Source organism: Apus apus, chromosome 16, assembly GCF_020740795.1.
Source record: "Apus apus isolate bApuApu2 chromosome 16, bApuApu2.pri.cur, whole genome shotgun sequence".
NCBI lineage: Eukaryota > Metazoa > Chordata > Aves > Apodiformes > Apodidae > Apus > Apus apus.
In genome coordinates this window covers 11,887,819-12,304,288 of record NC_067297.1, presented here as the reverse complement: position 1 = coordinate 12,304,288, position 416,470 = coordinate 11,887,819, and the positions used below count along the sequence as shown (strand labels likewise).

The 416,470-nt window shown below is 44.0% G+C and overlaps 15 protein-coding genes and 1 long non-coding RNA gene across 29 annotated transcripts; 9 read left to right on the top strand and 7 right to left on the bottom strand.

The window, feature by feature from the left end:
* The first annotated feature begins 15,685 nt into the window (after positions 1-15,685).
* On the top strand, positions 15,686-25,289 carry RHOF (ras homolog family member F, filopodia associated). Of its 3 annotated transcripts, XR_007891074.1 has the most exons (6): positions 15,686-15,923; positions 16,031-16,118; positions 20,986-21,095; positions 21,764-21,991; positions 23,158-23,466; positions 24,061-24,151. XR_007891074.1 is itself a non-coding variant. In XM_051634434.1 (5 exons), the coding sequence occupies exons 1-5, from the start codon at positions 15,759-15,761 to the stop codon at positions 24,223-24,225; spliced, it is 756 nt and encodes a 251-aa protein (XP_051490394.1). In that variant the 5' UTR covers positions 15,687-15,758; the 3' UTR covers positions 24,226-25,289. The 3 variants fall into 3 exon arrangements, 2 of the variants coding, with proteins under 2 accessions (XP_051490394.1, XP_051490395.1); XM_051634434.1 differs by lacking the exon at positions 23,158-23,466 and having other exon boundaries at positions 15,687-15,923; positions 24,061-25,289; XM_051634435.1 differs by lacking the exon at positions 23,158-23,466 and having other exon boundaries at positions 15,693-15,923; positions 21,857-21,991; positions 24,061-25,289.
* A 385-nt stretch (positions 25,290-25,674) lies between these two features.
* On the bottom strand, positions 25,675-36,885 carry TMEM120B (transmembrane protein 120B). The gene is made up of 12 exons (XM_051634433.1): positions 36,798-36,885; positions 34,009-34,127; positions 32,957-33,073; positions 32,469-32,528; positions 31,839-31,934; positions 30,686-30,775; positions 29,587-29,652; positions 28,577-28,638; positions 28,234-28,326; positions 27,768-27,832; positions 27,541-27,609; positions 25,675-27,122 (listed from the first exon to the last, which is right to left on the bottom strand). Exons 1-12 carry the CDS (start codon positions 36,864-36,866, stop codon positions 27,021-27,023), a joined length of 1,008 nt encoding a protein of 335 aa, XP_051490393.1. The 5' UTR covers positions 36,867-36,885; the 3' UTR covers positions 25,675-27,020.
* Positions 36,886-44,992: 8,107 nt separating this feature from the next.
* Positions 44,993-53,403, top strand: MORN3 (MORN repeat containing 3). The gene is made up of 5 exons (XM_051634439.1): positions 44,993-45,137; positions 45,825-45,982; positions 47,834-47,993; positions 50,627-50,811; positions 53,278-53,403. The coding sequence occupies exons 1-5, from the start codon at positions 44,993-44,995 to the stop codon at positions 53,347-53,349; spliced, it is 720 nt and encodes a 239-aa protein (XP_051490399.1). The 3' UTR covers positions 53,350-53,403.
* Positions 53,404-55,014: 1,611 nt separating this feature from the next.
* Positions 55,015-67,743, bottom strand: ORAI1 (ORAI calcium release-activated calcium modulator 1). The gene is made up of 2 exons (XM_051634437.1): positions 67,465-67,743; positions 55,015-57,704 (listed from the first exon to the last, which is right to left on the bottom strand). Exons 1-2 carry the CDS (start codon positions 67,576-67,578, stop codon positions 57,138-57,140), a joined length of 681 nt encoding a protein of 226 aa, XP_051490397.1. The 5' UTR covers positions 67,579-67,743; the 3' UTR covers positions 55,015-57,137.
* Positions 67,744-74,314: 6,571 nt separating this feature from the next.
* Positions 74,315-185,252, top strand: KDM2B (lysine demethylase 2B). 2 transcript variants are annotated; one of them, XM_051634418.1, is made up of 23 exons: positions 74,315-74,365; positions 75,587-75,731; positions 79,007-79,085; positions 84,953-84,999; positions 100,646-100,824; positions 103,433-103,539; positions 114,015-114,108; positions 114,956-115,109; positions 124,757-124,872; positions 131,095-131,221; positions 138,619-139,073; positions 146,737-146,823; positions 167,534-167,758; positions 171,339-171,482; positions 176,194-176,280; positions 176,801-177,061; positions 178,031-178,069; positions 179,672-180,345; positions 181,793-181,956; positions 182,443-182,604; positions 182,860-182,961; positions 183,288-183,506; positions 183,982-185,252. In XM_051634418.1, exons 1-23 carry the CDS (start codon positions 74,315-74,317, stop codon positions 184,161-184,163), a joined length of 3,900 nt encoding a protein of 1,299 aa, XP_051490378.1. In that variant the 3' UTR covers positions 184,164-185,252. The 2 variants fall into 2 exon arrangements, with proteins under 2 accessions (XP_051490378.1, XP_051490379.1); XM_051634419.1 differs by lacking the exon at positions 182,860-182,961.
* Positions 185,253-187,031: 1,779 nt separating this feature from the next.
* On the bottom strand, positions 187,032-199,106 carry RNF34 (ring finger protein 34). 3 transcript variants are annotated; one of them, XM_051634431.1, is made up of 7 exons: positions 198,857-199,106; positions 197,889-198,025; positions 191,251-191,469; positions 189,516-189,905; positions 189,152-189,208; positions 188,711-188,912; positions 187,032-187,325 (listed from the first exon to the last, which is right to left on the bottom strand). In XM_051634431.1, exons 3-7 carry the CDS (start codon positions 191,452-191,454, stop codon positions 187,138-187,140), a joined length of 1,041 nt encoding a protein of 346 aa, XP_051490391.1. In that variant the 5' UTR covers positions 191,455-191,469; positions 197,889-198,025; positions 198,857-199,106; the 3' UTR covers positions 187,032-187,137. The 3 variants fall into 3 exon arrangements, with proteins under 3 accessions (XP_051490391.1, XP_051490388.1, XP_051490392.1); XM_051634428.1 differs by lacking the exons at positions 197,889-198,025; positions 198,857-199,106 and adding an exon at positions 195,723-195,777; XM_051634432.1 differs by lacking the exons at positions 197,889-198,025; positions 198,857-199,106 and adding an exon at positions 195,357-195,377.
* Positions 199,107-199,256: 150 nt separating this feature from the next.
* ANAPC5 (anaphase promoting complex subunit 5) lies at positions 199,257-212,796 on the top strand. Of its 2 annotated transcripts, XM_051634221.1 has the most exons (17): positions 199,257-199,475; positions 199,568-199,647; positions 200,387-200,496; positions 200,632-200,827; positions 202,076-202,142; positions 203,184-203,285; positions 204,424-204,614; positions 205,742-205,823; positions 206,540-206,629; positions 207,542-207,723; positions 208,176-208,311; positions 208,547-208,621; positions 209,322-209,443; positions 210,583-210,690; positions 211,197-211,344; positions 211,913-212,075; positions 212,451-212,796. In XM_051634221.1, the coding sequence occupies exons 1-17, from the start codon at positions 199,272-199,274 to the stop codon at positions 212,663-212,665; spliced, it is 2,271 nt and encodes a 756-aa protein (XP_051490181.1). In that variant the 5' UTR covers positions 199,257-199,271; the 3' UTR covers positions 212,666-212,796. The 2 variants fall into 2 exon arrangements, with proteins under 2 accessions (XP_051490181.1, XP_051490182.1); XM_051634222.1 differs by lacking the exons at positions 199,257-199,475; positions 199,568-199,647 and adding an exon at positions 199,770-199,885.
* A 2,075-nt stretch (positions 212,797-214,871) lies between these two features.
* CAMKK2 (calcium/calmodulin dependent protein kinase kinase 2) lies at positions 214,872-230,823 on the top strand. 3 transcript variants are annotated; one of them, XM_051634118.1, is made up of 18 exons: positions 214,872-215,062; positions 219,225-219,351; positions 219,778-220,261; positions 220,902-220,949; positions 221,239-221,292; positions 221,457-221,508; positions 221,620-221,753; positions 222,381-222,417; positions 223,198-223,219; positions 223,510-223,598; positions 223,805-224,004; positions 224,096-224,149; positions 224,596-224,669; positions 225,248-225,335; positions 225,583-225,678; positions 226,204-226,332; positions 227,071-227,171; positions 227,569-230,823. In XM_051634118.1, the coding sequence occupies exons 3-18, from the start codon at positions 219,827-219,829 to the stop codon at positions 227,639-227,641; spliced, it is 1,686 nt and encodes a 561-aa protein (XP_051490078.1). In that variant the 5' UTR covers positions 214,872-215,062; positions 219,225-219,351; positions 219,778-219,826; the 3' UTR covers positions 227,642-230,823. The 3 variants fall into 3 exon arrangements, with proteins under 3 accessions (XP_051490078.1, XP_051490080.1, XP_051490079.1); XM_051634119.1 differs by lacking the exon at positions 214,872-215,062 and adding an exon at positions 218,430-218,726; XM_051634120.1 differs by lacking the exon at positions 225,583-225,678 and having other exon boundaries at positions 214,874-215,062.
* Positions 230,824-231,165: 342 nt separating this feature from the next.
* P2RX4 (purinergic receptor P2X 4) lies at positions 231,166-238,621 on the bottom strand. Its single transcript, XM_051634252.1, has 12 exons — positions 238,277-238,621; positions 237,604-237,751; positions 236,017-236,088; positions 235,850-235,922; positions 235,284-235,380; positions 235,020-235,100; positions 234,779-234,920; positions 234,291-234,427; positions 232,835-232,928; positions 232,682-232,747; positions 232,496-232,591; positions 231,166-231,806 (listed from the first exon to the last, which is right to left on the bottom strand). The coding sequence occupies exons 1-12, from the start codon at positions 238,405-238,407 to the stop codon at positions 231,774-231,776; spliced, it is 1,170 nt and encodes a 389-aa protein (XP_051490212.1). The 5' UTR covers positions 238,408-238,621; the 3' UTR covers positions 231,166-231,773.
* Positions 238,622-252,071: 13,450 nt separating this feature from the next.
* Positions 252,072-290,592, top strand: IFT81 (intraflagellar transport 81). Of its 4 annotated transcripts, XM_051634223.1 has the most exons (18): positions 252,072-252,546; positions 253,299-253,402; positions 253,956-254,136; positions 257,056-257,145; positions 258,191-258,256; positions 258,575-258,685; positions 259,924-260,008; positions 267,577-267,740; positions 269,589-269,684; positions 271,761-271,907; positions 280,128-280,277; positions 281,719-281,847; positions 282,948-283,037; positions 284,010-284,096; positions 285,137-285,208; positions 285,299-285,384; positions 288,051-288,096; positions 289,040-290,592. In XM_051634223.1, exons 1-18 carry the CDS (start codon positions 252,403-252,405, stop codon positions 289,220-289,222), a joined length of 2,031 nt encoding a protein of 676 aa, XP_051490183.1. In that variant the 5' UTR covers positions 252,072-252,402; the 3' UTR covers positions 289,223-290,592. The 4 variants fall into 4 exon arrangements, with proteins under 4 accessions (XP_051490183.1, XP_051490184.1, XP_051490185.1 ...); XM_051634224.1 differs by lacking the exon at positions 284,010-284,096; XM_051634225.1 differs by lacking the exons at positions 285,137-285,208; positions 285,299-285,384; positions 288,051-288,096; positions 289,040-290,592 and adding an exon at positions 284,457-285,130.
* A 5,438-nt stretch (positions 290,593-296,030) lies between these two features.
* On the top strand, positions 296,031-303,936 carry LOC127391534 (uncharacterized). The gene is made up of 3 exons (XR_007891050.1): positions 296,031-297,009; positions 297,809-297,970; positions 302,918-303,936. It is a non-coding gene; the product is annotated as an uncharacterized LOC127391534 (long non-coding RNA).
* A 19,038-nt stretch (positions 303,937-322,974) lies between these two features.
* On the top strand, positions 322,975-369,234 carry ATP2A2 (ATPase sarcoplasmic/endoplasmic reticulum Ca2+ transporting 2). Of its 2 annotated transcripts, XM_051633637.1 has the most exons (21): positions 322,975-323,266; positions 324,368-324,385; positions 324,483-324,565; positions 332,410-332,514; positions 334,687-334,825; positions 345,794-345,874; positions 347,485-347,570; positions 348,349-348,813; positions 351,565-351,653; positions 354,916-355,018; positions 355,482-355,613; positions 355,714-355,836; positions 356,018-356,236; positions 357,494-357,829; positions 358,087-358,307; positions 359,336-359,538; positions 360,328-360,413; positions 360,811-360,944; positions 362,397-362,514; positions 362,630-362,750; positions 368,116-369,234. In XM_051633637.1, exons 1-21 carry the CDS (start codon positions 323,149-323,151, stop codon positions 368,127-368,129), a joined length of 2,994 nt encoding a protein of 997 aa, XP_051489597.1. In that variant the 5' UTR covers positions 322,975-323,148; the 3' UTR covers positions 368,130-369,234. The 2 variants fall into 2 exon arrangements, with proteins under 2 accessions (XP_051489597.1, XP_051489596.1); XM_051633636.1 differs by lacking the exon at positions 368,116-369,234 and having other exon boundaries at positions 362,630-364,277.
* Positions 369,235-378,589: 9,355 nt separating this feature from the next.
* Positions 378,590-386,097, bottom strand: ANAPC7 (anaphase promoting complex subunit 7). 2 transcript variants are annotated; one of them, XM_051634246.1, is made up of 11 exons: positions 385,896-386,097; positions 384,618-384,804; positions 384,172-384,291; positions 383,060-383,171; positions 382,667-382,820; positions 382,425-382,567; positions 382,086-382,203; positions 381,403-381,599; positions 380,594-380,818; positions 380,012-380,162; positions 378,590-379,156 (listed from the first exon to the last, which is right to left on the bottom strand). In XM_051634246.1, exons 1-11 carry the CDS (start codon positions 385,994-385,996, stop codon positions 378,967-378,969), a joined length of 1,698 nt encoding a protein of 565 aa, XP_051490206.1. In that variant the 5' UTR covers positions 385,997-386,097; the 3' UTR covers positions 378,590-378,966. The 2 variants fall into 2 exon arrangements, with proteins under 2 accessions (XP_051490206.1, XP_051490207.1); XM_051634247.1 differs by having other exon boundaries at positions 384,716-384,804; positions 385,896-385,985.
* Positions 386,098-387,167: 1,070 nt separating this feature from the next.
* Positions 387,168-392,749, bottom strand: ARPC3 (actin related protein 2/3 complex subunit 3). The gene is made up of 7 exons (XM_051634289.1): positions 392,603-392,749; positions 391,453-391,552; positions 390,337-390,413; positions 389,992-390,060; positions 389,613-389,739; positions 388,957-389,051; positions 387,168-387,698 (listed from the first exon to the last, which is right to left on the bottom strand). The coding sequence occupies exons 1-7, from the start codon at positions 392,747-392,749 to the stop codon at positions 387,636-387,638; spliced, it is 678 nt and encodes a 225-aa protein (XP_051490249.1). The 3' UTR covers positions 387,168-387,635.
* A 1,721-nt stretch (positions 392,750-394,470) lies between these two features.
* GPN3 (GPN-loop GTPase 3) lies at positions 394,471-398,939 on the bottom strand. Its single transcript, XM_051634195.1, has 8 exons — positions 398,823-398,939; positions 398,595-398,703; positions 398,356-398,523; positions 397,819-397,943; positions 397,068-397,183; positions 396,564-396,660; positions 395,428-395,556; positions 394,471-394,742 (listed from the first exon to the last, which is right to left on the bottom strand). The coding sequence occupies exons 1-8, from the start codon at positions 398,868-398,870 to the stop codon at positions 394,680-394,682; spliced, it is 855 nt and encodes a 284-aa protein (XP_051490155.1). The 5' UTR covers positions 398,871-398,939; the 3' UTR covers positions 394,471-394,679.
* An 11-nt stretch (positions 398,940-398,950) lies between these two features.
* Positions 398,951-406,160, top strand: DENR (density regulated re-initiation and release factor). Its single transcript, XM_051634212.1, has 8 exons — positions 398,951-399,185; positions 399,948-400,062; positions 401,385-401,404; positions 401,682-401,766; positions 402,396-402,482; positions 403,937-404,053; positions 405,071-405,210; positions 405,883-406,160. The coding sequence occupies exons 2-8, from the start codon at positions 399,957-399,959 to the stop codon at positions 405,925-405,927; spliced, it is 600 nt and encodes a 199-aa protein (XP_051490172.1). The 5' UTR covers positions 398,951-399,185; positions 399,948-399,956; the 3' UTR covers positions 405,928-406,160.
* Positions 406,161-416,470: the final 10,310 nt, after the last annotated feature.

The window sequence follows — 416,470 nt, the reverse complement described above, 5'->3', positions numbered from 1 at the left end:
CCTTTGGTGCTTATAAGGTAATGTTTTAAATATAGGCCTAGGAATAGTGAATTCTTATTTTAAAGGGGCAATTTTATTATGATAAGCTTTTTTTTCTTTCCTCTTTGGTTGTAAGTACCCAATCCATTCTGTCCTTGCTAAGTGTAGTTCTCATGTTAATGTTACCGCAGTGGTCCTTATTGCTAAGCCTTCATTTGCATGTCTTGTTTTTGTCTGTTTATCTAAACCAATTTATGCTTTCTGAAATATTTTACTTATTAAGCAAAATACCTAGCTAAGAGATGTTTAAAAGTTGTTTGCAACCAGTGAATGTTAACCAGGTGTTTTCACACTAACCTGCAGCCTAAAACTAGGAGAATATTTTTAGTGCCTGCGTGCTCTGTGGAAAAACACTGAACGTCCTTTTCATGTACAGAGTAAATCTGCCACAGGAAGGTAGATTTAAGCCTGGAGTAGGAGTCCTCGCTGTGTACGGTCAGTCAACATAACTGGACAACTTTTTCTATACCTTTTTTTCTTCCCCCCTTTTTTTTTTTCTTTTTTTTTAAATGCCAGACCACTGCCATACAAAGATCCATTAACTATCCTAACAAGATCTGCTTTGACTTGCAAACTTACGGGAGAAGTGGTGATACAAAATATATATATTTATAGCTGTTATTTTTAAAAAGAGTAACAACTTCACCTTCAGAGCTGCATTCAACTATGGTGCCTGGGTAAGTAAACCCTTTTGCCCTTGCAGAGAAACAGACCAGGCCTGTGCGGCTAATGTTATTGTCCTGGGTGGAAAAATCCTAATGGTCGTCTGTGTGAGCGGTGATCTCCTTCTCCTCAGATACAGCTAACAGCGTCTCTTAAATGTCTATTTTTCAGGGAGGGATTTCATTTTCTGCACAAAGCGCTTGGTCGTCCACAGCCCTGGTGGGTTGCTGGGGTGTTTTTTGGGTTGTTGTTTTTGGGTTTTGTTTTTTTTTTTTTTTTGCGGAGAGACGCTGTGAATCCATTGCGGGCGTTACGTGGCTGTTAAAAATTGAATGCACGAAAAGAAAAACGCAACAAACCAACCAAAAAAAAATAAAGCCAACCCTGTCTGTGAACAGTAACATGCTACTGAGATTGATTTTTAAAAACGGCGAAAAGGAGGTGGTGATGGTGGTTGTAGGGATCCCTTACATGTTTTATCCGTCTAATTACAGAAGCTCGACCCAAAAAAAAAAAAAAAGGCAACAAAATGGGGAGGGGAGGAGGTTTCAAGACGGTGAGTCTTAATGGCGGATGTCTCACTAAAAAGCACTGTAAAATCCTTCATACCGACAGGCAGTGACTTGGAGAGGGGGGAAAAAGGAGATCTGGAAGTAAATCCAAAATGAGGGAGTTTCCTTCCAAGTGAGGGACCCTTTGCAGCCTGAGTTTTACAGCTGGAGAGCCATGACGCAGTTGATATTCACAGCAGTTGTGCTTTAGTGCAGCCACCCAGCCCATGAAATGGCCTCCCTGCCGAAGTCTGGTGGTTTTATTATGTGAAAGCCTGCGGAAGCACCGTGTCCCGGGCGCCGGGAGGGGCAGCTGGCGGCGGGCAGGGCGCTCCCGGTCGCGCTCCATGTTGGGTGAGGACAGCCGCCATCATGGCTTCTCCTTCAGCGCCGCGTTCTCCTCAGGGCTGGGGCGGCGGCGAGGCGGGCTGTCCCCCTCTGCCTGGCGGCGCTTCGCGTCCCGATCACTGCAGGGAAATGGCCTCTTTTTTTTTTTTTTTTTTGGTCTTCCCCCCCCTCAACTCTCTCCCCTTTCCCGCCCCCCCCCTACCCCTTCCCCCACCGCTTTGAGGGGTTGTGGAAGGCGAAGCTGAGGAAGGAGCGGGCAGAGCACAACATGGCCGCGCCGGGGAGCGCCCTGCAGCAGCGGGAGGCAGCGCTGCGGGGCTGGCGGGGCTCCAGCCCGGCCGGGGGAGGGGAGAGCCGGGCAGGGAGGACAAAGACAGCTCGCATAATGCAGGCGAAGCCCTGGGAGCCTATAAATAACGCAGCCCGCCCCTCGCCTTCCTCCCTTCCCCCAGCCGCAGCCTCCTGCTCGCTTTTATAAATACCAAAATATGGAAGTAGTCTAATGCGGAGGGGGGGAAGAAAAAAAAAAAAAAGAGGACAAAAAGCAGCACCCCCCCGCAAAAAGGGGGGAAAAAAGGAAAAGAAAAAGGCAGTAGGGGAGATGGAGAGAGAAGCCAGGCAAATGAGCAGGCTGCGGGGGGAGCAGGGCGGTGTCGGCAGCCTCCCCGCCTGGCGCGGGCTGCGCTGCGCCAACGCGCGGGGGGAGCGCGGCCGCCGCTCGTCACATGGCTCTTTGTTGTTTTCCTTCTCCTGCCCCTCCTGAGCTTTCCCCCCCTCCGCCATCGCCCAGCCGCTCCGCCGGGGCAGCCGCTGCCCTGCCTCCTCCCGCCCGCAGCCGAGCTGGGATGGCCCGGCCCGGCCGGCCTGCAGCGCCGAGCTCCCCGGGCCCGGGCTGGCGCCGAGCCGGCTGCCGTGCTGCAGTGCGAGCCGCCATGGCCACACGAGGTGTTACATGTGCCTTTGCTTTTTGTGGTTTTTTCCTTCCTTCCTTCCTTGCCTCCTTTTTTTCCTTGCTGTTTTTTGTTTGGGGTTTTTTTTTTTTTGTGTTGTGGTTTTTGTTTAGGGTTTTTTTGTTGGGTGTTTTTTTTGTGGGTTTTTTTTGTGTGTTTGGTTTTGGCTTTTTCCCCCGAGCAGATTTTCCTGCAGCTCGCTTTGGGTGGAGGCGTGGGGGTTATTTCGGAGCTTCACGAGCCTTGTTCTCTGCGGGGAGTTGGTACCTTGTGCTCCACTGCAAACCCAGATTAGGTGAGCTAGGAAAGCCTAGCTTGAGCAACCACTTCAGAGGGCAGGAGAGGGAGGAAAAAGCAAACACTTGTAGAGAGAGGTGGCCTCCCTGGTAAGGCTAGAGCAGGAGCGTCCTGCGGACCCTGTGGGAGGGAGAAGGTAAGTGGCTGCTTGGCAGAGGCTGCCTGCGGGAGCGGCATGTGCCGGGCTGGGTGCGGGCGGCCCTGCCCGCCAGTTCCTGCGGCTCAGGACCAGCCGCTCCGTGGGTTTGTAAAACCTGTGCTGTGGTATGTGCTGAGGCTCAGGGTGTTTTCCTGCGAGGGAGCAGGGTGCTGCCGCGAAGGAGGCACCGCAGCCTGTGCCTTTTCGCAACGACGCGAGGGCTGAAGGCTCATCTCTCCTTCCCCCCCATCTCGGTCCTCACCGCCACCGGGTCAGGCTCTGTCGAGAACAAGCGACAAACCGTCCGCACAAAACATAACACGTTTCCATGGAGGAGAAAAGAAAATGTCTTCGCACGGCCAGGCTGGCTTTAAAAAGCTACCTCAGCGCTCTGTGCCCTGCTTAGGGTGCAGCTCTGGAGCCATAGTGGTCCGCAGCCACCAGACCCTCTGCTCGGTCCCTGCAAGACGTGCCTTGTCCAGCCAGACCATCTGTAACCGCCTGGCCCTTACTCGTGCCAATACTGCAACAGCCTTCCTGGTTTACAATTGCTTTAAATAATAATCTGCTGGTAAACTTGGAAGAAATTGTGACGTTGTTCTTAGCTAAACGCCATTAAAATGCTCCTCTGGTGTTTCTCAATAGAGGTGAAAAGCATTTGAGCTTCCAGGAAATGGCTGAAAACAGGCGACGTGTAGATCAAAGTACTGTGTAGATCTGTTCTTGGTTTTGCAGGGGTTTTTTGAACTGTAATGAAAACGTTGCTGCAGCTTGCATCATAATGAGTTCAGTCTGCACTTAAAGAGATCTTTAAAAAGAGCAGATTTAAACAGCATCGGGTATTAACTTTCCCAGGATTTAAAATTTATGTTTAAATAGATACTTGGATATTAGTAGTATCTGCTTTTAAACCTTAACGTTGGTCTGTTTAACCCTGAAGCAAACTAGCTCTGCCTTTGAAACGATCCAGCCAGACCATAATACTGTGGGAGCTTAGACAGCTTTGTCTGTACTCGCACCTCTCTGCGCATTTTTTCCAGGACTGTGATCTTTGTCTGCAATTAATCATTGTTCAGGACGGCTGTTCCCGATGGTAGAATCCATGCACTGCTCCAGCTGGGAGAGGTCCTCAAGCGTGTGCCTGGCACCGCGTACGTGCAGACCAGGGCCAGAAACTGCTGGGGCAGCAGGCGTTGTACAGCAAGCCCGCCGGGTGGACCCAGTGAATTGTGTGGGTCCTCAGCACTTCTGGAAATTGTTTTTGTAAGTCTGAGCTGAAAATTTCTTTCCGTTTTTAGAGTTTCTAAATGACTGTAATGTTCAGTGTAGTTTAAAAGTCACCAAGGCAGTTGAGACCGGTTGCACTCTCAGAGCGGGTGGTTTCATGGCTGAACCTCGTATCTGAAAAGCTAAACGTTCTGGTACAGCGTGTTTAAATTCCAGAAAGGTCAAACCAGACTTTCATACTGAGTTAGACTGACCCTGGTTTACTGTGTGAGACTCTTTAGAGAAAGAAAGAGATCTTTCAGGGGAAAGGGAGGGGGGAAAAAAAGCCTTTTTTTTTTTCTCTGAACCGCTCGTGGTGACTCTACGCACATTCTTGAAGCAAAGGGGTTTGTTCTTGCCCACAGCGTCCCTCCCCTGCATTGTTGAGTGGAAAACTCTTATGCTAATAATTTCACTGTCTGTTATCAATAAGTGATTTAATTTCTTTGGCAGAGTGTTGCAACAAGCAAATTAGATTGAGAGGCAAAGTGAAATAAAAAATATGCAGCTGTTCTGCCAAACAATGATGGTGACTGTTTACAACATTTTGTTTTAGACTGGCTTGTACACAGAATCCTTTATATTGAAGGTTTCCATGTCACAATCCACTGCTTATGCAAGGAAACCAGACTAATAGATTTATAAAGGGCAAAAGAGACCTAGGCTCATCTGGTTTGACTTCCTGTATTATGCAGGTCATAAGATTTTTGTGAACTTGTTCCTTTTTCTCATTGGAAAGAATTTAACTACAGCATACCTGCATCTTGGAAAAACACATTTTCATTTTAAAATGGGCTGTGAGAGAGAGTAACATAAGAGTTGGTAAATTGTTTCCATCAGAATCTCCCTGACAGACTAGAAATCAGAATACCTTTTAAAACTTGTCTAGTTTCTGCTTTCAGTTTCTGGGTGTCGCTGTATCTCAGTCTGCTTGATGGAGGAATGCTCCATTACCAGATTTCTGTCCCCGTGTAGCTCTGTACAGGCTGATCATCTGAGCATTCAGCACCCGTGGCAGAGTTGCAGAGCTCCCCCTCGGGCTCATCTTCACTAATCCTGTAATTGCTCCTGTCGCGGTGCCCTGTGAATGCTCCAGTTTTTCACCATTTTGGTCTGGACAGAAGGACAGAGCAGTCAGTGGTGATACCTGCACCAACAGCCCTTCTGGCTGAGATGGCTTTGTGAGGCATCCAGGGATTACACAAGCCCACGTTCAGCTGCTTTCCCAGCATGGCTCCTAAAATACTCTCAGATCTGCTCCTTCTTGGAATGGCATCCCCATCCTGTTGGTTTGTGCTCTTCGTTCTGTGTGTGTGCTTTTATGCTTGGGCCCTCTTGAAATGGACAGGTCCTTAGCATTGTAGCTTGCAGTGGACTCTTTTATATACCCCCTCCTGCTGCTGTTGAGTGTAATATACAAACTTGATTGGTAATTATTTAATATTCCAGATAAACAACTGCTTCTGTCTTCACTGTAGGAGTTTCCTGGTTCCGGGTGTGTGCACACCTCAGCCATGTCAGTATTGTGTCAGGAGATCTGGATGTACACCATCCTCTTGCCACACCCCAGTTGTTTCATGGGAAGAAAGCCCAGTTTAGGAGCTGGAAGGGAGCCAGGACGCACACTGCAACATTTGCCTGCCCTGGTGTCTGTAATATAGCTATTAAATAATGCAGAGCCCAAGACAGGTAGTTGCAGGATCCAGAAAGGAAAGACATAGTAGTTACAACTGCATTTTTAGACCTTCCTGTTGGATGGATTTTAATCCGTTGGATTATGCCTTCTTGCTGTTACATTTTCCTGCTTATTTTCCTGCTTATAATCGTGTCAGTGCTGCACAGGGGTTGCAGTGTGGCACATCAGCCCTCTTGCAGAAATCTACTAGAGCTACTGCCATCTACCACTGACCCTTGTAGATTTTTTCTGTTTCCCTCTCAGCGGTTAAATTCATGAGGCTTTGTCTGCCACAGATTTGTGTCCCTAAATGCTCCCAGATAAATCTTCCTGCTCCTTCCCAGTTTTGCTTGCCCTGTCTGGCTGAGCAATGGGTATTGTGCTGGCTAGGAGCTGCACAGGGGCCACCCAGGCCCCTGGGTCTGCCCCATGCTATGGGCAAGGGCTGAGTTTTGCCTCCCCTTCTCAAAGACCAAGGTGGTACCTCTCCTACATATTCTACTCAGCTGTTCATTCAAGACCTAGATACATCAGGGACTACTTCTCCATTGCCCGATTGGTTGTGTTTGGAAAAAGGAGAGGAAAAATTACATAGAACAACATTAGACTGTTTTATTTCTAGGAAACCAGGCTAAGAATCTCACAGGAGTATTGAGTAGGAATATAAACAGGGTATGGGCCTGTTCAGGTTTTTTGCCATGTGTTTTTTCATTTCTTCCTAAGAAGATAAGCAGGTGATCTGTCTAGGGAATTTCTCAGCCAAAAGAAGCAGCCTCCTGACGGATTTCACCTGTGTCCCAGTGTAGTCTGAGGATGCATGGGATGTAAGCACTGAACAAGGACAGGGAACCACGAGTCTGCTGTGGGGTTTGGCTGCAGGGAGATGTGTGGTGATACCCAGTAGTGGAACAAACATTCGTTTTGTTCAAGATCCATACAACTTTTGATGGACATGTTGGATACTTGCCAGGGCTGGGTTTTTTTGTTTCTTTTTAAACTGCATCTGTTCTGTTTTGGTTTTTTGTTTTGTTTTTAATTATTATTATTTCTGCTAGTATTATGACAAAGCCACCTCTGTAAACTAGGTAGCCAGTGCTTTCAGAGATTTCATAATTCTTGAGCTACCAAGGAATAAAGAAGCTGTTTCAGCACTTGACTTGCAGAATATTTTGTGTTGCTTCTTGCCTATTGAAATGCAGCTGCTATTGAAATGCTGTCATCCCATCAGAATGTACAGCTGGTTATTTTTTAGAATACTTTCAATGTTATAAAAATCATGAAATAAATCAAGAAGGTTGGCAATTCCAATCAACATTCTAAAGCCATCACATTAGTAAACATTTCAGTTCAGTGCTTCATGGCCTAAACAGTACAGTTTTAACAAAAAAGCAAACAAGAATGTACTATTGAAATTTGGGCACTCACAGCTTATATTAAAAGGAAATTAAGCTGCAAATAAGCAATATAGAAGGATATTTATGCATTAAAAAACGTGTATATCTGGATACTTATCTTTAAACAGTCTAGATGTGATGGTAGCTGGAGACCCATGAGCCTTTTTAACAAATACAGGGGACATTCTAATCCTAAGTGGTGGAGTATAAAATGTTGCAGTCAGAAAAGTGATGACAACGATCAAATAGAATGAGTTGAGCTTATCAATCGGAGCTGTTTCTTCCAACTGGCGTGATGCAAGCAACGTATGACACAAGGCCAAGACAGTTTTGCTCTTGACATTGTCACCATTGATCTCAAATCTGTAGTTAAGCACCACATCCTGATTTTTTGACAGGACAGGGAGTGTCCAAGCTGGTCCACTAAGTTCTGGGTTTCAGCCGAGTGGGCCAGAACACATGGGATTTGGGAATGCTGTGCCATCATTGCCTCTGTGCTGCTGCAGAACAGCAGCTCCCAGTTGCTAAGCAGCTGCAGAGCCGTCTTTGCCTTCCCTCCCGATCAGCTGTGCTACGGGAGCAACATGGGTTCCCTCCACCGGTGGAGAAGAGCTGTCAGCATGAACACGGGAGCAGTGGCCATAGCAAAACTGTTCCTTTTCTGGCTGATGCCCCCTCAGCATTAATGCTGGAGTGAAGCAAAAGGACACTTGATGACCCAGAAGCAGGGGGTGGCAGGGAGGGGAGAAGAAGAGCCAGCATATGTGCACAGCAGAGGTTACAAAGACAGCAGATCTGAGCAGAGCAGGGGGCATGCACCGAGGAGAAAGAAATGGGAGAGAGGCCAAATGCACAGTTCAGAATAAAAAAAAAGACAGGAGGAGAGAGTGGCATATGGAGAGGGGAAATAAAGAAGAATTTGCACAGCCTGCGAGTACTTGAATAGAAAATACAGGAAGAGAGGAAAGGAGCTTGATTCATTACTGCCCTTCACCTTGTGGAGACAGCTACACCCGGGAAGAGGAGGTGTGGAATACAACAGCAGCTTTCATGTTTCACAGGGAACTGTAGGTTTTACATTTCAACCCCTGCCATTTGTGGTTTTCTCACTGCATAGCCCCTGCCTTTTGTTTAGACTTTATTCCTGCAGGCTTTGTTCTTATCCTTCCCCAGTTTCTGATTTATTTTCCTACTTGCTTTAGATTTTTTTGTTGGTTTTGTTTGTTTGTTTGTTTCAAGGTAAGTCTTAGAATATTAAAAAACTTGAACTGTCTTACCCTTCAAGGGGGCAGGCCATTAGTAATTCCTAACTGAAGTCAGCTTCTACTAAACCCACCAAGCCCTTGCTGCTTTTCTCCCCTCTCTCTTCCAGGAGCTGCTGATGCAGAACAGGGTTCCCGTTACTTCCCAACACCTTCCCCTGCACGTTGTCTTGCCTTTTCCCCACGGGGTGCCTGCCAGCACTCCAGGAAGGTTTGCTGCTAGCAGCATGCAGGAAGGGGTTCCTGTGGCAGTAAATTATCACAAACGCCTGCTGTGTTGCATAGGGAGGGGGTAAAAAAGTGTCACAAACATCTGAGGGGGGAGTTGTGACCAAAAGAGATTCTAGTTCCACCACCGCTCAGCTGCCCACATGGAAAAAATACTTGGATGGTCTCACTGCCTTGGCTGCATGGTAGGAAATGCCAGTAGAGCTGGCAGGGGAGCTACACGTTCCTCTCTCTGGCTCCACCAGCCAGAGGACTGAGGAGCACATTTGCTCAGGAGGGTGGGGAGAGGAATTGAAGCTTGTGCAGCTGTTGTCCTCCTCTGCGGCCAGCCCTGGCTTGCTTGGAGGCCTGTTGACTGAGAACACTTTTCTTCAAGTCCAAAACTCAGTCCTAAAAGGAAAACTGAGGCGCCCACCCAGTGGAAAGGATTCACTATGGGCTCTGTGTGTGTATTTCAAGCCAATAAAACACTCGACAACTACACAGATGTGTTTCACACTTGGAATATTTTAGTTTAAGATGCCTGATTTGGAAGAATGCTGTATTTGCTTCCTTCTTCCATTTGTCTCGAGTCTTGTATCTTTGAGCAGGCATTTTCTGTACTATTAATAGACTCCCAAGACCATTAAAGTCACTGGCACTGACATTTTACAAGTAGCTTCAGCTGCCTTTCACACGGGCATTTTTAGCATTAGGAGAGATGTAAGCCTAATTAGAATGATTTTAACCAGGAAATTTCCCTGCCTTAAGAAATCAGAGCTACTACGTTAATCCCAGCAAGGAACTGGGAACTTGACAGTGTGCCTGTTGTTAGGATGAGAGTCAGGAAGGCTGAAATGTGTGTAGGAAGGAGGAAACGCACAGGAAACGTGCCATTAAGGACAGCAGCGTCGAGCTCACACAGGGCAGCAAGACAGCCTGACTTCAGTGATGACCCGCGGGCTGGAGCTGCCCTGGCAGGTTGCTGCCCTCTTTGTGCCCATGCACAGCAGACCATGCCACCACCCCCACTGCTCCAACACCTTCCTGACCCCGTGGCTTGTGGCAAGGACCTCCAGCCAGGCCACTCTGCACTGTCAACCCGCCCAGCTCCCACAAGTGTGGCACAGGCCCAAATCACAGATCTAAAGCAAACATGACACAATTACAACTGGGTTTATTTCCAGCTCTGCAAGTTATTAATTAGCCCGCTCTGTGCGTCGCTGGTTCTTTGCAGGGTTTGCTCTGGCTGGATTAATGGCTGCTCTCAGGTCTGAGATAAACTCACTCAGGTCCTGTCCTTTGTCTACTGATGCTCTGAAAAGCCACAAACCTCTCAGGCTCCTGCCAAACCTCCATCCCTATGTATGAGCTCCTTCCCAGCCAGACACCAACAGAGCAAGTGCTTCCTGCTTAGCTCTCCCTGTATATCTAGCACTCAACCAAAACCAGGCAGGAATTACAGTGTCCCCCATAGGGATATAAACAGAGGATTTTATCATATCTTTAGTTTGCAGTTCCTGCCTTCCTGTAGGCAGTTTGCACAAATATCAGAGAGGAAGATGTGAACTTCACACATTAACTGCCCTTTAATGTCAGTGCCATGCATTACTGAGCAAAAGCCTGCCTTTATTTCATCCACAGGCCTTTCTCTTCCAGCCTACTTTGCCACCCTTTTTTCTCCTTCTGTGAATATTCCCAGTTTCCCCACATTCTTGTCCAAAAGGTTTGAGAGCTTCCTGCCTGGGCCAGGTGCAAGAGTGTTGGCTGTTGCAAAGCCAATGCAGCAATGAAGTGCTGATCAAAGCCTGACTCTTCTAATGGCTCTGAAAAACACATTCCTGTTTAGGTTGTATTGCAGCCCACTTAGCAAGCCAGACCTGGGATACTTTAAACTTCAGGTTCTCAGAAGCCTCACATATAGGTACAACTCCACATATGTCAGGAGTAATGGAATCTAACAACCAACTTCTGGGGAGAGTAACCCAGATTTGGCCATCCAGAATGGACTCACCTACTCCGTACTAATCCCTCCTGTGTAAATGAAAGCATTTGAATGTAACTCTTGCTCTGGTGCTGTGGTCATCCTAATTAATACACACTTCTATTGGTCTCAGTCCTCCCTTGTTTCTAAACCAGCAAGCACATTAAAAGGAAATCTCTCTCTATCAGGAATTACCTATTTTGGGAATGGGAGAAGGGAAAAGTAATATGAAGAAAGCAGATATTGCAAAGAGCACTCCTACTTTGAAAAAAAAATAATAAAAACACAGGAAGGCATAAGCCAGAGGGATTTTAGGGGTGTAAAGAGAGAGGTTGGATATTGGGTTAAAACACATTGTGTTGCAAGGAAAGCTATTTACAGCCCCTTTCCTTGTGTTTCTCAAAATTACTTCCTGATGGGATTATTCTCTGCTGCAGATCTGGATGCAGAAAAGCATCTGATGCTGATTAATTTAATGCAGATCTGTAGCAGAGCCCTGTGCTCTCACCCAGCCACGAGCAGGCCTGCGCATCTGAACCCACTGCTGCTGACTGTTCCCATGGTAAAACCAACCCCAGCTCCCAGTGCAAACACCACCTGCAGATCTTGCCTGAAACCAGGCATTTTGAGTCCCTCTCTCTCCTGAGAATCCCCAGATTCACTGCTGGGTGCAGAGGTAGAGGGCTGAGATCCAGCACCACTGTGACAGCTCTGCCAGCCTGCCTTGACAAACTCCTCCCCATCGCCCGGCAAAGCTGTGCCAGCACATCTAGGAGACACACACATGGCTCAGATCCACAGGGGCAGAGCTCTGGTGGTGCTGGCAGACACTTGCTTGTTCATTTCATGCTTTTCAGAGATCACTCATTGTGTTTGATGTTCCAGAAAAGCATAGGGTGATCTTAACCTTGTGTTACCCATTTTTTTACAACAGAACTTGGCTTGAGAAATCAGAATTCAGTGAGGAACAGAAACTTGAAACTGCCCCTAAGCACCTATTGTACCAGGCTGAGACGTTACTGTCTTGATTTACACACTCTTAAAATGTTACGCTGTTGATTTACACACTCTCCAAATCTGTGAAGTGGAAGGTTTTCCCCCCCACACACAACTGCAAAGCCAAGAATCCCATTTCTAATGAAAGGTGGGATTCAAGAAACAGCACGTTGGCCACATGTACATCAGGTAGGCCATGTTTGGCCCACATAGTTGGCATCCCTGATTTAAAGCATACCAGAGAAAATAACCCAAGGAACAGTCTGTGTTCCCTATAAATAGCTGCTCTCTAGGTCGTAGTCAGTGTGTGGTTTACGAACAAAAAATCTGTCCAAACTACATCAAAGTGCCTGAATATTTGCTGCCTGAATTTGCTGAGTTGTGTGTCTAATTTGGCTGACACCTCCTGTTGCAGACCCTTGTCCTGTTTTCTTTCACAGCACTCTGAACCCTGTGGTAGCATTTGGACAGATTTTATGTAGAGTTTATTGAAAATTTTTAGCACTGATTTAGAGCACAGGCTCCTTGAGCCAAGTGAAACAGGAACCATGTTCCTAAGGCATGAAAAGGCAGAAAGGAAATTTTCTAATTGAAATATAATTTTTCCACATTACTTAATAGTCTAGAAAGTTAGTTCCTTTCTGGCAGCACTTCCCACTGGGAAAAAAATACATGGTTCCTGCTCAGCCAAACAACAATGTAATAATGTTTTAGGTTGGGTTAAACGTCTTAGAAACTGGCAGGTGTCACAGCCACCTTCCCTTCAGTGAAAAAGGCAATTGAGAGCCCTTATGAAACAAGGGATTTACATCAGTAGGGGCTACTACACAAAAAACAGGCACATGGCAAGGTCTGAATAGATGGTGAATCATGTGGCCCAAGGGATTTTTCAGGGCGGGGGCGTGTGTAAAATATCAGGCCATGAGGACCAGATGGTAGAGCTCTGCATGTGCAAGAGAAACAGCAAGAAACACTCCAGAAATGGATACTGAAAAGCAGCTGAAAGTCAAAGAGACTGGGAGCTTTGATTTAAAAAAAAAGATATTTCCAGGGTTGAGTGAGAGTCGAAAGAGTGTGAGCAAAAACACAACTGAAAAAAACAATTCTGTACAGTTCTTGTGTAAATAAATTGATTTATCTTGAGTATATACTTAGCTTTGCCTTAGGTTCTCCTCTTACATAGATACAGTCACCCTTAACTTTGTTTTGTTTCTGCAAGGCACAGCTCAGCTCTCCTCCATTACAGTTTCCCCTTTCATATCTGCCCTGCCAGTTCACACTAAATTATTTGGGGCAGAGTTTGTTTTTCAGTAAGGGTCTGTGAGCCTTAAAAACAATTGTTCCCTTGTGAAACATCTGAAATGTCTCAGAAATTCACTCAACTTACATGGTAAGTTCCATTCCTTAGTATCTGTCCTTGTAAACTCTTCAGGGCATTGTCTTTTGCTCTCCATGTACATGCTGTAGTGGGAATTCATGGCTGAAAACAAAAATAATTAATGTTACTGGTAGTGTTAAAAATAAATATTTAAGGTTCTGTCTTGTTATGCATATTCTGAACTAAGTTTGTATTTCCTTTGACATAAATGGTGCTACTTGTTCTTACCGTTAAGTCTTTGCAAAGCTGGGATTTGTATTATCAAGAAGAAAATTCTTAAATGCATGTCAAAAATGTAGTTCTAAAGACAATTAAGAACAGGTCCCTGTTCTCCTCTAGTGTATATTACCATATAAACTAATAATACAAGTATACAGCAGATGGCGTGTGCTCTTAGTCTTGTCTGCAATTGTGGCTACAAGGAAGCACCAGCGGTCTGAGATCTTGCTGGTGAGCTAAAATAGTTGCATTTTCCATTAGAAATATTCCTGCAAGCCATGCCTGTCATCCTAAGGGCATGCACCATGACAGAGCCTAAGTGATTAGAAACTTAAGACTTGTACAGTATTTGGAGTTCCCCCAAATGGAAGAACATAGCTGACCAGAATACTTTGTCAAATCTGTTAAGATAATTACAATGTAAACCAACAATTTTGGAGCAGAAACATCTACCACTATGATTCTCTTCCCCCACTTGACTCTCTATAGTTACAAAACTCATGGGCTTTTAATGTTATTAAATCTCATTTTCCTTGTCTTTTCCAAGCACATCAAGAGGGACAGGGGGAGAGAGGCAGCACAAGTTGGTGTTGTTTCCTTAGGAGGTCAGGCTAAGGACAAGCCTTGAGGTTCTTCCATACTACCACAGCTGTCAGGAGGCTGCAAGCACTTTTCCCCAGGCTTGGTATTTTAAGAAATACAAATACCAGGTTCTTTCATCACCCTGTACTGTGTACAGGTGTACAAATCTAAAAAGATTCCTGAACTATATAACGTAAAAGGAGAAAAAGCTGTGAAAAATTTAAAGATTGATTTGTGAGACTTGCAAAAAAACAACCAACCAAAAAAAACCCAACCAAACACAAAAAAACCCAAAGAAAATCCCCCAACCTAACAATATTCCACAAAATACTTTTATCCCCCCCTAAAAAAAAAAAACACTTTTATGGTACTAACTGGCTTGGAAAAAAAATTACTCAGTTACAGGAAGACTACTAAGTCTATCAGCTGATTGCATCACACACAGTGTGACGCTGGAGCAGAGTCCAAGTAAATTGTTGCAGGGTAAAACAATTCTTTCCCAGACCATTCTTTCCTGTGGGATACTGGAATGCCCTCAGCCATCACAGGCAGCAGGAGCTGACAAGTTTCACTGTGTTCCAGATAAGATGTAAGATTGCAGTTCATAAAGCATATTTTTGACAGCTTGTGTATTCTACATGCATACACCTGCTTTTTCCTCAGCAAAATGGTTAGCTTTAAATAGGTGTGAATTTGGCTGCTTTGTTATTATTTCAATTATATGACACTTCTTTGGGTATTTACGTGTCCCTCCTCCTCCCTATTGCTAAAATATCCTTCTCTTGCATTTTGCTCGCCCTCTGCACAAAGCGGGACCTTCCTCGGAAGCGATGCAGGGTTTGTGTTCGGTCTGGAAGGCCATCTAGTGACACAGCCGCGCAAGAGAACATGCAAAACTCTCTGAGAGACTTGTCTCTTTTTCTTTAGTTGAATTATCGCGCTACACTCAGGCGTTCCCTTGGGCTGTTGCTGTTACTCCCACAAGTGGCATCTCCCAAAATTTTTGAGTCGATTTTGGTTTCTGGAGAACTGACTGAGCTTATGTGAGAGGGAGCTCGGTGTTTATCCTTGCTGGGAAAGGAACAGAACTTTTTCTGGGGGTGCAGAATGGTGGTGGAGTGGCACCGGAGCAGCTCTGTCACCACCTCGTTACCTCCGGGGGTCTCTGCTTCCTGCCGCCCTGGCTGGCACTGCGCGCTGCCCCCTCGGCCGCTGCAGGCACTGAGGTGGAACTGGAAGACATCTCCTCAGCTGCTGGTGATGTGCGGCAAACCAGCGTGGCGCCCGAGGTCCGGAGGGGCTCCCTGAAGGAAGGAACGAGCGGGGCGGAGGGGAGGACGCTGGCCCCGCAGCCGCCGGGCAGCGAGGGGGGCCCAAGCCTGGCAAGATGGCGGGTGGGTGGGGGGTGCGGAGGGGAGCGGCCCCGGGGCTTGGCGGGAGGAGGCCCGAGGGGGTCCCGGGGGGCTCCTGCAGCGCCCATCGGGCCTGCGTGTCTCCACACGGGTCACCCACGCGTGGGTGGGCAGCCGCACGCGGGCGAGGCGCCGAGGCCGTGGGTGCCTCAGACCCGTGAGGCGATTTGTGGCGTCAGGGAGAGGCACTTCCCGCCGCCCCGGGGGCGTCAGGAGGCGGCGCGGCCCCTGCAGAGCCCGCAGGCACCTGAGGCGCCCGCGGCGCGGCCAATCCCCGGCGGGGCGCGGGCGGTGCCGGCCCGCCCCGGGGCGCCCGGCGGAGGGGAGCCCGGCCCCGCGGCTCGGAGGGGAGCCCGGCCCCGCGGCGCTGAGCCCGGCCCGGCTCCGCTCCCCTCCATGGAGGCGGCCAACGGGGCCCTGCCCGAGGCAGCGGCGGGGGGTTCCCGCGGCAGCGCGGCCGTCCCGTCGGGCAAGAAGGAGGTGAAGGTGGTGATCGTGGGGGACGGCGGCTGCGGGAAGACCTCGCTGCTGCTGGTGTTCGCCAAGGGCGCCTTCCCCGAGGTGAGCGGAGCCGGCCCGGCCCGGGCGGGGCGCGGAGGGGCTGGGGACCGCCCGGCGGAGCGGCCGGGGCTGGTCCCCGTCTAGAGCTGCTGCTTCTCCCTTTGCAGCAATACGCGCCGTCTGTCTTCGAGAAATATACTACCAGCGTTACGGTGGGCAAGAAGGAGATCACCCTGAATCTGTACGATACCGCAGGTACGGGGCTTTTCACAGCATCTTTTGCATTGACCCAATCCCAACAGAATCGGGCGGTGAGAGGCGGTTGCTGGGTGGGAACTGCGCCGGGCACCGGCCTGGGGCTGAGCCGAACCCACCCCCGGGTTTTTGAAGTTTCAGTTAAATAAGCAGAAACTTAAGCTGCCCCTGTGAACATGCCCTTACTTCTGTTCCAGCAGCTTTTGCTGGGTCAACTTAAACCAGACTGACGCTTGAGAACTGTAAGGCTGGATATATTTTCAAATTGCTTTTCTACTAGCATGCTTTGACTGTAGTAGCACAGTTAAGACTGCTAGAGGTTAGAGTACAATCAAAAGAAACATCTTACCTGTTGCATGCATAAATGTGCCTTCCAGAAAAAGAAGTCACTTATCTAACGGCAGTTTTAGCCATGGCTTCATTATCTAGTTCATATCTAGTTAATTGTCTTAACAACCCACTTTATTAAGAGAATCACATCAAATAGCAACCATACCTGAAGGTATTGAAAGCTGGTTCCCAGATGCAAAGCATAATACAATCAAGCAGGAGAGTATTTTAATCTCCTGCCATGTGTGATTGAATAGTGAAGGAAAAAAGGCTGGTTTGTGCTCAGGACAAAAAAGCTGTAGTACTAAAAGTTATTTGAAGATGTTGGTAGTTTGTTTGGGTTCATTTCAGGAACTTGTGGAATGATTTCTGTTCAACTTCATTACAAGTTTTTTAACTCTGTTATCCAGCTGCGTTCCTAAAAAAACCCTAAAATTGACACATGCTGCATTTCAGCTCTGAGTAAATAATCTGTTCCAGTTCAAGCCTGTGAAGCTGTTCCAAATTTACACCAAGACAAATAAGAATGGAATGCTGTCCATATTAGTTATGAATAGTAGCAAAACATACTTACCTTCTTGCATACCTTACTGATACCTGAATAAATAATCTTAAAAGTTTCTAATCTAAAAGTAGATTTATTGCTAATCTTTACTGCAGTATAGCAAGATCCTGGGCACCCAATTTGCCACTCATCTTCTTGTGCCAGTATTACTGTTCTTGAATCCAGTAATTAGGAAAATGTAGCTTCTACTGAATGACAAAGCTTTGTTGTTTAAGTCTTAAGAGAAAAGAGAAGGGCCAAAATCTAGTGTGAAAGAGGGATTTCCTTAATATAATCTGTTGGCACAAAGGACTTGTCACAGTGAACTTGTCAAGTTTTATGTTTGTTCACTGTCAAAGTGGAGTTTTTGCCTGTCACACAGCTCTTGATACTTATCTGGCTCATGGAAAATCAAGCTGTAGCTTCTAACATTTGCTTTTGGAGCCTCTTGCAGGCTTTAGGGAGCGTGGGCTGGCTGCAGAAGGGGTGGTAGGCAGGGCAAGTGCAGTATTGCAGCACGGAACACACCAAACCTGCCATCGGGGCCCAGCTCCTTGTGTCGTGTGGAGAAGCCAGCTCTGAGCAAGAGCTACAGCCCCCAGCAGCCTGGAGAGCACTGAACCCAGTGCTGGTGGCTCCTCTCACCCTGTTTCCTTGCTCAGGCATGTAACTTCAGCAGCGTCTACCCTTCCACATTTAGTTCACAGCTATAAATACTGCCCTGTTGCAGGACCAAAGCACTGCCCTATTGAAGAGTACAGCAGGGCAAATTTTGTGTCTCATAAGACACTTTGGAAAGACTAGAGTTTTGGTTCTGTTTCAGAGCTGCTTGCATGTTACAGATCTGTGTCCTATTCTGTTGTTGACGCAGCTTTTCATTCTCTTCCTGAAGCTGGGAGTTAAGCTAGAGGAAGAACTCACTTGAGCACATATTTTAATGTCATCCTGTTTTTAATAATACAAAGGTAATGTTAAATTCCTTAATGATTAGTCTAGGACCAGGAGTTGTGTCCTGTCCTCCAAGTACAGTAAGAGAAGAGCAAGAGGAGTGACCAGTTGACAAGAGAACTGTTCCTCTGCCACATGAATGCAGCATGGGAGATGCAGTTTTGGACTTGGTGTTTCACTGTGTTGACTTGCTTCTGTCATCTCATGCAACAGCAGCTCATTGAATTCCTGTCTTAGCTGGGTGATGATGCTCTGGGGTGGGTAAACAGCAGCAATTGCAGCTTAGAGAAGAGTCTAAACATACAGTTGTTTAACAGTGCAGCATATTGGCCATATTTTATTAATCATCTTCTGACTTACTGAACTGCATGAGTTGGTCTTGCTCTTCTTTAAAATCCCAAGACAGCTTCATGCTTGTCTTTTTCTCCTCAGTGTGAAAGGTTCCCAAATCATTCAGTTTATTATAAAATCATTTAAATGGATCAAAAGGATGTAAAGCCAGTTCTGAGGTGAGGGGCTTCAGCTAAGTGCCGTGTAGCTGTGTAGGGGAGGGGAAGGCAAAGCTGGTCTTCTAAAAAGTGTCACTTGATCTTCATGATGCACCCACTGCAGAAAGGACTTTGATATTTTTAGGATCTTGCTGAGAGCAACATTAAATAGAGCTGCATCTACTTCAGCACATGGGAAGGGAAAGGATGGGTTCAGCTCCATGGGCTGTTTAAAGTCAGAAGCATTCTTTGTATTGTCTAGTCCTGCGTAGCTTGGGACTTTGAGCTTGTCCTACTTACTGAAGGAGAAGGACACAAAGTGCCTAAGAATTGAACAACTCAAGCTACAAAAGCTGTTTTTTTCTTGACAAGAACTTGGTAAGAAACTAAGTTAATGAGTTAGTTTAAAACGTGCTAGAATAACAATTTTCTGTGAGACTGTTGCACTGCTCTACCCTGTCTTCCTCATCAGAGACACCTCTGGCTGTTGCAGGAAGTTGGTGGTATTCGTACGCAACACGCAAAGCCCTGGTAACACCACTTGTCTCTTCCACAAACAGGCTTTGCAGCTGCTTATTCAATTAAAAGTTTCCCATTTCTTGCTGTGCTCATTAGAGGCAGAAGCATTGAGAGATACATCAGCTGCAATTTTTTACACACTGAGGGAGTAGTGTTGATGCTTTAGCTACGGCTCAGACACAAAGTTCTGTTTTTGATGCTGTTGGGTGCAGAACTTTCTCAGAGCAAGGAAAAGAGCTCTGCTGGGCTGGGGAGGAAGTCATGCCTCATCACTGTGGGTGCTCGCTCTGACTTGCAGGAAGCACATGCAAAGCCTCCAGTGGGAGTTCTCAGGTCTGTAATGACAGATGCACAGCAGACTGAGGCCGTAAGAGAAGTTTTAAAAGCTGGCATATGCAAGAGTAGTTTTTCTAACTTTGAAAGGAAGGGCATGGCTGAGGAAGACAAAAAACCCCCAGCTTTTTCAATGCAGTGTGTCTCCCCACCCCGATGTCCTCTTCTACTGGCTTTATTTCTGCTACGAAGAAAGTCTGCCTACCCATCTTTTCTAAATGGAGTAGTGATAAAATGTAGCTGCCCAGCAGGTAACCTGGTGTTCTGATGGAGCCTGCAGAATAACAAATCAAAGGAAACTGGGTGCATTTCTCCGTGTCCATGAGAGCTCCCCATGGTGCCGTTCCATGTTGATCCCAACATGGGTGTGGAGTATTGCAGACAAGATAGGGACATCTGTCGGAAGTGGTTGGCTGGTCTGGACTGGGTGGCAGGATGTTACATTCTTCCTCACCCATCAGTGACAGCTCTGCTGTGGAGCAGCTCTTACCAGTGACTCCCAGGCTGGCAAGTCTTGACTCTCATTTATCCTCTCCAGTCAGTGGCAATGGCTGCTGAGCTCCTTTACACACTGAGCAATGTGCAGGCTGGCACATCTTGGGTGATGAACTGGAGAAGGGATGAGGAAGAGCCAACAAGCGTGGACATGCACCTGAGACCGAGACCTGTGGTTTTGCTGCTTTTCCTGTTCCCCAGCCATCAGCAGGGGCAGCAGTCAGGTGACAAATAGATCTTCTTCAGACTGCTTAAGTTGTGGTTTCTTCTTTATTAAGTCTCTGAAAAAAAACTCAGTTGGAAAAGATGGGGTTTTCTTCCTGAGCTGCCATCTGTATCTGGTAATTACTGCTTTCTCAAACTTGATCTCTCAAAGCAAGACACCGTCAGACCCCAGCCTGCTGATTACTGCCAACTCTCAGCTACAGCAAGGGGAAGAGTGCAGGTCTGAAGCAAATCAGCTTCCTCTTGTCAGATCACGTGCTAGAATATCCCTTATCAGAAGAATGACAAATCCCCTGGTTTTCCAGAGTTCAGCAGCATCCCTAAGATTTGCTGTGTAGTTGTGCTTCAAAGACCACTTAAGCCTGGCTCATGTTGCAGCACATCTTGTAAAATGACATGTGTGCTGCAGCGAGCAGGGCTGCTGGGGGCACAGTCTGCTCATTGCTGCTTCCTCACAGCTCGCTGGGTTGGCATAAGCAAGTTTACCACAAGATTTTTGCTTCAGCATTTGCATCTAGCAAATGAGGTGTTTCTTCTCCTCACGGCATCACATGTGCAAATGTGTTTGGGAGAATGGAACCACTGCCAAATTGCGAATGCTTTAATCAATAACTGTCAAATCCCTTTTGCTGATTTTGCTTGTGAGCAGCAAGTTGGCAATTGGTGATTAGAACTGCTTCAAAGTACTTAGCAGTTGAACAAAGTAGGCTTTCTATTAAAACTTGTCACGGTCAAGTATTGTATTCTAAAGCATCAGGTTTGTCAGTAAAGAGGAATCTCCAGCATTTAAGGGAAGCAATTTTACAAGTATGGAAAACTTTCTGTCTACACAATTATAGTACTGTTGTTCTTGGAACTAGGTGATCTTTAAGGTCCCTTCCAACCCAAACCATTCTGTGATTCTATGATCTTTACATATTGCCATCATACTGCTTGTTTATTAAAGATAGAGACTTCTCTTATCCAAAACACCCCTGTGTTTCAGGGCAGGAGGACTATGATCGACTGCGACCGCTCTCGTACCAGAACACAAATGTCGTCTTAATTTGTTACGATGTCATGAACCCCACTAGCTATGATAATGTAGCAGCCAAGGTAAGAGGCTTTCCTCATTTGCTTCAGCCTTTTAAATGAATTACATACACCTGCTACGTGACAGGACATCAGATTAAAAAAGCTGATGCTTTTAGGGTTCTGTACCTTGGGCGTGTAAGTGCAGAGATCACTCATTGTGCACTGAGCTGCAGGTCGCAGACCTTAGACCTGGAGCTCACCCCTCCACAGCTCCTAAGTGCTCACAACTAGGGTTGACTCCACAGAACGCTAAAAAGATCACAAACCAGCAGTGAAAATGCTGTAGCAAAGTGAGACAACCAGGATTCCACACAGGCATTTAAGATCCAAGTCTACTTCCCTCACATGCATATTTAGCTACAGGGGATAGGCATGTGAGCCAGCAGTTGTCTGTACTAGGACTGTGATGCTCCAAAGCAGAAGTTAGTGTTCCTGTACGGAGCACCAGCAAAACAAAGGGAGACTTGGTTCAAATTCTGCTCTTAAGTAGACTTAAGACTCTTGAGAATTTAGAGGAGCTCTTCTGAATTTAAACAGATGTTAAGTAAGCCCTTTGGCAGATGTTTTGTAGGACTTCAGTGTTTCTGTAAAATGCAAATAGGGCATCTTGGGCCCCTGTGACCACGTTGATGACTTTCAAAATGCTGAAATGGCAGCTTGTATTAAAGGCTTGATTGTTTTGATTTCAGAAGAAGCCAAAACAACACCGAAAAGAAACCCACCAAAAAACTCCCCCCAAGAAACCCCAACCAGATGTAAAGGTTTTGTTTCTCTCCCATCAGTGGTATCCTGAAGTGAATCACTTCTGCCAGGGCGTCCCGCTCGTCCTGATCGGCTGCAAGACAGACCTTCGGAAAGACAAAGAGCAGCTGCGCAAGCTCAGGGCTTCTAAGCAGGAACCCATTACTTACAACCAGGTAAATAAAGTGCATTTGAAGTGGTGTCCTCTTTGCAAGAGGTAAAGGACGCTTCAATGGCATCAGTCTTCACAGGTGCAATCACAGATACTCCAAAATCAGGTGATTGCGGTGTCCAGGGAAAGAAATTCTTGACAGCACTAACAGTTTCTCCAAGTCCTTTTTGGAAGTGGCCAGATCACCATCCATTTTTAGTATCAAAGAGAAATTTTAAAGAGTGTTTTGCATGTCTTGGGGTGTGTAAAAGGAAACTACTAGCTACACCTTCTAGGACCATTACATCTCATTCTTGTTTCCTTTCACAGCTGAGTTATTACTGTTACAAGTTTGTGAGCCTCAGCAATTTTGCTGGACTCCCCTCATAATTTTTTATTAGCATACATTGCTCCCATCACTGGTGATTTGATCAGGATTGTGATAAAGACTGGAGATGCTAGGATGCACATTACAGGATTAAAAGTACTGACCATTTCAGAGAAAATGTGCTTTGCAAGTGGTATTTAAAAATAAACCCTTTCAAGGACAATAGCAAAAACATCTGCAAGGCTTCTCCAACAGAAGAGACTTTTCTTTGAAGTCTCTAAAGTAATCTTACAAAAACCCCTACATGTTATCAAATTTTTTCACTGTGTTATGAAGCTGTAAGACTTACAGCTGGTGTTACAAGACAGTTACAAGTGTAGCTGTCCTAGGTACAGGACTCACACAAGACCTTTCTGCTCTGGTCTCCCACTTTTTTTTTTTTTTAAATTACAAAGCTGTTCTCTCATCTCAGAGCAAGAACAGCAGCATGTGAGTCACACGTCCCAGGAACAAGGTTAAGTGCACTAAGACCTTGAATGAATCACTACTTTTTCTGAGCAGCACAAGGAGAAACTGGAACTGCATCACCACTAGACCACACTGGGACATTCAGCTTGTCTTCCTTGTGCACAAAATGAGGACCCTGTCCTGTCACTCTGTGAACAGCTGTAGATTGTCCCTCATTTGCATTAATAACTCATTCATCACCCTCACATTTGAGGTTCGAGGCAAACAACAGACACTTTTGGCCATTCTGCTGAGGTCTCATGCAATTAATTGCCAGGCCCCATGATGTACAGACTTTGTCTCCTATGTGAGCCCTCCCACTTCATTTTTCTCCCCTTCAATATAAGCTCCCTCAGTCTTTTACAGCTGATGGCATCTTGAGCCACATGACATGATGCTTCCAATGCCTGGCACAGAGGACATGAACAGTATCTACCAGCACTGCAGCTTGCAAACAACTGGAAGGAGACAACTTCACTTAAATATGCTGAAGAAAAATCCCCCTATAGAAGCCAGAGTGCTCAAGTGACCCCACTCCCAGGGCTGATAATGAACACACAGTTTATGAGCTGTGGGCTGCAGACCTGGAATTCCCACTCCAAGGCTCACAAGCATTCATAACAGGGAGCTGACTCTCCAACAACAGTAAAAGGATCACAAGCAAAGTAAGAAATCACTGTGTTTGGTCTGTAGTGATTTTGTGCAGCCAGGATTGCATGCAACTCTTCTAGATTCCTGGCCGTTCCCACTGCTCACATCCAGGTGAGGCTGAGGAGCACAGGCACCCACTTCTGTGTATGAGGATTCTGGCTGAGCTCCTGTGATGCTCCAAGAGTCAGGGTTCCTGCATGTTGACCAGCAAAACAAGGCATCAGTCCAGATTCTGCTCTTGCATGTGACATTAATTGATAGTTAAGGTCAGGCCTGAAAAAATACCACTGTGTAGACATCTTATCCTCACTTAAGTATCTACCTCAGCATTTCCTTTGAACAAATTTAACATCGAGAGTATTTTTACACAATCAGCAGTTAGCATTTAGTCTCTCTAATGCAATGAACCGTTAGACCAGCCTCTAGATCAACACAGGGGAAAAAAAAAATCCTAAGTAATGCTGCCTTGGTTTATTACCAATGCCACTTACACTCTAACACTATTCTCAGAAGTTGCTTCTTTCCTTACCTTATGATACGATGATGGACAAAATAACTCCCTTTCTTCCCCAATTAACCTTTCGTACTTTACCTTTTGTTCTTCCCAGGGTGAAGCAGCTTGTCAGCAGATAAATGCAGAAATTTATCTGGAGTGCTCAGCAAAATGTCGTGAAAACATAGAAAGTGTTTTTAAAGAAGCAACAACCATCGCACTGAACGCCATGAAAAAAGCCAAGCGCCAGAAGAAACAGACAGTGTGCTCAGTGCTGTGATCTGGACTGCAAGAGAGCATTGACTGCACCTGATTCAGATTATAAAAGCAGTAGAAGTTAAAAGACTTTTTTTTTTCCCCATTACATGTTTGTATTACTGAAACCATTTTTAAGTTGTGGTTATTTTTCCTGTTTTTGCACTTTTGTTGCCCTGTGCCCCGTTTTCAGAGCTCTTTACCACGGTTAACTGATGCCACATTCCTTTGTCCATCTGGCTTTTGCTATGAACTGCAGTTTACCACCAGTCAGGTCTTGGACTCACTATTTAAACTGCAATGAACAGTGACTGCTGGCATATGACTTCATTAGTGGGGGAGGTTTTCCCTCTGCAAAATAATTGTGGCATGAGGTCATATAGAATTTACTGGGTTTTTTTCAAGCAGAAAAGCTGAAAAGCCACATCTTTTAGAAGAAGCAGTGTTAGAGCAGCTTACCAGGCACCTTTCAAGAGAGAAATGGAAGTTCTGTGCTAACATTGGTATGAGCTGGCCTCAAGTTGCACCCAGAGTGCACAGACTGTACCTCTGGGCCAGCTTTGCAGAGCTGCACAACCTGGTGCCTCCAATCTCCTGGTTCTTTTGCACATCGTCATGCCATGAAATCACAGATTTCAGGAGCAATCATTAGTTTGTAGCCATCAACCAAACCATGGATGAGGAAGGAGGTTTCTGCAGTACAGGTGTTGCTGAAAGCTGTGTCAGGCCAACAACTCCTGCCCATCCCCAGGGAGGATACACCCTCACAAGACACCACCTTTTGCTAAAAAGTTTGCGTGGTGCATTGCAGGAGTCTACTGCTAGACAACCATTGCACATGGAGCCAGGTAACTGGACATCACACAGCTTTCATGCAGCTTTGTCCCCTGCTGGTTACATGACCAGCTGGTGAAAACCTCTGGAGCAATCTATCATTATTTTACAGGCAGCTTGAAGATGTTTTGATCCTTGAAATCTTCCTTTTTTTTTTGCCCTCCCTAATGTGTTTTGATTTAATCTAGGTTTGTAAATCCCTACAAGCTTAAAATGGAAAATTAAAAAAAAAAATAAATTGCAAATTTGTGCATATCTTGGACTATACAAATATCTTGATTTGTGCAGCCCTAACTCCACAAGAAGACATTTATCAGTGACAGACAAAGCCACACATCACCTGACACGGTATGAAACTGGAACATCAACATGCAGGAAATAACTGCCTTTACCCTCAGCTCCACAGCAGGAATCTTTCTTGCTTTTTTGATCTGGGTTTCTCACACTGCAGAACTCAAGTGACTCACCACACACAGAGCTCCCCAGCCCTAGAGAATCAGGTCCACTGCTCAGATCCAGCAGGTTCCAACATCGCTCTCAAAATAAGAGCTTACACTTCATAAATTCAAAGAATAAAAAACCAACCCCCACAGGGTGTGCAGAAGTCAAAAGTTAACATAGCAACACACAGCCCAGCTAATTTGAAAGTCGTTCAAAAAATGCAAATTGCAATTTATTATTCATGCCCACAGGACAGTGACACTGCAAAGGTAATTTTTCTAGCCTCGCAGCAACAGAACTGATGAAACCATTTCAAGTCTAGTGCATGTGGATTTCTTCATGAGCACACTTACTGGGAGAAGGGCATTAATTTCCACATCACTGCCAAAGCATTTGCCCAATTTGGGCTTTGTGTGAGCTCACAGGAAGCCTTCACCCTTGGGAAAGATGCTGCCTGAAGCAGCTCACAGCACTGACCCTGCCCTTAGGGAGGTACAGGTGTTCCAGCACCCAAAACAAACTTGTTTTAATGTGTAAGTTTAAGTTGAAGCAGCACAAGGAGGTGACAGTATTTACTCTCTGACATCCTCCTGAATGAGTGCTTACATTCTCTTCATTATCAGTACAGGCACAGCATCTAAAGACAGTATTTAATATTTTTGCTAAGCATGTCCTCAGGTTGGGAGGACAGGCACTGGGAGCAAAAAATACTGAAAACAGAAACCCAAGTGCAATTGCACTTACTGCCACTGATTGAGGCCATTTTAAAGAAAACAGTGTCTCAAAAAACCAACCCCAAAGGGCAGTGCAGTTGTTATGAAGAAGGGGCTGAAGCAGTTCCACAGTGAGTGGTTTATTTTAGGTCTTTTCCAGGCCTGCACAGATGACCTGGTCTCCCTGGAAGAGGACTGCCAGACTTCCCTCCCATTTAAAAACTGCTTTTGCTTGCTTATTTTTGTTTTCCAAAGAGGATTTCCCTTCCTTAAATACTTTTTCTGAGGTGTATATACCAGCAGTATGGAACAAAGATGGGTTTGGTTTTTTTTCTTCACAGTACAGATACATTAATATTGCCACTGAAAAATGTGCCTTAAACAAATGCCTTTAAAAACCAGCATTCGGTCTGTATTACAGATCAACCTGGAGTGTTCATAAACCTTTGCAAATCCAATACCCAGAATTTAAATAATAAAACTGGAAAGTGTTAAATACCATTCCAGAATTGGAATCACAGTAGATCTCACATTCTCCTAAGGCTGGCCCTGTGCCAGGCAGGTGCATGCTGCTCTATGGACAGGAAAAAACAAAACCCAAAAGCAAACATGTTTTGTATTAAATATACATAAATAGCAGGACTGCAGACTGGAGAGCCATGCTTGTGTAATACTGAGTCTGTGCTGGCACAGTCCTTATTCTTCACCAGACATGGGGATGGGCAAGTCTTTCTGAGCCCATCCCTGGCACAGCTGGGGTTTAAGCAGGATCCATCCCAAAGCCAGAGCCTGCTGCAGCTGGAGGGGTGGGGAGGTGGGGTTCACAGCTTCTTCAGTTTGTCTTTTTCTTCTGGAGTTTAGTGTGCACCACTTTGAGAGTAGTGAGGAAGTTCCCGAGGAAGAGCAGCAGAAATGTGAAGGCCAACACAAAAACCTGAGGAAGAGGAGGAAAAGGTAAGAGCTGAGGGTGTTTGCTTGGGCCACACTGAAGCTCTGAGGGGGCTTGGTGGGCAAGTCCAGGGACAGCACATGAGAGATCACTGCAGCCAAATATACATCCACACATATGGAAAGTATATTTTTATCATCATTTAAGTAGCATTTACTACTTTTTAATATTAGAACATGGATTATACTCCACATAAGTGGACTCTATCAAGCAGTAAAATCATTAAATCCAATCTAATGGACTGACATTATTCTACAAGCACTTTCACTGAACACCAGTGGCACAGGCATGGGGGAAGGACAGGTTTCTGCAGGAAGCTGTGTTCCTCCTGAACAACATTAGCACACCAGCCACAGCAAGATCTGACCAAAACAATGACCATCAGAGCAGAACCAACACCCACCTGCCATTCTTTGCACTCCTTATGCCTCGACAATCCAAAAAGTGTGATTGCATTATATAGCTGCCAGAACTAAAAAGAAGGGAAAAGAAGCAATTTAATTACTAGCAAAAAACCCAAATCTTAGAAACATCTGCCATGGGTGTGTGTGATCTAAAGCACCTTTAAAGCAGCAGCAGATCCCCCCAGGCCCTGTGTCCCAAAGGGAGGAACAGGATTGCCTTACTTACATGCCCAAAGAACAAGAAGGGAAGGAGAAACGTCAGCCCCCGCCACATCCAGGACTGAAATCCTTCTGGAAAAGGTTAACAGAAGAGGCAGAGAGTGAGCACAGAGAAGCCAGGACTGGACCTGCAGCCCTCCCCACCCAGACCACCCCATAAGGGCTATTCCCATCCTGCTCTGCAACAACCAACCAATTAAAAAAATTTAGACTTGAAGGTGTGGAAATGGGGGGAGGATGAAGATGGCCAAAATCTCCATCTTAACCCTCTCCAGATCAGAGCCCTCTACTTCTGACCCACAGGACCTGCAGAGGGAGATTAAATCCTGGCTCCCCTTCCTGCCACAGGACGCAGAGAGGGGGGTGGCAGCCCCACAGAGGTTGCTCTCAGAAGGCCACAAGCAGTCTCCCTATTACTGCATCTAAAACCTTTGCAGAAGACTTTGCAAACCAAATACTGCAGAAAGCCTCACCTACTGTAAGGTCCAAGTGGTTTCTCTCCCCCAAAGCACGGAGTCTGTAAAGGCAGCCCCTTTGGTAATAATACTGTAGGAACTGAACACAACCTGGAGAGGAGAGAGGAAACATCGTTGTGCTGGCTGTTCAGAAGTGTGACAAACTAACAAACTATTTTAGTAATGTTTAATCCAGCAGCATTTAATTATTGCCTATATTTGTACACTTTACATTTGCCTGGTATGGTTTATATTTGTACAGTTTAATACCCCAGTGTTTACCTAGCAGAATTGTTTTTATTTTCAGCCCATGATATAAAACTACTTTATCCCCTGAATTAACAAGGTAAGATATACTCACTCTGAAATATTGAAAACGCTAAAAATTGGCTGCGAAACATTTGATACATGAGACCATCTGGCCTGAAAGCAAAACACAAAGGAGGTCCATTTGTTTGGTAAAAAGCAGACAGTGCAGTGACCTTCCCCCTCAGCACCCAGCCAGATCCCATCAGCAAACCAAGCAAGCAGCTGGTACCCAGCCCACTCCACCCTGTTGGGAGCCCAGAGATGGTCCTCCAGGCCCACATCACAACTTTGGCTTGAAGGAAACACTCTCACTCATTAGGTTTCCACATTTCCCCTCTCCAACATGTATAAATGCTGTCCTCTCTAATTCATTTGCTCATCGTGGTTTTCTCTAGGCAGCCACCAAAGCTGTTCAGCAGCATTTGGCTCAAGAATCCAAGGGGTGGAGCAGGGGGTGGTTGTGCTCCTTATCCTGAGGGCAGTTCAGGATAGACAGAGGACAGGGAACCTTCTGCTCCAGCCCCTGCATCATCCCCTTACAGATTCAGGAGCAGAAACATCTCATTTTTAAAAACAATTGTTAACTAACCAGTCCATTCCACAGCTGAGCCAGGGGCCATACATGGGCTGCATCGCCATGTTGTCCTGACCAGCCCCTGGGAAGGTAACTGGCAGTTTTGGCTTTATACTTGGTTTGTAATCTGGGTTCAGTAAAGGCACCAAATAGATGAATTTTGTGGCATCCTCCCTCTAAAGCAAAGTGCTGCTTGTTTGCTTAGTTGCACAGAAACAGGGAGACCTGCAGAGACTTTGCTACCATCGGCACAACCATGGCTTAGGCTTTGAGGTTTGGTTTTCCTTTTTCATAAACCAGTGCTGTAAACACAGACATGCAGCATTGTATTTATAACTGAAAACATCCCTAAGATCAGACAAAAAACAAGTCTGACACTTTGCCACGTGCCCGTGCAGCTTAAAGCTTAATGAACCTGCTGGATTTTAATGCTCAGATGATGTAAAGACCATGATTCAGGTACCTCGAGCCACCAAGAGCAGACTCACCACGTTAACATGACTCCAGACAGGAATGTGGAGACATAGTGATGAGACACCCACCAGCCTTTGATCCTAAACAGAAAAAAACGTGGCAGTTAGACCAGAAACATGGGTTTTAGCATTATAAGTCTGGCTTTACAGACAAAAAATGATCCTGGCTTGAGGGAGGAGAAGGACAGGGAACAAAATTGATGGCCCAACTCAAGCCAAAGGGGTGCTGTGCAATATGCCCTGGCAATATGACTTTGTTGGAACACAGATCCATGACTGCTGGAGGGAGGCTAAGGAACAGGGCACATCCCACGTGCTCCCACGAGCTCTCCAGCATAGCAAGAAGCAGCAGTCCCTGCAGCACGAGGCTCCACGGTGACTAATGATGCACAAGTTTCAGCCCACACACCCTTTTTTTTTTTTTCTGTGCCATAAATATGTGACATATCCAAGTCCTTCCTATGAGGCTGTTTCTTTCGGACATGAACACTGCAGAAAGCTCAGGAAATTTCAGTAAAGTGAGCAAGTGCTGTAGGAAGGACCTCAACATCTGCCTTAGGATACCCCTACCAAGAAGAAACAAGGGCTTGGAGTAAGGATGATAGAATGGTTTCGGTTGGAAGGGACCCTGAAGATCATCTAGTTCCAACTCTTATCTTTCACTTAACTTCTCCCATGGTTTTATTTGTGATCCCAGATTTGTATACAATTAACTCCTAACCACCAATTTTCCCTCAACACGGCTGCAATTGTCACACGCCTCATGAGGGTGGCCATGCTAACCACAGGGTGTGGAGCCAGCACCTCAGTCAGTCCTTTCACCAAAAATACACACACTTTTACAGCCCAGACCACATCTACAGCTACCAAAACATCCAACGCTTTGGACAAAGCACTATGGACTTGTAGGAACTGCACTTTCTCCCTCCCCAAACCTCAGGAGGCTGCATCTTGGAAGCAACCAAGGAGGAGAACAGAGACAAGAGACCCTGTAGAGAGGCATCAGCACCTCAGATTTGCTGGGCTTCAGCATCAAGCTGAATCTGCCTTTGTGGGTTGTTTTTCTTTTAAGGACATTTCTTGCTTTAAATAGTTCTTGCAGGTGGCTCAGTACCTTGACCCATTGCTGATGAGGATGCTTTCCCGTATCGTCAGCGTGCAGTAATACCACACTAACAGAAAATTAAACACTTCATCTGTCACCCTGTGACACACAAAAAAACAGAGTAAAAAAAAAAAAAAATCCAGTTAATTATGAAGACACATTAAAATAAATAGCCTACTTTTCTTCCTTCCCCTTGGGTGAATGAAAACGTGGCCAGGCAAGGCCATAGACACCAAGTCCCAGTCCTGAACATCTCTAATCCACATACAGAGCCACACACATGGGCAGCAGCACCAGGCTCTGAGTCCTTTCTTCCAGGAAGTGCCCCATGATACAACACTGCAGATCTTCAGCTGATAAGCAGGAATGCAGAGATGACACTAACTCCTTCTGAAGGAGAGAAAGCACCATGAAAGCAGCAGATGATCCAATTTAGAGAGGCATTTCCAGGTTAATTCAATGAGGAGATTCCATGAGATCTATATAAATCCAATCAACTGAAAGAGCAGGAGAGCATTACACTCAGGAGGGGAAAAAAACCAAAACAGCTTTATTTCGCCATTTGCAAACCCCTGAAGCCACAGGGATTCAGGGCAGCCTCTGTCCATGGCACCATCATTCCCTGGTATGATCCTGCATTCACCCAAACCCAGAGACACTACTGTGGAAGTGCGTGGCTCCAACACCTCCCTGATTTTTAAAGCAAAACTGCTTAGTTCAAACTTGTTGGTGCTCAGACACTTTATCATGGTCTAGAGATAACGTTTCAGGTCTGACCATTTAATGCAAATCCTATTTTGTTGCCTTTGCAACCCCAGAGCTGCAGCACAGTGCTGGTCCCTGCCAGGGACACCCCCCAGGCAAAACCAACTGCTTGTTCCCAAGCACACTATGATGCCAGGAAAATGATGGATCAGGAAACACGATGTTGGACTTCTCTTAGTCACAAGACACTCCATTAAAAGTTAAACAAGGAAAAGCAAGTAGCTAAAACACAGATGATGCTGGTGTTAAGAGGTGCAAAAGCTGTCCTGCTGTCCAGCTGCTCAAGCCTAAATGTTGCCAGAGCCTGTCTCACCATCCTTAATAGCAGGGAACATTTAGTTCAAACCCAGCACATTTTTATTCAAAATACTTGATTAAAATTAAAAATGCAGCTTACCTGTAGTGGAGAATAAACCTGCAGGCAACAGCCCCAAGTAACAAGATTATTGTCAGATAAAGTTTGAACTTCTCATACTCATCCTTGTATGCAAACCTGGAAGGGAACAGCCTTTACCAGAACATGGCTTTGCTTTTTCTAATCAGATACAAACCAACATGCTGACCTCAGAGACATGAGGTTTTGCTTAAAACATTAAGGAAAGCAGGAGCTGGCAGTGAAAGGCAGAGCTCTGCCTGCAGGGACCTTCCAGGCTGCAAGGCAACTCAGTGGCCCAAGTCCGTAAGAGCTGATTTCTGGGTTGGCATGATAAGAATTAACAAAAAGTGAAAAAAAAAAAAAAATCTCCATTTTCTGAAACACATAGGCCTGGAAGTCACAATACCATTTTTCACTGCAACCCCCCCCTCACAATTAAGGCAACACACTGGGCTTAAAAGCAAGTGTAGGACAGAATCCATTAGAGCTCACAACACATTAGCTTGGTCCCGTGTCACGGTCCAACCTGCCCACCTCTCAACATTTCATCTTTTATCTAAGAGAAACCCATTCCCATCTCTGGACTTCAGTCCATAATCACAGCTGGCCCCAGAGGAACCCAAATCCACACATGCAGAAACACTCACTCACTTTGCTTGGTTACTCAGCAGAGTTACATTCACGTTTCCCAGCACCAGATTTAAGTACAGGCTGAAAAACAAAGAACAAAGTGGACTCATGTAAGTCTGTTTTATCTTAACACCACAGGATCTGAGCTGGAGACCAGTGTGTCTGTTGAAGCCACGTTTGCTATATTAATGTATTAACAATGAAGGCAAACTGGAGATAAGACTACAGAAAAGGATTTAAATGTGGAAATCCAGTCAGCACTTCCAAGTTAGCAAGACTACTTTTATTTTAACAAGAAAACCTGTGCTGCCCACAGACAGAACATTTACATACACTTCCAGCTAATGAACGGTGTACAACTGACACACCAGCTCAGCAAGAGGTTTATGACTAATCCAGTTTTACATGTATTTCTTCAACATGCACATTATCCTTTAGGAACAACAGTACTGTGAGCATTTAAAAACTCAGCCCTCCCAGAGCACACATCCCCCTGGCAGAGCACGTACCCATTCTTCTTTGGCAAGTAGGCTTCCATGTCAAAGAAGGCATTTTGCCTCTCCTTGATCTGGGTGCTGATCTCCTGAATAAGAGCAAACTCCTCAGGACTGGCTTTGGCCTTGCACCTGCAAGAACACAGAAACAAGATATTCCTGTTTGTGTTTTTAAAGTCTTTTTCTTTAAAGAAAAAGAATGTTGTCACCAAATCCACCATCCATGCTGTTAACAAGCTCACTACAGGAGCTGATGCCATCGTGTACTTTGCTCCTGTATTTCTGCAGCACCATTTGGCTTACCATGATTTTATTTCACTGCCTGGTTTATGCTGTTGTAGGTTATTTCAACCAAACGGCCTCAAAATCAGCTTCTGTTTTCGTCTCAGCTCAGTGACAAGATCCTGTACCTCTTCCCTAGCAGAGCACATAGGGAATATTGTGCTATATTGTGCTTTTTTGCAGGAACTCCTTCCACTTTGGGAACTTGGTGTGTGGTTTCAGGCACTGCCCTTGCAGAGGCTGCAGCTCTTCAGGCATGGTACCTTTCAAGGATGTAACAAAACACACAGCTGATGATTTTCTGACAAACTGTGGTTTTACCAATTAAACTAAAACAGAGCAGCTCACGGTGGCGTCAGCAACCTGTGGTGTTGGAGGTTGTGTTTTCAGACCTGCACACAAGGAATCTGGCTCCTGGGGATCAGCCAGAGACAGTTCCTTCCTATGAATCCACCCAGGAGTGAGTTACACCTTCAGCTTTGAGGACTGATGCTTACAGAGCAAGGCTTTGCCCACCCAGCAGAACACAGGGACCCAGAGGTCCTGCAGCACACTGCTCACACTTCAAGGCTCCCTCAGAGCTCTTCTCTATTTACCAGATTCCCTTTCTCATGGGATTACAAACATTTTATCTGGCTGTGATAAATTGAGGTGACCCAAGACTAATACGGAGCAAAATTACCACTATGACAAAGACTGCATATTAAAATGCTAAAAATCCAAACATTTCAGCCCTTTGGGAAGGAGAAATATCCCATCCCCACCTCCTCCACGTCTCCCGCTACCTTTGCAGGCTGTGCTTCAGATCCCTCAGTGTCTTCTTCTGCCGCTGTATGGAGGTGCTGCAAGCTGTCTGCAAGGTGGTGACTTCCTCCAATTTCTGCCTGTAAACTTTGTGTGTCTCCTGCAGGAGAAGAGGAGATGATTGGGATGAAGAGTCCTTCTAGGTTACACACTGCTTTTGGTCCTCGCCTCTGAAGGAAAAGAGCAAAACCCTGGTTTTTTGGGTGTCATCAGGCACCCCAGCAAACAAGCAATGCCAAACCACCATGGATCCAGCATAGCTTAAATGGATACTAATGAAGTTCCTGCAAATGAAGAGCATCTTCCGTGCCTGCCTCGTTTCCTCTTTCTAACCAGCTTTCCCACTCAGGAGCTTCTCATTCCCATCCCACCCTGTAATGGAACTCTAATCCTCTGTTGATCCCAATCCATCCCCATCAAATGGGTGGCTAAATCACAGAGCAGGAATTCTGATTTCACAGCCAGATTAAGTCTGGGGGGGAAAGGAAGAAATACAAGGACACGGGTTACATGGCTATTTGCCTGGCTGCTTTATTTACCAGCACATCAATGATCACAGAAATTGTCATTATGCTAAAACTATACAAAACAAATCTTTGCTCTCCTCCTCATTAAGACCTGGCTGGTAGTTCTTCACTATTTACAAGAGCAAAGCAAAACAAGCTCTAGATTTAAAAACCTTGATAACCAAAGTAACCTCGTCCAGGCACCACAGCTCTCATGGCTTCAGGATTGGTTTGGATTTGCTAAGTACAGGCAGGACTTTGGGGCTGGATTGCACAGTAACTTGTTCTGTTTCTCTAAATGTCACACAACAACATCTTTTAAAAGGATGTTTCCAAGGGTATAAGAAGCTCTTTGCCAAAAAGTGTTCAAGTATTTACTGGAAACACAAACAGGCAAATTGAGAGCTGGTAAATTCTACTGCTAGCCAAAGAAATATCAGGATAATGATTTCAAACTGACACGAGTATTTAGAAGAATATATTTACTAGTAGAGAAGTTATTTATTCACCAAAAAATTATCCACAGGAGAAGGAAGACACGGCCCCTGGCCCAGAACTTAGAACACAATTATCAAATAAGGGACAGGGCAGAGAGCACTCAAACAGAGATCATTACGCCCCACGGGTCTGACACTGCTCTGGACACACCAAAAATCTGCCCACCATCCTTTTTTTCCTCACTAGCATAGCCCAAGAGACCCATTAAGAGGAGGAGACTGAACTGCCTTGGAAAACTCCAAAAGGGAGCTCCTTCCAAATGGAAGCAGCAGCTCCCACACAGCCCTAGAACAATTCCAGCTGGAGATGAGAGTCAGGCCAGGCAAAAAGGGCACTGAAGGGGATGATGCAGGGACTGCTGCTGGGATAACCACACTCAGGAGATGCTGTGTGTCCAAAAAAACACCTGTGCCAAAAGGCACAAGCATGAGCAGACAAAATCAAAATACTTTCTTACCAAACAGTTGGGGGTTTATGCCACAGATCAAGGTCTGACTTCAGTGCAGCTGGGGAGCACATAAGCTTCCTCCAAAGCAAACCAAAGCACCACCAGCACCTCTTGGAGGTGGAGCAGAGCCCCATCCTCAGGCCAGCACCACATTCCCCTCTTCTGCAACACCATCTCCCAGAGAATGGATGTTATCCCAACTTTTCACCTCTACAGTACTGACCACTGGACAACACCCCATGCCACCAGCAGCTGTGACCCACCGGGTGCCATTTCTACTTCCCTTTGGTAACTGGAGGAGCTGAGGCAGGGATAAGTTATTGACGTTTTGCTGTGGTTTAGGGGCCACACGTTCTGTGCAACAGCCTAGAAGAGACTAACAGCCCCGCAGAGCCGGAGCAGCCGGTGTTGTAGAAGTGGCTTAAAGATTTAGCGCTCGTGTAGAGGAGCAGCAGCGATGCTGTCCCGAGTGGGATGGTTCCTGGAGGGAAAACCCTTCTGCAGAAACAGCTCCCAGCCTCTGCTCCAAAATCTTTCTGCCCATCTATGGATTTTTGTAAGGCAGACAAACACCGCTGCTGTCCCTCAGACCCCTCCCGAGGGGGGTAGCTCCGGCCGAGCGCCGCTTCCAGCCGCTCCCAACTGTCCACACCAAAACGCCGGATCCCGCCTTCCCGCCCTTGCTCCAGCGGTGGGAACCACGACCCCGCGTCCCCCCGGGTGCCCCCTCGGACGCTGCCGGGGCTCGGTCTGGGACGTCCCGCACCGCTCCTGGCGTGTCTGGGGCGCCGCGCCCGCTGCCCACGCGTGCTTCACGCACGCACCCCGGGCCCGCGCCGAGCCCGCCGTGCACGCGTGGCCCCGCCGGGCGCAGCCCACCCGGGGCGCGGCGAGGAGGGGGCGACCCGCTCCGCGCCCGTGGAATTTCCGCGCCGAGGCTGCCCCGGGGCCAGCGGAGGGGACCCGCGGCGTGCGCGCCCGGCTCCGGCGGCGGGCGGGGTGCGGGGGGCAGCCCAGGGGCGAGCCCCGCGCGGCGAAGCCATGAGAAGCGTCGCCAGGGAAGGCAGCGCAGCGCTGCGCAGGGCGCGGGAAGCGGCGGACGCGGACAGCGAAGCCGGGCGAGGGCGGGGCGGGGCGGGGCAGGGCTGGGCAGGCAGGGCAGGGCAGGGCTGGGCAGGCAGGGCAGGGCTGGGCAGGGCAGGGCAGGGCAGGGCTGGGCAGGGCAGGGCAGGGCTGGGCAGGGCTGGGCAGGCACGGCACGGCAGGCAGGGCACGGCACGGCACAGCAGGCAGGGCAGGGCCCCCCGGCCGGGCTCACCTGCAGCAGCCGGAACTCCTCCTGCAGCGCGCGCCACTCGCCGCCGCACCGCTCCAGCTGCGCCCTCATGGCTGCGCGGGGCGGCGGGCGGCCCTGACGTCATCGCGCGGGGGGCTGGGCGCGGCGCCGCCGTGTCGCGCGCCACCCGCCGCCCCGCCCCGTCCTCCGCCCGCCTGAGGTGAGGGCTCGGCCCGCCCGGCCCCCCGCGGCCCTTCCTGTTGTGGCAGAGCCTGACGCGCCCCGTGGGGCTGGGAGGGGAGATAAAACCCTCCGTGTGGCGTTGGCGGGGCCGCCGTGTCCCCTCAGGGGACGGTCTCTCCTCAGAGCGACCTGGCGGCTGAGGCGGCCCAGCCCAGCCCAGCCCAGCGGCTGCCTGTGGCCAGGGCACAGCGGGCCGTTAATGTCAAAGTGACGAGGTGATTCCTCCTCTTTTTTGTTGTTAGAACAATAAGCCGCTTGGCGGCGGGACTGGCAGGCGGGGAGCGGGCCCCGGCGGCCTCCGGGCTGCAGAGGTGCGGGAGCTGGCACCGCGCGCGGGGCTGCGGGGGCTCCGGGCGCTGGGACTGCCCCTCTCGTAGTACGGGTGTATTGGGAAAAAAGGGGGAGGCAGACGTAATGGAAGAAAAAAAAAAGGAAGAGGAAGGAAGCAATTAAAAATGTTCAAGGGGGAAGAGTAAAGCCGAAGTAAAAACTTGAGTGCAACGCTGTCTTTTCACAGAGTATTTGTACAATACTGTTTCCTTGGATTTGACACAACCAAAGCGTTTGGTTTAGAGACCCTCCTCTGTACACACTGTCCCTCGTCCTTTCCTAAGGCTGTATGTGTGCTATCTGGTCCTTTTATGCCCTTTTTGTGTGTTCTTTTCATACATGTGTGGGTGGACCCCTGAAGTGCAGTTGGTGACCTGCTGCCTGCCCCGGCACTCAGTTTCCTGAGAAACCTGCTCAGAACCTGTAGAGATTGGGTTTTTCTGCTGATTTAACAGCCACCAACAGCAGGGACGTGGCATTGTCCCTTCAGCTCCTCCCGTGAGGGCCAAGATTGTTCAGAGATCAAACACATGGGTTGTGGCAGGCCTTGATAACCTGGAAGAATAATAAACATAGTATAAACGTCAGAAGAGTTTGTTATGTGTGTATTGATTCTTGCATTTCTCCACAACCTTGTGTAATGGGACTTTATGTTACAGGAAGCCTGCAGAGTTTTGGGTTCCAGAGAAAGAATTGCATCTCAGGACGCAGCTTTAATTCTGCGCTGGACACAGGCTGAACCTTTCCAGTTTGCCACAAGGTTGGAGTACTACCTACCAGCAAAATTATTTTCCCTTCCCACATGAAAATAATCCCTCCACCTTTGCAGTTACTCTCTCATCTCAGTTTATCACAGAGCTGCCCCTAAGATGTAGTTACATTTGTTAGGGCTTGGTCTGCTCATTAAATCACACTCTGATCTAGGCATGCTCAGAATTCTTACATAATTCATCAGTACTTATAGAATACGTCATAAATTGTAAATAACCCTTAAAACTATTAATATCATTTCTGAAATATAAGCCTGAAAAGAACAGAAGAAAGCTTTTAATATCACTTGTGGATATTTGCCCTGGGCTGTCATTACGCAGCCTGATGACATGTTCATTAGGGCTGTGGTCTGTGTTTCTGTGGGTGCTGTGCATACAAAGGCAGGAAATGTTGTGCATTTCCCACGCAGCCCCGGAGCTCTTCCAAACAGCCTCACACTGAAGGATCACCAGACCGTTATTTCAAGTTTTTAAGTTTTGAATAAATTTTCCTACCTCTTCTCTACACCTCTTGACAAGGAACAATTCTTATACACATCGAGACTGTGTCTAATTATGACCTCAAAAGGTTCCTTTCAAGGTCTTTTAATTGAGACGTACTATATTAATCTTCTTTCAAGAGATCTGTATTTTCTTTAAAACAGAAAGCACAAAATAATTCCATTAAAATCAAGTAATGTGAGTGTGGTATGGCTGGCTGTACAGCTGGTTCTGGCAATATTTAATGTTATGCCAATACAAAAGATTTCAGAATTACCTGTAGTCTCTTTCTACCTGAGAGGTTATTGCTGTTTGTATAAACTCATTATTTCAATCACATCTTTGTGAATAAAACCAAAGCAAGGTAAGTTAACAGTGATTTTTTTTTTCAAACCTAGAACTAGAGAATTTGTTATAGTATATATAATTTTACTTGCTAAGAATGAAGATTTTAATTTTAAAAGCACTGTAATTTCTGAGTTAGGAGTCATAAATTAAAAAAATCACATCACATGTATCACAGTCTATGGTCCTGAGTGACTTATGTTTCCATATCCACATTCTTTGCATTTGTTTTATTTAACTGTCAACTTCTCTTTCAGTTTTAAGGCTTTTTTATTTCTACTACAACTATAATGTGCCCCCAAACTAGATTTCCTGAAGGAAGAGACTCACAAATTCTTTGTAAACCATTGTCCACTTAACTTAGTACTGAATTTTGGAATTGGTTGTCTCCTTAACATGGATCGTGCAAAGAGTAAGAGGCTGTGCATTCATCCAGAAAGCCTTCCCAGTGATACCCATAGCAAATTGTGGAGCCAAGAGATCTTCCCACTCTCAAGGCTGAGGACATGGGAAAGGGATGTATATAATTGAGGCTGTTTCCTTAGATGCTTTCCCCCTCTCCTAGAGATACGATTCTTCCCAGCACAGTGCAAACGGGAAAGGAAAAAATATAAATGTGGGTAAGTCCCTGCTCTAACATAAGGGGACAATAAGCCATGATAAATAACACATTTAGCACATGTTTCAGCTGGAAGTTGGCACTGCTGATTTATTTTGTAGTCTGGATTTATTCCTCAGTTCAAGACTTGAAGTGACACATTAGTGCCAGTATGGCCGAATTTATCTGCCTCCATCTTCATGCTGGGATCTTCCTGTTCTGAACAATACCCCTGCAAAGCACTCTTTGGTTGTACAGTAAATCATTCTCAGCTTTGGGTGACTTCACTAATTAACATCCACAGTCTATGTTTGAACAGTCTCATTGCAGACTGTTAAGAAGAGACAATTAGCTGTAAATCTGTGGCAGAAGAAACTCATGGGGAGAAGGTATCTCATAAGCATCAGCTTCAAGGACTTCAACATTTCACTTTGCATTAATAAGTAGGAAGTCCTCAAATATTTCACATAACCTAGAGTTCTTACTTTAGGTTGTTTTGATGTAAAACCAACATGTTTTTAATCTTGAGAGAGCTGCTCCCAGCGAAAAGGAGGGAAGAGATTTAAAGAAAGGCTTTCCTGCAAGGCTGCCTCTTAAGCAAAAGGTCAGCCAGCGAAGTTTACATTTCAAACCTTTCACTTCAGTCCCTCCTAAATGCTGCTAATAAAAAAAAACAGAGCAGTGGGGAAGCTCCTTCAGCTCTGCACCCACTCGGTGTTCATCCTGCTGCACCCAACACACGCTTGGTCAGAGTCCAAGACCCTCCCACCTCTTCCTCTGGCTTTTCTTTTGAATATGGCAGCAATAAAACACACATCTGAGCATCCCACTTCCACAGTATGTTGTTGTCACTTCCTTCACCTTTGAAGAATTCCAACATATGTTTCTTTTAGTGTTTTTTCTCTATTTATTCTACAAAGTTCCCAGAATAAGCTTAAATTATTGATTCTGACAGTTTTCAGTTGGTTTGGGCATTTCACTTGGGTAATTCCCCAAGCTCAGTGAGAGCAAACTTAGATGAGAGCAGCTGTCTCCCTTCCTTGTGAAAATGATCAGTTTCAGATGTAGAATACTGAGATCTTTTGGGTTTATTTAATTAAAAAAAAAATCTTACTCTTTGAAAAAAATGAAGGCGCATCATATGGTGTGGGATATTGCTTCACAAATGGTGTGTTTCTGGGTCTGCTTCCCCACCCAGCCTTCCCTGGCTTGGTTTGCTCTTCAGAGTGTCCAAACTGGAAGAAATTGGACAGGTAAAAATCCATTGCAGTGAATTGCATTGGCAGTATAATGGGCTGAGTTAAATCATAATTTACACTTGACCAATTTAACAGCTTCTTTTCAGTCTGAATAACTGTAAGGTTTAGTCAAATGCCAGACAACTGAAGTGACAATGGAACGAACAGCAACAGAACAGGAGCCTTATCAGGGCCCGGTGGAGCAGGCTCTGCTGGTGTTCCTCAGTAGCAGTGCCCAATATCTGTGAGAGTCAAACAAGAAACCAATTTGAAAAAACAAACAAACCCCCACCAAAACCAAACAAACAGGCAAGAAGGAGACTTGGGGTCAAATTTTGGCTGGAAAGGCTGGAATGAGGGGAATTGCACCTAAGAGAGGTTGTGGAGTCTCCTTCGCTGGAGACATTCAAAACCCGCCTGGACGCCTTCCTGTGTGATGTACTCTAGGTGACCCTGCTCTGGCAGGGGGGTTGGACTAGATGATCTTTCGAGGTCCCTTCCAACCCCTATGATTCTATGATTCTATGATTCTATGATTAAGAAAACACAGGTTCTCCTCCTAGCCCATCATAACCTGGATTTTGACCTTAATTTTCCTGTGTGTTTGTGCTTTCCTGTGGCACAGACCTCCCTCCAACATTTCCACACATCTTGGACATCTCTTCCCTCCTTCTAGCTCATTTTCTTTCTCCACCTGATTTCCCAGGGAGCAGTTCTCTCCCCCTGTTCGGTTCCTTGCATGCCATGGGAAATGGAGTATTTGCCTTCAGTCACACTCACGCTTGGACTAAGTCCAAGTAAGTCCAAGGAGGAGGTTTTTCCTCCCCTGCCCACACTGACTGCAGCAGAGACAGTCCTGAATGAAACAGCTTAATTCTTCAGTGTGTTCCCTCTCACTTACTGCTACTCACCATCAAACCCAAAAGATCCTTCCCTGCTTGAAGGCAACAATGGCATGTTCCTAGGGGTGACCATCCCCTCACACCCTCTGTCCTGTGCAAGAGTGGACACACCTCAGTTGCCTTCAATGCTACAGACAGTGCAGGTGGCAGATGAACACCCACAGGGAAGACCAAGCTGTATTTCACCTCAGCAGAGGCAGGTGCTTTGTTTCAATCCAAGGTTCCCCACCTACCTCAGCGTTTGTGCCACTCAGCCTGCAGTGCTGGGCATGGAAAATATGGTAGAAGGACGACAATAAGTAAACGTGTTTGGCTTTTGGGAGCAAAACCGGAACTTTGGTTTTATACTTGAAATGTGCAGTTAAGTGCCTGCTAGGGAAGGTTATTTCAAGACACCCACATGGCCATAATGGCAATCCCTACTCACTGTGGCTTCAGAAGTGATGCAACAGATGAGGAAATTAATGTCAGGTTTATTCAGATTTCTCTTTCTCTGATGTGCGTTTTCAGGGGATTTCCCTGTTTTCTTCTGACATCTGCAAGGCTGATTTATCTGTTATCCATCAGCACTGTAATCAGTGCTTCCATTTCCAGCCTTCTGCTGCTGCACATATATATGTATATAAAAGAAGAAAACAACCAGAGGTGCAACACTTGTTGCTTATCAGCATTTTATATTCTGCTGAATAATCCTTAACTGGAAGACACATAGCTCCAGAGTGGCGTGTGCTTGGCAGCCCCTGGAGGATCCTCCATCCCTCGTGGGGCAGGCAGGGTGAGCCCGTGTCCCGGCCGCATTCCTCTGCTCCCGCCGCCCCTCGATCCTCGGCTCCGCGGCCGCTCTCCGGCCCTGCTCCCATGACCCTTTGCGCAGGAGTTTGGCAGAGTTGCCATGACGACCCTGCCGATGCAGCCGGCAGCACGAGCGCAGGTTGGTGTCCAGGGGTGGCTCTTGGGGCCGGGGGGCAGCAGGAGACCATGGGCCGAGCTTGAGGGTGCTTTACAAACCAGGCAGGTGTGGTGGCAGGCAGGGAGCTGCCAGGCACAGCCAGCAACACCTTCTCTGCAACCAGCTGAAATTTCCACCCTGCTCTTTGTGAAGCTGCTTTTTACCAGAAACCTGACAAAGCTCCAGAGTGAGAGAAAGGACTATGTAGACTCTGGGATTATGAAGGATCCCCATCCCCAGGTGCAGCGGCGGCAGAGCTACATGGGAGCAGCAGCCTCTAGCCGTCAGCACCAGGAGCTGCAGCCGCTGCCGGGGCTGCCAGGCATCTCCTGCCCGGGGGAGCACAGAACCTGCAGGGAGTCTTTGAAGCCCCTACCTCTTGCTGCCAGCCCCCTCCTCCTTGTAGTAGGTGGCTAAAGACATCCAGAGGGGCAAGTACTGACTGCATTAACACTTAGTCAAACCTGGCATCGCTGTCGTAAATTTGGAAGGGGATTTAGCAAATAAAGGTGACTCCTGCTGGCCTGCATTACCCTGGGTGCTCCTTGCAGGCTGTACCTCAAAGGGCACGGTGAGCAGATGGCAGGGTGCTGCGGCTGTTCCCGCGGCTGGGAATCCTCCCTAGCGTTTTTAAATCCTAAGCTTTGAGCTAAACAAGTGCTCAGATGTAGTGGTGGGACAGTGATGCTTCCATCTGGTGGGGGTAGTGAACTCTCTTCACAGCCATGAGTTGCTCAGAGGTCCTGGCCAGTGTTCAGGTGGGTGCACATAGCTGTAGCTCAGTTTTCTGCTCCCCCAGCAAGTGGAGGACAGGCATGAGGTGGCAACATGCACCTCTGTGTCTTGCAAACCCTCAGCCCTTGACAAATATTGGTGAGATCCCCCTCTCTGGGGTTTGCAGCACCCAAAAAAAGGCATAGGAGAAACTCATAATCTGTGGTGTATCCTGTATTTGCATTGCAGAAAAACCATCATCTGCAGCAGACTGCAACTCCATCATACTAAGGGACAGATCCTGCCCTCAGTGACCTCAAGCCAAGAGGCTCCCAGGTGGGTGGCATGGCCAAGGGACTCCAGCTGCCAGATCTTCCTCTGCCCTTACAGACAACCCCAGCTCCAAAACATCTGCTTTGAAGACTGGCAACACGGAGGTCTTCACCTTCCTCCCTGTCCTTGAGGTCAGTGAAGGAGGCACCCATCTGAAGAGGGAGTGACCAGCCAGGAACCTGCTCTCTGGCCCCTCTCCTTCCACCGCAGCCTGGCAGGAGCTTTCCTGGGTCTGAGCTCACAATGCACCACCCGGGCAGGTTCCCCAGCCCTGCCTGTGCCCCCCACAGCCCCCGGGTAAGGAGACACACAGGACACACACTACACTACACAGCTAGGTTTTTTGGGGGAAGGCTCATCATGTGCACAGAAATCCTTTTTTTTTAGCAATGATATCTCCCAAATAGATGTTGAATGACCATTTCCTACATCTACATGAAGAACTGAGGATAAGCATTAATTATAATTTCTTAGATACAATTTCTAGCTTTTATTTCCTAGCAGTGACCTGGAGCACCTTCCCTTTCCTCTCTCCTCCAAGCTTTCCCCCATGTCGGGCTCCCTGGCACCTGCGGTGCAGCAGGAATGGAAGCTCTCACACCGGAGAAATGTGAAGATGCAGAAAAATCACTAGATATGGCTCAGTGCAGTGAATCAGGACAGAAGGGGGAGCCCAGGAGACAAAATCGGAGAGCATCCCACCCCGCTGGGCTCCAGCCGAACTCTGGATGTTAACGCTATTCATACAAACTTGCTTTTTGTTTCTACAGCCGCTTCTTGGCATTTATGGTTTACAGGAGTCCATTCTCACCTCCAAGTCCGTGCCGGCATTCCCGCTGTGTGGAACAGCAAGCTGTTCTACCAGCAATGCCCAGAAATCGCCACTGTGCCGCGCTCCACTATTGTCCTCTCTGTATTGATGGGCCAAAACCGCTTCTTCTCCCACACTGATCCTTTCCCCCCATGGGAAGGAGCCCAGCAAGGTCTGGGCTGTACGGAGAAGTGGTGCCTTTCCCTGTGCTCCCCAGGACCTCCAGCAGGAGCAGAGTGTCATTCCCACCACACACCCGATCTCCTGAGGCTTATTTAACGTTTCCCAACAGGCCAGGCTGTGCTGTGAGCCTATTTTCAGATATCACTGGTTTGTACTTCAGTATTTTTAGATACCTTCTGTTTGTAATATCTCTATTTAACCTCTCTGAAGCCAGGCATAAATTACTGACTCAGGTGCATATTAAAACATAGCTCACGAATAGGCTGTTCTGCCTAAACCTGCTTTGTAATTTCTCTCTAATTTATTGCTGACAATTGTTTTCCTCTTCAGCCAGGAACAACATGCCCTTTTTAAAACAGCCCAAGACTACAGAGCCTATCTGGCACGAATGGGACAGGAAAGCACAGAAATGTGGATTAAGACACACGGTCTATGCTGTAAATGGGGATAAATACACTGGAGAATGGCTGGGCAACTTGAAACATGGTAAGATAGACCATTTTCAGAAAAGTACCGATTTAAATGTCTTTATAGAATGTCTTAGAGCAATGAGTGTTGTGTATGCTCCTGTAACACCTTTCATTCATGTAAGACTATATATATATATTCACACACATGTCTCTGATAGATGTAATGCAAAAATGTACTCAGAAATACTCCTAATAGGTAACCTGAAGAGCACTTGTGTGCACTTGGGGACAATTTCCCAAAATATCTAGATAATATGTTTTAAAATCCTTTGCAAACACAGCAAACTGCAGTCAGCTCCATGCACTGGGATGTGCCCTGGCTGCACAGTCCCTGGAGCTCTCTCAGCTCCTGACTTTTGTCTTCAGGATTATTAATTTATTCTCAAGTCATGGTGTGTCTGCAGGAGACAGAGTAAGGGAAGGAGAACCTGACCAAGAACTGAGCAGCAAGAGCAGGACAGGCTTGTTTACAAGCAGTAAACCAAAATTTGGAAAGATTTAAATGCATTCAGCACAGGCCACCCAGGAAGCTCCTGATCAAGATAAACACTGTATCCAACTTGGGAAGCTAAACTGAACCCCAGACATAAACCTGCCTCAGTGCTGGCTGTGCTGCCTCACCCAGGATGGAGCTGTAGGAAAGCAGCTCTGTAAATCCTCCTCCTCACAACCATGATGGTCATTCCTCTTGTTTGTTAAACAGGTAAAGGCATCCAGGTATGGAAAAGCAATGGTGCTATTTATAGCGGAGACTGGAAGTTTGGGAAGCGGGATGGTTATGGCTCATACAGCATTCCTGACCCCAAAACCAAGGAATACAGGAAGGTGTATGCAGGCTGGTGGAAGGACGACAAAAAATGTGTAAGTGAGATTTTCTGCACCTGCCAGTGGTGAGGCAGCATTCCCCAAAACACAGGGAAGAGCTGAGTGCACACGTGCAAAAAGATCACTTAAATCACACTGACTTTTCAAATGCCGAGGCTGAATTGAAGGGGTTTGGGAGAACTAATAAATGGAACAAGAAAATGAAAGCAAAAGCAAGAGCTCTGGTACCTAAGCCCTCAACCCCTGCTCTCCTCAACCTCACTGCTCCTGGTGTTACTAACCTCCCCACTCCAGATGCTGCAGGAGCTGCACTGTGTCCCACTGCTGGCCACAGGGAAGCAGCAGTGTGACTCCAGGAAGAGGCTATAGGAACAAATCCTCCTCCAGGCTTGGGCTCTTTTTAAATCTTAATTTAAACCTTCAGAAATCCCAGAGGTTTTGTATCCCATGTCTTAATCCTCCCCACCCATCCCTTTTGTTCCTCTCACCCTTGAAGTGGCAGTCAGAGGAGCCTGTACTATAAGAACTGCAGGAAAATGTGCCTTCTTCTGGGAGTTTAACAGCATATTAAACAAATAACATGAGTTCTTTTGGAAATTAAGCCTGTCACATAAATCACTGATTTTTCTAAAGGAAACGTAATGAGGAAGGCATCTGGTAAAAATGACTGGAATTGTATGAGCAAAATCCTTGCAGGAATGTTTTCTGATCTGCCAGTGGAAAACTTGTGTTTGCCTCCGTGTCAGCTCTTAAATTAAATTAATAGCCTCTTACATTTCTAATTGGTGTGCAGCTCCATGGCTTCAGTCTCTTGGAGGGAGCTTTTCCTCCTGTTCTTGGAGGACATATTTTGGATGATTGAGCTTTAGTGAAAGACAATGTCATCAAAATATCACTAAGGCTGCTTTTTCTTCGAAAAACCCTCCCTTTTACATCCATGCAGTTTAATAAAACTCATGCTAGGAAAAATCAGTAGTTTCTAAAACTGATTTTATTTTTGTTCAGAGGTAGGTTAAAGCTTTATTCCTATGGGAAAACTCATTAGTAATATGCAAATGTTTCTTACTGGTGTCACTCCCTGGTATAGGGGATACCTGATTTATCTTCATGGAAACAAACACATAAGACAAACACCTCCTGGAGCCCCCAGCTTGCACACACCCAGTGGTCTTAATTCAGAAGTGCACCAACCAAACTGGCCAGCAGCACTGCACCTGAGGAGTGAAAGCAAAGAGCAGAGACTGCTCAAGGTCAGAGCTGCCTGGCCCAGCGCCTGGCTTGTGGAGAGGCACGCATGGCATCGCTGTGCCTGCCCATCTCACCACAGGTAGCCTTCAGGGCTGCCTTGAGCTTCTCCTGAAGGAGGAAGGAAGCACAACAAGGGCCTGTTTAGGACATTATCTCTTTGGGGGTCTGGATGGAGAAGGCGGCAAAACTGTTTCCATAGTCATCATTGCTTAGAGACCTTTTGTCTGCTCAGGGGCAAAGGACAGTGTCGCCGCCTGGGACACACTGTGCTGGAGGAAGTATGCTCAGGGTTGAAAGGCATGAAATCCCCTTGGTGAGAAACAGGTCTTGTTTATGCTGCATATGCACTAGTAAAACCTGCTTTTAGCTAAATATTAGCAGTGATCCTGCCAGTGATAACACACTGAGATACAAGCCTGAGGTTTTGTTGTGGGAATAAAATAAAATAAAAAACCAACAACCATACCATCACCTCCCTTCTCTTTCAACACATGATTGGCCACTGAGCTGGGCCTCCAGCAGCGGTATGTAAGAGTGCTAAGCAAAGGAGTAGCCCATCAAGGAACTAACAGCCTGATATTGGACACAAACCCCTTTCAATAGAGGCTCTTAACCAGCCATCTCTGTGCTGCCCTCCAGGGCTGTGGGATGATGTTCTACCCCAGCGGGGAGCGCTACGAGGGCGACTGGAGCGATGGGCAGCGGAGCGGCTGGGGACGGATGTACTACCAGGACAGGTCCATCTATGAGGGACAGTGGCTGTGGGACCAACACAACGGGCAGGGGATGCTGCGGCTGTGTAAGTACCAGCCACCCTTGCCCACCATATCTGCCAGCCCCCTTCAAGGTCTTTTATATTGTGCTGCTCTCCAGATACCTCTGCTGTCCACATTGCTGGATGCCACATCACATCTTCAGCTGCAGCCTTGAGTCAGGGTTGTGGCTGCTCCCCTGTGCTGTCTCTCCCCTCATGCCCTGTGGTTGGAGGCAGCACAGCCTGTGCAAGGGCTGGCATTGCACTGCTCAAGCCCACACCAATGAAAGCTTATTTTTTGTTGTGATTTACATTTAATTGACTGGGATGGTTAGGGGTTGAGATAATATACTGTTGGGTCAGAGAAGAGCAAATGTCTCTTTTCAGCCCAGGCACTTTGCCAGATATGCTTTCTAGCTGCTGCACACCAAAGAGGAGTCCGTTTTCCAGCACAGAAAAAAAAGGGAGAGAAGTTTTCTTTTTGAGATCACTCCATCCCCTCTATTACTTCCAACACCGGCTCACATTAAGTGAACATGGGTTTCATAAATACATGATCGCTTCCCAGAAATAACACTGAGCACATTAAGGATGGGGAATGCTGGAGGAAATCTCATCATAAAAACAGAAATTTGGGATATTTTCCTTCCTTATTTGCTTGGAGGTAAACACATTTTTCCCCAAAGCCGAGAATCCCAGTCCTTTGCAGTACATGGCACTGTGTTCCAGGAATGTTTGAAGAAATACTATCTCTATATTGTTATGAATCTATTCTAATTTGCTTGCTTGAAAGTGATCTCAAGGCTAGTAATTAGCTAAGCAAAGCAGCTGGCAGGAATGAGCACGACCTTCACTACACATCACATGCATGACTGTGCTCTCCCTGATGACTGTAAAGTCACTTTGGACCCATGGCTCATCCAGATGAAATCAGCACCCGCTTCCAGGCATAACTCCTGCGACTGATCTGCTTCACTCCCATCACAGTCCTGGTGGGATCACCCTTGGCATCATAACCGGGCAGCCCCTCAGGGGGGCTGCAGCTGCAGCTGATGTGGCTGTTTCACAGCCTGGTTGCCTCCAGCGTAGCCTGCAACCCATTGCAAGCTGGGTTTCTTTGGTTAAAATTAGCAAGAGCAATTATTTCATACCCACAACCTGAATGTATTCAGCTCAGCCGCTGGAAGTGTGCCCACGTGCTGGCAGCTTTGCGATGGAGGAAGAAAAGGAGCTCTTCAGTGGAGGTCACGATGAGCCGCAGCTCAAGATTAAATTGCTTGTAGTGGCAGCACGCCCGGCCAGGGCGAGCTTGGCTGGGAGCGCCACGTGGCTCCGCTGCCCCGGCTGCCCAGCGGCTGCGGAACGGGAACGCTGCGTGTCCGTGGAGGAGATCCTGATCCTGAGCAATGCAGCCTCCCAGGTGCTCTGGGAGGAGAGCAGCTGGGAGCAGCTAGGTGCTGTGGTGCAGCCAGCATATTCCATGGCCCCTCATCACCACTGGCTCTGTGAGCTTGGTGGTTTCTGAGTTGTTGGTGGACGGGGAGCAGAAGCTGAGCTGCTCCCACCCGCAGGCAGGGCAGGTTGCAGATGAGCACACCACCAGATGGAAGCTGAGGAGAACCGCTGCCACAGCTCTGAACTGTAAACCAGACCGTGCCTGAAAAGCCCAGCAGTCATGCTCCTCAGAAGTATTTTTGGTTTTCCCCCTTGCCTTACAGCATTCTGGCAAACCCCAGCTCCCTCTGCGGCACCGTGGTGGGTGCCCTGGTATTTCAGCCACTTCTGCCTCAAAAAGGCAGAGTTCAGCTGAGGCCCAAAGATATTTCCCCTAAGTAACTTGGTAGAAAATCCCTGTGTTTTTTTGCTTAGAAACACTGTACTGGGGCCAAGGGGACAGCAGAGGACTATCCTAGTGAGAGTAGGGTGGCCCGAGTGTATCCTAGCCCCAAGATCATTGTGGGTATGATGCCCCTTCTCAACCAGCATCCCTGGAGGAGGCTGCTCTCTTCCCCTTGCAGCTCAGCTTTCCCTGTTTGTGACGGGTGGATGAATTCCTGGAAAGCAGAACAGAACTTGAAAAGTCCTCTCTCAACTTGCAGAAAAACACCAAGAGACACAATGCAGCTGGAAAAACAGTCTGTTGCTGATTGCCTGGGCCATTCAGACACTCACAGCAATTCCTGCTCTGTAATTCATTGAGGAAAAACTACAAGTATTGTTGAAAGCAAGATTATTTTGACTGGACAATGATCAGTCAGTGCTGCGGTTCCTTGCCCAGCCAAGTAAACCTCTTCAAGCCAGAGTTCCTGTGTGATTTGTTGCGGTGACAAATCCAAAACTTGTGCCCTATAATTTTTCATGCTGTGAAGAGTGACTCAGCAACTAGTCTGACCCTGAGATCACTCATTCCACAAATCAGCAGAACATGAATATCACTGGGAGAAGAACAAAGTGGGAGAACACAGTTCTTGTCCCAAGTGGGCAAACGTGGGCTCCATCCACAGCCTTTTATCGTCTGTGGCACAGCAAATGGAGCACTGCATGCCTCAGCCCTCTCAAAACTGCCAAGAGGAGTCAAACAGATTATTTCCTCTTCTGTTTGATGTGTTGGTTGGTTTTGATTGTAGTCCCTGAATGAAACTGCAAATTTTATGGTCTCTTCATGTATTCTATTGCAGCAAATGAAAATCGGTACGAAGGAGGTTGGAAAGATGGAAAGAAACATGGCCCAGGGAAATTTTTCTACTTGGATAGTGGACAGATGTTTGAAGGTATCTGGGTAGCAGATATACCAAAATGTGGAACTATGATCGACTTTGGCAGAGATAGAGCTCCTGCCCCTACCCAGTATCCAATTCCAAAGGTAATTGGCGGGAAATTTCAGTTTTGCTGGGGATGTTTGCATTCATTAGTGCTCAGGGAAGCTCTCCAAGTGGCATTTCATTCTTTGAGTGTTTACCCCCATGGTCTTCCCAGTTCATGAGATGTGTGCTCAGAGTCTTTTGGCCAGCAGTGTCCTAAACAATCCCATTGGGACAAACAGCCCATCCAGCCACTGCTGGAGCCTCCTGATCACCCACATCTGAAAAAGTGCAGTTCTCACGCACCAAAACTGCTTAGAGACCTGAAGCAGCACAAAGGAAACAGGAACAATAGAAACAGAGACAATAGTGGGATTTGCGTCAAAGTCAAATGATTTTGCCAAACCAAACTGCTAAAGCTGACCAGGCCTTGCTGAACCCAGCTGCTGCAGTGCTTCCAGCAGCCATTTCCTTCACCCAGGCACCCTGTCAGGGTCTCATCCTGGTCTCACCAGCAGCCCCATGGGCAGAGGGGTGCACATTGCTTCCCCGACGTGAGCAGGCTGAGACCTGAAGAGCTCTGCTCCCCTTTTCCATTAAGGCTGACAGAGGCTGCAGAGGAAGAGCCAGTCCCTGTCTCCCTGCCAAAGACTGGACAAGAGGTACAATGAGGCACCCTGGTCTGCCAGCCTGGCAGACACCAGGTCCTTGCACATCACTTTGGCACAGGAGCCAGAGGATGGGAGAGCCTGTCCCCCACTTCATGTCCTTGGAGGTGGTCAAGGAACAGGGATCAGTAGGGAACAGATGTGGCTCCAGGAGACACAGCTGGCCAACAGGCTCAGCTTGAATCCCCATGGTCTGCATGCCACACACATGTAAAACAAAGACATTGCATTCCCAAGGGAAGGTTCCTGCAGGATACAGGTGGGGAAAGCTCCTCTTTGCTTAGAGCCAAGCAGAACCACACTGGATAACCTCAGCTCACTGCTTTACACCAGTAACACAGGGAACAGCACAGCCCCTGGCAGATGGAGCTGCCTGCCTTCCTCCTCTGCTCCAGGGACAAGGTTGTTGCAAATGATATTGGGCAGATGCAGCTACCGAGGCTCACAGCTGTTAAATCTTTGCTTCCCTTATTTTTTAAATCTGGTTTCTATAGCAAGGGCCATTAAGGCACAAGCATTTTTGACAGCCAGTTAATCCCCTAAGTACTAGGCACACCCACGGCCGTGCAGAATAATAAACACCAAATACTCACCAGGGGAAAACAATCTCAATTGTGCAAAAAGAGTGAAAGGAGCAGTACTTCTGTAGCTAAAAATATTTACCTTACAAGGTTTGTCAAAGGTCAGCTGAGAATGGCCTTGAGAACAGCCTCTTTTAACAACCCAGCCTTGGGATGAATATCCATTTCACTGCAGCAGGATGTTCAAGCCTGGCTGTTTGCTTAACTCCCTGAAGACCAAGTTATGACCCAATTTTCTTCTGCTCTGTGAGCAAAAACAAAGCATCAACTTTCTCTGCCCTCACTGTGCTTTGCATTGGAAGAGATTTATTGACCTCAGAATGTGAAGGAAGCAAAAGATAAAAGAAGAAAAAATTACTTCAGATTTTCATAAGCCTTTTGCCAAATTACTGTCGCAGGCAGCTGACAGAGAACAGCAGATGTAGGGTCAATGTTAGAACCTGCCAAAACCAGAGATTAAAACAGTCAGCTTGTGCCTGACAAGAGGTGAACAGTGAGGATCTGAGCTTCTGCATTGGAGAAACACCCCTGTCTTCATTAGCAGGTAAAAGCAACAGACAGTGGGGATGCAAAGGACAGAAAATGGCTGAGAACTCGAAAACAGTTGTCATGAGCTTCGAAGGGAATCAGTACATAGATAGGGTTGTATCAAGGCAGAATTTAAATGTAACTGTAGAGATACAGAAAGACAACATGGTGGACTTGGCATATTTGCTGTTACAGTTATTGAAGCCAAGGCTGCAGAAAGTTTAACAAAATAAGTAAGAAAAGTACTATATTGTTTCTGCTTGAGACAACATCACACACACATGAAGCCCCCAGAAAACACCAGGACATAAAGCAGGACAGAGTGAGATGAAAATGTCCTGGCAGGGCTTTGGCACTTCCCTCTCAAGAATCTGCATCTAGTCACATGCAGGTTACATGACTCCAGATTCTTCCTTTCATGGGACCTCTGATGCTCACTTGGGTGATGCAATTACTCACCTTTGGAAAATATTCAGGAGACCCAAGAGGCTACAAATCAAAGCCCAAGAAAAAGTGTTTTATTCAAGGAGAATCAGCCCACCCCACACAGCTCTTTCAAGGAGATTAAGTGATGTTCAACGTGCTGATAGAATTAGGGAGGTGTTGCAATGTCTCTAACAGTCACTGAAAGGCTGCAATGTAAAGTCCTGATACATGAGAGATTCTGTTAATGCTCCAGTAATCAAGATCTAAAAAAACCTTAAGCTTCTTCAGTTCCACTGCATAACTGATTTGTATTCTTTTTATTCAGATTGAACTAGTGGATCCAGATGGTGTTTTAGCAGAGGCCAAGGCGATATTTGCTGACAGCCAAAGTGAATAACCAGATGCTGAAGACAAAAGAAAGATTTGAGATAAGAACATGACCCTGGGTTACTCATTCATCTGAGACTCAAATCCACACTGGTGCCTGGCGTGGTGATTTGCCTTGCTTTTCCCTCAAGGCTGCTCAGGAATCCTTCACTCTGCAGGTGGCTTTGCTCAGTGGCCTCTTCCCACCCTCCAATATTTTAGAAAAGAAAGGGAAAAAAAAAAAAAAAAGGAAAAAAAACCCACAAGCAGGAAAAGGCTGTAAGGACAGGCAGAGACACCCTGGGCCCAGTTCCTCTGTCTTATTCCTCCTGTGCAGAAATGGCACTTGATTTCAAGGTCTTGCACATTGCCTCAGAGCAGAAGCAGGGGTTCTATCATATGGTCTGAAAGCAAAAGCCTAGAAGAGTACAGCAAATTAAATGTCCCCTCCCACTCCCCCCCAAGCTTAGCCCCACACATACCTGACCCAAGATGGCTTTTAAACCTATAACAGATTATATTTCAATTAATACTTGCTATCTTGGTGCATTTTGCACACTGTGATGCTGGATCTCCTCCCTAACCCTTGGGAATGCAGGAATGTCCCCCAGCCCTGCTCCATAGCCAGCCCACCCACCAGACCCCCAGCACCCAACCAGCCACCTGACACAAGGACCAAGGAGGGTGGCACTGCAGCTGGCTATGGAAAACAAACTGGGAGAGTGGGTGATCATTTCACCCCTTTTACACTCTGCTTCCAAGTATCACACCTTTTGTTTACAGCTAATTGGGTCCCTTGACTCTTCATGATTCCAAAGCTGAAAGATAACTTGATTTTCTGTTAAGCACTCAAAATAACAGCAAAACAACATGCTTAGTCCCAAGACTTAAGTAGTGCTGACAGGAGGAAAAGCATGACAATGATGTTCTGCTCCTTATACCTGCCTGTGTGAACAGGAAATTTCATCTTCCTCTCACGACTGAAATGACTTAACTACATACATGTGAGAGATCCTCAGAAACACAGTTAGGATTAGCACAATAGCTGAAGAGATAAGGGGTATAGAGAAAACAAGCACATTTTAGGCACCTAGATAGCAAATAATCAGCAACAATTGAGTATTATTTTATTTCATTATTTTATATCTAAATAAGGGATATACAATAACTGATGTTTAAAATGCTTGAGGTAAATGCTTAATACCATTAGTATAAATAAGGGATAAAAAACAAATTCTAAGTGCACTCTTATTGTTTAGATCCACAGTCTTGGGTCTGGTTACTGCCCCTGACACAGTTATGAGACTGTGCCCAAGATGTAACTTTCATGACCCCTTCCACAGTTGGAAAATGAGAAGAACACTCAATATCATGGCTTAAAGTGCAGACAATAGTCAGAAAAGCAGCTGTGATAACAGCGCCATCAGCCCAGAACCTACCAGCCTGAGAAAGTTAAGGTTGTCCCACTGGCTTCCAATTTTGTATTTCTTAAAACAAAAACTCCCACAATTCTCTGGCACTTTGTAAAAGACACACAGAAAAAAGAGAAATTCAGCTACTTAGCCAAGACAGCAAGTAATTTTACAAAATAAGCTTAGAAAATATATTTTCTGGACTTCCATTTAAAATAACATTTTAACTTTTATATACACAATTTGCAGACAGAAGCATCCTTTTTACACCTGACCACCTAGTATGAATATTGAGTTGGGTTTTCTTCCTTTGCTGAGGCTTTTTAAGTGTCTTTTTTTTTCCCCCAAGACAGGACTGATATTCCAGTAAAGGATGGGAAAATGTTGCACCTACTACTATGTTTTTTGGAATGCTGCTTCATTAATGTCTTTACTAAGTGCACCATCAATGAACACCTGTGGGAATGCAGCCACAACTCTCACCATCAGCAGATTTAGGTTAGTAATAGACTATAACTGAGGCATTATATAATGGGAGAGCCAGAGAAAATCCAGTTTGGCCTCTGTTTGCCAGCAGGACTTGTGGAAACAGCAAGTGGAAAGTTGTTTTCTGCTTGTGAACCAAGAATGCTGCTGGGGAAAAAAAAAAAAAAAAAATCACAAAAAACAAAACAGCCCAGCAGGTTTTTTAATGGTTATTTTTCAGAATAGAAACACACCACGGGTGTCCTTACCAGCACTTTCCACTGAGGTGGTGCTGACAGGAGAAATCAGTCCTGTTGGCTTCAGGAGGCTGCTGCAGCAGCCACCACTCTGCCACCCCAACTCTGTACACACTTCCCACAGGTCATAAATATGTTAGGATAACTGGAGACAGAGGCTGGGTGGCACAGACCCTGTTCAGCCCAGGTTCAGTCAGTTAGAGCTCCAGTGTATTCACTCCTGTCTCATTGCAAACCCCCAGGTTTCCACGCCATTAGCTACAACACAGAAGTCAACTTTCTTTCTATTACACTTGAAACTTGTATCAGCTTCTGTTAAAAACGCAGCTTTTACCCATTAAAGCCCAAAGCTGCTCTGAAGAAGAACAGCATTCCACTTCTAGACACAGATAGAATTACTGGAAGCAACCCAGGACAACTGCTGCAATATTTCCTGGACAAATCTCTTATTGAAGAAACCAAATGGAAGTCTCTCCTTAAAGAGGAAATAAAAAAAAAAACCAAAAAACACAACACAGTAGCCTCACTGTCACAAATGTGTGTCTGAAAGTAAGCAGCAATATTAATTACAAATAGCCTACTTTCATAAATAAATTTGAGAAAAGTAGTCCTCCAGATACTTTGAAGCAAAAAAACGTGTAACAAGTTACTAAATATAACACTTCAGCAAGGAAAAGACTTTTTCTAAACAAGGAAGGCCAAGGCATAGCTAATTACTTGGGAATCCAACGCAGAGAAAGCACCTTTTGCTGCTTGTATCTGAGGATTTATTAAAAACTATATATATATATATTTTTATATATAAAAGTACAAAATAATTACTACTTTGGCTGGAAAAAAACACAGCAGTGATTCTGATTTTCAAGCTAAAAAATTATCCAGTGGTAATTTCCATCTAGTTCCTTCTTTTTTTAAAAAAAAAAGATCCCTAAATGGGAAGGAGGCAAATCTTATCTCTCCAGATAATATGTGCCAGCTTGTGAGAACTTTACAAGTTATTGCTTTTATTTTCTTCCAAAGAAGAACAGAGTAGAGTTTCATTCCTACTCATGTGGCTATGCCACATCGCAGTAAGACCAGTCCTGGGTGTTTAGTGAGTTATAAAATGTGTAACTGCTACAGGAAAAAGGTGCTGGAGAAATCAGTAAAGTAATTATTACTTGGCAGCAAAACATACTGGGGAAAGTGGTGGGAAAGCTTTCACTTCTACCATCTGTCAGGCTTTCTAGAGAGAACAGCACTAGCACTAAAACCAAGTGCTAATTGCTGCATATCCCAAGTAATTTGTATCATGCCATGCAATATGGATTGGACAAGCAGTATTTTCTAGTAAATGCCAACATCAAATAAAGAGAAGAAAAAAAAAAAAAAGCTTCTCTATCTATCCCTAACAAATACTCAAATTTACAATGTTTTTTTCCATGTATTTATACAGCCACCATTCAGCATCAAAAAGAAGCTATCTAGACAGTGCTCACAAGAGGAGGGATGCATGTGCACCCATTCCTTCACATGTCAGATAGCCAACATTTTATGAAAGGAACAATGTATTGTTTTTCTCTCTAAAGGGTTAGAACATTTATAATCTCTCTTTACACAGTAATCAACAGTTCGACCAGTTCATCCACAGGGCAGTCAACATAAGGCAGAGCAGAATAGTGGGGTTATTTTCTTTAAGCACGGATTTAGGCAAAATGGGTAACAGGAGAGGAGATAGTATCACCTCTGTGGTCCAGCTGATCCTGGAGCCGTGCAAATTCAGCAAGTTCATTCAGTTCTTGAAACTGCCTGTCTGTTTTATGGCTCACCAGTGACCTGTAGAAGTGAACTGCAAACACAATGAAAATCAGTCCAAAGGGAACCATAATAGAGGTTGATGCAATGGCTGCTGCCTGTCCTGATGTGATGGTGGAATTGTTGCTCTGGAGCGGATTATCAGCTTTCTTCTTCAAAGGAAGAAACTTCACCCAACACAGTAGCACCACCTCTGCAAGAAAGAGCAAAGTCCCAATGACAGTAGAAAACGCCCAGGCCAGCTCGATGTGCCGATGCATCCGCTCGTGAGGCGACTCCTTGACAGAGTTGAGATTATGCACGTTGCTCACAGCCTCTATGTTGGGAAGAATGCAGGTACTTATCATGAGTGCAAACAGGTGAACTGCAACAAGGACAGTTGTGCAGGCACTGAAGGCTATCAAGAGACCTTGAGGGTAGTCATGCTCTGCATCTAGCTGAACTTCTACCATAGCCACCTGAAAAGGAAAGCAGAGATGCAGTTACCGGGTATATCTCCTTTGACTACTAATTTTAGTTTAAATCATGTATCTGGAAGACCATTTGATCCAAGCATGGCAACAGTCTGCATGTAAATTTCACGTCAAACTGCGCCCTTTTCCTTAGCTTCAAATTTGGGTCTGAGCTATCCAGCAAAAGCCACTGCTTTCATACCTACTGTTCTGTTGTAGAGCAACCCATCAGTATGCACAAAAGCTATTAACAAACAGCAAAACCACCTGGCCACCTCCAGCTCACCCCAACAAAACTGCTGAACTTTGGGATCAACACACTTGGATTCTTAAAGTGAAACAAATCAGCTCTTTTGAGTCCCACTGATACAGGTTTAGCCCACTACCACATGACATTAATGGTTTGGACAGTCCTTGGCCTAGAGCTACATTTCAAACACCTCAATTCTCATCAAGCTAATATGAAGAAAATTCCATGAAGTGTGGGTAATACGGATGCAGGGAAATATAGAAACTAGGATCCAAAGGCAGATGCAAAAACAATAAAAACATTCAAACCTCACTATTTTGTGAGAGCTGAGCCAAGCAACACCTGGGCTGGGATTCCATCTTCTCATGCTCCCAGAACCAGCAGGTTCCAGGACACCAGAACTCTTCACCACTAGCACACCAAGTAGATTAAGCCAACCAAGGGTTTTGCTCAGACATGTTTCAACAGGCATTCAAGGCTATCTGCCAATATTTTAATTCCTTTATTGAAAGCTTTTATCATCATAAGCCAAACCAGCCAGCCAACTAGCAAACAGTTTCCAAGTGTTACAAGTAACTCAACAAGAAATTATATTAATTCATATAAAATTCTTGCTCAAGAGATTTAAAAATACCATTTCTCAGCTGTGGGAAACTTCCCATTTGAGAGGATAAACATTTGGTTGTTGGGTCTCTCTTCTGCAAGATTGCTTGTTAAGTCCCAATGTACTCGTGGGATGTTGGCCTTCCTGTGTTTTTCACAGAGCAATTGCAATCCTGCATTACCAAGGATTCATTTTCATATTCAAAGTGTTTTGTTGTAAATTTTCTGGTGTATGTCCAAACTCAAAACCATCCCAGCATAGCAAGACATTTTAATGCTTTATCCTGGTATTTATCATGTTACCATAACCATGACACTGAAGAGCTTCACAAGATGAAGACTTTATTTTCTGTTAAGAATTGACATATTTAATTTGCCAAATATTGAAGACATTTTAAATTTTCATTAATCAATGTCTCTAGGTAATAATATCAAGCATATGATTTTGAACGTCAGTCAGACTCCAGCTGTCCTGGACCTACTGTTCTCTTCCCATTTCAACAGAGCATTAAGCAGCATCACAGACCTGCTTTGAACAGGAAGCTTGTCAGGTAGGCAGGCCTCAAATCATCTCTCAGAAGAGCTTTCTGAAATCCAGCAAGACTGTATCTGCTACTTAAGATGTGTCACAATTCACCCCATGAGCAGGAAGGGTGTAGCTTCCTTCAGCTCAATTCATACTGTGCAATTAGTGTCATTCCAAGTGTACTCTTTCTGTAAGAATAATTGTGGGCAGCATCACTTGAAAGGTAGCCTAAGTGCTAGTCTTCTAACATGTGCAAAACAAGCTGGCAGCCAAGGAGCCATACACACTGCCAATTATTCCCAGTAGTTTTCATGCCAGCACAGCCCTGATGCTAAACACCAAGGGAGCCTGCTGTTAGGAATGACACTTGGGAGTTTTTTGTCATACTTGGCTATCCTGCCAACAAGCAACATGACCTCCTCTCCATGGCTGGAACCAAAGGTAAAAGCACTAGCTGCTGGGCCAGGAGAGATCCTACACCAAAGTGGGTAACAGAAATACTAAGAGACAGACAATATTCACCTGCTTTGACAGAAAGCATCTCAAGTAACTTGCTTGGGAGGCTACAGAGGCTGGGAAAACACTTCTATTGACACTGAAAGGATCACAGCTTATGGACTCAGCCGTGCGAAGGATGAGTGTAAGAGACTCCCGCTTCAAACATTCAGGGTGTACTGACAGACATGTTAGCTGCAGCTCCACAACACAACAACAACTCTTTGCAGATCACAAGTTCTCCAGAAACCAGTGACAAGATATGACAGAAGCTAGAGGGTATGTGCATAAGAAACAAAAGACACGAGTTTTCCATGGGTTCACAGAGGGGACAGAAAAAAAAATACACCGAAGCCAAGCAGCTGTACAGACATCTGTAAGCAAAGAGAAAATGCACCAAGTTGCAGTGGTAACTGACACTGGTGTTAGAAACATCCTAAAAGCAGGAGTGAGGGATCTCCTTCCCAGATACTCAGACCTCACTTCAAATGGAGGCTTTTGGGTAGGCTGTAGGATGCAGAATGCCTGAAGGATTCCAAAGTCAAGTAAAGTTGATGGAAAGTCTCCAGGGGGCAGAGCAAAGCCTTCTTGTGCTCATGCCTGGCACAGTAACTCCAGCTAGATGAAAAATCAGTTCATGTTTTTTTGTCTCCTCAAACTGTCAAGGAAGTTAATCTGGGAGCCCTTTCACTATAAACTAGCAGAAAAGCAGCCAACTCTTTTCAATTGCAAGTTTCTGTCCTTTACTTCCTGGGCCAAGCTTGTGCCAGGCACCCAAAACAAAACCCTTCAGTTGTCATTATGAGGCCCCATGCCTGTTTTCAAACAGTGCAGCAAAGCATCAGAAGCTCTCTCCTTTGCTTGTGCTGCAGTTTCAAACTGCACAGATCACAGCTGCTCTTGTAAGGTAAAACTTGTAACCACAGGGCTCTGGTGAGCTCATCTGGCATCATCCAAACCCATGCAGAGCCTGAACTCACAGGGACACAATGACGATCCAAGCAGGAGGATATTTTACAGTGTCCTTCATTAGGTTTCTACGCTGATTCAGAATACAAGCCCCTCAGGGCAGGACTGTCACTGCTGTCTGCACAGGATCCAGTACAACATGTTTCAGCACCTTCTCCTTCACAGTTTTCAAAGCTGCTTTGAACACTTCCTGGCTGATTTCCACTGTGCAGCTTGCACACTGCAAGCACCCTGCCTTGCTGCATACTCAGAGTAACGTAGGTTGGAAGACACCTCAAGAGGTCATCTGGTCTAATCCTGGGCTCAAAAAAGAGCTAACTTTAACTTCACATCATCCTGCAGATACGACTGACAGATTTACTACAGCCCTTGACAAAGCTGTACATCTGAAACGCAGCTTCTTGACAAAACTAAAGGACTCTGGTGATGTTAGAATGCAGGGCTGGAGTTCTCACAAGCCTGAAGAAGGTGGGCGTTCAGGTACTTTCAAAGGTAACAGAATTTGAACACACAACCACATTAAAGCTTCCAACAGACCTGGAGTTCAGGCATGGCAGCCTCACTACTACCACACTGCAAAAAATTTAACAATTTGCCCTCAAGAAGAATCTGCATTTTAATTTTATTTAAAGTTTATGTCCTGAAATAAGTTAATTTTACTTCCTTATAGTGCTTCCATGTTTTATTAGACCAGCGGGGCTTATATCAAGCTCCTGCTTTACAATAAACGTTCAAATCCTGCATGCTCTGAAGGTTTTATCCATACATGAGCACTTACAAAGTGCCTCTGACAAATACTGCCTCCACTGCTTTGCAAGTGAGCTCTGATACAGTAATAAACCAATTTTCACCACCAATAACAACCAATATAAGGAACCAGTCACATACATAGCTGCAAATGAAGCTCATATTGCTACTGAAATGCAGGATAACTAACTCTCCTGGTTTGTCACTTGTTCATTTTTACCACAGCAGCAGGACAGAAATTAATTACTTGCTTCAAATTTCAGCATTATCCCCCAGTTTTATAAGCTACAAGGCAGTATGTTGGTTTTACCTAGATTCATTTTAATTCAAAGCATAATGCAAACTTCAGATTCAATTTCTGTTTTAAGATGAGGGTTTCTGAAAAAAGTAGTATCCTGGGAAAACAAAACATTACAATGATCAGAAAGAAAATAGAAGGAAAACAAAAGGAAGAACTGTAGTAAGAGCTACCCATGTAGCAGGTCCAACTGACACTCAAGACTTTCCAACACAGGAAAAAAGTTAACTGCTCATTGTTATCACATGTAATTAGCAACAGCAGTGAACACAGTATCCCAGAGCCTTCTGACTCAATCACAGGCTTACATCTTTTTCAGAATCAGTAGCCACTGTGGAAAAGAAAAGGAAATAAAATGCTTAATCTCAAATAAATCTGCATTATCAATGAGCTATTTATAATGACTTCCTCTCCTCTTGCCCGCAAAGATGACTTGGAACTGTGGTTGGCAGGGCTATAATGTGGGCTGGAGTCTGCGGTGACCACCATGCTGCCTCTCATGGAATCAAATCCAGGTGTTTACACAGGGCTGTGAGTCACGACAGAGTCCAGCGTGCCAAGGACAGACAGCTTTGAGCAGCCAGAGCCACCAATTCTAACTCCTTGCTGCTGAACAGAGCTCTGAAGAACAGACGGGGCCACTTCTCCACAAGACGCCTGATTTCAGCTAAATATGCTCTGTAAGCAGGGGGCTGCAGTCAACAACTGCTGACAGATGGGATGGCTGTAGATCTGTCTCCTGAACCCCACAAGATGCTTTCTGACCAGCCTAAAGCTCCATCTGAAGTGCTCTCCTGTCCTTTGCATCTGACAGATTCAGACAAGAATCACAGAGTAAGAAACCAATCTCATTAAAAGTCATTAAGTTTAAATATAGGTCCATAATTTAAATATAGACCTTTCCTGGTCAGGCACTGGAACAGGCTGCCCAAGGAAGTGGTGGAGTCACCATCCCTGCAGTTGTTCAGAAGACATGTGGACGCAGCACTTCAGAACATGGTGTAGTTGGCATAATGGTTGACAGTTGGACTTGATGATCTCAGAGGCCTCTTCCAACCTTAACAAGTCTACGATTCCATGAAAATGACCCACGTAATGGAACACTTTGAGAAATGCTGTCTCTCAGTACAATCACACTTACTACATCTGCCGCTCAGGCAGTGAGCTGCCCCACAGACTGTAACAAGCAAAACACCACTGGAAAGGACAACGCCAGCCTGAAACATCAGCCTTAGTCTGATCACAAGGTTAGTTCACATCACAAGGATATTTCAACAAGTTCCATCTTCCACCCCATTGCTTCTCCATGTTGGAACCACAGGGGAAAGTGGAGCAAATGAGACAGGTGTTACAGCACCACTGGAAACCAGCACTCCTCTGCTGCTCCTCAGCTCCCGAGTCGATCCGTCTTGGTTTCTTGACAAAGTACTAACTTCCAGAGACAGAGGCGCAGCGCCAGGCTCCCAGTGTCTGCACCATTCATTAAGAGTTATAAACAACCCACAGAAAAGACTCTGTATGAGTCAGAATCAGCCACCGGAAATTTAAAAAGTCAAAATAATGATCTTATTACTGGTTTTGTACAGAAGAAAATGTAAGCATCGTTCATCCTTTTGTCTAGAATCCTGACTCTGTGGATTATATGTTGCAGAACAGCAAAACACGTGAATATTTCCTAAAGCTAACACCAGAATATGAGCTTTAATCTTATTTTGCTAGTGAACATAAAAAGGCAATACCCATATAATAGGAGTGGATGCATCTTGAGAAGGAAATGTCTCTACACAGTGTTATAAATCTATTCAATAACCACAAGGATAGATTAGGCAGCTCATCAGGAGAAGAAACAGCAGCTCAGTATCTCCTCTGCATCCTCCAAACTACAGCAGCCACAAGCAGCCAATGGCAAGACCCCAGGTACTCCACACTGCCTGCCCTGCTCATCCGTAACCTTGAGACTGGGGTGCTCTAAGAAGAACAAAATGTTGCTTTCATGACTGAAATAGAAGAAACCTTTTATATGGAGGAAGACTGTTTGGAGCACAGTGCTAACCTGCAAGTGCAACAGCGACATAAAAGGTGAGTGGCGGCAGAAGCCGCGACATTGAACTTGTAATGCTTTCCTGCAGCTTAGAAAATGCAGCTGTTCCATGTTATTCTACCAGTTAGGCAGTTAAACACAGCTAGAACTTCTACAGAGAGACCATTTCAGTATTTAGAACAGCAGAGTAACCTCTACTACACAAGGACTGTGCTGCCTCCAGTACCTGTACAGCACTGTGGGCAGCAGGGCCTAGCCCCTACCTAGTGTTACTGCAACACTGAGTATTATTATGGAAATCACATTCATAAATATTCAGTGCAATCAGTCACAAAATATAACTGAAGCTGTCTTCAGAAGCCTGGATTGGCCATATTTCAAAGGCAAGAGTTGACAGTTATTTGATAATACTCAATATTTGAAGCATATATATTACTCTCTGGACAAGAGTCTAGCTGGCTTGAGCCATCTCAGGTATTTCAGTGAAAACTGTGCTGTCTGGTAAGGAACATTCTCCAAATCCTAAATATAACAAGGTCAACCATAGTGGGAGTATAACTAAGATCCCTAGTTCTGGCTGAGGTATTTTCATAAAGCTGTTAATTTGGTGGAGGGAAGAAATGTCTGAGTTGTGCAGTTTGATGACTGTTGGAAACAATTTCCCTGTGGCATCTGTGACTCGAGGATCCTGATGTCAGACTGCTGCATGATGCATCCCTGAAGACAAAATGATGCTTACAAGTCAGCTTAATTGTTCAAACGAAAATAACCTACCAGCAGCCCATCTACACTGGAGTTCTTGAAACTGCTCATGTAGGTACAGATGAGCTAGTGCCTGTAATATTGGATACCATCTGGAAACATGTCCAGCACTGAGATAAACTGGATTAAGAAATAAACACAGACATGGAGGAAAAAAAATATAATACATCCATATCTGGGATATAACACAGAAGTGAGAAATACTTGATGTCTACACTAGCACATAGAAATAATCTTCTGTTCTTTCATGGAATACACATACCCTACAATCTACCATTTCTTTACTTCTGACAATCTGGGGGATTTATAGTACTTGCTGGCCCCATAAATTGGAAAAAGGTATGAATGCAAGATTATAAACTTCACAGATTTCCTCTTAGATGTACGACACATCCATGGAAACACCTGCAGAATGTTTTACTGGTGGAAGCTTAGCCTGAACTTCAGCTTGCAACCACCAGCCCCTGCCACTGCTTCTGAAGTGAACACACAGTGGCCAAGTGCGATGTGCAGCTCTAAAACGAATCTATTTGTAAAACAGGTTTTTCACCAGCCTTGTCTGTGGAAGTGTAACACTCCTGAGTTTGAAATCTGGCTGAGCATTTCATACTCTACACATCACTGACCCAGGCAATCTTGACTCTGGCATGGATCATTTAACTGGGGTACAGGGAATAAACTTCGCAAAGTGGCTGCAGTTATACACAAAATTAGTCTAAAATAAAGGAACAGTGTAGCCTGGATACACTTAACTCATGCTAGAAGATACAAGTACTGCAAATTAAAGAGTAAGAATCAATGGTGCTGGCATGAAAACGAGTACATTCCACTCCAGACAATTCCCATCGATTGGCTGGGTGGTCCTGCATGTGTTATTTAGTCTCTTTCTTCCTAGTGTGGATAAGGAAAACAGAAGAACAATGAGGCTTTACTGCTGCTATAAGCTTTAGATCAGAGACGAGATTGTACTTCAGCAGCATTTTGTTCAAACACCAGGTGCCAAGGAATCTGCTGGATTTAGTAAACAATGCATAGGCGTGACAGCAGAAAGAAGGCCCTGCTTTTAAGGCAGAGCTTGTGAAGGACAACTTTAAAAGATAAGCAAAGTTTTTCAAAAGAACTCTAAAAATACTTGACAATTCAGTCAGCTTTTCTGAAAACGGATGAGGAAACCTCAGCTACAGGACTGTATGTCAGAGCAAAACCATGTTCATTTCCAGTGTGACGTTGTTAAAGGAAGAAAAAAAGTGGATTTTTTTGGAGGGGCAACTTCCAGAAAATTAAAATAAAATGAATGTTCACATGCAACATTCCTGGCAACTAGGGATTTTGCTAATTGGAACAGAGTGCCTTTTCCCCCCTGAATTTTCCTGAACGACATTAATTCAAAATCAGCAGCTTTCAGCTGCAGGACAGTGAACTAGAAGTCTTCTAGAGAAGCAAGAAAAAAAACAGAAGAAACCTCACTTCATATATCTGTGGAATTTTGAGAATCCAAATTACTGAAGAGATGAAGAATGACTTTTGATTAATAGTATTTTTAATGGATGCAACCTCCCTTAGATGAAAAATTTTAAAACCAAACAAACCACAGCTTTTTTCCACATGTTCTCTTTCTCTCAATGTAAAAGAGCTCAAGAAACCACCCTGAGAAAACTGCTCTGACACAAGAGAACGGGCGTGCAATAAGAAAAGCTCAGCAGCAGCAGCGGAGTCTGAGCTCCCAGCCCGATGCGTGTTACCCAAGGAGAACCAACTCAAATATGCCGCTGCACCAACACAGCCGCCTGTCAGTCAAACAAGCAGCACTTCCTCACCACCCCTGAAGAGTTGTAGTCTGTTTTTAGCCATTGAGAGAGGACAGTGACATTTATTTGACCGTCAGACGGCTGCTAGAGACCGGCTGCTGTGTTTTCAAACAGCATCCTCTCGTTGGAACAGTGGCTCTGAAGGGGATTGTTTCTAACGGCTGAAAATACTCATCTGGTTAAAAAGCGAGGCAAAAACCAAAACGAAACAAAACAGAGCTGAACAATTCAGTATTTACAGCTACGAAGCGTGTTTCACAGAGATTAATAACGGGGTTGAGAGCAGAGTTAACAGTATGTTAGAGGACTGCACATAGGATGAGGCTTGTAAATCACCAACCTACATACAGCTTTCATCTTCGATCATCAGGATTACTGCACCACGTTTCTATATCAAACCCGAAAGCAAAAACATACTAACAAAAAAAGACTTATAAAACTGCACAAAACCCCAAACTAAGCAATATCCGAGCTTTCTTTAAAAATCCCCACCATTAGAAACATCGCAACTGCAAATGATAACGAGTCGGAGGGACACCGTTAACTTTAACGGGTTATGTCTCCCGATTTCTCTCAGAACGGCTCCAGCGCACACCTGCCCTCGCATCCGTCTGCGCAGGGCGGGCGGCTGCGGCCTGGGAGGAGCCGGGGGGCTAAACCCCGCACCCCCGGGGTCCGGGGGGCTTTCTGTGCGCAGCCCGCCTTGCTCTTCGCACCAGGGCGCGAAGCGAAGCGAAACACCGCAAAAAAAACCCCCACAAACCACGCGAACCTCCGCATTTACAAGCACCGCGCACTGCTCTTCGTATGACAGCGAGCAGGAGGAGCGTCCCGCCAAGGGGGATTTTTTGGCATGCCAAGCATCCTCCGCGGGGGGGGGGAAACCCAAAAAACGAGCAAAAGCGCGAGGTACCGGAGAGATGTGTGAAGATAAAAGCCGTGAGGCAGCTTTTGGCTTTGTGGCGTGACAGAACTCCACAGAAAGCAGCTACCGACTGGACGCCACCGGGACACGCCGGGGCACCCACCGGCCCCCGAGCCCCCCGGGAAGCGGCCCCGGAGCCCGCCCCGCCGCGCCACGCGCCGCCCGAGGGGGCTGCGCGCGCCCCTGCCGCCCGCCCCCCGCCCCGCTGCAGCCTGAGGGGAGACAGCGAGAGCCCCGGGAGGAGAAAAGGGGAAGCGGCGGCACAGCTCCCCGCAGCCGCCCGAGAGGCCGCAAGGCTGCCTGTCAGGGTTCCCTGCCCGCCGGACGAGGCCGGCCGCTCACCATGGCGAAGCCGGAGAGCAGCGCGGAGGTGCGGCTGGAGGCTTTCAGCTTTGCTCGGCTCAGGTAGAGCTTCCGCCAGGACAGCGCCTGCATCGAGTGCTCGTTCAGGCTCATGGGCGGCGGGCTGAGGAACGGAGCGGAGTGGAGCGGGAGGTACAGGGCGGCGGCGGCGGCTCCTTCCGGCGGCAGAGCGAGGGCACCAGCTGCGCTAACACCCCATGGCGCCCGGCAGCCGCTCCTGCCGGTGCTGGGGCCGCGCCTGCCGCCGAGCCGCTGCGAGCCTGCGCGCCGCCGCCCGCCGGGCACCGCACCGCCCTGCTGCCGCCTCATTGGGCGGCCCGGCCCGGCTCGGCCCGGCCCCCAGCCCCGCTCCACCGCCCCGGTCGCTTCCCGGCAGCCCTCGAGGGAGCCGGAGGGTGGCCGTCGTGCCCCGAAGGCCGCTTCCCGCCGCTGTGGGGAGGGAGAGGCTCGGCCTCCTCGCTGCCGCCCGCCGGGAGCGGGGCCTGTCCCTCAGGGCGTTGCGGTCCCGCCCTTCCCCTCGGCGGGTCTGTGGAGGGCGAATCCCGCAGGAAGGCCCGGCTGGAGGCCGGGGCGCGGCCTCCGGGTGGCTGCGGCAGCGGGGCGGGTGAGCAGCCTCAGGTTGGAGCGTATTTGACGGGAATCGGCGGTTTTTCAGTCAGTTTTATACAGCCCTGCCCGGCGGTGGGTGCCCCTCCGCTCAGGGCAGAAAAGGAAGGGGTGTCCCCTTGCTCCGTCCCCACTGCCTTCCCTCAAAAAAAACCAACCACAAAGCCATTTATCGGCTGCTTCTCTCAATAGCCTCCCTTCTTTAAATGCTTAAACATTACATCTGTTTTATGGATCTAAACCAGTCTGCGCACCCACCCTCGCTTCCAGTTAAAATTGGTAACACCTAATCGTTCGTCACCGTTTTCACAACTTTGCATGCCCGGAGCTCCTGATAAACTTGTTTTTAATCAGTAAACAGTCAATAAAGCAGATTGAACAGAGCACTTCAACAGATAGTTATGACAGTGTTGTAAGATTGTTTTATTACTGCGTTCATGCAAACCGTTTAAACATTTTTTTCTGTGTTTTACAGAGGGGAAAAATGAGGCATATAACAGAACTCCATAGGAAATACAAGGCACAGTTATGAAGATGATTTCTGAAAAGGTGAGCCCTAATACAGTGCTTATGCCATGTCAGGCTTTTGAGTTTGGAGAAATATGGTATGTGTAAGTAATGTCTAGTAAGAAAATTAGGATATTAACAGGAGAAATACTAGACAAGGATACTTGTTACTATTTACAGGCACATGGATGCTCACAGATGAATCACTGCAATGCTAGTTGCATTAGAGATCAAAAGCATTGGGGATTTGTTACTGCGTTTACATTTTCCACCTTATTTACAAGTAGGAAAAATGCAGCACATTGTCTTTAATGTATCTGCTTTGTTCTTCACACCCTTCTCTGATTTGCAAAGTCGTTAATTTACATATGCACAGTAAAGGTGATGACAATCTACACCAACATAGGTCACTTAGTGCTTTTCATTTACATGGCATTCTTTGGATTCCTTACCTTGTAGATTTGATCTTATCCTCTTCTCAGGAAATAAACAGTCATCTTCTTGTCACAAACAAATTTTGGTTAGATTTTTATCTACAGGGGTATTCAAACACCTCTGTAGAAGTATTGAGTTTGACATACAGTCTTTCCACAAAAGCCTTTGCTGTTGTATAGATTACTCCATGGAGTATTTGCCTCCAGATTTTATTTTATTGGTGTCAGTATTACTGTATAGGATCCATTTGAGTGAAAGTCCAGCATAAGTTAGCATCACAACATACCACTCTTTGTTCAATGTGCTTTGATTCTTAAAAAAAACCAAACCGTTGAAGACCTCATCACCACAATCAGCATTATCTGGCTCCCACCGATGCCTTAGGCTAAGTCTGATCACCACATTGCAAAGCAATGAGTAACAACCACGCTGTGATTTCATTACCACATTTTACTTGGGAGAAATGGCAACAGTCAAAAAACAGCTATGTAAAATTTCCTCCACCTCTTGAGCAAATATTAAAGTCTTCATCATCTACTTTCTGTAGAATCATACATTTAACATTTTTTTTGCATTGCTGTTTATAAGTTATGAAAACTGTTTATGTAGGTGTACGTAACCAAGATTGATTGTTCAATATTTCTTCTCCTTTCTATGCAAAATTATGGTTGAACTGAACATCATGGATGGGTACCACTGCACAAATAATGCCCAGCTCTTGACCTGATCCCTAAAATCAGATTTATCTACAAAAAAAAACCAAAACCCAACAACTTTCAAGAGACATACAGCTGAGAAGGCTTTTCTAAATAATGGTATTAAAATGAACTCACTGTTTCTCTGTCTTTCTGTCCATCACTCCTATTCCTGTTTAGCAGAAAGGGTTCTGAAAAAAACAACAGTATTGGACCCGGATGTATTGTTAAATTCATATTTAATTCAAGGAAACAGTATGGAAAAGGACCTGTTGAATCAGTAAATAAATCTCATCTCATCCCATCCACTTTACCAAACCAAAACTGTGCAATTTTAAGCTTCCAAATCCCAAGGTTGTAGCTTTAAAATAATCATTTCCTTTCCTATTAGAAATTATAAATTGGCTTGTTAAATAGGAAAACATACATTAGGGATCAAGCCTTCTTTTCAACAAAACCAGGACTGTAACAGTGCACCCCTTTATGTTCCATTTTACAGCTCCATTCTGAGGTACAAACTGAAAAGGATAATTTATTTTATTTCCAACTCTAATTACTCATTATTACACAGCTCTATACTGCCACTCTTCAGATAGCTGAAACAAAAAGTCGTGCGTAATTAACTCTTAGAAATGCTTCAGGGAGTTCTAAAATCATGGTGGAGTTCAAAGCTGTGGTTTGATGTTACCTCTGATCAGTGCAATTGCAGAAGGCCACCAAAAGGGTGTAGTCCTGCACTCTTCCTTCATCTCACCCCACTCTCCTCTCCATCCTGTAGATGACACCCATCAAATGGCTACAGAGCTTCAGTGAACTGACCTAGTGAAAACATGAATTTTATTTTCCTTAATGGGTCAGTTTTCTGCTGGATCAGGTCACTGAACTAACTTACCCTGTGGCTGCATGAAGACTAAACCTGGAAAAGAAAGGGACCTGGAAGAGAAAGGGACCTGGCAGGAGAAATGAGGGACATACATGGAAGAGAAAGGGAACTGGCTCTTTCAGCAGCAGGCTGTTATTACCTCTAATTAGAAGTAATGTCAACCCATTCTCTAGATCATTTATGCATGAACACAATCGGAGCAGGTGGCAGAAGTCCAAGTTTCCAGAAAGCCCTGAGAAATCTGTACACTGTCACAAGGATACTCATAATAATAATTTTTTTCCTTCTAAAAATGTACTTCTGTAATTTCTGTAGGAGGACTGAGTAAGAAGAGGTTTGCTGAGCACTGTATGATTAATGTGATACAGTACATGTGAGCATGCAGAGGTGCTACCCTTTGCATAGCAGCTCCTCTTAAAACATATTTTCAGCTTCCCATGCAAATCATCATGTTCATTTGTTCCTGTTATTGTACCAAAAGCAAATCAGGTTACCACAAAATGGAAATTGTGGTAGATTTGCCATAAACCAAACACATTAGAAGTAGCAGTTGCTGAAGGCAAATAAAGGTTTGTCAGCAGTTCCAAGCAGTGAGGAGTGTAAGGCAAGCATCTCTACAGATATCATCTAAAGTAGAGCTTAAAGTTGAGTTGGTGGAACTTCTGCAGAGGAAGTATTTTGATCTGTCATGCATAAAAACCCTATAATTTTTAACTTCCTTCAGAAAACAATGAAATAGTTAATTTTCTAGTCTTCCAGCTTAACCCAAGGTAATGTATAGAACGTTAGGTCTTACAGAAGACAAAGTATTTTAAAAGATGTTTTAAGATTATTTCAGTCCATTCTGTCCAATTGGAAATTCATTTCAGACTGCCCCTTTCTCAGTAATCACCACTCCCTTTTCCCATTACTGATACCTGAAGTGGTTTTCCTCATATTTTTCACTGAGGAAAACCAACCTTGTGGCATCTCTGGGCTGTCCTGCACCAGGCGCTGCCTGACAGGGCCCAGCTCCAGGCACTGCTGGAAGCCTGCTCCATGACCTGCTTGGAGGGTAAACAAGCCCTAACATCATCTGCCAGCACTGAACCTGAAGCACAGAGGTTTAATGTTGCATCTAAATGTTCTTATCCTACCTAATGCAGATGGGGATATTCTCATCATCCACATCCCACCACTCTCCCTTTATTTCAGTTAAGTGTGAGACACATTTGTTGTTACTAATACATAGACTATAATATTATTGCAATGCTACAATGAATTGTAGTTAAATAGGAATAATTTCTGTCTTAAAACAAGGTTGAAAGTGTGTCTTCTATTTTTGGAGATCTATAGATTAAAATGTGATGTTTCTGAAACATACTTAAATTCTGTACTTCAATAATGTGCTCTGGTGTTTCCAGGTGTATGTGATTAATACAGTTCTTGGTGGGTTTGCTTGATACACCAAGAGTCTCAGATTGTTAAAGTCAAGTACAAAAACCCCAAAGATTTAGAAAAATGAGTATATTTTCTTTTATGTCTCTGTTCTGTCTTTTTTGGTGGACTTCTGTGGAAAGGATGGATTATGTGTTTTTTGTCAGATGATTCTCTAGTAACATCCATTATCTTGTACTGTGGCCTCAATCCTACAGATGTACACATGCATTTAATTTTAAGACTGAGTAATCTTGGCTGAAAGGTCAACGTATCCATACATCTTCTCATGATTGTGGACTAATAATGCACTTGCTGTAACAGACATCTGGAATCCACACTTCAATATATAACTTATAGAGTGCTTCTATATGATAATACAGTTCAATCATCTGCAAGCAGGGAGATGTTAAGAAAAAGATGACATGATTTTTCAAGAGTCTGCAGTTACTGGCAGATGCTGAAGGACAAGCTCACTGCCTTAAAATCCCAAGTTAGAATTATCTCCTCCCCAGTCTTTATCCACATCATAGTTTATTAAAATATGGATCTTTTCTGATTAGGTGACTGGTGGGGCCCAAAAACTTATATTTTAATGTGCTTGATCTTTTGCATAGTATTTCATGTTTCATATAGTACCTGCAATGTGACTGGTTAGGTATACAAAGGGTAACTGGATGCTGTATGAATGTTTCTGCTGGTACAGACAGTCAGGAATAGTTTCAGTCTCAGTTCAACTGGTCTGAGAAGTAAAGCCATAGAAAGAGTTTGAAATTTGCTTCTGACATTTGTACTGGGTTAGATCAGAGCACTTCTCATTTTTGCTGGCCCAGGAGAGACAACCATGAACAAGCACTGTGTTGAAGGTGGAAACATTTGTTCTCAATGTCCATCTCAAAAAATTGCAAAAAGCAAACCAAAGGAGCACTGTCAGAGCCACCAGACCCAGACCCTGGGTTGAGATACTCTTTGATGTTCCCTTTCTCAGGGGGCTGTGGCAGGGAGGTAAAGGATGTCACTGCAGAGGCGCCACGCATGGGAACTTGGAGGCTGTTCAAAACCTGCACTGACCCTGCTGTGGCAATTAAGAGGAGATGGGAACTGGTGTTCTGGAAGTGAGACCCTCGCACAGTCTCAGGAACCCACAGTGTCACCAAAGGATTTTTTTCCTCTTTTTAAAAGATTTTTTTGTATCAGCAGCTCCTTTTTACCTACTTTTTCATGCGATTTCGCAGTCACTTAGGTTGGAAAAGACCTTCAAGATCGAGTCCAACCATTAACTCCCTACCCTCCCAAGTCCAGCACATCCCCAAGCGCCGCATCTAGACGGCTTTTAAACACACCCAGAGATGATGTTTCTAACTACCTGCTGCACACGTGTACTGCAAAGGCAATTTTGCTTTATTTAACACCGAATAATACATTATAGATACTAGAACCTGTTCTCACAAGGAAATTTCGGTGCAGATCCTGGAGCATTTTACGGCCCGTTCGCCTTTGGCGGGGCTGCCGCGCGGAACTGCTGGCGGCGCGGGGGATAAAGGAACACCCGAAGCCAAGGGCAGGGAGACTGGAGCGCTTAACACAGTCACTAACCGCAGGTCCACGTGCTTTAATATTATTTTCCAGTGTTCGCCACGTTCGTTGTCGTGCCCCCCCCCCCCGCCCCCCGCCTCTTTCGGGGAACCCTCCAAAAGCGCGCCGCGTTTTAACTGCGAAACTGGGCAGCCCGGCGCTGAGCCCCCATCCCCGGGTTTAAGCAGAGCCGCTCAACTTTCAGGGCTCGGTGGCTGCTGGCACCCACGCAGGGGTCCGTGTCCCCGTGTCCCCGCCCCGCTCAGCGCCTGCGTGACCCGGCCCCGCCGCGCACTCGTGACCCGGCCCCGCCGCGGCGGTCGGGACCGCGCCGCTGCCCCCGGACCAGCCCCCCCCCCCCCAACCGCTCCGGCCACCCCCTCTTTTCGCCCCTCAACATCCCCCCCCCCCCGCCCCCGGGCCCCGCCACTGTTTACGTTCCGGGCACTGCGACGCCTGCGCCCCCGCTCAGTGACTGAAAATGGTTCCTTAGGACTTTGCAAAACGCATCGTCGCCGCCGCCCCCCTTCCCTCCCCCCTCCCTCTTCCACCCCCACCCCACCCCCCCCAAAAAAAAAAAAAAAAGAAAAAAAAGAAAAAAAAAAGTGCTGGTGCAAAATTGCAAAACTTTACAGAGACCTGGATGGCTTTTGTTTTTCCTCCTCCCCATTTGGGCCAAAAATGCAGGACAGGAACTGTTGACAATTAAGTGATGAAACTCTCAAAAAAAATGGAGGCAGAGAAAGACTCTGGAAGAAGATTGGTGTGTAGCTGGCTTCTGCCTATTTCCTATTTGTGCCTTTTAATTGATTTTGCTTAATTCTTTGCGAAGGGAGAAATGCATGCAAGACGTAGGCAGCGGAGCGGCTTAGTTTGCAAGAGAGGAGCTTAGAGACTGGGGAAGGGGGTGGAATTTAACCGAGGGGAAGGAGAGGGTGGGACGATAATATATATATTTTTTTATTATTTATTTTTTTTTATTTCTTCCTGTGGGTGCGGGTTTGTGCTGATCCACCGCGCGTGTGGCTGCCGGGGCGGGTTTGCGGGGAGAGAACTACCGGGAGAGGGGCAGAGCCGGCGGAGGCAGCTGGTGCACCGGGGACCCCCCCCTACCCCCGGGGTCCCCCCGACCCCTCCATCGGGGGGAACCTACCTTTGTGCGCGGCCGGTTGTCCCCGCCTGTCCCCCGCCGCAGCTTCCCCAGGGGAGCGGCCCCGGCCTCCCCCAGGCCTGGTCCCCCCCGTCCCCCCTCCCTGGGTTTAACTCGTTGCTGCTCCTCTCCGCGGACCCCCCTCGCTCTCGGCGCTGTACAAGCGCGCAGGCTCCCGCGGCGGCGGAGCGGGGAGGGGGAGGTTTGGGGGGGTTGGGGGCTGCGCATCCATCGCCGCGTTACATAAAGCGATCTGTTTTTTAAACCGCGGCTTCCGGTGTGACTATGGAAACACTCGGATTATGTAAATACCGAAACCTGGATGCCTGTGCATCAGATTATTCACAGACACATCCCCCTTCCCCCCTTCCCTTGGGAATTATCTTGTATTCACGTGTAGTAATAATAACAATAAAAATGATCCGGTTGCTAACGAGCATTGGCCGCCGTTCACGGTTTTTTACGGGATTGCAACACACATCGGTGCTGTAGCTTGGGAATTTTTGGCGAGTTACGCCAGTCTCCTGCTCGCCTTTAAGCGCCAGCCTCGGCACCGCAGCCCAAGTTTTAGTTTTCCTGCAGCCAAACACCTGTTATTCCCGTCTAGTTCCGTGTCGCGGGATGGAAAAGGTTGTGCATGCAGCTGTGTTGTAGCTTCCTTGGGGTCAGGTTTTGTTCACTTTGTGTCTTGCCATCTTAGTTGTTTTCCCTCAGAATCTGTTTATCAAATCGTCCTGTACGATCCATGTACTTTCCTCCACCCACCGACCCCGATTATTTTTCTTATTATTTTTTTTCCGGACAATGTGGGTTTTTGTTTTGTTTGTTTTCTAGCGCTCTATTGGCAGAAGGCGGTACGATGAGAACGAGGACCTTTCGGACGTGGAGGAAATTGTCAGCATCAGGAGTTTCAATTTGGAAGAGAAATTAAAGAGTAAAATGTATCACGGGGATTTCGTGCATGCCATGGACGGGAAAGGTAACCGACCGGGGGGGCCCGGCCCGGCTCCGCTGCCGGAGCCTCCACGTGTAGCTCCGCGCTCGGTTCGTATTTCGCGCCCGCGTCCCCCTGCCCGGGGATCCGGTGACGAGCAGAAGGGGGAGCCCGGAGGAGGGGGACTGCCCGGCTCCCTGCAGCCCGGCACCTCCGCGGGGGGCTGCCCTGTTCCCCCCACTCCAGGTGCTGGAGGGCGGGTTTTACCCCCGACACGGTGCTCGGGAGGCGGCGTGGGGAGAAATGGCAGCGCCTGGCGCTCCCCCCACCTCCAACGTGCTCCGCTGCCCTGACCCCGGCGCACCAGCGGGATGGTCAGGAATTAGGTCCTGGCAAAGGAGAGGCAAAAAAGCCCAGCCCCCACTTAGCCGGAGGTGATTCCTGCTCTCCCTCCGCTCCCTATTGAACCCAGGACCCCGTTTTGCAAAGGGATGCAATTGATGAGCCTCTTCGGTAGGGTCGGAGACTTGAAAGTCAATAAATTCTTTGTGTTTCTATCATATATTAAATTACAGCGCTCCCCTCCCCGAAGTTCCTCGGTTTGCTTAGGTGACTTGAATTACGGAGCAGTAAGCAAAGCCAGACAGCCCAGCTCTGCAGCAGGGTTGCCTGGCAGGAAGGGAAATGGGAGAGGTTTGCCCGGGAATCAAACGGGCCAGGCCGGGGGGAGGTTGCAAGTCACCTTTATTTACTGGAGCATTGTTGGAAGGGATCCTGAATCCCAGATGGCTGTCACCAAAACCCGGCCTCACTGAGGACTCCCTGTCTAAGCCGGCTTTCTCAGGAAGGAGTAGTTTTGGCTATAATCCTCCTGAAATGGCTATAACTATGGAGCCACTAATCTAGTTTAGAAAATTTCCTTTTCTCCCTTAGGCTTAGTTTTGCATGAGCATTTTAAGCTCCTTTTAGAAAAGTTAATGTGGTGGAGAAATTAAATACCTATCTTACTTAGGAAGGTATTTGTTTAGGAGATAAGCTCAACCCTGGCCCCTCTTCCTCCAAACAAGACACAAACACCTATTTTTTAGCTGGAAAATGTTAATTAATTTTCCAGAAAATGATTGCATTCTGCCCTCATATTCCAAATACTCCAGTGGTTGCCATTGCTACATGCTAAGGATAATACAATTCACAGCTTCCGTAGCTCAGGGGCTCAAAAATCTTTGGGTTGTTTTCTCCTTTCTAGGGAACTTGAAAATAAATGAGTGTCTTTTGTTATTTTGTTGTGGTCTGTGTCTGCTTTGTTCGACCCCACAAGGGATTTAAATGCTTTGTTGGGGCATTAGGAAGAAAGGGCCCTTCTTACTTGCTCCGGTTTTATTTTTACTATTGGTTTATTTTTTCTTTAAGTCCAAGAGTTGAATTGAATCTAGGCAAAACAATAACAGTGGTTAGTAAGAATAAAAAAAGGCCAGTCTATATGAACACATGGAATTGGTTGTGTTATATATTTATTTATTTTTCTTTCCTATTGCCTTGTTTTTAATGATAACTCTTCTTTGATTTTTTTTTTATTTTTTTGCTAGAAATGTGGTTTGAAGGTTTTCCTCAAGGTGCTGCAAGGCAATGGTGTCATTCTGCCTTGTGTGCAGTTTGTCATAGCTCCTTGTTCTATAGTTTCCTAGGCTCTATATCTGCCTCTGCTTCTCCCACCAACATTATTCTTGGTGTTTGTTGACTTTCTGTCTTGGATGAGAGTGTCCTGAAAAAAAAACACCTGTGGCTTATTTATTTGCTTACCTAAAGCCAGAACAGTTTTAATGTGAATGCCTATGAGAAATGAAGATTCTAGTACAGAAATATTTATTTGGTAACCTTCACTAATTGGAATATTCATTCCACTTATTTTGAGACTAGTAGGAGTAAAGTTGCTGTAATTTTAGTGTTTTTATAAGTGGGTAATTACTGTGCTCTGATTGGGTAACTTTAAGTAGGGATATTATATCCCTACTTGTCATAATTGCTAACTGAATACAGCAAGGAAATAGTGATGAAAACAGAGGGCAATGCATCTGCAGGCATGGGAGCTTAGCCTCCCGTTCCCCTGTTTCTTTCAGTATGGGTTTTTATAGCAGAGACACATCAATGATAGAAGCTGGAGTCTGAGTTTCTCGTGCTCTTCCAGGAAGGGTGTAACTTGCTGGCTGAATCTTGCAGGAGTTAAACTGTTCGTGTGTACCTCAATGAAACACAGTGCAGAGTGTGTTTGGCAGCATGTAGTGTGTTCGGTAGTGCTGAGGAGTCCAACGGTGTTTCCAGTTTAAGGTAGCATATGGATGTTATATAAAAGTAATTTTTTTCCTGTAAGGAAGGGGGAATAGCAGAACCATAGAAACATTCTGTGGCCACTGCAGGAATTCCTCTTCTCTCTGTGGTAGAAGGCTCCAAATGGAGTGTGGGGTTTTGTAGGCACAGCTCACCCAAAATGCTGCCTTCTAACTTTCTCTCTAATCTCCAAATCACTGCTATTGTGTCAGGCCTTTGCATAAAGAAATCCCCAGGAAAGGCCAGTTCTGTGTAATCCCTAGAGTGAAGCAATGAGGTGATAATGGTCAGTGTTAACATAACAAAATTATGTTTAATTTTCAAGTTGCTTGTGTGTTATGCTGTGACTCCCACACAAAAGCTATTCCTTTTCAACCATAAGTGCCAGGAGCTGTATAAGATTTCTGTCTTATCAGCTCCTGCAGTTACATTTCTGATTAATAAAAGCAAACAAAAAAAGTACTCTGCTGAAAGTAACAGTCACCCTCTCATAAAAATAAAATTATGCTTTCAGAGAACCAGGACTTTCTGCTATACTCAGATAATGCTCACAAAAAACCATGCTTTTCTTCTAAGTAGATATATATAGCTTAAAATATATTAACTTAAAAATGCAGTTTAAACTACACATTCGCCCCAAAAGTACTAGGCTGATTTGCAGTGATTGAGTTAGGATTATTTTCTAACTGTTAATTTGGTATTTCATTACAGCCTGGGTGTTTCAACCCAGACCTTAATTGACAAACTCTGACTGGATTCTATTTTATGTGCATCAGTGAACAGGAAAAATAGAGAGCAGCTGGGAGAGCATTGTCTGTCATTTGGTTTCCGGTTTGGACCTAAAATATGCACTCTCTTTATATTTTTCTTTAAGTGATAGTGGTGTTCTTTGGTGAGAAAAGGGAAATGGGGAGTGTTTTGAGAAAATGCCATGTGAGTTGCTAATGCCATTGTAATTGATGTTGGATTTTTTTTTTTATTCATTATTCAAACAGATTTTACTTTTGAGTATGTGCAAAGAGAAGCTCTCAGAGTTCCCCTTATCTTCAGAAATAAGGATGGACTGGGAATTAAGTAAGTTACAACCAAATCTTGATGATTAATAAATGCTTTTATAAAATAACCATTATGCTTTCCACTTGTGATGTTTCTTTTGATGATCTCAAAATGTATTGCAATTAGGAAGACTGTCAGCACCCTTGAGAAGAGGAATGATTATTTTCCGCTTATAAACAAGCAGATAATGAGGTCTATAAAAGTTAAGTGCAGACAGCATGGTGCTACACAATCAAAAGTAAGTCAGTGATGAAAATTAGGAATAAAATTCAAAGGTTCTGGCTTCTAATTCATGCTGTAATGACTGAACAACCTGCCTTCAATGTTTGACTTCTCAATTGTTTTCTGGGTACAGGTGGAATGTCTAATGATGCCTGTCATTTTTTATTATAATTGTATCTCTACAGAATGTTACAACTTTGTAAATATTTAATAATGTCTAGTTAAAATACAGTATTATTAGAGTCTTTCTGAGGTTGCATTTTGTTAATATCCAGTCATAAAGGAATATGATATTTTAATAAGAGAATCCTGCCAGTTTCTTTGTATAAGTGACAGTGTCTAAGGGAGAAATACTAAAATTATATACTCTATTAGCCACATAATCCATAGTTCAGATAAATGTTCTATGATATTTTTTAAAATTATGTTCTTTTACTGTAAGAGTGAAAAATAGCTGCTGTGATGCCTCTCAAGACATAATGAAATAGTTTTTTATATATTGAACTCTGAACAAGAAGTGCTTAGTAGGTACTTGGTAGTAGTTACAGCAATTTTTTTTTAATTGTATCATTATGTTGCATTGGGATATTTTTTCTTTGGTTATTAAGCCCAGTTATTTCCCTATGTAGTCCTGGATGCACAGTCTAGTTTCTTGTTAAAAAGAATAATGCAATATTTTTATTTGTTTGTGCAAAGCCTTTCCTAGATTGTACCCTAGTTTTCTGATGAAGACATGCATGTATTCTGCAATGCCTTAGAAGTGTGATAGAAAACATAACTATTAAGTGAGAAAGGTTGGCCACTTCTTACTGTTCTTCAACAGTTCTATGCTCCTATTTGGTGTTGAAGAAAAATAACATAATTTTTCTCTTGTATTATTTGAGAGAAGGTGTGGTCAGGTTATCCTTAAAGTTCCTTAAAGATCCCCCCAGCAGAGGGGATACAGAAGCATCTGTTGTGATATTCCTGAAGAATACAACCCTTTGTATAACATTCATATGAAAACCTGAGAAGCAAAGTCTTCCATGTTCATAGCTTCATTATGCTTCACCTGCAGAAGCCACATCATTCATCTTAGCTTATATATTGACTGTCATGTCATCTTTTGCAACATTTTCATGTTTATCTTCTCAACTGAGTTTCCTTAAGGTAAAGTGCCACTTGTCCTACATTCCCTGGTAACAGTGTTGGTCAGCCTAGTTCCTAGAGAGCCAATGACATCTCCATTGAGTGGTTGCCCAAATGTACATTTAGGCTGTATCTGTATGTGAAACCATCACCTGAAGCTGAATAATTTTTGCTTCAGCAGGAGATTTATTATTTAAAGGAAACTCCTGCTCCTTCAAGGGTTGTGCTCTGCTCTACTCACCCAGCTTACCATCCCAGCTCCTTGATTCCTCTCAGCCTCCAAATAGAGGAGCTTTCACTCCCAGGGTGTTTTTTTTCTGCTGCGTTAGTTAGAGCTTCTGTTCTTCTGACCCTCCTTCTGGCTTCTCTGCTCAACTTGACAGTGAGATTCCTTTTGTTGAAGGTTGTGGCTACTTTTTTGTTCAATTGCTTTTTTCAAGAGATGCTTCTCTTGGAGGAGTCATCTGAAGGACATACCTACTGTGGAAAATTATGAAAAAACACCTGAGACAGCTGCTGTCTCTCTCTGCATTGGTTTTAAACTGCTGTTTCTGACAGGCAGGTGTTCAAGGATTGTGTTCAAGCTTCCAGGATTTCTTCTGAAAGAAGCCATAAACTCTTCTTTTTAGGAAACAGAGATACTACTCAATCTCTGCAGAGATGCTGTCTGCATCTTGAGATCGGCTTGAGAAATCTTGTGGACCTGAAAGTGAGCAAAATATGCACCTTCTCAAGCAGCTGCCATCAGTCCTCGCAGCCAGCATGAATCCAGGTGTATGTACATGACCACACTTCAAATAAGACCATTGAAAATCAGGTGCCTTTCTTTGTAAGCAGTATCAAAGCAGTCAGATAGCAGTTTTGGAACATTCATTGGAAGTGAAGAAGTAGCAAGACCAAATGCCACCTGCCTTCTTTTTCTCTTGGATTTCAGCAGCTCTGGCAGTTAGGATAATGGACTTTAAATTCCAGACTGGATTGTGAAGAGGTGGAAGAGAAGTAAATGCTGATCCACAGCAAGAGTTTTGGAGTCACTTGCCTGACTCTCTGTCACACACTAACAATTTGGACAGTGAAGGAGTAATACGTGTTTCAACTCACTGTGGTGAGCTTTAAATAGTCTCAGCAGCCAGCCTGGACCAGCCAGCTTTTCTGTTTCCTACCAAATGCTGGAATAATTCTAATACTATCCTGATACTTTTCCTCATTTCTAGGGTGGTTTCCCTTTCTCCCTTTTGGGAACCATCCACACATCATGTGCAACTTCTTCCCCCAGCTGGAATTCACTGTCAGAGAAGAAAGTAAAAATAGTGAAGCTTTTTTGTTTTGTTTTGTTTTGGATTTTTTTTTTTCTCTTGAGGCTATTTTTGATTAATTAGTATTCTGACAAAAGTAAGAGCAAATTTTATCTGATATGTGAACTTTGGATGGTTCCTGCATGCAATCAGTTAAATTCTCCATTTCACAGTTAGTTGGGTGAATTGTTTTTATATTTCCATTCTTTGCTGAATCATTGAATACTGGCTGCTCTGAGGGATTAAAATACTAGAATTTGTAGGTCAGTAATCTCTTACAGGACATTAAAAATTCTGATTTTTAAATTAAATAAGCATTAAATGAGCAAACTTATTAGTTTGAATTGATGTTGTAAAGGAAGTGTAAACACTTGGGCATAAATGTCACTAGAGTGAGAGAAGGTTGGAAACATGATTTATGTGCATTTTAAATTACAGAAGTGAAATGCATGAACAAACTTTCCTATTTGGTGCTCTGCAGGATAACATAATTTAATTTTATTTACATTTCCACATCTTACATGTATCTATCAAAAGTAGCTGGCATGCAATATAGGAGTTCTATGGATGTGTAGATACATAAATGCCACTTGCATTGTATTCCAGCAAGATCAACATAGTATTGACACCTGCCTAACTGATCTGAACCATTGAGAACCTTCACTCTTGTCATCATCATTATTGAAATAATGAGTGTCACAGTCTGCTGTCTTCCATCACTAGGGCCAGACTGGACACTTTGCTGTCGGATCCGAGTAATTTGCTGATGAAATTTGGGAACCTTACGTTCCACTTCAGGCTCTGGAGGAAATGATGCTTTACTGGGTCTTTTCTAGCACTACTTTCTTGTTCAGAGGAGTCTGTGCCTGTCATGATATGGTAGATTAGGTGATCTGCATGTATGTAGGGTGACTTTAGAGATACGGTGGTCTGTAAAACAGATGATGCAAGATAATTTTTAGACTTCTGACATTTTGAATAAGTGATGATACGTGCTTCCACTTCTGCTTGCTGTTAAGCAGTCACCTTGCTCGTCTGTGCCTGGCAGATGTACAAAGCCTAGCTGAACAGTTTGGTTACTGTGCTTGGAGGTACTCCAAAATGGCAAGGAATGAGATGAATGAGGAAAAATGATTATAATGAAACTGAAAATTGCCTTCTTGTGTATTTCTGACCATCGTGCTGCTTGTATGGCTAGAAGCAGGAGAGCCCACCTGTGATCCCTTAACAGAAGATGAGCTGTTTTTCTCAGAAGTTTCTTTGACTGCTTCCAGGATTGTAATTTGGAGAGAGAATCCTGCTGGGAGGGATGCTGTCTGTTATCTGAACAGTGATCATCTTGCATTGTATTGTGGTTAATCAGATGTTTGCTAGCCAGAGCTCATCCTTGTTAGGACTTACAAGAGATGTCTAGCAAATCTTCAGGCATTTACTAAACCACAAGTTTGCACCAGTGCGCACTAAGGTGTTTGCATTTAATTTCTGTTTGAGGCAGCAAGATTTGTATATAACAGAATGCTTAAAAGTCAAAATGTAGTCAGTCATATTTTGGGGTTAAGTCACCCCACTATACTATTCTTCATCTATTTTTTTGTGATACATTAAATCTTTGGAAGGGAGGATTGTATTCTTCCAGTTTGAGTAATGTTTATTGTTGGCTGCTGCTGGAGCTCTTGGAAAGAGTGGATTTGCTTGTATGCATCTGGGTTATGGTTGTTATCTATCTTGGTTGTTGATTTTTATTTTGTTTTCTACAATGTGGAAAAGTTTGTCTATTTGTTCTACATGTCTGACAAAACAGAGGCAAGCTGTGGCCTTTGAAGATAAGCCTTGCACGTTCTTGCTGCCCACAAATAGTCCAGCTTTCCTTACTTCTGACTTTCTAGTGCTTGGAAAAAAAGATGAGCTCTGAATGAACCCTGAAGGTCAGTAGATTCAGGCTGTTTCATTCTGGCGAGGGAGTGAATTCCAAAGCTGTGGGGCCCTCACAACTAAATGCAAAGATGTGAGGGTTGGCAGGGACCTAACAAAAGATACTGTCCAGCCTCCGCATCCCACCAGAGGGAGGTGATAAGGGTAGAAGAAAGTTGACAAACAGAATTTGCCAAATAGTTCTCAGGATACATACATGACAGTCGATGCATTTTTTAACTTTACCTGTAAGTGTTTTCTCAATAGTAAAAATTATTGCTCTAGAAGTTAACCTGTGGGCTGGATCATTCTGCTTTCTAATGGAGTTATGGCAAAAGTGCCTTATGACTAGAAGCAAGTTGTTTCTTTTCTGCTCAAGGCAGCACCAAAGGAACTGCACACCTAGCTGGCAGTTCCCACAGGACTGGTTTTCATTGCAGTTCCTTATTCAGCTTTTGTTCAATGTGAAGTCTGAAATACTGGCATTAATGTGAAGTGAATCAGCTTTAAAACCTCACTACTATTTTTGTTTTCTTTTTCCATCTAGTCTATATATTGCAGAATTTTACTCTCTACCTGACATATAGAACTTACTCACTTGGTGTTCTAGACTGTTGTCTAATTACATTAAAGCCTCAACCCTTGCCTGTGTTAGAAGTGATCTTATAAAAGAATCAGCACTGATGAACCAATTATGCTACCATTTCATTTAGCTCTGAACTAGCCCAAATTTTATTGAACAACGATTTCCCTACCCACCAAATACAGCCAGGTTGTCTTCTGCCAGACAAGGAGGTTTGAAATAGTCATTAAAACACAGGGGCTTTAATGATTTTTTTATATAGATTTCATTTCCAAGCAGTGAATTCAGGCAATGATGATGTGACTTAAAACAAACTGGTCGACTGCTCCATGCCTCAGTTTGTGTCCACTGGCCAAGGTGGCCATGCTCATCTTGGGCAGTACAGGTGAGACACCACAAGTTGCAAACCAGTTGCTTAGCAGGAGCAAGCTATAAAGGTTTAGGATTTTATTGAAATCAGCCCCAACCCCTTCCCTCCCACTCCAGTGCTGCTAGAGAGTGCTTGGAAAGACACCTCCTCTCCTCTTCCTCTATGAGTGGAGAAACTTTTGTACACGTGGCAATGCAAAGATGTTTAAAGTAATTAAAACTTGCACTGTCCACACATCAGAGAGGCCTTGCTTGATTCCACCTACTGCATTATGGACAAAGAGCACCATACATTTATTTCTCTTTGATTATGGTAACAAAAGTGTACCCATACTTATCTTGATGGTATTTAATGTTGCTTTCTTTGCTAATTACAGAATGCCTGACCCGGATTTCACTGTCAGAGATGTGAAGCTATTAGTGGGTAAGTTATTTTGAATGCACTGGATTAACTCTTTACAGAACAGAATTGCTGTGAAATACTTGTCCAGTTGTGTTTGTAGACATTTGTGGTAACTCCTGGAGTCTGGGAGAAGGCATGAAGAGCAATTTGTAAATTAAAAAGGCCGGGAGAACCCTAATTAGTAGTTGTGCTGACCAGACTCTGATCTCATGCTGGATAATTGGCCATTTGAAAGAGAGTGAATGCTTTTGCTCTTAACAGGTGTCCTATATACACTTTTGTGATCCTGGAAAGCTGCAACTCTATTGATCAAATTCTTGTTATTTTTTTCAATCTGTTGTAGAGCATCTGTTTTTAAAAGGTATGATTGGAGCCGTATCACCTTTTGCCTGTGTTCTCCTCACAGTCTTTATCAGTGTCAGGCTAGGTCAGTGCTTTGAGGAAAGGTTGCTAAGAGAAACTGAGCACAGAGCTGTGCAAACTGCCTGTCGTTTTGGTAAGACACAAACCAGAGAAGTGGTGACTGCAATCATCAAGTATTTCCTAGCAAATTTGTAAAAGATTTTTTTTAACTCCAAGGAAAGCTACATTTTGAGCAGGAGATTATACTGTATGTTTCTTTGAAATCTGCTTTTACTGAAGGTGGATGTTATTTATTGTTTAGCTGAAATTGTTTCTAAATAGAGATACTGCACTCTGTGAAGTCATGGCTGTGGAGCTAGCTGAGTTTTGGATGTGTTAGCTGCCCTCCCTCATGGAGACTTTTAACTGCATTCTTGCTATTTAGAATTTACTGGGTTTATTTACTTGTGTTGTGGCTGGACTTAATCTTTTAAATTACCCCAATTGCTGCATTCTGAAGGCGAATTTTTGAAAATTACTCTTGAATTTATTAATCAATAGGAATATCAAGTCTGGAAAACACGTAGTTAAGAAAAACAAGGGAGAGAAACTTGTGCCTCATTTCTGCTCACTTGGGGTTATCTGTGAGAGAGGGGTTATCTCTGATAACCTTCCTTCACAAACAAAACTTGGCAATGGTGCTTAATTTATGACCATTTATAAGTTTTGGGGGAAAAAAGCCCTGAAGCTCTTTGGCAGAAAATGTTAGGGAAGTGGTGCTGTTTGGTAGCATTTCTGTTGGTCAATCTGCAGTGAAATTAGGAAATAATACAAGGGTATTTGAAAGTCCTAAATTTTATGGATTTCCTGAATACTTGCATGTGCAAATGTATAGGTATGGAAAACATCTTTTTGCTGTGGAGGAGTCTTGTGCATAAAGCTTGTAATTATCTGGACCCTGTTTCCATTTTTATCTGAATTTGTTCCATAGCTGATAAACTGCCATTTCTAACTCTAAAACTGCTAAAACTGAGGGTCTGACTTGAAGATGTTTTGGAACAGCATCGTGTTGCATAACAACATTGTTTTTCCTGTATAACAGTCAAAGTGTGGGAGTTGCATTTCCTCAAGATTGATGTCCCTTGAAGTATTTGGGGGGTGGAGATTCCTGCGTGCATGACCAGCAAAGTGGGAGGATATTTAGGAACAGAATTAGATTTAGAAAACAATGGAGCAGAAATAACAATCGTAATTAACTTTGAGATTAACTTTAATGTATCGGTGTGCCTTCTCTCACAGCTGGTTCAGCAATCCCTGCACATGCTCTAGCTAGGTACCACACGTCTTTTTGTTGTCTTTGGACAAACTCCCTTTGGAGTCATTGTACTGAGCCTGTCATTTGGTCAAGAATGCGGTCACCTGCTGTCTCTTTTTTGGTATGGTTGATGACTTCTGGCATTGCAGGTGGAAACTTTGATTCAAAAGTTCTAAAATATTTGGGAAATGGACTGTAAGTTATACCTGAAAAATCATTCTTCTTATGGTAAATCATTTCTGTTGCTGTGGGATTTGTGCCATGGGTAACAGCCACAGTGACACTGAGATGGGAGCACAGTCCCTGCCTCCAGGCCAAATTTCTAAATTATCTACTAATGACTTCAGGAAACACTAGTGAGCAATTTTCCTATTGCGTATCACTGCTGATAATTTTTTCTACTTTTAGGTTAACGTATGTGACACCCACAATCTAATGTTCACATAAAGCTGATGAAAAGTCTTGCTTTATTAATATCCTGTCATTGCCCCTGCAGTTTTTTAGCAGACTCTCCAGCTCTTGCCTGAGCTTCCAGGTACCTGCATTTCTGAAGTGCAGGGTTTTCAAAACTAATTGAGTGCCTTGGTGGACCTGGGAGGGGAAAGGTGATTTGTGAGTGTGAAACGGGATCATCCTAACCCTGCAGCTGAATGTGCTGGAAGTCCATAGCTGGGATAGTGTTGTGTGCTTTGTAAACTTGTTGGGTTTTAAGTGCCTGTGCTTGTAGCACACTGGTGTTATTTAAACCTGTCATGTGTTCTCTTTGAATCAGGAGAAGCACATTTGTTGTAGAGCATTTTAAAGAAATGGTGCTGGGTTTTTCCAAAGCACACAAATTCCACACGAAGCTACTGACCCTTCAGTCTCAAATTATTCTGAAATCTTCCTTTCTGTTTCTAATGCAACCATCTCCATATTTGGGTACCTTTAAGTGACAAAGAAATAGCAACAGTAGGTAGCTTAGCTTTTTCAACCATCTGTTGAAAACTCAAGTCTATGGCAATAATAAGGAGAAAAAAAAGGTGAGTTTTTTGATTATCATTTGTGGTTACTTGAGCTTAGGTGTCTCTTTTTGTTCATGTTTCACCTGACTTTGAAAGAAGCGTTGCCATTGCTTCTTGGATAATTTTAATTTATTAATTTTAAAAAATATGCAGATGCCAACAGTGATTTAGTTTGGTAATGTTTAGGACCTACTGTTTATGATTTGCAGGGTAGTGTGCATGAGTGCACACCTATAGGTGATGTGTGTGGCTGAAACTCTTCCTGTACAGTACTTTAAACAACAAACACTTCGAACTGCAAGGCTGGAATAATGGTTATGACTAGACTCCTACCTCAGTGTGAATGATATCCTTGATATTCTTTAAACCTGACACAGTGGATTAATTTCAGCAGTTGGAATTTGTCTGATCTCTGAAATGGCTGTGAGCCAAGGATACAAATAGAGGAGAGGAATTACTGGCCTGCTTCGGAACTTGAGACAAGTTTTGAAAGAAGGAAAACTCTGTTGTAATTTAGTAACTATTAAGTTTGGCAATTTCATTGTCTAAGGTAGATTTGATTGCTAATTCTGAAGGCCAAAATGTTACTGTCATCTCTTCATAAGTTGACAAAAAGGGTCATTGGCCCTCTTAATGTCTCCTTAAACATCTGCCACATCTACACTAAGTGTTGGGACAGCTCAATAGCTATTACTAATTTTTCCTCAGACTCTGATTCTTAGTGATTTACTGCTCCTCATGCCCAGGAGAGGCAGCTACACAGAAGAACTGATGTTTTCCAGGCCTCTTGTGTTGGCTTCTCCTGCCAGCAGGGCTTCTGGGCCACAGTGTGCAGAGGTGTCTGTCACAGATGGGCAGGAGAGAAAAAGTGTGTTTTCTTAGATGTGTGTCCTTGTATCTCCAAACATGCAGACCTGTGTAAATGCTTTATACTAATTACAGTGAAAAATTGATACACACTTGCCAAGATCAGCTTAAGCCTGAGCAAAGAGAAGGGTAACTGCCTTGCTCAGTGAGTTGTTTGAAAGCCAGGGCTTCTGTGGTAGCCACTGACCTAAGGACCAAATGCAATAATTTGGTTTAGTCTTTGATGTCAGAATGCCAAAGCATTCAGTTTTCTTCATTGGTTTGATTTTTCTCTTTGTATGATGTCTGTGAGGAATAATATAACCTGAAGAAGGGACCACTGAGTTGTTTTGGAAGCTGTGAATCACATAAAGGAGAGAAAGAAGCAGCAGCATACATGAATGTGTGCATCATTCCAAGCTCTTGTCTTCTTTTCTCTTGCTTTGATTACTTTTTTTTTTTTTTAGTGGTTTGCTTGGGTCAGCATGGATAGAGTTTAAAAGAGTATCTGCTTCTCTGTGGCGTCTGCAATGTCTTGCCCTTTGACTGGTAATTGATGTCTTCACTGCCTTTGTCTTTCTGAGTAGTCACAGTGTGCTCAGGAACTCCCTGGGTAGGTCTGGAGTCCCTGCACAAGCCTGGTGTCTGTATCAAAACAGTAATGGCTAGTCTGGATGTACTTGCTTTTATTTTTTATTTGTAGCTGACCTCTCTTCTGGCTGCATGCCACAGCCTGTGTCTGTCACCACTGAATCCCAGCTTTTAAACTCTTACCTAGATAAACCACTAAATAAACCTAAGTGTTGCTGTTGGGCCTGTTAACGTGCATCACCTCCTCCCTCCAGGAGCTGCTGCAGCTTTGTGTACCAGGGTGTGTATTATACACCCCCAACATCCAGCTTGCAGTCCCAGCTAGTGGCAAAAGGGGTGATTTGAAAACACACTGGGGTCTGTCAGAAAGAAAAGAGACTTTCAGTTACTGTGATCCCTGGGCTGAAGAGGTTAAAGTTGTGACCAGAGCGGTCACTTCTGTAGGATCAGCAGCATTGTTGTGTGGAATTCAGCGTGCCCAGCCGGGCGTTGGATCAGTGGGAATGGTGCAAGTACAGGACTTAGACTATTCATGGGGTGGTCTAACAACTGACATAAACTCACTGGTTGATTTTATTTAACTAACTCACTAAGAGTTTATTTATAGAGTTAAATAATAAGTGTAGGAGCAGCAGAGAATGTATCATCAATCATTTATTTTGCTGTTTAAATCTGATGCTGTAGACTGGACTGGGCTATAATGCCAGTGGACAGAAAATGTTTGGTTCCCCGTGTTCACAAACTAGGTTGAAAGGCTTTGGAGTTTTCATCTTGTATAAATAACCCAAGCTGAAAGCATCAAAGCTTTTAATTGTGATAAAATTTGTGCATTGAGGTATGGCAGTAAAAACCATTGCAAGGAGTGATCTTCATCTGGCCCAAGGAGATGATGTGTAGGTTGAGACCTAATAGATCATTTCAATATTTGATTTCTGTGGTTCTGTCAAATCTTTAAAGACCTGGCAGCAGGCTTTGATCTCCAAGACAAAGGCTGAAAGGAAAACCAAGGCTCTATGTATCCTGTTGCTTTCTTTGCTGAGAACAGCTGAAGAGATACCTGATTATTGCAGGGTTTTGCCTTCTCATTAGAAACACCAAAAGAACAGGAGCTGAGCCAAAAAGTTGAGTTACAAATTGAGTGTTTAAAGAAATATGTGTGAAGATCTCTGCCTCAACTGTGAGTTTATAATCATGGTGTCAGTGGAGCAGGATAGTAGAATAAATTACATCATTAAATCCCAGATGTTTGCAAAAGAAAAGCCCTGTGAATAGGGGGGTTGGCTCTGCAAGTGCAGGTCAGCCTTCCCTGGTGCTGCTGACAAGGACTGGTTCTGGAGGAGACGCTGTGTGCTGTCATACATCTGCTCATGGTTTATTCACTAAGTGAGTTAAGGTTTTAAGGACTTCATTGTGCTGTGCTGAAGAAAGCAACTGAGCTTTCGTTAACATCAGTGGAAGAAATTAGACCTGGAGAGGAGTGCTTCACTGGCTGTTGAGGTTTTTTTCCACAGGGGAGAGGCCTAGGCAAGTTTTCTGAAGGTTTACATTGCAACATTTCGCTCATTGTAGGAGTAACTTCAATGCCACAGTGTAATGGTGCACAGTAAATAGTGTTGCCTTCTTTTCGCAGGTGGAAAATGGGCTGAAAGGTGGAATGATCTGCTCAGGTGCCTGTTCAGTGTTGTGCTGGAAACAGCATTTGGGGAGTCTCAGTTTTGAGTTTTCCTGTAAACTGTAAATGATGTTCTGAATGTGGTGAGCCGTGGCCTTTTCTGTGCAGGAGACTGAGATGGGGTGGAACCAGTTCCCTCACTAGTTAATGTAAGCAGGCTGATTTAACTAATTTAAATTCAAAGAAGGATTACTGCCCATCAAGTATACATAACAGCCATAAGCTACGTGAGGATATGTATCTTTCATCTGGCCATTTTTGTTCTCTTAAATCCATATGGTGCTTTAGTCCTCGGGAACCCCAGCTGAAATGAGAATATCCATGCCAGGTACTTCACTGAAAGACAAGAACCCCCCTAATCCATACTTCTAGAATTAAGTGATGCAAAAAAGATGCAAACATTGTAAGTAATAATTATTCTGGGCTTATCAAACACAATTTTTATATATAAAATTGTACACACATTTATAGATGTGTATACATGATATATGTATAAATTTCATTCAGTACTCAACCAAGAATGATAAGTGGTTTATCCACAGAAGAGAAAATTGTGGTGATGGTGACTGCAGGTGAGGTGGGTAAAGGCAGGAGGGAGGGCAGAGACCATGTACAACATTTCTTTTACATTAGCATACGTTTCCTCTGGTGCCTCAGCACAATAGTTCCTGAGCTGGCTGTTCAGCTCTTTGTTAGTAGCTACTCAAAAAAGCTGAAAGCAAACCAGATAACTGCCTCTGAGTAACTACTTCCTAGTGATTTTTTTGGTACACTCCTCCTGCATGTTTGCTCCCCCTCTCAAATTGATCTGCTCTGAAAATTGTATCATGGTCGAATTCACATCGAATTACAAAGCAAGTCAAGAGGCTCGTAGTGTGGTCTGTGGGCAAGCAGGGGAAATTTTGTCTTAATCAATATACAGTTCTCCATCCTGTGAAAGAAAATTAGCCCTGCAGATACAAAGGAAGGACAAAGCAGCCACAGACTGCAGCTCAGAAAACTTTCCATCATTCTGCTGAATAGGGACCTAGTGTGGCTTTTTCTATAGAGCAACGCTCTATTTGTTTCAAGGAAGTTGTGAAATTGGAGCCTGAGAGGAGCTAGGAGGGAGGCTCATTAGGGAGACTTTGTTCTAAGGAGTGCTTCCCAAAATTAAACAGGCTGCTCAAAGGAAGTGCAAAAGTCTGCTCACAGTCTTGCATCTAAGTCTTGATTAAGATGTATGGTTCTCCCCCTGTGTGGGGCTTTGCCCTGTGAATGGCAGTGCCTTGTTTGGAAGAGCAGAAGAGCTGAGTCAGGAGTCATGAGCTGCTCTACCTCCAGCAGTCTTGTCTGGATAAGGAGGAAGCACTGAGGTTTTTGCTCTGTTCCCAGTGTCCAAATAATGCATTTTTTAAAATGCAGTAGACCAGACTCTTCTAGAGAAGAGGAGTCAACACTGATCTCATGGCAGGGGAGATACTTGTACAAAACTTGCCCATTCATGTTAAGCTTCCTCCTCTTGTTGCTCATGGGACTTTTGTGCCCCACAGTATGATCTGTGCTTGCTCTCTGGGTTCTGCTTTTAAAATTCTCTTTTAGGTGGGACAATTACATGAAAATTCAATGAAAACAAACTGAGTTAATGAGACCATCCTCATTGCTCTGGTGGTTTGGAAGACAAAATCTCTGTAGTTTTATAAAAAACAACTAGTGAACATGTTCTTCAGCCTGTGAGGATTCAGATTGAGCATACCTCAGTCTGGGTCCTACCACTGACACCCTAAATTCATCAAGGGACTGAGATCCACAAGAGACTACATCTCTCCAGTAGCTGTTAGGAGGAGGGGGATCCAAGAACAGTTTGAAGACAGGAGATCAGGATGGCTCCTTGGAGGATGAGGCTGAGCTTGGATGTTCTTCACAAGAGACTGTAAAATAATGGCATATCAGTGCTATTCCCATTGATCTGAGGATCCCAAACCTGTGCTTTAAGGGAGATGAGTTACATACCTGGCTACAAACTTTTCCAAGGGTAAAAATGGAAAAATCAGAAAGCACTGTAGGTCAAGGCCAGGGATTTGTCTGAAGTGTTGTAAGGCTCTTTGCAGGATTACAGCAACATGTGTTTGAGATCCAGTCTTTATGAAAACAAACAGTTCCTCCATCATACTGTTTTGTGGCCAAAACTTGTTTTAAAATCTCCCATTATTTTTAAAAAACACTTTGTTTTTAAAATCAAAGTTCCAAATGTCCTCACAGTCATGCTGTTGGGACTGCCAATGTGCTTCATGCTCTGAAGCTTCTCTGTAATTGGGAAATCTGCTAAGTCATACCTCGACCAAAATCAGCAAATAAATATTAGCACAGAAAATGATAACTTCCAAGTGCCTCATCTAGGAGGGAGCCAAACCAATGGTGCATCAACAAAGGGTTTATAAGTACCGTTTATATGAGCTGGCCAGACTTCTAGCTGTTGCATTTCATTTAAAATGTGAGAACAACAAAGAGGAAACATCTGGACAATAAAAAACCAATAAATACATATGCTGTTTTATTGAAACAATTCATTCCAATTCTGTCTAGCAGGTTTCTTTTTTCCAACTACAGCACTGAAGACTTCTTGGCTCATCCTTTTGTCTTTATCTTTTTTTCTTTCTTTTCCCTTGAGCGACCTCTCCTGTTTTCTTTGTATCCCTCTCTCTTTGATGAGGCTACTGTACTGTTCAGAACTCATTTTACTCCCTAATCTCATAGCAGCTTGTGAGGAAGTACAGGTAAATCCTTCCAGACTTGAGCAGGTGCTATTAGATTACACTTACCAACCATGAACCAATAATGATAGAGACATCAACATACTCTGCTGTAAGCAGGACCAGTAGGACTTGACAGGTGGGTTTTGTGTTTATCATGGGATTTGTTATTTGTGGGACACCAGCAGTTGTGTATGTTGATCAGAGGACATAATGTGATTTCTGAATTGTTCCTCTCTCTGCTCCCTGTTTGCTCAGGGCTAAGAAGAACTACAAAGTTGTGGAGCTGCACTGTGTTCTCTCCTGGGCAGAATGAAAATTAGAAACTAGACTTCAGAGTTTCTGAATGGATTTTTTTTCAAGTGAAGGTTACATTAGTGAATTTCCTACAGTCTGAGGGCTCTACCTGATTTGTTGAAAATTGAGGCAGTTTCTAGCAGCTCTGAAGCAACCCTTTGGGACTTCAGCATCCACCATTAAGAAGGTGGAGCAGTGCATGTACAAAGTGGAGATCTTTCTGTATTGAAGTGACATATTGGAAACTGTCAGAGGACATTGCTTCATTTAATACACACTGGTTTTGTGCCTCTAAGAAGAAAAGCTCCAGTCTGTAAATCAGACAGGGACGCTGGGGCTGTGGGTTGCTGTCACTCTATGATTTCCCACAGCCGCCACTGGTGCTGGCTGCACATCCCTTACCCCCCTGTTTGTGAAACTGGGCTGTGAAGCAGGCAGGGACCTGACCCCGCTTAAAAAAATTATTTAAGCCTCATCAGTTTCTTGAGTATTGGTGAACTGTTTGTGTCATGAAACCAGGACCCAGGGCAGAGAAAGGTTAAAACTTACCCAGTGTTCCTGATAGGCTGGAAATAGAAACTTGTCCCTCTAATTCCAGTACTGTGCTCTGGTGCCAGACCATCTTTTTGACATCTAGTTTTTACTATTCCTGCCTGTTATTTGCCCTGGTATAGTGTCTATTCCCTCTGCTACCCATTGCATTTAACAACTTGCTTTTCTGCAATTCCAATTAAGCAAGTCTAGGTGGTGTCTGTTCATTCTCTTCCTTCTCTCCCACTTCTGGCATTGCTCTCCTGTCCCCTTCCTGTGTGCTGGCACGGGCTTTGCTCTTCCTTGCAGTAAGGTGGTTCAGAAAGTTGAACTGGCAGAAAACTCACACTATCTTCCTCCCTCACAGAGAGGGGGAGGAATACATATGTGTTCTTTAGTTTTTAATGCTGGTTTAGCTCTCAGTACTAGCTGGTGCTGGGCTAAAACATGATAGATGTACCCGTGCACCTCTGGGAGTTTCCACTGAGGAGCTGTGTGCCTGGTGAGTAGGCCTTGATCCACAGTTAGGGCTTCTGTGTTGTAAAATATATAAAGAAAAGGTATTTGATGCTCCCTTTTTATGCTTTTCTTTGGCTCTTAGAAATAAAAAAGAAATATTATAACACTTGCTTGCCTATGTTTAGTATGTCCGCTGACTTGCCATTTTGGAAGTAGAACCATTTCTATTTTTAGAGCTGAGCTTCCTGTTTGAGCTCTCTTTAATTTGTCCTTTGCCTAACACAGACAAACCCTTAAAAACCCCTTTGTTAAAGTGGGACAGTTTTGCTAAAAACAGTTCATGACCGGATATCAACAGCAGTAAATCTGCTTTAGATGAATGTTATAATGGAAATTCAACCTTTCAAAAGAATGTATTTCCATGCTGCCAAAACATGAAAGTGAAATTGAAGTGATGTGTTGATGTGGTCACAGTCATCTCAAAGCCTCTGTCTACAGGTGGATTTAAAACTGAATTGTCCACCTGGGAAAATTAACCGGAACAGCTATTTTAGAATAACTCCCTGTAGTCACACTGTTCTGCAATAAGCATCATCCTCTGTTGTAGCTCATCCAAACTAGATAAGAGCTGTCTTATTTTGGAGGAATAGCACCCCAAATCCTAAATATTTCATGGTAGTTGTTACACTTGAGTGTCATAATTTTCTTTAGTGCAAAATAACCTTCAAGTGTAGCTTTGCTGTTACCTAAAAATATCTATTAGTACGACCATGTTCTGGAGGTCTGATGTAATCACACCTATGTATATCTGAAGATGTCCTCATTACATTGTGGATATAGATGTCTGGTGGTGGTGCCAGCTCTTTGATGAGACACCTTTAAATACCAGTCTAGACCATAGGAGAGCTGCAGGATTGCTGTTAAAATTCACACATTCAGGTGGCTGAAGATCTGCCATTTCCTAGTTGTCATGCATGAGGGAATCAAGGCTACAGTGTTGCTCATTGTGGGCTACCGATGAGCTTTCAGGAGGCCGAAACGGCAATCTAAGGGAAGAGGCAATCTTTCCCTCCCAGTTCTGGCTGTTGCACCCCTGCTTGTGCTGTGCTGGCTCTTGATCCTGAGGTGCTTCTCCTGGTCCAGCTTTGGTGTGTGCCTGACTCCTCAGTGAGCTGATCCAGGTCACACAATCAGCAGAAAACCAGGAAAAGGAAAATACTTTCCTGACATCTTGGTAGTCTTCCATTTGCTTGCCCCAAAGTCAGAGGAGTGCCAGGCTCAAAGTGAGAGGTCAGGGCTGCATAGACAGGACCAGATGATCCTTATAGGTCCCTTCCAACCCAATACATTCTATGATTCTATGACAGGGGAGGTGAGACCTTTGAGAAGCCAGGAGCTTTTGAATCATCTCAGCCATCTTCTCAGTGGAGAGGTGAGCTCCATCCCTTCCCATTGAAAATTCCTGTTTATATTTTGGGTAGATGTAAGGACAGTAACTGATTCTGTCTCATGCCACTAAAATAGTATTTGCCCTGAGCTTCCTTCTTTAGTCCAGTGCTGTGGCATTAAGGCTTAAGACTTTTTGCTGGCTTAAGCTCTTCCTGTGGACACGCTCTGAACACCTTCTGTTGCATGAAGAAACCCAATACCATGGGTGGCTGCAATTTGGCAGTTTTATACCTGATGATAGAACAGCAGACACTGGAGAGAGGAAGGAGGGGGCAGGTACATGTCAGATGTTCTTAGCTGTACATCTCCATAAGAAGGAAATAATGTAACCCACTGGCCAGGCTGGTGCCCTGCAGCCAGGGTGGTGTGTGCTGGGGAGCTGGGGGGGCAGGTACCTGAGCGAGGGGGTGCAAAGGCAGAGAGCACTGTGGAGGGGAGCTGGGTGCCTTGGGGATACTTGTTTCATGGTGGACCAGGCTGTGCTGGGGAAAATGCTGGGAGAGATGTGTGCAGGTGTCCGAGCTGGACACTTCTTTCCTTTTGTTCTTCTGTGCCCTCTGGTGGATCTGGAAGCAATGGTATTGGTATGTCTTACTCCAGCTGCTCTTACCCTGGGTCTGAAATGCAGGGAATGTGGTGAGTAGCTCCATTTAAGTAAGGACTTGCTGCTCTGATTCGTCCCTCGCAGTTAGTGTGGGATATTGCAACAGTCTCCTGTGGGTAGCTTTCCAGCTCCAGGAGCTCCAGAGGGATTAACTGGGATGCAAGTCAAAGCCTCAGTCTTTAGGTACAATTAACCTGCTAGTGAAGCTAGCAGACTTCCTAAGGCTCTGCCAAAAATCCTGCTTTGCAAATCTAGGATTTTTTTCCCCAGTAAGAAGCATAAAGATTAGAAAGGACGGGCAGGCCTGTCCCTCTGCATTTGAGGTTGGCTGCTGGCTGCACTGTACTACCTTGAGCACAGTTCTTAATTCAGTCCAAAGAGTTAAAATAATTCCCCAAGGTAACTTTATCCTATTAATGGACAGGCTTGATAATCATTGTTACAGAACGGACATTTCTTTCCTGTTTGGTGGAGCCCTGGAGAGCACACCACAGCCTAGAAAACACGGGTGTAATTTTCACCTCCAGTTCACAGCTCCTGTGCATTTCTCATATTCTAATGTGTGGTTCCTGTTTCTTTCCTATATGGATCACCTCTTGCTTCAACTCCTTTCTGATGAGAGGACAAGGTTTGCCTTCCAGTTGCTCTCAAGAAGCCCAGAACAGAGAGGAGCAAGTCTCTGTACCAAAGCAACTTGTACCAGGTGGACAGTGGGAGGCAGGGACTCTGTCCAAATAACTTTTCCTCCAGGTGTTCATTTCTATATAAATACATTAAGATATTGCAGCATATAGCAATGTTGTAGGACTTAATGTGTCAAAACCTTTACACCATCTGGGTCACTAGGCCTCTAGATAAAGGGAACAGATACTATATATGCTATTCTGTTCCTTCATTTTACTGTGGATTTTACTAATATGTGGGCTGGAGTAACTTTTTTTTTTTTTTAAGGTTTCAAATGAAGCATAATTCTTTAATAGCTCTTCCTGACTAATTTCCATTTTTCATCCCTGCAACTGATTCTTCCCTCTCCTTGCTTTTGTCTGTTCCTCATGTTAAAGGTGGCACAAGCTTGTTTCTTGGTTACTGTCTTTGTGATCCTTTGGGGACTCACTTGTGCTTGATGAGTAAGCAGCAATGGAGGAGGATGTTTCTTCCTGAGGCTGTGAAATCCTCTCCAGTGGAGCTCACCATCACCACTTTGCCTTTGAGTCACATCTGCTGCGTGAGAGGAAACAGCACCTCGTAATCCCACACTGTCCAGGCGTCCTCCAGTCAAGAGTTACACTGGGAAAAAAATCCTGGGGAGCCAAGGATGAGGTGATGCCTGGTGCACTGGAGCTTCCCATGTCAGCAGTAAAAGATGTCTTTGCCAGCTAGGGATCTGGGTGTGTGCTAATCCATGTGCAGCAAGTGATGAGCTGAAGTGGGGAATATGGTCTGTACAAGGGCAAGAGGCTGCCAGGGTCACTGAGATCCTGCTGGGACACTGGGCTGCATCAGGCTTGGTAGAGGGGAATCCCTTCTCAAAGCACAGGGTGGGAGGGTGACAAGAAAATACCTGGGAAATGGTGAACAGAAATGGTACATCAAGTACATTGCATGTCAGAGGTGTTCAGAAACCCAGCCTGACCTGAGATCTTTCAGCCTGTTGCTACTTTTTGGAGCTTCTGTGAGCTTCCTTCCCTTGTTCTTTACCTGTCTCCCCATCTGGATGATATTTTTTAACCTTCTCCTAGGGGCAGGAAATAGAAGAAAAGCCTGAATCTTTTCAGGAAGGAAGAGATCAAGCTGGCAGTAAGCTGGACCCACTAGGAAGTGGGCAGCGAGCATGAGGCTGTTAACCTGCAATTATATGCCTCAAGTTTTGTGAGCAGTACTCCAGGAATCATTATGTACAGACTTGTTTCATAGTACTGTGGTTTAAGAGAAAAACATCCCCTCACATTAGTCTTTAATTTGGAAGTCAAGAGACTATCAATTCAAATCTTAGCTCTTCTGCCCACAATGGATAATCGTGTACATTTAACAAACCTGCTGTTGAACTGGGCCTCATGTTTTTAATTCATCAGGTAACTGCTCATTTTTCTTTCAGAAAGGATAATTGAGAGGCTGGACCAGGTCATTCCCAGCAAAGCTGAGATCAAACCTTGACTATAATATGACAGATCCCAGACTCTGCCACACAGTCCTTCAAATACAATTTTTCAGTATCTGTGTATTTAACCCCTGTGGGCTGTAGCCACTGCTTTAATCCCCAGGCACTGGAAGCCAAAAATCAGGCCAGTTTTTGTTCAGGGGCTATTTAACAGGACTTCTCCCCCGTTGCTAGCCTGTTGAGTTGAAAAAAGACTGTTCCCCCCAAATAATCAACAGTTAAAAAACCCCCACAAAAACAACAAAAAAACCCCCAAGGCATCATAACAAAGGAAAAACAAACAAACAAACAAAAAAACAAACCTAACCCCAAACTAGAGTTGATGTATGTTGTTGCCAACATGAAAATAACAAATGTGAGGGTTCTTGTGCTTTTTCACACATAACTAAACTTTCTCCCCATCCTGCCTCAAGGTGGCAACAAGATGTACTGTCCCGAGCTCAGTCTGAGGATAAAATCCTGTTAATCCTGTTCACTGGCCTTGTGGTGAGGAGTTTGAGTGACAGGCCAGTGGGACTATTCCAGATATACACTGCATAAATTTTTCTTTTTGATTACAAAGCTTTATGGTCTTGAGTTCCTTTCCAGAATCATTACCACATCTGTCACTGTCATTGCTATCAGTGGCTAAGGATGTTTGTCATGGAGTGATGCAATCCAAACTATCATTCTTGCTGAAATACTGCTCCCAAGCACACAATAGGCCAGGTGCTGTAATTATTAATAATGCCCTCTGATGGCATAGATCAGCCCTCCATTTTGTTTTAATGCAATTTATTTTGAGTTATTTCTTTGCCAGTAAATATGGTTTTGGAGTGATTTTTTGGAAGCGCTGCAAGTTTGTTTGCTGGAATCCTTCTCTCCTGGAAATGAGGCATGTCTCTCATGGGCTCCTGTTCACTCACACAAATGAACTGCTAATTAGGATGATGAAATTGCTGGTAGAGGTGAAACCTTCCAGTTGGCCAAAGAGAAGATGGTGGATTAATCTGTGTAAAGCTGAAAGCTCGACTAAAACTGCTGTTCAACATTCTGGTGTTAATGAGACTTGTATGTCTGCCACTCGAGGAGCTGAAAGTATGTCCTGTAGTTTTTGTTGAGAGATCCAAAGTGGGGGCTCACTTTTCCATGGCATTTAGTCCTTTCATCTCCACGACTGGAATTGAGAGTACTCAGCAATCTGCACTAGGTGTTCAGCAGTTTACAGCATCCAGTGATGCAAGGCAGTTTGTTCTTTATGGGTAATTTGTGTACATGAGTAAAAGCATCTTGAGAGGCATATGCACGGATAGAAAATTGCAGAGTATGATTTGGAGAGCTGCTTGTCTTGCATGCCCCCTGCTACCATATTATATTGCTCCTTCATAGATTTTACTGTACTCTTGCTCATGTCAGTCTATGCAAAGGAGGAAACTCTCCATCTCTCTGAAGCAGAGAGACACCGAGTGACTTGTTCAGTGTCAAGCTGGGCACAAAGACCACTTGCAGATAGTTCCTGGCTCACTGCTTGGGCAGCTCAGGACCCATGGAGGGACTGACTGATGCTGGTCTCTCATCCTCTAATAACAGTTTTCCTGCAGTAGTTGAGAATTTATACCTATATGTAATAATATATATAATTATATAAAAAGAAAGCAAAGGGTTTGAGAGTGTCTCTGTGTTTGCAGGAAGCCGACGGATAGTGGACGTGATGGATGTGAACACACAGAGAGGTGTTGAAATGAGCATGTCTCAGTTTGTCAGGTACTACGAAACACCAGAGGCCCAGCGAGACAAACTCTACAACGTCATCAGCCTGGAGTTCAGTCACACCAAGCTGGAGAACATTGTCAAGCGCCCCAATGTGGTAAGGGAGCCTGTGGTGATGGGGTTTATTTTCAGCTTCTTCCCAGCTGCTGGTTGCTTTGTAAGAAATAAAACATGGAATTTAAACAAGGTGATGTGAAGTACCTCCAGCTCCTGTCCATTTAGTGCTAGGATCTCATTCACACCTAAGCAGAAATCTGGTCTCCTGTACTTAGTGTACAGGTACCTGATGAGCTCTTAATCATGCAATTTGCACAGATACCAGGTTCCTCTCCAGGTAGTTAGGGGAAATTCCATCCAAAATTAAATACCTGTCTATTATTTTTCCTCCTGTAAGGAGGAGGAAATGTAAAACTATTATCAGGAAGCTAAAATTCCGTATATATGAACCCTCCTATTCACTAGAAAATGTTCAGGGGGCTCCAGACTAAAAAAGTTGAAAACACATTAATTAAATGTATTGGTTTATACATAATTATATCAGTATAATTACTGCTATGTCAGAACTGGCAGTGTCAGAGGTAGGGGGAGGATCTGTACACATTTTCTAAAGGCAGAGAGCTCGTGTGATTTTATTTCCCAGTGGAGTCCCTGGCAGTGAAACCTTGACCTTGTTAATAAAGATGATTTCATTTCTCACTAAAATGTAGCCATGTGTTTGGGAGGATTAGCACATCAACTCTAATGCGCAGGGATGCAGGAAATGGCATTGGAGATTTCAGAGTGTCTCCTCAGGACACTCAGCAGTGACTTTGGGTATTGGTCCTGTCTGAGCAGGGGACAAAGGGACTTCTGAAAGCAGAACTCCTGTGCTGCTTGTTTCCTCTGTAACTTCTCGTGGCCCTGGATGCTCAAGGCACTGCTGAATGTGAAACTAGCTCTGTGGTGTCTTGTTCTCAGACACTCTTCTCATTTCTACATGCTATTCTAGTTATACCAGTAGTTTTTCACTGAAGACTTCTCTTGTCTATGCAGACAATATAACCACCACATTTCTGCTTGAACAGGTTGAAAATAGATGGCAGCTCTAATTGCTGATTTGTAGTAATTCTTGAGGCTTTTGTGTTCTGTTATGCACATATCACAGATTTAATATTAAGCATATATTTAGAAATTTCTGCAGGTTTTTGCTGTCATTCAGACAGTAGTGGGCAGTTTGGAAGTGCTCTGAGAGTTTCTGGTGTTCAGTTGATCCCCATTTCCCAAGCACTTCATGCTTGACGAGCTTTTAAAACATCTGTGCAAATTTCCTGGGTGCTCAGGACTGAAAAATGCAATTAGGTACCTGTTACCACATAGAAATGAGTACTTCATATTGGTTTAACATGGCCTGAGTGCACAGTTGTTTTACAGGAGTTTTTAAATCTCACTGAAAAAGAGCTTTGCATTCCTGTTAAGTACTTGCAAATAGAATAGAAGGTGCTGGGGGCTCAGAGAAAGTCCAGTACGTAAAATCAGATACTAGTTGAATACTACATTTGTGTAAGTGGATTCCTTGAATTCTGCAGAGCTCTTTGACCCCACGTGAGGCAGAAATACTTGATTCATGTTCCCTGTTGTGCAAAGACTGTAGGTTGCAGTATCAGGATGTGGGGATTATTTCAGAATCAGGGCACTAACCATCAATTTTGTTTTCACATACAACTGTGATACTCATGGAATTGGTACTATTGTACTGCCTGCATTATCTCCTTTACCTTTTCTCAAAGTACCATGTGTTATCAACAGCACCTGGTGCAGATGGGGAAATAGACAGGGGCCAGCTTCAATCTGCAAGACTTTCATGCGCTAATTGCCATAATATTAAAATCCTCAGGGGAAAGAGTTTAGTTGACTCATACAAACAACCTTCTTAGGTGGGCCTTAAAAAAGATGTAGTGGTCAGGAGGCTAAGTGGGGTCCATGACTGGATTGGACCTCTCTATTCTTGCTGCACACAGTTAGAGAACAGCTTAGTCTCCAACGCCTGGGAGAGATCTGGCAGTCCTTGTTGACCGACAAATGGAGGTTCATCCACCACACATCAGGATTTTCGGAGCTGGGTCGGGATGTACAGCCACGCTGTGGCCAAACGCAGCACTACAGCCCGCCTTGTGGGACTGCCCCAGTTGAGGGCTGTTTTCCCGTGTTTTGAAACCTGGCGCATGTGATCCCCTTGCATAAGCAGAGGGGAGTGTTCTGGATCTCTAGCGCAGGCTCCATCGTAAAATGGAGCAGGGAATGAGTCACAGGCTTGTCCTTGTTGTGGCCGACATGGGCAGACTGCAGTGAGTGCTCTGGCACCCAGCACAGGAGCTGTGTTTCAGTGTCCCTGAACCATCTCCAGTTTCTGTCTCTTCCTCACCTTGCTGGCCGTAGGTTTCCAATTGCTCAGCTTTTGCTGTTTTCTCCTGCGCACACTTACTGAAAGTTTGGCTTTTGGACAAGAACTTTGGTCAATTTATACCCAAGTAGAAAAATGAAGGAAATGCACAGTAGGCAATATTGTCCTTACTCAAATGAGAATTTGGCCAGAACAACGTTGCTTGAAATGTAAGGTATTGGAATAGTATCACCTCCTTTATGTTTGATTTTACTGTTAATAAATGCAATAAATGCATCCTACTGTGTGTTCAGTAACTAACAGTTGACTTTGGTGGGGCTTTCAGGTGGACTTAGTTGACTGGGTGGATAATATGTGGCCACAGCATCTGAAGGCAAGACAGACGGATGCAACCAATGCTATTTCAGAGATGAAATACCCCAAAGTGAAAAAGTAAGTTTGTTTAAGTCTTTAAAAATGTTCTATTCTGGACCTCCTTGATTAATTCCTTCTGAACTCCAAAGCTGGTAGGAGAGGAAATAATGATTTATTTATTTTCCAGGGAGCAGGAAGTGGGGTTAGTCTGCCTGACCTGCTTGAGCTGTGTAATACCTACTAGGTTCTTAAAGCCTGTGGTTGGAGTCTTTGAGAGGAGTATTCTGTTCTAAATTGTAAAGTTATCAACACACTTTATTATAAATATTTTTAATTGAGAAATAAGTTACAGTTTGCTGAATACAATCTTGAATCAAATCCTTTTCAAAAATGCATTTTTATTTTTCAGTTCTGGGCAACTCTGTTTTGAAAGTGGCAAGAGTGAGCTTAAATAGTAAATTTTCCAAAAGCACTACTCAAAGAAATAATTTCACAGGATCCAGACAGGTCATACAGTTCAGACAGGATAGTCAGAGCTCTTCTCTAGGCTGGGTTCAGATCCTTCCCAGGTTTTAAACTACTAATGACTGAAAAGTTAATAGCTGAGAGATGTTTTCTGATGTGAACTTGAAATCCTCCTCTAATAGGTTTGTGTCTTCCCAAAAACTCTGTTATGGCCCTTCACTCCAGTTTACTTTTCTGTTCACTCTTTCCACAGCAAGATCAAATATTGGATGGACTATGTAGGCTGTGTTTCTTGGTTGAGTGGACGCACTTGGGGCAGGTTTGAATTTGTCCTGCTTCTGCCCATCTCAGCTCTAGTTTTTGGGCACGTTTTGTTAGCATAACCTCACCTCACTGCTGCTTCTATTTGACTATCTTCCTTGAGAATGATTTTATACAATGTTTGGAAAAAGAAACTACTTTGCAGGCCTGAAAATGGGCATTTTAAGTTTCACGGGAGTTAGTTCAACTGAGATAGGGATTGCTGTTAATGAGGTAATAGTTATTGACCTGTAAGCTTGATGAACACCATCTAATCTTGGAAGCCCTTTTCTGCTGTCTCTGTTTGAGAGACCTCTCATGTTGGCCAGATCTAATGCTGGTGACATCCCAGGCTCTGCTGTTGAATTGACCTCCAGTGTGCTGCAGGCCACTCAGAACTGTTTCCAAAATGTCTAAAATACATTGGTGCTACCATATAAAAAGGAGTGGCCAGTGAGAAAGTGGTATGCAGCATTTACTCTTGTCTGTAAAAATAAGGATTTTGGAAGGTAAAGGTCTTTATAAGAGCCCCTGTGGGGACTGGTCCTATAATATGCTCAGCACCATTGATTTCAGTGGAAGGTGAAGGTACTTTATCCTCTGAAAAAAAGTAAGCTGCTTCTTAGGGTAACCAGATATGGATAGGAGTGCCAAATTTCACATATGTCTTTGGAAAAGTCCTAAGTGACTTGCTTAAGGTTGCACAATAAGCCAGTAGCAGGGCAGAAAACAGAACCCAGGCATCTTGCTTCCCAGGTGGTTAGTCCACTTAATAACACTATTGATAATACACTAAAGCTAAGAAACCGAGTCATGATTTAGGGCTTCAGGATTCGTGGCTTGTACAAGGTAAGAAGTAAAGTGATTCCTTTCTTACAACAGGCACACTCCAGCTACTGAAAAAAATGCAGCAAGTAAACAAAGCAAGGCAGAGATAGCTTAAAGGATAAGGTAGCAACATGACTAAAAGAATTTAGCAGAAAAAGCAGAGTATATTATTGCAGTTCACTAGTTGCATCATGAAATGCCAGATGGTAGGTTTCAAAGAGGGATTTTAGAGAAGAAGCAATTCGACAGATTTTGACATGGAGCTTTTCCCGTGTGTGGGGGATGGCCTGGTTGAAAGGAAGGAGATGCCTGATGAAGAAACAGCCACAGAGCCACTGAGGTTGCTGTCATTGGCAAAGTGAAGGTGGAGGTTGACAGCTTGATAAACGAGCAGATGTGATAGGTAGAGGGAAGCCAAAGAGTGCAAGCCTGTAAGTGCTTGAAATGTGACAATAGAGTTTGATGTAGGGAAAAGGAGTTACCATGTGAGAGAGTTAAAGGCAAGGGTGATGTGGCTGGAGTGATGAGGGTGAGGATGTTGCTAGTGAGCATCATCTAGTGTAAAGGCTAGAGAAAGCTGATTTGCAGCACTGTTGGCACAAAACCCTCCTCAGTCTGAAGAAGCAACAAACATCAATAGTCTAGGAGCACAAGAGAAGTTGTACTGGATCAGAACAAAGATCTGTGGTGCTCAGTAACCTGTCTGCTCTTGACTGTTGTTAGAGATGCCCTGGGAGGAGTGTAAGAACAATGTGAGCATAAAATGATGCTGCCCCTTGAAATGATCTTCTGAACTTCCCCTGTCTGCAGTTCAGTCAGGGGCTATCTAGAGGTGGAAGTGGTTTCTGTGTGCTGAGTGGTTCTCAAGAGATTTCCCTTCCATAAACTTGTCCAGTTTAAATATGAACTCCTCAAGATATTAGCTTGCTCCATCTTTGGAAATTCAGATGGATCCTTTCCTGATAGATACTAGTCCCAGCAATTGCTGCAAGTACCCAGAGGGTATGAGCCCTTATTAAAGAGATCGTGTTCAATTGTGGAGCTAAATGTCAGGGCTGTCAGTTGTTTCATGCTGCCCATTCTTTTATGTGACTTGTCAATATTAATATACTTTATTAATGAATGTTGTTGCTCAGAAATGGGATCGTTCTGTTTCATTCTTGTTCTTACCAGTCTCATAATGCTAAGAGTCTGCAGTAGGCGATACCCACCATTAACGTGTTCCCTACAAACAAAAAGCACTCCAGTGAGAGCCTTGTGGTTTTGCAGACACAGATGGCATTACCAGACACAAATGTCTGTCTTGGCTCCTGCACGTCAAGTTCCGTGCTGGGAGTGAAGTTAGAGAACACTCCATCTGCTGCGCTGCTTCGGTTACCAGGAGCACTACGCACGCTGGAGACTGCCCTGGCTTTCACTTGGACTTGCACCATTAACTTTTTGGGGAAAAAAAAAAAAAAGAAAAAAAAAAGTGGGTAATGACATTATTTTTCTGTCTGTAAGTAAATGACTACTTACCTCACAGGAGCCCTAGAGGACTGAACTAAGTGGGGAAGTGGCTTGTGTAAAACAAACTTTCCAAGTACTACCTCTTAAGCAGTAAGACAACATGAGAAATGAAGGGGATGGCTAGCTGAGGTTGTAGTGTGACAAATTTCAAACTGATACAAGTTGGCATTGCCCCTGAAAAAACAATCCCATGCCCACATTGTCCCTCATTGCTAGAACGTGCCATTGTGCAGCTGCAGAGTAAACTGGACTGGTCTGGCAGAAAACTGCCTCAGAAATAAAGAAAAATTGGTTCCTTTTCAGGCCATCCGAGCCACCACATGGCTGTATAAATGCTTGTGTCAAGTGGAGGGCAGTGCAGAATTGTGGAAAAAAAACTCACAACATAGCCCTGGGATCATGGACAAACCCCTTCTGCAGCTCACATGAGGTGCAGGGCACGAGGCACTGGGTGAGCAGAGTGAGCAGCTCACTGTGTTGTCCCTAAAAGGGGCGGGTCTGTCACCCCATGTGCAACACTGCCCATCCCCACACACTGAGTCAGGAGACTTGCTTTAATATCCAGTTCTGCACAGAAAAAGGAGGAGGGTGGTATTCCACAAAGCAAGCTTCCTGAAACACAAGGGCTACTTTTATACACAGAAGCATGTAAAATTAATTATATTCTATCACCCATCTCTGGGATTGATTAACTAGTTCTTTGATTCCATTTAAAGGGGCAGTGCTTAAAAATGTCACTATGCATGCTCAAAGAGTGGGGGGCTTTTTGTTAGTAGGGGTCCCTCTAGCCTATGGGAGATATTTAGTATGCTAATAGTGCATTAATATACTGATATACATTAATATACTGATGTTAATAGGGTGAGTTCACTTAGTGTTTTCTACCTAGTGCTCAAGGCTATAAACCAAGATAAGTTGTGGGGAGTATTCCCTTCCATCCCTTTTATCTGCCTTGCAGGCCTGTGTCTCAAGGACAGGTTGTTGACTCTTTGGGACATGTTTTTCTCTTAATTCTTGCTGTTCAAGTGTTACATAAGCCATATTCTTATTCTGCATGTCTCCTTATTCTCTTTTAGTGTTTTTTGTTTTTTTTTTTTTGTCCCCCAAAATTGTATTTATTTCAACTTATTTTGATAACTGACATCCGTTGCTCCCGAGGAAGCCTCCTCTTGCCTCCCTTCCTTCACATCCCTGGGTGCAAGTTCCTGCAGAGGGGCTCACAAACATGGGAGCTTGGTTGAAAGAGGGAAGGGTGCTGTGTAACTGGGAGCCAGGGCAGGAAAAATAGGCTGGGTCCTTGTAACACCAGCTTTTAGGGGCAAAGGCTTCTTGTATCACCTCAGATATCTGTGGTACTGCAGATCCTAAGGGTAGGAAACTGACAAAAGGAACCTGACCAGAGCTCAGAACTGTTTCCTTTCATCACAGTGCATCATCACCGTTTTCAGGCAGGAAAAAAACAAGTTCATATTTAGTTCTCTGTTTAAATTCAACCAGAACTGAAGCAATCAGATGACCCTGAACCGACCAAAAAAAGGTACTAATTTGATTTCTCATTTATCAAAACAGATCACCTGGCTGAAATTATTATTCTTTCTATTAGGTTTTGTGTTTGTGGCCATGTGACATTATTCGCAAAGCGGCGGCAGTGAAACAGCAAGTGTGCTGGGACACGATGGCTGTAGAAAACAGTAACAGGCAATTCTAGCAACTTGATAAAGTTTGTGCTATGGAACAAATGAAAATTAAAACTTCAGTCACTGCAACACCCTTTCTGCCGTCAGAATTCTATTACTTAAAATGGCTAAGCACTGCTAGAATAGGTTTTTATATTGCTGCTGTCTTTTGATTAAGGACGGAGTGTCTTGTGTAAAACACCTGCCTGTTCACCAAAGGATGCTGCTGTTGCTATGTAGTCAGTCAACCCTATTTTCCTTCTAGGCTGTTATTCAGCCACCCATTCCTTTCTGTTCATTCCTTTCCTAAGTAGGGTTGGATTTAAACAGATGCTAAAATGCTCTGCTGAGCTGTGGTCTAAGTGTGTTCCTCTGGAGACAGATTGCTTTTTGAAGGGAGGGAGCTCCCAGGCCCCACAACACAGCCCGGTGCTGTTTTATGCATGTGAGATACTTGTATGCACTTGGTATGTCATTTGTGAATTGCTTTTGGTACAAAACCACTCTGTAACTAGAATTAAGTACAAGAAAATTAGGCCAATAAGTACAAGTTCTCATTAAAACTTTCCAAGCTAGCAAGGTAAATAAAATTTAATGTCTTCAAGTCAGTCTCAAATACTCCTTTGTGTAGATCTTGGAGGACTGGCAGCATCACACGTGTAACTGAAATAATCACCAGTGCTTAAAATGGTTTGTGGTGAGCCTGGAGCTGAACAGCCATGTCCCAAGAATGGAGACACCAGTCCTGTTCTCACCAATACCAAAATGCTATTCCAGGGGCAGACAGGCCTGGCTCGCTGTGAGTTGGCAGCTTGGTTGGTTTCCTTGCGGCAACAGGCGCCTTCTCAGAAATTTAAGCTTCCCGTTAACAAAAAAAAAAAAAGGCAACCCAACAAAAAAACCAAGAGGCCTCTTCATTCTTAAAGTTCAAAGGTGACCTTCCTGGCTGTAGCTGAACATAGGCCGCAGCAAAGAGGTTTGCAGGCAGCCTGAGATGGCAGCTGGGTGCAGTTCTGCTGTTCAACTTCGTGGGCTGTTCATGCCAAAATCTGGCGGCTGGAAGGTAAATAACACTTCCCCTGTGGAGTGCCCATGGGGTGCTCAGGTGTGAACCCACCCCAGGCACACTGGAGCTTGGTGCTTCACCTCGGGTGGGACTGGGGCAAGGATGGGGATGAGGAAAGTGTTGCCACTTACTTTGGTCCCAGCGTGATCTGTGAGTGTAATTTGCGGTTGCTTCACAAAATCTCTGGTGCAGACTGAGGTGCATCCCGGAAAATAGGCTTTCTCTTGCCTCGGCTCTTGTTTTTGTGTGACTGACTCAGATCGTAACCCCTCAGGGCAGGAACCGGGTCTTTCATGTGCTTTTGAAGTGCCTGGTGCACGCACCGTGTTTAATGATTAGTTACTATTCGGGCTTGATAGGTGGTGGTTTGCGTTTACTTCAGCCTGGAAGCGCTCAACTGTCTTTTTACTGGAAGCGCTGGTTACCACCGCCGGGCTGCCCCGCTCCTGAGGGGGGGGAACGGGGCCCGGTGCGTTTGTGCTGCGGGAAGGTGGGGGAGGCCGGTCCGCGCTCATGCAGCCCCCCCCGGCCTGGGCTGCGGGGGGCCCCTCGGTGGGCAGAGCCGGCTCGGGAGGCCGGAGGTGGGTGCTGCGGAGGCTCTCCCTGAGGAGATGCCGAGGGTCTGTCCTGAGGGGGGGAGCCGGGGCCCTCCCTGAGGAGAAGCCCTGGGGCCTTCGCTGCGGCGGAGAGGCCGGTCCCTCCCCGCGGCGGGGTCCGCCGGCTGCGGCGGGCGGGGGTGGGGCGGCAGACGGGCCGGGCGGGCTGGCCCCGTGTCTCCCGGGTGACAATGGCTTCTTTTGTCTTGCGGCCGTAATTCGTGGCTTTCAGTTACAGGGCCCCAGTGTGGAAGCGTTGCTCAGTGCGGGTCAGGCCGTTAGCGTTGAGGAGTCGCCCGAAGGTAGCTATTGTTTCCCGCTGCGTCCTTCCAGCTCCCGCTTCCAGATGCTGTGAGGCGAGGCCTGGGAGAAGGGGACCCCCCGGGGTGCCGGGATGCCGCCGGGGACCGCCGCAGCCTCCCTCGTCGGATGCCCGGGAGCAGCTCTCCCGCCTGGGAGAGAGGAGAGCCAGGCAGCGAACGCGCAGAGCTGGGCCTGCTCCTTCTCCCCGGTTTGGCACTTGCAGTTGGCTCATGGGTTTGTGGTATTCGGTTTCAGGCTTAGGGATTTCAACCAGCCGGCGCTGCTCCTGGGAGGAAGGAAGAGTGAGCTATACTTTTCTCATTGGCCCGAACAAAAAACAGAAGCCTCTGCTGGGGTTTGGGAGTGGTTTATGGGCTGAGCTCAGTGGCAGGGGAGCCCTTGCAATGCCAGAGGGAATAGAGCCGTATGGTGCGCTGTACCTATTGCGAGAGAAAAGGAGCTAAGCTCAGGGTAATGCTGCCTCTGCTCGCGTCTCCCCGAGTTCATGTGCATGTACGTTGTGCCTCTGCCTTCCCCTGCCCGTGTGCCTTCGCATCCCGGCGTGTCTGTCGCTGTCTTTGTTTTCTCTCTTTGCTTGCGGGTTTGTAGCTCTGCGTGGCGAGTGCATTGTGGGTTTGTGGGAGTGTGGGATCCGCGCTGGCTTATGGAGCCGCGTCTCTGTGTTGTTTCTGTGTTCCCAGCTCTGTTTGCTTAGTGGTTTAGCTTAATTTGTATCATCTCACTCTCATTTTTTTGGGGGAGATCTCTGTGTTTGTTCTTTCCTGTGAGTTTGCAGGTTACTCCATATTTCTTCGCATCATTTCTCTTAACAAATTTTCCCAGATTTTTTGAGAGAAAGTTCCCCTTCGCCCCACACCACAAATCCTTTCTCCAAAATAACAATATATGAACTGGAACGATTGTAGGCTTGTGGAGAGCATAAAACAAACTCTTCAGTGGGGAAGGGAAGCTCCCCTACAACAGATTACAAGCAGCTGCATGTTTTAAAGCCCTAACTGAGGCTGTGCAGGGAGATGAAGTGGAGTGTGCAGGGATTGGATGTGGTAGCAGTTGTGAAAAAAATACTAAAGTTGGGGCATCTTTTGCATTGCCTGTTTTTTCAGGGTGTTACTCTGGTCAGATCATCTCTCCATGCCCTGCTTGGGGTTGTGTTCCTGCAACCCACTTTACCTGCTCCGGCCCAGACTGCTTCAAGGCAGAGAGCTGCGACCAGAGCACGCAGTGGGATGTAGTTTCAAGCTTTCTTTCAACGTGGATACTGTGATACGGCGCTTTTTAAATTATTATTATTTTTTAATAAATGAATGGAAAAACCTGAAAAGTTGAGTCGTTCCCGAATTAGCAGCTGTTAGTGATGAGAAGCTGCTTGCTGAGGTTGGAGCTGAGCGGTGTATAAGATTAGCTGTGGCATGGAGCTGCGCTGGGACCATGTGACTGCGGTGTACATTGGAAGAGGAAGCTGTAGAGGTCAATGCAAAGGCATTGTGCCAGGCTCTGGCAACAAGGGAGATTGCTATATGGGGGAAGATGGCTTTTTTTTCCAGGCTCCTGAGCCTTTTTGGTAGCTCTTTGGCTTGGACAAAAGCGGCCCTGTAAGATAAACAGCAGAAATGAAACATGGAATGGCTCGTTTGTGGATGGAAAGAAAATACGTGGGTTTGTTGGGTTTTTTTCCACATGCTTTGTAGGTTTTATAAATCACCATGTGTAGCTCTTTGACTAACACCACCTTTATTGGAAAGGAAATTGTTGTGTTTCCAGGAGTTTAAAGAAAACAGAGGGAAAATGGGGAAAAACGAGGAAAAAGAGTTGCATGTTTACAGTTGCATCTGCCCTAGTGTTTTCTCACCAAACCGAATTTTAAGCACTTTGGTTTGACAGAGAATTCAATCGTGTTATTTCCTCTCTGAATACAAACAGATCGGCAGCTTCGAGTTTAGATTATTGATTTCTGAGGAATAAGTAAAACTGGCTGATGCTTAGGCCATTTATGCTCTTCAAGAATATCTTAGCATGAGTAGGTAGCCCTGCCTTAGATAATTTTGGTTTGTGTGATGTGTTTTACATCTGACCTTTTTGGAAACTGCAAATAATTGATTCCTTAAAGATTTGAGTTTTTTTTACTTTAAAACAACATGAACCTCTGCTTCTCAACACTGCCCACAAACGGAGAATTTCCGTGTTGGGGTTTTTGTTTTGTTTTATGAGCAATTATTCAATCGTGCCTTTTTGCAGTTTGGCTGGAGGAAAGGCAACTTCCTTTCTGGGCTTCTTTTATTGTTTTTAAATTGTATCTGACTTGTAATCAACAATGTCTTGGTAGAGAAAACATAAAAGGAGAAATAATTAAAAAAAAGATGTATTTGGGAGGGAAGGACTCATATTTTGAAAGGGAGCATATTGAGAGTCTAGACAGCTTCTTGGCTAGCTGTGATTTTTGAAGCATCTGAAATACCCCAGGGGCAGAAAAAGCTCTCTTCCTGCTTCTGAAGGATTAAAAAAAAAAAATTAAAAAAAAAAAATTAAAAAAGAGTGTGCAAGAGGAGAGACGTGTAATTGCAGAAGGAGAGGTTTTAATTGTGAGATGAAGGCGCAGGACCTTTTTTGAAGCCCACAAATTGACTGTCTTCATGACAGCATTGCGTCTCATTCTGTCAACTCCGGCTCGGGATGTGGTTGCTAGGCAGCGGGCTCTTATGTACCTATAGTCTCTCTGATTTGCCAGCCTTCTGCAGACACATGGTAAGGTCCTTTCCAGCCTATCATCTAGAGGGACTTTTGCACGCCGTCTGCATACTGCTGAGATTCTCCCTACCTGAATGTGATGAGAGACACTGTTCAATGAAACCTGATTTCTTCATTTTAGATATTTTTTTTAACAATCCCATTCTGGTACTGTTTCCATAACACTCCTCCTCCTCCAAAAAAGAGAAAAAAAAAATAAGGGGGGGGGGGGGGGCGCAGCAAAAAAAAAATCTTAAAAAAAAGACCATGAAACGGAGACCGGAACAAGGAAAAGAGGTTAGTGGGTTAAGTGGTGTGTGTTTCCTGCGTTTGCAAAGGTGCCTGTAGTGAGGAGGGCGGCTGTAATTCGGCCATTGGTTACAGATGGTGGTTGGAGGCTTGAGATTCATGCAGTGAGATGAGAGCTCTTGTGTCTCTTTCCAGCGATGCTGACTGTAAACTGCTTTGAAAATCTTGAATCAAGACAGCACAGGAATAGAGGGTTTGATACTTGGTGATGCTGCCAGCTGGTTCCTTTATGTGTTTGGATGCGGAAATGCTTAGAAATGTGAACAAAAAGGAGTTAATTTGCCAAATGAGATTTCTGTCCCCAAATTCTTGCAAAAATGGCATTAGTAGCAAGTAGGTGAAGAACATTCAGAGAGAGTTTATAAGCAAACTAGATTTTTCAAAACTTTGAAGTAATTTGTGTACAACTTTTGGTGAACATTATGTCTCTCAAGTGGTAAAGGAGAGCTTGGGGACTGTCAGTGGCATCAGAAATATTTCTGGACAGTGTAACTTTTAATGTTTTTCCATTCCTTAACTCTGAAGGCTTTTGTTCTAGTTGTATGAATGGCAAACTCAAACGTGGAGATACACATTTTTCAGCAGAAACCTAGTTACAGTTACTTCATGAGACAAATCCCAGGACTATAAATGCAGAAACTTAATTGGTAGAAGCAGTATCACGCATGCAGTTAATCTCTGCAAATTAAGGTGTGAAAAATACTCTTTCAGACTGTTGGTTTTGTTTTTTTTTTTAATCCTTGTCTCTTCTTACAGGTACTGTTTGATGAGTGTGAAAGGATGCTTCACTGATTTTCATATTGATTTTGGTGGCACTTCAGTGTGGTATCATGTTTTCCGTGGGGGGAAGGTAGGTGAACCTTGTTTGATACTTGTTTTTATTTCTCTGTGCCTCTTACAGGGATGGTGGGGGTGTTGTTTTATTTTTCTTTATTATTTTTTCTTTTTTTGAGGAGGGTAGTGATCCGTCTACTTCAGCTGGCTTTGTTGATATACCTGGAGATTGCTGGGCTAGAAGGACACCATTCACCTTTATCAAACAAATGAGTGATTTACTTAAAGTAACAAATGTGTTGTTTGCTGGTGCTTTTAGGCTTGCTGTTCTGCAGGGTAGAAGTGCCTTGCAGCGAGTATCTGACTGTGTGTATCCTTGTTGGGTCAGAGTGCCCTCACAAGTCTCCTTCTGTAGCTAGAGCTTCTGTTTCCTTTTGGAGATTCCATGTTCCCTTAGTGTGCACATGCACACTATGCTGGAGCTGAAATATTATGGGATACAGGAGCATCTTTACTGCGTTGCTTTCCTGGTTCTAGTATAGAGAGTGTATGGTGGGAGCTGAAATAACACAACATCTGTGTGGTACAGAGGCTGTTGTGTGTATTCCAGTGAAGTTGTATTATAACAACGCACTGTTTTCAACTGAAAGACAACTGCAAACGTGTTCTGAGGAAGATGTTTCATGAAAGAGAGATGACAACTTAGTTACCTTGGCACATGGAACTTCCAGCACATGGACTAATTGCTACTGCTGTCTCCTGTGTGCCTCTGGGTACAACACCTGGAAAATGTGTTTTATGCAGAAAATAGGCATGGTTTTACGTGTTTGTTTGTCTAACACATGATATAACTTTGGTAGAATCTCTCAGCTATTTATTTTTGTTGACTGCTGGTAATAGTTAAATCTTTGTTTTATTTTTAGATCTTCTGGCTGATTCCGCCTACTCTGCAGAATCTAGAACTTTATGAAGAATGGGTTCTTTCAGGAAAGCAAAGTGATATCTTTCTGGGAGACAGGGTGGAACGATGCCAAAGAATTGAGCTGAAACAAGGCTATACCTTCTTCATTCCATCAGGTATCACTTGCTAACTAACTGTTTTTGGACTCACTGCAACTGTGTTTGACTAACAGGTCTCTGTAAAATGGTGCTTCGTGTCTAAACCCTATGTTGGTGTCTTTATTTGCTGTGACAAAAGAAGGGATAGGGACTGAATGCACTTAGTTTTCCAGAAATTGACCGATCCAGACTGATGAAAAATGTACTGTGAACAAGTGTGTGCAGTGATCACTTTTACCTGGTGAAGGGAGAGAGGACTTGGGTCTCTGGGGCAGTCAGTCCAGTAGGACTCTGATGAGAAGTGGTGACTTCTGCTGTTGTTAGCTTTCTTGGGAAAATATTTTTTTGGTTTTGTGATCTCTTCTGGCAGGTTTCACCTGCAGCTCAGTAACCTAATTCTTTACCTCTGTCTGTAGCCAGAGGTGGATCCTTGATGGGGCTCAGTGGAGATTCCAGTACATGGAAGAGCAGGCACTGTGTTCCCTCAGGGTTGCTTCATTTTATTGCCAACTCTTCAGAATTTCTGCTGATGGAGATTGTGCTGAATCTGGGTATCTTCCAGCAGCCCAGCCACACTTAATTTTTCCACTGCTGTCCACCTCAGTAGCTGTGTTGCAGGATTCATGCAACCAAATAGTTGCTACTTTGAAGGCTGATGGCTTCAGCCCTTTCTGCTCCTGCCTAAGTTGGATTATGGATGGTGCAATCTGTAACACTCTGCGTTCACCACGCTACCAGACTTTGCTTTCTTTGACTATTATGGGATCGTAAACTGGTTTATAATAATGTAACACATTGCCTCTGTCTAGCATTACCAGGGAAATAAATACAGGTAGCCTCTCTACATGACAGAAAGACAGGTTGGTAATTTTTTCAGCTCTAGAATTACTCTCTGGAGATAAGATTATTATTTTTTAATCCTGCAGACAGAGAGAATGCAGGTCGTGCAAAGACAGTGACAGTCGTCTTGCCAGCTAGGGAGCACTGTTAGTATCAGTTGAAGGCCACAGATTCGCGCATTTGTAAGTATGTGGTGAGAATCAGCCTGGGAGATGGCAGGTAAAATGACTTGGAGGGTGGAGGAGTTAATCCATTAAAGGAATTAGGTCTTCCCTTGAAACAGGTCAGAATGTGCTGTTACTGTTTGAGCTGGGTGTTTGAGTGTGCCTGTGCTGTTTGCTTAGATCCCGTTCCTGCATCTTCATATTTGTCTTCATTCCCCTGTGAGCAGCCTCCCACGAATAAGACTTTCTGTATGTTAGTTTAGTCATACTCAGCAGTCAGAGTACAGCAAGTTGTGGGAGCTTGTACAGGACACCACTGTAACATGGTGGCTGAAGTGAAGTGATTCCAAATGTGTTTTTTTTACTATAGTTTCTGCTTTTTTAGGGAAGCCCAAAGCACAGAAAAGCCAATACCTCAGGCATGTTAGGCTCCATGCTGTATTTGAAAGGCATGTATGAATAATTTCTCTGTAAACACCTCATGGATTCAAGGTTTTTTACTCTGCTGGGTTTTGTTTGGGAAACTTATTTGCAAATCTCTTATTTATGTGAAAGAGCACTATTTCTGTGTTTGCTTTAAGAGTATGGAAATGCCTAATTAAAGGCTGTTCCAGGTCAGTGCACTGAGCATAGCTGTGTAAAACAGGTCAGTTCCTGTGACCTCTTTGCTCTGGTTTGGGCTCGTATCCCATTAGTTAATGTTTGAATGTGTTTTGTCTGAACTTCCTAAGTGTTCATAGTGTTCACAGCCAGTGTGTCCCATACTTTCAATGGAGCCTTATCAACTCTTGACCAGCTTCAACTCATCCACGAGCAAAATACCTTCTAGTTACAGGTCTGGTTGCAGAAAGTGTAGAGTGATTCAGCTGGTGCTCAACCAAACTGGGAGTGGAGAAGATGTCAGCAAGTATTTTTTGTAAAATACCCTGCTCAGCTTCTGTTTTCAAGTCATTTTTTGGGAGGTGGTTCTCAAAATGCTATTATACCACAGCAGTAAAAATGAAGTAAGTAGAGGAGACTTGGAATGAGACACATGTGAAGGAGTGAGATCATAGGCTTGTGGAAGATGGAAGTTTTCTATGAGAATCTAGGATGAGCAGTAGATCCAGTAATCCCTGAAAGTACAAGCCACTTGAACAAGCATGGGAATAATTCTTACAGAGAGCATAATTACAGTGCTGATCAGACCCTCCAGATATTTTCTTTTCCATCAGTGCCATCACCCCTTTAGAGTTTAAACCAGTTAATTTCTACCTGTGCTTCTAACCTCACAAAACATGGAGAGGCACCATCACAGCTGTTGTATCAAGGAGAAACTGAGCAAAGTATTGTCAGCATAGTGAGTTGTTACGGGCCAAGGTGCATCCTGCAGCATTTTAGGAGTCCCTCCTAAGCATGGGGTTGGGTGGAGGTATGCTGGGATCCTGAGGGATACTGTGTATCTGGGGCCTTGGGTTGAGCCAGGCTGCACTCTTGGTGGCCCCATAGGACTTCTCCAAACAGGCAAGGCCCTGTTACAGGTTCTCGCCTCCCACTTCAGCGATTCCCACTGGTGAGACAAGGATGATCAAATCTGAAGTCTGTGGTGAAGTGGTAGAATCAGCTAGGAACGTGGCCTTTTCCACTAGTATAATTGTCTACACTGATATTGCCATAATTGCACCACATTGGGCCATGCTGAGGGTTATGGCCAGGTGTAGATTCAAGAAACAAAGCCAGCTGAACGTTCAAGAGGGGAGGGAGCTATAGTTGCCACCAGTATTGGTGAATGATTTTTTTTTTCTGTAGAAATCTGGCTTGTTTTCCCAGGATTGCAGAGAACTTGTCCTCGTGCAGGAAGACATTGATAAAGAATGCTGCAGCCCTAGGGTGTTTGTGCTGGGTATGTTACCATGAGCCATGTTTAGTCTCTATATGGTTAAGTGTTCAGCATGGATGACATTTGGTCAGGGTGACACATCTGACCCAGTAGTGGACAGTGGATGCTGCATATCTGACCCAGGTGGAAAGGACATTCTTTACAGAGTGTGCTAGTATTTTCAGGTCTAAACAGCAATGATCTGGAAGAGGGAAAGCATCATCTCAGTGCTCAGTTATTGTCTCAGTAGGGAAACAACAAAATGTTATCAGTCACAATTAATCTAGAGCTTGTTCAGTATTACTTGTGCTGTAGCTTTCTTCCATACTCTGTGTGTCCAGTGATGACTTTCAGGGAGGGATGTGTGAAGTGTTTGGAGTCCATTGTGGTGGTGTTATGGAGAAGTAGTGTAGATATCTCTCATTGTTATGCTAGGGACATGGAGAACCAGTGTTTGGGCAGCATCTCTCAGATTTCCACAGCTCAGGATGACTGTAGGCACACATTCCTGGCTCGTATGCAGCCACTTGTTCTGTTACATCCTGATTGCTCCCCTACAGCCTGTTTGAAATACTGCTCACTACATTAATGCCAATGTGCTACCCAGTGTTCTCATCTTTAGAGCATCTCCTTTTACTTAGTATTTTTCTCCCTTTACATCACTGCATAATTTCACTGGAACCTTTTCTCTTTGCTCTTGCTCTTCACCTCCCACTACAGTTTTTATGCTCTGTAAACCATCTCTTATTTCTATCCTTGCACTTGTTTTTTCAAGTGCTGTGTTATGCATCAAATTCCCTTCCATCTCTATTCTCTGAACACCACATTAGTTTTTCTTTTGTACCCCTAAACATCACAGTTGTTACCTAAATCCAAGGTCAAAACTAAGTATACACAAAATGTCTCTTATTTGTGTGAACTAGAGTGTAATCATTATGTGTCTTGAAAAGGTGAACTTGAGCCAGTTCTGGATTACTACTGATAATGTAGTCTGCCAGAATATGGTTAAACCTGGATTTTCTTCTCTTATTATGAAGACCAGGCCTGCTGACCTCCAAGGAAGTTGCCACACTTACTATGGATACAGTTTAGTTCCAGGGTTTGCAGCATGGTTGGTCTAAGAAAGTTTGCAAGCATACTGGTTCTGGCTCCTTTGGAAGGAGATGTCCAGTACTCACAAGGGTTCCTCTAATCATCTCTGTGTCTTAGAGTCTTTTTCTGAGCCTCTGCTGCTGGTCAGAAGCAGTAGACTCATGAGCAGGTATAGTTTTTGGGTTGACTCTGCATGGATGTTCTTACTGTAGGCTTTCCAAATTTGTAGCTTTGAGTCCATTGAAGATATGAGATGTTGTGATGTGTGTGAACTGGTAGTTTAGAGGGCTCTGCTCGTGAGGGAGCACAAATCATGTCCTCAAGTATCTGGACCATTTTGAGTGCCTTTTGTAAATTTTTTACATCTAGCAATAGTGATCTCAGTAATAGACCACTACATAGTCCATAAAATAATGGCCTGAGAAGTCACTGTGCTTTTATTATTTCTGAAAATTGACTAATGGAGTGCCATTAGACATTGTAGAAAACTCCTGCAATGCTGATTTATTAGGCATTCCTATGATCAAAATCCAGACCGAGTTTCAACTGGACATGGTGTTCCTTTCTGGTTGCTCTTCAAACTTCTCACTAGTGTTGCAGCATGTTATTTTATAGCAGTTGTGTTTCACCTCAGAGTTGGCAGTGTTCCACCAAGGAGTAAGCTGTTAGTTTTACTTTATTTTTCTTACCTTCTTTATAATGCACTTTGGGGCCTTTGACATGGAAATGTGCATTCTGATCTCTCTTCATTTCTTGAGAGCTGAAGAAGGAGCCACAGTCTAACAAAATACTCTTGTTGGTCTGTGGTGGTTCGTATGGTAACGTGAGAATGCTCCGAAGTTCTTGTTTCCAGTCAACTGCAGAAATAATGACTTTTCTCAGATGAATGTTTTTGGAAAGTGGATGGAAAGGGTTGTTATGTGCTAGACTCTAGGCAGCTCTTTGCGAGGATTCAAAGTGCTGCAAATGCTGTATCAGTGGTTATCAGTAGGATTCTGCTTATTACAAGCGTGCGCTCTTAGGTCACCTCTGCCATGCCAGGTAGTGTTTGATGAATCATTGTGTAATGGAGCCAGAAGGCAGCAGATAGTCTTTATATCAAGGAGAATGACAGGCTATTAAAATCTGACTGGTAAATTTTTTTTGCAGGGAGTTGTGCTGGGGCTGCATAGCTGCCTGGCTAATTTTGGTGTGTTGCTGTTCTCATTTTGGGAGCTCCCACTGATCTTAATGGAACCTTGTTTCCTGGGACTTTTAGGGACCAAGTGATGGAGATCAATGGAGAGGATAAGAGAGGAGAGTTTTTGCCTGGAGTGTCTGCTTTCAGATAGGGGACTGCATAATGTTGGGTTTCTTGTTCTATTTCTCTGCAGTGCTCTGCCTAATTCCTATCAAATGATGTAAGACTGAGAGTTGCTGTGTTAGTTGTGCTACTGGGGTAAATTATTTTTTTTTAATTTTAAAATGTGAACATGATATTTCCTTGGTATATTTGGTTGTGAGCACTGTAGTGATGTGATACAAACCACTGGTTCAGTGAGGTTATAGGGGGTTACCACTGAGAACTGGAAAATAACTTTTCCTAACAGTTTCTGGAAAACTTTTTTAGGTGTTAGGAAGAAACTCTTTATTGTGAGGGTGTTGAGACACAGGCCCAGGTTGCCCAGAGAAGCTGTGGCTGCCCTGGAAGTGTTCAAGGACAGGTTGGATGGAGCTTGGAGCAACGTGGTCTGGTGGGAGGTGTCCCTGCCCATGCAGGGGGGTTGGGACTGAATGATCTTTAGGGTCCCTTCCAACCCAGACCAATCTGTGATTCTATAATTGAATGAGAGAAATAATGCTTCATTTATTGGCAGTGCCCACTCTATCCCTTCGGTCAATTTTTATTTTTGAGGTGTTTATATTTTATCTTTTCCACCCCAAGTTGCTGTAGAATTGCAGGAAAATGTGTCTTTTTATATCACAAAGCAGAATATCTGTTCAGTTACTACTGGAAACGGATGCACGATGGTTTTGGCTTGGAGCTTGTAGTCTGTTTGCCCCACAGCTTTATAAGTTAATATTCTTTTTTTATTATTCTCAGATGAATGATTGCATCCTTGAAGGTACAGTAGGAATTCACAGGCCCCTGAAATCTTCTAACAAGTTTGCAATATTTATAATACTTGTTTTATAAAATTTGAAAGATAATGAGATTGTATCTTTCTTTTAACTGTTCAGAAAAGGTTTTGTTGCAGTTAATTTTACCTTCCTGATTTACTAGAGATTATAACATCTAATTACTCAAGTGTATCTTAGGAATGGTGGAATACTTTGTAACTGTGAATCAGCTGAGAGCACTTCTGAGTCTCCTGAACAGAATTCCTGCTCAATGTTGCCTTGGCTTCGTAAACTAGGATTGTTTTAGGAAGGAAAAAATAACCATTAATCACCAAGAACTGAAATAAACCCCATCAACTTCAGAAGAACCAGAAGTGGGCAGTCTTCTTGTTGAGGCTGGAAATGAGGGCTGTGAGCAGTGACTGTGCAGTGTCTGTACTCCAAAGCCATCCCTACCTGGGAAGCTGAGCTGGTTCCTGGGCTGTGTGGGCAGAAGTCCTCACAGGCTGGGCCCTGCAGGAGCAGAGCATGTGCTCCAGCCACCCATGGTGGGACCAGCCTGTGAGGGAAAGGCTGGTTCCACCTCCACTCTGTCCTTACCACTGTCAAGACAGGCTGGTTTGAAACTGGTCACCCACGAGGAAGAGTTTTCTAATTCATGACTAATCCTTGAAACCACACAGTGCCTGTGTCTCATCTATAGGATTTAATTGTAGCCTTAGATAATGTTTAGCAGGTGCTTTTGTTTGTGTCTCTCAGCCAAAAATGAACAGTAACTTATTCCCTTGACTTAACTTTTTCAGTCCTGAATCCGTTTGTTCTGATATTACTCCAGTGCTTTTTTTAACATTAAGGATACAATAAATTTGTGGCATTTTATTCTGTGTTACTTTCCTCTTTTTTTTTGGTTTGTTTTTGAGAATATTAGTTTTTGAGAGTATTACCAAGGGGAGAGATGTTGCCTCCTGTCTTGCACTAACCTGTGAAACACAGAGGGTTTTGTAGGAAGCAGTAGGAAGCAGTAGGAAGCAGTCACCAAGGAGAAAGTTGATGACAGTTGCTTCAGAGGTGTCTGTGTTGGAGGCTGGGTGGCAAGGTTTTGCTGTGAGAGCTGCAAGATGCAGACATACGTGAGCAGACATGACAGGCTGGCCAGCACAGAGTGATCATGCATGTCAACAGTGCTGTCAGTTAACCCAGGGAAAAGTAAGGGTGTATCTGAGGGTGAGGCAGGTAGATGTGTTGGTGTGGATGATACTAAATCACTCCCCTTGGCCTTCCTTTTTGCCTTATGTATATGTGCAGCTTGCTCCTCTCCTGGAGACCTGCCTTCCTCTTTACAAACCTTTGCAATGGGAAGACTTAGAAGATGGGTGTTCTTGTTTGCAAATGATCACAATGAACATTCATCCTCCTCAGTTTATTTCTGAGTTGTGCTTGTATCTAAGCTGTGGGAATGAATTGAATGTGCCATCCAAGCTTATCTGTTCTCAGAGCTCATTTCCACAATATATTACCCTCATGAAAACTGTTTCCTGTTTTCTGCTCATCTCTCTTTCCTCCTACTTCTACTTTTCTGGTGCTGAGCTCTTCAGTTTTGCTCCCTACACAGTCTTGTTAATATTAGAACAGCAGATTATTTAATTTTTTTTCTTTGTAACATCTATGCCAGTCTTCCTGTGATTTTCTACCTTGTCTCCATCTTTTTTTGTCTAATCTTGCCCATAGTGTCCTGTGTCCCTCTTGATGCTTGTGTCTCTGCAGTTTCAATGTTGCACGCAAGTTCCTCAGGCAAGTTGAAGCCAGATATATCTTTGATTACCTACTGGAAGCAGTGGCCCCAACTTCCTTGACCTTGGATCTTTTTTCCTTACCAAAGGCTAGGACCAGGAAGATAATGGATTTTTCCAGTAGTTTAATCTTGGTACAGACTGATGTATTTCATGTGAGGTGGTGAACTACTTCAACTGTGAAGAGTTTTTATAGTGTTGGTGTACATAGCTGCCACACTACCCTTAGGAGAAAAAAAATTTCCTCTCTAGTTGGTTGTTCTTGATTTGGTAGTAATAAATGGGCTGAATAATTGTGAGCAACTCTTAACTGGAATTGTACAAACTGGAGGAGGAAAGATGCAATAATGCTGAGGGCTGCCAGAGCTATAAGCCACCTGCTTTTTTGTATGTGTCACATTTTTTGTGTGGAATCAGACCTGGAAATTGACTGAGCACTGGAACAGGTTGTCCAGAGAGGGGTTGTGGTGTTTCCATCCTAGGAGATACTGAAAAGCCATCTGGACATATTGCTGGGCAGCTGACTTTAGCTTGAGCAGGGAAATTGGACCAGCCAACCTCCAGAGGTCCCTTCCAACCTCAACCATTCTGTGATTCTGAAATTCAGAAAAATTTGTCGAGCAATGAGCTTGTGTTTCTAGGGGGGAAATTCTAGTGCTATTTTCTTTTCCTTCCTCTCTCTCTTACCAATATGCCCTTAAATGAAAGCCCCAGTTCTGTCATCTGCTGTGGCTCAAGAACTCCTCAAACAGAGCTTTGCAGGCCTTTATGGTCTAAAAATTGTTGCAGAGGAGACCTTTTGTGGCTTCTAGCTGAAGAACCCTTTAGGCTGAATGGCATTTTCCTGCTCCCTCACTGATCTGAAAATGAAGGAAAGCTGCCACAGCTTTAATGGAAAGTACTGCACAGTTAGGAGAAAATTGATGTTGCTTTGCTGTCTTCTGGTTCATAAATTGTAACACTTCTCATTAAAAAATGAAGAAGAAAAAAAAAAGTGTCAGGTCTCTGTGGGTCCTGGATCATTAGCAGGATCAATTCATTTTTCACTGCAGAGATCAGAGGCTACAGTCTTGCATAGCCAGTCCTTGGCTCCTGGCAGGCCAAGCAAACAGCGCAGAAGCAGAAGAGCTGCCCGAATTGTAGTGCCTGTATTTTTGCTGTGATAAAAAATTCTTCCCTTGTTTTGGAGCCTGTGAAATTAATTCTCTCCCTTGCAGGTTTGGTTCAGAACGGTCTCCTCAGCTCCAGTACTAGAAATGTTAAATCCCTTAACTTGGGGCTTGCAGTGATAAAGGTTTTTTGGGTTGGTTCAGGAAGTTGAAGGATATGAAACTTTGACCTCTGAAGAAGGGCTGGTAATAACTGGAATTGATATCTGAAGATGTGTGCTCTGGTGCTGGTGTGAAGGAAGTCTGAGGAGACTCAGTCCAGTTGCACAGGCAGCTCACCACCACTGCTAACATGATCTGCAACCCTGCTGGATGTGCCAGGAGATACGTTGGAGAGCCAAGGGTGTTGAACAGACTGAATTTACTTCTTAGTCATGGATACAGTTGAATCACAAGCTTGTGTCTTCCCAGTAAACGCTGTAATTGTTCTGTGAATAGACAGAAGAACCCAATATCCAGAGACTGTACTTCGTAGGATGCTGTTCTGCTATAACTAGTCTTAAAGTGTGACTACACGCATTTAACCTGTCATTGCTTTAACCTCTCATCCCCTGTAGAATGGACTTCAGGGGGTTGTTAAAATTTGATTATCAATTGCTCTGTAACACTACATAGCACGAGGCATTCTCAGTTCTTTTCTTTCTCTCTCCAGGGTGGATACATGCGGTTTATACTCCAGTAGATTCTCTGGTGTTTGGTGGAAATATCCTGCATAGCTTTAATGTTCCCATGCAGCTTCGCATCTATGAAATTGAGGACAGAACAAGGGTAAGGATACTTGATTCTCTTTTTAACTGAACAATTCTTTGTGACTATGAGATGTCATGGTCTCGCTCTCATATTCCTTTCTGACAAACAAGACCTGACGGGATCTCTGTGTCAGAGTTGTTGAAACGAGGTAAATGTGAATTAATGAGACTTGCAAATGTTGGCTATTTTTAGTGGATTTTACTCATCTGTTTTCCCCACAGATGTGTCCCTTCAGTGTTGTTGTGTTTGCCTGTTTAAAGCTTTGATAAACACCTTCCCTTTTCCACAAAAGCGCTTTGCAGACCTTTGTCCCAGTAGTTCCAGTGGTAACCCCTGCTTATCTCTCTGTGCACTCCTGGAGTGGACATCTAAGCCTGGAGAGCTGATGGGTCTAGGATGCTTCTACTCTCCACAGCTGAGTTGACAAAGCTGCCCAGAGCCTGCGTATGAAACAACATCTTCTGTACTTCACAGCACTTTCTTTTCCAGTGACCTGATACAATGCAAGAATTTCCTCGAACGGAGAGAGTTTAGGGTGGGATGTTAATCTGAAGATTTTAATGTTCATTGGGGTGTGGCATCTCCCTGATGGAAAGAGTATTACATCTTGGAGGAATTTACTCTGTGGCCTCTTTGGGAGTGAAAATTGTACCCTTGGTTAATAAATGGGACACCTAGTCATCATAGACTTTAAAGGTTCATAAAGTAGCAGAATCTGAAGGAAAGGCCACTGTTGTAGTAGGCTAAAAAATAAACTGTGCAAGGCAGTTGTGGTGTTTTGATGCAAAGATGGACCAGTGGAATGTACAAGTTCAGCTGGAGACTGTGGTGGGCAGTTTTGGAGCTTTGCACTGAGCGCTGGTGGAGCACTGGCACGGGTGCCAGGTGTGGTGTTTGTGGAGATCTGGACTGGCAAAATACCAGGAAGCTGTGATATTTTTCACTAGAAAGGCTTAAATGGTGTCTTGGACATCAGTGCAGCTCACAGGTGGGCACAATTCTGGCCTCAGGTGGGCTTTTACCCCATGTTGCTTTTTTTGCAGTGAGAGTCCTTAGGCCTGAAGCAAAGATGCAGTGTTTTAAAATGCATCTCTGACTCGCTGAGAGGAAGGATGTCCTCCCCCCAGTCTCCCCTGCTTCACAGGGGGTAGAAGGTCTGATCATCTTCACATTGCCAAACAGTGGTGGGAACAGTTGGTTTCCTGGAGTGATTTTAATGAAGACAAAGGAATGTTAAGCAAAAAAATGAATTCTTGGTGGAAGAGAGATGAAGACACAAGCTGAAATTCAGGGGAATTGGAGGGATTGTAACAGAGAGTGGAAGTGGAAGCAGAGACCAGAGTGGAGTTCAGCCTGGCTTTGAATAGGTGTCCCAAGGCAAGAGTGTCAAGTGTCTTAAGAAAGAGTAAAGGGGCTTGGACAGGAAGAAGTTACAATGGCAGAAGCAGGAAGGGGTTGACTGTGGCTAAACAGGGGTGTCAGGCACAGGAAGGTCTGAGTAGCTGTAAATAGAGACCAGCAATATGTACTGGATATACATGCTGCAGGTGCTCAGGGGGTGGGTGTGTTGTTGCTGGCACAGGCAGCTTGCATGGAGAATGGAGAAGTGAGGACCAATAGGAAGAATCAACGCTAGGAACAAGTTATTTCCATGGATGTCTGTGGGGAATATGGAAGGAAACTCTTTCCTGAAGTAGTAGAAGAGATGACACTTTATTCCCACAAAACTGAAGGAAGCCAAGATCACACACCTTGAGTTGTAACTGCTCACCCATGGGAAGGTGGGTGCAGCTGTGATCTCCTTACCTCTTGTACCAGGAGGCAGATTTCCCCATGCCTGTCAAGTGTTTTGGGAACTTTTGGGAACTTCACTGAAATGCCTTGTGAAAGTCCCTAGCACCTTTATCCAATGAGAAGGTTCTGTGAGTTGGATCCTTGCCACTTGAAAACATCCTGATAGAGTGTTTTGGAAAAGGATATTGCAACATTTGGAAGCCCCAAATCAGACCTTTACTCTGGTCGGTTTGGGTTTAGATTTTCTTCAAGATCTATGTAGTTCTTTATCATTTTCCTGCCAGAAATACTCAAGTGCTTTAAAAAAAGATTGATGAACTCCATCAGCCCAGAATTTCCACAACTTCATAGAATTAATTTCAGTGCTTGTATGTTGCTGTGTGGCAGCAATGTGTGATGTTCAGCCCACACCTGTGGTCACAAACTTGTGCTCATAGGCAGGTGTATAATAACAAAGCTGTCTGAACAGTTGAAGAACAGCAAGAATTTCTAGACAGAAACAAAATAGAAGCTGTGCAATTAAGGCATACAGAAGTTTGAGAAAAGGCAGAAAAATCAATCCTGTTCTTTAGAAATAATAACACACACCCCCAGCCTGAAAAATTTCCTACAGGAATCTTGAAGGGATAAATGTTTTCAAAATAGGATTCTAGTGTGTACTACTTTATTTGCTTTGCCAATTAAATTTTGCCATTTTTTTGTTCCAATAATTCTATTCATAGGCTGGCTAGTACAGCAGACTCATACCCTTGTAATTCACACAAATTTGCCAGTGTGAACATACTGCAAATGAGTTTCTCATCAGTATTGATCTTCCCATTGTATATAGCACAGAAGTAAATTACATGATGTGACTGACGAAGTAATTTGCCACACTCAAAGTGTAATACAGGTGTGTTTCCCCTCTCCTTTTTTGCACAGAGCAATTTTATGGAGGTTTCACTGTGTTTAAACTTGCTATATAATGCTTAATCATCTTTGCTGATATTCAAAGTCATTTTTATGCTAGGTGTAGTTGTTGTCTTAGCAGCTAAGACAAGAATAAATATATGGTTGAAACAGTAATGCTGATTTACAGCCTGATAAAATTGCCTAGTTTATATACTTGTCATGCTTATTCTAGCTTAATTTCTCATATCCCTGGGAGACTTTTTAAGAGGGTTATAGCCATTTAAAAATAGTTTTAAGGAGTGATAAAAAACATGTCTATTGTTGGAAACAGCTCCTAATGTGCAATTGAGGTAAACAAATATTCTCCAGCCTTACAGTTTGTAGAGAGTCTCATTTTGCAGTCTGGCTTTCCTAGAGGCCAATTAACAGCCAGTCAAATAGGCCAAGCTGTTTAGCTCTCTGCTAGACCAGCTTGAATAACTGCAGAGCAGGCTGCCATGCAGAGATTCATCATCCTGGCACAGGGGTGTTAGAGCTCTGTGTTACTGAAGAGGAAGAATGTGTCAAACTTCCTCCCAACTCATCTAAATTTAACTGTGTTAAAATATTTGAGCATGGATAGAGACCAAAGCACTCAAAACATCATAAGGTGGTCACTCACAGATGGTGGTGTTTGCTACTGCTTTTTTATTTTTTCTGGAATGTAAGATAGTCTTTTACGTTGATAGATTAATTATTTTGTAAATAATCATAAATGGTTTTTCAATATTGTGATTAGATTGATCAAACACAAGTGGAGTTTGTAATGATTGTAGTGGACATTGTGGAAGAGATTAATGCTTTCTTGAAGGAAAGTGTGTGCTTGCTTGCTTAGGGTTTTTGGCTTGGTTTTGGAGTGAGATCTAAGTCTTAAAAATAATTTCCCTTTGAACTAAAGAAATGAATCCGATTCCAGAGAGGATTTTTCTTGCTTTGCAGGAAAAATTAAAAAATGTATTCTGTGGATTGTAAATTATTAATCACAGAAGTTAGAGCTGGAAATGCGTATTAGCTGATGTAGTGTGTTTCCCTGCTGGTGAGGGATTTAGTCCTCTGGCAGTGTCTGTATCAGGTATTACACTTTAAACTGATCACAGAACACTTTTGATTTCTTCCTTTCTTTTATTCCTCCCCTCCTCCCTGTAAGAGTTCATATGACCACAAGTGTACAGTGCAAAAACTATGGACATGTCCATAATACAGTTCATAGCTATAATAACTACTAAATGTCCAAGGGTATCACAGAGAACCTACTCCTCTCTACATCTCCGTAAGGCAAAGTTTAAAAGACTTTTTTAAAGCACTGTTAGATGTGCTTTCCTGGCAAAAGGCACTGGCAAAAAAGCAGAGGATCTCTTGCTACATGCAGTAGCTGTTACTTCTGAAGGTTTGTAAAAGCAGAGCCTTCTTGGGCAAGTAGTGAATTACAGAGGCATGGAGGGATTGCTGTGGGTTGGAACATTGATAGTGAGGCAATTAGGAACTCAAATTGAATATTAAAGATTGATATACATAATGGGAGCACTGCATGCATTACTGCCTTGTCTTTCACATTGAATTAACATTGGTAACAACTAAATTTGGTGAAGCTCAGAATCTGTCAACAAATGTTGAGCAATGATGTCTTTAATATTCCCAGGCATGTGGCTGAAAACCTTTTGAAGGCTGAGGGGTGGAAGGCGGCTTCCTGTTTGTAAGTCAATTCTTTGCAAATTTTGTTTCCTGCAGTGCTCTCTTGGAAAAATTTGAGTTCCTTTATTAGCATATATTTTAGCATGGCTAATTTCCCCTGTGTTCCGTAATAGTGATAAGTGGCTCCATCGCTTCTTTATGACAAGTAACTAAACCAAAGCAAAAATACACTTTAATGCAAGAAGGCCCTGGGGTTAAATGTTCTCGTATTTAGGGGGATGTTGTTTGGGTTTTGTTTCCTCCCTCCTTCTGTTTTTTGGGATGTGTGCTTTGTAATAGACAGCCCAGGGAAATGTTTGAGAAGGTGCAGCATTGCTGGAGGTGTGACCCGTAGCAACATGCAGTTCAGATTTGCCAGCTACTTTTGTGTTGAATTTAAGAGATCTTAACTTTTGGGAATTGCCATGGAGTGTTTAAATCCTACCCTGTGATACGTTTAGTGGGACAATACACTATATTTTCATGTCGTTACGTGTTGGTTTACTGCTAAAAGTGCTTGTGTTTCTTGTGCCCTGGGAACAGAGGCACGTTCTTTGGCTGTTCACCTTGGGGACAGTTCAAATGTGGGCATTCTAGGAAGCCATTGATGTGCTCAGTGCTTATATCCCCACACAGATGTTTTGAAAGTGCCTGCTTTGCAGAGCTGAATCTGAGTTTCAGGTGGTGGATTAGTGGTTCTATTTAGACCTCACTGTTTTTTTTTGTGATCTAGGGTGGGGTGGTGTTCTGGGTTTGATTTTTAAGAAGGGATTTCTAAGATAATACTCCTTCCTGGTGCAAACTTTTCATTAAAGGTGGGTGGGACACCTCTTGGCTAGGTGAGCAGTTAATATGCATAGAATATCTAAGGGCAGTTACTATAATCCCAGGGCAACACGTGCATGCAAGGCTGCAAAATGCACATTTCTGTGCCACCAGAGGAAAGAAGTGCACAGTGTCAGTGCATGCAAGATGCATGACATCCATTTTTAACAAACCACCATAAATATACATATGTTCTTGCATTTTAGGAGCTTCCCACATTCTTCTTTGGTAAAGTGACCTCCCACAGATATAAAACTGTGTTGCAAAGGAAGGAAACCCACTTTGTTTTCTTTCAAATCTGAAATCTCACAAATATGTGGTGTTGGAGAACAAGCTTCTTGTGTGAGAACAACAGGTCTGGGATGTAAAAAAATGCAGACAGCTTGACAGTATCTTTTGTCAAAATCCTGCTTCTTCATTCTGCTTGTTGCAAAAGCTAACTTGCTACCAAAGTATTAAGTGTGAAACATGTAAGGGGTTTTTACTTTTAATGTGTAGTTACCAGTAATCAAGAATTTGTGTGATCATTTGTTTAAACAAATTGTTGTGTAATTAAAAAAGGTGTGTTTCCTGCTTGACTCATTTTAGGTAATGCTGCCATTTTGATAAAAATCATGTGATAGTGTTTAGGAAACAAATTAAAAAAACACCTCTATTTTAACTTGAATTTTAGTGACTAAGATCTGTATGTGACCACCCTATGTTTATACAGTAGGTAAATAATACCGTAGGGGCCATCCGTCAGTTTCAGGATTTCACAAGAAAACAAACCCTTTCCTCTCCCACCACCCCAAGAGGATACAAATTAGTGAACCAAGAAATGATGCTATCATGGCAGGCAGGCAGGCTCCTCATTTGGTATGCTGAAGGCATACATCTCACTCGGCTCCCACCTTCTCTCCCCTCCCCCTCTTGCCTACTGTTTGTGCTCTTGATAACACGATGAGGATGATGACTGGCCCTGGTGCTGCAAACTTCTCTCCCTTCCCCCTGGCCTGACAGTCTTGGTCTTGCTTTCAGGTGCACGCCAAATTCCGGTATCCTTTCTACTATGAAATGTGCTGGTATGTTCTGGAGAGATACGTGTCCTGTGTGACCCAGCGCTGCCACCTCAGCAAAGAGTACCAGAAAGAATCAATGTTAATTGGTGAGTGAATCCTTTGAGTGCATATTCAGAACTGATGCTACCACCTTAGGCAAGTTACTGCTTTGGATTCTGCAAAGCAGATTAGAAATTGAATTGGAGAACTGCAGAAATCCTAACAAACTGTTTCTTTTGGGGTGGGGAAGGTTTTGACTCTAAAGCATTTCCATGAAGTACTAGCCTACTTAGAATTCTATTTATTGAGCATTCCCTTAGCAAGTGGATCCCAGAAGAATAATTTTGGATGCGTTTGTTCCTTGGTTTCAGTAACGTTTGTGTTGAAATGATCTGCCAAACAGCTGAGGATTTACTGCCATGTTTGGCACAGTACCTTAGTAGCCAGCAATGTGTGCATTGCAAATGTGCTTTGGTGGGATGGATATTTAGTCCTTTTATAGAGTGTCTCCTCTGCAGAATGTGTTGTGGTCACTGAACCTGGCTTCTTTCTCCTCTCTTTCCTTCAGTCTCTACTTTAGTTCTGTCTGGTGACTGACTTCTGGTTCTGCAGAATAACAAAATCAAGAACACCTACACAAATCTGTGTGATCTATAACCTAAGTGCAGGGAGGTCAGAGAAACCTTTCCAACAATAGCTGAAAATGGACCACAGCAGAGACAGAGATGTGTCTGCAGTGGGAAGGCATTACCCATGTGAGCTTTACCTCAATGTGTGACAATTCCAGTTGCTGCCTTGCTGAACTGCCCTTTTTCCACCCTTTCCTCCTTTTCATGGAACAAGATGAGCTATGTTGCCTCTCTACTTTAGCACAGAAAGGCTGAAAGTAGCACAAACACCAACTAAACCTTAATGTGTGAAGTGCAGGGAAGAACTTAAGTATTTCTGTGCCTTCTGCTCCCTCAGACACCACTTGGAGTGAACCTGGCATGGTTTGAACTGCTCTGGCTTCTGGACAGAGAAAGGACCTTATCACCTACTAGTATAATACTTAGGGATTTATGAAATTATGGGCAGATTTAGTCTCCAGTGAGTTTTACTGACCAAGAATAACTGGAGGGAGATAAGAAGTCAGTGTAGGTAGATGGGAATTCCCTAGGAATTTGGGTGCTTCACATTTTGTGTCTCTTTGCTCTGTGAGACCCTGATCAGAAGAGTTAGGTAAGCAGGAATTTTTCTCTTTTGTCAGATCATTCTAGAGGAAAGGATGAATTAGCCCCTTGGATCAGCTCTTCAGAAAGCAGTGGCAAAACTGGTAACTGCATTCTTTGGAAAATAAGGAACAACCTCCTGTTGTCTAAGCCACTGGTGTGGAAAGAGGCTCATCCTGTAGGCAGGGTGGGGGTGTCAGGTCACTGAGGTGTAATTTCAGAACAAATCAGCTGTGAAGAGCGGGTGGTTCAGGATATTGAGATGGGACCTTTTCACCTAAATCACTAGTGTGAATTCTGGCCAGCTCAGTAATTACTGATAATACCAAGTGGAGGTGGGTGCTAGGAGTGTCTGGCTGGGCAGGTCTTGAGCTGTTGTTACTGTCTTGAATGGATCAGTACTTCCAGCTTACTGAAGTGGTATCTACTGACAGTGTGTAGTTCAGCCTCCTGCCTGCTATCTCTTGACTTCAGGGTATTAGCATGCTGATAAAATCTGACAGTGACATCCAGGACCTTTCTCTCCAGGAGAGGCAGATGTATACTTTTTTTGTCAGAAACCTAATTTTTATTTCTTGGCAGAATCTTAACCTTAAAATTTATTTAACTGGGGATTGTGGTTCAAAAAGTCCAGGTCTGCTTAGATCTACTGGATCTTTCGCTTGGGCTTTTGTCAAATTCAAAGGAGTAAAGGTACATTATTTACCTTCACAAAGCTGAGATACTTTGTTCTGCTTGAGTGATACTGTTTCAAATACTTTTCCTTTAACTTGTCTGTGTCCAGCCTCTTGACTCAAATAAATCTCTGCCAGCTGTAATCCTTGAATTACACTTATTTGTTCTGTGGTGTGTATATCTTAGTATCATTCACTTGCTGTGGGATAGGAGATCCAAATGAGGTCAGTGTTCTAAAACCCCACCACTTTGTTTTTAAGCTTTTCTTCAGAACTGCTAGGTCCTTAAATTGTCTTTTCCCCAGAGACTTCTTGATCTGCAAGCAATTTCTTGATTTCCCATGAGTGAGTATCTCTTGACGAAGAATTTCCCATTATTCTCCTTAGGGAGTAATGAAACAAAGTACTTAACTACTCAGCAAACCCCTCAATAGATTTAATTGTCTTCTGTCCTTGGTTTAAGAAAAAAATATTCACATACTTGTATTAATTTTCAGAAATTTTTCTTGAATAACCTTCATGTTTCTCCTGTTTAAAAAAAATATAATTCTTTGACATAATTGGTTCTAAATGTTTTCTTTCTACCTTTCCTTTTGGGTGCTAGGACTTGCTATTATTCACCCTTGAGTTGTGCTGCTTGCTTTTCTTTTATGCCTTCTGATACAGTGGTCTTGCTGGATCAATTCAGGACATCTAGCAGGGAGCTCAGGATGCTGCCCATGGTCTCTGGGACTCACAAGGTGGTAGTTTTCACAGATTGGTAGAGATCCTGTTCTCCTGTGTGGGGAAAAAAAGAGATGCCTGGGATGACAGAGAACACCTTTGGAGAACACAGAAAACTTAGTTCATCAGCAACTGTGTTTTAAGGGTACAGTTAGATTTTTCATACTGTATTTTTGTTACATAGTATTTATTTGCTTGGACATAAAGGTTGCTACATGGGGAGTGACTCTTGATTCATTTGCCTCTAATCAAAATGCAATGTTGTGATTGTGTTGTGACATCTCAGTCTCGTAGTTGTATGCTAGTATAGCTACTTTGTTTTTGTATTTCTGTTTACTAAATGTCTTGACTCATACAACTTCAAGCAGGAAAAAACCCAAACCAAACCACCTCAGTGTAGGCAATGCTCAAACCTTGAGTCTTCCCACTCCCTAAATAAAAATGTCTGTGCTTCTCAATGAGTTGGAAGATGATGACTGGCTTCCTTTCCCATTCTCCAGGCCCAGAATGAGTTTTCAGGCAGTTACCTCCTAATTAGTCTCTGATACTGTTCTTTTTCAGATCTCTTCAGCAGAAGGGCAAACACTCAGGGGAATGATGACATGACAGCAATCACAGGCTGCTGTAAAAGCAGGCAATGTCTCTTCCTCTCTCTTTTTCCTTTTCCTTGTCCCTCTCAACTGTGATGTTTGTCCTGCCAGCTGAAATCAGAAAAGGATTCTCTTTGGCTCTCCCTAGATTTGAACATGCACTGTTTGGGGATGGATATGTCTTCATTATTTTCACTCTTATCGGGAATGAGTCTGTACTGGATGTTTTCAACCACAATTGACCTTGAGTGAGATATTGATCTTGAGAGGGAGCTGACAAAGAGTAATTGGGAGAAGATACTGGGCTATCAGAAACTGTAGCCTGCAGCTTTTAAGATTCCCGTTGCTAAAATTCTAACAGGATGGTTCTAACTGTATGTTAAGCTCCTTGGATGAAGGAAATATGCCCTTTAGTATGGTGAAGTAGCCATGTCTTTTTATTTTTTTTTTTCCTCCCTCTTCTCAGGATAGAATAGATTTCCTTATGATAGATAGGAAATAGACTATGTTGAGTGATTTCTGTGTGCTGTGCTCCATGCAATGATACATTTCCAGTATGCTTAGGGTTTTTTCCTGCTAAGGAAAGTGTCATTGCTGTCTTCAGCAGACCAAGAGCAACTGCTGCTCCCAAGTCACAGTGTCAGGGTTTTGCCAGGTGGGTCCTGCACATGGGACTCTTCTAAAGTGCTTAGAAAGATTTCATGAGTTTACCTCCCTCCCCTTCTTCTGTAATAGAGCAAGTTGCTTTTCAGCAAGGAAAGAAACAGTGGATAATTATCTTTCCTGTACAAGTGAATAACTGTACTGTGGGAAAAGTTAAGTGTTTTGCCTGGAACCACAGGGAAGTGAACTGCTGTAGGAAAAACGTATTTCTAGCTCTGTCTTGTGGTCAAGCCTGCGCTGCTGGCTCCTCTTCACTATGTCATTGGCTCCTTTGTATAAACCATTTGTATTTGCTTTGAGAGGGAGAGGGGTGAAGGTTTTTTTGCAGTAAGTTGTGTGGGAGCCCAGACTAGAGAACCACTCTGAAAGTGAGGGTGTAACTGGTGCACTGACTCAGAAGAAGAAACCACAGCTGCACTTAGCAGGAGCATGGGGAGATTTTATACAACAAACATCTCAAAGACAGTAGAACCCTGGTAATACAGTGCTTAAAATGCACTTGTTGGCAAAGTCAAAGCACACTGTGCATGTGCAGGGCCTCAGCTCACAGCAGAGCAATGCTCAGGCAGATGCTCTTCTCATTAAAATGAATAAATAAAAAATCATGGCATGTTGCATTACAACAAAACACTTGAAAACACAAATTGAACCTTCCTCACCTTGACCTTATCCTTCCATTATTGATTCCCTTTTTTGTTTGTTTTTTTTTTTAATTGAAATTGGCAGCAGTAGCAGTTACTATCTTTTGAAAGCAGTCTGCCCTTCACCTGCTGGTGCAACAGTGCTGGAATCCCTTAGTGCTCCAGAACAGGGTGATACACCTCAGGTTATTAGCAAGCCCTGACCCAAAGGCAGGCTTGGGCAGGGCATCAGGTTAACTTCCAGGCTGGCAGAGAACAGGCCACAGGGTGCTTGTTTGGTGATAGTCCGTTTTGAGGTTAGATGTAGATTAATTTTTGTCTGTCCATACCCAGGTGTTGCTGGCACAGCAGCGTCTGTCCTGTGCAGACAGCTGGTGGTAGGGAAGCACTGGCAGCTGCCAGGTGGGAATTGCTGCTTGGTTCTGGTGGGAGGAGGGGCCCCAGGAGCTGTGCTGTTTGACTCTTCTCTTGCCTTTTGTTTCTGTAGATTAGAGCAAGAGAGAAAAAGTAGCAGTCTCTCTTGAAGGCTCTTTACTTTTGGCACCAGAGCATTACCTGGAGTCAGTTATTCACACCTCCATGGTGTGATCCCCCCTCTCTTTCTTTAGGCCTTGTCTGTGCTTGCAGTTTGTCCCAGTTATAGTCATTGGTTCCTGTTCAGCAGAGCCACAGCACAGGCAGAGAGAAACATCATTCTGTTTGTGCAGATTTATACAATTTCCATGAATGATGCTGTCCTGGTAGCACAGGGATGTGTATCTGCTGTCACCTTCTGTTTTATCACTTGCATCTTCTCCCATCCAAGCTGGGTTTTTGTGCTTCAGTCAATTGTAAAATAGCTCACCAAGGCAGCGTGGCTTAGAGAAGGGGCTCCAGATGTGGATCCAAGAGCCTGGATTCTGGTTCCTGGTTTTGTCCTAGTTTTGATGTGTGACAATGAGTAAATCATGCTTTCTCCCAAGCATCTGTTTCCTCAGCTGTAAAAGGGGAGGATGACATAAGCTGATTAGCCCTTTGAGGTAGGTAAGTGTGGTAGCTGCTGTGGACAAAGGAAACAACAGTGTTAGGTACAAGTTGGATAACCTATGGTTTTTAAATCTTCTGGTTAAGATATTTTCTAATCCTGTTTGTTTTTCTGAGGGTGTATTAGCACAGACTAGAGAGGAGGAGCTGCTTTGGAGTGTTACATGCCACCACCTCAGCACACAAAATAAACTCTGCTGTACTTCTCCACCGTGAAGCTTTTTTGGAGGAGTGCAGGGAGGAAATGAGCCTACACTGAGGAAGGAGCTGGGTTTGGCTGTGTCCAGCCTTGCTAGTAGCTGGTATTTTTTGTGACTGTCGTCTTTTCACAGGCATTTCAGCTTAAATGTGCCTTTCAGGTGTAGTTTTGTGGCCATTTTGGTTCAGTGGAAAAATGTAAAAGTGCCTGAAGGAGTGGACTGGACAGAGATGCTTGATTTTGATGGTTGGACTTCATGATCTTAGAGGTCTTTTCCAACCATAATGGTTCAGTGACACTGCAGCAACAGCACACTTGCCCTGAAAAGTGTGAAGTGGCCGGTTTGTCTCTCTCAGGCACTAACACACAGCGGCGCACCTGGATGTACAGTTTTTATTTGAACCTGCAAAGCTCAGCAGCTGGGTTGGCTGCCCCTAGGCAGCTGCTCTGCCCTTACCTGTTGCATCTTTGTTACCCAGCTGACAAGTTACACATGTGTTTTGCCAGATGATGGTACAGGGTGTGCAAGAGACAAGGAGCTTCTCTCTGATAAGGCTGAATTTGCCAGCTCGGAACTGGGCTGCAGCATTTGTTTGGTACCTCACTGTTAAACAGCTGGATGCTGAGGTTTTTCTCTAATGACTGTTTAATCCTTCTTTAGGCATGATTCACATTGTCCTAATCCAAAGCTACTGCACTGCATAGCACGAAAGCTGTGAAAGGAACTTCTCATTAATTGTTCACTCACTTTTTCTGTATGACTTCTCTTTCCTTGGCAGAGTGTTCTTGTTTGCAGCTTGATCTCATACCCATTTCAGCCACTATTAAAATTCACGTTGACTTAACTGGGTGTTGCCAATGTTAACTGTATTTTCCAGAGAAGTTCCTGCTGTTGCTAGCCTGCATTCAATGTTGTGCACTTAGTAAAGGAAATCGTGTCCAATAAATAAGATGTGTGTTTTAGGGATCCTTGGCTACTGTTTCCTACATTGCTTTCACTGCTTGGTTGCACAGAGTTGGTTAATAGTTGGTATTTTTAGGAGAAAACCTGCTATAAAATTAAGATTAATAATTCCTTAAACTCAGAAGTTTGCCTTTAGGTCTTCCTGAGTGTGTCAAGGATGGCGTTAAGAAAAATAGTATCATTTAACTCTGGGACAGTCCTTGTGTTTCTCAGTGGGTTTAGGCTTCTTGTCATGAAAATAAGTGTGGTTGTCATCCTCTGTCTCAGAAGAGCAAGGAGTATTCATGCAGTAACAAGTGGTGGGTCTTGTTTCATTAACAGTTGCTCACAAAGAGGAAAAGTCTTGGGAAGCTGATTTTGTTCTGTGCAGGGTTCCTGAAAGAACAATGATGTAGAGCATTTTAACGTGCTTTCTCCCACCGTTTTCCCCCTCCCTTCTCTGTGCTAACTCTCCTCTTAAAGCTGTTATGCTGCTGAATCTGGTCTCTTTTGGATTTGTGGGAGAATTAATTGTGTGTGACTTAAGAGCTCTGCCTACTCTTAATTGAAGGCATAGAGGACTGAAGCTTTGAAGAAAGCATAATTTTTCCCTAAATGTTTCCCAGTCATTTGAATTGAGTGGATGTTAATGAAAACCAGCATTAAAACAAACAACACCCCCAAAATTAAAAATCAGCTGAATAGGGCCTGTTCCTGTCGCATATTTCCTAGGGATTATCTAGTGCTCTTTTAAATAGGCAGTGGCAGTGGTGGAGAGGGGTTTCAGCTGTGAATTACATCAGGTAAAAATTCAGCATTCTTTTTTCTAACTTCCAGATGCAAAAAGAAAACGCAGCACAGACAGCTATTCTTCAGATTCGTGGTTAGACATGGATGAAGAATCTTGTGATGCCCATATCCAGGAGGAGAAGGATGACAGCTTGGATAAGAACTCCAAATCCTTAGTGGATGGCTCCTCCTCACCCAACAGCACACACTCAGAAGGGAAGGAGGGTGCAGGAAGGAAACAAAAAGCCACAGTAATGAGATACCTGAAAAGAACTTTGTCTAATGAGTCAGATGACAGCATAAAATCAACAACCCCCACGGACTATCCCAAAACACCAACGGGGTCTCCAGCTACAGAAGTGTCAACCAAATGGACTCACCTTACAGAATTTGAACTGAAGGGTTTAAAAGCCCTGGTGGAAAAGCTTGAATCTCTCCCAGAGAACAAGAAGTGTGTTCCAGAAGGCATCGAAGATCCGCAGGCTCTCCTGGAGGACATGAAGGTGGGTGTGATAGCTTGCTGATCCACACAAACTGTATTCTGTGGCTGCAGAAGATGGCAGGAGATCAGAAAGCAAAGTTCTGCTGCAGAGGGGTGGCAGCTTTTGTTTAGTGACCAGATCATACTAGCCTGCTGTGCCACAGAGAGGGAAATGATGCCTCTGTGCAAAAGCCATCTCTGCTGTGGGGAGACAGCTGTTTGCAGTCTGATGCAGTCCTTTCTAGTTGTTGCAGCAGTGGCCAGAAGTTTAGATCCTCTCATAGTTCAGCACTTTTTGTGTCCCCTGTGTAAATATTCCACCTCAAAAAAGTCTGTTTATATGTATAGTCTTAATCTGCCCTTTTTGGTCTAGTATATCTGATTGACTGACACATACAAAATGTACATAATTGTCCTTCTGAAGATACATTGTCTGAGGTTTTCAGTTCCTTTTGTTTTTTTGCTTTCACCTTTCTCATTTTCTTTTCCTCCATTGCCCTCTATAGGTTGTTAATTATTCTTCACTGGTACCATACACTGTTTTGGGGGAGGCTGTGAGGAGTGAATGCTCACAAGTTACAGAGCTTCTCTTTAGATTTTTAATATACTGTAAGTGGTACCCCATCTGACCTAGGGATAAATTTCTCCTGAAGACCAGCATGGCCTTGCTGCTCCTAGTCCCAGCCCTGCCTCTGATCCATGACATGCCCTTGGACTGCTTGCTTAGCTTTTCTGTCTCTCGTTTTCACATTGTATAAAATGAGCATATTAATTATTTTTTATAAGAAACCTGAGAGCAACACAGTCTTGTCATTTTGCTGGAACTTGTCCAGCAAGGCTAAAATTGTCAGCCTGTCCTCCGCAGGTCCCAGTACCAGAGCAATTTGGCTTGATTTGGATCTAGGAGTATTGATTCCTGGGCTTGTGTTTGGCCTGCTAGCCTGGTGCTGTTTCTGTGTGCAGTGCTTCAGCTTCATGTGTTCCATACACAAGAGCTGTATAAGCCCCAATCTGAGGAGAAAACTACACATTTATATGGTGAAAAAGGAGCCTGTACTTTTTTAGTGCAAGTAGTGTAACAGCTGTTTAGAAAAGGCTTCAAAGCCAGATAAAGAAGGCTGAACATATGCAATGTGCAGTGGAACAGTATTCCACAATCTTGGAGCCTGGAAGTGTGATACACAGCACTCGTTTTGGTAAACCACAAGTGCTCAGAAAGGCTCTTCTTGCAAAATCAGCCACTTTGCATATGAAAGTGGCCACACTTGCCCAAAGTGATGGCTGCAGATTCACTGGTTTGCTGTGTGATCACTCACCTTCTAATCAGATATCAAAATGAAGCTTCAAGACCAGGAGTTGAATTTATGGTGAAGAAGAAGGGATGGTAGCATTGCTTTTCCAAGCTGGATGCACAGACCAGGTTTCCCTTAAAAATAAACAGTGCAGGTGTTCAGAACATGATCATACATGCTCTTTGGATGACATATTCAATGCACTGTGAGACATTTTACTAGAACATGGCAAGATACCACATGGGAACCTGGTTTAAAGCACTATGCAGGAGTATGTTTTCTTATTCCCCTCCAGAGCAGTGGATTTACCAGATACAGAAATGGAGAACTGGAAATGGACATTTAAGAAAAAGGCCCAAGAGCCATGCCATTTCTGGTGATATTTTGCTTTCATTGGTATTAAGTGAGCATTTGCCAAGTTTATTTTGTGCATCTTGCAGTCTTGATGTTCCATCTCCTTTGATAACTGTCTTCTTCTAAACTTTCTCTCCTTGCCAGCACACACTGTAACCATCAGGATGTAGCCCAACATCTGGATATTTATGGTTCCCTGCTGGTTAAAGAGCCCATGGCCACATCTAAACACCATGCGTGCTGCAGAATTGTTTTCTCTGGAATCACCTCTGTATGTTTGGTGAGCCAGTGACTGATTAGTCAGAGCAAGACGTTTTAAAAAGGATGCTAACTCTTTTTTTTTTTTTTTTAATTTTATTTTATTTTTACAATATTAGCCCACATAGAAGGGCAGTCCTCAATTTTCAGAGAATAGGAGTCAATACAGCATAGTAAATTCATGAACCCCATTAGTCTGCTTCCTCCTTAACACTCCCCTCAGCTGCCTAATTCACTTGCTAGGTGCAAGTTCTATTTAGTTTCTTTTATTTAGTTCCTTGGCTTTAAAAAAAAAATAAAAATCAGAGACAAGTGAATCAGTTCATGTTCAGGGCTTCTACTTGCAAAGGACAGAGCATGCTGATGGAAGAGCTGCCAGGGGACTGTTTCCAGCCCCTTGAGCACACATCCAGCACCATGATCAATGCAGGGTTCCTGCACTGCTCAGTGTGCACAACACAGCTCTTCAGTCCTTCATTTTGTCCTTGCCCCTCAGTGTGTCAGGTACCTGGGACTGTCCAGACCCCCAGCTGAATACAGGGATACCAGTGTTCCCCTTGGGCTTCCCAGGGATACTGTGGCCATAGCCATGTGCAAAATTAAGCTAAAAGAGACCATAATTTTGGATACTAGTTTTAAATGCTGCAGAGGTGATTTTCAGAAAAGTTAGCATTAGTTAAGAATTATATGTTCAAAAGATTCAATACCATTCAAGTAAACTGTAATTGCTTAACGTTTCTGCAGAGCAGAACTTCTGATCTTTAGCAGATCCCAAGCCACATGCGAGAAAGAGCAGGAACATAGAATTCCTGACTGCTTGTGGAAACTTGATTCAAAGATTTGCCCTGTGTCACATAGAGACATAACGACAGAGGAAGAGAGACAGTCTGTTTTTCCAGAATGGTATTTATCTCCTTGACCACTAAATCATATTCCCTCTTATTGCTACTGGTTTTCCAGCTTGTACAGAAAATAATGAGGATTTTGCTGATAGCATTAGCAGCAGAGCAAGCAGAAGCCTGGCACCTTTACCTCACCCTGGTGAATATCCAGAGCACCAGTCATCTGGGTGACTGAATGGAGGCAGGAATCCTGCAGAAGAAATTGTGCAGATCAGATGTGCTGTGACTATATTCACAAGGCCTGTTTCATGGGCAACCGGACTTTCAGGCGTGTGGTGTATTAATAGTATACCCTATGAAAAGTACCCTTTTAGTGCACCCATTTGAGAGTTTGTTTTAACAAATACGTAGCAAGAACATGCTTGACAGAAAATCTGAAAGCTCTTGCTCTGACTGGAAAGTCTGAAACAAGTTTCTTCCTGAAGAAAATAAATCCATGTTTATTGTAGCAGTTTTATTTCTTAATGAAAGACACTCAGGAACCTTTTTGTATGACATTCAAGTCTGTGCTTCAGTAAGAGAATTAATGTTTTCAGAAAACAGGATATGGGTAGTTAAACTGGAGAAGGAAAACCATTTTTGTGAAGTTTCACAGAACAAATCAGGGTAACTCACGAAGAATCTGTGCTTTTCCATCCTAGCAAGAATACAGTAAGGGATGGGCAACTGGATTACTGCTCTTAGTGGTAAATACAACTACAGCTCTCTACAGCTATTTAATGTCAAGTAGGTGATACTCTTTGAAGTAAAGTAATTTATTTTCCTTATGAGAAGGGAGACTGAAAACTAAACTAAGCCTGTGTAAATTCCTTACACGTCATCTAAGCTCCTAACTAACTGCAACTGTCTAGTGGGGACACAGCAATCCAGAAGTGCCAAGCTGGTGCCTCTGAAGATTGAGAACCCATTTATCATCGTGATCGATGGAGTGCAGCAGCACAACGGAGGCTTATTTACAGAGCAGAGCACTGGCCTCACTTGGAGAGCAGGGCAGCTCTTCTCTCAGCTCAAACAAGGAATTCAGTTGGTGTTGGCTGCACCTCTGCTGTATGGGCACTATGGCATGAGCCCTGTGTTCCCCACCGAAGGAGCTTCTCAGAGGCCTCCAGACAAGGGTTTGCTGACAGCAGCTTCCCCTCCATAGCAGATGGCATCTGAGCACTGGGCCGAGGAGATGCTCTGTATCCAAATGTCTGGGGCTGGGCTCTGGGAGCTGTATGTGCAGCAAATATGAGGGGAAACTGTTGTACAGATGAACAGACTCTCCCTGAGAGTGCTCAGCTGACCCAAGTTGCAGAAGGAGAGAAGGCTTTGCAGTGTAGCTGTTGGCAGGGTGAGCAGCTAGAAGGCACAGCAGCTGTTGGCCCCACATCCTTGCTGGTGGTGTTAGTGTTGGAGGCACACGCAGTGTGCAGTCACACCTTGTTTTCCACATATATATGCCCTGAAATGACATACGAAACAGTGCAACAACTCCTGCTCCCAATTTAAAAATTAAGTAGCAGCTGAACTGTTAGAAAAGTACCTACACTGATGAAGAAGAGAAGGAGGAAAAAAAATCACTGAGAAGTAATTTTACTTAGATGGTGGCCTTGGGGATTGGAAGAGTTTGATTGTGTGGCTTCTCCATTTCATATTTAGCTACCAAATAGCATGTTGGTCTACTAAAGAGACAACTGGGGTGGACTTATGCATGAAGAAGAGAATAGAGAGGTAACCATCTTACTCCTTGGTGTACTTTGCATCCCACATCACAGGACAGGTAGAGTTGAGCAGACTTTTGATTGTGACAGTGTGCATCCCACATGAAACACACTGCCAGTGATCCTTGTCTGCCTGTAGCCTCTGACTTCAGCACACCAAGTTTCTGTTGTTACCAGCAGGATGGTGATGCCTCTGCTGCTCCTGGGGATCAGGATTGTGTGATCTGCCTCATCATAATGCCACAGACCTTGCCCACTTGAAAGCAAAAATGCTGCCCTTCTTCAGAAGAGGCTGTGGAAGTCCATTAGGGCAGAAGAAACTCAGTTTGAAGAAAAGAGTTTGTCAAATATCTGCAGCTCTTTGGCAGCAGGAGAAGATTCTTGTGCAAGACAGATGATATCTTCTGAAATATGTTCTTACTTTTTCTTGCCAAGAAATCTTACCCCGTTCTCATTCTGATGACAGAAAAAAAACCTCCCTCTATTGAATGCAGTTCAAGGGAGTCATTCCTTGCTGTGCTTTTGAAATTAATGGCTAAACTGGATTCTTACATGCTTAATCAGTTTCTTTCCTTCATACCTGCTGTTGTCACCACAGCCTTCAAGTGTAGTGAATCAGGCAGCCTTGTGCTGGATGAGCATCGTGTTGTTTGTCTAAGTGGAGCCCCATGGCTTTTCTTTATCTTTTTTCTGTTTGATGAGGTTTTTTGGTGTGGGGTTTTTTGTTTGTTTTTTTTTTTTAACCAGGTGAAGTCTCCCTCCTCCAGCCTGTTGGATGCTGACACTTGACACTGCAGTCAGTGCAAACGTGGCTTGGTTGTGGTTCTGCTGCTCAGACATCCATTGTTTTTAGCTGGCTGAGATGATAAACTGCAACAGTTTTACATTTCTTCTTGGGGAATATTTTCACGTGGTACATATGATAACAAGAAAGCTTCATTATCCTGCCAAGTTCTTGGAATATTCTCTGCTTTCTATTGAACTCAGTGTCTCTGACAGTCGTTAGTGGAAATGTTAAGGTTTTCTGTCTTACAAGCTTTCAAATCTAACAGCAGCAAAGTAAAGAGGGATTCATTTGTCCTTTGTTTATATGGCTCTCAAGCTGCTGCCTTGGTCTGGAAAATGTTGGTTTTGCAAGAGAACACAAAAGAGCTCTCCACTCCATTTTTAGGACTGAAAACTAACTTTCCAAATGTCGTCACAGCTCAGTTAATGCAATGGTCACACTCTCAAAATAAAAAGGACACGAGAAGAGAGGTGCTCACTTAACCTTGGTTCAGCCAGGAGTTCATTTGCCAGTGACTAGTCTGTGTGTAAAAGTTATCAGGTCTCTCACTTGAAGAGCATCCAGCGCGAGGTACACTCAGGCTCCACAGCCCAGTCAGGCTGGGACAAGCTGGGTTTTACTGTTGACCAGCACAGGCTGTGCCTGTGCAAGCTCCTGAGCACAGCCACAACAGTGCCAGGCTGATGAAACTGGGCTTGTACTGGTATTGCTTGTGTTGGTTATTGGTGCTGCTTTTGGACTACCAAAACTAACCAGTATCAAGAGCAACTTTACTGGTGTGATTGTAGCTGAAGGAGCAGCACTGTGCTGGTGCTGTCATGTCTATTAGTGAAGCATCTCTCATTTAAGCACAGGCTGGGGAATTGAGCTGAATCCAGCCTGAGCCCCAGGGAGAGGAAACCAGCCCCAGGGAGGGGAAACCAGCCCCAGGGACACTCATCCAGACCCTAGTTAGATGCTAGTCTGCCTGCTCAGGCTCTTGGGGCTAATAAGTACATAGAGAATCAAGGGAAGTGAGTGTGGACTATCCCCAGCTGCACAATTGAGAACACTTGGAGAGTCCAGTTCTGGAGCCCTCAACACAGGAAGGACATGGAGCTCTTGGGGCAAGTCCAGAGGAGGCCACAAAGGTGATCAGAGAGCTGGAACAGCTCTGCTATGAAGACAGGCTGAGAGAGTTTGGGCTGTTCAGCCTGGAAAGAAGGCTCCAGGGAGACCTTAGAGCACCTTCCAGTACCTGAAAGGGCTACAGGAAAGCTGGGGAGGGAATTTTTACCAGGGTGTGTAGTAACAGGACATGGGGTAATGGTTTTAAACTGGAAGAGGGAGATTTAGGTTAGACATGAGGAAGAAATTTATTACTGTTCGGGTGGTGAGACACTGGCTCAGGTTGCCCAGGGAGGTTAAGGCTGCCCCATCCCTGGTTGGATGGTGCTTTCAGCAACCTGGTCTAGTGGAAGGTGTTCCTGCCTGTGCAGAGGGGCTGGAACTAGATGATCTTCTAGGTCCTTTCCAACCCAAACCATTCTATGATTTTTCCCCAAGTCTGAGTTACATGGTCAGGAGAGTGATTCACAGCGGTAGGAGCTGGGTGAGCCAGTGCAACCCACTCAGGAAATTTCTAGGACAGTGCATCAAAGCAAAAGGATTTGGTGGGGGTGGAAGGGAGGGGAGACAAATCTTTTTCCTTCATACTGTGCTGTTTAGAGTCAGATCTTTCCCTAGTGAACACTCGGGAACCTGAATGCTTCACCTGATTATGTAAAGTGAACTAGATCATAAAGCTCTGGCCTGCCCATCAGTGTGGAACGAAGGCCAGTGAAGATGAGGTGCTCTTGAACTGCCACATGCAAAAAGATGAGAGATCACAGTGCACATGTCTGTATCTTGACTTACCTGAGTGGTCAGGGGGTCACAGGGTTGCTCTAAACTACACCCCTGGTACCAAGTGACTGCAGAAATAATGGTGGCAGAGCCTAGATGCTTTGCAGGCCTTTAGTATAGACGTGATGAAGAGAGAGGTGTTGGTTGTGATGACTGGTGGGGCCATTTGGGAGTTAATGAGCTGGAGTTTAAAGGGAGAGGGGATACTGGTATTAGACTGATAGCAGTGGAAGAAACAACAGTCTTTAGGATGCAGCAATTTTAAAGAAGTCTGTAATAGAGGTGATTCATGGCTGATTTTGCTGTATGTTTTGCAAAAAACTTCACATCTTGGATTTTAATGACAGGTGCAAGAGTTTCAGTGTAAATTGGGAGTTTGGAAGCAAAAGTAACTTGCAGAGATCTTGTCACTCTTATCAGAGTGGAGTATTGTCTTCTGCAAGTCTCCACTGTTCAGTTGGACAAATATTTCCCTGGTTAATAAAAGCCTTTTCATTTGCAACAGAGCATACTGAAGGAACATGCTGACGATGACCAAAATCTTGCCATTTCGGGTGTCCCCGTGGTCAGCTGGCCCAAGAAGACCACAAAGGTAATGAGACACAATTACTTCCTAATGACTATTGTGCTAGGTCATGGTCTTTATTTATCTAGAATCTGACAAAGTGCTGTATATGATACTTTGGCAGCTGCTCACATTTTTAACATCAAATGTTATTTTTAATGATTTTATGATTGGGTGTTGAAGCAGAACATAAAAGTGCCTCAGCAGGGAGAAATCATTAAAGATTTTGTTTGGACCTTATGGAGCTGTATAAAACTTCAGTATGTCTTGGTCATTTACTAGACATTGTGAAATCTAAAAATGTTGATGCAACATTTTGTGTGAAATTAAATGATGTGTAAGTCTTACAAATTGGTCACTTAGTGAATGCTCTCACCTGGATGAGATGATGTTTTTTATCTGACACTATGACACATCCTGAATTCTCTGTACAAATGTGCCACTAACTTTGGAGGGTAGTTTTCTGCCCCTGTATCTTCATTTTTGCTCCTATATATGGGAGTAATTCTCTTCACCTTGCAGAACCATAAGGCTTGCTTCATTAGCGCTTACAAAGAATTTGAAATAATTAACTAAAGAATAATGTCAAAAGGCTGGATGTTATTTATAACAGTGGTATGTTTTACCACACTCCAGTTATTCAGCATGCTGTAAAAGCAGCTTTGCTTGTTTAGAAGATGTCTCATCGCTTCTATTTTTACTTTCATTTTTCACTGAATTAGTTTTATAATACATAATTTCTTGAGAAATGCTGAAAGGGTCGGTCAGCTTAAATTGGGCTGCTTTCTGAAAATCTGTTGTTGTTATCATTGCACATCACTTTCAAGTAATTAACTGAGTGAATTATTTTCCCTGTTCTCACTGTTGTGCTGGTGCACTTGTCATGGCTTTTGAATATGGTCCCTTGTAGCCACGTGAATTTGCTGGCTCTAGATGGGAAGTAGACCATGAACATCAAACTGCTGGAGGAGAGCGGGGCAGAATGAGCACATCATGTTCCTACTTGGTTTCTTTTGGGGTTTTAACTGAGCACATTTTAGATAAGCTGTGTCTTGTTAAGAGCATATTTCCTTTTTAGTTTGTAAGAAATCCATGGGAATCTGCTTTGTGTTTAAAATCTATTTGTTTAAAAACAACAGTGAAAAACCTTGAGAGGAACAGAGGTTGGATTCTCCACTGCTTTGTTAGCTCTGTTCATTCATCAGTCAAGTATACTCTAGGCATTGAATAAAGCAGAATATCTGTGACTAGAGGGAAACTGGTGTGTGAAACATAAAAAAGCCCCAAGAAACACCTGACTCTAGTGCTGTATCTTTTGAGCTTGTGGAAAAAGTGAGGATCTTAGTGTTTTGAGGCTCTGACAAGCTTTGGCATTCACTAACGTTCTTGTTAACTCTATTTTGGAATCCTTGGTAAATGGTTCATGTCTTTTTTTTTTTTTTTTTTCTGTGCATTGGCAACATAACTACAGCTGTAAAAGATTTGTATTTTTTGTGACTTAAATCTTATCCCTCTTTGCAAAATCCATCTTTGCTGGCAGTAAGATTTTTTTTACATTTCTTGTGCTTATTTTGCTTTAGCCTTTCTAAAAGCAAAATGCTTTTAGTAGGCATCACTCACAGTGCTGAGGTACAATAACAATTAAACACATCAGCTAATAACAACTATGAGGAAGACTTTCACGGTTTATAATTTTTTTGTTTATTTCCAAGGAAGAAGTCCTTTCACCATTCTCTTCATATTTGCTTTGCTTAATCTGTGATCAGTTTGTGTTGTTCTTTAGTTAAAAGGTACACATACAGATATGGTTGAATGTTTCCCAAAAGGAATTTGTTGTTGTGCTTCTAATTGGCAGGTGTCCGTGTCATCTTACATGTTACAGCTATTTCCCTTGCCTGGGAACAGAGGCCAAGTGAACAGGCTAGGAAGACACATCTTTGGAGTTGAGCCCTTGAGTCCCAAATTAAAATATGTTGGAAAGACAATATAGTGGAGATGTGTATAAAAGCAGTGTTAGTAGATAAGCTTGGTTGTTTCTCCTTTGTTCCCTCTAAGTCCTGATAATGAAATAAAAGATTTGACAGAGAAGAGAAAGCCCTTAGGGAGGGGCAAACTCCTTTAAAATGGAATTGTAGCTGGTGGAGCAAGTCTCCAAGGCCAGAAGATTCCATGAATGTTGAGCACAAGACAGTAAAACCTACTGGTAGTTTTCCTTTCTGAAGTATTGCTCTTGCAGTATATAGGAGAGATGCCAAATGCTTCCTAGTGCCTTTCATGAGATACTGTTTAAAGAGAGTGGCAAATGCCATACAGCATGGTACCAGTTATTGTGGGGCTGGTAAGAAGATATGATAGCTGGTGTATCAAGCTTCCAGGGAGAGCAGGATTGTCTGATTCCAAGTCTGCACAGAAAAAGAAGGGAACTGAAATCCAGAAAGAGGAAGCAATAAATGGAAAACGTGGCTCTTGCTTTCTCCCAAGAGAAGGCTCCAGAAGAGATTTAGAAAGACAAGAGCAGCAGATGGAGAAGGAAGAATAAAGCCAGCATTAAATGCCAAAACATTTCAAAGAAAATGGAAATTACTGTAAAGAAAGGAGGGGAAGAGACTAGAAATGGTGAGAGTGCAGGATGAGGAGAGAGGCAAGTACTAAGAAGGGATGGAATGGCGAGAGAACTCTTATTAAAGCAAAAGATCCCTGGAGTAAGGACAGGGAATAGCCCAGGTTGTGGAAGGGTGGGATTAATTATGTTCACTTGCTTTTGAAGGAATGTGCCTTTGATAATCGGAATGATTTTTGAAGCAGCAAATAATATTTCCCTTTAAAATACAGTCACAGTTTCTTTAGTGTGTTGCTAGTGTGATGTGCCAGCAGTATGCACTGTTCTGTACTGCAAAACAGTTGCTTGAAGACTGTGAAATTCTAGGGTTTAGAGAAGAAACATGTTCAGTCACCTTAAATCACAGTTCACAGGAGGGAAGGTTTAATGGACAAGACATTCAATGAAGGACGTGGAAGACCCATCCAGATGTTGTGGCCCCATTGAGCTGCATCCCTCCTGTCTCCCTGTTCTAAAGGCATTTGGAGCTGTCAGTTACACTGCAGTTCACTGTCAAAAAAAAAAATAAATAAAATTACTCATCGAGAAAAGCAACAGAAGTAATGATCAAAAACGTTTTTGTGAGCAGATAAAATGAATGGGTGACATTTGATGATCTTGTGGTTAATGTACAAAATGGGAGGCAAGAGTTTGTGTTCTGTTCCCAGCTCTGCTGCAGCCTCCTGGTGTTGCAGGAGGTGAATGGCACATGGCTGCTCCCTGAGCTTTTCAGAATGGAGATGGTGCTTCCCATCCTGGGAGGCTGTGAGGTGAAATGAATGTTTATAAAGATCTGTGTCACATTCAGCAGGAAGTTTTCATAGTGAAATGTATGAACTGTTTATGGTAGTAGAGAAGCAGTGTGTGTTTCACAGGTGCCTCTTCTAGATCATATCCACTGATTTTTAAGGAGCTTTTTGGAGTCTTTTGTACTTCTAATTCATTGATAATGGCTTAGCACAATGATTAGACTCCAGTAGGCACCTTTTTTTTTTTTTTTTTCTTTCAAATGGTCTTTCAGAAGAAGCAGGAACTTCCCTTACTCTTTTAACTATAGAGTAAGAGAAAACAGTCCATTTTTAAAAGAAGTCTCTGTTTGATAGTGATTCATTTACCAAAGCGTTTGACTTTGCCGGGGATCCTAGGATATGCACAATGATCCTAATTTAGGCCTCTTCAAGGAATCAGGAATGTGGGACCGAGTGGATATTTGAAACCCACTTGTCCTGATGGCTGCCTGACAGGTTGTGTGTACCTCTCAACCAGACAGCTCATTCTTCCCAGCTGGCTGCTGAGCAGGGATGCAGCTGTGCTGTGTAACCCCCAGCTGGGGGGGTGTGCACCAGTAAGTTGTCCTCACTTGGTGCAGTGCTGAGGGTTATCTGGGGGGTTTTTCCAATGCTGATGTGCTGTTCCAAAGGAAGAACTCCATGTGCTGCCTGGAAATGTTGGGTTCTTATGTGACTAAAGAGGAGTGAGAATTAATCCTGCCAAGCTAACTGCTTCCCCATCCCTGAGATGTGAACTTCTGGGTGGTGTGAAAAGGGAGCAGGGCCTAAACCTGACTTTCCGCTGGGTGACACATTGCTGATCACTGGGGCAGAAAGCTGACTACCATCAGGCCTAATCTTGAAACCCACTCTCAAGAATTGCTCAGCCCTACAATACCAGAGTTCCCATTGTATCTGCCCAGGGATTAGGGGTAGCATTTTATTTAAGGAACTCAGAGTATGTCTCAAGCAGAAATGAAGAATTTTTCAAACCATTTCCTATTTCTGGAAGACAACAGTCAGCTATAGTAGCATGTAATTACACTCTGTGGCAATGCCTTCTGTTTTTATTGTGATCAAGATCTTTTGCTGTCTATGAAGAGTAGCTATAAAGAACTAAAATGTGTTTGGACTCTCTTGCTCTGTGAAGAGTTAGAAATGCAAAGTGTGAGCCAGATTCTCATCTCCCTTACCTGGCACAATCCTAAAGCCACTGCATTTGTAATGATAACAAGTGTCCAAATATATATGGGTCTGGCTGTGAGCAGGAAATGAAGCTGTAATTTTCAGTCTCTGGTTAACAATGCTGCAATATGTGGGGCTGTTATTCTGATGCCTGTTCATATGCTTTTTCCATATAATTTTTACCTGTTGACTTTGAGAGAAGATACTTGAAAAGTACAATAAGGAAGTGGCAATACCCTTATTTAAAGGAGTACTATTAATTAGTAAAGGCCACAAACTGAAGTTTTAATTGGATTACCTTCCCTGTAATTGGCAATGCAAATGATGTTTAGAGCTACATATCAGTGCATGAGAACCAGGAAGAAGAAGTGATCATAAAAAAAGAGACATCTCTCAGCCTGGTTTGTTTGCAGTTGTTTTTTGGGTTGGGGAGTGGAGGTGGGCAGGCATGGGGTTGAAACGGACCTTCTGGGTTTTTACTCCATTTTTCTGTCACAGGCAGCATCTAATTCCAATCATTAGCAAGTTCTATCTCACAGCAGTTTGATTTTTACTCCATTATTTTTACTAGAAATCTTTTTGCAACATTTTACAGATACATCTGTGTACCTGAAAAAAAAAGGATTAATTCATAGGAGCTGATCTGTGGGAGGCAGAGCAAAAAGGTTGTTTAGTGTGGTTAAGGAAAGGCTCAGCTAGTTGTGCCCTATCAGACCAGACAGTCCTTGTAGCACTTTGTCCTCTTTCTCGTGGTGGCTAGTCCCAGCTGTTAGAAATGTTAAGACCAAAGCAGACATACAGTGATCTTTCCTATCCTTCTCATCCCACTTAGGCTGGAAGATTGTATCTTCATCTGTCATGCTTAGTGTGCCCTGTTACAATTTTTCCCTCTGAATTTACATAATAATTTGTGGGACCTGTTGATCTTTTTGACCTCTGTAGTGTCCTGTAGCAGTGTCCCTTGCAGTTTAATAAAGCTCTGTGTAGGTAAGTACTTCCTTTTGTTATTCCAGATCTGTCCCTTAATATCATAAATACACTTGATGCCCTCTGTGTCATGCATTTTGAGAAATCTGAACGAAGTCTCCTGCTCACCTTCTCTGGGCTGTTGATTTTTTTATGTCCCTGTTACTGCTTCAAAACTACATGTAGTATTTAAAATGTAATGTTTTATACCAAAGAGTAGAAAAACATGTCATGTTCAGCCTGGCACAACAAGTTGAAGGGGGAGATGATTGTTGTGTGAGTACTTCAGGGACTGTAAATGCCAGGGGAGGAGAAGAGGTATTTAAGCTAATAGACAATGCTGGCATGAGAACAAGTGAGTATAAACATACCATAAATAGATTTAGGCTGGAAATAAGATTTTTGATCATTGTTCATAGTCTGAACTAAAGAGCACAGGAAAACAGTAGACAAGTGTGATGGAGAGGGTGTTAGATTATTAGAAATAACTTGTAGTCTAAGTAATAAAAGGCAGGGGTGTTAGTCACCCTGTCTGGATCTGGAGCCCATAGAGGCTCTTTGGCACATTCATGTGTCTGCTGCCATTTTTCCCCCTTTTCATGGTATTTCACATTAAAAATACAGGGAAGGGAAGAAGATTTACCAGTTTTTCTTAACAGAGCTCCTGTATATATGTTTCCACTTTTATGACTATATATGCAACATAATGCATTGGATCAAACCTAAGAAATAATAAGTAAATTGCCTAGTAATCAATGGACACAATAAATTTGTGTGTAGAAATTAGGGAGTAAAAGCATAAATTCAAGTGTTTTGATAAACTTGAAACCCATGTGATTTTTCAGAAGTGTTGAGCATTGTTCTACATGATGTTTTCTTGAAATTCAGGGGGAGAGGTACTAGGTGGACAAAGAACATTCCTGAAAACCTTTGAATAAATACTTCCAGTTTTTACTTGCTTGCTTCCTAAGAATTCCTGCCATAGCTCTCCCTAGGCCAGCTCCACCCATTGTGAAGCAGCAGCACTGAGGTGCTAGTTACAGCAATTAGTGTTTTAACTAGAGTGGTGTCTGAAGCAGATCTGAGCATGTATAAATGGCACAACATCAAAACAGCATCAGTTTCAGGAGCCTGCCCGGGGGCTACCACCAGGAAAGCTACATTCCTCATAGTAACAGTGGGAAAACTCTGCCAAATTCCCTGAGACAGCCCAGTGTCTCAGGAGATCCACTCAGGGTACTTCCCGTGGGGATGTGCACAAATTAGAAAGCAAATACTGACAATTAAAAACAAGCACTTAAGAATTAAAGTAAAAATTGAGTCCTCCTAGCATAGGAAAAGACCTGGGAAGGGGGGGAAAAAAAGAGGCAGAAAAACAGAAGGATTCTGTGTTGTACAATGTATTGTTCTGATTGAGATTCAAGTAAGTTTTATATCAGTCATTCCAAGTGGCACAGGAGCAGAAAAGGAATTTAAACTGTCACATTTTGTCCTTGCCAGGCACCAGCTTAAAGGTGTTTGAAGTGATCTCACACAGCACTGCCTGCACTCTCCTTGGTGTCAACAACCCTTTACAAATGTGTGTATTGTGAATTGTTTTGGCTGATAAAAAGTCCTGATTAGAAAGTTCATAATCTACTGCAAATCAGACATTTCTTGGTAGTTATCAGATGCTAATAATTAATTTCTCTTCCAGAAAATAACCTAAGTACAAAGGAAAAGGAGGATTAAAATAAATTTAAATTTGTTTTTCTCTTCACTGATTTAAATTGTGATTGGAATCAGTGATTTAAATAATTTTGAATGATTTCTCTTCTTTTACACTGTAGGGATAGTAGATGTCATGTGGTAAGGGAGAGCTGAAATTTATTCTGAAAGATATCCCAGTTCTGGCTCCTGACAAATCCTTTAAGAAACAAAACCTCATAGTTGAGGTTTGGGGGATTATTTATTTTTGTTTGTAGGGGACTTCCCACAGTAGCTCTGTGGGTACAGAACTAAGCTCTTTCCCTGCTCACTACACCTGGGAGCAGGAAAAAAACCTGATGCACCAGAACTGAAGACTTCTTCAGGTGCTGTGCAAAGGAATAAGAGCTGCTGGAGCTACTGGGAGTTTCTGTCAAGCATCTGCTTTCCCAGGGCAGCCCTGCTGAGGAAACTCCTTGCCTGACTTGTTTATTTTTCTGAGCACTGCTTCATCTCTCACAAACATTAGTCCTCCAGACAAATTCATTTTTGTGGTAACTCCGTGCAGGCCAGAGGAGTTTCAGGGGTTTGTGTACATGTATCATACGTAACGTGCCCAAGGAGCTTCCCAGCCTCTTCCCTGGGTGTTTTTCTAAAAGCTTTGCCTGGTGACTTTACAGATTATTTCTCGCCTCAAGAGGCTGTACTTGAAATATTGTGTCCCTTCAGGGAGTAATTATAAATAGCAAGGACTTGAATGAGAACCTTCTTAATCTTCCATCTTTGACTTAATATTTTCCCTTCTTATCAACTCTCAGCCACTTGCTTTGAAATCTGACCAGTGGCTTTATGTGATTAATACATCAAACAGGTAAATTAGAGCCATTTTGGCTCTGACTAGAAATTTGAATGGACTGAAAAAAATGAACAGACATCTCTGTTTTCAAACTGTTGTGTTCCAGGTATCATTTGAGAAGATTTATGGATTCTTCCCCACAGTCATTCTTCTACCCTATGCATGAATATTCAGTAACATGATTTTTTTCTCAAGTAGGTCTTGACTGCCATTTTTTTCAAGGTAGCAGTTTTCTCTTTATTTGATGATGACATTAAAAGTGCAGATGAAAACTACTTTAGTCTTAAGACCTTTTTCTTATATATTGTATGTGAAATGAGTTGGCAGGTCTCAAATTTCATCACCAGGAGCTTGACTACATTCACTGCTCAGTTGGCCAACAAAATCAAACGAAAAGCTAAGGTTTGAATCTGGATTAGGTATTCCAGCATCCTTGTGCTCTCCCCCACCCCGACATTAAAACCATTCAAGCTTTGAGTTACGTGTCTGAGATGTAATAGTTTTGTTTCTGGATCGAAGCACATTGGCAGAGCAGTGGGGAGGGCGTTTGTCATTCCCCAGAACGTGCTGCACAATGATGGGCATTAATCCTGCCTGCACTTTTCAGAACAAAATTGAATTGTATGTTCTGTCCCTGAGAAGATGGCTTCCTTTTAGTTCCACAGCACATTGAAATTAAAGTCTGCTGAGAATATAAATGAGGTCTTGTTTCAACTTTATGACTTTCCTGCAGGCACTAGTAGACCAGATAGAAGAGGTACAGAAGTGCTGCTCTTCTTGAAATGTAGCAAATCTAACTAAAGAAATTGAAGAAGGTCTGATAAAAGTGAAGCCACTTCATGAGTTACTCCAGTATGGTTTAGTTGTTACATCCTGGATGTTTTCCTACAAATCCAAGTCAGGTTTGTAGGTGACAGAAGAGCACCTGAGCTAAATTGTACTTCAGCTCTTCCTTTGCTTATACCATTATTTTGCCTCTAAATATTTGGGTTTGGTTTCTAGATTTTTTTTTTCTTTAAGCTGCTGCCCAGATGCTGGACACAATTGACTGTAGCAGAACAGTCTGTGCTGTGTGTCAGAGTGCAGTGAGCCACTTAGAGGAAAGCAGGTTACATATTCTGGTTGATCCACTCTCAGCTCGCAGCCACATCTATTTGCATGTTCCTCCACAGCGTGGCAGTCACTTCTTATCTTCTTAGGATCCTATTTGAATAGTTCTTGCATTTACTGACAGAAGATGGCTCTTGGAGACACCAGATGTGCTGTGGAAACACTCTGTGGCTTAAAGATCTGTGGAAGAAGGTAGCAGGGCAGGATTCCCTTCATTTCCCAGTGGATAGTCCCAGTCATACCACAGCTCTTCCTGTAGAGTGTAAATTCATAAATCCAGGTCTCATGAACTGAGCTTGTTGGTACCTCTCTGTTTCCACAAATCTGATACTGTGAAGTTAGAAGACCTCAGTTATGTATCAGTAGGTTCCCAAGATGCTCCTGTTGTGTGTGGTAGATGAACTTGATGTTTCACCACTCTGCAGGCTTATTTATTAGATTTTTAAGATGAGAGGATGTTGGGTTTTTTGGAGACTGTGGTTTGGTTTTGAGGCTTAAGAGATGGATGGAGTGAGTGAGTTACTACCAGCACATTCTGTCTTGGCTCATGATGTTTTGTGTGCTGCTCCTCTACTGCACAGTGATGGTCCATGGTTGTCAGCCTTCAGGAGGCAGTTGTACGACCCTTGCTGCCTTTGCTTCCCCTGCACTGGACATTGAATAGGGAAAGAAGGTGCAGTAGGCATTACATGGAGGGAGCAATCAATGTGTTATTTCATCTTGAGTTACTTTATTTAATCTAAGGTGGATCAATCAGACTGTTTATTAAAGAGGTTTTGATGGATACTCTGTGCATCTGATGACTACTCTTATGTTATAGTTAGATAAAATAGATAGTAGGAAGCAGTAAGATCATGATAGTAAATGGATATTTATGTTGTCAGAATGTCCCAGTTAGTGTTGAGAATATGAGTGAAATATTGGCTAGAACTCTTGAGGAAAATGTCATGAAATTTTGCCCAGGCCCAACAGTGAAGATCATATTTCATGTGAATGGACACTTAGACCAAAACAATGAACCTTACAAAGCTATTGGATAACTCTCTTATTCTGATACAGGTCAGGAATCATGATTCATAAACATCTCAGTGGGTTTCCTTTTCAAAAACGTATGTCCTGGCCTCCAGAAAGCAGCAGCAGCTCAAATCACAAGATCTGTTTTCAAGGACTTGCATATAAACCAGTTTGAGGATTTTTTTTTTAACTGTTTCCATGTATTTTTTTTTTCTAGTATCAGCTAAATATAATATGCTATAAAAATGTGTTAAAAGTTGCAAGGGAAGGTTAAATCAAAGGTGCATTTGTGCCACATGAAAATCTCTATTTTGCCTCATACTGAGAATCACAGAAGCATTAACTTTGGTGTCTAATAAGAAAACACAGGCCTGGTAGACACTGGTAGCAGTGGCTGAAATCTGTTGATACTAGAGATGCTCAGGAGCAAGTGAGTACAGCACAGGGTTGTAGTCTTCCTCCTCCTCCCATCTTGGTTTTACTACTTAAGGCTGTTTACATGAAAATAAAATCTAGTTCTTTGACACTCATCTACTCCTGCTGTTCATTCTTCGCTTGAGGTTATTGTCTCAGTTTGTGACAACATAATTGGTTTCTGTGAAGATCATGATATTGATTAGACTTACATATGACATCCGGTGAGGTGCAATCAGAGCAACAGTTCAGAATAGGAGGTACTGCCTGTTTTCATGTGGTTTTCACTAAGACTCATTCAGCAGTTTAATTAAGGATGTTATTTATTACAGAATTATATCACACAAAGCTAAAGCATCAACCCAGTTGTGCCACCAGAGCCACAACTGGGATCAGGACTGCTTGGCTTGTTTCCTAAGCTGATGTGAACTGCACTAGGCTAGTCTAATGTACACTGTGTGCACAAAGGTTGCTCACTTTTTGTTGTCATTTAGTGTTCTCCAGTGTAGACAAGCTGAAAGAATTGAGCTGGAAAATACTCTTAATAGTTCAGAGTCTTAAATATTTCTTTAACTGGTTAGCTGCTCTTGTACAAGATGAGATTTTTTGAGAGCAATTATAGCCAGAAAATTGTATTCAATTGTGATGTTTTCCCCCCACTGATTCCAAATTGGCTCTTTTATATCCTATCCTACTTTTTTAAATGCCAGTTCAACAAAGTTTACCTAGCATTTGGAAATCATTCTGAGATCTTCTTGGCATCTGTGTCTTCACGCCTATCGTAGGCCTCGTAATTAGAGCTCATTTGTCAGTTGTGTTGCTGTTGTAAGCAGCAGCCTGGAACATGCAGGGCTGGCTAAGGAGGGAGGTTTGATGTGGATTACACTTGGGGACCTGCTGCAGCCCAGATCAGCTAAGGCACATAACAAGAGCAGTGGTATCGGTTGCAAATCAGAGGAGTGGGATGATCTGTGTCATGATTTAATTTGCTGTGAACAACATTTCGCCGTCGTGTGACTGGTGGATTGTCCTTGGGGGATGTCACAAGTTATGTTTTTTGTCCTGTCTGGATTAGGGAACCAAAAGGCTGAAGGGGTGAACAAGCATGAGCCAGGTTGTGCGGAACCTCATATGGAATCAGCACAGGCTATTGGAGACCTGGTCTGCCCACGGGCAGGTGTGGGACCACGGATGTCATTAGTTCCCTGCCTTTGCTGGAGGCCAGCTCTATAATTGAACCACGACCACTGCTGTAATGGTGTCAGTTATCCTGGCTTGGTAGTTGAAAGCTCTCCTTTGTAGGCCTGTCCTGAGACATGCCATCCCCCCCTTCCTCTCTCCTCCAGAAAACGCTGGATTCTGATACTACCTTGTGATTCCAAAAGCCAAGGCCTTAGGCACATGCCTTTCGTGCCTCGGCTTTCATCTGCTCCTGCTCTGGTTGTGTATGAACACAATGGGGGAAGCAGAAACCTGAGGAGACAGGCTGAACAGAACTGATGGTGTTCTGGAGAGCCCCATCATGTTTTGTGAGTAAATGCTGCTTCACTCCTGGCATGGTGGATGAGCAGGATTGGGAGAATACCATCACGTACCCGTAATTTGAGCTTGAGTTGGTGAGAGGGCAGAACTACAAACAAGAAATGGATACTTAAGGTATTCAAAATTAGGGGCATAATTACATGATTCACTCAGCTTTTATCAGCAGTCGTCTGTAAATGTGTGTTTAAAGTTTGACTGTATTTTGTTACTTAAACTTGAGCGACCAGGCGTTGTGTGGATCATGGTGTCCCAAGGGCTGTGAGTGGACACAAAGCAAGCATTGCTGCTTGCTCTTGTGCCAGCTCTGCCTGTTGCTGCCTCTTCTGGGCTACTCAGTGTTTGTGTGGCCATGTGGTAATTCAGACCAGAGAACGGAGCTGAAACTAGTTTAGCAAAAATCCTGAAGCAAGGACCATTAGATGTGCTTCTTTATGCCTTCTTGGTTGCTCAGCACATGCAAATATTTAATCTCATGTTTAATTCTGTGTTGTGGGCGTAGGAGCCAGAGGCAAAATCCTAACAACTGGAATGGAATCGGGATTTCCCCTAAAAGCAGGCCCATAAATCCAGTGGGAGATTCTCAGTGCTCAGATTCATGCCTGTATGTCTTAACCCTCAGCTGCGAGCTCTCGAGGGTGAAGGCAGCATCTGTGATCAGGTGCTGGTCCTGCTGGGACCTTTGGACCCAGACCAGGTCCTCGATTGCCTGATGTGTAACACTTCGTACTGCAGGGAGGAGATTTTACTGTAAAACCCCAGCAGTGGGTCAGGACCTTCAGAGCACGGCTGGAAATGGTTCCTCAGGGGCAAGCAGAAAAGGGGGTGCCTGCATGGGGAGCGGCGTGAGGCCAGAGGTGAGCAGCTCGGCAAGCCCAGGTTGCCTTGTATCCCCTTTTATCCCATCTGATCCCAGCGCCGGTTCTGCCGCTGCAGGGGGATATCGCTTGAAATCCCGAAGTTTGCTCGGTGCCTTCCTCCTCCCCGAGGGATGGAGGTTCCTTCCTCCCGTCCCGATCCCGGCAGCTGGAGGCGAGCCGGCAGGTAGCGAGGTAGAGGAAGGGGGGGGGGGGGGGGGGGGGGGGGGGGGGGTGTAAGGGGGAGGTGTGTGTGTCTGCGCCTCTCCTTTGTCTCCAGCAGCCCGAGCAGCGCCGTGCACCCTGCGGGCGGCCGCGCATCCCCGCGCCGCGCATCCCCTCCCAGCCCCGCTCGGCACACCCAGGCAGGCCCAGCATCGGCCCGCCCCCTCGGCAGCTCGCGGGGCTAATTACCAGCAGGGGGCTAATTACCAGCAGGGCGTTAAAGCCCCCCACCCGCCCCGCACCCCTCCCCGCCCCCGGGCCGGGCTGCGGCGGGGCTGCCGGTGCCGCCCCGGCCCCGCGGCCGCACTGTCCCCGCTGTCCCCGCAGGCCGGCTTTGTGCGAGCGGGCCGCGATTGGCCGTGCCGGCAGGGCCAGCCCCTTCCTGGCTGCCTGGCATGAATATGCACGGCCCCCCTTCCTCCTCCTCCTCCTGCATGTGTGTGTGTGTGTGCGGGGAGCGGGGCTCCGCCAGCAGCGCCGCTCCAGCCATGTCAGCTCGGCTCCGCCTGGGCCCACCATGAGCCATGGCCATGTCTGCGAGCGCCGACGAGGAGGACTACGAGTCGGAGCCGGAGCCCGAGCCGGGGCCGGGGCCCGAGCTGGGGCCGGAGCAGGTCCGGGGGCGGGCGGCGAAGTTTGCAGCAGGAAGGGAGGGGAGGAGGAGGCCGGGCCGAGCCGCGCCGCGCCGGCAGCGGGGGACGGGGAACAATGTGGGGTCGGGGAGCGGCCCCGGCCCGGCCTGGGGCAGCTCCGCCCGCCGTGGGGCTGCGCCCGGCGGCTGCGGACGGGTGGGCGGCGCGGGGCGCGGAGCGGGGCGCGGAGCCTCCGCCGGGGGCTGGCCCGGGGCGCTCGGCCTCGCCCGCGGGGGGCAGCGGGAGTTGGGCAGCTCCGAGGGCCCCGCGCCGCTTGGGAGGCGAGTGCGCCCGGAGAGTGGGGTTGTGCCTCCCCTGGGGGGGTGGCTTCCAGAATTATTCTTTTTTTTTTTCCTAATAAGATTCCTCAAATAGCTGAGAGGGGCTGCAGGACTTCAGAAGAGAGTCTGATGCTGAGCCTGGCTACCTTGTCTTAGTTTGATTTATAGCCAAAACCTCCTTTCCGTTCCCAGGGACGAGGGATGTCGAATAAAGAGAAGGATGTGTGCTGAAATGAAAAGAGAACTTTTATTAATACTTCCAGGGATTATTCTCTGAATGTTGTGTTGTTTGGGTTTTTTTTTGCTGTGGGGTTTTTTGTTTTTGTTTTTCTTGTGGGTAGAGGAGGATAAACTTTTTAAATGTATAAAGTAATCTGTGAAAAATAATCCAGAACATGTGTTCTAGATTGGCTTTTAGTCTCTAAGAACTGCCTGAGCAATTAAAAATGCACCAGGAATAGAATTAAACATGTGTATGCGATTTAAATATAAACCTGGTAGTTTTGTTCATCACTCGGGGTGGTTAGGTCTTTAAAATGGCCTAATCATTTGCTTTTAGAGTTCATAGGTAGGCCAGGTGTTGAGTCTCTTCTCTGAAACCCAGCTCATTTCTAATAACTTTACTATATTCTACTTCATAGTTGCACCAAGAAAGCAGGGCCGAAAAGGAGTTGAGGGCAGTGTCCCTTGGGTGCTCCCCAGGGATGGTGGATCTGGTGTGGAAACCTTGAGAGAGATGTTGATGGGCTGCTATGACCTGGTGTAGTGTCATTCCAGGCACCTAAGTTGGGCCTTAGATGTGTTAACTTTATTTAATTCTGGTGATTGTGCAAACATGAAGGCCTGTGCTGCTGCTTGATTCACTGCTTAGCTCCTTGGTAGTTAACCTGGTAGTTAAAATGTCCCAGCCCTTTTCCTTTCCTTAAAGGTTGTCCTACACCAGACCTTTTCCATTTTTCCCCCCTCTGTTTTGGTGGGATTGCTGTAGACTTTTAAAAAAGAGCTCATCGTTAGGAGAGCAGATTGGTCTCAGCTGCATTGTACCAGCTGTGAAAGAGCTATTGGGAGGTGCTGGTTCTTGCTGGATTAATTTGGAAAGTTGGCTATGTTCTGGGATTCTTCAGCTCTTCAAAAGCTTGAGGCTTGATAATGGTTTTATATCTTAATAGTTTAGAGCATAAATTAATTCAAAAAAGTGGAGAGTTATCTTGTGTGATTTCTTAAAAGAAAGTCTCATACTAAATTATAATGCTGTGACCTATGTAGCAAAGACCTGTAGAGTGTTGGGTTTTTTTGTTCAAAACTGGTCCAGGGGTAAAAACCTTCATGTGGTTCCATCTTTATTTTCACACAAGTCCACTTTAATATGTGTAGTTTCTATTTTTTTCTATGTGGGATGTGTCAAATCAGTATTATGGAGCTTTTCTACTGCAAATAGGCCCTGGTATGTAACAGGTGAAGAGCTTCAGCTCTACAGGTGTAGCTGAACAGCACAACTTCAGTGCTTTGGGTAGAAGCTGAGGGTTTTGTCACTAAAACTTTTCTTCTCTCATTCCTGTCTCCCTGTGGGACATGTCCTGCCTGGTGCTGCTGTGTGGAGGGCAGCACCCTGCTGCAGCCCACCAGCCTTGCTGGGTCACTTGGGGTGGGAAGTAGTCAATTTCTGACTGTGAAACCAAACTTCAGCATGTGTAAACAAGCTGAGAAAAATGCTTCTGGGTCGGGATAGAGAGATTTGTCCTGAGGTAGCGATAAGAAGGAAAGCTACATTTGCACAAGGTGCCTCAAGTCTGTATAAACTTATTGGTGGCTTTCTTTTTAAGAGCTCATACTTTGGATGAAGCTTATCTACAGAAGCATATTTTTTGCCAATGTATCTTATTCCACCCTCCAGGCCTAACTTCTGCCTCCTCACCACCAGAGGAAAATAAATGGGGGCACTTGCATTGGCACTGACATGCCATTTTATCACACCCTAAACAACATAGCTATGTTGGCAGAAAAACTGCCGGAGTGTCTCTTAATGCACAGATGAACCTGCCAGGTACAAACTTTTCTGATTACTTGTAGGAAGCTGAACTGTTTATTCACTGGTGAAGTTCTGTGTGGTCACCTGGCAGTGGTGACTAGGAACAACATGGCTTTTTGCAGGAGAGGATGAGGAATTTTTTAGGTATGAATTGGAAGAGATAATGGCTATGAACATCTAGAGAGGATTAATCCTGTAAGGGGGTGGCTCGGCTTGAAAGTCTTCCACCATCTTTCCTTCTGATGCTCCTTGCTTAATGGGAGACCTTGGACTTACCTCACAAGACACCTCCACCTTGGCACAAGTGTCATTGATGGGTGATGTGACTCTTGCAAACTGTCCCTGCTAGAGGAAAACAACTCTCCTGGTGTTTGCATGTGCAGACTTTTGCGTCTACATGTGACCTGTGGTGTTGGCTTCCACTCTTCAGTTAACACAGCTTTTAAGGATGTTATTGGCATCTGTGATTTTTGTTGACTTAAACTAGCTTCCCCCTCATCCCGACCAAATTCCTGCAGTCACATCACACCTGTCCTTTCTTTCTTTTCCCCCTTAAGTTCTTCCTTTGACAAAGGTTTCTGTTAACAGTTGAAGGCATAAAAGGGTTTACTGCTGAATTGTTAACTTGGTTGTGATTATTTAGTGCAAGATGGTGTGTGTGTGTGTAACAGGCTGTCAGCCTTGCCAGACAGTTTAGTGGCAGTCCCCCTGTTTTAGGGTTTATGTAGAGTTAATGACAGGGTCTCTTTCAGAGAAAGTTAAAGTTACTTTCTTTGGGGTTCTCAGTCTACCTCAAAGCAATGAACCCTACAGATGTAAGATGTCTTGTCTTGAGTTTTATGCAGTGGGTACAGAAACTGTTCAGATTGTACTTGGTTAGGAAGTGAAGTGCTTCAGAGTCTCACTGGGCTGGCCACATGATGTGCCCTCCAGAAGAGCACTGCTCCTGTCCCTGGATTTGTCTGGGAGATGTTGAGTCTGAAGTTACGGTACAACGCTACTGGCAGCAATTTCAGCAGGTCCCTGAAGCTGAGTGGTGGAATAAGACCTGTGCCCAGGTAAAGACCACTTGCAGAAGAGCTAGTTTGCAGGCTGCAGGCTTTGTCAGCCTTTCTTTTGGGACAAGGACCTCCTTCCTCCTGGTCTGGCTCTCAGTATCAGCTAGTTTTCCTTTCCAGAGCAGAGGAGTTTGAGCTGTGAAGTTGCCTAGTGACAATTCCAACAGAGCCCTGTTTCTGTTGGGATAGCAGCTGGGGAACATCAGCACCTACTTAATGATGCATTTAACAGCTGATACCTCTTGAAGTGTTGTCTCCAAAGCTTATTACTTTCAGTATTCTTGTTTACCTGAGGTCTTTTGAGTTATTCTTTACAACTGTGAAGGTTAGAAATCTGTTGCTGTACATATCAGAGCTGTGATTCTGTTGTAGTTAAGAGCTGTGTGGGGCAGAGGACCTTAGTGCCTCTGCTGCTTTGACCGTGGTGTGATGGTGGTGGGTGGCTTTCGGTGGCTGCTGAGCAGGGAAAAGATCTATGGCAAAAGCATGTAAGGTACCTGTAAGCAGGCAGGGAAAACTTCCCAGCAGCCCAGTGCTTGTCCATTGCCAAGCTAAACTAATGCTCTCAGTAGTGACTCTTCCAGGTAGCATTTCCTAAGGGTTTGTTTAGAGTTGGAAGTGTCGTACCTGGGCTTTTTCCCAAGTCGACACAGCCCTGTTGGAGAGGCTGGAATTGCTGATGACCCACCACCCAGTCCCCTAATTGTCCTCCACCTGGAATGCTATTGATTTCGGTGGAGTTTGAAGGAGCACCTGAAAGTCAATTTGCAAATTTGTCTCCTTCCTTGTCTGAGGAGTGGATGTATTTAACCACTGTGGTGTGGGAGGGTGATCCCAAATGCATGATTTGTGTTCATAGTGATGACATTTGATGGCCCAGGTTTACTCCCAGTGCTGTGTCTGCGCTGCAGAGCTGTGCAAGGAGAGGGGCAAATTACAGTACAGAGATGGGAACAGGAGCTGGGTTGGAAATGTCTGCCTAGTTTTGCTACCAGGGTTGGTACATTGTAAAACTGCAGTGTGAACTGGAAATCCTGCAGCATCTCTTCACTAACATCAACCTGGAATTTATCTGGCTGTCCGCCATGAGCTAAATAAACCCCAAGTCATCTTGGAGGCTCCTTCTACCCCCTTGAATCCCAGCCCCTTTCTGGGATAACAACCCACAGGCCAGGTTTTCTTCCGTGGAGACTTTAAGCGGCCACTTTGGAGCCCCTTGAAACTAGATACTAGTGGGAATTCCTGCAAGGCCTCTCCAGTCTTGCTGGCTGCGACATCCTGGAGTGAAAACACGGCTTGGATTGAGGATTGGCCGGTTGGTGAATTAGCAAAACCAGCTAGTACAGCTGCTTGGATTTCCTAACAAGCAGTGAAGAGATCTTGGTAGGTAAATGCTACATATAGCCAGACCAGGTATCTGTACCTCTGCTGTGTGATGATGTGTAAGGAAACCTGAGTTGTGTGGTGTGGTCTGGCTTCAGACTTGCTTTTGTACCTTCATCTTCCTGCCTTTTTTTTTTGTTGTTGGTAAGGATTCTCAAATTCTGTTGTTGAATGATGCCTTTTTACTGCTTGCATCTTTGCAGTGTCCTGGCACTGAAGATGCTGTCCTCAGAATTAGGACTTGGCTTGTATTACTCTGGCATAATCAGGAGTTGTCTTTCAGCTGGAAAAGTACCGAGTTTGATTTTTCCTTGAAAGAGATCCTTAAAAAAGATCATTCTCAGGGTCTTGTAACTGGTGTTTGTGTTATTAAAAAAAACCTTAATCGTGCTCAGGCTGAGTGGGAAGGAGTCAGATGCTCACGCAGAATCATGTATTTTGGTTTAACTCGTTCCCACTGATGTCTGGCCTTGGGTTCCTATCTCTCTCTTCCCTTGCTAGTGGAAGGAGAGACTAGTAGAGAGAACGGAGGAGTGATTCATGCTGAGGAAGGAAATTATCTCTTGTCTAGGTTGTCTCTAAGCCAGTCTTGGCAGATCTGACTTTATCCTTGAGAGGCTGAGAAGTTGGTCTAAAAGGTAAATATTTATTCTTTAGAGTGTCTGAAATTGATCTGAAATCCCGGCGTCTGGTGCGGTTGCCGATGGGAAGGAAGCTTCACTTGTCTGTGTTCACACAGCACAGAATGATCCATCCTGCCAGCAGAACACAAACTGGCTGAAATTTGTGTCACCTCATCGACTAAGCAATGTTTTCTCCCACCTCAGTTATGATAGTAGGTCTGTGGGAGAGAAAGCTAAGAGGTCTAGCTCCTGGCTGTCATGCTCTCCCAGCACTGAGGTTCCTGGGATGGAGACTCCTAAAATACCAGCACCTTTCTGCTCCTGAAGAAAGCCACTGGAGCTTTGCTAAGCCAGCTGGGAGAAGATTAAATACTTGGCAATGTGGCTTTTCTTCAGGGTTATATTGTAGGACACTTAGATAAGCTTTTGTAGAAGGTTTCCATACCCTTTCTTTTAAAAACTGCAGTGGAAATTCTGCATGGCTTCCTGTAGCCAACCTGGCCTTGCCTTGGTGATTGCCCAGAATTCAGCAGGAACAGAAAGTAAAACTGGCTGGTCTGGTGGTCATATGCTGAGATGTGCAGAAAGTGTAAAAATTTTATAAATACTAAACCAGATGAGCTTTGTGGTCTTACTGTTATCATCTTTATGGAGAAAGCTGTCAGTGGTAAGAAAGAGCCAAGCCAGTTCTTGCATAATTAGCCCAATACAATTACATGGTATTTAGTGATGTTTGGCTTGAACTGTAAGTTCCTATGTTTGACAAGGAGTTTCTGATGGGAAAATGAAATTTCGATAGATATCCCGAGTGAATATGTTGCAGTTAACTTAATAATTTAAAATATTTTCATGCTCCTTTGGCTTATGTCTTAAAAGTCATTGAAATCTAGACCTGGGATGCCCTTTCTAGCCTCTGCACAGCATCGGTTAGTGGTCTGTTTTTGAGCACTTGCTAGTATTGGATATGAACCCTGCTTTGGAAAGGTTTTGTAGTATTTGTGGTTTATTTCCTACTTTATCACTTGGCAGTAGCTCATACCCTCCTGGTTACTGTGGCTTGAGCTATTGCTGCTGAATGTTTCTCTGCTGTGCCTAACCTCAAAATTACTTCTGCTGCCTCCTTGGATTCTTCCAGCAGAGGAAAATAGACCTGACTTAACCTGAGTACGATCCTTGGAGTTTTCCCTGGCCCAGAGCTCAGCGGTGGTGCAGAACGTAGCTTGAACTAAGCCAAGCACATCACCTGGGACTTGGTCCTGCATTGAGCTGTGCATAAATTGATTCTGCATGCCCTCCTGGTGAAGTAGGCTTGCTATAGGTTTGGGATCCTCCTTTATGGTTTCTTTGTAATTTTACAACATGTCTCTTCCTCTAAAGGCAGCGGGGCTCCCAGAGCGACTGTAGGAATCTGCCGAGTGTCACTCTGATACACCCGTCAGTGCTGCGTCGAGGCAGTTCTGCAGATGGTAAGTGGGATGTGCAGTTAACCTTGTGTGTCTGGCTCTTTCAGAACAGGGCAGTGGGTCGGCCCAAGGGGAAGCTGGGCACTGCCTCTGCTGTGAAGCTCGCGGCGAACCGGACCACGGCGGGAGCGCGGAGGAGGAGGACGCGATGCCGCAAGTGCGAAGCGTGTCTGCGGACAGAGTGCGGCGAGTGTCACTTCTGCAAGGACATGAAGAAATTTGGGGGGCCTGGCAGGATGAAACAGTCCTGCATTATGAGGCAGTGCATTGCAGTAAGTGTGCCTGTTGCTACAGCTCGTGTTGGAGGTTTCTTTATCTGTGTCTCCTGGTGACAAGGTGTGGAACTGAGAACTCTGACTAGTCTTAGTGCATCGGGCAAATCCCTTCCCTCTCAGTTCAGATCTCTTCTTGTCATCACCTTCTGTCTTCCCCTCATCTTAAGCCAGAATACTCCTAAAAGTAGCATGGCTTTTGTTCTCTGTAGTACAGGAGGTAAATGGGGAGATGATTAGTATACTGGAAATTGGCACCCAAATCACACTGTTCCTCTATGACTTGAGGGAGAATGGGAAGAGTGCAAAGTTCTGATTCAAAGGGAGGAGAGGCTGGTTTGGATCTCTGAATTTCCTGAGAAAAGCTGCCTTGCAACCATCTCTACCATCTTAACTACTTAACTAGCTTGAGAGATGGAGAACTCTGACTAGCACCTTCCAAGATTTTGGCATGGGTGATCCCAGCCCCAGGCTGCTTGAGATCTGAATTTAAATTTGTTTGCTGTTACGTAGGCTTATAGGAGAGGGTCTGATCTAGGGGAGCCAGAGAGCCATCATACAGGGTCTTTTTGGGAAATGGAAATAGCTGTTGGGGGCTGATCATCAGAATGGGGCAAGCAGGCAGTCAGAGATGGTTTCTTGGGCTCCTGTGGTACATTGCATAGAAGCTTTTTGAGTCATAAGCAGTAGCTTTCTATTGAACAAATATTGACAGGTTAATCTTCCATTAACTTGTTTAAGCAGCTTTTGAATCTGTTGCTTTCATACTGACTATTGTGGAGCTTCTGCTCAGATCTTGTGTCTGCAGTGCCCCCACAGAAGGATAGAGATCAGCTTTAGCTTTTCTCTTAATTCTTTGGAAGGTGTTGTTTATGCTCTTGTTAAGGGTTTGATTTTCTCTTTTGGTTTATTGTTGTTGTTTTTTTAATAAAGGAATGTTGTTTATTCATAACTGAAGTATCACCCCATCTATACTGATTTCTCTTAGCTCTTGTTACAATTCCTTTCACTTAAAGTTGTGGGTTTTTTTCTTTAATTCTGCTGAGGAAACTGGAGTCATTAAACAGCTTGTCATTAAATGACACTGATAAAAAACTGATAAGCACTTCAGTAGTTTCCTGTAGTTGCTCCTGGTAGCTCACTCCATGTCCTGTTCCAAGCCATGACCTACTCTTGACACAGGATTGGATTCAGCTCTGCTGGATCTTTCAGTAAAGTACACAGAATATCTACCTTTCCACAGAGTGCTTTTGTAGCTCAAGTGTCTTTTCTTTGAACACTTGATTTCCTGGAGTGTGTCATGAATTGAACAGCATGGATGAAGAATTTATTATTCTCCAGGGGGAAGAAATAGTGAAATCATGCTGCCTTTTTAGTGGAGGGATTAAATTAGGGCTGCAGTGTGCTTTCTTGTCCTGACTGATGAAGGAAACTTTCATACTAAGCTGTTTCACTCTTGATAGACAGGCTGAGCCTTTTGGAGATGAACTAAGTTCTCTTTTGGCCGAGAGTAGTCATCCCTTCTCTTCTGTTGAAGAAGTATTTTTCTTGGTATCTGCAGTGTGATATCCAGGAGCTGTGGTTAGAGCACAGGACTTAGCAGCTGGGGCACTCTGGTTCCTTGTCCCACCCTTGCGTGCACTCAAGAAGATATCTCTGCCATTCATAGGTTCCTGTTCATGTAGATGGCAGGGGGAGTACTGCAGACCTTCTGAGAGCAGCAAAAGCACAGAAAATGAACAGGTGGAACTGTTGTAACTTTTAATGGTGCTCTACATTTCTATGAGCAATCCTATTGGCTCTACTCTTCTTCATTATGTTCTCTAGCAATTGCATTAGCAATATATTGTGGTACCTATCCAGCAGCTTCCAGCCAAAAAAAAAACCAACCCAAAACAGTGAAGTATGGCTCTGGAAGTAATGATCCCTACAGTTCTGGGATTGTGCTTTCCTCTGGTTAATAACTTTGACAATATTAACTAGACGCAGGCTTTCATTAAATTCTGAGCCTTAAGAGAGCCTGTACTGCTGTTCAGAGAACAGGAAACTCCTTTGGCTCACTGGTTCAATCAGGAAGGGAAGCAGGAATGCCTGGGACACTTAATGCTGCATCAAATAGGTCTGAAGGGAGTGTGGGGCTCTGTGCTGGGAGCAGGAGTTGTTGACAGCATGGCTATAGTTCCAGCCCCTCAGTGGGAAAGGGCTCGTTGGGGCACCCAGGAGTCTCTAGGCACTTGCTGCCAGCAAGAAAACCTGTACTGCTCCTGGGATGGTTGTTGATGTGTGTGGGTATAAGTCCTTGTGTGGGAGATCAGACAAAACAAGTGGACAGAGCTCTTATGGCTCTGGTAAGGTTTTCTTCTGGTTTACCTGGTGGTGGAATGGGGTCCTGGTGATTCCTATTTTGTGCTTGGAGGACAGCATGTGCAAAATGCTTTTAAAGTGGAGTGTGGGTAAGTACTGGCATGAGAAAGCAGGAAGGGGTTGTTGTGGCTCGTGTATCAGATGTTGGTGTGTGGGGCGGCACACTGCCCTCTGTAATGGCTTACTCCAGCCAGGTATTTCCCTCTCTGAAACTTGCCAAAGGATGCACTGTTGCTGCATAGATGTGGTTTGTGCAAGTGTCCACTTCTGGATTTTATTTACTCCGTCTACAAGAGATCCTTGCTGTGAGAAGCCACGTCTCTGCTTCTGGCTGCTTAGCAGTTAAGGATGTGCAACCTAATTGATTGCATTTCACCTTACAGCAGGTTCTTGTGAGGATCTTCCTTTTCTTTCTTGTTATGAGGCTTATACCTTACTGCCACAAACCAGAAGTTTGTTCCTCATTAGCACAAAGGTGGCTTTTTAATTAGACTGGTATTGAGGGCTTTGACATGGGTGACAGATGTGTGATGCTGCAGTTCCTTTTCTGCCTCAGCAAAAGACCAAAAAAAATAATCAGTGCACTTCTCTCACTTGTGACATTTGCACAAGAGAACTTCTCTTTTTAAGTGTCTGTGCAGGGCTTTTTGGAATGCTCAGGCTGGGAGCAGGGCCCTAGATAATAGATTGTCAGTCAGGAAAAGGTCTGTTCTTGGTTCTGTTGCGGCCTTGCTGTGAGACCTGGATTGGGTCCCATAACATCTGTCTGCCCTGCTTGTGAAATCTGGGAGTGCCAAATTACTAGTCAGATTGTGAAGCTTCATGGATGTGAATAGTGATGTTCTAGGTTGCATCCTTTCCCTCCCATTGTCCCCTAGTGAAGTGGCTTGCATGCCAATGTCTGTGTCAGCTTGTAGATTCAAGGGACCCACAAAAATAACTTCCATCCACCCTGGGATGTTCCATGAATCTGGGTTGCTACAAGGAGGATGCTTTCATTCCATGAAACATCCCTTAGTGGTTGTTCTGGGTACCCAGCCCCAAGTTTTTCTTGCCCTCGTTGCTCTGCTGGGCTGGAGCCTTCAGCAGTTTGCACAATTGATCTTTATTTGTCTCCTCTTTGAAATGAGGATACTGTAAATGCACTTTTGAGTTCTTATGTTTCCATGTGTCTTCTGTGTCCTGACCAAGACTTCTTTCTGATCTGTGTAAACAGCCGGTGTTGCCTCATACTGCTGTGTGTCTGGTGTGTGGAGAGGCTGGGAAAGAGGACACCGTGGAAGAGGAGGAGAGCAAGTTTAATCTCATGCTAATGGAATGCTCCATTTGTAATGAAATCATACACCCAGGATGCCTTAAGGTGAGTACAAGGATGTGATACCTGTTGGAAACAAGAACTGGATTAGTTATCACCTTAATGTAAAAGTAGTGCACAGGAATTGGAAAACTTTGACATGTTCATCTTGGGAAACTGAAGAGAGCAAAGAGGTGGTGTGAGAGGCAGGGTGACAGCCATGGCACACACAGCCCTGATGGGCAGGTGGGGATCCTCTGATGAAACCAGCATCTCCTGTAAGCTGAGACTCTGGCTTTGAGCAGCCTCTGAACTGTGTCTGCATGCAAATGTCTTGTGGTTTTTGTTTTGTTTTTTCTTTTTGCCTCTTGTTGAAGGAAGTGAGGAGTTTCAGTTGGGATGGGAAGCTCAAGAGGACGGAGACATCTGCCTGTACTTGGGGATGAGTTAGTCCCAGTCCCCTGTATCAGTAGCTCCTTCCTGTGGTGCCACAATATGCAAATGAGCAGGTTGCTGTTCATCACTGTCCAGGCACAGATGTGCCTTGCAGGGGCAGCTGGCTTTGAAGATGTTATGAACAAATGTTGCAGTAGGAAGACCACAACTCTGGAGAACAAAATGAGCGAGTTTCAGGCTGCAGGTGTGCTCACCCTTGGCTGACTTGAGTCCTGTGAGCAGCTATAGTCTCTGCTGGTAACAAAAGTGTGATATTTGGGCATGTCTTTCTGTATTAGCATGTAGAAGCCTCTTTTCTCCAGAGCTGGTTTGTTGCAGCTGATCAGCCATTTCCTGTTGCTGATTTGTTTACGGTTAAAGTGATTTGCCAAAGCAAATGTACTCTGACACACCATGCCCCAGAAAGCAGCTTTTGGTCCTTCTGGGATCTCTGGGAGGAGAGGGATGTTCCTTATGCAGGCCTGGGGTGACTCTCTCCTGGCCTCTTATTTTTCTTGCTCTGTACATAATCTTGCACCAAGTTCTGTGTGTCATTTATCAGTGCAGAAAGTAGGTGTCTGGCAAACCAGAACTGTGGCTGTCTCCCTGATTCATGAAATTGGTGCTCACAGATTGGCTCTGAAAGGGAGCTTTGCTTGCTTGGTTCTGCTTTAAACAAGACTTTGGGGGCTGATGAAGCAGGGGAAGGAGCTGCTCGTTTTCAGAGGTAGCTCAGTTTTGGCCGGTAGCTGCTGCTGTGCTATTCCAGTCCTCCCTGAAGGTGCCCTGTGCTCCCCTATCTTACTGTGCCCTCTCACTGACACTTCATGGCTGAGTCCAGAGGACACAATTACTGTCTAGTGGCAGTTCATGTATGGTTTCCTCTCCCCATACCACATTTGGGACTATTTGCACAGGATGTGGGTCAGATCTGTGAAATCAAGCAAGTGCTGTTTGTTCTTCTGTGCATATGTGGTGTTCTGAGGGCTGTTTTGGTAACTAGGAACAATTTTGCTTTGGGTGTTTCTGAACATTAAGCAGTGGGAGATTGACAGTGTGCCTTCTGTGTCTTGTATTTTAATTTCTAAATGCTTCTGTTGAGCTGAAACGGTGGGGTAGCTGGTACTGCTTATTTACTGAGACAAAAGGGCACTGGTAGGATTTTAGAATCTTCTTGGAAGGCACAGGGAAACGGCAAAAAGGGAAATGCAGTCCTTGGATCCCTCCTGGCTCTTTATTCCTAGATTCTGTGATTTTCTGCAAGACAAAAATCTGTTGCAGTGTTTACATGTTGGTGGAGCCTTTGACATGAGCTTGAGCCCAGAGGATGGAGCCCATAAATAGTCTGTGTGTGCCTTTGAATGCAGACACAGCTCCAGGGCAGCTGATTGGGCTGCCCATCAAGAGAAAATCCCTGGTCCTTCCTGTCCTACTCAGTAGAGGCAGCAGGACCTGAGAGCTGTCACTCATCTCCAATTAAATGTCTGGCAAGTGTCGTTTTGGGAGAGACTGGAATAAACTGGATCGGTGGAGGGAGGAGTGCACTTTCCTGATTTATTCTCATGTGGAGTTAATTCTCTCCAAGACAAATCTCCAAAGCTTGTGGAGTAGTTTGGCACATGCAGTGGATAATGTGTCCTCCAGGGCAGGTTCTTCCTGGTTTGAAGTCCTATCCTCTTCCAGCTTCCCAGCTGGCTGTATGTGTTTGTGGTGGGTTTTCTCCATGAAGAAACAGAACCAGAGGGTGACCTCTCTGAGATGTAGGTTTACTCAGGTGCATGTGTTGTGCCACACTCACAGCCTTGAGGAGCTTCTGGGGAGCCCCAGGTGCCAGAGCATGTGAGGTGCTTGTGCTGGAACCATGCTAAGGTCAGCCAGGATGTTCCATGCACTGAGAAGTGTCAGAGAGGTTCTGACATGCTTCTTTCCTGGAAAACATAAAACCAACACAACTACTCATTTTGCTGAGGAGTTCCTTACAGAAAGGATCCTGGCGAGCACTTTGTAAGTGCAGCATTGTTTCCAGAGGGAGCCAGTGAGATTTTCAGAGGAATGTTGCCTTTTGTGGTTATAGAGCCTTTGAGTTGAAGTGATCCTGATGAATTTTTCTTGTTGCGTGTGGAATTGCTGGTAATGCTGGTTCCCAGGTGTGAGCCAGTGCAGGAGCTGATGCTGCTTCCATGAGAAGAGGTTCATTTTCCCCGGTAGGAGCCTGTTCTTTTTCATATTACAGGATAATGACAAAAAAGGGAATATTTGGGTGCCTTGTCAGAATAGTAAAAATACCAAGACCCCTTCCAGTGCAGCTGCAGTGCTGTCTGTGGCTGCAGCCCAGGTGTGTGGTGCTGCCTGTGCTGTTCCAGAATTCACAGCTCTCACCCAGTGCTGTCAGATCAGCATCCTGGGGTCTCTGTTCCTTAACAAGACCACTTCCCAGTAGCATAGTCTCATCTTCAGACTTCCTGAATTGCTGACCTCGTGCTGCAGGTAGGTTTGTGAAGAGGCCTCACGCTGTGGCTCAGACACCCACCTGCTGTTTGTAGCAAACACTTGGAACTGGCTCCCACCCAGCCTGAAAGGCTTGGGACAGATTCAGTGGCAGGTTTGTGTGTGTCTAATTAGCTTGCTTACAGTTCCTCACATCTGTTCAGTTCCTTAAACTTCACAGAAGGGACAGAGCTGCAATGCTTTGCCTTCAGTAGCATTTATTCTATATTCAGTGCGGGAAATAACTTGTTCCCAACTTGGGCTTGGGCCAGGAATTGTTCCCCTGAGGCAGAGATGTATACAACAACTCCTGGAGTATCTTACACCTACCATGGGAAAGAAGGTTCAAAGGCACACAGTTGTGATAAAACCAGTATTTAAATTCTGCCCACTTCATTTACTCATTTATTAACTCCAGTAGACTTGCTGAGAGAGAGACTGACATGTCATCACTCCAGCTAGATGGTGAAACTAGAATGGCTGCTGTCTGGCTCAGGGACTTGAGGAAGCAGTTGCCCTAAAACTGAGGGCTGGCTTCTGCACAGCCTGTATGTTATTGCTGAGCTGGGAGAAGAGGAGGAAATGTTTCAGAAACATGGAAAATCTGCAGATCTCTGCCCCTGCCTGTTTCAGCAGCAGCCTCCTGCTCCTGTGCTGCTGATGCCAGTGTCCAGCTACTTGTCTTGACAGCAGCATGTTTTTCTTGTCTACAATAGTAATAAATTAATATTTCTCTCTTTTTATCCCCCCTTCCCCCTCCTCCCCCGGCTTTTTTCTGACTATATAACTAAACCCTTACACGTGAACATGCCATCAGTGAGCATATGTCTTTATGTGGAGGGTGTTTTTACCTCGGTTCTACTTTCCATCCTGCTTCATTCACAGAAACGTCTTTTCAGAAAGACCTGACTCCTGTTTGGAAAGTAATGGAGGCTCCTATGTGGAAATACAGAAACCAGCAGCTTTTCAGCTGTGTGGGGCAGGACTTCTGCTGTTGTTGTAGTGTAACAACACTGAGTGTCTGTCTTCTCTTTCAAAAAATAAAATTTCAGTCTCTTGGAGGTAGTGAAGTAGTAAACATTTCCCTTGCATTAGCTGGGTAACTGTGGGTCTGGGAAACCTTAAAAAATGCTGGAATGTGTCCAGTCTTGTGGAAAAAAAGTGCCTGTTCTCTGGTGGACTTGGCAACCCTCATTTTTATTGGCACGTGGGCTTGAGGGCTGAAGGCACAGGACTGCTAGTTCTGATCCATAAAGAAAAATATTTTAAGGAACAGTTGATTACAATGCACGGTGATTTGCTTCTAAAAATGCCAAACAGTATTAATGTGTGTGAGAGTGTGGGTATGGGAAAAATCCCTTCCTGTTAGAAGATCAGGCTGTGCCTTGCTTGGAGGGGGGGGATGGAACAGGACTGAACTTTGCAAATGAAGGGTGTGAGAGGACATTTGGAGATGGCAAGCCTGGGTTTGGGGGTTTTTGGTTTGGATTGTTTTTTTGTTGTTTTGGGGTCAGTTTGTTTTTTTGCAAGAGCTGTGTTTTAACTGGGATTGTCACTGACCTTCACAAAAGCCCTGACCCTCAACCCTTTGTCAGATACCAGCTTGGCCAGCATGCTTTCCTCCCCTCTTCACATGGTCAGAAGGGTGTTGATGCAGGACCAAGGGCTTGCTCAGCACCAGCAGGATGGTGCAGCACCTGCAGTGATCTGTGCTGCTTTTCTGCAGCCATTGAGGAGGGCGGCAGTGGATCAGAGAAAATCATGAACTGTCCCAAATGCCTCCAGATGATCTCCCTGTGGACTTCTGCAGCTTTTTGCAGCACAATTGTGAATTGAGTTGTGCTTCTCTCACCAGGTGAAGGAATCGGATGGTGTGGTTAACGATGAGCTGCCGAACTGCTGGGAGTGTCCAAAGTGCAACCATGCAGGGAAAACTGGAAAAGTGAGTTTAATGGGAATAAGTGGTGCTGGAATGAGATACAAGATCTCAAACATTCCCTCTGGCTTGCAGATATAATTTTGCTCAATACCAGCTTTTCATTTTGTGCTTAATTCAGTTTAGTTGAAAGGAAATAAGCTGATGGCTTTCTATTCTTGAATAGTTTTTCTAGTTCCCAACATTTCACCCATAACCTGGGGAATATTTAAGTTAGTTCTGTGCACTGCTGCATGTTAATTTCTAAAATGAAAATGCTTTAAAAAAAACATAAATCCAAAAGCAATTATGCAAAACCTGGAATGTCTTGGAATTAGTGAAACATTATTTCTTTGCAAACTGAGCAGACACTGTCAAGCCTGTAGTTACAAAAAGAATTTTATGAAGGTTGAAACTACTTTAACTCGTTGGTAATAATTGTTACAAAGTGTTCAACTCGCCAGTGTTGGGGATGACTTGGATAAGGAGGCGAGGAAGGCACAAGGTATAAAGTTTGTTTGTGTTTTGTGTCTCTTTGGCCTACAAGCAAAAGCGCGGACCAGGATTCAAGTACGCGTCAAATCTGCCTGGCTCGTTGCTGAAGGAGCAGAAAATGAACAGAGACAACAAGGAGGTGACAGATGCTGCAAAAAGGAAAGGGGACTGTGAAGAAACTCCCAGGCGGAAATCGGAGGAACATTCCAAAAAGACTCAAGTTGACTCAATACTGAGGAGGAAGTCAGACGAAGTGCATCTGTGGAGGAAGAGGAAATTTGAGAAGCCCCAGGAACCCACCATGAGGAAGCGGGTATGACAGACCTCTCCATGTGCTTCCACAGATGAGTGTGGGATGGCTGTGGGATGGGATGGCTGGGGCTGATGTCTCTTGCCTTCTGCCTTGTAGCTCCTCTTGAAATACCAGATTGTTACAAAAGAAACTGGCATGGTTTACCTTCCTTTCTGAAAACTGCTGGTCCAACAGGACAGTGGTTTGAGCAGTGACACTCGGGTGGGTGTTCAGAGGCAAGAAACACTGGGCTGTGGCTGCTGTTTTGTTCTAAATACTGTAAAACCCACTGTAATTAAAAAGTCCTTACAAGATGCTTGGAGTAGGAACCGGGTGAAAATCAATTTTTAATGGAAACTTTTTCATCTTTATCCACTTGGTGGCGCAGAGCAGCTTGTTTTGTAGCTGATTCAGGGATCGATGCTACTGCCAGCCCCTCAGAGGACCTTTGGAAGTGACAAGTTCTGTAGCCTGCAGAGAGGAGGAGCTGCTCACAGCAGCAATGCAGGCAGCTTTTCCCCGAATGTAACAGTCGGAGCTCTTGGGCCAGGCAGGAAGAGTCTGATTTGTCATGTGGATTGCAAAATGTGGTAGTTGGACTATATAAAAAAGCAGCTTTGCAGAGGTAGAAGTGAGGACGTAGATTGAATGTGTCTCATGAGTAAGTGGCTGATGGCTTGAAATTCAGAGTCAGGCTGGTTTGGTTGCATGTGTAGCAGGCAGTCTGCCCCCCAGACCTGACCCTCTGATGGGAGTTGCTTTGCTGGGATGAGAGAGCAAAATGCACTATGCCAGTTTATACACACCTGCTTTCTGGCCATGCTTTCCCATTCCCCTCCCTTTGGACTTACCTTAGTGTTTATGGATGGCTGGAATTGCTCCATGATAGTCCCTCAGTGTGTGAGGAAGGCACAGTGGATTGCCAGGCCTTTATCAGACAGCACAGCAAATGTCATGTTTTGGGGTTTTTACTCTTCTTTCTTCCAACAGCTAAAACTTGGAAAGGAAGACAAACTCCTCAGGAAGAAGGTACTTTGCCGTTTTAATAGATGTGTTCTCAATCCCTTTTAATTCCCTCTCCTCTTGGGAGCTGAATGGTGAGCCACTTTCACTATCAGTCATGTCCTGTGTCACTGCAGGCATTGTTATTATCCCATTTACATCTTGAAATTACAGAGTATCTCTCTCATGGAAACCTTTACACTCCAGGACAGTTTAGCTGCAGTGTCTGGTTTTATATTTTCTCTTCTGGTGTCCCTTATTGAAATACAGCACCAGGCTGGGTTTGATGGCCCAAGGAATAAAATTCTGTTTCTATACTGGTGTTTCACTCTTCCTGTGGGATTGAATCTGCCCCTACCCAGCAGTCTGTACCACAGCATGTCCCCAGGGTCCCCTGCTTGACACCCCAGGGATGACCTGGCACACAAGTATTGATTAGCTCTGATGTGGCACAGTTATAGGAGGCAAATACCTTTAAACTGAGTGCTCCTCAGTGCTCTGTGTGAAGGATGCTGCAAGCCGACAGCAGTTGGGTGTTGAAATTCTTTTATTCTAACCTGTCATTAATGTAGGGTGACCTCTCACTTCATAATATGTTAATTTAAAGACAGGGTGATCAGCTTTCTCTGCTGTGTGCCGCAGTCTGAAGCCCAGGAGCACATCCACTGCCTTGATCCAATTCGTTTATTGCAGAGCATAGACCTTCAGATGTAACAAGTGTGCTCACAGCAGTTCCCCTTTTCTTGCCAATGCAGATCTCTTCTTATTAGAGCTATTTCATTTTAACAGTTGGTGGCTTCTTTCTTGCTTGTAGTGATCAGATTAGACTTGAAGTCTTCCCCGCTCTTGGTTTGTACATCTCTCATGGTTTGATCTGGTGTGCATCAAAGAGAGATTTGATTAGTGCCAGGAAGGGAAGTGCAGTTTGCTGTTCTGAGCAGTGACCGGGGCAGGGGAGAAGGTGCCAGCTCAGGTTGTGTTGGAGATGGTGTCAGCATGAGGTCTTGTCAGGCTAGCAGGGTGTCAGGCCTGTCATGTTCCCCTTTCTGCATGTGCTGGGTCTGGGGGAAGCTTGAGAAGAGGAGCAGAGTTTGGCAGGATATAAAGGAGCAGCTGGAATGTAGTGAAATGGGGCTGTGAGTGTGCACACAGAGCGAGTCGGTGATGGCAATTCAGGTTCCAGAAGCTGAGCTTTTGGCCACGGGGCATGAGTGCACATCAGCCAGTGATTACAGTGGATGCTTTGCCCAGTGAAGGTGTCCCAAGCCTGGTTTGTTCTGGCCTGCTGGGGAAAAAGCTGTCTGTAGTGTGCTGCTAATCTTCTGTTATGAATTGTCTGCTATGTAACAAGTAAGGCCCTTAAATCTGCAGAATTATTCCTGATGAATAAATGCATTTCTCACTCCACTGGAGTCCAGAGAGCCAGTGGCTGGACTCCTCATCCGTGTGATGGCACTTGAACTTGATACCTTTGGCCGGTGAATGTACCCTTGTGTGAGATGGGTGGGGCCTGTGCTGGCAGTCAGCCCGACCCGCCTGGGCAGCGCTGCCTGTGCAGAGCATCAGCATGTGCAGGATTGCTGAGCAACTCCTTGCTCAAACAGTCAGCCCTTGTCTCTTCCTTTCCAGCGGCGATCGTGGAAGGCGCCGGATGACCGGACGGCCATGATCAAGCCCCTGCGGCGCCTGAAGCAGGAGCCCGAGGATGACCTGGCAGAAGCACCTCCCAGGTCCAAGGATAGTGACCAGTCACGGTCCAGCTCGCCCACTGCGGGTCCCAGCACAGAGGGCGCTGAGCCCAGGGACAAGAAGAAGTTCAAGATGAGGCGGAAAAGGCGGCTTCCCAATAAGGAACTGAGCAAGGAGCTCAGCAAGGAGCTCAACCAGGAGATCCAAAAAACCGAGAACAGCCTTGCCAACGAGAATCACCAACCCATCAAATCTGAACCCGAGAGCGAGAATGAGGAGCCAAAGCGCGCATTGAACAACAGCGAGAGACTCCATAGGTTCAGCAAAGGGTTAAACGGGACCCCCCGGGAGCTGAGGCACCAGCTCATCCCCAGCCTGCGAAGCACCCCCCGGGGAATCGCGCGGCCCCCGCCCTCGCTCTCTCCTCCCAAATGCATCCAGATGGAACGGCACGTTATCCGGCCTCCTCCCATCAGCCCCCCTCCGGACTCGCTCCCCCTGGATGACGGGGCGGCCCACGTGATGCAGAGGGAAGTCTGGATGGCTGTCTTTAGCTACCTCAGTCATAGAGACTTGTGCATCTGTATGAGAGTTTGCAAGACCTGGAACAGATGGTAAGGAGGGCGGGAAACCCAGCTGGGGCTGGCGGGTGGCGGGATGGACTCGAAAGGGAAGTGGGTGATGGAGGCACCAGTGTCTCTGGAAGAGTTGTGAGGTGTGCAGGTCATCACTGAAGCTGTGCTGAGCCCAGGGGGAAGGGGTGACCAGCAGTGTCTAGAGAAATAGCCTGGCTGCTGATGCTGTCTCAGAAATGGCAGTTCACAGCATCTCCACTGGGAACGTGTGTGTGCGTGTCAGCGTTGGCGCCAGCAGGCTGGGGCTGTAGGGCCCCAGAGCAGCCTGTTCTGTAGATGGACACCACAGTGTTCCTGCCTGCTGGAACGGACAGTCTAGGTCATGGTAAGTCTTGGTGTCATTCTGCCCCCAGGACTTGCTGACTGCTAATGTAATTGTTTGTTCAGTCCAGCTATTAAATATCTATTGAGATACAGTGAAGCTCTCCCAGTGCCCTCCGTGTTCTCCTCAGAAGGTCTGTGCTGATTGTTTCCCTGTAGAGTGTATGTGAAGCCTGCTTCTGTTGGTGTTCTGCACCAGAGCTGATGGTGGGATCCTTCCTTAATTGTATTTACTGACTGTGTGTCTGCTTGGGGCACCAATGTGAACGTTGACATGGCCAATGGAAGCCTTAGTGGACAGATTCTGTGTTTCACTGAACTTGCAGTGGAGCCTCTTGGTGGCTGTCATCTGGGATTGGACTGTAATGTGCACACAGCTGGGCAGATCCTCACAACCTCCTTCCTGGCACAGTCTAGTAACAAACAGGGTGAGTGACAGGAAGGTTGAGAGGCTGATAACTCAGTGCAAGATGATGTGTGTGGAGGGACCTCCTCTGTAGAGTCACGGAAAGTTGGCACAGGCCTTTGTCACGTCAGTGTTGTATTTTCTAATGGAAAAATGAGAATATGCAGAATCTTGCCCACTCACTAGGACTTGTTGCCCTCAGAGAACCACAGAGAGCTTAAAAAGACATTAAACCACGTGGACAGGAATGACACAAGTACAAGAGAGGAGGGGGGGTCTTTTTTGCAAAAGTCATTGGTTTTAAGTAAGGAAAGCACAGGGGAAATCAGGACAGTAATATGTAAACCAAGTCTCTATATTCAAAGGTGAGCAAGGGGGTGTGGCTTGACCTCAGATCAGAAGATTGATTTTAGTAAGTGCTGGGATGACTTAAAATGGGATCCGAAGTTGTTGCCACTTGTAATTCTGTGGAAATAATTCCAGGCTTTATTATATGGTATGTTTGGAGAAACTTCAAACCTAGATAGTGTTGTGAGGTGGTGTGCTTACCTTTGCACTGCTCAGCCTTGGTTTTGCTGTTATTCAGTGAAATGCTTAGTTTGCCCTAATGTTTAATGACACCTTTTTTGAAGTCTTGCAGGAATGAAAAAAACAACTGCCAAGTTAAGTGCTGTTGGCATTTTGTTTCTTTTTGGGTAGGTGCTGTGACAAAAGATTATGGACCAAAATAGATTTAAACCATTGTAAATCCATCACTCCACTTATGCTTAGTGGCATTATTAGGAGACAGCCTGTAACCCTTGATCTTAGCTGGACAAATATATCTAAAAAGCAGCTGAGCTGGCTTATCAACAGACTCCCAGGTAAGTGATGCTTTTTTGACTATTTCATTGAATTTAGCAAACCAGTTTGTGTGTAAACTGCAACCTCTGAGGAATATTTGCAGGGATCTTCATATCCTTGGAGAGGAGTAGATCTGTAGGAATGAAGCAACAGGCAGGTTAAAACAGGCCCCAAATTAGTTACCTTATGGCTACTTGATGTGCTAAGGAAATTAATTAGCAGATCTTCATCAACAGGTGCTGCTGCTATGGAAAGTGCCTGTGCTGGTGTGTGAGGGGAGGGTGGGGGGTGAGAGGGCTGCTCTCACCCACTGTAATGAAGTTCCAGATGATGGGAGAGGGCAGAGCTGGACAGGAAGGGGCCTATAGGGTCCCTGCTTACCCTGAAGGGGCCTCCTCCTGCTCTGGAGAGCTGGGATTGTTTCCAGAGCAGCACTGGGCTTCACCCAGTCACCACGGGCGTCTCTCTTGGTGGGTCATGTGCTCCAACTTCTTCTGTATCCACAGGTCTTCGAGACCTGCTGTTATCAGGGTGCTCGTGGATAGCAGTGTCAGCACTTTGTAGTTCCAGTTGCCCGTTACTCCGAACTCTGGACGTGCAGTGGGCAGAAGGACTGAAAGACGCACAAATGAGAGACCTCTTGTCACCGCCCACAGACAACCGGCCAGGTAACAGGCGGGAGGAGAGTGGGGATGTGTCCCAACCATCTGTGGCACCTTCTGCTAGTCCTCCTTGGAGGAAGTGGGCAGGGACCCCCACAGCTGGCACCAGTGGGGTTTGGGCTTTGCTGACATGCAAGGTGTTCAAAGTAGTGACTTGCAACACCTCACTGGAAGCCACTGGGTAAGGAGTGGTGTTCTCTGGCTGCTGAACAGTCATCTGAGCCACTGTGCTGGTTTTCTGTCTGACTTTCTTCTCTTCAGGCTGCAACGGGTGTACTTTAGAGAGTATGGAAACACTTTCTTCCAGTTCAGGGAAGGAGCAGTTCTGTGGGTCATGCCACATTCGCCCGGATATCAGCTCAGGTGAAATTTTGAGCAAATCAGATCTGCTTTCTGGCATGCACTGCACAGCCTACTGCTTATTCCCGACTTGTAATTCTGCTGGGCCCCTGCAGTTATTTTTCATCCCTTTTGTTTTGAAATCAGGAGGTGGTTTTGTCCACCTGCCTGTTCCGAAAATAGCCAAGTGTTCCTGCTGATGTCCCCTCCAAAGCTCCAGACAGGCAAAAGCGTCTGAAGTTGATGTAGGGCAGCAGTGTTGTGTGTCACAGTGCATTTCATATAGATCTGCAGATGTTTGCAAAAGGGGCTGGGAGTTGTGGGAGTGACCTGCTGCCTCCACTTCCCAGGTCAGATCGACAACCGGAGCAAACTACGGAACATCGTGGAGCTGCGCTTGGCTGGCCTGGACATCACGGATGCTTCTTTGCGGCTGATCATAAGGCACATGCCCCTGCTCTCCAAACTCAATCTCAGTTACTGTAACCATGTGACAGATCAGTCTATTAACCTGCTGACCGCGGTTGGAACCACCACGCGGGATTCGTTAACGGAAATTAATTTATCAGGTGAGCGACATGAGCACAGGGAAAGGGGAGGATGGGAATTGCCCCTTGGCCTTGTGTGGAACACTCTGGGTGGAAGTGGTTTCTCCAGCTCTTCCCCTGCCCCCCCAGGCACTCCCCCCTATGACTCCATTTAAGCAGCTGGATGTGGTGCTGGTGTAATCCCTCCCAGCCTTTCCCAGCTGACTGGAATGCTGCCTTCTGGGAGCCACATGTTGTACCTCACTCATCCGCCACTGGGGATTTTCCAAGGCTGCATCTGGCGTGCTTGGCTTTATCTCATGGCTTACACAACAGAGTTGGGGATCAGGGGGTGGTGGGGCTGCCCGGGTGATTTCCCCACCAGTGCAACATGGGAGAAGCAAAACAAACCTACTTCAGGGGCGGTGGATAAACCATTCCTGTGTTGGAGGACAAACCCAGACACACTGATAAACTTCTCCCCTTTGGTTTGTTTTTTCCCCCCTTCATCCTGCAGACTGCAATAAGGTTACTGACCAGTGCCTGTCTTACTTCAAACGTTGTGGAAACATCTGCCAGATCGACCTGAGGTACTGCAAGCAAGTGACAAAAGAAGGCTGCGAGCAGTTCATCGCGGAGATGTCAGTAAGTGTTCCCTTTGGGCAAGTGGAAGAAAAACTTCTGCAAAAACTGAGTTAGTTAAAGGACACGTGTAAATACTGGGGTGGGGGGGAAGGGACTAAGAACACGTAGGGATTTTATTTTCAATTGGGAACTTGGAATATTGGAAAAATATCACGATTGGATTTTACAACTCTTGTTGAGGAGAGAGCAACATGAAACTACCCACGTTAAGAATCTCAACTTGTGCCACTAATTCAGTCTACCTGGGATGTCCTGCACTGGCTCTTATGCAAATCCATAAGGCGACTGTTACTGATGCTAATTGTTCACACCCGGAAGACGACTGATCTCCAAGAAATACTGTTATTTAAAGTACCACAGCATGTGCTTGGTAGTGTAAATTTGATTTCTGCTTTTCATTTCTTAAAACAACAACAAACAACAAAAGAAGTTGGTGTCATTCGAGTGGACCACGCACTGCATTTCTGCCTTCTTAACACGTTTTGTTTTGTTACATCTTACATTATGCAGAACTATTTTTGTACAAAAATTGTTTAAAAATTATTTATGCAATGTTTGAATGCATTACCAGTGTTTTGGTTTTGATTGCCAATTTTTATCTTTACTTATGGTAGGCGAGAACTTAACCTATACTTCGTAGACAGTATCTATCTACAAACGTGCCCAGGTCAGGAAAAGTAGGTTAATACTTTCAACTTAAAAGCATGTTTTAATGGAAGTTTATATCCTGCTTTGTATACTTCAGAAGTGACATAAGCATGTTGTGGAAATAAGGTGTAAATTATAGTTGAAGTAAAACACTTTGCCAAGTTTTATCTGTATAGAAATCACCTTTTTCTCAAAATTTTAAAAAAATTCCAATTTCAGCTTTTGCACATAGGAGGGTTTCACTCTGTAGCATGAGCTCTTGTACTCAATATGAAATTAATTTATACAGTGAGTCCAGCTGTAGAATAAATGGTCAAACGTAGTCTCTCTTTCTTTGAAGTGTGAGTTGAGTTCTCATTTAAGGTTTATAACATGGTTATTTCCTGATTGTAAAATTCTGCATTCATAAGTGCCATTGTTGTACTGTGTTGTTTTCGTAGACCTTCCTGATGCAGTTTTACCTTTGTTGAATTTGTATAAACAATTGTACAAAAAGAGGTGCTGGCTCTGGGGGTTTCTGTTCCACCGCCGGGTTGTTCTGCAGCACAGCTGGCTTTGGGGCTGGTTCCGAGCCCTGGTGACATCTGGGATGGAGAGCAGAAGTCCCCTGTCCTGTCATACCACAAGCAGTGCTGTCTTCATCCTGTGCCTCTGCACTGGCATATTCCAAGCATTTTTGCTGAGAAGGGAATAAAATACAGACACATGCCTGGCTCAAGCTGGAACTTGCCCAGAGCAGTCAAGAGGAACGTGCTTCCACAGCTCAAGAAGGGTGAAGCTTGAGGTGAGTGACCCACAGCTGGGTAAGAAAAGAGGCAGAGGCTGAGAAAGCCCATCACAAATCTTTTATTAAGCTTGTGTGGCTAATCAATGATCAGCATGGAAATAACACAGGGTATGTTTCTCTTCATTAGCTTACCCACTGCACAGAGATGCCAAGAATTAAGTAGCATTAAAAAGTTACTTCTAAAAATAAAGCCACTGAGAGGTTTGCTTCCCTTCTGAAAAATAAGCTGGTTTATTTTGTGGAGAAGCAACTTTCTCTGTTTCAAGCCAGCTTAGTTTTTCACCTAAAAGCCAAGAGCAGGTGTAGCAGAGGTAAGTTCTCAGGTACTGCAGCACATCCCTGGCTCTTTTACTTCACTAGCACATGGGGAGTTCAAAGGGGACATAGGGGCTTCAGTGACACAGGACAGCCCTCTGGGACAGCCTGCTCCTGCCTCAACTCTCTTGTTTTTACAGTCAAGTTAACCAGACACTGCTGAGGCTGTGCTGAGCCACAGGCAGCTTGTTGCAGAACAAGAGCTGTTCCTGCCACTTGTCTCTTTCAAGTCCTCAGTCACAGACACCTGCAAGGTCTTTTGGAATTCTTGCTGCAGAGGGACCCTCACCCCTGCGGCTAGCACAGAGCCCGGCCAGAAACTGGGCTAAGGTGGTTCAGCAGCCAAGGTGGGATTAATAGCTGGGAGTCTGTGAAGGTGAGGGTCTAAATCTACTTCTCCTTCGTGAAGCCCTCCTAGCTGCAGGTTAGTGACACCATACATTCCACATGGTAGCAGCAAGTAGTTAATGACCCTGATTAGTATTCACTGCAAAATCAGGTGGTCGGCACATGGCAAACAATCATCACACATAAGATTAATAGTTACAATAGGCATGAGTGGACTAAGGACCACAGTAACATGGTTTGCTATACCCCCTTTTTAAAAAAATATTTTATTCCTAAACTAAAAAACAGTTCTTGGTATTTGGACACCACAGGGCAGAGCCTTGTGGTGTGACAGAGCTGTCTGTACATTTACAAAGAACAGCCAAGACAGCAGGTGTGTAATGGCAGACATTCAGAATGAAGCAATCAGCATAAACTGGATTGCTTAAGGGCCTGTGTGCAGGTACAGTTAATGGCAGTGCTTCCTACAGTCAGATTTTTATACTGGTAACACTGCTGCAGGACAGTGTTGCAGCAGTTACATTCTCTAATTACATAAAAGCTGAATATTCAACTGATACATTTGTTGCTTCTAACAGGCTAGACAAGGTAACACACTATATGGTCAAGCAGAGGTGTTGTCTGACCACTGAGGGCAGTCAGGAGAGGTGATGCTCTTCAGAAGAGAACAAGAGCTGCTGTAAACAGTTTGACTCCAGGGGGGTGGTTCAGAGGTGACTCAGGCAGCGCTAGCAGGAGGGCACAGGCATCGTGTCCTGCTGCCCAACATCCAACACCCCTGGTCCCTGTGCTGTAGAAAAAAAAATGTTTCCCCAGCACCTCCATCCTGCTGATCAGAACGCTCTTTATTGAGAACTAAGAAGCTGATGGTGCCCCGGGTTTGGGCACTCCTGGAAGGGTGACTGTAAAAATCCACTTTTTGGTCTTGGTTTAGGACTTGAAGACGTGCACGGCCCGCACCACGTACTGCCGGCAGATGGGGCACTCGCTCATCCTCTTCCCGCACTTGGTGCAGGTGACCATGTGGCCGCACTCCAGCAGGACGCAGTCGATCACGGCGTCCATGCAGATCCGACACAGGTTGTCGTCGTTGTCATTCAGCTGCATCTTCTCACCCTCTGAACGCAACAGAGAGAGAGGGAGGTCAGGCATTCAGGCCCTGGAAAAATCAGTTAAGTTCCAATCCAGGCAACCTCTAATAGAGCTAATTCAGCATGAACTAGTGCTGATCCATCTTCACAGCAGTTTTCCTAAGCCCCAGCTAAGAATTAATCTATATTCCTTTAAAAAAAACAAACGACCCAAACAAACCACAAACTAGAAAACCCCTGAGAGACCATCCAGTATTCAGCTTCATTCTTTAAACTGAGAGACCATTTTCAGTTCAGAGCATAATGACTCTGCAATAACTTGCTGGATTAAAATTCACAGCATGTTGGTTTTCCATCTCTGAGCTCACCTTGATCAGCAGAACATTTTCCTCAGAAAATTAAACACAATAATAAAGCAGACTAAAAATTGGAAGCCTTAAGCAGGCTGTAAAGATGGCAGAGCTGAACAAAACCTCTCCTGTTTCATTGCAGATAGAAAACAACCCCCATCAATAACCACACGTTCCATCAGACCATGTTGAAAAAATAATCATCCTAAATTTAAAGCTTCATTTCAGGCAGGTTTTTCCATTCCACTTTATGCCCAAACCCCTGGGTCTCACTTAAGCCACAGTTCATTCACAGTCGCCACCCTTCTCCACCCCAATTAGCTTGTTAGTTCACCCCAATTATAACAGTCCCTGCAATGTATGTGCTAGCACAATCTGGCTCTGCAGTGGCCCAGGGCTATTAAGTTTTCCAGTCACCACAGTTTCCTGTTCTGTAGAGCCTGAATGTTGGATGCAGGAATGAAGAGCCAGGAAGGCATTTCCTAAGCTGGTAATGACATAAAGTGGCTGTATGACAGTCACACCAGTGAAAGGCTCCAGCTGTGGGGTGTAACACGGCAGCAGAATACCAGGCACTGAGCTGCAGCCAAAGAACCAGTTTCTCATTAAAAGGTGGACCCAGACCAAACTACTTGGACCTGGACTTTTGCCCTGGTAGCTTTTTGTTCTGTACCACAGTGAAAGACCTGAACTGCTTTGGTCTGCTGACACCTGCTGAGCAGCTCTCACTGCTTGCGAATCCTAATAAAGGACACAGGTGCCAAGTTTCATGTTCTCTAAGGAACTGGTTTTCAGTTGCGAAATGTTACCTTCATGGTGAAAGCTGAGCTCTGGAAGCTTTGGAAAAGAAGTCACAAAAAACCAGCACAATCCTGGAAAGCTTCAGTTACTCACTAGAACCATGTTTAAACTACTCTAGATGCACCTTGAATTGTTAAAACCCACTTTCCAGTTGCTTCACCTGAGCAGACCAGGTTAGATTCCAAGTCCTTCTGTTGGCAGAACCAGCTGGAAACCAGAAAACAGGTAATCTTAAGAAAGTGAGATTAAATAGAAACCTACGTGTCTTGTGGTTTTCTTCACTCTCTCTGTACAGTCTGCTCACTTTTTCCACAAGTTCCCATTTTTCACAGCATCCTGAGTAGTTGACAAAATTACACGCAAGTATTTCCTTCAGCTGCCGAACACTCAACCCTTCAATGTCTTCCAGACTTGAAATATCAGACAGAGATGCCCTCGCTCGCTTTCTGGACAATCCAGGGGTCTGAAACACAGCAATGGGATATTTTTAACTCTCCCAGGAAGTTCAGAGCACCAGATCTGGTGCTACATGAAGCTGCAGCAGCTTGGCTGAAGTTTCTAAAGCAAGTATGTGCAGGTGCACATGGTGAGACAGAGCAAGTGCTGGGAGCCCTACAGCATGACAGGGAATGCTGACAGAGATCTAAGCACTGCATGGTGTCACATGCCAAAAATTAATTCTTCAGATAGTTAATCTCTCACCTGCTCTTCTGCACTTTCTTCTTCTTCATTATTTACAGACGATGTTTCCGTTTGTCCCTGTGCACAAAACGAAACTCATCAGGACTGAAAGACATCATTCCTTCCAAAATGTTTTCTGCTGTACTGAACTGAACACAGATAATGACATGTTCGACTTTCAGCTGCTACCAATCATTGTCAAACTAAGTCACCTCTGTCATCTAAACTAGCAATCTCCTCATCTTCTGTTTTCAGGCAAGAGATACAAAAGGCATTTTTCCTGCCCCCCCCAACCACACAACTGGCATTATATTGTGAAGCAACACATACCTATTTAACATTAAAAAGCTATGCTATTCCATAAACCACATGTTAATGATTGTACCCGTAAAGGTGTTCCAGTTCCTGTGCTTCCCCTCCTGTTGGCAAGTTCGCCTTGTGACGACACCGAGACAGACATAGAAAAGGGATGAGTAAAAAACCCAGAAGTCTGTGACCGTGATGAATGCAAGCTCCCAGTGTCCATGTCCTCCTCTGAACCCAATCCATGGTGGCACAGCACCAGATCCACCAAGTCTTCTTTCTCTCTGCAGGTGTCTGTCGGGATGTTTCTGAGAACCAGATACTGGCGCAGATCCTTCACTTTCAGTCTCATTAACTGAGGTCTCTGAAAGGCTGTTTCTTGCAGCAAGTGACAAGTGGAACATCTTCTGAGATTCTCTTGCGAGACTGAACAAACTGAGCAAAAATCCTTCTTGCAGTCACAACACACATGCTAAGCAGAAAGAAAATAAATAAGCATTCAGCTGGATGGCACAGACAGCAAATCCAGACCCTGCTCTTCCCTTCTCCTGGATATGTTACTATTGTCTCTCCATCACCAATTTTTACACAGTTTTTAGGATTTAAGTCTATAAAAGTGCCCTGTCAGTTTTGCAGGTGTTCCAAGGCAGTCCATCACTTCTGTAGCTCTACTGTCAGCTGATGTGAGGTTTCAATGCAGAAACATTATGAATAAACAAAATGATCAAGTACTCAAGTTGTAGTATAGACAATAAATGGAATTGAAAGGCAATTTTATGGTATGTTAAAATACTTTTGCCTATACTAAATGTCACTGCTCTTTTCACTGGTGTAAAAAACTGGTATAATCCCCAAACTTTACAGAACATACTTCTTCCTCTATTGATTTCAAGAATTCAAAGTAGGCCTTAAGTGAGATGAATCACATGGTAGGTAAATACTCCCAAACAGCCAGAGGTCATTTCTGAAGGGAGCTTTGTTCAACAGACTCACTACAATGCACAAAACCTAGAACAGGCAAGACTTTCAGCAGTGTTTTTAAATGGTGGCCTCATCCTCTGTGAACAAATCCAAACCCCTCAAGTTTTTCAGGATTTCAGTGAATTAATATTAGCTTCAGAAACATCCTTAAACAACCCTTACTTCAACAAAGCATTTGCCATGCAAACAACAGGACACATAGGAAGGAGGGAACTGAACACACAAACTGAGGAAAAAGGCTTCATGTTTATCTAAATGAGCTGCAATTAGGTCACTGAGTGGACAAGATAACAATGCTGGACACTCGTGATACACAGAAATAATATTATTTATCTCCATTAACGCACCAATCTGCCTCCAAATGAAGGAAGAGACTGTGGGAGTGCCATAGCATTTAACAGAACCTGTTTAAAAAACAGCATTATAGAAGTACTTCACAGAAAGAAGCTGCAACACTATATGGTGTGTTTTTAGCTTTTCCATCATCCAGGTTCTTCATTCCAGTACCCAGCTATTATGTTCGGTATCATCTTCAAAACCAGACTTGTTCTAATGTTTGAGAGTCTGAAGCTAAAAGATACATCTTACAAATTATAATCCACTCATTTTTAGGTCAGACCAGATCCAATGTGTCACTGATTAATGAACATCAGACCTCTTAACTTCTAATCCTGCCTGACATTAATTTCCTGTGACCTCAGAATAAAGCACTTACTCCCTCCCTGGCAATCTGCCTGGGGTTTCCTTATCTACAGAAAAATACACACTCATCTCCCAGTACGCCTGCAGAGAAGTTCTGATACGAGTGAAAACATTATGTAATAGGAAATACTCACTTTTTTCCTAAAAACTGAAAAGGAAAGTCCACAGGCTTTGCAAACTATGTTAGTGCCCGCTGCAGCTGAAGATGAATAAGCTGAGAAGTCTGTGTTTGGTGTGAATCTGAAGGGACCAGCACCTCCCCCAAAGCCAGCCTGCTGACCACGGACTGCTCCAGTGCCCATGACTTCATTCAGCAATCCACAGCAGGAAGCCCACATGGAAGTAGCTCCCGCCTGAAAACATTCACAAAACAAACTGAGAAAATTAGTATCTGAAATCAGATGTGAGTTGCTACTGAAAAGCTACTTCACTCCATCTGTCATCATCCCAAAAGCATGTGGTGTGAATTCCCAGAGCACCAGGAACTCAGCACACTAAGGCCTCTAACAGCCCAATAATTCCACTTCCCAGCCGCACACCAAAGTAGGAAAGATTTGCTGCCCAGAGGCTCAGGGAGACACAAGGAGCTCCCTTTCACAACTCCTTTTCCAGCAAAGTTCTGCACGTGAAGGGTAAGGAATTTGAGGAGGTAACACAACAGTGGAAGGAAGAGACTAAACAGGGTGAGGGGCAAAACCCAAAATGACGACAGGGGGCACGACAATAATTGATGATAATTAGCACAGAGCTGTCCCCAGCAGGATCTTCTCCTGAACTAATCTCTTACATGACTCACAATAAAACTCTAAGAAAAAGTTTCTGAGTCTTCAAAATAACAAGCAATCTTCATTAGAAACTAGTTTCTAGCTTCTGAGAGGGAAATGTTTTTCAAGACCTCTCTGAAACTGCTCTTATGTTATCTTACAAAAAGTCTAACATAAATCAAATAACTCTAAATGAACTTCTATACTGACTGGATGTCAGTTTTGAGTCATATAATTCAATCTTAAAACACTACAAACAATTCTAAATACATTCACAAATTGCTCCTTCTTGTCCTGGAAAGCCTTTAGCACTAGATTCTCTACTAAAAATGCATATTCCACTTAAAGCTGGAATTTGGACTCCAAGTTGTTAAGGTCACATGTTTAATCACTGTCAGGTGGCTCATTGAAACATACTAAAAAAAAAAAAGGGAAGGAGAATTGCATCAGGTTCTTTCTGAGAAGCAGCTGAGTAATGCAACTTCCCCCCCATGTTTTTTTCCTTAACTGCTGGTAAGAGCTGCTATTTTTCACTCCAGGGCAGCACCTTTGTTGTTTTGTCTTTTTCCTCCAAATCACAAAGATATAAAATAATTGCTTTGAAACTCATAGTTGTGGCTGTTAAACCTAAACCAACCAGAAAATGCACTTCAGCTCAGTAACAATGGTTAATTCCTGTAGCAACTAGACTAATTTCTGTATTAAATGGCACATTTCCCCTGAACTGTACACAGTCCTGGTACATTTGTGGGAACTTCACACAATAACTGGGGATACACTAGAACATCTCCTTTCAAACCACAGAGCACAAAAGGTAAGAGAAGAGACTGCTCACTATGGCTTAGAGAGAAGCTGTGAGAAACAATGCCATGGGACCAAACATGTTCCACAACACCTTCACAGAAGTGCCTTTCAAGTATGGAACGTCAAAACCAGGTACCACAAACCTGGTACTTTACTTTTACTATTGCAAGCTGACCTTAGAAGTGTTGCAATGCAGACATGTACAGCTTAGAAGCAAAAAGGCAATGTTCAACACATAACACTGAGTGCAGTGATAACATCAAACGCACATGTAACAAATTAACTTCACTAGTCTAATTTTACAGGTGTTTCAAGAGCAAAATTCATCCCAGGCATTACAAGAAACCACCATGCTGTGGGCACCCCACACAGAGAAAATCTTCCTAGGCTTCCTAGGGAGTTTAGGAGGGATGAACTCCTGAAGCCCTTCCCTGAGCTCCAGCCAAGACGCAGGCAGCCCCAGCACGTGGGATACACTGTGGGCTTGGAGCCTGCCTGGTGTGTCATCATAGAATCATAGAATGTAGGGGTTGGAAGGGACCTCTGGAGATCATAGAGCCCAATTCCCCGGCCAGAGGAGGACCACCTAGAGCAGGCCACATAGGAACACATCCAGACAGGTTTTGAAAGTCTCCAGAGGAGACTTCTCAACCTCTCTGGACAGCCTGTCCCAGGGCTCCAACACCCTCACAGTAAAGTTCTTCCTCATGTTGAGGTGGAACTTCCCATGTTCTAGCTTATACCCATTAGTCCTTGTCCTATTATGGAGCATCACCAAAAAGAGACTGCCCCCCCCCCCCCCCCCCCTCTTGACACCCACCCCTCAGATATTTATAAACATTAATAAGATCCCCTCTCAGCCTTCTCAAAACCAAAGAGCCCCAGTCTTCTCAGCCTTTCTTCACGGGAGAAACGTTCAAGTCCCCTAAACATCCTCCTATCTCTCCACTGGACTCTCTCCAGTAGATCCCTGTTTCTCTTGAACTGGGGAGCCCAAAACTGGATACAGTATTCCAGGTATGGTCTCACCAGGGCAGAGTGGAGGGAGAGAAGAACCTCCCTTGACCTGCTGGAAACACATTTCTTAATGCACTCCAGGACTCCACTGGCCCTCTTGGCCACATGGACACTTTGCTGTCCCAAAATTTCAATAATTTATTGTCCACTAGGACTCCAAGGTCTTTCTCCACGGAGCTGCTTTGCAGCAGGATGACCCCTGATCTGTACTGGTACCTGGTGTTATTCCTCCCCAGATGCAGGACTCTACACTTGCCCTTATTGAACAGGTTCACTTATCAGATTCAGTGACAATCATTAAACCAGTCATTTAACTATCATCAAACCATGACGTGCTTTCTGCTTTTCAATAATAAAGAGTGGAAACAGATCAATATTAATTTTCCCCATGTAAAACAGGCTTTGCATAATTATCTCGGTTTATTAGGCAAGAAAAATGAACTTTTCAGAATTACATTACATGCAATTCCTTAATCCAAAAGAGTTCCAAGTTTTAAAACTCGGGACTTTTGAAAAATACTTTTCCTTGTCTTAAGGGAAAGTTGTCAGTTGCAGAAACATTACTCAAATTATCCTTAAAAAAATGGATGAGCTAGCTTTATATTTGAAAGATTTAAAATACATACATACAAATAACAGAAAAACAAAGCAATGAACCAAAAGGGTCTGTCAGAGTTCAGTTTGCTTCACTGTGGTGTTTTCAGAGGGTCACACAGCAGCAGGACACACAACAACTAAAAGGACATAACACAGTTGCCACCACAACTCTTGCCCAATAATTCAACATCTGCATCTTGGATTTATTTTATTCAAGAGCCTGGAACAACTGTTCAGACCTCACTGTCAACACTAAACACATGTACACTGAGGGAATTTTTGTCACCCGTTTCTGGGTGATAGAATCCTAGAGGAGTTTGGGTTGGGATACAGGAACATTGTTGGTATCAAACAGGAAATCTCCTTACACTTCCTGCCATGCATCCAGTCATTTTAAGGTGAAAGGTGAGGACATGTGGGCACCATTAATCTCCTCCTTAACTTAAGTCAGCTCTGGATTCTTTACGCACTCGTGTCATCAGCTGATAATTGAATTACAGCGTCTAGACCCTTCATACTACTCTATAAAAGAAATGAGACCGTTTTAAAAATCCTCAACACAAGACACCAGTGTGCCACACTGAAACAAAAACTCCCTCCAGAATTAGAATTTTACCCATTTCTGCACCAAAAGCCTTTCCAACTACATCAGTCACCCCTGCCATGCTCCATTCTCACAAGCTGCCACCAGCTATCCTGTCTCTCCACGCCTCAGGTGTATCCTATGGGGGCAAAACACGCTGCTGCGGACACGCCTGTGCACACGGGTTGCGCTACCGAAGCCAGCAGACCGAGAGCAGAACAGCAGATGGGATTTCATTCATTTTTTAGCTGCGATTTCATCTTCGCACCCACCCTGAGATCAAGCAAAGCTTTGTCAGGGACCGAGCACCTCTCGGATTCCTCCGTCTCGGGTCACCACAACCCTCAGCCCTGACGTGAAAGCACAACAACCTCGGGCGCCCAGAAGCACCTTTGGGGAGCGATGCCCGCGGCCGGCCCGGAGCCCCCCCGCACCTCCAGCCACCGCCCCCCTGGCAGGCCCAACCCGCACGCACCGCCCCGAGCTCGGCTCCGTCCCGCCGGGAGCCCGGCCAGCCCTGCAGCCGCCGCCGCGGGGATCGGCCGCGCAGAGCGCGGGGCCGGGGCCGGCGAGCAGGGAGGGCGGGCGCTCGCCTCAGGCGGCCGCTCCAGGCCCGGCCCGGCTGCTGAGTCAGTGCAAGACGCCGGAGTTCCTCGGCAAGGCGATCCCCGGCCCTCGGCAACGGGGCGGGCCCGGGACGCGCGGCCTGAGGCGAGGAGGGACGGCGCGTGCCCCGGGGGCGCCGATCCCGTCACGCGCCGCCCGCCCGCCCCACGCAGGGGAAAGACGCTCTCCCCGCCACACACCGCCCCCGCACCCCCACCTTCGCTGCCCCCTTCACCTTCATGGCCGCCCCGCCGCCGCCGCCACCCGCTCCGCCGCCGCCTCCCGGTGCCTCCCGGTGCCTCCCCCGGGCGGGCCCCCCCGCCCCGCCCCGCCCGCAGCAACCGGCCGCCTCGCGGGGGGCGGGCCTTCCCGCCTCGCCGCACGCCATTGGCTGCCCGCCGCCGACTGCGAGCCAGCGCAGCCAATGGCAGGGCAGGAACCGCCCCGGGGGGAGCGGGGGCGGGAGCGCAGGTTCCGCGCGGGGGGGGGGTGCGAAAATCCCCTCAAACAGGGGAAAAAAGAAGCCTAAGTGCGTAAATGGTGATGTCGCTGCAGTGAGAGAGAAGTTCGTTTTGGGCTGGTCGGTTTGGTGCCTGTGTGTTTAAGCCGGTGCGCAGCCCCGTGGCCGCGCGGAGCGGGGGGGTCTGCGCGCAGCGCGGTGGTTCCGCGGGGCTGCGCGGGGCTGCGCGAGCCCGACAGCCCCGGCACGCGGGGTTTGTCACGCGGAGAACGCACAGCCTTGGTGCTGCAGGCAACAGGCCGAAGCGCTGGTCATCCTACCGAGCCTTTTTGTGGTAATCTTTAAATAACATCAAAGCATTCTTACTTAAAATTCCACTTTCTAGCTTCTAGGTGCTGTTATTACTGTTTTTCTCTATGCTACGAATTGGCTACCTTAAAAAAATAATAATCACAGGTTGTAAGAACCGAAAGCTTTTAACCAGCACGTTACATTTTGAAACAGCCAACAATACAAACCCAAAAAGTCTTGAGGAAACCTTCACATCAGAGCACACAGGGGCCAAGAACAAAGGAGGCCATTGCCAAAAAGAGGAACAGACCGAAGTGGCTGAAAATAAATGTTGACCACAAATCAAATTTACCCGTAGAAAAGGTCAGCTGCACTTTTCAATCATTTCTGCAGGCTGAGTCTATTTTTGGAGCAAGTCAGATATAATAACTGAGTCAAAACAAAGAAAAAAAAAGGCAGTGTGTGGTTGCAGGAGGATGGCACAGGTTTGGCAGCTTGAGCAGCAAGAGCAGCCTGTGCAGCTGAACTTCTGGATTTGCACTGACACCACACCTGAATTCAAAATCAGGTCATCTCTGTTTGGAAATGCTGACGCCCCTCCAGAAGCTTTTGGTGTGCTATGAACTTTTACAGGATTTAATACAAAATGTCCTTTTTTTCCCCCATTAACAGCTTGCCATTTTTAGTCAAAGCAACTGGAAAGATGGTAGAAAAGCCCTGTGAGTGCAATGTTGGAACAAGCAATGGCACAACTCCCACACTGCTCATGCAAGAGCTTCACAACACCTTGAGAAATATGAGTATGGTTTGGTCTTAAAATACTTGCCTGTCACCTATACTCTGTCAGTTTAGAGAGTAACCCCTGAAGAGACAAAAATCATATACAGATTAATTTTTTTTGTTTGTTTAATAATCTTATATTAAAACATGAGAGCTCCTTACACAGTCACTGTAAGAGGGGTAAAAACTCAGTTCCACAGATGAACCAGACTGAGTAAAACCTCAATTTTTTTCCTCTAGCTCTGCTGAGGACTTGCCAGCAAGCAACCCTCCCAAACACAGATGTTCTAGGGAGTAACGTGGGCCTGACAGAGCTGAGATCTGGTGACTGTGCTGGCAGCCACACTTGCCACTCCTGCCTTAAACTGGGCAGATCTTGATGAATCACACACATAACATGTGATTTGGGATCACTTTGGGATCTGAATTGTAACCACGTAGATTGTTTTTCAACTAGCAACTCCAAAAGTTACTCTCTGGCTGAAAAGAAGCATTTGCAGGGGTTCTATTAATAAAAGACCTGCCCTCACTGAGCCTCCTGGATTGTGCCAAAGAAGCATTAAAAGATTTAAATCTATTAATGCTAGATGTCCCATTTACTTCTACCTGGAAATAAGAAGTGACAATGCTGCAGCTCAGTAATCCCCCAAGGTTTTACACATCACAAGAGAGCCAAGTAGGGAAGTGAATCTTACCAGGAATATTGACTTGGTTCTAATGTAACAATTTGCAAAAAATTTACAGTAAAATTAAATAAATCTTAATCACTGGGCTTTATTTGGGAATTTCAGATGGGATGCTAATACCTACAGAGAGAATCATTCTATTATCCATGTTTCATACCAGAGACACACAGTACTTTGGAATTACCTTTTTCAGAAGGTTTTCAGGTTACAGAGACTTGGTTTGACAGGTTCAGCGTTGCAGGGAAGTGCAGGGATCCCCCCATCCAGATGGTGGCCATTTCCTGCTCCATAAACTCCAGCATGTTACTCAGGGGCTTTAGCCTGTTTTAGGGAAGACAAAATGTCACTTTTTCACTTGCGTTGCCTAATCCTGTTTAATACAACTACAATCATCTCTTGTTGCTTATTTGGAGGGGCTGGTTTTTAGGCATGGGAAGTTTATTTAAATATGCTCGAGGATTCTCAGCAGCTTTTGCCTCTTGGCTCCAGAGCATGGCACGGAAATGTCAGCACCAGATGTGTGTCATTTCCCTCTTCCTCCATGTTTTGCACACACCAGCTGCAGCCCAGCCTTTATCTCATCTCCAGCCCCTCCTTCCCAAGCCACTCCACCATTTCAGTTGTTTCCACCCATGATTTATTTTCTGGAAATGTCAGTAAATTGACCTTTATAACACAACAGCTGTAGTTATTTCCTGGGTTTTCTATTCAACAGGAGTTCTGTTCACAGAGGCCTGGGAAGCCATCAGTAACTACGCCAGCGACAACCAACTACAACATTAAGTTTCTTAAATGCATTCTAGAGAATTACTCCACGCTTGAATCAGCCTCCTCCCCTCACCACCCCCAGGATCAATCAGGAGGAATCGGCCAAAGCCCCCGGGGACAGGCAGACGTGGAGTCGTGCTGAGTTTCGTTTCGCTGCCACTCAACAGCAACGAGAACGATTATAATAATCGGCGTCTTTTATCTGGGAACATAACGCACCAATTAAGCGCTTAACAAATTATTGAGAAAGCAAAACAAACCAAAACAAAACTCGTGTGTGGAAACAGCTTCACCGCAGTTAAACTGGCGAGGAATTCAGTCCGACGGGAGCGAGTCCGCTCCGCCGGGGCCCTCCCCGTGAGGCCCAGCGAATGTGCTCCTAACCTTCTCCGGGGGGGCTGAGGTCCCCAGCACCTCAGGGGTCGCGGCTGGGCCGCCGTCCCCGCATCGCCACAGGCCGCCGTCCCCACGGGCAGCGGCGGGAGCAGCGCGGAGGCCGCCTCGATGGGCGCGGGTGGTGGGCGATGACAGGCCGACCCGGACGGCCGCTGGCCGGAGCTCGCCACCCGGCTCGGTGACCGCCGTGGCAGCCCGGAGCGGCCCCCGGGAGGGGGGATCCCGCCCCGCGCAGCCCGTCTCCCCCCGGAACGTCTCTCCTCAGCGCGGCCGCCCGCCGGCCCCGCCGTGGCCGCGCTCAGCTCCGCCTGTGATTGGCCGCCACGCAGCCCGCGTGACGGCGGCGGCAGCGCTGATTGGCCGGCGGGCGCGGGCGGTTTCCCGGGCGACGGGCGGGCCCGCCATGGCGAGCGTGCACGAGAGCCTGTACTTCAACCCGATGATGACCAGCGGCGTGGTGCACGCCAGCGTCTTCGGCATCAGGGACTGGGTCACCCCCTGCAAGATGGCGCTGCTGGTGCTGCTGAGCGAGCTGGGCCGCGCCGGCGCGCAGCTCGGCCTGCTGGAGCGGCGCCGGCTCAACCGGCTGCTGCTGCCGCTGCTGCAGGTCGGGAGCGGGGCTGGGGGGGGGGGGGGGAGGGCGATCCCCGGGGGCCGCTTGCGTCGTGGCTTGTCGCGACATGTCGCTCTCCTCCCCAGGGCCCTGACATGCCGCTGTCGCGACTGCGCAAGGCCATCGAGGAGTGCTGCCCGCACCTGGCCAGCTCCGTGCACATCAGGTGGGCGCCGGGGCCGCGCCTGCCTCCCCTCCCCTCCCCTGCAGGCGCGGCCCCGGGGCAGGAGGGCTGCGGGGCTGCAGCCAGCCGGGCTCCCTGCCGGGCTCCCTGCCGCTGGGGGCTGAGGAGCCGCTTCCCCGGCTCCGCTGACCCCCTGCCCTGCTGTAGTTTCTGTGCTTTGTGTCCGGAGTCTGAAAACGCTGCCCCGACCACCGCTGCAGCTCTGCCCGTGCCTGCTCCGGTAGCTGTGAAATGTGTGCATTGATAGTTTAAAAAGTGAAACGTTCGGAGCAAAGAGAACTCCTGCAGTTCTCTTGAGTTCTCCCAAGTTCTGACAGGCAGGCAAACCAAACGTCGAGGCCATCTGTTCCAAAGTCTCTGTGGTACAGAAGGTCTGTTTTGACATTAGCTGACTCACTAAACAGCAGGAGTTTTAAAATTCGGTCTATTTTGGGCACCTAATTGCTCTGTGAGAAGAATGACAAGCTTTTCTAATTGTTGTCTTTATTAAAATAACTGTTTAAAAGGGAATAAAAAAGCACCAAGCCTGGTACTTATTTGGCTTATTATTAATATTTAGTGTGTTTTGGTTGGCTCCTGAGTGTAAAAACCTTCTGGGTGTAATACATTGGCTACCACTTGGATCTGTTTGTGTTTACTTATCTGTACCTGCAAGAGAACAATATTTTATTTGATGCATGATATTAATACCCCAAAAATGTGATTTTCTTTCCCTGTATAGGTTAAAACTTATGGCAGAAGGAGAACTGAAGGATATGGAACAATTTTTTGATGACCTTTCAGACTCGTTTTCAGGGACAGAGCCAGAAGTTCATAAAACAAGTGTAGTAGGTAACTACTTGTTATTCATAAGCTCTATTTGATGTGAGGTCTGTCATTTAAGCTTCTGGTTACGATGGTTTCTAGTCTCCTCTCTAAAGCAGCAGCCTTACACACAGTTGCCACAACAAATGTTTTCCTTTGCAGGTCTGTTTCTGCGCCATATGATCCTGGCATACAACAAGCTTTCTTTTAGTCAGGTCTATAAACTTTACACAGCTCTTCAGCAGTACTTCCAAAACGATGAGAAAAAAGGTGGAATTGATGAGAGCGACATGGAGCTGACCAATACAGAGGAGCTGGAGGGGAAAATGGAGAAAGAAGAGCTTGATGTACCTTTAAGGTGATATATCGATAGTAAATTCTTACCCCTGTGCAGGTCAGAATCAGCTTCAGCTCAACATTCCCACTCCTGTTAGACCTTCCAAATTCTAGGAGTGCTCCTCTGGGCCCTGTGCATGTTCAGCACAAGCGGTGTGGAGATGCAGGGCGCTGGGGTCCTTAATTATTGTATGAGGAGCAGTGTTGAGGCGCAGGGCGCTGGGGTCCTTAGTTATTCTATGAGGAGCAGTGTTGAGGTGCAGGGCCCTGGGGTCCGTCATTGCTCTCAGCCTCCTTCCCAGCGGCGGCCTCTCCGCTTCCCTGGCGCCACCTCGTGGCAACACGTGGAATTGGCAGCAGCTCCTCCCGGCCTCCTAGAAGATGGCGGTGCCCCGTTCCCGTCCTGGCTTAAGGAATCGCAGGCTGAGAGCGAGATCCTGCCCACAGTTCCCTTCTGCTCAGCCCACTGCTGAGTGACTTCTCTGCTCGGGCTAGTGTGGGTTGGGGTGAAGCTCTTGGAGAGGCCATTTCTGCTTCCAGGGAGGGAAAATTGCTCTCTGGAACAGTGAAGCTTAATGGTTTTTGGCTTCTGTTTTTACCCTTCTCCAAATAAAAGACTCGCATGTATTCACATCAAAAAAAAGAGGCAAATATTGGACTTTTAACCCGCTAAAGACACACTTCACTGTAGGAATAATCCCCAAATTATTTTGTGTATCCGTACATTTAAAATGTACATTCCAGACCATCCTGCTACCAACTTGTGCTTGTGTTTGCTCTGCTGCAGCATGAGGCAGGTAACAGCTTCCAAGTCTGGCTGAGCTGTAGGTGCTGCCTTGCCAGGGAATACTCTGCTGCCTGCTCTTGCAGAGCAGCTTCTTTCCAGGAGGGATGTATGTGGCCAAGGTGCCAGTTCATTTTGTTGTAACTAACGTCAAGAAAGGGAAAAACCAGCAAAGCCATTGGAATATGTCAGCCCCAAGTCTTTTATCTGCTGCTGTTCTTTGGGTTGTCACGTGTATTTAGGGTGACATTCATGTTGAACACAGTCGCTGCAGGCTGAAGGTTCCAGCTAAATGGTGAAATCATTTGGATTTATAACTTTGATGCAGTAGATATTCTTTACTAATTTTTCTCCTTTTAGTTTGCTTTCGTGCTTCAAGCTATATTATCACATAAAGCTTCATAAAGCAAAAGAGTGGAGTGTCTGATGAAATGTTTTGCGTGGTACCTCAGTGCCCTTATTTCTAACCAGAGTGTTTTTTATCAGGGAAGAAGAGATATCTTGCAGTGGACCTCTTTCCCAGAAACAAGCAGAGTATTTTCTTTCTCAGCAGGTATGTTAATTCTGAATAAAGCTCAGTAAATGATCCATTAGCATGGACTTCACCTTGAATTTTGTCCACAGTGTTAAAGATGATGCTTTCTCAGATCTGTTAAAGATTTGTTGATATCTTGCAGGAAGGTGCTCAGTGTGAGCACTTGGGGCTAAGAGTGTTCTAGCTGGGCAGTTGCACCATATGATGGGATTTGGTTCTGAGAAGGTCACTTCCATTCTGACTGCTCACCTCAGACTCAGTGTCTGCTAAATGTGCAGTTTTGTAGAGTATTCCAGCTGGTAAATACAAAATGGAGCAGAAATACAGGTGGGCACATATGTCAGCAAATTAACTGCATGCTTATAGTGCTTTGCTAATTAGAAGAACAACCCTACATTTAAAACACATATGAAACATTATGTATGACAAGTTCAAAATGACTTCTCAGTCCCATTAGGGTCTTCACTGTTAGGGGCTGTTGAAGCTTCTACCCTGATCATGGCAAAGCTCCTGCAGCTGCAGTTGGTATAATTTTTTTCCCCTGCCCAATTAGAGTATTATGGAGGAATCAGGGTGTCTAGGAGGTGTCTGAAATTGAAAGTCTTTTTAATATTCAGTATTCATTAATGCTTATTCTAGTCACTAGATTATTGTAATTTTTTAATTAAATTGATCCACTTGCTGAAGCAAACTACAGATTTATTTAGTCCCCTGAATTTTTTTTGGTGAGGAGATAGAGGTAATGCCAGTGAGTGATCCATTGTATTAGTTCTTCAAAGAGAAACTTAAAACAGGATTCTTTAAATCCATTTAAACAGTCCTTTGAATGAGCTGTTATTTTACTAAGTCTCTTTGATCTCTGGAAAGTGGATGCTATAATATAGTATAGACTAAAACTGCCACTGATGTCTCAGTGTCATAGTAGGCAGAGCTGTTACAAAATCATCTCTAATGTTCTCTCCAAACAGATAACAAACTGACAAGTATGTATCAAAAGGCATTTGTAACCCTCCAGGTGGAGTTACTTATGTTACTTTTACTTTTCAATTTTTATTCCAGGCTTCTTTATTAAAGAATGATGAAACAAAGGCTCTGACTCCAGCATCTTTACAAAAGGAATTGAACAACTTGTTAAAATTTAATCCAGACTTTGCTGAAGCAGTAAGGATCTTTTTCTTCATCCCAAATGGTTGTAAAGGGATTTCTTATCTCTAGGGTGGGATTATTTGGGAGTAATTTATTCTACATTGAAATCTAAGCAGATGATAAAAATGTGAGCAAGTTGCATGTAATGTTTAGTAATTCTGTCTGAAACTCCTGAATGTACAGAAACCTTAATTACACCAAGTACTTAACCACATGTCTGGCTTTCTGCACACACATAATCCTCTTAGCTCTGGTGGGACTATGTGAGTGCATTCTTGTTGAACTAAATCTAAAACTTACTTCCTTTTATGTACATTTTCCTAAGAAATTTCAGGCCTCATGCCCCTGTAGCTTAAAAATCAGTATCAAGTGCAATAACTGTTGGTTTTGCTTACTGATGATCACTCCTGGTGCTTAAAAACAATTTATACTGGAAGGAACTGGCAGTTCACACTGAGGGTTGGATCCGGACCTGTTTGCCTTGTTCCCCACAACTTATTCCAGAGCAAGTTCCTTGAATTCCCAGTCAACTCCTTCCTGCCTTACTTTCTAACTCTTCTCCCAGTAGCCCTGGGCTGAGGTAAACAGGATTTTCTTGGCTCCCATTTGGAGATACATCCTTGAAAGGGCTGCCTTAGCAGGGTCTGGACTTGACAACTCCAGAAGTCCTCTCCAGTGTTCTGTTTGTCTGACATAAAAGGTTGTCCTGCCCAGGGTGCAATGACCAGAAGAAAATACATAGTTTTAGCATCTCCTTTCTGTCTGCACAACATTTGGAAGCAGTGCTCATGCTTCAGAGGGTAGACACAGTGGGAGGGAGTCATGCCTCCATTCCCACTCATTTAGCACAGAATGACAGGGATTCTATGTAGAGGTCTCGGGCTGGGTGAGATCATTCTGACAGCCAGATCTTGTCCTGTGTGACACCACTTGGAAGATCCCGTTGTGGAAAACAACCAATTTCATCCAAGATTTAAAGAGATTCTGCACAGGTAGTCTCAGTATCCCTGCAGCTTCTGGTCAAAGCCCTTTCCAGGCCATACAGGGTTTCAGGCTTGCACTTGTTGGGCAACCTCCCCCAGAAAGAAAATACACAGTAATGGTAACTTCAATAGTTCTGTCTACCTGAAACTGTTTTTGCTTCAATTTTTAGCATTACTTAAGCTACTTAAACAGTCTGAGAGTGCAAGATGTCTTCAGTTCAACCCACAGCCTCCTTCATTATTTTGACCGTTTAATTCTCACGGGAGCAGAGAGCAAAAGCAACGGGGATGAAGGTTATGGTCGGAGCCTGAGATATGCTGCTCTCAACCTGGCTGCCCTGCACTGTCGCTTTGGCCACTAGTAAGTCCATGGATTTGTCCTGGTTTGAGGAAACTGGCTTCCTCTTGGCTCAAACCAGGACCATATTGCACCACACAACTAAAATTCATCTCGTTGCATCTCCTCGGTGCTGAGCCACAGAGCTTTTGTTCATGCTGAAAAATCTGTCCAGGAGAAAAGGGGCTTTCTGGCATTTGGTAACAGATGTGGTTGGGTTGGAATTTTATTGGGATCTTGATTTGGTTTGGTTTTATTTTGATGTTTATTTTGTTTCCATGATAACTGAGCCATCTACAGCAGGGTCAGAGTTGATATTTGTCTGTTTCTGGTTGCAACTGTTTCCCAGATATCTAAGTTCTCATTTGCTACATTTGTATGACCTCAGGGAGGTCAGTGGACACAAATGCCCATTTTCAGCTACATTCTCATAGAATCATAGAATGGTGAAGGTTGGAGGGGACCTTAAAGATCATCAGGCTCCAACCCCCTGCTATGAGCAGGGACACCTCCCATAGACCACGTTGCACAAGCCTCATCCAACCTGCCCTTGAACACCTCCAGGGGCCAAATTTTTTTCAAGACAGTGGGGTAGGTTTTCTGTTAATACTCAAATCAACATAGAGGTGATGATCTGGAAAAAGAAGAATTCAAAACAATACCAAACAAAAGCACCATCTGAGCTTTTTAATTTTAAAATGCCATCGGGGTGGGTGTTATTTTATTGATGTAGCTGGCTCACCCATCTCCATCTATGGTTTTCATCTATTGACTGCTGCCTGGGTGCATCATGTGAAAGGACTGGAGATGGGAGGGATGTCTGCAAAATGGAGAGCAGCAGCTTTTTCCACACAGGCAGATACTTAAAATTGCTCCTGTTCAAACATGTATAGGGTTTGAAAGCCTGCTCAGGGGTTACAGTAACATTTTTGTAGGAGCTTGCAGATGCCATCTGACTTATTATCCTCAGGACTAGAATACATTGCTGAAGTGCCAGGAGGGAAATGCAGCCTTTCTCAGCAGTCTGTTAAATCGGAGTTATCTTCTGAGTGTGATATGCATAATTTAGATCAATATTCCTCTGTATCATCATGCTGTATTTTAAGCAGTGTGGGAATGCTGAAGTGTTCTCCCTTTCTGTTTGCTCCTAGCCAACAGGCTGAACTTGCACTTCAGGAAGCCATCCGAATCGCACAGGAGTCTAACGACCACGTTTGCTTGCAGCACTGCCTGGTGAGAGCTGTGTTGAAATGGAGGTGAACTCACCTGGCTCTGTGCTACCTGAGCCTTTTCTCACTGTTGCACAACTGCTCTTACCAGTAGAACCTCATCAAATGCCTCAGTGGTTTAAACAAGACTGTTCAGCAGTGGGGTGATGTTGCTTCTGGCAGAGGAGCGTCCCAGAGCACCAGACTGTAGGGTGAACGTGGGATGGTTTTGTTACAACTCGGGATTACTTTCATCAACAGCAGCTGGGATCTCAAAGATCTCAGCTGCAGGTTTAGTCTTCTGTGCTTAAGAGACAAATTATGGCTTAACTTCCTCCATAGTGTCTGTTGATTCATAAAGAGTAATCAGCCTTCTTCAGAGCAAACAAAAAGGAGGAGGGAACGACTTAGATTCCTGTGCTTTGTTCTGTAATGAACATTGTTACAATGAGTTGGCATCAGTGGTATCACACTCCTGAGCTACTGCTTTTCTCACTGAGTAATGGGGTTTCTGTGGACCACTCTGAACCTCCAGTGTGGACAGTTGTCACACCAGTGTCCCAGCCTGGCTGCACTTGGGGTGGATTTTGCTGTGCAGCATTTAACAGAAGTTTCCTGAGTATCCTGTTAACTCTGAAGAGCAGTTTGTATTTCCAGGGAGTTTTTGTGCATTCTGTGTGAAAGTAGAAGTGCTGCAGCCAGGAACTGTTTGAAATGAGATTTTCATTCTTCCCTTGCTAGAGCTGGTTGTACATCCTGGAGCAGAAGATCTTTGATAGCTGTGTTCTGCTGGAGCACTCTGTGAACAAGTCCTTGCATTTTGGCTTGCCGGTATGTCCAGGTCACTTAGCCATAGATTTATTCCAGGACAAACACGTGTGCACAAGAGGGGTGTGGGTTTTGTGCCTGGTCTGTTCAAAATACACAACTGAATTTAAACAAACCTATTTTCACACTCCAAAATCTAGCTGCTTCTATTATTTTTGCTCTTTGTAGTAACAACCAGAGGTCAGTTGCTTTACTGCCAGTGCATTATTGCCAGGCTCCCTGGTTTTCCTTCTTACTTGTTTGTTTCTCAGGCAGAAGAACATTCTGTGGCTCCAGGCCTGGCCCCAGGTACCATTTTGGCCCCAGTCCCATAGTGCAATCTGCTGGGGCTCAGAGAAGATTCTTCTTCCTCCACCTTCCCCAAAACTCAGTGCTGATGCAGCTGGCAGGGCTTTGAACACGTTTACTTGTACTGCTCTGTCCCAGCTGTGAAATCTTACAAGGCAGCCCCCCCCTTCCATAGCTTTGTGCCCTGAATCTGTTGTGCTTAGTTCTGTCTTCCCCAAGGTCTGCCATCTCTTTGTTAAGAGAATTGTTCTAAAAGGAACTAAACTGCTGATGTTGGGAGGTGAGAGCAGACACGGTCACTTGGTGGGGAAGGGGAGGGAAGGCTCCAATGTTTTCACAGCTGCTTCATCACTGGAGAAATCCAGGTACAAGTCCTGTCAACCTCTTTTAAGACTTCTGTGTGGAGGAGTGGAAATTACCTTTCACATCTAACAAAATGGCAGCCAGATATGTGTGGGTGTGCATAAGTGGGTATTTAAAGAAATGCCTGGAGCAATGTTCCTTTGTCTGTACTGAATAACTTTTTCTTTGGGGTTTGTTTTCCTTAGTTTAGAACCTGCTGGGGTGTCTTTATAAGAGCAGTGTGCTCTGGTGTCTTTCCATGCTGTTTTTCTTTCTTCTTCCCAGTACCTTGCCTCCCTGGGAATACAGTCCTTGGTTCAGCAAAGAGCTTTTGCAGGAAAGGCTGCCAACAAACTAATGGATGCCTTGAAAGATTCTGATCTGCTGCACTGGAAGCACAGCTTGTCAGAGCTGATAGATACCAGCCTAGCACAGAAAACAGCCCTTTGGAGGCTGTACGGCCGCAGGTATTTGGTTCCTTCTGAACTCTGGGGTTCGCTCATGCTACTTGTTAGCACATAATGCATTTTGAGTTACTCATGTGGGTGTAACAAGTGCTTGTGTCTCTCTAGTGCACTAAAATAAAGCAATCAGACTGTGGTTCGGTACAGGCTGAGTGCAGTTATTTCTATTCTCATGTGTTCCTTTAAAACTTGGACTGGAGAAGAGATTGAGTTTCCATTTAGTAGCAGCAAATAGTGCATCAGTGGTTCCCACGCCCTCATCTTCAGCATCTCTGTGGTCAGACTCTTGCAGCTTTCAGTGTTCAGTACTTGAAGTGCCTGCATAGTCCAGAGTTCCTGGATAGCAGGGTGGGGTTTTTTTTTCAAAATTTCAGAAAATGTAGTGTTGTCATAACAAGACCATGCATGAAAAATGTTTGTTGCTTGAAAGCTAAAAGATGTTTCTCTTACACAAGCACCATGGCACTCCAACAAGCCCAGACACTGCTGAGCATGAACAGTCTGGAGGCTGTGAACGTGGGTGTTCAGCAGAACAACACTGAGTCTTTTGCTGTGGTGCTGTGTCACCTGGCTGAGCTGCATGCAGAGCAGGTGAGGGGCTTTTGTGTCTAGTTGCACAAAGTATCGTTTGGGTGAGGGGAGGTGTGGGTGTTATTGACAGAAAGGCACAGACTTGTGTTTTGTTCTGCCTCTGCTGTCTGCGCTGGGGGCAAAGAACATGCAGAGTTTTTGTTTGGCAAGTTCTTTCCATGAAGGTTGTGTTGAAAGGGAGGGGAGTGGTGCTTGCCCCGGTGAACCTGAATCAAGTGTTGTTTCTGTGTTACAGGGATACTTTGCAGCTGCTTCTGAGATACTGAAACACCTGAAGGAAAGATTCCCTCCCAACAGCCAGCATGCCCAGGTAGAATATTTATAATTTAGCCCATGAATGATGTAACTATTATACAATAGGATCTGGATTCCATCACATCTGAATCATAGAATGCCACAGAATGCCAACTTTTCCACCAAAGCATGAAAAAGATGTCTCTGCTGTTTTAAGACTGGGAGCTCTCACTGAAGCCTCCTAAGAAAAAGCCGTTGAAATAGAAATGTCACTGACAGAGGAATATACACCTTCAGGAGCACATTCAGGAGTTAAATGCTCTGCATTGATTTGGAGCTTCAAAGTTCTGCTTCATTAGTGCTGCTTGTTTTGATATATTTGAGAGGATAGGCTGGGTTTTGTGTGACTGGGAAACACAGGAACACATGAGTCTGTAGAATAGTATTTACATGGAAGTGTTCAAGATTCCATGAAGTACAGTTTGGTCCTTTTCACTACAGGGCAGGCCTACTCTGTCGAAGTATTAGTAAGGATTTAAAAGAGCTTTTTCACCTAGAATGCAGTCAAATACGTGAGCTTTGGTATTGAAATATTAATCCAGACCTGAACATTTCCATTGAGGTCAGTGATGTAGTAAATCCAGTAGCTGGCCAGTGGAGTTAGTTGTGTCTAGACATAAATATCCACAGCGGGGGAAAAAAGTGAGTTGTAACTTGGGATTAGAAAATAAGGAGGCACAACTTCTAAAGCTTGTTCCTGGATGTTCTTGCTTTAGCTTTGGATGCTGTTTGATCAGAAAATACAGTTTGAGAGAGCCATGAATGATGGCAGATACCACATAGCAGATTCTCTGGTAGCAGGAATTACAGCACTCAACAGCATTGAAGGCATGTACAGGTGAGGAAGCATGAGCCTGGGCACTCTGGCAGGTGTGTCCCATCAAGGTAATGAAAAATCTAGCAAAATGATTGCTGGCAGTCACATGTGCTCACCTGTTCCCACCCCCCCCTCCAGAACTAAGCACAGTCATGTTGTCTAACCTGTAGTGCTTATTCCCTCCGGGTTTGTCCCGCAATAATAATTTCTGGTTGTTTCTCTGGACAGTTTAAGAACTGGAACAGCACTGCTGATGTTGTTGTTCTAGAGCTGTGAGACCTCAAAACACTTCCTCAAAATCTGCTGTGGTCCCTGTACTCAAAGTGAAGCACAAAGCAGTATTTTATGTCAAATAGCTGGGGATCTTGGGCCTAGCCTGAACTTGAGGCTCTGCATCTGTTTCTACATCCACAAAATGGGTTAATATGATTTTTCTCTCACCTCAGTGTGTTCTTGTTGCTAAATGAGAATAACGTGTTAGAAGTAAGTAGGGTTAAAACTTGTTATTTGGTGAGTATGAAAACCACCTTACTGTTAAAAGCAATTTCTTGTTGATTCTCAATGAAGCAAAACACCTCAAAACAGCCAGTGCCAGTGGGCTGAAGATCAGTGTTCAAGCTGTGGTACCTAAGGCTTGTCCTGCTGGAACTGGGCTGTTTGTGCTTTCCCTGAGCTTTAAATATTCTACTCACTGTCTGGGTTCAGGGCATTTGCAGACATCCCCTACTGCTGTGTATTTGGTTTTTATTTCCTTATTCTCACTCTTTCCCTGTCACTCCATGTCCTTGTTAGCTCAAGCAAATTTTAGCTGCTTTACCCCATACCTGTTTTTCTTACAAATAATTACTTAGGCCTTTTAGCTTGCATGGTCTCCCACTTTTGCTGCGTGCTTCACCTTTGGTTTTGGCAATCCTTGTTTTCTGTCTAAAGCTGGTTTATGAGTTTGATCCTTTCTTCCTGTGAGTTGCCCAGTTGGAACCAGAGATGTCTGTTTTTCCCCCTGGTGGTGTGCATAGCATGTGTACACTTGGCCAGAATGTCTGCAGTTACCAGAAACAGAGATCAGAAAACACAGACCTATTTTCCTCTGTTCTGAAGAGCAGAATTGTATTTAGAATCTAAAAACAAGACCAGGGATGTTTTCTTTCTAACTAATGCAGAAAAGCCATTGTGTTGAAAGCCCAAAATCAAATGTCAGAGGCACACAGACTTCTGCAGAAGTTGTTGATCCACTGCCAGAAAATCAAGAACACTGAGATGGTGATTAGGTAAGAATGTTTCATTTTCAGACTATTAAAGCCAAGTTGCAGTTATTAGAATCAGCCACTTCAGTTGTCTGTGTTCAGACTTCACTGTCTTCATATTAACTACTGTGATTTGGAGATGACAAAATAATTTAATTTATTAATCATGATAGGGAGGAATCCTCAGAATATCACGGAATTGAAACCTAGTCGTTTTTAATATGTAAACTAAAAGGCAGTAAACTTATTTTAAATGTCCATGAAGACTATGGAGGCACTGCATGCAAAACAAATAGGAAATAGAAGTGTATGTGTGTAATTGTATCTTTGTGCTAACCTTTGGAGTAGTTACAGTGTTATTTGATCTTTTGTATGCTGGTGGCATCTCCGTAAGGGTGTATCTGAAGTTTATGCAGTAATATAATTCATAATAAAATCAACACCATTATGGGTGGAATAATTGCGTGGGAAACAAGTGAACATTTTTCCCCCAAAGATGTCTGTAATTCTTTCCCCTCTGTTTTGGTTAGTGTGCTGCTGTCCATAGCAGAGCTCTACTGGAGATCTTCATGTCATACTATAGCCTTGCCTGTCCTGCTGCAGGCTCTTGCCCTCTCTCGAGAATACAGCCTGCAGTACTTGGCTTCTGAAACTGTGCTGAACTTGGCTTTCTCCCAGGTATGTCTGATCTCTGTCTTCACAGGGCAACATGTATTCTGGGGATCTGGGCACTGGTTTTACTCCTGTGAGATTTAAGAGCACACACTTGTTGGAATTAAAGAATTATGTTCTAAACGTAAAATATGAGGAAATTCGTTAGAAGTCTCGTGTCTATCACTAAGGTGTGTAGTTATATAAAATTAAGCAGGCAAATATACACTGACCCTGCCTTCATTTCTGCAGCTTTTTTTCTGCTAGTATTTTGTTTTTTAGTAGCACAGTTTGGCATGTTTGGATTACAAACAGTGCTTGTAATGGACCTCAGTTATATGGTTTATTCTGAGCTGGCAGTGTCGTGGCTGTCAGCACTGGCTGTGATGGAGAAGCCATGCCTGATCATCCCAGAGAGCAGCTCATTTCTACTAACAAGTTTTGATTTAAAAGATTATGGGGAAAAAAAAAATCACAGCCTTGTCTGTGGTGCATTGTGTTATTAGAAACAGATGTGGCTCATGTTGGTCTTCTCAGAAGCAGCTGCTCTTACCAGTGGATTCCAGTAGTAAACGAGCAAGTCATTCTCTTTCAGCTGGTCCTTGGCATTCCTGAACAAGCCCTGAATATTCTGCACATGGCAATAGAACCTGTCTTGGCCCACGGAGCTGTACTGGACAAAGGCTGTGCCATGTTCTTGGTGGCCAAATGTCAGGTGGCTTCTGCGGCTTCCTACTCACCACAGAAGAAGACTGAAGGTAAGATGAAGAGTGATTCACAAGTTGAGAAGTGCAAGCCAGTGTCTGTATTGGAGTCCTGCTGCACCATCACTGTTTAATAAGTTTAAATGATAGAGCAGAGTGTGTTACCCAGTTATTGGATAGCAAAATCAATTTGGAGTTACTCAACAGATGCAGCATTTAAAGTGGACTCTTGTTTCTCTGCACTCTTGCACAACTGTATTTTGCAGCAAAGGCTGAAGAACAGAAACTCCCTCAAAGACCATGTTGCTAAGACACAAATTGTGTTGAAAATCTGAGGATTTTATAATTGAGCTCCTTAGAATTGAGCTGTATTCCTCGGAGTTGGTGTTGTGATATTATTTAAATGTGACTCTTCCCTTTTTTCCACAGCTTTGGAATCTGCTATCCTGAATCTAAATGAAGCCAAGACTTACTTTGCCAAAGTGGACTGCAAAGAGCAGCTCAGAGATGTTCTCTACTTCCAAGCCCGGCTGTTCCACACCCTGGGCAAGACCCAGGAAAGGAACAAATGTGCCATGTTGTTCCGTCAGCTACACCAAGAACTGCCAGCACATGGTGTCCCCTTAATCAATGCCTTCAAGTGATGCATTTAAAGATGAGTTTTGCTTGTTTTCCTGTTGTTTTGTGTGGTTTTTTTACAAATGTCTTTTTATTGTATTCAATCATCCGTGTTTCAAAGTAACTGCCAGTAAATCATGGTCTCCTATTGAACAAACCTGCATTTTGTTTGTCATGACTTAAGGGAAAACACACAGGTTTTCCAGCCATTCCACTCCTATTCTGTACTTGAAGTTAAGAATTGAATGGGGGGAAGAAAAGCAAAGACTGTCTTGACTGCATCATAAACACACTGAGGGAAGCAGCACAGTCAAAATGGAATAATACCTGCTCTTAGGAGTGACATTTTGAGAATCAATGCTGGCTTTATGAACACCGGAGTACAGAAAATAGTGGGAAATGAAGGTGAAGCTCCTTTGTGCTTGTTTTCAGTGGTATAGAACAGGGAGCCTCATTTAAAATGTGTCCTTGCATTTAACCTGTCTACAGTCTCTGTTTACTCTGGAGAAACAGATGGTGCTGGCAGAAGGGGGAAAAAAAGGATTTAGTTGGAGAGGTCTAATGGTGCAAAGTTCCAGCATTGTTGTTCCATGTGTCCTTGTACAGAGAGCAGCTGAGAAAAGTGAAGAGTGCTAAACAAAAGCCCCAGCTCAGCTGAAACACTTCTGTGGTGTGTGTTCCTCCATAGGCACCCTGTGTGATTTACCTGCTCTGGTTTCACAGGTGGGTAAATGAAGATCTCAGCTAACATCAACATCAGCTGTGCTGCCATTGACTCCCAGCAGTGAGGTCCTCATTTTGGAAGAAAATTTCACTTCAGGTGTAGTGGGGGGTTTCTAGGCAGATGGGGATGCACTTTTGCATCAACTTTTTGGGGGTGAACCTTAGGGGTGAGGGTGCCAGTCCTTCCACCATGTTGTCTGCGTACAGGCTGAACTTCATTAGTGTAAACACCCGGAGAACTGTGGCATCGTTAGCAATGAGAAAGCAAGACCAGACCTAAACCTGGCTCCACTGGAGCCCTGCTGGGTATGGCAGGAAGAGAGAAGCTCCAAGATACGGTCAAAATGAGGGCAGTCCAAGTTCTAGTTTATACATCACACTAATTAGTGTTGCTTTAAAACAATGAGCATTATTTGTGACAGTGAAAAGTAACCTGGGTTCTCAGGTGGGCTTCACAGGGGTGCTGGGTTTGGTGGCTCACCCCTCTGCTTCATTATCAGACCTCCATTAATGAGCACTGATGACTTCAATACATACAAAATTTGGGATCTCCTGCTGTTTTACACTAAGTGCAGAAACTTGATTTCTAGAGAGGCTTTCAAGATCCTGCTCAAATTAGCAGGTTTTATTCATAAAGCTGGCATGGAAGCACAGCTCTGCTCCTGGGAGCTCTACAGTGTCAGAACAGAGCCCGAACTGGGTCTCAAAGCAAAATGAGGAAGAAGGTTTGCACCAGCCATGGCCTTCAGGTCTGCTCAAGGTTGAAGCTTCGTGGAGTCATTCAGAGCCCTGCAGGTGAGCTCGGCGGGAGTGGCGCTTGATGGGAGCGTGTTGGGTAAGAAACCCCAAGTAATTAGCACGGACACTCACGGGAGGTGGTGCCAGCCGGGAGTTCGGGGCAGTGTCCGTGTGGCAGCGTTGCCCCCGTCCCGGAGCCCTGCTCGGTGGTGGCACCGCTGGCCTGACAGCGGCCGCTGTGACATTTCCAAACAACTGGTTTCTAAACCCCCCGTGAGGCGGTGGTTTCAGAAGCGTCGGGCAACCCGCTCAGGGAAGGTCCGGGGGAGCTGATGCGGGTTGGACCCAGCCGATCCCGCGCTGGGAATTCCGTGTTTGCTCCCGGGTGCAGGGGAGAGGCCGGGAGGGGGATGCAGGGGTTTGTGTCCCTCCGGGGCGCGGGGGAGCAGCGGGACCGGCCGGGGCACCTGGGGCCGCATCCCGCGGCTGCGCTGAGGGTGAGGCGGGGCCGCGCAGCCCGGCCGGAGGGGGGAAATTGAATACTGAACAAAAAATATAATAATACACATAGAAAAACTCAAAACCCAAACAAAAGAAACAAGCCAACAACAGAAAAAAAACCACACCAAAACCACAACACCACCCCTCCCCAAAACAAACCCCAACAAAAGCACACCCGAAAGACGGGCTTCTGGGGGTGGGCGGGCAGGATGCGGCTGCTCGGGGGGAAACCTCCCCTTCCCCGGGGCGGAGCAGGGCCTCCCTCCTTCCATCCCTCCCTCCTTCTAACCCTCCTTCCTCCCATCCCTCCCTCCCTCCTCTCCTTCCCTGCTTCCATCCCTCCCTCCTTCCCTCGCCGCTGCCGGAGCGGAACCGAAAGCGAAGGCGGCTCCGGAGGCTGCGGGGGCCGGGGGGCTCGGGGGGCAGCCCCCTTCCTTCAGCGGAGCGGCGGGTCCCGCCAGGTACCGGGGGCTGCGGGGCGGGCGGAGGCCGGGCGGGCCCGGCCGGGGGATGCGGAGACAAAGCCGCGCCCGGAGGGACCCGCGGCGGGCGTGGGCGGCCGGGCCGGGCCGGGGATGCCCTGCTAGCAGAAAATGGCTTTTTCTTCCAACGGGGCTTTCCCGCGGGGCCCGCAACCGACCTGGGCAGGCATTGTCGCCATGGCGGGGGGACCGGGGCTGTTGTTTCCCCATCCCGCTCCGGGGAGCTGCGCCGCAGCCGCCCGGGCCCCGCAAACACCCATCCCGCTCCGGGCGGCAGCCCCGGCGGGTGCCGCTGGTACCCGATGGGCAGCGGCAGCATCCCGGGCTGGGGGGTGTGGCGGGGCGGGGGCTGCCCCCGCGGACCCCCAGGGTAGGTGAGGGCTTGGAGAAGTGGATCGGGGGGTGTTAGGCCGTGGGGTTGGGAAAAGGAGGATTTTTAAGGTTGAGGGGCAAGTAAGAGGCCGGGAGAAGATGGAAGGGATGGAGTTGGCAGAGTGGCTGCATACAGGGGACAGGTCTCATGAAGAGAAGCCACAGGTTGGGTTGCAGCAAGTGACTGAGTATGGCTGGGGGGTGGGATGCAGCCCTGCGACCACGTGTGTGGCACGGAGCATCTGGAACACCTGGAGCATGGACAGTAAGGACCAAAAGCAGCAGTGGGGTGACTGCAGAAGATGGTGCCATGGAGCTGTGGGAGAGAGGGCAGCCCCTCTCCCAGGGGAAGGAGCCTCATCCCTCTCCTGGCCTCTTTCCAGGAGCGCTTTGGTTTGGGAAAAACTGCCAACAAAACTGGCATGTACATCCCTGAGAGCACTGCCAGGGGTGTCCGATCCACCAGCGCTGTGCTGGGGAAGGCAACTGTTATCAGATTGGGGAGGTAATTTGGAGGAGGCTTTGCTTTTAACTCAGCCCTAATGTCTGTTAAGTGGTGTTCACAAAGTGCAGAGCTGCTCTTGTTTCCTCTCTCGTGGGCATGGTGGGCTGGAGCTGTTGTTTCCAGGAGAGCCAGGAGCCACTTGGCAGCACTGGATGAGGCCATGATGCTCTGAGCTCAAAGCCATGTCTGGAGCTCCACTCTGGTGTTGAGACAGGCACTTAGGCACTATTAAGTGGTATCATCAAGATTATGAAAAATCTTTCTGAAGATGTTTTTGGATTCCTACTGAATCCTGCCACTGGACTTGGTGCCATTACAAGGCCACCAGCCTGGCTTTGCATTTTTTCCCCTAGTTCCTTCCACCCTGTGTGGGACGGCCCAGGCAGTGCAGGAGGCTCTTCCTTTCGCCCCAGGGGCAATGGAAAGCTCTGCTGCATGGGCACAGAGACCCTGTGTAGATGTGGACTTGGTGCCTGTTTCCAGTATCTTTATTTTCTGTGTCCTCTGACTTCTAGAAAAGCTGCTGAGAGTTTTGTTTGTTTGTTTGTTTTCCATTAAAAGTCAGGCAGGGAAGCATATGGTCTTTGTATACTACAGTGACTAATACATATCTGGCAAGGTCTGCACTCACCCGTAGGAAGGGAAGTGGTGCCCCTGGTGCTGCAGATGACACTGCTCTTGGCACTGCCACTTCCACCGCTGAGAGTGACCGGGGACAGCAAAATAGCCACTGGACTGTGCCCAGCAAAGCCCATAACTGCCCCCTGTGCTGGCCACAGTTAACTCTTCACTGCAGGCTCAAGTGGCAGCAGGGGAGGATCCTCAGCCTGGGTTTAGGTGGCTGGTGTTCAGTTTTAGTTATGAGCAGCTTTTTTGCAGTGCATGAAGTGTTCCCTATGAAAAGGTGGATGGGTCCAACCCACACACCGTGTCTGGCCATGCTGGAGGGAAGGGTGCAGGAAAGGGGAAGAAAAGACAAGTGGGTGGCAGGTGGCAGGAGCTGGAGGCATCGTCTCGTCGCCCACCCTGTGCCTGGGTAGAGAAACAGCTCCAGGGAGGGAAGCTCAGGCCGTTGTGTCTCTATGCTCTGGTTTAAATCTGTGCAGCCAGTGCTGGCTGAGAGGTACTGTCCTCTGCGCCCCCCAAAACTGGTCACCATGTTCCCATCCAGAGGTGGCCACATCCCAGCAGGGACCGCGTGCTGACAGCAGAGCTGGGGCGGCAGGAGGGGGCTGTAAAAACCAGTTCACCTTGGCGGGGGCTGATTTCACTCCCATTCATTTCCGTTAAGCCACGTGGGCACTGAACAAGAGGGAGAGCTGCTGCCAGGGTTTCACAGACCTCTTTTCATTTTAATATCCCTCTCCTTGCTGAATTAGATGCGGGACTGATTGCTTCGATAATCCTGCCGCAGCCACTACGGGTTATATATGGATTGCAGCCAAAAGCTGTGCTGATAAATCATTCCTATACACCAGGCTGTTAGATTTCCTGAGGATTTTGTGGGCATGTGCTGCTCGCTTTTACATAAGGATCTGCTGGAGTGCAGACCAGAATGTGCCACTTTTTCCCAGGCAAGAACTTGGCTGTGTTGGTGAAGCTGAAGCCCCCGAGCTGCATTTCCCCTCTTTGAATTTATTTCCCCCCATGCCAGCTATTTTAATTTTCCCTCTGGCTGGGAATATGGCTGTTCTCCTCCTCCTCATTCTCCCTGTGTGCTTTTAAGGAAAACTGGCTGCATTATCATTAGCAGTTGTCCCATGTCCCACGAGGCTGTGTTGGACAGTGGAGTCCCACTTTTTTGTGTCTCCTGGAGAAGGTATAATCTCACAGGGCAGTTTTTGCAAAATCTTGTGCTTGGCCCCTTCGCAAAGGGGAAAAAAGCTCCAATTCCTCCCCCTAGCTGATGTTATGACGGTGCTGGGATGACTTTTAGCCTGTTCCCAGTGCGTGGGGAAGCCTGCTCGCGTTAATCAGCCTTGATATGTTTATTCTGGTCAAGCCAATTAACTCCCACCAGCCAGGGCACGCTCGGCTCTCAAGTGTGGCAGAGACTTCATAACTCACTTTTGCTCTAAGTTCAGCCCTTGGAAATTCAGACTCAGAGGATGCTCTGGGGCAGGACAGGACACTTGGCTGTGCTGTGCCACTGCTGGGGGCTGGTGCCGTGGTCGGAGATGCTCCTGGGGTGGCTTCATCCTGGAGTTCCCTGATGAGCTGCCTTTTTTGGTGCGGCCATGGTGCATGGTGAGGGTAAGAGGGCACAGCGTTTGGGATCAGCCCTGGCTTCGAGGGATGGCTATTTATATGTGCCTGCTGGCGGGCTGCCCAAAGCAAGCTGGGCAAATGGCAACTGGCCTCAAGATGCATCCCTGTGCATTTGGGATGAATCGGGGGGGGGGGGGGGGGGGAGGGGGACGCCTGCTTATTTCAATCCATTTTGGGAGTGCATTAAAACATGCTGCCAAGGCCACCGGCAGCACCGGGACGGGGGGAATTTCGCATCCACGATGCTCGAGATGCGGAGCCCCGGCTCGGCTTGGCTCTGCTGGGGGCTCCTGGTTGTCTTGCCCCACAAAGCCCCGTTTGGGAGCTGCTTCAGCCCCATGAAACGTGGCATTTCTGGAATAGTTTGTCCTTGTTGCTGTTCCCGCGAGTATTTATAGCTTCGCATCCCCTGCGCCTCGAAGCAGCGAGCGGTGCCGGGTCGGCTTTAGCTCCGGGATGATCCCACCTTAGGGGAAAAAAAAAAGCTCAGTTTTATAGGTTGGTGTTGAAAATGGGAATTATGCCATTGTAAAGCCTCGAGGAAGAGGGAGACAATTTGATTTCTGTGCTTGACCTGTAATTTCTGCTGGGCTGATTCAGAGCGGTTGTGCTGCGGGTGCATCATGGAAACTTCAATGGAGAAGAGTGGAGCTAATTTTAACCGGCCGCCTCGCCGAGGTGTGGGAACCAGGCAGTGAAACGCCTCAAACCTTGTTCCTGCTTCTGGGCTGTTTGTTTCGGGATTTTTTTTTTCTTCTCTTGCTTCTGTGACAACTTGTTAATCTAGAAATGAAAAACAGCACCAGCATTCTGGCAGGGAAGAGTGATGGTTTATAGCCAAGCCACCTTCGAAGTGCCCTGGCTGCTGCGGTGTTCCCAGAGTGTATGAATTAACACAGTTTTCTCCCCTTTTTAAAGTATTATTTATTTTAATTAAAAAAAAAAAAAAAAAGAATATTTTGTTGCTAACAGAACTATATTCTCATTTATCCCAAGGTTCAGGAGCCTGATTTTGGCACAGAAGGCTGTAAAGCACTAGGTGGGAGGCAAAGAAATTGCTGGCAATGACAGGCTGCAGGAGGAGGCCGTGAGCTGAGGGGGTGGATCTTGCCCCCCACGCTTGGTAAGCAGGTGCCTGTGCCCATGAACTGCTTCATTTTGGGGGTGTTTGGCCGAGACGTGTCTGCTCTGACCATGGGATGGAGCAGAATGGCAGGAAACTCAGCAGTATTTATGCTGACTTAGGGCAGGGCCTGATCCTGTCCCTGTAAAACAACCTTTTTTGGGGTATTTCTGTAGCGGGTTTGTTAGTCCCTGGGGTGTTTTTAAAGAAAAGGGGTGGAAGGAGCAGCCTGGGAGCTGAGGCCAGTCCCTGCCTGGGCTCTGTCACATGGCAGGGTGGCTGCACAAGCCCTGGGTGCCATCCCATGCCGCTGCCCTTGTCTTTACTGTTCCCCAGGGGATGAAGGAATTAATCTGTAGAGTAAGGACCAGTCGGAGGCCATCCCGCTTCCCAGGGAAGCCTGGCTGAGCCGCCCTGTGTCCGCAGGCGCGTCTCCCCGTGGCAGCGTGGCCGGGATGCAGCCGTCGGTCGCGCCATGCCCTCATGCGTCCCCGGCAGCCCGCCCGCCTCGCTGCCCCTCGGCCCTGACCGAGGCTGCGCCCACCGAGCGCCCGGGGAGCCGCGGGTGCCCCCGCCGCTGAGCCCCCGCCGCCCCGCCATGGCCTCCCTCATCGTGGTGACCGAGTACGACGCGACGGGGAACGCGGGCGAGGAGGAGATGAACGCACCCGGCAGAGAGGGGTTTGCGGACGGCCGGGAGCCCAGGGCCAAGCTGCACCTCTCCGGCCGAAAGCTCTCCCTGCAGGAGCAGCCGCCGCCCGCCCGCTCGCCCGGGGGCCGCGACGGCGCCAGCCAGCGCTTCATCTACCCGTCCCTGCCCTACTCCCCGGTGACCTCCCCGCATTCCTCCCCGCGGCTGCCGCGGCGGCCCACGGTGGAGTCAAACCGCGTGTCCATCACCGGACTGCAGGTGAGCGGGATTCATTGCTACTCCTGCTCCCTTCCAACCAGGTTCCCACCCCCGTGGCGTTGCTTCTGCCTTGGTTTTCCGGGACCAAACCCCACGGCACGCCCGCGGACGCGCGGGGGGAGGCGGCGAGATGTCCTGCTCCGCCCTTTGTGGGCACAGCTCTTGGGGAGGTGGGAACCAGCGTCTCGCCACGTTTCGTGCCATCTGTAGGTGCCACCAGCTCCCAGGGCAGCGTTTCAGGAAGCGTGCCACGGCTTTTTTTCTTTCTCCCTCATACATAAAAATAGCGAGCCTCTGAGACCTGAAGAGCGAAGGGCCCTGCCTGCCCCAGCCTGCCAGAAAACAGGCAGCAGCGGCTGTTTAGCCCGTAAGAAAGACAAATACCTGTCGCTGGTGTTAAAACTCCCCCCGGGGCCGCCCGCCTGGCGCGCTCTCGTTCCACCTGAGCAGGCACCATTGCCTGCCCGGCCATTAACACGTGCGATTAGTGGTTTATAAAGACGCCGACGCGTGGCTGAGCTGCTGGGGGGTCATGGAGCAAAGGGAGTTTGGAAGGAAAGTTTTGCTGGAGATTGGAAAGGAGGAGAACAAATGGGAGGGGTTTGGTGGCTGGCGTTGGACCCTTCCTCTTTCCCCACAGGACTGTGTGCAGCTCAACCAGTACAAGCTGAAGGATGAGATCGGGAAGGTGAATATTGGTCGGGTTTGGGGTGGGATGGGGGGATCTGGGGAGGGCACTGGGATGGCTTTTGCTGCCAAGCCTGTGTGATGGCGATTCCCCCCTCCCTCCCACAAAATGGGGCATCTGAAGCTTTTCTTTGCCGGCGCTGTGCTGCCAGCCTGGGTGTCCCACTACCCCTGACAGCTCCGTGGTCCCAGTGGGACCTGGGCTGTGGAGGAGCCTGGAGCCCAGTTTGGTGCTGGGTTTTTTTTTTTGACTGTCCTTAACTGTTCCCTGTGGCTGTGCCCCTCTCCAGGGCTCCTATGGGGTGGTGAAGCTGGCCTACAACGAGGATGATAACACCTACTATGTGAGTAGCACGTGTCCCCAGAGCCCACAGCGGGGAGGGTGGGATGGGGGACAGGGACAGATCCCTTCCACAGACTCCCTGCCCAGCTCTGTGCTGGTTCCATCTCACTGGCCCTATTTTATCCTTGATTTGTTCCAAATCCTACATTTTTTCCCCTCTTGCAGGCAATGAAGGTTCTCTCCAAAAAGAAGCTGATGAGACAGGCGGGCTTCCCCCGTAAGTGGTGCAAAAGCTTTAGGGTGGGAGATGATGCTCTGGGTGGGAGGTGATTTAGGGACCCTGGGGGCTCGTTCCCAGCCAGACCCCCCATCTTTGCCCTTCTTGCAGGCCGCCCACCACCCCGTGGTGCCAAAGCTGCCTCTGAGGGCTGCCTGCAGCCCAAAGGGCCCATCGAGCAGGTCTACCAGGAGATTGCCATCCTGAAGAAGCTGGACCACCCCAACGTGGTGAAGCTGGTGGAAGTGAGTGCCAGCAAACCCCTTCCCAAAACCCACCCTGAGGGTGAAGGAGCCTGGGTTCTGTGGGGTTAGGCTACACGTTGGCTTGGGCAGAGGGGGGTGACTGCAGAGGGGCTGGGATGGCCGTGGCAGGTCCTGCCTATGGGAGACTGGTGTTTTCCCCAGTTTAAAACAGGGGTTTTTTTTATTCCCATATCCCAAAATAATATTTTTTTCTTTCTGCCCAAAAAGGGAAATGCAGAAAAATGTTGCTTCTTAGAGGAAACCAGCACTGAGATGGGTTTGGGGGAGGATCTGGTGTATCTGCAGGTTCTGTGGTGCAGCTGCCCTGCCCTCCACCCACTGACTGCATGAAACAGCCCAAAAATCAAGGATTAAGGACATGCAGGCTGGAGTTTATTTGGCTCATGAGTCAGATGGTGCTTCCTGTGTGTTTTAAATATTTACTTCCTCAAAGCAGAGCTGTATCTCTGCCCTCTTTTTCTTCCGCCACCCCATGTGGGGAGCAGACCATGCAGTGGTGCAGGTGGTGCTAGAGCTGGGATGGCTGCTAAATAACAAAAAAATCACAGGGTTTAATTTGCAAAGTTTGTTGGTGCTGTTTGATTTCCTTTCTGTTTCCTTTGGCAGGTCCTGGATGATCCCAGTGAGGACCACCTGTACATGGGTAAGTGCCCACCCCCCTGCAGTCAGGGGGGTTGGGGGCAAGGGGGTCCCCCTGCATGGTGAGGTCTCTCCTCCAGACTATGGCCTGGATATGCTGGAGGAGCAAAACCCCCCTAGTAGTCAGAACAAAAGGAGTCCAGTCAGGGTTCACAAGCAGACAGGAGTGTTTTATAGTGCTTGATAGCACTTTATAGGCTTTCATTCAACCTCAGGGCATGCTTTGCCGTGAGAGGTACCAGCATTTATGTTCTCAGCTCTGAGGTTGGGGCTGCTAGAAAGTAGCTTTGCTTCTTTGGCTTCAAGAGCAAGGCACATGTTAATTATCCATGGTACAAACGAACTCCTTCCTGACCTGCCCTCCAGCCTGCAGTGGTTTGCTTGATGTAAATACACAGGTTTTTGGAAGAGAGAATTCTTTGCCATCATCACTTATGCTCAGCCTGGCCTGGCAGAGGAGGGTGTGATGTTTTCATGGCAAAGTGCAGAGGCTGGTTCGTGGTCTGGGCTTAGCCAGGGCTTTGCAGGCAAACGGGGAGTGTGAAGGGCAGTTGATGGTGCTGAAGCTGCTGCACTGAGAAGGGAGTTGGCAGCATCCCCTTAATTGCAAGTGAAAGCAACCAAACTGCCACGTCCCTTTCATAAGATGGCATCTCCTTTTTTAAAAAAATACATTTTTTTTAGAATTTTTGTCATTAAAACAATTGCTTTTGGTGTTGAGACTGTGCTCACAGGAGCTCTAACCTGTAAGTGATGCGTACCCACCTTCTCTTTTGTGTTTCAGTGTTTGAGCTGGTGAAGCAAGGGTGAGTATTAGATTCCAGATTTAAACCTACTAAGGCATGAACGTGGGATGGGTCTGTGGGTGGACAGCTCTGCTGCCCAAGGCAGGCACAGGACCCAGAGGCCATGGGGAGGTTCATGGTGGATCCCCTCCAGGGCTGGGTAGCATCTCCCCAGCTCAGGTGTAGTCGTGTACACCCTTTCTGTGCCTGTGTTTGGGGCTGTGGGCTGTCACCAGCGGGTAGCATAGCTCCTGGGACCTGTTTTGCTGCATCCAGGTGGGGAAACAAACTCCATTCTGTTGCCTTCACAGCCCCGTGATGGAAATCCCAACCCTGAAACCTCTCAGTGAGGACCAGGCTCGGTTCTACTTCCAGGATCTGATCAAGGGCATTGAATACTGTGAGTGCCCGTGCAAAAAGGATGGGATGTCCACCTGGGGCTGGACTTTCTGCTGCTGTGTGGTGCCATTTCGAATGGTTCATGCCACTGCACAGGGGTTTTTGAAGCTGGGGCTGGTCGTGGTGTTGGCAGAAAGTCTTATATTTGCGGGGGGTTTTGTGGTTCCTTCTCTGCTGCTGGACCACTTTCTTTCCCTTTGGCTGCAGTGCACTATCAAAAGATAATCCACCGGGATATTAAACCTTCCAACCTCCTCGTGGGGGAAGATGGACACGTCAAGATTGCTGACTTTGGAGTGAGCAACGAGTTCAAGGGAGCTGATGCCCTCTTAACCAACACAGTGGGCACCCCTGCCTTCATGGCCCCTGAAACGCTCTCAGAAACCAGGAAAATCTTCTCTGGAAAGGTATTTATTAGCAATTAGAGGAGCTTTTGGACTAATCTTCCTTGCACACATGGTCTGTTGCAGATCTAACTGTGCTTCCTTCGCTCTGCAGGCGTTGGATGTCTGGGCCATGGGGATCACTCTGTACTGCTTCGTGTTTGGGCAGGTAAGGAGATTGATTTTTCAGGGCTGTTGGTGGTCCCAGGGAGGTTTGGTGCATGCCTCCTGTCCCAGTGGGATTTGCCCCCTGGACCCTTGTTCAAGCAGTCAGGGATTGGCATGGGGAGACAGGGATGTGTGGGTGGAAATGAGAAACCTCTGCCTGTCTGTGGGTGCAGCCAAAAACCACTGAATTTCTCTTTCTCCAGGGGAAAAAAAAAATCTATGTCTGGCCAGATTTTTTAGGAAAGGAGCTATTGTAATAATTCTGTCATTTTTAATCAATATTATATTTGTTGTGTTAAAAGAAGACATTGACATAGTAGGAGATGTTCTGCTGTTTCTCTGTAAATGGCTCCTTGCTCTTTTCAAACCCTACTTGATCCTGATGCTCAACCGGGTGCTTCTCTGCTGCTTCCTAACTGAGGTTGTTGCTCTTCCTCTTGGTGGCAGTGCCCTTTTATGGATGAAAGGATCCTGAGTTTACACAATAAAATCAAGACACAAACATTGGAGTTTCCAGACCAGTAAGTATAAAAAAAACAAACCACAAACAAACAAAAGAAAACAAACAAAAAACCACAACAAAAAACAACCCTCATCCCTTTATTTTAAAGCTCCTTTGAGCCCCTTCTCAGGCACTGCCTGGGTGGGCTGGACCTGCTCTGCTGAGGTTTTGCAAAACTCAAGCTCTGAACCTTTTTGTTGGACCTCAGCCCTGGAAAACTTTCTTTGCATCAAACATAAAGGCAGCATCTCTCCATTTGCAGTTGCTGAAGAAGGAGTGATTGAAGTTGCAGAGGTGTTTAAGGGAACAGATTAACCTCTGCAGTTGCTGCCTACTGGGTTTTTGCCTGGGTGGAGTTGGTGTCAGGCTCTCCCAGCCCTGTACACAGGGGATCATGCTTCAAATTGCCCAAAAAGGAGTTATTTTACTTCTCTGGGGAATTGTGGGAGGAGGGGCTGTGTGGCAGCTGGGTGCATGAGCACCCGGAGCTGCATCCCCACCAGGGCTGAGGTCCAGCCCCTGTCTGCCCATGGTGGTGAGTTCCGGGTGAGGAGGGGAGGCAGAAGCCATCCCCTTCCCCATCTTGTCTCTCCCCAGGCCAGAAGTCACAGACTTCTTGAAGGACTTGATTTCACGGATGCTGGATAAAAATCCCGAATCTAGGATTTCGGTCCCAGAAATCAAGGTACTGACCCAACCCCTTGGTGTTGGCTGTGGCTTCACTTCTGTTCCTTTCTCCTTGGTCACCTTTCTTTTTGGGAGTCAGTTTGATCGCGCCAGGCTAGGTCCTCCCCTGTGCCCAGGGCCCCTGGGCAGGTAAGTCCCAGCTCCTTCCCCTGTTCTGGGACCTGCTCAGCTTTGGGACCTTTGGTGCCTACAGAAGTCACAGGCAAAAGGAAATCCCCTGAGTACAGTATTTCCTCTGCTACCAGGAAAGTACTGTGCAACAGCCTTTCACAGGAGATTTCTGGTCCTCCGCCCCTGCGAGAGCCTGGAAGGGGCGAGAAGCTGAGAAAATGGAGACTAAGGTAGGGGGAAAGGATTGCGGGGGAATTGCTGAACCATTTTGTCCTTCTCCTGCAGCCACCCAAGACACCATGTGTGGGCAAGGAGGAAGAGGGCTTTCTGCCAGGGCTTGGGGGTTTCTCCCCATCACTGCTGCTCATACGTATGGTCTGGAATAAATCGCTCCTGCCTCTTGGCGCTGTCTCATCTATAAAATGGGAGTGAAAATAGGTCTTTTTTTTTTTTTTCCCTAAAAACATCTGAGATGCCCAGTGCTGTAGGTCACCAAGGTTAATGCTCAGTTGTGTGGATGAGGCCAGAGCTGGATCTGGATGAGCCACACCACAACGTTTTCTGCTCCGGGATGAACCGTTCCTGGTGGCACCGTGGTGAGCTGGCTCACAGGGCACAGCTCTCCCCTGCTCCCTGGTATTGCAGGAGCATGTAGGGGCCATAGCTGGGGCAAGGAGATGCGTTTGCCAGGCTTGTGTTGTTTGAGTTATGAAAAAGAGGAAATCGTTCCTGACAGGCTGTATTATTAATTGAAGTTGCACCCTTGGGTCACCAAGAACGGAGCGGAGCTGCTGCCCACAGAGGATGAGAACTGCACCCTGGTCGAGGTGACGGAGGAGGAAGTGGAGAATTCGGTCAAGCACATCCCCAGCCTGGCCACGGTGGTGAGTATGGGGATGTGATGGTCTGTGGGTGGTCCGTGCTGCTCCCCAGGGTGGTCCTGAGCAGCTGGAGGTTGCTGCTGAAGAGCAAAAGCTTTGGGTAGGATTAAAGCAAAGACCTTCCCTCTCTGGGAAGCAAGCGCTGCAAGATGGGGTCTCAGCATCTTGCTGGAGGTGGCTGTACCCCACCACGTGGGGGGATGTTTCAGAGCAGCCCCAGAGGGACCTGTAGTGCGGTGCTGGTCTCCACGCTCGAGCTGGCTGCCTAAATATCACTGTATTTGCTCTGGTCCAGGACCTGCCCACAGCTGGGGGTGAATGTTCTGGTCAGGCATGAGGAGCTCCTGCCCTGCTCTGCCCATCTGGGCATAGGGGCTACTGGAGCTTCCCAGGATGGAGATTTTATCTGGGCCATGGTGTGTACCAGCCCCTGCCTGGAGCCATGCTTGGTGAATTGATGTCATCTCTTTTCAAGCTCATTATTTTTTATTCTCTGCTACCCACTGTGGTGGTGAGAACCACAGTGTAACCCTGCCCTGTGTGGACAGTGAGATCCTTTTGGGTTTCAAATCTAGTGATGCCTTTGGCTGCCTAGTTTTTTGGTTTGTTTTGTTTTCCTAAAGAGAACTTTGACTTGTTTTCCTTAGCTTTCTGAATTAGTGGGGCATGAGGGGTTGGATGCTGCTGGTGCTCTTGAATGGAAGGAAAGTGTCCCTCACAAACTCCAATCTGGTCTTGCAGATCTTGGTTAAAACGATGATCCGGAAGCGATCCTTTGGGAACCCGTTTGAGGGGAGCAAGAGGGAGGAGCGGTCGTTGTCTGCCCCTGGGAACCTGCTGCCGTAAGTGACATCACCCTGGCCCCAGGAGGTCTTTGCAGTTTGTCTGAAAATCCCTGCAAAGCACAGGAGAATTTGAGGAGTTGGGCTTTGGATCTTTCATGTAGGGCCGTGACTGGGGTGTTTGCATGCCCTCTGTCTGACCCATAACCACTCTGTGGGATGATTTCCGGGGCACGGCATATCCTGCCCCTCCTGTGGGCTGAGGAGCAACTTTTTATGGCACTTCCAGCCTGCTACAGGTGAGCTGGGAGTGGGACACATACAAGTGCTCAGGGTCCCAAAGGTCCCATAGTGGGGAAGGGTGTAATCAAAAGGTGTCATCAAAGATGCTGGTGTCATTATCTGCTTTGCCTTCTTCTGAGTCGCTCAGCAACTGGTTCATTTCCTTTTAAAACAGGAAACAAGGCAGTGAAGATAATCTGAAGTGCAACGACTTGCCCAACGTGGGAGAGGAGGAACTTCTTTCCTGAACACTGACTTTATGGTTCTGTTGAGCGACTCGGCCCCGGGGCACGTGATGGAAGTGCAGCCGAGGATGAGCAGCATCAGCAGAGCCCACAGCAAGCACAGCATGCCGCGGCGCTCGCTCAGTGCCGTGCTGGATGCAGAGCTTCCACAGCAGCATGTTTTAAGACATCCAACTACTTGCCATAAACATTGAACATCTCCGGTCCCTTGGACTGCTGACTTCTTGTGGAAGAGGTGCTGGCTGAGAGCAGAGAGGTGAGCTGCCCTGGTGAGCAGCGACAGGTGCTTTGCAAAAAAGAGAAACAGTTATAAAACAACAACAACAACAAAAAAAATGCATTTGGAACTGCTTTTATTTGGTTTTAATGCCAAATAACTTCTGGGGACTGAAGCCAGCATCCCAGGGTGTTGGATGCCCACCGTGGAGTTGGTGGGCACACACAGAAGGGTGAAGCTGTGCACTTGGAGACGTCAGGACCCACCGGAAATGTCACATCTGTTCCTTGTTGTTCTGCTTTGTTTTTAATGGACACCTTTTTAAACTGCATGGGAACAAAGCAAAACCCCACCTTTTCAGCTTTTTAAAGAATGCCTACTTTTGTGAGCCAAGTTGTGTTCAACTGCATCTTCCGGACGTTCAGAAAGCGAGGTTAATTACCCTCCAAGGTAATTAACACCTTTCCTAAGGTCTTGGTGTGACTAGGGCTTGGTAAGCTGAATATTCAGTATATGAAAGGAAAAGGTATTTAAGGGCTTAAGTTCAGTCTGAACTAATTTTGCTGCAGACATAGGAGTGAAAGGTGGTGTTTAGCTGAATGTTTGTTTTGGACAGTAGAAGAAGCACTAACAACAGTTTGTTTCTAAATCTTTTACTTGATCTAGGTAGATATATTATTAAATATAAAATTCAGGGTAAAATCCTTCACTTCCATGTACATTACATGGTTTACTACAATTAAAAACAATACAACTTATGCTATTTTATAAGTATAGATTTAGGGATTGCTTAGAATTTAAGATCTTAATGAAATACTTAGATTAGCTAGTAATTTTCAAAGACACTTTTGTTTTCCAAACTCTTAATATGGATGTTGGGGCCAATGCTATGTATCTTTTGCAAGTTCATTACCAGTAATTTGTGAATGCCTGTGGATTAGAGGCTTGTTAGTAAATTAAGTGTGTATCTACTTCATGGATTGTTTCTTATGAAGAGCTCTTTCACCTTCAGTCAGATTACTCTGATTATTTTGTGGTGCTTGTAAAAAAAATAATAATAATCTATCATGTGGTGAGAGAGACTCTGGAGTCCAGACTCACTTTCCCAAGTTCTCTGTGTTCAAAGCTGGAGAATGGCAAAGTGTGGGTGAGCTGGAGAAAAGTCAGGGTTTGCTGGAGAAAAGGGATCATGGTAATTACAGTTGTTTCAAGAAATGGAGTGTTGGGGGGGAAGGTCTGACCTCTTCTCAGTCTGATGTGGTTGTGTGACCTTGAGTGAGGCATTTAAAATGAAACCTGAAAGAGGGGAGGATTCAAATGTCCCAGGCATGTAAGGGACTGCTGAGGTGTAATTCTTTGCCCTGAGGAGAAAGGCAGTAGGAGAGAGCTGAGTGTTTTGGTTAAGGCAGGAACTCTGCCTGCTATCTCTGGCCCCGGGTGCTCTGCCTTGGGGAAGTGACTGTCCCCTTGTCTTCCTTGACCTCAGGCACTGCAAGCAGCAGAGCTCTGAGGTCCTTGGCCCTGCTGCAGTTGGATCTGGCCTGGGGATTCCTGGTCAGGACGGGTCTTCGTTAAAGCCGGCGTAGCGGTAGCGAGTGCGCAGGTGCCTACACAAACCATCCCTCAATCTTTTGGTCACTTGAAGCAATGCTCCCCCTAAATCACCATTGATTCCCAAAACGTTGTGCTGCTGGTCTCTCTCCAAAGCCAGTGATGCTGGGTTGTGGTTTAGGAGCAGCACTATGGAGTTTGGAGCCATAGGACACGCACTGTTTTCCTCCCAGTTTGGCTATGCCAAAGCCCCGCAGCGTCAGCTACGGGAAAAACCCAACAGGGAATTTGGGTGCCAGCACTTCTGCAGCACCTGCTCCCCCCTTTGCAAACAGGATTTTTCAGGCAGGAATATCTCTGTGTGTGTGTGTGTGTGTGGGCAGCATGGTCCTTATAACCTTGTAAATGGACTTGTTCTGCCACAAAAAAAAAAAAAAAAAAAAAAAGGAGGGTGGGGTGGGGGATCTGGTTCTTTATAGGTAGTTAGTACCATGTGTGGTGTGTGTTGTACCCATGCCCTGTGCTGCGTATCTCGGGTTTGTGGTTTGGTGCCTAGTGAGACAGTTTACATTTACCAAACAGGTTTGCCAGATGCAACGCAGCTTCTGAACAGAAACAGCTGTGCCAGCTCCTCAAGGCCCAGCCACAGTCTCTGGGCCTCAGCTCTGACCACAGAGCAGTGTCTGAGGGGCCTGGTTCCTAAGGAGCCAAAAGCTCAGCCCTTACCCAAGGCACTCTCCAGCATGACTGGGAGGGCTGCAGCCAAGGGCACAGCTCTGAGAGAAACTCCATGTGGATTATTTTCCCCTGGCCGTTAGTTCTGTTGAAAGCATAAAGCGTGGCTGTCTGAGGAACATCTCTCTAACTGCATGCCCTGTTAGAGAAGCTGTACTGTATATACAAATGCTCAGTTCCCTAGCTGCTATTCCTTAGTAGTCAAGTTGGCTTTTTTTTTTTTCCTTACAGTGAAGTAAACATTTTGCTTGTGCCTTGGAACTGGGCTAGAGCTTGATTTCCCCAACTCCCTTCCTTCCAAGCAAGCCCAGTGCTGACTGTGGGCTTAATGCTGGGTCCTAAGCCTTTGTGGCTCTGAAAGCACACAGGAAAGTGCTAAGGGGAAAACCAGGCGTCTTGTCTTGGGTAGTTTTTCTTGGTGGTCCTCTCCTACCTATCAGGCAATTGAGCTGTTTCTTTTCTAAGATCTTGGAACTATTGCTGATTTTTATACTGTTTGTTTGATGACCGAGGCTTGTGTTTCATTCCTACCCCTTTATTATGCATTTAACTTTATCAGGTGTATCAAGTTTAAATACTGTGTATTTACCACTTTTAAATTATATTACCTAAGAAGAAGTGTTTTTCCACACAGCTGTTCAAACTTCTCTGTACAAACTGAAATAAATGACATGCAACCAAACCCAGAGTTAGCTGATCAAGCAGAACCATTATCCTGTTTGAGTGGTCTTTATCAAGATGTAAGAGTTTGCTTCTAGGGAGAGGAGTCTGAAAGCACCTTCCTGTCTCAGTAACATCTGATGCTGTGCCATTCCTGGAGACTTTGGGCTAGGATGGGACCACAGTGGCTCCAGGCCCTGCCTACTCCAAAGGGAGCTGTTCACATGCCCAGAATTGAGTGCTGGACTCTTGGAAAGGCCCCAGTTGACAGCTCTCCAGGAACAGTTGCTATCTGTGTAAAATGAAGACAATTCACTGACTCTAACCTTCACAGGCCCTAGGGAAAAACAAAGCAAACCCCAGCTTGCAGGACTCCAAGAGGGCAGAGAGTAATATTTTATTAAACAGAAAGTAAATTGTATAGTGTCATAAAAATTAGACAAAACAGGAAAAAATCTGTAAGCCATTTACCTTAGCACAATGGAACCAGACCCTGCTTTGCCTCAGTCCATGGCCACTGAAACTTGGAGACACAATAAATAGTAGGCACAGGCTCAGCTAAGCATCACAATCCATCAGGGCAAGGAAAAGTGATTGACAACAGCAAGGAGCTGCTCTCCCAAGGTTAGGCAACATCTGGCAAGGGCCAGGTTCACAAGAATTTGTCCTTCTTGCCCTGTGAGCTCAGGGAAAGGAAGACTGTCAAAATGACCAGAGCAGTCCCTGTTCCAGAGTTACAACACAGAGAGGCCTGGCATAAAAACCACAACTCTCCCTTTGTGCTTAGTGCAATTAACCTGGAAAGACAGCAGACAAGGAGCAGTTCTTCTCTCTAGGGTTGGTTCCAGCCCACTGAAGTAGCAAAGAGTAGTGAAGAATTTGTCTTTCTCAGGTTTGTTCCCCCCTTCCTGTGGGTGGGTCTCATGGCAGGGTCAGTGTAATGTTCACAGCAGCAGCTGGTGCTGTGGCAGGTCAGGGGCTTCTTCCGTTCGTCTCATTGAGTCCCTGCAAGGATCAGAGATGAGAGGGCCCTGCCAGAAAACTTCCTTCTCCCCCTTCCTCTCACATCAAACCCTCTGCACAGACAAGCTACTCCCCGTTACTCAGACTTCATGTTTCCAGTGCCACAAGGTCTTTTGATTCAGAAATCCACCCTCTGCAGCAACACTCCTCACCAAGCATGGGGCTGCAGGGCTGAGCCCCTCAGCACCAGACAACCCCCCAGATCCTTCTACTGGCCAAACAGACCATTTGGAACCCGAAGGGAGGTAGAGCTGCAGCTGTCAGCTATTGGTCTTGGAAAGTATCAACCTACTGAATGGGTCTGTTCATGGCAGCAGAAACCCCCAAAAGCCAAAAAGGATTTGATGGGGACAGAGCTGTTGTCTGCAGTTCTCAGGAGGCAACTGGCAAGGACTGCAACCCAAAAAAAGAGATGCAGTGGGAGCATTACAAGTTCTTGAACATACATATCCCTCTCCAACAGTGGCTGCCCAGGAAATGACAATATTTGTTTCTAGTGCTCCTTCCTGCAACAGCTTTGAGGTAAAAATTAGCTTCTCTGACAAAGACAGAAGTTTCTTCAGAGCTGTGGTTCAAAACCCCTGTTGGATGTAGACTTTCTACACCCTGTTTCAGAATCTCTCCTGAATCAGAAACAACTTTGCCTCCACTCTGCCTTCATTGACGCTTACCAGTTCATAATCCTCCACATATTTGTATTTCTTCTCCCGATAGTAGTATCTCTTCTTCATGCAATACAGAACAACAATGTCACACAGCACTGTTGCCTAGAGGAGATGGAAAGAGTCTCAGACAACACCCCTCAGAACTGAGGCACTAACCCAGAGCTGAGTCCAAGTGCAGACAATGTCACTCACCACACCAAACAGTGCCAGGCCAGAGCCAATGTTAATCATGGTAGGAATCACATCAAATTTTCCTGCCTAGGAGACAGTTACCAGGGTGAGTAAGTTTTTCAGCATCTCTGACAGCACTCACCACAAGACCCCCCAGGAATTAAAGCCCCCTACCTTTCCAAACACTATGATATCAAAGCGGATGCCATAAGCTTTGACAAGTGTCCGGGACTCTGTGCCATTACTATCCTTGTAGTATTTTGCAAACCTGGAGAAAAGACAGGTCAGAGCTTAGCTGGAAATTTTAAGGTTGCTAATGTGATCATGCAACATCCAGGTGTGCCCCCCACCCCAAAAGGATGGGCTGAACATTGGTACCTTCAGAGACAAGCCCTAAACCATAGCAGGAGATTTCATGCAGGCAAACACACACAGGAGGAAAGCCCAAAACAGGCGACTTTAAGACAGCAGTTAGTACAAGCCACACCAAGAAACTTGCAAGGCAGAGGAAGGGGAGAAAGTCAGCTTGACTAGAGGAACAGAAGGGCAGAAAGGAAGAAATTTAGCTACACGTGAGAATCAGCCTCCTCAAAGTCAAGCAGAAGGCTGCAGGAGTGCACGCAGCCAGGAGAGGGCAGGGCAGGGAACAGGCAGGGAGGCAGGCAGCATAGCTCAGCCTGGCACACAAAGGCTGATCCTTGTTCCTCGAAGGCTAATGACAAGGAAAAAGGATGAGAATAAATAAGTGAGATCAGACTTACTCTGCCACGTGGTTGACTAAGCCAGGAGGAATCAGAGAAGAAGGTGGAAGAGAAGAAGAAGGATTGGTAAGGGGCTGCACCACATCCTAGAATTTGCAAGAGCACTTCAGACCCCACAGCAGACAGGCTGTGACACCCTCCAGCTGGTCTCACCTGACACTCTGACACCTGCAGGCACAGCACCTCCAAAACATGCCTGTGCTGTCTGCAGGACAGCAGCTTCCCAGTGAATTCATTCAAGTTCCACCAAAAGACATCCCCTGGCCTAAGAGTCTAGGATGCTAGAAACACGAATAGCCCTGAGCTGTTTTTCCTCAGAGTCTGGATGCAGCCAGCTACCCCACTCTGCACCAGCAGTTTCACTGGAGGTGCTGGACCTCTCTCTACTGGCCAGAATGTTCATGTGGTGTATGCCAGGACACTCAAGTTGCAGATACGATCTTCAACTGACAGAGCCACTTTCTAAAGCTTAGCTCTTCCCTCATGCACAGCAAAAGGGGTGCTTCAGCCTTCACCCATCACCCTGGCCCCCTAAAATACTGCCCCATCAGCAGCCCCTGAATCAGGTCTCCATGCCACGCATGGGAGGCTGGCCCAAATGGTCACCCAGGTGCTGATGCAAATATGACTCAGACACTGACCCAGCAGTGGAGCGTCACAGACCTGCCCCCTCTGCTGTGGTTTGCACAGCAGGAATCCCACCTGCTCTTTGTTTTACAGCATGAGAGAAACTCTCCCAAGTTTTACAGCACCACCCAAAGTCCAAGGATTACCACAGCTGCCAGAGGAGGAGTCTGGGCAGCCTGTCATGCTGTGCCAGTGAAGGGCTGAGCTGCAGGGACACCAGGTGCCCTCCGTAGCCACGTTACCTGAAGTTGTAGCCAGGTGAGACCGTGTGGGCAGAGTCCTTGTTGTCGAGGCGCCGGAAGGAGTACCTGGGCACGCAGTGGGAAGCAGCTCTGTCAAGGTTGCAGTTCCAGTTGATCTGCAGAGCCATGACTCCGCCCTGCCAAGTGGAGGAGAGGAGAAGGTGAGCAGGTCAGGTGTCCCACCAGCCCAGTGCTAGGCTGGTTGCTGACCAGGACATTGATTTACTGGCCCTTGTCCCAGTCCAACACTCTTACCCCTTGCTACAGAAGGACCTTGCACAGAACCCCACCCAAATAAGCCAAAGCCAAATATTTGTTAAGTAGAACTGTCTCTAGTCAGAGTCAATTCTATCTACATATGGCCAGAGCAGCTCTCCATTCTGCAGCTACTCTGTGTCCTATGGCTCATGCCACAAGGCAGAGGGGGACCACCACCTAGCACACCTCTACTACACAGCTGAGGCCCAAGAGAAGGGTCTGCCAAATACCTCCACAGCCATTTCCTGGAAGTTCTGCCCTGCAGCTTCAACTATTTGCCCTAAACGGAAGATAGGGCAGAAGGGATCTGTCTGGGAGTCATAGATGCAGTTCTTGAGGTAGGTGGAGTTGATAGTGGGGAGGATGTTTCGCCTAAAGGGGAACAGAAGATTTGTTGCATGTTTTCCACTTCTCCAGCTCCCCTTTACTGTCCAAGAGACCAGAGAGATCAATGCCCCACACACTATTTACTTGCTGAAGTTGAACTTGGGGTACCAAATGTTGTTCTTCACCAGAAGGGTGAAGTTCTCAGCTTCTTGCAGGAACGCTGGCCTACAAAACAATAGGAAAAGTCAGTAAGTTTCACTTATATTTTCACAAACAAGACTCTGATGGATCCTTGGCTATCACATCTTCAGCTTTTTCCAACAGTACCTCATAGGGAGAAACATCAGCTGCATACTGCTAGCCTGCTGCCAGGGGAGCCACTGCAAAGTAGGAAGACAGAGCACTCACTTGGGTATATAATAGTCATCCTCCACAGGGCACCATGCCAAGACTTCACAGGTCTTAATGCTGTTGTTGTATGATACACACTTCCCAGTCTGGATGCCTGGAAAGAGAGGTGAATGAAGTACTCCCAAGCAAAAACACAGACACAGTACTTGTCCTGTGATCCCTCCTCACTCCCTAAGGTGAAAGCCATTTGCTCAGAGGTGAAATGCAGGTACCAAGAACCCCACTATCTTCCATTGCAATTTGTAGTGCAGTTTCAGAGGAAGCATCAGGTCCTTTTTCTGAGCGAAATCCTCATCTACACAAAATACTGCTTCATGGACTTAAGGTCTTGAAAAAATCCTCACACTGTCTGCTAACCCACCAAAGCACATAGCTATCCAGCATCCACCCAACAGTCTTAATCCAGAAAAAAAATATCTAAGTTTTCTTTTCAGCTGTCTTAGGTGTGAGAGAATGAGAACAAGGAGACTGAAGGGAAATGCTGCTCCCTTTGCAGGAGGGAAGGCACAGCACAGAGGTATCACAACACTGACTGAAAGGAGCCCCTGCAGCAGACTTCTTACCACTGCTGTGGGTACTGACATATCCTGGAACACAGTCTTTGTTCCTCTTGCACTCTGTTTTATCATCTGGAAGCTGGAGAGAAATGATAATTACATTAAACTCTAAGAGTTCTCTCTCCCACACTCCCACCTACAAAAGGCAGGGTTAAATCAGGTCCTGAACCTACCTCTGGGCAGTGGCCTTGACGCTGGTTGGGTGTGAGTATCACATTGGTCATGACAAACACAGCATTCTCCTCCTGAACATCCAAAACAAGAAGGAAATTTAAAAGTGACAGTGTGCAAAGAATAACCAAGGCATTGCCCCAAATGTCTTTGCTGACAGAGCGGGCTTGCTTTGGACAGTGCTGGTGCAAGCACACTAATGGAGCAGAGTTCCCCATGCATCACCTGATGCCTGTGTCTTTAGGCAGAGGAAGGACTGTGGGACTAGTAACCCTTTCTGTCTTCTCACTTGGCCCAAATTTCCTCATTTGTGTTATGAAAACAGAGACCACACAGCTCCTCAGGGGAGTCATGAGGCAGAAGCAGAAATAAAGTTCCAGCTGCAAGTCTGAGCACACCTTCCCCTCTTTTTTTTTTTTTCAATAGATCTATTAGAAATGTGACCAGTCCTGGTTTGTTTCTCCAGGGAGCACCACTTCCATTATTTTCAGAACTGTACAATGCAGGATCTGTTGTTTGCTTCTGCTCCGCTAATATACAAATATTATCATTCAGCCAAAATCTGGCTAAATCTGCCACTTCTTTCTGCACCACATCTCATGCAGACAGTGACCCATAACCAGCAGCTTGGCTGTGCCTACCCACCCCAAAGGGTTCCACACATTGCCCACACTGTGCAGGTTCCCCGACACAGTCAATCAGTAACTACTGCAATACTTCCCGTTCAGTTCCGGATCAAGTGACTTGCAAGCTATTCCCAGGATTCCTGCCAACAACTTAACTTTGCACTGTTTGCTTTAGAATGCAGTAAGATAGAGGACATGTGGTTATTGTAGTAACTTTTTCCTGAAGCCCGCAAAATTCTCCCTCCTACATGAGCACACACACATAGACACAGAATAATCAAGGCTGGAAAAGACCTTCCAGATCATCAAGTCCAACCGTCCGCCTTACAACCCCTAACCACTAAACCATTCCTGAAACACCACGTCTACCTGTTTTTTTTAACACCTCCAGGGATGGTGCCTGTACCACCTCCCTGGGCAGCCTGTTCCAAGGCCTCACTACTCTTTCTGTGAGGAAGTTTTTCCTAATATATAATCTGAAACTCCCCGGGTGCAACTTGACCCTATTTCCTCTTGTCCCATCGCTGGTCACTAGGGAGAAGAGGCCAATACCCACCTCACCACAACCTCCTCTCAGGTAGTTGTAGAGAGCAATGAGGTCTACCCTCAGACTTCTCTTCTCCAGGCTGAACAGCCCCAGCTGCCTCAGCCTCTCCTCATAGGGCCAGTTCTCAAGACCCCTCATCAACTTAGGCGTCAACTTCTCTCCAGCACCTCAATGTCCTTCCTATATTGTGGCACCCAAAACTGCAGAGTGTAGGAAGGACACACTTCTCTTGAAACAAGCTTCCCCTGGGTGATTGGTGCAGGTGCTTTGCATGATCTGCAACACAGCAAAGCTGCTTTGTTCTCTCACACCAAGTCCACGCTGGAGCTGAAGCTGCTCCTCACTTCAGTGGACTCTGGCAAAGCAGCAGCTGTTTGTTAGCAAACCTTCCCTCTGCGTGTGAAAGTGACTGATACCTGAGGAGGGATGACATAGTCAGCTACATCCCAGATCCTGGCTCCCAAGGTGGACGTGTTTGTCAGTGTCACTCCTTTCACCTTTGTGGTAACAGAACTGACCACAGAGTCTGTCTCCTGGTAGCCCTTCTCCCACAGAAAGACCCAGCTGCAAGAAAGAAACAAAAAATAAAAAGCCAGATAAATACCAGCAGAGGTTGTGGGAATTTATCTGTTTTTCCACATCACCTCTCCAGGTAAGTTTCATAGCGTTTCCCTACAAAAAGGGTCTAGCAGTCTCTCCTCTGGTCTTTTATTTTACAGAGTGGTTCGGCTGGGTGTAATTATTGCTTTTACGCACCTCCCCGCCGGTGAACGCCTCTCGCCCCCCTGAGGGGTCCCGAGAAGCTGTGCCAGCACCTGCCTGTCACCTCCGGGCGCTGGCTGCTCCCCCGCCAGCCCCGCGGGGAACGCTTCCCGACACTGCAGCTCCGCCCGGCCCTTCCTGGCAGAAAAGGGGGCCCCGGCAGCCCCCGGAGCGAGGCCACAGGCTGCCGCCGCTGGGCCCCGGGGGGAGCTGCCCTTCCTCCCCCAGGCAGCCGCCCCGCTGGGGCTGCGGGCTCGCCCCGAGCCCGTCCGGAGCGGGGAGGGCAGCGAGGCCGGCCAGAGTCCACCCGCCCGCCCGCCCGCTCACCCGATCACGTAGGCGAGGATGGCGAGCTGCACCCCGCGGTTCATCAGCCCCACTTTGCGGCTGCGGATCAGCACGATGCGGGGGGTGTCGTACTCGAAGAGGAAGCTTTGCAGAACCCCGCACGACGCCATGGCGGCGGCCTGGGAGGGCGGGCGGGAGACAGCCCTCCGGCAGCGGCCCCGCAGCGCCCCGGGCAGCCCGGAGAGCGATCCCGCAGCCCCGGGGCTCGCCCCGGGGACCTCGATTGCCGGCCCACCCTCGCCAGCTGCGGCTGCCCGCGGCCGAGGAGGAGGAGACAGCGGCTGCCCGGAGGCGCCGCAGCTTCGTCCCCGGCGGTTTTCGGCAGGAGGAAAGGGGTTCAACCGCCGCCCTGGGGCTGCTGCCGCCGCCGGGCTCTGCTGCGTGCGGGCCGGGCCGGGGGGTGCAGGCAGGGCGTCATCCCGAGGACGATGCTCTCACCCGAGTTGCTAAATCTGGGAATTTTTCCCGTGCGGCTCATCGCTAGTAAATGTATGGAGAGTTTCTCACCTCCACGCTGGCCAGCCACGAGTAAGACTGGAAGTCCGCTGCTGTCAGCCCTGTGCAGAGTCTGGGAAGTCTCACAGAGAAGCTGCATCTCGGGCAAGGGCCATCCTACCACCAAGACGTAACTTGTAGCCAGTTCAGGGCAAGGAGAGAGCAACTACCTGCAAAAAATAGCAGAAGCATAGCTAAGACTGTCACCTTCCCATCCACAATGAGCAAATCCTTCATTTATTCTCCTGCAGAATTAATCTCTGCTATAAAAGCAGATATCTGCACCATCTAATTCATGCACCTTCCACCTGATGCTGAACTGTCCATCACAGTGCTTGTTTTGGAAACATCACCGTAACCGTCACAATAGCAAGTAAATCATTAGAAAGAGATGAAGCTCTTTCTTCCTCTGGCAGCAGAGGTGCTCATGGTACTTCTGTGTTGGCTGGCATCTGCCATGGTAGCACCTTTCAGCAGTCTAGGGAAGAGGACCCCTGTCTGAGAGGTTGCCCCAGCTTGTATTCTCCACTATCATGGTTCTTGTTGGACTCACTGGTGCACATCAGTTCAGATTCTTCATTATCATGGTTCTCATGGCCTGCCAGCACCACAGAACTTCACAGGGTGGCTCTGCAACAACCATTCCCAACATCACTTTGAGAGGAAAACAGCATTTGCTGCTTCATGCAACTGCAGAGAGAACTTACAGCAGCGATCCTCACCGTTGGGTTCTACGTTTGACACAGCACAATAGGGATAATGATGATGGATCAGCAGATCTGGAGGAGGATTGTCTTTCTGTGTTGCCAGCGCCCACCCGAGCGAAATGGAATCGACACCTCACAAGTTGTTCTGACACCAACGCCCGCCCGCTGGCACGTCCCCACCACAGGAAAGCAGCAACTCTGAGCTGACTCTAGAAAACACATCCCTCGGTCACAGGACCCATTCGCTGGAAGCAGACAATAGGAATCTAGTTTTAGCTCCTTAGAATCTAATCAGAAATAGGGGGTGGAGGGGTGAGGGTTCAATCCCAGGTAAAGCAGACAGAAAACCCCAGCAGGGATAGGTGAGGAGCTGGCAATGGCAAGAGCTCCCATGCTCTGAAGGCCTTAATATTATGTTACTAAAGACAAACTCTGAGCTCCTGAGCACACTTCAGCACGCTGGATACCAGCCAGTTTCCAGTCTTCAATCAGTAGAGAGCAGCAAGAATTGTGTGGGCCTTCACTGACTTCCAGTTTCTTATTCTATCAAGAACAGGACACCCCTCATGCACAGCTCACATCAGCTTATGGATCAATTAGCAGTCAGAAAGCATGGAACAAAGAGGCCTTTTAAAATCTGACAGTGAAAGCTGGCAGTACAGACAAAATCATTACATGAAATTGAAAGACATACTAACATACACAATAGTACCAATATCCAACTCTGATAACATCCATATGTCTTCTGCCTCAGACATGCTGTCAGGACATCAAGTGCTTTACTGTTTGTTCTTAATTAGTTTACTTAAGTGATCTCTAAGTCCTGTTCTCCTTCATTTAGATAAATAATTTGAATAGGAATTTGCTTAGCCAAAGGTCAGTTTCCAGGAGGGGCAGATACTCACAGATCACCCTCTCATTGCTAGTCAAATTTGTTTTATAGTTGGTTGCCTGTTCAAGTACCAAAGAGTAAACTGTTGAAGAGGGTATGTCTGGTGTAAATGCCATCAGCTCAGCCCTCTGCTTTCTGGTGTCTCCACTCATTCAGGTGACAGAGACATCTAAAGAAAAACACATTTTCCTTCTTTCTTTTCTCTTTGGGTTCAGTCTCTGCTGTTCTGCTTTGCCATCTTGATTGTAACAAACCAGAACAAGCTTTTACTTTATTTCCCTTTCTCCTGCACATCCTACTGCAAGCTAACTTTGGCAGACTTTCAGAGGGCTTCTAATCACAGCTCCCTAGATCATGCGAGCGTTTGCTTCCCATTCACCACAATCTGATTTGTATTCTCTGAAGGCAGTGAGTCACTCAGAAAAACACATTGTAATGTGTTCTGCTTTCTTCTTGCTTGCACAGACATGAAATGCCTTTTTTCCTGGGCTGAACGGTTCCACAGCCTGTGGCCAAGACATGTTTGGCTGGCCAGCTCTCAGCCTCTGAAGTCTGCAGGTCAGTTAGGTTCTGTTTGAAAGTTTTCATAACTCTTTCCAGGATCAGAGGCTTTCTCTGTCCCTCAGGGTAGAGGTTATTCCACATCTGCTCTTGATGGCATAGAATTCTTCTCCTTCATAACAGCTTTGTGTTCAGAGCTGACCTGTTAAGAGCTTTCTTCATCACTGGCTCAAGTTTTGCTCCCTTGCACCTCAAGAAGTCCTCTTCTTTTGAAAGACTAAAGCTTGTTTCTATTTAAGTCTAGCACAGAATTCCCCTTGGAACTGAGATGAAATCAACAGAGCTCCATGCAGAGGTTATAAGAATGCTTTCCTGATTTGCAGGAGAGCTAGACTGCAGAGGAAGCAGCATTCTGTACATGCCCTGCTTCTCAAGCTCTTTCCAAAATTGTCTCTTGCTATTGATCCTTGTTAGGACACTGGGCTGGGTGGATGTTTCATATGGAAATATTTGACATTCTTATGACATGTCACTGATGTAAACAAAAGTTTTCTTGAAAGATATTAATTGTAGAATTATATCTAGCTTTCCCCCCCTTCCTTACTTGGGTAGTTCTACTGAAATCAGCAGCTCTGTTTATCCAAGTTGATGCACACAAGCTCAGCAGCATGGCAGAGTCTGTGCACGTTCTTTGCCAATGCTTGTTTTAAATAGTATTCTGCTCAATCTATTAACTGCTCTTCAAATTTCACTGTCTTTGCTTTTTGAATTGCTGCACTGGACTTCTCAGCTCCTGTTGGGTTTTTTTTATTATTATTTTGGAGACACCAGAGAATGACACTTCTTTGCCAATAAATCCCTTGATTAGCAGACACAGAGCCAGGCCAGCAGGATGTGGCCTGGCATCACACTTGCTCTCCCAGCAGCCCATGTTCACTCCCAGCAGCAGAACTACAGAAAAATAATCTTGCTACAGACTGGTATTTTGATGCTTAAGAGATAACAAACTTTAGGCAAACCCATTCTTGGCAGTTTGACCCCAGCTATTAATCTGACACTAAACATCCTCAAAATGACTCCACTGTCTTCCAAAAACTTTCTCAGAAAGTGCTTTGCCTACAGAAAAGTAGTCAACAGAAAGGCTGCTGGCCTTGGCTTCACAGAACTGTCTTGCTTTTTCCTTGTGATCTCCCCACCTCCTGTCTGTGGTTGCCAGGTCAGAGGGAACAAACACCTTTTTGCTCTTTGTTTGCCCAGTTCCAGCTCAATGCAGCTTTGGAACATGCTGGCAGCTCCTAGACACTTATGGCACTCATGTAACCATCACAAATGTAAGAAAACCCTCCAAGCAATAATAAACATGCCATGAATCAAATAAAGTGTGTTGCTACACAATAGTTTTAACCTAAATTTGAGGGGCAACATTTGTTTTAAACATGCTGATAAGCATTTGATAAATGCTTTGTGGAACTATTTAGAACTGGAGTCACATCAAAGTTTTTTTGTCAAAACTTTTCATACATCTGCTAAATGCACAAAGAACCAAAAACTCTGGTTTGCTTTGGAATAAATCTTGATTCAGTGAACTGTGGAGTATCTCAGATGGAAGAAAAACACTTGGTTGTTTTATTTGTGTTAATTGCCTTAGGAAACTCACAAGTTTAGGTAGTTTCAAGCCTCAACTACCATATGGTGGAATCTGCCCAAACCATTCCCTGTGTTAGCTCCCAGAATACTTGCTAGAAATTTCTAGGCCTTAAAATGCAGAAATAAAATCTCTCTATTCCCAAGGTCTCCTTATTTCTCTTGGTTCCTGAAGGATTCATAGGGCTAAAGAATTATAGAAACTTGGTATTTGTCACTCAGGCAGATACAGTCCAGTCCTGACTGCACAGCCTTTTTGAGTAAAGAAGGTGCCAGTTTATATAAACTTTTTTTCAGAGCACAACTACTCACTCTTCAGAAAGCATTGAGGAATGTTTGCACTCACATGGTGTAATTAAATTCTGGGAAGTGAATGTTGTTCTTTCTTAGCACAGTGAAGCCTTCAGAACTCCTCAGAACAGCAGGCCTAAACAAGAAACATTAAATTAATGAACTTCTTTTATTTAAATACATCAATTACTGTTATGCTACTTTACTATTACCTGGAAAGCTGTCAGTAGGAGGAATATGTTGCTAAGAATAACAGATTGAAATGCATGGAATTAGGTGGCTCAGGGGATTGAGAAAGATATTGATGGTTTTCTGGGTATACGTTGTTCTCTATTTTCCTTGTTTGTGTGGGTCAAACCTAACTGGAGTCTCTACATCCAGCTGAAACAGGATCTCAGGACACTTCTCATAAATCCTGCTATAGAACAGTAGGAAGACAATACACCATTTGACAGCTGATGATTTCTGCACCATGAATTAGCAGTGTCATGGCTGGTCCCCACAGACAGGTGGTCATTCACACCAGAGCTCCACAGCCAGTAAGAGTTAAGAATGAGCTCCATGCTTGATCCCAGAGGATGTCTCTTGTGTCCATCACATCACCAAAGGTTGTCCTGCCTTCCCAGCAGATATCAGTTTAAGAACCTCCCCTGCAGTGGTGTCACTAAATACACAAACACAATGGAAAGCAGGCTGCAGCCTGACCCTTCCTCCAAAGAGGGATTTCTCTGAAGCTAACATGGCAGGAAAGAAGGCATTTCCCCACATGTTGTCAGCTGGGTAACCTTGGCCTAGCCTGTGTGAGATAACCTCTGCTACACTCCAGGACTTGCCAGGGCTACAGGAAAGTAAGAGACACAATTTTTAGTACTGCTTTTCTAGTATAGGGACTATGCTGAACTGGAATATTGGCACTGTTCTATTTTAAGAATGAGCCAGGAATATTTTACTTTCCATCAAGACAGCCATTCCAAGGGGGAAACCCTTCAGAGCAGTCATCCATGCACAGGACAGTGCTTCTAAGCAGGCAATATTTTTCCTATCATTGCATTTTGAGTGATGCCTTTGCATCAGAGATCTGTGGATGACATGCAGCTTCCATGAGGGACTTCTCATGAACCAAGTGTCTTCTGAGCCAAGTCAATGAGTAAGACTTGATTGCAAACCAAATGAACATTTCTGGATGCTACCTGAACTAAAGTCTCTGATGAATTTCAGTATGTAACAGTCAAGGCATAATTAAAGTGTGTTTATCTTTGAAGAACTAAATATTAATGAACCTACAATGTGAAACTATCCAGAGTTCATCCACTGGGAAGCATCTGGAACCCAATCCAAAGCTCTTCTGAAAAAGATGTTGTAAACACCCATCCTTCAGCCAGCTAATCTGACAACTGTGCCCTGCCCCAGGCAGAAATGAACAAGCAAAAATAGAAGAATCTTCTTGCCAACATGCAGTGGCTTTGTTCAGCTCCTGCCATAACTGACAGGAAGGAAAAGGAGGCCTCCAGTACAGAAACTTACCTTTCAAAGGAATTTGGACAATAAAGACAATCATGGGTGTAACCAAAGCCCAAGATTGCTACCTCAGTATCTCAATCAGATGGCAAAGCTTCCTGGGCTCTGACCTTGGGCTTATGTATCGTTCTGGTCGAAAATAAACACTGAGCTTTGCTTTTTAATGATTCCTCATTTTTTTCCTTGCCAGTGGAACTCGTGAAGAAACTTTATACATCAGAGGTTTGGATCAAACCTCTCATCCATTCTTTTTGGTCCTTGGTAGTGATTGACTACTGGCACTTTAGAAGGAAGGTTTAGGAAACAAGACAGAATGTGTCAACTGTGAGATGTAATTAAAAGCAAAATTCCCTCTTGCAACATAGGCAGCAGTGAGCCTACACAGTGTGACATTTAAAAATGACTGGCAGTCCCTGAAACTTTATCAAAACCCCTAGGATTTCATTAACTCAGGAAGCTCATGCCTATCTTTCCCGGATGCTGTATGAACAATTACAGCCTTCCTGTTGTACAAAGCCTTTTTCAGATCACAACCCTGTCCACAAGAGAAGGGAATGGAAATTCTTTTAAAGAGCTGGAAAACCTCAGCAGAAGGAGCAGTAGGAGGCACTATGGGCCCTGGGGGAGATGAACCTGGCAGTGGAAAAACTGCTCAGTCTCTGCAGAAAACCATGAATTAGGGAAAAGATGGGATATATACACAGAATCACACTTATATCTTTTAAAAGCAGTGAGTTCATAAAAGTGATAAATGACCTAGTTTCTTATACATATATTTCAAAGCTGGTTGAGAGGAGCTAAAATTGATTTTTATTGGCTCTCTTAGAGTGTAATTTCCATAATTTCAGCTGAAATAAAATATTTTACTTTTTTTTTTTTCATGCTTTGGCTGATACAGAATAGAAACAGCATATTTTCATCTTGGAACACTGTGCAGTCATGAAGGACAAAAAAAAGATGGCTGTGAGGCCCCTCCATCCTTCTCTCTAGCTCACAGCAGCATTGTTCCATGGAGTCTTTTTCCTAGAGTTTTATTCAGCTCACTATTACAGTTTGCCAGCATTGAGGTTTTCATCATCTATCTAGAGAGGATGGAGAGACTGTTCTTCAGCCTGAGGTGGACCCCCAAACACTAGCCTGCAGCACAGTGTACAGACAGCCAACCTACCCCAGTTGTTCTGGGAGGTGGAAGCAACCTCACTGTGATAAATGAACTCCCAACCAACTTCCAGACCACAGAGCCCTGAACCTTGCAGAAGAAAACTCCAAGTTAGGCAACTTTTTATTTTTGTCACTGATTAAACCTTCTTACGTTGATACATTTTCCTTGACATTTGAATTAATGAGCCAAATGCCTCTAGTGAATTCAAGATGAGCCTGTGACATCTAAAATTGTTTCTATGGCAGCTGCATGATGATACAAACTGGAGGCTGTGACTTCACTGCAGAATCATACCAGCAGGACAGATTGCTGTTATCAGTTATTTAAAAATTATAATGACTGGTAACAGTGTGGCTAGAAAGGAAATAGCTGGTTTACACACAAGATCTATATGTACCCAGGCAAAGGAATTATCCTAAAATGTCACAACTGTCAAAATAAATCCCTTTGACATGAAAAAATGCAAGTATTTCACTCACTCAGGGTTTTTTTCCATGGATTCCACAGGGCCCTAGGCCTGACCTCACAGGTTTTAAAAGTTGCATTTATAATTCACACACTGTCCTGTTTGAATTCCTTAGAGAAACAAGCTCTTGCTCAGCAAAGACAAGAGTGTTTTGCCAATGGGAGACAGTCTCAACATGTCAGTGGATTCCTCCTCAAATGTGAGATAGGGAGCTTGACATTTCAGATAGCTGCAGCTTTCTATAGGAGGAAGCTGTAGGAAGAACTACCCAAACCATGGTCCTGCCACACCTCATCAATCCCTGTTTAGCTGTTTGCTTGGGTCAACAGTGCTTGGCATTGTTTGGGCTGAGGGTGAAGTAATTTCCTTCATGGTTTTATATGAAGTTACATATCTGAGGCTTGGGATAAATGGAGAAACCAACTGTTTCAGTTAGAACTTTAACTTTAGAACTCACACAGCTGATGAGAACAGCATGATGACTTCTGGACAAGTGGTCCCCAGTAAGGGACACAAGTGCCTGGCTTACTCTGAAAACGACCTGACCATCGTAGGGGCATTATAGACCCATCACACAGACTCCAGTGGGAGTGACTCCCTGATACTAAGGGAGAAAGGGAAGACTTGGCTGTCTGCAATGAAAAGTAACCACACTGAATGGTAGGACAGAGACATGTCAGGAAAGCAACCAAATGTATCAATGGAAGCTGAATACTGGGCTCACGTGAGTTAAGACTCACCTGCATTGCTGTTCTGCTGCATCCCAGATCCTGTCATTTGTGGGATCCAACTGAGCTGTTAACTTCATCCATCTCCTGACAGAATCTGGAAGTGTTGACTGTACAACTGCACAGCTAAAACAGAAAGGACAAATAAGCCCATAAGAATAAAATGGGTCAGCTTCTTTGTATTGTTCTTGCACAAAATGCACTGCAAGACAGAAGCCTGACAGACATTTTCAAGTAATTGAGAGACTTTCTGTGTGACACATCATCAGCTGGACCAAAGTCTGCCTTGCTTTCACCTTCACAACTTCTGGCTTTGTCAGAAATGGATTGATAAATACAAGAAGAGAATTTCCATTTTCCCATTCTAAAAGATACAGACAACATGAGGTGACATCCCAGCCCTTCAGATGCCCGTTGTGAAGCATCAATTAAGAGCAACAGGGCTTGATGTAATCCAAAAACTTTCACCCATGCTGTGTTGCTGTGTACCTAGACTTTAACTTTTTATGTCACGAACCCTAATGCTCTCCCTGTTGTATTTTTGGTTGTTTTAGGGTTTTTTTAAAGAGAGCTTAAAATACTCAGTCCTTAACTTTCCAAAGTGACCATTTCTATGCCTCATGCTGGTGGCTTCAAAAAACATGGTCTAATGTTATCACTTTCTACTGAATTGGATGTGTTAATAAAAGGAGGGACACCTCTGTTTCTAAGCTGACAGGAAAGCCATCTAGCTCCTCTAGCTCACAAAAGCACTATAAACTTTGAAAACTATGCTATGTTCAGAAGACACTTTCCACACTACATAAAAGCAACATAAAAGGTTTGCTTTGAAAAACAAGCCACAAGAGCTAATACCACTTCAGTTTAACCACAGACTGTTCTGGGGGGTGATAAAATAATATCTGAAGAACAGAAATGCAAAGCAACTGATCAATATTCCTTTTTTTATACCATCTGTTATAATAGCACTTCAGCCTTTTCCTTCTGGAGAACAAGGCTTTGGGGTAACCATGTTATTGGAAACTGGCAGTGGGAACCCAGCTCTGAGCAGCTGTAGGTGGGTAGAGTACCTTAATCAAGCAATTTTAATTTCCTGCAGACTTGAGTCTTTGTGAGATTGGGATCAGTGTGCTCAATGTCCTGGCTGGCTGCCCTCCCAGGAGAATGAGACCAACTTTATGAACTTCGGCAGACTTTGTTCAGCCAACACTTATCACTGAGAACAGCCCCAGTTTGGCAGCAAAGAGGAAAATCTGCCCTTTAGAGGCAACCAATTATTGTATATTCCTAAAACATCTTATTGTTCTTGAAATCTGCTGCAAGGGTGACTTGCCATTTCATCTGACCCTCAACAGGAGACTCTACACAGCAGACTAATCTCCAAAACACTGGTATAAATCTGAGATTACTTCAGTGGAGTTATTTTGGATTTTTCAGACAAGAAACAAAACCAGACAGCATGGCAAGAAATGAAACTACAAGTGTTTTTTAGAGGAAGCTTAGCTAACTGTGTCCAAGCAACCCCACCTTGTTAGGTAACATCCTATGCCACACTCCCACCACAAAGTTCCCACAACCATGTCAATCTTCCAAGAATGGACCAACATCAGATCAATGAAGAGCCTCGTCCTTTGATTTGTTCACAGAAAAAGGAGCAAATTCCACCCTGGGGCTCCAGAACTGACAGCTCAGCACTGGTCTTGTCATCTTCTGTTGGTGGCACTGTCTTTCCTCAGCACTACTAGACTTTGCCACTCAGAAGTAATGCTGGGACAACTGTAGAGATGAGTCTAAAGCCAGTGTCATGCTGACCTTCTTCTGGGCCTGACTTCCCACTATGCACTCAGGTCATGGGAAGGAAAGGGAGTAATAAAGTCACTACCCCTCTGTGCAGAGCCAATACAAGGCACATACTTTGGCTGCAGCCTGTCCTGCTCCACAGAACCATGTACAAGTCAGAGATGGTCAGAGATGTAGAGCTGTCAAGGTGGGATCTGTAAATCTCAGGCTCCAAGTCTGAAAGACAAGAAGCTTGGATGAGAATCCACTAGACCCAGATCAAAAGGACCAGGCTCCTCCCTTTTGCAGTGGAAGACCCACATAAAGGCACAAAAGATATAAAATCTAAAAAACAGAGATCTAATGTTTTTCTTCCAATCTTTTAGTATTTTAAATCACCTGGGATGCTACCTATGGCTGCAGTCATGACAAAACAACAGAATCAGACAAGCTTCTTGCCTGTCAGTATCATCTTATATGCTTTAGCACAGAGGAACAAGTTACACTCTGCACAAACAGGCTTAATCTTTTGAGACATCAGGGATCACTGCTCAGGCTTTGCTGACCACAGTCCATACTGCTCTGGCTGGTCCTAGTGACACTTTCAGCAAGCAAAATCCTGCTACATAATAACAACAACTAAAAAAGCTGCAAGTGGGAACCAGAAACAGACCTGGGAAGCATTCAGGTGCTAGAACAGCCACAAAGAAACTGATATTGAATAAAACACAGTCAGCCCTATGCATACATAAGACAACACAATATTTATAAGAAAAAGATGAACAGGAGGGCTCAGATTGCAAAAGTTAAGCAGAAGTGTTGTCTTCTCTTTTTAAATGCTCTTGTTTTCATATTAACATCTTCCATCTGTTTGGGGTCTGACCTCAGCAGCTCAGCTGGACATATTCATCTTCTTGCCCATGATGTTCCCATATAAGGTGATCTCTCCTTGCCCATGGAGCAGGATTTTGATTTGCTCAGGTTTCGTTTCACTGTGATTTGCTGGCTGCTGTGGCTGAGCCCTCCGAGTTCTGCAAGGCAGCCATCCACACTGCAGTAGCTATGAAGGGAGGAGAAAGCCAGGAATGAGTAACCAAGCTGTGCCTGCAGATCTAAAGAGCTCTGGACAGTTCATTTGCAGGCTTCATCCTCTTTCTTCTGCATGTTTCCTCTGCATGATGCCTTTCCAATAAGCAGCTTCCACAAGCTTTTCCCAAGCAATAGAAAACTTTAGCTCCATTCAGAGAACTGGATGGAACTATCAGCTGGTATAGTAACTCTCATGTCATTAAGGAACTTTACTTGAAACACTGAGTCACTCTCCATGCAAACTAACTTGGGAATTTGGAAAATGCCCCAGGATTATACCATGAATATATATGAACACTTGCCTTCAACTCTGTAAGACCTGACCCAGACACCACATCACCTCAACTAAGAGCACTTAAGACAAGTTAAGCATCAAACAAGTATCTCAGTTGCTTCCTGTAGTGTTTACTCAAGGCTGCACTGAAAGATATTGTCTCTTTTATGTCTGTTGTAATTCAGAGGTGAAGACCAGTCCATGGAGGTCTCCTTCCCCAAGAGTCAGAACAACCAGACTTCATGGCTTTCCACCATGACAAAGTGAAACCATTTCACCATCTTTTTTTCTTCTTCTTATCTTGTCATTCTCTGAATTTTTCAGACATCCTTCCTCTTTATCTGTTGCCTCTGTAATGTTACAGAGACATGAGAAGAGGCGAATGGTGCTTTGCTTCTTGGAAGGTGTAGGGACTGAAATAGTCTGATGTAAAGGAGAACCTCAGAGCAGCAGATCCCTCTCCATCCTCAGCACTTTGGACACAATTGCACTCTCCTCTGCACCAAGGTCTGAAGATAAGATGTGTAACAGTATTTACTTAAAGTGTTTCTCTAGCACAAAGTGGTGGACCCACATCCACCACTCCCTGTTACCTACGAGTGCTGCCTACAGGGAGCAGACCTGGCCCCTCACTCCTCCGCAGGAAATACCATTTCCATTTGCTCTTTGTGTTCTCTACACTCAAAATACTCATCAGAAGAAAAGTGTAACTGATACCAGAAAAGCACGTCAAGTGAAAGTAGATCTCTTCTGGGAACTTGTAGGTAAATACAGTTCCTAAAGGTCAGTGTATGGACTGAAAGCACAAAGGAAACATGATCTGGTTTTAAAGTTCAAATCCAGCAGTCAGGAGACTTGGATTATGTTCCTGGCTCTACCACAGCTTTCATACACAATCACAAGCAACCCATCCATCCCCTCAGTAACTTAGTTTAGCCAGTTAAAAGCCAGTGTCACTTTTCAGGCTTCCTGTGAAGACCAAAATTATTCTTGGTGAAGCATTTTCTGTTCTTCAGAAAGTAAAAAGGAGCTAACCCAAGATGGGTGCAGTGCTTAGAATTGCAAAATATTACATTTATAATTGCTATTTACTGAGTCAAATTCTGCAGTGATTTACAACCTGTGCATTTCAGCTGGCACCAATTTAAATATGACTCACTGCGTATTTTAATCCATCATCTGTGGAATCACATGGGATCCTGAGACTATTCAAGAAGCTAATTGCAATAGCAGAGGCTCCAAAATCCACCTATTCAAGGTCTAACCATGGGTTTTTGAGGATTAGCAACTAAAAACTTGCAGATGAAGAGTCACCTGGTTTGTAAACAATTTTAATGTATAGTCTAGTTTTGTCTGTTTGGTGTTTCTGAAGTTCCTGTCCTTGTTTCAGATTTAGCACAGCTAGCACTACGTATTTACTGCTACTTTGAGGCACACTGATAACTGAGGCTCAACCCTGAGGACATAAATTTGCCATCTGCCCCTAATGAAGCCTGGGCACAGGACTGCCATTCCAGGTCCACACGAATCCTCTGTGCACTTTTCCATGTCAAAGAAATGAAGTAACAACTCACCTGGTAGGAGCACCAGCCACACCTGACATCTCTTTATGCTCTCAAAGGCTGCCAGAAACCTTAATTGGGTAAATGCACCCATCTGTTAGTTAATCTCCTACACATGCGACAACAGCCTCCCTCTTAAGGAACGCAAAGCTAAGTATAAAGGGTGAATCTCAAGCCTATTTCTGCCTCTCCTCACATCAAGAGCACTTGAGCTGTGGAGAAGCCCCATGAGAGACCTGGCTCTGCCTCCCAGCACGGCGGGGGACAGGGCCTGCTGCCCTGGCACCACCAGCTGCCCTCCTGTCAGGAGCTGGGGATAAAAAAAAAAAATCCCCATTCCTGCCCAATTCGGGATGGGAAGACTGCGCTTTCCGACAGCTTGGCAAAGCGCGGTGGGAAGGGCTGGAAGAGCTACCCCGGGCAGACCGCGACGCCATCGGGAGGCCTCCCGGGGCTGCTCCCCGGTGCCTCCCCTCAGCCCGGAGCCGGCTGCGAAGCAGGGAGCACCGGAGAGGGCCCGGCCCGGCCCGGCCCGGCCCGCCACGCACGGCACCGCTCTGCGCATGCGCCCCCGCGCCCCGGCCCGCTCCGGCCTCGCGCGTTGGCATCGGAAGTGACGTCACCGCCCTGGCCTGGCAACCGTTACCAGGGTGACCGGGAGGGAGGCGCGCGCGCGGGGGGCGAAGGACGAGGCCGCTCGGTCACCTCAGGGCGCTGGGGCGGGGGCCCTGGGGTGCGGGCCCGGCTGCCTCTCCCAGCGGCCTCCGTGAGGGGTCGGACCTTCCCTTCGTAAACCACGGGGCGACCCCGGGGCTGAGGGGACGGCCGGGCTGGGCCCCGCCGAGCCCAGTGCCCGCTTACCGCCTCCGGGCCGCCCTGGGCCTCGCTGAGGTGGGGCCTTCGCCCGCCGTCCCGGCAGCTCCCAGCTCCCTCTTCTCTCCGAGGCCTCCCGACAGCTCTTCTGTCTCCTCTGCAGAGGTTTTTCCAGGACACCATTATGAGTGATCAAATCCAGTTCATTGTTGAGAAGCTCAATCAGGAGCCCTTCAGGAAGAACTACAATTTAATCACTTTTGACTCCTTAGAGTCAGTGCAGCTGTTGCAGCTGCTCAGTGATGTTCTGGGGGAGATTGACCCAAAGGTAAGGAAGGCAATCAGAGGTGCTTAGACCTGCATAATCGCAAACATCCTAAATGGGCTCAACACAAAAAAAATTGCTTTTATTTAGGTCTGGCTCTGTGTAATCTTATGGCATGCTTGGATTACAAAAATAGCTTGTATGAATCTTCCTGGAAATGAATGTCCCTGGCAAGAATCCTTTCTGTCTATACATCTATGTGTTTGGCAAACTAGCAAATGTTTCTAGGGCCAGGGATACTGGGTATTTTTCCTTGGGATACAGCTCTTAACTTGCTTTCTACTGACAACCACTGAGTTCTTAAGTCAAAAGTCAGGACGTGTCTTGCACATGGCCACAGGGCAGGAACTGGTCAAGAACTGAACCTCTAGACTTAGCTGTTAGAATAACTTGAATCTTTCTCCTTTGAGGCTACCAAAAGTGGAAGATTAGGAGGGATCATTCATACACTTGGACCCAGATACCTGTGCCTTGGTGTGCTTGAATATCTCATTTCTGTGGTGGAAGTAATCAGTTTGCACAGATGAGGTCCCATGAGCTAAGAAACTGTATACCTGGGATAAATTTACCTGAATACATGTTGGAGAAAAATCCATTAGAAGATAATTGAAGTTTAGTGATAAAAGAGGATGTTCTGTATGGAACATCTCATTTCATTGACATGTCGTAAATGAATAAAGTAAATTCATGTTGCTAGTTAGTTAACATGGCCTGGACAAACGGGATAATTATTATTTTTTTTCTTTACTATTTAGCATGCTGTTGACATTAGAGAGGAGCTGCCAGAACAAACAGCTAAAAGAATGTTGAGCCTTCTTGGTATCCTCAAATACAAACCTCCAGGGAGTGTATCAGATGTGTAAGTATCTTTTTGTCTACAAAGCACACTAAAACATACTTCACAGCTTCTACGGCCCTTAATTCAGTAGCTGTGCATATTTTTGACCTCGACTGCCCCAGTGGGTGTGTGTAACGCCTTGGAGACAGCTGGTCCCTCGGGCCTTACAGGCTCTGGGGTAGGGGATGTCCCCAAAACGCTCCTGCGGGTTGAGCTGCCCTCGGGCCCCGCTGCAGCAGCTGCTATTGCAGAGTGAACCAGGAGAGGGTGCCGCACGACTGGCAGGGTCAGCCCCTTCCAGACCAAGGTTGGATTGCACCTTCGTGCCCCAGGTTATCACCCGGGAAACCCGCAGTCTTCCCACTTTGCTTTTATTCCTGAAGGATAAAAGTGTTTTATCCATCTCGCAGTAGAATCGTGTTCATAAATATCAACCGGCCATCATGAATGTTCTCTCCTAACTGCACTAGGAAAATCATGAGGCAAGTGGAATGTCAAAATATTGCAAACTGTTTGTTCCAAGCCAATGTTCTTTAGTTGGAGATTTATTGGTACTTCTCTTGTTTTCATACAGGAGTGCATTTCGCCAAGGGTTAATTACTGGAAGCAAACCTGTAATCCATCCTCTCTTACACTGGCTTCTTCAGAGGACCAGTGAACTCAAGAAAAGAGCTTACCTGGCACGTTTCTTAGTAAAGCTGGAAGTTCCAGCAGAATTCCTACAGGATGATACTGTGGCTGACAACAACAAACAGGTACCATTTGTCATGAATGCCAACATTTTATAATTGAAGTGCCAATAGGAGGAGGGAGAAACGTACTGAGGAGTTACTGTTGAGATACCAGTTCAAGTAAGTTATGCTAAGAGTGTGTTGAAATTGAGGATGAGCAAAGATTGGTAATTAGAATTATGTCTTGACCGTCTTTCTTCCAATAACCCTGAAATTGTATAATAATAGGTAGCATTGAATTAAAAGGTTGTAAGTCCATTAGGTACTGGGTGCTAAAAAATGCTTAGAGCCATGTTGTCCAAGGCAGATTTTTATTTCTTAATTTTAAACACTTTTTTTTCCCCTATGAACTACAACATGGTTATTTTTAACTTTATAAATTACTACTTCAAACTGGTCCACAAAATGTTATGACCAGAAGCCATTGTCTTCTAATTGTCAAATCATTGTACAGTATTTAGCACCTAATATTTGCATTAGTCTTATCCCTCTTCTGCTTCAACCATTTTTATTTTTTTTTTGTGAATAAGTAAAAAAATTCCTTTTTCCTGGGCTGACATTTCTACTCATTATGTTCCCACTTCTTTTGTGAACATTAACTGTTGATTTTAGATAGAGTGGGTGGGTTTGAAATGTAAAGCTTAAAGTGAACCAAAGTTATAGTTTTAGATCTGTATTATCTGAGGTACAGATTTACATAATTTTTATCCAGTTTTCCATGCTTTTATGTATAGTGATTTGAAAAATCAGTGGCTTTGAATGTTTATAGCAGGTAACTTGATTTATTAACTGTGCTTCAGCAAACCTGCATAGTCTGAGTGAAGCTTGATTAAGTCTTCTATTTTTTTTATGTTACCACTAACAGTATTTGATTTATAACTTGGAATAGCTAAGCAGAAGTAGGAGAGAGAGAAAGGAATGCAGCTTGTATCTTTTTTTCAGTATGTCACAGCCTTAATATGTATAAATATCCAACTCCATTATTTCCATTACGTAAGATATTATCCTTTTTGGGATTACACTAATATAACTGTCTTATTAAGCTAATGCCCTGCTGATTAATTCAAAACAGAAGCTGGGGTAATAGAGTGCCCTGATGTAATTTAGCATTGCTATGCAAATATTTAGACACTAATGAATTAAAGAGTATAGCCCAAAGTGTTTAGATAGACTTGCAATAGTGTATTTTATGAGAAATATTTCAAACATGAGAGTTTGGTGATCTTAGAACATGGTCAAGTTTTATGGGTGTGTAGAATCAAGCTCAAATGCCCATTTGTAAATTAATTGAACAAGATACTCAGGGAACTTGCCACCTTCCCAACTGTGTTGGGATTTGGAGTTCAGATTGGCTGCACTGTGTATAAAAGCTAAGAAACCTCAGGCATAAATTTAGTTGTCCAGTCCTCAGTGAGTTGCCCCCAGGTCCAGGGAATGTTTCTTTCCAGTGCAGGAACCTGGGTGTTCTTTGGTCATTTGAGTGTGTCACTCATCTTGGGTGCAGATGAGGAGGCTGCAGCTTTTATTTGCTGAAAGGAAGAAACCTTCTCTTCCTATGAGCTGGGAGACTGTGCTGTGCCTGTGTTGGAACCTTACCATTAGTCTTTGTGTCCCAATAAGGAAAAGACTCACTGAACTTCCCTTTTGAAAGAAGTAGAGACTCCACACAGAGGAAAGCTGTTGGACATAGCAATCAGAAATACAGTTGCTCAGAGACTACCTGCTATTTCATTATTTGTTCAAGGACTTAACTTCTCTAATGCATAAGTGATATAATGCAGGCCAGTTGGATATTTACTCCTGCCTGTTTGTAACTTGGTCTCCATTGTCCAGTGTGCACATGCCTAATCTTACCTCTATTTGCCATTTAATCAGGCTCTATCTCTATTATTTTCTCGTCTTCTCAGTAGCCATTTTATTGTGTTTTTTAATTCATTCCAGCTTGTCAGTGTATGCCTGATCTTGAAACAACCAGAAATGAACAGAGCTTTCTAGATGCTGGTTCCCCAGGGTTTTATAGAATGGAATTGCTGCTTCACTTCTCAGGGATGTGGTGCCTGTGTTTGACCTGGCCTTTGCTTTGCCATTTTGTGCTCAACATTCGTATCAATTCCACTTTCCAGGAAGTAAAAAAATGACCTGATAGTCTCTTTTTAGATTTTCCCAGCTTATTGAATGGCTGTTTCTGTGGAGATTATCTTTCCTTATATCTCAGCTTGCATTTCTCCAAGTCCAATCTAAATTTAATTTCCTATCCATGTTTCTAAACTCTTTCTGTCCTCTGTTATTTCTCTACCCACACAAACTTTCACACTGCCTCTCAGTTTAAGATTACTGGTGGGCAATGTACTGGTGTGGAAGTAGCACACTGTCTACTTCTTTCTAACTACCAAACTACTTCTATCAATCTCTCAGTTATACTGAGGCCATGATTATGCAATGGCTCAAACCTGGTTTTCACACATTAAATCAGGTGTGGTCTTGGAGCACTTTGCTGGATTGAAGCTCAGTGCTCTGTAAATCCAAGCCCCATTCCTTCCATCAAGCATGTTGTTAGATCAAGCTCTTTCTTTTTTGGGCTGATAAATTCACAGATGTGATATGCACAGATTTATAGTAAGAAAGAATAACTTGTTAAATAGCATTGTCCCTTTCAGGGAACATCTTCTCTTCCTGCTTTGAAAATACACTTTGTATTATATGGAAAGATATGAAAATACTAAAGAAATTGTGAAGCTCCTGGGTTACTTTCAAATGGAAGAAAGTTCACTGTGATTTTTCATTTTTTGCTTTACAAGCTGACAAGCTTTTGATGAAAAAATGCTTTTAATTCTTGTTCTCCCCATATTTCTATATTTACTGTCCTAGTAGTAAAGCAACATGTTGATCTGAAAATCCTTAGACACAGAGCTCATTCTGCATGGTTTTTATTTCATTTTATAGTATGAAGAAACAATGGAAGCCTTCAAAAACCTACATAAGGAGTGTGAGCAGCTCAAAACATCTGGTTTATCTACTGCAGAAATAAGAAGGGTAAAAAAAAAATCTAACAATCGCATTGCTTTTGCTTAGATTTTATTTTTTTTTAATGGCATTTCTGTTTTTGGTTTCATGGGCTCATTGAAGGCCTAAGCTGTAGAGGTCAGAGCTGGTAGGCACTGCAGCTGCCTTTTTGGAACTGTTCTTTGTTGGCAAACAGATGAGAGCCCTCGCTCGTGCCTGGGACTGAGCTTTGTGAAGCAGATTGGAAAATGAAGCTGCCAAGATTCTCAAATGGTTTTCAAATATTAGAACTCCCTTTCCTCCAAACTGATACCAAGCCTTTTACTCTCCTGGTCCAGGGTAATCATTTCAGAGGGTGCTGAATGAATGAAGAGCTTATGTCAACCAAAAAGATGATCCTCTGTGGCTGAGGTGTTAAGCAGAGACATTTGCCCTGTTTCAGCAAAATATTTAAGTGTGGGTCTGGCTCTTCAGGAAAGACATATGGACAAATTAAGCAAATGTTGAGATAGGGCCTAAATTTGGAGAATTTATTTCTCTTTCTCTCATCAATCTGTGGAGTCCTGCTGTTGTAAGATAGGATTAAAGGAGAATAATGATCAGATGCATGCTTTAGCACTAGAAAATGTTTATTTTCAACACAATTTTAATACAAAAAGTGACAGCAAACATCACCTGAGGGCAACTTCATGCAAAACTGTCTGCCAGGAACTGAGTAATGATGGTAACATTAAGAGCATTTGTTTGACTGCATCAGCTGTTGAATTCATGTTAGTTTTTGCTTGGTTGTTTCTGTTTGTTTTTAGTTTAGAGAAAATCACCTGCTTTGATTTGTAATGTGCATACTAATAGTCAAGGATGCAGATGAAGGAATTTTAGCCTAAAGAGAGTGGGAGCTGTGGGGGAAGTAAGAGAGAAGAGAGATTGAAATCCTGGATGTTCTGATCATAGATCAATAAAATTATAACCACATCAGTGTAGTCAGAGAAGAACCCTGATTTTCTTATTAATTTGAGCAGAATTTAGTCTGGTCCATACTAAATTAAGATTTCTTTATTTTTCTTCTGCTTTTTAGGACATCAGTGCAATGGAAGAGGAGAAAGATCAACTCATCAAAAGAACAGAGCGTCTCAAGAAGCGGGTAATGAGAGAAGTAACACTATTCCATTTCAGTGTCATAAGCCTTGGCTTGCAACTCTGATTTTGGAATGCAAACAAGGATTAAGATAAACACACAGCATGTCTAGGAAGGAATCAAATAACTAATTGACCTACAGGGAATCTCCCCAGGCGTTTGTCCAGAGCTTTTAAGAATCTTGAGTCCAGTACTTTGCTGTCATTTCTGAGTAGTAGCATGTATGGAAAGGAAGTGCTAAGTGGGCTTGTAAGACATACGATCTCTTTAATGCATTTCTCAACTATCTGACAGTAACATGCACTATTTATCCACTTGCTGTAGGTGGAGACAGTACAAAATCATCAACAAATGCTTGAAATAGCAAGACAACTTCGCCTAGAAAGAGAGAGAGAAGAATCTTTGGCTCAACAGAAACAAGAACAAAAAAATCAGGTACTGACATAAAAGCGTATCTATTAAAATAACTAGCTATTGACCTTTTTTTTGCAAATCATATGTTAAAAAAGCTACATCAAGAACAGCAGTACAGTTTCTTCCAACATCAGAAAATTAAATCCCATTTAAAATTGAAATATTTATGTACATTTTAAGGGAAGAGGCCTGACCCTGCAAGTCAAGATCGCCTCATTCAAAGTACTTGGCTGCCTCAGCTACAAATGACATCATTTAGCAGGCCCAGGAAATGTTCCATGACTTACTGGTGTAGCACCTAGAGAGAATTCTTTGTATTTATGGTAGTGAACAAATGCTTCCTTAGTTTGATCTGTATCTCTGTGCACCTGCACTACAATTTGAGGTGCTCAGTAGCACAGCAAATATCTCAGCTTTTCAATAGGTGGGGGGAATAGCTATTCAGGAGTAACCTTGGGATTTTAGTCCCCAAGTGTGACAAAGATGATGTTCTAGGAAGCACTGTAAGCTGTTGACATGTGGATATAAGGGTGAGTTTTATTCCTGAGCTGTGTTGTCAAAACAAGATACCTTCATAAAATCCAGTGCCATATTGTTGTATCATCTCACCAAATTCAGTAATACGAACTTCAACACTCGTAAAAGGTGAAAACCCCCCAGATGTCTAGTGTTACAGTCTGTATCAGGGTGTGTAAACAATGTGAATCAGCAGACTTTCAAGGTGTTGGGTCTTTGCTCAAACCTGAGTGAGCTCAAAAGTAAGACAAATGTAGAATCCAGCCAATTCCAGCTCTTAGTACACATCTCTATGTCAACTGGCTGTTGGTTGGCAACAAGCTTTCCAGTGTGCTCTCAAGTTGGACAGTGGGTTGCTGTGACAACTCAGCTGCATTGAAGAACTGCAGTATCAGGGTAGTTACCTGCTGCAATCCTGATTCTTGCTGTCTCTTTTTTGTGTGTGTTGTAAGGTCCAAGCCAATCATGTTTTTGTTTGAAAATTGTTTAATGAATTTCTGCCATAGAGAACAAGTCACTTGGGAGAACAAGATTACTTTCCTTGATTAACACTAGAGAATATCAAGTAAACCCAGCCCAATTGTCAAAAATTTGTTCTGGTACTTTGTGAAACTGACAATCACCAGATGCTTAGAGCTGCCATTTTTTATCTTTGGGATTCTTTTTGATACTCCTTTGTTTTAGTTGTTTGAATATGCATTTCAAAGGAAGGAGTTTCTGAGTGTCCAATTCTCTCTCAAAAGTTGTTCCATGCAGAGCAGAGACTGCAAAGAGCACGGTTCCAGCTGAAAGAAATGCATCATGCAGTAGTGGATTCAAAACCTGAAAGTAAGTAGTTATCTATAAAGGCTGGGGGTTTACGCCTCTCTGTTGGAAAGATCAAAACTGGATGGCAGTGCCAAAAAGCATATAGGAACTTAAGAGTCTAACAAAAGCACTAACTTGTGTTGTAAAGGTATGTGCTGGAGACCCTGAGCCTGAATGTGTCTTGCTGCAAAAACCCAGGGAGACAATCACAAGGGAAGATGATACCAGTTGTATTTTTGAGGTCCACTTTAAAAAAAATCATGACATACCTAAGACTAAACCTAACATCCTACAAGGAAAAAAACCAGTTGGAACTACAAAGGGTTGAAAAAAGCAGAAACCTTTTAGGAAAGATCGACTTCTGATGTTGTAAGGCTTCATGTCTTTTGGGTTTTGTAATTGGTGAAATGCTGCTGCTTAAACATTTTCTCAATGAATGTACAAATACATTGAATACTATGTTTTATTCAGGGTAGACTTGTTTTTCTAGTTACCTTTTTGTTTCAAAATCTTATAAGGCCTGCCTCTTATTATAGTGCAGTTTTGTGTTGTAGTTTTGTATGGTACCAAAAATAAAATTACTCCCTAGTTAAGCTTTTTTTAAGATTATGGATTATATATAAACACACAGAGTTATATGTGATTATAAGCATATATACTAGATATGTTTACATATTTAATAATATATTTATATATTGATATATTTTATATTTGGATATATTTGTTTCCATATGAAAATACTTTGTTCTCAATATACAATTCTAGGTGATGGAGTTGTGTTGTTGTATTCCAGTAATAGCAGCAAGATTGCTTCTCCTCATTTTCAGTGGTAGCTCAGTCTGCAAATAACCTCAGCAAAATAAATTGCACTACTTGTGGAAAAAGTTAATCCTCCATGATCATTTATAAAAAAAGCAGCAAGTGGGAAGGAGTTGCAGTTACTAGATAAATGCAAAGCTAACTGTTTCCAAAGGCTGCAAGATGACAGCCTTTGGATTTCTGATGATTTAATCACTTTGAAGAAAGTGTAACAAGGACTAACCTGGCAATTTGACAACAAACCTGGGAGTCAGTTGAGGGTTGAGTGTTTCACATGTAGGTGATCTTTGGCAAATCACTGAACCCTGTCCCAGTTGGTGGTTTGTCCATGGTTACCGGTAACAGCTCCCAGGATGGCAGAGGCTGTGTGTGCTGTTCCTGCAGACAGTGGCCTTGATTTACAGGGAGATAATTTACTGCATGGGAAGTAGTGTGAGGGGTTGTGAGACTGTCCTTTTCACAGGGCTTTTCCAGTTTCATTGAGTTGCTGTGGTAAAAAAATGTCACAGATTTGATTTTACGTATAAACCGCTTCCCAAACTACAGAATCTGACTATTTATTGATTTAGACTTACCAAAGTCAGTCACTGTCCTGTTCTTTCAAGTAGATTTAATATTCCAGTGGCATCACAGACCAGCTTTGTCTGCTGTTTTGAGTTAGAGAAATTTTTTCAGTCACCACCATGTTGCATTGTTATTACTTCATAATTTTACTTAAATTTTTTTATGATCCTCATCAGCCACTGAACCACCAGTGGAACTAAAAGGGCATCTGAATTCTCCTCTTTACTTAGAGGAACCTGCAGTGGATTTTATAACTGTTCCATTTTTGCAGTAGCTATCAGACAGTTTATACAGCAAAGCTGTGTCAACATTTCTATTTGAGTTCCTGGGTTTTTTTTAAGGCCAATGGAAACTTGATGGGTTCAGTTCACAGAAGCAAAGGCAACACAATAAAGGCAGTAAGTATGTCATTTAATCATGGAGATGAAAATAAAGTTAACATATTTCATTTCCTTATCTTGAGTCCTGCTTGCAGGAAAAAAGAAGTGTTTAGATGTTCTGAAGAGAAACTTGGGAGTCATTACTTAAGAAAACTTGTGCTGAAATTTCACCCAAACAAAGAGTTCAGGCCTGAGCTTTGTAATTGCTTACCCTCACAGTAGTTACAAAGACACTGCCTGGAGTAGCAATTGCAGAATGCCAACTGTGTTTTAAATAATTGAAATTAGGTGACCACAGGGCACTGAGTAGGATTCCATTTATTTTAAAAGCTTTGTTGGTCTACAGTTAGTACAATTTATTTTATTTAAAAAATTCCCTTTGGCGCAGTGTGGTACCTTAGCTGCCTACTCCTGTCAGGGTAACTTGTGTGCTGACAGTTCCAGGGCTGGTTGGTAGGTGTGTTTTTTTACTGGAGATTAGATTCTTTCCTTTAAAATAATATTCTTCCATTTTTAATACTTCACATGTTTTTGCTTCCAAAGCAAGACAAAATTATAGAAATTGTTGTTAATGAATAGAAACTTTTTGGTTTGTCTTATGGCTGCATGCTGCTTTGATTACTTAATTTAGGATGAAGTACTTAAAGAAATGTAAAGGAACACTTTAAGGAATGTAATTAGCATGTATTCATGGATATCATTAACATACAATTAGCATTTATTATATTAGCACAGCAAGGTTGCAACCTTTTTGCTTTGAATACCTCTTCTGGCACAAACACAAATTGTTAATGCCAAGAAGTGAACTGAATTACCAAAATTCTTGATCTCTGTCCATTTTACAGAACATTATTGTTCACTTTATTGGCAGAAATACGAAGAAGTGGGTGACTAGCTTGAAAATACTGATTAAAAGAATGTGTTAACATGATTGTTGTTGTTCAACAGTGAAGTCTGTAATTTATGTACTTCATTAAGGTAATATGTAGTAATAGAGCACTGAGGACATCAAAGGTAGCAGTTGTACAAATTCTATTTTATGTCATTCTGAAAACTTGCTGGAAAATAGAAATTTAGGATGCTATTATTTTAATATTCCAATTGAATGAATACATTACATTTCTTCTTTTCCATGGAACTATTTTTAAGTTTAAATTATCTCCACGAACACTGCAGTGTTAAAGTTATAGATGTGTTTGGTAAAGGAGAATGGCTTAGGTGGAGCTTTATTTCCATCTTTATATGATTTTATTTATTATAAAGTCACTGTCAGTAGTTGCAAAGTCAGGGGTAAAGCACTACTAAGCTAACTTTATATTTTTGAGAACACAAGTCTGGTTGGTAAGATTAACAGTATTGCTATGGTTGATTTCTTAAGACCATTGACTCTTAACTTGAACCCCATTTTGAAGAATAAGCAAGGCAATAAAAAATCAACATGACCTCTGTTGAAGGGATTAAAAGGAGTTAACAGAAAGTTTTAGAAAGGAAATTAATCATGAGCAAATGGGTATGTTTCTAATCAGGACACGCAGAAATCAGTGTCTGGCTCTTTGTTTTGTATTCACACCAGATACCTGGAAGAAAACAGCAAATGATCACTGGTGAAATTATCAGGTGAAATAAAAATTGAGGAAATTACTGAGTAATGAGGAGAGCAGACTGTTGTTTTGAACTGATCTTAATCACTTAGGAAGCCAAGCCCATGCCAACATTATATCTAAGGAACAGCCAAATGCCAAAGCATTCTTCTAGGAGTAACATATATGCAATATAGTTATAACATGTGGCACTTTCCTAAGAAATGACTCTGAGAAGGACTTGTGGGTCCTGGGGTACAAATGGTAGAATTGGAGCTTCCAAGAAAGCTCACTGAAAAGACAAAAAAGGAATCAGCAAAAGAAAAACTGACTTTATCCTGGCTCAAACCAGGACACAATGTCAGACATCTGATGCTATCCATGCCTTTATTTATGGAAGGAAATGGAATGGGAGAGTTATGTTACCTCTTTTTAAAAAGCTCTGATAGGTCCATCGCTGCAGCACTGTGTCCAGGGACCAGTCTTGAAGAAAAATGTTGAAAGGTTAGAGAGGTTTCAGAGAGCATCAATAATGATTGTACACATGGGAAGCATAACTTACAACAGCAAATTCAGGAAGCTTTTTAGTTTTTCAAGGAGATGATTTGGTGATGATGCTGATGAAGGCGTGATTTGGTCCTAATCTGTCAGTGTTTGCATGTTTAATAGAAGGAAATTGGAAGTGCTGTCACTGGAGCTGTGGAGGGAATCATTTCAGTACTCTCTTATTGAGGGTGGTTGTGGAAAAGGAGGGGAAAGTTTTGATGTCATTAAATGCCATGTGGAAGCCTGTTCTAGACCTGCCTCTGTCACCACAAAGACCTTCCTATGTGATATTAAACAGTGTTGGCAGTCACTCTATAAAATGAGTGCTTATTTCTTTATTTTCCTTTTTAAAAAATCAGTTATTGTTGCAAATAGTTTTGGTATGGGATGCACAGCTGGTAGCCTGTAGAGGGAAAAGGAGGAAGACTCTGAGCACAAGGTGAACCAACTTTTAGATCCATTAGCAGAATTATGCAGAGAAACTTGCCTCTTTTCTACATGACTGAGCAGGCACTAAGAAACTCTCTCCCATCCATCTCTTTGTAATAATAATAATATAAAAAAAAGAAAAAGAAAACATGAGGAGTTGCTCTTAATAGCTCTCCACATGTAAATACATGGTTGGCAAAACCTTGCTAAAATAACCTTAGGGCACAGAGCCAGACTTTCTGTGCAGCTTACGTGTGTAGATTTTGTAACCATAAGTCAATGTTAAAATATTAAAAACAGAAACTATATGTGTAATGGAAAGGTTTAAAGTATGCTTGCTTTTCTTTCCTCTGGCCTGGGAATTTGAAAAAAGAATGGTTTTCACTGAAAAAAAAAATACTCAAACATGAGCTGCCTGATGTTTTTTAAGGTTCTGTTAAGCAGCAGAAATAGCCCTTATGTAGTTACTTCTCCATGTGTTGAATTGTAGAGGAGGAAAAATATAGCTAAAGTATTTAGGAAAGAAAGTAGGGATGTTGACATCATGTCTTTCCCCATCAAGATGTCAGGTTTTAACTCGCTTCATTGCTTGTTGCAGCGTCAAGAGTAACCATGATGCAGAAGCAGTCAGTGTTGGAAAGAAGTTGGTGCTAGCTCTGAGGTTATCTGAAAAATCTAGATCATAAATCTAGATCAAAGTTATACCCTGTGAAATCAATAGGTCCCCACTCTTATGAAAGCAGTTGTTCAGGCGTGGCTGTTTCCTGAGATTAGTGTCATCTCTGCAACAAATTGTTCAGGCATGTAGGTTCTTACAAGGAAACTGAAATAGTCCAAGGAATAAGGTACAGACTATACATGCAGATGTGGTTTTTTTTTTGCTATTAAGAGGAAAACAAGAAATTAGTTTGATGAAAAAAAAAAGTTTAATATCAGAATAATTTAATTGCTTTCACTTTGATTTCCACACCAAAGATCTTGGTTATAAATATTAAACTGGGAGTTGTGTTCCAAGCCAGTTCTGAGGTGGTAATTCAGCTCACAGGCTCTGTGGGAAGCTTTGCTGCATTTGCAGGGGAGGTAGATTTCTAGTGAGACATTAAAATGTGGTCCCACCTGGCCATCTCTGTCGTGGGCTGAGGCAGACTGAAATCGAGTTCTCCTGGAAGAAAGAAGTGGGAATTCTCTCTCAGGAAGTCCAAGAGTGTCTCTCAGGGTGTAGCTGCAGTGCCAAGGATGTAAAGGCTGTTGCAGATGCAGAGCAACAGTCTGAGGCCAGTACTGGTGCTGTTTGTTTTGCACAAGATCAGTGACCCTCCTTTGAGGCGAGAAGATGATGTGGTAGTGTTGCTTTTCAGAAACACAGAAATCAACAAACCAAACTGCTGGAAAAGAGGAATTCCCACTCATTTTTAGTTTGTGTTGACTTGACCTTGTTAGAAGCATTGCTTTCCCTAGGGTCTGTTCTCCATCTAGTTCTTGAGAAAGCCTGATGGTGGCTTGTTTCCTCTCTGGCAGCTAAACCAAGTAGCTTTCCTTTCAGCCTGAGTTGGGAGCAGAGGCTGAGGAGGATCTATCAGTACAGTGTTTCTGGAGGTGAAGAGCAGCAGGGTAAGAGGGGCTCCTTTTCCCAGGCTTGTGTTGCACTTTGTTCTGAGCCTCTCCTTTCATCCCTCAGTGACACAGTCAGCAGGCTTTTCAGCCTGAGAAGCCAAACCTCTGCTTTCCCCTTCATCCTTTCCCATCTCCATTTCAGCAACATCACCTGGACTATTGTATCACTGTGCTCAAGCCTTTCTCTGCCTGTGAAGCATATGGAAGAGACAAAGATTGTGAATTTCTTGTTTTTCTTGGCATTTCATATTCAAACCACCCCTCAAAAAAACCCCAAAGAACTCTAGCAAGCAGTTTTTAAAAGTACCCAGAATACTTCCCTTTTGGTTGTCTAGATAGTGAAAAATATTCTGAAATAACTATTCCTACCCTCATCTGACATGTAACTTCCAAATCTTAGTCCTTGGCACAGGTGTCTTGGAGGAGTAATTGCACTAAACTGCCTGTTGTCAGCAGAAGATTGTGCAATGTCACTTAAATAGATGCTTTATTTTATTCTGCTGCATTTTTCTAGCTGTATGTTGTTCTTATCTGACTGTACCTGTGTTTATTTATAAATTATCTGTTAAGGAGGTTAAATTACTCTATCTAGCAAGAGACAAGTAATCACAAGCATGGTGATGTGCAGTGTGTATCAGGCTGGGTAGAGTAAAACTTACAAGTGTGATTGCTTTTCTCAACAGAATTTTGATGTTGCTCAGCAATCCCTTCCTGTTTTCTCTATTTTATTATTATTTTCAGCAGTTTTAGTCTATGTACTGTCCTGAGATTAAAGACTTGTTCTAACAAGGAAAAACAGTATGCTATTTACAGGTAGGCAATTTATAAGTGTTCCAGCAATGTGGAAGACCCTTACAGTAGGCACACATTCAATTCTGCCTTGAAAGGCCTTTTTTGATGCCAGATTGAAATAAAGTTTTATTTTAAGTGAGAGTTTCCAAGGATGTAACAAATCTATACATGAGCTAGGCCAAAATAAGATCTTGGTACAGATAAAGGATTCACAGGGAGATAATTTCTGTCTGTAGATAAAGTAACTCACATGAAACAATGACTTCAGCAATCTGTGGGTAGGACCAACTTCAGGATCCTTGTTCCACTGCTCCTGCCAGGGAAGTTGCAAGGGACAGAAGCTTCAAAAAACCTCTGAGCAAGTCAGCATAGCTGTGACATGCTTTGCTGCCCCTTATCTTGGGTGCACATAAGCACCCAAGGTTGAGCTCTTAACTTGTAAAGTTTCAGAAGAACATAATTCACCACTGAAAAATTAATACTTAATCCAGTATCTTGATGTGTGTAAGACACACGTAAGGTGAATGGCTTCCTGTAGCAATGCTGCTTGTTGAGTTTTGCATTTGATTCAGCTGGAGTTACATGCCAGAAGGGTTTTACTTGTTTATTGATGAACAGATTCTGTCAAGTAGTTCATAGTTATATGTTAGAGATACAGATGGATAATCATACTTATTACATTGTCTAACATGCAGATAAAAAAATCTAAATCAAGTAACTACCTGATTCCTTGAGCATTGAAGAGAAGATTCAAATGCTCTGCTGTTCTTGTAATCTGCTGCTAAGTAGTTTGATGTGTTGGTAAAATCAAACCTATCTGCTCCATTGCTTTTATAGACACTCACTGATTTAATTTGTCTTTAAGGTCTAATGAAGAAACTGGAAGAAGAGATAAATTTCAATTCATACTTGGTTAGTGAAAAGATGCCTAGAGAGATTGAAAGTAAGAAGAATTCAATATATTTCTTACAAAAGGTTGCTGCAGAGCCAGCTATGAGCCAATCTGATCTTGATGTACTTGAAATCAAGGTAAGTTGACCAAGGTCACACTTAACTTGTGTTCTGTAGCATAGTCTAAGGTTCTTGTACACTGGAGTTTTCTTACCCCTACTTTATATCTTTGAGAAAAATGTTCCAATTCCCAAAGGAATATCCCCACTAAATGCAAACTCTCAGAGTTTGCATTTTTTGTTTCCAAAAAACCCACAACAAACCACAAAACAAACAAAACCAAAAAAACCCAAACAAACCAAACCCACCCCAAACCCAACCCTATCTTTAAATTCTATTTAGAAAATTGTGTCAGCAGTTTGCAATGGTAGCAACATAAAGAAATGTCCACAGGTTTTCTGGATCAGGCAAGTATGAGCATTCAAGTATCATCAAGAAAACCTTCTATTTTTAAGGTTGATACTACTTTTTAGAAAAGTACACTCTGTGACAGCCCACTGCCCTTTTGGATCTCAGTTGTTACACTTCTATTAAACTCCAGACTAGGTCTGAAATATTAAACTGTCTCTGTGATTCAGCCTCTGCCTTTCCAGTTTATTTCTTCTAATCAAAACAATACTTGTGGTTGCAGTTATTTCTTTTAGGCATAGTTGAAGCCCTGTTTTGTGCCTTCACTTTCCAAGAGTTTTTGGGTTTTGGCAATATTTTAGAAACCTTCAAGTCTGGTGTTGTTTTTTTTTTTTTTTTTTCCCTCCTCTCTATGAGGTAACCTTTTACTTTGTATTTTGGAAGTGTCTTCATCTTAATAAAAACATGTCACATATTTGGCTCTTCTCACAGCATGGCCTTAGACAGCATCTTCTTTTTTAAGTCAGCCTTTGGTTATCTCAGTGTCTTAAAAAGGAGCTGAACTGCACTAAGCATGCTACTGTCCTGCATTTCATAATATATAAAGCAGGAATTTATTCACAGAAGGGAATTCTTTTGCTGTCTTCAGAGATCTCCCTGGAGCCTTCTCCAGGCTGAACAGCCCCAACTCCCTCAGCTCTGTCTTCATAGCAGAGCTGCTCCAGGCCTCCCATCATCTCTGTGGCCCTTCTCTGGACTTGCTCCAAGAGCTCCACGTCTTTCCTGTGTTGAGGGCTCCAGAATTGGACACAATTGTTAGAGTAATGCCTGTGTTACTGTCTCTGCATTACATTTTTACTTGATTTCAGGACATATTTACACTGCTTGTTTATCAGCACTCATCTTGTTAGCAGAGAATGAAATTTGCTAGGGCTGTGGTTTCCATGGATGATGAGAGCCCCAGTGTAGTGTTAAGTCAGGGCTGGAGGAGCTGCAGGCACTGCACTGGGGTGGGTGCTCCTGGGGCTTCAGGTGCAGCAGGCTCCAAAGCTTCAGCCAGAATGGGGATCAGTTTGAGACTCTGGGCAAATAAGTGCATTTTGTGGCAGTAGGAAGAAGGTGCCACAGACTGGAATGTGATGGTGTGACTCTTCAAAGTACTGATGAAATTTGATATAACTTAGTCTTCATTTACTCCCCTTTAAACTTCTGATAAATAATGGAGCAAAAAGGTGTTTAACTACTATTGAGAAAGCTACATCTTTCACATAGTGTGGGACATCAGCTTTTTTCCTGTCTCTACCAGTTCATAGGCATTTTCTTTCCACATACACCAATTCACTTCATTTTCAGGGCCAACATCATGCTGCTGCCTTATCAAAAAGGCACAGAACTGGAAATCCAAAACCACAGCCTCTTCCTGGCCAGTGCTTCATGACTCACTGAGTGGTTTGGGCTTGTTTCTCTGTTTGCAGAATGGAACTAGCTGGGTTGTAGATCTGGTTTGCAAAGCATTTAGTTCTTGGAGAAGGCAAGGAAATAAAGCTCGATTTCTTTAGTTTTTCTACTGTCTTGCAGATAAATGAAGTAAATGCAGAAATTAATCAGCTTATTGAAAAAAGAATGATGAAGTATGAGCCAACTGATAATAAATTCTTCATGTATCGCCAACAGGTAAGAAGGAACATAACATTATTTTAACCTGAAGCAGTAGAGCAATTTCAGTCACTGATGGTTTTTTCATACTGATTTTTTTTGTTCTTTAATTGATTTAGCATAAATCAGCAGGAATACATAGTAACAGAGGACATAAACTAAAATAAAGAGCTGTTGAACATTTGTCTGTTGAGGGCTGAGTCAGACAACTGCCGTCAGTCCTGTCAGTGAGTCTGTATCCACTGCTGTCCTTTGGCTGTTAGGGGCTGCCCTTCAGCTGCATCACAGCAATTCTGGGAGGATCATTTTGAAGAGCTATTCTGGTTAAAGCTCCAGCTGTGGACAGATCCTCAAATGCAGCATGTGGGCTGACTGCTGCAGGCAGACCTGGATGCAAGGTTGGCTTTCATTTACATCTCTTGCTTGTCTTTGACCACAAGCTCTTTTTCCTGTTACATCTATTAGGAAGGTATTCTTTGATTTTTGTTCATTCTGAGGCTATAAAATACCCTTTCTATAAAATAGCCTGTCTGGTCTAGTCTTGGTGCATTCACAAGTTATAAAAGAGATTTATGAACTCTGAGATTTTCAGGGCTCACACAGAAATGTGAGTGATTTCTTCTCCAGGTAACCTGTAGCACTGCTGATTTTATTGAAGATTTTCATGATGATGCTTATGGTGAAAGTTTAAAAAATTAAAAAGGCTTCAGTAAAATGTGTCAGTGGGAGGAAAAAAAATTGTGCTAAAATGCATAATACCATTCAATCACATACGCAATATCAAATGCACCATTTTGGTTTGAAGTGATGCTCTTCTTCCCCAAAGAAGAGTTTGCTGCATAATGTGCTCACACCAAAGCCCAACTGGCTTGTGATATAATTGTGTTCAGTGGAGGAACCACCCCAGGAGCTGAGATTGCTGCTGGGAGTTGAAGGCATATCACAGAATCTTTCTGGTTGGGAAGGACCTTTAAGATCATCAAGTCTAACCATTAACCTAATTAACCGTCTAATCTGGTGGTTTCATTCTGCTAGAGAGTGGCTTCAGTTTCAGGAATTAATCCTATATGTTGTACCACAATGTGTCACTGCAGATACCTCCTGAAGCAAAAAGCTGAAATTCTACCCCAGCAGAATACTGTTAGTTATATTTTAGAAATCTGGTCCTTTTAACCTAGTGTGAGAGAGCTGCTGTGGATGTTGCTTCATTTTTTCCTGAGTTTTCCCTTTCACATGAAGAAACCAACCATGTCTCCAAATTCATGTGCATGCATCTAAATTAATGTGTAGTGTTATTTAAAAATATTTTTAAGCAGTAGATCTTAGCAAGATGAAATGCTTAAATTTTTTTCCTGAACTCATGGATACTTCTGTTCCCAAATCTGCTAGCTTCTGGTCAAATGTTTTATACTATTAAATATTCTACCTTGTATGAAGTATTCTTTTTGAAATGCTTTACCTTCTAGACTTAAAAAAAAGAGGGAAGATAATAATCTGCAAGTACACTATTTCTGTACTGTATTGCTTTATTCATCATCTTCTAGCTATTTGCCAAGATTTAGTGGCTTGGTTCTGCTGTTAGTATAACATATTTCTGTAGGTTGGAGTAGGTTGGAGTTATAAAAATCTGTATTATGACATTTGTGAAATCTTGGATAACTTTCCAGTGAAGCCCTGTTGGTGTCTCTTACGTATGCACAAAAAGGGACTAAGTGGAAGAAATGGAGCAGCTCAAATGCCTTTTTCTTCCATGAAAATGAAAACCTGAGGTGAAGAAATGTAAATCTAAAATGTATCAATAGAAATGTGGGATAAAAGGGCTATGTTTGGAATCTTGGCTGCATTGAAGCAAGTTGGGAGTCTGCAACCAGCTGCAGGGAGGTTGTGGTTTAACCCGCTGTGAATAATGAGTAATCAATCCCTTTCTCCTCACACTGAGATGTGCTCACATTTCCTAATGTAAATCAGTTTCTGCCAGTTAAAGTGTGGTTTCCGTGGTGCAGTGCCTGAACTGGAATGGATTGCATTTTACTAATGATTAAACAGGGCAGTTTTTACTTGACTTTTCCCTGTGCATGTTCAATGATCGTGCAGGCGTCGATCGTTTCCCGGAAAAAGGAAGCCAAGGCAGAAGAACTGCAGGCTGCTAAGGAAGAGATGTCCAGCACTGAAAGGGAGATGCTGGAGAAGACCAACCAGGCCCGTGAGCTAGGAGGCTCTGAAGTTCTGAAAGGGGATGAGGTAGGCAATAGAACAGTGGATATAAGGAAGAGGAAATTTGTAAGAGACAAATCCATTTCTGTTAACTCACCATTTCCTTTTAACTTCCCATTACAGTAGCTGCTTCTGCAGAATCTTTTGCATTTTTGTAGTGTGTTGTCAAACTACACGGCCTCAACGTTGCAGCAGATTGGCCTCTGTATTTTTATAATACACAATTTTTGGCACTGAATTCCAAAATGAACATATTTGAAGACTTTTTTTTTAATCTGCAGATAGTACAGTGCTGTTTAGTGCTTTCAAATACTTTCCAATATTTCTCAGTGTTTGACTTGTAGCTATTTTCAAATAGTTATTTTAAATTACTCACATTGTACCTAATAGGTGTATGAGGACTAATGTTGGGATGTCTTTACATTCTAGACTCCAAGTCAAAATCATGTCATTGTCATCACAAAGGTATGATAATTATAAAAGTCAGCAAGAGTAATGGAGGGATTAGGAGTTAAGTGATAAATCATGTTGATTAATCTTATTCTTTGATTTTAAAGTCTGTGTTACTATCTGTTCTCTATAAAGCATAATAGCAGCATTAGTCAGAAATGCAGTTAGTCCTATTGCATTTACTACCCACAACGCTTTTTACTTAAAAACCCCTAATTTTCCTGACCCTCCTGAACTGATCTGTAATTCAGACCTAGACCAGCCCAACCAGCATAGCTTGGGGAAAGTTATGTTTGAAGCTGTACTTATCAAAGCAGCTTCTTTCAAAGTTTGCAAAGAATAAGGCTGCTGCAGCTGGGTAGTAGTTTGTCAGCAAAATTAATTGACCTTTCTTAAGACAATAGTTTTTCTCCATTTGGAAGAAGCCTGCTGAGTGTACTTACAGGCAGCCTCGCTAAGGCAAAGAGTATTTTAGCTGCATCATTCTCTAACTTAATATATCTTCTCATTACTTCATGAATTGCCATCATTTGCACTGCCAGCATTTATCAAAATTGACACTGCTTTCTTTGCCTGTTTCTATGCTTTTTTTTACATAGTGTTCCATACAAGGAACACCCTTTGTAGAAGGAGCTCCCTTCCTGATCCCATGGGACATGCCTGCTCCATAGAAATTGTTTTTTGTTGAAGGACTTTTAAAGAGTGAATTAGGTATGGAAACGTGCATGTGTTCACTTGTGCATAAAGGCTTCCTGTGGAATATGGGATCCCTGCATATTTCACCTGTGCCTTCTTGCCTTCTCCCCCTTCTTTAAATCAAGATGAAAACCACAGGTGGAAGCCAGGGCACAGAGACTCTGAAGAATTAAATTGATTTCTCTTACCATGACATTCCATAGGTGTTCCATAGGTAGCAGTAAGACCCCTGCATTAGATTCCTCCACTACAAGATTTTCAACCCCAGTGGGTACATTGCTAGATTCTTTGACAACTTTTTAAGTAAAAATAAAACCAGAAAGCTGACAATCTGTGTTTCATGACATGTGATGGGATAGAAGTGTTTAATTAATTGACAAGAATGCATTACCAAGACAGCAACATATGTTTTACATTATCTGTAAATGTGCTGTAAGGTAAAAAATAATTCACGTCATGCCTATGCATGAGGGGGACAACATACTCTGATCCATAGTAACTCAAGGAAAGCCAGGCAGGAGGGAAACATGGTTACAGAACCTCACAAGAGGTCTGATGATGAAAAATTCAAGTTAATTGCCCTACACAAGGAAGAGGCTCAAGACAGAAAGAAGCCAAGACCTGTTTTGGACATAACCTGCATTCATTTTGTTCAAATATATTCTGCTTTTGACTTTTAAAATCTTTTCAAGTCTTCATTTTGAGGGGTGAAGAACAAATGACTGAGCACTTTGGTCAAAACCATCAGGATAAAATAAGCAGTGTTTATCTTTTCATAAGCAGCATTTCCTGCTTTGTACAGAACTTTCTGCACACTGGCCCAAGGAAACCAGGATTATACAAACCATGTCCTGTTCATGTCCATTACTTCATTAGGTACGTGGGAGTGGGAATCACAGGCACCAGTGTGAAGCAACAAAAGGGTGCTTCCTATGGCTGAAAACTAGGAAAGGATTTGAATTGGTGATGATTTTGATAGCTTCTTTTCCGAAGGTGGCGGTTTCCTCATCTGGAGAATGGAGTACCTTGGTACTGTCATCCTAGAATCATCATGGAATGGTTTTTGTTGGAAGGGGCCTGAAAGATCATCCAGTTCCAACCCCCTGCGCCAGCAGGGACACCTCTCACCAGACCAGGCTGCTCCAAGCCCCATCCAACCTGGCCTTGAAAGTACATTGCAAGCTCCTATTATAGAAACAGTCCAGGTTCAGAGGCTGGGCTGTGAGAAGACTGGAATGATGGATGAGACTAATGAGTTGGCAGGGAAGAGGTGATGAAGCAAAAGTGAAGTGAGGAGGTTCTCTCTCATCAGTAGAAGTCTCAGTTTATCACTCCCTGGACAACCTTCTGCTATACATTTGTTTCTGTTCTGCTTTTAAATTTGTGTTTTCTGGTTCAGTGCTCTGTTAGTCCAGCTTGGAGCCAATACCAAAGGAAATCTTGATTAATGTAGTGGTGAGTCACTGCTGCAATACATTATTCAGTGTGGACCTCAACCTTCACTGTGCACTCTGACAGCCCAGAGCTTCCTTAGCCCTTCTTGCTGCAGTCACGTTTTACATTTAGTTCCTCCGTTTCCAGAAAGGAAGGAAGAGGGTTTTTAACAAACAGCTTTGCTGTCTTAAGTTTAAAATAGGCTTTTAAGCCTGCCATGTTTAACCTGTCTAAATCCTACAGTTAAATCAAAGTATTATTTTTCTCCAATACCCAGTATTTCTTCTCTTTGTCTCACTTTGCTGTATCCTCTTAATTTGTGGCCTTCACAAGACTTGGCAGTAGAAGACTGAGCACCTTCCTAGCTTGTGCTCCCATACCAGGATCTGGATCTCCAGTTGAGGTCTTCTTAGCACTTCATTCACCAAAAGGTCAATCCTGGCTTATGTTTTTAGGTGCTAGTGTTTTGCTTTCTAATCATAACAAGGAATGTTACAGCATTCCAATTGGTTCCAGAGGTTGTAGAGATAGAACTTAGAGGAAACAGCAGGGAATAACCAATTCATTTACATCAAACACAAAAAAGTAGGAATACATTGTCTGCTTCGGGGATTATGAAATCTTTTTAAGTACTTCAAACAAAGTACAATGAGCATGGGGTGAAGTTGGCAGGCTCCTGGCTGCAGCTGTCAGATCCTGAAAATTAGGGAATCAAATGTTGACACTTAGAAGGCTAGATGGTTCAATTACAAGTGATCCCAGGTAAAGCTGTGATATTTTGAGCACTTTACACAATGCTTTGTACTTTTCAGAGTTCAGCCTAGGGCCTTGAGAGCCTAGACTTTCCCCAGGCATCAGAACAGTATCCTGGCTGTGCGTGGCTGCTGTACTGGAAAGGGACATGTCTTTGAGAGTGTGGCCTGGGAAGCCCTTGCAGTTTAGTAATAGATATGCAAGGTATTAATTTACATCAGGAGTTTAATTTATTTAATGCAAGTGCTCACTCGTGCCCACCTGACCCCTGGTTAAACAATGTTAAAAATGTTTGCTTGCGGAGAAACCAGTTTTGGACCATGGATCTTGTCAGTTTCCTCTAAATCTGAAACCACCAGAGACAGTTCTCCAGGTCCAAACTAGGTGGATGGCTTTTTAAGAGAGGAGCCAGACAGGAGCTCACAATTCCCAAGGTTAAATGATTTGAGCCAGGACTTAGGATATAGAATAGTATCAATTATCTTACCAGTTTGCTATCTTTCTCACAACTTTTTCACTAATGTTCTAGATACAGTTTTATTCCTGTCTGTCAAAGGCTCCTTCCACATGAAAATAGGAGAGTAGCTGTTAGTCAAGCTGTGAGAACAGAAGTAGCAGATCTGTAGGATTCCTGCAGAAGCCAGAAGCTTTTTGCTGGAATAAGTTAACCATCATGTAAGCCAAGTGTGCGCAGTCACTCAGAACTGACCCCTGCTCTTTCAGCACCCACTGGCAGGAATAAATCATCTATTTATTGATCTGGGCATTTTCAGTGATCACTGAAAAAGGCTTTCCATTATAAATATTCTGAGTGTTCCAAACTGGTAGTAGTGGTTACTTTAATACTCCTCTCCTGACCAGAAGCAAGCACTCCTCAAGGAGATATCCTACTTAATGCTAATGAAGAATTTTCCTGATTGCTCTGTCCAAGGAGCTCCTTTAATTTTAACAGATTGAGGTAATACTGCCCATATCTTTTAGAAGATGGTCCTTCTATGTATGTGTTATTAACTCTACCCAGCAGTGGCTGTGCTAGCTTAAATTTAGAGCCTCTTAGGAAAAAAATACTGAAAATCTGTCATAAGGAAATTTTCCTAACTGCATTTTAATACTTTGGACAGTCTGTATCTTGTTAATTGATATAGTTAGAAAATTAAATCATCTGTTCCTCAGTTCTTCACAAGAACAGAGATAGCTAAGATATTCTTCAATTATTGTGCTTATGCAAGTCATTTTATTAACAAAACTTTAGTTAGAACCTTGTCTAGATTATGCATTTCAGAAGTAATTTTTTTAACAATCAATACTTTATTTTCTGTAGTACTTTTGTATGAAGAATATTTTTATTACTAAAACACAATCATATTGATACAGTAATCCAGAAAATACTGTTTTTAAAGATTTGACTCAAAAGTGAGGGATTAGTCTGGGATTTGTTCATTTCTGAAAACACACTGATCCATTTTCTCCTTTAATGATAATCTTGGAATAAGAACCTTGTGAGAACCTCACATGGGGCAAATGTTAGTTTTAAGGAGCTGAAATGATGGGCTTATAGTGAAAGCATAGCACTAAGCATTAGAGGAGCTGGGCTTTGATCCCAGTTCAAGGCACTGAAGCATGTGGGCAACATGCTTATGTTCTTTCCTGGAGTGGGATAACCTGCCAGGCTCCCTCTGCTCCTGGAGGAGCCATTTTAATAGCCAGGATTAGATTTTTGTCCTGTTTGGAATTGTTGTAACATTTAATTACTTCACAGAAGTGTGGTAGAACTTCATCTGGTGACTATAATCTCTTTCAGATTACTGGAGAAGTTGGAGAAGCATCAAGTTCTGGCATTGCTGGGTTCTTTCAATAAAAATGGCACAGAATACAGGAGATCTGCTCAGATCCCTGCATGCTGCAGGACACAATATGGGAGATCAAAGTCCTGTTTTCATTCACTCTATTTCACAATCTAGATTCCATGCTTGTTATGTTACAGTCATCCATAAAAATAGGCAAGTGAAAAAGCAGGATCTTTCTTTACATTCATTTGGATAGTTCTTATCTCTCAGGGAGCTCTGGCTCAGCTTGCAAACATGGGTCTCCAGGCTTGTTAACTTCAACTGCTAACTTGGTGCCAGCATTTGGTTCTTGTCCAGTCATTTAATCTTTGAAGCTTAAATAACTGTTTTTGTTAAGTTGTTTGAGAAAGAGAAGCTTAGTGGTGGACACAGCCTTGAATGGTGCATCCCTGTGGGCACTGAAGGAGCTATGGGAATGCTGTAGCTTGAGCCTGCTGAGTTTTTAGGCAGGGAGCAGCTGACTTGGTCTATGGGAAAATGTTGCTGCTGAAAACTGGATTGGTTAACTGTCTAGCCATGTGACTTTAAAATGCTAGTATTTTGTGAACTATTGAAGTGATTTAAAGACCTTTAACTGCAGGAAAGACAATGTTTTGTAGCATTTTAAGGGCTTGATTTTTTTTCATCTACATATAGATGGGAGCATGAGATGTGTAAAGCTGCAGAAGCAATGCTTACCCAAAGGAAAGCACTGGCATTTTACAAGAAGCTTATTTATAATTTTTGGAAACCTACAGAGTGATTCTCAACTTTTGGGCTGAAGAAACCTAATTTCTGCTATAAGATCCCTACAAGCTGCTGGTTTAAGTGGAGTTGAATCTAGTGACTCCAGCTCTGAATTTGGCCCTGGCTCTCAGGAAGGCTTCAGTTAGTGAGACTTTGAGGGGCTCATCTCTGCTGCATTTGTAGTAGATGAAGTCTTAAAAAAACTCTGCCAAACTATTGATGGATTTTCTATGGATATTATCTCTTTGCTACCATTTTTTATATCTTGTTTTACCTTGTTTGCTGCAATAAAAGCTGTGTGAAAGGTTTTAAAAAGGCAGACATTGCAATAACAGACATCCATCTCCTCAAATGAATACATTTCAGTCATCAACATGAGCAACTTGTAGTTTGTTTTGGATTAAATTTTCATTATATAGTCCTAACTTAACTAGTCATAGAGCATTGGTGGAATCAGTTCTTTAATCAGCAAGATCCTTTGACTTCCATTGTAAAATACTTTATGCATTGAATATTGAATATGCAAATACTTTACCTCCCACTTGAGCTATTTTCAAGACCTTAAAAGCAGCTCTAGAAGTGAAGAGCATAATAGGTTTCTTTTCATCCTGGGATAAACTGACAGAAAATTGTTCAGATTTGATAGCTGGATGTGGTCACAAGTTTAATCCTTTACACCATTCTTTACTATATTCTACTGGGCAAATGAAAACTCTCAGGATCTGCTCAACCAAGTTGTCCGATTGTGCTTCACTTAAAATTTCCTCAGTTAGTTGGTGAGGTTGTACTCCTATAGTCTCTTGAAAATCACAGACAACTCAGTATTGTCTAAGCATTTAAAAAAAAAGCATTTTGTATTAACTACAGGTACTTGAATTTGCTATGAAAAAGACTTAGTTCTGGTGATCCTGTATTAATCATGCCAATAATCCAACAGAGAGTCTGAGGTATCAGCAGTGTCTGGGCTGTGCAGTGCTGTGGCTTAGGTGACCTTGTCTCTCCTTGTCCTAGGTACTACACACAATGTGAAATGGGCTTCCAAAGCCATACAGAGTCCAATTTGCATAGAGCACATTGAGTAATTTGTGGGTTTGTTCTTTCACCAAAAACGTTTATAGCTTTTGGCTTTAAAAATAGTTCTGAAGCATAGCAAGAGAGAAGCAGCTTTGGCCTAGATATTGCACAGGATGGCAGATGAACAGGGTTGATTTCATTTTGGGCATTTTGCCCAGGACACTTTTTATAGAACATACAGCTACTCTGGGGGTTCTTAGGCTGTGGTCACATTGGGGTTTTGGATTTGCTTTTTAGAAGGGAGAGGCATAATTTTGCAATAAGAAAAATGAATGTAAATTTTAACATGTAAATTCTTCTCTGTTTGAGTTTTCAGCTTGTGTCTGTTACAGAGGGACTCCAGTTTTCTCCTTGGGGGGCCTGTTTTATACTTTATCTGCACATGCTGAACCCCTCCTCATCAAGGAACATTCCAAAGCCTGTTCTTACATAATTTACTCTAATAAATTATATTTGCTTCTTAACTCTGGATCTGAATGCCTTTTTGAGCTGTGACTGGCATTTGCCTCATTGCTCTCCCCTAAAATTTAATGGTAAGAGCTAGACCATGTTTGACAGGTGGAAAACATTAAGGCAGAGAAAAATACCTAATCTGATTGATCTGCAAGGATGTGTATTAGTTTACTTAGCCTTTAGTATAAAAGTATAAATTCTCCATTACTTTAGACTTTGTGTGAAACAGGTATTTCATTTATCAGCCTCTATGCAAGGACTCTGCTTTTCTTTTCCTGCTTTTAAAAACTGCCAGTGGTATCACTTAGGTCTGCAAGAATCAAGGAAAAAGAACAACAAATTATGAAGCATTTAAAAAATAAAAAAGGCAGTCTTTTCCCATGCCCTCTTCCAATTCTTCTGCACTTTCTTATGTTTCTTGGTCTGCAGAGCTTCTAGGGCTACAGACTGCTGGTGCTCTAAGGGCAAATGACTATTCCATTGACTCTTTTATTATCTGTGATTCTCACAACATTTTTCAAGGGGTAATTACTTTTCCAACTGTCAAATGGCAGCGAGCAGAACCAAAATGATCTCACTGTTACAAACGAGGGAGCTGGGACAAAAAGCAAGAAAGCTGGTTTTCTTGATCTCAGTGAACACATGCAGATCTGAAAATAAGTAGACCCTGGGAATCCTGAATTCCAGTCCTGTTTCAAACACTTCATCCTCAATATCCTTCAGTAGGGTAGATACACTTTATATAGCAACAGTCTGTGATAAGGCCCGTTTTTTTGCTTAAGCTAAATGGTAGTTCTGTTCTCTCTCATGCCAGCTAAAACACTATGTGAACAAGCTCCGAAGCAAGAACACCTTTTATAAGAAGAAGCGACAGGAAATAGCAGAAATTACAGCTGAGTGTGGTGTCCTCCAGAGAACAGAAGAACTGCTCCAACAGCGCCACGAGGCTCTCCAGCAGCAGTTGGTGAGACCAGCCTTTGCTGCTCCCACAGTCTATCACCCTTCCTTCCCTGCTAACACCTATAGAATTAGATTTTTCTCATTCTCTTCTAAAGTAAATCATCCTCAGCTTCCTGTTCTCATTAGTACAAGAGTCGTTAGGGTATAAAATTTGTTTTTGTCTGTTGACTGTGCTCATCTGATGTACTTTATGTTCAGCAACTGTTTCTTAAAGGCAGTCATGCCTCCTCTGCAATTTTTTTAGACTGAGGGGCTTGACCCTGCTTTTTAAAGTCAATGGTAAATCTTCACTAGCTCCAGCAGGGAGGGATTCTTAAATTAGTTTTTGGTATCCACATATGTAGTGAAGGCTTTGAAAATGATCAACAGCAAGTAGGATTCAAGTTACTGCTGCAAAATAGGTAGGATTAGTATTTAAAAGAAGAGCAGGCAGGAAGGAAACATTCTAACCCCAGAATATTTAAAAGAAATGCATTTCACAGGCAGGGAAGAATTTAAAACTGGATAAATGCTTTTTCTAGCCAGAGCAGCAGGAGCAGGGTTTCTGCTCTACAGAACTGTAAGCATTCAGGGATATGTGTGCATCCCAAATGCAGAGAGTTTCCCTTTTTAGTTCACAAAAATCTCCTGCTGTGGTATTTTCTTCTAATAACAGTCTTTTTGTTATCAGAATATTTTAGTTTTATTTATATCTGTTCCATGAGATGTATATATGTTGCATTTTTAAACATTAAAGTATTTGCCTTATTTAAGGAAATGGGAAGTGTGAAAATATGGGATAGACTTTGGACAGATACATAAATGCAGTGGGTGATGTGCTATTTCAACAGGGCATTCATTGTTCAATCAGGGTAATGGACCTGGAGCTCAGAGATACGTGGCACTTTTAAGGAAGAATGTTTTGCTTTTTGTCAAATTGGGGATGCATAAATCAACTCGCAGATTTCAGAGTTCAGAAAACACCCTCCTTACCTGGCAAGCATTGCTAAAGACTGTTGCAGCAATATAAAATTAAATGTAGAGTTTAGGAAATGTAATACTAGAATTTGGCACGATGGAATTCATGTTACTACGATGAACAAAATACTTCTTTGGTTTTGGATGATGTTTGTTTACAAATAATTAGCTACATTTTCAGATTTAGCATCTGCATTTTACACAGAGCTTCTTCAGAGCCTGACCTAAAGCTCATTTCACTTTGTAGAAACTTCCTGTTAATGTCATTGGACACTGCATGACCAAATAGTGTATTTACAGAAAGTTATTATCCTACAGGCACTAGATAAAAAAAGTTAATTGATCTGGCAGCTGAATTGATTAATCACTTTTAAAATAAATTGCTGACAGTACTTAACTTTCCCACTTGCTTACAATATTTTGGCTCAATGAAAGAATTTGCTGTTACTTGATTAATGGACTCAGATCTGGCATTTATTTTTTTGCAGCAAGCTATTGAAGACAAGAAGGGAATTTCTGGATATAGTTACACCCAGGAGGAGCTGGAAAGGGTTTCTGCAGTGAAGAGTGAAACTGACGAGATGAAAGGCCGGACACTAGAGAACATGTCTGACATGGTGATTTTTGTCTTCCATTATTGTATTCCCTCAGTTTGAATATCTGGTTCCTCAGCATATAAAACCAAGTTTAATAATTTTGGGGGGTGATTAAAAAAAAAATTTTCATCTATGTTTATATATTTGTTTTCAAGCAGTACACATCCACAGAGGTCGTACTGAAAGAGTTTACTAAAATGTTCTTTTACTGTATGAAGAAGAAATCTGGAATTATAGGAAAAAAAAAAATCCTACAGAGAAATCTTACTTTCCCCCTATTCAGAAACCTTAGGAATACTGAGTCTTGTCATCTTTGGTTTTTCACTCTTGTGATTTCAGAAGTGGTTCTTGCAGATTATTCAGAAGAGGTTGATGGTTTGAAACTTTGACAGAATCTTTTTCTAAAGTGTTTTTAAATCACTTGAGTTAAAAAATTACTTAATATGCCTAAAGAGCCAAATATCTTGTCTTTTTCTCTGTAGCCTAATTTTCAATTGCCCTTAGGTCTGTCGTGTTTGAATTTAACTTCCCACATAGGAATCGAAGCAAGACAGAACTCACATTTCTAATTTGAAAATGCTATAAAAGAGCAAAAAGCAAAATAGCATTCTTTGAAATCACTAGGGCACTTCTAAAATGAAGTGGTAGAATTAAAACAGAATGTCTCTCAAGTAGAAAGCTGGGTGGAATTTGATATTTCAGTATAAATATTTTAAAGTTACTTTGTTTTAGTAGTTTCCAACTATTTAAACTGTGCAGTGGGATTTGTTTGTTTGTTCTCTTAAGGATTTCTTCTTTTCTCTTAGTCCAACTGTATCCTTCATTTTCCCCTGCTCCTTAAGCTTTTCAGGTGTCTGGCATGTGGGCTGCCTTCTGGAATTCTCTCATGTTCTCAGTTGAAGTGATGGGAGCAGAATTTGTCTTATTTTTGGTAGTGACCCCCCTGCACCAAGGGCTCTTTTTCCCTCTTCATTAGGCCTGATGTATGTTAGATTCTATATAGTCAGGCTTCATGGCACCTTTTTTTTTTTTCCTCCCCCATATTTGGATTTTTTCCCCCTTCTTTCTTTTCACATTCCTAATAATATAAATTGATGTTTATTGTTTTGTCCCTCTATCAGGTAAAAAAACTGAATGCAGTGGTGGCAGAGAAGAAGGCGAGCTTAGCTCCTGTCATCAAAGAGCTCAGGCAGTTGCGTCAGAAGAGCCAGGTGAGCAGAAACACTTGTCTCCTCTGTAAATCAATTCAGAGTCCAAACACCTTCATGTACAGCTCTCTGTAATGCTGTACAGAGGCACCATTAACTCTGAAGGAAGGCTGGAGGTAGCAGAGTGGGTCAACAGTGATTTGCAACATTGAAAAGACTGGAATTCATAAAAGCTGATAGTGCGGGCACAAAACCAGGCTGAAAAATTCATCCCTTATAGCAATTAAAATAATTACTACACCAAGGGAAAAGGAAAAAAATCCAGGTTCAAAACCATAGCAAAGTTAGTACTGAAATGGGTTTCAAAGCTTTTCCTGCATCCCAGCACTGATGATCTCAAGTAACACTCTCCTTTTTAAAGGGATTGCAAATAATACCTCATCCAAATAGTTGAGTGCATTGGTCGAAGTTCTGCATTAGTCTGCAGGAATGACAGATCTGTCCATTTGTTTTCAAAATTGTATAGACCTGAAAAAAAAGTCATTCAGGTCCACAGCCACTGTGAGTTGGCTCCTTGCCATGGAAGTAAATAGAGCTGTCCATTTATCAACCCAGTTCCCAGACAACTTCCCTTTGATGGTTCTATGAAGTGACAGCAAACAAAACCCAGCTAAGGTGTTTGTTGGGTGCAACCAGAGAGCTGGCTTTTCACCCCTAGCAAGTATATTCATCCTTTCTTAATCCTTATTTTTATAATTATTTTTCCTTTCTTCTTGCAAACCCTGCCACACTAAAGCTGTGGGTGTGCTGTAAAGAGGTGATTGCATCTGATGTTGGGGTGTGCACAGCTGATCCTCCAGCATGTGGAGTGTTACAGTGGCTTCCCCGTGTGCCGGGGTGTTCATGTGAGTGTCTGTGAGTGGGCCAGGAGCTGAGGCTGGTGTGTGACACCGACAGGAACACAGCCTGCCTGAATGCCACATGTCAGTTGATTGAAGATTCCATTGATGTTCCCTTGTGCCTCTTTCACATAAGGAATTAACTCAAGAATGTGATGAAAGAAAGATCCAGTATGACAGTTGTGCGGCAGGGCTGGAGAGCAACCGCTCTGCGCTGGAGCAGGTAAGGGGGTGGCGGGGTCAGGCAGAGGAATGAATGCTGTGCAACATGTTACTCACTCTGGTACAATATTTTCCCTGCCTTCCCTCTGGATATGGAAAGTACAAATCCACTTCAGGTGGAAATGAGTCAGTGGTGATCCACAACTTTGCATATCATGCCTGAAGCTGCTGAGGACTCGCTACAGTCACACAGCTCCTGCTCTGAATAGCAACAAGTGAACTCAGTGGTACATCAGTCCACCCTCCCACATTTCTGTGGCTTAATCCAAACAAAGTAAAAGAATCCACAGGTGAACCTACTATGAAGAAAACCTTCCATAAGAAATATTTTACAGCAATCAAGGCTTTTTTTTCTTGGCAGACAAATCCTAGCCATTTTCTAACAGAAGAGGACAGCCACAGCCACTGGTGAAGCTGGACATGACTGTCAGCAAACTCTGGCGCTTGAACTGTAGAATTCCATTTTCCAGCTGATAGTCTCAAAATCACATGGTGACAGAGCTTTGGAGTTGCCACCTGCTTTGTGACCTGGAGTACATGAATTCCATTTGGATTATTGGGGGTTTTTTGGTATGGACCAGTTAGAGATGGGACTAACCCACTGTCTCCGTAATCCTCGACATAATTATTGAAAGCTAATTAACATACTGTTAACATGTCCATAGCTTCTAATATACATTTGGCAGCTGCATTCTAGGAAATACTTTCTCACAACTGTATTTAGCACTTAAGTTGTGCTTAGAACAAGAGTCTTGGCAGCACTCGTGAAGTGTCTGTTAGAAGCCAGTGATATTAATAAACACCTATTAGCAACCATTTAGCATCTCTAACTGGGACTGAAACTGCACATCTAAAGAATTCAGTTGTCTCCCACTTTAAAAGAGACTTCTGTAAAGCCCAAATTATATAAAAATGTATGAAATTAACAATTCAGTATTGTGCCTGTTTCTGTTAAGGGCTCTGATGGTTTATTTGCATCACAGGGCACCCCCTCTGTGCTTCCAGGGACAGTGTCCTTTGAAATCTTATTCCCTCCCACAGGAAGTGAAAAGCCTTCTTGAGGAGTGTGTTCAGGAAGAAAGCAACTACCATTACATCAACTGTATGAAGAGGGTAAGATCCCAAGAGGGACCACATTCTTCCTTGTGACATGAAACAGCAACTGTAACCTTTACTTTTTTAACATTATGAGTTTGTTTCTAGAACCTGGCAGTCCAGCTGGAGCGTGCTAAGGAAGAGATGAAGGCCTATGTCACCCCAGACCCACGGGGGAAGAGAAAGACAATTCGGTAAGTGGGTCAGTGGTTTCCTTTGTGGTAACTCAAAGGATATTCCTAAACTGAGGTTGAAGTTAGAAGTTTTCTCACTGGGATTTGACCTGGAGGAGTTCACCTGATACTCTCTCAGGAGGCACTGAGAGATGAGGTCATCTTCCTCCATCAGATCCTTCATGGAGGTTGTCCTGATGCTCCTTGCACTGGTACCAGTGGAGATGCATCTCCTGCAGTTCCTGAACATGATGGTCAGTAGGAAATGAAGGGCTAGTTAATCTCCATCACAGAGACCACCTGCAAGGATCTGAGGCATGAAAACGTCTAAACACTATGTAGGAAACAATGTAGGAAAAATACAAGTAAGAAAAGAATCAAAACTACTAATGTTAGGGTGGGAGAAGAAAAGGATGTGGAGACAGAATATGAGTGGAGGCGAAGAAGCCTCTTATTCCATCTCACAAAATAATGGAAGGCTGTAGAAAATAAAAGATGTAATGTAAGATGATAAAACAGCAAAACGAAGCAGAAGGATGAAAAGAGAAGTGGCTGCTGGAAAAAATCTTAGTGTTGGTGTGAATATTGATCAATGTGAAAGGCAAGAGGACCCAGCCCCGCAGCTGGGGGGAAGCAGGTCAGGCAGCAGGCACTGGCCTTTTATGGCCTGGCAGGGAAGGGGAGGGTCTGGGTTTATCCACAGATGCTCAGCAAAAAAAATGCTCCAACTGAAACACTTGTGAAATGAGCAGCCACCATGTGAGCATCCACACAGCCAAGCCAGCAAAGCCAAATGCTGGAATGAAGTGTGAGTCCAGCTCTGTCATCCCAGGTATGGGAGGGGAATGTGCCCCGAGCATACCCACTCCCCTGCTGTCCTTGTTTCACTTGCTAACTGTGGGCACAGAAGGTGGGGAAAGGACCCTCCCACTGTGACTATACACACTTCTGACCTTCTGTAAGAGGTCACAGACCTGTTGCATTTCAGTGAATTACCACCAAGTTGAATATAGAGATCTCTGCAAAATAGAAAATGAGACCATGAATTTTTTTCCCTAGACATGGCTGTAGAGTGTGAATGTATTTTTCAGCAGGCACTGGAATGTAAACGGAGTGAAAATGAGCCATAAATAGAACAGCACTTTCCTAACAACGTATTGAACAAAAAATGTCTTAATTCTGACCCTCTTTATTGAATATAAACTCTCTGTTCCTTGGAGTCACTCCTTAGGAATGTGAAAAGTTAATTTTTTTTTTCTCTAAAAATAGAAAGTTGTGTGTTTTTTAATGAAGTTATTAAGTTGCATTCTTTCCAGTCGTCATTATAAATAGTAAAGGAAAACTTAGTAGGAAAGATACCTAATCTTGTGATGATTACTTTGAAAACTCTGCTTTAAAAAAAAGTATGTTCTTGAGGCCAGAGGTGTGGGAACATGCTGTGGGCAGGGGAAAGGAGGACATTCCATGTGGCTTTGTCTCTGGTTTGGTGAGGCTTGATCAGCCGTGCAGCAGCTCCTGGAGCAGCCTCAGGACAGCTCTGGTGTGTTCTGGCTAGAATTGTCCAGGAGTGAGAGATCAGAAAAGGATCCAGCTTCATTCCTTGCCCATCTGTCCTTCAGGGCATTTGGCAGGCAGCACCAGGTGGCTGGGGGCCCAAGTGCTCCAGTGGGAATGGAAGGAATATCAGAGGGGTGATGTCTTGGTGCTACGCGGCTGCTCCCGGCACTCCAGCACCTGCCTGCTCTGCTGTCGTGGAGGCTGATACTGCTGTCTGGAAATTAGGATTTTTCCATGCAGTGTTCTACTCTGAGCTATTTGGAAATTTCTTTAGATGAGTTATTTAGTATTCCTCTCACAAACTCTTGATCTCCAAGTGTGTACCTGTTATACACAAAATATAATATGTGATTTTTTTTCAGGTGAATCTGTGAAGAGTTTTTTTTATTGTTGCATTTCAAAAAACTTCTGAGTACACAGTCATGTGTCTGAATCCTGCTGTTGTGCTTTGCATATTATATTGTCGGGTTTCATATGTCAGAAAGTGATCCAGCCACTTGTTACAGACAAAGGTGCACAGCCAAGATTTTTAATACTGAATGTCAGCAGTTCTGCTTCTAAGCCTATATTTAGGCACCCAAATGTGACGGCTGCTCTCTGCAAGTGAGGAATGCACAGAGGTTCCACTGCAGTCATTGGATTTATCAAACCTGGAGTGAAAAACTATTGGCCCCCATTCCTGTCTTTTCCCACTATTTCTAAGGCTACATTGACAGCAGTTAAGGGCTGTGGATTTGGAAACTCCTGACGCTTGTATAAATGAGGCAACCGTGGCTAACCTCAGAATATCACTGGGATAAATGTGTTATTAAAAAGGGTTCAAGTCTATCTTATCAAAATGATCTTGCTGCTGTTTTCAAGGTGGAAGGAGTGGTGATCATGCCTGCTTCAACAATGTAAGAGATCTTACCCAATATCACTTTTCCCAACTGCACATCTAAGATAATCAGAGAGATCTGGACCTCAATGTCAAGGGATATGTTGCCCAATGATAAATAGGTTTTTTCCTGCTGCTTCTTCTATTCAATTATGAACCTCCCAAAACTTCCATAATTTTCCATGCTTGCATCATTATCCTGTCCTATTACACGGTATCAAATCAAATAAAAATTGTTTTCTATTTCCTTTAGAGAACAATATACACAAATGATCGTTGAACATGAAAACCTTGGGAAGGTAAGAACGAGGGGTTTACCTTGTAAAACATGGTGCATTTCCTGGCTTTGTGGGGCTTATTACCAAAGGCTGTGGACAGTCTTTTATAAAAAGCATATTGCAGCCTACAAAGAAAATTCCATTACTGCTGGCTTTGGTAACTAATACCCTGAAGAGAGATCGTGCTGGCTCTCCAGGGCTTGATTTCTTGCAGAGTATAGCATGAGCTGCTTGTAAAAGATAGTCAGACAGCTTAACATGACAGCATATTCCCTGAAAACCATTTGGATCAGAAACTGAAACATGGGCATAACGAACTGCCAGCTCAAATTTTATGTTGTATATAAAGCAACCTGTTGAAGACAATAAATTTTGAGCCTGTCAGCCTTATCACTGTTGTTAAAGGCCAGGGGCTCATCGGCGCAGCAGTGTTAAACAAAAGCAGTTGTCCATTTTTAATTTTGTATGAAGCTTGGGTCAGCATGGATGAGATTAGGCTCACCAATTCCCACTAAACATCTTTCTTTTATTAGTTTCCTTTTTATGAGTCAGTCTGTGAGCAATTTTTACAGTCTTGAGCTGCCACTATAAATAATCAGTAGCGGGTTTCGTTGTAAAACATTCATTTGGTGTTTGTAATGCCATGATGTGAATCCATTGCAGCTTGCAACTTGATACTGCAAGAGCTCTGTATGGAAATAAACTCAGAATTTTAGTAGAACTTCTCAAATAGATAAGACTGTCATGGAGACAGTTTTAAAACATTGAAATAATTGTCAATCCATACAAAGCAGATATCTCAGTCCCAGATGTTAAAGCATTTATCACTTGCAATGAATATGATCAACTTGAACAAAATATTTCAGTAGTATATAAAAATCATTGACATTCCAAGCTGCCTATGTGAGCAATTTTTGTCATGTAGAACTGTTCAAAAAATGTAATATTTTTGTATTTTTAACAGAAATTACGAGAGAAGCAGAAAGTTGTACGGGAAAGCCACGGGCCAAATATGAAGCAAATGAAAATGTGGCAGGATTTTGAGCAGTTAATGAAATGTAAGAAGGAATGTTTTCTGAAACAACAACAAGAAACAGCCATTGGGCAGGTCATTCAGGAAGAAGGCAAAGACAGGCTTGTGTTATAAACTCTTCCTTCTTGCTACCAACATGCAGTAGGAAGACAGGTGTGTTCCCAAAGGTAACCTCTTCCTAAATATTGTTGCTTTCTTAATTTCCACATCAATTGGTGGCATGTTATTTGGCTTTGGTGGATAAACAGAGAGCAATTAACCACTTGATGAAGCCTTTCCTCCATTGCTGAAGTGACAGCACTGCGTGGTCAGATAGATCAGTTATGGGAGCTGTGCGAGGGAGAAGCTCATCATAAATCTTTGTTTTATGGGGCTGGGAATGGCATGTATCTGCATAGAGATCAAAGGAAAATAAACCCTTTTCCAGGGTCACAGAAAACTTCTGTAATTGCTCTGCTCCTTATTCTGTATCACTAAGGTTACGTTTTTGCAAGGCCTGGGACTTGGTGTTGTATAATTGTGGCCCTCCTGGCTTGGCCCTCTCCTTTGCTATTGTCTTTATTCATCTGGTGTGACTGCAAGAATGGAGCCATTTTCACCCTGAGCTGCACAGTCCCTGCCTGCACACTCCCAGTCATACTTTCCTTGCACGGTTGAATTAAACTGATTGTGCTTCCAGGAGACAGTTCATTGCTACAGTGTCAGGAGTAGGTTCTGAGAACAATTACTTGGGTTTTGAGCTTTCTCCATTATCTGTTGTTGTTGTTTTTAACAAATGTACTTTTCTTGCACATGTTCCACCCTCTGATTTTTCTGAGTTGCCCCTGGGCCAGTGTAAATGGGGGTTGACTAAAGGCTGTCTCCACTGAGGCCATGTGGGGCTGTTTGGCCTGTGCAGTGTGGTTCCAAAGTGATGACACTCCCCAGAGTGGGTCATGCCAGGCTGGAGGGTTATTGATGGATGGAAACACGGCACAGTGGCTCCTGTGTATGGCAGGGTGTGCAAAACAGGCAGATAGGCAAGGCTGCCCTGTCCTCTGGCTTTGACCCATGAGCCACAGGCAACTGTCACTGTCCTTAAAACTACACCATGAGACCCAGAGCTGAGCCAGGGCAGGAGGAATGTAGGTGGGGCTTGAAAGTGTCCCTCACGCTTCATCGATTCGGATGAGCACCTCTCAGCCACTATCAGAGATCAGAAGCAGAAAGATAAGCCTGTGGGGCCAGAGCTGCTGCTCTTCAGTCTCTTGGCTTATTGAATTTTCAGATAGGTTGGGTGTTTTAGTTTTTTTTTTTAGTTTTTCCTGCCTGAAATAGAATATCTTTTCAGGATAAAAAAAAATATTTTTGCTTTCTTTGATACCTGACTATGAGATCTTCTGTATCAAGAGAGTGTGGTAATAATATAGTTCCTAGTTTGCCTTTGCGTTAAATGTCTTTGTTAACAGACTAAAATAAAATCCAATTACTATGCTTTGACTGTATGATATTCCTTTTTTTTTTCTTTTACATTTCTTAAATGAAAGAAGGTAAATTGTTAGTGACAAGGAGCTTGCTGAGCCACAGGCAAAAGAGGTTTAAATGGGTCATTAATGAAATTTATTTCAGATGCCCCCAAAGTATTCAAAACTGCAGGAAATGTGTAAGGAGTGGGTCTCAGATCCATAGATTCCCAGGACATCCTCATGTAAGCCCTCCCACGCTGCTGGATAGCTGAAGATAGTCTTTCCCAACAGCTGAACACTAATCTTCCCAGGACAAGGAGAAGCAGCACATTTTCCCTATGGACATTTTGGTGAGTGTGGAAGGAAGGCTGTGGTGCAGGACATAGGCACAGGAGTTGGCCAGAGTGGGGAGAACCTGCTGCATTGCCATCACCCACTGCTTCCAGGAGTTCACAGATTCATAGAAGGGTTTGGGTTGGGAGGGACACTGAACATCATCTAGTTTCAACTTCCTGCATGGGCAGGGACACCTCCCACCAGACCAGGTTGCTCCAAGCCCCACCCATCCTGGCCATGAACACTTCCAGGGATGGGGCAGCCACAGCTTCTCTGGCAACCTGGGCCAGTGTCTCACCACCCTCACGGTAAAGAATTTCCTCCTAGTTTCTAACCTAAATCTCCCCTCTTATAGTTTTAATCCTTTTCCCCTTGTCCTCTCACTCCCTGCCCTTGTCCAAAGACCCTCCCCAGCTTTCCTGGAGCCCCTTCAGGCACTGGAAGATGCTCTGAGGTCTCCCTGGATCCTTCTCTTCTCCAGGCTCAACAGCCCCAACTCTCTCAGCCTGTCTTCATAGCAGAGCTGCTCCAGCCCTCAGATCAGCTTTGTGACCCTCCTCTGGACTTTCTCCAGGAGCTCCATGTCCTTATGTTGGGGGCTCCAGAACTGGACACAGTGCTCCAAGTGGGGTCTTACGAGAGCTAAGTTAAGGGGGAGAATCCCCTCCTTGCCCTGCTCATCACTCTACATGGCAGGAGAATGGGCTGGGGTGAGGCTCTGAAGGGAGGCCATATCAGCTGGGAAGGAAGCAGCTCAGGAGAAGGACAGATGCAGGCTGTGGGGACAGCCACCTCCAGGGACACCCATATGCTTTCTCTAGTTATTACCAGACTGTGCTGTCCTGGAGGGCCTGAAGAAAGTTGTAGTGGTCACAAACCTGGAGTTCTAAAAGAGGGTTTTGCTGAATACTTGCCAGCAATAGTAAAATAACAGACAACTAGATGTGAGACATGCTGAAAAGATGGGATAATCACCAAAAATGGGCATTTAGGTTACTTAGGAATCAGCCTATGGTTCAGAGTCACCAGGCAGGGCAGGGAGAAAAGGGATTTCACAGACTTCAAGTCAAAGCTTGTAACAAACCCTTAAAACCTCTATTTGACTAGACTATTTATGCAAAGATGAATTACATGGATTAGCCTGCTGCCCAGGAAGGAGCAGTGCTTTTGAAATTCACAGCAATGATGTAGAGTAAGATGGAGTATAATCATTTTTCTTAGTTTTCAGTTCAGAGTTACCTAAAAATAGTTCATCTTTCTTCCTTGTAAAAACAGTTTATTGCTGGTTACTCAAAGATGACGTGATTGTTGTTCTGATCTGATTAGTGTCCTGTCATTTGTACTGTACCAAGAAAGGGCACACAGATTATACACTTGAGCAGCAGCAAAATGGCTTTCTGAGATGAAGCAGAAAAACATAATAACTGTTCTGAAAAGAAAACTGGAAAAACTCAAAAGCTATTTTTAGCTTTTTATGTAAGTGGACATTTAATAAATGTAGCTTTGATGGACTCCGTTCACTGGCTTTTCCACTTAGCTCAGGATTTGATGGGAACAGTCAAAAATCTTTGATTGACTTTCACAGTCAGAGCTTTACTTCCTAAAAAGCTTACTTCTAATTTTTTCACTTTGTTGTTATTAATAGCCTAGCTGATGAACTAATAAGATTAAACATGCCATATGGAAAAATACCTCCCTTTCCCTTCTGAAGGGCCAAATAAATTAAAAAATGTGGGTAGTTAAATCTGGGGCCTCAGCACTTACCAGATTTCTCCCAGTTGGAACACTGATCCGAGCAGTCACTCCTGAGCAGCACCTCACTTTGTTCCAAAAGGCTTCTCCTTAACTTTTACCAGAACTGGATGAGGAAGTATCCCAGCTATAAATCCACCACAGTAGTTCTGCAGCTTTGTGTTATTTGTCATGTTGCCTTCAGCTGTCCTTAGAGCTACAGGCAAGTTCCACATGGACCTAAGAGATTAAACAGTTACAGCATCAGACATAGGCATGAAAAAAACAATACATCTACTGAGTTACACAACCAGCCATTTTACCATCTGGGTATCAGATTATTTGGTTTATATTAGAAGTACCATTTTACTTCCATTTGAACTATTAAAAAAAAAAAGTTCTTAGACTTCCTTAAGCAACCCAAATATAGGAGTACTTATTTCTGTATGTTTACACACAGATATTACTAGTAATGAAGTTATATGAGTATAGTTGCCCACAATCACAAAAGTTAGGCCCTGCTATAGAACTATGTTTAATTGTACTGATTTCTAGAACTTTCTTGATAAGATTTTCAAACAGTGTGATGCTGCTCACTGTTCTAAACCACAATACAGGGTTTAGCAACAGTTCAGTTCCTAGAAAATGTCCTCATGGTGAGGATGTTCTGATTAATAAGCAGGGATAGGATAGTCCCCAGTCAGCAACATGAAACCTGCTCAAGTGACTTGCTGGTTGAGGAACTGGAAATGAATTCCAAGCTGCTGCTCCTTAGATAATGATTTCAAGTCTGGCCCAGATGAAGAGCAACTCTGAGGTTCCTGCTCACTGCCTGCTGGCTCCTCACCCATCACCTGTGCAGAGCCACTTGGCAGGGTCAGTCCAGTTCCTAAATCACCACCCTGCCTGTGTTTGGTGAGCCTGGAGCCAGCTTCCTGGTGAAGGCAACAGACATGACTGAAAGACCAGGGAGACTGAAGTGCTGTCAGCTGAAAGCTGTCCCCTTGGGAGAAAGGTCATGACACCCTGACACTGTGGTGTCTGGGAATCTGTTAGTCCCTCATCTTGGCTGTGGATGAGGAGGGTGCTGGTGCAGCTCTGGTTGGTCTCATTGGCCCCATTGGGAACACAACTGACATTTTCATGGACATGCCAGAGTTCCAGTGAGGAAGTATTACATGAATCAACAATTTTATCACAAGGTACCACCTGTCTGGACAACACCCAATTGGGTAGTTGTTTTTTAACAATCAGAATTTGACCTATTTCCAGCTTGTTTAGTTCTTTAACTTCTCAGCAGGAATTTAAAATAGGCTCCCTAAATTCCCTCTTTCTGTAGTTAGTTCCACAGTTGTAGTCTCTAGACTCCCAAGGCAAACTGTTTTATTTCAAGGTCACTGGGTGAAAAGGGATATTTTATCACAATTGCATGAGACTGATTTTCATTATTCCAGTTTTTACAGACAAAAACATGCCAGAGGCCACTGAGATGTCACACAGGGTGAGGATCTGGTGTTGGAGCGGGGAGCAAACAAAGTCCAAATCATCAGCAGGAACTGTGAGGCAAACGATGCCCTCCTTGCTTCCACAAAACCCTCACTGACTTCAGTGGGAATTTTGCCAAAATCAGGTCTGCTGGATTTAGCTTCTGACACAACAAGCAGGAATTAAAGGGCCAGCATCAGACTTAGAAGACACAGAGACTAGAACGGTAACTATCCAAAAGAAATACTTTCATCCAACACAAATCAATGTTCCGTTAGACACAGTGGATGTTTTTCTCAGCCCAAAAAATCAAAATACACAAGTCATGAGTAGTATGGTTTGATTTTTACTAGACATCTAGCAGAGGCTGTCTTGCACAAGTCTAGTATTTATAGTGTTGATCATTAAAATACAACTTTATGCCTTTCCTTATATTTAAAGGCATTTATTTATGAATTTAAAATAAGTACATTTTTACCCTTTTTTCTTGCATTTGCATACCTCATAGTGTTGGAAAATAGTATGGTTTTAAAAATCAGGAGGCACACAAGCAGCACTTTCTGAGTGCCAGGAACTGGAGTTCTTTTCCTGCAAATGGATCCACACAAGCCAGTGTCTGTTATGCTGCTTCAGTTCAGTCTGTCATTACAGAATAACAGGTCATTTTGAAGCTTCTAAATTTGACTGCAACTGCTCGAGTTTTAAAACCACTCATTTATACAATAAGCACTTAATTAGGTCTACTCTTGAAACAGGATAAAGCCAAATCCTGCAGTTTGATAATACCAGAGAAAATGCAGTTGATAGGAGTATGGAAAATGGGATCTTACCAGTTTTCAAAGATAAATTCCTTTCTCCCTACTTCTTTTCCCTGGAATGGAATGGAATGGAAAATGTGCCTGGCACTCAGGGAACAACAACCAAACCATACAGGCATCCATCAGGTACAAATAATAATCATGTAAGGGAAGTAATGAAGGAATCAATTTCACAGTTTCTTCTTTATGAATTTTACAACTGCTTCATACTGAAAAAAAAACCCAGAAAATTCTTAAGATTTTGTGCAATTAAAAATTCTAGATTTTAATGCTTTTTTTTTACTGGATTAGTGGGTTTTTTTGATGGCAGTTGAAACTCTAAGGTTATAAAATATTAATAAGCCAGCAATTTACTTGGTTTACACTATTGCAGCATTTTCTGGTGAGTAACTGGGTGTTTAGGCCTTTCTCTGCAGTTATCACAGAACTCTCAAAGCCATTAGTGAAGAATTACCAAAAGTGAAAACTGCTGATTAATTTGAGATTCTAAAAATTGAAAAATTCCAATGCTAAAAATCCCATGAAAATGATGCATTTTGCTTTGCAGCTGCTATTTAAATGATGCAGTGCTCCAAGACTGCCTTCTGTGGACTGCAGCATTCAAAACCTTTCAATTGTTTGAAGCATTTCTGATTGTTCCCATCTCCCTTATCCTGGGCTTTAAAGCTCCCTGTGTTTTTATGGCATGTTAAAAAAAAGCCAGAAATGTATCAGAACACTGGAAGTCACCCACAGACAACCTGTTCCACTAATAATTTACATTTGTGTTGCATCTTTTGTCCTAAAGGATTTCTCTACATCGTTTCATGTAGGCTGGTGAAGCTGTTCAGGTATCTGCATGAGTGAGCTAGAAAGGAGTGAGAGATCTAGTTAATGTTCAGAGAACAGCAATGAAAATTGGGCATTTGTTATTTCATGGGCAATGACAACATCATCTCAAAATAAGCTCTCCCTAGGAAAGTATCTCCCACAGCTAACAGCTAGAAAGCAATATTAATTCTTCTAAAAAAGAGGTAGAGTCTGCCTTACCTCACCGTGGGTTGTTACTGTTGTGCTGACTGTTCCTTTTGTATTTTTATTTACTACACAGTACTTCACTTGTATGTGAGATGCATCACTTCACAATTTATATCCACTGAAGGTTCTTTCCTGCCCGTTGATTTAATTGAATGAAGTGAAGGTTGGTCGTAAAACACCATGAGAGGGAGAACTCATATACTGGAAAAAGCACTATAAATATTTTCCTGGGATCATGAGCACAACCTTGTAACATTTCACCTCCTGTGGTGGAAAGAATTATACAATCCTTCTATGAGACATCTTCAAAGTGTTTACAATTCCATCCCAAATGAGCGTGGCTTTTTTTATTTTAAGTGTAAAGGAAACATCCCATAATTCTTAATTCTGTTATCAAAGTTAGTTTTGACTTTTGAAGGGATTCACTTGCTGGTGACTTGGAAGTGTCAAACAAATGTTCGACTTTTATTCTGACACTTCTTGAAGAATTTGATTGAAACTAAATATGTCCAGATAACACCCAACAAAGTTCCCCTCTTGTGTTTGTTTCAAGATATTTTTGGAAACAACAGAGGCGACCTTGGATGGGGCTGCTTTTCCAATTTAGGGCTTCATTTGGTCTAAGAGAGTACAATTATACTCTTCAATCCTTTCACGTACCTGCAAATGAGACAGTTTTATTTTATGCCATTGGAGAATTGTTTTTCTGTGCCTTCTTCACAGCGTGGATCTCTTTAGGATAAGAATTATTTTAGGTAATCAACAGTCACTTTCAAATGTACATATAAATAGTCCTCCCATGTATTACATGTCCCTTAAACCCATTGTGTAATCTAAAAGAGCAGTGCTCCTTTGTGCAGGACTTCTGCTGCTGGTAATAAAGAAGTGTTAGCTTTTCTCTTTGCTTATAGACATCAAGAACCTGCTTTCAAGCCAGAGCTCACACAGACTTGATGTAAAGTCAAAATGAGGAGAGTGGTGATGCTGGCCAGTGCTCTGGGATGGGCTGCCCATCTCTCCAGATGACAAGAGAAATATTGTTTGTCAAGCCTGAAGTTTAAAAGCCAAGGTTAGGAGCCAGGTTCTCTGTACATCTCAAGTGGGGTGATTGTTTTCCTCTGACTTCTGTTTGCCAGCTGTGCAATTGTATCTATAAAACTTTATTACATCTAATCACTTAAGATGTTTTAAATAGTTTCCACTTAATTCTCTATATAATCAATATATTTTAATTCATTTGTATTGCCCTTTGTTATAGGCAGACTGGTCTCTGTAACAAAATGGAATTGGTTTGTTGCAATGATAATGCAGTTTCACTGCTGTGAATAAAAACAGAATGACAGAGCACAGTATTTGTCATTTATGCTGTACAGTATTTACTCTCCTCAGTAATAATGGTGTCTGGTGTTAATGATAAATACAAAGTATAATGTGGAAACTAGATCTAAACATGCCAGTGGAATCTATTTGACAAAAGTGGTGCATGCACATGCAGATGTAAATACACTGCTTAGGAGTATATTGTTGATATTAATTTGATCACACTTACTGCCAAGGCACATTTTTTCTAGCTCTGTTACATACTCACTGTGACTGATGGCTCAAGTTCTAGCTCTAGAATATCCCATTCCTTGATGTTATGGTATTGTCATGTGAAGTAGTTGGGGACAGCTTATGAGAAGCAACTCCAATCCTGTGAACCTGTGGGGGTGTGAGCACAACTATATTAGCACAGTTGGGGTTAAAATAAACTATTTGGTATAGCAACTTTCCACAGAATCTCAACATAATTAACAAATAATACTCAGTAAAGCCTGCTGACCTTATAGCCAGGCAAACAACTTGCTGCTCTTTGTATTGTTTTCTAGATGAACAAACCACTGTTGGAACGAAACAGAAGGAAAACTAGGAAGCTAGTCCTTGTCTCCAGGCTGTGGCCCAGGATTCCCAACCTGATCTCCCTGAGGAACCCCCCGAGTCTTGTCCTGGGCACGGTTATTCAGACCCCTGGACCCTCGTCCTGAGCCAAGGTTTGGTTTAGTTGAACATAAAGATACTGCAAAGCTCAGGGCATTTCCCAGGGCAGCAGGCAGTGTCCCAGCTTTGGGTATCCTCATGTGACCCCTTCCCCTCCCTAAAAAGTAATTCAGAAGTAAAAGGTCTGTACCTTTGCAGTGTCACCTCCCTGACATGTGTAATGGAAAGGTCATCACAGATCCAGACGAACAAGAGTGAGACAGACAAACAAAAGCAAAGCTGTTTCCTGAAGGAGTTCTTAATTAAATTGTAACCAGGAATTTCAAAGCATAAAAAGCACCACAGCTGTCTTTGTTCAGCTAATGGTGTCAACAAAACTAAAAGGTGAGACTTTTCTCTTACCCTGAGATCTTTTTATAATCCCAGAGTGGTATCAGGAGCAGCAACCCCACACAGAAGCAGAGTGTGTGTGTCTGTAGGCAACACCACGTTATGTCTCTCAGTTACAGACCAGCATCCAGCTCTCTGGGGCAATCCTGTATTTGTGTGCCAATCCTGGGGACATTTTCAGGTTTTGACAAGTGTCTGTTTTCTGCTGGAGCTGAAACACCTTGATTCTACAACCTGACATAGAAATAACAGGAAATTGAATTTTTTTTTCCTTGAACACCTAGAGGAAATTAGAAGAGTTTGAGTATTACTCAATGTTGTCTTCAAAAAATGTAATGATGCATGAGTGTGAAAGCACAGGAAGATAAAAACTGGCTGGCTTAGCAGGGGATGAGAGAGTCTATGCTTCTGGTTTATTGCCCCAGGTCAAAGCTTCTCTGCTCAGCTCCTCAGTGTACTGCCATGGAGGTGGTTGGAATTAGACCTCCAACAGAAAGGCAGCAGATTTATCACTGGAGCACTAATTTTTGCTTTTATATGTGAGCACAGATCCAGGGTAAGCTCAGTTAATGAATAACTCAGTCAACAGTGATAGCTCCTGTTTAGTTTGATAAATGTGGCCTGAAACAAAACCTGAGTTTCTGTTGATATCACATATGACTAAAAATTCAGTCTTGACAGAACAAAGAAAAATTAAATGTTCACATTATTTCTTGGGGAAAAAAACCCAACAAACCCTGGAAAATCATGTTTAAAATAAACCCAGACTTTTTAATGCAAAGTTAAAATTTTCAAAAGAAAACTTAGACTTTTTGAAAAGGAGACTCAGACAAAGGTTCTTAAAGAAACCAAACCCAATTCAAATAGCTTTGATGGAAGAGTCTCCTTACTTAAAATATGTACAGCCTGTGACTGTGGTTCCATTAGAATCAGATGAACTCTTCCCAGCAGGCTCCCAGCAATGCTCACATTCTCCATGGAAAGCCATGGATACTGGAGTTTCATAATAATGGAATTTTTCTCTGATACAGCAGCTGCATCAGAGCCAGTTCTACCTGCATTTGCTGGTGCAATTTATCTTTGTTTGAAACAACCCGTATAGGCACATCCAGTTTTTATAGAAGGGTACTCAACAAACAGTGTGGTTTGCAATGTTATTGCTTCACTGATGCATAAATATTGAATACCTAAAACCAACATTAGCTAATTAAGGTGAGGGTGATTATTGGCTGAAGATAAAGCACACAGTAAGTCAGCATGGATTAAGCCTGCCCTCTTACTGCACATACTGTGGTTGCTCCCTGAATACAATGAGGATGTAGGTTTCCAGGAGATTAAATCCAGCAGTAATTTGCACCTGGAATCTAAAAGAAGGCCAAAAAAAATTAGATGGAGCTTCTTAAATTGCAAGGTGTTGCATAGACTCTATGGAACTTACGCTAAAGCTTCTTCAAAAACAAAATCCCTCCAGTAAAATATTATGGAGAACTATGCTTTTACATGAAATAATTACTTGGGATTTACAAATACATTCTATACAACTTATTTTTACAAGGCACAGACAGTAAGCCAAAATTCACAAAATGCTGTTTCAAAAGCCCATGCATGCACTCCACACACACCTCCTGCCATCAGACCAGAGCCAGCGGTAACCCCAGCCAACCTGCCCAAAGCAGAGCCATCAGAAAACATGTCCTACATAAAAGACTGTAGTTCCCCATAGGACTGCTGTTCCATAGCTATTATTTATCTAATGGTTAAAAAAATTCAGTCCCCACACCTGTGTTCCTCCAGCTGTAACCACCTTGTCCCCATCAGCAAAGTGCCTGTTTGAGTGGCTGCCTGTTAAAAGTTTTGGAGAACTGACCCACCTGAAACCCCCTTTTCAAGGTTTGTTGAGCCACACACTGAGGACACACATGCAGGCTCATGCTCATTGCATAATTTTTTAAAAAATAATACTAAGTGCTGCCAACAAGGTCTGAAGTAAGATGAGTGGGCTAGTTAAAGGACATGAAAGAAGCTGGTCCTGAGCAGAACACACTCCCCCTCCCAGTGCCAGTAGAGCTAAACAGCTGTAAAGGAAAACCCAGAGTGCCCAGGCAGAAAGCCTGTGAAGGACAGCAGGTTTGCATCCTAAAGAATCCTGTCCCAGATGACAAAATTCTTCACTAGTTTATTCCTTGATGGGTTACACCAGCATACAGTGATATATGTCACTGGATAGCTAAGAAAAACCAACTGGTAGCCTGAGAGAAGAGGTGGGACTGCCCTGCTCTGTGGTACCAGGGTCTAACCCCCCTGGCAATTATTGTGAAAATGTTCCTTTCAGTTGTGCTGGCACAAGTCTTTGTGGGGCTGCAAGGTCAGGCTTACCAGGGAGAAAGATGATTCTTAACTCAGTTACTCAGTTTGTAGCCACAAGTAATTGTAAAACACAACTGCAGGGGCAGGAGCAGCAGGCAAGGAGCTGGGAGGGAGTGGGTAGGCACCCAGAGAACCAGGGTCTGGAGCCTCCTGAGCTGCCTTTGCTGTCAAGGAAAGAAACTGCCCCTATGTCTGCAGCTCCTGCTGCCTTGCTGGGCCTCAGTGATCAGCTCAAGTCAGGCTGAAGACAAATAAGAAAAATAACTGCTCCATTAGAAAGTTCATAAGCAAAGGTGAAGTCTCCCCTTCATCCAAACCCATTCCCCAGATGGGATGCTGAGTGACCACAGAGTTAAATAACAAATCACAAGACAGAAACATTTTCTCACTGAGGAGATGCTCACCAGGCATCAGTGTTGGAAGGCAGGAAGTCAGTACTTCAGAGGTGTCATGCTCCTCTCCTTTGTGTGAGTCTCAAAAAATTAAATACAAAGATGCAGAATGATCACCTGGGCTTCTGATTTTCCAGGGAATGCTTTTTCCTCCATAAACTCACTGTCCTTCCCTGACAGAACATATGCATCTGTTCCACTGGAACGTGAAGTTCTGGAAATCTATTTGCCTACATGATGGTATAAATCAGCCTAAGTTGCTTTCCTGGTGTAATGTCTTGGGCAGATCCCTTCCCATTTCCTGAACAGGATTTTGGAACAACCAAAGAGAAAGCAGGCTGCCCTAATTAGTGTAGCCCATTATTTCCATTGAGCCTTGCAGGGCTTCATGAGCTTTATGGAGGGCTGCATTAATGCCCAGACACATCCTACATGTTCTGTAAGGCTGAGAGTTAATAAGAGGTAAAACACAACAATAGGGAGATGATAAAAATGCTTCTGCAAGAAACTGGGGGGAAAATCCAAAATACTGGAATCCAGGTAGGGGTTACTATGTAATTCAGGTAGGTAATATTTTTCAATCTCCTAGGGAATGAAAATTTATAATATGTCATAAACCCTACATCATCATGTTTCTGAAGGTATGAGGGCATGAATGATTTCACACCATGACAGCCTGCTTTGGGTATATGCCTTTGCAAAATGCAAAGAGAAATGTTGCAAAGGAAACATTCCTAACAGTATTTTTCTGAGGAAATGCTTTCATCCTGAGCTTCATTAAAAATAGACATAACTAAGATGAATGTAATAAGAACATTGTAACTGCCAGCAATTCATGCAATACCATTAAGATATGTATAAAAATGTCATTCATAAGATCAAAATGCCCACTTATAGGAAATGTTAGACTCTCCTTATGGTTAACAGGATGGCAATTATTAGAGAAATGATTCACTCCTGCTCTAACCCCTCTGAACTGAATGAACTAACCTCTTTTGAGTCACTCGAGTCACACCTGGCTAGGAGAAAAGAGTCCGACCCAAATAATCTATAATTAGCTCATCAGCTGCTACCACTATTGATCTCCTGAGATCTGGGGTGGCCTGAGCTGCCCTCAATCTCCAGTTGCAGCTCAGAGAACAGACTTCATTCTTGAAAGAAAAGAGAAATTTTTAAAAGACACAGGGAATATTAAAATAATTATATGGGATAATAATCCTTAATTTATTGATGACGATAAATAATCAGAAATCAGATTGTGACCTTGTCAAGCAGAACAGCAGTTCTGTTACTGCCTATGTAACTGGGGGTCTGCTTGCTGCCTTTTATTCTATCTTGCAGCAAAATTCAGGTGCTGTTCAAGTAGATTTAAGTTTTTTATATCAAGTTAAATCTGCCAAAATCCCTGCACAAAAGTTCAGCTGCAAAGACATTCTTTAGACAAATCCATTTTTAGAAAGCAGAAAAGATAACACTGAAGTTATCAAAGAATGAATGTCAATGTTATTCTCATGTATGGGGTATTTAGTGTCTGTTGCCTTTTAAGAACATGATATTCTTGGAATAATTTTCTAGTGCAGCTTTTGCAGTGGTCAGTACATACACGTCATGTATGGCTTGGAAATTTCCCAGTGACATCTCTTACATTAAAATAAATATTTCCATGTTAGTAGCTTGTGCTGCAATTAAATTTAAAATATGATGTGCAAACATTTTGCTTTTATTTGGAGTATCTTATTCACAGCACACCTCTGGGGGCTATTCAATCTGTTTGAAAAGGAAAAGATTATTGTTATCAGGTACAAATAAACCACATCCCTTTCCAATAACACCTCTGTTAAATCCTTCCAGGCACGAACATACTGAGGCACAGAGGATCCCTTGGAATGATCAGAAGGCACTCACACCAACTGCAGGGTCTGTTTTTTCCTCATTTCTGTGGCACATGTTGTATCAGAAATCACAGTTAAAAGATATTTTATGCTCAAAATTGAAATATTTTCTCACATTTAACTCAGCCAAAATTCCTGGGATGGCAGAATTAAATTTGGATTTGTTCTCAAGTGGCAAGGAAGCTACAATATGGAACAATTTCTGTTTTTTTTTTACTCCTAATTACAAAGACTGTTACTTTCTCTGCAGTTACATCATTTTAAAGAGTCATTGGTAGCTGTCAAGTAAGTCCATTGTCTCTGCCCAGAATTTCCTATGAATTTTTTAGAGGAATTTGCATATGTACTGATCTAGAAGAAATAATAATATATTTTTTTTGTAAAATGCAATGACTACAGCAGATGGGAAGTGATATTCTCTGACAAACACTTTCATGTAAGCAGCATCTTAACCTCAGCTGAGACTTTTTTTTCCCATGAGAGGCAGAAAGGTGGACTGCTACCTGAGGGCCAGACCAGGGACCACATCTAAAAATTAGATTCCAGACTGGTCAGACTCAGACTGGGGGGAGAATAATGTTGGTGTTTTCAGTGTCTTTGTCTTCTGCCAATATTTTTATTTTTTGTGGTAAAAATAGCCCTCGAGGAAAAGACCTCACTGCATGTAACTCTTTTTTTTTTCTGTTGAGTCATTTGTTTTGTTTAGGTACCTACATAGAGGTGAAGTTTTACAAAATGCCTTCTGCGTGCAGGAAGAACTCCCCTCTGAACAGATTCTCTACCTGATCATCAGGGGAAGAAATCCATCTCTAGCTGATGATATAACAAGGGCAAGAAAAAGCAGCTATTCAGAGGAGAATTATGTGATTTGGTTAATTTTTATTTTTACTTCTATCTACAATCTCCTCTCCAACAGAAGATCCTTAGTTGCAGAAGAGAAGGCTGATGCCCAGGCTGGAGCAAAGGTGCCACTAAGGACAAGAGGTATTTATTAAGCATTTATTAGCTAATGTACCAGGCACCTAGTGTTGTAAAGGCAATTGTTGTAAAGGCAATTGTGTGTGTCATGTATGTTAACTAGTTAAGGATAAATTCTTCATTTCTTCTAGCTTCTTACCCACTAACTATCACAGGCTACTGTAATTCTCAGGAGTACATATTCCAAATTAAGTTATTCCACATGTGGAATTTTAGAATTAATGATTCCCAAATAACTTGTGCTGAGAAGCTGGAGGCTACAGCTTGGTTCATGTATTTGACACATGCTGACTGCCAAGTTAGGAACCTTTAGGATTTCACCAGAAATCTTCTCCTTTCAGGAACTGTTTAGAGAAACTTTTCCAATTCTCGTATCCTGTAATGAAGGTCTGAATAACTCCAGGTTGCAAACTGAAGTGAAGCAGATTGTAACAGGCTGGTGAACAGGTTAAGCAGCAGCAAAGACCTGTGAGTCTTTGCTGCAAGTGAATCACTAAGAAAAATGCAAAAGGGGAAAAAAATCAACTTCCATCTGCTTAAGGTTCAACCCTTATTTTTATTTCTACTGTAGTGATTTTGTCTTGCAAACTCTTTCATGTAAGACATGAAATACTGTTCAGTTACTGGTGTGCCAGCTATGGTCTCCAGCAGTTACTGAATATAAACCTGAGTGCTTGCATTCTCCGAGTCTTTGCCTCAGTAATATCTTTAAATATAATAGTGTCTGCCTGTTGGCTTGCTTTCTCATGGGGAGGGTGACAGAACATTGTGTGTTCTCTTATCTTCAATAGCAATGAAACAGGAGGAGCTCCACAATGCGAAACCAAATATACTGCTATTAATACAACATCCCAGGCACAGAGAAGAGGTTTGTTTATTTACCAAAGCCAGAAATGCCTCTTTCTGACCTTTCCAGAGCTTGTGTGCTTTAGCTGGGAATAGATTCCTCAGAACTGGGTGCTCTTTTTAAAAATATACAGTAAAAAACACATACACCTCCGAAACAGAGCCCAGGCTGTATCCCAAACTGCATGAAATGACACACAGCTTTGCATAGGTAGAATAAATCTAAGTAGGGCACAGTCCATATGCAGGTTTGGTTACTTTGCTGGTGCAGAGGGGTCAGCCAGCTTGCCAGAACCCACTGGCCCTTTTTCCTGTCACACACTGAGCTGGCAGTACCATAAAACAAGGGAGGCTACAGGGATGGAAACCAGCAGCAAGGTGGGACACTGACTTCATCAGCTGGGGCAGCTTCAGGTGCTTGTTGAACTCTGAATAATGTCAATGTCTTGTTTTAATTATCATACTACTTATTGTTTTCTAGGCTTTACATACAGGGTCTTGTGGTTTGACAATGCCAATCACCTGTAGAATTAGGAACAAATGCCAAGAGTCCAAAATAACAGTGTTTTTTCTATGACCATCAGGCAATATTATCTATAAATAAAATCTTCAAAATATTTTTCTCAACCATACAGCATCTTGGAAGGCCAAAAAACTGTCTCTCATTACTCTAGAAATTACTTCACACCTCTGAAGGAACTGTTTTAGCACTGATGCATCCCCTCATGCTCTGTCTGACCAACTTCACAGTTCATTTTTTATCCAAATCCAAGTAACAGGCTTTGGGGACCTTGTCTTTATTCCTTCCTACTCAAGTCTGTTCCCATCTGCCTGATCCCCTCAGCGACTTTATAATACTTCTTTTGTATCACCAGAACTATTCCTGCCTCCCAGTTAAACTTCCCACACTGATCTCTAAAACTGCACTCCCTGCTTTTGCATGTTGAGTTCCTGCATCTGCAAGCACATGAATAAGGGCTTGTTTGAAGGCACAGAATTTACTATGACCATTTTTACAATCTGAGTTGAGGCAGAGAGCTCTGTACACATAGCAAAGCTCTGTCTCCAAGGAAAACTGCCAAAAAGCATCTGATCCCAGTAATTAGGGGAAGGTTTTGTGAGGAACCTGTGGAAAGAGGTCCCTCACCCTGCCTGATTTGCAGCTGGGGTTTCTCGCTGGCAGTTGAGATGGGTGATGTGAGAGGTTAGTTGAGAGTGGGAGCAGATTCCTGTGGGTCTTCACCAGCCAAATTCCTATCCATCAAATGTTGCTACAGCAACTCTGAGCCTCCTGAGATACAGGAATTATTGTAATGGCTGCTGAGATGCCTCCCTGCTGCTCTGAGACAGGATAAGGAAAATCCTTCCCTTTGATCCAGAATGGATACCCACTGCCACACTTTTCAGCTCTTTGCAGGCTCCAGGTTTCCTGAACTTGCTCAGGAGCTGATGACTACTTTTACCCTGAGCAAGATGTAGCTCCTCACCTGCATGTAACGCAAACATAGAAATAATAAACCTAAACACCACACAACAAAGATTACAGTTCCAACACTTTTTTTCCCGCGGAGATGGCAAGAGAAAAAACAAATCAGATGACAAAAGTTCATATACTACTGAGTGGGCTGAACAGAAGATAGAAACCTGCACAGAGCCAAAATATGTATTTTCCAGACTAGAGTTTGTGGTTTGCAAAAAGCCACATAGATATGAAAAAACATAAAGCAAAAGAGGACAAAACCCCTCATAGCTTCTCAATGGCTGGCCAGTAGTTTTTTGGCTGCCTCCAGCCTGTGCATGTTTTCCTCTGGCTTTTGGCCCATTCACAGGTCGTTCAGTCCACTGGACTAAATGCCAGGGAGAGATGATGCTTCAGACAGAACAGGAACACTTGTGACCTAAACAGGTCCTGGATCTAGGATGGGGTGGACTGAAGATAAGCAGGGTACAGAAACAGCAAATATTAGTGTCTGCCATGAGTAGAAAAACTGCCTCAAAATTGCTCCCTTTTCCCTCCTTTTCACTTCTTAGCAACCCAGTATTCTCTAGAAGCCAAAGATGAAAACAACAGAATCAATGATCTGAAGTGGTACCTGTGCTTGCCTGAAATAACTGGATGACTTTTAAAATCTATTTATTTAAAAAAATAAGTCACCATTTTTGTTCAGCTGCTCAATTTAAACCTGAGCATTGCATTTTGGCTACAAGAAAAAGGACCAAAATCCTCTGGGAATAAATCCAGTAAAATCAATACAGTTACCTCCTGGCTGAATTTGGTCCAATATGCCCAGGCTATCCCTTGGGATTGTTCAAATCAAAATATTGCAGCAATCCAGTCTCCTGCAGTTGCCAAATGCTGTAATGTTTGGTGTCAGCATGCAGCATTTCAGATTGTTTGGCACAAGCTTATTCTCTGGTTAACAGAGTATTTCTTTGGTTTCACACCTTTCACCAGGTCTATGAACTTTTGGATTAACTCTGAGAAGCCTGAGAACAAACTATGCTTTCAGTGTGTCAAAATATCTTGCTCAAGTCAGAGAAAAATTATTTTTTACTTCCCTGAGTTTAGTGTCTACTGTGAAGATGATTCCCAGAAAACAAGAAAAGCATATAGTGTTTAAAACAAAACATTTGTTAACTAAGGATTTCCTGGATTTTTCTGCTTTCTTATTTATACTATGTCCTGGACCTTGTGAAATCACTGTTTAACTTCCAGTATTATTTATGGAAGCCAGCCTGTTGCTGTTTCCAGATCTTACAGAGAACTTTCAGTTTTCAGTTTCATACCAGGTGCCCAGTCCTGGCTTAATCAACTCAAAAGTAACATTCAGTGAGTCTTTAACCCTCTCCCACCCTGTCTGAATCTTCAGAGGTAGGATGTTTTTCTACCTCTAAGCTGTGTCTTTAGCATCAGATTCCTGAGTCCTGAAAGCTCCATTTCTGTGACAATTTACAGTTTGGGACTGCACAGCCTTTTTAGTGCAGCAGAGGAGAATACTAATTTTGGAGTGTTTCTGTTGTGCACAGAGATTTGAAATATTACCCTCTCAGTTATCAATATGAAAGACTAAGTGCCTAAGCATGGAAACAGACTTCAGGAAATGAACAATTTTGATAAGGCTTTGCATACTGCCACTCTTGATCAAAACTCTTCAAACCACAACAGAAAGAAGCAGGCAAGGAATAATGACTTAGCACATGGGATGCAGCTCGTGTGCTGTCAGTGTGACTGCTCTGCCTTACAACCAGGGTGAAAAAAACAGCTGGAAGTGGGCCCTGCTCAGCACATGGGCACTGGCTGTGCATGCCACAGCAGTATGTGCTACCACTCACAGCTGTATAAACGAAGTGCAAAGTAGTTTTAAACTGTTAGCAACTCAGAAATCCACATTTTACACTCATTTTGCAGGACTAGAAATGACCAGGCATCTGGTACAAGGCAGCACAGAATCAGGTGGGTTCAGCTGACGTGACTGCTGTCCAAGCAGGGCTGTTAATGGTTGCACAACACAGAGCATTAATGAACAGAGAAGGATGAGAGAGAGCAATAATAAGTAACTTATTGAAAGCTCTGTTCAGGTGCTCCCTTACCTCCCAGTCCTCTTGTCTCACACCTTGTAGCTTTATGTCACATGACAGAGGACACACGGTGACATTGCTCAAGCTTCAGCATCACCAACAGCAGTGACAGCAGCTCAGGAGTCCCCAGGGTGACAGATAAAAGTCACAACCTGACCATCACCCATCTGGTCAGCAGGATGCAATATCATTGTTTTCAAACATTTTGTTTTAAAACCTGGGGAAACACATCCCAAAAGTCTTTCTTGAAAAGAGAAAGTATTAAGACTGCAAAATCAAGCACACACTGCAATTAGAAAAAGAAGCTGGGAATCATGTAATTAAAGATAACTTTAGGGCTTAAACATGGAAAGAGAACATTTATTCTGGCGTTTTCTAACTTCAGTGTGCTTGCAAATTATTCATATTTTGGCAAAGAGTTGTACATTTAAAATGTATATATATTATATATAGAACTGAATTAATCTCTGATATATTTTTGCCTCGTAAATACAGTTTCCATGCTAGAACCTACAGTATTAATGTATTCAGATGCCAGCTGCTGGATTTCTTCACTTGATAATCCAAAGGCTGAGCCTGGAGGTGCTCAGCCTCTCCAAATTTCAGTCTTACCTAGCATTTTTTCTAAGCCACCCATATAAATTATCTGTGTCCTGAAGTGATTCTCTTGTCCAGGGGCTCTGGATTGCTCTTTTTTTTTTTTTTTTTAATTATTTTTGCTTCGTCTGCCACACAATTATGAGCTCAAGTGTTGAGACTGATGAACAGAAAGTTTTTCTCTATTTCACCCGTTTAATTAAAAAAAAAAAAAAATTAAAAATGTGTAATGCTGTACCTAGAAGTAGCTCTAAAAACATTCCTTTAGCAAGAATATTGCAAATTTCTTTCAGTGTGCAACAAGCCACATAAACAAAGACCAACACAGGGAGGCTGAAGATAATTTTAATGTAGAATTAGGAAAGTGGAAGAAAGACTGGAGAAGGAGACCCACTAATTCATCTTCTTGTAGGTCATAAAAGAATTGAACAGATTAATTAGTTCTCTGGAAGAAAGCAAAAAAATTTTCCTTTTTTTTTTTTCCATAAATTTTTGAAAAATCTTTCAGTTAATAAATTATAAAAAAGAGCATATTTAACTTCTATTTCATTCAATTTTTGAAGGATACACATAGTTAATTTTCATTCATGCCCTCTTTCTGCATACAAATGTTCTGCAAAAGCATGGAAACTGCTCTTTGTTCCTCTGTTACTGCTCATTATCCCAAAGTAAGTTTCTCTGAGTATTATGCAAACATTTCAGTCCCTCTGAGTTCAGTGAAAACTGAGGCACAGAGTCAGGCACTGAGGCTTCTGTTCAATCTGAGAACAGAGCACAGAGCCTCCAGTATTCCATCTGCACACCCCTTCCTTAGCCTGCTTCCCTCTTTCCCATGTAGGGACACTTCCAGGTTAAAAAAAAAGGCAGGCAATGCACTAATCATCCTCTGACATGCCTGGAGAACTGGTGTGTCCCCAGAAAACATATATTCACCGTGCCAAGAGCACTAAACATGTTAGGATCAGGAAATCCTGATTCCCTGCATGGAGAGGTTAATGAAAGATAATTGTGTACATTTGCTGTTACTCAAATATCACTTCCTTATGACAATATGCATTGCTTAATCTCCAAAGGTCAATGGCACTCTAGCTCCTTCCAAATGCTTGTGCAATGAACTTTGCCATTTTTAATACAGATTTCTCAGCAAGGAACTGGTGGTACAGGTTCAAGGCTTAGAATGCCTCCCAGCCTGAGAACACCTTTCCTGGCAGTGTATTTCAGCAGTGCCCATGCAGCTCTGTAACTGTCACACCCAAGCAGACTCCCCTGTACTGTTGCTTCTCAGTTTGCACAGAGCCCAGCACAAGCTGAGCACATAAGGAGCTCTCATGTTGAATTGTTTTAATCTTCTTGCAATATAAATGGTTAGCCAATGTATTGAACCTGAAACACAACCACAGAATCACAGATTCATGGAATGGTTTGAGTTGGAAAGGACCTTAAAGATGATCTAGTTCCAACCTCCCAGGGACACCTCCCACCAGCCCAGGTGGCTCCAAGGCCCATCCAACCTGGCATTGAACACTTCAGGGACGGGGCAGCCACAGCTTCTCTGGGCAATCTGTTCCAGTGTCTCAAATGCAAAGAGATTTAGGAAAACTGAGCTCTGCTGTCAATAAGTGTGCCAGTTTGGATCAGCAACAAACCCTGCGTTGTCAATGGCGTCACTTCAAAAAAAAAGAACCTAAGGCAAGGATAGTGCAGGTCAACAGCTTGTCAAAACTGCATAAATGCACAGAGAATGGTATGAATGAACACAGTCCTAATCCTGTGAGCTAAACCACACAGCTGCTGACTCCCCTTTTCAGCTATGTGGTGCTCTGCTGAAACCAGACATGTTTGGATACTCAACACAGCCTCCAGGTCTGGGGGCTTCATTCCGAAACGGGGCGGATAGTTTGAATAGCACTAGAAATCTCGCAGCAGAACCAGGACAGCAGGGTTTAACTTGGCAGGTAGTGGAATGCACAAGCACAGCACAGAGACAAGACTGGGGAATTAGGCTGCTGGCAAGTAGCAGCTGAAAGCTGATTGAATACAACAGATTGGGCTTTCATACTGGACAGACAGGCAGCAGCTATTTAACTGGAGTATTAGCAGTTTTGCTCTTAATTATTTCCAGACCTCTCAGTTAATGCAAACTCAGTATGACATGTGTTTTGGCCTCAATTAATTATTTGCTGTTTCTTATGACTCCAGTTAAAAGAAAGCTGAACGGTTTGTTGAGAATTCCTGCCTATTTAAAATCATTCTTGTAAGTGCTTGGCTTCTTTCTTCAAACAGCTGTCATGTGAGTAACTGAATATATACCTCACAAAAATGTTCACTTTCTCCATTTCAAGAAGAATTTCTTTTTGAAATGACACTGCCCTGCAAGCCAACAAATGGTCATCCTTCTGGCCCAGTGGCAGGTGGAAGGCCATGAAACTCCAGAGCTAAAAGTGGAAACTTTATGCCTTCAGGAAAGGGAGATGCTATCTTGCCACTCAGGCATCATTTACTTTTTGTTCTAGGAGGATCTGAGACTGTGCCATTTCTATGTATAGAACAGCTTTTTCTAGAATTTTCTGGAAGTATGTTACTTATAAGTTTTATCTTGGATACTTACATAGTGAGTCATGTGAAAGCCACAACAGCTGGTTTACACCTCGAAGAATAAACAATTACTCATAAAAATGTCAAACCTCTCCCAAACATCTCTGAATTAAGGGAATGACCTTCCAAAATACAGCTCAGCAGACTGTTTTAATGCAGCTACTTCCAAAAGTGAGCCCTTGAGCTTTATTTTCCTACCTGTATTTTCTATATATTCTCCTGGATAGTCTTTCTGTATCAAGTACCTGGGATCTCTCATCAATACTAATCCGATATGGATCCAGGGTAGACACACAATTACACTTGTGACAAATGGGACAGAATGCACAATATGACATTTATTCAGCTTAGGAGAGGTCAGATATATAAAGATTATTGCAGCATAAAGTAAAAAGGGTTCATGTAGACAGCACATGATCTAGCATAAAGACTGCTGGCTGGCACAAAGCCAAGCCATCAAAAAATCTGGTACATATTTTTACTGCCACAGTGAATTTATAGCCTGGGTTTGTTATATTCCCTTCATAAAACAAACAAACAACTTTGATGTCTCCTTTTAATTTCAGGGGAGGAAGAATGTCCTCTCACCAAACTGAAGTGACACTGAATTTAGCCTCTCTCCTAACCAGAATAAGTGAATTGCTTCTTCTTTGAGCCAAAGAAGCAAAAAAGTAAACTGCTTGTACTGCTTCAGTTTACCATCCTCTTCAGGCCTCTTTTTTTTTTGGGTGATTCAGAAGGAATTTAATTGTACAGAAACAGTAGTTAAAGACAATCTTGTATGTTTTAGCCAGGATCAAACAAAAGGATTAACTGGAAAGACATGATTTCAGGTGGTGGTCGCAGCTTTTCAAGCAAAAATTATAAAAGCCAAAGAGATAAGGGATTTAACCAAAGAGCTGAGCTGAGCTGCATACATCCCTGGCCAAATGGGAAGACAGAGGTCTTTCTTTTTCCCATCAGCCAACAAGTCTGTACAGAAAGAAGAAATACAGAAGCAACAGAAGTTGTTAGTGGCTCCAGCACATCATATTCAGCACAAAATGGCTACAAAGTGCCCAGTTTTAATATTTTGAGGCCTTAATGGGTGTCATAATGTAGAACTATCCTAAACTTGTCTAAACATACACAGATATTGAATTATCCAAGTTTCCTTATGGATGATGAGCACCCACAGGCACTGACAGAATCCCTGCCTGATTACCATGGCTGGCTGAGTGTGGACATTTTGAGAAAAGTGGCACTTGCCTTTAAAGGTCAGTCTAAGCAGAGGAGATCTTCCAACCTTGCAGAGCAGCATGGAGCTCTGCACAGCAAATGTAAATTAGCAAATCTGCTTTTCCCTTCCCACAGTTGTCAGAAACAGGTGCTACATCAACACAGGCCAGACAATTCATGTCTTTGCCATTCTCCATGGGATTTTAATTCTTCTTTCTTCTCAGTCTTTTCTGTGACATTTGAAATGTGAAAACTCTTGTATGTGCAAGGTAATCAAGTTCACATTTGGGAATGGTACATGAACTCAACATCATGCCCCGAGGCTCAGGCCTGAAGGAATTTCAGCTGTGCAGAGATGGAATATACAAAGACAGGAATACAAGGAACATGGTGATGTTGCTGTGAGAACATACAGGCATTATTGGATAGATAAAAATAGCATGGGGAGGGAGAGGAGCATGAAAAAAGATAACTTGGAACAACAGTGCTTCAAACTTCTTCTGCACAGGTACAAAGAGCTACACAAACATCGTTCAGTTTGGTGCTGCCATGAACTCCCCAGATGAAGGCAGCACCAACCAGTGCAGCTGAGCCAACATGGGGTGGCAATAATGCTTGTTGTATTCTTTCAGTCACTGCTGCAAAATTTCTGGCTGCCACACCTAAATTAATCCTGGAGTACCTGGTGCTCTTCCTCCACCTCCTGCGTGGCTGATTGAAGCTACAACCTGGCCCTAATTTTGCAGCTAGTCTCAACAGTAAACAGTCCAAAGCATTCCTGGCACAGTGGGTCAGGCCTGAGCAAGAACTGTCTTTTTGCAGATGCTAACCAAAAGAGACAGAATGTATTTGCAAGTTATGAATTCTGGATAAAAGCTATGAAACCTGGATAAAAGTTATGAACTCCAGTTCGTGTTCTACCTTCCATTTCAGCTGCAGATGTGAAAGATTCTTGAGTTTGCAGTCAGAACAAGGTAGGACAATATCTGCTAATGCTTTAGCTTTCTCTTTGCAAACACTGAAAAGAAAATCTGTTTTCTCTACAGTGGAGCAAGTTTTAATCCAAGCTTCATTTCACTGCTCCACTGAAAGCAACATCACACAAATGTATCCAAAAAAGCACAGTTTGGTACTGTATGTTTTTCAATTTTTCTGTGCTATAAACAAAAACATTAGATTGTAGTTTTAATTAATCATCCTCTCATACCTCATGTTTATCTCTCTGCCTGAATATCTATCTATCTATCTATCTATCTATCTATCTATCTATCTATCTATCTATCTATCGTCTTTGAATGTTGTTGTTAAATACCATTATTTGTATTGTACAAATAAGGCACAGAGAGACAAAATGCTTATCAACATGGGCCAGTGTTAGAGTTAGAACTGTGGGGTTTTTTCATTCCAATCCACTGTTAACAGAAAGAAAATTCAGAATCTTATCTACTATGCAGTTGGATTTAAAACATTATTTCACCCAGTTGAAAGATACTGTCTTACGTCTCCAGCTGGCTTTTTCTTTTGAGCTATACAGCTGGAGTACAAAAGTGTTCTGCAATGTCCCAACTGAATTTCAAATGAATATCAGAAATAGGCAAGGATATACATGATACATGCAGAAGATGTATCTAGGGAAATCACAGAAGATCTACTTTCCACTGGTTGGTTATACATATATTATTTAGGCAATCTTAGCAAGCCTGTTGATTAGCTGGAGGCAAAGATATCTATTTTAGGTGTACTTAGGGTCAGGATTAACTCATGAAACTTGGATGGCATTGCCCATGGAACAGTTAGGATTATTTCAGCAACCTGTTTCCAAAATGAGGTAGTGTCCTTTTTTTAATCACTTTTTAATTCTGTTTTGGTTTGGTTTTGTTTGTTGTCTTTCTTTTTTTAGTTTTCCTTAACAAAGAGGACAAGATTTTTTAAAATCATGTGATAAATGTCTTACAAAACTACACTAGAAACTATTTAGGGTGATTGGAGAAGAAACAGGACTGGGAGCCAGGAGACTATTTCTATTTCTAGTACTGCCATAAGACTGTGTGACTGTGACTTTGAACCTCAGCTCCCATTTTTGTGAAATGGGGATGATAATACTGACTGTTCTCCCAGGGATATTGTATAATACAATTTTCATTAAGGTTTATTAAATGCTTGAGAGCCTCGATTAGAAAAAGTTGCAAACACAAATTATTAATCAAGTAACAGCAATAACTGAATCAGCACTGTTATTATTAATAATAAGAATGTTTATGTTATAAATAATAAAATTATAAGCTTGATGGCAGTGTTCTCATAAAAAGCCCAACCTGCACATGGCAAGAAGATCCCTGTAGCTCACATCTAGGAACAAGAATGCTGCCAGCATAGTTTGAACATGGGAGTGGAAAAGAATTCTCTTAAGTTCTCCATCTGAGCATTTGTAGGTGGCAAAAATGAATATCTTTTCAGTAATGCTTTGTGACATAGGAGCAGAGGCAGCTTTAAGATCTTTGCAGTATTTTTAAAATATGACTCAGGTTTTCTTTTCCTAACAGAACTGAGAAAACAAAACAAAACAAAAAACCCCAAAAAAACCCTCCCAAACAACCAAAAACCCACCCAGGAGTTAAACAATCTTTTAGAAACCCAGGAGCTTGAAATAGAACAAGTATTGTAGGTCAGGATAATTTGAGTTCACATGAAACACCATTGACATATAAGAAATCTATACATAAACTGAGAAAAGCAGATGTCCTATAAAGGAAGCCTTGAGCTCTTACAGACTAATCCTAAGAATTTTTGTTCTGTGAGTGACTAAAGACCACCACGGGTAATTAGGGAGATTGAAGCCCCTTCAAAAATCTGTAATTTTTGTGAAATACCTATATGGAATGTATTGAATGGTAGAAATGAGGTGAGGAAGAGGGAAACTGCAAGATCAATATAGTATTTATTCCACTACAGAAAAAACATTACTAGAGAATGAAGTCAGCCCTGCAGGTTCTCTTTTCCTCCTGCACAGCCCAGGTGTGAAGACCTTAAGAATGGTAGGGGAAGGTGACAGACACAGTGTAATTGCACCCATTAATCTTACCACAGAAATATAGCCTTGTTAAAAAACCAAAACCCATGTGGCTTGTGGGTTACACAGATTCCTGGAAGAATGTAACTGGTAAAGAAAACAGAGCTTTTTGTTTTAATCCCTTGTTTTGTCTCATTTCATGAGAGGGAAAAAAATTCAACATAAAATAATTTTGTATACCACATAAAAGAGCTGGTTTGATGGTATATGATAATTTTATCCATGTCTGAAAACTGAAGTGTGTTAACTTCACTATGTTACTATCTATGAGTTTGGGGAAAATCCTCTGCAAGAAACACAGAAAGTAACTTCAGGTTGTGTCAAATCACAAAAAGTGACAAGTCTAATAAAAGTGGTAGTCATGTGCCATTATTCCCCACCAGTGGCTGTAAATGAAGTAATCTCCATGACTAAGAAGAGCTTTTCAATCTTATATTATTGCTACTCACCTACATGGAGTGCATCTGGGTGTCTTCCTTTCAGTCATGAAAAGTGAGAGTGTCACTTTTCTTTGTGACTCAGTGAATCCAGGAGATGACAGACACCTGATGCATAGTGGAGCTGTTCATGGTCCAGGACAATAACACTGAAAAAAAAAGAAATACAGATTGTTTACACCACCTTGACCTCTGATAGGGTTAAGAGATTTTAAAAGACAAAAAAAAAAAGGTTTTAAAACAAATAGTTTAGATGGTTCACTTTAACCAAAGAGTCTTACTGTACAAAGCCTGAGTAAATAGAAGGTGGCAAGATAAAAAGCTGCCATTACTGAGCTACATTCTGGTTGTCATTACTGCTCTCAGGTGAATATAAAAATCAGTATCTGCAGACTAATAGAAACACATGAAAAGTGTAGCTGCTTGAGTACTTTCCTTGGACACCCTTTCCTTCAGCCATCCTAGCAGACAGGATGATGCAAAGCACTCTGGAGCAGCACAATCCACTCTGTTTTCTCTCAGTGTACAGGACTTTGATTCTGTCCCCAAAAATATCTATGAAGCAGGAAAGGCATTTGAATGTATAGTGCCCCTAGAGAGGGACACAATGGTACTGTTAATCTACAGTAATTATTGCCCTACCTTGTAGCTGGTAGGACTTTTCATTAGCCTGCCAAGCACCAAGCTTGCTCACCTGAACCTGACTCATGAAACAGCCTGCACTGCATGTTGAAGAGAGTGCAAGGTAAACCCTAAATGCCATGTTAGCAGTTCTGTTTCTAACATACTCAAGAACCACAAAAAGAAACCATCCAAAATAATTAACTGCAGTTTAAGAAATTAAGCTGTGTTGTTTGTGAGTCCACCTTGGTACTGTTCTTCTTACTGACAGCTTCAAAACTGAAGTAACTTCTGTGCTCAGGAAGTGGTGGCCCAAGTGCTATAGCAAAGTAATTCAACATTCATTGCACTGTGAAGTCCTACAAGTAATAAATAGCATGATCACAGCTGTGACATCCCAATTAGCCATCAACTTGTTACACATATAAAATGTAGGGCAGTTTTATAACACCTTGCAAACAACAGACTCTGACATTTTATAAATACTGTGCTTGACCACACAGGCCCCCACAAGCTTGGTAGTAGCCCTGGCCCCTTCTACAGAGAGCAAGATTGAGATCCAGAAGCACACAGGGGATATTTACAAAGAAAAAGCTGGCACCTAGCTGCCAAATTAATCAGAATTAGACCTTAATTAGATGGAAAATTCAGGTCAGAATGAGATAAGAATTAAAATCTCATGGGCACCGACCAGAGCTTTATTTTTAAAGTTGTGCATTTTTAAGATAGCAGTCAAGCTGATTTCCCTTTGAGAGGAATGACTTGGCCATCAAATAAGGATGAATTATTTTTTCAGATATGCATGATGGATCTTGGTTCTGATATAATGTTTTTCTCTCCCATACTTCTACTGATGTCAGCATTAGGATAGACAGATTTTTCCAAACAGGGAAATGCAGATTATTGTGGCAAATACTCTAATGGAGACTCCAGTAAGAGACCAAGTGATTGTCAAGAGGATATAGAAATAAAAGAAGAAATCTACCAAGCCAAACTGTGATCTCTTATAGTTACTGTCACTGAGATCAGAATCTGTCTCACTGTCTCTTTACAGACCCGAGGCAGAAGGCTGCTTTGTGCCGAACAGTGATCCAGCTCTAGAAACCTCTCAGCAGCAACTCTATCCTTTGTATTCACTGTCTCTTGGTCTCTGTGGAAGTCAAATTCTACCTGATGCTGATACAGGAACACACATCGCCTAGGAATACAAATTACACAGGACAAACCCAGATTATCTTAATTGTCAACATTCAAACTCATATTTTATCCCGGATTTTTCTACTGGGTTTGTGTAACTGTTTCATCTCAGTATTTTTTGCATTTTGCTGTTTAAGCTGTAAGCTTCTTAAAGGGGGAGAGGGGAAAAAAACCCTTTGATATAATACCATGAAATCAAAGAGCAAGCTGACTGGGAAAAACAGTTACTATATTTAAACTGCATTAGCCTATGACAGAACTGCAGTTTTAAAACCTTTCCACTTTGATACAGCACTTCTGCAGGATTTTAATATGTCTTAGTAGATTTCAAGTGTCTGAAACATTTTAATAACTGTAATTTAAGAGGAAAAAAATAGTCCTGTAGGAGGAAGAAACAATGCCCCCATTTGTCACTCATGAAGACACGTATTTTAAATCAGCTGTTGTAATAAAAGCAATGAGTTTGGTGGTCTCAAGCTAAGCCCCATTAGGCAATTAGCCAGTCTGCAAAAACCATGACCTAATCTGGCACAGTTAAGCAAAATGGCATCATTTTGTCTATGTCCACTGAAAGACATCCAGGCCTGAAATAGGAAGGCTATTGCAGCAGCTCAGCATTCAGGTGTATTGGCTCAACAAACTGGCATTTAGTGCAGTGCCCTTCTGTGCTGTGTTTAGCTCCAGTGAAAACTATTAATCTTCTTTGAAAATGGAGCTACAAAACATACCTTTTTGTGTACAGCAAGAGACAATTCACATTATTCACCAGTAACTACTGTGAATCTGCTTTGCAGCAACAGGGGTGACTTAATGTTATTGCAATTTGAAGGAAAGCATCCTGCAGTCCTCTCTCAGGCCAAATTCCCATTTACTTCAATTAGTAAGCATTACAGGAACCATTTTAATGCTGCTGCCTGATGTGTTGGCTGCTGCTTTTAATATATGACAGTGAAAAAAGACAGCAGGCCAAATGCATGAATGGTATCCTTCCATTATGTGAATGGGATTTCAAGGCCAAAGCTGGCCTGTTTTGTTGTGTTTCTTTCCTAGGTCCCACTCTAAGGGGTTCTGCTCTGAAAACAAACTGCAACTTCACTTTGCAGCAGCAAAATGAATTGGTTTCCTTCTCCCTTAAAGATGGAGAATGCAAAGCTACCTGCACCTGCTGGAAGTGTTCATCACCTGGAAGCTTTCATGGGCTCCCATGGCTTAAGGCAGAGCTGTCATTCTGATTTGGGTCAAGAAAACCTCCTCCTTTTAGAGACAAGAACATTTTCAGAGGAAACTCTATGAATCCTTGCATAGCAATAGGAAGTAGCACTGATTTCAATTGACGATTCTAAATGTGTATGAAACCAAGGGACGTAAAAATGAGCAGGCACTGCTCCTGCTGCAGATCTACATGGGTGTTTGTAGTTCCTTCTGCATTGTGCTGTCTAGAACAAGAACTGAATCTGCAAATGTCTTTCAGATGTGCAGCTGTCATAAGATCTTTAAAGATTTGGAGGGTATCACCTGCCAAGAAATCCTCACTGGTGAGCCAACATCAGTCTTGCACATCTGTGGAAGACAGGGTAAAAAATCATGAAAGAAACACAGTTTCCTCTGCTCTGGAGGAGAAAAACCTGCAGGACAGTCCTTAATTCAGTTATTCCTCTCAGAATTCACTGAGCTGTAACAGAAGATAGGAGAGAAATATACACAGGCAGAGGACTATGGTTTCAGGTTCTTTCCAGATTTTAGGTAAGGCCCATGTTCAGAAGATGTGGAAAAAAGGGCAAGAATCAAGTCCTCTATTTGTAATGGATGAGAGATAACTAATGGGAGTGGATTTTTTAAACTGTAGCTGAACTAGTGGATCCCAGAGAATGCCAAGAGCTCCCCAGGATTTGCTAGAATGCAAACTCTGTTTGCTTTCCTAGCACCATTTCCTCCTGTTAACAAGTTAGACTGAAAGGACACCATATCTACTTTATTATGTGCTCTGCCAAGATCTAATTGCACATGCCATGGTCCTGGTATGCTTAAAATAATTTTCCATAAGCCTTTTTGGAAACAGGCACAAAAAGGAAACCAACATTGACATACAAAGTATATCACAGGGAGAAATAATATTAAATATGAACGAGGTTTCTTTCTAATAGGTTTGTTTTGAAAATTGCTATTGATGTTTAAATGTATTGCTCTTTTACAACATTGTAAACATCATACTTAAAAGTAGTAAGAAATGAAATGCAGGACTTTCAAGTCCCTTACAGGTGCTCTTGTGTAGGAAGGCTAGAAAAATATGCTTGTGTGTAAAAACACTGCTGTGGTCAATGTGTTTTTACAAAAAGCTTACATATAATGCAACATGTTAATGTGGTAGAGGGGGGAAACTACTCATACAGATGTGCTGTGCTGTTGGTTAAATCTGTCAACTCAAATAGCTGGCATTATTCTGTAGATGGTGATTATGGAAAATATGTATTTTTTAATGTTGCATATGCATATAATATGGAGATTGACATTCAATCTATCATGCAGAGGTGTCTGAAGACAGAAGTGCATAGGTACATATCTGTGTGTCAGAGAACACTGAGAACTTTGGGTGGGTTAGGTCGGGCCTGTGACAGGCATTGATCAGTGGCTTTGTTGGCATTTAGTACCTATTTTCAAAGACATACTGTTTTGTAAGAGTATGAATTTCAGAAGCATGTGCACCTTGTGACTTCAGTTATGTTTTGGGGATCATGTGTTCATACAATATCAAGAAAAGCATTAAAATTAGGTAAGAAACAGTAAACAATATAAATTATATAAAAATGTCATGTTGACATTTTTTACCTCTGTAAGAGGGTATGTCTATGTATGTGCAGTGTGAGGCAGTGGTATGAGAAACAACTTAACTGTATTCAAGCAACACTTGGCCATGATTAATTCACACAGGCAAGGCATGGAATAAGTAATTGTCACACCTGAACTAGATCAGCAGCTCTAACTCATGAGTTTTTAATCAGAACTGGGCTGTCCAGTGCAGATACACTGTGCAGGTATCCTTATCTGGACATCAGCTAGTTACAGAGGAGTCTCTCTGAGGACTGTTATCCTTTTGTTCGATAGGATAGATGGCCCCACGAACACTAAACCATTGTAATTTTACATTGGCAGCCCTCTCTCCTTACTCCTTTTGCTAATACAGAGGTAAGACCAATACATTTTCCTTCCACATCAGACAGTTTCTTAGAGCGTGGTACTGTGGGTGGTTTTTGAACAGTGATGGATATGCAGATTGTATGTAGGCTCTGCATTTATGTAAGCCAGCACACATGTAGAGATCAGCTTTTGTATTTGCACATGCAAGAACATTGCTCGGTACCAACTGCTTTTAAGGACAGGTGTTCGTATTGTGTCATGAATTGCTGGCTGCACATTGTGTATGGACCGCAGGTGTCATTAATGTCAGCTGCTGCAGGTCTCTCCGCTGCATTCCCTGATTTCTGCGAACCGCTGGGCGGGGTGGCTCCATCAGTTTCCTGTGTTCTGCATCGGTTTGCGCGTCTGTGTCAGTCACCGAGGTAGCGTGCGGAGGAAAGCTGGCACCTCACACCGCGCACGCTGCCCAAGTGACACTGTGCCGTGTTTACCTCCTTGCGTTATGTCCGTGCGAGCCAGGGCTGAGGGTGCGTGTCGGTGTCAGGCTGGCAGGGCAGGGCAGCGCGGCGGGAGCCGGGAGGCCGTGCGGGGCAGCGCAGGCCCCGGCCGCGCGGGGCAGGCCCCGGGGGAACGAGCCCCCCCGAGCTCAGCGCGGAGGCCCTCAGCCCTCACCTCCTACCCATGGCTGGCTGAGGCTCCTGTCGCGACCGAGGCGGGGGCAGCCCCAGAGGCAGGCTGGCACTCCTGTCACGACACGCCGCCGGGAAAGGTCGGCACCAGCCTTTTGCGATGAGGTGGCCACGGCGGCAGCGCGCTGGCCGGGCGGCAGGCAGCTCCCCTCGGCCGTCAGGCGCGGGTTGAGGCCGGGGCAGCGGGAGGCCGCGGCGGTTCACGCCGGGGCAGGGGAGGGGGGCGGGAAAGCGGCCACCCCACCTGCGGGCCTCGCCAACAGCCGAGCGGAAGCGCTGCCGCCGCCGCATGAGGCCCCCGCCTCCTCCTCCCGCCCCAGAGCGCGCAGGGCCGCGCCGGGCGCCGCCGCCTCAGCGCCGCTCCCCGCCCCGCGCCGCCCGCCCCGCCAATGAGCGGCGTCCACATGCCGCGGCGGCGAGAGGGCTCGGGCGGCCCAGCGCCCTGGAGTTACATTAGAGCAGCCGCCGCCGGTGCGCGACCGGAGGGAGCGGGAGCAGAGCGGGCGAGGCCGGGCGCGGGGGGCGAGGGAGCGAGCGAGCCAGCCAGCCCGCCCGCCACAGCGGCCTGAGCCGGCGAGGGGAGGATCCGGCTGCTAGAGGGGCGGGGGCGATATCGACCCTTCCCGGCGGAGGCGAGCGGGGCAGCCGCGCCTTTTTCTTAACCCCCCCTCCCCCCGTCCCACCTCCGGAGGCGAGCGGGGTGAGGCGTGCCGTTATCGGCGTCCGCGGAGGCGGCTCGGAGCCCGGTGAGGCGAACGGAGAGGCCGCTTGGCCGCCTGGACGCGGCCCGTCCCCGCCGAGCCCCCCGCCCGCCCTCCCGCGCCCCTGAGGCGGCCGCGGCTCGCGGGGCCCGCGCCTCGCTCCTCAGCGCTCACCCGGGCAGCGCCCGAAGCCCCGCTCGGCCCAGCGGAGAGGCGGCTCGGCCCCACCGGCCGGCTTGTGGGGTGGGAGGGGGGTGGGGGCATTATACTTTTTTTTTTTTTTTTTCCCGGCAGCTTTTTTTTTTTTTTTTAATCATTTTTAATAATTTTTTCCCTCCCGCCTCCTTCGGGAAGAGTGGGCGCGAGGGCTCCTCTCTCTTGCGGGGAGGGGTCTATGGTGATAGGACGGGGGCGGTGGGGGAGAGAGCGAGGGGCTGAGGAGGGGTCTCGCCGCCCCTGAGGAGGAGGAGGAGGAAGCAGCAGCAGCAGCAGCAGCCGGGCACCATTTGCTGCTGCCTGCCCCAGCCATGGAGAACGCGCACACAAAGACTGTGGAGGAAGTTTTGGCTTATTTCGGCGTCAACGAAAGCACCGGGCTCAGCCTGGAGCAAGTCAAGAAGCAGAAGGAGAAATGGGGCTCCAACGGTAGGTGACCCGGCCCCTCGCCGCCCGCCTCCCTCCGCCGCGGGGATGCTGCTGCCTCCGGCCCTCCTCGGCTTCCCCTTCTGCTCCTTTCCCACCCTTTTCTCTTTCTCGCTCATCCTTCTCGGGAGCCTGTTTCAAGGCCTAACGCGCGTGTGTTTGCAAAGCCGGCATCTCTTGCAGGACCCGGAATAGGAGCGAGGGAGAGAAGATGGCTGACTTGAACTCCACCTCGTGGGTTTCTTTCATACCCCGAGCTCACAGGGCTGCTTTGGGAAGGAGGATGTCACCTCCGTTTCCTTTCACCTTAACGGTGGGAAATCATCTTCCATTCCGAAATGAAGCGCTCTGAGGCTTTCGGCTTGTTTTTTTTGTCCGCCTTGACCTTCATTTCCCCCTGCTTTTCAGTGCTTTTCTGTCCCGTATTTTACATTCTCCTCTCGAGTCGGGGGCACAGGATTAAGTCGATGAGGTGTTTGTTGTTGTTTTCTTTAATCCCTATTGCTCGGCCTTCCTAGTCCCTTTTGAACTCCCATGCCGTTGTGTAAAAATGAAAAGCTACGAGAAGATTATACGATGGGGTGTTTTTTAGCTTTAACGCTGCTTTTGTGCCTCTTAAATTACTAAATCTAGTTGCAGGGAAATAAAAGAGAGTGCAGAGATGAGAAAACATCCTTAAAATGGAGGAAAGAATTTGAAATATTTTGAACCAAGTTCGGTCGTTTGGGGTTTTTTTCTAAGTGGATGTGGAGAAAAGCCTTTGTCAGAAAGCGTTTTAAAAGCGTTTTGAGCCTTTGACCCTTTGTTGTGCAGCAACAGCAGAAGTCCCACAGCTGGCTGGAGTGATGACTTGGCTGAATTATAACCCTTAGTACATTCTGACTAACCTGTGTCGTGTCTTTAAACACAAAACTATCGGGCCTCTTCAGATGCTCTAATGAAAAGAGCCACCTTAATTGGGCTTTCAGTGTGTATGTCACATCCAAGCCAGTTGAGTGTACAATTCAGGAGCAATATCTGGTGGATGCCTTGTAATGCTCTAACGTGTTTCATCAATGATTTCTTTTCTTTAACATGCTTCCTGGAAAAATCTTCAATGGACAGAGTTACCAGCTGAGGAAGGTAAGCGTGTTAATGAGATCTTCTGCTAATTCTTGTTAATAATTAATTTATGTATTTTTTAATGTGCATAACTAAATTGCTTTGTTACATATTGCAGGAAAAACCTTACTTGAGCTTGTGATTGAACAATTTGAAGACTTACTAGTTAGAATTTTGTTGCTGGCAGCTTGCATATCTTTTGTAAGTATTGATATTTTTCTTTCATAGACTACTGTCTTGCAGCATGACAGATGTTCCAGTCTATAAGAAGTGTACATGCTGAGGTTATTCTCTTTCTCCAAAGGTAGAAATATAGATGTAAAGGAAATTGCTGTCTCCTAAGTTAGTGGCCACGTGAAGAGGGTTTCTGTATGCTGGAAAAAAAATTCAGGGAGTCTTTCATTGCATGAGTCATAAGTACATAACTACACTTACAGGTATTTTAAAGTGCTTCTTATTCAACCCAGTTTGCTTGTTTGAGGTGGGATTTCCCAATGCTTTTGTTGGCTTTAAAAGCTAACCTTGAGTCAGTAAGTGTTTAACTGGACATTCTTCTTGCCTTTGAGTTAATCGTTATCAAGCTCAATGTATAATCATTGGAAGACATTTTTGGATGCAATGCAGACTGTAAATAGAATTTACATGGCGAATATTCCATTTGCCTTCCCTTCCTGATAATAGCAAGGTGACAGTTGTTGCTTTTGACAGTGACAAGAATGATGACGGCTGTGATGGCACCGTTGTTGACCAAATTTGGTAACTGACCTTTGGGTAGTCTAGTCATTAGATGGACATCTTGCTTTGCATACAGGATTAAAAGAACAAGACTACTTTTAACTTAATTTTTTTTTTTTTAAGTAGGTTTAGGTAATCTTATACATAATGTGCAAAGGGTATGTGTTTGCTGGAAACCTGAGCAAAGGCTGAGTATAGAAGAAAGATGAAGGCTCTTTGTCTTGGAGCTGGACAACAGAAATAAAAGTGGCAGAATATTAAATTGTTTAGGTAGGAGGAAAAGTTTATAGCAGACTTTGCCCTGGAGTTGTAATTAACTCCTTTAAAAAAAAACAACAATGATGCAGCTCTTGGGGGGAGTGGAAATTGTGGTGACTCTTTAGCTAAGGGCCAGGTAATTAGGATGGGCAGAGGAGAATGTACTTTGAAGCTGTTCTGGTTGATGGGGGAAGGGTTGTGGCTGCTACAGTATTATATACTGTGTTGCTGATCCTTCACCAAGAGAGGCTTCAGCTGTCCCCACACTGACACCTTCAAAGTGCTTTGGGTTTTGGTATGCATAGACTGTTTCCAACTGAGCAGTAATGGGTGGCATCATCTTGACCACAAAAACGTGCCTTACTGGCTCTTCTGTTTCCTGGGGAGGCAATCAGACTGACTATAGAAAATTGAATAAACAGGTCATTCAAAAGCTTTCCCCCCCTTATTATTTTCCCCTCCAGAGGGCGAGAAGGGGGATGTATTTTTGTTCCTGAAAAGTCAGGAGTGTTTAATCTCAGGAGATTAATGACAGAAGTTTGTTAGCCTTTCATGCCAAGGCACACTTTTTAATTTTTATGACCAAGCAAGGGAAAAATAAGATTCACCAACATTTAAGCTTTCATTGCTGAATCTGACTAGGTATGATACTAGGCTGACAGAGGTCATATAACCTACACTGCCAAGCCCTCTTTGAAAACTTGATTAGTAACTGAATTCAGTTTCTTTTTTCAGTATGCTTAATTTTCCTGCCTAATTAAGAAGAGACTAGTTTTAATGGAGTGTGGGATAAATCTGGGTTCTCTGCTTCTGTGTGACTCCATGGTACATGACCTTGGGCTACTGCACTGCCTTTTCTGTCTCCTGTTTAAGTGTTACAGATACTCACTATAAATTGATATTAGTGGTGAAGATTTTATCTTTTGATGAAATGTAAAAAAATTAGTTATATTGTAATTTTGGTACTTTTACAGCACTTCTCTGTGTATGTTTCTGGCTTTTTCCCTGTTCAGAAGGTGATCATCTGTTGTCTGGTTTTCTTTGGTTTTAACACTTTTTCTCGTTGAAAGCATATTAGAGACTTTTGTACTATCAGTAAAGAGCTGCTGAATATGTTGATATAAAGACTGTATTGTTGCAAAAATTGGATGTGTTCAACATCATCTAAATTCTGGTATTCCTGGAAATGTTTGGATATAGTACATGGCTGTGTTAGGCTTGTGGTCAGTGGTTGTTCCACGAGAAAATATTACATTAAAAACTAGGTTTTGCAGTTGAGATTACAAATTATGCAAAGTCATTCTTCCAATAGAACAACTGAATGCTGGAGCTTAACTTCAGGGTGTTTAATTATACTGTCTTTTTATGAGCCTTAGAAATTCAGATTTTGTTTGTCCTGTCACAAGGCCTGCAGAACTCCCAGTACCTTAGAGATCTTGAAATGGATAATTAGACTTAAAATGGAGTCAGTTAAATTTGCGTTGGTTTTGGATGTTGAGTAATACTATTGAGAGTGGCTCTTTAATGAGTCAAGGCTTTCTTGGGAGCAATGTCAGATCCCACAGAATCATACTGTGAAACTTAGAGAAGTGCTGATTCGCACTTCAGTGACTGCCTGTTACTGTGATTTATTGTTTGATAGACCATAAACTGTAGCACTTGAGTAGAAAATAGGACACTGTATAGCACAGCAACAGAAGTGAGGCTGCATAGCAGCTCTTGTTGGAAATAACTTCCAACTGAAGACTTTTAGACCTGGTGTATGTCCTAAAGGGAATTTTCATCACGATGCTTAAATAGGTAGTTTGCTTTGAATGACAAGGGATGAGAAGAGTGTTTTGAGTTTCTAGTGGCAGGGCCGAGTGTTGGAATTGGGCATGAATATATAGCACTGCCTTAACTTTTTTTAAGGATTTTTTTTTTTTTGGTGTGTCACTGAAAACTTACTCTAATTTGAATTTGGTGTTTCTAACAGTCAAATGGAATATGTACTTCATGCTAGTGGCAGCAGGTTCATGATGTGTGCTTTCAGGAAAGGCATAGGGGCTGTTAGGGCAGTGAGTGTATCTGTGTTCTTCAGCTGTGCATCATCAGTCAATAAAACCACGTTGAAGTTACAGGTATGAGAGAGGATTTGGAGGTATATAGATGATTACTTTGTGGAAGTTTTTTCTGGTGATTGTCTTGTGAATATCAATCATATTAGATTCTTACTATTGTGACTGACCTCACAGAGACATCCATGGTTCACATTGAAATCTGCAGTAGATGTGCAGAAACATCCCCTCTTAGAGACAATGTGAACTTCTGTGTTCAAAGTGCCTTTTGTGTCCTCAGCCTCCCCTGTCAGGTATGTGTCAGTAAAATAAATCAGACAGCAGCTGAATCTGTGTCACTCTTGCTGATTGTGTGGGGTCATATGCTGCGTGTTTGTTATAGCTGTAGATACTATGTCCTACATTCCAGGCTGTTACAGATGTGCCTAGTTAGTAGCAGCTTAAACTCGGTGTTTCTTCAGTACTTTTATTGTTTTATGTTTGGCTTTTGAAGAGAAACAATGTAAATATGTTCTGATGGTGAGTAAATGGATCTAGGTGTAGGATTGGACCTTGTCTCAGTGTTCTGTCCGCTGTGAAGCCTATGGAGAAATAAACTTGTAGAGTGTATCTCAGCAGTTCAGCAGCCTTTGTAGCCTGACTTTCTAGGTGTAGAGGATGTTTAATTTTCCATGAACTGTGGCTTTTTATTCTTGCTATTTGTGTAGCATGTACTCAGATCTACGGTGTTTACATAAAAGAGCAGCTTTCTTTGCTTTATAAAGGATTTTGACAAGTTGCAGGATGTTAACTGTGAATCTGATGTAGGGTAATTCTTTAGTAAAGTATCTAAGCTTTAAGCAGTGATGTATGCTTAACCATGCAAGCTTATCTTTGCATCACACTGAATTTTCTTATACAAGTTGCAGTGTAGACTATAAACTAATGAAAACAAACTTAAGTATTAATACAGCATCATAAGATATTTATCCTCCCCCATTATTTGATTCCTGACTTAAAAGTGAATGTTCTGGGGATGTTTTCTGATAGTGGATGTCCATGCTTAGGTTAAAACAATATGTTGTGATTTATTTCAGAGATTATTATAGCCTGTAAGTTAGTGCAAGTATAGCCTCATCTGTGTTAAAAGGTGAGCAAAGCTACTCCTGGAGGAAGTAAGATGTGCCAGTAAATATTGCAAGTTTGCCTTGAAACCACCCCAAAAGCTACCTGTTGAGGTCAGTAGCAGTGAGTATGTGGCACAAGATAAGGGTTGCTGTAGAACATTACACTGGCACCCGAGATACCAGCTGATGGGTAGGGATGATAAAGCTGTGAGAAGCAACTGTGATTCCAGTTTACTTTGTAGAAATCAAACCATGGGTGCTGTGTATCCTTTCCTTCTTCCTTATTACTGCACTAAACACAGGAATGTGTTTATTTTCAGAAATACAGAGTAGTATATATGACGGGTGTTTACAATCTAACCACTAAAATTCTTAATTTTGTATTTGTATATGTGGTCAAGATCTGTTTTAGTTTGGTCCTGCCCGTTCCCCCTAGGTAGCAAATAATAATAATAATAAAAATTCTACTGAATAATGGAACTAAAATTGGGGATGTTTTTCTTTAGTATTTCCTGGTGTTCAGTGTAACTGACATGAAACAAGTATCAGGACTACTAAAATAGTTTGCATCTGCTTAATTTTAAGCTAATTTGTATTGAAAAGAAAAATCCCTAAAGGAGAATTTTCTGCGCAGCAGTTAATACTCTGTCCAAAATATACTAAATCTTGGTTTGTAGTATCCCGTGAAAAGAAAACTCTTAAAAGTTCATAGTTGGACATGACCTGCTTTAAGTAACCCAGGACCTCTTTTTGTTAGGATCAAACCTTACTCTCCCAGCTTGCCTCTAAGTTTCCATTGTCAAAATGAAAAACAAACAAAAAACCTTGCTAGGTTGCTGACAACAAACTGTTTGCTTTTCCTCTGTTAGTGGTAAGTGGGTACAGCCTGCTGGGCAACAGAGCTCTATCTTGAAACTTCCATTCTTCACTCTAATTCTGGTTTTGTTACTTAATGATTAACAGTCACCTGAGACAACTTGCCTCCATAACTCATCTGACAATACAGCGATACCGAACTTGTAGAGCTGCAAAAAGCTGCAAGGACACTTGTGTTCTTCTAGCTGTTTTCATCAGTAGTCACTTCATTGCTGGCTGACTTCTGCCTTGTACCTCTGCCCCTTTTTTACAAATAACCAGGAAAGCTAAGTGCATTTTGCCTGTCATTGTGTGTTTTTGTGTTTACTGTCCTGCAGGTCCACCCTATTAAGCTTTGATTAAAATAGGCTTCTGCAAGCCAGAGCTCCAGCAGCCCTAAAGCAAACATAAACATGCTGAATGAAAGTTGTCCTTCAAGCTGCTTTTGTGGGCTGTTGATAAAGGACTTTTGTGTCTTGCTATTCATTGCCCTTATATTTTCAGACTTGCATTTCTCTTGAGCAGTTATCTTACTCCTTTATTTTTTTTTTCCCCTGCTCTTTTAAGAAGCTTAAATATATGGTAACTTTACTTATTGACCATACTGCCTGAACAGTACATTGGAGATCAATGACCTGGAAATTAAGCTGTTCTACATGTGAGTCTTAAAGTGATTAGGGCTGAAATATGGTGGGGCCCTTTTGAGTTGTAGTCAAATAAAAGATCTCTCATTGTAAACCTCTCCAGGGTCTTAAAAGTGTACTAGTTGAAACTTTTGACAAAGACTCAATGCCTTGGGTGCCTGGTTAAATGTTGTATTCTTTGTCCTACTTTAGTTTTAACTGTGGTTTTGTTTTTACTTCAGCCTACTGATGAGTTACAGCAATGTTTGTGTGTCACAAGTGTCCTAAATGCAGTGTTGATGTAGCTGTAATCTGCTTTAAAAAGCCCAGGAACTCCCAATGTATTTTTATATTTATAAATCTATATTTACTCAAATAATTTGTAGATCTGGAGCTTGGATCATTCTGCTGTTAGTAACTGTGTAGCAACTTTCTTTGGGAGAAATGTTTGTTGCCAGTTTCCAGGTTGATCTGGTCACAGATTAACACAGATTGGTGTTTTTTTGCAAAATCTATCCAGAGTGAAGATCTAAAGCATCAGATCTGTACTGTCAAGGTTTCTCATCTGAATTAGTCTGTTTTTTGGTTTTTTTTAATAATAATTTACTGAAATAAAAGATTCTTTGAAAACTTAATTTTGGTTCTCCTTGACATACTTGGATCTTGCTGTTCTTGTAGCTACTTTCCCTGCCTCCTAAAGTTGCAGGCTTTCTCAATGTTACTGTACAACACACACGGTCTTCAGTCTGAAAAGATGACGGTTCAGGATTGTGTAAAACAAATGTGCTATTCCAGTTAACCTTGTGGCTGCCTGTTCTGTTCAGAACATCACACAATGTTTGAATTTACTTGCTTTGTTGGAAGCAAAATGGGCTCTACTGAATTTCAGTAAAGAAAGGGAGTGAAGGAACAGATACTGAACAAATAGTAAACAGCTTTTCTGATGTTAGCCAGTGACCTGCTATATGCTAAGAAAACTGGGAACGTGCCATTAGCCATTTCTGTAGCTCCACTGGAGGCAGCAGTACTGGTGCAGAGTAAAAGCTGTCTGTGAGATAAAGTTAGTGTGTGGAGTGAAGACTGCAGTGTGGGCTGTTGACTGCTCCAGCAGGACAAATGGCAGAAGTTGTTCCTGGGGACTGGAGATCAGTGGTGTGTGGTGCGGGAGGAGGGAAGAAATACCAAGATGCAGAAACCGGAAGAAATCCTAGCTAAATTCCTTCTCCAAAGGGATTACACAGACCCTCAAAACAACATGTTGCCAGTTGGAATGTTTCAGTTTTATTAATCGTAACCTGGATCTTACAAGTTTAGTCTTCTGTAATAAAATTTGTTGTTGCATCGAATTTGCTTGACAGTCCATTTTCTGCTTGAGACTTTCATGCTGCTGCTCCTTCCTTTTAACATCCTGGAGTGTTTCACAATTGAGCAATAGCTCTGAGCAGCATGTTGGGGGAATTGTGGCACTTGCTTTAGTAACGGTTTGCTCGCTGCAGTCTTCTAGTGATTCAGAGTCCTGTTGCCTGACTACCAGCCCTAATTATCTTAACATGTTCCTATTTACTGTCACTTTCCAGGCTTCCTGTTGCTCAACATGTTGATGAAAATGCTCTTCCTCTCTGGTCATGTTAGTTTGACTTTTCTTCAGTAATTACAGAACTTAATAGAGGCCCTGACAAATAGCCATTCCAGTCAAGTGAATGGCATAAGCCTAAAACCAGAGTAATTCTGAGTTAAAATAAAACCGGTGTGGAGCCTTTTATGCAAGTCCTCAAGTTGCTTTACTTTTAAAAAATCCAGTTTTGTTTTTATCTGCTACTCAGCCCAGAATTCAGTTTCATATGTAACTGAATTCTCTTAGATACTTCAGTAAGCCCCAACTTGTATTTAAATACATGCAGATGCTTATTTTTTTTTATTTACTCACCAAAAACTTGTAAAGCTGTTTCATCTGTGTGTCTAAGTTACTGATAAAAGACAATTAACTTGGTTAAGATTCAGATTCTGGCAAAGTATTAGCATTGTAAGTAATCAAACTAGTCAGTCTGCATCCTGTTAGACAGTAATGAAACTTTTGAAACTTTTCACTGCCATCCATAACTGTTGTCACAACTTCTGCTTTCATTTGTGAAGCAAAAGTAGCAATGTTTCCCGAGTAAATAGCTTGCTCCTTTAAAAGGAGAATAGCCTTGGAAATGAACTTTGTACTACTTCAGTAAAGATTCTTTTTCTCCTTTTCCGCTGCATGTTGCCAACTCATTCATGAACTGCAAAACTACATTTTGGAAGACTGAGGGGTTTCAAAAATTGTTAAAGTCTAAGCAGCTCAACCTCAAGCTGAAATTTACTGGGTGTTAAGTTTGCAAGGTGTCTGTGTAAATCAGTAATTTAAAGAATTGTTTGTTTTGCAGGTCCTGGCCTGGTTTGAAGAAGGTGAAGAAACAATCACAGCATTTGTAGAGCCTTTTGTAATCTTACTTATATTAGTAGCCAATGCAATTGTGGGAGTGTGGCAGGTATGCAGCTATTTTTACAGCATCAAATCACAAGTGTTTAGGTTTGTTGTGGGGTTTTTTTGTTTTTGTTTTTTGTTTAAGAGGCAAGACTGTGCAAGGTAGTGTCAGGTGCTTCATACAATGCAAGTAATGAGTATTGCTAACTCTAAAAAAATTAAACAAAAAATAAGGCAGGAGCCCTATTATCAGGTTAAAACATGTTAAAGAGGAGCCTACAAGCTGGAAGCTACCAGAATGGTCATTGAGTGGCATTGCTGCACATTCCTGTGCTCACTTTTTATGCTAGCACAAGTAAGCTGGTTGAACACTGACCCTCAAAAAATTCACTTTTTAGCAGTATCCAGCTCTCTGTGTAACTGCTAGAGCTGGTGTGGAGCAAAGAGGTAATGGCAGTGGAGAGGTAATAGCATTGCCCCCTTAAGTGTCATTTTCTAATCAAGTCTTCACAAAGCAGTCATGCAAGAATTAATCTTTAACTTGAGACTTTGAACTAGAATTCTGCATATAGTAATTGTGCATATGAAATGTAGAGCTATCTGTATATCCTGGGGTTTTTCTTGTGTAGTTGTGTGCCCTGTTGTAGGAAATTAGGGTTTTTCAGATGGGATAGTGTGCAGAGGATACCCATGTACACATCTATATGCAGTGATTTAATTGTGAAACAGAGTTGCTGTACAGGTGAAATGACTCATTTCCTTGTTTTAAGGGGCATGGAAAATTAAGTCACAGTACACAGTCCCCACCCATAAATGCATCTGTTTCTACAGGTACTAGATTTGAGCAATTGAGTCATTGCCTTAGCTCTGCTCTCCTCAACATTTCCTCTCACATGCTCTTTTCCCAGAGTGCCACTTGCTAGAACTTCAGGGGTTGGTGAGACATTCTTTAACTACCATAAGTTCGAGTAAACTGGGAACAAAAAGATAGGGCCTAACACACTGAACTCGTTTAATTCTTTCTGATTTCTCGTCTTTGAAAGAAAATTTTTGTTTAATCTTTGGTTTGTGGGACTGTCTTTTTGTACCTTCAAGGTTTTGCCTAAAATTAACTCTTAGATAATCCACAGAAAAGCAGTATCAGCATTATTGTGCTGAGGATAAGAATTTACCTGGTGGAATATGAGGCTAGTCCTCATTATAGCTTTGTAGGTCTGCACTGGTATCTTTGCACTGCCTGGCACTGAGCTGTGCATGTACACATTAATCTTTCAAGGTAGTTTTGGTAATGCTGGTTTTCAGCTGTGATATGTGGAAGTACCAAGTACCTCAGTCTTTGAAATTCTGAAGATTTGGTGTGTTTCAAACACATATCGGCCTTTCCAGGTAATAAAAACTGTGTGCACCCTTACCGTGATCTATAATCATCAGGACTATATGACGTTTGTACTTGTCAGTAGTCCGGAAAATGGAAAATAAGTTACTTCTCAAAGAGCTAGAGAAGGAGAACTGATAAGCTGTTTGTTGTCCTTTATCTAGGTGGCATCATGATGTTGATAGCAATCTTTGGTAGTGCTTAGCTGAGAGAACTGTACTAGAGATAAGAAAGCTGTTGTGCTAATGTTAGTGGAAATAAAAAGGTAGTCACGTGTGGGAATTCATTTAAGTTTGTAACTTGTCCTGAGACTCTGGGGAACTTTCTAGTCTGCCTGCTTTAAATTCACTTTAGTGTGACTTGGTTTGCTGAAACAAAGTAAACAATATACTGTTTGAGCTTTGTCTTAACTTGACCCTTTGTTTCTATCTGTCAAATTTGGAGTGCTAGTGCACTCCAGAGTGAGTCTAAGCTGCTCCAGCTGATAAGGAACAGCTGAGACTATCCATGAGTCTTAATTCTGCTTGGTGCTTTTTTAATTGAATGTCAAAAAAAACTGGAACTCAGGACTTTGTTTGGCCTCCCTGTGACAAGGCACAATGGATATTCTTGATGGGAAAGGCTGCAGGGTTTTAATAAACAACTTATAGGTTCTAAATGCTCACTAATACCTGAATTATGTTGAAATGATTTCCAGTCAGCAACCTCATAAGGGAAGGGGCCATGTAATTTTCTGTATCAATAAATGTTGCTGAGCTGAGTAAATAGTATTAATATGATAATGCACTTGAAAAATCAGATCTGACATGCATATTTTTCTTTGAGGGCCTGGAACATTACACATTTTTTGCTGTCTTTTAGGAAAGAAATGCTGAAAATGCTATTGAAGCTCTTAAAGAATACGAACCAGAAATGGGCAAAGTGTATCGACAAGACCGAAAAAGTGTACAGAGGATTAAAGCAAGAGACATTGTCCCAGGTGATATTGTAGAAGTGGCAGGTAAGACTAATTTATGTTGTGCATTCACATATTAGCATGTTATTGTAAAATTGTACTGGGGGCCTCCTCTTAATCATTTGAGGCCCTGGGGAGAGTTTTCAAAGATGCCTAAGTATATGCTTCACTTATGAGCAATCTTGCTGCTCTTTATCTGTAATTACCTTAAATGTGCATTTGTACTGAGGGGATTGTTTTTCAAATTGCTTTTTAGTTTAATTGGTAGGTCTAAAAGCAAAGCATCTTAATTGGAGTACGGGTTTTAACACTTGTTACAACTCTAAAATTTTATTTTCTGAAGTCTGGTTTTAATGTCTTGTAACTTGTCTGTTTTCTCTCACAAAATACTCATTTCCTTGCTCTTAAATGTGTTGTTTCCTTAGGTTCTGGAATGCAGAGATTTTAAAATTTATTTATTTATTTAGTCACATGCTGTTCTTTAGCTAAAGAAAGATAATTTCATCTGAAGTTTATTGTCTCATCTCTTTGACTTGTAGCAGCAGTGCCTTTCAACTTCTCTTCAGAAATATCTTCCTCTGTCCTCTCAGCTAGTATGACTGGCATGTGACGTAATTTTTTTCTCATCTTTCATAATTATTTGTTGGTTCTTTTGCCTATTGCTATAAAGGAGACCATAAAGAGAGAGATCCACAAAGTCGAGGTTCCTATTTCTCTGGTGTAAGCACTTCCAGAACCAGTCTTATAAGATTGGACTTTTACATCAAGCTTTCTAACGACTTAGATTAAATAACTTAGATTGGTGTATCTTTATTTGGAAGGAGCCCCAAACCAAAAGTGTTGTATAGTTACAGTTAGAACTCCTTAATTTGGGTTCTAATGCCATACTGATAATTTTATCTCTAAACTGGATTTATCACTGACTTTAATGTTTCCAGTTCCTTCCCAGGTAAAACTAGGTGTTTCTTGTTAAGTGTCAGGAGTGAGTGTGCACTCATATTTTGTAGGTCATTATCAGCTGTTAACTGAGTGATTGTTCATTTGGGAACAATTTAGGATGTTCATCAAAATTTTTTTCCACTAGTGTCACTTTGCTGTTAGAAGTGGTAGCAGGCTGAAGGGGAGATAAATATGTACCCTTAAACTCGACTATCCTTCTGTTTTCATTAGCAGGCAGAGAGAGTCTGCACTCAAAATGAAGTTGGTGTTGGCTGCCTGCCCAGCTTTCATTCTTTGGGAAACTTTAACATTTGCTGAGCCCTGTCTGCAGCCCCTGTTTTGTGCATAGGATGATTCAGCTGCAGCAGCCCTGGGTGGGGTAATTCAGATTGTGAGTCTCATGAAGGCTAAGGCAGGGTTTCCTCTTAGCATCTGTTGGTGAAGAACAAGTACAAAATGCTGACAGCAGAAGTAAAGGGTGAATTACGATACCTTGTCAGTTACTCTGCTGTTTTGACTCACTGTTACTGCACTGAACAGTCAAATTAGTGATTCTGCAATGAGATTTTGTTCAAGCAGCTGAGGTTTTCTGCATCCTTTTTAAGCAACCTGAAGTGCAGGAATTACAGATTTTTCAGTAGATGCCTAATCCAAATCTTAATCCTGTTTTTAAGTGTCAGCAATAGAATGGTAGTTTTGGAACCAGTTTATATCATGGGAATACATTGGAGTTGTGGTTTTAGGTACTTTAAAGCAGTATTGGTAGAATTGCAAGTTGATGACTGTTTTTTGTACTGGTTTGGGCCATGTCACTAAGGAAGAATGTTGGATTTTGCTGCTTTGCCACGTGTCTAGAGCACAGCTTGCTTTTTTTATTTCAGAAGAGGTAGAGATTGCATTTTCATCTCACAGAAGAAGATAAGTTCTATGTCAAACACCTGAGGGCTGTGTAGGCTTTTACTTATCTTGCTGTATTTTGTCAGTATCAATAAAATCTGTGCCCTGAGACATCTCTTTAAAAGGCCTATGTCTGAAGGAAATAAATGAATTGGAAATAAACCTCTGACTAGTATACCTGGAACAGTAGGCTGTCTTTAACAAACATGGTATCCTATTTTTTGTAAGATAACTATTGCATTATTTTAAAATCTGCTTGTGAAACAGTGGTAGTCCAAACATGTAGGACTGATATTTTGTTTTTTAAAAAGGACAAGCTTATTCTCGTGTAAAGAAACAAATTACCTAACTTTTATGACTGCCCTTTAACACAGGTGGTCCATCTTGCTGACTGTAGAAGCCCATGCTGGTTAAAATACTCAAACTGGTGGGTCAAAATCTCAAGCTAATCTTAAGCACTCATCATATTTTTCTTATTTTTGCAAATATAATCAACTGCAGCTCCAAGTGAAGGTAGCTAAGTGTAAGTCATGTGGATGTCTAATACAGAAATAAGTGTTTAAGTGCAATATGAACTCTGATACTGAAATAATGAATTTAAACTTGTAGATAGACAATAATGAAGTTTGAGTTGTAATCAAACTCGGAAAAGCTGCCGAGCAAGTAGAGAAGAGCAATACACCGTGTCCCAGTGTTGGTGTCAAGACCTGGAGGTGAGAGAGACTGTGTGCATGCCTGGGCCTCAAGTGTAAGAGCACTGCGATGGCCTTTGACATGGTGTTTGCAAAAAGATGACCATGTAGGGAAGTGACAGAGCCCTTCATGCTGGGATACATATCTGGGTATGGAATTCTAGGCAAAGTGCCAATGACATTTGTGTGTCCAGGCAAATATCTCTCAGCTGAGTGGCACAAATAACCAGGTGATGGTTTCTCCCCTGTGCTGATACCTAATTTTGAACAACTTTCTACAGGTCTTCCATTATGAAATAGTTGTATTTAGTGCTCTATCAGCTTTGTTAATTTCAAGTAGCTATTTGTAGGTCTGACACAGAGATAACTTTCATTGTAGGCATTGGTAGATTGGCATTGCAGTTTGAGGAAAGGAGGGAAAATATTTGCCTCTACATTGCAAGAGGTCCCTGAGAATAAGTAGCATTGAACCATTTCCTAAATCATTTGTTTTCAGTAGTTTTGAACCCATTTAAGATAACCTGGTTGACTTAGCATAACCCAAAGGCAGTGTGGAATAATAGTTTGTACTATTACTTTTTATTCTGGCTCCTTAGGCTAGAGTTTTGACTGCTTTCATTATATAGGCTGTTCACTCTGCCTCGTGGCCCTCTACACTAAAGCTCCTAGAATGTAGTTTCTTTAATTGATCTTTCAGCCAGGGAAACAAATGCTGGTTTATTTGACTTGAAGTAACAGGGGGGAAACTGCAGGTCACCTTGCAGTAAGTAGGGAGTAACCTGAATTAGATTATCCCTCAAGTGGTAGATAACCTCCTTTCTTGTGTCCCTTGGGGATCAGTGTGCATGTAGGAACTGCAGAATGCTTGATGAGCAATTACTCATCCTTATGCTGAGTAGCCAACAAATTCAACATCAATGCTACGCTAAAACTTTGCAGGTGTACCAGCAGACACTGTAGTCCAGGTTTGCCCTGAGACTGCACAGACATGAATTTCCGAACTGTATGTGGTAGGAAGACCTGCTTCCATGTCCACTTGAGCAGAGGTGGTGGAAAAGATGCTGTACAATCAGCAGAAGCTCTTTGAGAAGAAGTTGAGGTTACAGATTTGGGATATATGCCTTAAATTTGCTTGCAGACATGTGGTGGGCACAGTTCTCAGAACTGTAGTATGTGAAGGTTACTAAGCTACGCTGTTTGTTTCTTAGAATTGATGAACTGAAAAAAATCCAGATGCTGGCCTCAAATGGCTTTTCAGTGTGCCAGTCTTAAAATGGATTATCCCAGTGCTATAAAAGCTTAAGTTTATTGGAGGGTAACTAGTGGTTGTCTTCATAGATTAAAGATGTCCTTTGTTTTACTTGACTCTTTGTTTGCCTTGGTTAAAGTAGTGTCTTCAAGAGAAATTTAAAGCAGCATGGCCTTGGCTTGTAGAAGTTTTGTATGTAGTCCAGTCTCACAAATGGGGGTAAATTGGTTGCAAGTAATTTATGTTTAAAGAAGCACATTTGGGAATAAGAATGAGCTTTGTTCATGTCCATTGTATTTTCCTGTCTAAAATGTTCTCTTTTAGATACAGTGTATCTGATTTTTTTGGTAATTTAATAAATGCATGTTCATTTGTTGGAATCTGTAAGTAACCAAACTAGAGTGACAGTAGTTCCTTATTTCTCCTGAAGTGCTGAATGATGGTTCCTGTCATCTGTTACTGTATATGTGTACTCAACAGCTTAAAAATACATGCAGAGTTCCCAGAAGCTGTTGTTTATTAGATTAGAAGCCTTCCAGAAGGTTCAAAGTTTATACCTGGCATAAAGTATGCAAGAACTACCTTAGGAAGCTTTTAATTTTAACTGCAGCATACTGTAAGACTCATGCTAAAGCATAAATGAGTTATAATTAAGGGAAGATTAATTTTGGGGTGAAGAAAATTAGGAAGGAAGATTCTTAAGGTGAATTACGACAAACTCCAGTGTGGTTGTGAAGAGCTGCAGATTCTCCCTGATAGTATAAGCAACAAACATTGACATTGCAGATCTTGCTCCAAAACATCTGGGTCCTTGTGCCTGTGTTAATTTTCTAATAACTAGAATTGATGTTTAGACTCGATGCTAAATGTGCAGGTCTCCTTTTTTTGAAAAGTATTGAGATTGGAGAATAAAGTAGTGAAAAGGATGGAATAAGGCTGAAATCCAGGATGTTGACCTACTGTCCAAAAGGCATACTGCTGGGAGCATCTCCTGAGAGTGAAAAACGAGAAAAAATATGGAAGATCCACAGTTAGTAAAATACAGGTGTGAATACTGCATCAACCTGTGGGCTTCAGTGAGCATTTTGGCTGTCAAAATCTTGGCACATGAGAGAAAGTTTTGAGAGAATGAGACACTGTCCGTGCTGCGCTGCGGTCTGGAGTTACATGAGGTTCAAGTCAGGGCACAACCTAAACTTGTGTCACTCTCAACACACATTCTCAAACTTAGAAAACACATCTCCAGTTTTTTTTTTCCAATTCTTGTAGTGTTTTCCTCCAGAGTTGCCAAACTTGTAAATAGGACTTCAGCTTTGATGTGAAGGTGGTGTTCTCTACCTGATCTGACAGAAGTTGAAGCTTAGCTTACCAGTTTGTTCTTTCTGATATTAAGTATTTTTACAGGCTGATGACAAGAGTTTACCATCTAGAAGACAGTGACATAAAATAGATACCCTGATTAAAAGCTAGACAAATTCAGATTAGAAATAAGTGCAGACGTGTAGACAGGGTACTTGTTCACTGAGCATCTTGTATAATGTTCTGGTGCCCTCTTCAGAGAGAATGACACTTGTAAGTAGGTTTTTACAGAACAAGTTGAAATAGAATAGGAATAATTTAAGTAATATAAATTGTGTAATACAATCTTATCAGTTTTTTCCAATACAAACCTCAGTTCTCACCTGAAAATATTTTGTTCCCAGGTAACTGAGCTTATTCTGTAGTTTTGGTTTCCATTGATAAGAATGTAGTATGTATAAGGGTGTTGTCTGAATGTTTTAAACTTTTAACAGTTTAGGATAATCACACTTTTGCATACACTGCACAGTAAATTCCATGGATATTTTCTGTCCAGAAAGCAGAACAGCATATGATAGAGAAGGATATTTCATGAATGTCTGATCTGTACTGTGCATCCTAGATGCAAAGAGTGGATGTATTCATATGTTCTCTATCATTTTGGCAGTGAAAGAAAATGCTCCTTTACTAGTGTGGTTAAAGCTGAATGGACTAGTGCTATTATAACCTTTGTCTTGCTGGAAATAAATCTAGCTTACTGGTTTGGAGTGGAAACTTAGACCTAAAACTTATTTTGTAGTCACTCTTCTAATTTTGACAATTTGACACTCTTGACCTTGTACGAAAGCTTAGATGGACTTGATAATCTTCCTGTTCTGGAGAGCTTTTGAATTTTGGCAGGATTTTATTATACCCTGTTCAGGAAGTGTTAAATACTTCAAATTAAGTTTCTAATGGTCTAAGGAAATCAAACACAATAGGAAGACTAGACTGTATGCATGCAAGGGGGGAAAAGGACCTAAGCTGAGCTTGTGTTAAGGAAGTTTAATATAAAAACAATTGTACTGCAGGAGCTATAATGCTGAATAGAAACAAACCCTTCTGTTCAGGTGTAAGTTTTAAGTATGACTATCCCCCAGCAGACACAATACTCAGTTCTGGTTGATCAAAGTGTGTAGCATCCCATAGGTGTTATTTTAAGCCTACTTATTTCAATTCTTAATGGTGTGTCCTCTACTTTAGAGGATAAGAAACTTATTTTTGGACAAGAGTGGGGACCTTGAAGTAACTGACTCCTTAATAAAGAGGCTAAAGGTCTCATTAGGAGGAGTGGTTTAAATAACCGAACCCACAATAATATGTAATATTGAAACACTTAAAGAAATTAGTTGCTGATGCTTACTGGTTTTTGGTAAAAGAGTTAATACTTGCTCCTTTTCCCTTTTGATGGTAAAACCCCATGCATAGTGTATTTTGAATCAGATGTTTTAACAGCAGTGTGGTAGGTTTATATCTGCTGAATTTGATAGTATTTCTATCCTAGCCTGATTAAATGAGAACATCCTAATAAAGCAGGACAAAGACCATACTATCTTAAAAATCAAAATACATGGAATGTGTTAACAATTAATCTATTAAGACACTTAAAAGAGGGGGAACAACACTATTTTATATTACTCTTTTTTTTTTTTTTTTGGCCTCTCTGGTGTGTTGTGAAAGTTGGGGATGATTTTACTCAATTTCAGGAGCTACTGTGTTTCCCAAATTGTTCAGCCATATGTTGAAATAGTACCCTAGTTCTTCAGAACTTGCCAAATAAAAAATACAAAAGACAAAATCACCCAACAGTGGCAGAAGAGTTTAGAGCTGTACCAATAATCTTTATTGCAAAAGTCCAGTTCCAACCCCAACCCACTGATTGCAGATACAGGTCGACACTAGCTTTGGTTAATGATAAACATAAATAAGAAGGTGTTAGGTACATGCTGTATGTGAACAGCCATTCTGACTGCTGCAGGAAAAATAAATGGCTTAGGTGGGCTCTTTGCAAACAGGTCACTTTTTTGGCTAAGAAATGAATTGTTCTTGTAACACGTTAACATAAAAAGGAAGCAAAACTTTGCACTTTTTATCATGTACCTACCTGTCTGTAAAGCTTAAGTTGTGGGAGGGATCAGAGGCAGTGGGCAGAGCTGATAAAGGTGTTCAAAGTACACATTTAAAGCAGGAGTTTTGAGAACACTTCTGTACTGAAGTGGCTTTGGTGGTGAAGTTAATGCTGCTTTCTGAGCCTACCATCACCAACAATTTTGGTTAGAAGATTTAGAATGAGGCTTGAAAGATACGATGTGATCCTGTTGTAGTGTGAAGTTCTTTGTTGATACCCAGATGCAGCTAAAAATGTAACAGGGACTAAAACCCACACAGTTTTAATGGTTTGTTGTCCCTCCAGTTTCATTGTTCACAGAATATGTGCCTCATCACTTCTGCCCATCTTCCTGGGCTGCTTAAACCATCCACTGATCTAGCCTGCTTCAGGCTAATAGTGTGTTTGGCTGTAGAAGTCTCTTGGTGAGTGTCTCTAATCACGTCCTGATAGGATTCTGAAGCTAAATGTTCAGTATTACTCTATTTTAAAAACTTGTAAGCTGAAAGAGATGCTCAAATGAAATACCTAGATAGTGAGTTGATAATTTCAGTGTAGGACTTGATTAACACCTAGTATTAAGTTGGGACTAATGTTGCTTAATATATTCTGTATTTTAATTTGGTTTGAAGACTTGAATCATCATCTCTTTCAAGGTAACTGCAAATTGAATCAGGCAGTCTTTATGCTGGATTGTCCTTAGAGGAGCCAGTTTGGTTTTAAATAGATTCCTTTACTGTGTGCTGAAGTTCTGTATTAAAATTCTAGAAGAGTGTTCTGTGCATGAATAAGAGGATTCTATGAATAAAGCTGCAATGATTTAAACCAAATCCTGCTCTGGTTCTTCCAAGAAGCAGTCAATTTTGTAGTTAGAAGGGCTGTTTTAATCAGTAGTTAATTATTTGGCTGAACTATGCTTTAAGAAGATGTACGTGGGCAGTTTAGAAAAGAGCTCATTTGATTTCTTCAGAGCTGGTGTAGAAGCCAAGGGGCTATTTAGGATTTAAAACTTTGGTTAAAAATAAAGGATGAAAAGACTTCTGCAACTGACTTGTTATTTTTAGATGTAAAACTATAGGATTATATCCATTTAGACCATAGCAGCTCTCTATTGAGCCATGCAAATACATATTCATCTTCTCATTTCTTGGATTTCAAGCCTTGGGTGAGAGCTTTTACTGGTTCTATAATCTGAAATGCAATTGAATTTTAAAAACCCACCAGAAAAACCCACCCCAAGTTCTTTCCATTGTTAAATTATGTAGGAAAAAAAGCCTTCTGCTTGTAGAGGAGACCTGCACTAAACTGATCACTAAAAATTTTGTGTGGGTTCCTATCTATCATAGGATGATTTCCTATCTATATTCAGTTTCAGTTATGCTCATGAAAGTATATTGAAGACTATAAATGACTTGGTGTCATAGCTGTTATTTTGCAAAGAGCTGCTTAAAATAGTGCTGTAATTGACCCTTCTGTACAGCTTTCCTGCCTATTGGAAATACCCTGAATATTTTACTACAGCTGTCTCAAATGGAGATGATGGTGAATGAATAATGTGTCTTCTCTTAAATTGCTGAGATAAACTTAGAAAGCTGTGGTGTCACAGTAAATTTAACACATCAGTCCTAGTGTTTCAGGCAATTGATAATTATAGCAGTAGTTTTCATGGAAATACAGATGCTTGAATATCAATAGTCTACTAGAACAAGGGTCTCTCCTAGGACTTCAGATCCTATGTGTTTGAGTTTGAACAACTTGGAGCTGTTCAGGAGAAATAGGTTGGAAAATGACACGTAAGCTTTGCCACATGTTCTGTCCAGTCACTTGAATGTGTTAAGATAATTTTTTAACAGCTTCCTTTTTGTGTTATGGAGTGATTAAGTCTTTTAACAACATTGTCAAATGTGGTTGTGTATTTGAGCTGGCTGAAGTTTTCCAGCTGCTTTAAGTACTTTGCAAATGTTTCTGCAGATTGACAGGCATTACCCCACACTGCTCTGAGGTATTAGCCTGTTGTTCTGTGATATCTGAAAACCAGCTGCTCTTCCATGTCTGCATATAAACCTCACAACATCAGGGGAGCATATTGAATAGTTTTGCCATTTTTGGCCTAGGTCACCATTTGTCTCCTGCTATTTTCTCTTGCTGCTCAAGGGCATTGTGGCTTAAATTAGTTTCCACATACTACAATGACACGAAAAAGGAATTTGTGGCTATTTGTTGGATCTACAAGCAAAACTCTGCAATCTTTTGCTGATTTTAATGGATGGGGTTTCTTTGACCTTAAAAAAAAAAAAAGTCACGTGGTGCAAGTTTACTTAACATTTGATGTAGCACTTAATTCTCCTTTTCCTCTGTGAGTGGCTGTATATTGTAAGGCTGTAACACCATTGTGGAGTTTTTCATGGTATTATTTGTTAATGTGCATTATTGCTGGCAGTTGCATAAGCAGTTCCTGCAGAAATTCCAGCTTGTTTTAATTTTACTGCAGGGACACGGAGTCCATCTTCTGAGATCAGCTCTTTTTAGCTGATTATTTTCTCTTCTTTCTTTGCATTGTTTTATAATAAAAAGGAAGTTGACACCTGAATATTTGCAGTGCTAAATTGTGTTAGGAATGTTTTATCATATGCATTCATTAGCAATATTGACATCCAGAATGTAGACACCCCCCATCTAAGGCAGTAATGTGGTTCTCATTAATGTGCTTTAGCATGTTAATTTGCCTGCAGCCATTTATTTGCAGTAGTCACAAAATGGTGGAGCTTTAATTCTTTAAAAAAAGACACAGCAAACTAGGGAAAGCTAGATAAAAGAAAGTAGGAAGGTGGAAGAAATAATTCCAGGATGATAGAGGTGCTGGAGCTAAGCTGGGGGCACAGCTCTGGCAACTGACTTCATTCTCTGCCATCTTTAGGAGTGTGCTGGTAACTCATCTGCTGCCTTGGTATTTCAAAGGCTTGTTAGGAGAGGTTTCTGGGTTTGGTTGTGGGTTGTGTTTGTGTGGAGTTGGTTTTTTTCCCTTCCACTGTTATCTTCTGCAAAGTAGAAATATATATGACAGGATAAACATAGCAGAGAGTTGTGCAAAAATTTTCCTTGGGAGATGGATTGTGGTGTATTTAATAGAGTAGCATTAATGGAAAATAAAGCTAGTCCATGATCTGAAATTAACTTCCTTGCTCTGAAACAATATTCAAAGTTTTCAAGCACTCAAACATTGAAAGAGCAGATTTGCAGAAGCGTGTTATTCTCACAATTGGTGCCAAAGAAAAGGAAACTACAACTTCTTTTAGTATCTAACTAAAAAAATATTATTAACATTCTGATGGCTGGAGAGCAGAAGACTGACTTTGAGCATGGAGCAAACAACCAGAAGACTTTCCAGGACAGTTGTTCTGAAAAGGAAACTTGATTCACCTTAGCTATGGGTTTCAGTTGTTTATAAACATGTATTCCAAAATTGATATATTTCTCTTGAGGATGTTTTCTCTTGCTGTCAAGTGGTAGTCATGTGATTAGAAAAACAATCCAGTGATTTACAGCCTCTTGCTTTGAGGTTAGGTAAGGGGAGAGATCTTGAAGGCAAATCCAAATTGCCAAAGTACATTGGATACTAAGAAAATGGGAGTATTGCAAACCACAAAAGCAGTAATAAGCTGCTAGTAATCTTAGTCATCTGAGCAGTTACTGGAAAATCATTTTCGTGGCTGGTAGAGGTAATACTGCCCTTGGTTAGAAATCTCTTAAATAAACCAAATTCTAACTTTGTCTTGTTCGTTTATTTGTAGTTGGAGACAAGGTTCCTGCTGATATAAGAATTACTTCTATCAAATCTACAACTCTGAGGGTAGACCAGTCAATTCTCACAGGTATAATTTATGTGAATTTGGGACAACTATGTACGTAATTGAAAGTGCATTTTCACCATTTGTTTAGAGTATCCATTAGAAATAAGCCTGTAGCTCTTCCATTACTGTGTTGTGTTCTAGTGGAGTGAATTTCTGATCTAATTACTTACCTCTTAAGAGTAGCTGAATGTGTTGCTTTATCATTGGGTTCACATGTTCCTTTTAGAGGGATGAACATTCTTACTCAGACTGGTAATGCTTTTTTTGTCTTTCTCCCTCTGTCCCAAGAGAGACACACTAGTAACACATGGGAAACTAAAAGAAAAATTTAAGAATTTCTATTCTAGTTCATGCAGTCTTCAGGGTTGGACATCTTGGCACTGCTCAAATATGAAAGTATGGAAAACTTATTAAATGTCTTCTCTAAGAGTTACTCATTTTCTCTCATGAGAAGGCAGCTTTTAAACTGCTTTTACTAAAGTCTCAGTATACTACAGCCTTATTTGCTGAAATTCTGTGCACTCACATTCATGTGTTTTCTGGTCCCAGCTCTCAAGTGCAGGAGCTATATTTAGAACACTTCTCAGATTTGTTGAAAACAAAACAAAGTAGCAGTACTTCTGAATATAGGAAAGAAGCTAGGAACCAACCAAGCACGCTATAACGGTATTCTCTCGGCTGGAACATGGAGATCTGTCTGCCTGTTTTGGTAGCATAAATTAATGTTAACTAGCCCTGAATTCTGAATACTGTACTGTTTTAAAAGAAACTTATTTTCGATCCTCAAATCTGGCTTGAAACAGACCCCCAAGTTTCTCAGTAGATCCTGAGTAGCACAAAACTGATAAAGCTTAGCATGAGAAAATGTAGGCACTTCATATTTAGCAAGCTATCAGAACTGAAATAAGTAGAAGAAATCCACCGTAAGTCTGCAAAGAAGGAATATTTTCTTGCCTTTGTTTAGATAATGGATATATTTTTTTAAAACTTTATCTGGTTTCAGCCTGTTTTAAGTTGATGGTTGAGTCTCCTAACAAAGTAGGACTGAAGTCTAAGATACTACTTAACAAAGCTTATAAAAGTAGAAAGCTTTGACTGTCTTGAGCTTATGAAAAGTAGTGTGCTCTTAGCTTCAGTCCCAGAGTTACGACCTTGTGAAAAGGGAGTTAACTAACAAATGGCTGTATGACATGTAAAAAATGTTGTGGTTTGGTGTTTGTTTGTTTGTTTGTTGCTAATTTAAGATCTGCCAGTGTAACTGATGTATATACCATCACAGGTTTTTAACTGTGGTAGCATCTAAGAGGAGGAGTGGAGTACTAGCTGCTTACTTGACCACTTCTCATCTTCCTTAAAAGACACGATGTATGATTCATTAATTCTCACTATATAAAATGTTTACTTTTTTATCCTAATCCTTTTCCTATATTCAGTAAAGCCAGCTCTTCCATTTTTTTTGTCAGCTGAAATATTTCCCGTTTCACTCAAGCAATTAAATAAAATAATTTCAGGAAAGAAATTTCACATCTTTAAAAAAAATTTAGGACTGAGGATTATAACTTTTTAATTCCCTACAGGATTCAAGATGATAAATGCATAAGCTCTTCTTAAGACTAACATCTTTATTTTAGGTGAATCTGTGTCTGTTATTAAGCACACTGACCCTGTGCCTGATCCTCGTGCTGTAAACCAAGACAAGAAGAACATGCTTTTTTCTGTAAGTTGTTTTGAAATTTTCAAAGGTTTTATAAAAATAACACTGAACCTGGTAAGCAAAAATGTGCAAAACTTCAGCTCATCACCACCTTTGCTGTGTTCTCTTTGTGCATGTCTCCATGTGCACCAAACTAAATAAATTAAAAATCAGAAGTAACTTTTAATAAAAGCTGCTCTCAGGAAGGTGCATATTGAAACCAGTTTATGTGAGGAAACTGATAATTTTTGTCCTTCACAAGAACGGTTTGAAGGCTGGACCACACACACTTTTAACAGTGCTTCTACACTACTTTTGTAAAGTAATGGTTCTTGATAAGACTCATGAGAATGCCCACACAAATTGTGGGGTTGTGTGGCTAACACTAAGAACTAGCTTTCTATATAAGAATGAAATAGTTTATTCAAATTTGTTTAAAAGAAGCCTTTCAGATAACAAATAACAATTCTCTTTTAGAAAAAAAGGAAAGACACCTAAGATTCCAGTGGAAATACATAACTACTCACTCAGCAGCTGAGTTTGACTGTGCTCCTTCTATCAGATCAATACTGACTGATTTTGAGCCCCTTCTGTAAGCAGAAATGCTACTCTGGAGCATTCTCTCCCAGATTCTGGAGGAATGTCATTCTCTTCCTATTCACCCTTTTCCATGTCCTAGCTGAAACACAGACTCAGCTTATATAATTAAAGCTAAACCAAAACAAGACCAAAAAACCCACCACCACAAACTGTTAGTAGATTGACTACAAGTTTTCCCTTGCCTTTTCTTTATTTGCATTAGGGTACTAATATTGCTGCTGGTAAAGCTATGGGAGTGGTTATTGCAACAGGAGTGAACACTGAAATTGGCAAAATTCGTGATGAGATGGTGGCTACTGAACAAGAGAGAACCCCACTCCAACAGAAGCTGGATGAGTTTGGAGAGCAGCTGTCTAAAGTCATCTCTCTCATCTGCATTGCTGTTTGGATAATAAACATTGGTCACTTCAATGACCCAGTTCACGGTGGCTCCTGGATTCGAGGTGCTATCTATTACTTTAAAATTGCTGTTGCTCTGGCTGTTGCTGCTATTCCTGAGGGTCTGCCTGCTGTCATTACCACCTGCTTGGCTCTTGGAACCCGGAGAATGGCCAAGAAGAATGCTATTGTTAGAAGTCTTCCCTCTGTGGAAACCTTGGGCTGCACCTCAGTTATTTGTTCTGACAAGACTGGTACTCTGACCACGAATCAGATGTCGGTCTGCAGGGTATGTTGAACTACCTTCATATATTTTTCTTTTTGTCCTCAGACATTCTGTTTGAATAGTCAGCATTGCTTGAATTCTTTTGATTGTGAGTCTTTAGGTTCTCATATCGTCAAAATCTTGCTTTATTTTCCTAAGATAAGCTTCCACTTTTAATTCAGTTTTCCACTGTGGAGTGTTTAAGGCTTTTATCTCTTCCCTTATTTAGTCATAGCCAAAAATAGCTGTACCCGCACTTGATGGAAGAGAAAGTTGTTGCAAGCAGCTTCCATTGACTTCTCTGTGAGCCTTTAGATCTTCTGGTAACTAGTTGTTAGGATTTATATCCCCTGTTTCAGAAAAGTAGGATGGTTACACTGTAGAAGCAGGATGTATGTATAAAACACTTGCCTTTGAATTTAGCAAGATGACAATGATGGAGAGACTTAGCAATGAGGAAAGGTTAGAAGATGCACTTCAGTAACTTGGCTGGTCTGAGGTGTTTTCACTACTGAGTGGTTCTGCTTTAATTTAGTTACCTGATCTTCAGTAGCTCCTATTGGTCTGCTGTAGATCACTGTAGTCTTTTCAACGTGGAATATTGTGTGACTAATATGGTGGTCTGGAGATGCTGTTGACCCTGTCACCAGCATTGCCAGGCTCATCTTCAATGTATAGCAGATTCTTAGGTAAGCAGAGTTATGTCCCACTCCTTCCTTCCCTCCCTCCAGTATTCTTCCTAGTGTTGATTCATTTGGGACTAGATGCTTAACTAGTATGTGTTCACTCATTGGCTAGTCACTTAACTAATGCATACTCAGATGCCAGTGCTTCCCATATACTTGATATTGTGTTAGGAATTTAATGGAGAAAACATGAAGTTATTCTGTTTAATAACTGGATGTTCAGTGGCATAGCAACTCTGACATCAAGCCTTCAGAGTCAGTACATTGGGTTAGAAATCCAAATGTGTATCTGTTGAGCACAGCACACCAGTGGTGAAAGTTTGTAAGCCTTAAGCACTTTATTCACATGTGATTGATGGCTTTTTCTTTCTAATTGGTGGTTGACTTGTTCTGCTTCCTTAAGTGTCATAGTATTTATACCTAAGAGGCACAAAGCAGATGCTCATCAGTATTCCAGGGAAGGTTACTTGCAGTAGAGTTGCATAACTGCCCTAGTCTTTGCAGGGATTTTTTTCATCATGCAGATGCCAAAAGCAGGAGGCTTCCTGGCTAACTCATCATTTAAGTTGTGTTTGTTTAAGAGCTCAAAATGCTCTGCTCCCTAGATTTAGAGGGCTAGCTGTTTTAGATCCTGTGCAGTACGACTTGGTTCCTTGTTAACCTCTGACAGCTACAGAATAACAGTAATTGCAAGACTTTGCAAAATGTAGCAAAAGCCTAATACCTGTAAACAATGTGCTTATTCTTGGCTTCATTCTAAGCAGAGAGATTGCTTAGCTTTTTAATACGACTGGTTTACAACAGTAATTCCACTTGTAGTTGTAGTTTTCATGTTAAGTAGTAACTCCTGAGTGCCCAAAGGGACCCTCTACTATGATGTTTCAGTCAGAAATGATGCTGCTTTAGAAGGAGACTTGAGGGATTTCTTTAGTATCTTCTTGTAGTATCTCCTGCTGAGAATGCACTTACTCTGCTTTGTGGGCTTCTTAATTTATCAACTTGTGTAGCTTTTTGATTTTTAAGATCACTTTGAAGATTACAGGATCTCCAGACATGAATGCAGATCAGTTGCACAACACCTAATCATTAGGCTGTATTTTGGGAAGATGCTTGGCTAAAACATAAGGCAGCACAATGAGGGGAAAGTAAGACATTGCTAACATGTGGTATGGCAAAATGGCTTATACTAACCAATAGGTAAGAAGTTCCATTAAAATGTATTATAAATTAGTGAGAAATTATTTTCAGCAAGTCATGATAAGAGCATGACAGCTTCAGGCACTGTGGTTTTTATCTCCATCTCTTCCAGATGTGGTTCTGCCTGCAGCTCTCCTAGAAAGGAGGCAAACCAAGGAAAGACTTCAATACAGTTGCCTTATGGGGTAGATCTGCAGCCTTCAAACTGTTGTCTTTACTTTAAAATATCATTTCAGCCTATGCTAGAAGGGCACTTGAGCTGTCTGATTGTTTTTAATGGATGGTAAAGTGACTTATAACTAGAAAACCAGGAGAAGGAAGCACTTTCACTTAGTGGCTGGTATTAAGGGAAACCGGCCATAGTCTGGCTCTTGCCTAAAACCTCACCTCTTATATCTAAAAGCTTTTACTGTTTGTAGATGCTTTTATTTTGTCTTTGTTAAGGATCATCAGTTTCCAAGCTGCCCTATGCTGCTTTTGATGGGAACTGCTGTTTCAAACATAGAGATGAGAATTCATTTCCAAGTCTGAAGCCCCTTATAGGAAGAGCTTGGATATAAAAAGGATTATCAAGCGGACGCGTGAATAGTCTTCAGAGCTGAGTGAAGTGTAGATAGTTCGTGTGGTTTTCAACTCTTTGATATATTTGTGGCACAATTCAGTTTTCAAAATGGAACTGTTAAGCAGAAGTGCTGTTTTCTGTACTTTGTACTTCAGTATAGGGAGCTGTTCAAACATATATGGGGTCCAAGTGCAGAGTATCATACCTGGTGTTGTCTGGTTTGTTTATTCAACCCGATCTTGCCTCTGGTAACTGCTTGCTTAAAGCCTGTTTAAATCTCTTGCATTAAGTATTGTTCAAAGGTAGTCATACTTCTAACTCTAATTTCAGATGTTTATCCTGGACAGAGTAGAAGGAGATAGCTGTTCTCTGAATGAATTCACTGTAACTGGTTCAACATATGCTCCCATGGGAGAAGTGTAAGTGTTCTGTTGAATGTAAATATTTGTCTGTTTATGCACTGACTGTTACTTTGGGTTTGAAAAGTGATGCAATGTAATATTCAGTAGTGATTGTTAATAAATGAAAGCTCAATTTGTGAGAATGCACTCTGAAGGGCTGGGGGGGGAAGTAATTAACAGTAAAAGGAAGTTAAATTCCAGAAGGGAAACCTTCATGAAATTTACTTAACACAGTCTCCAATATTGCAATGTTCCTTTGATAATCTACAAATAAATAAGGGATTGGTTGAGAGGATTTATTTAACTCTCACTGGACTGAGATTATCTATCCTAGTGCTTCGGAATGAGATTTATGTTTTTATTTAAAAACAAAACAAAACAAACCCCACATAAATGTGAACACAGAGCCTCTGTTAATCTGTGAACTCAATGTTTCCAATTCCCCTGCCTCAGAGAAGGCAGGAGGATTTTTTTTCTAAAGCATCTTATGAATGTATTTAAGTTAATTCTTAAGTTTACTGTAAATACCTGTCCCCTTCCCTCAGTAGTTTATTGGATTGGACTCAGTACTTGAATACATGTGTGTGTTTGTCTCAACCTCTGGTATTTGAGCTGGTGCTAAACCCACTGCCTTAGGAAAGGAATGATCTGTTTGGTTTACTTTGTGAGCTGCAAATCTCTGCTAGTGGGATAGGTGGCTCATCCTGACAGCTCTAGTAATTTTAAGGTTAGAGCCTCTTGCTGGATTTTTACAGGTCCTCTTACTTGGCCAGTCTTTCATGTGTTTTTAATTTTACCACTTCAGTTTTACTTGCAGAACAGAATTCTACTATGTATGAAGTTACTATAAACATTTCAGCCTTGGGAAATTTCACATGCATGCCTCTGACTCCTTGCAGTCTCCACTGTTCTCAGCAGCTGGAAAGCTTAATTCCCCAATTCTCTTTTGCTTCAAAGCTAATTGCTGTTGAAAGCTTCTGCTTTCATTTCAGGAGACAACATTCACTTAGGCAAGGTGACATTCTAGACCTTGTAAAGCATCCAGCTGTTATGCTTTAGCTGGTTTTGAAAGAGCTCTAGATAAATAAAATAAAATACAGTGTGGTGACAGATGCTGAGTATAAAAAGACAGTCATTAATGTATGTTAATGTTCTATTTTTACTTGCTGAATTTGGGGAAGTGTGAACAAGCATGTTAATGGCACTGCATTCACAGGCCTAAAGAACATTCTGTGAAGGGGAAATGACCACAGAAAGGCTGTTATTGGAGCACAAGGAAACGAACAGCTACATTCTCTAACCTTTAGGGCTGATTTACTTCTGTGTTTATGGACGGCTTTTTAAAATCAGAGGCTTTGTAAGGATTTTAAGTAAGGTGACTGACTTCACCTTGGGTTGCAAACTGTCACTGAAAACAAGGTTTGATGGGGACCTTAGGAGGCAGTCTGGTCCACTGCAGTGCCCCAGAGCAGGACCTGCTCTAGATATGAGCCATTCCTGAGAAGTTTTTGTTGTACTTCAGACACTATTGTCTTCCACAGCTGTATGGGCTTACTCTATTTCATAGCCATTAAGCATTTTTGCAATAAATAATAATTTTTACTTAAAGTATTTGATACCTAACTTTTCCCTAAGATGCTCTCAGGATATAGAATTGCAAGTATTTCTTTCCGAAAAGCTGAAGTTTGGTGCTGACTGATTTCCCAGGGATTGGCAGGAGATTGTCAGACAGGTTGGAGTGGTTTTGTCAGGTCTCAGCACGTGCAATGTGTGTGCTTGCTTGCAAACTGAGAGTGTAAAACTAACAATAGTTAAGAACTGTGGCAAAAGCTGACAGATTGCATTTGACCTTCAAGTGAGTTCATCTTTAGCTGGTGGAAAAACCTGAAGATTTAAGACAAAAAAAACCCAAACAAACAAAATCCAAACCTTTACCCAGAACTGACCCCAGCACCTTACACAAGTTGTACTCTTGCTGTTCTTCAGAAATGGTTGGTAAAGAACACATAGGCAAGGGGGGGAAAAGCAATCCACCCTGGTATAAAGAGTTATGAATGTTCAAATATGATGGTTTTCTTCAAGTTGAGAACAGGTGAGAACAGAAGTATTAGCTGTGATAGATGAGGTGACCAACTGAGAGCTGCTGGGAGGTTGAAAGAGTTAAGAGTTTAAAGCCACTGCTTATGGCAGTGGAATTGTATGCAAAATGGAACTTTGAAAACATACTTGTGGGGTTTTTTTTTTTAAGATACGTTTAGTTCACATGCTGTGTTATACAACACTGGAGTTTGTTTGCAGTGCTACAAGAGACTGAACAAAAGCTTACATAATGGCACATGTCATGGTCTGTGTTGTGAATTCTTGTGGAGTAGTGATCCACGTCTTTCTACCACCAGAGCTCTTTTCCTCCTCTTGAGAGCTTTAATGAAAGATGTTATATATTAGTTATGTCTTGCTAATTTTGGTAAGAGGGGAAATAACAGTGCTGAACACTGTCATGGTTCTTTTATGCTTGCTCTAGAGATATGCTAATGCTCCAGAAAATTAATTAATTTACTATCTATTTCCTCATGTGAAAGCCAACAGGTTGCTTCTTATTTGTGATGCATAAATGGTGCATTACTTTAGGAAAATGTACATTCCCTCTTTCTAAAGACTTCAGATCCTCATCACCAAGTGTGTATGACTACTAGAAAAGAGTTATTTCTTTTCTAGTGGAGTTTGTATAGTGAAATTACTTGGCTTTTCATTGATTTAGGAGGTTCAGATACAGTACAGATTAAATTTTAAGAAATTTAAAAGCACAAATCTGCTTTTATGCCTGCCCAGTGCATGCATTTCATGCATGGCAGGAAATCTGCTTCATATGCAGTAAGGCTCAGGAAGCTGAATTCCAAAGGTATCCAACAATATTCCCCTCCTACTTGGAACTCCCCTCCAAGTCCTGTGTGTATTCCAAGACTGCTTTCATATGCCTCTTTGTTGAGCCCTTTACTTCTCCTCTATGCTGCTTTATGACTCACTGGAGGAAATAAGGTTTTGTACTTAAGGTAGTGATTTCATTGATAATCATGTCATTCTGTTTATGACTCTTTGATCCAAACTTCAGAACTTGCCTTTACCAAACTGCTCTTCTTGACAATTTCTGGTTCTGTAGTTCCAAGTCCATAACTAATAAGCATTTTACTAAATGGAAGTACAGTAAAGTGATTAGAGGAAGAGAAAAGGTGCTAATACTAAATAACTAACTTAAATCTTCCCCTTTTCTTCCTTTGGAAAGGCATAAAGATGACAAACTTATTAAATGTAGCCAGTATGATGGTCTTGTGGAACTTGCAACGATCTGTGCGCTCTGTAATGATTCCTCTTTGGATTACAATGAAGTAAGTACATATCCCAGAAGAGAGGAGAGTCAAGGGGGAGAGTTTTTTAGGTACTCTTAAGTATTAATTCTGGGAATGACTTGTTGAACACTGAGAAAACTAAACCCAGGCACTAAGTGTGCTCTGGAACTTGGGGATCTCCTGGTGTGTAGAATGCACAGCTACTTTCCTGCTTTGCCTCAGCTTCTTAAGGTTGCTATATCTCATAATGACTATAAATGCTTTGATGGTAAAGTACTGAGATCTTTCTCTGCTGCTCTTGAGAGAAAAGCCTTGAAATTTCCTACTAGTCATACTTTTCAAAGCTTTTTAAAAATAATACTCCTTGTTTCATAAGCCATAGTATGTCTTGTTAAGCTGTTTCTCTGTTGTAAAGCTGCAACTTTTACCTCTGGTAGGTTCCAGGTGAGGTTTAATGGAAAACCCTGTGTGTTTTTGTTTTTTTGCTTTGTGTTAACCAAAGGCTAAGGGAGTCTATGAAAAAGTTGGTGAAGCCACAGAAACGGCACTTACCTGTCTGGTGGAAAAGATGAATGTGTTTGACACAGACTTGAAAGGACTTTCTAGAATCGAACGTGCAAACGCTTGCAACTCGGTCAGTACTCTTTTCTCTGGAGCTCACTGGGGAGTGGGGTTTGTAGTATCATAGTGTGTCTTCTCTAAATGCATTTTTGTGCTATTTTTGTTTTTTAAAGGTGATAAAACAACTCATGAAGAAAGAATTCACCCTGGAATTCTCAAGAGACAGAAAATCTATGTCTGTCTATTGTACCCCGAACAAACCGAGCCGCACGTCCATGAGTAAGATGTTTGTGAAGGTCAGTTCCTCACTTGAGAAAGTGAAGTTATGGAATGGCTGCAAAGGTGGCACCACACTAAAAAATCATAGCACAAATAACTGCAGCTTGAAGATGAAAGAAGGACTTTGTAGCTTGAGTAAATGTTGTCGTGGAAAAGGGGTTATTATGGTAAATGACTTTTATTTTTTTGCCTCCATAGGGTGCTCCTGAAGGTGTAATTGACAGATGTACACATGTTCGTGTTGGAAATGCTAAAATACCTTTAACCTCAGGAATTAAGCAGAAAATCATGTCTGTTATTAGAGAGTGGGGAACTGGTAGAGACACGTTGCGTTGCTTGGCTCTGGCCACCCATGACAATCCACCCAAAAAAGAGGAAATGAATCTTGAGGACTCCTCAAATTTCATTAACTATGAGGTAAGTTTAGTAAAACATCCTTTTAACACTTTTCCCTTCCCCAAACTGGAGAATGGTGACTCCTATGTTTGATTATTTCTTGAGGAAGTTATGTCTGAGAATTTTCTCTTTCTGGGTATTCATTATGTCAGACACAATAGTGAGCCACACGTGTGGAGGGAATGCTCACTTTAAGAAGAGACTTTGTGTGCCTTTGAAGAAACTTGTGTTCTTAATGGCTGGTATACATGGTGCTGCTTGGCTAAAACCATAAGAAGAAATAAGTTAAACAGTTGGCTGCAAATTGTTATTTTCTGTATATATGTATGGTCCTCAGCATCATAACACCTTAAGTTGTTCTCAAAGACTGACTCTGAAAAATGCTTGGAAAATTGCATTGTGGTTTTCAGTTTTAATGGTTTGCAGTTTGACATTGCTCAACTGCAAGACCTCTTTGGGATTTTGTGATGAAACACCTGCCATTTTGTGCTCTGAGAGTCAAGTTCCCTTCCCTGCCTCCAGACTGTCAGCTGCAAAAGCTCTGTCCCTGATTATCATCTTAGCTACTCTGTAATTTTCCAATGAAATCTGTATCTAGGATTTAGAGAGGAGGAAATGACAACACTTGCATGAGAGGTTTTGGCTTGTGCTCCTGGCACTGATCACTGAAAAGAAAGACTTGACTGCTTGCAGGTTGAATTTGCAAGGCTGATGACTAGAGTTACATTTTAACTAATAAAATGAATGCATTTGAAGCAAGATGTGTTTGGAAAGGCAGGATCCCATTTCAGAGTGTGGTCATGCTCTGGGAGTTAACTGTGTCCTCCCATGTGCTCATCATCTAGATGATACCATGTGGCATTGTGATTCCAAAAACATTACATTCTTATTTGCCTTCTCTTTCTTGCTAATGTGCAACATAGGTTTTGTGACTTTTCAGTTCTTCTCCAGCTGTCTGAATTCAGTGTCAGAGCTAGTGTGCTGTGAAGACAGTCTGGTGAAACAGAACCTCTCTGAGGTAACCCTTTCAGGGGGGGGAAAAGCCTGATATAAGAGCAGGTATATCATTCATAATACACTGGTTTTGGCCAAATGGCAGGATGACATAGAAACAAGGTCTTCATTGCTCAACCTAGAACCAAAGAATGTTGTGGACAAGGAGTAAAAACAACTGTCACTATACTGAGAGGTATTTAGCATTCAAGCAGATGGTTTGATTCAAGCAGATCAGGAGTCTTCCAGGATCTTCAACTAAAATGTGATGCCATTTTGTTTCAGACCAACTTGACCTTTGTTGGCTGCGTGGGTATGCTGGATCCCCCAAGAATTGAAGTAGCTTCATCTATAAAGTTGTGCAAACAAGCTGGTATCAGAGTGATTATGATTACTGGGGACAACAAAGGCACAGCAGTAGCCATTTGCCGTCGCATCGGGATCTTTGTGGAAGATGAAGATGTTTCCACAAAAGCCTTCACTGGTCGGGAATTTGATGAACTGTCCCCTGCTGCCCAGAGGGATGCTTGCCACCATGCCCGTTGCTTTGCTCGTGTGGAGCCCTCCCACAAATCTAAAATTGTTGAGTTTCTTCAGTCTTTTGATGAGATTACAGCTATGGTAAGTAATTGAACTTCTCTTTGGTTTGAAAGGCACACACTGTTTGAACCCAAATTGTGCTTTTTCAGACTAATGCCTCATCCTGGATAACATTTTCTTCCATGTTTTCAGGAACTCAGAATTAACTTTGTTAATTTTTTTTAAAGATCCAAATCCACACCCAGTGCAAAATTCCTTTCTAGTCCCATATCTAAGTGCTCACCTTCTTTATGTGTGGGTTGTTTTGGGTTTTTTTCAACTTTAAATTCTTGTTTTAGACTGGTGATGGTGTGAATGATGCTCCCGCATTGAAGAAAGCAGAAATTGGAATTGCAATGGGTTCTGGTACTGCCGTGGCTAAAACAGCTTCTGAAATGGTTTTAGCAGATGACAATTTCTCAACTATTGTAGCTGCTGTGGAAGAGGGACGTGCAATTTATAACAACATGAAACAGTTCATCCGTTACTTGATCTCCTCTAATGTTGGAGAAGTGGTTTGGTAAGTTTAAAATGTTTTGTTTTAATTTGAAACAGAGTAGTGATGATGGAGTCTTTGTTAGTTATTTATTTACTTCCAGTATTTCTCAGTAAAACCAGAGAAACAGGTTCTCCAGGGAATTGATCATTTTGATTGGGTGAAGTCTGCATTCTTCCAGCCTAGTCTTTACTGGAGAATTTTGTCATACCACAAGAAACTCACCTTGTTTTACATATAATTTACTAGCTCAGTAGGTGACTGCATGCTTTCCAATTATTTCTATGATTGGAAAGACTCTCTAGAATAGGAAAATAAAATATTACAAGATCTGGTATTTCAGAGAACTTAGTCACAGATACAACTTAGATGTCTGTTTAGCCTCCAGTTATAGAAGAATGTGTCTTCTGTGTCTTGGAAGGAATCGTGACTTGGTGACGCAGAGTGCATTGCTGGTAACAGAATGTAAATATTGATCTCCTTGCAGCTGCTTGTATCAAAGCATACTTTCTCCCAGAGTGGAGTATAACACAGCAATTGTCTTGCCTTCTTTCTTGTAAACTTCAAAGCTGTCCTTCATATAGCTCTTGCTGCAGCCTCTCTTTCTGTTCTTTTTATTCACACAGGCTTGAAGTCATGGAAGTTACATGTTCATTAAATTTTTGCAAGCACCAGCAGTGTTCTAACCAAATAAAGCTTAGTCATTTGAGCTGAAGTTTGTATCTTTTAGAAAGTGGTTTGCAAGCCTTGATGCATGTGTGGAGGTATTTACCTATACAGGGAAGTAGGCTGGGGAAGAAACAAGGCTAAAGCAGAAACTCTTCAATTCCCAAAGGCAGCAGCAGAAGATAATGCTTCAAAACTTGTGCCAGTGGTTAGAAGTGTTTGCTCTTGGATATGTTTTTAGTTTTGAGTGTGAATATTCAGCTTGTGGTAGTAAATGGATAACACTGCCTGAGAACAGAAGTGATGCTGCAGGCTTAGGCTTACAGGTTAAAAGGATTTATTTACATGCACAACAATAAGCTTATAATTGGTGGGTTTTTTTATAGTATCTTCTTGACTGCTGCCCTGGGTTTTCCTGAAGCTCTAATTCCTGTCCAGCTGTTATGGGTGAACCTTGTGACTGATGGTCTCCCTGCTACTGCTCTGGGCTTTAATCCTCCTGATCTTGATATCATGAATAAGCCACCACGCAATCCTAAAGAGCCACTGATCAGTGGATGGCTCTTCTTCCGTTACCTAGCTATTGGATGTAAGTACTAAGAGCTTTTTCTTATTATTTTAAAAAATAACTTAGGGAAATATATCTTTTTAAAGCATTTTGTCTGATCTTGTGTGCTGCAGTCTTGAAAGCTAGCAGTAGATGTTCTGTGGAACTGTTGTCCTTCCTTTATTTTGTTTCAAGGTTCCCACTCGGGTACATTTGCAGGCAGTGCTGTGATAGGAATAGTAAAGTTGTGATTAATTTTGTTTTAATTGCTAGCAGCTGGGGCACCAAAAGCCCTGGTTGCATAACATCAGTACTGCAGTCCAGTATTTAATGCTTACTTAAGTTGCCACTGGTTGAGTGGTTTTCTTGCATAGGAGACAGATGAATTACAATCTTTTTTTACAGTACTAGAGGTCTTGAGGTAGAAGTACAAGTGTGGCAGGTGAGGTCTTCTCTTACATAGAATCATAGAATGTTAAGGGTTGGAAGGGACCTCTGGAGATGATTAAGTCCGACCTCCCTTCCAGAGCAGAACCACCACAGAATCTAGGGCAGGTCACACAGAAATGCATCCAGACGGGTCTTGAAAGTCTCCAGAGAAGGAGAGACCACAACCTCTCTGAGCAGCCTGTCCCAGGGCTCCATGACCCTCACAGTAAAGAAGTTTCTCCTCCACAGTAAAGAAGTTGAGGTGGAACTTCCACTATTCCAGTTTGCATCCATTGCTCCTTGTCCCATCATAGGGCACGACTGAAAAGAGATTGGCCCCTCTCAGTCTTCTCTTCTCTAGACCATTCACAACACTGACAAAAGCACTTTGTTTTCTTTAAGGTTATGTTGGTGCTGCCACAGTGGGTGCTGCTGCCTGGTGGTTCATCGCTGCTGATGGTGGCCCAAGAGTCAGCTTCTATCAGCTGGTATTTGCTCAGTTTAATATCTCGGGGGGAGGGTGGGGAGAGGGGTGTCACATGCTGCTTTCATATTGTTACTTGAAATGGCTGTAGAAAAAGAGCACGTTACGTAAATTTGAGATGTTTTTAGATGCGTTACTGTAAAACCTGGTCATGATGAATTAGTCCTAATGCTAAAGCTCAAAAGTGGGATATCTGAGCTTCCAAACAACTTGGAGGGCTAGTTGTTGTCTTGTAAGTAAAAGAATAACGGGGATTTTTCTGAAGCTGGCAAAAGTTTGAAACCAGTGCTTATAGGAGTCATATTAGAAAGTTTTGTTTTCATGATACTCTATCATAGTTGCCTTTTTACATTTTAAAACTTAACAAGCTGTGAAAGTGAGTCCATGTTGTTCTGTTCTAGAGCCATTTTCTGCAGTGCAAGGAGGACAATCCAGACTTCTATGGTGTCGACTGTTTGGTTTTTGAGTCCCCATACCCAATGACCATGGCTCTTTCTGTACTTGTCACCATAGAGATGTGCAATGCTCTCAACAGGTTCGTATGTCCAAGTAGGAAAGCCAAGTTTCCATGTAGCTTATCCAAAATCCCCCCTTTTTGTGCAGTCTGATTGTTAGTGTATGGACAGCTCAAGTAATGAAGAATGAGTCATGTTTCCTTTCTGAATCCTGATGGTGTGAACAAAATTACTCTTAGATAACACTTTAGATCTCTTTGTCATAAGGTACTTCTTTGAGTCTGCCAATTCCCTCTGGTATTTTACTAAGCATGAGCAATTGAAATATTTTCCATTATTTTTAATCTAAGCTTAATCAATCAGATTATCCTTCCTATGTTGGTTTAAAGTGATATCAAGGAGAACTAAAATAAGAATGCTGAAGATATGGAAAATAGTTTTTCCTGCCCTGAGGGAGTATGGGTTTAGCCAATTAATATTAGATTATAAATGGAAACCACTAAATAGCACAATGTCAAGGGTATTTTTCTTCAAATAGCTTAGAGGTCAGTTAATTTAAAAACAAATAAACTTTAAATACAAGGGTAGTGCAGTAGTCCTCCATGTGAGATACTGCTCTACATCTGATGTTCTGGATCTCAGCCTCTTCTGCAGTGTAACCTAAATACAGGTTGAACCTGAAGAGCAGAATTAAAGAACAAGCATCAAGAAGGTTCAAGTACTTGACTCTCAGTACATCCAGTGAAGTTCAGGACCAGTGGGTGCACTGGGTCCCCAAGCATACATTAGACTAGGGAGGAATTTGTCTTCTGCTGCTATGCCTGTCTTTTCCCTACCCCTCCCATGGAGAGGATCATAGAATCAGGGAATCATTTTGATTGGAAAAGACTGTTAAGATCACCAAGTCCAGCTGCTAACCCAGCATTGCCAAGCCCACTACTGAGCCATATCCCTGAGCACCACACCTACATGTTGGGATCTTGGTGAAAAAGGTAGACTAGGTCAGGAATGAGCAGAACACACAAAAGCTTTCAAAAATAAATGTGAGGCTGAACTGTGACCACTTTGCTTAGCAGACTTCCAAGGTAGTTTAAAGTTGCAGCATAACTGTAGACAGTATCTTGGTATCTTCCCTTCATGATTGGAATAATTGTGACTTGCTATAGAATCATAGAATGGTTTGGGTTGGAAGGGACCTTAAAGATCATCTAGTTCCAACCCCCCTGCGTGGGCAAGGACACCTCCCACCAGCCCAGGTTGCTCCAAACCCCATGCAGCCTGGCCTTGAACGCTTCCAGAGATGGGGCAGTAACAACTTCCCTGGGCAACCTGGGACAGGGTCTCACCACCCTCACACTTCAGGCAGGTTTCTGCCTAATGTCTAAGCCAGATCTCGCCCTCTTCCAGTTTTAATCCATTACCCCTCATCCTCTCAATACAAGCCATTGCTGGCTTTCTTTCCAGCTAGTTTTCTGATGTACTGCATTTCCTGTTGGTGTCTTACCTACACACGTCCCATGTTCCTGTTGCAGCCTATCAGAAAACCAGTCCTTGATGAGGATGCCCCCGTGGGAGAACATCTGGCTGGTGGGCGCTATTTGCTTGTCCATGTCACTCCACTTCCTTATCCTTTATGTGGAACCACTGCCAGTAAGTGCACAGATCTTACACCATCCCTGAGCTTGGAGATAGAGCAAAACTTGTCTGGAGCTTAAGGCAAGGGATGGAGGGGGAGAAGAGATCTAACGCTTGGCTTTTCTTTCAGATTATCTTCCAGATCACACCGTTGAATGTGACACAGTGGCTGATGGTGTTGAAAATCTCACTACCTGTCATTCTGCTGGATGAAACACTTAAATATGTGGCCCGTAACTACCTGGAACCTGGTAAAGATAGTGTGAGGCCTGCCACCAAATCCTGTTCTTTGTCAGCATGCACCGAAGGAGTTTCCTGGCCGTTTGTGTTCATGACTATGCCCTTGGTTATCTGGCTTTACAGCACAGACACTAACTTTAGTGATATGTTCTTGTCTTGACTGACATGGTGACGAGTTTTACATTCAAAAGAAAAAAAGTTTAACTTAATTTTTTTATTGTTTAGAGCAACTGTCTATTTCTGCTGAATTTTCACATGAACATATTTGCCGGGTGATGGAGGTTTCATAATCTAGATTTTGTTTGGTTTTTTTTTGCTTTTTCTGACTTAAGTGGGGGCAATATATTCCTCTTTTATACACAGTTAAAGTGTCCATTGACATGTACAGAGAACTAACACTATTTTATGCAAATATTTTTTTGTAGATGAAAAGCATGTACAGTGTTCTGTTCAATAGTCTATTCATCGTGTACAAAAGTAAATTTGTTTTGAGCCAGCGGACACTATCAAACTAAATTTGCAGCAGATTTTAGGGAATGAATGTGTGTTGTCTGAAACTAAAAAAGCATGTAACTGTTTGTCTTCTGCATGGTCATCCCAACTTAATTTGTCACAAAGTCAGGTTTTATTCATAAGCAGAACTTTCTGCCCTGGCAGAGGGTACTGTTGCCTCAGTCAGGATTTCTTCTGTTTCCCCTCTTCCTCTTCCCTCACTCTTGGTTCTTGACTGTCCTTGTTTACACCAGTTTCTGTGTGAGGTATGCCTAATCTTGCTCATGCAGAAATACCATTCCAGGTGCAGCCTGCTGGGGTTCTTCCATGCTCTTCACACACACAGGGGTTTTTTTAAAGATTATTTATTTTAAGTGTCTATTGTATTTTATTGTAACAGACCTTATTTTGCCAGTGTTGCCCATTACAGAGGGATAGGGAGGGCTACTTCTGTCTGCTTAAATCTCAGCCAAGTCTTTTAAACGAACACAACCTGTTTTAATCCCAAAAGGTGGTTTAAGTTGGGGTTTCATACCTTATTTACACGTCAGATCCTTTTTTTTTTTTTTTTTAACCCCCCCTTTAAGATCAAAACTTGTAAGGAGACCTGGAAAAATAACTTGCACTGCATAGCTAGGAATTGGATTTCCTCCCCTTAGGGCACTAATGATCAGCTGTAAACCTGGAGTTACTCCGCTGGCCTGTTGTTAGCCTGACTTGAAGTAACAAGCTCGTGTGTGTTTTTTGTAAAATCTGTAAATAGCACATGACCAAATTGAACATATTGTATAGAACTATTTTTATTTTGATGTGGCACTAACCACCTTCATTATTACGGTAAATGTTAAAGCATGTTTTCAGATTCAGTCCTGTACCAACAGCGTGTAAGTCATTAACAGTCCTAACTGTGGTGTTTTTCTCCAATGCCTTCCAACTTTCATCGACTAAAGTGAGTATTTCTCTTCCATTTCACCATGCCAGTGGTGACTTGCTGTAAAATAGCATATGCTGTATACATGTTGAAGAATAAATAATAATTTCCTTCATTCCCATGCTGTGTTTTGTCAAACTCTGCTGTGCTACATTATTATCACCACTTTAGACTCTTTGTTTTGTGGTCTGAAGCTCAAATTACTGATTCCAAAGGCAAAGCACTTGCTTTTGGTTTAGTGTATTTTAGATCTTGTTTTAGAGCACCCAGGAGCCTTAGTGCCCCAGGAATCTTACAGCTTTTGGTCTTAAGTTTGAGATAAAATTGGACAAATCTGTAACTTAAGACAGTGACAGCTGTTCACATGAATGTTTAGGATCCAAAACACTCTGGTACTTGTGGTCAGGTGCTGATTTACTCCAAAGCTTTTTCCTGCTCTGAGATAGGGGATGTCCCTCTGAGTTGACCACTCTTCCCACCACTCTGGGGTCTGAAGTGTTCAAAGTGCAGTTGTTTCTCTGCAAAAGCAGCTTCTTGTTTCCAGTGAGTGGTCAGATGAAGACAAAAGAACAGCCTCAGCTTAACAGGATAGTCTTTGGAAATTGTACAGGGGTCACTGTGTCTTTGTAGAGTAGCAGGTGCTGTGTTAACTTCTGCTGGCTCAGTCTGCTTTAGTAACCAAATTCAAACAGCTTTCTGTTTCCTCAGAGGGGAAAATGATAGTTAAAAGCTATGTTCTGTTGGTGCCAGCTGGAAGCCAGTGAGCGCAGATCATTCTCTAGGTTTCAAGCCTTCAGAGATAGATGCTAACCTTGAAATTCACAGACCCCATCTGAAATTCCACTGCACTTAAGTCCTCACTGTTTATGTAGGTTTTGAACTGTTTCAGTTGATGCTGAAGTGACTTGGGTTGGGGAGCTGGACCTGATGATGATGTAGATGTGTTGCTGAGCTGTAAACATTGAAGTCCCTCTGAATCCCCTCTTTAGTGTGGAAGAACCTGTCTTTGCCAAACTGAGGTTTTGCATGCCACAAAACCAAGGGTCAGCACCAGCCAATTGCTGTCTCAATAATTAATGAGCTATATGAGACTTGTTCCTATTTCTTGACACAGGAAATTAATAGATTGTGTGATTTAGGATCCCTTGAGATCAACATCTGTACAAGGATGTTATTTGTTGGAAACAAATACTAGCAAGTATATTCTATGTGCTGCCAGGGTAATGGACAAACATTCCAGGGTAGGAATGCCACTGAATCCTTGAACACTGTTTCTGTGTGAACCTCCAGAGCACCATGTTGGTGGGCTTTTTTAAAGCCATGTATCTGATTGTCACCATGAACAACTCTGCTTCTTGTACAATTCTGTTCCTGTCCATTCTGCCAAATAGTCCTGCTCTGCACCCCTTTTTCCCTGTCTCCAAGCTGAAGGGGAAAATGACTGTTGATAAATAGAATTCAGTCTTCAACAACTTCTCTATTGGCTCTCTGTTGAAGATGAATCTGCTTGTGTTGTGGATTTCAGTACTGACATCCAAGAGCTTGTTCATACCAGATGTCTCAGGGCACTTGCGTTAGGGCCTTGTGTTCCTTGGAGTTTGCCTTTGAAAACTGGATGACTGCTGGGTAAACAGAGTGGCATTCATCCTTGCTGGCTTGTGAGGTTTCAGCAACAGTCAGGTTTTGGAAGGTGCTCCTAAAGAGCCCAAGCAATCTTAATACACCCTGTTGTTCTTCTATTTCTCCCAGTCTTTCTGTCCAAATTTTCCTGTAGCAGTAGGGATTCCCTATGATCAGCACTTATTTCAGGTTGTTGTGCTTTCAATACCTCTGTTTCCCAAGTGTTGCCACTACATGGTAAATAGCAGCCTGGGGTGGTCTGGACTGGCCAAATGTGAAGGCCTACCATGAGCTTCCTCCCAAGCAGTGAAGCACCCTGCCCTTGCATTGCTGTCATCTGCCAGGTTCCTTGTGGTCTTGGAGCTGGAGTGCTGTGGGGCTGGTTGTGCCCCTTCTCTGGTTGAGTAGGTTGTGGGAGGTTGCTCCAGTGTGCTCCTGAATGGAATAAGGCAGCTGATGGTTCAGGCTTTCAGTTACAGAAACACCTTAGCTAAAATTAAGATCCTTAGTTGTGCAGATCCTGCCATTCTCCAGCTGTCAGCCCTGTCATCTAGGGAGGCTGAGAAGAGTTAGAATAGACTTGCCAACATCTCAGAGTTGAAACTCTTGCTTAATTTTTGTTCCCTGTGCATTTCCTCTTCAACCTGTTGACTGTACTAGGGTCATCTGGGGATAGAAACAGGTAACTCCTTCTCATGTGTTATCCCTGTGGACATGTAAATGGAAGCACACACTTGAGCAGAAATAACTCAGTTCCCCAGGCTTCATCTCCTATTTTTAGAAATTAACTTTATGCTTTTCATTCCCTTTTGTTCTCATCTCACTGAGCTGCCTCATCTCTGCTGTTTTCTGGATTCCTTAGTGTCCTCATACACTGCTACTTACTTTCTAGTGTGAGAGGGGTGTGTAAGACTAGTATCAATCATGTGATTGATGCTGCCTTCTGCTAGGAGCACCAGGAAGGATATCAGCTTATCCTGGGAAACCAGCAGGGTTTGGTACAAGAGCATCTCCTCCTGAGTTCAGTGTCTGTAGCCTGGTCCAGATCAGAGTAAAGAGGATGGTCAGGCAGCTGCAGTCATATGTCAAATATTTAGACAGGGGCTTTTATCTTTGTGGTGCCTCAGGCCCTCTCTGCTTTCAAATGTGAGTGATTCAAAGTGCTGTTTGTGAGCTACACAACAAGCTGCTCCATTTTGCTGGCATCCAAGCAATAAAAATAGTTCATACTTGGGTTTTCAAGACATTTTTGCAAATAAGTATGAAAAAGGCTGCAGAAAAATATATATCCCAGTCTGCCAAAATGCTATGGAGTTTGTGTTTGTAGGGAGACTGTTTTGGAGAAGGCTAATGGTAAGAAAATGAGTTTTTAATCTGATGATAAAATGCAGTACAGCAGTCCCCTGTCACTGTTCCAAGAACACAGCCAATGCTCAGAATATTCATGGTAAACAGCTTAAAGATGGTTGAATTTGCTGAGATGAAGGGAGGTAAAACTGATACAAAGTTGTCTGTCTCTTGCACCTGTCTTGTTTACTTTTTTGCACTTCTAACCATTAACTGTTTCCCTAATCTCTGCTAATTACATCCTTAATTACATTACTATGCATTTTCAAATCTTAGCAGGAGAGCCTAAATTTTATAGCACTGAAGGAGTGTTTTGAAGAGCCACCATCAAGTCCTAGGGAATCAGAGTACTCTGTTCTTCTCTCCCAGACAGGGCTTACTTTACACTGTGGGCTGGGGGTAAAGTACAGTAGTAGCTTTAGTACTTTATACTCTACCCTTTGCCTACACATTAATCTGTTCAGTTAAATGACCTCTTCAAAGCTTTCCTACTGCTTCCCAGAATGGGCTGCATCACTTGGAAAAGGGACATTGTTAGGTCACTTTGGGGCCAAGCTTGCAATGTAATGCCTTGATTAGAAAAAAACCCAACAAAAACAACAGCCTTGAAGTTCTTAAAAACTCGGGTTCAAACTGTGGAACTTGAAAGTCAAAATTACAAATCAGGCTTGTCTCTTGCCACTAGTCAGGCAGAGACAGGCAAAAGCTGCCTGAACAGGTCTTAATTCTTCCCCTACAGACTTCTGGGGGCCGTGTTGGCTGTGCTGCCACAGGGAGCTCTGCCTCCAGGAGAGCTGAGCCATGATCCAGAGGGTTCCAGGCTTGAAGAACTAAGTAACCTGAGAGTGTCCCTGCAAGGACAGAGCAGCCAGTTACCAAACTGAACGTTCTTTCTTCTGTCACTGTTGATCTTAGTCTTGCTTGTATAATGATACTTGGCCTTCATCCTTTCATTAACTGATGCCTTTTCTTTCTTTCCTTTTCAGCCATACTGGAGTAATCGCTTCCTAAACAATTTTGCAGAAATGTAAGGTTGTTTTGTTGCGTGCATGTGTTTTTAGCAACACATCTACCAAAACCTCTGCATGTATCATGTGTAAAGATTCTTTGCTTTCCCTAAAACAAAACTCATTGTGTTCTCTGTGGAAGAAATGTGTGGTACCATTAGGACTCCATTATACAGATGTACAAACGTGCAATATAGCTTATCCTATTGGAAACTCTCTCCAGAGAAGTTTGGTTTCTGTGCTGCACGGAGAAGAGTTTGTTTATCCTTGAACAAGAATTGTGGAGCTGTCAGCCAATTTTTCCATCTTTCTGTATGTAAAATGTCAAGTTTATACAATGTACAATATCCAAAATAATGCATGCCTTTGGTTGTAGACAAATCTTTCTCTGTATTGTATCATCCAAACATACTACTCTATAACAGCTGATGTACAATGCTATCCTATTTATAAAATCCATTGAAAAGATTACAGATGAATGTTAAACCATAAGCCTCCAGTTTAGAACTTTGGATTTTTTTTATCATGTGTGCAAATCGACCTCTTTTGCACTGTAATGTAACTTATTTAAATTTAAGGCAGTAAGACAGATGTTGGTGCAATACAAAATATTGTGATGCATTTATCTAAAAAGCAACAAATTACTTAGCCAGTTACCACAACTGCATGTGTGACCTTTAGAAGTTGTAAATAAGATCAATTGTCTATTTCCATGCTGACAGTAAGAAGCATCACATCTAGTTTCATTTGTATCAGGTAAATAAATTTATTCTACAATACATACTCGGCGTGTTATTTGATGCACTTTGTTTTCTGCAGGTACATACATACTTACTTCAGCTCTCTTAGATTAAGGCCAAGATGACACTTTCTAGCACCAACACCATTGCAAACTTTCTTCCTAGAACTATGCAGATGCCAACTGCTCCTCAGGCAGTATTGATCTCCTCGCTGGTGTGATTTCTTCTGTCCAGGGGCTTGTGTGTGTGTTTAAGAGACACTGTCAAGTACTTTGATCACTCAAGTTTTTTTAAAATGCTCCATTGTTTGTAAAATCCCTCTGAGAAACTTAAAATAAACGTTTCTTTCCCAACTACATATTTATTTTTTGTCCTTTTCTATTTTCTAATTTGCCCTAACCTGAAGTAGCTGCTAAGTCTCTTCTCCCTTCCCTAGGCAAAAGGAAGATTAACCACCAGTTTGCTGCAGCCCACACACATTGAGTAGCCAGCTGGGAGCTGTTCTGCCAGCAAGCACCCTGCAGCCACCTCTCTTAAGCATTAGGTAAGACTAAAGCACTCCAAGGGTAAGAGCTGGATTGTCCCAAGTTTCCTGTAACACTCTGCTCCAAAGCCTGTAAATGAGGTTTTGTTTGGAGCAAGAGGAGGGGAAGCTTCTCTCCATAACCTCAGCAATGTGTTTTAAATTGAACATAATGCCTCTTAACCTCCAGGCTGAGCCAGCAGCATGCTGCTAGCAAGCAGTTATCCAAATGAGGTGACATGGCTGAGCCCCTTCAAACCCAGCAGCCTGAGCTTTCCCAGTACCAGGGCTGCATTCCATGGCAGACAGAACTATGGGATAGTGGAGGATGCCCTAATGTATCAGGCTGGACTGCTGCAGGCTGCTTCCTACTATGGAAGTGGTGCTTAGGCAAGCTGAGCCCTGCTCCTCACCTCGGGGCTGTGGCTGTCAGAGCCCAGCTCAGCACTCAGCCCTTATCTGCACCCACAGCTCTTCCCCTCTCTTATTTATAGCCTGTCTCAGCAGACACCAGCAGCTCTGTCACCAGCAACACTTCCCAGCCAGGCTGCTGCAGACAGGACACCCCAGGCACTGGCAGGTGTCCTGTTGATGCTTCACACAGACACCTGAGCTAAGTGATTAGTCACTTGTCCAGAACACAGTGGAACAAACTGCCCCACGAGCACCTCTTCCCCTGTCATAACCTCTAGCCTTGCTCTAATTAGGAAGCAACAAAAGGAAAAAAAGAGACTTGCTTCTTCCTCAGCAGCTGAAGTCCAGTTTCTCAGACCTGTGCCTCTGTGTAGAAGTTCCTCCTGCTGCCCAGCTGATCTGCTGCTCCTTTTTTTCAACTCGCAGGACCAGGTCACCAGCACTGGTACCAAACACAAAGATCAGTGACACTAAGAAGTCATTACTCTGGAAACAGCTCATTTGCTCTGCCAGTCACAGCAAGTTACATTCCTGGATGGTTTCAGCATCTCTGCATTTAGGCAGCACCTCCCTGGTGAGCAGACTGTGCCCAAACTCCTCTTTCTAAACATGGGGTTTTTTTAAAGATTATGATTTGCAAGATGAACTGAGAACTAGTCACCCAAATTAACTGCAAGCGGCACTTTGGAGTACAGCCATAGGAAGAAAACATGACACACTGGGGGTTGCTAGGTACTGGAGTGCAGGAATATGTGGTGAGATGCTGAGATAAACAGCTTCATCTTCCTCCTCCTCCTCTCACTGCAAACCCTGCTTTAAAGCATTGCAGGGGTGAGCCCACAACAGACACAGAGCAAGGACACTGTTCCCCATAGCTCCTGGTGAGGCATTATAGACATATTACCTGCAACTAACTACAAAGGGCAGAAAATAGCCCTGTTTTTACACTCAGGTGAATTTCTGTGTGATTTGAACCCACATCCACCCCTAGGAGGATGGGTGAAAAAGGAGAAAAGCCTCTGGGGAGGAGATGGTAAATTTTCTTCACAACTTCTAAGCTAGGAAAAAAGGAAAAGTCAAAGGAATGTAGATGAACAATCCACCCTCTGCAGAGCTCCAGTCACTGGAAAAGTCTAAAATGTTTCAGCCCAACACTTCAACCCCTGAGAAGCCTTTGGACATCAGTTTAGCAGGCTCAGGCTATTTGCCTCATCAGGTCAAGCCCCTGACTTTTGTTTCCATAGAGACAGTTGGAACTGAATCTTTAAGGGTTATCCCTTATAACTGAATCCATAAGGGTTATTCCCTTTCTCCTCCTGGAGCAGCTGGCAGAGGATGTGCAGTGTGAGGGGAGCACCTCCACACTTCTATCTGAACTAGTGCTTCTGGGGCAGTGCCAGCTTGCACACCAGCCAGACACAGGACTTCGTTGACATCGCCAGCCTTAAGAGAAGAGGTAAAACTCCCCAGTCTGGTTCTTCAGGCCTGGCCAAGGAATGAAAGGGCTTTTACAGCTGTAGCTTCAGGAGCCTGAGAAAAGCAGCTGAGCAGGGAGGTGCCCTTCACGTGTCACTCAGCCCAAAGGCACTGCCCATGTCTCTGCAGACTTGGTGACTCTGAATGGTGGTTCAGCCTCCAAGAAACACTTGGTGTGTGTCCTGTTCAACCTCTCTTTGAGGCAGAGAGGATACCATGAGTAGCTGAAATAAAGTTTGGAAACAACAAGAAACGCGAAAACCCTGGGCTGCAACAAACCCCTTTGCTATTTATGCAGGTGGCAGAGTCAGTTTTTCCTGCAGAGACAGGCAAGGAACACACTGCTGGGGTAAGATAACATCAGTGGCTGACAACAACCCAGCTGCAACCAGCTCATGCCTCTGTAGCCACATCAGGCAGCCCCAGAGCACCGTGACTGCAGGACACTGAGTGCTTGTGACCAGCACTTGCTGCTGCCCCAGGGACACCCTGGGCCAAAGTCAGGGCTTAAAAGAAGTTTCTCCTGCCCTTCACCATGATTTAAGCATGGATGCAGACTTTCAGCAAACCACGGGCAGGAAAGTTCCCACCATCAAATCAGCTCTTCACTCATCAAATCTGTGTTTTTTCCCTTCCTGGAAGAACAATCTCAGTGTCCTTAGGTGGGCTGGCTCAGGGCAACCACACCAACAATGATTCATGGTGGAGCTCTTCAGCTTTCCAGGGATTCCAGCCAAATACTCCTCACCTCACCATGCTGCAACCAGCAATCCCAGTCCTGTTTTGCAGTGGCAGGTTTCTGTGGACACAGTTCACTTCTGGTATGAGGTACCACATCCTGTACCATTCTAACAGCGAAGCCTCTGGCTTATGGGCACCATCAGCTTCTGGGGACATCCCACCTAGGGGCTTCATACCTTCAGAGAGCTGACAGCACAAGAACCACAGCCAGCCACCTGTGCTCACAAACCAGCCATCAGGTGCTGGAAATTTCAGCCTCAATCAGAGAGTATGGACTCATCCCAGGCTGCTTTCCAAGCCTCACACTGTTCCTGCTCACGGTTCCCAAACTTCTAGATTAAAACAAAGCACAACAAACGCAGAAGGAAAACACTACAGCATCAACTCCATCTCCACCCTGTCAGACGAGGCACGCAAGCTGCAGGTGGCCTGTCAGAAACTAAGGCCAAGTTTCCAAAGAACCCAGAACCTGCTTTAACAGGTCCTCTGCCTCCCAGAGTTACAGCACCTCCCTGAGCAGCAGCACCACCACCATTTCTACCCACGTCCCAGCATTGCATCAACCAGATTCCATAATGAAACAGCAAGAAGTTGTATGTGACGTGCCAAAAAGAGCCTGAAGAATCAACGTGTGTGCTGCACAGCACCAGATCTACACCAGCACCTGTGACTAGAGCAGAGAAGGGCTAATGCTGCTGGTGGCTGGCTACCACAGCAGGGAACTGGCCACACCTTCCCTTTGTCTGCAGCACAGGACCAGAGTGAGCAGAAGTGTTGCAGTGACACTCAAACACCTACAATTGAAGTGCTGAAATCCTTTCTCAAGTTGATGCTGATCCTGGAGCACACAGCTTTCTCTACATCTATTTAAGACCAGGTGATGGATGTGCTTTCTTCCACCATGTAAAGCCTCCAAATTTAAGGCATGGATGGTAAATCACAGCACAAAAGGAGAGGAAACCCATCTGTTTCCTCATCACCCTTTTCAGGCAATAGAGGTGGCAGGAACAAAAGCAGAAATCGAAGCACAGCACAGGAAGGGTTAAATCCCTTTTGTGAAAGCTCAAGTCTTTCCAGTGCCCCTGGGTGGAAGGTCCTTCAGATTTCTCTGAGCCCAGTATTTCCATGAGGGGAGCAAACAATTGACCTCCAGCCTTATCAAATTGGCCGAGTTTCAGTGTGACATTATCCTCCACAGAACAGACACCAGAAGGTCAGCTGGGGCCACCGCCTCTCAAAAGCTGCCCCAGTGAGCTGAGGAAAGGTCAAAGTCTGTCCCTGTGCCCCGTTCCTCCTAACAGCCTGCAGCAACACCAGAACCCAGCTACAATTTGGGCTAATACAAGAATTAGTGCTGTTTTTTCAGAGAAATGCCAGCCTTTCCCTGTGTTAGAGAGGTACCTACATCCCAGCCACTCAATCCACGTTGCCCCCATCTCACTTCGACTGGGGACCTCGGTAGGAAAATTGAGGTTACATCCATTGCCCTCCTGCTCCATCACTGGCCAGCCAGGACCCTGACAAGTTTTACAAGGCAAAAAAGCTCCTCAGTCACAGATGGCAGCTTTTTACTGGCTTCCCAACAGACAAATATTTGTCTCCAGAGCCATATGTGCAGTAGCTTACACAGAGCAGTCTAAGGAAGATGTGTATCCACAGATTGCTGCTCCTGCTCTGCTCATGTCCTCATCCTTGTTTCCTGGAAAACTATGTAGCATTCCAGGAGGATGAAGCCAAGTTACCAGCTTCAACTCGTCAAACCATGCTGCAACATGAAGGAGTAACACGATGTATTAGATGCTAAACTTGAGAAAAAAAGCAGGAACAACAACAAATTCAGGGATTTTTTTAAGTGGTTCAGGAGAAGAGGTGGCTCCCTAATGGCCTTTATAGCAGAGCATGGGGCAATGTGCCACCTCTCCAGCACAGGAACAAGCCCTTTCGTGCTGCCAGATCAACCCAAGCTCTTGGACCAACTGCCAATGTAAGTAGATGTTCCAGGAGATGTTCCAACTCACCAAACCCCACTAGCTAAGCAGAGTGTGCTGCTGCTGCCTGCCCGCCCGGTGACTTCCACGTCATTGGGCTTCTTGTTCTCTGTAAATATGTAAGAAACTTATATTAAGTCCAAGTCTCAGGATGTGGGATTTTTTTTTTATCCCCTTTGTCCTCTAGACAAGACTCCCAGTGCTCTGGAACACACAGCTGAAGAAAAGGAGAGCTGAAATGTCCACAGGCAAAGATGCTGAGTGCAAGGTCAGTATTCCCAGCTCTGGGCAGACACAGGGTGGGCAGGGCAGGCAGCTCAGCAGGTGGCATCTGCTGTCCTGTAAGAAACGGTGCAGTCTGTGAGCAGCCAGAGGGAGAAAGTTCAATCCCTTTTAAAATTCCTAAGGCAGGAACTGCACTGCTCCTGGTAGCTCCCCAAACCATCCCTCTGTTTGCATGCACTGGTGTTTTGATGGGATGATAAAGGGGGAAAAGGAATCTGACCTCCAAATGTATGAAGTCCTTGGCCTCTCTGGGGAAGCTATTTGACATGGAGGCTTTTCCAAAGTAAACATCCCTCAGTGAGCCACCACAGTGGAGGCTGCCCCAGAGCATTCCAGACCCCACAGCATTCCAGACCCATTCCACAACCATTTGGGTTCCCAAAGTAAGCCCAAGGTTCAAGATAGTAGGTGAAAACTCAGGTTATTCCACTTTGTTGTTGTCAGTGATAGACACGGACAAGCCAAAGGACTTTATATACAAACTGTTACATTGAAGGTCCCCTCGTGGACATTTAACTTTTCCCTGAGCTGTGTCTGTACCAGAATGTTTAGGGGTTTTTTTTCACCCAAATACCCAGCCCTAGGCATCTCCCTGCCTTCTCTTGGTTGGCTTCCCCATGATGTCTGAACCAGCCTGCCAGTCCTAGGAACACAGCAGGAATCACAGCAGTAGCCCCATTCCCTCCCTTTCCAGGCCAATGTTCCTCCTGCCTCCTTACCCTCCCTCCCCTTGGAAATCTGGGCTGACACAAACATGTTAATTATCACCACGGCCTCAGGCCAGGACTCCAATAATTCAACAACAGCTTCACAATTCTTGCCCTGTCCTCAACATGCTTAAACCAACCAGCCTTTTGCAGGGCTGTAAAGTGAACAAAGGATTAAAAAAGAAATATTAAAAAAAATAGGCAAACAAACAAAAAACACCCAGAAAAAAACCCAAAAACCAGCAGCAAAAGTTTGGGCAGTACTGACTAAACATGATCTAGAACACGATCCTTCAAGCCCTGCCTGAGGGTACTTAGTTTGAAATCACAGGTTTATACAGAGTTTAAGCCCACCTGAGGCCACTAAATTTAAGACCCCTGGAGACTGCACTGGTTTACATCTGGGTTTTAAGAGACAGTTGGTTATAGTGTATTTGTGTAACTTGACAACAGCAGACACAGCTTTTGAGATTCCTCTCAGCAAGGAAATACTGTTTGATGAGTAAGAAATACTTCCCCCTTCTGCCCTGGATGGGTCAGTTTCCACAGCCCTGAGCTTCTGAAAAGCAAGGAGGGAAGAATCACCAGACAAAAACAAGCCTAACGAGGGAGAGAGATATTGAAAGGGGGGGGAAAAAAAGTCCTGGTTAATAAAAAGTCTCTCTTTAATCAGCAGCAACAGAAAAGGAAAATGCACCTCGATCAGACAGAAAACACTGACACAGGCCAGCAGTCCTTCTTTTATCTCTGCTTCACAATTCTTGGATTCCCAAGATCTGGAAATCAGAATTAGACATACTGCCAATACTGGGTGTTATCAGCACCTTACAGAATAAATCAGGGGCAAATGATTCCATGATTCTGTGTGGGACTCAGATAACCCCCACATCATGAACACAGGCTGCTTTTAGACTCTGGCAAATAAAGACTTTTAGCCCTCACCCAAGGCCACGTAAGCTTTGAAGAAACTCTGTCCCTTTGCATCACTTCTGTGTCTTTCTTATCACAAAGTAGGAAAGGATTAAAACTTACTAATGACATCTGTGATTTAAAGCCAAGCATTTCCAGCAAACCCAGGCCCTGCACCCCCCCAGCCCCACAGAGCAGTCACTGCTGCACAGCACAACAGGGGGGCAATGGTTCTCTTGCTTCACTCTGGGGAGCTTGCACCACAGATCTGACACAGCCTGAGCTTTCAGTTAGTGGCTTTATGATCTTCTCTTCCATGGTGCACAGCACATGATTAAGGGATGGAATGAGGTCAGCTGCTTATTACAGGCTAATTGGTATATTCCCCAAACCGGAGCGCCAGGAGCTGAATTTGAGAGTACAAGAGGTCTGCAAAACCAGAGATCATATTCTAAAATTAGAGTTATAATGAAGGCTTGTTAATAGGCAAGAAGAATCCCTCTAGAATTCTGAGGCTCATGCTAAATAGATCTATCTGTATAATCTTGACACGTATGGCATCTGAAAGTTCCTTACTCACTGTCCAACTATTAGCAAGAACAACACACCAGCTCCGGAACCTCAGCACATCAGGTACTTACAGAGGTATCAGCTGCAGGATCTGACTGAACTTTTCACTTTCAAAGAGCCAAGTTCTCCCAAAACCAAAGCAGGGAGGACACAGCTCTATTGTGACGGCAATCTGGAGGTGTTCTGAGCTGCACCTGGACTTGTTTGCTAAAGCTGCACATAAGCACACAGGTCTTTCCTTGACAGCAGGCTCTTCTGAAGTCGTTTCTGTTCTAGGAGGAGAGATTATCAGGTTACCTACACACATATTACAGAATGGCTTTAGAGAACCATGGTTCTCTAGTTTCCTGTCCTAAGGAAACGTTTCAGGGAAATGTGTAAGGCCAGTGGCTTCCACCTGCAGTTAAAGACATATTTAAAGGAATCATTAGACAAAACCAGTTGAGCCACTTGTGAAATACACATCACATCCCTCAGGTACTTCTGTCATCAACATGGAGAGTCCTTTCTTTAGTTTAGTAACAGCAAGAACTCCCTTCATCAGAATACAACTATAAAGCTCATTAAGCTGCCCAGTTTTCAGATGCAGAACACCCCTGATGAATGCTCCAGCATGAGAGCACAAAGCAGGGTTGCTGTTTTTTAAAAAAGAGCTGCTTTGTATTTGCTGGTACACGGATCTTTTTCTTTCTTTCTGTCATGAAAGACGTGCAGTGAGCTGAAATCTACACGCCAATGGTACAAACAGAATCTGCAAAACTGAAGAGGATCAGGCCTCTCATCCACCAGGGTGCCAATTCCCAAAATGTCTGCTCCAACTGCAGTGCAGCCCTTTGGTCCCTTTGTTTAATGGAAGAGCAGCAGCAGCTCCTGCCACACTGATCCCCAGGACAGCAGCACGTACTTTCCTGCTCTTCCCTATAGGCTTCAAATAACCATAATTAAATCTGATATTTTGGAAAGCCTGAAGCCCACAGAATTCCAGAGAGAACAGACACACAGCTGTTTTCTTTTTTTAAAGGGATAAACTATCAGACTTATCCTTTGCAAGATGTGACAAACCAAAATAGTTCCAAAATAGACTATAATGGAACTAATCTTTCTGTTGTGCATCTTTCTAATTGATATAATGCACATCACAGAGGGAGATATTTTACCCTGCTCTGCATTATACATCTGCAACTAGAGGGAAGCTAGTTTTCCATATCATGTATTTGTATCAAATCAGCATTCTCCCTCCAGCTGATACTCAAAACTGGTTTTGAGCTTTGTAAAAAAACATCCATGAGCTCCAGCGTATCTGTAAGAGTACAATAAATACAAGAGTAAATACAAAAGGAACCAAATTGCCAATATGAAGATAAAAATGCAAGTTTTAGTAAAGAGTAAGGAGATCAGAATTGCAAGAAGAGCACGACCTCACTCCCCCTTCCCACACATCAAGCCCACGGAGCTGCAAGAGTTTCCAGATGACACAAAGCAGCTCAGCCTTGGAAGGCTGATGCTGGGAATCTGGAAGTGAAGCAACACAACTTTGCTTCAAAAAGTGGGGGAAGAAACACATGGATCCCAATTGTTACCTGACAAAACCATGACGTGTATAAACCTGGCAAAACCAAGACAATGTGTGTGTGTTTGCATCATTTAACATTCCTGCAGCAATGCAAGTGGAGAGGGTTGAATTCTTTTTATATCACTTTAAATGTCAGGGCTGTATACAGGATGTGAAGTGCTTTGAGTCACAGCTTTTAGAAACATACTGAAATAAAACTAAACTGCATTTAAAAATAAATGCTCATGTACAGACTGTAAGTGATTACAGGGTTTTTAGTAAGGATTGAGGAAATGACTGTAATTCCCCAACACTGGCTCAACTCTGTACACACAGAAATCAGTCAGCTACAAAAGTCTGCCCTACGTCAGAGCTGCCCAGGGTGCCAAACTTCTGGACAGCACATGGAGTATCTTCCAAAAAGACTAATTAATTCCACAAGCACAGCAAGTGGAAAAGTGCTGCTTCCAGACACACCCAAGCAACCCCTCCAGCCTGCAAGAGGAGTGAGAGCCCAAATGGTAGCATGCAAAGAACAGAGCAAGACCTTTCCACAAAGGAGTATAAACCACTGTATTTACAAATCAACCAAGCACATTTAGTCCTGGACAGAATTTGGACATTGTTTTCATCATAAACAAGCAGCTTATTACACACTGCAGATCCTAATGCTTTTTAGTTTTAGCTGGAATTTGTTTGAAATGAAAGTTGCAAATAACCTCCAGTAGTTAGTCCCTTAGCTTAATAAATAAGAAGCATCAAGAATCTTCATGGCCTTGAGATGCACAGAGCTATTAAATGGTTTCAGAGTCTATTTAAAAAAACAAAACAAGTCCTTTGTTACTACAAAAATCAGATTTCTGTTCTTCAGAGGGGCCCTAGTTGTACGTTCAAGTGCCAAAACAAGGAGCAGGATGAGAGGCTGTCACTGCATGCCAAACCACTGCTCTTGATCTGCCCACTGAGCTGCTTCACTGTCACTGCCTTCCAAGTCCCCCTCTTCTCCACTTCCCTCCATATCATCCACATCTTCTTCCTGGGTTGCATCCGTTGGACTTTCCTCCTTTTCCATTTTCTGCATTCCTTCAAGTGACTTCTGATCATTTGGATCCAAGCTAAGGAAAGAAAAACAAAGAAAGCATTGTCCTAAACCAATGTTTTTCTTTATTTGTGATGATACTGTAACAAAACAAAAAACTTCCCATCTCATTGTCTGCACTTCCTGTTTAACATCATCAAGGAGGTCACTTGAGCAGATGATGCAACTTCACTTCAGGCTGAGTGCAACACTGGGTAGTAAATCTTTTTGATCCCAAAGAATGTGTTTATCTAAACATCACACTCTTCCAGACAATTTAGTCAACTCTTCCAGACAATATTAATTACAAAGTAACATGAAAGCAGCAAAAAATGTACGTGACTATGACTAAATATATTATACTTGAGCAGAAAACAGCTGGCCCATTGAAGCTAAGTTTATAATGTGCTAGATTTAGGGCAAATTTAACTTGCTGGAATCAAAACATGGTAACATTTCAGATGGTGACATCCCAAAAGATCATTTAGGTTGTTTAAACTGAGTCACACTATTTAAATTTACTTATTAGCTCATTTTTATACAGCACCTTCTGGTCTAAAGGAACAGATCTTAAGGTGCCTGACTATACAGTAATTAATAACTATAAATAAGTCCATGCCTTAATCCTTTCATTAGTCAAGGAACTGCAGACTTAGTGACAAGCTTAGCATTAATGCAGTCCCTCAATTTTGCACTTCTCAATTCAAAACCTCATGACCAGCTCATTCATTAACAGGATGATGATGGCCTTTGTGTGTTTTTGTTTGTTTTAAGGGAGAATGATACAAAGCTACCTCTGATCCTCATCCAAATCAATTAGTGGCTCAGCTCCTTAGTCAAGTTGATTATTGGTTCTTATAAATACCCTGCAGCCCCCAAGTCTCTGCCTTACCTCAGGGCAATGCTGTACTGGTCCATTGCCTCCTGGTACTCATTGACAGCCACAAGAAAGTCTCCCAGGATCCGGTGCAGAACACAGTCACTCTGATTAGCCAGTGCATTCCTCAGCAAAGCAATTCCATCCTCATACTTCTGTTCCCTACCTGTTTACATGCACAACTGCAGTTTTAATTAATAGTTTAGATACATCTATAAAAAATCAGTGTAAACAGGTCACCACAACTCGATTTCTTCCTTCAGAACTGCCAGCAGGGGGGACAGCAGTAACATGCTTTTTGGAAGATTAATCCCAAACAATGGCTTTTTGTTGCAATAACTGCTACATTCACAATAACATGTAATTTTAAGTCAAAACATTTTGTTGGCAATTGTTTGAAGTGTTGGTCTGATATCAATTACTAGATGCAATTAATTCCTGTCATTATTCCTTCGGGCTAGAACTGATAAATCCCTGGGCTGCAACATTCACTGTCACACTCTTCCCACTGATGAGGCTGCAGAGCCCCCTTCCCTGTAAACCAGTTTGCTTTAAATAAGGCAACGTGGCAAACAAGAAGAAGAAAAAGGAACTTACTGAGCAGTTCTGCTTTCTTGACCACAGCTTTAATGTAATCAGGTCTCTGCGTGAGCGCTTTGTCCAGCAACGTTTTTGCCTTTTCCTGTGTGACTGGGTCCTCAAGACAGACTGTTGCCAGCAGAGTCAGAGTCTGGGCGTTGGCTCCCAGAGTTTTATACACGTTGTTTGCCATGACCATGGCTTCACGGATGCTGTTGGACGCGAGGTAACACTCTATGAGACCTGAGGATGCAAGAGGGAAAGGTTGTGGCACCCGAGGCAGCACCACAGCCACTCCCCCCTCAGTGACTGACACTCCAACAGGCAAACTCAAACTGTGACTGAAAAAGTGTTTCTACATTGTAACATATCCATTCTACAGATAATTGGCTTCCTTGTTTTTATTTATGGGCAGGTACTAAACAAAAAAGCCTAAGTACACCTAAGATTTCTGTCCAGTTCCAGTAGTGACACATTCATACTTCACCGGCCTCCTCACAACTATTTACTTGAAGCTGCCATTGAGATCTACAAGATTGAAATAAATATGACAAAACAAAGCTCCCAGGGGAACTAACCACACCATCATCATCATGCAAAAGTGAACTGCTCTAAACACCCAAGTCTGTTTATATCCAGATTAAAGAACAAACAAACAAAAAAGCCTTGTTTGAGTGTCCCTCATCTGGTCGCTCCTATCAGAGCTTCACAGGTTTTTGACTAGTAATGATTTGCTTACTGGAAAATCAGCAGGAGAAAATGTGCTCCTGTCTGTCCCCTTGATGATCATCACCACCCCCCAGCACTGAACAGGTGAGCAGCTTCACCTTCATAGCAGTCCAGCCTGCAAGGTGCCAGCCGGATGGCCTCTCGGAAGTGGATAATGGCCTCCTGCACCCTGCCCATGTTCCTCAGAGCAGCCCCTTTCAGCAGCAGGGCCTGGACACTGTTACTGTTCAGCTGGATTGCTTTGGCTCCTAAATACAAGGCACGAGAGTAGCGTTTGCTGTAGAAACTGTGACACCTGTGGAAAAACAAGAAGGGCTGTAAGCAGGCCTGTGGTGCCTCTGCACGTTCAAAGAGTGTTAAAGGCAGGGAAAAAAGAAACTAAAAGAAATTACAGGCAACTGATTAACTCCAAAATAAAGAAGTCACAGAGTTGTTGTGGTTGGAAAGGACCTCTAAGATCGCCGAGTCCAACCGTCAGGTTAAGGATGGATGTTCAGGAAAAAAACCACAACAAACTCTTCAGGAGTTTAAAAAAAACAGGATGAATATTAATAATTACAGCTATTTAATCTATAATTGCTATTGCACAGGTGCAGTAGAACTAAGAGACTTCAACATACATAAAACAACCAAACCAGGTATTTCAAGATAGCTAATTAAAGTTACCCCAGGGACAGACTAGACAGGATAGAAAAGCACCTTCTGAGCAGGACAGCAGAATGCACCACAGCAGCTGCAATCCACCAGGAGTTGAGGTAAGAAAGGAAAGAGAACAACTTACCCAGAGACCACCCAGGGCTCTGCATGTTGATCAGAAATATTGAAGAGGCGGCAGCCCAAGCTCTCCACGTCCTCCAGCCGACCTTCCCGTGCCAGCAGGTACCCATACACATCCATCCCTGAAGGGAAACGTTTGAAGAGCAGTCATCAACAAACGGACAGTTCATTCACAGCAAGAAAGAACAAAACCAAACCCACAAACACCTCCTTTAAACGTGCAACGACCAGTAACTGCTCCAGAGGTGACACTGCAGCCCGTGCTTGACGACAGGCTGCTGCTACTCCAGTGTTACTGAGCAGATCATTACACCAGGTGAACTTTCTCCTACGATTTACCCACCTTTAATGAGGTAAGGATCCAGCATTTGTGCTTGTTCAAATTTTAGAATAGAGTTTTTATTATCTCCAGCTCTGAAGTACAGGTCTGCTAAGCTCCCCAGCAAGTCTACGTTATCCCTCAGCAATGACTTTTTCTCCAAAGAGCTTTAAGAGAAAGAAAAACAAGTCTGTTACATAATACCAATTTAAATGTAATTATAAATATTAATACATTGGATTACATCATGCTCTTTGCACTCTTACCAAATGGTGTTTATTGCCCTCGTGTTATCTCCAGTGTGCACAAAGGCATATGCCTTGATCCAGACGGAAAGCCAGTCCAGGTTGGGAATGCTCTGGATGACGTTGATGGTCATGGAGGCCACCTCAGCACCCTTCACTGACAGTGAGAGCAAGCCTGTCCACAAGGTACACACAGCACTGTCAGCCACGGGCAGCTGCTTGTACAGGAATTAATGGTCTGAATCCACAACTCCATCCCTTGGCAAGCACAAACCAGCAGCTGGTTACCAGGCTCTGGATCATTTGTATCATGTGGGCAGCACATGCAAACACAGGGCAGTGACCCAGGCCCAGTCACAGCTCCCAGTGCCATGGTGCTGAACACTGGAACAGTGAGACTGTGCAGACACCTACCCAGGATGGCATCCAGAGCCAGGGGACACTGCCTCAGGACCTCCTTGTAGCTGGTGACAGACGAGCGCTCTTGACCTGCTTTCTTGTACAGATTGGCCAACATCATATTGATCTACAGGCATGAGAAGGGAGAAATCTTCACTAAGAAAAGGTCACAACTTTGTCTCCAAGCATGTCTGCCTCCCCCCTTCCTCTTCTGGCCTGAACACAAGATTACCTGCTCCTCAGACAACACCAACGTACCATACAGCACAACATTAACATTCTTGCCTCTAAATCCAAAGATAAAACTTACATTCTTTTGTATTTGCATCTTGAAATCTCAGTGTTTTGCATCTACATGCACTTCTGTATGATGCCAAGAAGGACTGTGCATCAGTTACAGCAGCCTTCTTCCAGCTGATCTCTCCAGGTCACTGGGAGTCTGAGAGAATTCTCTTAGGAAGGCAGAGAAAGTTTCCATTCAGCTTCTGAATGAAGCTGAAATCATCATCACGAGGGATCAAAGAACAGAAATTACTTGAGCTCTGCACAAGTAACTGGTTTCTCTCACCACCACTTGATTTTACTAGTGTGTATAGGTTAAAAGTTTGCTTTTCTCAATCATTTTCTGTTTTGTAAGTTGGTCTTTCAACAGAAGAGTTGGACATTCCAAGACAGGAACATTGTTTCCATGACACAGTTGATTGACCTGATGGGTTCATCTTTTCAGCCCTTCTGACATAACAGAGCCAGCAGGAAAGACTCAACCCTGAGGTCACAATGGGATCCAAATATTTACCATTATCTAAACTGCTATTAAAAAAGGATGAAGATTTGAACAATTTGAACAAACATTTAACTCTTTGTTTTCAATTCTTTCTAAGAACTGAAATTCGTCCTTCTAAGAATCTGAAATTCTAAAATGTGTCTGATTTTAAAGAAAAGAGGCCAAATAAACCAAGCTAATGGAAACATTAGCAAGTGTTTCCAAACAACATGAACAAAAAAGCAAACACCAAGGCCCAGTGACATTACACCTGTGGTCCGTGTTCGTTTTTGGAACAGACACTGGCTTACAGGTTTAAGATCCACTGACCAAGGAGTTGTGACAAACACTTGCCAGAACCAACCTTTGGAGTCCTCTGTCTGGAAGGAATTCCATCAAGAATAGCAATGGCATCTTTATCTTGCTTCAGCATTGTGTAACATTCAGCCATTTTATATTTCACTTCAATTTCTGATGGTAAACACTGAAATTCAAAAAAAAAAAAAAAAAAAGGATTTAAGTACAATGATAAAAATATTTTAATAAGGTTTCCTCATTAAATGCTTCTACTATGTTGAAAAAAACCCAGTTCAGGAAAGTTAACAATGCAACCTACTGCCAAGCTCACACTGCTACTGTCTTCATGAACTACACATGCAAAAGATGTCATGTTTGAGACCAGATGAAGCTTTGCATTAGAAAACACCACAGTGGCATTTCCAAAATGGATCAGCCTGAAACATCAGGTTTATTTGACATAAGAAATCCACAATCACTACAGTACTGACTCAGCAACATTAATTTAAATACCTGGCTTTGGGGAGTTGATGTAGTATTCCCAGTGGAAGGTCTTACTTTTGAAGTTTTACTCAATGCCTTTTTCTGCTGCAAGGCCATGGTGTACTTACTGACAGCATTCCTGAATTCTTTGTCATGGAAGAGGGAGTCTGCATGATAGACCAGGAGCTGGTACTTCTGAGATGGTGAAAACAGTTCCCTAAAAGAAATGCAAACAGACAGGCTGACATCAGCTGACCCCAGATCCTCCTGGATCCAAAGTATTTGTAGCTGTGGGTTGTCTGGCTTCAACTTCCCACTGCTGCTTCTGCTTTACTCCACTGGAAAGGCCCCTGAATAACCAGCACTATCTGCTCACAAAGGGATTATCTTGTCATTTCTTTTATCTGTATCCAAACAAACCTAATAGCCTTTCCTGACACCTCAGCAGCAACAACAAGCTTGGCCACTACTTCCCTTCAGGGAGCAGCCCCCATCCTCCCCATAACAACTCACATGTTGTCAAGGTCCATTAAAGCACTTTTTGTTTTGAGTGGACTCAAGCTGACAAGGCAATCCAGCTCCTTGTAGAGCTATCCTGGTCCTAAGCCACATCTTCCTGCATTTCACAAACCTCCTTTATAACACTTCCACTATGTTTGCAGAAGTGCTGAAGAGTTAGGGTTTCAGAAGAGCATTTTAGCTTTAATTAGTACCTCAAAACCACAATGTAAAATGGTGATTTCCAGGGAAGTCCTGAAAAATACAGGGAATCACTTGAGTCAGGGGCAGAGCCATGACCCAGGGCACCCCTGGAATGTGACAATGGCTGCATCTCTGACCAGACACCCATGCTGTGCTGGGTGCCCCAAGAAGTGCCATAGAATCATGGATTCATTGTGCAAGGAAAAGACCTTTAAGATCACCAAGCCCAACCGTTAACCCAGCACTGCCAGTGCCACCACTAAGCCACGTCCCTCGGCCACCCCATTCACACGGCTTTTCGGCACCTCCAGGGATGGCGACCCCAGCACGGCCCTGGGCAGCCTGCTCAGGTGCTCGGCAATGAAGAAATTCTTTCTACCAGCCAGGGTACACCTCCCCTGGCACGACCTGGGGCCACTGCGTCTTGTCCTTGCGCTGGTCACTCGGGAGAAGAGGCCACCAGAGGGCTGGGACGGCAGCCCGGGCCCGCGCCACGGCCCTCACAGCGACCCTGCCTCCTCCCCTGCCCCTCAGACACTCCCCGCCACACCGGGAGCCCGGCCCCTCCCTCCCTCAGCGCCCCCGGGCCCCGGGAGGGCCACTCACGGGTTGTTGCCGCTCATGGTGAGGAGGAGCCCGCTGAGGAGCCGCACGTTGGAGTGCAGCCCGGCGGACGCCATCTCCCGTACGTGCTCCACCACGCTCATGCTGGCGGGGGCACCGGACACGGGCACCGGACACGGGCACCGGACACGGGCACCGGGCGGGGGCACCGAGGCCGCCGCGCACTCCAAAATGGCGCCACCGAGGGGGCCTCTCCCGCCGCCTCCCGCAGGCCCCGCCGGCGCTGCCTGTCCCGGCGGGCGCGCGGCGCGGCAGGCGCGCGCAGGGCAGCCCGGGGCGCGGCACCAGGCCCCCGCGCAGGCGCAGTCGCGGGGCGGGAAGCGCGCGGCGCGGCCTGGCCCGGCGGGAGCGAGACGCGCGGAGCCCGCGCAGCCGGGCCCTTTGTCTCCCGGGGGCCCTTTGTCTCCCGGGGGCCCTTTGTCTCCCAGGACTTTGTTCTCTGCTGGTTTCGGCACCTCAAGGCGATAGAGGCCTCAGAAATAACAAAGCTGCCTGTAAAAATAAGTAACTGAGGGAAAAAAAAGACCCTTCGAAGCTTTGATTTCTTCAGGGGAGACGCCTCACTAGGGCCACCATCACCTACGAGGCGTTGGCTGAAAGGAGAGCTCAGTCAAACTGGTTTTTTTCCACTTTTATTACAAAAAAAAAAGCAAAAACCATGGCTATTCTTCCTGTTCTTCTATTATTAGTACTACAAATCAAGGCAGCTGGAATTTTCTGTTGGCACACACCATCCCTGCTGCGTGGAGAGGAGCTTCTCAACAGAAACACACCAGGCAGCAGAACACCACTGACCCTGGACCTCAAGTAACAAAAACTCTGCTGGTGACAGTGGAAAAAAGTGTTGCCATGAAGTAGAGACAACTTGGAATAAACCCAGCTTGGATTTGTGGTTCTCCAAAAAGCCACCTGACTGATCCAAACAGTCCCAGGTTCTGCCAGCACTGTGTAAGGGTTGTGTTGGACTGAATCTGCCATTGCAGAAGCAGCCTCAGACTGAGCTCTGTGTCACCTGTGTTACCCTTTGAAGGCACTTCTAGTCCGAGAAAAACCTCTCTGCAAAGACAGACCTGCTAAAAAAACAGGTATGCTGCCACAAACTGCAACCCCTGTATTAACCCCTCTCCCATTATCCGTGGCAATGACTCTTTTCCTGCTACTTACCATGACACAATAATGATGGTCTTTTCACACAAAAAACCCCCCTCTGATTTCTTTGAAGGTTATATCCAAAGACATAAAATAGTTACCAGGTTCATTACAAGCTAAGTTTATTGAAAACAAGGTAAAAATCACTGCACTGGACAACAGTGTGAGAGGTACATTTTCTGTGGACATACAATACCAAGACTCTAGCCAGTAGAGCAATTCCACAGCCCCCCTGCTCCACAGGCACCCCCTTTTCTCTTAAATACAAGCCCAGTTTTAAATGCCAGCTGTAGTCACTGGTAACAAAACAGCCTGCATCTGAAACAGCATGTTAGAAATCACCTATTAAGCACCAGCTTAATAATATTTGCTTACACAAATAATCTTTTTGCTCTCCTTCCCTCTATCCCTCATTGACTGGTTTGTGGGTTGGGTTTTTTTTATTTTATTTTTTTTTATTTTTTCTCCATAAGCACTTAATTCTTCCTTGGTACAAAATGTATCCAAAACAAATGCAAAATACTTAAAACACTTTGCTGTGGAACTGCTTCATGTTGTTGCCACTTTGCCTCTTCACTGCCCAGGACCTGACAGGCTCTTGTTCATGAACTGTCTCTTCACAAAGCAGATCCACCACTGCAGAAGGAAGTGCAAAGTCAGGAAACAGGCAAAAGCAGTTTCCTCCTGATACACAAAATAGTCACTTCAAAGTATTCGACCTCTGTCAAATAAATACATGCTAAGGCTCCAGTTTGGCACATACAGTTTTCCACAGGTTCCTACTGGAATTTAGAACAAGGTCATAGAATCATGGAATGGTGAAAGTTGGAAGGGACCCTAAAGATCATCAGGCTCCAACCTCCCTGCCATGAGCAGGGACACCTCCCACCAGACCAGGCTGCACAAGCCCCATCCAACCTGCCCTTGAACACCTCCAGGGAGGGGGCATCAACAACCTCCCTGGGCAACCTGTTCCAGCACCTTCCTACCCTTATGGAGAGGAATTTTTTCCTGATGTCTAACCTAAATCCCCCCTCTTCTAGTTTTGATCCATTGTTACCCCTTGTTCTCTCACTACAAGCTCTTGTCAGAAGCCCCTCCACAGCTTTCCTGGAGCCCCTTCAGGCACTAAAAGGTGCTCTAAGGTCTCCCTGGAGCCTTCTCCTCTCCAGGCTGAACAGCCCCAACTCCCTCAGCCTGTCTCCTGAGCAGAGCTGCTCCAGCCCTTGGATCTTCATGGTCTCCTCTGCGTGATGGGAATGGACCCCATGAATTTATAATATAGGACCCTGAATTCAAGCAGAACGTTCTACTCTCTCTTATTTTCATTATTTTCTTTGTCCTGTTTATTCCAATGTTATTTATTAAAACATAGCTAGAAATACAGGATGCATCAGAAAGTGATGCCTTTGAAACTAAATTAGCCTAAATAATTTCAATATTAAACCCAGTCACATTTGCACATGAAACATCTCAGCAGTCAGGAGGCAATTCATGCCTGGATTAGCTTTGGGTTTTTTTTTTTTAATCTAGTATGAGGCAAAATGGTCCACTTCAAAGAAGCAATCAAATCAGAACTGCCCAGGAAGATAAACAGCATCTCTCTCCCCTTTGATTTTCCATCTGCAAACCCAGCCAACACCAGAGGTGCAACACTTTGAAGAGCTGAACCAGACACCACTTATCCCTGCCCTGCTCTTTGCAACAACCCAAACAGGCATTTGCTGCCTCCCCCCGTGACAGGCGACACTCCCTGACACCCTGCAGCCCCCTGCTATCCCAGCAGCTTGCCCCAGTGTCACCCCCAGCTGATCCCTCACCCCATCACCTCGCTTCTCCCCACACACTTCTGAAGAAGCACCCCAAGCCTGTGATGAGGACACTGATCTCCTACCTTGCTGGGCTTGTCACTCTGAGGATCAAACACTTTTTCACACAGGCGCAGACCGGTCTCTTGCCGCAGCTGCTGCAGGTAGGCCCTCATCACCTCTGAAACCCAGCACAGGGGAAAACCAGTGTGAACTGGGGCACCACCAACTCAAATGGAGTTTAACAGGGAAGCATCAGCTTAAAAGCACAACTTGAAGCACTGCCTGAAGCACAAAAGTGTGAGTTTTCACATCTGCAGGTACTCGTTGGCTGGCTGAACCGGTTGGCTCAATTTACAGCCAAACTTGGGATTTTTCTTGTATTTCTACCAGTAAAAAGGATCATCCAGACTGTTTTATTCTCTCAGTCACCTTTGCTCATTATTGTGGGCTTCCTATTCTGCCCGTGCAGCAGTTGGCCTGGACTCTGTTCCAGGGTTTAGCTGGTGATAATGTTGATGAAAAAGGCAGACTCAGACCCTCAGTGATTTGTTCTGTTGGATCTCTAGATCCAAGAGAGTCACTGGGCCCCTGAAGTAAAAAAATCCAGCTTCTGCTGCCCTCAGAAGACAAAAATGCACATTGAGAAGGTTCAGTTCTACTAGTAATTTTTCATGTTGCAGTCACAAAAACGCAGCTAGTAAAGCATGAACCTGAGGCAGCCTTCCTGGAGTAGCCTTACCTTCCTCCTGCTTGTTGGCAGGTTTGGCATAAATGGCATTGAGTGGAAAGCCAGGCTCCCCTGGGATTGGGAAGTTGGTGATTCCCAGTGTGTACATTTCCTTCTCTCCTTGGCCTTTGGAGTTACACTGGAAGAACCAAGCAAACAATGGGTTAACAGTTAAAAACACAAACTGATGGAGTGTTAGACCCACGTTTTACCAATCTGTAACACATAAAAATCTCATCAAGAACAGCAACACAACGTGTCTTTGGAGATCCATAGCCTTGGAAGGTGAACAGGATTATGTCACTGGGAGGAGAATATCAGCAAACCCTTTCCTGAGTATAATCCCCAGGAAAAAAGGTTTCCTTCCCTCCCAGAAATTCACTTTTCTTACCTTTTGCAGCTTTTTCAAGCACTCAGAAATGTAGAGGGTTATGTAGATCAGCGTTCTGTCAGCCTCATTCTGCAAAACAAGAGCAAGCTCAGAGCCCTGCCACCCTTGGACTAAGGGAGAATTCAGGGAACTGATAAAAATTTGAAACAGGAATGAATTCAAGCCATTTTGGCCTAAAATTTCCCCAAGAAAGAGGGGTGTGCATTTCATTATATTTACCCAACTTTAAGTAGAACAAAGAGGAGTTTTCATTATCTAGTAGAATTATTTCATTGAAAATACATTTATAGTCACAGAACCAACCCTCCAAAGAACTACTAAATGCACAGTATCTCAAAAAATTACCTTAATTTCATAATTTTTGAAGAAAACATTGGCTTTGAAGTAGTAGATGGCTTCATCTATTATATCTGTGTCCTTTGCTAACAAAAAAGAAATACAGAGTTAAACAGTGCACCATTATACTACATTTAGTCTTAACTTTTACTCACTGGAATACATAAGTAAGGATTATTGCAAAGGCAAAACCTTGGTGTTTACAAAAACCAGAGAACAGTCGTTGCTGTGTGAAACACCAGTGAGCTCAGACCACAATACTTGAACTTCCTACTCTTGGCAGGGGCTTTAAGCCCCTTCTTCTCCTCCCCCTGTGGTTTCCCATTTCACAAATGGCAGCAGTTCAGCAGTTCCCCACTTTTCTGCCAGTTGAGTAATTGAGCGAGTTTCAGCAGCACAAGAGTCTTCTCAGGGCATTAAAAATGTTCTTGGAGAAAGCCTAATGACACAGTCACACCAATTCTCTTGTCCTCTTCCACAAAAAAGGAGGGGAGCAGAACACAGTGGCAAGCCAGCTTTTGCTACCATCCACAACTGCCTAAACCCAGAAACATTTCCTTTACATTTCCTTTTCCAAGCTGCACTGCTAAACTGCAGGGATGAAGCTGCCAGGGAAGCACTGCTCCACGTGCTGAAGGGGAATCTGCACCAGGCTGCTGTGGGCTCTCTTGGGATGCCTGTCACTCCACGTCCATTTCTGAAGCCCCCCACCATGAAGTGCTGCCTATCCTTCTCCTCCTCCTTCAGAGCAGCCCAGTGTCTTCAGCCACAAACCCAAAGCACAAGTTCTCTGTAGCTAACCCTCCACTTCCTCTGGCAGCAGAGGGTCCACACGGCCACGTCCTCAAAACCTCCTGAAGAGCAGGGTGAGGAGACACAGGAGGAAGCACCAGAATAGTAACTGGTAACAACTGATGTAGCTGAAGCACAGTGCACATTTATCTGGTCATCATTCTTTTCTATGATTTGCACAACTTAAGTATTTAAAAACTTTCTTCCTCCCCTATCACCTGCAAAGTACTCCACTCCAGCTCCTCTTGTCACTCCCTAGGGCTGGCCTGGAGCAAACTGTGAGAAGATGATGAGCTGTATAGGGCAGGTTTTCAGAGATGATTATAAACTTACTTTCCCGAGGTGCTGGGCCTTTGAACTGGCTCCTGATGGGTAACAGTGCCATGTTCCCAATTAGCTTGGTGTCAGAGTCCATTAAGGTTGAGTGGTAAGCCTGGAGAAGGGGGAAGGCTGATTATTCATGCTTCTGAAAACAGACATTTCCATGTCTGATCTCACGTGTCCCATCTGCCTCAAGTAGGTGCCACCAGGGTCTAGTTCACTAGCAATGCTTCCAGCCATTTTTCCCTGCAGAAATAACCAGTTTTCTAGGGAGGCCTGGATCTCAGTGCCATTCTGATGAAGCCCATGGAAGCCTGACCACTGGCACCCCTGATGGCTGCGGTGGTGGGAGGATGAGGTTGGTACAGTCACTGCAGGAGTGGCTTCCTCCTGGGGCTGCCTCACCCTGCACAGCACCAGGGGCACAGCCCTGCTCTCCCCTAACTATGGGCTGTGGCACGGTGCTCTGAAAGCTAGCTGGGCATTTAAAAAGGATTATATTTTATTTCTAGCTAGATGGATTAGATAATAATAAATAAAGCAAGGCCTAACACCCACACACTCAAAAAAAAGACCTTTCTATGTGCTCTGAAACTGGTACAGGTGGACAAAACCCAAAACCTTTCTGCATAGGACAGATTCTTCCTGAGAAACTGATCTTTAACAAGATTCGTTTGGGGCACTTCCCAGCACTCCCCACCAGGAAACCTTCACCTCCCCCCAGCCGAGGTTTTGCGGTGGGAGAGGGGGATGCGACTGGTGAGGCTGGGAGGTGGGGGTGAGCATTGGGCAAGCACTGCCGAGCAGAAAAAGCATTTCATGAGAACCCGAGGAAGGTGCGTGAACAGCCCCAGGCACAGCACGGCTGTCAGCACCCTCTCCCTGCCGGCAGGGCGGATCCTCGGCAGGAGGAAGAGGAGGCCGCCAGCCCCGCAGCAGCCCCGCAGCAGCCTTCCCCCTGCTCAGCGACAACCCCCCGATCTCCGCAGGGCTCTCCGCAGCTGCAGCCCCTCTCCTCTCCCCCCGGCAGCTGCCCACGCCCGGCCCCGGCAGCCGAGCCCCTCTCCCCGGCCCGGGCCGGCACCGGCCCCGCCGCCCCGAGCGCGCTGCCCGGGCCCCCCGCCACCGGGGCCGGCCAAGGCCGGGCCCAGAGCCCGCTCACCGGCATCTCGAAGGGCAGGAGGCGGCTCGGGGGGCCGGGCAGGAGGGGTGGAGGAGCGGGCAGCAGCTTCCCCGTGTGCCGGCGCCGCAGGAAGTGAGGCGGCAGGGGCGGAGCGGGGAGGGGAGGGAGCTGCCTCGGGAGCGCCATCAGAGGGGAGCTTGTTTGCTTTTCCCCCCCTCCGTGGAGTCTTCTTTCCCTCATCTCGCTGTCTTTGCTGTGGCCGGCACTGCAGACAACCCTCCGTGCCACCCTGACATCCCGGCTGGCAGGGATCAGCTCCTGGCCCTGGGGTCACATAATCCCTCCTCGGTTCCCCCGTGCCACCCTTTTCCTTTCCAGCCACCTTGGCATCTTGCTTCCTCCAGGAGGGTCTCCTTGGCTAAAGCACGGGTGGGGATGCTTCACTGGCAGCAGGTTTGCTCTCCTGAGTGTTCACAGCTCCCCTGGCATCACTTGCTCTGCCCCACGTCCCTGGGACTCGGTGTAAAGAAACAATGTGTGTCTGACCTGCACACATGGATCTCAGGGAGCCCTTCTCCTCTAGATGTGAAGAATCTGCTAGTCTGTTGAGCCTCTCTTACTGTACCACCTCTGCTTTGGAAAAAAAACCAGATCCTCACTTCAAAAATAAGCACTTTATCAACAGTACGACCCTTTAACAATTTATTTAAACAAGTATGAAAAATACCCCCACTTATGAACAAGAGAAAAATGATACCTTCCAGACTAGAAACTACAAAGGTGAACTCTGTGCCAAGCTGCTATCACACCCCAGGTTTAGCTAAATGCAGTTGCCTCTAAGTATTCACTCCTAGATTTGGTTTCCATCCAGGGGGATCCTTGCACTCAAGGCATCACAACCATGTGGCCTGTCCTGGAAAACAACTTCACCAGCAAATCTTTATCCTGAAGGTTCAGGGAAGGTGGTTACATACTTGGGACATGTGCAGCAGAAAAACATCCCAAAGTTCAGCTGAATGTAGCTAATAAATTGGACAAAGAGATTTTAAGAGAAGCAATAAAAGACATTTTGAAACACTTGAGAGAACCCAGGAACAGTCTGTGTGTATAAAAGAACTATAAACAAGAGGTAAACTCAGCAGTACATTTTCCCATAGGGCTTGAATTACTGCCTGATACCAACAGCAGCTACACCTAATTCCACAATTAATGTTATTTGCCTGAAAAATTCCAGGGACATTTTTACATGTTTTTAGTTACTTTTGAAGACAACGTGTGAAAGTTTTACTTCTCTGAAAGCAACACATTCTACCATCCAGGGACAACACATCCAGAGTAGAACAAGTTATTTATTCAGGGGGACAAAAGCTTATTTGTTGCTGACTTCTTCATTAACTGTTTGTAACATGATTGCACAAGACCATCACTGAATTCTGTTTAAGCTGATTTTATTGAAGGGTTGTGCTGTGCTTAAGATGCTAGAGATCTATAAAGCACTTAAAAAGTGGATGTTGTACAAAAAATAGCTTTTAAAAAGGTTTAAAATCTGGGGTCTTCCAAAGTGAATGGGAAACACTTTTCCAAGAAGGGGGAGAGAGCATCCACTTACCAGATGTCCCCTGGGACTTGCTGGTCATCTCTTCACCTAATGTATGTTCAGTTCATCAAGTACTATTTTCACCCTTTAAACCAGTTTTTTCTCTCCTATAATAGTGAAACTAACTACTCAGTACTGGAGAGAAATATTTATAACAACACACTTGTATTCAGCTTTGCCTCTTTGGCAAATTATTAAATTAAATTATTAAAATTTTTCAGGTTTTCCTATGCTTAAATGAGATACATCCCTATGTGGAGAGTTTGTACATGTACTAATGCTAATCTGTGTATTTTATAACACACACAGGTAGAATAAAAAATGTTTATTAAAATAGTTATGAGCTCATATAGATCACTTTTCACTATACACTTTAGTTATTTTACAGATAAAACATCAAGTAGGTTTGTGTGAAGGGTTTTTTTTTTTCATTTTTCTTTACTTTTTTCTTTTTTTTATGTTAATTTTTATTTTTTACACAAGCAAGGTGTTTTCCTCCCATTTTTGAACATCTGGTTTTTACTCATCCACACGATCTTGGAAGTATTCATCCACAAGAGCAGATTTATCCTCTTCACATTCCTGCCAAAAGCAAAACAAAAAATGGTCAAACTCGGACTTTTCCTTAGAGGCTGTTGTGCATTGTCTGTTCTTTGATGCTTTATTTTAGAAACCACAACAGGAACAATCTCTAATATGGTTCCATAAACCATGCAGCAAAACTACTGACAATTTGTTTCTGGAGCTATCAAAACTGTACAGGTCAAAATCTGGATCCAGGTATTTTGCCTATTCAAAGAGTATAAAACTGAACTGAAAAATGTAATAATTAGGATTAATAATAATAAAACTGGACAGGGCCTGGGACAGATTTTAAGACAGCAGTCTTCTGTATTTTACAGGACAGAATTTATCCCTAATCTGCATCATATAAAACCAAGGGGGTCAATGCAGGAATTATCAGGGGATTTTGAACAGTCATTAGGATGTGATCTTAGTGGTCCTTTCTGACCTTGAAAGTTTAAGATTAAATTATTCTTCAAAACCAAAGCAGACCCTTCAAGCACAGCAGTTCAGTCTGCATTTGCAAGATGGCATTAAACAATTTCACTTTGTCAGGGAGGACAATAAACATTGTCCCTGAAAGACTAAACGTGGCTCACTTTGACCCATGCTGAAGCAGTCATTTATTCGCAAAGAACATGTTAATATTCAACTTACATGATGGGTCTTTTACATTTGTCATCACCAGACAGAAGCACCTCACCTTTGGTTCTTTAAATTCAAGGTCCTCTCCATACTGGATGGTGAAGTCTATGTGCTGCAGGACTATGTTGATACTCTCCTCATCAGAGCGATCAAAAGGCAGGAATCGAACCATCCCGTAGTCATCAATCTGGAGAAGGGATTCAGAGCAGGTTAGGGGGGAAAAAGCAGGAAGATGATTCCCACTCACAGCAGCCCAAACCACCTCCTTAGAGCAAACTCAGGTCTTGCTCTCTGGGCTCCTGACATGGCAGACCAGCACCAGCTCCCCCCTGGCTGGCAGGCTGAAGTCCTGACCAGCAGATAAAGCTGGTGCCCAAAATGGCCAATAGAACAGAATTCACAGAAAGTGCATCAAGAATCTTAAACTAACCTGAAAAAAATATAATTTTTTTAAAAATGAGTTAAAATAGGCAAAAAGTAAAATGAGAATCTTTTAGATCCTGGCTTTGTCAATAAGCCTGGTTGGTGAATCCAAGGCTTTGGGATGAAGGGGTTGGGATTATCACAGTCCCTACAGTGCCTACAACAGTAATGAAATCAGCAGACACAATATGGCTTGTAAACACTGGATGCTCTGCTCTGCTGAGACCCCACCTGGAGTGCTGTGTCCAGCTCTGGAGCCCTCAGCACAGGAGAGACATGGAGCTGTTGGACAGGGTCCAGAGAAGGGCCACAAGGGCTGGAGCAGCTCTGCTCCGGAGACAGGCTGAGGGAGCTGAGGCTGTTCAGCCTCGAGAGAAGGCTCTAGGGAGACCTTAGAGCACCTTCCAGTGCCTGAAGGGGCTCCAGGAAAGCTGGGAAGGGGCTTTTCACCAGGGAGAGCAGTGATAGGACAAGGGGTAATGGTTTTAAACTGCAAGAGGGAGATTTAGGTTAGACATCAGGAAGAAATTCTTCACCATGAGGGTAGGAAAGTGCTGGAACAGGTTCCCCAGGGAAGATGTGGCTGCCCCCTCCCTGGAGGTGTTCAAGGGCAGGTTGGATGGGGCTTGTGCAGCCTGGTCTGGTGGGATGTGTCCCTGCTCAGGGCAGGGGGGTTGGGACCTGATGATCTTTAAGGTCCCTTCCAACAGTCACCATTCCATGATTCTGTGATTGAATTTAAAGTACCAGCTAAGAAAGCAATACACCTACCAATCCACATATTGATTGAGTCAGCTTCTGAAACCTTTTGCTTTTCAATATACTTGTAGAATCTTCAATCATGGAATACATGTCTGGATCCAAGTACCTGGGAGAAACAAACTCACTGTTAACATGAAAAGAATCCTTGGCCACAGAGCAAATGAGACTGTGCTTTTATGTAGCTACAAAACCATCACTGTGTAACCTGAACAAACTAACTTAGTTTCAGGAGAACTTAAAACATTTTTTAAATTATGATGATGACAATTGCTAGTAGAAATAACTGAAGCATTTTTGCTAATATACTTGTGTACTCAACACAAGTTTTGAGGAAGACCACAGGGGAAAAACTTGAATTTTGTCATTTTAGCACAAATGTAGAAGTAACACATGAGTAATTCAGGATGTTCAGCATCAAAAGCCTGATCAGCTCTGGTGGGAACATCAGACTGAATTTTGAGTGAAGTTTACCTGAAGATATTACACTACATAAAGTCATTTTTTGGAACTTACTTTTCTATTTCCTTCTTGGCTTTCTTGCTCAGCAAATCCATTTTTGTCATGATGTTAATCTGTGGGATCTCTAAAGATATCATTGCACTGAGGGCTGCCAGAATTCCAGAGATAAACTTTAGGAATATAAACAATGATGTGGTTAAGTACAGAAACCCACAATACAAACATGCAGGACTCTCCAGCACAAACCACATCTAGGGAACATGTGGCCATCATGCTGGGTGGGAAGCCCTTATCTCTGTTGGGAAAGGGAGGGGTGGAGCCTCCCATCTGCCATCTGATTTCCAGAGCCTTAAATCTGGATCTGCCACTGCAAAGGCCATCACAAAACTCAAAGCCCATCTCAGGATTCAGACTGCTAGATAGGGAAAGCAGCCTGCGCCCTCTCCAGATCTGAGGAAGCTCCTGGGGAATCACAGAGGAATTTAGGTGGGAAGGGACATTTTGAGGTGACCTGTTCCATGCCAGGGCTGAAAGCAGAGCCAGATTCCCAGTCAGACCAGGCTGCTCGGGGGTTTTACAGGACACGATCTCCCTGTGCCAGTCTGACCACTCCTGCAGTGCAGCTTCTCTTTACATCCAACTGGAAGTTTCTCTGCTGCAGCCTGTGTCTGCAGCAGCTGGAGGCAGCCACCTGATCTCCCCCAGCTCCACATTCCTTCCCCTGGGCTAAACTAACCCAGCTCCCCACGCTGCTCAGCTCCCTCTTCTTTACCCAGATCAATCCCAACACGTTTCACACGGATACCTTAAAAGATTCCACCATAAACTGAGAATCCACAAGAAAAACTCCACAGACGCGGAATTCCCACTGCTGGAGCTGCTCCACCAGCTGCTTCATCACAGGCAGGTGTGTGTACAGCTCGATCTGACCTGGGACACATGGAATTAGTGAGGCTGAAGCTCGGGGGAACAGTTCACAGGGATCAGCTGCATGAAGTGGGTGTTGCACTGAACAGGAATGAAAGCAAGGGCAACGTCCTGTCTTCTCAGACAGTTCTGTGTGAGGGTGAGCCTATACTGGTGAAGTGGAAAGGAATGAAAGGGGTGTTTTCCCCTCCCTTGCCCCCCAAATTAGTGTTTATTAGCAGCTGGCACAGCATCTCCACACGCTATGATGCTATCAAACACCAGTGCAGTCACCTCGGTCACCCAGGGATGAAGGTGAAACATCTGGGGGGGACTCGGACACCCCTGCTGCAGAAGCACCACGGCCAGCTCGGGGAAGGGCTGTGCCTGCGACCCTGCTTACAGAGAATGCTCCAAACCACCGGCAGCTGCTTACCGGGGCAATCGAACAGCAGGTAGTCATCCTCCACGTGCCCCAGGCTCTCCTCCAGCCAGCTGAAGTTGTTGGCGAAGTACTCCATGCAGAACACCAGGCCGCCGTTGGGGCCGAACCGCAGGGACTCGTCCTCCATCACATCCTCCACTTCTATCAGCTCGCGGATGTCTGCAACAACAGAGGCACCCGCCGGTTGCCGCCCCGCCGCCCGCGGGAGCCCGGGCCCCCCCGCCGCTCACCTGCCAGCACGGGGTAGCTGAAGAGCTCGGCCGCCGGGTCCAGGTTCACCACCTGCACGGCGCGGCCCAGCGCCTCGCAGTGCTGCACCACGGCGGAGCAGTACGTGCTCTGCGGGGCACACACACGCCGTCAGGGCCCGTCAGGGGCCGTCAGGGCCCGTCAGGGGCCGTCAGGGCCCGTCTGGGGCCGCCCGCCCCGCCCCGCCGCCCCCGCCCGCCCCGCCTCACCTTCCCGCTGCCCGCCGGGCCCATCACCAGCTGCGCGTACCGGGGCATGGCGGCGGGCAGGACGGCGCCGCTTGGCCGCTCCGGCGCGCCGTAGCTCGCTGGCTCACGTGACCCGGGGGTTCCGCCGTACGGCGGGCTCCGACCTCGCTCCGTCACGCTGCGCGCGGCTCTCGCGAGACGGCGGCGCTGGGCGGGCGCGCGTGCCGGGACCCGCCGCCACCGGAGCAGCCGCCGCGGCCCCAGGGCCTGTCCCGGGCCCGTCCCGGTAACGCCGCGGCCCCCGCCGCCACCCCCTCGGCCTCGGGGCCTCAGGCAGCCGGTGCCCGCCCGGCGCCCCCGCCCGCTGCCGCCTTCCCCCCGCAGGTACCGGCGCCCCCGTCCCCCCCGCCCCGCGCCCCGCCGGGTCTCCGCGGGTGTCCCGCCGTCCCTCCCCGGGCCCCCCGGCACTTCCCCCCAGCTCCCTGCGCTCGCTGCCCGGGCACAACGTCCTGAGTCTTCGCAGACATCCCCGCCCTCTCCCGCCGCCCTGGGGCGCTTCTTGCCCTCTGCAAACCCCTTTCCCTTTGACTCCCGTTTTCTAAGCCCCTCGCCTGAAAACGCAGGAACGTCAGCCACGGTTACCGGTGTGAGCGGGCTGTTTGGATTGCAGCTTTGATGGTGCTTGGGGTTTTGTTTCACCGGTGCCCCAGGATGAGCTGTAGCTCCAGACACTCATCTCAACGACCCTTTTCTCTGCTAGTTCTCTGGCAGGACCTCCCCTTGCTCCCCCAGTGCAGTTACTGTTCATATACTGTTGTTCCTTAACCCAGGCTATTCTGGAACCCCACATGTTCTCACAGACCTTCATTTTACAGTGCATTTTGTGGCACTTTGGCTTTTTTTTTTCCCCCTCTTATCTGCTAGAATTCTGTATTTCCTAGTATCTTTTGCAGCCCTGTTCCTCATATTATTTCTTTAGTTCTTGGCTCCTGTTTTTCCCTCCCTGCCCTCTCCTGCTTTTCTTACAATCATACCCATTTTCTCTGGGGGATTTGTCAGTCTCTGTGGTTCTTGTTGAAGTGGGGAAGATGTGAATAACTTTAACCCAGAACTGAGATCCTGATTCTTTTGTTCTGTGGCCTCCAGGTGTGGGACATGGCCACAGAGGTAGCTGAGCCTGTGGTCCCTGACTGCAGAGGAGACGTGAGGAGCAGTGCCAGGTCAGATGCTGACTATCCTCTCCGGGTTCTCTACTGTGGAGGCAAGTGCTGAAGGGGCAGTTGTCCACAATTCTTACCCTGTGAGGGCAGCCCAGGATGGGAGAATGAGAGAAGTGGAGATTTTCTTTTGGTCAGCAGCCTTCCAGTGCCTGAAAGGGCTCCAGGAAAGCTGGGGAGGGGCTGCTCATCAGGGAAGATAGTGATAGGACGAGGGGTGATGGTTTTAAACTGAAAGAGGGGAGATTTAGGTTAGATGTTAGGAAGAAATTCTTCACTGTAAGGGTGGTGAGGAACTGGAGTGGGTTGCCCAGGGAGGCTGTTGATGCCCCATCCCTGGATGTTTTTAAGGCCAGGTTGGACAAGGTTTTGTGCAACCTGATCTAGTGGTGGGTTCCCTGCTAATGGCAGGGGGGTTGGAGCTTGATGATCTTTAAGGTCCCTTCCAACCTTAATGATTCTGTGATATTTTAAGTGAGAATGTGGACCATGGGCAGCTTGACCTCTCTGCTCATCCTTCTGAAACAGCTCATGTTCTGTGCTTTGTCTAGAGCCTTTGTGGTGAAGTCTCTCTTCCTCTGGGAGGTGCAGGTTTTCCACACCAGCTCAGTGTGGAAAAGTGGGATTAATGGGAGTGGTGCTCAGCTTGTGAGCTGTTGAGCAGAAACACCTTCCTGCAGAAAGCCAGTAAATCCTCCAGCACAGAAAAGGCCTCTGAGCATTAGTATGACAAGAAGAAATGACTTCAGAAATCATTACAGTAATCATTGCACTGTTTAGAATTATCCTTTGCTCATTGTGTTTGTAGTTATGTGGGTTAAATGTCAAGGGAAGTAAATGATCTTGACAGGTACATATTTTAGATAGGTATGGTACTTTGGTGTGGGCTTGAACACAGTGTCAGGGGCTTAGGAAGGAACCCCCACTGTGTGTCCAAGCCTGCAGGGTTGGTTTGGGTTTGCTCTGGGGCTGAGTCCCTCTTCTGGACATTGGCAGCTCATGGAAGAAGGAAAGCTAAGCAGATCACCTGGTGATTTATTAGGTAGATGTTCTGTCTTTGGTAGAACTGGTGTTTCTTTCTGTAACTTTTCCCAAAGCTGCAGGCACCTCCCTTCCCTCGCTGCCTGGCTGCTCTGCCTGTGATGGTTCCATCCTAACCCAAAGTGTCTGAGCAAAGGACTAACCAGAATAAAATTAAACTGTGGAGTGGTAGAAAGAATCCTTTTGAGTCAATGTCTGCTCATAACCAGAAGTTATGATGTCAGAACTCATCCCTACTTTTAAAATACCATTTTGAATTGAATGCTAAGGCTGGACATGGAGAACTTCTGCTTGTAATCTGTTTTTTTTCCCTCTCTTTCTCCAGTCTGCTCCTTGCCAACAGAGGTGAGTTATTTTTTGTTGTTGTCCAAGTTCCTCCTTTCTGTCCTGTGATTCCTGACTGTGATGATTATTTTTCTCATATTTTCTGGCATTTTTTTCCTTGTGGCAGTTCTGGGCTTCAGCAGACCCTCTCCTGTTGAGCCTTTTGTGCTATTACAGTGTTCATGCTCAGTCCTCTTCAGGAGAAAGGGCTGAGCTGAACAGCAAGGACATTTGGGGGGGTTTGTGGTGTATTTTGGAGTTCCTCTGCTAACAACATTCCCATCCCCTTTTCCCCCAGTACTGTGAGTACATGCCTGATGTCACTAAATGCAGACAATGGTTAGAAAAGAATTTTCCAGATGAGTTTGCAAAACTTACAGTAGGTAAGAATCTTCTCTATTTTCTGGTATGTGCCCTTAGACACAATCAGAAATCTTGGGGCTTGTCTGATCCTCTTCTCTTTTCCTGCTCTACCAAGTGTGAAGCTTCCTAATTTTCCTAGGAACCTACCATGCTTTTGGATGCTGTGAAAATATGTTTGATAATGTCAGAAAACACTGAATAAATGAAAAAAAAAATGAAGTTGCAGTAATAATGTTTGGGCTTTTTTAAGGTTCCTCCTGTAACCCCCATCAAAGTCAGTTGATTGGTTCTTGTGTCTCTCCAGTCGACTGGAGGAAATGCCATTAATAGTGGGGAACTTGTTGATTTGCCTTTGAAATCTCAAAATTTACACTAATTTCTGTCTCTCTGTGAAAACCGCATTAAGAGACTATATTGAGGTTGTAATTGTATCTTTGAGCTAAGGCTTTTCTGCAGCCTCATTTGCATAAGTGCTCTAATGAAGGTGTCATCATGCTGGTTGGTCAAGGGGCTGCAGCCCTTCAGCAAAGGGTTTATGGATTCAGCAGAGGGTCACTGCACCTCACTGCCCCTTCCTGGGAGGCTGTGGTTGTCTGACCACTCACTTTGTTCTCTTTCTCCTCCCCACCCCTTTCTGATGGATGTCAAGAAAACTCACCTAAGCAGGAAGCTGGGGTTGGAGAAGGCCAAGGAACTGCAGGAGGAGAAGAAGAAGAGAAGAAGAAGCAAAAGAGAGGCAAGGTCTAAATAGTTGCTTGTGGTACTGGTATGATGAGCAGTTTGGGGCATTCCTTCCTCACCTGCAGGTCTGGACTGTGGCACAAATTCCTTCTGTTTGGGTTGTTAGCTACCTTTGGACTGCAGAAAAGATACTGAATGTCTGTCTTCAGTGGCAGCAGAGTTGGGGCAGGGATATTTGCTGCTGGAAGGATTGGATGGCAGGAATAGCAAGTGGAGAGGTGCCCTGCATCCTGTGTCCCCTGGTTCCTGTCACTGCTTTTCCACTTATTCAGGGAGTAATTCTTCTCAACCTCAAACCAGCTGGCAAGCCTCTCAGAGTACTTATTGGTGCCCTGTTTAACAGCAGGTTGTAGGTTGCTTGCAGAGTAGAAGGAAGACAGCTTTCCTCTGCTCATGCCTCCTGGCACTGCTTTTGCCTTTTTAAATTCCCTCCCTCTGTAATTCACAGAACAGGATTTGGTTTTATGCTTTCCACACTATCACCTGTGTCTCCAGTAACAGCCATGTCTCTCCCCAGCAATAATGCTGAAAAAACATCAGTCAAAAACCAACTTTGGAAGATACAAAAATACATGAAACAATTCAAACACACTGTTCTATCTCTGGAGTTATTTTTAGTTCATTCACATACTTTCCACCATTGATCAGAATGGATTTGCCTGTGCAGTGTCAGTTGTGCCTGTGGTGCTTCAGAAATTATGGTTAATAACCCAGGAAGGTTCAGATTTTAGCCACATATCCCTGCAGATGTTTTATTTTTGTGTCTTGCTAACCAGTTACATTTACCTGGTCAGTAGGCTGACCTAATCCTGTAATTCACATTCTGTAACTTGGATGCTTTTCCCAGAGACTTCAGGCCATTTTCTTTCAGCATTAATTTATTGTGTGGGGTGGTATGATTAGTTTCTAGTCTGGATTTTGTTTCTAAAAAGAACAGTGTTTTAAATATTTAGAGATTTTTCTCCTAGAATCTAAAGTTTCAGGCAGATTTGGAGTGTGGTGGTTCAAGATGGAGTGTAACAGAGGGTGAGGAAAAACACTCAAGACACTGGAAATTTACAAATAAATTTACTGTCTTAAATTACCAGATAGAAATTTCTAGCAATTAGAAAAAGAAGTGGCACAAGGGGTTAGTTTGCTTGTCCTACATTCTTCAGGTTTTCCTGCTGAGAAGGCTGGAGAACATGAAACTGGTTATCCTGGAGTAACTTGATGACTGTGTACAAAGTTAACCAAGATCCTAATCTGACTTGAAGAATCCTAATGAGCAGAATATCTCTTTTGCATGCTTTGCTCAGACTAATAAATGCCTGATATGTGACGTGTTCCCTCAGGTTGGCTTAGAAACAGAAGAAAGAGGGTGTTAGATGATGTGGCAGGTTGGCAGTTAGCTTTCTGTAAGTGTGATGTCATCTGACTAATGATGAAACCTTGTGCTCTGTGTTAAAGGTGGAAGAGGTCAGATAAAACAGAAAAAGAAGACTGTACCACAGAAAGTCACAATAGCTAAAATTCCTAGAGCAAAGAAAAAATACGTCACAAGAGTGTGTGGCCTTGCAACGTTTGGTGAGTTGGCTTGTGGTTTTGTGCTTTTTGTTGGGTTTAGCTGTCCTGTGTGAAAAAAGGTGTGCCCAGCTGGCTGAGCTGCAGGAAATGGTGAGGGTGGTGAAACCTTGGCCCAGGCTGCCCAGGGAAGCTGTGGCTGCCCCATCCCTGGCAGTGTTGAAGGGCAGGTTGGATGGGGCTTGGAGCAGCCTGGGCTGGTGGGAGGTGTCCCTGCCCATGGCAGGGAGGTTGGATCCAGATGATCTTTAAGGTCCTTTCCAACCCAAACCATTCTATGATTCTATGACTATTAATCTTACCTGTTATTGAGACTGATTAAATAAGGCTTTAATTGCCCTTCCAGTAGAGCAGTCATTTAAATCAGTACCAAAGAGCACTCCCAGTGCTGTTCATAGCTTTGGTTCAGCTGCAAACAGCCCCCTGGTGTTTGTGTCTGTAACATCATCTTACTTCACACAGTGATCACAAATTCTGTTAAAAAGGCAAGTTTTAACCTTGGTTGTATGAACAAGATCTATTGCATATTTCCTGCATGAGAGTGTCATGGGTGTTCTTGTGGGATCAGTGAGATGCACCAGCCTGGTCCAAACTGGATGTGCAGCTTTGTGCTGGAAGCCAATCTCAACAATTGTTGGGACACGTTCCTGAAAGGAAGATACTGAAGCACTTCTGGAAAAAAACTTGATCAGTAATTGTGGAATTTGCTCAGAACTGGAAGGGCTTTTTAATCAGACCTGCATGTTTTTTTTCCTGCTGGGTGTGTGCAGTGTAGCCCTGCACAAACAGCCTGTGTTGGGGACATTCAGCAGTTCTGCTGGGAATAGTTTGCTGGATTTGTAGAGTCAGTTGTTTTGTATGTGAACAACAGGGTTTTGCTTTCAATGGAGACTGTAGCAAAGCTTTAACTATGAGCTGCCATTAGTTCTTCGACTGTTAAAACAAGATTTTGGTTTTAAACTTGAGAAAACACTTGTATGAAATGACAGAACTTCAATTGCTCATTTTTCCCATCAACAGAAATTGATCTGAAAGAAGCACAAAGGTTTTTTGCTCAGAAATTTTCCTGTGGTGCCTCAGTAACAGGAGAAGATGAAATCATCATTCAGGGGGATTTCACAGATGACATTATTGATGTCATCCAGGAGAAGTGGCCTGAGGTAAGAAACCCTTTTCCTGACAAAACTCTGCTGTTCCACAATTACTTTCTAATGGCTTTGTAAAAGGGGTTTCATCTTTCCCTCGTTGAATGATGAGGTTAAGGAGTGATTAAACTCCCAGTCAGATGTTGGTTCCATTGTCCAAGAAACAGGAATTCCCTGCATGTGCAGTGCTGCTGCAGTGAGGAAGGCAGGTCAGAGTCAGTCCAGCTGGCAGACAGCTGTGTCTTTGTGACTGTTCCTCAAGGGTGAATGCCCAAGCATTCCATTGCCATCCTATTTTAAAACTCTCTTTAAATATTGCTACATTCAAGAAAGCCCAAACAAAGAAACAAAACCACTTGTGCTTTAGAAGAAGAGATGAGCTGATTTTGGGTTGGACTGAAATGTTGATGGTTGAGTGGTTTGGTTGCATTGCTGTAATCACAGGTGCTTCCTTTGACTCTCCCCTTGTTCTGGTATTTCCTGATTACAGTTCTTTTGGAAAGAATTCCAGGCCTGTCTTTATCCAGAGCCCTCTGGGCTTGGCTGTGTAGAATTTCCAGCAGAGAATCTCAGATGGTGCCTTGTACTTCTCCCACACTTCATTACATGTGCAGTGGTGAATAATGAGTGAAACATAAGAAAATACACTGAATATGCTGCGTTTTGGCCTTTTTCTTTTATTCCTAGGTGGATGATGATAGCATTGAAGATCTTGGAGAAGTCAAGAAGTGACAGCGGAAGTCTTACCTTTATTTAATTACATGGTTATAAGTGATGTAGCCAAAGTGAGGCATCTAAATCCATTTGCTCTGCAGGGAAACCATGGAGCACCCAGATCCTTGTCATCTCCCCTGTTCTGTATAGGCTGCTTGGGTTTTTTGTTGTGATATTTGCCAAAGTTAAACTGGGATTCTATCATGCTTATGCATGAAGTAGGTTAAATAAAATTACTGTTCCTCACTGAACAGTTTCTGGTTTCCTTACAGTTACATTCCTCAAACAGCCTTACAAGAAAATTGATCATTTAAGTCATTAAAAGCTAATTTTACATCTGCTGCCCCTTCTGGCTGATGTACAGAAACTCCTGCCTCTTGTTTACCTCTGTGACATCTTTGTTGGAGACGTGGGCTGTGGGACTCAGCTTTGCTGACCATACCAAGCTGTCTGGTGGAGTTGATGCCACCCAGAGGGACCTGGACAGGCTGGAGAGGTGGGCCCATCCCAGCCTCATGAAGTTCAACAAGGCCAAGTGATCTTTAGGGTCCCTTCCAACTTTCACCATTCTATGATATTTTCCTAAGGAAGCTGATGCTGGCTTAGCTGGAATAAAGGCAGGGGCCCCTAAATGCTGCATGAGTTATGTAAATTGCATTTAGCCATAGAAAGCTCTGTCATCTTTAACCCCTTTGGCAGCCTTTTTTTTGGAGGGGGAGGAAGCAGCCAGAATTTGGGGGTGCTGCCTGGGCAGGGATGCTCAACTGCCACGCCAGGATGTCCCCGTTATTTTGGGGTAGAAAAAGTGCTGGAAGTTGCATCACCTTAATGGGGGGGGTGTTCTGTGTGTCTTTTAAAAACAGGGAGGGAGCCCTTCAGGTGACTAGAAATCTTGGTTTTATTATTATTCATAAGATTTTTCATGGGCTTTACAACCAGAAATCATTAAAGCCCGTTGCTTGTCAGGGGCCAGTGTTTCCCTGAGGCATCGGCCACCTCAGTGGGCCAGGAACAGGAACCTCTCCCTAGAGGTGACCTCAGGGAAAGCCGGTGGCTTTTTTTCTCAAATCACCCGACCCACAAATTCCTCAGCTCCTCGGCGTGGGAGGCAAATGTTTCTCTGCTTCTCAAGGGCACCAGGGCAGGGGCAGCGGGAGGAAGGGCCCCGGTGGGAACGAAAACACGCCCTCCCGGCACTTTTACCATCTCAGCCCTGATCCGCAGCGGGTTGGGAGGCTGCGGGGCGGGAGGCAGCGGGGCGGGAGGCTGCGGGGCAGGAGGCTGCGGGGCGGGAGGCTGCGGGGCCGGAGGCTGCGGGACAGGGGGCAGCAGCCCCGTGGCGGCCGGGCTGGGCGTCCCCACGCTGCACACCGCTGCTCTGGGGCTCCAGGGATCATCGCCATCAGCTCAGTGTGACCTGGGCCCTGCAGGACGGGGATTCCCCCGCTGCCGTCCCGTTTTCCCGGTGCCTCCAGCCCCGACGGCGCAGCGCGGCCCGGGCCGGGCGCGGGACTCGAACCCGCGGCAGCAGCGCCGAGAAGGGGGCGGAGCTTTGACCCCTCCCACCACCCGAAGCAGCCAATCAGCGGGCGGGGGGGGGCGGGGCCTCAGGGCTGAGGGGGCGGCGGGGCCGGGGCGGGGCAGGGGGGAAGGCCCAGGGATGGGGGGAGGCCCCGGGAATGAGGGGGGGCCCCGGGAATGGGGGGAGGCCTCGGGAATGGGGGAGGGCCCTCAGAGGGATGGCGGCCCCGCCGTGCGGGAGGATACGAGGGAGCTGCAGGCCGGCCCAGGGGCGGGGGGCGCTCAGGCCGCTCCTCAGGCCCGTGGGCCGCGCCCCCGCCTCGCTCGGCCCTTGGCGGCCTCTGCGCGCCGGGCCTGCCGCGCTGGGGGGGCTTAAATCAGAGCCGCCTCCGTGGGGAACGTGACGGTCACAACTCGTCAGCAGTGCCTGTAATCCCCCCCGGGCCCCTGTGAACCAACCACTGCCACGTTCTGCTTGACCCCAGGTAAAGCATGAAGGAGCAGTTAACAACCAGCGCGCTGTTTGCAGCATGAAAGTGCTCGTTGTGCCTGCAGGGGTTTCCGTCAATGGCCATGGGGTGGTACCGCAGGCATGAGGCGCTTTCTGGAATGTTCTCGGTTATAATACAAACATTTTAACCTACATTAAAACCTCGAGCTTATTATCAGAGGATCTGCCATTTATTTCTGTTGGGATGTGTTCCATGTGTTCCCTGTTACAGGATCTTACCCCTAAGCTTAGAGAACAGCACCCTTCAGGAGCAGAGGCAAGAGCTCCAGCTGCTGACTGCAGAACTGAAAGGTGGTGATAAGGAGCTCCTGGGGTGGTTGCATCAGGGGCACCTTCTAGCCTGGGAAGACGACCAGCAAAAGATACTGACTTTAGCAGAAGGATGCAAGTTAGTAACAGTAAGTTCTGCGTGTATAAAGGATGAGACCCAGGTCTTTTAATTACTTTCAGGTGCTTAGACCCTTCAATGATAGTTCTACATCATAAAAGGAACCATTTCCTACCCTTCAGCCTTAAATTTAGCTGCCTTGCTTCTGAGATCAAATCTGCAATGAAGTGATCTGATCAGGAGAGATATGGTAATCAGATTGCTCTATCTCCTTTGAATATGCAAATTGCGTCTGTGGACTCTTTAAAAAAAAAATATCCAAGGAAACAAATGTGGGGGAAGGAACAATTTGTGAACATGCTGGAGCAGTGAAGAGCCCTGTGCCCTGAGGTTCTGCTGCACAGCTCTGACACCATCCACAAGCCACCCAGCTAATTGGCAGCTCTGCACAGGCTTTTGTGTGGCAGCTCTAGCTCAGAGGTCACCACACAGCTCATATTCCAGCTGACCTGGGTAGCAGGGAGCCCTGCTCCAGGGTGTGTGCAACACCAGCATCCATTTCTGAATCACATGATTTTAAAAGAAGGGATTAAATTATTTCTGAGACCTCAAAAAAAAATGGCATAACACTATCTGTCACAGACACCTTGTCTCCTTTCTTTTCAGATGAGCTGAACAAGAGAAATGAAGTTATAAAGTCACTGACCAAAAGATTGAAGTTCTTAGACTCTCAGCAGAATGACAATCAGACAACACTTGAAAATCCACAGCAGAAGTGTGAAGAGCTGTCTCAAGAAGTGACAGGTGGCACTGTTCACCTTCAGGCTCTGGAGGCAGGAGTTGAGCAATGGTCTGATCTTGCAGTCTGTGCAGGTACAGGATGCCAGTGGCATTTGTGAGTTTCACCTTTACTAAATGGCAAGAAAGGTAGGTAAGAAGCTGCCTGCTTTACAGATATTAGTGAACTGCTGCTGTCTAGAAGTTTCTGAGCTGTTGGAAGGTAAGGCCTGAAAAGCCAACTGCCCCAGTAACCAGTGTGAGCTCATACTTTCTTCTGATGCAAGTTGCCTAGAAAATAGTGCCCTCCTGAAAAGAAGCCATGTGCAAAACCTCATGTTTAGGCTCTGTGAAACTACCAACCCATTCACTCTCTCCAGTGTTTCTATGGAAGCAGGATGCATACAAATTCACTTTTTCTCTTGCTTTTCTTTCACTGATGGGTTTGGTTTAGACAGTTGAATAGGCAGGACTTGGTAAACTGCACCTTGCTACCTGTTGCTGGCTTCACTTTGGGGTTGGGCAGAGAGGACCTCATGTGCTGCAGTGAGTGGGAAGGGCAGGCTGCTGGTTGCTGCAGTGTTCTTACAGACAAGCAGTCCACCTTGAAAGATGAGGCAATCAAAGATGTCCTCTGCTGTCAGGTGGTTCACTTGCCTGTCACTTTTTATCTGCCAGCATCACCTTTGCCAGGCATTGATCTCATGTCTCATTATTGTAAAGACAACAGTAATGGGAAGTTCTTCCCAGCACTTCCTTGTACAAGGCATGAGTTCAAATTAACTACTGAATTTCCTGTCCATGGAAGGAGGTTACCAGGAAAAGTAAAATAAATCAGAGTATTGCTGCTGGGAAAATAAAGGCAGGTGCTGGTGAAAAGTCCAAAGAAAACATTTGATCTGTTTAATTGTTGTATGGTTTTTTTCCCTTTATATTTGGAGGGGAAGCAGATCCTGTTAATCTGAAGTGAATGCTTGTGTGCTTGTGTTTGGGTTCTGCTGCAGACAAAGGTGTTAACAAATGGACTTGCTTTGTATCTAGTCCCTGTCAGTAATTAAATAATTGTGTCTGTTTTGAAACAGTTGAGAGAGCAAAGAGAAAGGATCAGCTTCCTCAGCCTGTCAAGTCAAAGCAAGCAGGGACTGAGCAGAGCTCTCCAGTTTGCCCCAGGTACAGCCCTGGCTGGGGTTCTGCTCTGGAGATGGTGAGGGCCTTATTCAATAACATCAGATCTGCATGGAACAGCCCAAAAATTTAGATTTAGCTATTCTTAACTAAGAAAAAAATTAATCAAATTGCTGTTTCTGCCTTGCTGAGATCCCTACAGAATGTTTTATTTGTGGGTTTTTGTTTGTTTGATTTAAAAATTGAAAGCCTGTGGGACAAATCCTTGTATTTCCCTGTGCTTCTCAAGATCTGCTTTTCAAGAGAGACTTAAACCTGGTGCTTTCACCCCCACTTGTGGGAGCTTCTCAAGGTATATTCAGGATTTTTAAATTGCAAATCATTGATCAGTGTGTTACCTTCTGCATTAGCTTTACAAAAAATCCCCTGCAGTGAAGGCCACACACCACGATCATCATCCCATGTCCCTAATGCTGCAGAACTTTGAACACCAAATGACATTGTATTTAGGGCTCCTTGTGGTTCCATTTCAGCAAACCACTGCAGGCTTCTTAACAAATACTGTTTGTTGCTGCCAAATATTTATTTTCCTAAACACCTGCAGAGATGCCCCCTTGGATTTGGAAGGCCTTGACAATAGCTTGACTGCAGGGATGAGTTTATATACATCTTTTAAGGATGTTTTTGGAAGACAAGCAATGTGTTAGTACCTGGTGACAGTGTTGCTGCACTCCAGGCTTTCACTCATGCACTTTCCTATCTTGAAACAGACTCCATCAAACAGCTTGGAATTTCTTCCTACCCATCTGGAGAGCTCTCAGGAGTCAAGGCAAAAGCATGAGAAGGCAGCACATGAAAAGAGGTAAAGTAATCTGTTTTTTTCTTGGTGTTTTTTGTTTTGGCTTTTTTCTTCCCAGTAGTTTACTCCTGAAGAGAGACTTCATTGTTCAGCCACAACTAGCATCCTAAAAGAGCTGTGGGCTGTGTCAGGGTGGCTTTGCTGGAGTCAAACATCCAGTGAAGTTGTCAGCTTTTTTGACTTGGTCAGGAGACACCATAAGTATCAGTCACAGAATAAAACCTTGTGTGCAGGCCAGGCAGCCAATGAGGTTTTTTTTCAAGAATGGCATCGTTTGGTGGTAGGGGTGTTAATCTGGCCCACTACTATTTTTGGTTAAAAATCAAAGCTTATTTTGCTTTCAGATTAGGAAACTGGTAGACACCCTGGAGGCTGAGACAGAATCCCCATGCTGGGTAAAACCTGAGGGAACTCTCTGGCTGGTTTTGGGAAGTAACAGCCAAATCTGGGCAGATTTCTGCCAGGTTTTGGCAGGATGCAGCTGCCTGTTGGTGTATGAGCTACTGCAGAACCATGGCCACAGCCTCTGGTAGTGCCTGGGACAGGTATGTGTGCCCCTCCTGTTCAGTTCCTCTGACTGCTTTCCTTGGCCTGCCATTAGAGCCTTGGTGTGACATTCTCTGCCCCTGTAAAGTGACACCCGGACACGCACAGTTAGGACTGAGAGCACCCACAGGGTGTTTGAGGGGTGTGGCATTGCACAAGTTTGAAAAAGCAGGGTGAAACCCACCTCTGTGGTGTGTGAGGCAGGTGACAGACTGTTCCTGAGGGCACCACCACTGGAGGAAACCTCAGCTGATCCAAGCGGGTGTCAGAAGGTTGTGAAAGTCTTGGCTGTCCTTACGGAAGGAGAAGAAAAGCAGGATGTTGCATCAAGCTGGAATGAACTAGCCAGCCAAGTATTTTGTGAGGCAAACAACACGAGGTTGTTGAGAAACAGGGAAATTTCTGAGGATGGAGTGGAAAGCAGAGACCAACAAAGCTTGCAGTCACCTTCACCTGAACGTCAGTTCTCCTGTAGATTCGCAAAGTGTTTTGATTCAGAACACCAGCACATCTGACAAAACTGGTAATGAAAATAAAACCTGGGAAGAGGAGAACTGGAATTCTGTTTGGTCAAAAAATCAGAGAGGCTCCTGCTGCAGCTGGCAAGTCTGAGTCTGATTTCTGTAGTAGTGACTTCATTACAGAGAAGGATGCACAGAGGAAGCCAGTATCAGATCCGGAATGGCTGAAGGTTTTCAAACCCATAAATGGAGAGGGAAGTGGAGAGGATGGAAAAGATTGCAGGTGTCTCAAGACTGCACAGGAGATGAAATGTGCCAGCTCAAAAAGGTTATATGCCTGTTACATTTAGGCAGCAGATAGGTGCAAGCTGGAGTTATGCAGGAACGTGGGTGTACAAGTGCTCAATAATTTGTATTATCCCAAGTGATGTTTGAAGTAACTGCTGATTTAAAATTAGTCTACCAGCTTGAAAAGTAGTAGGTATAAAATAAGTTAAAATAGCTGTAAGGTGTCAGAATTCTATTTTTATGCATTTATTTTTTCACCTCTCTTATCTCCAAGAGTCGTGTGGGTGGGAGAAGCTGCAACACCACATAACTTGCCAAATATACTCACTGAGAAAAATGCAGATTTAAAAAAATCCTGCAATTTTAGGAAATCCCAGGTGTTGCTTGTAAATCTGGTGGGTAAAATATATTCTGAACAGATCTGGACTTTTACAGTGATGATTCTATGGGGCAAGAAACAAACCCAGATTTGGTGTGATGCTTTAGTGACTCAGTTATTTCTGTTGAGAAATCACAGAGTAGCTGGACAAGAATGTAGGACACAGCTCTTCCTCACAGGCTGCTCTCCTGACTCAGGGCAAGGAAATGAGATGGCAAGATTTAAAGGGCAGCAATCTGTCCACTCTCCAGAGCATCTTTGTTCATGGGACTCTATCCCTGTGTTTCTGTTGGGGGAGAAAAAGGACATGTGGTTGGGGAGGAGCAGAGTGAGGTTTGTAATGCTGAGAAGTGTCAGAAAAATACTCGGGTGTCTTAGTGATACTGGAAGGTGTCTGAGAGAAAAGTGCTGCTTGGCATTTATTGAAATGGTTTTATGCCTGCACAAGGAAGGGCATTCAGAGCTGGGACTTTCTGTGGACTTGTTCTCTTAGTTCCTCTATTTCCTTTCAAGTAATTGACTGACTTACCAGCTCTATTTCAGAAGCATCTCTGAAGTTTTAGACAGAGAAGGAGGAGCAGCTTTTCAGCTGGTACTTTGACAAGTACAGCAAATGAGCAGCTGTTTAAACCTGCTGAGAACTTCAGCCAGCAAGTCTGCCCAACACCCAAAGGAATTAATGTTGTGGAGTGGAAATTTCTGCTGTAGGGGATTCTTTAGTTCTGTGCTGCTTTTGAAATTAAAAATACGATAGAAATTGTTACTGCAGTGAGACAGACCTGTTCAGAACCAAGGTGAATGGGCAGCCTTTGAAAAAGAATGCTGTCCTGGCACATTCCCCCCAGCTTTGCTGAGCTTCACACTGTCTGTGGACTCTCTCTGGTTTCCACTGTCCATAAATCATTGAAAAGACTCCCTTCCCCTTCCCTCTGCTTTGACCTTTCTTATCTACTCCTCCAGCAGCACAAATCACACACAACCATCCCTCCAAATCTCTTCTGAGGCTGAATCAGGAAAACTGCTTTCACTTTTTGTCTTGTCCTTAAGGGGGCTTTAGGGGAGAAGGTACAAACTCAAGCTGGGCCATGCAGATAGAGCAGATACCCTTCAGGAAGGGCGGGCTGCTCTGCCCATGTGGGATTTGCTGCTGAGCTATCAGGTTCTCTTCATGCCCACATTTGGTCTTAGGAGCCCTGCTAATTGGGGAGGGAGTGACTGGGTGCAAATCCCAGCCTGTTGGCTCTCCAGCCTTGACTGACTCTGCTTTGCCACCAAATAAATTCTCTCTCCATAGCTGCAGAAAGGCAGCAGTGTTGCAGTCCTCCCTGTGGGGTCCTCTTAAGGCTTTAGTGGCAGAGACCAAACACAACATTCCTTCTGGGACTTGAATCTGGATCCTCCAGTTTTCCATTGCTGGCTTCATAGTGCTGATGATGTATTTTGTGTGTAGGGAAGGGTGCTGGCACCTCCCTGTCAGCCCAGCAAATATTTTTGACATGAGTTCTTGAATTCTGGAACAGCCAACAAGAAGCCTATTAGAGCAGTCAAGTGCCTTATCCAACTGCAGGAGTGATTGTGAAACTGTCCTGCAGGAATCATTGCTGTGTGGGCTCTGACTTGGTGACTTCATTTATGTTGGACCAACATTTGCTGCCTTTGGATTTTTATCTCAGTTTGAAAAGCTGGAGTGTCAGCAGGTGCTTGTTCAGTCTCCTCCTGCTGGACTAAGCCACCCCCCTTTCCTGAGCCATCTCCCTGCCTCAGTCAAGCCTGGTCTTCCCGCTCTCCCTCCCAGCCTGTGTGTCTTCAGGACTGGCTGTGCTTGTTACACTTCCTCACATCCCCTGCCTCTAGGCTGCTTCAGCTTGTTCTCTCATCTCTCCAGAGCCTTTTCTTGTCAGAAACTCACAAACATGAGCTCTTCTCTCTTAAAAAAAGCCTCTTGTGTCCCAGTGCTTTACAAGGGAAATGAGACCCAGCAGACACTTCTGAGCTGGCATCTCTCACAGGGCTTCTCCTTAGCTTGGATGCCATTTAAAACCAAACCTTTTTGTAACAGTCTTGCCAGGTATGGAAAGTGTGGTTCCACCAAAATTAGTATCTAAAGAGTATTTAATGAAATATTGTAGATCTGAAGAGAGTATTTTATTTAAAATACACATATTTTTACCTTATTTACCTGATGCAGGCCATGCTAGCAACTGTGCTTCTGTTTTGTCCAGAAGTGTGATGAACACAAATGTGTTTTACTTGGAGGAGATGGTTGTATAAACTGGGTGAAGTGGAAATGAGCAATTGAAAATTAAATTCACTGCCTAGCTTGAAGCTGCTGGCAGAAACCAGGGCACAACTTTGTCCAAGCCACAGACAGCACAGGGGACAGGTGGTCCCAGGGGAAGAGGGCTTGGTTAGTGTGCTTGAGATAGATCATCATATGCTACAGCTTTTTTTAGTTCTAGTCTGAATTTGTGATTAATATGTGCTGAGTGAGGCATAGGGAACATTTTGATAAAATTGTGATTTCAGGAATTGAAATGGAGAAGTGTTTTTCTCTAGACTGTAATAAAGTGAACTTTTAGTGTAGGAAAGGTGTAAAAGGTTTCAATCCTCTGACATGCATATTCAGAGCTAAAGACCTTTTGTATTAGGACAAGCTTGGAATGGCTGTGAGTCAGTATTTGGACAGTAGGCCATGATTTGGTGCTGTAACTGTTGTTTAAATTGCTTTTCAGTTGTTCCTAAATGCACTCAGATATACCCAGTGCTATATTAATACTGTGTTATGCTTTAAAACCACGGGGAAGGTGTGTGGCAGATTGTATCATCAGCCCCTCCCCAAAATGGCAGGCAGGGAGCTGGGGTTTGGGTTTAATCAGTTTGTCTGAACAGCACTTCACTGTTGGCTGCTGTCTTTAAAAATAAATGAGATAATGCCTCTTGGGAAGAGCTCTCCTGTGATCTCTGGAGTGAGGTGGTGACTTTAAAAGACTGTGAAATTCCCTTGAAAAGTGCACCTACAAATATTAGTTTGTCTAGTGGTTGGTTAAATTAAAAAGAGAGTGGGGTATGAGAGAAGAAAGAGGCCCAGGGTAGTGGGAGGAAGCAGATACTGCCTTTTGTGTGCTCTTTGCAAGGTTAAACAGATCCTCAAGCTGTTCTTGAAACTGGTTGGATGTCAAACTTTATCCTCAGAGGATGAAACTGATCTAGTGAAGTTGTTAAACATGGGAACCACTCTGAGGAACAGAGTAATCTCACCTGCTTCATGGTTTTCTTGGCTCAGGGCCCATAGTTATTTGTGTTGTCCCATGATTTTCCTTGCAAAGTTTATAAAAGGCTGGTGATGCTGTTTCTGGCAATGTCTTCATTTTGTTAACGGTGAGGAAAACGTGGATCCAGATTCTTTGCACTTGGATTCTCCCTGCTTGACATCCACCCAGGAAAGAGACAGGCCTCAAAGATGTGAGATGTTCTCTGATGAAGACTTCCCTCTGGAGATCAATAACCTTTCAGTGACCAAGCCAAAGAATAGATCCTGCAGTGCTTCCAGGGACCAAGTCAGTATTTTAGTGCAGAATGTACTCAAGTCATTTTAAGGGGAATTGTGATTGATGGTGGGAAAGCAAATGTTTGCCAACATGGAAGAGCTGGAAACTCAAATGATGAGACTGCAGGCTCAAAGCAAAGGTGGTAAAATGCTTTATTGAATTAAATCCTTGTTGTCTCAGTATGTCTTGGCCAGCATCAGTGAGTTACAGAACAATAA

Coding starts and splice junctions, on each gene's coding strand:
- P2RX4 (XM_051634252.1), bottom strand. CDS start 238,407: ATGGCGTCGTGCGGGGTTCTGCAAAGCTTCCTCTTCGAGTACGACACC. Junction 235,101..235,283: donor GATGACTATTATATACCCAA/GTGAGTGCTCTG, acceptor ATTGTTTTGTAG/GCCAGCGTTCCTGCAAGAAG. Junction 232,748..232,834: donor ATATCATAGTGTTTGGAAAG/GTAGGGGGCTTT, acceptor ACTGTCTCCTAG/GCAGGAAAATTTGATGTGAT.
- ANAPC5 (XM_051634221.1), top strand. CDS start 199,272: ATGGCGAGCGTGCACGAGAGCCTGTACTTCAACCCGATGATGACCAGC. Junction 200,828..202,075: donor GAGCTTGATGTACCTTTAAG/GTGATATATCGA, acceptor GTTTTTTATCAG/GGAAGAAGAGATATCTTGCA. Junction 202,143..203,183: donor AGTATTTTCTTTCTCAGCAG/GTATGTTAATTC, acceptor TTTTTATTCCAG/GCTTCTTTATTAAAGAATGA.
- ORAI1 (XM_051634437.1), bottom strand. CDS start 67,578: ATGAGCCTGAACGAGCACTCGATGCAGGCGCTGTCCTGGCGGAAGCTC. Junction 57,705..67,464: donor TGCTCTCCGGCTTCGCCATG/GTGAGCGGCCGG, acceptor TTTCCTTTTCAG/GTGGCTATGGTAGAAGTTCA.
- ANAPC7 (XM_051634246.1), bottom strand. CDS start 385,996: ATGAGCGTGGTGGAGCACGTACGGGAGATGGCGTCCGCCGGGCTGCAC. Junction 384,292..384,617: donor CATCAACTCCCCAAAGCCAG/GTATTTAAATTA, acceptor TTTGAATTTCAG/TGTTTACCATCAGAAATTGA. Junction 381,600..382,085: donor GAGCCCTGGGTGGTCTCTGG/GTAAGTTGTTCT, acceptor GTTTTTCCACAG/GTGTCACAGTTTCTACAGCA.
- RHOF (XM_051634434.1), top strand. CDS start 15,759: ATGGAGGCGGCCAACGGGGCCCTGCCCGAGGCAGCGGCGGGGGGTTCC. Junction 15,924..16,030: donor CCAAGGGCGCCTTCCCCGAG/GTGAGCGGAGCC, acceptor CTCCCTTTGCAG/CAATACGCGCCGTCTGTCTT. Junction 21,992..24,060: donor AACCCATTACTTACAACCAG/GTAAATAAAGTG, acceptor TGTTCTTCCCAG/GGTGAAGCAGCTTGTCAGCA.
- ARPC3 (XM_051634289.1), bottom strand. CDS start 392,749: ATGGCGCTCCCGAGGCAGCTCCCTCCCCTCCCCGCTCCGCCCCTGCCG. Junction 389,740..389,991: donor GCTTGAAAAAGCTGCAAAAG/GTAAGAAAAGTG, acceptor TGGTTCTTCCAG/TGTAACTCCAAAGGCCAAGG. Junction 387,699..388,956: donor AGAGTGACAAGCCCAGCAAG/GTAGGAGATCAG, acceptor TTCCTTCTGCAG/TGGTGGATCTGCTTTGTGAA.
- RNF34 (XM_051634428.1), bottom strand. Junction 189,906..191,250: donor TTTCAGTTTTTAGGAAAAAA/GTGAGTATTTCC, acceptor CTTTCTGCTTAG/CATGTGTGTTGTGACTGCAA. Junction 189,209..189,515: donor GAACTGGAACACCTTTACGG/GTACAATCATTA, acceptor TTTTGTGCACAG/GGACAAACGGAAACATCGTC.
- ATP2A2 (XM_051633636.1), top strand. CDS start 323,149: ATGGAGAACGCGCACACAAAGACTGTGGAGGAAGTTTTGGCTTATTTC. Junction 347,571..348,348: donor AGAAGAACATGCTTTTTTCT/GTAAGTTGTTTT, acceptor TATTTGCATTAG/GGTACTAATATTGCTGCTGG. Junction 358,308..359,335: donor AATGTTGGAGAAGTGGTTTG/GTAAGTTTAAAA, acceptor GTTTTTTTATAG/TATCTTCTTGACTGCTGCCC.
- CAMKK2 (XM_051634118.1), top strand. CDS start 219,827: ATGCCCTCATGCGTCCCCGGCAGCCCGCCCGCCTCGCTGCCCCTCGGC. Junction 224,150..224,595: donor ACTGCTTCGTGTTTGGGCAG/GTAAGGAGATTG, acceptor TCTTGGTGGCAG/TGCCCTTTTATGGATGAAAG. Junction 224,670..225,247: donor ACATTGGAGTTTCCAGACCA/GTAAGTATAAAA, acceptor GTCTCTCCCCAG/GCCAGAAGTCACAGACTTCT.
- IFT81 (XM_051634223.1), top strand. CDS start 252,403: ATGAGTGATCAAATCCAGTTCATTGTTGAGAAGCTCAATCAGGAGCCC. Junction 253,403..253,955: donor CCAGGGAGTGTATCAGATGT/GTAAGTATCTTT, acceptor GTTTTCATACAG/GAGTGCATTTCGCCAAGGGT. Junction 284,097..285,136: donor ACCGCTCTGCGCTGGAGCAG/GTAAGGGGGTGG, acceptor TCCCTCCCACAG/GAAGTGAAAAGCCTTCTTGA.
- TMEM120B (XM_051634433.1), bottom strand. CDS start 36,866: ATGAGGGCGCAGCTGGAGCGGTGCGGCGGCGAGTGGCGCGCGCTGCAG. Junction 27,833..28,233: donor CCACTTGGACCTTACAGTAG/GTGAGGCTTTCT, acceptor AACCTTTTCCAG/AAGGATTTCAGTCCTGGATG. Junction 27,123..27,540: donor AGGAGTGCAAAGAATGGCAG/GTGGGTGTTGGT, acceptor CCTCTTCCTCAG/GTTTTTGTGTTGGCCTTCAC.
- MORN3 (XM_051634439.1), top strand. CDS start 44,993: ATGCCCTTTTTAAAACAGCCCAAGACTACAGAGCCTATCTGGCACGAA. Junction 45,138..45,824: donor GCTGGGCAACTTGAAACATG/GTAAGATAGACC, acceptor TTTGTTAAACAG/GTAAAGGCATCCAGGTATGG. Junction 47,994..50,626: donor GCAGGGGATGCTGCGGCTGT/GTAAGTACCAGC, acceptor ATTCTATTGCAG/CAAATGAAAATCGGTACGAA.
- GPN3 (XM_051634195.1), bottom strand. CDS start 398,870: ATGCCCCGGTACGCGCAGCTGGTGATGGGCCCGGCGGGCAGCGGGAAG. Junction 398,524..398,594: donor CAGCTACCCCGTGCTGGCAG/GTGAGCGGCGGG, acceptor CTGTTGTTGCAG/ACATCCGCGAGCTGATAGAA. Junction 397,944..398,355: donor CCTGCTGTTCGATTGCCCCG/GTAAGCAGCTGC, acceptor CATGTGTCCCAG/GTCAGATCGAGCTGTACACA.
- KDM2B (XM_051634418.1), top strand. CDS start 74,315: ATGAAACTCTCAAAAAAAATGGAGGCAGAGAAAGACTCTGGAAGAAGA. Junction 131,222..138,618: donor GAAAGAATCAATGTTAATTG/GTGAGTGAATCC, acceptor TCTAACTTCCAG/ATGCAAAAAGAAAACGCAGC. Junction 181,957..182,442: donor GCTTATCAACAGACTCCCAG/GTAAGTGATGCT, acceptor CTGTATCCACAG/GTCTTCGAGACCTGCTGTTA.
- DENR (XM_051634212.1), top strand. CDS start 399,957: ATGGCCACAGAGGTAGCTGAGCCTGTGGTCCCTGACTGCAGAGGAGAC. Junction 401,405..401,681: donor TCTGCTCCTTGCCAACAGAG/GTGAGTTATTTT, acceptor CTTTTCCCCCAG/TACTGTGAGTACATGCCTGA. Junction 402,483..403,936: donor GAAGAAGAAGCAAAAGAGAG/GCAAGGTCTAAA, acceptor TCTGTGTTAAAG/GTGGAAGAGGTCAGATAAAA.